General features: G+C 43.4%; 3 protein-coding genes across 11 annotated transcripts; 2 read left to right on the top strand and 1 right to left on the bottom strand.

Annotated features, from left to right (window-relative positions):
• Positions 1–68,335: 68,335 nt before the first annotated feature.
• On the top strand, positions 68,336–323,260 carry FMNL2 (formin like 2). Of its 9 annotated transcripts, none has more exons than XM_077320026.1 (28): positions 68,336–69,000; positions 214,772–214,855; positions 240,828–240,908; positions 245,015–245,091; positions 246,677–246,760; positions 249,452–249,604; positions 267,108–267,216; positions 268,729–268,805; positions 269,225–269,318; positions 277,277–277,351; positions 282,975–283,085; positions 285,197–285,346; positions 287,548–287,649; positions 289,949–290,264; positions 290,873–291,073; positions 295,910–295,930; positions 300,155–300,279; positions 300,465–300,664; positions 302,208–302,442; positions 303,246–303,314; positions 303,473–303,553; positions 305,978–306,107; positions 307,810–307,973; positions 309,747–309,848; positions 311,767–311,865; positions 312,364–312,487; positions 315,646–315,692; positions 321,011–323,260. In XM_077320026.1, exons 1-28 carry the CDS (start codon positions 68,884–68,886, stop codon positions 321,047–321,049), a joined length of 3,267 nt encoding a protein of 1,088 aa, XP_077176141.1. In that variant the 5' UTR covers positions 68,336–68,883; the 3' UTR covers positions 321,050–323,260. The 9 variants fall into 9 exon arrangements, with proteins under 9 accessions (XP_077176141.1, XP_077176137.1, XP_077176138.1 ...); XM_077320022.1 differs by lacking the exon at positions 315,646–315,692 and adding an exon at positions 314,081–314,203; XM_077320023.1 differs by lacking the exon at positions 315,646–315,692 and adding an exon at positions 314,081–314,209.
• A 7,627-nt stretch (positions 323,261–330,887) lies between these two features.
• Positions 330,888–362,517, bottom strand: PRPF40A (pre-mRNA processing factor 40A). Its single transcript, XM_077320018.1, has 26 exons — positions 361,777–362,517; positions 359,185–359,322; positions 355,999–356,079; positions 352,242–352,272; positions 351,448–351,470; positions 347,896–347,973; positions 347,700–347,810; positions 345,781–345,901; positions 345,127–345,151; positions 343,854–344,150; positions 342,895–343,003; positions 342,255–342,319; positions 341,850–342,014; positions 341,092–341,200; positions 340,275–340,425; positions 339,303–339,436; positions 338,345–338,459; positions 338,112–338,203; positions 337,693–337,809; positions 336,664–336,801; positions 336,236–336,331; positions 334,699–334,785; positions 334,512–334,608; positions 334,363–334,424; positions 334,042–334,170; positions 330,888–332,383 (listed from the first exon to the last, which is right to left on the bottom strand). Exons 1-26 carry the CDS (start codon positions 362,206–362,208, stop codon positions 332,291–332,293), a joined length of 3,096 nt encoding a protein of 1,031 aa, XP_077176133.1. The 5' UTR covers positions 362,209–362,517; the 3' UTR covers positions 330,888–332,290.
• A 126-nt stretch (positions 362,518–362,643) lies between these two features.
• On the top strand, positions 362,644–369,829 carry ARL6IP6 (ARF like GTPase 6 interacting protein 6). The gene is made up of 4 exons (XM_077320019.1): positions 362,644–363,124; positions 364,448–364,501; positions 365,358–365,490; positions 367,724–369,829. Exons 1-4 carry the CDS (start codon positions 362,797–362,799, stop codon positions 367,815–367,817), a joined length of 609 nt encoding a protein of 202 aa, XP_077176134.1. The 5' UTR covers positions 362,644–362,796; the 3' UTR covers positions 367,818–369,829.
• Positions 369,830–431,643: the final 61,814 nt, after the last annotated feature.

The raw sequence follows: 431,643 nt of genomic DNA, 5'->3' as shown, positions 1-431,643 counted from the left end.
ACGAAGATGATCTGGGGCCAAGGGACCAAACCCTATGAAGATAGGTTGAGGGACTTGGGAATGTTCAGCCTGGAGAAAAGGAGGTTGAGAGGGGACATGATAGCCCTCTTTAAGTATTTGAAAGTTTGTCACTTGGAGGAGGGCAGGATGCTGTTTCCGTTGGCTGCAGAGGAGAGGACATGTAGTAATGGGTTTAAACTACAAGTACAATGATATAGGCTAGATATCAGGAAAAAAAAATTAATAGTTAAGAGTAGTTCAGCAGTGGAATAGGCTGCCTAAGGAGGTGGTGAGCTCCCCCTCACTGGCAGTCTTCAAGCAAAGGTTGGATACACACTTTTCTTGGATGCTTTAGGAAGCTTTCGGCTGATCCTGCATTGAGCAGGTGGTTGGACTAGATGGCCTGTATGGCCCCTTCCAACTCTATGGTTCTATGATTCTACTGCCTTTTCCTCTTCCCCCCATTATGACTGAGCAACCATTATGATTGAGCAACCAAAATCAGCTCAGGGTCCCCAGCCCCAAACAGATAAAACTGTCCTCTAACAGAGCCATGGTTTTTTGGCCTTGGACTTGGCCTGGTGGAATGTCCTGCCTGAGGAGATCACGACCTTAAACAGTTCCAAATGGCCTGCAAAACTTAACTGTTCTGCCAGGACTATCATTGAGGCCAGGCCAAATAGAAACATCAAGATACTGTCCTCCCTGCTTGAGTATGTGTGCACGAGCATAAAATCCCTCCAATCTCTAACCAGCCTCAGAAAAGTACAAATTATTTTCAGGTGGACATGGGCTTATTGTTTTTAATGGGTTTTGATTTGTATGTTGTAAAAGTCAGTTGTTATCCCGCTGAGCCCCCCAGGGAAGGGAGGGATAGAAATAAAATATTAAATGATGATGATGCTTCAAATCATGGTGGAAGACCATGGTCTGCAACCTATGAAGCAATAATCCCAACATTGTCCCTGTATGTTTTAGTATCCATGTAAGCTTCAACAGGCTCACAAAATCCGTGATTAATTTTGTCTGGTTCATGGTTCATGAACTGAATTACATTGCTAGTCAACTTTCAATTGGTTCATAGTGGTTTGTGAATGGATATATTACTTGACAAACTGTCTCCACTCAATCAAAATATTTACCAAACTTCTACAGAGCCAAAATGGGAGGAGGAGGGGAAGCAACCAAGAAGACATTCAGATTCACACTCACTTCTGAGATTAGACAAATAGTTGTGTATGTATGACCTTATACTGAAAGAGCTAATAAGTGAAAATTCTTATTCCTCTCCAAATAAGTTTAATGTGCTGAATATAGGGGCTGAGCTGTTAATACATCTATCACCAGATCACTATCTAAAGAAGATAAATCTCCCTAATACAATGGGGATGACAGCCTCTCATCTGGCACCCCCTCATAGCAAAGGAATTCCTCTTGAGGGTGAGGAGCCAGGCATGCAACTTCAAAAAGACTTCTTGCTGAAGTTCATAGGTGATCACTGCCTATCAACAGACAAAACAGTAACAGCTAAATTTCAAAACTTTAATTATATTTCTAACAAGCTTGACACACTTGACAATGCATTCAGTGCTTTTAATGAGAAGCTGTGCAATCTTTCACAGGCTCCAAATATCTCTATGAAGCCCCCAGACCTCCAATTTAAACTTTAAAAAGCTTGCATCCTCAATTATCTTCCCAGGGGAAAGCAATAGAACAGGGAAGGAGGCGGCACCACATTCTGCCGCCAAACAAATCAAATTGTATCGTTTAAATTAAGGTTGCTGGGCATATATAAGAGACATCCTTTACTTTCTGAGCCAACTTTTACACTCAGAAAAACACTCATCGACCTCATAAAAACCAAGAGCCTCTCTAATAACGTCTGTGGAGCAAGAATACCTTTAACCTTTAGGCTGCTCAACAATTCCTCTGATGTTCCTAAAAATGCAGAGATTCCTCTCCTCTTTCAAAATTTCTCACTGTAGAGTTTTCACAGATGAGATGGTCCACTCACTTCTTCCAAAGAGCAAACCCTCTGACCTTGAGCCAGCAGTTTCTGCAAGTGCAAATAACAGAGCACTACTAGCTCAAACACTTCCCTGCAACTTAAACCTTTTAAGAGAGACTATTTCTGGTGAGCAAGTGACCATCACCTCCACTTTGCACAATTTAAAAAATTCTTTACAGAATCATTACTCCACTGCTGTATTCCCAGTGAGACAGACAACCAAGAGCAGTCCAAGGCTCCAAGCCTTATACAACACCCAAACCAATGCCAACCCAGCAGGGGGAAATAGCCCAGTTCTGCTCTGTGACTCCACTAAGAGAAACTCCAAACAAGGCTTCAATTCCAACTCTTATAAGCACTGAAAAAGCATCCCCAAGAGCAAGTACATTATTCAGTGGTACATCTCTTATTATAAAGACCTTTGGGTCAAGTTATCCTGATGAATCCATGACTCCTGCAGAAGAGTTAAGTCACTCTAATCCTTTTTACAATAAGGAGGTTGAGGATGTAATTCTCCACCCTACTATATCATCAGATCTTGAGGCACCCATCCTATCTGGATTACAAAAGACGTCACTAGAATTTCTACATCCATCTAACCTTTCTCAACTTTTTTACGATTGAGAAACCCCTGAAACATTCTTCAGGCTTTGAGAAGCCCCGGAAGTGGCATGATCATGCCGAAGATGGTTGGGAAGCATAGCTGAGTACATGCCCACCTGGGGCCCCTCCCCTTCCCTCTCCCTCCAGGCCCATCACTGGCCATTTGGGGAGGGGGGGCAGGTCAACATGACCATATATGGTAGAATCACCCAATAAATGTTTAACAATTTTTAAAAATATATAAGAATTATTAACTCCCACACATTTAGGAGACCCTTCCAGGGCCATCAAGAAACCCCAGGGTTTCACGAAACCCTAGATGAGAAAGCCTGGCCTAGCACTACTCTATATAGTCTTCCCATGAAGGACTTTCTACACGATATGACTGCAGTTGTTCTGGGTTCCACACCAAGGGAGGAAAATCTTATAAGCCACTCAGCTAGACAGTTGTAACTACAGAGTAACCCCCAGATCCTCACTCACGGAACCAAAAAGGGCAACCACATGTACAGGGCATGTAAAATTAATTGTACGTGCCAATGAGTGTGACAAGTTTTCCAGTGTCTTTTTGTTGTTTTCTTAAATGTAAACAATGTAAGCAAAGTACATGCTATACCATCTTTAGTATTATCCCACTACTACTAATTTCTACATAAAATCTTTGAATTTGTTTGAACATAACAGTTAACAACACTTGGCTACCTTCGGCATGTAGTGACTTTTTAATGCTTGGCTAGAGGGTTGTTTGTTTGTTTGTTTTGGATGGCTTGTTTTTATTGCTCTAGCCTGTTTTTAACAGCTTGTTTCTAATGGTTGGTTCTTAATTGGTCATAGTTATATAGTGTTGTTTTAGTTGTAAGTGACCTCAAGTACACCTTTGATTCAATATTTCATGTCAAGGACTTGGATTTACCAAAACGTTCATCCAATGGAAAGGATTTCCATTAGCGAAGTGCCGATTTCCCACCTTCCTCTCCCATTGCAGCGTGGTGTGGTGGTTAACAGAGACAGACTCTAATCTGGAGAACCAGGTTTGATTCCACATGAAACCTGCTGGGTGATGGTGAGCCAGTCACAAGTTTTTCTCAGAACTCCCTCAGCCCCACCCACCAAAAAGGTGACAGTTGTGGGGAGAGGAAGGTGATTGTAAGCCAGATTGAGACTCCTTATGGTAGAAGAAGAAGAATTGGTTCTTATATGCCGCTTTTCAGTCACCTTCCCTTCCTCTCCCCTGTGAGGTGGGTGAGGCTGAGAGAGCCCTGATATTACTGCTTGGTTGGAACAGCTGTATCAGTGCTGTGGGGAGCCCAAGGTCACCCAGCTGGCTGCATGTGGGGGAGTGCAGAATCAAACCTGGCTAGCTGCCAGATTAGAAGTCCGCACTCCTAACCACTACACCAAACTGGTAGAGAAAACGGGCATAAAAATCAACTCTTCTACTAAAACAGCCCCTGAAATGTTACTGCTGGGGGACACTCTGGAACACCATGTGGAAGCGGAGTCGATCAAAGATGGGGGAGGAGGGGCAGAATATCAAAATGTCCTCCCATCATTCCATCTGAGAAAAGCCTCCATTGTCTCCAAGACCATTTTGACTATATTAAAGCATAAAATTAAAAAGAAGGCACTTAAAATATTTACTAAATATAAGTCAAAACAAATGTGGTAAATCAAATCATGCTCTACTCAGCATACTGGGAAAAGTTCCAATTGAATTTTCCCCCCAGAAAACCGCATCACTGGGAATGGGCCAATTGTCTCTCTCTCATACAAAGCAGGTTTGAATGGATTAGTCAGGCTGTGAGAACAAAGTCTGAGTCCACCTTTAAGACCAACGAAGTTTTATTCAAGTTAGATGTTTTTGTGTGCGAACATGCTCCTTCAGATATAATGAAACAAAATTTCTGCAACTATACATAAACAAGATGTTTATTTTAAAGGCATCTTATTAAGCCGAGCATCTGCCTGAAATATGGCAAGTTTCTATTAGTTATACATAACCTCACTCCCTAACATCTTGTGGTTGGCTTCGCCTCCTGCAGCAACCATTTTGTGGTTATATCCACCAACCTGTATCAGAATTGCAAGGGTCTTCAAGAATATTTCGGACCCCTGATATATTCAGTGATGGTTTGGAGTTAGGCACTGAGTGCCCCAGCCAGTATCCTGCTACTCTAATCCTGATTTTGTTTTTCAGATAAGCTTTTACTCTTCTATTTGCACAGTTTCTCTCAGAAATATGTAGTCAGTGGCAACTTGGCAGGGCTTCCAGAGGCTACCAATCGCTAGGGGGAGGTATAAAGGTAAAGGTGAAGGTATCCCCTGTGCAAGCACCGGGTCATGTCTGACCCTTGGGGTGACGCCCTCTAGCGTTTTCATGGCAGACTCAATACGGGGTGGTTTGCCAGTGCCTTCCCCAGTCATTACCGTTTACCCCCCAGCAATCTGGGTACTCATTTTACCGACCTCAGAAGGATGGAAGGCTGAGTCAACCTTGAGCTGGCTGCTGGGATCGAACTCCCAGCCTCATGGGTAGAGCTTCAGATAACGTCTGCTGCCTTACCACTCTGTGCCACAAGAGGCTCTTATAGGGGGAGGTATAGAAGTCACATAATAAATAAAAAATAAAAATTGAGTGTCCTGCATGCATGGTCCTTTTCCTACAATAACTATGTAGGTCTTAAACATGCCACTGGACTCAAAATTTGTTCAGTATTATTATACTGAACTAATATATTGTATTGAACAGATATATAGTATTATATCTCATGGCCCTTTCTTACATGCCAAAGGCAATGCTAATCACCACTTGAGGGCCAGAAAGGAATTTTCCTCCAGGGCAGATTGGCCAGGGATCCTGGAGGTTTTTTGCCTACCTCTGGAAATAGAGCAAGGGGTGGGGGGGGTCACTGGGGGAGAGGAAGAGGTTCTTGTCAATATCCTGCATTGTGCAGGGGTTAGAATAGATGACCCTTGAGGTCCCTCCCAGCTCTGTTTTCTGTGTTTCTATTATTAGTATGCCAGTTATCTATAGCCCACAACCATGCAAACCGTATAGAATTTATAAACCATGCTTATTAAACAAAGCACAGATATCTGTAATAGACTAGAAATGAGCAGATTAGTTATGTCAATCTCTTTCATGATTATTTAGTTCAGTTTCTAATTGTACAGGGATGCTGCTGTACATACTGGCTAAATAAATGCTCGTCTTGTGGCAGTGTGTATAATTGTTTCCCCCTACCTGTTTAGGAACAAGCTATCAATCTAGCGCCCTAAAGTGCCAGAGTATTTTTATTTCTCTCCTTTAGGTTAGCAAGAACCTATAGGTGGCGCTATTGTGCTGTCATTCAGGTATGTTACCTTGCCTCAGCATCAATCAGAATTAATGCTGGTGTTTAAGATCTCTTTAATACTAGCTTGGTGTAAACTGTAGCATATTTTAAATATTCCTTTAATGTAATTGTATATATACCACACTCAGTTAAAAAATTAACTCAGAGGTTTATTCCGATGCTCAAATGTACAAAGTAGTATACTGTTCATTATGAAATCAGCTTTAGAAGAAGAAGAAGAGTTGGTTCTTATATGCCGCTTTTCCCTACCCGAAGGAGGCTCAAAGCAGCTTACAGTCGCCTTCGCATTCCTCCCCTCACAACAGACACCCTGTGAGGTGGGTGAGGCTGAGAGAGCCCTGATATCACTGCCCGGTCAGAACAGTTTTATCAGTGCCGTGGCGAGCCCAAGGTTACCCAGCTGGCTGCATGTGGGGGAGCGCAGAATCGAACCTGGCTTGCCAGATTAGAAGTCCGCACTCCTAACCACTACACCAAACTGGCTCTCTTTAGTTGATTTGGGGAATACAGGATGGCTCTGTTAGCCTGTTGTCACTTGACTGCAATGGCTTTCAAGTGGAGTATCTCTGTGTAGGATTTCAGTGTAGAAGATGCAAAGAGGACAGTGTAAAAACTTTCTCTAAAAGGATGCAGCAGCAAAAGAAAGAGACATCAGAAGAAATGAAGGTAATAGCCAACCAACAACAAGCCCCAAGAAAAGCACAGATAACTGCCATCCTAGAATACCCAAGGAAACAAAAATGGCTTTGCCCAACACTGAGAAGACATCACATTCAGTGTTGTGTGGCAGGCCATTTCATGAGCAGGGACCCCCAACAGAAAAGGCCTGTGTCCTTAGTGGTTACTCATCAGCTTGCACCTAGCAGGTGGTCCTAGTTTCAGATTGTTTGTGGTTTAAAGGCAGGTACTTTGAACTGAATTCAGGAGTGAACCGACAGCCATTCTTTAAGCACTGGCGGTTTTACCACCTGTCACCAGCTAGGCTGCTATACTGAATGAAAAGAAGCTTCTGGGCTGTCTTCAAAGGCAGGTCTGCAAAGGTACACTGCAGTAATCTACCCTTGTAACCAGCACATGGAGGGAGGGAACGGGGAACAGTAAACAGCTGGATAAGACCCATCTTCCCGTAAGTAACTTATAGCCAGAGATGCCAGCTGAGGGAGAAGAGAGTATGGCTTACAGCAGTGGCTCTGTGAGAGCCAGAACCCAAATCAGCTCAGGACAACCTTGTAATTTATCACCTGCTTCAAGAGTGTATGCAAATCTGTTGAATTGTATTGATGTCATTCTGTGATCTTTGTTTTGTAAGCTGCATTGAATCCCTAGAGTGGGAGAAAAGCAGGAGAGAACAATTTAAGAACTGTTGCCGGATTATGTGGGTTTTAAAATTGTTTTTATTTTTTACATTTTCTCTGTTTTGCCTAGTTTGCATCAGATTTTGTTTGCAATAAATACAGGTGGGATCAAACAAACAAATAAAAAAAAACCCTAGATTGTAAATCCAATAATTAGGGATGGGCATATACCACATTTTTGCAGTTCAGTTTGGTTTGTGATTGATAGTAGTGAGCAGAGAGCAGGGGATGACATGTCTCAGACAGCTGATCAGTAGAAAGCAGGGTTTAAATACCTGCTATCTGCTCTTTACAAACTGCCATGAACTGCCAACAAATTTATGAAAGTTTTTGGCAGCTCTTCAGTTCATGAGCATTGCTTCACAAACCACCCAAAATTTGTGATGTACTTTAGTTTGTGAGCCAATTTGTGTCCGTTCTTTTTAAGAATCCATCAGTATGTCACAATATTTCAGAAAAACAAACAAACCAAAAATGCTGGATGTAAGGTTGCCAGCTTCCAGATGGGGCCTGGGGATTTTCTACTATTACAACTATTCTCCAGTTGACAGAGAGCAGTTCCTCTGGAGAAAATGGCAGGGTGGAGGGTGGAGTGAGTGGCATTGCACCATGTTGAAGTCCTCCCAAAACCCCACCCTCCCCGGGCTCCACTCCCAAGATCCCCAGGTATGTCCTCATCCATAGGTGACAATCGTAGCTGAAAGTAGCTATTTCTTATGCAACATTTATATCCCACCTTTGATGCCCTTACAAGTGCCACTAAAGCAGCTAACACATTTACACATAGAAAAACTGCATTTTAGACCACTAAAACCATCCAAACAACAACAAATAAAACAAAACATTGGGCAGGAAAGAAGGATCACTGAGGGAATGAATGCCAAACAAAACAAGAAGTCTTCACTCACTGGTGGAAGGGAGCAACAAAAGTGGACAGATGACCCTCCATGGGGAGAGAGCTCTAGAGATATGGGGCCATGACTGAGAAGGCCCTCTCCTGGGTTGCCATTCACTTAATCCCAGAAGGCTGGTTACCTTAAAGTAGGTTGGTGCACCTGGTGGAATCAGTCAGCTCAGCCTTGAGACACCTTCATTATTTTTTAGTCCAACTTGTTAAATATAGTCACTTAAAGCACTACAAAGCTCCTTGTGTTGGAGGAGGGAGTTAGTTGGAACAGCATGTCAAGATGCCACCCAACATGTCCAGGTATCTAGTGGTTTACCCGCTTTGTTTCTCTGTAAGAGGCTGTTCCACCCATGGAAGAGTTCTTGCATCAGAGAAAGATTCCTTGTGATAAGGAAATCTGCTACCAAAATTGAGTAGAGTAGGTGAATGCATCCTGTTATCTCCAAATCAATGTATGGGTCCATATCCCTGACAAAATGGTGTCACCCCTTCCCTTTTGCTCAAGGAGCAAAATAAGTGAACCTTTCTTTTTGCAGTCCAAAAGAAAGACACAACTGTTAATCTATACCCATTAAATTGCCTGAGCTCATATGATACTGTTATCTTGCCAAAGTGAAGCAGATATCAGCTGGTAACCTGCACTCGGGCGATAAGAGCAGGATATAAGTGTAGTTAATAAGCAACTCATAAACTAACAGATCAGCAGGAAGCTGTACAACAGTTACCAGCCATTCATTCAGTGTGATCCTAGGCACGCTTACTCAGAAATCCATTCCCACCAAAACTCAATGGGACAGGCCCAAGACTGGAGCTTTGAAGTGACAATTAAGGGTTAATAATCTTTGTAGAGCAAAGGCTATGAGGTAAGGTTAATTTGCCCCAGCAAGTTGTTTTTTAAATAGTGAGATTAAGTAATTAAAGTGATTTTTCTAAGGAGCTTTTTAAAATATCCAGGTGAATACATTCAGACTGTGCTAACTCAAAACATTCAAACAGACTGGATTTGGAGTGATCCCCCCCCCATGCACTCTTCCTGAACACTGCCAAGTTTTCCTTTGCAGTCATTATTTTCTGTCTTTCAAAGGAACTACTGAGCTATGTTTAGATCATAGAGAAAACAGGAATTTGGTATAGCCAAACTTAAGCAAGGCTTTTTGCGACCCTAAGAAAAGTAAGATCAGAGCTGCAAGTGAAGGGATGTCTCAGGGCCATTCCGGACGAGGATCTATGTTGCAAATTGGTTGCGGAACGAAAAAACGCCATTTTAAATAGTGGAATTCATCGTTATGCATACCTGGCTTTGTAGTGGAATCCAGTTGCGTTTCTATCATTTCCCACAGGTTTCCGGTCTCGGCAAAAATCGCTAGCCAGGAAGCGATATTGCCGAGCTTTGTCCCGCCCCTGGCCATCAATCAAACGAGCAGCCAATGGACAGCCGTTATCATGCTCCCGAAAAGCCCCGTTCCCTTTAAAGCAGGTTTAAAAAAAAAAACACGTTGCAACGAATCTGCGTTGATTCGTTGCAACGGAGAGACCAATCTAGCTAGCAGGTGGTGTTTGAGCTGCCGTTTGATCATTGCCACGCTCCCCCCGAGTGAAAAAAAAATACCCCCCCCCCGCACGGGCGCGATTTTCGGCCGAAAATAAACCAGCAAACGGGGCTGTGTGGTGCTTGGTGACTTAAAACAGCTCTGGGGAGGGACTGCAGCTGGGGAAGCCTCGCTGGGTAAACGAAGGCTCACCGGTGCGTTGATCTCCGCTCGCTCCGAGAAAAAAAAATGGCGATCACTTCGTCAGAAGATCAGAGGAGAGAGCCAGGGCGAGGCACTTTGCAGAAACCGCAACAATGGTAACGCACAGAACTTTCCCGCTGGTGTTGCAGATTGGTTGCAAGACTGTAGCGCTTTCCGGAGGGTGAATCCACTTTTTGGGATTTCCCTGAAAGTGCTACAATGAAGCGCTTTTTGCGGATCGGTTTCAGGAGTGTAGCAGATTGTCAACAACGTTGTGCATAACTACAAATTAGTAGCGATTTCAATTTGCCACACTCCTGCTACAAAGAATCAGTGTGGAACGGCCCTCAGATTTCTCAAGAGGGCTACAGTATACAACCTGATATTTACCCTATCTATATTGCTCTGCAGTGCTGTGCGACTTCATAAAGTGTTATACAGTGTCACCTGTATGCCTCATCCCAGCCCAGGTTGCTTGTTTGATGCACAAGGTGGATCACATTCCTCTCTGCTCAAGTCAGATTTCAGTTGGAGGGATTTTACACGTACTTTGCTTAGAATTTGTTTGGAGAATTGAATAATACTGCCATGTTTTTGCACTGTTTTGGGGTTTATTGTACAACTTTTTATGTCCCTGTATGGGATTACATGTTATGGCTGAAGCTCACTTACTTTGGACACATAATGCGATCAAACTCACTAGAAAAATCATTAATGCTTGGCATGGTCAGCGGCAAAAGGAAACGTGGTCGCCAAAGGATCCGCTGACTCGACACAATCAAAGCCGATACAGGGATGACTATGAACCAACTAAAAGAAGCAGTCAGAGACAGGGGCGCATGGCAAAGACTTTTCTATAGAATCGCTGAGGGTCGGACACGACTGAACCGATAACATCATCATCATGGGATTTTATTGGGGTTTTTGTAACCTGCCACGAGCTGCTCTTGCGAGTGGCGGGAAATAAATGTTAATAAACAACAACAATAATTTGTGTTCAGATTACTAGAGTACCTGACAGAACATCTACTCCCATATTGGTTTTCCTACTCTTTGAGTTCTGCCAACCAAACATACTCAGGATAACCTCTCAGGTGAGATGAGCATGAAGGGCGGTATGCAAATTGATTGGATGGATGGATGGATGGATGGATGGATGGATGGATGAATGATAATGAATGAACGATCCAGAAGCAGGACCTTTTGGGTGGTTGTGTTTATGGCTTGGATCCCCCATACAATTTCTATGGACAGAAGGGATTTTTGTCCCTTCTCCTTCAGCTCCAGATACTCCCTGAAATGAAGGGGCCATGGTTGATGGCTGTTCAAGTCTTCTGTGTGGCTTAACCTGTGGATAAACAGAGAGCCTGAGAAGGATCCTTCTTGTAAAAAACAGAAGAAAGCTGACAGAGCTGTCAAAGTTGGTCAGGGCCTGCAAAACGGCGCTCTTCCAACTTGAGACCATGTCTGTCTGGAAGTTATCCGTGCCTCCCGCTTTCCCCTTGGCTCCCCCCTATTTTAGACCATCCCCAGTCCAGTTAGTCCTGCAGAGGGTATTTAAGAGTAGGGGGAGGGGGACTGGTTTTAATGTATTATTATTACTGTAAACTGCCCTGAGCCTGCTTATGGGGAGAAGTGGTATAAAAATCAAATAAATAAAGTTTTCCTCCTCCTATATGCTAAAAACTTGGTGGGGGCAACTAAGTTTATCATCCCTGGAGCATAAAGGGGTGGCACAGAGAAGTATAAGAGTACCTGGGCATATCTCCCCCCTTGGCAACCGCTCTGAGGGGCAGTGTTGTGTGTCTAGACATCTCCTCAGAGCAAGTTGTTACAGATTTAAATGGATGTATACAGAATAACTCTGATTAAGATTGCACTGGCACAGTTGGTCTGAGCTAACACACTTCTTTAATCACGCCAAGGAACTGTATGTTCTTCAGGGAAATATTCGTGATGACCTCTTTATTAACTCCCAAAGTGATGCGGATACCTCCTTTATACTATCAAAAAGACCAGACAGCACTTTTATTATTTATATTGTATTAGGCCCTGATAAATAATTTAGACCACATTATGTTAGGTCAGTACCTCATGTGACATATCTGGGGTGATGACCCCATAATAGGTTATCAAAGGAATTCACTTCTCTCTGCATAGTGTCATATCTCAGATGACGAGCACCTTGGGGCATGGGCTTGCGTGTTTTGTAGAGACATGCACACTGGTGCCACTGAATAAATAACCAACCAGACTCCGGTTTAAATTAGTTCTAAGTCTTCAACAATTATTTGATATGAATTCGTTTGCTATTTGCATACTTTTTGTTCGAGTCATAGTGGGTTCTCATTCTCATAGGCATATGAAGCGACTAATCCATATGTGATTCTTATTGTGAAAGCAAAAATGCATAGGATTCTGAGCCATGAGGAATATTTACCCTATAAATGAGGGATTCCCAACCAGAGGTCCGGGAATCCCAGGGGGTCCACATGAGTCCCGGGGGGGGGGGTCCGTAGCTTTCCCCTTCCTGCCTTAATGGGCGCAGCCATAAGCTAGGGAACCAGCTGCTTCCATGGGACCCTCTCCTGAGTGTCTCTTGGGGTTTCTGTGCCTGGAAGGGGGCAGAAACTGCATGCCTACTCCCACCTAAAACACCGCCTTTCTCTCTCTCCCCCCCCCCCCCCCGAGTCCTCCTCAAGGCAGCCTCACAATGCAGGTGGCGATATCACTTCTGGTGACATGTAACTTATGGGTTGTGGCAGGGAGGCATGGCCAGCAGACATCCCTTCCAGAGCTCCTCAAAGCCTGAAAAATTATTTCAGGGGTTCTGCCGCAGTCAAAAGGTTGCAATAAATAAAAGCAACTGAAGCCTCTGAGGGTTTATTAATTTGTCTTGGGAATACATATTTCACTGTTTTTACAACCCAGTTAAAACTGCATGCTTATATTTTAGCTAATTTAGTTTCACTCATGTTTAAGAGGGCAGGTAACGTTGTTTCGAAACGGGCTTGTACATCTCCATCCTTTCCATTGGTTCTTTTATTTTCTACTTCTTCTCCTTATGGTTAGCAACCTCTGGGATTCACGTTGACATATTACCTGGCTAACTGTTTCGTTGTTTTTTACTATCAATTTTTTTCTCTCGTACCAGAGATTCAAACTGGTTTATAATTTTAGGTTTAATTTCAGCTTGAAGAGCAAACTGTGGTTCGCAGTAATGGTGATTATGCTGTTTCAGATGTCACAAGGAAGGGATGGCACCAAAGTTCACACCTCTTCCTAGGATCAGAATATGTAAATAGAAAGTAATGTAAAATCAGAGTCCAGTAGCACCTTTAAGACTAACAAAGATTTATTTAAGGCATGAGCTTTCAAGTGCAAGCACTCTTCCTCAGACTATGACAGTGGGAATATAATGATGGTCCGTTCATAGTCTGAGGAAGAGTGCTTGCACTCAGAAGCTCATGCCTTAAAGGTGCTACTGGACTCTGATTTTTTTGTGCTACTTCAGACCAACACAACTACCCATTTGAATAAGGTGACCAGATTATCTGACTTTTGGAGGGACATCTGGGGGCACCTGGCAAATTGTACTTATGTTGAAATTAAAAAATATATACTACAATACTATTTTTGCATTCTATGCATTCTATGAAACATTTTGTTGCTCCATATAGACCAAATTTTTAATCAAGAACCCTCCTGGTCAATGGTGTCCCGCTTTACCAATGTTAAAATCTGGTCACCTTACATTTGAATTGTATCATTATAAAAGTAATGTGAAGTGCTTCCCCTCATTCTGGACTTATTTGGTTCTAGACTCTTTGCACTGAGAGCAGGACTAGAAAAAATGTCCAATCCTTCTAATAAAGGAAGAAGAGTTGGTTTCTATACCCTGCTTTTCACTACCCCAAAGAATCTCAAAGTGGCTTACGATCCCCTTCCCTTTCCTCTCCCCACAACAGAAGCCCTGTGAGGTAGGTGGGGCTGAGAGAGCTCTGACAGGACTGTTCTGTGATAACAGCTGTCAGAACTGTGACTAGAAGCTTAGGACCACACTATTCATTATGGCAGCCATGGTTTTGACTTATGGCCTCCAAGGCCATTTTACAGAAGAATTCAACAATTAAAAAAAAATGCCATGAGGGCCTGATCCTGATTGGGCCCACAACATAGGAGCTCAGGTGATCTTCTGTCTCCCCTGTGTATTTTTTGAAGTACCAAAACATTTGTTTCGGGACTTGACAAGGTTAAGGGAGAAACAACAGAAGAGCTGGTGTTTTATATCCTGCTTTTTACTTCCCAAAGGAATCTCAAAGCTGCTTACAATCTCCTATCCTTCCTCTCCCCACCACAGACACCCTGTGCGGTAGGAGCGGCTGAGAGAGCTTTGAGAGAACTTCTCTGAGAACAGTTCTCACAGGAGTGTGACTAGCCCAAGGTCACCCAGCTGGCTGCACGTGAAGGAGTGGGGAAAACAATACTCTCTTGTTTTCAGTCCAACATCGTATGAAGTTTTACTTGGTAGCACTTCCGCCTACCAGTGATGTCAGTGGGGATTTAATTCCAATAGCACGTTTAGTCACCCCTCAACTATTGTAAGAGTCTTTGCCACCATAGGTAAAAAAAGGTAAAGGTATCCCCTGTGCAAGCACCGAGTCATGTCTGACCCTTGGGGTGACGCCCTCTAGCGTTTTCATGGCAGACTCAATACGGGGTGGTTTGCCAGTGCCTTCCCCAGTCATTACCATTTACCCCCCAGCAAGCTGGGTACTCATTTTACCGACCTCGGAAGGATGGAAGGCTGAGTCAACCTTGAGCCGGCTGCTGGGATTGAACTCCCAGCCTCATGGGCAAAGCTTTCAGACGGCTGCCTTACCACTCTGCGCCACAAGAGGCTCTTTGCCACCATGAGTTCCCCTAACTTAAAAAAAATCCCGAAACAGCTCCAAAGAAGCTCAGTTTTAATCTGAGAAATGGCTATGGTGGAGAAGCCACATCATGCTTTCTCTTCCAGAGGTTTGTCATGGTCATCTCATGCACTCTAGCTGACTTTCTCCCAGCCTTTATTCCTGCAAACACGAAGGAGAAGCACAGTGAGTAGAAAAGGGCACAAACTTGCTCAAGAACTAAAGTTGGTTGCAAATCTTGGCCCGTTTGTGATTTGTGAAGGAAAGACTGGCACGGATATCCCACTAACTTTCATGCTGTTTGTGGTGGTCTGTGGCAGTTTGGCGTTCCTGACTGTCTACGCTCAATAAAACTGTTTACAAAACTTCAAAGTAACAGGAGGTGGGCTTCACCAGCCTTGAAACACCAAGAGGAGCCCTCTAAAGCTTAACAGGCACTGCTGCCAGTAAAAGAGTTCCCATCCTGCTCTATGGGACCAGAATGTTATTGATCAGATCAGCTTTCCAGCCTTTCCTCTGTTGGATGTAGACAGTTCATTTACTTAGAGCTATATTTGTTGCCCTCCCTGTCTCCTGAGTCTCAGGGTGGGCTCCATCACAATAACCCGACGTCTAAGATAAAATACAGATAAAATATAAAGTTATTAAAATAAATAACGTTTAAATATAAAAATCACTTCCCTAGCTCTCCTGCTGCTGGAGAAGGAGAAGAGAGGAGGTGGTAGGTTCATACTAGCCCCAGTTGGTATATTACTAGGGGCTTTGACAGGAAGAACAGCATACTTCAGATGTTGTTTTAGGCCTCAACTGGAGGCCTGGTGGAACAGCTTTGTTTTACAAGCCCTGCAGAATTGTTCAAGGTCCCACAGGGCACTGATCTCATTTGGAAGAATGTTCCACCTGGCCTTGGTTGAGGCCAATCTGATCTTCTTGGTGCTGGGGATCTTGAGCAAGTTTTGCTCATTAGAGCGTATAACTCTTTGGGAGGCATGCTGGGAAGAGGCGGTCCCACAGGTATGATGGTCCCAGACCACTTAGGACTTTAAAGGTCATGACTGAAACCTTGAATCTGATTCTGTTTCTAATCTGGAGCCAGTGCAGCTGGGAGAGCACAGGTCTTAAGTGTGCCCTCCACTGAGTCCCTATAAGGACTTGTGCAGCCACATGTTGGACCAGCTGGTCTTTCTGAAGCAACTGAGAGGGTAGCCCTGCATAGAGTGAGTTCCAATGATCTAGTCTGGAGGTGACCATTGTGTGGATCACAGTGTCAATAGAGAGGGCACTAATTTGTTAAAAGCAGAGCACATTCTTTAGTTATTCTTGATTGTGATCACCTCTCCCCCAGTGGGGTTTGAGTGTTAGGTAGACTCAGGGCTCTGAGCCACCATGTCTCTCTGCTCACCCCTAGCAGTGTGGCTTAGCTGCTGGGTGTCATAGCTGAGTGAGGAGCCACATTTTATACCCTCTTGGTTGTGAACTTCTCTCCCCCTGCTGCGATTTGATTGTGAGGTGGACTCAGGGCTCTGAGCCACCCTGTCTATGTAGAGTGAAACTATCGTTTGTCAGGAAACTTGATGCGATATTGCTTTTTAAAGTTCCTTACTTTTCTGTGCATTGTATCTGCCCATTTAGGCCACATTTCAAGGATCTGATTCAGTGGTCTCTAGTACATAAATGTGTCCCAAAATAGTGTTTAAGGTGCCACATGTCTCTGGTTTGCATGCCAGGACAGCATTTCTATTACAGTATTTTATTTGTTGTATTTCCTCCCCCCCAATCCTACTTTGTCTCCGTAAATGGTCTCCAGATGGCTTACATTCAATCCAATAAAACTATAAGAAACCTCACACAATCAATTCCATGGGAGGAAAACCATGAAACAATGAAAGAAATCTCATCAGGGCCAACAACCATAATTAAAGGCCCATTAAAAGTCCTGGCCAATGGTGCCTCTTCTTGAACACCTGAAAAGACTACACACTTCCCATGTCCACCACTAACCTGTTCCACAAAGTAGAATAACAGGAAAGGTGTGGGCCCTTTGGTGGAAGGCTAAGGAATAGTTGAAAGTGATGGGATGGTGAGAAGGCCTATGGAGTGTGACCAGCACATGAAATAATAATATTGTCCTTGGGGCTCTACATTGCACACTGTTCTGAGAATACGAGTCACTACTTTAGAATAGGGTGACTATGTTATAGACACCTTCTCTGGCATTCAACCAAACACAATAAGGATAGGCCCAAACCTCTTACTGAGCATGTAAGGACTTGGAGGAGCCAGCAAGCAGTTCATTACAGCATTAGGTCATGAGGTTTTCCTTCTGTGTGAATATGATATCATAGTCTTCTCCTGCTGAAGGGCCATGAGGAAGCCAACGTTTAACTGGAAATCCTGATTAGAGCCATGCCTTCCCATGAACTATGCGTGGCAGAATTAAATGTCACATTTTCTCTGCAATAGCTTAGCGATATGTGGAATACAGTGTGTGTGTGTGTGTGTGTGTGTGGGAGGGAAGTTAAGAGGTTCAAAAATGAATCATGACCTCTAGCCACACATGCATACTTCTGAGAAATGGGGCCAAACAGACAGCAGTCGAAAACTAACGGAAGTCATGGCTGTCATTTCTGAAGTCCAGACAAGCTCTGCTGGGATCAGGACCAAAAAGCTTCATGCTGACGGTTTGGATAGTGCTGCGTTTAATTCCTAAGCTAAGACTGCTGATGCTGGTAGCTGCACAGGATAATATATATCAGAGTCAGGTCTTTGGAAGGATCTCTTTGACATTTAGTGCCTAGCCTTCTTAGCCATTGTTGTTTGTAACAGCCTTTCAGTAATGACAGATGGATGTAGTCCTTGATTTTTGCTATTCTTCTGAAAGACCCAGGTCCTGCATATCTGAGGGACTATAGAGCCAGCCTGGTGTAGAGGTTAAGAGTGGCGGCTTCTAATCTGGCGGGCTGGGGTTGATTCCCCGCTCCTCCCCCACATGCAAACAGCTGGGTGACCTTGGGTTTGCCATAGCACGAATAAAGCTGTTCTGACCGAGCGGTGATATCAGGGCTCTCTCAGCCTCACCCACCTCACAGGGTGTCTGTTGTGGGGAGAGGAAAGGGAAGGAGTATGTAAACTGCCTTGAGACTCCTTGTAGAAGAAAGCAGCATATAAAAAACCTCCTCCTCCTCCTCCTTCATCTCTCATTAAGTTCCACATGTGCCAGTCTTTTGGTAATTCCCTGGCTCCAAAGAGATCCATCTGGCTTTGACCAGCCTGGGAGCATGAGATTAGGGCCCTGACAGAGCTATCACAGTTACGCAGGACCTGTAAGATGGAACTCTTCCACCAGGTCTATGGCTGAGGCCAGGACAGCTTAACATCACATGGGCCCCTCCGCCTCTCCTCTCTAGGTCCCCGGCCCTTTCATGGCTGGGCATATGTTCCTGGCCAATAGTCAGGTTATAGGCTAGATGGAAGAACTGTTGGGCTGGGAGCTTTAATAGTTGGATCTTTTAAAGGGTGATCTATGAATCTAATCTGTTCCACTTAATATGTCTGGTAAGGTCTTGGAGGAGGAGTGTGTCTCATGGCTTAAGTGCCACTCAGCACTTAACCCCCATTCAGGGTAGCTTATCTGTCTAGTGGCCAACCAATTGCCTTCCATACCCCACCCCTGACCACCCCCTCCTCCTTCCCTCTGAGGCTTGTAGGCTGCAAATCCCTGCCGCATGAGAGCTGCCACTGCCGGTGAGTTCCCTAACAGCTGCCTGCAGCCATTCTAGGTCCTGGGGGAGGGGGAGGCTGTCTGCAGAGTTCTTCCCCTCCACCCCCCTAATCTAGCACCTGTTGTATTCCTGAATGCAATGGGCTTGGCCCCTAGTAATAATTATAAAGACATAAAATTTTCTCTGTGTTAGACACAGGGACAAACTAGATGTGCAGGCCGTCAAAGCGTTGAGTCAAAGTTTCCTGGACCCGACTATCTTTCCCCATAGCCTCCCAGCAGAGTATGGTTGTTAAAAAAATAAAGGGAAAGTCCACTTGGGCTTGGAATTCCAGCAGAAGGGGAGAAAGGGCTCCTCCCCCTCCCCCCGCTATTTCCCCACATCAAAGTGGCATTGGGGGAAGTTATTTCCCTGTTTATGCTCCTCCATGTGCACAGGGCACTCCATGTGGAACAATAAAAATATGTAAATAACTCTTCCCTAATGCCATTTTGGCACGGGAAAAAAGTTGGAAGGAGAAGGCAGGAGTTCTTCCTCCACCCATGGTGCCACTTCAAGCCCAAACAGGTTTGCCTTTATTTTTAACAGCTATTTCTCACAGCTATCCTGAGGCTGAGCGAAGACAGTGTTGGGTCCAGGCAACCCAGACCCAACTCTTAGGGCCATTTCGCACGGCTTCAAAGTAGCAGAATGGTTGCTATTTGGAAACGCTACTAATTTGCCATAACCCACGACGTCGTAGACAATCTGCAACAATCCTGAAACCAATCAGCAAAAAGCGCTTCGTTGTGGCGCTTTCAGGGGAATCCAGAAAAGTGGATTCACCCTCCGGATAGCGATACACTCCTGCAACCAATCTGCAACAGTAGCGCTAAAGACCTGTGCGTTACCATTGTTGCTGGTTCTTCAAAGTCCCTCCCCCTGGCTCTCTCCTCCAAACTTCCGGCGAAGCGATCGCCATTTTTTTTTCTCCGAGCGAGCGAGGATAAACGCACCGGCGAGCCTCTTTCTGTTTAGAGGCTTCCCTGGCTTCAGTCCTTCACCTTTAGTCACTAAGCACAAACAACTGAAAAGCCCGTTTGCTGAAATAAAGTCCCTTTATTTTTTACAAATAAATTCAGCCGAAAATCGTGCCCGTGAGAGGGGGGGGGATTTTTTTTTTTATCACTCGAGGCAGCGTGCAAATGATCATACAATCAAACGACAGCTCACATTAGGCAGCTGGATGGGTCTCTCCGTAGCAACGAATCTACCTAGATTCATTGCTATGGGTCGTTTTTTTTTTTTTAAAAACCTTTCTTAAAGGGAAAGGGGCTGTTTGGGAGCATGCTAACGGCTGCCCATTGGCTGCTTGATGGCCAGGGGCGGGACGAGCTTGGCAATAGCGCTTCCTTTCTAGCGATTTCTGCCGAGACCGGAAGCCTGTGGGAAACGCTAAAAAACGCAACTGATTCCACTACAAAGGCAGGTATGCATAACGACGAATTCCACTATTTTAAATGGCGATTTTTCATTCCGCAAACAATTTGCAACAAAGATCCCTGTGCGAAAAGGCCCTTAGAAAACCAGCATGTCTAGTTTGGCTTAGAGCAGGCTTTCTCAATTTGTTTACTGTTGAGAACCCGCTGAAATACTCTTAAGGCTTTGAGAAGGCTCAGAAAGGGCACAATCATGCAGAATATGGTGAGAAGCATAAGTGTGCACACCCACCCAGGGCCTCTCCCTTCCCACCCCCTCCAGGCCCATCACTGGTCCTTTGGGGAGTTGACATGACAGAATATGCTCATATCACCTGGTAAATGTTTAACAAATTTAAAATATACATACAAAATTAATTAACTCCCACCCATTTAGGAAACCCTTCCAGGGCTAGCAAGAAAGCTCAGGGTTTCAAGAAACCCTGGTTGAGAAAGCCTGAGAGTCCAGGCAGCCATGCTGATTTAAATAAAAAAAACATTTATTATTTCTTTAAGGCTAGCGAAAATACACAGAACAGCATGCAAACTTGCAGTCCAACACGAACATTTCATCAGGCTGGATGTAAAAAGGGGATTTTTTTTGAGGGGTGGGGGGATTTTTCAAGACCATCTTGTCCTGTTGTTTGGATCCTGTGTAGAATTTTCTGCAAGGTTGAATGGGTGAAGTAGGGATGCCAGTCATTAGGCAGAACTTGGGGATCCCCAGGAATTATAGTTCTTCTCCAGGTGACAGAGACCAGTTTCCCTGGGGGGAAATGGCTGCTTTGGAGGGTGAACTCCATAGCAGTATATTCCATGGGCTTTCCTCTCCACCCCAAATCCCACCCACTCTCAGCTCCCCAAAGTCTCAAGGCATTTCCTAACCCTAGGAAGAGGCCATATTGGCCTTTAAAAGCTGTCAGGGTCCTAGGACTCAGTCGATGATGATGATGATGATGAAATTTCTTACCCGCCTCCCCCCAAAGGCAGGGGCGTAAGGGGCCAGAGGCAAAGTCAAAGCATGCCCTGGCTATATTTTCCAACGGAGAAAGCTAAATCTAGGGAATGGGCAACTAGACACTAGGTCAGCTCTGAGAGAAGCCCAGCTGTCAAGTGCTGAGACCAGATCTTATAATGCCTGATGCTGGAAATTGCAACTTAGAGGGTGCTAGATTGTTCCACAGACTGTTTTTATACTGTAGGTGGCACAAGATGTAAGGTTCAGGAGCCTGGATGGGGGAAGGGTCTGCTTCAGGTCTCATTTGGGTACCTTGCACAAGCATCTTAACCCTCATAGAAGAGCATAATGTACCCTTCCCTTTGCTTTACTCCACATGGTGCAGAATGTGGCTTCTCAAGTCTTTTCAGCCCTCACACGAGCCTGGTGGAACGAGCTATGAGCAGATATCCAGGCCCCATCAGAACTATCAAAGACCTGAAGGGCTTGTAAGATGGCACTCTTCCTACAGCGCTGCTCTTCCAGCAAGTCTTCAGGACAGGTGGGTGTCTTGTTCTGGGGTTTTACATAATAGGTCTGGGTCCCCGCCTGACTGATACCAGGTTGCTCATTCTCCAGGACATCAGACCGCACCTGATCCTTGACAGCTGGTTCTCCCGGTGTCTCCAGGAGATCACCTGCCTTTGGCGCATCCCCTGGCACTAGAGCTGAGGATGTGGGCATGACACCACATTGAAACGGGCCTCCATCCCCCCCTCTCCTCTTCCCCACTACGGGAAATGAGAACTGGGATCAATACAATCTTACCTCATTAATGAACTGTTGGAGCTCTTATTCCAACCATGCACTAACGACCTACCAGTCTGGTACTTCATTCAAAATTATGTTTTATGATTTTAGCTTTGTATATGTTTTTTTATGTTAACCAACCCAAGCCTGTTTACAGGAAGGGGTTGTCTAGAAAAAAAAATCATGCCCAGACAAATCTTGCCTTAGCCATTAACTCATTGTAGAATCTACTATGAACTACAAATATCTGATAGGTTATAGGGCGTGTCATGTCATAGGTTAGCCAGATGTCCTGTTTTGTCAGGAGACCTCCCATCAGAAACTGTTGTTGCCTACCACTTCTCTGAACTGGGAGAATTTTTTTTTACTTCTGGAGAAAGCCCAGAAGTGACATCAACAATGCTGTCGGAATTTCTCTATGGCAAAACCATAGAGGTTCTGGTGACTTGTAGAGCCCTGCAATATCATTTCCATCCCCCCCCCACCAACACCAGAAGTGATGTCATAGTGCAAGCAACAAAATAAAGAGAAAGGCAACCCCTCAAAGCAGTCTTCAGAAAAGTGCATCAGCCCAAAAAAAGGGGTGGGTGGGATGACTCACTACAAATGAAATCTATACAAAGAATCTATTTTGAAAAACATATACATTTACACAGAAAAACATATACAATTGTATTGAAGAAATGCATATACTAGAAACAGGAAAATCCAATGGCTTCTCTTGTGCAAACATGGGTGCAAAAATGGAACAAGAAGAACTAACATCCTCATACAGTCAGCCACAAGTTTCTACCTTGCCTATATGAGAGAAACTGGTATCTTCAGCTCATCATTTGATTGGTGGCTTCATACAAGAAAGAAGCACGCTTCATAACTGAAGGAAAGCATAGCATTTATTTATCTGCAGACAATCATTCAAAACAGCCTGTTACCAGCCGTCATATATAGGCATGTTACCAGCCTATATATGTGTGCTATTCATATATATTATTTATTTTTTTATTCATAGCTGACTATATAATGATGATGCTCTTCTTGTTGCACAACTTACTCATTTATTTAGTATGGTTTTTATTTATATACCACCACTCATGGCAATTGCCGTCCCATGGCGGTTTACAATATAAAACAATTTGCTTCAGAATAACCCCTGGATTTTCCTCTTCCTAATATATACATTTCTTCTAAGTAATTGCCCATATTTTTCTGTGTAACTTTAGGCATTTCTCAAGCTAGATTTTAAAATATATTTTGCATTGGGAGCGGGTAGTTTCCTCCCATTTGCACTGCTGTATTTCTTCTCACAGATGGTGCATGCAATGCCAGCACACCCTGTGTCACAACCCCCTCCCCCCCCAGCTTTCATAAATTACCAGGCATGGCCTAGCAACCTCAGTCCTAGTAGGGATGCCAGCCTCCAGATGGGACTTGGAAACCCCCCTGAATCACAGCTCGTCTCTAGACTTCACAGATCAGTTTCCCTGGAGAAAACGAAAGCTTTGAAGCATGGACTCTTTGGCTTTGCACCACCTGGAGGTTCCTGTCCTCCCCAAGCTCCATCCCCAAATGGAGTTTTCCAATCTGGATCTGGCAAACATATCCACCCTGATTTCCCACCAGTGGCCGGGTGTGCGTCTGTGTGTGTGTGTGCTTGGCAGCTCTAAGTCCTGTACAAGCCTTCAAGAGTGATTTGTGCGGTGTCAGCAATTATATTTGTAGCTTTATTGCCATCATAGATTTTCCTGGTCAATGATTTTTTAACTTAGAAAGCCAGTTGCTTAGGTTTGCCAACTGTGTATTGGGAAATACCTGGAGATTTTAGGGCACAGCCTGGTGAGAGAGAGGAGAGATATAAATTAGGAATCATTCCATAGGGGTTTTTCAAACTGCCTTTGTACTTGGTTGCTAATTTTTTTCCTGTCATTTCAGACAGACCGATTTTAGTGACCACCTGCTAGGAGATTTGACTTGCATGTTCAAAGAAATTCAATTGCATCGGGTTAGCAAAATGGCTTTCCTCTGATTTTCGCCATTCCCTCATGCTTCTGAATTACCACGGTGTGCTGTGTAAAATGTCCTGCAATGCTTTTTTCCTGCCCCTTTTCACTGTGTGATCTTTCTCAGAGGTTTTTTTTTAAAAATACATTCTATGTTGTGCTCTATAGTGCAATAATGCTATAGCACTGTAGTGATTAATAATGCTATAGTGCTCAACATAGAATATTTAAAAAACTCTGAGGAAGATTGCACAGCAAAAAAGGGGATGTTTGGGTATTGGGGGAAAGTAGCTCTGATTGAAGTGGCCATATAATTTCAGAAGCAATTCATTTGTAGAAGCAAATTTGCTGTGTAAAAGTCATGTCCCTGTACCACTTTACTTGAAACAAATAATCTCTAGTTTAGAAAGACAATATGAAAATCCACCTTACAAAGCATTTCCTCCAGGGAACTGATTTCTGTTATCTGGAGATGAGCTCTAATCTCAAGGTCCCATCAGGAGTTTGTCAGCCTTATTTGTCTGTTACTAGAAATGGTTGTCACTGAACAAGTTTCCTCTCATGATGACAAAGATAAATTTGAGAACCTGCAGGTAGTTTTCCATTAAAGGTTAAGACCTCAAAGAAGGCTGCAATTTAGTGTTCACTGACTGATTTCCATATTCTTGCCAGTCTTCTCTGGATTGAACATATTTATGAACACTCCAAAGTCAAAAGAAGGGTTTTTTCCTACCCCTCTTACTTGAGTCCCTTTCTGAGATTCCATAGATTTCACTTGTGGTTTCCTGTAGATAAATCACATACTCTCCCACTGGGTTGTTACTAGTTTGCTATTTCCTATAACTGTCTTCCTCATTTATAAATGCATCACACACAATAATATCACATCTGCTGTAAGTCCTCCCCCATCACGTCATACCCCTACAAAATTCTAAATTGTGCAATCAGGTCAAAACAGCCATCCCCCAAATATTTTAGCCAATATTAAGTGAACTGACTATGAAAAGATGTTTCTCCCATTTGCTGTTTATTTCAGTACTGGGATTTTTACTGAAGATACTATATCATAGTAAAACAATCGTCACACGTGTCTTGAGTATTGTAGAGACTTCACTTTTGTTTTTTTGTTTTTTTCTGAAGCCAGCAATTTAACACAAGCAAGCACTTGCCTGCTTTGAGCTTCAGACACTGGTCAAAAAATAGATGGGGAAAGGTACTCACTGCTTAGTATAAACAATTGCCATATGGTGGAGCATATCTGTTGGTCATTTATCACACGAAACTGTAAAATCTCCAAAACGAGGTAGGGTAAGGGAAGCCTTTATGAATGGCTGCACCACATTGTTTCATATTCCATACATGCTGTGTTGTATGGTGCCATAAAGATCCATGTAAGCATTTCTATCTAGACCCTATTAGAATGGCGGAGTAATCTGTGTGTGTATGAGAGAGAGAGAGAGAGAGAGAGAGAGAGAAAGAGAGAGAGAGTTCCTTTTCCATTAGCTGTCCTAATTATCCTGGGGACTCTGTTCTACTTTTCCTGCATGAATCAGTGAGGCTGATCCCTTGCCTTGGAGTCACATCTCTGCAGTGCCAAAAGCAGCCCTTTGCACACACTGTCAGCAGCCCACATGAAAGGAGCTTAACTTTGATCCAGTTTTTGGTATTATGAATTCTGGCGCAGTTCCATGAAGAAAGAGACAGAGAGGGAAAGAGAGAGAGAGAGAGCGCTACAGACAAGGAAGAGACATGCTTTAATTCTTCATGAAGTTTCTCAAACTTCAAAATATAAAATAAGGGTGGGGGAAGGGCAAATGATTGTAAAATATTTATTTGCGAGTGCACCATCTTTCATCCAAAGACACCAGACAATAAAGCAGTCTGCTGAACAGGGCAAATTGCCTACAACACCTGCAGTTTTGCAGTTTTGTTAAGAGCATTCTTAATAGTTAGTTACCTTGGTGGCAGGGCAGGTCTGAATTAGGTAAAAAGGTAGCTCTTCTTTAGCTGATGGCTTGAAAAAAAATCCATCGAGTTTCCAAAGTACACTGAATGCATCTTCCTGTTTGGAAGACGCAGCCTAAACCAAACATAGACCTTAACTGGAGAAATAACCACAGTAGCCACAGAGAACCAATACTGTGTACTGGTTAAAGCAGTATTCCTCAACATGGTGCCAAAGGTTGCTGGGATTTCCCATCACGTGGTTTCCTAGTGCCCAAATTCCTTCTTCCTCCAAAGCCATTCTTTCACCTCAGTGAAATAGGAGGTGCTTCAGAATTAGGACTGACATTTTTGGGTTGGTAAATACCTGAAGACTTCGGGGGTGTTGCCAAGAGTGGGCAGGATTTGTGGTGGGAAGGAAATTCAGTAAAGTATAATGTCATGGAATCCACCATACAAAGCAGCCATTATCTCCAGGAGAATTGATCTCTTTAGTCTGAAGATGAGCTATAATTCCAATGGATCTCCAGGTCCCATCTATATAGGGTTACCAACTCCAGGTTGGGAAATTTGAAGGTTGACCATGGTGAGGGCAGGATTTCAGAAGGAGCATGACCTGTGTGGCACATAATGCCATATGGTCCACCCTCTAAAGCAGCCATTTTTCTCCAGAGGAACGGATGTCTGCAGTGTAGAGATCAGTTGTAATTCCAGGAACTCTTCAGGCCTTTCCTAGAGGTCGACAATCCAAGTTTGGTGCCACCCAGTAAACTGCAGTTTATTGGATCATCTACACAGATATCACAACTAACTTGAGTTTGATCAATCAAACCATAACTTTGGTGCATGAATGCAACCCACTCTTAGCTAACTTTCCTCACACAAATTGCTGTGAAATTCATGGAGTAACCCTCGGCCTGTCGTTCTTTTTTAACCTAACCTAATTTATAGTACTAACAGAAGAGAGGAGAACCTGCCCTGAGCTCCTTGGAAGGAGGCTGAAATAAAAAACTAATAGATGTATTTAGATATGCACTCCCCCCCCCCTGCAGTGGGGACCCATAACTTCCTTCTCCCCTCCTCCATTTTATTCTTACAACTGTTCTGTGAGGCGGATTAGGCTGAGAGAACGTGATTGGACTAAGGTCACCCATTGAGTTTTTAGGGCAGAGTAGAGATTTTAATTAGGGCTCCTGCATCATAATCTGGCACTCTAACCACTGGCTAGATAGATGATAACCTGTAGATTTCCCAAATGTATGTGTTTTCATTAACTTTTTATTTTTATTTATTTTTAATTATGTTCCATTTCCCCCTTGTCTGGGAAAGAGAGAAAGAACTTTGGTACTCACAGACAGTAATTTACACCTTGCTCATCCTATGCTCTTTAAATGTGCCTTTGGTCTGTTTCTTTGTTATGGAGCTGCTGAAGGAAAGGGTGGTAATGTAATTAATTATACTGCATTATCTCGCTAAGGAAGGGCTCGACAGCAAATGATATTAAAATGCTATTTTTTTTTCTTTCTCAGTAATAATAAAGGTGCACTGAATCTGAAGAGAAAAGATGCTTTCCATGAAGACAATAATGTTTGTAAGGGACAACTGCTAGTTTCAAGTAAACCTTGAACTTTCTGAGAGGTAAACTAGATGCAACGGCAGCCACAAAGCCAACCCCTGGCCACTGAAAACATTTTAGAAGAGAATTTAGATATTTTTAAATTGCCATAAAGTCCTTAACCTAATTGGGCCTGAAGCACGGTGGCAACAGGGGATGTTATTTGAAAGCCAGCTTGGTGTTGAGAGCTACCGTGGTTAAGACTTCTGGCCTCTAATCTGGAGAATCGGGTTTGATTCCCCACTTCTCTACATGCAGCCGGCTGGGTGACCTTGGACTGGTCATGGTTCCTCTTAGAGCTCTCTGTGCCCCCCACCTAACCTCACAGGTTGTCTGTTGTGGAGAGAGAAGCGGTAGGTGATTGTAAACCGCTTTGAGACTCCTATGTTTACAAAAAAACTCATCTTCTCTCCCTGCCGCCATAGCTTTTAAAGTGCCAAAACAACCATTGTGCTAGATTCTGCAGTTTTTGAGACAAAGCTCATACCTTGAACATCATCTTTATTTCCAAGGGTCTAATGGACTTGAATCTACCTTTTCTGTTGTAGACCAACATGACTCTCCTCTAAAACAGCCTTGGGTGCTTTAAACAATGCGGGGGAGAGAAATAAGAATTCCTGTTGCCTCTACACCATGGGCCCAGTCAGGATCAGGCCCTTGTCGCAATTTTTAAATGGCTAAATTCTTCTCTAAAATATCATCAGTGACCATGGGTTGCCATTGTTGCTGCTGTTCCATCTAGTTGGGTCCTGGCTTGTTCTGGACAATAGTCTCTTACCATAACTTCCCTCATATGGCTGAATTTGGATGTTGTGACACAGTTTACTAATTTAACAGAATTAGCTTTTGCTTTGCATTTCCACTGTTATGATGGTAGTTCATTAGTCTGAAGAGTGCTTGCACTCGAAAGCTCATGCCTTGAATAAAGCTTTGTTGGGCTTCAAGGTGCTGTTGGACACTGATTTCCTTACAGGGTTCTTGTGAATAGGGATTAAGGACATCATGTATGTTGTCCAGAGCTGTTAGGAAGAAGAGTGGGATAAAACTGAGATAGGAACAGCTTTATTTTGCCTTCCTGCTGCAGCCTTTAACACACACAGTCCTTTTACAGAAATCTGGAAGGAAGTTCTGCATAAAGAAGCCCTTTTCTGTGCAGACTGCCCTTTCAGGTCCAACATCTATTGCTTCTATATTAGAACAAGACTGCACTGTATCAAGTTGAGAAGCAATTCAATGTGATAAGTAGCATGATAATTACAGTTTCTTTGTATTTTCTTATGTTACCATCCCCAAACCAATCAGTTGTTTTTGTTAATGGTTAGTTTTTTTTTTAAGGAAATCAGATTTAAAAAAAAATTGTGTGACTGTTAAAATTTAATTTAGTTTATTTATTTATGTAACATTTTATCCATGAAAAGGACTCAAGTAGCTTACAAGCATTCCTAATAAACTACAGTAAATCAAGCAAAATGCAAGCAAAACAATGTGCGGAAATACCCTAAAAGTTTTATTATGAAGAAAAACAATGTTCTGTAGAAAAGAGAGAGAGAGAGAGAGAGAGAGAGAGAGAGAGAGAGGAAACTTGTCTGCTTGTCCAATTGTTGAGTCTGCAGTCATTCTGTTCATTCTGGAGGCATGCAGGGAGGAAGAATGACCAAAGGAGCAGAAAGTCTCCAAAAGATATAGTGACCATGTGTCACGAAAACAGCGAGACGGTCTGGACTTTTCGCCAATAGTCCCGCATCCCGGACCATTGGCGGAATGTCCCACGGCATCCGCCGTCACCGCCCCCACACTCGGGAGGCTATGGTGAGCCAGGGAGGGGGGCACTACATACCTAAAGAAACCCCCTGATTTGCCTCCCCATTCCAAAATGTAAATAAAGAAGAAGCAATGTGCGAACTTGTGTATACATCACAACTTTTGAACAAACACAAGTGGATATTTCAAGAGATCATAAAAGTATCCACGTATAGCTAGGGGTTGTCTTTAGGTGTGACTTAGGGTAGAAGGAGAAAGTAGCCTTGGAGAAGAAGGCAGCAGCAGAAGGGTTATGGTCGCAGCAGATGTAATGGGAAGAATAAAAAGAAGCAAAGAAGGTAGGGGAAGAAGCAAAAAGGCAGTGGAAACATATTTGTTATTATCATGATTATTTAAAACATTTATTAGCTACCTTTGTCCCTTGAACAATTCAAGGCCACTTACAATACAAATAAAACAATTATTAGAAATACAACAAAACAATATCAATAAAGCAACCACTATAAATAACATATAATAAAAATGTATAAAAGATCACAATTTAAAACTCTAATTAGGACCATCAATTTAAATTTTAAAACCCCCAACATAAAACTGTCTTCCTGAAAAGGTTTTTCCCTCACTGTGGGGCTCCTACTGAAAAGGCCTTCTCTCATATGCCCACCAAACGAGCCTCTTGATTGGTGGGACAGTCCAGAGGGCCTCTCCCTGCAATCTTAATCCCTGGCCAGAAATGTAAGGGAGACAATGGTCTGTCAGATGCTCTGGTCCCAAGCCATGTATGGCTTTAAATGACAAGACCAACACCTTGAACTGGGCTTAGGAGTTAATCAGTAGACAATGTAAGCTTTCAACATTAATTGAAGAGCAGGAAACTTCTAGATATCCATTTCTCATGCATGGACTCTGCCCCAGCTGTGTACCTCCTCCCTCCAAGGGTCAGTGGATTCTTTACATGAAAATAGCCTACTGGGCTACTGATAGACCATGATTAAGCCAAGGTGAGCCCTAGGGGTAATGCCAGTATTGTATAACAGAAAGGCTAGCTGGTTCAGAAACATTTTAGGGCATTTCCCAGTCTACACACACTTCCTATCAGTTTCCAACTGTAGTAAATGAGGTCATCTATGATGCCTGGATCCAGAACTGGAAGAGAAAACAGAGTTGCATTTTCCTGTAACTGTTGTTCATCAACATCTTCTGGGCAGACACACACTGGAACTATGTTCCAGAAGCCAGCTGTGGACATTATGTTTCCACTTTAAAGGTCCAAAATGGGAGCAGTCATTTTAAAAAAAATGTCTGCACCATATTTTCAAAACCAAAAAATGTAAACTGAATTGACGCAACCAATTCTGTGGAAGAAAAAAAAAATTAACACTCACAGTTAGGTTTGAACCCATAACCTTCCGATCTTCAGGCTAATGTCTTATCAATTAAGTTATATACTAGGTTGAAGTCCAAGGCAATAAGCATGTAAAGGTTTTCCTGATCTTTTAAAAGAAAACAGGAACCCAGCTGTACTGAGGCAGCAATGCTTCGCCAGAATTGTTCCCTTAATTTAAAAAAAGACACCGACAAAATGGGAGGGGAAGGGGGGGGGAGGGCAAACAGCAGCCCTTGGGAGCATTTCTCAGCACACACACTGTGATGCACATGTCAGGAGAAAGAAGGTGGGAACAGCTGGAAGAAATTGGGGATCCACAAGAAAGGCTTGTCTATAGTTCTGACACTAATCTCAACCCCAATTCTTGCTAGATTTAAGCAGGGTTTATTTAAAAAATGAAGAAGAGCTGGTCCTTACATGCCACTTTTCTCTACCAGAAGGAGGCTCAAAACTGCTTACAATCGCCTTCCCTTTCCTCTCCCCACAACAGACACCCTGTGAAGTAGGTGAGGTTGAGAGAGGCCTGACATTACTGCTCGGTCAGAACAGTTTTATCAGGGCTGTGACAAGTGCAATGTCACCCAGCTAGCTGCATGTGGAGGAGTGGGGAATCAAACCTGGCTCACAAAATTAGAAGTTGGCGCTCCTAACCACTACACCAGGCTGACTTAATGCTTAAGTACTGGAACTTAGACAAGATGAAGGAGGGGGGAAACTTCTACTAAGATGGTTACCTGGAAGTGAAAGCAGCTTTAGGAATCTCTCTTTACAATTTTAAAAGACATCCCCTGCCTGAAGTTGACCAATGAGTAGAGACTGCGGCACAATATTGGTGGTAGAGACATGGCCTCCCAGAGGTGGGGGGGGGGAAGGGGGGAATCCAATAGAATAATTCTGCTTGTGAATTTCCTTTGTCTTGGGAACCAAGAAAGGGGGAAATCGAGGAAACAGGACTTTTACAAAACCATGACACACAGCAAACTGAAAATGAACTGAGTCCTGAAGGGAGCTAAATCTATGCAAAAGGAAAACGAAAGCACAATGCACTTGCAAAGTGAAAGTGAGCTGACGTACACCATACAGGAATGCATGGTAAAAGTGAAGGAAAACACCAGTGCATAAAAGGCCCCTATTTGACTGAGTGTTTTAAGTACGTTTTTGACAGATCAGGCAAGTTGCAACATTAAGGGCTTCTCCCATGCAAAGAAGGCAGACTTCATTTTTGTCACTGTACACCATATTTGACCTACATTTGAAACAGTTTTTGAAAGTATCTTGGATGATACAGAGAGGGACCACAAGCACAATGATGAGTAAAACACAGCACTGTCGATTATTTATTCTCCTCAAAAATAAATTTCAAGTCTGAATGGCCATTCCTTGAGAAGGATAAGACATTAAGAAGAAGAGTTGGTTCTTATATGCTGCTTTTCTCTACTCGAAGGAGGCTCAAAGTGGCTTACAGTCGCCTTCCCTTTCCTCTCCCCACAACAGACACCCTGTGGGGTGGGTGAGGCTGAGAGAGCCCTGATATTACTGCTCCGTCAGAACAGCTTTACTAGTGCCCTGGTGAGCCCAAGGTCACCCAGCTGGCTGCATGTGGGGGAGTGCAGAATTGAACCTGGCTTGCCAGATTAGACGTCCGCACTCCTAACCACTACACCAAACTGGCTCTCTTACACCAAGCTGGCTCTCTAACATGTACCAAATGGTGAATACCAATGGAGTGTTACTAGAAGCATCATGCCCTCGGGGCAGCAAAAAAGGAACTGAGGGAAGAGGGGTGATCTGTCATCAGAGCATGCATATGCACTGACACCATAAAGCTCCATTTTGGAGCTTTAAGCTAGACACAGAATGCCCATGACTGTCCTACACAGATACAATCCCAATATGGGGTTGCACAAGAAGATGGAAGATGAACCTGCTCCTTCTTGTTTACAACTGCCACTGATGGGGCTATTAAAGAAGGGCAAGAAGCAACTGATTGAAAACCCCTTCCCATGACACATTTTTATTAAACTCTTGTCTTCTGACATATGTGAGTCATTCGGGAGTCAATAATCTCTACTGCTCTGTGTATGGAAAGTGCACTTCTCACGGGCTCGTCTCCATTGTTGTGGCTGCTTCTGATCCCTGAATGGATAAATCCTGGAGTTATGAGACCCACGTGGAGGAACAGCTACATGGGTCAGAGCGGGGCCAGACTGAAGAGGGACAAGGGGAGAGGGCAATTTCATGTCTTGGTTCCCTCTTATCCTAGCCCACTGACCCTCCCAGCTGTTCTTATTGCCTGCATAGTGTCTCCAAGAGTGATCTTTCTGGGGATCTGCCAGGATAGAGGGGAACATGGGGAAACTCTGCACGCCTTCTACATGCAGATGGTAGGCTACTGCCCAACATTTGGCAGAAAAGAGAGATGAAATATACATCTGGGAGTCTTTCAGCATATGTGTCAACAGTTCCCCCTGAAATCAAAGGGACTTGCAAAGGATTAATTTGGGCTTTCCTTATTTATTTAGGGATCTTCACCTTCCTTTTGTGTTGAAAGCTAACAGACATAGTAAAACCTGCTTCTGGAACACCAGGGAATTCTTTGATGTTCCTGGAGTTGCAATAGCATTTTTGCTTCATAATCATAATTTACACCCCCCCCCCAAGAATATCTGTTCTACATTTTATGTGGGGTGTAACCAAAGCAGAGCTAGAAATAAAAGCAGAAAATGACTGTTGGCTTAATTATATACTTACATGAGTATCATTTTTGCATCCCTTCTAATTATGTAAATGTATTCTCAAAACACTTTTGTATAATATAATGGCATCATTAATTACAAAATTAATTAGCTATGTGATAACACAGCATGCGTGACAAATTTAGCTCCCCGCACTTAAGACTATTTGGTCTCCTTGTCATTTCTGTAGGTTTTCTTCTGGTTTTAATATTTTTATTTCTGTTTGTTGATTTCTCCAAACACTACTCCTGTTTTTGTATGACTGTGTTCCATTATAATGATTCTCCCTCCCCTAATAAGGCCTATTTGTGTTATATACATTCAATTCAGTTGTAGTCACCATTTTAACTACAACTTACTTCCCCCCCCCCTCAAAGTTTGTATTTGTTGATGGTAGTGGAAGTGCTGTTAAGTTACAGCACCCTGTAGGGTTTTCAAGTCAAGAGACATTCAGAAGTGGTTTGCAATTGCTTGCCTTCATGTCACAACCTCGATATTCATTGGTAGCCTCCCTTCCAAATTCTGACTCCAGCTAACCCAGCTTGGTTTCCAAGATATGACGAGATCAGGTTATCCTGGTCATCCATCTCAGGGCAAGTGTTTTCTGTAGCCCCCTAGATATGTGGGGAGAGGTGAAGTCGGCATGAGAGTGATGCTTGACCCCTCTCCAGAACAATTATCAGCTCACGCAGAAGAGGAAATGTCTGTCTGTAAAATACCTGCCCTGGGCTTTTCATTCAGGACATTTTACCACCCATAGGGGGGAATGCGTGCTGTACATGTTCCTCCCAATGAACACAGTTGCCATTTGGTCTGAAAAGGCAGCAGACACACTCTCTGCTTCAGGGCCAGGGGACTAGTGTTCTGGTTTGTGTGTACTGAGGCTGAAAATACATGGCTTGCCTCTTTTCAGACAAAATGGCAATTGGGCATATTGGGAGGATTACACGTGGTGTGTGTTCCCAAGGCACCTGGTGTCTGAGGCCTTGATACAAAGGAGCATAATGACCAAGCTGCCAACTCTGGATTGGGAAAACCCTGGAGAATATGGGGGTGGAGCTGGGAGTGGCGGGAGGGACCTCAGTGTGGTACAATGCTATCCTTCACCCTCCCAAGTAGCCAAAGCAGTTCCGGGGGAACTGATCTCTTACTCCTGGAGATGATCCAGGGGATCTGCAGGTCCTACCTGGGGACTGGCATCCCTACAGCTGCCCTGATCAGGGACTCTGCTTTCTGAACGTTTCTGATAATGGGGATGGCGTCTGTGCATTTTGCCTGTATGTTGGCACTGTGCTTACAAGCCTGCACTTGCATGACTGTAGGAGGTTGGGGCCTGTTCTCCCTCTCTGCGCATTGAGTGAATGCAGGATGGGGTCATGTGTGGAGGATTGTGTGTTATTTATAAGGAGTTATATTTATTTATAGACCTATGTATTTATAGGCTGGGTTTTAGCTGTGGCGCAGAAATGGTGTCATCTGCATTCCTTTTAGACAGAAACAGGCCTATCCTATAAAGCGAATCCTGCTGCGGTCAAGCCAAGGGCAATTTTTGCTTATAATGTTTGGAAGTCTCACTGAAATCAATGAGACTTCCTCCTGAGTGCCAATTCCTGGAGCAAGATAGATGTTGTTTTCATTCTTCCTGTCCCCTCCTCTTTTGTTCTTCTTCATGCGAAACAGGGAAGGATGGTGGAGACAGAGCTGAGCTGAGAGGGAGACTGTGTGAAAAAAAATCCTTTAAAAGCAGGAGCAGAGCAATAATTTTTATTAGAACATCCCTATGGCACATTTAAAGTTGCTGAGTCTAACGTTTAATAGCTTGGGTGGTGGGGTGGGGTGGGGTGTTTGAAGGGCTGCCTCCTACCATGCTGTCCTGTTCACAAGATGAGATACGCTTCCCAAGCCATGTTCTCCATGACCCCATCTAGAGAGTAGAAGTGGTCAGCAATTTGAGGAAGGTGAGACTTCATTTTGGAATGCCCTCTCTCTTAAGGGTTGTCTGGCAGGAAGCTATTTTAGTTACTTCCTTTACATTCTACTTTTCTCCCCAGCAGGGATCCAAAGTGACATATATCATTCTCCCCGACTTTAATTTATCGTCACAACACAGGTAGTCTGTGAATGTGTGGGCAACCCAATATTTCTATTAGCAAGGTAAGGAATTTGAACCTGGGTATTCCAGATCCCAGTCTGGCATTCTAACTACTAGCTGTTCTTTTTAATCCATACTTTTAACAAAGAGTTTCCATCATTTTTTAGCTACTTCTGTCCCGAGGATACATTTATGAATATCCTTTTCAGAGTGCTAATCTAGGCTGGATACTTCAACTAGTTTCTTCTGTTTTTATGCATCCAGCTTGTTTGTATGGCTTGATTGAACATTGATGAGTTTTAGGTTCAAATTCAAATTCAAATTTTAGGTTATTGTTTGTATAACTTCATTGCATTGTTTGTACTTGAGTTGACTCAGGTTTGTACTTGAGTTACCTCAGAGTTGCATCTGGAGAGGCAGAACATGAATGTCCTAAATAAATCAATCAGTTATAGCTGAACTATGTATGCCATGTTGTTTAAAGCTAATAACAACTCAAGGGTGTGGGGTGCGTATACGTGCTTTGGATTATAGCCTGAAGTATTTTTAACTCTCCTTCACTTGGGAAAAGCTTAAGATAAGCATATAGTAATCCTCATAGGCCAAGTCTGCATTACAAAGGTCTCATGAAAGGCTGTCCTCCAGTAATAGGTGTGGAGATCTCTTGGAATTACAACTGAGTTCCAGACAACAAGGATCACTACCTATGGAGAAAATGGCTGCAAAGGCCCTTCCCTTCCTTAAACCCCAACACACCAATACCTGACCCCCAAATTTCCAAGAATTTCCCAACTTGGAACTGGAAACCCTCTCCAGTGGTAGCTTTGTGAGCAAAAGTTCCCAGGTTCAAAGGGCTGCCACCTCTGGATTGATTTGAAGGTGGAGACTGGGAAGAGTGAGGTATAAATGTCTTAGATCCCACCTTCTAACACAGCCATTTTCTTCAGGGGAACTGATCTCTGTTGTTTGGAGATCAGTCATAAATCTGGGAGCTCTCCAGGCCCTATCTGAGGTTAGAAAGATGCATAAGTGTGTGTGCGTGTGTTTATAATAATTGTGTTTTTTCTCTGAGGTAATCTAGGCTGGATACTTCAACTAGATTCTCTCTTCCCTGATGAAGGTTTTTTTTTTTTTGCTGCTTTCATTGCTGACACCTTTGTGAACGTTTCTCAATAAATCTCACTTTCAAAGTTTACCAGTGTACAGCTGTGTTCTCTTAAGTCAGTTACTTCTCTCTTTCCCGCCATTATTTGGCTGAATGTGCAAAATTATGTATGTTTGATGCCTGGGGAGATACTTAATTCATTTCTTCACAGGGTGTACATTCCACTGGTATGTCTCGCTAGAAGATGAAATATTATTAAGGGCTGGATGGATCATAGAATAATAAAGTTGGAAGGGACCTCATTGGTCATCTAGTCCAACCCCCTGCACTATGCAGGACACTCACAACCCTGTCGCTCATCCACTGTAACCTGCCACCCCCTTAAGCCTTCACAGAATCAGGATATAGGAATGCCAGTCCCCAAGTGGGACCTGAAGATCCCCTGGAATTATTAGCTCACCTCCAGGTGACTGAGATCAGTTCCCCTTGAGAAAATGGCTGCTTTGGAGGGTGGACTTTATAGCATTATACTCCACTGACGTCTCCCCACACCCAAAATCTTGCCCGCTTCTGGCTCCACCCCTAAATTCTCAGGTATTTCCCAACCCAGTGCAGGCAATCCTATCATGGTGCAGTGGTTAAGAGTGGCAGTTTGTATTCTGGAGAGCCAGGTTTGATTCCCCACTTCTCCACATGCAGCCATCTGGGGACCCTGACCTAGTCTCAATCCTGTTAGAATTGTTCTTGCAGAGCAATACTGTCAGAGCTCCCTCAGTTGCACCTACCTTGTTGTGGGGAGAGGAAGGAAAGGCGATTGTAAGCCACTTTGAGACTCCTTCTGGTAGTGAAAGCTGAATATACAAAACAAATCTTCTAGCTGGATGAGTGACAGTGCTTAAAGATGACATTGACCGTTTCCACACTGGGAACTTTGTTGCCCAGCTCCCAAGCGGGAGTACAAATCTGGGGTGGACGAGATGCACTGGGCCAAATCCTACTGCGTGTAGGAGCTGGAAGAGGCAGGGCAACCTGCACTAACTTCAGCCTGCAACCCAGTGCAAAGCCTCCAGTGCGGAAATGGTCATTGTGTAAGAAGCCTGAATGTTCACAAAATTGAACTTCCTGAGAATCCGAGCTAAGGATAGTGGATTATGCCTCCACTTCTGTGGAGCCTTTATTTGGCTATGGCACATGGTATGTAATTTAGGGCTGTGTAGTTTAAATGCAAGTGTTGCTTTGTTTAAAAGGCTTATCAACTTAGTAATTGCTGACAGTTGCAAAGGTCCCTCATTTGGATGATAAGCAAAATTATATACACACAAAATGGCAGGGAAAGCGCTTGTTGTGACCATCTTTTAAAAGTACTTTTCAATACATCCTGTGATTATGGTCATTAAATTCACACAAAGCCACAAAACCTTCAACAAAGAATGGCTCTTTGCACCCAGTTATCACTTCCAAAAGGCAAACAAACACAGCCAGAGATTAAAGACAATTTTTTGAGCCCTTCCAAAGGAGGAACTTTGCAGATGGCTACTGGAATAAAGAGCAATTGAGAGCCAGCGTGGTGTTAGTGGTTAAGAACAGTGAACTCTAATCTGGAGAACTGGGTTTGATTCCTCACTCGTACACATACAGCCACCCGGGTGACCTTGGCCCAGTCATGGTTCTCTTAGGGCTGTTCTTGCATAGCAGTTATGTTGGAGCTCCCTCAGTCCCAGTCCTCACAGGATGCCTGTTGCAGTGGGAAGAAGGGAAAGGTGTTTGTTAGCCATTTTGGGACTCCTTCAGGTAGTGAAAAGCAGGGCATAAAAAACCAGCTCTTCCTCTGATTCAGTTCACCTTGTGTAAACAAGGCAGAGGGGGTACTAAAAAGCGTCACCATTTGACCAGTAATGAATTAGTAGGCTTTTGAAGATAGAACAGTGGAGGTTTGGAGTTCGTTTAGTTTCATATTTCGCATGTTATAAACAGTCACACAACAAGAAACTATTTATGCTTTTCAGTCACTATCAGTACTGGTACTGGAGTACACTGGTACTCCAATAACCACGGAAACAGTTGTCAAAGACTGAGGAGACAATCCAGGGAATTCTCCTGCTTTAAAACTGCTGTGTGGGGGGAGGCAATCCTGCCTCTCCTCGTGCTGCTTTTGAAGAGCCCAGATGCTCTTGAAAAATGGCACAGGAGGGAGACACAAGCCCATCCTCCCCTTGTTGTGGTCCTCAGCAGGATTGAGATCCCCACAGTTTTGTAAAAGCAGGATAATTCCTGAGGTAAAATGGCAGCACTGTCCTGGGTTTGACTCTGGGTTGCTGTATCAGCTAGTTGTACTTTGGGTTGCTAGGCATATATGGAGCCACTTTCATGAGATTTTCCAGCTAAATAGCAGTGAAAATCCTAAACAGAGTTACTCGATTGTCTTCAAGAAACAGGATGTGTTCCTTAAATCTTACTGACAAACTGCTTGTAAGCTGATAGGCCCTTACATAACATAATACTATCACTGAAGTTAAATGTGTCTTGGGTAGCTTTTGAAGACTATGAAAATTAAGGCAACAGAATGAAGAAAAGAAAAGAAGATGAGGTCTTTTCCTACAGAGCTGTCTCTCTCGGCTAAAACATACTGTGTTGCCCTGTTTCTACTGCAGTTGTGAGTTCCTGCCTTGTGCAGGGGGTTGGACTAGGTGACCCTGGAGGTCCCTTTGAATCCTATGATTCTATGATTCTAAGCCAACTTTGTTCTCCAAGCAACACTGGAACTGGGCATTGATCCACACAATGCCAACTTATCTCACCACTGGCCAGCTGAACGTAAGGTACTATTACATACAATAAAAGGTAAAGGTAAAAGTATCCCCTGTGCAAGCACCGGGTCATGTCTGACCCTTGGGGTGACGCCCTCCAGCGTTTTCTTGGCAGACTCAATATGGGGTGGTTTGCCAGTGCCTTCCCCAGTCATTACCGTTTACCCCCCAGCAAGCAAGCTGGGTACTCATTTTACCGACCTTGGAAGGATGGAAGGCTGAGTCAACCTTGAGCCAACTGCTGGGATTGAACTCCCAGCCTCATGGGCAGAGTTTTCAGACTGCATGTCTGCTGCCTTACCACTCTGCGCTCCAAGAGGCTCTATTACATACAATACAATACATCAATTAAATAAATATCAAATATAGTACATAAATTACAAGAGTACCATAAATCTCACAGTATTTGGTTGATTTTCATCAAATTGACAAAGTCATTTACTTGCAGAATAATCCTCAGTTTTAATATGATCTACACAGGTTACAAAGACGTTTTTCTTGCATAAAAGACAGCGACATTAAAAAAAAAAACTTCAAGCTAAAGAGTTTCTTTAAAAAAAAAAAAAGCTATGTTGTCCCTTTTATTATGAATTTTTATTTGAAAAAGGCCACCTCAAACCCCACACGAATTTCAGAGCTAGGCATTGGATAGATTGAAGAGAATTTCAACCACAATAAAGCTACCTTCCATAGCTTAGTTTATGGGGGAATTAATTCTGTTTTGTTATAAGAAAGATTTCTAGTGGTTCAGCCTGCACACCAGAGTATTGCAGAGACACACAAGCCATTCTATGCCTAATGAAGTGTTTCTTTCCCCCGCCCCAGTTGGATTGCACCATTCATGCCGCTAGAAAACAATGGGTTGTATTTTCCGTGTTCAATTTAGTAATTCGCTTGGCATTGAGTCTGAGGTCATCCATCCAATCACACACGGCAGCGTCTCAGTTTGAGCCAGCAAGGAGAAACAAACAAAGACGAGCTGAGTCGACAAGAACGGGACAGCGGCACTCGGGTGGAAATTAAGTACCCTGTTAAACAACTTTTCGATAACGCTGCCACAGTCTGTGGTGTGGCATTATTTAAAATATGTGATTTATATCTTGCTTCCTTGCCCGGCTGATGATCATACTCAATGCTGTTTTCCTGTCAATAATTACTGGCTTGGCTTGGCTTTGGAGCTAAATGATACGAGAGGTGAAGCTGGCAGTCGGACATCGGCCCACCAGCACACTGAAGCATTTCTTTCCAAAGACCAGTCACATGTTGCATTCTTCTGTGTCCTGTATAAGGCTCAGATTGTGACAGGCTTAGGCCATTTCAGTCCCACTATGCTGTACACAAGCCACCAGCCATAAACAGAGGTCCCCACGCACAGTGAGCTCAATAGAACTGTTGGTCTGCTTGGAATTGTTAAATTTGGGGTGCTGTCCATCACCTGCCAGTAAACAATATATTGCTGATACGGTGAGTCAAAAACCCTGAAAAGTCTGTCTTGTCTTCCAGAAATCACACTGTTTTTTCCTACCTGTTTGAAGGAAACCTCTGACACTTAAAACAGAGACTTCTGCCTCAGAACTGGAGAAAAAAAGTTACGTATTTGTTTCAGTCCTGCTGGGGAAAGATTTGCACTTCTGTCTGCGTCCCATAATTTGCCCATGGTTTCTCCTGAAATGCCATACCCCCCCCCCAAGGAATTAGTACACCTGTGGCTGCTGTGTGACTTGTAGGGAGCTACATGTGCCGAATTAGTGTGAGACAGAAATGAATCATTGATAGCAGGTGTAATGGAACTTAGTTGGTCATAGGTAGGGTTGCCAACTGGGCAGGATAAGTCCTTTTAAGTGTAGGCTTAAGGCAGTAGAAGCTTTTCATGGCATGGAGATTAAAAACATCATCTGGTTAATAATAGCTGGGTTTTTATACCCCACTTTTCACTACCCAAAGGACTCCCAAAGTGGCTTACAATCCCATTCCCTTCCTCTCCTCATAACAGGGCACCCTACGAGGTAGGTAAGGCTGAGAGAGCTCTGAGAGAACCGTGATTATCCCAAGGTCATCCAGCTGACAGCATGTGAAGGAGTAGGGAATCAAACCCAGTTTTCCAGATTACATTACTTAATAATGACACCAATCTGACTTTCCAGTAAGCTTATGTTAAATGTACAGGCCTGCTGCAAACTCTAATCATGAATATGATTACAAGAGAATAAATTATATTTATACCACCTCCAACACACAGCAGTAAAATGCTTAGCTGTCCTGTATCATAGTCAGAATATATGACAGCATGTTGTGGGTTGGTCGTCTATGTATATGTTTTGTGGTGGTTGATTATAAAACTTATAATGTGATTTTAAATTGATATGCACTTTGTTGGTCCTTATAAGTGTATAAAGGTAGAAATCAAATTTTGTAAATTAACAAATATATCTAATTTTGATCATGACCCAACATACTGCTCATCAAATTCACAGATAAAGCAAATGGGTGTGTGTGTGCGTGGTGGGGGACAGGCTGGAGGGAATCAAGAAAGCAAGAAAAAAGAGTAAAGTAGGAAATACGACAGAAAGTGGCAGATGAGACAGGTAGGTGAGATGGAGGGAGGGGCCCAGGGAAAGTAGAGAAAGTTTGGAGGTTGTGAAGAGTAAGAAAGAAGGTGAAAGAGAGAGAGGCTGGGGAGTTCAGCTGGGGGACTGAGGTTCCCTCTGCAAATCCTCATAGGTCCATTGTTTGTCATTATATCAAGTTCTGAAGCAAGTCACAGAGAGTAGATTTTAGAAAATCCAATGGGACCAAGGGCAGTCAGGGGAGATTTTTTTATAAGTATGGGGGAAGCCTAAGGATTGCAGAAAAATATGAAACATATATATATATATATTAAAAATACATAGGAGGTAAGAAAAATCCAAACATCCATAGAAACCATGTATGTTTCTTTAAGAAAGGTGGGCCACTAAGATCTAGTTGCAGCCATATGAGGGTTATTAGGCAACCCACAACCAACACTGGTCAAGATTCCAGGCCTTTATTAGAGTAAGGGGAGCAGGGACAGAGGGAGAGACAAACAAATATTTTCCTGTGACAATTAATAATAATGATACCCCACAGTTTCAAGAACAGAAACAACAGCCTTACACACACCCCTTTAGGTAGACTACACTGAGGTGTGTCTTTTCTGATTGGCTGCAGGGAGTGCTCTTTTGATCCCTCCCAAAGAAGCATCTCTTTTTAGTTGCCTGGGAATACATAAGAAACCCCTCAAAGACTGATGAAGAAGGCAATGTAAAGCCTGAATCCAAACCGGGGGGACGGAAATTTATGTGATGTATTCCTGTAATCCTGAAGAATTCCAGAAACCCATGAAGTCATTCTAGAAACCATGAAACCACCATTTTTTCAGGTTGATTTTAGGTATGGGAATTTCCACGTGCACACCCCTAGCAGGCATACGTAGAGCAGGGCATTGTAATGCATATTCTGTTATAAACTAGACTCAGATCAGCACCCTTCCATGCAAGCTTGCTGGTTACCTCAGGCCACTCACACACTTTCTGCCTAACTTCCCTCACAAGGCTGTAGTTTTGAGGATAAAATGGAACAAGTAGAGAAGACTGAGCTAGCTTCTAAAAGGCAGCAAACGTTTTGTAAAGCAAGTCTGTGTTTGCCCTCAGAACTGAGGTCTGGCATATGATGGATTCGTGGCATTCTGAGACTTGAGTCTTCCACAACATTCAAGGCTCATTTTTAAATAGTTTGAATGTCTGTCGAAGTGGAATAAGACTACAGAAGAGACCTGCAGTCTCCATAATATTTTGTAAAGGAATGCAATTAATGTGAGTGTCAACATTTGTGTGTTCTGTAGCCTATTGTTGGACTATACAAAAGAATTCCTTTTAAAATACCTTGGTTATATCAGCATTACAACACATCAGATTCCTGCTAAAAATCATCTTTCATTGGCTTTGTTTCAAAGAGTGCAATCCAGTAAGGACTTTTCTCTCTCTGCTAAACCTTATAAAATCGTGAGTGATTTGAAAGAGGTCTTAAGTCTCATCTGCATGAGCTCAGGGCAGAAGCAATTGTAAATCATATTTGATATTTATTCGTCTGGCCTTGTCTTAAAAGTTTAAATGTGGGGGGAAGAATTTTACAAATTCTTTTGGGAATTTTATTTGAGTTCCCTGATATGCAGAACTTGTTTCAAAACAGGCTTCAACAAAAGGGTCCAACCCAGAGAAATCAACTGCAGTGCTAGAACGTCGGCCCTAAAAGATATCAAGTAATAAGAAGAGAATGCTGTGCTTCATGTGTGGAGTGTTTCTGAACCATTGAAACAAGAGTTTATCTTCAAACCTCTGTGATTAATAGAACAATTCTTCAAGGTCAGGTGACTGAAGGTGGGGCCAATGACGATGGGGCCCACATGGAGCATTGACTCGCCAATCCAAATATTTTATTTTATCTACTTTGTAGCATGGTAACTTCTATTCAAAGAGTGGGAGTTTTATTTAATAATATAAAACCTCTCAATAAGAAACAAAACTCTATTAAAAAGGCTTCTGTAGTTAGGGAAATTCCTAGAGTTTTGGGGAGGTGCCTGAGGAGGGCCAATGAAGATTCAATGCCATAGAACAGTGGTACCTAACCTGCAGTCCGCGGCCCGGTGCCAGGCCGCGAAGGCCAGGGTGCCGAGCCGCAGTTCCCTCTCCCCGCCCCCCCGCAGTAAAAAACTTCCCGGGTCGCAAGCTTGTGGCCCGAGAAGCTTCTTACTGTGGGAGGGGGGGGGAGAGGGAATCAGGGCCGCGCTGCGCATCGCGATATCGTGCTGCGCGATTTCACGCATGTGCGATTTCGGCCGTGCAATGCACATGTGCGGGCATGGCCGCGCATGCGTGCTGCGCGGGCGTGGCCATCGTCTGCCGGTCCCCAGCCAAAAAAAGGTTGGGGACCACTGCCATAGAGTTCATCTGAAGTGTTACTGATCTCTCTAGCCTGGAAATAAGAACATAAGAGAAGCCATGCTATATCACGTTAATGGCCCTTCCAATCAAGCACTCTGAATCACACAATGGCCAAAAATCAGGTGTCACGAGGAGGTCTACCAGCAAGGCCACGAGAATTCGAGGCTCCACCTTGTGGATGATAACACTATGCATTTCTCCAAGATTTCAATATTTGCTCTGATCAGTTTTTCACACCCAAATTCTTCCCTCACTTATCATGATGAAATGATCCTTCTTTGACTGTGAATACGACTTCTGAGGGCTTATGAAGAAACGATGACGTGAACAGGGGCATTTTTAATAGCTTCATATTCAGCTCACTGAAGGTGTATAACATCAGAATTGAGAGAATATACTTCTCTATCCTATATTGGGGAGTAACAAATGATAAGTGAATTCACACAGTGGCAGGGCCCCCTGAATGACTCAGACTCCACTTGGATCTAATAGCACCAAAATCAGTTGAGAATAAAATAATTAATTTGCTGCTAAGGTCAATATCCCCAGTTTATGAGTATTTTCTTTTTATCTTATTTCATTTTCTCCACTTCTTTTTAAAATAAATCTGCAAGCTTTTGGTTCATTTTTGGAATGTCACTTGTTTTGGAAGGTTGGCAGACCAACAACCTCTGATTTCTCCAGTAAGAGAGCTTTTGGAAATTGATGGATTGTGGGCTGCAGAGAGCAGAGGATTGATGGTGTATGGGTGATTTATGATGCTGCAGAGATAAGCTTCCAAACTGTGTCTAATTATATTGCTGCTTTTAAGACATATCAGTCATAAGCAGTTTATTAATTGGACATAGGAGGGCCCCAGTTTAGAGGTAGGAAGGAGGCATCTGAAGCAGATGACCTGCAGTCTTATGTCTTGGATGATTTTGCCTTATTAAACATATTGTAGATTACTTAGCATATTGTAGTTCACTTTCTCAGTGGCTTTAAAATTGGGAGCCCTTCCTTTTCCTTTTTATGTTCAGTGAGTGTGTTTTTCTGTTCTGCCTTAAGCAATCGAGGCTTTGGCTTTCATGTGGGGTAGCCTGGTAGATTTTACAGATGCCTTATCTGGGAGATATAAACTTTGGATATTATCTACCAGAGGGTTGTTTTTAATAACTGTCTTCATATAAAAATTACAAGAAGATCCTCATTCCTGGTTTAATCTCTTTTCTACTTGGAGGACAGGAGCCACAGAAGAAGCAGCAATTTGGAAAATGAGAACACAGCTGCTGGGAAAGCTTCTTTTACTTATCTTTTTTGAGTCTTTTTAAAACATTTTGGTTAAAGCATAATAGATTAATATAGTATTTTAAGAGCCAACAGATTAACTATATGTGTTTGTGCGTTTTAATTTTTAATAATACTATAAAATTCATCTTCCTTTTTTCAGCATTTTAATTTCAGCATTTAATTTGTCTCCTTATTGTCTCTTTATTTTCCCTTCTCCCTCCTTTGCCAGCCCCCTTCCCAATTCCCCTTTCCTCCATTAATTCCCTTCCCCTTTCTTCCTTATTAAATTTAAATTCAATAGAAGATATAAAATATTTTGCTTGTGATAGAATTATGAAATACTGGTTAGGAGATAAAGTATATTTTTCATTTACAACTTTCCATATTTTTACTTAAAATACATACTATATAAGACTATACCAACAATCTCAGATATGCAGATGATACCACTCTAATAGCAGAAAGCAAAGAGGAACTAAAGAGTCTCTTGATGCGGGTGAAGGAGGAGAGTGCAAAAGTTGGCTTGAAACTCAACATAAAGAAAACTAAGATCATGGCATCCGGCCCTCTCAATTCCTGGCAAATAGATGGGGAAGAAATAGAGGTAGTGACAGATTTTATTTTCCTGGGCTCCAAGATCACTGCAGATGGGGACTGCAGCAAAGAAATTAAAAGATGCTTGCTCCTGGGGAGGAAAACTATGGCAAATCTAGACAGCATCCTAAAAAGCAGATACATCACCTTGCCAACAAAAGTGCGTCTAGTTAAGGCTATGGTCTTCCCAGTTGCAATGGATGGCTGTGAAACTTGGACCATAAGGAAGGCCGAGCATCAAAGAATTGAGGCTTTTGAAGTCTGGTGCTGGAGAAGACTCTTGTGAGTCCCTTGGACTGCAAGGCGAACAAACCGGTCAGTCCTAGAGGAAATCAGCCTGGACTGCTCTTTAGAAGACCAGATCCTAAAGATGAAACTCAAATACTTTGGTTGCCTCATGAGAAGGAAGGACTCCTTGGAGAAGAGCCTAATGCCGGGAGCGATGGAGGGCAAAAGAAGAAGGGGATGACAGAGAATGAGGTGGCTGGATGGAGTCACTGAAGCAGTTGATGCAAGCTTAAATGGACTCCGGGGAATGGTAGAGGGCAGGAAGACCTGGAGGATCATTGTCCATGGGGTCGCGATGGGTCGGACATGTCTTTATAACTAACAACAAATATAAGATGAAAAACGTTATGATTGAATTTTAATAAGACTTAAAGATAGCATCTTATAATAAATGTCTTTATACAGCTTTTGCTGTATTAATATCTGGCTAATATCTGGGCGGGCAAAGCGCCTTCCGATTGGCCCCTCAACAAGACAGACATCAGTTTTAGCCAATTGGGTGAGGGCACAATCTAGGCCCTCACCAGCACAGGCCAGAAAGGCTTCTAGGCCCTCACCAGGACAGGCCAGAAAGCCACAGGGAAGTGGCAGGACACTGTGAATAAAGACAGAGGCCTTCCCCTCGTGCCTAGAAGCACACGGGGGGGGGGGTGGCTTTCAAAGCCCGTTCTTATGAACGGTATAAATTGAAAGATTATAAATTTAAATGTGGTATAAAACCCTATATATGGAAAATTTGTACAGTAATTTTAAGAATAAATGGGCAAAAGGAATAATGTCAACTGGAACAAGACAAAAGAAAGGAAAGTAATAATAATTTTAAAAAAGGACAAGCTAATTTTTACCTGAAGAATTGCAAGAAGAGAACTGTCATAGAGGAACTGGGGGGAAAAAACCTTCAAGCAATATAAAACAAAGGGCATTCCCGCACATTGGTAAAAATGGCGTAATGCCTGTGGAATGGCAAAGTGCAACATTATATCGCACACCCCTGGCCCATTGGATATAATGGAGGGATGGGGGTACCCTCTTCAGGAGCCCCTAGACGTGGACCCCATGGACCGATCAGGGAAGAGTCTCCTGGAGCTAACCTGAAATTTTGGGGGCTGTACCTCAAACCCCCACACCCTAAGGCCCCAGGAAAGGTGGAAATGCCGACATTCCCATTATAGTTTATGGCACCATTGACTTCCATGGGTGCCAAAGCTAAAGCAGCTGAACCCTTCAATAAGTGAGTAAATTAATATCATTCCTGATTTTTTGGGGGGGAGGGAGAAAACTTTCGAGAGGCGCACTTTGTGGGATGATTCTTTTATTTCTGGCATAGCCTACATGCACGTCCATCTATTCATTGCTCCAGGAAGTGCGCCATTTTAAAAAAAGTAATTGTTGTCCCCAGGAACAAGGGAGAGGGAGTCGGGAGTGACAGCAGGATGCTGCAGACAATTTTAGGGTATGTGAGCCTCCATACTTTTCTTCTGTCTGTTGCCTGCTGGTTACTCTCCGGTCGCTGGTGCTTTTTAGGTTGGTGAATTCACTTTTGGGGATTCCCAGAAAAGCACTTTAAAATGGAGGATATAGCGAGCAGTCAGCAGGCCAGACACTGGATGTGGGCAACGTCACGTGAAGGGGCCAGAATATTCAGATTGCATTTGACTGGCATGACGCTAAATTTAAAAGGTGCCAAAATCCCTAAAGTCTGAGCACCCAGGAGAAGAAACAGTTTCTTCTCTCTGCAGTTCAGCTGTTTGTTGGCTGTGCGGAGGTAGTTCAAACTGTCCATCCCCCCACAACCCAACAAACAGCTGATCTGCGGAGATAAGTCTGTTTACTCATAATGGACAGCCCTTATGAGCTGACAGTTTGTACTAATGGGATGAAAAAGGCCAGAATACTTCAGCCAGTTTTTTATACCCAGTTTAAAACATGTGTCAAGATGGAATCTTTTGCTGTCACTCTAGCAAATGCCATTCTGAAGGGGACTTGGTAAAGAGGGTTCCTGCACCTTCCCTTGACATTCCACGGCTGACTTAAAAGCCAAATTATCTGTCAGTGACAGGGTGGGACAAGTTAGGTTTATTAATCTCAGTAGAGAAACCATGTTATTTAGGCAGTGAGGAAACAGAATTTTATTTTCTGAGAGAAAATCTGCCTAGGAGGGAGGAAAGTGGATGGGGCCATCATAAGCACATTTATCTAACAGGCAATGAAAAGATTTTGCTATAACAGCTTTGTTTTTTAAGAAAATGTTATAAAAATGTAGAAATCCCAGAAATGCCGGAAGATTTCCCTTTCATTTTCATCTAGAGGCTTTCGCCTTTGCCGTATCTCATGTAAATTGGATTCCAGCTACATCAATTTGGTATCCTGGAATGTGATACTGGGAACTCCCAGCTGCATTTTTCTTTCTTAACAGGGATGCCAAAAAGATAAAACTTCTGCAGAACTTTTAGAATTGATTCATGAGGTGCTTCCTGGAGGAGACCATGACCATTTCCGCACAGAGGTGTAAAACATGCACAACCTCCTGCTTGCAAATGCAAAATAGTAAACCGCGCATTTGCACGCTTCCTGATGGGAGACCCCTCCCACGTTATCCTGCTATCTTTTTGTGGCTATTTGCCTCCCGACGAGGTGGCAGAGAAGCAGGAAGCATGGATTATCCAAAGTCCCCCCCCCCCGTTCCTCGGGTTGTCAATCAACACAAGCCACCAATCCCTTCACAGTGGTGGTTCTGGGGACTCAAACCTCTGTGTGTCTCCCTGAATCCCAAAATTTATTTATTAAAAAAAAAAACACTTCATCACAGCTTCCAAGGGTCTGAACAATCCGTCCATTGTACTCACGAAAGTGACATTTTGATCTGTGTAATTTGGGAGAATGGTCTTGGAATAGCTGTTAAAATGTGTTGCTGCCGGTGATGGTAGATCCAGCTCCAGCGTCCACTTCCATTTCACACGTCTGACCATTTAACTTAGAGGTTCCCCATGTGGGTGGAAGGATCCAAGGGGTGGTAAGGAATTTTGGAGCAATAGAGGGGCAGCAGTCTAAATCTTCCCACTGTGGCTGCATTTTCCTAGCAAGAGATGTTCCAAGGTGGCTTACATTGCCTCCTTCTGGTTAGTGGTGACCCTGGATTTCCTTGGTGGTCGCCCATTCCAGTGCTGATCAGAACCTGCTTAGCTTCCTGAAGAAAACAACAGTTTCAGAAGGGGGATTGGATGGGATCATATTCCTGCTGAGCGCCTTCCTCTCCTCAGACTCTGTCCTTCCCAGGCTCCACCCCAGTTCTTCAGGAAGGTCTTAACCCCGTGTTTTCACCTCTTCCCCAAAAATCTCTGTCTTTGGAAGGCTGGAAATGTCTTCTGTTTGCTCCTGGCCTTGGAATTTTCCATTGTTTGCTTCTCTCTCTTTCTTTCCCCTTCTGTCTTTCTCCCCAATGAAGGCCCAAAGTGGCTTTTAAAAATGACTTTTACAAATAACTTATATATATTTTCCAGACTAAAATACGCCTGCTATACAACACCCAAAAAGGCAATACAATGTGTTTTGAACTTGCAGTGGACCTAACACCAGGAAAGAGGTGTGTGTTGGTGTGTGTGTGTGTGTGTGAGGGGGGCACTAGGGATTTGACCTGAGAAACAAGGAGGTAGTAGCACAACAAAGTTTGGGGACTGCTGATTTAACTCCCCAGAGGCAATCATTTCGAGGAATTGCCTCATGACAGAAATAATTTGATGAATGGAATACAATGTTTGTCCTTACTCAGGGAAACCCTTAAAATTCTGGGCATTTTGAAGCTGGGTATGTTTTCCCCGTTCTTTTTGTTTCCTGGGATTAGCAAAACTATGAACAACAGCTTATTTCTACAGTTTCCTGGGTGTTTTAGTAGCAAGGGGATCCCACCCTCATTGTCACGTTTTGTATGGTGGAGCAAACAACGAACTGTTCTGTCTGGCCAAAGGTCTCTTTATTAACAATAACTGTAAGGCAGGTAAGTTGGTTGCTGGAATAAGGAACAACAGTACATAATTTATGCTTTTCCAGAGCTTTGGAGAAAATGGCTGCTTTGGAAGGCGGACTGTATGGCATAACATCCAACTAAATTCCTTTCCCCAAACCCTGCTTGCTTTAGGCTCCACCACCAAAGTCTCCAGGTATTTTCCAAGCTGGAGGTGGCACCCCTAGAAATATCAGAGCTGGTTTGGGAAACCCTAATATCTAGTTTGGGTTTTGATCTATTCCTAGAAGTAAACTTTGGACTTGTTTTTCTTACAGTGTATTATATGGTGATAAACACCATTTATGATAATGAAGGAATTTTTGAAAGCAGTTTATAAAAGAGCAAAGGAGGCTCTTTTTAAAATTAAAACCCTCACCAGGCATCTACAGTCCCTTGGACATGCTTTCTCAGGACTTGGGAGCAAAGGAGAATGTGCTTGCCCTCATATGATAGGCCCTTCCATGAAAGAGCCAAATGTTCAAATAGGACACATGAACATGCAAGCTAGTGCACATCAGCCCATATTTTACTGATTTCTTAGATGAAACAGAAGAATTAACAGTATGGTCTATGTGCTTTGGAATGCATGCCCTACTTAATTGTTACACCCTAGCATCAGTTTATCAACAGAGATAGGTAGGTATGGAGGGGATGCTGGGATGTGTAAAGAAATCAAGTATTCTCTTGTACCTGTTCCCTATTATGTGCTGGGAATCTGTATTCACCAATCTGACTAAGAAATAAATGGTGCAATAAGGCAAGATACTTTGTGTGTTGTTGGTGACATAACTAGTATTATATATGGGCTCCCAGAAAGTCCTTTTAATGGGAGTTGTTCCCAAGCTTTTTTGGGCTGCCATCCCCTTGGATCCCAAGCCACATCCCTAGTGTGCCCCCCTCCCCCAAACACATACAAACAAACACCTCTTTCCTAGGGCCTTTTCGCACAGGGATCTTTGTTGCAAATTGTTTGCGGAATGAAAAATCGCCATTTAAAATAGTGGAATTCGTCGTTATGCATACCTGCCTTTGTAGTGGAATCAGTTGCGTTTTTTAGCGTTTCCCACAGGCTTCCGGTCTCGGCAGAAATCGCTAGAAAGGAAGCGCTATTGCCAAGCTCGTCCCGCCCCTGGCCGTCAAGCAGCCAATGGGCAGCCGTTAGCATGCTCCCAAACAGCCCCTTTCCCTTTAAGAAAGGTTTAAAAAAAAAAAAAAACGACCCATAGCAATGAATCTAGGTAGATTCGTTGCTACGGAGAGACCCATCCAGCTGCCTAATGTGAGCTGTCGTTTGATTGTATGATCATTTGCACGCTGCCTCGAGTGATAAAAAAAAAATCCCCCCCCCCCTCTCACGGGCACGATTTTCGGCTGAATTTATTTGTAAAAAATAAAGGGACTTTATTTCAGCAAACGGGCTTTTCAGTTGTTTGTGCTTAGTGACTAAAGGTGAAGGACTGAAGCCAGGGAAGCCTCTAAACAGAAAGAGGCTCGCCGGTGCGTTTATCCCCGCTCGCTCGGAGAAAAAAAAATGGCGATCGCTTCGCCGGAAGTTTGGAGGAGAGAGCCAGGGGGAGGGACTTTGAAGAACCAGCAACAATGGTAACGCACAGATCTTTAGCGCTACTGTTGCAGATTGGTTGCAGGAGTGTATCGCTATCCGGAGGGTGAATCCACTTTTCTGGATTCCCCTGAAAGCGCCACAACGAAGCGCTTTTTGCTGATTGGTTTCAGGATTGTTGCAGATTGTCTACGACGTCGTGGGTTATGTCAAATTAGTAGCGTTTCCAAATAGCAACCATTCTGCTACTTTGAAGCCGTGCGAAATGGCCCCTAGTGTTAGGTCTACTGCATATTCAAAACACACTATATTGCCTACACTTCTTTTTTGGTTGTTGAGCAGTGGCCGTATTTTAGTCTGGTGGGAAAAGTCATTTATAAAAGCTACTTAGGGTTCTCTTTGGGTAGAAAGACAGATGGAGAGAGAGAGAAGCAAGCAGTAGAGAACCCCACGGTCAGGAGCAAGCAGGATGAGGTTTTCCAGGCTCCCAAGGATGGAGACTTTTGATGAAGGGTTGCCAACCATGGGTTAAGAAATTCCTGGAGATCTGGGGTGAAACATGGGAAGGATAGAGTCTGAGTAGGGGATGAGCTCAGCAGGAATATTATCCCATCCAACCCATCTTCTGAAGTTGCTATTTTCTTCAGAAAGCTAAGCAGGGTTGGCCCTGGTCAGCACTGGGATGGGAGACCACCAAGGAAATCCAGAATCACTACTACCCAGAGGCAGGTAATGGCAAGCTACCTTGGAACATCTCTTGCTAGGAAAATGCAGCCACTGCAGAAGGAGTCAGACTGCTGCCCCTCCTCACTGCCCCCCTACTGCCCCAACATTCCTGACCACCAACCCCCCGGGCCCAGGATCCATCACTCCTGGGAGGTGTACCACCCACTTTTAGAACCCCTAGATTAGATGCTACATCCCCCTACTTCTAAGGGAGAAGTCTTGCTCCAATGGAACAGCTTATTCAATCAGAGATCTCAGAAGGGGTTGGTAGGATCCAACCTCATGCACACAAAAAGATAAACATACTAAATTTCTGCCTGTAAAACTTGTACGGTGGGCCATACCATAATCCAAAAGAACACCCGTGTTTCTTCTCAGAAGCTAAGCTTCAGCAACATGGCTCCCCCATCTTTGGTTCAGCAGGCACTCAACCACTGGTATAGTACACAGGTAGTGACTGCATTCATTAAAGGATTGGCTGACTCTTGAACACGTGTGGTGTCTGCCCCAGTAGGAAAAAATATAATTGAACCTCTGAAGCAAGTGGTTTTCAACCATCTGGGAGGGTTCTCTCTCTCTCTCTCTCTCTCTCTCTCTCTCTCTCTCTCCCAAGGTTTGCCAAAATGGCATTGGAAGGAGCCAAATAGAACACATGGGCTTTTGTCAGAAATAGGATTTGTTCCATGAAATGGGGTACAGAATGTGTGCGTTTTGTAGTCTATTTCCCTAGTGAGATGACACTTGTATAGACAGGAGCTGCAGTGAAAAAGGGAATTGAGACAGGATTAAAGAAACCAGCATTACACAAAAGAAGAACTGCAGCTAAAGTCTTAAGGCCTCCTCTTTAATAAATGTGTAGCTGGGGCTCTCAAGAAACCGCTCTCTGCACCGTCAGGAGGAAGAAGACGAGAGAGACCATGATAAAAGACAATTTTCTCTTTCATATTCCAAGAAAAAGGGAGGAAAACAAGCCACCCTTCCTCCAAGCTGCCTGCTCTTCTCCCTGCTGTGTTTTAACAGATGGAATCAGCAGGGAGCAGAGCAGAGGGCTTAGTAATAACACCAGAGCAGTGTGGTCTATATCCCTTGGCTAAAACTACCTCCACAGTCCTGAAGCTGCAACATTCAAGCGGATGCTGGAAGCTTTGAAACTGATCCACACAGATGCAAAGTAAACTGGGAACAAATCTCAAGCGGGACAGCAATGATCTCTGGATGACTTACCACTTGGTCTAAAAAAAATCCCCAGTTCTATAAACAATTGCTTGATAGAATCACAGTGGACAAGCTAGTTAGAGAGCTCTCTTGAGTCTGAATGGAGTTGCAGTTCAGTAGACATATACTGGCACAAATGCAGTAATGCTGGCTTGAAAATTAAAGCGTAGAGATACTTGTGCTGTGGGTCACCATCTCTTTTGCCTCTGCTATTGCTGCTACACTCTGATGTTTCATGCCTTTGCTTAGAAACAAATACTCAGGGAAAGTGATGCCTTTTCTCCTGAACCAAGAAATATGAGATCACTTGGGGATACTGTCAGGCAGTGGCTTAAATAGTATCCCAATTGTCAGATGTATTTTGTGGAATAATAAAACTATCCAAGGCAATATTCACCCAGCAATGTCAAATAACTGCTGTGCTGAACTAAGCCAGCACATGACTCTCCCTGCCCTAATCCACATGGGATAGTCACAGTACGCAAGTGTCCACCCTGTTCCTTCTGTCTCCATTTTTTTTACTGTAGATAAAATGTTATGTGCCTACATGCTTCTTTCACTGTTGCCCGTTAGAAGAAGAAGAGCTGGATTTTTATACCCTGTTGTTTACTACCCAAAGCAGTTTACAAAAACCTTTTCCCTTCCTCTCCCCACAACAGACAACCTATGAGGGATGTAGGCCTGAGAGAGCTCTGAGAGAACTGGGGATGTCTCAATAAAAAGCAATGTGCATCTATGATTAGATGCATAGGCGTTTCAACAGTGAAGTATTGAATTAAAAAAAATAGCGGGCATTGCGGGCCCTTTATAACATTGAGAAAGGGGATTGGCTGCCTGGGTTGATTGATAGACGGAAGAGAGTCATGGGTAAAGCATGATGGTCTCTTCCGTCATTTCTAGCAGACTGTGAAGTGTAAGGAGCACAAAAAGGCAGCAGACGGAAGCAAGACAGCAAGAAGGTGAGGAATGCCTGGAGGCACGATAATATTTAGCACTATTCCATTATGCCTGCATAATGCTATTTTTTTCGATGTGCGGAAGCTGACATTATACACATAAGGCATTATTGATGTGAAACATCTACTGGCGGGGTCCCTCAAACGGAAGCAGTAGACGGACGTGACGTTCGTCATCCCATCCCCAGGACTGCACCAGTGGATGGGCAGTGACACCAGAGCACTGAGGCATGCTCAATGGTCTGGCATCACTGTTGCCAGTCTTCTGAGGAGGCTGAAAGCAGCCGTGGGAGACTGGCGGGGCAACACAGCAATGAGCAGCACTGCTCGTTGCTGGGTTGGCTCTGCCCCGCTGTGCTTCCAAAACCGCGCTCGTGCTCCAGAGAGTTGGCGCAGCCACAGAAGGCTGACGGGGGCTGGGCCAGCCCAGCAACGAGCAGCGCTGCTTGTAGCTGGGCTGGTCCCACCCCTGCTATGCTTCCAAAGCTGCGCCCACCCTCCGGAGACAGGGAGGGGGAGGGGGAGGGAACAAAGATTCTTGCTCCTTATGTAGATGTTTCACATAAGGAGCAAGAATCTTTGTCAGTAGATTTTTTATTACTATAAATGTGTCTAATTCTCTATGTAGTGACATTCAAACTAGGGAGTAATTCACATTTCAGTCTATGGATTTACATGTTGTTTCATGCTAAACTAGCTCAGAATCCTTAGGATTTGGTTTAGATAGTAGAACTGGGTTATTGGCTATAATCCTACTGGAAATTTAGCAGCAACTCTGTTGATGTAGTAATTTACTGCACATACTCTTGCTGTAAATGAAATCAGGGTTAAAGCCTGTTAGGTAATTCCTAATTCAAAAAGGAAGTTGCATAACATGGAGCTCAGTGTACAAAGGCGCTGGCTTAGGTGGTTCTTTTGTTGTCTGCTTGTCAGTGCCGAAGCCCATATCACACCACCTCAGACTGAATCAGCTGTTGCACAACAAGCATGTGTGCTCAGGCAAGGAAAGTGATGCTACCGACTACACAGCAAAAGTGCTCAGCTAATAGGCGCAGAATAAAAGCTTTCTATTTATCTGCTCGTTTATGTTTTGAGCCTGCTTCTTCATCAAAATCGTCTTATCAAATGCTTTGTGTTTTCATAGCAGTTCAATGAATATCATCAATACATAAGGAGCAGGGCTGAAAGGAAAGAGGCACACATCTTAATATATTCTTTACGTTTCCAGTTTTGATTTCATAATTGAATTTTTCAAGGGACACTTAAAAACCCCTAAATCAGGATGTAACTATTTGCCACACTGAAAACTTTATATCTTGTTTTCTTTCTAAATACAGCAAAATGTTCTAAGTATTTAGATTAGAAAAATCAGATTTTTGCAAGCCAATGTCAGGGGAATACAAGGTAGTATTGAAGGCAATTTAAATACAGTTAGAATTCCTTAACATTAGAGACAATTGGGTTTGATATTTTGAAACACTGCAGATTAACTCCCAAACTGATCAAGCAACTAGCAGTTTATTTCATATCAGATTTGGAGGGATAGCATGAAATGGTTTTCCTCATCCAGTAAATAAGATTATGATTGATCGAAATCAAGGGTTGACATTAAGAGTCTCTTGGATGCCGATTTTTTCCCCTAATCAGATGTGCTTACAAGATTGCTTCCTCTATTGGGAAATGTTTCTCTACTAATTTCTTCTACTGTATCAAAGTCAATGGTGACAAATACCAGCCAAATGTATAAGGAAATATAAACCTTACTAGGAAAAAAGCCCACTGTATAAAAAATACGATGGGCGCTAGCAGGTGGGGGCAGAGCGAGGGACAGGCGAGGACAGCATGAGCGAAGGAAGCGTACCTGAAAGAGGAGGCATTTTCGAGGGCGGGCAGCGGCGCGGTGTCCTTGTCTCGGCGGCGGCCCGGGAAAGGAGTGGAGAAGGGAGGGCGTGGCTTCGTGCGGCGGCTCCCTGGCGGCCTGGTGCTGTGCGCGGCGGCGGCTCCTCGGCGGGTTCTTGGCCATTTTTGAGTTCGAGCGGGCCAGTGCGGGGCTCCCTTGCCGGCGGCCTGACGCTTCGCGCCTCCCGATGCGTCAGGCTGCTGGCAAGGGAGCAACCGCAAGCCACGCCTTGGTGGCGGTGGGCCAATCGGAGGGCCCCCTCTGATTGTCAGTCCGGAGGTGGGGCCAATTGGCACCCTTCCTCATCCCGGACACAGCCCGCCCTAACTCCTCCCACCCAGCCCTTACGGCATTATTTAGTCCGCGGTGCCCGTGGCGCCACGGGCGATGTTAAGATAATCAAGGCAGGATGCTTGTACATAATACATGTACTTTTATTATTAAATTAGCCACCTAAACTCAGTATGCGGTTAACTCTGTACAACTAAGAATGCATCACAGTGTACAATAGAGTAACAATAGAGTAACAAATGTTCTATTTGTTAAAACATCCAACAAAGAACGTATCTGACATTTCCTGAATCTCTGCTGTCATTACGGACTTCCGTGTCATTCCCAGCACTGTTCTTAGGGGTCTTTTGAGCCCTGTGGGTAGTATTTGGGGAATCAGAGCTGACGCATGGATTTGGCACCTTCTACAGTTTTTTTCATGCTTTAGGTGGCCTGTGGCTTTCCCTCCCTCCTACCATGTGATCTGGGCATATGCAGAACTGGCAGGCAAGAAACCAATGCTAGCTGGGCAGCATGAAGCTGGTAGTTACCTGCTTTTCCTCCCACCCTCGGTTGGGGGAGGGGCAGTGTGCATGGGGGAGGGTTCATTGGGTCACATCAGGAGGGGAGAAGGGGTTTGTTGGCCTATTTTCAAATAAGTTCAAGCTGTAAAACTTGCTTCTTCTTGTGACTATGCTAACTGAAGCAAATTTGCTCAAAATTTGCCAGTCAGTGTTTACTTCCTTCCTGTTTAATCCTACTCTTTGGTTGTTTTTGAAGTTACAACAGTAGGTAACCCTAGAATAAGGTGACCAGATTGTCCCACTTTTGGAGGGACATCTGGGGTTACTTGGCAAATTGTATATATATATATATATTACAATACTATTTTTGCGTTCTATGAAAATTTTTGTTGCTCCATATCAACCAAATTTTTAATCAAGAATCCCCCCGGTCAATGGTGTCCCGCTTTACCAATGTTAAAATCTGGTCACCTTACCTAGAATGATGCTGAATCGTAAATATCCCATGGCTGTAAAATGTACTTTCCACCGCAGAGACTCTCTTTCCTCTGTTACAAGTGTAACCCAGGTGTTGGAAATAAGGGCAAGTTCAAGGCTTTGTGCCTTCTTTCTGAAAACTCCCCTCTCGCTCACACACCTTGGCTTTAGCAAAGTAACTTTTTAATACAACAGGGGAAATACAATTCTGCACACAGGGGATAGTGCTCCCCACCCCCAGACTCCTCTCCCTTCCCAAACCAAAGGTCCTGTAGTCAGAGTCTGAGAAGTGCTGTTTTGGGTGAAGCCGGTTGGGTCGCAGCCCCTCCGAAGCAGGCCTCCAGGGGGGGGGGGGAGTTTTTTTCTTACCAGAAAAGAAGAAATCAGCTCCAGCTCCAATGCAAATGGTCTGGGGGCTACCCTCCTTCAGAAGAAGTGATTTTCACAAAGGGCGGACCTGCACCAGACAAACTTCTTCAGCCAAGGCCTTTTCAGCAATCCAGCCCTTGGAGACACAAATGACCAGGCCTCAGGCTTCACTGTACCCATTTTCTCTTTCTCCCAGTTCTCCACACACTCCTCCTCATATGCAAATTGGTTTCATTTCTCCACCCAACAGCATATATCCCCAAAGCTCTACATAAGAAACAAGGTAATAGGATTTCTGTAAGGCAGTGTGTGAATTTTTTATTGAAGACTTTGATGAAATGCTTATGGTCCAAAAAATACACGAGGAAATATGTATTAATATAAAGGGGTGAAATGTTAAATGTAGGAATTTTGATAATTTGTGGAATCCCATTTCTGATGTACCAAAACTTTCCCTTGTGTTTATATTAAGTGGAAATGTTATAAAATGCTTTATGGTTGGTAACTTTCCCTTTGTAGACGGAACAGATTTTGTACAACGGGCCAGGACAGATGTTGGCAATGATAAAAATGTTTTCAAAGATAACGAGAAAGTTTAACATTGGAATAGATTGGATGATACTTTGGGGTTGATTGCTTCAAACTTTTTCATTGGTCTGTTTTCTATTAGGTTAACTATGTAGGCCTTAATCCAGTTTTCATAGTCATCTATTGTACTTGGATCTTCAGGATATTGCTGTCACGTGGGCCAGTTCCCAACCAGTGATATCTTACTCCATAGCTCGCTTCAATAAAATTAGACAACACTTTTGGAAAACGTTCATGGTTCAATTGGTCTGAGATCAACTTCTGCCTTCTTCTTCATGGTTTCTCTCAGAACATGAAGGTACTTGTCGGCTGCTCCTACATCAAGTTTCACTCATGCTGGGGTCTGTTTTATCAACCCAGGTGGTAGATGGTATGCCAAGCCAAATAAACTGAAAGGTAAAAAAAAAAGAGGGGTGAAGCAAGAGAGATGAAAAACCTGCAGACTTGTAATGGCTGAAGCAGGATACCAGCCAAGCTTGATTAATTTATAAATACAGTAATTTTATTTCATGTAAAGTAAAAGTGTACAGAACTACACTCACTCAAGTACTGGAGTAGCGATTAGAGCAGGGGTAGTCAAACTGCGGCCCTCCAGATGTCCGTGGACTACAATTCCCAGGAGCCCCTGCCAGCGAATGCTGGCAGGGGCTCCTGGGAATTGTAGTCCACGGACATCTGGAGGGCCGCAGTTTGACTACCCCTGGATTAGAGGAACACTTCCAGACACTTGACCTTAGAATCTCATCACTTTTTACCACCATCCCCTTTCCCCTCAAAAATGAATACATCCCTTTTGGTGAAGGCTGTTAAATCACCACAAGTAACCACAACTTGTCCTTCGTAAAGAGTTGTCCTTCATTACTGAACTTTTACTACGGCCTCCAGAGAGGATGCTGTCATTTACCAAAAACTGCAAATCTTTTCAGTGCTTATGTTACTCTGGATGTTGTTAAAAAGAGCAGGCCCATATTTAAAACTTTAAAAATACCATATTGCCATGTTCAGGTTCCAGTGTGTATCATGTAGAAAGCGGCACCAGACAACCCTGGGTGAAAAAAATTAGAGGCTTTGGCAGCCTCCCTTCTCTTAAGGCTAAAAACAATAAAATCATAGCAGTTCAGGTTTGGCAAAAAATGTGGCAAGTTTATGTCTCATCATGCATCTCCGACAGTACCCCTAATTGACCTATTAAAAAGGGAGAAGCCTGAAATCTGTTTTATGCTTTTGGCAATGTCAAACAGCCTCACAAGAGATCCTATCAATTCTGTCCACCAAAGGAGTCTGAAAGGGAGCTGATGTTATTCTGTAAACAAAAATGTATCACTTGGGACTTAAAAAACTATATCATAGGAAAAATATGCATTTCCTGGTGGAGAATGGGGGTGTCCTGGACTCCCAGTACTTTATCTCTTGTCTAATATCCTTTAGGTTTCTATGTTGACTGCCACTGGTAGCAAACTGGAAGACTGAAGGATGCAGCACTGGTACCTAAGAAGAACTATGCTGGATCAGACCTATGGCCCTGACCCATTGGATGCCCATAGAACAGGTAAATTCCACTAGAATACTGTTTCTTTCCCTGCTGGACATCTGCAGGACCATCTTTCCAGTGGAGAGGTGTATGATGAAAGACTTGCTTTCACCTATTGGAGGTATAACAATGCATAGCAACAACCATTGAAAGAGAATTTCCAGATGTATAACTGTCTTTCGACAGGGGTGTGGCACTCATGATCACATAGCAAACCTGGTAATAGCAGAAGAATGTCTGCATCTGCTTTATTGACTGCAAGAAAGCTTTTGATTATGTGGATCACAACAAATTGTGGGAAGCCCTGCAAAATTTGGGGGTGCCAGTGCTTTTGATCAAACTGATGCAGTCACTCTATGCAAACCAAGAAGCCATTGTACGTACACCATTTGGTGACATGAACTGGTTGCTGAGATCATTATGAGAGAGATTGAACTCAAAGAATCAAACAATGAAATTAAGACTGGAGGAAGGAATATAAATAACCTTTGGGGATTCCTTTCCATTCTGACAGTCCTTCTGATCCCCAGAAAGAGTGTTCATGGGGTTGCAATATCAAATACGGGATTCTTGCAGCTGGAGAATCTTCTATGTACAAAACAACATGATGCATTTATGCCACCTATTAATTTTCTCCCTATGCAGTGTCATAAAAACAATATACAATATAAAAATTGATAAAAGTTAGCATGCACGGACTAGGGATTCCAGTCCCCAGGTGATACCAGGGGATACCCCGGTTTTACACCTCATCTCCAGGTAAGAGTAATCAGTTCCCATGGAGAAAATGGCTGCTTTGGAGGGTGGACTCCATAGCATTATGCTCCACTGGGGTCTCCCCCTGCCCATAATCCCACCCACTCCTGCCTCCACTCTCAAAGTCTCCAGGTTTTGGCCAAACTCAGAACTGGCAACCCTAATGAAGACTCCTTAGGCTGGAGGAAGGCATAAAACTGCTCAGAGGAGGAGTAGACTGGTGCTACTGGTTGGTGCTAATATACTTGGAGAGAATAAGCAAGTGAAGCTTTTTTGCCTGTTTGAGTGGGTGAATGTAAGCTCAGCTCTGGAACGTCCATTCAGAACTGTAGCCCAGACCTCATGTCTGCTGTACAAGCAGAAGACTGGATTATATGAAACCAAAAGCAGCCAGGAAAGGCACCATAGACAGTTCCGACAAGCAAACTCTCCGTGACATACGCGTCATTTAATGAGTGGGGATATGAGATACATGCTGCAATCTTGTGTAGCATTACTCAAGAGAGTTGTGATTTGTTGTTTTAATGCATGTTTACACCGGCTTCTCACATTCCTACCTCTATCAAGATTAGTTATAACTGGATGAGATAACTAACAACATTTCTCTTTCTTAGACAATAAAACATGTTGGATTGTTTTTTTTTACATGGTTGTCTTGATGTGCGTAGTTGGAGGCCCCTTTCCAAGGTGATGTGTTTAGCTCCTTCACCTTGCAGGCTCCTCAAATTATTAATCAGAACTAAGTTCAAACGTATCATTTAACCAGTGCAAAGAAATAAATTGATATAAGAATATGATCACTCTTAGATCTTTTATGCACTGGAGGTTTCATGCCAGGCTGCAGGCTGGAGTTTTAGTCGTGGCAGGTTGACCCACCTCTTCCTGCACCCACAGGGGGGAGCATTTGGCCTGGTGCACCTCATCCGCCCCCGATTTGTGCTCCTGCATGGGAGATGGGGCAGTGAAATTCTCAGTGCATAAACGGTCTTACAGACGCCTGGCCCAAAGCACTAACAAGAATAAAGCATTGTATTGTGTGACTCATAGCACCGCTGAGTGTTCTTGTGCTGGTTGCCAGGAAAATATGGGCTCTACTTAGTCAATCAGAGAGCTACTGTTTAATGCTGTTTAATTGCATATGTGTAATTGTATTCATAATGTTACCACCACTAATGTCTGTTCCAAAGAAGTAATCAGTCAAATGGTTTCAGTATGCAATGGAAAGAGCGAGATACTGGTTCCATTACCAGTATGCAATGGAAAGAGCGAGATAGATATTATCCAGAATTATATTTGGATTCAAGCTTAATAGTAAATGAGTTGTACAACCTCATCTGGAAAGCCCAGATACTAATATTCTCTTACTAAGAATCAAAGGCCAGTCCTCTTTCATCTATACACATCTGATTTAGAGGCAGGAAGATGGACAACTGAAGAGCCAGCAGGTTAGGTTCCTTAGAGGCCCCAAGTTTCTTGTAAAACCAAAAAGGGAACAGAAAGCCAACCTGGACAAAGTCAGGAACTCAGAAGCTGAGCTGCAAAACAACGTTAAGATAATATTTAGAAATTATTACAAATATTTATTAAAGTGTACCAATAATATATTACAAAACAAAGTAAAAACAATACAAAGTAAAAACTGCACATGAAGAACAGACCAAACACGTTTTGACTCACAGGGGTCTTCCTCAGATTGAAAAAATTCAGATTGAAAAATGAATGACAATATTTAATATGTGCAAACTTTCTGGCCTGGTTATTTGTCCTGTTGTCTAGTTGCACAACCTTAATAGCAAAGCTTGTGCAACCTCATGTGTAGAGCCGAGATACTAATATTCTCTTACTAAGAATATTACTTTCTGGCCTGGTTATTTGTCCTGTTGTCTAGTTAGAGCTCAAAGAGAGGGGAGAATAAGAATTGTTAAAGGTAAAGGTAAAGGTATCCCCTGTGCAAGCACTGAGTCATGTCTGACCCTTGGGGTGACGCTCTCTAGCGTTTTCATGGCAGACTCAATACGGGGTGGTTTGCCAGTGCCTTCCCCAGTCATGACCGTTTACCCCCCAGCAAGCTGGGTACTCATTTTACCGACCTCGGAAGGATGGAAGGCTGAGTCAACCTTGAGCCGGCTGCTGGGATTGAACTCCCAGCCTCATGGGCAAAGCTATCAGGCGGCTGCCTTACCACTCTGCGCCACAAGAGGCTCTTAAGAATTGTTGGCAGAGTTTAAATATGCAAAGGGTTAAGCATAGGCTGTTTAAAGACTGTATAGCTTTATTGAGAATTGAAACAACTTTGTAAAGAGAGAAAGTCCTAGCAGTCTGATTAGTTGTTCTTCATCTGAAGGCAAAACAGGAGGAAGTGTGCTCAAAGGAGCAGGATGTCTCTAGTTGAGCCAATCAGGAGACAGAAGGATATTATTTGGAAACTAGGGGCTCAAGAATACAACTGGCACTATATTGGGGAGGTGGGGTGGATGAACTCTGCGTAAGGCCTCTCCCTCTCCCCAGGACTTGGAAAGACTGCAGGTTGGAGGCCCCGGGCAGGGAACTCACTGACAGGGGCAGCTCTCATGCGGTAGGGATCAGCAGCCTCCGAGCCTCAGAGGGAACTGGAAGGAGGATGGGGTGGTCAGGGGTGAGGGATGGAAGGCGATTGGTTAGCTGCTGGACACACAGGTAAGCCAGTCGGAGGAGGCACTCAGGGGCGGGACAGCCGCCCTGAGTGGCTGTTAAGCGCTGAGTGGCACTTAAGCCATGAGACCAGCTCCTTATCCAAGACCTTACCAGAAATATTAAGGGCCATTACGCACAACGGGCAATGTTGCTAAATCTGAGCGCTATTGAAAAGCGCTACAATCAAAAGTGGCAGGTCTCAGTAATGCACACAGCTGTTTCTATCGAAAAAAAAGCTCTCCCACTAGCGCTATTCTCGTAACGCACAAGTTTCTGGGTCTCGCTGAAATCGCAACAAAGGAGGCGATATTTTTCACGTTTCCTCCCGCCCCTGGTCGTCAATCAAACAGAATAGCCAATTAACTGTTGTGTTCATGCTTCCCTTTAAAAACTATTTTTTTTAAACCTGAAAACACCAGTAGCAACGCATATTCGTTCATTCGATGTATGAAAAAGACCTTTTTTGCTGGCGTGGGAGCTGGCGCTTAATTGTTTACACGCTCTTAAATTTTAAAAAAATCCCCTCCCCCCGGTGCCATTTCTGGCCGAAATTACGGGCAGTATCGAATGGAGGGGGGGGGAGCTGTATTGTGCTTGGAAAACTTACAAACAATTACTTGTGGAGGGATTTCAGCCAAAGAAGCATCCTTTATTCGTTGCTTTTGCCAGTTATAGGGGGGGGGGAATGGTGATCGCGATGCCGGAAGCTTGGGTGCGAGAGCTTAGGGAGGGACATGCTTGCTACCGCTATACTGAGAACGCATATGTCTTTTTCGGATGTGTTGCAGGTTGTTCTCAAGAGTCTAGTGGTTTTTTTTAGGGGGAATCCATGATTCCCCAAAAAGCACTACAACTAAACGATTTTTGCAGGAGTGTTGCAGGAGTGTTGCAGATTGTGTACGACGTTGCGAATAACGAAAAATAAATAGCGTTACACAATGGTAACACTTCAGCAACATTAATGCTTTGCAGAATGGCCCTAAGTGGAACAGATACCAGGAAGATCCTAGTTTAAATCTGCTAACTACACATCTCCTTAGAAGCCCCCGAAGAATTTTCAATTTATATGCTGCAGAATCATGCACACTATAGATTTTGCATTTTTCAGGAAGCATAACTTAGTGGAAATGTAACTGACAGGATGTTTTCCAGTCAGCAGAGATACACACACATCTTATCACTGAAAAGGATTGTGTTAATAAGCCAGTATTTTCCAGCTTAATGGGATGGCTGGAATCTGAATATATACAATACAAGCACAACGACACCTGTTTGCAGAAGGGCAATCGTTTTGCTGCCACACACTAGCGTGGAGACAGACAGTGTTGCAGTCTGGTGAGCAAATGTCATACTTGCCAGCCACATGATGTCATAATAGTCTATAAATGGGCTCTTGTACTATTTTTTACCCTTGGAGAATGGCTGAATTTTGCTTCCAATCACCTGAAAATCAATATTACCAAGTATCATTAAGAAAATCAAGTAAAGGTATAATGTGCCCTCAAGTTGGAACCGACTCATGGTGAATCCATTAAGTTCTATCTCATGAGGTTTTCAAGGGAAGAGAGGAAAATACCTAATTACCCATTGCCTTCCTTTACATATCTGCCTCTGCCTTCTTTGGTAGTCTTCCAACCCAGCACTGACCCTGTATAGCTTCTGAGCTGTGATGATATCAGACTAGTCTGAATGATTAGGACAGCTATGGCCAAAAGGCCAGAAATAAGTTAAATATTTTGGGAGCCTTGTAGTATTCCTTCCTCCGTATCCTGCTATTCCATGATGGAGTTATTGTGAACATATCTTATATTGCGATTTTAGAACACACAATCCTTATCCATTGTTCTCCCCTTATATATTTGTGATACAGCCCTGGGGGTGGAGACAGCCTGGCTGCTTGAATTGGAATAGGGCCAATCAGGGTGCAGTCAGCTTTGCTGATTGGCCCTCCCCTCTCCACCTCCCATCCTCCCTCTTTGCCCCCTGCGAGGCGGCAAGAGCGTTTGCCGTGGCCCAGGGAGCCTGCCATGGGGAGGGTGGGGAGTGGCGGGGAGCCTCCCTTCCCTGGGCTGCGACAAGTGCTCTCACCGTGGTCAGAGCGCTTCCCATGGCCAGGGGAGCCTCCTGGGGGGGGGAGCCTGCCGTGGGAGGGGGGAGGGGAGAGCCTCCCTTCCCTGGGCCGCAGCAAGCGCTCTCACCTCACAGCAAGTGCTGTCGTCCCGCGGAGGCCTGGGGAGGGCCCTGCAAAGTCCATTCTTATGAACGGGCTTTGAAGCTAGTAAAAACATAAAACGATTAGATTCAGGGATACTTGGCAGATTCAGGGATACCCAGCACATACCTTGAAAAATGATGTAAAAGATTTGTACAGGCTTCAAGGAGCCTGTAATGGGTCAGGATTTCCTGCCAAGCACATGTCTCTTGTAAGGTGTTACCTGAACTACTCTGAGTAGTTTACACTGGAGCGGTGGGTATTTAACACTAACTAGCAGAAAAGCCCATTGTATACAACGGACGCTAAGCCACCCCTGGACAGCTATCCAAGGCCTGGAGAGGCCTCGGTGGGCCTTTTTGAGGCAGGAGGGAGAGCACTAGGGGGCAGCCCAGTTCTCCTCCCACCACCCCAGCAGCTCTACCAAGGCCTGTGAAGACCGTGGCTGGAGCTGCTTGGGGCTGCAGGAGCACTGGCAGGGGCTCCCTCCCCCTGGCACGGCCCCCCGCTTCCCTCACCTGCCCACAGTCCCAGGCCCTCCGCCCTCCCTCCCAATTCCTGTTTACCCAGGTGAAACTTCTTCCAAATGAAAGAAGTTGGAGGGGGATGTGACCAGGGGTGGGACTTCCTTCCTGATTGGCCATTTGTTGGACAGACGGCCGATCAGGAATGGGGCAGCTGGGACATCCAACCTGATCGTTGGTTAGGTGGGGAGTCCCAGCTCCTCCCAGCATTCCTTACAGGCTTTATTAATAGTTATAGATAAGTGTGTGCTGAGTCTCCACCCTCCGCATCCCTCACCCAGTATGTGCCCCTTCAGAAAATATTTCTGGAAGACGGAGACTGTAAAACTGAGAGAACACAGAAATGCTTCTCACAGACCATTTCCTCACGAGGAATTTGCCCCCGCCCAGGTTCTTATTGTTTGCGGGTTTTAATGCTGCTTCCTCATAATGTCAGCAACAAGCCATAGCTCTCCAGTCGTTGGTGCAAGTTTTCGTCCTCTTTGCGGATGAGGGAAGGCGGTAGAATCCGCTTCCCCTTCTTGTTGCGGCACACAATGAGGTGCAAATAGGGACAAGCCTGTCTGAAAGAAGAAACTTGTGACAGTCTCTCTGGTGTTTTGACCGCCCTTGCACCCACCCTCCCCTCTCCATTTGTAGATCACTAAATAGTTTTTTTTAAAGTGCGGTCTGCATTGCTATGGGACCACAGTCCAGTGCCTCAGTGGAAATAAAATGTACTGTCGTGTTCTCCTCAGTGTGCACAGTAATATTGGGAGCGGGAAGCAGCCCTATCTAAAACACATTCATGGTTTTGTTTTCTGGTGGTAGGGGAAAGAGGAGGGCCTGTGCCCCTATTAGCATGGTGTCTGTGTTCTGTATTTTTAATCTTCATTGTGAGCACACAAACATCGGACTGTTGCCAGCCTATCAGCAACCTACCCGAACATAAATCGAGTCCATTATACAAAGAATCCCCCCCCCAAATCTTGAAAAAACGTTTTACTGTTGTGGCGTGATCCCATAGGAACGCAGAAGTGTATTTACAAAAAATTAATTTTGGGACTCAGAGGGGGGGGGGGGTGGAAGGAAGCTTGAATCCCTCAAACCACCATTGTTAGGGGATTGGTAGCTAGGGTTGATTGACAACCTGAGAAGCGGGGGTAGGGGGACCTGTGGGTTGTCCATGCTTCTGTCTTCTCTGCTGCCTCGTCAGGAAGGGAAAAGCTGCAATGAGACCGTGGGATAATGTGGGAAGGGTCTCCCATCAGGAAGTGGCCAAACGCGCAGTTTACAATTGCGCATTTGCAAACAGGAGGAGGCACGCATTGTTCACCTCCATGTGGAAATGGTCAGACACACACAAATGACTTCTGAATCATTCTGAAATTGTGTGAGCTCTAAACCGCAATTTAAAAGACTTTGGGGCAAGACATGCTGCAAGACCTTTGGGTGGCAAAGGGCACATGTGCGCATTTCGCTAGGAAGTGAGCTGTTGAGTCCCTTGTTCACTGCATGTGACTCAAACACACGCCCACCCCAGCCCGACATCGTAATCCAGGAGTTTCCAAGTAAAAAAAAAAGAAATCCTTTATTTTCTCAACGTGTATTGCTTCATTAGTGCGTGAGGTCAACGGGGAGGGACTACGATTCCCAGCTTTCCCTGGGCTCGGGGGCGGGGAGCGGCTCCGTAGGAGGTGGCTGCGGAAAGGGGGCTTTGTGCTGTGGTGCGCATTTGTCTGGCTGGCTGGTTTCGCGGCGGCTTCGGCGGCTGCTGATCTGCGGGTTCGCGCGCCGTGGCAAGGAAGCCAGCGCTCTTTGCCTCCCGAGGCGACTGCGGCGGACGGCTCATCCCGCATCATGCTTCTCCCCGTCGGGACCGCGCGGGGTGGAAACTATGCAACATGCGGCGGCATCTAAGCGCCCGCGTCTCCCGCAAGCCAGCCCGATTGTGCTGGGGAGGAGGAGGAGGAGGAAGGAAAGCATGAAGGTGGAAGGCGATCATTTCCACGGCCAGTGCTAGAGGGAGACATAGATCGGTGCATCCCCCGTGGCTCCGGTTTTCAGTTTCCGAGCTGGTGGTGGAGAGCGAGAGCAGCACGCCGGGGGGCGGCCGAGGGAAGGAATAACGGAGCGAGCGACCCTCGCGGAGTGCGGCGCGCTTCGGAGCCAACGGCGGGCGGGCGGGCGAGCGAGCGAGCAAGAGCGAGGGGCTGGTGGACGGCTCTCGCCCGCCCCCCTTCCCTGAGGAAGGGCCACCGCCATGGGCAATGCGGGCAGCATGGACGCTCAGCAGACGGACTTCAGGGCGCACAACATGCCGCTCAAGCTGCCGATGCCCGAGCCGGGCGAGCTGGAGGAGAGGTTCGCCGTCGTCTTGGTGAGTGGCTGGCGAGCGCCCTGCCTTCTCCCCCCATCGCGCCCGAGCGCGCCTCAGGCAGCCCCCGCGGAGGCCGACGGAGAAGGGGGAGGGCAGCTCCCTCAGCCCGGCCTGGAAACGGGACCCCGCGGGGGAGACAATGAAGCGCCGAGATTTCCCGAGCGCGGCGCTCGGAGTTGGGCGAAGGCAGCGCAACTGCCTGTGGAGCAGCTGATCCATTGTTTGAAGGGAAGGGGGCAACTGGCCGGGCCGCTCGTGCGCCCAGGGAGACGGGGGCTCGCGCTGCTTCGGGGAGAGTGCATGGGGGCTGCTGCCGCCCACCCTACCCTACCCTACCCTACCCTACCCTACCCCGAAGGGAGAAGGCAAAGGCGCCGGATTCCCCGCGCGCCGGCCCAAGGCGAAAGAGGGCGGCTGCTTGGCGCAGGGCGGGCGGCTGAGGCGCGCCGGTTGAAGTTCTCGCCCGTGCAGGCGGCCATTCGGTGCCCACTGACCTCTCCTGAGGAGAGAGCCGCATCGCTTCCAGTTGGAGGGGGAGGACGAGAAAAGGAAGTCGGAGGGGCTGGAAAGCGAAATCACAGACACCCGACCCATATTACAGCCCCCGGGGGTGGGGTGGGGTGGGGTGTTGAAATGCATACAGGGGGCTTGCTTGGAAAACCTCCACGTTTTCTTCTTGTGTGTGTATGGGGGGGGCGTGTTGCGAGGATGGCTTAAGTGTGCAGATTTTCATTCTTTTTTAAAAGTTGGCTTCGTAGACTGGAGGCGTTTCAAGGGTTGGCCCTTTCTTGTCTTTGTTTTTTTTTTTTTAGAGTAATTCAATAAAAACCTGCCTCGCGGCAGCTGTGTCCACAGTTTTCACAGCAATCTGCGAAGCTGAGTTTCCTCGCGGTGAAGAGGGCGTGGTTACTCCCCTTTTGCCTCATCGAGGCTTTGGGACTTTAACTCTGCTTGGGCCTGATGCAGACTCTGAAAGTCAGGGAGTTCTCTCCTCAGTCGGTTGAATTAGAAGCCTCTTAACAGATGGTGCAGATTAGATCCCTGGAGTTCAACTATTTGACACATCTCCCCCCCTCCCCCCCAAGACATACTTGGTCCTAAACTGTCCGTGATGCTGTGACTTTACTTTTGGCTGCTATTGTTCACTCGTTGTGTTTGAGTCCAGTGGCACCTTTAAGGCCAGCAAAGTTTTATTCAAGGTGTAAGCATTTGTGTGCATGCACACTTAGACGCCACCCTGAGCTGACTTGCTGGGAGGGCAGCATAGAAATCTAATTAATAAATAAACACTGAAATGGGAATTTACCAGTCGGCACATATAGGCAGAAGGTGAGCAGTAAATTAGTTCTCAACATAATGATGTTTAACATATTCAAGGAGGATACAGGAACTGCATGCTTATAAGGCTGTAATTTGTTTGGCTTCAACTCTGGGGGAAACCAAACAGATTATAATCTTATAAATTTAGTTTGTTAGTCCGGTGTCATCTTTGAATTTGTTAAACATCTTTATTATGCTGTGTATTAATTTATTGCTTACCCTCTGCTTACACCCCCTGCTTCATTGTGTTTGAGGAAGTCTACATGCACACAAAACCTTACACCTTGGTTGGTTTTAAAGGTGCCATTGGACTCAAACTTTGTTCTGATGCTTCAGCCTAACAGGGCTACCCACCTGAACTTGTGTTTGTATGTGCGTATGAGTGTAACTCGCTATGTTCTATAGAATACCTACCTATGCAGATTTCTAGTAGATCTGTGTGGATTTAACTTTTTGGTGTGCCAAATGGCAGGTACCGAGGATACCCATGAAAAGTTGGGGCCATGTATACAAAGCACAAACGTTCTATGAGCTGTTATTGTAAGGAGCAGGTGATTTATTCTATGCTTGGTGCACAGGTAGCTTTGCAGTCCTCAGGAGAATTGGGTTAAATTGGTTTAGAAGGACGCCTATTTTTGAAATCAAAACAAAAGTGCTGTGTGAGCTGCTTTTCAGAGACTTCATTGCTATCAGCAGCACCTCAGTAGTTCTGGTTTCTCTGTATTTAGTGTAGTGTGTTACGGGAAACAGCTTTTGCAGAAATGGCGGTCTTTCTAACATGCATTTAGAAGCAAGTCTTTGAAAGGAACACACAGGAGCCAGTTTCCTCTTTGCACGCATACCATTTCTTAATTTTACAAATGGCATCCTGTCAGAAAGGTAATTCTTTTCAAGGGAAAGCTATGGTGAGGTCACTTGTTTAATGTCCTATGCTTGACCTGCTTGAAGAATAACTTTCTGTTTCCTTTGTAAATAGTTTTTTCTCCAAAATATCTAGCAGCTCCTATTTCAGAGATATGTCTTTGTTTACAACCCAGTGCTTAGATGGGTCTGCTTACTTCCCCCCCCCCCCCCAGTATGGCTAAAGCATTTGTGAAGAGAAGAGGGTACTCCTAAAGTCTTACACTGGGAGGGGAGGTTCCCCTGTGGACAAGAGTACAGGTGTAGACTTTCCATCCTTTTCGTCATTTCTGATATTTATTTCTTAGATTTTTATACCGCCCTCCCATATGGCTCAGGGCAGTTTACATATAACGTTGTGGGGTCTTACATGGAACAACCAAAACATATAACAGTCAGAAATAACATCAGCAATAATCCAACAGTGACTTAAATTAACATAATAGCAATGATTTTGATCAACAATAATAACAGGAACGACAATTTAGTTAAACCCCCAGAGAGGTCAGACTGAAGGAGGTGTGTTTATATCTCATGAGAGCAGTGTATCGTCTAAGAAGTTGGGTGCCATTTGCGGTTTGTAGATTATATAAATGCACTACTTGGAAGTACTACATGGATGGAATTCTTGATGGGTGGACATGGGAGCAACCATGGTAGGTGTCAGCAGTAAGCCGGTCTGGATACATATAAAGGTAAAGGTAAAGGTATCCCCTGTGCAAGCACCGGGTGATGTCTGACCCTTGGGGTGACGCCCTCCAGCGCTTTCTTGGCAGACTCAATACGGGGTGGTTTGCCAGTGCCTTCCCCAGTCATTACCGTTTACCCCCCAGCAAGCTGGGTACTCATTTACCAACCTCGGAAGGATGGAAGGCTGAGTCAACCTTGAGACAGCTGCTGGGATCAAACTCCCAGCCTCATGGGCAGAGCTTCAGATAGCATGTCGCTGCCTTACCACTCTGCGCCACAAGAGGCTCATCTGGATACATATAAAGAGGGCCTAACCTGAATCTGCCCATTTAAGATTAAATTTTCTTGATGCTCATGGAAGTTTGTAGGCAGCTCAGTCAGCGTATGAGAATAGATTCCAAGTGATAGAATCCTTGGAAGCATTTACAGACTCTGAGAGATGGTTGCCTGGATTCCTGGCAATATGCTTATGCACAATAGCATTTAGGGTCTACAGGAGAGAGGAAACTCCCCTGTGAGCACTCCCTGCTGCAGCATCCAAGTAAGCCTGAAATGAAGTGCTCCATGGGAAAAAAAAAAACCCAGATCCATCTCATTTCAGGGCTAGACTCTGGAGGTGCCTAGTCTTAATTCTAAATAGATTCACTGTGGGATGTTACAGAGGCTGAACCCACATCTCTATCAGTGTTAGGCCCTGCCTTATCACTACTTCATGTATGCAGTTCTTAGACTTCTGAGTAAGAGACTGAAGTGAGCTAGAAGTAGTGAAACTAAAAAGGGGCAGGGGAAAATGTCCAAATATATATAGTGATGATGATGATGATGAAGTGATATAAAACCCCTGTGTTCTGTGTCCATATATTATGCATTTACAATTCAATGTTTGATGCTTTGCTTATTGCATTACTTCCCTGGTGCATGTGACTGTTGGAGGCTCATAGGTGCCTTTTTGAACCATATTTGAACATACCTTTCTCAGACAGCTTTCAAGGATAATAGAGCTGGAGACTCAACGCAGATGTTAATTTAATGAAAGCAAAGAAATTAAGAGCTAAACTAGAATTGCAATGCATTCGAGGTGAAGGTAGCTATTTCTAAAGGGAGTTTATTACTAGAGATTAGAATTCTAGGTTGTGTGAACAGCAATAGATTAAGCTACTTAACTTCTGAAGTACTTCCTTTCCACCTTTCTCTGAATATATACTTAAGCTTAAACATGCATGAATATAGGAGATGATTCACTGCATTAAGTTGTAGCACATCCATTAATTATGACATTATGTAAAGTACAATGTCAGTACAGTAGTTCAATAATAGAACTGTCTTCTATCTGTAATGTCTTGGTGGGTGGCTGTTTTGTTAATTTTTAAATTAATGTTGATTGCCCTGGTCACTTTATCATATGAATAAGTTTGTTAGTAGAAGAGCTTGCACTGGTACACCAATCCTAAACAGAGTGACACCTTTATAAGAACATTGACCTCAGTGGATTTAGATTATTTTTCAGGATTAAAGTGCAGATTTAATGATAATTGGTCTAGGGATGCACCTGTGACCAAGCTTAATGCTTCATTTGCCCAGCACAATCTTTTCCCCTCAACTCCCCATCGCTTACCCTAACTATTCACCAAGCCTCTTGATATTTATTCTTGTCCAGGATCAGAATGGTAATGCTGTGGAATCTACATACATGACTGTCCACAATAGGAATTTCTTTGTGTGCAAAAATCCAATAGCGTCGCTTTGAATAAATGGGAAGGTTATTAAGTGGGAGGGATTTCTCTGTGGGTCTCTAAAACAGGTTGCTATCTCAGGCCATAATAGAATAACTTAATTAAATGCAGTACCTGGCAACAGATAGGAAAATTGTGGTGGGGGGGGGGGTTGCAAAGCAATTTGTAGTGCTACATCAATTCTTGTAAAAACCTGGAAGTGACATAAGGTAGGCCTAGGAATCCCTCGTAAAGTTTTGGGTTTTTATAGTAAGTGTACATATGATGCTGCAGTTTCATTTTTTTCTCACCCATTATTGCTCAGAGCATTGGCAGGTAACAGTGGGGTTAGTAGCCCCATTCACAGTATTAAGTCTGAGCACATTCATTGTAATTTCATTTAAAATCCTTACTCAGTACAGTGCTTGAATAATGGAATCATCTTTCCAGCCTCTCATTTCCCAGTATAGTGTGTGGTTGTGCATACTGTGTGTTAAGAATAGAGGTCTATTGGCAAGTTTGGTAGGCTTTCCTTTGGCTTTCGTACGATTAAACTGAAGACTTGTTAGTTTACTTGTTAGTTTACGGGGTAGTCAACCTGTGGTCCTCCAGATGTGCTGGCAGGGGCTCATGGGAATTGTAGTCCATGGACATCTGGAGGACCACAGGTTGACTATCCCTGGTTTACGCCCCTTTGGTTAAAGTGTATATATTTTTTACTAAACTTGTTGGGTTGGACTTGATCTGTGTCTGAATCACCGAATCTTTCCCATAGAACTCTTTCAAAATGTAACGTTTTTTACATTATTTTAGACAATTTACCCTTGTTTGTTACCCCTGTTTTAGACTACATTTGGTAACCATGAAACTATCCACTTGTTTCTATCTTCCAGACATTTGGAGCGGCAAAGTTCTAGTCTAAAATGGGAGATGAGGATATTGTTACTCTAACCTGACCATTTCTCTTTCAACAACATTTTATTTACAGTCTTTTCGACCAGTACAGTAAATGCTAGGATATCAAAACAAGTAAAATGTTGATCAGAAACACAAGATAAAATGTTAAGAATCATAAAATCATAATTTAAACAATGATCACTGTAAAGTTATAAAAATATGACTATTATAACTTTTCTATTTGTACTTGAAAGCAAACTTATTCTCTTCCAAGGTGGTTTTTATATCTTTTCTTGTTAATAATGACTTATTAGTGCCTCTTTCTAACAATGTAAATTGTTGAAGAAGGCTGAAAGTAGCAACAACATGATCCAGCTTCCTTTTTTTGCTATAGAATTTCTAAGCAGCAACTGGAGGCCGTCTAACTACTTGAGAATATTTGCTGTGATGAAGTGGAGATAGCCGTGAAAGTGCAGTCCTATGCATTTACCCGGTTCTGAACACACTGAAACCAAAGGGTTTAGACTAGAGTAACTCACCATAGGATTGCAGTTAGAGTTTTTAAGGAAAAAAATCAGTGAAATTTTGGCATACAGTTGCATTACTTTTAAAATGTCATATTCAAACATTTCTATTTGTGTTCAACCTTGTGTTTGCTGCAGTCCTAGGAACACTTTCCCACTTGATTAATTAAAATTGGACTTAATTCTGTGTAGACTTGTGTAGGATTGTTCCCACTTGCACCAGTTTTGCCATGAGTATATCTGTGGGCATGATTATTTTTTTTCTTTAGCCCTGTAACTTATTTCTGATGAGCAATAGGGTTGTGAGTGTCCTGCATAGTGCAGGGGGTTGCACTAGATGACCCATGAGGTGCCTTCCAACTCTATGATTCTATGATTCTATGACTGTGCAGAGTCTGTTTTGTTACCACTGGGAATGCTAAACATTTGGGATTAGAGCATTGACATGGCCTGTCTCGCATGCATGAGTCCCTAGAATTTTTAAATTGAGAAATGAATAATAAAGACATATACCCATGGAAGGTGTGAGAAAACCATCTTCTTTTTGTAGAGGAAGCCTTAGTTACATGCGTCTCATTGAAATCAGTTTGGTTTACAAAGAGGTGGGCTTGAGCTGGTCAGCAGTGCCAGTGACGGCCATTGGCTCATTTCTGCTAACAATGAGACTAAACTTACTTTACTGGTGCAGGTTTAATTTCTCCCTCCCCTTGTTATATCTGTTTAGCCCTGCCTTCCTCAGAAGGCATTCAGGGCACCATTCTCTCCCCTATTTTGTTCTCACAACAATCCTGTGAGGAAAATTTGGCCGAGAGGAAGAGACTAGAGGCGAGGGTCATGCAGTGAATTTTCAGGGCAGAATAGAAATTTTGAACATGGATCTAAACTACGTAGAACAGTGGTCCCCAACCTTTTTATCACCGGGGACCGGTCAATGCTGGAAAATATTACTGAGGCCCGGAGGGGGGGGGGAATGTAGTCTTTTGCCAAGGGAAGTTTCCACCGCCACCTGAGCCCCTGCTCCACTTGCTTTCCTGCCGGCGCCCCTGACTTCCCGCCGCCCGCTGGGGGGCGGTACCAGCAGCAGCTGCGCAGTGCCACGCCAAGGGGGGACTCCAACCATGGTGGCTGCTGGAGAGCATCAAAGGTGAACCAGCTGCAGAGTGGCAGGGCAGCCCCGAAGGCAGCAGCTGGGGAGGAGGACGAGGAGGAGCCGCGGCCCGGCACCAACTGATCCACGGACCGGTGCTGGTCCCTGGACCGGGGGTTGGGGACCACTGACGTAGAACAGAGTTAATGGGATCAAAATTGGTGAGACTGTGAGCTTGACTGATTTAATTGAAACAGATATTGCTGAAGGCTGCCTTTGGTCTTTAAGTTACCATACATATTAAATATATGAGTAGTGACTGGCTTGAGGAAAACCAGTATATACACAAGAAGAGCATGAGAAATGCTCTGCTATCCACACTTATGCCAGACTTGATTCCCCAATCCTTCACTTGCAGCCAGTTGGGTGGCCTTGGGCTAGTCACAGTCCTGTTACAAGTGTTCTCACAGATCAGTTCCGTCAGAGCTCTTCCAGCCCCACTTCTCTCACAGAGTGTCTGTTGAGACTCCTTCAGGTCGTGAAAAGCAGGGTGTAAAACCCAACTCTTCTTCATTGACCAATCAGGCCTAGTCAGATGCTAGGATAAACTTTGAATTATAACGGTGACATTGATCAAGCCCTGGATAACTATGCCATCAGAACACAGACAGTCTGTAGTGACCTTGGGCCAATTACGGTCTCTCAGCATCTTGCAAGATGCCTGTTGCGGGGAGGGGGATTTGAGAGTTGAGATTCCTTTTCTATGTATATGATTCTTAAAATCCACACTATACTGAGACATATATTATTGACTGTTTTTCTCCACCTCCACTTCCTATTTATATTTAAAAACAAAGAGTTGAGAAATAGTGGTATCTCAAGCAACTCCCATTTTCCCTGGGTTATGACCAAAAATGTTTGAATGGAGACTATAAAGGCTGAACCAGTGATTCCAGCAGGGTGGTCTGTTTTCTAAATAGTACGTTCATGTTTACAGAGGACGCATGGTCAAGAGGAGGGGGCTGCGACACAGTCTGCAGACGGGTCTGACATCTGATGAGCTGTTGCTGACATAATCTAATCATTTGTTCACATGTTTGTAGTGATTCTAACACGAAACATCCTTATTCTTAAAATGGACTATTGCATCATTCAAATAAATGTGCAAAGAGAACAATACATCTTTTGAAAAAAAAGGAAATAGAACATAATGATGTCTGGTATTCATTAAAAAAAACTGCATATGCTCACAGTATGCGTGGATACACAGTATGTATGGATACTTATTTAGGATTTGTTCTTGAGAATAGTAAGTTGCACACAGATGTGCTACCTGAATGTTTCATTCCATGCAAAATGTGTTTCATTACAGTAACTATATCTTTTTAATTCAGTGGATGCTGCATGTTACCTCACAGGTTACTTTTCATATATGACTTAGGATTTGTGGGATTCAGTAGGAACCCTGTGGGCTAGGCACCCTTTGCTATACCCAGCACAACCAGGGCTGCTGTTTGGAAGTGGGATGTACATTCACCTAGTGCAGGGGTAGTCAAACTGCGGCCCTCCAGATGTCCATGGACTACAATTCCCATGAGCCCCTGCCAGCATTCGCTGGCAGGGGCTCCTGGGAATTGTAGTCCATGGACATCTGGAGGGCCACAGTTTGACTACCCCTGACCTAGTGTATAGAAGCCATGGATTGAAAATCTTCCCTAGACTCCACGACACCGCATATTGTGTTGCTTCAGGGTCAGCTGAGGGACTCCATCTGTCTGAGCAGCGTTTTGTAGAGAGAAACTATTAGGCTGCCCTTGTATTCATCCAGACTGCTTCCCTCCCAGCAAGAGCTGGAGGGGTGGTGTAATAGATAGTGATCAACTGGTCACCTCCAAGCAGACAAAGTTCTCTGGAAGAATATTTCAGCCTTCCGATGACTGCTGCAGTGACTCATCAGGTTATTTGCATTTTGGTCTAGCATCTCTAAGACCATTGGTGATCTGAGGGACCATTTAACTCTCTAAACTGATTGGTGATCCCTGGTCCGTGTGAGGTAAGCCTGGCCAGAGGCTCGGCCAGAGCCTTTTTGGTCCTAGCCCCTACCTGGTGGAATGAGCTCCCAGAAGAGCTGAGAGCCCTGGTGGAACTACCACAGTTTTATAGGGCTTGCAAGACCAAGCTCTTCTGCCAGGAGTTTGGTTGAGGTCAGAGCATAGAAGATCTATCTGGTACTTCCTCCAAATCTCTAAACATCTAATCAGTTAAACATTTTAACATCCATCTTGTGGCATGGAATCAGGTTAGTCTGGTTGAGCTGTATGAGGTTGCCAGTGTGTGTGTTTTATTCCTAATTACTGCGTTTTATTGTGATCATAAGGAAGGCCGAGCGTCAAAGAATTGAGGCTTTTGAACTCTGGTGCTGGAGAAGACTTGCAAGTCCCTTGGACTGTAAGGCGAACAAACCGGTCAGTCCTAGAGGAGATCAGCCCTGACTGCTCCTTAGAAGGCCAGATCCTGAAGAAGAAACTTAAATACTTTGGCCACCTCATGAGAAGGAAGGACTCCCTGGAGAAGAGCCTCATGCTGGGAGCGATCGAGGGCAAAAGAAGAAGAGGACGACAGAGAATTAGGTGGCTGGATGGAGTAACTGAAGCAGTCGGTGCGAGCTTAAATGGACTCCAGGGAATGGTAGAGGACAGGAAGGCCTGGAGGATCATTGTCCATGGGGTCATGATAGGTCGGACATGACTTCGCACCTAACAACATTGTGGTTTTATACTCTGTTTAAACCGCTGTGAGCAGGCTATCCCGAGAGCGGCGGTTAACAAGTCCAATAATAAATAAAATAAAATCAATCTATTGAGCAGACTTAGTCTTGTCTCAGGCATCTCCAGTTTCTTTTTTTCTTGCCCTCTGCCAGTGGCATGATTGGGGATTCCCATGGAGTAATAAATGTAGATGTCAGGTAAATATTGTGACGAGAGACCTTCTGAAAACCTGACTTGTGTCTTCACATTGTACAGGTTTGATGTTGCTGTCACTCAGCTCCCAGCGTGTTAGCAACAGAACCCTACTCCCTAATATCTCCTAGGAAAATGTTCCACTGTATAAAATTACATGGTGATGCCTTGCTTCTGAGCATACTTGCTTAGGATACTGTTTAACCTCTCATGTCGTTCATCTACCCTTGTAAATTATGCTTTAATGAATTTACCTTGTAAACTTTTTGTTTTCTCTTATTGAAAGTATCAAAAGAACCAATTTGCAAATAAGGTAGGCTTGTGGGTGTGACACACAATTTTGGCAGCGTATTTCCATATCACACTCTTGATTTAATTTATTGCTGCTTTACTGATGAAAGTATGGACCTAATCTGTCAAGTTGCACGTGTCACTTGTTCTTGCTTCATTCAGCTCTGACTAGCCTGGAAGAAAGCAGTCGGCTTGTTTCTTAAAAGACCGATGAAAAAAATTATTGCATTGTGCCTGCTTTAGCAAGGATGAATCCATACATTGCAAATCATTCCTCTTGGAAATACATATTTTTGACAGAACTATAGAAGAAAAAAAAAAAAAAAGAGCCTCTTGTGGCGCAGAGTGGTAAGGCAGCTGCCTGAAAGCTTTGCTCATGAGGTTGGGAGTTCGATCCCAGCAGCCGGCTCAAGGTTGACTCAGCCTTCCATCCTTCCGAGGTCGGTAAAATGAGGACCCAGCTTGCTGGGGGGTAAACCGTAATGACTGGGGAAGGCACTGGCAAACCACCCCGTATTGAGTCTGCCATGAAAACGCTAGAGGGCGTCACCCCAAGGGTCAGACATGACTCGGTGCTTGCACAGGGGATACCTTTACCTTTACCTTATAGAAGAAAAAAACACAAGCTTGGTGAGAAATTGTTTCATTTCAACAACGCATCCTATGTTAACCTCCGAGGGCCTAAACCAAGGGTAGTCAAACTGCGGCCCTCCAGATGTCCATGGACTACAATTCCCGTGAGCCCGTGCCAGCGAACACTGGGAGGGGCTCATGGGAATTGTAGTCCATGAACATCTGGAGGACCACAGGTTGACTAACCCCTGCTTTAAAGCATTCTTCAGCCTTCCAGATGGCTGCGTGATCAAAATGGCTGCTTGCTCAGAGCCCAGGTAAGAGAGATGTTGGCTATGATGAATTCAGTGCAAAATAGAACTTCTTGACTCCCTTGACTTATCACCTCAGTTTGTCCACCTACACTGACCAGGTCTGGCTGGTTCAAATAACTGTTTCTTGGCAACCTGCAGTACTCTCCTTCCTGAAAGTTTGTCTAGCATTCCAAACCTCTATTCACCTTCTTGTGGAAAGGAGGAAAGTTTGCCTCTATAATTGTATCTAGCCAGAGCTGTTAGCATTTGAATATAAGTGAGCCATTGGTCCAATCCCCCCCCTCCCAGTCTCAGCCCAAAGGGGAAAAAACAGTTTAAATGTAAATCTATAAGACCAAAAGGCATTTCTTGACATGGGGTATGAATATACCCCTGAATACAATGTGTGGATTTTTTTTTTACAGTTTTGGTTGAGGGTTTTTTAAACTACTTGTATACTTTAAAGACGTTATGAAGGCCTGAATTAGAAGAAGAAGAGGAAAGAGGAAGAAGGAAGAAGAGGAGTTGGTTCTTATATGCCGCTTTTCTCTACCCAAAGGAAGCTCAAAGTGGCTTACAGTTGCCTTCCGTTTCCTCTCCCCTGTGAGGTGGGTGAGGCTGAGAGAGCCCAGATATCACTGCTTGGTCAGAACAGTTTTATCAGTGCCGTGGCAAGCCCAAGGTCACCCAACTGGCTGCATGCAGGGGAGTGCAGAATCGAACCCAGCATGCCGGATTAGAAGCCCGCACTCCCAACCACTACATCAAACTGGCTCACCAAACTGAGTTTGTTCTTCCCGTAATAGCAAAGTGCAGAAACTCTGATACATACAAGGTTGAGGGGAGGAGGGAAGTAACAAGGTATTTAATCTACACAAATAGAGATTCACATTTCAACTGTAGTTAATATTTAAGACAGCCGGCATCGTTTTACTCTATGAAGGGCATAACGTTATTTGAGAAACCATGGAGTGATTTTACAAGTTTAAAAAAGAAAGAAAAAGAAAAGAGAGAGAGAGAGAAAGGATTTGGCTACAGTTTTGGGCACTAATTAGTTCCCTGTGTTCAGTTTTGTGTTACAAAGTTTTACAATACAGTGGAGTTGTGAACAGAACCAGCAAAACTTCATAAGGTCATTTGCTCTTGTACTACTCCTTGCCCTCCCCCTCTCTTTTTTTGCCTGTCCCATTTTGCTTTCTTTAGGAGCTGTTTAAACCAATCAGATTGGACGGGTTCAGGAGCTGACTTTTCCAGGTGGGACAGTGGAAGGTGTGTGATAGGATATCCAGTATGCTTCTTTATTTTTGTGAACAGCAGCTGCAAGAGGCTTCTGTTGTGTTCTGCAGGAAAAGTGGGAGTTTAATCACCCCCCCCCCATGTTCCCAGTGACCACCTAGATATGGTATTTGTTCTGCATCTCAGCATGTGCCTGCATGAACCCCCTGGAGAACCCTGGCAGGGTCAGCCGTGCAATTTTTTTTATAGTGTCTCCATCCTTTTTACTTATCTCTCATGTGACTATGGAACTGACTGACTCCATACATGGTCCTTTCCCATACCATTAAAGCATTATAAGCAAGCATTTAAATTTTACTGTGTGGACAGACCGATTGAAAATGAAAAAGCTGATGTCATTAAACATGGAAGAGTTTGGCTGGACCAAATGAAAGAGTGATGTTAAATGTACAGAAGAAAAATCTATGACATAAGTTATTATGAACAGATATACCCCATACAGGATCATACTGTAGAGGTGGAGCAAAACTGCAGAAGTACTTGGCTGAAGCGTTGACTCTGCTGTGGGCACTGTCATGCTCTCCTCCCCCCTCCCCGGGCTGTTGGCTACCCTGACCTGTATAGCATAAGCAAGCCCAAACCTGTCAGATCTTGGAAGCTAAGCAGGGCCAATCCTGTCTAGTATTTGGGTGGGAGACCAAGGATTTGGATGGAGTCCCTCCGAGGAACCCTAGAGATAATGACGCAGAGGCAGGCAATGGCAGACAACCTCTGAATGTCTGTTGCCTGGCTGCTAGACGATCCTCAGATCTCCTGGCTCTACTACACAGGTCATATGATAACAAAGTAAATAAATACCGTGTGTAGACCTTACCCTACTCTTCAGGTACATTAATTGGTAGTCTGATTGATACATGTGAATTACACCGAAAACTCCGAAATTCTTATTGCATATATGTTGAATATTTAGTTGCTTAAAAAAATAAATTTCTTGTGTCTGTTGTACAAAAGCTAATAAAGGCTGATGGTGACTCACAACATGTATTTTTATTTAAAATATATATCTGAGTCCTGCTTTCCAATTAGGCATCATTATAGCAGTTTACAGTGCTTTTTAAAAATCTAGCACTAAAAACCAACCCAGTAATTCTAATTAACACTAAATTAAATATCTAAAGTGCAGATTAGAATTCTGGTAAGGAAAAGAGAAGAATCCATTCAGACAGGATATTTTTTTCTTAAAAAGTCATGTTTTCTCTAGGAGAGGAGCAGTGAAAGGGATATGTGGACTTTTCCCTGTTCAAGCATTCCCTAATTGTGGTGCTGCTACCAAAGAGGCCATATTATTATTATTATCATCATCATCATCATCATCATCATCATTACCACTACTACTACTACTACTACTACTACTACTACATTTATATACCGCCTTCCTCGAAGGCTCAGGGTGGTTTACATCAAACAGAGATAACTGTACAAATAACTCAGTATACACTAACATAATAATAACTACTACATTATGAACAATAGAACATTGGGAGAACAATAACTCAATGCTTACAGATGGCCCAGTGGATTGGGTGAGCCTGCAATGCTGGTTGGAGGAGGGAGGCTGAAGGGGGCCGATTGGAAGCGGTGGTACTGGTTGACCATAATCATATGCCTGGTGGAGGAGCTTCCTTTTGCAGGCCCTGTGGAATTGTTTGAGCTCCATCAGGGCCCCGCTCCTCTGGGAGCTCGTTCCACCAGGTGGGGGCCAGAATGGAGAAAGCTCTGGCCCTGGTTGAGGTCAAGCAGGCTTCCTTGGGTCCAGGGATCACCAGGAGGTTGGAGCTGGTGGAGCATAAGGCTCTTTGAGGGGTGTAGGCAGAGAGGAGATCCCTTAGGTACACTGGGCCCAGACCGCGTATGGCCTTAAAGGTGATGGCCAAAATCTTAAACCTGATCCGGAATTATGTGACCCACTCTATTGAAAATGGTAAAGGAGCACAGAGAAGGGCCCCATATTTAACAGGAGATGTGTGTGCAGATGTAGTTTTTAAGATAACTCAATGTTAAGCTATTTTGGGCTTTGAAAGGGATGCTAAAAACTTTTGTTTCTAATTTACAAAAGTAGTCCATCTCTGCCAAGGCTGGCTACAAAATAACAGCATTATCTTGTCAGAACAGACTAGAATATCATGTGTTTCTTCTCCAAACATATTTGACAGCAAAGAGCACTCAGAGAAGAAATATCTGAAAAGAATGAAATTACCTGAATATGCAATGTATAAAAACAAAATGAAAGATACGCCAAGACACTGGCTGCGATCAGACAAACTCAGTGATAATCATGGCATGGGTTGGAACATGGAGCAGTTTGATATAAGAGTTGGCACGTTTTATCATTACTGTGTCAGATCTTCATCTTTTAAAATTAAGATTAAAAAGAGCCATGGGGCTGTAGAGGGATAATTTATGGGGGAATTGACTCTTTCCTTGGTATTGTTTTCCCGTCTAACAATGCTATACCAAGAATCGTTTCTGGCAATAAGCCCCATTGAGTAATCTTCAGTAGGATTCTGAGTAGTCCTTTTGGGGATTCCACTGTAAATCCTTCCCTCTGTGCAGCTACTGCGAGAAAATAAAATAGATGGATATGTAGTTCCCGAGGTTCCCCTGTTTAACATTTTAGTGTTTGACTGGAATTTTAGCAGATGTGTCAAGGAAGGGGGAAAGAGTTGGGAGAAAACCTGTGGTTGATTCTACCTGATATATAGGTGGGAGGGAAGCAATGTGGCCTGCAGAGTAATCGGCGTTTGCAAGAATTAAATGTGCAAATGTTATCCTCATCCTCACTGTTGCAATACTGGTCATTAGACCTTAGAATGCAACACAAACATTACAGCTGAAAAGAATGTTCAGTTCTTTTAAATAAAGCGGTCCCTTTCTGTGGGCACTCTTTGATGTCTCATATGTTTGGAGAAGACATGCATGATATTCTAGTCTGCTGTGACAGATTAGTCCTATCGATCTTGGTAAACTGCTTTTGTAAATTGGTTTTACTTTAACAAGTCAGAATACAAACCATTATCTGTGTAAATAAGAGTAAGAAAGCCACACACATTGTCTTAGAGGGCCGGATCCTGCAAATAATTTCTGTGGACGGAAGGATTTCCATCCACAGAACACAAGTTTCTTGCTACCTCTTGTTGTTGTCAGCCATTCAGTCGTATCCTGTGGCACACTTGTTACCATGACCCTGATCCTGCACTGCCTCCCTCAGCCGTGCAACGTTGTGGTCAGTGTCTATCCTGATCGCGTCCAACTGCGTCTTTGTTGGCATGGTTTCCTTTTTCCACTGACCAATCTTAGCAAAATCACTTTCTCCATTGACTTGGATCGCATGATATGGCCAAAGTAAGTGAGCCGGAGTTGTGTGATTTTCCCTACCAATGATGTATCAGACTTTATGCTCTGTAGTATTTCCTTGTTTGTGACTTGTGCTATCCATAGAACTCACAGAAGCCTTCCCCAATACCAGAGTTCAAAGGAATCAATTTTCTCTTGTCCAGTTTCTTCATTATCCAACTTTCACAGCTATAAGTGGCAAGTGGAAATATGATAGATCCAACTAATCTACACTTGGTAGTCAGGCTTATTTCCTTGCTTTTACATGTTTGGTTCAAGCTCATTGTTGCTGAGCGACCCAGAGCAATTTGATGTTTTATTTCCATGATGCAGTCACCAGTCACATCGATTTGTGATCCAAGAAAATTCAAGAATTCTGAACATAAGCAGGTTGCCTTTGAGTAGCAACCCTGGATTTCCTTGGTGATCTCCAACCCAGCTGCTAACCAGGGCTAATCTTGCATAGATTTCAAGAGCCAATGAAATCGGGCTAGGCTAGGCATATGTGCACAAAAATATAAGTTGCTAAAAAATATATGTGTTGAAGTGAGAGTAAAACCATTACCCTTTCCCTCCAAACTGGTGGGAAAAACAAAATCCCAAGGCTATAACTCAATTTTTATTTATGACTTTAACAGTGCCATCCTAAGCACAGTAAGCTCATTGAATGTAATGAGTTTAGAAAGGGTATAACTTTGATTTGGACTGCATTGCTGGTCTTTGAAGGCGATCAAAGAGGAACATACCAGATTTCATTCAATCATGTGTTCTGCAAGACTTCAGGGCAGGGGTGAAGGGAAAGAGTTTGTCAGTTTTGGGTCACAGAAGCAGTTAGAGGTAACGATACAGCTGTAGCATTGACAGGTAGAGATCAGCACTCCAGCAATTTCTTGGAGGAATTTTTGTACCTGCTGGGCATAATCCCCCCCCTTTACTCTCCATATATATTTTGATAACTGGAGCAAGTCAAGTTTGAATATTGGAGGAGCTAATCAAGTTTGAGTATTTTTTTAACTCTGTGCTAATTACAACAACTTTGACAAAGGAATTTCTTCGTGGTTGATGGCTTTACGGTATGCATACACCACTAAAATGGTAAAAAGAGTTTATTCATTTAAAAGAATCTTAGTATTACTTAAGATCTGAATGGTTCAGCGGATAAATTTTTTGAACGTGTTTATAAAATTCTCCTCATTGAAATTCATTGCTCCTCCCTATGTGATCTAAATGCAGAAAGAGTTGAACATAGAAAACACTGTGATGCTGCAGAGGCTGATTAGATCATGGAAACTCATTGGATGATTACCTCGATTTCAGTAAAGCTTTTGACAAGGTTCAAAAACCAAAAGGGGAAAAAAAACTGGAACTGGAACCATAAGACCACCATATTTGAAAAACATTGGCGTGACCAGTGGATGTTGTCCCCCTGATGCCTGGCTGGCAGTCAGGCCGTTGTGTGGGGGAGGGTTGAATTTGTACCACCATGTATTATATTGTTGTATATTGTTTCAATAAAGGTAAAGGTAAAGGTATCCCCTGTGCAAGCACCGAGTCATGTCTGACCCTTGGGGTGACGCCCTCTAGCGTTTTCATGGCAGACTCAATACGGGGTGGTTTGCCAGTGCCTTCCCCAGTCATTACCGTTTACCCCCCAGCAAGCTGGGTACTCATTTTACTGACCTCGGAAGGATGGAAGGCTGAGTCAACCTTGAGCAGGCTGCTGGGATTGAACTCCCAGCCTCATGGGCAAAGCTTTCAGACGGCTGCCTTACCACTCTGCGCCACAAGAGGCTCACGGCCACTGCTGAACTATTCTGACACTGCAAAAATGTTTCCTGATATCTAGCCGATTTTGTTCTCCACATAGTTTAAAGCCATTACTGCGGGTCCTATCATCTGCTCTTACAGGAACCTTTCCCTGCCCTCCTCTAAGTGACAACCTTCCGAATACTTAAACATAGTACTCATGTCCCCTCTCAACCGCCTCTTCTCCAAACTGAACATTCCCAAGTCCCCCAGCTTTTCCTAACAGAGCTTGGTCCCGAGACCCAGATCATTCTATATACAGAAAGGTCTCAGTGAAGAGCAAGAGTAAGGTAAAGAAAAAAAATAAGGTGTGTGTTTGCCTTTTATTCAGAGCAGTTTTCCCAGGGTGTGATAGAAGTCATTTCACAAACTGCTGTTATAATCATGTAAAACTAATCATAGAGAAGAATGTTTCATGAGTTGGAAGAGACACATACAAAATAGGGGTTTTTTGGGGGGGGGGGGATAGTCATGTTGGTCTGCAGTAGAACTGTTTAGATTTGAGTCCAGGAGCACCTTAAGAGACCAACATGATTTTCAGAGTATATAAGTTTTCATGAGTCAAAGTTCCATTCGTTAGCCATGAATAGGAATGAAGATTTGAGTCTTTTTATCCCTGTCAGAAGGTGGGAGGGTTGTTGTAAAGAATGCTTGTAAAGGATGCAAAGGTACAATGCATGTTGTTATCAGCTTGATTAGAGTGGAGAGGAAATGCTCGAGGCACAAAATTAACATCAGTAGTGAGATAAGAAATCCTATGTCCCTATTCAGCTCTGTGAAGTCCATTGTTTGGTACTGACTCACCATGTGTAATCCGCCTTGAATACGCCACCTACTTTAGAAAAGCTTTTTCTATTCACTCTTGGTACAAATAATCCCAGGAGTTGTCTTCCACTTTTTGAAAGTACACTTCCATGCTATACAAGATCAGCAAGTTCTCTGAAATCTTGAAAGCTTTTTTGTATGCGGGGTTTATACCCCACATAGAGTGGTCCAACTGAAAGCGTACACATATAAACTCTCCAAGGAACTGGAACCACTGTTTGCTTAATCCACCACAAAAATCATGAATCCTCCATGGATCCACCAGTATAAATTATTTATTTATAAATAAATAAATTATTTATTTATTTTATTATTATTTATTTATACTTCTATTTATTAACTGCCACGTGATCTTGGCTGGCTTGTGGTGACTTACAATATAAAATTCATAAAACACATAAAAACAACAGCATAATCAACCATCATTATCAGTGTTGGTGGAAAAACCCATTCTCCCTCTGAGGGCTTGAGGACATCTTCTGGCTGATTTCTACCATGCGACCAGGGAGGCAGGACTTATTCAAATTCTTCTTCTTCCTGTTTGAGTCCAGTGGGTATCACACAAGCTCAGTTCGTTTCCTATCTTGCACGGGGAGACAGCTAGTCAGGCAGTGGGCAGCCTATTTCTAATCTATATTTCTAGTCTAAATCTTACTTTATTTCTATTCTACTTGTATCTAAATTCTAAATTTCCTGGCTGAATGCTATTTCCGGTGATTCAAGGCAGCAGAAGGAGATTGGGGAGAGGCAAGCTTGTAAAGGCACACTCTCTGAGAAACAAAGGACCACATGGCCAGTTTTAAGCCTCTAGGGGCTTAGGTGGTAGAGCGGCATGCAGAGAGGAGGAGGCTCAGGAGACGTTCTCCTCTTAGAGATGGAAATGGAGGCTCTGATTATTGAGGGAGAAGTAGCGAAGTTGGTGGATACGTCCTCTTGTACCATCCTTTCCCCAACCAACAAAGAGGCTTCCGAAATGGCGACAAAGAGATGGACACGAGAAAGATTGGCCAGGGAAGCCTCTAAAAAGCGTGCCAAAAAAGATGCCGGCCATTTTGGATCCGGTGGAGCCATTGAGCAGCAAAACACCCTCTGATGACATTCCTTGGGAGGAGGAAGAAACAGCGTTTCTGGGCAAAAAGAACTGGCTCCTTGTTATAGAAAATAATAAAAATGGTCAGAGCAGAATTAAGAGGAAAAGCACTCATAGACCCCATGAGGATCAGGAATTTTTATCTGATGAAGAAATTGTGGAGGAAATGGAACTACCAGAACAAAATAAAAGGCTTTTCAGCCCAGATGGCTACCAATACTTATTGGGGAGATGTATGGCAGCACTAGATATTAAGCAGTCTGCAGTGGAAGAGGAGGTGAGTCCCAAATTAAAGTAAAAAGTTACTGAGGCTAATGCAGAATTTTTCCCTCCAAAAGATCAATTCCTAGAGTTTGTTTCCTTTACCTCAACCTTTTTAGAGATTATAGAGAGTGGAATGGGTAAAACCAATGGTAGATAGACCATTCCCCCAGTCTGCAAAGAAATGGTATGCTATGCCTAAATATGCAGAAGTATTTCAAATGCCAGTTATTGATGCACCCATTATTGCATTATAAACACAATGTGTTATTATCAGATAAAGGTAAGAAAAGCAGTGTATAAGGAAGATCTTTGAAGCAGGGGCAATGGCAAGAAAAGCAGCGTCTATTAGATCTATTGTGGCAAGAGCTTTCATACTATGAATGCGCAAGGTGTCCCAGTTAATTCCTGAAGACAGGAGACTTTCAGAAGGTGTTCAAAGAGTTCTGAAAGTGGTGTAATTCTTAGCTGATGTATCTCTAGACACTTCTATATTTACAGCTAGAGCCAAGGCAATGAGTTCTGCAGCAAGATGGACGCTTTGGCTGGGAGCATGGCAAGGAGATCTAGAAACCAAATAGATTGTGACCGTGCACCCATTTTATGGTGACAAGTTGTATGGGGAAAGGGCATTCAGGAGGTCAGATAGGGGGTCTCAACTGGGTTCATCCACTTTTAGAACTCAGAACACTCTTCATAGGTTTCGCTAGGAAGGCAAAAGGCTTTATTGGCAGCAGAACCAACAGTCCTTTCAAGGAGGTTACAATAACAAGAAGCACAATTATAGCTTCAGTAAAGGAGACAAGCAGGATAATAGACAACAGAAGCAGCCAAAGCAATAACTGCATGGCAGCACTGGTGGGAGGCAGGTTAACTGTGTTCAAAGATCAGTGGGTAGGAGCAGAGGTGGCTTTGACGCAGTTCCCACAGTGATTGCAGCAGAAGCATGTCCTAATGCGAAAAGACAGTATGGCGGTGAAGGCCTACATAAGCAATCATGGGGGGGGGGGTCGAGTTCAGCAAACCTGCACAAAGAGGCCTGGAGAGTATTGAGATCACCCCCAAATTCCTGGCTGCAGGCACAGCCGTAAGCTGTACCCCATCCAGGCAGGGGAGGTGCGCTTCCTGGTCCTGCCCCTTTAGCCCTTTTCTTCCCTCTATTCAAGTGATTCATCCGCCTCCATCCACTCTCCTCCAAATCTCAAATCTGCTCCTAGGGACCTATCTGTTCCTTGCACTTCAGTCCCATTTAGAGATCTGACCTTCCACAAAGACAAACTTATATCCCATAGTGCTGAGATTTAAGCATGTTGACTGACAGCTGAGAGACCCAGGTTTAAAAGCCTTGCCCTGCTATGATGTTGTTGGGTGACTTTGGGCCAGGCACTCTCTCAGCCCATTGTACTCTGCATAGTTGTTAAGGGAGAAAAAATACAGATGGAGAGAACCCTATTTGCAAATTTGGGGAGTAAAGTAAGATACAGATGCCTAGAAAACAGAAATGGTGCAACAAATCTCATTAAGTCTTTAAAGTTGCTCATATATTATCTTTGTCATCAACTGCTCCCCTGCTCTTGCATGCCCCCCACAAAACAAAACACTCAGCATGTTCTATCACCCCAACAGCTCTGTTTATTCTCTTTTCCCCACAACTTTCTATCTGCAGATCCCCACCACCACTACCCCCATTACAAATAACGGCTTTCTCCCTCCCTCCTCCCAAAGGGCCGCTTCTCCAGCATCCCAGCAAAGAAAGAGTGATAGAGGCAGGAAGTAGAGAAAAAAAGAAGGTGGTGGTGACAAAGATGAAGGAGGTGACTTCTGCTTCTGAAGCAGGGTGGGGAGGGCCCCGCATGCTTGTGCACTGATGGGGAAGTGGCAGCACCCCCACCGGACAGGAGGAGGAGAGAGAGTAGTGGTTGCACATGCACAGCCTGGCCTGACAGAGAGAGGGGGGGGGAGGCTTCCAGTCAGTGGACCTGATGGAAGTATTTTCACTGCTATTGCCTCTGATGCCACCACCCTCCTCTTCTTCATTTGTGGACCTGCTAGCAGGCATGGATGGCCTGGTTATGGCCCCTGAATGTATCATAGGCACGTAATCTGTGAGCGATTTGGAAGTAATCTCTGTCGCTTGATACAGTTTTGTGCGTTCGTATGTGTGGAATGTGTTTCAAGATACACAGCGCAGAAGTTGGCAGGGAATGGAGGTATTAACTGAGGGGTTCCTTTTGTTTTATTTCTGGCTCTTCAATGACTAGTTGAAGGATCTCTTTCTTTCTGTCTTCTCTTTCCTTACAATGGTGCTTTGGTTTTTCCAATGTTTATTTTTTTCAATTTCTCGTTTGATTTTTATGCACTTTTTCCATAGTCTAGGTGTTGCCATACAAATAAGAAATATCAAGAATGAATTTATACGACTGTGCCATCAGTGAGAGGCCAGTGTGAAGGCCGATTGCCTCTTGAGGCCTGGAGAGGGAGAGGATATCTTTATTCTCACCTTGGAGAAACTGACTGTTTCCATGGCGCTCAGCGCGGGGCAGCAATGGCTCTTGACTGGCAGCATTCCACCTCACTTGGAATGGGAAATGTTTCTGTGGGGGACGTGAAGGTAAATAGCGTGAAGGTGACAGGGCATTTCCCCAGGAGGTTCAGGAGGAGTTGGAGGAAAACAGATGCCGGATGAAATTGCCTGATGATGTTGAAGCTAAAATGGCACCTAGGGCTGCATATCAGTATGAACTCACAAGGGAAGCAAGAGGCTCTGATGGTGGCTTGTGGAAGAGCTGTAGCTAGAAGGCAAGGCAATATGCCTGTGAGCCAGAGGACTGACTTAAGAACGTTGAGAAAAATCCAGGAGAAAATTGCTCCATGTGGTTTGAAATTTGTTCTGGTTATTTCATGTTACATTGACCTGGAGTCACTTGGGTTGTATCGGAAAGTACTAGGGTGAGGTTCTTATAGAACAACGTATATTTTTTGCTTTTCCTTTGTAAGTAACAATTAATCATTGAAGCTTAGTGCAACACAGTGGTTCCCAAAACTTTTGGGGCTGCTGTCCCCTTGGCTCCCAGGACACATGCCTAGTGCTCCCCCCTTATGAACACATACCTCCTGGTGTTAGGTCTACTGCAAATTCAGCAGTGACCATATTTTAGTCTGGAAAAAAGTATATAAGTCCTTTGTAAAAGTCATTTTGGGTCCTTATTGGGGAGAAAGACAGATGGGGGAAGAAAGCGAAAGAAGCGAAATTGCATGGCCAAGAGCAAGCAGGAGAAGGCTCTTCCAGCCTTCCAAAAATGGAGACTTTTGGGGATGGGTTGCCAGCCCTGTGTTACATTCCTGGAGATCTGGAGTGGAGCTTGGGAAGGACAGAGCCTGGTGATGGGAAGAAGTTCAGTAAGAATATGATCCCACCCAGCCCATCTTCTAAAGCTGTCGTTTTCTTCAGAAGCTAAGCAGAGTTGGTCCTGGTCAGCACTGGGATGGGAGACCACTAAAGAAATCCAGGGTTGCTGTTACCCAGAGGTAGGCAATGGCAAGCCACCTTGGGACGTCCCTCATTAGGAACATGCATCCACAGCAGGAAGAGTCAGACTGCTGCCCTACTGCTGTCCCAAAATTCCCTTCCCCCCCCGATCCTCCACCTCCCCCCCCCCAGGAAGTGCATAACGCCCACTTTGGGAACCCCTAGTCTAACAGAAAACTGGGAGGTATTTTTTTTTAAAGACCTTCTAAAAAAATTGTGGAGGTTGAATGATAGGGTGCTGAACCATGGATGATTTTGGGAATGGGTGTAGCTCTTCTTTTCGTTTGTTTTTGGCACTGAAAAGATCAGAATTCCACAATGAGAAAAGGTGAATTCTGCCCTGTCTCAGCTGATTCTTCTTATTAATAGCTAATAATTGTTTGTTTGGCTTTAGTTTAGTTTTGTGGGATTTTAAAAAATTGGCTGAATGATATTTATTGCTTTTCTTGATAATGCTGTTCTCTAGTTTTTGTTGGTTGGTGTTTTTTAAAATGAAGTTAAATAATTTAATATATAATTTTGTTGTCTTTCTTGGATGTTTTTTTTTTTAGTGGCCAGAAAATGGGGTGAAAGAAAAAAACATAAATTACATTTCTTCTATTTTACATCTGCTTTTGCCAGGAATGAATGTTGAAGTGTGAGGGGCTTTGCTGATCTGGAACCCCAGCCACTGTTTGGTTTGGGAGGAGCTCCTTTGGCTTCTGAACTTCCACCAAATGTTGCCCACAACCTTTCACGCATATAGTCACACTCATAAAGGCTTGAAACTTGGCATGGTTCAGAATTGGCTCACTGTTTATATACTTTCTCAACAAGCTCTTTGAAAAAGTCCCATCTGTTTTCTGAAAGTTCTCTCCTTGCATTTGCACTATTGGTGGACTTCGTAGTTTGTTTTTTCTTTGTAGTTTGTTTTTTATCTGCCCTGTACCTGCCTCATAGCCCCATCCTGATAATCTAACCACTGTTCTTTGTCCTGAAAAGAACATGCAGTTGTGAACAAGAGAGACAAATTTGAATGCAGGATATCAAACACTCATTTTTCTGAACAGTGTTGAGAGAATTGATAGCTCCAAAAAGAAGATATTTGCCAAACAAAAGGCTGCTTGGTCACTGATACAGTCACATAATTAACAGCCGTTACCAAGAGTTTCATTTAGTCTGTGTTGGCTAATAGTCTGCACATATACCTCCCAAGCAACAAGTGTGTAGTTTTGAGCCTGGAGGATGCTCACTACACATGTTCAGAATCTTGTGTAACATTATGAGTTAAAAAATTCCTGGAGGAAATGGTGCTCAGGTTGAAATAAAAGTGAGCATTGCAGTCGGTATGAATTAAGACCAGATAATTACGAATAATTTCAACAGCACTACTTGGAGCTAGTTGGTTTGGTCCAGTGGTAATTTCTGCTGACAGGAGGAATTTCTATTAATGGAACAGGACTTCTTTGGTTTTCCTTTCCTGCTGAGTCCTGAAAGAAGACCCCCAGGAACAGCCTGAAGGAGGAGGTCTGCAGCAAGAAGGGGGGAATTAGGCAAAAAGTCACCTGCCTTCCATTACAGAACTTTGCCACTAATCCAGCTGTTCTCTCCTCCCCCATCTTTTAAAAGTGAAAGCTGCTTTTATTGTGCCCTTTTCTAGGAAATCCCAAAAGAGGCACATCTTTGCTTAAGGGCTTTTTCATAGCTTCCCCTAACACAGCTACTTCCCCTGTAACTGGTTTAAAGCTGTGTGGCTAAACCAGATGGAAGGGAAGGTATCTCCAGTAAAATAAAGCAATTATCGCAAGGTTTTTTTTTCACAACATTGTATAAGTTGATTAAGGTTGTTCTCTGGATATAATGAGGGGTGGGGATAGCAGGGATCAGTGTGGCGACTGGCAAACTACATTTGTGGCTTGCAGGGACTTCTTGTGGTTAATCAGTCATATAAAAACATCCTAGTTTATTAATGTGCATTTTTAAATGCAAATTTCTCATGGTGATCATTCATGTTTCCTGTCTGCACAATTCATGATAGCTGCATTAGTCAACAGCTTGGGTGTGTTACTTGCGTAGGATCCAGAAGAAGTCATGTTCAGGCCAGAATCTGGGTGGGCCTTGTCAGTTCTTGAGCATGGACTCCTGCCATAAACAAATAGTGAATTAATTTTTCTTTTAAAAAAGAGAATATGTGCAGGATTTCACATTTGGCAGTTCAGAGACTGACCATGTATTTCTGCTGCTGGAAAAGGTAAATTTAAACAAGGGAGCCATAACTTGGATCTCCTGTGCATTAAGGCTGCACCCAGATTTCAAGGTTTTGTCACTGCCTGTCTTGGTGAACTTGTGTGCCAGATGGTACGTCACGGATTTTTACATGATAAGAGAAAAAATGTTGGTCTCTGCAGGTGAACAATATCACAGCTAATTATCCTGTAAACTCTTCTGCTGTAGAGTAGAATGACCATCCAAAAATGATAACATGGGGAAGATAATAAGAATACACACATCTAGTTATAATAAATGGTAATAAAGAAGACTGTGATGCCTAACACCACCAAGGAGTAAACATCACCACACAGGATGACACCCAGAGATTGTTCCAGGGTGGTGGTGACTGCTCCCCAATGGAGGAAGTGATGGGAGAGACAAATGCCACACACTGGGATAGTGGTAAGTGTGGTCAGGCTTGGGGTGGGGCAAGTTAGCATGAAGCTTGTCACCAACAAATGAGGAAGGGGTAAGAATCTGTTATAAGGTAGAGCTGGGAAGGGCTCATGAGGAGAACGTGTGGTTCAGGAGAGGAACCCAAGGCAGGGCAGTAGAAACTAAAAGGGAAGGAGTCAGAAAATGGTAAAGCAGGGGCTGGATGTCCCCATTAGGGTGAGCCCTTGAGGAAGTTGTCACCAGTCATGGGTTAGAGGTCTCTTGTCCATCATCCCCAGGCCTGAAGAGTGAAAGTAGAAGACTCTTAGGGGAGTGGCTCAGAACAGGACAAGGCTATTATTGTTGTTGTTGTTGTTGTTGTTGTTGTTATTATTATATTGGATTTGTTGCCCGCCACTTTCAGCAAGATGGGCCGTGACGGGTTACAAACAGTACCCATACATCAAATCCCAATTATAGGACCAGAGTGGTATCTAGTGGGCAGCAGCAGATTTGAGATACGGTATGTGGGATAATAGAGCCTCTTGTGGTGCAGAGTGGGAAGGAAGCAGACATACGGTCTGAAAGCTCTGCCCATGAGGCTGGGAGTTCAATTCCAGTAGTCGGCTCGAGGTCAACTCAGCCTTCCATCCTTCTGAGGTCGGTAAAATGAGTACCCAGCTTGCTGGGGGGTAAATGGTAATGACTGGGGAAGGCACTGGCAAACCACCCCGTATTGAGTCTGCCATGAAAACGCTAGAGGGCATCACCCCAAGGGTCAGACATGACCCGGTGCTTGCACAGGGGATCCCTTTACATTATGTGGGATAATTATGTGGGATAATGTATGTCTCTATCAAAAATACATTATGTGGGATAATGTATGTCTCTATCAAAAAGTTACTGTTGACAGAGTTAAATATGTGAGAGAGCAGAGCACTGAGAATAAAAGAATAGAATAGTTTTATAATGAAGAGAAACAACTTTGTATGGTGAGAGGGTCCTAACTACCTGTTGTTTCACATTCATTCAGTCAGTTCGTTCTGGAGGCAATCTCAAAGGAGCAGGAAATCTCCAAATCAGGACATATGAGGAGACAGGTTGAAAAATATCAGGAAATTCTGAATGTAACTATGCTAAATACACCTCTCTTTCGATGCTCCCTCCATAGGATATTCTTCATGTGTTTTTGAATTGCACACACTACAGATCTTGCATATTCCATTAGTTACTACTGCTGTTCTCTCGGTTGAGGTAAAGGAATAACCTTGGTAGGCTTCCTCAATATCTTTTGCTGTTCTGGGTGGGTCTAATTTTCCCAGAGCTGCTTCAAAAATAGGAAGTCCTTGAATTGTTAAAATGTTGTTTGAAAGGTGTTAAAAAGAAAACTCAGCAACTGAAAGTAGTGTGCATTTTGGAAAGGTTCAAGAGTTGTTCATTATTGCGAAATGTTCCCCAGGATGCTCTGTTTTCAATCAGTCCTTGCCTGCCTTGCTATCTGTGGTGTGGGTGGAGGCTTAGAGTGAAGGTTGATGTGTCTCTGGAGTTTTTTGTTTGGAGGATTTGATGGGTTGGGCACACTCGTTGTTCAGTGGTGTAGAAAGGAGATGAAAAATTAAGGATTAAGGTCTTCCTTTGGAGGCAGCATGCTGATTGAGTCCTTGAACGTGAGGGTGTTTATTCTACTAACCAGCGTAGCTTGGCTCAGTTCCCTTGACCTTGTTGGGTTTTCTGATATCACTTTCCTATCATTTGCCATTTCCCTTTAGAATCCAAACAGGCAGTGCGATTCTAAACTCAGTTAAACTTTTCCTAAGTGCATTGAAGTCAGTGAGTTTAGAAGGTTGAAACTTTCTTTAGGATTGTACTGAGAGTTGGTCTCCCCTATCGTTTTGTTTTTGTGACCTCCCTGGTACTGGATATTTTGTGTAGCAAGGTATTTTTCCTTGTTCTTACATCTGAAAGTGATTGATGATTTTATTTTATCTTTCCCCTGACTCTTAGGTTGATTTCCTGACAAATGGCATATAGGGTGTATGCTAATCTAACTTTGGAGAAACTAGTGTATATTGAGATTTGTTCCAGATGTCTTTCTAGCACTCAAGTGTAGGTAGGCTGGTAATCATAGCTTAAGACATTTCGCCCCCACTGATATACCAGGCCCATGTCAAGCTCTCAGTAAGATAACTTTCTCCCCTTAAAACAGGGGTAGTCAAACTGCGGCCCTCCTGATGCCCAGAGACTACAATCCCCATGAGCCCCTGCCAGCAAATGCTGGCAGGGGCTCATGGGAATTGTAGTCCATGTGCATCTGGAGGGCCGCAGTTTGACTACCCCTGGCTTAAAATAATCAGGTGGTGTTTTCCACTGATGCACTCCAGGTTGATTCTGCAGTGTGTGCAGACATTCTCTTTGTTGTAAATGTAGATGCCATATTTTTGTAAGTATATTTTTGTAAGTATACGCTGAACTTAAGTTTTTGTAAATATGCTCTGCATTTAAGAATGGCTTATGGTTATCCTTGCAGGTCTTCATGCATATACTGTCCATCTATCCTGATCGGTGTTATCTACTCTGACTGATGTATTGGATCTTTAGGATCGCAGTTATAAATCAGAGCTCATTCTGGCAACTGAATAGTCCTGGTGTGTTAATGAAGAAGAAGAGTTGGTTTTTATAACCGTTTTTTACTACCCAAAGGACTCTCAAAGCGGCTTACAACCACCTTCCCTTCCTCTCTGTGTGAACAGCTCTACCAGGATTGTGACTAGTCCAAGGTCACCCAGCGGGCTGTATGTGGAGGAGTGGGGAATCAAACCGAGCTCGACAGATTAGAGGCCACTGCTCTTAAACATCATGCCAAGCTGGCTCTTGATATAGGTTTTCTGTGATTAATGATATCAGAGAGCTCTGGATCTCTTTCAATGGGGGGAAAAATGACTTTGATTTGAGTTAGAAATGGCAGCTTATTTATTTTTAAGCTTTGTTTCACGCTCTGTGGATGGTGAGAAAACCTCTTTTTAACTTGTGAATTTTTGAGCTGCTGTGATAAAGTGACTTGTTGGCTTTATTTGAACATTCCAGAAGATAAAAACCTCATGCAGCCTAATACATTTGGGGTAAAAAAAAAAATTGTCTATTCAGCATTATCGATCTGATAAAAATATTTTAATTTCATTAAGACGTTTGAAAGGAATGGCCGTGAGTTTGGTATCCTGTTGTTTTTTTAATGAATTGAAACTAGTTTTACAGTTCATATGAAAAACTGTTACTTCATACCAAAGTGTAATTGTGTCACTTTGATTTGACCTTTCATTTGCAGTTAATTCATATTATATACCCAACAACCACGTGTGTGATTAAAATTCCATCAATTTGTAAGCTGATCTTTGGTGACCCCCTTAAGGCTGTGCACAAGGGGTTTTTTTGGGGGGGGGGCAGAGTGTTAACCCCTCCGAAAGATTAAATAAAAGAAATACAAAAGCTACTAGCCGAATCATTGAAAACCTATTAACAATGGTATGAGATAGAAAAATAATAGAAAGAGTGTTTGAAAATCTAAGTCAGAAAGATTTAATTAAGTAGTGTCACAAAGGTTCTGGAATGAATTGTAATCTCCCCCCCCCTTTTAAAAATCCTTTACAAATGTATTGTAATCTCCTCACTTTAAAAGTCCTATGCACAGGGCTGGTGACCCCATAGGTTTACAAGACAAGAAATAGACAGGTGGTTTGCCATTTCTGCCTCTACATAGTGACCTTGGATCTCCTTAGTAACTAGTCCTGACCCTGCTTCACGTTGACCGTTTACACACTGGAGGTTTCATGCTGGGCTGCTGGCTGGAGTTTTAGTCATGGCAGGTTGCTCCACCTCTTCCTGCACCCACACGGGGGAGCATTTGGCCCGGTGCGCCTCATCCGCCCCCCATTTTTGCTCCTGCACGGGAGCTGGGGCAGTGAAGTTCCCAGCACGTAAACGGTTTTAGAGAGCTGTCAAGATCAGACAAACCAAGTCACGGCCCCAGCAATTGACAGAACTAGTAAAATCTGAAATGTTAAAGATTACATAGTTTAGGCTGTATATACTGTCATGTCCCAAGTCTTTTGGTTTTCTAATGGGAAATGTCTGCTTCCATTAAAAGCCTCCTGAATCAGTCAACTAATTTACTTCTCTATGACCTAATTTGAAAGACTGCACTTTATAGGGTTGAATTTAGGATTGACCATTTGCCCTGTCCGAAAAGATTTGGTCAGTTTGTAGTAGAACAACATGATCCTTTGGTTCTTTAACAGGTTTGATAGGAATGCTAATGATAAAGGCAAAGTTTTTAAACTGTCATTGTGAAGAATGAAATACTTTTAAAACGATTTGTTAAGAAATGACTTGGGGGAGGGGGGAAAGCTGTCTTGAATAGCACTGTTGATTTCAAGCAATGTATAATTATATTTGATCTACCAGATGACTAATGCATCAACCCAGGTTGCATTTCACAAAAAAGTATTCAAATTCTTAGGCCGTCGAATGCCTAATATGGTTTCCTGTGATATTACAGCAGCTAAGCCAGCAGGAGTCAGAAAGGCATTTTAAACTGGGGGCCCAGATCCGACATGGCTTCACTGTGGATCAGCTGTATTTCAGGCCTAGTTAAAAGGAACTCAAAGCTGCTTTTGTCATCTCCTTTCTGCACAGTGCTTGTGTTTCACTTTGTAAATAAATAAATAAACCTGCATTTATTGATTTCCTTTCTCATGTGGGCATTTGGATTTAATGGTTTACATAGCATCAACATAACTCTCCTCATTATCATTCTTAAGACTGTTGTTACAATTCAGCATAGAATTGAGCTGAAAGTGGATGTGAGAAATGCCTATTTTTGTTAATGAATCAACCTAAGTGTGTTGTCCTACAGATTCTTTTTTTTTGTGTGTGTATTAAACTGTCAAAAATGGAGATTTGCATGTGCAGACTTCTCCAGTACTGCAACCAGGTATTTACACAGATGCTTTCTTAATAGGTCAAGGGGAAAATAGTGGGACTGGCACAGTGGAGACGTTACAAAGAAGTGACAAGGGAGCCAGCAGGAGTAGTGGGGAAGACGTTAATTGTGGTTGAGTGATGCTAGGGGAGATTATACTAGTGCTACAGAAATATGTTGGTCACTTGAACTACTGCTTTATGGTTCATTCTGTCTTTCATCCTTATGACAGGTACGAAAGAGCTAAAATATCTCTGCTCTCATGCTAATAATCCCCCGCCCCCATCCCCAACTAGTTCCTCTTAAGCTTTTTTGCTTGGTTGGATGGAGGGAATTTTTGCTCATTGTAAGACCACAAGGCAGTTTGATGAGCCTTAAAGAATATCACTTGTCTTATTTCTGTTTCATTCCTGGCTTTGCATCATCTAGCACAGGGGTAGTCAAACTGCGGCCCTCCAGATGTCCATGAACTACAATTCCCAGGAGCCCCCTGCCAGCGAATGCCAGCTCCTGGGAATTGTAGTTCATGGACATCTGGAGGGCCGCAGTTTGACTACCCCTGATCTAGCAAACAACTGCCAATTTAGCATCTTCCTGTATCCTTCTGAACACCTTTGCTTTATCGGTTTCCCCACAGGTTGAAGTATGACTGGAGTATGGCTGATGTAAGGTTAACCACCCTGGCCATACAGTCAGCCATCATTTAACCGTACAGTGGCCACAATTTAGCCACACCCCAACAGTTCTGTAGCTTCACGCTCTAGACTCACTTTAATTGCACATTGGCCACACTAGGGTTGTTTCACGTTGTGTATTCTGTCATTTCTCAAGTTGCATGTGAAAACACAGGTCAGTCTTCAATGTAGAGTTGCCTGGTGCCCTGGTGGAGAATGGAGGATGACTTACTAGCCGTGGGGGAGACCTAGTCCGGTGTCTCAGCGATGTCACCCCAAAACTACAGTGTCTATGATGTGATGATGTCATCAGTGCATTCCGGAAGTGGTGTTGCTGTGATGTCAGTAATATTACAGAAATGCCAAACTGGGCCCTCCCCATTGCCAGCAAGTCCTTGCACCAACCAGCTCATTGGCCTTGGGGGAGGCAGAGCCTGAGGGTGGGGATCCTTCACCCTTGGTGGGGTCTTGGGGGCCCTACTTTAGTCACATCTCTTGAACAACTCAGAAAGTGTCTTATTTCCCACAGAATCCATCATAAGCTTCTTCTACGGGAGTAGAAGAATGATGTATCCAAGCTGTGTTCTTTCTAAAAATCCTCTGCTTTAGGAGGAAATGGCCTAACCCACTCATCAGGAAGTTGTTACGAAAGAGCAGACCCTTGATACTGATTATGCTGAAGACATTTAGAAGTTTTTGTTTTTTAGCCCTCCCTCTTGCCCGTTGATTACAGGATTTTTTTTTCTTGAGGAGTTTTCTAAAATGTGCTGAATGAAGAGCAACATTGAATTGCACAACGTGCTTCATGGCTATTAAGGAACAATAACCTAAGATGAACTGCTCTCTGTTGTGGCCTTTTTGCAGGAGGAAGGACTTAGTTGGACACCATTCATACCCGCCTTTACAGAGGGACTCAGTTTGAAACTCGAGTTAAACGTAGCATAATGTAAAGAGGCACAGGCTTGCTTCACAGATGTTTAAGTTGAATTGTGCTGCTTGTCTTTATTTCTCAGCTGGGGTTAAGCCCCGAACTGTGCAAAATGAAAATGGCCTTTTTATTGCCTTGGAGGCTACATTGTTGGGCTAATGCCATGGATGCTTGGTGATGAATGCTGGAGCCTCAAACAGCTGCCTTTGGAGCGTGCTGGGATTGTGATCCAATATGCTGCTTACCAGCCCACTAGGACAGGGTGGCTGATACTCTGATCCAGTCTTAGCTTGCTAAACATTTTTTTTTATGGGAACATTATTACATTAAGTATAATTTTTTTGGTCCCAGTGTCTACCAGAGCTATGATAAGCAAACAAAAATAATGAGTTTTCCTGCATTTCCAGCAAAACAACAGCTCTTGTTCCTGTTCTTCAGACTATTTGAATCCAAAACAAAGCCTTGAGATTTAAACACAACTCTCCCCTAAACATCCTTGCCTGTGTTAGTAGGCAAGGTTGGAGCATCTAGAACGGTAATGCCATTCTCCATCGTGCAGGCCACAGCTGTCTAGAGGGAAATTTTTCACTGACTTGAATGGAATCTAGATTTCAGTTATGCAAGAATGTGAGTTTGGCTGGAATCCTAGAATGTCATCCTGTGGCAATGAGTATGCTTCTCAGTTCATGTTGAAACTTACTTTGTAGTGTTGGAGTGACACCAATTAACATGTCTCTTTCCTCAAGGCCATAAGTTTGGGTGGTGTGTCCAAGAACACAGGTTTGGGTGGAATCCTAGAATGTCATCCTGTGGCAATGAGTATACCTCTCAGTTCACATTGAAATTTACTTTGTAGTGTTGGAGTGACAGCAATTAATATGTCCCCTTCCCCAAGCTTCTGCTGGGTGGTGGCATTTTTGCAGCTCATGGAGACTTCTGCTATGGAACTTGGTTCTTTGGTCAGAACAAGGATATATGGGATTGTGGAAGTCTCCACCATTAGTTAAATGGGAAGTATTTGGATGGCAAATATAATAACTCTACATGGATTGAATTGTTTTATAGTGAACTTCCACAGGATATCTGCAGATAATAGCTACTTTGTCTGTTCAGAGCAATTAGGCATGTCTGCTCATTCTTCCCTCCCCTCTTTGATGTGGCCTTGAAGCCTTTGACACCTGTAGTCCAATATAACGAGCATAATTAAAGTAATCAGCTTCAGAGCTACGGGTAAAAGTTTTTGCTTTATGCTGATAAGAACTTGCTGATATTCACTAGTCACATGCACTTATACCTGAACATAACTATGTACTCAATCAAAATTTGCAGAAAAAGTGTATTACAAAAATGTGTACTGTTGTCCTGTGGACAAAGTGAAATATTTGGTGTATGTGCCTTCCCCAAAGCATATAATTCAAATAGAATAAAGTTGATCCAGAGCTTTGGGATGGGCTGCCATCTGTATGCTGATGACACTCAGCTATTTCTATTAATGAGTGACTGTCCATTGACATCCCAGATAATCTGGTCAGGCATATGGAGGCCATGAAGACCTGGCTCAAACGGAATCAGCTGAAGTTGAATCCAACCAAGATGGGGATCTGAGTCGGCATGCAAAGACAAGTGATGCAGTGCCCAATAGTTTACAGGATGCAGTTAGCACCAGTGCCTTCCATCAAGAGTTTGGTCATTATTTTGGATCCCTCCTTATCAATGGAGGCCCAAATCATGAAGACAGCCCGCCTGGCATTTTTACATCTGTATCCAGTGAGGTAGCTTGCACTTTATCTCGCAGAGCCAGATCTAGCCAGAATGAGCCATGTAACGATCACCTCTAGACTAGACTTCTGCAACTCACTGTTCACAGGGCTGCCCATGAGTCTGTTTCAGAAACCCCAGCTGGTTCAAAGTGCAGAAGCCCGAATCCTGACCAGGACTCAGTGGAGGGCACATATAATACCAATGTTTTCTCAGCTCCATTGGCTCCAGATTGGAGTCTGAATCAGATGTTGCTTTTAACCGGTTTAGGACCGGTGTACATATGGGGCTGTCTTTTCCCTTATATTCCCCCAAGAGACAGTTTCCATTTATGGAAAGCAGCTCCACTCACAATGCATAAAATTCAAGATATTTTTTAAACATAAGTCAACTTTCTAAGTTGATGGATATTCTGGCTGCATTGATATTAACAGTAAAAGATGCCTAGAGTTGGATTTTCAAGGTGAAAGTCTTGGAGTTGTTCTGCATTTAACCTCTAGAGATGCTAGGATAATGTACATTTAATAATTAATTTCCACTGATTTATGTTCATGGGCCCATCAGTAAATAAGATGTGTCATGAACACTTTAAAAAATTGTTGCAATATGTTCTCAGTGTGAATTCAGCAGTAAGCTTCTCAGGGAAAAGATATGGTCAAATGGAATGTATCTTTTTTTGTTGCCAAGTGCAGATGTAGCAATTTAGCATGGGCCAGTATTGGGTAAATGTCGTTAAGATTAAGGCCATGATGATAAAGCATCATTAATGCAACAATAGCAGTGGGTGGTGATAAAATACAACAGAAGGAAAAGTTATTATTGTGACTAACATTCAGTGCTTAATCAGTACTAATGTATTTAATGTGACGATCAAATTAAGCTGCTGAGTTGAGCTAATGGGCATAAGTATGACAAAATGTCCCCCCCCAAAAAAAATCATTTGCTTTGTCCTTAATATTATGTGTTCAGTATTCTCATGAAGGTATTAAACCAATTTATTATCCCATTAGTAACAGTATTCAGTTTTACTCTGCTGCTGAAGTCCAGAATGAAAATATATTTATTGTTGCCACCTCCAGGTGTGGCCTGGAAATCTCCAGGAATTACAACTAATTTCCAGACTATGGAGCTCAGTTATGCCAAGGAAAATGTCTGCTGTGGATCGTAGAGTCTATGGCATTATACCCCCATTGTTGTCCTTCTCCCAAAATGCAAACCCTTCCAGATTCTACCTCCAGATTACCAGGAATTTCCCAATCTAGGGTTGATGACCCTACCTATTAGCATTGTCAGATCCAGGATACCATCCTGGCTGAAAGTTTACGTATCATTGGTAAGTCCAAAAAAAAAAAAAAACGATTGTGAAGAAAATGATGTTCCTGCCCATTGAGTAGTGACTTCCAAACTTTGTGCCAGGACACATGAAGATAGAACTGTTTTGAAAATAAATTAGTTGAACACTTGAACTCTTCTGTGAGTCCAAAGTACTTCTCCACCAAGGAGGCTGCTTGCTGTGTCAATATTCATTGTTCTGGCCTAGTCCGTCCAATCAGCCTCAGTAGAGGTTGATCATTCTGATATATTAAGAGGGACTGAACCATTTATTCAATTATTTACTTACTTCATTTATATCCCACCTTTTCCCCAGTGGGGACCCAAGGTGGACGTACATAGTTCTTTTCTCCTCCCTTTCCTCACAACACTGTTTATTTGTTACTGGAACCCTAAGAAGGGCAGAGCAGCATCAACACATTCTGTGTCCAGGTGGGTGGTGGCTTCCATTCACTCCTGCTACAGGGCAGCTGGAGAGTCAGGTGAGAGTGCAATCCATCAATGAGTTCTAGTCATCTTGTGAGGGAAATTGTGCTCAATGTGGCAAAAACATATCACAACAGGGGGGATGGGAATGGTGGCCTAGGATCACTGTGGTGGCAGTCCATAAACACCTAATTTCTTTAAATGAAAAAAAGTCTTCCGGGCCCGATTAATTGCATGCAAGGGTACTAAAAGAACTTGCAGGTGTAATCTCTGAACCTCTGTCGATTATTCTTGATACTTCTTCAAGAACAGGTGAGGTGCCAGGTGATTGGAGGTGGGTCAATGTTGTCTGCATCTTCAAGGAAGGGAAAAAGGAGGATCCAGGTAATTACCGACCCGTCAGCTTGACATCTGTAGCAGGAACATTTTGGAACAAATCATCAGACAGTCGGTCACTGAGCAGCTGGAACAGAGCTGTGATTTCTAAGACTCAGCACGGGTTTCGCAAGAACAAGTCATGTCAGACCAACCATCTCTTTTTTTGAGAAAACGACTACCTTGCTGGATGACGGGAATACAGTGGAGATAGTTTATCTGGATTTCAATAAAGCTTTTGAATACTTGGTATAGAGAGATTTTGGTAGGTAGCCATGTTGGTCGGAAGCAGCAAAAGAAAGTTTGAATCTAGTGGTACCTTTAAGACCAACAAAGTTTTATTCAAAGTATAAGCTTTCATGTGCATGCACACTCCATCAGATACAAAGATCCTGTACAGAAAGTAATGGTGCGCATTCCTCTATGTACTGAGAGTAAGGATATACGTTCCTCTTTGTCTTTTGAACTTCTGAAGGCAGCTGTCAGGCTTTTGGTGGGGACAGGTCACTGGTCTAGGTATTTCTCATCTTTTGTTCCTTGGCATGGTTTAAATGAGATGCCAGTTCTGTGTTCAGTAGCAAGAACAAAGGGAATTGTGTTTGCAAAACTCATTCGTGCAGAATCTCATATCTGCACTGGGTTGCCAGCTCTGTACGCACAGCATTAGCATGCCAGTAAAGAATCCACCATGGGCATTAGTTGGCTAGTGTGATCATCCCACCCATGCAGATAAGGTTAGACATAATGCTGGTTGCATGGCTCTCTGCAAGTAATGTTTTAAAATAGGCTGTTTGCGCCCTGTCTAAATCAGACCTCTGTCCCACTGAGATTGGATGCAGTGTTGTATTTCCTCAGATCTCCTATACCTTTTATTATGGGAAGAGTTTCCAAATGTAGGATTTCTATCTATTGGGTATCTTAAGAGTAGTCTTATACAGGCCAAACCTGTATATGAAAATTGCCCTTTGGTTTTGCTTTGGATGCATGTGTTTTGAGGAAGGTTTTGTGTGCCCTCTTGGCATTGCTGATCAGATGGTTTTCTCATTAGCTGTAGCCCTTCCTAAAACAGAAAAGACTAGGTTGCCATATTTGTTTGGACTTCTAGAGGTCAAGTGTGGGTTGTAGTCACACATAATTTAAGTTTGAAAGCAGATCATAATAAAGGTTTCTAGACAAACTCAGTAAACAAGTCCTTTGGGCGAAGAATTTTTTAAAAAGAAAGAAAGACACACTTGACAGCTAGTTAACAAACAGCCATTGAAGAATATGACCTTTTCTCAGTCCTCAACCGAATGACTCTTGGCCAGCCATGTCCTTTTCCCTCAAAGGCCAGGCTTTCTCCTCTTTTTAAAGTCTCTCTTACTTTCCCATCCTTCATTTAAGATTTAAGTACTTTGAAAAGTATTTCTAGTGAGCTCCCCCCTCAGTATGCTTATATATATTATTAGAAACTAAGCAATCAGATATATAGAAATGATAACTGAAATGTTATGCTAGGAATTATTGTCATGCACGAATGCTGACTTACATGCTTTCATTTTGCTCAGGGATGGCAGAAGCCCTCCTGTGGCAAAAGGAACTTTTCACCACTGGGACTGATTCTTCCTTAGATTGAGACTGGAGGAAGGATTCTTTATGGAGCACAGCTGGAGAATGAGAGTTACATATTTGAAACCAATTATTGGTAGTCTTGAGGATAGTGGTTCATGCAGGCCTCAGAACAATGAAGCAGGATGTTGTCCATAACAGTTTGTCTTCATAAACTCTCATACCTGTAAGCCCAACATCTTTCCCATTTTTGCATGGCTGCAGTCAGTTATAAGGAGTGGTTTCTGCTAGCATAAGATTAGCAGTCCTGTATCAGACCAATAACCTACCTAGCCCAGCATCCTTTTTCACAGAGAGGTCAATGAGATGCCCACAGAAAGTCTACAAGCATGGCCTGGAGAACAATGTCTCTTCTTGCTTCTTGCTTTGGCTTACAGCCTCTGAACATGGTAGTTTCATTTAGTTGTTATGGCTGAAAGTCATTGATGGACCTATTCTCTAAGAATTGATTTCATCCCCTTTAAAGCCATCATCATTTTTTGCGATAATGAATTCTGCAAGTGAATTCTTCTTTGAACAAAGAAGTGCATGTTGCCCATCCTGAATCTACTGTGTCTCAATGCTCACGAGTTCTAGCAGTATGTGAAAATATTCTCTCTTTACTTTTTTCTACCCCATGCATAATCTGTTGTAAACTTTTACCACCTCGTTCCAAGGTTGTATTTTCTTCAACCTAAATCCCCCCACCCCATTCTTTAGGCTTACCTTGTTGGGTAGGCATTCCAACCTTTGATTGCACCTTTTCCAGTGCTATGATATCCTTTTGAGATACAGCAGCCAGAACTGTGTGAAGTTCTCTAAATGTGGCCTCTCTGTAGGTCTGTGCAAGGGCATTACAATATTGGCCATTTTATTTTCAGTATCTTTCCTAAAAGGGAATGTACCTTTTAAGTTGCCTCAGCAAAGGTTTGTGGAGCTAGTTGGTCATGAACTTTTAAAGGTGTTTGCACCTTGATCAGAATGGTCCTGTCTAGCAGCGGCACACTAGCTGTGGTCTAGCAGTAAATTGCATTATTGATGTCTGGAAATATTGACGGTGTGAATTGCCTGGATTACATGGTTAGTTCCCATAGCAGAGCTGCAGATGGTGGCAAAGGAAGTAACTACTCAATCAAGGCTGCCCTCGCAGCTGGAGCTTCCCTGTGTCACTGATGTGAAGAAGGTAGCTTTCAACAGCATTTGGTTGCTGGTATCATATGAACTGGGCCTCTTTTATTTTCCTGCCTGTTACAGCAGGTTTCAGTTGGGCTTGGGGAATCCCATCTCCGCATTAGATAGAATTGTATCAAAACTAAGCCACTGAAACACAAGTGTGAGTGATGCAAGTCTAGTATGAATGACCTGTCTGTCCCAGTGGTTTGGTAGTATACTTGGGGGGGGGGGCGGGCAGTTTATTTCCACCCCCACTTCCCACTTCTCCAGCTTCTAGATGTGATATAATTTAAGCACCAATGATCTACCTTATGTTATGACATTGTTCATTTACGCCTGGTTTGCATCTATGTATCATTTAGCTTTCTGTCACAGTGACAAAACACAGTGCTTTGTTTTATGTGTGGTTATTTTGTGAAACCAGGAATCAACTAACAGGCGATATCCTGTTTTTCTTAGACAAATGATTGTGTCATCACCTTCACAGTGGCTAGGGATGGTAGTGTCAGGGAATAAGCCAAGGTTAAACCAGGAGGTCTGTGTTCACACTTCACATGAAACCATATACAACAAACAAACTTTAAAGCGTGGCTTTAGATCTGGTTTGAAATATTCATAGTTTTGTGTGGTGTCTGAACTTGTTTCAAAAAGGGAATGATTGTCATCACAACTTTGGAGTACTGTGTTCAGTTTTGGGCACCACAGTTGAAGAGAGATGTAGACAAACCGGAGCATGTCCAGAGGAGGGCAACAAAGATGGTGATGTGTTTGGAGACCAAGAATGGCAGGGCATATGAGGAAAGGTTGGGGGAGATTGGTCTGTTTAGCATGGAGAGAACTGAGAAGGGATCTGATAATCATCTTCAAGTATTTAAAAGGCTGCCATATAGAGGATGGAGCAGAGTTGTTCTCTCTTGCCCCAGAGGGACGGACCAGAACCAGTGGGATGAAGTTAATCTAAAGGAACTTCCGTTTAAACATCTGGAATGAAAGGACGAGACTTACCGCGGCCGCCTTTTGACGCTGCGGCGGCGCGAGGAAGCGGCGGCCTCCTGCTGGCGGGCTTCGGGGCCCTGGTCACGTGGAGAGGCCGGGCGTAGGCTATTTAAGGCCGAAGCCGAAGCGTCCCGGCCTCTCCGCGTCGCAGCATTCAGACAGCAACCCTCCCTCCCGCCCTGTGTTATGATTAATTGTATGTAAAAGTTGTTATATTCTTGTCGCAGCTGCGGTATCCGACCAGTAGGGAACCTGTTGGTAGGGGGTCCCGTCTGCGCACGGGACTCCCAGCAAAAGGGGGTCTCCTTACAGAGACCGGCCACTCAGAGGGCGCCGCCTACCCGGCTGGGAGGTTAGGAGCCTGTGGCCAGGCAGCTGGGGAGGCCAATGGAGGCGGACGCCCTTTGGTCTCCTAAAGGTTGCTTCTCAGGGGGAATACCTTGTGACGTAGCGTGACCCGCCCTCCCGGCTGGGAGTGAGGCGGGGACCCCGAGCGTCACAAGGAATATGTGATCTGAACAGCCGGACGGCTGGATGGTATTCAGGTTTCCCTTCCTGGTCGTGTGGGGCCAACCCTCCGTTGAGGGGAGGTAGCAATAAAGGCTGCGGCCATTTTAATGCCAGCAGGAGTAGCGTCTTCCTTATTAGTCGCCGCCTGATAGTCAATAATTTCTTGACAGTTAGAGCAGTTTCTCAGGTGGTGGGTTCTCAATCTTTGGGAATTTTTAAACAGAGGCTGGATAGCTATCTGACAGAGAGGCTGATTCTGTGAAGGTTCAAGGGGTGGCAGGTGACAGTGGATGAGCAATTGGGATGTGAGTGTCCTGCATAGTGCTAGGGGTTGGACTAGATGACCCAGGAGGTCGCTTCCAACTCTTATTCTATGTTCCTGTGAGTCTAAATCCAGCTCATGGGAAGCTATTACAGATTCAACGTTGCGCAATCTGCCCACAGCAGTTTTGGCCCCAATAAGTTTCTGTTTATATCATGTTCTTTGTTTAGTAAGACTACCTGTCCAATGCACATCACCTTTATAACCTCCACTGTGGACTAATAAAATAACAAAATAATAAAAGATTTTTTTCCATTCTACTTTGCCCCTTGCTTTAATAGTATATACAATTGATGTACCCTATGGAACACTCCCCTTACCCTTCTAATTGTTTAATTTAAATGAGACTGTGATCCCATAAAGTTACATTTAAAAAGCTATCCAGTTTATAGCTTTGGAAAGTAATAAGTAGGGGATTAAAGACTTCGTTCTGAATTGTCTAACATCCCAAGCAATTTGTCAGCTGTGCTTTTCGGATTAAGAAGATTTTGAACTGCCGTTTAAAGATAAGGAAATGTTGCTACTCGTGATAACACTTTTTGTTTCCTAAGGACATAAGAATGGTTTCCCCTATGCAGCTGTGTAAAATTCATTAAGTGCACATCTAGGTATTCAAGTCAGGCATTCAAAGAAACAAAAGATTTTCTTCTCGTGTGCAGAATGTTATGTATGTCGATGTTCACTTTTCATAGCTCCAAGGTAGAATTTCTCTACGTTCACTTCTGATCTGTGAGCTTGCTCCTCCTTTGTTTTCAAGTTTAAATTCTTGTGCTCTTTAGTAGAAAAGAAAGGGGGGAGAATCCCCATGTAGAAACACTGGAAATGGCCAGTTCATGTTTGCAGTTGGCATCTTCTTTCAGATACAGCATGGCTACATGTTCACACTGGGTTGCCATGGAGTTCTGTCATGAGTTGGCAGAAATTGAAGAAGTGAATCAACCAGTGCTGGGGAGAGGAAGGGAGACATCTTGATAGAATTCTGCCAAGAGCTACACAGAGGAGAGGTCTGTGATATATATCTCAATTTAAATGTAAATATACACATGGCTGCAGTCCTAAAACCAGTTCTTGCACAGCCATTAAAAAAACAGGAAGGTAGGAAGGAGAGAAGGAAAGAGTGACAAAAAAAAAGTAGCAGTGGAGCGACTCTGGAATAAATGGATTCTGGATGGCAGGCGTGTTTGCAGTTCTCTAGTGAATTGTTTCATTGCTAAATGCAAATTTCCTCTCTTCAGAATTGAAAGCTGCAAATTTTCCAAGGCAATGCCTTTCCCAGTTACCTTGATATATTAAATATCAACAGGATGGACTTATAAGTCAAAAACCAACAGCAAACCCTCTCCCTCAACAGCAAACCAGATCTTCAAAGTTCATTAAAGTAAACCTGCGAGGTAATTTGAATAGTAATGTAGGCTGAACAGTGTCTGGTGAAGGTCTGTGAGTTTAATGGAAATAGAATGTATATGGCAGTGGTCCCTAACCCCTGGTCTGTGGATCAGTCGGTACCGGGCCGCGGCTCCTCCTCATCCTCCTCCCTAGCTGCTGCCTCAGAGGCTGCCCTGGCATTCTGCCGCCGACTCACCTTTGGTGCTCTCCAGTGGCTGCCATGGCTGGGGCTCCCCCTTGGAGTGGCACTGCGCAGCTGCTGCTGACAGCGCCCCCCAGCGGGAGCGGGAAGTCAGTGGCACCGGCGGGAAAGCAACTGGAGCAGGGGCTCAGGTGGTGGCGAAGTCCCTCGGCAAAAGACTACCCCCCGCCCCGGGTAGACAAATAATCTTCTTCTTCGATTCATGATAGAATCCCTTGCCACAATACGCACTGGACAGATGGTATGAAAGTTTAGATAGCAAGTTCCTTTAAATAACTGTCTTTAAGATAACTTGTTAAAAGACAAATCTTTTCTTAATACCTACTCTGCCTGGAGAGAGGAGAAGAACATGTTGTTTTCACAAAATCTAAATCCAGTAACTATGTGGATCTCGGTGTAGTACACAATTTATGTTCATAGCATGCACACTAAGAGGCAGATTGTGACTGGCTGTTTGGGTTTCCCAGGCTTATTGGTCTGATAGTTTTAGTCCCTGATGTTTCGCCAGTAACTGCCCAGCATCTTCAGAGTTAGGACATCTTGCCATGTTGTACCTCTGAAGCATTGGGGACTAAAAATACCAGACCACAGCCAGACAGCCCGGAAAACCCATAGCAGCCAGTTGATTCCGGCTGTGAAAGCCTTCGACAGATGGATTGTAACATCTCCCCTCCCTCCTGACAACAGCCAACATAAAAAAAAAATCATTGGCTTTTTGGGAGCTTTTTTTCTGTCAGCCCTCAGATTTCAGGCAGGTGGCAATCCTATTGATTCAGAAGGCTTCCTAGGGATACCTGGCACCGGTCTATGCCTTGGCAGAGGAGTCTAGGAAAAAACGGGCTTTGGCCTCTCGCCTGACACAATTGATTCTTAATCACTTGATCAAAAAACAAGAGGCAAGATTTGCAGTGACAGTCGCAGGCTACTACAAACAAAGCAAATGAGAAATACTGAAAGCCTTTCTTTCCTTGAGACAACTCCCCCCCCCCTTCTTTCTCACTCACACACACACACACACAAAATTTCAATGATCAAAGAGGAAGAGAACACTGGTGTATTGTTACTTCCTGTAGGGCAACACAGGGGCTGTTTTTTTGTGGCTCATCTGTGTTTTAAAGAAAGGGCTATCATGGAAGAGAAGATTCTGACCTCCACTTGTCACACCTTTGGCTGCCTTCTTTTTGTGAATAAAGTTGTTGTTGTTGTTCATGTCTTTATTTAGGGACAGCCTGTTCGACATTGGCCTGTAGTGGTAATCTGGCAGAGGAGGTAGAAGTGCCTCCTCCCCCACTAAACCTGCTGTCATATAACTAACTACCAGCTAGACCAGGGGTAGTCAAACTGCGGCCCTCCAGATGTCCATGGACTACAATTCCCATGAGCTCCTGTGAGCGTTCGCTGGCAGGGGCTCCTGGGAATTGCAGTCCATGGACATCTGGAGGGCCGCAGTTTGACTACCCCTGAGCTAGACCTTTTACTGATTTGAATGGGAAAGGAACCACATATGGAAAAAATAGTCATAAACCCAGATTATATAAACTCCCACTGATAGCCCAAGGGAGTGGGGGGCGGGGAGAGTATGGAGAGCCATTAAAAAGAATGCAGTGATTTTCAGGCCTAGACACCAACTGTGTCTGAAGAGAAAGAAAACTGCTTGCTTTTTTGTATGCATATGTTTTCTTATGGTTGGTTGACTCTGCGTGGTTAGAAAAAGGGGCTTTGGCAATTAGGATTTCTGAGTGTAGGAACAATGAGACTTTCAGGAATGGTTTTGCAAAGAGTTACAATGTGTGTGTGTGTTTGGGGGGGGGGAGGCTGTGCTGAAAAGCTGTGTTGCCAGAGTGGAGTTCTGTGTATGGAATTTGAATCCCAGTCAACAGAGTGGTCCCCTGTGGTGCAGGACTCTGTACAGATGTTTGTTTATTTAAACACACCCTGCCTTTCCCTCATGGCTCAAGGGGGCTTATCATCAAACAACAATAACACCCCAAATTTCGCTCCAACCTTATACGGTCTAATAAAATTATAAAGTAAAGTTATCATACCTTCTATTAAAAACTTTGGTGAATAAAACATCTTAAAAGGTTCTGAGTATGGCTCGTTTCTCTCTTTTCCCTCCTCTCCTCTAAGATCTGCCTATTTCTGTTACAGTTGTCTCTGAATGCTCTGCTTTATGTGCCCCCACCAGGATCTGAGGCAAGCAAGGAAAGGTGCTTCTTAGTTGTGGCGTTAAAACTATGGACACGCCCCCTCCCTCAACCCCAGAGATTTGTTGGTCCCTTCTATCATTGTCTTCTGCCAGTAGGTAAATTTGACTGGGATTTTGAGTGGCATTCCCTCACTGATTCTCACTGACCTTTCCTCCTGGATTGGGTTTGTGTGTTTTTATGTTTTGTTTTTATATATTGACACGTGTTTTTAAATCTTGTTTTAATGGCTTGCTGTCTTAGGTACCCTTAGTTGGGTGAGAAAGCAGCTTAAAATGTTTTAAATACCTTGGTATGGAGAGGAGCAGGAAGGCTAAAGTGCGTCAGAATATGAAACATTATGCAATACAACAAAACCTGTTCATTTTCAAAGTCTCTCTCCAAGCCTTGCATTCGTACTGTGAGATTGCAGGAATAGAAGCTGGAATTCTACAGCGTTTACTGCACTGAATACTTGTGTGTAAGGCGATTTTAAAATCTGTGCCTATTACAACATTGTTTAATGCATACTTTGGAGAAAGTCTGGCTCCTACAGGACACTCGCTGGACGCTAGAAGTGCTCATCTGGACCAGGGCCTGCTTTAGAAACATAAGAGGCCTCAAATAATTTTATCTGGCCTTCTTGTCCATAGAATCGATTATGGTCCTTAGTGTCCTAAATAGTAAACATTTTATATCATTGTATGTAAAGGAGCCAACTGTATATTTAATATTTCTTTTCCTGTATTTTATGTATGCTGTTTTATTTATGCCTGACTGTCTGGTCAGTGGAGGCATTAGTGTGAATGTACACTTGGATTTTAATGAAGCTATATTATAAGCTTTGGGTTTTAAATTTTAATAAATATTAATATTCAGTTTTATATTCTACCCTACAGAGGCTTGAGCATGTTTTCCTTATTTTGACCCTTTTTTGTGGGAGGGGGTTCAATATGTAATACAACAAAACCTGTCCAAACTTTGCATTCTTATCGTGAGATTGCAGGAAAAGAACCTGAAATGCTACAGAGTTTACTGCATTGAATACTTGTTTGTAACGTGATTTAAAAATCTGTACCAATTACAACATTGTTGCAATCTAAGCAGCCTAGAACATTTTGCAGACATTTTGCAGACATTTCTATTTTTTAAAACTTTTTTGTTAATACTCAGAAAAGGCTTGCTGTAGGGATGGTTTATCTGACAGTGTAGTTCAATCCTCCATAGTCATAACTCTTCTGGCATAGCCACATGTGGGATTAACAATGAAGGATCCTCGCATTGATGAATATCAACTTCACTAATTACCTTCAGGATTTCCCCCTCTACAAAAGGGTCCAGTCTTGTTATCATGATGAATCCACAGCAACGACAGAGGGATATCTCCATCATTTCATGTTGAGTTTGAGCTGATGACACCATAATGTTCGTGATATCTCCAAATGGCAGAAATAAAAGCAGAGCCAAATTCACAATGCCGTGATGGCGCCAATTAAAGAAAAATATCAACTGTGGCAAGCTGTTCAGAGGTTGATAACTGGAAGGGTGCTTTCCAAAATATTCCAAAACACATGTCCTCCTGAGAAGATGGTGAAATAGTAGCACAAAGAACAAAGATCCTTCATGCCGTATGGAAATTGAGCTTTCATTCTGCAGAAAAAAACACAGCCCACCAGCTCCTAGGCAGAAGAAGAAGAAGAAGAAGAGTTGGTTCTTATATGTCGCTTTTCTCTACCCGAAGGAGTCTCAGAGGGGCTTACAATCGCCTTCCCATTCCTCTCCCCACAACAGACACCCTGTGGGGTGGGTGAGGCTGAGAGAGCCCTGATATCACTGCTCAGTCAGAACAGCTTTATCAGTGCTGTGGCAAGCCCAAGGTCACCCAGCTGGTTGCATGTGGGGGAGCGCAGAATCGAACTCGGCATACCAGATTAGAAGTCCGCACTCCTAACCACTACACCAAACTGGCTCTGGAAGAAAGAATGGACCCTCCAAAAAGGAAGAATGGGAGGACAGTAGATGAAGGGCAGTGCTGCCTAGAACATCTGTTATAATTGCATGTTGAAATGATGATAATTGTGTACTACTTGAACCCCTCCTGTTGTGTGCATGTAGATGTAGGCATCTGAATTCGTCCATGTTTGCATATTTTCTTTGTTGGGCCGATGTGCATTCTCTATTGTGTTCACAAACAGGCAACATCTTATGGTTGTGTGATGTTATCATGGTTTCTGTTGCTACTGGATTCAGTATGGTTAGAAGGAAAATTCAATTTGGGGGGGGGGGTTGTTGACATTTTATACCTAAAGAAGATAGTGCTATGTGACGGGAAGGGCTTTAGTCCAAAGAGGCAGGAATGATGAGAAAAATGCGAAAGTACATGAGCTTTAAAGAACACACCGTTTCAAAATGTGCCTTCAGGGTTCTGTGTGGCTTGCCAGTGAAGTTTAAAGAAAACGATTCCCTGCAATAATATAGAAAATACCAACATTTCTTCTCAGACAACAAGTCAGTCTGTTTTTTTTTTAAATTATTATTATCATACTCTTCTTCCAGGATGCTTGGGGCAGCAGTATCATGGCCATCTCTGTCTTCATCATGCTCCTAAATAACATAATTGTTATTTATTCTGTAACCCGGCACAAGCCAGCATGTCGAGAGTGGTGGGAAACAAATGTAATAAACAAAAAAACAAACAAGCAAATATGAAGCCAAGGGCACCTTTGACTTTCTGACATCCGAGCAGGTGAGCTGCTCAGGAAATCCATTTAACAAACAAGCAACATTCCCTCCTTTAGTTCATCATCAATCTTCTGTGCAGCCCTGCATGAGGAGTGCACGTGAGCAGGCCTGCCATTGGAGTGTTTTTTATAGCTAAATGTCTCTAGGGGGCGCTGCATGCTAGAGCCAAGGTCTTTGTTCCTGCCCAGGGACCACGTGTTCCTACATCCCCATCCTTGGTTCCTCTTTTGCCGCCGAAGGAGTAGGGTGTTATTGTGAATCTTGTGTCTTGGGGAAATCTTCTGTTCAAATTTGATCAATTTATGACTCAGAAAGCACCCTTTAAGAAATGTACCTGTTATGGGGCAAAAAAGAGCCAAACGGATGAACATGAGCTGTCCCTATCCTGTTTGGATGAGGAGCATAGTGTCCCCAGGATCTGCTAATGCTTCACCCCTAAAGCTAGACGGGATAGAGTATCTAAGTTGAAGGCAGCATTGTGGGAGAAAGCCCTAAACATTTCAGAACCTTGCTCTACGATGGCTGTGAAAAGATTATCCATTGGCGCTTCTTTGAGTCAATGTGCTCAGTTCTGCCTCCTGCTTCCGTGTCCCAGCAAATCCAGTCAGGTTCATAGTCCTCTCTGACCCCAAAAGGCTAAAAGTAAGTAGAAATGCAAATCTGCATCCCAGCTTTGGTTTCTGATCTGCACTCCAAAACTGACTCTGCACTCCAAAACTGACCCTGAAGCTCTATGCGGCCTACCCTTGTCCTTGATCCGGAAACTTCAGCTAGGGTCCTCACTAACACACCTTGGAGGGCCCATATCCAGCCTGTGCTGAGGCAGCTGCACTGGTTGCCAGTTGCTGCCTGGATCCGGTTCAAGGTTTTGGTTTTAACCTTTAAGACTTCATGAGGTACTGCTTGTTGCCCTATGCCCTTTGCAATGCCTTATGCTCTGCAGGTGAGAATTTATTGGTCGCTCCTGGCCCTAAGGAAGTGCATCTAGCCTCAACCAGGGCCTTTTCGGTCCTGGCCCCTACCTGATGGAATGAGCTCCCAGGTGAGCTGCGGGATTTATCAGCTTTACACAGGGCCTGTAAAACGGAGCTCTTCCACCAGGCATTTGGTTGAGGCTGGGGTCAGCGAATGAGAGCCATCATCCCCCCCCTTTGGGACTAGTAGGTTACATCTCCTCTCCATTCTTCCCTGCTGCTCTGATAGACATCTGTAGGGCCACAGTTTGACTACCCCTGTCCTAGAGCTTCTTCCTGATGACAAGCAGCTTCTTGCTAAAGTTAATACAGGTTGAAGCCATCAAACTTTCAAAACAGTAGATCAGTGCCAGACAGCATTCTGCAGATTCTGCACTTCATGCCATGGCGAATTCCATTGTCCTCAGATGTCATGCCTGGTTGAAGTCAACAGCTTTGCTTGCAGAGACCTAGTATGAAACAGAAGACGTATCTTTTGAAGGCTGTATGATGTGCTCTGTCAAGATGGAAGAGACACTCTCCAATCAAGAGAAATAAGAAAATTGTTGGGAGTATCTCAAACGGGCCCATCTCAGTACAAGCACTGGTCATTTGTCCATCAGACCTAACATCCTTACCAGATGTTTCAGGGTCCCAGTATCTTATGTCTAATCCCTTTACTCCCAAAGCAGGGTTATCCTAGATGTAAGGTTTTTAGCTGTCCTAGATCAATGCATCAGCCATGTCTTTAAAGAGAGGCAGCTTCTTCTCAGAAGTCTGCTTTCTGATGAGGGGGTAAGTTTGGGGATAGGATCAGCCCAGTTCTCTGCTGTTTGGGAGAGCATCACTTTGGATTAGTGGGTTTTATCAGCAGGTTAGAGTTTAAATTGATTCCTCCATGTTCATCCCAGTGGGAAATCTCTGACCAAGCATCCCCTGTTTCAGGCATTGAGTGCACAAATCAATAAGGGTGCCATTGAGGAAGTGTTGAAGAGGCCAAGCATCAAAAGAGTTTTCCCCTCAGGATGTTCCTGATTGATAAAAAGGATGGGAGAGTTAGACCCATTTTGGATATCAGAAATCTGAATGTTTTTCTACGTGTTCCCAAATTTTGTATGGTTTCTATTCGCTCAATTTTGCAACTATAAAAGTATTAACTGTTGGTTTATTGTCATTGATCTGCGCCCTCTTCCTCCTTCCTCCTCTAGATGATATAGGGGCTTTTGTTAGAGCTGGGGTGAGTTTGCCACCATGTCTTAAGGGTTTTATATATGTAATCTGATTTTATGTCTGTTTTAAGGAGATTTTATAAGGACTTTTATTTAGATGACTGTGACCCGCTGCGAGCCTTTGGGGAGAGTGGTGGGCAATAAAGGTGGAAGGGATTTCCTTCCCTAGAGCATGACTTCCATAGAATATACCAAAGGCAAGAACTGGCTGTTGGACATGCATGTTTACTTGGAAGTAAGTCATGTTAAATTTGATGGAACTTGCTCCCAAGTAATGGTGCAAAGGATTGCAACTATATGACACCACTGTAGTTCTGACAAGGTATCTGTAAGAAAACCACAGCTTTTATTTGCCATTTTACATTGGAATAGAAGACTTTAATTTTGTCCCTCCATGAAATTTGGAACAGCTATGGATTTTGGTATATCTTAGTGGGCAACAGGACAGCTTTCATGGACAATGTAGAAGAAATTGTGTCTTCTTGTTTACTTGCTGAAGGTTTCTTGTTCTGTTCAAGCCATCCTGTAGTATAGACATAAGACATTTGTGCTTTTAGAATGTGGACCTAGAACTCAGGTTTCTTGAGCAATTCTCTCTTGTCCCCCCCCCCACACACACACACCAGGTGTGTAAAGTTGCCACCACAGTGACCAGAAGGGTGGTGCTAGTGGTTAGGTGGTGGAACAGGCCACTGAATAGAACTGAACAAATGCCTCTTCCATAATTATTTCAGTACTAATTTATATTCAAGTGAAAAGTCCAGCTGTTGTTACTTTATACAGGGTTTTGCACCTGCAAATAAATAAGTAGCCCTTTTACCTTTTGAAGGACCTTTGATACTTGTCATTAAGGGGTATTTGATGAGTAATACAGAAAAGTAAAAGTAAAATATTATGCCTTTAGCTTTAAAAGTCATTTTAGTCCCCACCCTCGCTGCCTTGCAATTAAGGGCAGCTTTATTTTGCTGAGTTGTCTGTTATGCCTAGGCAACTGTCCCAGATTTGTCTATAAATCTTCATGTATTTTTGCATGATATATGATGCCCCCAGGATAGAACAGCTCAACCACTGTCTTTTAATTTTTTTTACTCCTCCTTTCTAGTTTCAAGGCATAAGCTGTTGCTGCAGACATACATTGTCAGATGTGCAAAGTTAACTTTTACTTATGGAAGCATCAAATGCTGGTGTGGTACAGTCGTAGTAAAGTAGTGCTACAGTAGTAGAGCGGGATTGGATGTTGGTGAACTTGTTGGCCATTAAATTAACTGGGTCGTTGCAAACAGTTTACTGTCCTCTTGGAGGAGAGGGGACTGCACCTGTTGGAGGGGAACATTTTGCAGCACTTGGAAAATGAGAGAATGTTCTTCTTGAGTAAGAGGTACTTCGGGAGGCATGTCCCCTTTGTGCTGTGTAGGTCAGAACTGGCACCTTGAATTGGATTGGAAACACACCAAGAAAAAAGGCAATCGGTCCAGGGCCAATGTAATATGCCTAACTGTTCTGTACTAGCTGGAATTTCTAGATTATCTTCAAGGGCACTACCACTTCAGCTACATTTTATGGGGCCAGTGAGGCTAAAAAAAGTGTATTGTGAGATCCTGCTTGCCCAGCAGGGATGCAATGGATAGTGCCCTCCTAACTACTCCAGACATCTATTTGTTCAACAGTAACCCAAGGACCAGGAACACATTCAAGTTGCAAGAGGTGGCCTTTAATCTGGAGAACCAGGTTTGATTCCCCAATCTTCTACATGTAGCCAGCTGGGTGACCTTGGGCTAGTCACAGTTTTAGGAGAGCTCTTCCAACTTGAGCTTTATTGTATCTGCCTGATATTGATATGTGGGCTGTCATGTTAGAGCACTGCATTCATGTGTAGACATGATCCCTATGATCTGATTTTAAAACTTGCATACTTTGAGCCTCCCGCATCAGCTTCTCTGTACAGAAGCCATATGCCAAGATAAAGCCCGTAAAGTAGGTATAGCTTTGGCAGCACTACTTGGGCACCGTCTGGGTATTAAAAGAACTTATGGATGGGTCATACTATCTTATTCCTCCATTGCATGCATCCTCTGCCAAGCTGGATGCTGTGTAAACCATACCCCAGTTCACAAAACAGTATTTCACAATGCTTTCTTCTGTCCTTTGTGTTCCTAGAAGTTCACTGAGTCTGTAGTGAGAGAATGAACAGCAGTTCCCAAAAACCAACAGAAAACGAGTCTCGGTTATTTTGATCGATGGTGAATGATAACATCTTGGACTGGAAGTGCTGGCAAACGTCGTCGCACGATAGACTTCCTTAAATTCACATCTGGTGTACATTCGTCATTTGTTGTGCTTCCTTCTAAAAATACGGCTTGAGAGTGTGTCCTATTAATTTTTCCCTCCTCTCTTTCTCTTAATTTTTTTTTTTTTTTTTGCTAAGTAGCTGTGCAAAGATAGCAGGTGGCCGTAGCTAGATCGGCTTTCCCTATTTTAGGAGTATTTTCCGCCTGTCAGTGCTGTAGTTTGTAAACGTGGGAGGAAGATGCCATCAAGTATCCAGTTGCTCCCTTCTGTGGTGCGCAATGGAGAGGTGAATTAATATGAACCTCATAAGTTGTCATAGCCACCCAAAGAGAGAAGACAAAGAAGCAACCTTCCACCCCCAATAAAAATGCTGTCTGCACCGTGAAACAACTGGGAGCTGGATAGTACTTCAGCTTTGTATGTATGTGGCTCATGCAAGGTGATATTTGTTCCTGGAGTTATTGAGGAATGAGGCATGAAGGACTGGATGCAGACAGCCAGAGACCAGCCTCAGGGGCTTGGCATCAATTTCTAGGAATTATTTTAAAGAAACCATTGTTTGCACGATTGGTGGTCTCCCATTCCTTTAAAGCCTTCTCCCCATCTCCAGCAGTTATAAAAACACAAATCTTAAAGGAATTCATGCTTGCCATTTAGGGACTGTTCATCTCTTATGCGGCAGTCATCATAAGGATCCGTTTTAGGGAGATTTGTTCATGCATCCCAAATGGCTCTTTTTTTTAAAGAAACTGCAGGCATTCTGCCTTCCCAAGATTGCTGCTGGCTTTGAGAAATGTTTGAAAGCAATTAAGGGTGCATTTTTGGATTAGGGGGTACATGGGTAAAAATATCGGTACAAATGTTTTACATGTATAAATAGAGTCTTTTTTTGGTTGGCCTTCTGATCCATGCAGAAGCGCTAAGGCAACATGTTGAAGCTAATAATTCTGTGCAAGGGGAGGCTAGCAGTGCAGTCCTAAATGCAGTTATGCTACAAGTCCATAGAGGTCATTGGGCTTAGAAGAGTAAAACTCTGGTTTTGAGTATGCTGTAAACAGATATCGCAACAAGGATGAAAGGATGCCTGAAGAAGGACTCTCCAGGTACGCCAGATCCTATCCCGCGATGCTTAAATATATTAGCCTTTTAAAATGCACCAAAAAGGAGCAAATCAGTACACTACTCTAGGCTCCTTGTAGGAAGAAGAGGACTTTTTGTTTGTACCCTGCTTTTTACTACCCAGTGGAGTCTCAAAGCAGCTTACAATCTCCTTCCTGCCTAAGATGGTTTTGATGCTGCACTGTGCTCTGATGTTCAGGCTGTGTTGAGTCTGAAGTTACTGAGAAAGAGATGGGTAGCAGTACTCTCAAGAGTCAAGTTAAAAGGAACATCCTGGCTGCCTGCAGCATGAGAAACGCAACATGCACGAGGCAGTGGCAGATGCATAGACGAGGATGCATTAAAAAGAGCTGACAGGAAATATCTTTATTTTACAAGAATAGCCAGCTGTAAGAACGTTGTAGAAAACAGTTTTTAAAAAAAACCCTTTGAGTCTTGCTTTTAGAATCTGGTTCTTATGTGTTTACCATGCAGAATTGGTAACTTGCTTCAATATTTAGAGCAGTCTTACCCTGCAGAAGTGTAGGGCCTTGAGTCAGAAAGCCCTTTTCTGGTTCTGTTGCATTGTTTCTTTGATTGGGGTGGGATCATGGTTTTAAAGCAGGGGTAGTCACTGCGGGGGAATGGTAGAGGACAGGAAGGCCTGGAGGATCATTGTCCATGGGGTCGCGATGGGTCGGACACGACTTCGCACATAACAACAACAAAGTCACTGCGGCCCTTCAGATGTCCATGAACTACAATTCCCATGAGCATTTGCTGGCAGGGGCTCATGGGAATTGTAGTCCATGGACATCTGGAGGGCCGCAGTTTGACTACCCCTGTTTTAGAGTTTGAGAAACTCAAAATAGAGGTAGAAACAGAAAGAAGACATGGCTTGAACTGTTTCACTATTGCCGTTTATACGAAAGCTGCCCATTCCCAGGCATGCCTATTATTTTCCAGGCTGGTTGGGGTTTGTGATAGAGGATTCCTTTTATAATGAAATGAATAGAAATATTTGATGAGGATGCGTTCCTTACAGCCTTCCCTCCCTCCATGAGTAACAAATCAAGATTAATTTTGCTCATGATTAAATTTGTATTTAAAGCGGCCTTGGTAGAGTTAGAGAATTTTTACTTCTTCCTGAATTCTGGTATCAGCAGCTTTTGCATGAAGTCGTGACGAGGCCCTTTGTGAAGTTCTAACATGCAGTAAGTTGGCCTGTTTAATGCGTATGGGCTGTGATGCCCAGTGAGTGCAGTGCAGAAATGAGTTTAGCACAAAGTTGCCACGTTCTGTCTGCTGCATTATGATGCAGTTGACACAAATCAATGTAATTATCTATAATTTATATGATTTATTCTGAATTATATATCAGTTGGCTCTCCTTTTTAATTTTCGGGAGCGATGCCATCATGTATTACTTGATTTGGTTGAGCTAGTTTCTGGCACTCTACTGCTTGACTCAGAAGTAGAGTTTAGCAAAGTCAAGGTCCTGGACTGGGGTGTTGTATTAAACTGGTGGACAAGATTTTTCTCATCCTCACTATCACTTGCATGGTAACCTCTGCTGCTGAGGAGACCCTGATGGCTTGAGGGCTGCTTCTCTGTACCTCCTCCTCCTGTTGTCATGGTTTTGTAGGGGTTTTGGGGTTCTTTGACCACACTGTGTCTGTTTCCCCTCCCCTGGTCTGCTTTCACCAGGGTCCATATATGGGCTCTGTTCAGGAACAAATAGATGGGGATGTCTACTTAGAGTAGGAAGAGAAATACGGAGAATTGCCTGGGGGCATCACTATTGTAGTTATAATAAGAGATGTCTTTGTGTTCCTTCTAAAAAAAGTTTTTTTGCATTATTAGTTATATATTCTGAAATATGTATGTTGCTATTCCAGAATGAGAGAACTGTTCATTGAACTGGCCCCGGCCTGGTGGGATGAGTTCCCAGAAGATCTGAGGGCCCTTTTGGAGCTAAATTGGTTTTGGAGCTCTTCTGCCAGGCCTTTGGTTGAGGCCAGGTGGATTATGGAGATCTGCCCTTCCTTCAGCATTTCCAGGATGTCTACTTGGATGACTTTTATGGCCATCATATTAGTCCACCCCACTATTATACAACTGGGAGGGGGGGGAGAGTGTGAGGGAGGGTTTAGTGTGGGAGGGGCAGGGATTTGTAGGGTTTTTATAAATGTTTTATCTGTTGTTAGCTGCCGTGAGCCGGCAGGCCAGGAGCAGTCGCCTATGTATTTGATAAATAAATTAATGTTTCATTAGACAACATATTGACTAATGCTGTGTTGTTCTAAGTTAGTGCCACACAAAACTAATCTGGTTCCCAGACTATTTATATTTCTGCAGCAAGAATACTTGCCTCTAAGAGAACTGTGATTACCCCAAGGTCACCCAGCTGGCTACATGTGGAGGATGGGAGAATCAAACTCAGTTCTCCAGGGTAGAGGCTGCCGCTCTTAACCACTATACCATGCTGGCTTTACTAACAATGCTTCTTTTAAAACTATTGTTTTTTTTCCCAGTTGAATAAAAGCTTTTTGCCTCGAACCCTGAGTAGTACATATAATTGCTATACAAAATGGTTAATTACAGCCGTGTTAACAATGTATCCATTTATGGGGGAAAGGAGGGGGAGAAAAATCCTTCTCAGAACTCCGCAATAAAAATGGAAGTCTGTTCTCACATCCTTCATTGATTAAAATTCTATGCGCTAAGGAAAACTAGAATGTTAAGCATATGGCCTTGTCTTCCAAATAAGTTTGCACAATTCCTGCTGAATTCTCTGGGAGTTCAGTGCAAGTATTCAGTGCAGAATTTGGCACTTGTTGTGGAAAATATTTCCGTAATAAAGCCTTGAATGAGATCTTTAGTTTTAGACTCTCCCGCAGCACCAGAAAGAGAGAGAGAGAGAGAGAGAGAGAGAGAGAGAGAGAGAGAGAGAGAGAGAGAGAGAGAGAACCAAAGCCCCAATAAGTCTAGGTAAACCCATTGCAGCGGTCACCATATGTTTCCAATCAATATTTCTTGGCTGCCTCCAGGAATTAACCAGTCTGATTTCACTTGCTGGTGTGGCAGCCTGATGTGAGCAGCATTAAACTAGACCAAATTGCTCACTAAGGCTTAAAGAGCTGTTTGTGTATTGCTGTTGCTCTCTGGTGAAGAAAGGGGGATTTTCTTGACCTTCCTAGAAGGTTGACATACATTCTTAGTAGCATTCTCTAATGCATTTTACTATGTTTTAAGGAATGGGGCCGCTGTGACGGCTACTGTAAGGTTCTTTTTCATCTGCATGATTGAATTTAGGTCGAAATGCTCAGGCCGTATGGTGTTTGTGCAGTCTCTTTCTTGACCCATGCTTTAATGTGAGTTCAGCTGGGGTTCAGGGCAGGAGATGGAGGCCAAGGAGAGAGAGAGTTTGGCTGTTAAGTGTTTAGCCAGAAGCTACATCTGCAAGAATAAGGAACGCAACCTGTTAAATGCAGTGGCTAACTTGAGACCTGGTGCAGAATAGAATTGCTGCAGAATAGTCTTCGAGTGGTGGAATGGGTGGACATTTCGCCTCCCATTTATTATTTATGTAGGGATATATTGATAAATCTCATTCCCTTCCCTTGTATCAGCATTTTGCTACTTCATTATTTAAGACTATTGTGATGCACTGGGGTAAAAACACCTGGCAGGGGTTCATGGGAATTGTAGTCCATGGACATCTGGAATGCCACAGTTCGGCCACCCCTGAGTTAGAGTGTCAGACTAGGACATGGGAGACCCAGGTTTGAATCTTCACTGAGCCACAGAAGGTGGCTGGGTGAGCTTGGATTGGTAATTCTCTCACATCCCAACCTGCCTCCTGGGTTGCTGTGGGGATAAATCAGAAGGAAGGAAGAATGATGCTTTGGGTCTAAATTGGGGAGAAAAGCAGCAAATAAAATAATTAGTGAATGAATAAATAAATCCTCTCTCCCACCTTCCCAGTGGCTCAAAGCTAAATCGGGTCCCCATGCAGTTACTCTTTGTATTTAAAATTTGCTTAGAATATCCAGCCAAAGACCTCTCCTGTCTCTTCTAGTTAGAAGGTGCTCATATCGAAATTGCCGTCAGGAAAAAAAAACTTTCTGCTTTACAAGGGAAATACAAACACACCTATGGTTACCATATGCCCCAGTTCTAGTTGTGCTGATGAAATATCCATAGCAGCAAACTCACTTTCTATTATTATGCTTTCATGGGAACATCTGGATGAATACCCTAAATCACGGGTAGTCAAACTGCGGCCCTCCAGATGTCCGTGGACTACAATTCCCATGAATGTAGTCCACGGACATCTGGAGGACCACAGGTTGACTACCCCTGCCCTAAATGATCAGACAATACCAGATGAATAGCTTTGAAAGCTGCTTGTCATATAGAGGAGCAGAGAATTGCCATGCTGGTGGTAGGGAGCCCAGAGTGCTCTGTAGGATACCATGCAACAGCCACAAAGCAATGAGCATTTTTAAAAACAGACCTAGCCTTTTCAGCTGTTTTCCCCTCTTCAGCAACCAGCTGAACTCACCAGCTGAGCAATCAAGATGAAATATGACGCGAGACAGATTCATCATGGGCACATTTTATATATTAGTGCGTTTTGTGTCGACAGTGTTTCAACTTTAAAATAAAACTACATTTTATGTCAGCGAAAACATTTTCCACATTTACCAGTGAGTAACTACTTGCTCCTGATGCAGATGATAGCAAAAAAAAGAGAACTGTATCATAATTGTGGTAGTAGGGATAGCTGGTGCTATCAGGACCAAGAAGAAGAGGAGGTGTTGGTTTTTATACCTCACTTTTTACTGCCTGAAGGAGCCTCAAAGCAGCTTAAAATCCCTTCCTCTCCCCATAATGGGAGGTACCCTTGTGACGTAGGTGAGGCTGAAAGAGCTCTGACAGGACTGCTAGGTCAGAATAGCTCTGTCAGTGCTGTGATAAGCCCAAGCTGGCTGCGTGTGGAGGATCAGGGAATCAAACCCGGCATACCATATTAGAATCCGGTGCTCTTAACCACTACATCAGTGGTCCTCAACCTTGTGGTACTGGCCCCAATTGGGGTTGCCTGGCCCCTTTTGTGGGGTCGCCAGGTTGGTGGCCACGGTGGCGATAGTGGCAGGCGGCCGGTGGCGGCAGAGCCATGGCACAGGCCGCCTCCATGCCGCTGCCCCTGCCGCCCACCCGCTGCCACCGCCGCTGCCGCCATTGGTGTTGCAGGGTTACGGCAGTTGAGAACTGCTGCACTACACCAAACTGTCTCTCTGAGATGAATGAGGATGTTTATTTAGGTCACAGTGATGCACCAGATAAAGTAATAGTTGTACGCGAGCAAAATCGTGTTTCATATTGTTTTATTCTCTTGTTTTATTGCATTAGTTTTATTGCATTAGAATATTGGCCCCAGGAACCAATATTCGGGGAGCTCAGTGGCCTGTATCGGTATAGGGGAACTGGCAGAAACTCTTGTCTCCTGCTAAGAATAGTTTTGTGCTCTTAAGTTTTTGAAACAATGTGGTTGAATGCAGGCCATATTTTCATGAGAGTGTTGAGCTGTCCAACCATGAGTGTAGCTTGAAAAAGCTCAGCACTAGTCGTGCATGGGAAGATCACTAAACTGTCTCTAAATATCCTCATTAAGTACTTGATTGCTTTATTTTTCTGCATGTGTTTTCTCAGTTGCTCCACGACTGAGTTATTGTTTGTCGGGTCTGTTGGTGGAACGGGCTCGTTTGCAGTTCATTGAGTCACAAGTTAGCCCCTTAGTTGGTACATTGCTCCTAGTCCCCGTTAATGGAAGATATGGTCATACTGCATGCCTGACTTAATTTGTCATTAAGATAGTGGGGGAGGGCTGACTCTGGCTCAGGAGGGTTAATCCTGGTTTAAACGAATTTGATTAGCGTTTGTATGCGTGCAGAATGCCTCTGGCGAATGTAACAGGCAAGATGCTCACCTCTGCTTAAAAGACTGAAGAATTTCATGGGCAGGACAAGATACGGGTGGTTTTGAAAGCCACGGGGGGCACTTCTTGGGTTTTGCGAACGTAAACATTCAGTGCAATCCTATTCAAAATTATTCCAGTCCTAGCTCATTTATTTCAGTAGGTTAAGCTGCTGGCATAATTCTGCATAGGATTATAAAATTAGGGAGACACTCATACATCCTTGATTAGTCACGGGCAGACTCTTGGTCCGTTTAAAACAATAGACGTTTGATTATGTTGGAAAGAAAGAAGGGCTGGCCCTCTTCCTCGCTTGCTTACATCTGTGGAAATCAGCAGGAGTATCTCGGAAAGGAGGAAAGTTCATAATGGTGTGTGATTGCTGTGTAAAGATCCTGAGCAGCAGAGAAGGCCAGTGGAGGAACTGACAGGACTATATCTAATGCAAGGTTGACTGTGTCCTCAAAAAGCTTAAAAAGGGGGCAGGAATAGATTTGGGAGGACTGCACAAGCAACTTGAAAAAACAAAGAGTCTCAGGGGTTTAGATAACTTAGAATAGTCTTTAGAATAGTGGAGCAGATGGTGGTAAATGAACTTGCAGAATAGGTTCAGGCAGAAACTCTCCCCCCAACCCCAAGATGTAAAGCAGTTATAGATGTTACCTGTAGACTTCATTCCTGTTACGAGTTGCTTTGTTTTTTTGCTTTGCACATTGGTGGCATTTATGGACAGCGAATGTAAGGTTGCAGAGCGGCAAGATAAGGAGGATGAGAGACAGATCGCCAGAGTGATTGTGGTAACTGCAGCATAGATATATTGCCAGTCACTTAACATTTTTCATGCGTTATGAGAAGATGATTTTTCCACCTTTTACCTAGACTCTAAGAATTGTCTGATAGTTCCTACCTCAGACGTTCAAAGACCATTTTCTCTTGTGCTCAGTGATACTGACTTCTTCTTATCCAGAAGCAGTCTGTTGTCCCAGTTTGTCCCAATGACTACCAGTTTCTAGCTGCTACCTGACAACAGAATGGAAAGATGTTCCCCTTTGGGGTTTACGTAACCCTCTGTCACATAGCACTGTATTTCAGTGCAGTCCGAAACAGAGTTATACCTTTCTGAGCCCATTGATTACAGTTGGTGTAAGAAGGGTGTGACTCTGTTTAGGATTGCCAACAGGCCTGAAGAAAAGGGCCTTGTGTTTTTCTGAGTCTTAATGTGTATAAGTGGGCAGCTGAAGCTTGACATGGCATGGAAGTAAATAACCTCACTAACATGACCATTAACTCTCTGTTAAGGGGGCAGGGCATTTTTTTTCTCCAAGCAGCTGGCAACCCTTATGACACTGTTACTCCTTCTTTAATGGTATGGTGTGTTGTGCATGCAAAGATCCAAAGCAGTTTGTGCTGGTACAGTAACAACTTGTTCTTGCATATGATTTTTTTTTCTCCTGTTACCTTCCCACACCTATGTTCACATGCCAGTTATAGAACTCAGCTAGAACATTTCCCCTCTGATATCTGTTTATGTAGGGAATTATTTCAATGGAAGAGCATCAAATGATTTGAGCCCTCTTTGGGAGTCTGAAGTGGTCCAGATTGTAGATTTGTTGCTTGTAAGCACTGGCCGACCTCAGGCAACTCCTGGCACATGTGCCCACAGCAGACTACCAGCCCACATCTCTGCCCAACATCACTGGGGCCAGTGATACAGGCAGAGGCAGTAGACATGCTACAGAGGCATCAGGCCTCTCTCCTGTCCATCATTGTCCCTCAGACCTGCACAGCCACCAGAGTCCAAGGCAAATAAATCTCTGTGATGCTTGTGATGCCCCCTGGGCTTGACTTGCTCCTAGTGTGTGTTGCCGAGCAGAACCATCACCCTTGCGTTTTTGTTTGCTGGCACATGAGTATCTTTACAAGAGTACCTTGGGCCACAGCAGGTTTCTTGCTCCTGCACCAGGCCAAGTTCTGCTGGAGTAGAATAATCCTGTGCGGAGGAATTAAAAAGATAACACCTAACAAACCAGCCTTTCTGGCTGCAGTACAGACTGAAGTGAAAAACATTATTTAAATAATCTCTCTCTGTATTTCAACTATGCCATTATTCTCAGGATTAAACAAGTGTGTCTGTTTGGATACAGGGGAGTGGCTCACATGCTGCGACAGAGTTGGGCACCTGCTGTGAGCTCTGTATTCTGCAGTTGCTTCTTGCCCACAGGTTCTCTCTCTTTCTCCCTTCAGTTTTATAATCTGCTTCAAGATGAGGACTCCTCCCTGTGTTTTCCCATCCGGGTTCCCACCAGATCAGCACCCACTTAGTTTTAGCAACTCTGCGGCATTAGGTGTTTCCAGATCATGATTTCTTTTTTTTTTTTTTTATCCCACTAGATCATGTCTGGCAGTGATGTGCCCTTCTCTTAGGCTGGAAAACCTGTCAATAGTATTTGTACTAACACTAGATTTTGTATCGGTCTTTTTATTATCGCAAAAAAATCCTACTTTGTATCATTGCAAAAATTCTGCTTTGCGAAGTGTAGGGTTCAATTAATGCATTCTCTGGCAGGGGCTCATGGGAATTGTAGTCCATGGACATCTGGAGGGCCGCAGTTTGACTACCCCTGAATTAATGCATATTTTATGGCCTAATCCCTTTAGTGTAGAGAGCTTTTTTTGCCTGATTTGGCTCAAGAGAATGACAGATAAAGGCTACAGTTGGTTCACAGTTGCCTATACTTACTGAAATGCGTCATTTTGCACTGTACATGAACTGTGTTCTGGAGTGTATATGAAGTAGAGCAAGTGATACTTTCTGTTGGGATGACAGTCATTTGTGAAAGGCTTTGCAGAACTGTTCTGGGCTGTTCATCAGGCACAAAATTCTGAATTGTTTCATCAAAAGCATTTATCTAAAAGGATCCCCAAGCAGATTGAGTCAGGGCAGATTGCCTTCCATGGGATCTGGTACACAGAATTCTAATGTGAATCTTTGTCAGCGGTATCCTGAACTATACATAGAGAAGAGATGAAACCCCTGAGGTTGACTGAATGTTTAGCAATTTCATTAATCACAAAACAGTTGTGTAAAGAGAGTGACTGAAATAGCCCTCTTTGCTCTATTTTTTCTTCTTTGCAGAAATAATTCAACCAACTGTACGCGGCCCAATCACCATCTTGTTAAATGTTCATTGAGTCTCTAAGCATTTGGGGTTTTTGGTGAATTGTTTCTACACTTGTGATCTGCGAAACCACCCTTTTGAATTAGCTTTCTGTTGCCTGGCTTACTGGAGTGTTGGGTTTGAAATGATCTGTTATCAGTATATGACGTGCAGTGGAGATAATCAACTTGCCTAATAGAGAGGGAACGATCATAAGTATGTATGCATTACTAGTTTCTATTTTTGTGACTAGAAAAGAGCGACCTTGAGAAACCTATGCTGAAACCATGCTGAGATCATCCCTCCCCAAACTGGCTGACAATTATTAGTCTGCTGCTTCCCTGAACCTATAATTATGTAGTTAGCTGTAATAATCAAAATGCATTCCCATGGTTTTTGCATTTAAGTTGTATAAAGGTATTTCAGTCAGGGACACTGGAATAAATCTCCCAAACTACTATTCATTCTTGCCTTTGAAATTGTTTTCACGATTCAGGGAGAGTCAGCGTTGTGTATCGTTTAGCATGTTGGACTAAGATCTAGGAGACCCCACTCTGCCACGGAGGCTTGTTGTGTGCCTTTGGACCAGTCACAAACTCTGAGGGCATTTCCATACCCGTTAAATCTAGTGAAATGCTTACCTTACGTAGTCATTATATTCCAGGCCTTCAGTATTGACGTCGCCAGCATCCAGTGTCCGGGCAGTAACCGGCTCACTACATCCTCTATTTTAAAGCACTTGTTGGGGAATCGCATAAAGTGGATTCACCAACCTATTTAGCGCTAGTTAATGCAAAGCAACCAGCAGAGGGAAGTATGCATTAAATAAAAATTAGCGGACACCTTTAAAATATGAAGAAAGGGGATTGGTTGCCTGCATTGATTGACAGGCAGAAGCGCAACGTATATAAGGCATGTTGCTCTCTTCCGCCATTTCCAGCAGCAGCTGTGGAGGGTGAGATGCATGAAAAGGCGCAGACAAGGTGAGGAGGGGCTCAGAAGTGCGAAAAAAATTAGTGTCTTGCCATTCAGCTGGCATAACACTTTTTAAACTGATGTGCATAAATACCCAGAGCCTAAGTTACTTCTCATAGTTGTTCAAAGGATATTATGGAGAAGAGGAGAATTATGTAAATCTCTTTGAGTTCCTATTAGGGAAGAAGTCAGCGTATAAATGAAATAAATAAACTATGTGCGGAGAGGAGGTAGCAATACTGAAAATATACACAACATAGTTTTATTTTGCATTCTTAGAGCCAGGTCAAATTCTTTCCCAAGCAAATAGATTTGCTTATAAGTGGCATGACAGTGAGAACATAGAGCTAAATACATTTCAGTCACTTGTTTCATCCCCTTCCCTTGAAATTAAAGATTCACAAACTAGATCACAAAAGGTCCTTTGCTGCAAATCTGAAGTTCCTGGCTCACATGTGATGCTGCTAAGGGGTGCGGATTAATTTCACAAGTCAAGAAAGCAGCACAAAGTGGCAAGATGTAAAGGCTGGGAAATAGGCTGTCGATTTGTGATCATCTTGGGGCCAATTCACACCACCCAACTGTTGCATTGACTTGGACTGCATGCAGAATTGGGAACAAGCCATAGTAGAATTACTAATCCATGGTGCTAATAGAACTACTCAATAAGCCTTAATTTATAGGGCATCTTCACACAGAAGCTTTGAACCGAACGCTGACTTCACTCTTTTGGTTTTGGTCTGATGTCGCAGTCTAAGTATCACACCTCTGTTCTACACACCACACTGCCCAATTGTTTGTGCTCAGGAAGCATGTTAAATCTTGACATTACAAGTCAGTCGCTTTCTGATTTCGCAGTAACTCAAGCTAAAGTTTATGCATCAGGAATACAAGCTTCTGATTTTAATAAGCACTGAAGAGTGTCCACAGCCAAGCTAACTGTATTGTTCTTGGGGTCGTACAAAGAATCAAACAAAAAAAAATTATGCGTAATATTTTGAAGAACTTGGTGGACTCTGGCTTTTCCTGCCGCCTCTTTTGTTTCCCAAATGCATCAGCAGATGGTCATGGAAAGCCAAAATCTACCTTGAATGACCCTTGCCCTTGAGGAAGGGCAAAGGTCAGGAAGCCTCCTGAAATATCTCTAAGGAACCTATTGGATGGTATGTACTTGGTGTAAACAAATCTAATTAAAGAAAATTCTCCAATGTTTTAATTAGCAGCCTGCATCGCTGTGGTGCAAGGTGTTCAAACTGTTGTCTTGTCTCAGGAGGTGGAAAATTTGCAAGTGGTTACAGAGACAGCTTTTTATTTTTACAGGAAATTAATTAGAGAGTGAGCTGCTGAATGCAAGTAGTTTGGAGATGTCTTTCAAGTAATAATGGAACCTTTTGGAAGTGCTGGAACTTTTTATTCAACACCCCGCCCCCTATGTTGCTTCCTGATCTTGTCCCCTTCTGCCCAGCTACAGGACCTCTGTCTTGGAGGGGCTTTCAGAGGACTCTCCCTGAGCCATTCAGACACTGCCTCCAAACATCTGACAAATGTTTCCTTGGGGAAGTCTGTCTGTCTGTCTGTCCATCAGGAGATAGAAAGGAAATACTCATCCTTCTTAGGTCCCTGTGTATTTTACACTCTGTTGGGCCAAAAAAAAAAATTGATCTGACATTTTTTCTGACTTGATCCATGAAACTGGTACTCCCAGCTGACTGTCGCCTTTAAGGTCTTAAGGTTTTTTAAAGTAGAGCTTATATTCTGCTTTTTAGTTAAGCTGTGAACAAAATAATGACATTTCCTCTCCCCCCACCGCCATGCAAATCAGTATTTTTTGCAGCAAAACTTGTCTATATTATTTCATGGAAGCATGGCACTGCACAATTGGAAGCATGACGCTGCGCATTGCACAAAGGGCCTTGGAGAAACCTTTTTTGCTTCTCTTATTTTACCACATATGTTGTGAATTCTTAGCCTGAGATTATGAGATAATTAGGGTCAAACTACACACGCACATTATGTAGCATATTCACTATCCTCTCCTCTCCCTCTCTTTGCAAAGTTTCTCCACTGGGTTCTTTCTATGGAGCAAAATCTCTCTTTTTTTTGTCCTCACCTAGGTGGACATTCTTTTTTTGCATATCAGAAGACCAGTGACATCAGCACTAGTGGCCCTAACCCAGAAGGACACGGATCTTCCATGTTTTAAAGAACTTATTTTGATATTTATGCCTTTTCCTACCAACGGGGATCCAAAACAGCTTGCAACCGCCCTGAGCCATATGGAAGGGCGGTATAGAAACAAACAAACAAACAAACAAACAAACAAAATAGTTTTCCCATTCTCCATTTATCCTAACAACAACTATTCTGTGAAGTTAGTGAGAGGGAGAGGGAGAGGGAGGTTAGAGACTGGCTTAGCATCACCTAGTAAGCTTCCATTGCAGTCTAGAGGTTTAAACATGGGCCTTCCAGGTGCTAGTCTGACATAATAACCATTATTCCGTGTTTGGCATAAATCCTAGGGGGACAGGAGGATGTTATTTGTGCCTTGAAGCAGACATTCTCTACCTTTTTGTTGGCTCATGGCCCTTTTAAGTGCTCTTCTCAGATTCCAGGGCCCTCTGTCAAACAAGGATGCAGCACAACACGAACAGAGAGCCAGAAAATCATTTATTATTGAATACCAAGAAAACTCGCACATTCTGACATACTGGAAAAAAAACTTTAACATATGAAATAAATGTTTGAAATAAATGTTTAAACATCTACCAGGCCTGATGTGATCCTTGAGGATGGTGCTTTTCTGCAAGTTTCATGATATTGGGCTCCAAATTAGGCAATGACAGTTGGAGGTCACCACCTGTCGTGATATCATTTCTGTTACTGGATTTTGTCGGGGAAACTATCGTGTTTTCTTTTTCTTTCCCTTGACAAAAATCAAACTTTCTAACAATTAATAACATCATATAGGGCAAAAAGAGTATTTCATCTGTTCAATTACCAGTATCCCCTAGTGGCCCCCTTCAAAGGTGCTGCCAGGGAACCCCAGAGGGCTATATGCCCCCACCCCATTGAGAATGGCTTGCTTCACAGCATGTTCCCCTTATTGGGTGCCTCTTTGATGGAGATATACTGTGAAACTGTGGGAAGTCAAAGCATAAAAGAAGTATAATATAAACCGAGATGAAAATGAAAACATTTTTTTCAGTTTTGCCTGTATTCCTGGTCAGTAAAATGTTGATACTGTTCACCTGTGAAATGCATGGTCAAGGGCATTTGTTCGATGGTGTCTGTAGAATGGGGAAGTAATACCTGGGATCCTTTCACAGAGCCCATATCCTGAAGTTACCTTTGAGACAGTCCTTGCTGATTAGCTGCCATATTGTATCCTGACGTACCAGATGATTGAAACATGTCAGTACTCAGATGTGGATGGGGGAAGCTAGTGCCCACACAACCCTGGTGCTTCCTGTTTCAGAACTTCATTAAATATGGTGTGGGATCTTGTCTTTCATATGTTAGCTAGTCTCTGTAGAGACATTCAGTGTCCACACACAACGTTAGCATTAATATTCCATTAATTCCACTAAGCATAGAATGAATCTAGTACACAAGTAACAAAAATTGTACCTAGGCAACAAGCAGAGTTTATGAACATGTCTGGCGAGAAATGTCCTGTCCAAGGCTTAATATGTGAAAATGAACAGCGGGCACTTTTTGTGGTGTGTAGGGAAATAATAATTGTTACCCGCCCTTCTTCTTCAGACTCATCACCCGCTAAATAATGTGCCATTAAGCCTCCATTTAAAGAGCAGGGCATTTTGTCTCCAGGTGGTCAGCCACCCTAACCTCAAGAAACTTTAATGGCTGAGTTGTGTGTTGCTATTTTGTCTGGCTGAAGTTGGGGCATTCCATCAGGGCAAGGGATATTCCAGGGACACAAGAGGCTCAGTGGACTGACAATGCACACCGAGCGGAATGGCAGAACACAACCTAGCGTTTTAGTACTTAAAACAAAGCACCAGAATGAACCAAGCAGTTTGCGAAATGCAGACTTGAAATGATAGACTAGGGTATGGGAGGTCCAGCTTTATATTTTCCCCTCATTCTTTTGGGCAATTGGCTGTGTTTTAGAAGCAGGCTAGACCTGTAACAATGCCTTGACATAGTTTTTAAAAAGTGAAGAGCATCCTCAACAGCTTGCAGTTCTGAATGGCAGGGCAGGCGGGCACCAAGTTGTTTCTCTCCCGTGGAGTTTCAGAGTTCCTACTGCTTGTCTACTCAACATTTGAAGTTCCTAAGCCTTAATCTCCTTTTGAAAAAATGAATTGGTTGGTTACGTCCTGCTTACTCCTTAGCTTAATCTCTTTCGCTGGATTTGTGTAGGGGTAAATGAGCCGTATCCTGTACTCTGGGCTGTGAAAACGCCAAGGAACTATGCTCTCTGAAGCCCCAAGGTTATGTGTACAGTCTTCTTATTGGTTTTCCTTAGCTGGATGCTGGAATTCATAAGATAACAGCACAGCTGTAATTGGAAAATTGTGGTTTATTCAAGTATCCTTTTGCTTGTTACATTGTTTTGAAAAGAAAGTTCTGTTGTTAGGGTTGTACAGGAGCGGCAAGCATAATCTAATAAATGTGCCAAGGTCTGTTAATATTTAGCTACACCCAGATTTCACTTCTTTATGGGTGTAACTTTTTTCCCCCTGCTATGAATGTTCCTTGGTTTATTGAGTTGGTCACGTAAACTCTCTCTGTAGCCACCAGCCTATGTGGAAGTGATGAGTCTAGAATTCTCTAAGAACTAGACCTGCGCTCAACTTATTCCCATGTAAGGCAATTTGATATCATGATTTCCATGATGAACTTCACATGTGCCTCTGAAAGAACTTTTCACACTTTCTTTCACTGTTGCATGTGTAAATAAACAAGTCAGAACGTTTTAACTTTGCTTTTGTCAGGTTTTGAGTTGATTAATGGCCATGCAAATACATTTTGGTCTTCTTAGAGGGCGGCCTTTAAGCACTGCAAGGTGCACATGAGAAAAGGCAAGGCTGGTTGATGTCAAGGCTCATTGTATGCTGCCAGAACTTGTCCTCTTTGTGACATGGACACGGAAACCGCCAGTTTTACCATTAGGAAATGTAGGTGGCCACATAGGCACATTATGGGGAACATGTGGGTTGTGTTTTTATTTTTGTGGCAGCAGCAGGAGGTGGAAGACAGACTTTTCCCATGTCACGATACCATTTGTGTCCTTTGTGACTTTGTGTCCATTTCAAGGGGGGGGGTTAATGTTTTTTTTTTTAACTGGACACCTGTAACCCGCCACAAGCCTGCTATAAATATAATATAACCTTTGGAAAGATGGCAAGAAAGAAAGCCTAGAGGACTTTGTGTAAGGAAAGTCAGTCCCTGGAGCAGGTCAGTGAAATGACCTGGGCAAGGCAGGAACTCACTGAGAAGTTTGGAGGGAGAGTGGTGACCAGCTGAAAGGAAACCACTAAATAGCTGCTTGATTATCATCAGTGGAAATATGAAAGTGAAAGATGATCCTGTTGAGGTCCAGCAAATGGAGGTAAAGGACAGGCTGAGTCAGGCTTTCTGGGTCCAGAAACTCCAGAATATAAGAGAGCACAGCTGGGATTTTTTTTATACCCTGTTTTTCACTACTCAAAGAAGTCCCAAAGAGACTTACAAACACCTTTCCCTTCCTCTCCCCGCAGCAGATGCTGTGAGTAGCCCATGGTCACCCAACAGGCCTCATGTGGAAGAGGAGTAGGGAATCAAACCTGGCTCTCCAGATTAGATTCCGCTGCTCTTAACCACTATACCAGGGGTAGTCAAACTGCGGCCCTCCAGATGTCCATGGACTACAATTCCCATGAGCCCCTGCCAGCTGGACTGGAGTTCATGGGAATTATAGTCTGTGGACATCTGGAGGGCTGGAGTTTGACTACCCCTGCACTATACCGTGCTTGTGACAGCCTGGGAGAACATTTTAATAGAAATAATGCAACACAGTGTGACCGACTGCTTTTTTTTTTTTTTTTTACCATGCCGATACAATTAGGCCTTTCTCTGTGATTATGAATCAGCTGATTTCCTCCGCCTCCTTTCCATTCCCCCCCACCAGTGTCTTTAAAGAAGTGCTGAACCTGGCTATGAAAAGTGGACCGTCGGATGGCATAGTGGCAGACAGATCATAGTCGATTACTAAAGGCCTGCCAAGTTGCACTTGACAGTCTTTTGAGTTGTAGCTTTCCTCATGTTAGTCAATTCGAGGCCTCAGCCCTTGCCAAAGAAGCTGTCAGCTTCCTCAGTGGAGCAGACACACACAAATGACTGACTAGCTAAGTGCATTTTATGTCTTCCTGTGTGCGAAGGGCAGAGTCTTCCAGCTCCTCGCATCTCCGTTATGGTCTCTCTGCCAACTCTAACCCCGCTTCCAAGACTGCATGACAACAGACATCTGCCTTAGTCTGACAAGAGGATCCAAAAATATTGTTACATCTTACATAATTAATAAACCTCCCACTTATGGGTGGATAATGAATTTTTGCTGACAGTGATTGTCAACACAGAGTCTTATTGTCTGATGCTGTAAAAAACACCATTTTATTGTTGGACAGTATAACATTGGTGAGGCGTGTGCTTTATGGTCACTCATTCCTCCCTTCCCCAGCTGTTCTCCTTGTGCCCCTTGTTCAGGTCTATGAAGCAGTAAAAACTACTTATATCTACTTATAACTTTTTGTCCCAAATGGGACGCAAAGTGGCTTACAACACAATTATCCTCTCCTCCATTTTATAACAACCACCCAGTGAGGTAACTTAGTCTGAGCATGTTCCTGTTCTAAGGCCATCCAGCAAACTTCCGTGGCAGAGGATTTGAACCAGAACCTCCCAAATCCCAGGCCCAGAAACCATCCCTACTTGCTAGGGATATAAGTGCAGCAATATTTGAAGCCTGTCTGTCTTGCCTTAGCTCTGGTCAGGTAAGGAACTCACATATGGATCACTGTGATGCCTGCCACTTCAGGCCACTCTGTGTCACTGTGTGACCAAGGTGTGCCTGAGTTTCTGCAGATCTTGGAGGATTTATTGCAGCCTTTCTTAACTTAAAAAAAATTCAGCATTGAGGAACTCCTATAACATCAAGAAACCCCAGAATAGGTGTAATTGTGCAGAATATGGTTGGGAAGCATAGCAGCGTGTACACACCCACCTGGAATTCCTCCCCTTTCTCCCCTTCCTACCCTTTTCAGGCCCATCATTGGCCATTTTGAGGGGGGACGACGACACATCAACATGACAATATATGGCCTTATCACCCAATAAATATTTAACAATTTAAAAACAATGTTAAGAATTAACTCCCACCCATTCGGGAAACCCAGGCCCTGCAAGAAACCCCAGGGTTTCACAAAACCCTGATGTAGTCTAAGGATCTCATTACAGCCTCTCCTGCAGCAGTCCAGATTCTGTTCTCCTGCAGTCTCGGAGGACATGTACACGTGATCTTTCATGCCAGGTCTTCCTGCCGCCGCCTGCTGTACCACTTTGTCAATATGGAGTCATGCTTTATTGGAATATAGGCCTAAGAATACTTGACCAGGACTCTTGTGTTTAACTACATATAAGGTAGATATGTTGAAGAGGGGCCCAACTTGTTTACTACAGCTTTAGAGACCTGGACCGGGAGCAGTGCATTCAAATTACGGGAAAGGAGGTTCCACTGAAATATTACAGAACATTTTCTGATGGTTAGGACTGTTCCTAGATGTGATATTGTGCCTCAGATGGTGGTGGAGTCTTCATTGGAAGTTTTTAGGAGAAGACTGGATAAGCACCTGTCAGGAACGTGTGAATTTTAAGTCCCTGAGAAGGTGGGGGCTAGACATGATGGTCTCTTTCAGCTCTGTGTGATTCTGATTCCTTTCCCACCAAGTCCATTTTCTTCAGCACATGGAAATAATGCCTGACTCTGCATATACAAGAAGAAATTCATAGAATCGCGGAGTTAGAAAGGATCTCCAGGGTCATCTAATCCAATGCCCTGCACAATACAGGAAACTCACAACTGTCTGCCCACCCACAGTGACCCCAATTTCATGCCGTGATGATGACCCCCTCCAAGAAAACCAGAATCCCGGGCCACTCTGGGCTGGAAGAAATTTGCCTCCCGGCCCCAAGATGCATTTGGCATTTCCACGGGCATGGAAGAAAAGCCACAAGAACCGAGAACTGACACAACACTTCCTTCCCACCCACTCAGACTTATTTTTGATTTGTTTCTAACTCGGAGTCTGAGGCCGCTGGTTTTGTACAGTAGGAGGCAAGTACAAGATTTCCAGGGTGGGAGCGCAACGGTTTCGTTCCTAAGCATTCTTTCCTCTCGTGATAGCTTGTGGAAAAGGGGAAGTGAGATTTCCACCAGTTTCCCCTCTCACAGCTTCTCTCACTTCTATGATAATTGGAGGGGGGAGTCCCCGGGAAGCACAATTTCAGGGGGAACAAAAGACTGCAGTGGGATAGGGAAGGAGGAAAAGTCGCCATTTATACAGAGCAGCTTTGATTGCACTGCATAGGATCCAAGCCTCTTCTTTCCCTGCAGTTAACTAATACCTTTGGGTGTGCTTTTTAATCGTCCTATTCTTGAGTTTTGTAGCAACTATTTCCTTCTTGGTGACCTTACTTTCGTTTTAATATATGTGTGTTGCCTTACATCTAACCAGCATGGCCTTGTAGATGCCTGTCATACATGAGACAAAAATTGTTCATTATGCACCTCGCCTGTTTTGATTATGTGAGGACTCCATGATACATGGCACACTGTGGGCAACCCACTGATGCCCCCAAGGGTATTAAGCATTACTTCTAGCCATTTTTCATCCATTAGGCATACCGTAATCTGACACTGACAGCCCATGTTTTCTTGGGAAAGATAAAGGGTGATTTATTGAAGGCTTATTCCACTGCATTAACCCATCTCTCTACAGCAGCTGAGTTTTTGTTATTTTTCTGCAGGATTAAGAAGTCTGTCCTTCAAGATATGTAACACAGACACTTGCTTTGTGGCATGGTTGAAGTTTCAGGTGTTGACTTTCAGTACAATCCTAAACAGAGTTACACTGACTGAGTTCAGTGAACTTAGAAGGATGTCATTTAGCGATGGATTGCAGTATTTCTCCTGTCCATTTGCGGCCACTAAGAGGCAAAGTTGAGCAGGGGGGGCGTTAGATTAGCTCAAGGTTCTGTGTGCAGCAGCATTTATACATTCCACAGTTGCTGAGTGTGCTTCTGCCCCATTATTCTGTAATCACTATGCAATTCTAAATGACATGACACATCCGCCGGTGGATTTTATATTCTTCTGTTTGTTTGGTAATGAATTATGTGCTTTGGACTTCCCTCAAAGCACGAAATAATGAAGCCTCCCAGAAGACATGTCCGTGTTGAAAGAACAGAACCTGGAAATCCAGTTCTCAAGATTTCTATTCTGGCCAATTTATCTTCTTCTGATGTAATAAGTTAATTATTGTGGTCGCTAACAGACTGAGCTAACATTAAGAAGAGAACACCACAGTTTTGATCCTTCAGCTAATATTGCAAGAACTCCGTCCTCAAAGAGTTAAGAAGGTGTGAGAACATCAGTTCACACATGCATACATGTCAGTCAGTCAGCACCTTTAATGGCTTGTAATAGATGATAAAATGAAAGCAATGTTGGGTCCAAACAAAATAGCTCCATGAGTTAATTGATAAAACCACTACATGTGCATACATGCGTTAGTTGATCTGAGAGGCATTTATTGAGTTTATTCTGGCATTTCAACAAAATAAAATTACTTCCAAACCAGCTTACAGCAAATAACAATGGAAATAAATAGCACTTACAATACAAGACTAGTGACATCTCAGTCCAGGCGTAATGGGAGGATGCTTAGCTTCTGTTTTCTCTCCTAGCCTTAATGATTGAAATTGGTAGTTTTGGGCAAGAGAACCATCTTCTGGGCATGTAATAGGGGACCTGGTTGTTTCCTGCCCTCCCTTAGGTGACCGTATGGCTGGCAAGTGAATGTTATGGTGGATCCAAACCTTGCTCCTAGCCCGGATCTGAAGAATATTCCATTTCAGATTTTCTGCAGGATTAGAGACAGGGTATTCTTACACTACACAAATACTAGGGGCCAAGCCCATTGCCTTCAAGAATACAACATGTGCTAGATTGTGTGTCTGTGTGTGAAAGAACTCTGCAGATGGCCTCTCCTTCGAGGACCTGGAAAGTCTGCAGGCTGGAGGCCTGGGCTGGGAACTCACCAGCAGGGTCAGCTCTCACATGGCAGGGAGCTGCAGCTTCCGAGACTCAGAGGGAAGTGGAAGGAGTAGGGGGTGGTTGGGGGTGGTGGATGGAAGGTGATTGGCTGGCCGCTGGACAGACCGGAAAGCCGGTTGGAGGAGGAGGCACTCAGGGGTGGGACAGCTGCCATGAATGGGTGGCACTTAAGCCATGAGACCAGGTCCTCCTCCAGGCCCTTACCAGAAATATATTATGTGGAACAGATTTGAAAAGGCTTGATTGGTTCCATTGCCAGGAAATGTGAATTGATGACATTTTCTACCTGTGATCCAGGTTCCTGCTTCCTTTCACATGTTTTCCATGGCCTTTGGATTCTCTCTGTGCTTTGGTCAGTATGTTTTTTCTACAGGCTTTGTTGCAAATCTTCTATATCTGGACAGTACTATTCAGATGATAATAGTCTCTTACTGCACAGATTTGTGCCATTGTCTGGAAAGAATCCATTCAACTTTCAGGATTTGCCAGAAGTGTCCATAGAGGAAGTTGTTAGTGATCATGTATATTGCAGATCCCCAGTGTTCCGCTTTCTAAAACTGTAGTGTGAAGTAGGAATAAAATCAGCTTATCTGAGAGTTTCTCAAAGAAGATGTCAGTCCACCGCCATCTTCAGTGTGAAGTAAACATGCATACATTTGCGTACACTTCATTGACAACACCACAGGGAATGAAGAACACAGCAACCCTTAAAAAATGACTTATTTTATTGGTTATGAATCCAGCTGTGAGCCTTCCTTCATCTTGGGCAACTCTTCCATTGAAGTTAGTGGAAGACTTAAGCAGCTCTTCCACTTAAATTAGTGGAATACGGCCTAAGTTAGAGGAAGACTTCAGACTTTGCACAGTGGAGTGGAAGATAGGTGTAAGAGCCACCCTATTTCCACCTCTTGGTTCAGACTTAAAATGGAGCTGTGTATGCTTATGCTTGGAAGTTGGTCACCTTCATGTCAATACACAATTCAGTAGAGTAAAAGACAAGGGAAAGAACCGCCCCATTTATATAATTTGGTTCAGACTTAAAAAACAGAACCTTATCCTCATATGGAACTTGTGCACCATGTCAAAGAATGATTTGTTCAAACCAGCAAATGATGGTTGGTACTTGCTGTGATTTGTTCTCAGTAGCTATCCAGGGCCTAGTCTGCATACAATAGATAATGCACTTTCAATGTGCTTTCGCGGCTGGATTTTCCTGTGCAGAACAGGAAAATCTACTTCTAAAGTGCATTGAAAGTGCATTATCTCATGTGTGCAGACTAGGCCCTGGTTTCCAGGGCAATTACAGATTACAGTTTGGACAGTAATGGCAAACTAATTTGCTGCAAATCAAGAAGTAAGTTGTGGTGTGTGAGTGGAGAAGAAATTGGGGGGTTGCTTGGGTAATCTCTGTCCTCATCATTGCAAAGCATGGTTTTGTAGGCAGGTGTCAAGAAATGTGTGATGCATTTGGAGATGGGGTGGGTGGGTGAATAGTTATGAGAGTGTGGGTTATCAAGTTAAGCGGGTTAATATTTGGGAAAGAGAAACTTTAGAGATACAGGAAAATAATGGTAGTGTTGGCATGTCTAGTACAGTTTGGCATTAGTCTGAAAGGCTTACCAAAAACAAATCTCAGGATATATTCAATTCTGTGCTTTGGGAGAGAAAACTGACCATTAAAAAAAAACAAAAAAACTTTAGTTGGCAGAAATACTGAGTTCTTTTATTCACTCACTCATTCATTCATTACCGATCATAAGAACAGACCCAGCGAGCTTCTACATTTGACTCCTGCAGAGTGAAATTAGCAAAGCCGTGGTCCGTCTGAGGGTTTCCCACTGGTACTATAATATTCTCTTTCTGCTTCATTTTAAAACAGGCAGCCCATAATTTTCACTGATATTAATTGAGGAACTAGGCAGTAAAATGACCCATTTTTGTAGTCAGTGCTGAAAGCTAATGAGGGACTGCGGGTGAAGAATAACAAAGAGTGGCTCTCAAAAGCTTTAACTTTCGTTCCCCTCCTCCTTCTCGGAGGCCATATCCGTCATGTGGTCCAGCAGAGCTCACATCCCTAGTTTCTGTGTACAAGGTCAGATGCGTTGTGAGATGCGGAACTACTAGGGAGCATACTGAACCACAGCAGTGGGAGTTTAGTCTAGCAGATAATAGACATAGCTGCTTGTTTTCAAAGGATTAGCTCTTATTTCTTTGACTGGAATCCCTGGTAGTACTGATTAGCAATGCTGTTGCTTGCAGACATCCTGGAAAAATGTTGTCTCCTAATCACACTAGTGTTGCTTCTGTCGGAATAAAGTATGACACGATCGTGAGACTGTAGTGTGTCGGCAAATTTTCGGAACTGCACACTTCCATTTTCTGCTTGCTTATCTGATCCAGTTTTCCTCATTCTTCGCATGATTCTTCTCTTGTAAATGAGGTTGTAGGCTAATCTTTTGGATCTTTCTTACCCTTGAGAAACCCCTGACACATTTTTCAGGCTTCGAGAAACCCCAGAAGTGGTGCAATCGTGCAGAATATGGTTGAGAAGCATAGCTGAGTACATGTCCATCAGGGGCCCCTCCCCTTCCCATCCCTTCCAGGCCCATCACTGGCCATTTGGGGGGGGTCGGGGGTTCAACATGAGCATGTATGGTCATATCACCCAATATATGTTTAATAGATTTTAAAAATATATTAAAAAAAACAATTCTGTCCACTCAGGAAACCCTTCCAGGGCCGTCAAGTGTTAGCACTTGACCCTGTGTCTTCCACAGTACACACTTGCTGGAGTTGGTGATTGCCATGGCTGTGATCTTAAGAATACTTTTAAATATGTCCCAAGTGGTTTGGATCCAGGCAGATTGTTGCCAGTCTAGGAACTACGTGCATAGAATGCATTGTTGGGACAAATGTTTTAAAATGTTTTTTTTTTTTGTATGCAGCCCATTGTTTTCAACACCTTGTAGGAAGCACTGAAAGTGATAAATAATATATTGGTTTGTTGGCTGAGGGATACTGTTAATTTCCAAAGCTGTATACATGTGCTGGCTGTTTTTTATTGAGATCTACTCTAACTTCCTATACTTGCATTTTAAAATTAGTGTTTTCTTAGACATCTATTCTAGATTATTTGTATTGATCAGGAAGAATAGAGGAAACATCCACTATTTTATATAACCTTGGATCTAGTCAACTGGCTTAGTTTGCAAGTCTAGGTTAGTTGCGGTCTCCCTTCCAAGTACTAGCCAGAGGTGACTCTGCTTGGATCCCAAGTTTTGGTGACAGCTGGCTAGCCTGGGATGCTTTGCTCTATCTGTGCTTCTGGGGTACGATGAAGTCAGGAAACTCTTATAGAATTTAGTTTTGATTAGTGAGGCATTGTGTTGACTCTTGACATAGGAGCCTATTGGCAATGACTGTGAGAGTGAATGAAACCTTGCGCTCTGTTTGGAATGTCATTTGATCTAGGGGTACATAAGTTATGGAATCCTTGTTTGTTGTCCTAATTTATGCATCCCTAAATGAAATGCAATTCTCATTGGAGTATTAGTTTCATTTTAGTGAGGTCATTTATACAATTAATGTAGTGTATGGAGTTGTACTAGCTAAGGATGGGTACAAACTGGAAAATTCCAGTTTGATCTGGGGTTCAGGGTGGTACCAAATTGAACACAACCAAAAATCCCTGAACCGGCCCATTCAGACATCTTTTCTCCCAGCCGTGGCTTGGGAGAAGGTAGGGGGATCACCTGGGAAGACTTAAATGACCGGCAGCCATTTAAGCTTTCCATTTCACCTCCCCTTCTTGGGGGAGGGCACACAAAATGAACATATTAAATGGCTGTTAGCCATTTAAACCATCAATTTCATTATCCTCCCTTTCCAAGCAGGGGAGCGAAACAAATGGCTAGCAGTCATTGAAACTTAATAGCTTGGTGGATCTTCTCATCAGCTGTTAGGTTTAAATATCTGGCAGCCATTTAAACCATTGATTTCACTCCCCCTGCTTGAAGTGAGGAGAAGTGAAACCAGCTGCTGAAATTATTTGTAGCCTTTTCAGGTTAACAATAGGGCAGGTATGCCCATTTGCTGTTAGGCTATAATGTATATGTTCCATTTAACCCCTACATTTCCCTTCCTCCTAACAGCACCCTCTCTGCTGTTAAGTTGCAATAGCAACGAGCCATTTAACTCCTCCATTTGCCTCCCTTCAAAGAGGGAAGGAAACAGAGGAGTTAAGTCAGGCTTTCTCAACCAAAGTTTCATGAAACCCTGGGGTTTCTTGATGGCCTTGGAAGGGTTTCCCAAATGGATGAGAGCTAATTAATTTTTAATATATATTTTAAATTTTTAAACATTTATCAGGTGATAAAATCATATATGGTCATGTCAGGCCGCCCACCCACAAACTAGCCAATGATGGGTCAGGAGGGGATGGGAAGGGGAGAGGCCCCAGGTCAGCATGTACACAGCTATGCTTCCCAACCATATTCTGCCCGGTCACACCACTTCTGGGGATACTTAAAGCCTGAAGAACATTTCAAGGATTTCTCGATGGTAAAAAAGTTGAGAAAGGCTGAGTTAAATGGATCACAAATATTACAGCCTACTGGTGGCTGGGCGTGCCTGCCTTGCTGTTACGTTGTCATAGCACGAGCCCCCCTTCCAAGTGAGGAGAAGCAAACTTAACAGCTGACAGGCAGGCTTTCCTGCTCAGGTTTTAGTTTTAAAAGGGCCCAAACTCCCAGATCGAACTGCAAAAAAAGTCCAGGGAATGTTCGAACTAGCCAAATTCATGACGAATTTTGATGTGAAGTGGTTCATGGCCATCCCTAGTGCTAGCTCCTGTACACTGAATTACCTTTTCTGTAGAACTTGAGAATTCTTACTAGTAATACAGACAGTGGCTTGAGTCAAGTTTATTTATACAGTCCCAGGCCAGAAAGCAGCTAAAACTTTAGAACTTTTAGACAATATGAATAGTGACTCTAGAACAAAGAGCAGTTTAGTGTTGGAGGACACTCCATTGTACCTTGGGGTATTTATAGAGCTGGGGGGAGGAACAACCCAAGCAGGTCCCAGAAAAGAAAGGGAAAGAATGAATACAAATAGGCAGGTTTCACAACTCCCCTCCCCCCTTCTTAAATGAGCCATTTTATGAATTGGCTGGGTAGCTGCTATTTCATGTCTCTCATACATTTTGGTGACCCTTATGGATGAAATGTGTTCTGAACTGTGTACTGTGATTGATGGCGTTTTCACCATTTTATGCACTTGGCGAGCTTCCCTTTGTACTTCTTTCCTCCCTGCTTTTACCATTAATGGAGTGCTAACAATCTGGGATCCCCAACCAATCTTTTAAAATGATTTTTTTTTTTAGCTTTATAGTTCACTTTCCATAATCAAAGGCATAATGATAAGTGTTAAGTCCCCATTTATCAGGGTTACTTTATTCTATACCGTTGCTGCTTTGTCGATTTCCAAAAGTCACTGAAGCAGTAGTAACATTAATCATACTGGAAGAGCCGATGATGCGAGCATGCCTTCTTGCCTTTTACCGACCAGCAAGGCATTGTGCCCTGGGATGCTTCTCCAGGGCTTCAGGGAGCCCTACTTCCTGTGTCTACTTAAAGATTGCAGTCTTGAAACTGACCAAAGCAAACTTACAATTCATTTGTTTTACAGTTGTTACTATTAGGATGCCCCCTGCTCTCTCCCTAGGCTGAAGGCTCTTCTTGCACTGAGCTTGTCTTTAGAATTCAGCCTAAGTGTAGACTAGCCTTTTCAAACCTTTTGACCATAGAGATATCCCTGAAATATTTTTTCAGGCTTTGAGGAACCAGGAAGTGACATCAGCTGGCCATGACTCCCTGCCACACTCCCTGGAAGTGAGAGGAGCCTCAGGTGGCAAAGATTTAAAGGGCTGAGACCTCCTCCCCTTCCCCCTCCGTCCAGGCCCATCATTGGCCATTTTGGGAGAGTGCAGGTCAACCTGGCCAAATAAGAGTAGATAAAAATAAAATAAAAGCTTTCTCTTTCACAGGGTGGGAGTGCTCTCCCCAGTTGCCATTTTGAAAACTCCCACATTGTGAGCCCATCGAGGGGTCCTCACAGGATCGTAAGGTACTTCGGTACCATGATTTGGAAATCCTGATGTAAATGGTGCTAGAATCAGAATGATCTTAATATAATATAATAGTTTATAAAAGAATACAGGTACTGTTTGAGGATCTGATTGAGCCACTCCATCTGGCTGTTGCTCTCAGAATGATAAAGGTAAAGGTATCCGCTGTGCAAGCACCGAGTCAAGTCTTACTCTTGGGGTGACGCTCTCTAGCGTTTTCTAGGCAGACTCAGTACAGGGTGGTTTGCCATTCCCTTCCCCAGTCATTACCGTTTTACCCCCCAGCAAGCTGGGTACTTATTTTACTGACCTCGGAAGGATGGAAGGCTGAGTCAACCTTGAGCTGGCTGCTGGGATCAAACTCCCAGCCTCATGGGCAGAGCTTCAGACAGCATGTCAGCTGCCTTACCACCCTGGAGCACAAGAGGCTCAGAATGTTATCCAGAGCTTAATCCCTGTGTCACCCGCAGGATCCCTAAAACCCCCAGAATTTAGCTACGAAATGGAAGGCTCCATTACTGATGACCAGGTATGGAAAACAGTGGGGGCAGAATTCATGTTCCACCAGCTTTTGAGACCAAGACATGATCCAGAAGCTAGAAAAATGCAACGTCTTTCAGTTCATGGTATATCCAGAATTGAACTTCGTTAGTCTTGGAAACACAACTGAACTCAAATTTAGGTCTCACATCTGTTTGGTAACTCGTGCATTTGTTTGCTAATTTCCTGCCATTCACAGGTTTTAACAACTGCTTTAAGTCAATTTCAGCTATACTGATCACCCAGTAATGTATGTATCTTGCCTAAATAGCCCTTCCTGACAACTAGCCCCCCTCTACTTATATGTAAGGCTTGAGGAAAACTGTTTCAATGTATTGGATGAAGTCTCTCAAGGCCATATAATGGCAAATGCCATTTTGGGCTGTATCAACAGGGGCATCACATCAAAATCACAAGATGTCATAGTCCCATTGTATACGGCACTGGTCAGACCACACCTGGAGTACTGTGTGCAGTTCTGGAGGCCTCACTTCAAGAAGGATGTAGATCAAATTGAAAGGGTACAGAGGAGAGTGACAAAGATGATCTGGGGCCAAGGGACCAAGCCCTATGAAGATAGGTTGAGGGACGTGGGACATTTTCTCCGCCTGGAGAAAATGAGGTTGAGAGGGGACATGATAGCCCTCTTTAAGTATTTGAAAGGGTGTCACTTGGAGGAGGGCAGGATGCTGTTTCCGTTGGCTGCAGAGGAGAGGACACGCAGTAATGGGTTTAAACTTCAAGTACAATGATATAGGCTAGATATCAGGAAAAATTTTTTCACAGTCAGTGTAGTTCAGCAGTGGAATAGGCTGCCTAAGGAGGTGGTGAGCTCCCCCTCACTGGCAGTCTTCAAGCAAAGGATGGATACACACTTTTCTTGGATGCTTTAGGATGCTTAGGGCTGATCCTGCGTAGAGCAGGGGGTTGGACTAGATGGCCTGTATGGCCCCTTCCAACTCTATGATTCTATGATTCTAACTTCAGGGATAAACAGAGAACAAAGATATCTTCTAAGTGTCATGAAGCAATACATCTGCTCCCTTAATTGTGCAGTTGTCGACCCGTCATTGCAAACTGTTATTTTATTTGCACAAATGTAGGACATCCTCCTTAATGTACCTTTGATGATCTACTTTATGATAACTCCCGCCCCCATAAACAGAAAATTGTAATGTTTACTTGTCATATTATCACCAGCATCAACCACCGCCATCAAATATTTTAATGGCTTGTTTTTAATAGTTTGGCTTTTGTTTTTATACTGTGGTGATTTGAATTGTACGCCACCTCTGCTGCAATGAGGTGGTATAAAAATGCCCCATCCTATCCTGATCCCAAATAAATTAATAAAACATTATCTTCTTGTAAGCCCAAAGCCCTTCCTGTAAGGTTAATATCCCCATCTTGCATTAAAGGTAAAGGTAAAGGTATCCCCTGTGCAAGCACCGAGTCATGTCTGACCCTTGGGGTGACGCCCTCCAGCGTTTTCATGGCAGACTCAATACGGGGTGGTTTGCCAGTGCCTTCCCCAGTCATTACCATTTTACCCCCCAGCAGCAAGCTGGGTACTCATTTTACCGACCTCGGAAGGATGGAAGGCTGAGTCAACCTTGAGCCGGCTGCTGGGATCGAACTCCCAGCCTTATGGGCAAAGCTTTCAGACGGCTGCCTTACCACTCTGCGCCACAAGAGGCTCATCATCTTGCATTAGGAGAGTTCAAACAGGCATACTGAAGGGTCTCCTGAAGCGAGATAAAAACAAATGATTCATAGCTCAGTTTCTTGGCCATTATACTACATCAGCTTTCAATCCCAAAGGTAACAAATGTGCAGTCAGACATTATCTAATCAAATGTAAATCCAAATCCAACCAGACACCATTCTTAATCACCAATTCAAAATTTAAACTGTATGGCAGGCAGCAGAATTTGGAAACTGTTGTTTCTGGAGCCATTAAGGTTAGAGGGTGTAATTATAGTGCATCTCAGCAAATATACTCTGCTCAGGTCAGCAAATACGCTTTGTAGAGCTTTACGCTCTGCGGGGGCTAACCTATTGGTTGTTCCCGGCCCCAAGGAAGCCCACCTGGCCTCGACTAGGGCCAGGGCCTTCTCGGTCCTGGCCCCAACCTGGTGGAATGAGCTCCCGGAAGAGCTGAGGGCCCTGCGGGAATTACCAGCATTCTGCAGGGCCTGTAAGACGGAGCTCTTCTGCCAGGCTTATAACTGAGGCCGGGCGGTAAGAAGATCAGCCCCCCCCTTCACAAACTGGCGGTAGAGAATGTCAACCGCCCTCCCAAAGTTGAGGATGCGGAGACTAAATGAGTTAGATTAAGCCATCATTGTTGCCACTGTGACCAATTGGTCACCAACTATTGTAAATTTATCGGAACTTATTGTTATCTTATGGTTTTTAGGGGATGGGGTTATGTAAGCAGCCTCGAGCCTTCGGGGGGAGGCGGGATATAAATACAACAACAACAACAACAACAACAACAACAATAATAATAATATGTCCATGATAAGGACAATTATATCAGCAGTTACCCACAGACCTTGCCATCTAAGAGGATTGTGCTGATCGTTACAGATTCACTGGCCTAGGGAAGGCTTTAATTCTATGTAAGTACAATGGTTTCTGTTTGCTTCCTGTTTTGTTCTGTCATGGGCTGAGCCCACTCAGCACAGGAGCAAACTGAACACAGTACTCTAGTGAGGTCTAACCATAGCAGAATAAAGTGGCACCAACTTGCATGATCTGGACACTATGCTGCTTTTGATATAGCCCCAAATCCCATTTGCCTCTTTAACCGCCACATCACGTTACTGACTTAAGTTCAGCATATGGTCTTCTAAGACCCCTAGATCCTTTCTGCACGTACTACTGCCAAGATAAGTCTCTCCCCTCCTACAGCGATGCATTTGATTTCTTTCTACCTAAATACAGAACCTTACATTTATCACAATTGAAATTCATTTTATTCATATTAGCCCAGCATTCCAGCCTGTCGAGACCATCCCAAATCCTGATTCTGTCTTCTGCTGTGTTTGCTGCCCCTCCTAGTGCAGTATCATCTGCAACTTTAATAAGCACCCCCTCAGTTCCTTCATCCATACTGAAACGTAATATGCAAGTTCTGTGATTACAGTTTGATCTGTGATGGTGCATTCACACAGGCCAGCTGCTATTTCATCCTGTAGAACGGAGGTCATCAACCCCCGGTCTGCAGCCCGCTATCGGGCCGCGAAGGCCTCGGTGATGGGCCACCACGCCTGCCTCTCCTCCCCCCCCCCCCTGCAGAGAGAAGCTTACCAGGCCGCAAGAGAAGCGGCCACCAAAGCGGCTGCTTCACTTGCGACCCGGCTAGTTTTCTGCTGTGAGAGGGAGGGGGGAAGAGGCAGGTGCGGCTGCCGGCACGCTGGTGGGCACAAATGTGCATGCGCGTTAGCGCCCTCTGGTGGTGAAAACGTGCATGCGCAGCAGCTCCACACATGCGTATTTCACCACCAGGGGGCCCTAATACGCATGCACGCGCCCGTGCTTCTGGCTCTTCACCACCCCTGGAGGCGGTCCTCAAAAAGGTTGGGGACCGCTACTGTAGAACATAAATTTGTGAATGACAAATGAGAGAAAAAATGGGTCCTGGAAAACAGATTGACAAGACATGATATAATACATGTAGAACACCTTGAAAGCCCATTGTTATCTGTGTGAAAGATGTTCTACCTCCTAGCGTTTAATGGTCAGTGTTTTTGTGCTTCCACTCATACTGCAGATGCATTTTGAAGAAGAGTGCTTGCTACATTGTTTATATTGGCTTGTAAATGTTGTTGACTTTCTTTTACTGTTTTAATTTAAGAGGTGGTGTTCCTGACACATACACAAACACACACACAAACATCTTTGTTTGGGGTACAAATATGCCCTTAGCATTACTTGTTTTATGGAGCAGAAAGTCCTTCAGTCATGTGAGAAAGTGGGATGAAATAGATATTGTAATCTTTTGATCTATAAACTAAAGGTGTAATCCTACACATACTTACCTGGGAGGAAAAAAAAAACATTGAACATAATGGGCCTTTCTTCCAAGCAGACCCATATAAAATCGCGTTGTAACTTTTATAAGTGAGTGGAATGACAACATTGCAATGGGTATATTACGCAATAGAACAAACTAGATTAATGTTAACTTCCAGTGGATTGCATTTATAAGGCAAGAAATGTAGCATTTCATATATGGAAGGGAACAGCACTGCTGCATTTGGAACTGGACAAACCACAGCTGGAATACTGCATCATATGCCATGGAGATACCTTCTCGGGAACTTTGAAGAATACCCCTTGAAGTCAGAAAAGCTTTTGGCAGGTACAGTAGGCACAGGAAATCTCATTTCACTGTAGTGGGCTGAACTAGATTATCTTTATAAGGACCTGTCTAATTCTGTGGTCAGAATAACTATTTCTGGACTTAAATAACTGCAGTCTGGATATAGGCCAGTGGTTGAGCATCTGATTAGTAAGCAGGTCTCAGGTTCAGTCCCCCATATCTCCAGTTTAAAAAACTGCCAGTAGGGAATGTGAAAGGCCTCTGCCTGTGACCCTGAAGAGATGCTGACAGCCTGAGTAGACAGTACTGACTTTGATGGACCAAGAGTCTGACAACATATAAGGCAGCTTTGTGCGTTCATGTGAAGGGTTGAAACACAATGCTCACTGGATGGTCTTGGGCAAGTTTCTCAAAAGGTGGTAGGAATTTTTGTTTAAAACTTCTGTACTACCATTTGAACTGGAAGGGTGTTACACCATTCCCTTCAATTGTCTGTTCCAAAATGAACACCTTACAGGGAACTCATTCGCTTTGCAAATGTGCAGCATCAGCTGCCTAGGGATAAAAAGTGTGTCACTATAATGGTTGTTATCAACCCATGACCACATTAAGTTACTTCTTATCATCATACCATTGGTCTAATAAGGCCACGACTGTCTCCTTCAGCCTTTCTCAACTCTTTTACCCTTGAGAAACCCCTGAAAAAGTCTTCAGGCAAAATCGTGGCAAAATTGTGCAGAATATGGTTGGAAAGCACAGCCATGTACGCACCCAACCACGACCCCTCTCTTTCCCACCCCCCTCTAGGCCTCTCATTGGCCATTTTGGAAGGGGGTAGGTGGGTCGATATGGCCACACATGGTCATATCACCCGATAAATGTTTAACAAATTTATAAAAATACATTAAAAATGAATTAACTCCCACCCATTTGGGAAACCCTTCCAGGGATATCAAGAAACCCCGGGGTTTCATGAAGCCTTAGTTGAGAAAGCTTGATCTATTTTAATTGGCAGTAGCTCTCCAGGGCCTCAGTAGTACATTGGATGCTCTGAGATTTATTTCTTTAATAAACACAGTGCCTTGAGGTTTAAATCTATACATTCTAATACTTCAAGGACAACTTTCCATCTGGAGCAGAGGAGAGGCCATTAAGTTTGCTTCAAATTGTATGCAGAGTGCACATCCACATCACTGCCTGCCAGCCAAACCTCAGTCATGAGAAGCAAAATGGCAGCTGCGGGGGAGGAAACCTGGCTGGGATATATGAGAAAGGGAATCCCACAAACTTTATTTTACTTTATTTATTTATTTCTTGGATTTTTAGGCCATCCCTCTCCAGAAAGGTCTTGGGGTGGTTTACAACAAGAATTTATTGCATCCAATAAGACGTTTAAAACTTAAATGTAGACTAACAAATTACTATTTCAGTCGCTTGCTTGCTAGATGAGTACACCTTCACTCTCAACCCAAGGGACCGCTCACTGGCTCCTGCAATTAGAGATTCATGAGAAGAGTCCAGTTGTTGTTAATGTCACCCGTAGTCTCCCTTTCTCTTTGAGATTCAAGGCAGATTACAAAATATGGAAAACGATCCAGTCAAACAGCAAGGGCCTCCAGCAAACAATGTAGTAGAACTAGGATTATAGACATTGTAAACAATCCAAGCAAAAAACTGTCTGCAACAATGAAAACTGTGTAAGTAAGGCATGGTATACCACAGTGAAGAAAAGGGGTTGCTAAGGTACAGTAAGAAAAGGAAGGTGATGTATATATACAATGAACACTGCAAGAAACTACAATCCTGTCCCTTGGACAAGCGACCTCTAGTGATGTTTCATAGAAGCTCTAAAATAAATAAATGAATAGATAGGTAAATAAATAAGCTCTTTGTAAAATGTCCCCATTCACATTTCCGTTCTTCACAAAGTACAGGTGCCTTCCGACTTCCCCAGGCAGCCCATTCCACTAAGTGGGAGCTGCTACAGAGAATTCGTGTGAATAAGAAGCTGCTGATTTTACCTGGTCGCAGAGTGAAACCTCCTTTCTCTCCAAAGCAGCATTGAGTTTAATGAGTCAGTCAAGTTTGCTTGGGTGACATCAGCATTTCCCATATTAAATGCTTACAAGTGTGCAAAAAAGTTACGGGCTCACCATCGGAGCATTAGAAAGCTGCGTGTTGGGGGGTCTGCTGCACATGCGCTTGGTTTATCTGAAGACATTTATCTGCCCCACTGTCCGAGTTTGTGTGCTGCAGGAAACTGTTGGTGTAACACACTGGTGTACTTGAGCCAAAAGAAAAATGCTGTGTGAAGGACAGAGCCAGTTATAATTAATTAGTTTTGTTTCCCTTTCCATAGACGTTTTGCTATGAAGTGGTGAGACAGTTTAGAAAAGGAAGTGGCCGTGTGGGGAAGGGCTCCCAGCAGCTGGGCCAAAAGGTGGCTGCCTTTTTGAGCATGCATGCTTTTATTTCCCTGTTTTGGTGCAACAAAAGATTGTCTGTGTTTGCTTCATGCTGAAAGCCGCTCATGAAGCGGGTGATGTTGGCTGGGTGAGCCCATGAGTGGCGGGAGGAACGTGTAGGAAGCTTGTATACTACGAAAGAGATGTGGGAAGGAAGAATCTGGGAGAAAAAGAATGAGGTCTGACAAACAAGGGCTTCTGTCATGGCTAAGAAAACCGGGCTGCTTTTGCTATCTGCCCATGAGGTGTTTTCTTTTATTGCCGTTTTCTGTCTTCTCACTAGATGATCGTACGGAAAAGCTTGCATTTGGGGTGCAAAAGTGGAAGACCAGCTCCTTTTGTACTGTTGCAACATTCTGATGATATAAATACACTGTTATCGGCTTAGTTAAAAGTTGGTCCTGGCCACAGAAAAAGAGAGAAAGAAAGAAACCCCCATAGCTTATTCTTCTGTAACCAGAAGGGAAGATCTCTCTCTGAAACATAACACATGGTTGACCTTTGTGCTTAGATTTACAACAATCCTCGTAGTCGGGGACATGCTATTTCACTATCAGTAGGAGAGCTATAAACAATGCAGAGTATAACTTCAAAGAGGGGCATGGCATAATGCATAGCTGTGTGGAAAGCCGGAGCTGCTGTCCACACCGTAAATTATCTAACTTTGCTTCCAAACATTGAGTTTTATGAAAGAATTTGGATGAAAATAAATGTTCTTGGCTTCTTTCATGATCTTTCCTTTGTTGGAGCCACACATCTCTCTCTCTCTCTCTCTCTCTCTCTCTCTCTCTCTCTCTCTCTCTCTCATACTTTAAAGACGCAGGAGTTCAAAAATATTACACTTCATGGCTGAAAGAGACCTTTGTTAATAATCACCAGACGTAGCTCTAATATTGGCACGGATTATAAAGTCAATCTGTTTCACATCGGTTCAACCTGAGAGGGTGGGAAGGCTGTCAAAGACTAAACATTGAGTGTTACTTGGTAGGGCAGGTAAAAATAGACTTGAACATATGCCAGTATTCCTTTAATAAAGGGGACCTACTATAAATACATTTTAGCTTATAGCTTGTGTGCCTCCTCTAAGTGTTTTTTACCTATCTAGATTTGGGGGGGGGATGGGGGGGAAATCCCTTTATTTTAACATTTTTCTGTACTTTTTCTATACATTTTTCTATACAAAGTATACTTATTTCAGTCACAGTAGAGGATGTTATAATATGGTAAGAAACCAAGTCAATCGCATATAGCAAGAACCATCTAACATGGATTGTATTATTTGTATCATAAAGTATTGTTATGACCAAAAAGACACCCTGTGTGTGTATGTGTATAATAATATATCTTAAGTATTGTCAAGTCATTTCACAACTGATAATGATCCTATGAATTAATAACCTCCAAATTATCCTTATCATTAACTGCCTTGTTCAGAAACTGAGGGCCATGACTTCCTCTGTAGAGCCAATCAGTTTCATGTTCGGTCTTCCTATTCTACTGCTGTCTCCAAATCTAGTGCAGTGGTTCTCAACCTTCCTAATGCTGTGACCCTTTAATATAGTTCCTCATGTTGTGGTGACCCCCAATCATAACATTATGCAAGTGTTATTTCACATAAATTAAACAAACTGACCAATGGTGTGAAGATTCATTGTTCATGATTGTATATAAATTGGTTATGAATTGTATATATAAATTGTATATAAATTAGCGGGTGCCTTCAGGAGGAGGGGCAACAGTGGTGGCCCCTTCCCCCGGCCAAGCTGCTCGCCCTGCCACGTTCCCTGTGAAAGAGTCACTTGTCCCCCAAAGGTGTCCCGGCCCCCAGGTTGAGAACCACTGTACTAGTATTATTAGCTTTTCCAGTGATTTATGTCTTTTCATAATGCGACTAAAATATAATCACTTTAGTCATTTTAACTTCTAGAGTGAGTTCAGGATTCATTTGGTCTAGAACCCACTAATTTGTCTTTTTGGCAGTCCATGGTATCTTTAAAACTCTCCTCCAACGCCATGTTTCAGCTGAATCAACTGTCTTCTTTCTTCATTGTCCATAGAAGTTCTAAACATATGTACCATCGATCTTTCAACAAGATTTGGCAACATGAGGTCATCATGGAGTTTCCTCAGACCATGATGTCCCTTGTTGCCACAGCATGGCAGTGTACTTGCAGACTACTTTGGAGATGAAGCAGAGGTGGGCAGCTGTTTTAATGCTTAAATTCAAATGGGCAGCCGTGTTGGTCTGAAGTAGCACAATAAAATGTCCAGTAGGACCTTAAGATCAACAGAGATTTATTCAGGGCGTGAGCTTTCGAGTGCAAGCACTCTTCCTTAGACTATGATCTCCTTGTATGACAGGGAATATATAGCAAAAATCAATTATGTTACATCAGTAGACTGTGTCACAACCTACAGTACTACTATTTTGCTTAGCACTGTGGACAGTTCTCTGCCCAGGAGACCAAAGTGAGTCCCTGAGGTGCTGGCTTTACTAGCTTGTAGCATGTCTGCCCCTTAGATATTTCACCCCACCTCCATTGGGTTTGCCAGTGCACTAATATCTTCACAGGCGAACATTATGGGTTTTTAAGTTCTTTCCTATTCTAGACTGCCTGAATCAGTCTGTGAGGCATGCATCTCATAAACCATCCAAGAAAACTCGGGGATGGTCAGTCTTTTGTAACATACTTTATAGTGTCATACTTTAGTGTCATACTTTATAGAGCCTCTTGTGATGCAGAGTGGTAAGGCAGCAGACATGCAGCCTGAAAGCTCTGCCCATGAGGCCAATCCCAGCAGCCGGCTCAATCCTTCCGAGATCGGTAAAATGAGTACCCAGCTTGCTGGGGGGTAAACGGTAATGACTGGGGAAGGCACTGGCAAACCACCCCGTATTGAGTCTGCCATGAAAACGCTAGAGGGTGTCACCTCAAGGGTCAGACATGACCCGGTGCTTGCACAGGGGATACCTTTACCTTTACCTTATAGTGTCATGTCTATGGAGATCCACAGTGTGTGTAACTTTCAGTTTTAAAAAACTTTATTTACTGGAATTGTCACAAGAAAGGTTTCTTTTTTTCCTTCTGGTTTACAAATAACATTCATTTAAATTTTTTTGCTAATCTACCTGCACTTCACAAAGTTCAACATAAAGTTTTCTAAAGAAAAGGTGAACCACAGTGGAGACACTCAAACATCCATAAAGTTTAGATGGATGGCTTGGAACCACCCTGTCATATTGTGAAATCGAATTACAGCTTGGTTCACTTGCTTGATATATTACTTAGTAGAGCCAAATGTGATTCTAAGTGTGTTTTATGTGAAATTTTTGACCAATTTTCTGCTGTTTGATCTTCCTTAGGGACATTTTCCCCCTCCATCTTTAAGCCTGGTTCATTTGAAACATCAATCTTAACAGATTAAGGCATTTTCTTTGGCATGTTGGAGAAAATCAGCTGCAGAAATTCTGCATTTCTGTTCACACCCGAAATAGAACCCTGGAAATATTCACTGACATCTGATCAGTAAGATCATGTCGCCTTTACTCAGACAGAAAAATGCTGGCTTTACAATTTTAAGGGGAAGTTTGCAAATAGCTCAAGAGAGTTAAAATTAAATTCCCCCCGTTTCTCTCTTCATTTCTTTCTTGAAGAGCACTTCCAGATGCTCCTGATTTTGCAGTGCCCATTTGTCCAGAGTTTATAGAACACATGATAATGTTGAAACTATCAAGATTGTTCTGGATTCTGTTTACCCTCCAGAACCTTTCCCACACAACAAGATGCTTAAAGGTAAAGGTATCCCCTGTGCAAGCACCAGGTCATGTCTGACCCTTGGGGTGACGCCCTCTAGCGTTTTCATGGCAGACTCATTACGGGGTGGTTTGCCAGTGCCTTCCCCAGTCATTACCGTTTACCCCCCAGCAAGCTGGGTACTCATTTTACCGACCTCGGAAGAATGGAAGTCTGAGTCAACCTTGAGCCGGCTGCTTGGATTGAACTCCCAGCCTCATGGACAGAGCTTCAGACTGCATGTCTGCTGCCTTACCACTCTGCGCCACAAGAGGCTCAAAACAAGATCCTTAACTCTCCCAAATTAGGCTAAAAGAAATAGCAGCTGTCCCCTGTTTTAGTAGCAGAAATAGTATCTCCCCTCTGTGAAAAGAAACAAAAATAATATTGATTTAAATACACTAACTTAAGATATCAACTGTCATAACACAGAGAAATACTAGAAGCACAGAGATAACACAGAATTCAGTGGCTTTGTAGGATTAAGACACCTGTCTCTTGCCTTGAAAACGCCGTGATATAAGCCCTCTGTGACTTGATGGCAAAAATAAACAATCTTGAAAAGGGCTGCTTTCCCCAATTAAAAAAAAAGAAGGCTTGCCTACCTGATCAGTTTGCTTTACTGAATCATCTTTTGTGTGGATGGATGCAGTGTGTGACAGTCCTGCCCGCTGAAATTCTAAGCACCGTAATCCGACAGCTATTGTAGTTAAATTGTTTTTACTCCTTTTTCTAATCCTAAATTCCTGGGACAGTCCCATCCGCTACAATCAAGTAAAGTGATGGCCAGCAGAGTGTATTAAATGGAGTTGAATTTAGTAGACCCAGGTTCAGATCTCCACTCTGCTCATTGGATGATCTTGGGCCAATCACATGTTCTCCTTCCTTGCATGATTGTTGTGAGGATAGGATGGGGGAAGATAGAATCCTGTATGCCGCTCCAGAGGAGATTGTAAAAGAAATAAGAAAGAACAAATCAGTTGCGGTAAAAACAAATAAATCTTGATGATCACTTTTTTTAAAAAAAGGTGGCTGGGGCGCATGAAATATACAAAGTATATTCCTCAAGGATTTTCACCTTATTTTTATGCCTATTGTGGAATGTCTCATGCTACGTGGTGGGGTAATAACATGGTACTTGATATATTAGCAGTTTATTTCTAATCTAATGTTACTATAAATCAGGGGTGGCCAATCTGGCTCTCCAGATATCCATGGACTGCAGTTACCATGAGCCCTTGCCAGCAGTTTGCTATAAATGATTGTGTGAAAAAGACATAATTGCAGGGGAGTCCATGGTTATTGGGAGAGCTGCAGTTTGACCCCCCTCTGCTGCTTTTTTGTTCTCATGGTTTTAAAAAGTCAACAACGATATTAAACTACTGCATAAGTGGGGGAAATCAATTGCTCGCAAGTTGCTTCACCATTTCAAAGGAACAATGAGTTAATGAATGTGCCCAGTACCTAGAATATGCTCAGAGAAGACTTGCATTAAAAAATGGAGAGTTAGCTGGGCAGGCAGTGTGAGGTGGTGGAAAGCACCATGGAGTAGCAGCTGATTTACGGCAGCCTTGTAGAGTGTTCAAGGCAAGAGTCACACAGCCGTGGTTTCCCATTGCATGTCTCTGTGAAGCAACCCTGGTCTTCCTACGTAGCTTCCGATCCAGGTGCTAGCCAGAGCTGACCCTCCTTGATCTGATGAGATCAGGCTAGCCTGGGTGTGTGACTCACCCAGGTAGTATGAATAGTAGGTCAAATAGCTTGCTTTCTTCTGTTACCAGAGAATGTCCCACCTTTTACCTTTTGCCTCAGTGAAGACCTACAAGACTCCTGCTGCAATCCTACGTTATTGACTAAAGTAGGTTTGGACAGGACTCATGGTCTAAAACCACCAATTTAGTTTTCTGGGAAAGTCCGTTGGTATTTAAATGGACACAAAGGACACCTGTGAATTTATAGTGCTGGTTTTTGGAGCTCTGGTGTGAGAGAATAAGAACTATTCTTATTGGTTTGTACAAAAGGTTTCTTGGCTGATTTTACTAACAGAGGATACACTTATTTAATCTCAGCATTCCCTCACACTCCTGTTTTTAAAGGAGAGGTGGAGTTCTGGAGCATCAATTACGTTATTAGCTGTTTACCTTGATTGGTTAGGTGAAAAGGGTGTCACATGCTATACTTGAGTTCCACCGTGTCAGATTGGAGGAGTAATTTGTTTTAATTAGATTACAGCTCTCTTCATTTCTTGCTGTGTAACAGAAGCGTTGTTTTTACGTTGGAAGAGACAGGCCTAATTGTTTTTCAGTGCATGTCATTTTGAGAAAATGGAAAGTGAAAGATCAGAAGAGTTGCCCTGCTTATTCAGTGTAGACTACTGAGGACCTTGGATGTATGTGGGTCAAGAGACTGATCTCAGGCCTATTCAGGGAACGGGTGAACGTTGGCTGTTCCCATGTGCTTCCCTAAGTTGAATTCATGCTTGTTTATCCTCTTCTGAGCTTGAATCCTAGAAACTAAAACATATTGATTTTGCTTTCTTTTAACGTTATGGACGTATTTAAACAGGGGTAGTCAAACAGCGGCCCCCCCAGATGTCCATGGACTACAATTCCCATGAGCTCCTGTGAGTGTTCGCTGGCAGGGGGTCATGGGAATTGTAGTCCATGGACATCTGGAGGGCTGCAGTTTGACTACCCCTGTATTTAAAGAATAAAATAAGCCACACAATTTTTCTCACATAATATAATTTAATATTATAGGAGAAGCCGTTATGAATTGACTTCCTGCCTCCAGACAACAGATCTCCTCCCCCCTCTCCACAAAGACATATAAAGACAAGATTCAAATCCTTATATGTCTTTGTGGAGAGGGGGGAGGAGAATAGAAGTAGGAAATTATTCTTTACAAGCGGGGACCCACAAGGAACTTGTGGACAGGGGGCATCCCATTCTGCCCTTCCTTTGCTTCTTCCCCTCTCTCCCACGTTTTCTCTGTTGCCTCATATTTACTGAGCAGCTCCCATGGCAACTAAGACTTCTGCTCCTCCTTCTCTTCCGCCTCCTCCTCCTCCTCCCCCTGTCCACCTTCAGCACTGCAACCTGAGGGGACAGTGATGACTCCCATGCCCCCTGCTTCCTCAGTGGGATCCAGGCAGAGGAGCATCACTGCCTCAGCAGCAAAGAGGGCTGGTGGGTCTTGTACAATCCCTCCACCCTTCTTGCCATTTCAGGGGCTATGTGCAACTGAGGCCCCCTTTTCCCAATACCTCTTCTTTCTTTTGTGCCCCTGCTTAAGCACACAGCAGTTTCCTTTTTGTCTGTGTCTTTTTGTCCCTGATCCATAGGTTTAAATACCTGCAGGTGGGCCATCTTGACTGTTAGAGATATTGATTATGGAAGAAGAAGAAGAAGAAGAAGAGTTGGTTTTTATATGCTGCTTTTCTCTACTCCAAGGAATCTCAAAGCGGCTTACATTTGCCTCCCCTTTCCTCTCCCCACAACAGACATCCTGTGAGGTGGGTGAGGCTGAGAGAGCCCTGATATCACTGCCCGGTCAGAACAGTTTTATCAGTGCCGTGGCAAGCCCAAGGTCACCCAGCTGGTTGCAGGTGGGGGAGCGCAGAATCGAACCCGGCATGCCAGATTAGAAGTCCACACTCCTAACGACTACACCAAACTGGCTTCAAACTGAAGATTGCCAGACTGTGTTGCAGATTACACTTGTCTGTATTTCTATCCATCTATTTTAATTTTACATTGTATGTCTTCCAAGGACCTCAGGGCAGCATTTATGGTTCTCCCTTACTCCATTTTATCCGCAAAACAGCCCTGTGAATTATGTCTGAGAGAAAAGTCCCAAAATCACCGCACTGTGAGGATCTCCATCTGGGTCTCTCAGAAAGCTTATATTCCCAGTTTGGTAGCTGTTGTACTTGTTGTAGTAGGTTGTCAACTTTGGGTACTATTGTTCTGTTCTGGTTTGCTGGCCTGGGGGGGGGGCACTGTCTGGTTCTCCTGCCAGAGCTGTTCTCACAGAGCAGTGTTTTAACCATGCCATCGCCTTGGCTGTCCTGAAGATTAAAGTTTGACATTTCTGTCCATACATGATAATGCTTGACTGTCAGGTGAGCCACTAAAAGGACATGTCAGCCATTAAAAAAATAGAACGTCTTTGTTTTTTTAAGATTCAGTAGGCAGAGAAAGAGGGACAACTGCCTTTGTTTTAAAAACTCCTTAACTGTGTGCCAGACAATCCCACACATCTTATTTTAATTTAGTATTGTATGTAGGTCAGAATAAACATTTGGAATGTCTGATTTTGAATGGCTAGTTTTGTACATATAGAAATGTTTCTGTTCTGGTTTCTCTGTTGACAGAATGGGATATTCCTTATCTTGTACAAATGCTTTGGGAAAGGAAATGTCTCAAAAGTGAGGCGTTGGATCTGTGAGCAGTTAGATGTAGGCATTCCATCCTAGTACATGCTTTTCATGCTATAACAGAAGGTGGCATAAAGCTGTAGCTTTGCAGGGTTTTAGATTGCTTAATAAGGACACTGACACATAACTTGGCATTAAATTTTGGCCACAGCCTTTATTCACAATGTGAGCATGGCAAGCATGGAAAAGGTCTATTCCTCTTGTGGTCAGCTGACCACAAGGCAGCCCGATGCAGCCTGCCCCTCCATAGGACACCTTGGCCCTGCAAGCCACATGGCCCGGACACGATGGCAGGCTGAGAATGGGAGGAGGCAAAATGGACTAACCCTACTGGGCGTCCGCCTCTGTTGGGTTATCCTGCCTCCCGGAAATGCTATCCTTCAATCAGGCTTTAGCATCCACGCAGTTCCTTAAGGGAACCCCCAAACCTAGGGGAGGCCAGCACGCAAGCTTGGCCATCCCATCCTTGACCATTTTCCATGCCCCAATTCCGCCGGCTGTGACAATAAATTGCAACACAACAATAATATAACATATCCACTCTTCCCCTCCTCTCCCTTTCCTTTTCTTTTTGCGTTCTCCGGGGCCGAAGGAGCGGGAAGAGGCCGAAACACATCAGGCCGCTCCTTTTTAGCCCGCTCGTTCGGCCCCACCTCCTTCTGCGTCACGCAATGCGTGCCTCGCAAGGGATGCTGGGACTGGGAGTTCTTTCCCCCAGCCGCTCTCTCACCTGCGGCAGCAACGACCCCTTCGGTGAGTCTTCGGGGCTTCTTGTAGGACTTAGGTTATCTGGTTACAATCAGGCAGCCCTGTATCCATATACCTTAGTCTGCCACTCAGGGTTGTTGTGAGGATACAATAGGACGATCTTGTTGGAGAAAGGGCTTTGTTCTCCTAACTCTCCTCTAAAAGCACAGGCTTGTCTCTGTGTATACAGATAAGACTGCGCTAAACCACTTCTTAAGTTAACATTTCTCTGAACTTCTACAAACCTATCTTGGTGTTCCTTAAAAACTTTTTGAATAGCAGCTTGCTGTGCAAATCTGTAAAATCTGTATAAAGGAGTAAGGGGTAGTGGGGAGGAGTTAGGGCGGGACCGGTCCGGGATAAAAACTCGGGGGGGGGCCAATCAGGAGCCGCGAAGCGGCTCCTGATTGGCCCCTCCGAGTGTCAATCCCGCCCCTGCTTCACTCGCTCGGAAAATGGCGGCCCGCCTGGTGAGAGCCTCGGCTGGGGGGTGGGCCGGGAAGCCTTCTCTCGGCCGGCGGAGCGGCCTCGCAGCGTTGTGGACGCTGCGAGCCCGCTCCGCCGGCCGAGAGAAGGCTCCAGAGAGCCTCGGGGGGTGGATGGGGGGGGGAAGGGAAGCCTTCTGCCGCCGGCCGCAGCGGGCTCACAGCGTCGTAGACAGAAAAAAAAACCCTGTAGGAGCCTTTCGCAGATCCAAGCAGCAGAAAACAAAACCCTGAAGGAGCCTTTCCCAGCTCCAAGCAGCAGAAAAAAAACCCCTGTAGGAGCTCCAAGCCCACGAGAGCTAGCAGAAAAAAAAAACCCTGTAGGAGCCTTTCACAGCTCCAAGCAGCAGAAAAAAAAACCCTGTAGGAGCCTTTCCCAGCTCCAAGCAGCAGAAAACAAAACCCCGAAGGAGCCTTTCCCAGCTCCAAGCAGCAGAAAACAAAACCCTGAAGGAGCCTTTCCCAGCTCCAAGCAGCAGAAAAAAAAAAACCCTGTAGGAGCTCCAAGCCCACGAGAGGCAGCAGAAAAAAAAACCCTGTAGGAGCCTTTCCCAGCTCCAGGCAGCAGGAAAAAAAAACCCTGAAGGAGCCTTTCCCAGCTCCAAGCAGCAGAAAAAAAAAAACCCTGTAGGAGCTCCAAGCCCACGAGAGGCAGCAGAAAACAAAACCCTGTAGGAGCCTTTCCCAGCTCCAGGCAGCAGAAAAAAAAACCCTGAAGGAGCTCCAAGCCGGCACGCCCACGAGAGGCAGCAGAAAAAAAAAACCCTGTAGGAGCCTTTCACAGCTCCAAGCAGCAGAAAACAAAACCCTGAAGGAGCCTTTCCCAGCTCCAAGCAGCAGAAAAAAAAACCCAGTAGGAGCCTTTCCCAGCTCCAAGCAGCAGAAAACAAAACCCTGAAGGAGCCTTTCCCAGCTCCAAGCAGCAGAAAAAAAAAACCCTGTAGGAGCTCCAAGCCAGCACGCCCACAAGAGGCAGCAGAAAAAAAAAACCCTGTAGGAGCCTTTCACAGCTCCAAGCAGCAGAAAACAAAACCCTGAAGGAGCCTTTCCCAGCTCCAAGCAGCAGAAAAAAAACCCAGTAGGAGCCTTTCCCAGCTCCAAGCAGCAGAAAACAAAACCCTGAAGGAGCCTTTCCCAGCTCCAAGCAGCAGAAAAAAAAAACCCTGTAGGAGCTCCAAGCCAGCACGCCCACGAGAGGCAGCAGAAAAAAAAAACCCTGTAGGAGCCTTTCACAGCTCCAAGCAGCAGAAAAAAAAACCCCTGTAGGAGCCTTTCCCAGCTCCAAGCAGCAGAAAAAAAAACCCTGTAGGAGCCTTTCCCAGCTCCAAGCAGCAGAAAAAAAAACCCTGTAGGAGCCTTTCGCAGATCCAAGCAGCAGAAAACAAAACCCTGTAGGAGCCTTTCCCAGCTCCAAGCAGCAGAAAAAAAAAACCCTGTAGGAGCCTTTCGCAGATCCAAGCAGCAGAAAACAAAACCCAGAAGGAGCCTTTCCCAGCTCCAAGCAGCAGAAAAAAAAACCCTGTAGGAGCCTTTCGCAGATCCAAGCAGCAGAAAACAAAACCCTGAAGGAGCCTTTCCCAGCTCCAAGCAGCAGAAAAAAAAACCCTGTAGGAGCCTTTCGCAGATCCAAGCAGCAGAAAACAAAACCCTGTAGGAGCCTTTCCCAGCTCCAAGCAGCAGAAAAAAAAACCCTGTAGGAGCCTTTCGCAGATCCAAGCAGCAGAAAACAAAACCCAGAAGGAGCCTTTCCCAGCTCCAAGCAGCAGAAAAAAAAACCCTGTAGGAGCCTTTCGCAGATCCAAGCAGCAGAAAACAAAACCCTGAAGGAGCCTTTCCCAGCTCCAAGCAGCAGAAAAAAAAACCCTGTAGGAGCCTTTCGCAGATCCAAGCAGCAGAAAACAAAACCCTGAAGGAGCCTTTCCCAGCTCCAAGCAGCAGAAAAAAAAAACCCTGTAGGAGCTCCAAGCCAGCACGCCCACGAGAGGCAGCAGAAAAAAATTAACCCTGTAGGAGCCTTTCGCAGCTCCAAGCAGCAGGAAAAAAAACCCTGTAGGAGCCTTTCGCAGCTCCCAGCAGAAAAAAAAAAAAAAACCCTGTAGGAGCTCCAAGCCCACGAGAGCTCCAAGCTCCAAGCCCACGAGAGCTAGCAGAAAAAAATTAACCCTGTAGGAGCCTTTCGCAGCTCCAAGCAGAAGAAAAAAATTAACCCTGTAGGAGCCTTTCGCAGCTCCAAGCAGCAGGGGAAAAAAACCCTGTAGGAGCCATTCGCAGCTCCAAGCCGGCACGCCCACGAGAGCTAGCAGAAAAAAAAACAAACCCTGTAGGAGCCTTTCACAGCTCCAAGCAGCAGAAAAAAAAAAACCTTTAGGAGCCTTTCCCAGTTCCAAGCAGCAGAAAAAAATTAACCCTGTAGGAGCCTTTCGCAGCTCCAAGCCAGCGCTCCCACGAGAGCTAGCAGAAAAAAAAAAAACCCTGTAGGAGCCTTTCGCAACTCCAAGCAGCAGAAAAAAATTAACCCTGTAGGAGCCTTTCGCAGCTCCAAGCCGGCGCGCCCACGAGAGGCAGCAGAAAAAAAAAAACCCTGGAGGAGCCTGTCGCCGCTTCAAGCCGGCGCCCTGGGAGCCCCGGCAGCCGCCCACAGCGCTGCTGCTGGCGGCTCCCTGCCCTCATGGCCCCAGAACACAATGGAGCCGCCGGGAAAGCCGCAGAAGAACAAAAAAATGCAGAGGAGCCGCCGCAGCCCAGCGCACCACACCTGGTGCTCCTCGGCAAAAACTACGAGACGCCGAGGAGCCGCCGCCCGCCTCCTCTTTCAGGTAGCCTGTCCCTCGCTCTGTCCCTCGCCTGCCGCTCGCTCTGGTCCCCACCTGCTAGCGCCCATTGTCTTCTTCATACAATGGGCTTTTTTACTAGTAGAGGAATATTTGGGGGGGAAATCCACTTCTATTAAATATGTTAATATTTAAATGTTTTGATGCCAGGGATTTTATATGCCTGATCTACCAATTTCTCTTGATTGTACCAGGCAATCGTGACTGTCGTTTTCTGGAATATGGATGTTTTAATGCCATGTACAAAACCTTTTATTAATAACAACAGCAGCTATAATAGTCATCTTTATTCTTGTATGTTGCCCTTCCCTATTTTGCTCAGGATGGCTCACAACAATCTATACAGATAATTATTTAAAACAATTTTTAAACCGCCTCTTCTGTTTCCATGTGTACCCTTTCAGAGGAGGACAACCTGACGCTGGGCGTTTAGTGGGTTGGATAGGGTGGAAGGATTCTCAAGTAGGGAGGCCAGCATCCTTAACATCCATTGCGCGTTGGTGTGGGTGTGAGCCCCACCCAGGTGATGCTGATACTTAATATACCGGCACTCAGTAGGGACCTTCTGGGGAAGCAATTTTGCAATGCCGTGGGAACAACCCTATTTCTTTGCCTTGGATTGGCTTTCCTCAATGCTTCTAGTACCCGCCTGTATCCAATTGTGAATAAATTTGTAAGGGAATATGCAAGACATTCATTATGCCTTGAAAATGACAGGACAGTTTAAGCCCCCCCCCTCCCCTTTCTGCTGCATAGCATCTAGAAAGGCATAAAGGACACGTGTGCATCCATTTTTTTTTAAAGGAGCGAAACAGAGCTTCTTGCGGCTTACTTCAAATTTAACTCTGCTTAGTTTTGCAAGGTAGTAGTTGGACAGTTTTTGCTCTGAAACCTCCGCAAGAGCAAAAAAGTGTATTTGTGGTTTGGCAGCAAGGATTTTGAATGGTATCTGCCATCCCGAAAGCTCTCTCTCCTCTCACTTTTCACCTTTGCTGTGGGACCAACCCTCATGCCTACAGTTTTATTATTTTGAGAAAACACGATTATTTTCCATGGTTGGTGGACCCGGCTGCTGATGAAATTCACTCGCGAAGGGATTTACATGCTGTAATGACTCCCCTTTCATTAGCAGCAACTGGACTACTTTGTGTCCGGAACTGCTAATCACCCTCAGTATGACTGGCTTTAGAACTTGCCGAAAAGGAGGCGAGTGCCTTTGCCAGCAGTGCTATCTGGGCGCCTCGGCTGGATTTAAGTTTTACTGCAAAGGGTTGCTGTGAGATCCAGGAATGTGTGAGAGAGAGAGCCTCTGTGAGGAAGCCAAGAAGGAGGCTCAAGTCTGGCAAACTGAAACAGCCTCTCTGGAATCAGTTCTGGCCATGGGCTCTCAGGAGTACTTGTTAGTATACAGTAGCACTGACTGAGTGCTTATTTCCTTTCCAGATGCCCCCTGCTTTGCTAAACTTGATCTGGGAAACAATTGCCCAGTTAGAGCAGATGTTGCAAGTGAGATAGATAAACAGTCACCCAGATAATGGCCAATAGAATAAATAGGCCAAGGGAGAGAGGGGGAGAGAAATCTTACCTGGAATAAGGTTATGAGCTAAACCAGTGCTTTGCTGGTGTGGTAGGGATATAAGTGACGTGGTTAGTGCCCTAGGCTATCTTAAACTGAATAGAAGGCTGTTCCTTAGGAGGAAGTTGCATCTTTACTTGGTACAGATATGGACAGAATCATAGAGTTGGAAGGGACCACCTGGGTCATCTAGTCCAACCCCCTGCACTATGCAGGACACTCACATCCCAATCACTCATCCACTGTAATCTCCGTCAGATGGCTATCCAGCCTCTGTTTAAAGATTTCCAAAGATGGAGAACCCACCACCTCCTGAGGAAGCCTGTTCCACTGAGAAACCGCTCTGTCAGGAAGTTCTTCCTGATGTTTGGACAGAATTTCTTTTGAATTTCATTCCATTGGTTCTGGTCCGTCCCTCTGGGGCAAGAGAGAACAATTCTGCTCCATGCTCCATATAGTAGCCTTTTAAATGGTTATCAGATCCCCTCTAAGTCGTCTCCTCTCCAGGCAAAACCGACCAAGCTCCCCCAACCTTTCTTCATACGTGTTGGTCTCCAAACCCCTCACCATCTTTGTTGTCCTCCTCTGGACATTCACAGTGCAATCCTGAACATGCACATGTACCTTTCTTAGACTGAACCAGACCATCCAGATCAGCACTGTCTTACACAGACTGGCACTGGCTCTCCAGAGTCTCGGGTGGAGGTCTTTCACATAATCTGCAGCCTGGTCCCTTTTAACTGGAGATGCTGCGGACTGAACTGGGGACCTTCTTCATGAAGAGCAGAGCTGCTGGGTCACAGCCTCCTCTCTCTCAAGTTACACCTTCTAAATCCATAGAGGTCACTGATCTTATAAAGGTGTAACTTTGCTTAGGGGTATGCTGTCAGTGGACCTTGGGAGTGAGAGTTGGTTGTTGGTAGTTGGTAGCTAGTGATATATATTACCCTTGCAAAATTCCCACTCAAATTCTCAGATAGTTTAAGACAACTAATCTTAAAAGTGTTATCTTAAAGGAAAATAGTAAGGTCTTCAACAACTTAAGGCTTAAAGGAAAGCCTTGAAAGAAAATACTGAATGCTATTTATTTTTCTAAAATGTTCAATTGTTGTGGTAGGCTCGAGTCACTGCAGGAACGCCACCATGTTGCTTTATTCCCCGTGATTGGCCTGCTATTGTCACTCCTTCAAATATACTCCTTCACATCCCAGTTATGCAAGCTGGCTGGGAGAAAGGTGGGCTTGCAAATGTTTTAAACAGTGCACAAAGAAACACCATACTGCTGCGAGAGAAAAAGGGACACTGTGCACATCCTCCACCTTTTTGTTGACATGTCAGCATTACATATATCATATACTATTAAACATTTATTTTAAGGTTAAAGAAATACTAGTGAGGGGAAGGCTTTTATTGTCCTTAAAAGAATTTGATTAGCTTTAGGATTTTTTTCTCCCCTGACATCTTTCTGACATTCTGGTCAGTATCCTAGACATTTCCTTCCCCCTCCCATCAGTTCTATCAATCTCGTTCCAGTGTAAATGCTTTCTGACAAGGCCACCTCTCAGGAGCATCCAATACCTGCCTCTTCTCATTGCCCTTTATAGTCTCATTGATGTCACAAAAACCCTTGCCAGCTATTTCGTTGGTGAGGATAACAGGAAGTGATCAGGAGGCACGGCCTGTGGTAACTCGGTAACTGGTCAGCCAAAGTCCTCAATAAAGCTGTGTGAGGGAGGAGAGGTGTTTCTGGCGTTTTGCTGTTCTTTTACATCTAAGGCCCCTTCTTGATTTCCTGTGAAAGCCATGGCGTCTGGAATTATTCTGCAAGATGGTAATTGGCCTATTACCATATCTTGGCTGGTGCCATTGAGGCTGCTGTCCAGTGTGAAGAGCCTTACAGCGCAGACTTCAGGTCCCTGTAGGTTGCAGCATGAATAGTTATTTATTCTTATTTTACCTCTGCAAGATTAACAGAACAGTGCTTAGTTCATTGGAAGGTAGGCAGGAGCCTAGTAAATCTGATAGTTTAGTAAACAAAGGACTGCTCACTTGTAGTAAGGGAAGAATGTTCTGTTGTCTAGAAGGGCTCTCTCAGCTGCTGACAGTTGCGCTTCTTCTTCTTCTTCTTCTTCTTCTTCTTCCTTCTTTCTTCTTCTTCGCCATCCTCCTGGGACTCAAGGCGTATTACGTAAAAACCCCAGTTCCATTAAACCCAAAAATCTCAAGATGGCTAAAAAGACCCTCCTACCTCCCCACCGTCATCAACAAGGGTTCGTCTGATAGTACAGCGTAGCCTGAGGGGGACCAATTGGTCTTAAGAAAATCTGGCCTCAACCAAAGACCTGGCGGGAGAACTCCGTTTTACAGGCCCTGCGTAACTTTATAATAAAAATGTTACAATCTTAAGTGAAAATCTAGTTATTTATTTACTTTGTTTATTCCCTCCCTTTCTCTGCGGTGAGGACCCAAAACATCTTACCTTGTTATCCACTCCTCTATACACACTCCTGTAACAGTGCATTACCCTACTGTAGTTATGCAGTAGGGTAATGCATTGTTATAGGAGTGTGTGGACCTGTTGTAGGAAGAATTCGGCAGGATCTAGGTCCAGGGCCTCCTCTTTCATATATATTTAATAACTATTGTATGCCAGTAATTTGGCTTTATTACTTGGTCCAGATGCTTATGAGCCAAAATGCATTTGTTCTTATTTACTGTGCCTTTTTTTTTTTTGTGGACTATCCACTTTGAGATACTCATTGAGTCAGGTTTACTGTGGTCATGTTTATATATCATTTACTCATTTGTACTATGTATTGTGCATTGAGGACTACTCAGTCTGGTGGTTTTCAGTTTACAGGGTAAATTCAAGGCCCATGGTTTAAAATTTGTATTTTAAGTGTACTCTCTAGTAAATTGATTTATTTTGTTGAATTCATTTTTATATTATTTTTGCTTAACTTCCGTGGCCCCTACTATATATACTCGCATATAAGCTGACCTGCATATAAGCCGAGGGTGACTTTTTCAGATTTAAAAAAGGTGTGAAAAACTCAGCTTATATGTGAGTATATATGATAATTCCATTTTTTGGTTGGGATCCCTCCCACCTTCATAGTATGTTCCAGTTGCTGGTGATCCACTGCTTTTGACCTGGGGTTTAAATTTGTTTTTTTTACAAAACTTATATTCTGCCTCTCTGCCTTCATAAGGGCCAGCAAGGTGGCTAACATTAATACATATATATATGATATAAACCACATTTTAAAACCTTTAAAACAGTGGTTCTCAACCTTTCTAATGCTGCGTCCCCTTAATGCAGTTCCTCATGTTGTGGTAACCCCCAACCATAAAATGATGCAAGTGTTCTTTCACAGAAATTAAACCCAAACTGACCAATGGTGTGAAGATCCATGGTTCATGATTGTATTATTTTTTCCCCCAGGGTTTCTTAGTTCAGCTCTGTCTCTTGTCCCACCATGCCGATCTCGCTCTTTTCCGCTGCTCCAGACAGACGAATGCTCTATCGTGATCTGCCCCGCAAGGCCGTGAGCCGCTTTGAGTCTCCTTAGGGTAGAGAAAAGCAGCATATAAGACCCAACTCTTCTTCTTCAACTGTATTAAAGGGTTGCAGCATTAGGAAGGTTGAGAACCACTGCCCAGCACCAAAATTTGGCTAGCCACCTCAAAGGGCAGATGGGCTGTTCATGCTGTATCTGATGAAGACCTTAGGCTCTCAAAAGCTTATACCCAAAAAAATCTTGTTGGTCTTTAAGTCTAGCTGTTCATGCTGTCTCGCTTCTCTCCTGTTCCTGACCCCACACTACCCTATGCACATGGAAATGGATATCCGCTCTGAACAGGATTACTCTGCTGCCCGCGTGCAGTATATTATGTGGATTTCCTCATGCAGAAGTCAGAGCAGTAGAGCTGTCCTGGTCTTCTTAATATAGCACAGGGGATTTCCATAGGAATAGAATAACTGAGTGAGGAAACATGGTTGTGTGGTTAAATATGAAAAAAGAAATGTTCCTACCCCAGTTAATGAGTAAGCTTTTTGGAGATGCAGAAACCAAAACTATTTTTACAAAGAAGATGGGAACTTTGTTGGAGTTCCCCCAACTGTGCTTTTATGATCATTTGTGGCTTCAGTGAGCAACAAGCTAAAGAGATAAAATGCAGCATGGACATGCGTGTAGTGACTGGCCATACATTGGCTGCACGTATCTTAAGACTCTTGTTAATTCTTATTTTGTTGTGGTCAGGTTTAGCAGCTCTGCAAATGGGATTCTTTTGTTAATGAGGTTTAATCAAAAGGGTATTATTAGATATTATGGGCCTTTAAAAATCTTCAGCACAAGCATGTCATGTGTTTTTGTTATTGCTGTCAAGTAGCTTTTGACTTCTCCTTCCTCACCTGTTTCTGACTGGAGCCCCTGAGCACCAATTGATATTATTCTCCTTTAATAGTGTGTTCAGACTTATTTTGTAACACTTTAATCACCATAGGCCAATAAATCATTTGTTTCACTTAAGCTGTTGTGTTTCTGTTTTCCTTATTTGGTTTTTCATTGTGCTGCTGAAACATATGGGCTTAATGGCTTGCAGCTCAAAGTCATTGTGAAGGTAGAAATAAATGGATCACAGCCATTTAAACCTAACACTTGATAGGCTAGGTTTAAATGGCTGCACACCATTAAACCCATTAGGGAAGCAAAATGAATGGGTTAAATGAATTGCAGCCAATTTAGCCTAATAGTGGCACAAGTGTGGCCATCAGCTGTTAGGTTTAAATGGCTAAAAGCCATTAAACACATCAGCTTCGCACCCCCTGCTGTGATGTAGGGGGGAAGCAAAACAGGCAAGTTAGATCACTCACAGCCATTTCAGCCTAACAGCAGGGTGGGTGCGCCCATCAGCTGTTAGGCCAAAAATGGCTCACCCAAGCTTTTGTTGCTGTGTCAACATCCTGTGGTTTTTTTGTCCTCTGGACTGTTTATATTAGCATTATCTGTTTAGTACATTTTATTGGCTTGGGTGAGCCATGTACTTGTTCTTGTAACAGTCACTTTGTGACATTAATTATAATTCTTGTTTACAAATACATTATCTATCTAAATTAGTTAGGTGGCCGAGTTTATATAGACTTTTGATATTTGTTTGGTAAGTGCATAGTCTGTGTTCCCTTTGTAGTTTGTTTGGTAGGCCAAATCACAGCAGTTTAAATCTAACAGGTCAACTGCAGTCCCAGGCTGCTCTTTGGGTTTAAATGGCCCGAACAACCAAATCAAACTGGACAAAAGTCCTGTAAATGTTTGGGGCAGGTGGCTTTCCTGTTCAGGGGCTCTGAACTGGGCCAAATTTGTTCCATCCTTACTACTCACAGTACTGATTGGTGATTAGAAACTACCCATACAAAATGCTGCATGGTGCCTTACAGTGAAGCAGACTAACTACTTACTAACCTGAAAACTAACCAGAAGAAAACCTGAAATAACTAAGCAAAGAGCTTTCACGCCCCCCCCCCCCCCCCGGACTACTGTGCTCTGATCTGGTGACTTTCAGGGCAGTCCCAAGTACACCCTTCTAACTCCATTGACACCATTGGGCTTTGGAAGGGCGTAACTCCTCTTAAGATTGCTTGGCTAGTCTTGCTGTGACTGCCTCCTCAACAGAAGGCCAGACTATTAAGTCTGTTGGTTTTAATTGCCTTTTGTCAGAATGCAGGTTGTAGATTCGGCTCTGTGTCAGATTCAAAGTGTTTAATTAATTAAAAAGCAAAAAGGGTTTCTCCCGGTCAAGCGGTGCTTAACCACTTGTCCACCTCAGCCCTGCCTTCGTTTAACTAGAATGTGTACATTACCATATTGTTCGTTCATTATGGACATATATGCTCAATAATGTTCACATGTCCAAGTAGGAGTCTAATCAGAGAGAGACCAACTTTGCTTCTTATTGCTAGTAATATTGCCTTGTGTGCAATATCTCTTGCCCCGTATGCAATTCTCTTGCACAATTCTGTTGGGCTGTGTTATGGCAATGAAAAAAAGCTTTCAGAGGGTATACGTCGCTAAACAGTTTTCTTGTGTATTGTATGTGGAAATGTCTTTATGGGAACCTTACAGGGTTGGTCCGGGTGGGTGGGTCCATTTGTTGTAAGAAGTATAACCTTGATTGAAACCTGGTTTGTACCACAGAGGTTGATGCTGGCTGGGTACATTACCCTATGCAATAAACCTGTCCACGTTATGTAAGGAAAAGGATAGGAACAAATGGTAAAAAATGTACAACAGACAGAGCATTCTGTACGAGCATAGGATAGTGTGGTTAGGAGTGTGGTGAGACACCTACAAGGTGCCATATTAGATTAAGCACTTTAGATAATTACTTTTTGTGAACTAGCACATGCCAGAGTTCATTAATGAAAGCCAGGAAGAAATAGTACTCCAATGAAAAAGAAAATAGGATCTCACTGTTTAGAGATAATATAATAAGCAGTTATTAATAATGTTGAGCACTTGCTACGAGGCGATTTTTTAAAAATTAAGGTGTTTTTGACATTGGCTCGTATCCCGTGTACCATGAATGGCAAGAGGCTTGAAAGAGGAGACTTTCCCGTCTCCCCTCTCCTGTAGGGGAGCTCCCTGCTCCCAGTTTCCTGCTTTGGGGTGTGCATGTGTGTCAGGATCTTTACGAACAGTATGGAGGACAAAAATGGAAAAGAAGAGTAGATGAAAATGTCCTCCTCAGTTCCGTCAGCAGAACATGAATTCCATTGCCAGACAATATGATTAGGGTGCAAACCATTCTTCAGCTGCAAGCTATTTTAAAGCATGCTTTAAAAAAAGCTTTTTGTCCACCTGTTAGCATATCAAGAACAATGGTGAGATTCAGGCAGGATGCCTGAAAATGAATTACATTCACAGGAATTCTATCCAAAATGGATCTGTGCAAAATGATGCACAAATGGTAACTTTTAAAAGCCATAATTCTTTGGGCAAAAATAAGCTTTCTAGGTCTTCTTGGCCTCAGAGTACATACTTACAAAATTTGTGTTAAATAGGTTATTTATTTTTTTTAACCTGCTTTGGAGTGATATGGTATATTTAGATGCACAGAAGCCCCCAAAACATCCTGGGGAATTATTCTTCATGCTTTTGAGATATCAGCAGTAAAAGTGGGTCAGAGAAGATTTATATGTGCTTATTAGGTTCACATTTCTCTCTCTCTCTCTCTCTCTCTCTCTCTCTCTCTCTCTGCCTAAAGACCCTGAAAAATGAATGCTGTGTTTTATTTCTAAAACAGAGCAGAACTTTGAACTGTTCACTGCATTATGAATGGCACCTGTAGGGCACTGTTATAAATATCTTTAATTTTGTAAACTAGGGAGAAAGAGAAAAGCTGGTAATCATAGTTTGATATAAATCTGTGCTTCTGCTCTAATAAACATGGAAGACATTGTAACATTTAAATGCCACCATTGGGCTTTATTAGTAAGAGGAATTAGCAATTCTTCCAGTGAGTAGTCCACACATACCAGCTATGAATTTCTTCCCTTTGAACAAGAAGCGGGAGCATTCTAGTTCAACAAGCCAATGCTTGCTTGTTCCAAGTAATCTTCTGTTAGTCATTTTTACCATGCGGAAAGGAGCAATGGAAAAGCGTATCATGCATCTGTTAAATTGCATGTCCTGTACTGACTTAACAAATAGCAATTTGTATTATGGCTGTATGGCGCCACAGAGACAGTTTTCTGAAGTATGCCTGGAAGTATATTCCTTTTGCAGAGTGAGTGTATGCCTGGGTGCTCTAAATTTCATCGAAGGCAGCAGTCATTTGTGAGCAGTCATCAAAAGGAAGTGGGTGTAAGAGGTCAGCATTTTAGTAAGCCTGTTAAGTACTCTTGAGCCCACATACAGGCTTGAAATAGATCTTTATTTATTTTTAATGCCAGTTCTCTGGAATTATTTTGGGGTGGGGCAAAAGGCAGTGAAATATTCAACAATAGCTGTAGAGTTGAAAAATCTTATGTTCTGATAGTGGAAAATTATGATGCGGAATAGGAGATTTAAAAGAACTTTTCCAGAAAAGGCCGGGTTGCCCATAACCCAAAGAATGTATTGCATAACAACTTCGACTGTCGTAACCTGTATGGTGCTATCAGGCAAAGCAACTCCAGTCTCTCCTCTCTTGGATTTATTCGTGTTATGTCACGCGAGTTCTATCTTGCAGGTGTTCTTAGTTGGGTCTAGCTATCCATGGGCTGACGCATGGAATGGGATAATTGGCTTCATGTGAGAACCAGAGTGGGAGGGGGAGAATTAAAGTGATGAAGCAATTTTCCAGTGGGTCCTAGCAGTAGCATATTCTGATTGGTCCATAGGCATATATCCACACATACACACACACACACACAAGAGTTTTTTCCACTTGCTGTGGGAACCCATGAGATTCAGAAAAGAACTCCTCAACAGATTCACATACAATAATGTTATAGAATTCAAAACTCATAAGTGAGCTGAGCTCAGTAATACAAGATTTGTTTGACTTGCAAAAGATCCCAAGTCCAGTTTCTAACATTTCCATTTAAATTACCTCAGGAAGTAGATCAAGAATACCTGTAGAATTGACAGCCCTGTGCCAGCAAACGCAAGAAGACTTGGGAGCTAGTACCAGAGGATGGTATAGTTTCAGAAGGTGTAATATTAAATCCTCCATGGTGCTCTAGTAAAAATCATAGAGAATGTAAAAATTCCTTGAGTGTGGTGGAAGATGTGATGTCATTTCCATCACAAAGATTGATGAAATCCTTAGAGCATCATCATCAACACTATCTCCATTTTCTCATTTAAATTATCAAGGGCAGAGGATTAAGGCCAGAAGATTGGCCACTGTTAGCAGGCAAATGGCAAGACTGGACATCTGGAACCTTGGAGAGACACTGCTACTCTCCAAGTAGAGAATCCTGTGGTAGTTGGACAGATGGTATGAAGGTAGCTTCATATGTAAGCCACAATTAGGATTTTCAAGTAAAGATGAAAAATAATGAAAAAATACAATGCATAAAGAACAATCATGGAAATCAAATCACAGGGGTTTGCATCTTATTTGATAAGGGCAGTCTTAGATATAAATGCACTGAAGTTGGTGGTGGAATTTGTCATTCTTTATTGTCTGAAGTTCCAGCATTTTTTGAAATATTTATTCTTCCCCTAACTAGAGGATTTGATGTGCTTTTAATCTAGAGTCCTTAATTTTACTGCTTTAGTTTATAATGGCTATCTTTAAATTAGCTGTTATTGTAATGGTTTGGAGTTCCTTTTTAATTTTTAAAATGTTGCTGTTTTATTGTGTTTGCTTTTATTGTTCCAGCATCAGCTCCGTTTTGTCAGTTGATGATGCATGCCTCCTTGAGTAGTGTTTATAATGGAGGAAAGTAAATAAAAACAGTAATCTTAAAATTATTTAAATAAATAAATGCAGAAGGATTTATTTGACTTTATAGCAGTTTGAAACCTCCAGGGCTTGGCTCCCAGAAAGAATTATCTCTGTGGAGGACATCTTGGTGGGTATTTTCCACCCCTCTTGGAAAGAAGCAGGATGTACTTTGAACTTCCTATCACCTGTGGTGGGAGGCACCCTCCTTCAGTCTTCTGCCTTGAGAGTGAGAGTAAATTGGCAAGGTTATCTCCTCTGTTCTTTTCTCACACTCAATCCCTAATCTTTGTTACTTCTGAATTTCTCTTATTCCCGTCTTGCCCTCTGTCTTCTGTCTTCCTCCCTTTCTTCTTGCCTTCTAATCTTGGATTGAGAAGGGGAAGAAACTGTTGACTGGCTGGTCAGTGACAGAGCGGGAGAGTGGCAGCCATTTCAATTTGTTTAAAATTATGAGGCTGGGGTCTGCGAGGTAGAGCGTGGCCCCCCTTGGGGGGGATCTGAAGTATACATCATCTCCCCCATTCTCTATCGCGTTGGCAGGTGGGAGTAGATTGTGATTGGCTGCCACCATGTTATGAATTTTAATGTCTTTTAATGGGGTTTTAATTGATATTTTTAAGACAACTGTTACCCGCCACGAGCCTACCCAGGGAGAGGCGGAAAATAAATCTAATAATAATAATAATAATAATAATAATAATAATAATAATAATAATAATAATAATAATAATAATAATAGATGCAAGGGGAATTTTTCCTCAATCTCTTTTGTCCCACATAGAATTCTCATGGGCCAAGAAAAGAGGGGAAATGTTTGACAATCTCTCCCTCACCTGGACCTCCTTTTTCCACCCAGATATATTTCAGTGGATCTACTTACCTTCAGGAGCAGCATTTTTTTTAGGGACATTTGGGGTGTAGTAGAGGGGGAGAAACAGAAAAATTTCCCCATCTACTTATGCCTACGACAGTTCTAGGTGGGACCCAAGCAATTCCTAAGCAGATTTATACCCTTTTAACTCTACTGAAACCAGTGACTTTATAAGGTTGGAATTCTCCTTAGAATGCCAGAATTTTTCTCTTACTGGTCATCTAACTTTTCAGCTTTCTGTAGAAGAAGAAGAAGAAGAAGAGTTGGTTCTTATATGCCGCTTTTCCCTACCCGAAGGAGGCCCTTTGGGGTGGGTGAGGCTGAGAGAGCCCTGATATCACTGCCCTGTCAGAACAATTTTATCAGTGCTATGGCGAGCCCAAGGTCACCCAGCTGGTTGCATGTGGGGGAGCGCAGAATCGAACCCGGCATGCCAGATTATAAGTCCGCACTCCTAACCACTACACCAAACTGGCTCTCTCTGTGTGTTTATTGACGCTTGAACATGCTTTTATGTTCATGTACTACTGTACAATCCTAAGCAGGTCTACTTAGAACCATACACTATTCTAGTCAGTGGGATTTGTTCCCAAGAAAGTGTTCTTATGTTTCCACTGTAAGAAACTGGCTCTTTGAAATATTTTCTTTGAATCATTCAGTTTGACACCTTTATCTGAAGTTTGACATCTTTATCTGAAAATGCATGTGCAGATCATCTTACAAAACCCAAGATGGGTTCTGGTCCATGTTTAGAGGTTTTGGTTATCACCTTTAAGGCTATATGCAGTCTGGGCCCAACATACCTGAGGGATCACCTCTCTGCCTACACCCCTCAAAGAGCCTTATGCTCTACCACCTCCAACTTCCTGGTGGTCCCTGTCCTCAAGGAAGCCTACTGAACTTCAACCAGGGCCAGAGTTTTCTCAGTCCTGCCCCCCACCTGGTAGAATGAGCTCCCAGAGAAGATCAGGGCCCTGATGGAACTTGAACAGCTCCGCAGGGCCTGCAAAAGGTAGCTCCTCCTCATTTAGTTGAGGTCAACCTAAACTACCCCTTCCCATTGGCTCCCAAGCCTCCCTGCTATGACGACCACTAGAAATTCACCCAACCCACTGGGCCTTAGTATGAGTTGAACTGATGCTCTTTGCAGTTTTACCCGTTCTTTAATGTTATTGTTATTATGTTAATGTTATTGTTGTTATCACCTCGTTATTACTACAGATAGAGTTACCTATATCATTTCTTGTTTCATGTAAACCACCCTGAGCATTCGGGGAGGGCAGTATTTAAATATAAATAAATACATGCTTGCTATTTTGCTGGGAACTGTCATGAAAGGCAAGCTGTAGAGTTATGTGAGGCTGATGTTCAGAAGAAATCTGGGAAGACTACTGGGTTGGTGATATCCTGGCACTGTTTAAGTTTCATGCACCATTCATGAGAATTCATAACACATTCGCACAGCAAATGCCTCCTGGCTGCTGCAATTTAAAGCTGGATCTACCAGAGCAATCCTCAACTTCTAATCTTATGAAATCAGCAGAATGGTGACATTGAAAGATGGAACCATGTAGACCAGGGGTAGTCAAACTGCGGCCCTCCAGATGTCCATGGACTACAATTCCCATGAGCCCCTGCCAGCGAATGCTAGCAGGGGCTCATGGGAATTGCAGTCCATGGACATCTGGAGGGCCGCAGTTTGACTACCCCTGATGTAGACACTTTTTGATTTTCTGGGGGAGGGGCTTTAAGATTGGCTTGGGGCATAAAGCGAATCAGAGCTATACGACTGAAGCAAAAAAAAAAAAATCACAGCACAGTAGGCATTTCTGTGTTCATTCCCTCCACAAAAACCAGATGTGTGCTGTTAAAACTTATTGCCTGGCTAGCACACACTGCTCATTTTTTAGGAAGACCACCATAGTGACTGTGAATAGGGGTTTCTGTGTTGTGATCGTAGCCCTTGTTCCCAATGACTCATTCCACAGCTTTGCCGGCAGAAGTGGAAAGGAAATCTAGAGAACTATTGGAAAATGTTAGAGCTGCGATGCATATTTGTCTGATTCTGTTTTCATGTTGAAAGCTGCCCTTTTGAAGATAGAACTTTTCATCAAAGAATTGGACAATCTGTGTCGTCGCCCCCCCCCCCCCCAGTGCTGTTATGGAGGATATTTTGATACCAGTCCTGGAGCTGTGATATTTCTTGACAAGAACCTCTGAGGAATTCTTGTCTTGTGGGAGAGGTAATAAAAATACAGACTTTCATCATTTGTTTCATGGTGTTTGGAGAATGTGTATGGCACTGAGCTGTGGAGCAGATGAAAGCATTTCATTTGGTCGTTTATACATTTATACGTTGCTTCTCCATTTTACCTCCACCACAACCACCCTGTGAGGGTGGTTAGAGAACGTGGCTTATGATCACCCAGTCAGGTTCTGTGAGAAAGATTCTTGTTCGACATTCAAATTGCTGCACTACCCTCACTAACTAGCTAACCCTGGCAGATTGTTAATACAGGTAGCATTATGAGTGTCAAGCATACTGGCTTGCTTCCTAGTTGTGAGGGCAAGAAAGCTTTCACCTCTTATCCCAGAGCGTGGCAGTGCTGTACTAAAGACAATTAGTCGTTCCATCACTAATCAATAGACCAAAACCCGCATAGATCAGAGCCCTAGTGGAGCTTAAACAATTATGCAGGGCCTGCAAAAGGGAGCTGTTCTGCCAGGCATTTGGTTGAGGTCGACCTGAATTCAGACCCCTTCCATTGGCCCCTGAGCCTCCCTTCCATGGAAACCACCACCAATGTGTCCAACCCACGGGGCCATCCGTATGTTACAGTTAAGTGGATGTTCTCACCATGTTTTGTTCCATTATTATATTGTTCTACTGTTATGACTATATTGCCACTGTTCAATTTACCGTGTTATTTGTACTTTTCCCCCTTCTGTTCCACGTAAACCGCCCTGAGCCTCAGGGGAGGGCTGATTATACATATATATAATAAATAATTTGTTTATTTATTGGACGTTGAATGTTTAACATGATCATTGCTATGCAGTACAGTGAGAGATCAAAGAGTGCTGCAGTGAGACAGTCCTTCCTTGGTTTATGTGGTACACAGCAGGGGCTCAGAAGCTGTTTTCTAATATGTAGGGGGAAAGACTATTTCAGCTCTTACTAAGAGAAACTTCAGGGACCCTTTGCTCATCTCTTGGCAGGGGGAGATGGAAAAAAATTGCATTTGAGCCTTCCAGAGAAACAGAGCTCAGAAAGCTTTTCTCTCTTGAGTTTTCTGTCCCTTTCTCCCTCAGGTTCGCATACGTATGAAGCTGCAGCAACCTAAAAAAAGGCTGATGACAGCACTCAACATGCAGGTTCTGAGGAATGACATGCTCATTCTGAGGGAAACAACCTTTTCTTTATTTCTCCCTCTGGGAATGGTACCTATCCTAGACTCGATATACACCAGCTACACTTAGGAGAGGCACCTACCCACCTTGCCTATCCCCAGAAAATATTTGTGACTTTTTACGGCATGTCTGCAAGGCAGCTTTGTGCACACTCTTGATTTAGTAGTAGAATGTTAAACTGGAAGTACAAGAAAAAGGTAGCAAAAGAGGTGTGAAGTCGCAGAACAGGCTATAGCACTTTATATTTCCCACTGGGATTTAAGGAGATGGATCCTGCAGAGTAGGTGCTAGTATTTGGCTGCTCCCAGTTATCTGATAGATCTTTCCAAAGGATGATAACTGAGGAACAGAAGGTCGTCCCATTAAGCAGTTTTGTCCCCCAGAAGGGTGGAACATGTATAAAAGAATGCATGTAAAAATCTCCAGGTGGGTGCGTCCTTATGGAGGCCCAGCAGAATGTTATATTCAGTGGATTTACATAAAAGAGAGTGTTTGACACGAAAGCTCAGAGAAAAGGACTGGTGCAGGGCAAGAGTCTTTTACCAGATCCATGGTTACAACATAGTGGTAAAGACTTCAAAAACATAGAATGTGGTGGTTTGCGTGCTATTAAAAATTGGGAATGTACGGTAAAATAGCAATCCCCAACCTGTGGGCAGCGGACCACATGTGGTCCTTCGACTAATTGGAGGTGGGCCCTGAAGGACGCCTTCTCTCCCCCCCCCCCGGCCCTTTACTTCATCCTCCCCGGCCCTTTACAACACACTTCAGGTGTCATTGTCTCCCATCACTCCCAGATGGGACTATCTTGTTGCAGAGAAACAAGCTCAGGGTTCCCATTGATTTGTCATTGTCATGAGTTAAAATTTACATGAAGATAAAATGTTCCTTATGTTCATTGTTGTGGCGTGTCTGTATCTTATTTTGAAGGGATGTTTAAACATTACCATAGTGATCAGAGAGCTCTAGGGCAGTGGTTGAGAGTAGAGGAGTAAACTACCCCCCCCTCACCGGGCCTCAGTAAAAGGCGTTGAGTGGTCCCCGGTGTTGAGTGGTCCCCGGTGTTGAGTGGTCCATTGCGGTAAAACATTCTCAGAGGTGTTGGATATTACTAATATGTGTTTTATGAATGAAGGCTCTTTTTATATAAATATTCATCACATTAAATTCCTTTTGTCCAAATTTGTTGCTATCTCTTTAGACGGCTTAGATCCGTTGGTTATAAGGAAATTGCTCTCTTAAAAACGTGTCCATTTAAAAGGGCTCCTTATGATTAAACATGATTTTGCCACCCTATTCTATAAGGACATCATCAGGCTCAAGTTCCCTATTCGTATTCTTAGTGCCCTTACCAGTGTCCCCCCCCCCTTTCAAAAGATGATGACTGTGTCAGCTTGGCCAGTCACCAAACCCCTCAGAGAGAGCAGGGGCAGCAACGACCAAAATATTGACTGTTCGTCCCAGTTAGTTCTGACAAACCCAATTTTAGAAATAAGCTTTGCATGCATGTGTTTCAAGTTTGGTTTGTTAAGAAGTAACATCTGCAAGGAAGCAACCTGGTCAACAGAGGACATATTTGTGAAACTTTATGCTTTAGATCTTTCTAAAGATCTTTAGATCTTCAGGCGAGGAAAGAGGCAGATGTGGGCAAGGCTATTCTACAATTTATGTTCCAGTATGAGACTCACTCCAGTCCCTCTGATGAGTAGTTTTCTTGCTAAGGTACCAGTATGGGGCTACACTGAAGATGGATAATAAAAACAAGGTTGCACTTACCTGTTATTGTTGTTCATTGACATCTTCTATGCAGACATATGTTTCCTTTCCTCTGCCTTGCTGTGAGGCTTTCACATAATTTTGTTCTGTCATGTGGGGGAATTGTAATAGCATTGCAGGGATGGAAGGAGGTGCCTGCCTACCCTGTGTGATAGGCCTCAAGTGTTTCATCTCTGCAACATTCCTGTGTGGGCAGCCTCAACTGTTTCTTCTGTGTGGGCAGCCTCAACTGACTACTCTCCAAGGCAGCCATTTTCACCTGAATTGATGAGCTGTTATTCTGGGAGATCTCCAGGTTCCACCTGGTGGTTGGCTACCCAGGGTTGGAAATATTCCTTGGGGTTTTGAAGTTGGGCCTCCAAATAGTACAGTGCCATAGAGTCCTCTGGAGCAGCAATTGTGGGAGTCCTTTAAGCCTGAAAATTTATTTCAGGGGCTTCTCCATGGTCAAAAGGTTGGAAAGGCTGGCCAGGAGGGAATGCATTCCTCTAGCTTACTTATACTTGAAAAAACTTGTTTATTTTCGGGCCGTGGGATGGCACGTGGGGGGGTCATTGTTGAGGTCAAAGAATTGTATAGTTTTAATAACTCTGTGTATATCTTTATGAATCTCTTCCAGGTTGAAGTAATCTAGTTTCATTGAACACCTCCTTTCCTGTTCTCGTACCGTTTGGCAAAGTTATCTAGGTTTCTTTCTTGGGTGTAAGCCTCATTGTTGGGGTTGAGTAGAATTTGGATTAGACCTGCTTAAGATGTCTCTAGGCTTCCTTTGTGTCCAAAAGCTTCCCTGTTTCCTTTTACATACTGCATTTTGACATTAAAGGAAGGCATACTTACACCCCTTTCCCTGTGAAATACAGTTGATACGGACTTAAGTTAATGTCTTATTTCTGATCATTTGACTTTTGACACAGAACTTATATGGAACGTTTCCATGTAAAAGTTCACAAGCTTTCTTAATGGTATGAGGAGCAATGCAAATACCCGCCAGCTTGTAACGTTTTGTTCTGTTTGATCATGCTATTAAAGTTTCAGCAGTTTCACATCACAAAGGGCTGCGTGTTTGGAACTGTTGGGAGGGACCATCAGTACTCCATGGTCCTGAACTGTTTTGTATTTCATCTTCTGGATTGTAATTCAAGATGTTTCTCTTCAAGAGCTTTAGACAAATATTCTGGCCTCTCCCTGGGCAGTACTTTGACAACAGCATCACACAGAGAAATCTCTCTCTTCTTTATGGCTCTATTCTTTTTTTAAAAAATGTAAACAGCTAGTAGAGGTGGGAATAGGAGTGGACTGATGCCTGAATAGTTAGCAAGTCGCAGCAGTTTTTGCATAGTATTTGCTGTCATGAAGGGTTGAGTTGAATATAAAGCTATTTCCTATCTATCTTGGCAACATGTATTCATCCCCCCCAATATATTTGTTTTTCTCTTCTGGATAAAGTTTACAAAGTTCTGTGGAGCTGCAATTTTACTAGAATGTGAAACTGTGACTGAATGTGTCAAATTTAGATTGAGGGGAACCTTAATTAACACTGGGTTGGATTCTTTTCCTCTGGTGGAAGGCTATTCCACCAGCGGAAAAAAAGAGGTTTTTGTTGATTTCCCTTTCCACTGAAGATTCCACTGTCCTATATGCATTTTTTTTTTTGGGGGGGGGCAGGATTACTAGCTCCCAGAGACATGATTTTAGAAGGAGAGCACCGGGGGGGGGGGGATATATGTATTAACCCAAAACAGGAAGGGCTTGTTTTTTAAAACTACTGATGACATGGTGTCATTATGACAAATAACGTTGGTTTTGAAATGATTTTTGAATTACACATAAATTGCTGACATTGAATCAAATTCTTCCCAGGTGATTTCTGGGCTGGTTATTGGATGAGCTTGTTCTTTAGGTAGCCTGGAGGTACACCCTGGTGGAAGACCTTGACCTCTGAACAGCATGTTCTCAATTTGGAAGCCAATCCTTAAACATTCCTTTAGTGCGCCAATGGTTTTCAGAAGCTACTACTATACTTAATATATTTTGTTTTTGAAAGTGACGTTGAAAAACTGGGGAGGCTGGAGAATTCCAGCATAATTTACAGGTGGGTTTCAGTTGGCTGTTGTATTTATCAAGGTCAGTAATAAATGTCAGTGTGTGTGTGTGCGCGTGTGCGGAATTTGGAGAAACATCTGATCTTTTTGTTACAGTAATATGTTTATTCCAATTAGCACCTGAATATGGTTAACAAAACAGCAAGAACAATTGTAGACCATTGGCATCAGTGGTCTGGCGTCCACTTGGTACCACTGCGTGTCAGCTGCAGCGCTGTGAGGAAAGATTTGCAAATGCCTGAATTGGACAGGCAAGCCGTATAGTCAACAGTCTGTCAGACAATGCAGAATTGTGTCAGGCATGGAGTGAAAAGTCCTCTCCAATGCAGCACTATGGCCATTCCAACACCCCCCCCCCTTCCCTACAATGTTTACAGAACAATGCTGTCTTCTTCTCAGGCTACCCACCACTTGCATTCTGGAACATTTTCACATGGTGGCTTTTTCCCTCTCATTGTGATATTTATCTATTAACCCCCTGCCCCTCTATAAAACAGATCTTCCTTTTTTCCTTGGATCCTGGAAATGGAAGTGGGAGTTGTGCCTGCAAAAAATGTGACTGGAGGAAATGCAAACAGTGGCACTTCAGATTATTGTTTTTTCCCAGATACAGGGAATAATCTGTATTTCAGGACAGCATGCCTAAAAAACAACATCAACAATTATGCGGTAGAACGAGTGAGTTTTTGCTCATGTATATAGTTCTTGCCCTGAAGTGTAAGGCTACCTGGCTGTCCTCAGCTAATTAGATGGGAGACCACCAAGGACGTCCAGGGTTGCTGTGCAGAAGATTACAGTGGCAAACTATCTCTGTTAGTCTCTTGCCTTGAAAACCCTAAAGGGTTGCCCCAAATCGGCTGCAACGCTTCACGTATGGACTTGTGATTCTCAGAGACCTATTATGCACGGCGGCAGCCGTGATGGGCTGCTGCCGTTCCGTTGCGGCAGGGATTTTTGCCCCGCTGTTCCCCACGCATGCACGGGGGAGAGGCATGCTGGTGCCCCGACACTACGGACCGGTGCACACAACGCGGGGCTGGAAGCGCTCCCTGGCAGCAGCGGGGGGATCGGGTACATGGGATCCCCACTGCACGATGGTGGGGAGCAGCATACTGCTCTCCCACCATGTTGGGGGTGGGGGGATGTCTCTGTCAGTTCCACAAAGCTGAAGAGCTGGCAGGGGTGAGAGGCGTCCGTGCAGAGATGCCGTAGGTCGGGGGAGGAGCTGGCCCCGAAAACCCAGCTCCTCCGATTATGTACAAGGCTAGCCTGACTTAGCCCTTGCCTGCTCCTGCAAGGGATCCAGACCCGCGGAAGAATCCACATTTCCTTAACACGGGTCTTCCAAGGGCCTGGGTCGGGCCCAGGCTCAGATGGCGGCGACGTTGTGCACAATAGGGGATTTTCCCCGATGCCCTGTCACCGCCATCACGGGCCTTCCAGCCCGTGCATAATCAGAGAGAGCTTGCATTGGTTTACAAGTCTGGAGATTAAATAATTTTGGAAAAGTAATTTGTGAGACTTCAGTTAATCGTAACCTCTCTGTATATATTATTTAATTTGTTTATTTCTGTTTCCTGTAAATTCTGAAAATGCATGAACATGAACAATTGTGTTGTTCTTCCCCGCAGGCAAAATTTGTACTGGCCCTTCTCTTGTAGTTATAGCGTTCTCTTCCTTGCTGTTATTTGCCCCCCCCCCCTCCTGCATGGGAGAGTACCACAGAAAAGTGGCTTCCATTGAGTGTGTGAACTGGACCTTTATGACAGACCAGCTTTCTTTCAGGAAGTTTTTCTACGGTCACCACTTTTGTTCTTGTGAAATGTCTGTTATGTTTCTGGGAATCAGCCACATTTCTTAGAAAAATAGTTTAGCAAATATCTGTGTGAAGATCACAATTCAGTATCATGTCTTCTGAATAAAAACCACACCCAGCTGTGCATCATAAAAGAAAGGGAGTAGCTGTTGTCATTTTTATGAATGGAACATGGGTATGCACCCTTTTTAAAAAGTAGTTCTGAGATCAGAACTATGAATGAAAGATTCCTAGTGGCAATCAACCAATAATTTTGAACAGGTTTGATGTATTTGTTTCCCTTTGTTTGATTTTGCCCTAAATTACTGTAATTTTTTTAGATTTTGTGGCATTTCCTTCTCATGATTAAGGTATATCGGTTTGGTATTGCCTTTTAGCATGAGTGATTCACCACCCAACCAAAAATGGCAATCCCTTCACCTATTTTAACTTTACAGCTTTTAGAAGATGAAGCATTTTTACAAGCAGTGAATTAATGAAATTTCAGCATTTCCAAAATCTGGAACTTTGAATGTTGAATATTAACTTTCAGATGTGTATGGGACAAGAATAGCTGGCATGTCTGCCATTAAAACTGTTCAAGGCTAGTAATGGGCATGAAACACAAAAATGCGGTCCAGTTTGTAGTTCATGGCTCAAGGGCAAACTGAACTACGAACCCCATGAACTCAGTCAGCTTGCCTGGGAACTGTACAGCCCCAGGGACTGGTTGCCCAAGAAAGCCCTTTTAAAAAGCTGAACTGCATGGGGCAAACTCCTCTTGCGGTGCAGATCAAAAACAGCTGAGCTGAGGGGGCAGCTTGTTCTTGACTGCTGCGCGATTTTGGTGGCTTTTGCCACCATGAACTCACTAATCTCCATACTTTTAAGGTAGATTTGTGGCCACTCTGTGGTTCATAACAATGGACTGGCCAGAATTCATCACGAACAAAAGTTTGTGCCCATCCCAATTCAAGACATTTTAATGCATGAACTTCTGGTGAAAAAACTTGTGGAAAGGGAAGAGAAAATCAATATTTTATTGCATTTAGATTACTAAAGATGACTGGACCTCTGTGCCTGCATCATTATAACAAAGGAGGAAATGCTTAAAATGGAGTCATATGGGGTTGATTTTGGGGTTGACTTTGCTGGCTTTGTATAGTGCATGTGGATTCTGCAGCACTGGTGCACATCAGACACACATTAAAACCAGGCACATAAAAGTAGAGGCGTATAGCCATCAGGTGACACAATTTAGACATCATTAAAAGTTGGAAGATTGCCAGTAATTAATAGGGCAACTTAGAAACTTGGAAAGTCTCCTCCATCAAGGGGAGATGAATCATATGTACATGAAAGGTTTGTAGTAGGTAATCTTGAGGAAAGGCAAGTTTGAGCATCTCTGCTACTAACATTATCCCTCCCAGTTTGCTTCACCGCATTTGCCAGTTCCTCTTTGTGCAATACCATTACCATCTCCTTTGCCTGCTCTTCCATCCAGGAGTCCTTGGAGATTAATGGATGCTGAACTTCTTTCCTATTTTTAATTCCTCATTCCTGTGCTTGGGCAGCCCCAGTGCATCCCAGAAAGTAAAGTAAATCAAGCAATTTTGAATCATCTGTAAAGTTTTTTCTGACTTTGACCCTAACTGATACAAAGGGCGACTCAACTCATCCCTCCCTTTAAATAGATGAGGCCTTAAATGCTGATCTAGAGCACTTATTAGAGTATGAAATGCATGCCTATATTAGCATTGGTTGTTGTAAAGAACATGGTGATGTAATAATCCCTCTGTTAATGGGCGGGGTGGGTGGGTGAGGGAAACATGCCCAGAAACTGAAACAAAGAAATGATATTAAATGAAAATGTAATTTGTTTCTAGATTATGTAGCTTCAGGGGCAGGTTGGAGGAAGGCTATTTGAGGTCCTGCCCCCTCCTTTGGTTCTGTGTCAGCTTTGCTTATTTCCATGTCCATCTGCAAATATCATGGTGCAGCAACTGAGTTTCAGGGCTGAGCTTGGGAATCTTATTTCTCTTAGTTAAGTAAGAAAACATCACAGAATCCATTGTCCAGCTGTAATTTCTCAGTTTACTTCTGATTAGTCTTTGGATGGGAATCAAATAACAAAGGAATAAGGAAGTTGGTTTATTTATCTTCAGGTGAGCACCGCCCCCCTCCCCCTCACATTAGTCTTGAGTTATATACAGTGTGGTAATATTCCTATCAGATGGCCCTAACTTCTTTCTTCCATTGCTTTGACCCCTTCTGTTGAAAGCAGAAGGCAAAACACTTTTTGCCCCCACTGAAATTATACTCTTTGCTAACATAAGATTAGATATAAAAACAACAACAAAAATTAATGACAAACATGCATGAAGTTTTTTGGCGGTTTTCTCAAGAGGGATGTTAATGTTACTTATGAGAAAGTAAACAACAAAAAAATGTGCGCACACCCCTTGAAACACTGACCTGAGCTGACTTTTGGGTCTCTTATAGGGAGAAGCATTCTCTCAGTTGTTGTGAGAATTCAGACCATGGAAAAAGAAAGCTTTCATTTCCTCCTCCTGATCCACTCAAAATCTGTTGTTGAGCAGCTTAATTTATCTTTACTTGCCTAATTGTGATCCTTTCTTATTCAGGAACCATTGCCTGCTGTCTCCGGTTGCATTTTTGCTTTTGTCAAAATTTCTATGCCTTGAAACAGCAAGATATGGGTGGAAATGTTTGCGGTGGACTGTTACATAAGACCATGGGGTTGTGCTAGAAACAGTATAATGGACATTTATTAGGATGCTCTTTAACTATCCTTGGAGTCTTACTGATAGGATTAGCTTTATACGAATGTTAGATTGGACCAGCTGTCATATCACAGTTTATATATTTTTAGAATCATAGAACTTGAAGGGGCTATACAGGGGCCATCCAACCCCTGCTCAATGCTGGATCAGCCTGAAGCATCCATGATAAGTATCTGTCTAGCTGCTGCTTGAAGACTGCCAGTGAAGGGAAACTCACCACCTTCTTAGGCAGCTGATTCCACTTCTGGACTACTCTGACTGAAAAATTGTTGTCTAGCTGATACCGTTCTACACATAGTTCAAAGCTATTAGTGTGGTTCCTATCCTCTGCTGCCAACAGGAACCTTTCTCTGCCCTCCTCTAAGTTACAGGCTTCCAAATACTTAAAGAGAGCAAACTTTTCCCCTCTCAAACTCCTCTTCTCCTGGCTGAACATTCCCATGTTTCTCAGCCTTTCCTCATAGGGCTTGGCTCCAGATCATCCTCGTTAGCTCTCCTCTGAAACTTCTCAGTTTTTCCATGTCCTTTCTGAAGTGAGACCTCCAGAACTGCACACAGTACTCCAAATGGGGTCTGACCAGTGTGGTATACAGCAGAAGTATGACTTGTGATTTTGATGTGATTCCTCTATTGATACAGCTGAAAACTGCATTCGCTTTCTTTATTGTTACATCACACTATCTGCTCATATTTAACTTGCAGTCCACATGTAACCGAAGAGCTTGTTAACATACACACCTACATAGAAGGGTATCTCCCATCCAGTATGCATGCTTCTCATCTTTGTGACCCAGATGTAGAACTCTGCACATCTCCTTATTGAATTACATCTTGTTCTTATTTTCCCACTTTTTCAGCATGTTCAGATCTTGCTGAACTCTACCTCTATCTTCTGGGATGTTTGCTGCTCCACCCAATTTGGTGTCATCTGTAGATTTGATGAGTAGTCCCTCCACTCCCTCATCCAAATAACTGATAAAAATGTTGAGCCCTATGCAGCCCCATTGCTCACCTCCCATCAATCCGAGGAAGTACCATTGACAAACAATTACTCTTTGAGTGTAGTGTTCTAACCCGTTCTCTGAGCACCTAACCACCTGAAAATCCAGTCTGCAGTCCTCCAGTTTACCCATCAGAACATCGTGGAGAATCTTGTCAAAAGCCTTACTGAAGTCCAGGTAAATAACACCAACTGAGTTTCCATGATCGAGTAAGCCCATCCTTTGCTCAAAGAAGGAAACCACGTCGGTCTGGCAAGAACTGCTGGAGACAAATCTGTGCTGACTTCCCTGGATCAACAAATTGCCCTTCAGATGTTTGCAGATCATTCCCTTTAAAATCTGCTCCATTGCCTAGCAGGAGGGCAGCTAAATAGCCTGCAGGAAGAAAGACACCACACCAATATTTTTGGAAAATAAAGATCACAGCTTTTATTCACTCCTAGCAAGGAGAGTTGGTGTGGCATGAGGAAGAATCCTACAAAGAACCGGTAAGCAGACCGGGGATAATCAAGATCTCAGATGGCGCCCTGGAGAACCAGCCTAGGCGTAAGCCTATAGCATGGAAAGCTCCTTGCCATCCAAAACCCACATCCCAGGGAGGTGGCTTGACAGGGATCCATCGGGCGTAAGCCTCTGTCTGTCTCCCTAAACCACCTGGCAATGTGAGCCTGCCTACCCAGCCGGGTTGACATTTCGCTCGCATTTCGATCTCTTAAAGAGACCCCCAATGACGGAGGAGAAACAGATATGCAAACCTGTTCCCTCCAAAAAAGGATTCTCCCCATGCCAACCCGCCGCTGTGACAAAACATTATAAACCCTAACAAATACCTCTAAATACATTCGTTCGCCAACAAACCCGAGAAAAAAAGGGGGGGAGGGTGGGAAGCTTCTTGCAGCCGCGCAAGGGAGGAAAGAGGCTGAGCACGCTTGCCCGGCCCCTTAAATAGGCGTCGGCGACGCCCTCTCCTCCCCCTCCCAAGAGGCGCGACGCGGCTCTACAGCCTCGTCCCGAGGCACTTGCTAAAAGGCGCGTCAGCACAGCCGCGCCTTTTCTTCGCTGCCGGCTCGCACCTCCGCGGCAGCAATGGAAGAGCCTCGGTAAGTCTCGGCTCTCATTATCTTCCCTGCAACTGAGGTCAGATGCAGTGGCCTGTAGTTTCCCAGGTCATCTCTCCAGTCCTCCAAGAGATCCTGAAGATGATGGACAAATCTTCTGCAAGCTCTCCAGAAGCATTCCCAGATGCACACCCTCTGACCCAGGGTATTTGAACTCATTCAGTGCAGCCAGATGTCTCTCAACAACCTCTCTGTCCATGTCAACCCTCCACCCAGACACTATACCTTAGATCAGGGGTAGTCAAACCGCGGCCCTCCAGATGTCCATGGACTACAATTCCCATGAGCACCTACCAGTGTTTGCTGGCAGAGGCTCATGGGAATTGTAGTCCATGGACATCTGGAGGGCCGCAGTTTGACTACCCCTGCCTTTGATGTTCCTATATTTTCCTGTGGAAAAACAGGTACAATAGATACTGAGTCTTTCTGCTTTCTGTCTGTCCTCTCTCAGAGTCACTTCATCTTCACCCAACAGCAGGCCAATTGCCTCATTTTCCTTACATTTGCTTCTAACAAATTTGGAGAAGCTTTTCTTGCTATAGTGGGCTTCCTTGGCCAGTCTCAGATTATTCCCAGGTTTGGTCTCTCTGATGGCTGACCTACAGTACTTCGTAATCTGCAGATCCGCTTCTTGAAGGGCCTGTCCTTCCCACCATTTCTTGAACATTTCCTTTTTCTTCCTTAGCGTCTCCTGAAGTTTATTGTTCAGTGAATTAGACTTCTCAGATCCCCTAGCATGTGTCTGCCTTGCTGGAAAAGTCATGGCTTAAGCATGCAATAGCTCTTCTTTAAGGAGAGCCCACCCTTCACTTGCTCCTTCTCTTCTAGCATTCGTGTCCATGGGATGCCTCTCGTCGTTTCTCTGAGTTTATTTAAGTCCCCCTTACGAAATTCTAACATACACATCTGACTTCAAACTTCCCTTGCCTTCCATCTCAAAAGAAATACCCCCCCCCCCCGGGTCCCCACCTCCTTCACCAGCTCTTGCTTGTTGGTCAGCATTAAGTCGAGTATGGCCGAGCCTCTCATAGGCTGATAAATGAAATTATCAGCTAGGTAGGTCAGAAAATTGCAGGACTCTGGCTGCTTTTGTTTGCCATCACATGTCGCCTGTATATTCTATCAAGCTGCTTAAGGAAGGCAGCACCCATGTCCTTAACCTGGTCAGGCTGTCTGTAGCAGATACCAACCACTATAATCTTTGTTTTTCCATGCTCTCCTCTAGTATTTCTTGACAGACAAGCCCTCTTCTCACATATTGGTTTTTGTGGGTACCATGTTTTTATTGTTTCTATTGTACTGATTTTAGGGGATCGTTTTTTATGTGATCTGCCTCCGGGGGTGAGTCGGGATATAAATAAAATGATGATGATGATGATGATGATACAGTGCCACTCCACCTCCTCTTAAATTTTTTTCTGTGTTTTTTGGATAACTCATATCCATCTACTACTAGATTCCAGAAGATGGTCTATATTTTGCTTTCATTTCTAGATCTCTTAATCCTGAGAAGCTAAGGATGTATGTACGACATTTCAATTAGAAAGGTCCCAGCACAACTGAGTATATATGAGCATATTAGATCTTCCCTTAAAATCAGCAACTGTGTTCAGCCTATGTAGCAGATTAAACAAGTTCTAGATGTCTAACATTTTTGAAGATGATTTCAGGAAAAATAAAGTTGAACATGAATTTGTTATTGGGTTGAGTGAAAGGCAGTATAAAAGGCAGTGGATGATTTTCCATTAGTAAAAAAATTTATTCCCTTATCACCAGTTGGCACAGCACAGGTACCCAAAGGAAAAGGAGTGCTATCTTATAACAGGAATAGTTCCTTCTTAAGGAACATTGACTAAGACTGGGAGAGGCATATGTCATGGTTGCAGATAAAGAAAACGTTTAATACAGGATTGACCTGCTCAAGGAACAGGTAATGGGATATCTAAGTCTTTCATTATTAGGTCACTAGTCTAAGTGCTGAGCAGATCATGGGTGGTTTAAAGCAGTTTCCAGCAAATGGAAGTAAGATACTTTTCTTTTTCAGAAATGTTAGTTCTTTTTCTATGCTATGGGGTGGGAAAACAGCTCACTAGAAACAGTCATGTAAGATCATTACCTGTTCTAATATCCATCTATACTGGCTGAACATTTCAGGCCCATGTTCATTTCTGCTACAGGTGTTAAAGGTACAAACTGAGACCAGTGAAAAATTAAGTATGTGATTATACCATCTTAAACCAAGAGGAAAGGAGGTGTTTAAATATATTCATAGGCAGGCACATTGATTACTTCGCAGGAAGGCAGATGAGGTCCATGCGTGTCTCAGCAGGCAACGTTTATCTACATCGGAGAAAAGGGGATATGACTTTATAAGATGGCCCCCTAATTTATTAGTACTGTTCTGTCACTTTATCTGTCAGGAACACCTTTTAACCTGTTACAGAGTTTCCAATTGATAAACCATTCAATTGTCTAACTGCAGTCCTGTGCAGGGTTACTTTAATCTAAACTCATTGAAATCAGTTTGGTCAGACTGAAGCAACCGGAGAAAAGTTTTTTATTCAAGGTTATAATCTTTAGCGTGCATGCACACTTCTTCAGGTATAGTTAGTAACCCTGTAAGTGGTGTCCTGTTAACATCACTTCCTCACATTTGGAAATACAATTGGGATGTATCATGTAAATTATGTCCAGTACCCCTGAAATTTATGCTGTAAAATGCTAATATGCTTACCCGATGGATAATTGTGAATTTAATTTCTCAGTTGAGATCTGACAGCCATTAAGGTGCTTTTGGCTAACCACGCTTTGAAATGATGATGGGTGGCAGTCAAGTGATGCCATAATTGTCCATACAGTCTGCCATTTTTACCTTGGCTCTGTTCAGCCCAAGTTTGCAGATATTATAGGCTTTATGCCTCCAATATCCAAAAGGTTTTTAGCCTACTGAGCTGCTTAGATTCCATGCAGCCCAGTGACAGTGATTAAAAATATAGTCTAGATCAGTGGTCCCCAACTCCTGGTTCGGAGACCGGTACCGGTCTGTGGATCAGTTGGTACCGAGCCGCGGCTCCTCCTCCCTGGCTGTTGCCTCGGGGGCTCCCCCGCCATTCTGCTGCCGGCTCACCTTTGCTGCTCTCCAGAAGCTGCCATGGCTGGGGCTCCCCCTTGGCGTGGCACTGCACAGCTGCTGTTGGCAGCGCCCCCCAGCGGGCGGTGGGAAGTTAGGGGCACCGGTGGGAAAGCAAGTGGAGCAGGGGCTCAGGTGGCGATGTCCCTCGGCAAAAGACTACCCCCCCCCCGAGCCTCAGTAAAATTGTCAAGCGTTAACTGGTCCCTGAGCCTCTTGTGGCGCAGAGTGGTAAGGCAGCCGCCTGAAAGCTTTGCCCATGAGGTTGGGAGTTCAATCCCAGCAGCCGGCTCAAGGTTGACTCAGCCTTCCATCCTTCCGAGGTCGGTAAAATGAGTACCCAGCTTGCTGGGGGGTAAACGGTCATGACTGGGGAAGGCACTGGCAAACCACCCCGTATTGAGTCTGCCATGAAAACGCTAGAGGGCGTCACCCCAAGGGTCAGACATGACTCGGTGCTTGCACAGGGGATACCTTTACCTTTACCTTTAACTGGTCCCTGGTGATAAAAAGGTTGGGGACTACTGGTCTAGATCATAACAATCCTTGCTGCTTGCAGACAGGACATTCAGCCACATTGGGATGAATCTGTTTAAAATATAGAAGTGATTCATCTTCTCCAATCCAGATCCAGTCCAGATAATGAACTCCCAGAGGAGATCAGGGCCCTGATGGAGCTAGCACAGTTCTGCAGGGCCTGCAAAATGGAGCTTTTCTGCCAAGCATTTGTTTGAGACCAGTGAAACTGACATCATCTACTGGGCCCCCAAGAACCCCTCTCCTGATCTGACCAATCAGCAGGGTTATGGTTGAAATGTTAATAGTTATACAGTGGAAAATTAAGTAGTCAGTGTCCAGTGCTACTGATGTTCATTGATACAGTTACTGAATTCACATTGTATATGTCTTATTGGTGTTCATGTTCCCTGTGAACTGCCCTGAACCGCAAGGGAGGGGGGCACAAAAACGTAATAAGTAAGTAAGTAAGTAAATCTGTCTGCGAATTTCTTTATCCTGAAAAAGCGGCGGAGTGACGTTTCAGGCATGATAGCTTGCAGACCCACAACTATACCAATTTATCTCAAAAGGAAGTGAGAATCAGCAAATTACTCTTTTTACACCTTTGCTCTGTATAATACCCAGCTGGAATTCAGAAAAGTTTCTGATATCATGTGCATTCAGCTGACCTGCTTCATAAGGATGTGGCTTTAGATTTCACAGAGATAAAAGAAGGAATGTTCCCCAGAACAAAGAGGAAGATTACCAGGCCACACTGAGAAGCAGAATATATGACTTCCTAATTTTTCAACAGCCTCAGTAAACCATTACCTTTGTCTTTTCTGTCAGGTTTACAGTTAACTCTTGAGTGCTACCAGATGGCTCCATCTGTTTATTTATTGAGAATATTTCTATGCTGCTTCTTCAGAGTTCTGATTGAGATGGTTTATAGTTGCAAACCAAGGTATAAAAACATGGAAAAAACAACAAGCCATTAGTAAAGGCTTTCTCAGCCAGTGTTTCATGACACCCTGGGGTTTCTTGATGACCCTTTAAGGTTTTCCTGAATGGGTGGAAGTTTATTAATTTTTTGTATATTTAAAAAATGTGTTAAACATTTATTGGGTGATATGACCATATGACCTCTTGTGGCGCAGAGTGGTAAGGCAGCTGTCTGAAAGCTTTGCCCATAAGGTTGGGAGTTCAATCCCAGCAGCCGGCTCAAGGTTGACTCAGCCTTCCATCCTTCCGAGGTCGGTAAAATGAGTACCCAGCTTGCTGGGGGGTAAATGGTAATGACTGGGGAAGGCACTGGCAAACCACCCCGTATTGAGTCTGCCATGAAAACGCTGGAGGGCGTCACCCCAAGGGTCAGACATGACTCGGTGCTTGCACAGGGGATACCTTTACCTTTACCTTTATGACCATATATGATCACGTCAACCTTCCCCTTCTTGCCAAATGGCCAATGATGAGCCTGGAGGGGGTGGGAAGGTGAGGGGCCACGGGTGGGTGTGTACACAGCTATGCTTGCCAACCATGTTCTGTATGATTGCGCCACTTCTGGGGTTTCTTGAAGCCTGAAGAATGTTTCAGGGGTTTCTCAAAGGTAGAAAAGTTGAGAAAGACTGCATTAGCCGCATAAATACTATCCATAAAACATCGGACTGACACGATAAAACCTGTTATTAAAAGCCTGAGTAAAAAGATGTGTTAAAAGAAAGTAAAGTAAGTGCCAGGTGAGCCCTGGGGCGAATGGTGTTCCAAAGGTTAAGTGCCACCAACAGAAAATGCCCTGTCTTTGGTCATCGCTTATCTTGCCTGTGAAGGTAGTACAGAAAGAAGAGCTTGCGTGGCAGATCTTAACTAGTCAACTAGGAAGTACGGGTGAAGATGATTCTAAAAATATGACTGTGTTATGAACTGCATGGAGTATACCATCATATGCAATGAGCATTTCTGACAACTAGTGTAAGAAGCATTGGAGATTCACAGCGTGGTGTAGGACCTACATGGATCTTCCGTCTGGATACAGCTTCTATTCATAGAGTTTGGTTCATGTGAATGGAAACTATACCTATATGTAAAATCCACATGTTGCCCAGGTAACATAAGAAGAGCCCTGTGGATCGGACCAGCGTTCCATCTAGTCTGGCAGTCTCACACAGTGAACAACCAGTTCATCTGGGAGGCCAAAAACAAGGCAGAGAGTCTTCGTGGAGGAGGATTCCCTCAGCCACTGTGACTAGTAGCCATTGATATACTTATCCTCCATGAATCCGATTCCCTTCTAAAGCTATTCCTGTGGTTATCAAGTAATCCTTGGGCAGTTAATTTCTTATTTTAATCACACTCTATGTAAAGTAGTATTTCCTTTTGTCCTTCCTGAACCTAGGGCCACCTAGGGCCCATCAGTTTAATTGAATGCCCTTGGGCTCTGGTATTTTGGGAGATGGAGAAAAAGTTATTTTTGTCAACTCTCTCCACTCTATGCATTATTTTATAAACCTCTAACATGGCCCCCTTGGTTTGTCTGTTTTCTAAACTAAAAAGTCTCTGACTCTTCAGCCTTTCCCCATAGGGAAAGTACTCTGACCCCCGAATCACCTTGGTTGCTCTCCTCTGTACTTTTTCCAGCTTTGCAATGTCCTTTTGGAGATGCGGTGACCAGAAGTGTACACAGTATTCCAAATGAGGCTGCCCCTTAATCATCTTGGAATCTTCCCTGCTCCTGTAGTTTCCCCTCCAGGATTAGTTTAAAAGCTCCTCTGACACCTTTGTGATACGAGTCGCCAGCAGCCTGGTGAAGCCCATCTCTTTTGTACAAGTTCAGCTTGTTCCAGAAAATTCCCCATTGCCCAACAAATCTAAACCCTCCCTCCCAGCACTACTTTCTGATCCACACATCAAGACCCCTGATCAGCGCCTTTCTAGCTGGCGCTGAGGAGCTGGCAGCACTTCTGATCATGTTACCTTTGAGGAGTTTTAACTTTCTGCTTAGTAACCTAATTTTTTTCCTCCCAGATCACACAGCTACCTTTCCCAATATATTGGTGCCAACATGCACCATGACTGCTGACTCCTCTCCAGCACCATCTATCAACCTACCTAGATATGACACGGTATCCACAATTTCACACCATCATGAGGTCAAAATACCTGTCACAGATGCTGCTCTCTGGTCTTCTAATAACTTATAACTAATAACCTAATAACCTAAATCATCTGCTATGAGAAGCCCACCTCTTCCCAACTCCCAAGAGGCATCCTTGTTATGACAGGATATCAGTCTGTTGCCAAAGGAAGGGGTCCATTCTAAGAGATCGAATTCTTCCTCTTCAGACTGATGCCCTCCATCCTCAAGATCTCTCAGCAGAAGAGCTGTCATCACAGAAGTAAAGGCTGATATGATAAATCCCTAAGGGTCTCTTCCCAAAGCTCTCCTTGCCTTAGCTTCTCTAGGTCAGCAACCGTAGCCTCAAGAGAATAAATCTGCTCCCAGAGAAGCATGAGATCTATGCCGTGAGTGATCACCCATGATTGAATAGATAATTGTACATGTGGCACTCTCTGTAAAGCACTGCTAGTCCCTGCTCCCCTGCTAGTTTTCATAAAAGGCTAGTGGTTTAAAGGTATCCTAAGTGATGCAGGGTACTCAGGCTTATTCCTCAGGCTAAGAGCCACAGGAGAGGATGGGGTCTTCAGTGAGCCTTGCTCAGTGAGCAATAGACCAGACAAAGAACCAAGAGTCCAAGACAAAAACACTACTCTCTAGCAGGCTACAAGCAGTACTCTCAAACTCTGTCCTCTAACAAAGCAACCTCAGTTAATACTCCCCAGTAACTTAACAATTTAGGAAGGGCCAAAAAACTCCTCATCTTCATAACAGCTCTCCTCTGGGTTCTTGCTCCCAGCTGGCTCAGGTCATACCAGGCAGTAACAATTCTGATCATGCTTCTTGTGTACATGGTTGGCTAGCTCTCGGTTTGTGTGAACTGGATTGAATTGTTTCAGAGAGACAAGTTCTCCCTACATTTTATACTTGTGGTGAGGACCACTGAAAAGGAAAGGCCATTTTTAGTATTTCATATCTGGCTTATGTCATGTATGCCGCATCTCTTAGAGATGACAGTTTTGCAACATTACATTTGGAAAACTTAAACATAAAGTAGGTAAATCAGCTTTGCCAAACCTCTCCTAATCTTTCTATTTTTAAAGAGAGAGAGAGAGAGCACGTGTGAGAGAAAGGAACAACTGTGGAGGTGAATGAATATTCATTTTGTCACCTCATATTAAACAGGAATTTAGCATAGCATTTAGCAATAAGCTCTGCTTTGGGCCAGCTTTTGTCTGTTTTAGGGGGGTGGATTTTAAAATGCTGAGGTTGGAGGCATATGCTAACATTTTTGGCCTGCATCCAGGTTTTTGTAGCCTTCCTGGCTAAAAGGCTTTATAGCAGATCTTTGTTGGAAGCAGAAAGTGTTTACATTCACAAAATTTTGAGTGGTTGTATGAGTTCAGCCAACATGGGTCATGTCCCTCCGGCCTAGGTCTTTTACTCTAATGGAAGAGAGCGAGGTCTGCATGGGAGAAGAAAGCAAAGGAAAGTGTAATGTAGCATGATATGGACTGCCCCAGGAATATGGCTTTAAAAAAAAAAATCCTGAAATGCAGCTGTTTCCTGTTGCTGCTTAGCAGCTAATGCTATGCTAATAGTAAACTTAATAGTTTTGCTTTCAGGAGAGTCAAAAGGCTGTTCCTGTTGTGGGGAATCCATCTTGCAGGTCATGAAAGGAACAAGATTCTTCCTGAATGTATCCTGTTTTCCTGGGTATTGGGCTTATCTGTTACCTGTGTTTTTTGGTCAGTAATCCTTATGAATTAGTTTAACATCTGATTGAGTGAGCTCACCCTTCACTTCACGGATTTGTGGTACAAGTGACTATCAGTTGTACAAGAGACAAAAGACAAGCACTACAGAGGAAATGAACAGGTATATGCCCAAATTCACTGAGCTAATTTGAGGGAACTGGTCCTTTCTTCTGACTTGGGGGGTACAAAGTGTTATGAAGGTATTTATTTACTAGCCTGAAAGCCCATTGCGTTAGCAGTGGGCCCCCTGACAGTGTTGCTGCTGCCCTACCTGGTTGTCCCGCTGACAGCTGGGCTGATGGCTGCGCAGCCAGCCGTCCTGCTGGGGGTTGGGCCAGGGTGCCGCGGGAGTGGCCTCCTTGGCAGGCAGGCAGGGTCTGGCCGCAAAGCTGTGCGAGCACCTCGCAGCCAGCTTCTGGGGGCGGCCCAATCCGTGTTGACTCGTGGATTGGCCTGTGGAGCTGGAAATGGAGTCCGGACGTGCCCTGGACACCACTCCTCCTATTGGGGCTCTTCACATATATAAGAGCAACTATTTGGTACAGATGTCCTCCCCACCACCACAACCATACTTGACCCTCCTCCAGGCACAGAAAGCTACGACCCATTTCAACTTTTTATATATGGGAAATTGCAATATGAGGAGAAGGTGGTGAAGGTGGGGATAAATAGGGAGGAACATGTGTTTGTTCCTGGTGCATGTACTCTGGTTTAATTCCAGTTGTGAAGATATGTGTTAGGCACATATCCTAAAGGTTTGTGGGTTTGGAGGAAGGAACTGAATCGAAAAAAGCGAAAGAATTCTCCTTTGTAGCTGTGTTCATGAACGTATAATTTTTATCAATGTGGAAAAATTTGGGGTGCAACTCTTTGGGACTTCATAGTCAACTATGAATATGAGGTCCTGTTTCACTGTTGTTATTTTTCATAGTCCCTGGTTACTTAAATTTCAGTTCATTTTCTGCTATTTCCTTCACATTTTACATTTTCTTCCCATAATGTAACTAAATCTGCCTTTCATCAAATCTGTGTTAAGAAGTGGAATGAATATATGTATTGTTTGGTGGTTAGCCTGAGAACCTGTGTAATTTGGGAATGTGGAGGAGGAGGGCAGAAAGGCTGTGTATCACTGAGATGGCATATGATTGACAAGCAGTAAACCATAATATGCATTATGAGATCAATTGAGCTGTTTCTAAAGCTTCATGCTAACAAAGAAGAGCTACAACACTGGAGAGATATGAGAAATTTGTTGTGCTATGCGAGAGGATGATTTCCTGCCCTTCCAATTATTCCATGGTCTACCATTTCAGAACATCAGGAGATTTAAGGTGGATCAGATGTAAAAGAGAAAAATAACCCAATATCACCTTCTTAGAAAGGGTATGCCCAATTAGCAATCTTTATATATTAACCGTAATATATATCTGAGGAAAAAAGGGTTAAATTCTGTTACTTCCAGTTGTCTATTTGCATCATTTTTTGGCTGTCCTGAGTTTGGGGGTAGATAACGGATAGAGGACCTGATTTTCTTCCTTGGATGGAGAAATAATTTTTCTACCTTGTATATCTGATTCATCTTGGTCATTCTGTTAGCAATTTGGACCAAATTGCTGGAAGTTAAAACTGACTGGAATTGGTTACTACAGATCCAACAATTTATACATTTGTTAGCCAGTTTTTGAAAACTGGTCATCTCGGTCACCTGGAATATAAAGGGAATGGATATTATGTGACAAATTATTGGCTGCTAGCTCTTCTCAAGCCATTGAATTTCTGGTGGACATTGGCACTGTTCACATAACAGAAAAACATAACTGAAACTAATATTTCTATAAGGACACAGGAGCAGACAATTGCCTTCCTTGCAAGTAGCGCCTTCCTTTGAAATATTCTCTGTATTTCAGCCTAATAAATTCTCAGTGGGAAGATTGTTCAGGGTATTCTGTGTGAACTAGTGGTTAAAATTCTCAGTAACTGGGCAATGTTATGTGACTTATATAATATTTAGGTTTGTTCTCAGTAACAGAATCAAGGCCAGAGTTAAATTTTGTCGGGGGGGGGCTCCCATTAAATTTTGTTGGGGGGGCCTGTGTCAACTGTTGGCAACCCAGGGATTGTGATGGAATTAGAACCTACATTAATATGTGGTGGGTATGTGCCAATTATCGTTTTTGGACAAATGTATTTATATATAGATATTGAAATTAAGCATGGGGGACCTTGGCAGACACCCAGTCTCCAAAGCACTGTTCATGTCTCCCAAAGTAAACAGCATTTTATGCTCTCCCAGGTTGTGTCTGGCTAACAGTTGAGACCCTTTTGCCAACTTAGCTAGATTCCTGCCCACATTGGAGTGTTTACAGCACATGGTAGACACCAGCCATCAATACTTGTTTCTATAGGCATTTCCTAGCCCTCAGTGGCTGTTAAAGAAGTATTGTTGGCCATTAACTAAACCAAAGCCACAAGAGTCTTCCATCACAAGAGCTGTATGAATATTAAACGGAGATATCTTATGAGAAGATTATTTTTTCAAGCTTCTGACTGCTGACTAAGTCAAAACACTTATGCCTTGGAAAGGTCGAAGCCAGCCTGTATAAATCTGGTTGAAGAGGATATAGGACTATCTTACTAAAGACAAACTGTCGCAACAAATAGGAACTGAATTAAACTAGAAGCCATTCCCGCCATCTGTTGTCCATTGTACACAGATTGATCATGTCCAAAAACTGTTCCACCTGATAAATATCAAAATAATTCTAACATACCTATAGTGAAAGTAGACAAAATCTGTAATAATAATTCCTGATGTCTTTAATTTCAGTTAAAGACAGCTGACAGGCAATTTAAATCAGCATTTCTCAAGCTGTTTTATATGGCACCCCTTCCCCCCAGCTGCTATTAGCTTTGGGAAGGGGAGAAAAGACAGTAGACTTATCATTTTTCACTACTGGGTATTATAGCATCTGGGTAGTGGGGATGTCCCACTAACCATGTCGACGGAGACAGATAATTCCTCTGATCCAATCCTTTCTTCTTCTTAGCTGCTTTTTGATAAGTTTAAATATCTGGGCATAGCCCTCTTACCTTGTCTAGGTTTTTTTTCTGAGTCATTATAATTTGTTTTCCACTGTGTTGTAACTGGTGAACACAACTACTCAATGTAGTCCATTCTCCTCATTATTTCCTGTTCCAACTGTGTTAAAGTTTGTAGCTGTTTATATCCAATGGAATCAATGAAATTGTTCTAGCATTATAAGCTTGTGATGTTTCGCTGGCCATGTAAGATACGCTCATATAAGAACCAACTCTTCTTCTTCTTCTTTTTCTCATGTGGTTGGCTGAAAATTCTTATGTAGGAAAGGACTGGAATCTGTTTGGCGTCTTTGAACCAAGCATAGAAATACAACACAGGTCATGAATAACTTTGAGAATAACTTTTACCTTCACAAATAACTGACAGTAAGTGACATTTTGTTGGAATCTGGAGAGGAGTTCCTATTGTGAAATGAGATTTCAGAAGGGTTTACGAGAAGGTGTAACTAGACTTCTAGAAATTTGATCAGGTCTGCTCCAGTTCCAGTTTAAGCAACCAAGTAGCCTTTGGTCTACCTTTTTGTGTGGTGAAATCAAGTGCAAGGTAGTGTGATCAGATACAATCTGGTAACCTATTCATCTGATTACTATATTTTAAAATCAGATCAAACGTTTTGATTGTACTCCAGAACCACAGTGCAGGTGGTAAGCTTTTTATTGTTCCAGGGTGTCAATGCAACATAGTACCTTGAGTGGTATCAAGGGGGAAGTAAAAAGCTGTGCTTGTCACCTAGGTCAGTTATGCACAAGACTCACGGTCTGTTGCTTTTTGCCATGGTGGGAGGCTCCGTGCTCATCAAGCACCTAGCAGGAAGTGGGTTAATGGTTCAGCTGATTCGCAGACTGAACTGCTTCATGCTGGTTCATGAGCCATTTAAGCCCCAAATTTCTGCTCTCCAAGAAAATGGGTGAGGGACAGAAATCAGGGGGTTAAATGGCTTGGAGCCATTTCACCCCATTTTCTGTTCACTGCAGTTTTTGGTGGTAAGCAGAAAATGGGCTGAAATGGCTCTGAGCAGTTTAATTAAATTTTTGCTTTCTGTTCTCTGCCACGGGGGAACAGAAAGCAGGGGTTTAAACTTTAAGTGCCTCATGAACTGATGTGAACTAGTTCAGTTTGTGAACTCATCTACCAGTTTGTGGTTCAGCTATGAACCATAATCCAAACCAAACCGCAAAATGCAATTTATGAGGATAGGAGGGAGAGAGAGACCACATACTGCATTGGATGCTCCTTGAAGGAAAGAGTGGAGGGAGGGATAATAATTTTCATGAGAAGAAAGGTTCCTGTTTACCTTTTCCAAATGTTAAAGGATAATTCAAAGTGAGCAAGAGAGAGAGAGAGAGAGAGAGAGAGAGAGAGAGAGAGAGAGAGATTGGACAGTGGCTTCCCTATTAAGCTTCTTACTTAATCCTATCCCCAAACAGTTTTCTAGAGCCACTGGATTTTTTCACACACTGGACATTATTGCTGGTAACTACATAATAGGCTACTATCTGAATGAAGTCTGAATGGGAATTCCTCCTTACAAATAAAAATATACCTATTTCATCTTTAGTCAGTCAGCTCTTCCCCCAGGTGGCATGGGTGGGAAATTTTGTTCTCCCATCCACATCTTGTCCCAACCCTAAAGTAATTTAGGCTGAGTGGTTATCTTAATATCGCTCCCAAGGCAATTCTAAGAACCCTTTCCTGGGAGTGAATCCCACTGAGCTGCAGACCCTGGAGATAGGATACTGCCTAGGATTGCGGTCTTGGCAGTTCAAGGTCTCCTGGTTCCAAGCCCAACCCTTTGAATATTCCACCCTCATGAAAAACAAGAATAACTGAGATGCATTTTACATGCTTTTTGGATTCCACTGTGGAGCGGGGACCAGAAGTATAAACAGCTTAGATAACAGGGTTGGATTTTCTAAATAAAATACAACTGCTAATGATACAACAATAACAAAATATAGCCCGATGTCTTTGCAGTGGTCAGAGAAAGAGAAGCTGTTTCCCATATTACCGAGTCTCCAGACAATAATTAAGTTCCTATTGTCAACAGAAAGTGATATATGCAGTCTACGGAGCATCTCTGAAATGCCCTCAAGCTCAAAGCACCTCCTAAAACCTTGCATTGCGTAGGTCTGTTGTTTCAGTGAGTTCTGACTCGGGAGAAACTTTCTCACTATCCTTGTGCTGTTCCGAGATCACAGTTCAAGGTGATTTAGCGGTTCGGTTGCCAATAGCAATGCTTGACATAGCCTCGGTGCTTTGTGTAGTCCTGGAATGCAATTTAGAGCCTCGTCTGCTAGGAAGGATTAAAAGAAGGCATCTCCTCACCACCAACAAAAATATGCAGTAAAGAACTCTGGGCTTAAAAGAAATTACCAAGTGTAGCAGAAGGAGTTGGAAAGACTAAGGGGGAAAAACCCCTGACACATGAAAGGAGGCTTGCTTTTGCTTGCTATTGTTGTAGCCTTCTGTCTCCCCCTGCGCGTTATCAGTCGGAGCGGAGAATGAGAAATATTTTGCAATTTAAAAACAAGGTGGAACAAGAATTGTGGCCTGAAGGGAAAAACTTTTGCGGCGGCGGCAGGAGTGGGGGGGGGGGGGAAGCAAAGGAACATGCTCCCATAGGAAAGAGAAAAACAACAACACATTTATTCTCTCAGTCACTTGCTGGGGCAATCTAATGACCAGTTCTTGGGGTGGGGGGGGGGGGAAGAAATGCAATCATTTCCTGCCTTTTTATCTGTGGCTCTATCTGGGTCAAAGGTCAATGTAGGTAGCAGAAAGGTGTGAAAAAAGCAGGCTGACTTAAATGGTGCTGAACTTCTAATCACATTTTAGAAGTGTGAGAATCGAGGAGGGGAGGGGGAAGCCAGGAAATTTATTCCTGTGTGAATTTTCACGAGTGGCAGAAATCCTACTTTCAGACTCTCTAGCGGGGTTTCTCTCATTACGCTCACACTGACACACATTCTGAAAAGAAGACATGCAAGATACATAGACGGGTTCTGAACATGTGCCACCAGAATCCAATTTCCCTGAGGTTAGTGAGGTTCTTTTCCTCTGGTAGTTTTCCCGGGACTGCCACTGTAGATTTATTTTTGCGTACCACGCATAGGCAAACCTTCACCTACTGTGCACAGGTTTGCAGCTGAGTCTTTGCTAATCACGGCTCCTTGACAAGGTGCACAATGAAGGTGTTGTTGGCAAGTACATCTAATATGATACACATGATTTCGAATGTCTGCTCGTTGCAGACACACTTTGCATTTGTCGTTTCATCTTTAAAATGTCTCAGGTGTCTGCCTAAAATTGTGAGGAGCAGTAGTCCTTTGACCTAGTACTTTTGATCACTCTGCCTCAGGGCTCTAGACGGGGGGGGGGGGGGACACAGAGAAAATAAAACAGCAGTACCACTCAAAGTGGAAGCTGTCACGTCCGTTCTTTCCAACGGGGCTCGGGCAGGCTGAGCTTGCTGTACATTTTCAGATGACTGCTCTATAAGTCTGACTTACTAATGGTGCACAGTTCTAGTGCACTTCACCGGAAAGTGTAATTCCAGGAAGAAACAACAGTCACACCATAGATGCCTTCCAGAATGAATAGGAATAATTATGATGCACAATTAAAACATAAGGCTTTCCTGGTGGGGTTAAAGGGCAAATGGGAGAAGAAATGGTGGGGTAGTTAGGAAGACTGAACAACTGTGTTATGAACATGTTGGGGGCGTGCAGGGACTTTCAGGAGGGATCACGTTTCCCTCCCTAGTCTCCTATCTACATTATTTCCTCTTTTTTCCTTCTTGTGGTTGCCTAGCACTCCTGAAATGGCCACTGAAATCTCGCAATCTATTCTTGCAAGATATTTATAAATATTTATTTTGTAAAGCTACAGATATATCTTCTGTTGTTTCGATGTTTTGTTTAACCGCGAGGATTTAAAAAAATGAAAAACTGTGTCTGTCATTAGCCCCATTGTGTGGATTTTTTTTGATTTTATTTATTTATTTATTTATTTATTTATATTTCTCTACCGCCTATTTCTTTGCAGCTCTGGGCAGTTTACATTGAACATTATATAACTTACATGGAACGATATATAGACTGTAACATCAACAACTTTCAAATGAGGCATCAAAAGATTACAAAACCACATTTTTAAAAATTTATTTAGATTTATATACCGCCCTCCCCGAAGACTTTGTATGTTATTTATAACATACAAATAACAATTAACAGTAACACTGGGAGGTTGATTCTTTCAGTCATGGAGGGTGCGTCTGGGGGCTCAACAGGTGTTCTAAGTCGGTCGGCCTCAAGCGAATGCCTGGTGGAAGAGCTCCCTCTTGCAGGCCCTGCGGAACTGTGGAAGTTCGGGCAGGGCTCTGATCTCCTCATGAGCTCGTTCCACCAGGTGGGGGCCAGGACCGAGAAGGCCCTGGCCCTTGTTGAGGACCGACGTGCTTCTCTATACTCTTAAGTTAAGGTTCAACATTAGATATAAGTGCATTTTAACTGCATTTAATATTGTTTTTCTTACTAACTGAGTACCTCATTCAGGACAACCAAGTATACAAATTACTCTAAGGAAAAACATTGGCTTTTGGGAGACTAGATGAGTGGCTGACCACCACACCCCCAAAGCTTTGGAACGTCAACACTGTTGTCATTCCAGTAATGCAGCTAATTTTGCACTTCCTGTTCAATATTCATATTTTCATGTAAGTAAACGTAAACTATTGCTAAATCTCCCGTGCATTTTCCTTTTCTAACATGTATGGGCAATGAAAAGGCAGGGTGTGCTTTTTTTTAATGAAATAGTAATTGTAATATAATTACACTGTTGTGAATAGCAGCTTGAAAGCCTGAAGAAGAAGAAGTGATCAGGTGGTTTCTTTGCATCAAGAATTTGGAAACTGGGATCTTCTGACAAATAATTGAACTTGCACTCAAAGTCTTTGATGGCAAGTGCACAAAAATATCCCACTCGTAAAGTTGATGAGCTAGCATACCCATGAAAAGCATGTGCGATGAGTTACAGAAAACTGTATAGCGCTGAACAGGAAAATTCTGTGTTTTGTTTGGTATTGTATTGTAATAGATAGCTGAGAAAATGTCAGAGCTGGCTTCCCGTTGCATTAGTAAGCTTCATACTAATTTTTCAGTGGACTATTACCATTCCAATGTATCCATGATGAGTTTACTATCACTGGCGCTCACTTGTCCTGATTGTATAGTTACACTAGTGAAAATAGACGGGTATATGATAATGCAGTGGTCCCCAACCTGCGGGCCGCGGCCCGGCGCCGGGCCGCAAAGGCCATGGCGCCAGGCCGCGGCTCCCTCTCCCCGCCCCCCCCCCGCAGTAAAAAACTTCCCAGGCCGCAAGCTTGCGGCCCGGGAAGCTTCTTACTGCGGGGAGGGCGGGGAGAGGGAATCAGGGCCGGGCCGCGCCCCGATCCACGGGTGCGGCCCGCGGGCGCGGCCGGGCGCGGCTCGTGGGCGTGGCCCGCGCGGTCCCTGTGGGCGCGGCCCAATGCCCTGCCGGTCCCCAGCCTAATAAAGGTTGGGGACCACTGTGATAATGAACCTGAGGGGAAATTGATGGAAGTTGGTGCAGCCTTATATATGAGCACTGGCACTTATGCAACCCCTTCTTGTAATATCACAGGGAGACCAAATCCAAGGGATGCAGACAACATACAGTCCAGTGGCCATAAACAAACTGCCAAGGATGCTTATGATCTGTCACAGCAGTATTGAGGGCTTGTGTGGGCCATTTGTTATTCAAGTCCCAACAGTCCCTGACTATGATAAAAACTAGGACAGTAGGATTTTGAAGGAAAAATCAGCACAGAGATTTGTAGATTGCACCTTTGGAATGGCAGCATATGAAGCTATCCTAAAGGCCTTTACTGCACTGGATGACTTGTGATATTTAGACATACCTGTTCCTATCTGTCCAAACAATCTATTGGTGATGACAATTGACTGTCGTTTCCAGTTTAGACTCTTTATAGGTTGCATCACGATTGGCACAGATTTGAGCCCAAGTATGTAAATTATCTCCTTCAGTTTGCTTTCAGTGACATTTTAAAATCAGAATGTTGCCCTGCTGTTACATTAAAATAGTACTTCATTAGCATTTTAATGACATTTCAAGATCTCTTTTTTAAAAAGTCAAAGCTTTTAAATATAGACATTTGGGAGGTGGGAAAGAAGGGGAATCACGATACATAGTACACTAAAATATATTCCTTTTCCTTTTATCCAGTAGAATCTCTAGGATACATTAATCTTGAGCAGTGGATAGTTAATCACTTAACACTGAGTAGACAAAAGCAGGGGAAATGAAACGGACCCTTGAAATGGCTACCAGCCATTTAAACCCACCAGCTGATGGGGGGGGGGGGAGCCACCAAGCTGTTAGGCTAAAATGGCTCTGAGCCATTTGAGTTATCATTTCTCTCCCTTCTGCTGTCAAGTTGGTGGACTGACCGTTTGATTTTATGACTTTTTACATGATTATGGAAGGATTCTATAGGAAGATGTTATCAATGGTGGTGCTGAAGTGAACATTTAAGATGTGAATTAATTGTGAGTTGATTGGGGTGGGATTTCACACCTTATAAAACCTCATGTATTGTATTTGAGAGCACATACCAGTTTGGGAAACACCCTGGTGTAAATTGACAAAATGAAGCTGCAGCTTTAATAAATTTCTGTAAGCGATCCTCTGCCTTTCTATGGGAATTCCTGTCCCTTCCGCAGCGTGGAATAGAACAAAACCAGCCCATTGGGACATGGGCAACAATGAAATAAAATGGGAGGGAGCGAAATCAAACCATCCCAGGAATGGCCAGGATGGTGGGAGCTGCCAGCTGAGTGCTGCTTGAGCTGTGGCTGGCTCCCATTACAGCTTGGCTCAAACCAAACTATAAGGGGAGCCGGCCCAGGATCAGCTGGGCCTGCAGAAGCTGCTGGCTCCCTGCTGCCTCAGCTCAGTTGGGGCTGGCTCCTTCTACTACTTGTACTGAACTGCAAGAAACAGGAAGAGCCAGCCCAGGACTGAATCCCCTGCAGTTAAAGGGAACAGTCTCTTCAACTGCCTTGGAGTCAGTTCACTCAAAATTGCACAACATCCTGGTTTAGAGTGAACTCTGACACAGAGGCAGTTAAAGAGATCTCCGTTCCTTTAAATGCCTCAGAATTGTGAAGCCAAAAGAACTGGACATTCCGGATTATTTGTGATTCCCAGTATCATAATGACATGCGCCTAACTCTCCCGATCAATTAACCCCCCAGTCTCTCTGTGCCTATATGTAATGACTGAGGAAATTTTGTTTCATTATATCTGAAGAAGTGTGCACGCACACCAAAGCTTATATCTCGGATAAAACTTTGTTGGTCTTAAAGGTGCCCCTGGACTCAAGCTTTGTTCTGCTTCTAGCCCTCTGTGTGTATAGAATCACTGCTGCCGTTTATTACCCCCCACTCCCCCATATTTTAACTACACAGTCTCGGTTCTCATCTCATTCTAGCCCAGGATGCTTGCACTTTTGGAGCATTTAAATATTCCAGAAGTAACAGTCTCAAGATTGTTCGTAATAATAGCTGCTGCTTTGCCAAAGATAATAATAGTTGAGAGTTTGTTATTGCAAAAAAACTATAGTTTAGTGGTAGGACATATATTTTACATTCAGAAGGTCCCAGGTTCAGTCCCTGGCTTAGTTTCTGGCTTCTGTAGTTAAGAAGGATCTCAGGAAGCAAAGCCGAGGAAAGACCTCTCCTCTGCTTGAGACACAGGGTTGCTTCCACCAATCAGAGTAGACATTCCCTGGCAAGATGGACCAACAGTGCGATTAAGAGTTAAGGTGGGCTCATACACTCAAAGAAAGTTTTAAAATTTTGCTGTCAATCTACATCACCTCCTTGCCTCTCTCCTTTTCTATTTTTGTTGTATTTCTGCTGTCAGCCTTAGACTGTAACCTTGTGCAGGGATGTTGATATCTTTGCTCCTGTTATTCTATAAACTGCTATGTACAGTGATGGGGCTGTTTTAGTCTTTTTAAGTAAAGGGGAACTGCCAAACAATGTCCTAACCAATCACTACACAACCCCTCTGGCTTCTGTTTCTTCCCCTTCACTCCGGAGAAGAAATAGAGGGAAATCTATGGGGTGACTATGGGGGACCATCCATTTGGACAACCCCTCAGAGGCATCTGGGCTTTCAGAATTGCAGAGGTGAGCTCCTTGTTCCACCTCCCACCCTGCCAACTTGTTAAAATTTCCTCCGGATAGATAGATAAAGTGTTTTTTAAAGGTTATGAGGTGGAAGGTCTGTGTCAAGGGGGAATGAAGGCGCAGGGATGATGGCAGAGCAAGTGGCACAGGAACAGGACTGTGCGGAAGCGGTTTCTGCTCCACTTTCAGCCGCTGCCATGGGAACAACGCAGCTTCACCCTCCTGTCTTGGAAGCAGCCTTGAATGTTTTAACCAAGAGTCCTGTGTTCCTATCCGCTTTGCTTCAGTTCTTTGCCGTTGCACAGTAGTAAGTGGAGGAAGAGGGGAGGAATCCCCATAAGCAACCCACGATTTCTCTGTCCTGTAAACCTTGATAATGCCTGAAATTAATTCCATGTCCTCCATCTTCTTTTCCCTGGCAGTTCTCATTTCAACAACCTTTTTTTTTTTTAATGGAATGCTTTGTTAACCAAGAATTTAGAGGAAAGCAGCTAATGTTAATTACAACCATGTTGAAGGCATTAATCAGTTGCCTTGAAAACTACGGGAGTTGCTGTTAAGTCGGCTGCGACTTGACAGCACTTGACACACAACCATGTTGTAACAGTGGGTTAAGGTCACCCCTCTCTCAGCCTGAAGCCTGCTGTGGTCACCCATATTTGCTTTCTCTTTTTCTGCAGAATGCAATGAACTTGCCTCCTGACAAAGCAAGGCTACTCCGGCAGTATGATAACGAGAAGAAATGGGAGCTGATCTGTGATCAGGTAAGAGGGTCCGTTCCCCCCACTTCAAGGAACCTATTTCACTTAAAGTCGGATTTTGCTGTCCTCTTCCCAAGGTCTTGCAAATCTAGTTGTCCTTCAGGGTGAACTAACTAGAGATTGCTATAAACTGAGGCATCAAAAATGGGTTTGTTTTGGTCCTCTGCCTCTTTAATCTTTTTAAAACTGACCTTGGGCCAGCCCTAGGGGCAGTTGAAGGACACTTTCGCAAACTTGGCTCTCATCTCATTTCTTTACTACTCTATGCTGATGAGGCTGATATTATCAGCAGCACAACTGGGCTGAAGATGTCTCCTGTCTCCACTTGTGACTTACTGCGATTTTAATCCTTGGCTCCAAATGTCTGTAAATTTTGAAAAATCTAAGATCTTGGTCTTCTCTAAGGCCCAGAAGCATTTTTGCTGGAGAGTTAGAGGAACTGACATTGAACAGGTAAAACAATCTAGCTACTTGTGACTGAATTTCCAATACAACAACTGGTTATCCTGCAGAAATGATACTCTAGCCAAAGTAATGCAGCCAGTGTGGCCAATTTCTTATTTGTACATGATGGTCGGTATGTCGTGCAATCAAGGCCAAATCTATATCGAATCTTTAAATTGGCGCATTCAACCAGGCGATTGAGAGGGCTCAGTCTACTTTCTTGTACCATATTCTGTGTCTTCCTAACTGTGTTGGATACACAGCCATGTGCCTTATTACTGGATAAGGGCTTGTGGAAACCAGAGTGTGGATTCAGACCATAAAGTTCAGGTTGCATCTCATTTCTTAACTTATCCAAGCTACATATCTGCTATGTTTGAGGATTCACATGCACGCAAGTAGTCAAAGTTAATTCATAGAAAAATTAGCTCTATTGGTATTTCCCTTGACTCTTTTCTGATGTTGGAGTGGAAGCAAGTTTTTAGCCTGTTGCATCAGTGCCTGTTAGACATGGAAAGACAAATCTTGTGTCCTCTAGCAAGCAGATTTTGCTCTCCTGTGTCCCGTGGTGTTACAGCAGATTATGGTACCGCAGCTGTTTATCTGTCCAATCTAGAATCATCTCAGATCACAGAGCCTTTATGCTTGCTCAGTTTAATATCCTTCTCTTAGCTATTTTATTATAGGTATTCTGAATGGTATTGCCCTTGTAGGGCTGGGGTTCCCAAACAATTAGCTCATTTATTAGTTCAATGTAATCTTTATTTGGAGCCAAGGAATGTAATGATTAGGCCTCACTTGCATAATGTTCAGTGTCTTCCAGAAGACCAGCCATTAATGTACCTTTTGTTGGATAAAAATCCCTATATCACCTTGCAGATGGCTAAGTAGCTGCAATAAAGACCCATAAACAGAATGCATGCTTCTGGATAATTTTAATTATATCTCAGTTATCTTTTGGATAATTTGATCTTATTTTTTTATGCTACTCTGTTTTTACTTTAATTTACCTTGTTTACCTCTGAAACTCTCTTTTAAAATGTCTTTTGTAGAGGTGAGACAAATGCCTAATTAATGTGATTAATGAATAATGAAAGGTGATAACAGTTTGTTTATGCTCAACAGAAGCCTTCTAAGGAAGGGCTAGTTAGTGCAAACTACAACATCTGATATCAGGTACCCCCTGAATCTGACAATTTGTCATTGTGCCAATGCACTATGTCTCTTCTGATGTGAAACTGGAAGTGATGTCATTGCATCAGGGCAATGCCCTGGGATAACTAAAACTCTGTGGTTAAGAAGAAGAAGAAGAGTTGGTTCTTATATGCCACTTTTCCCTACCTGAAGGAGGCTCAAAGCGGCTTACAGTCGCCTTCCCATAGTGTTTTGGGTGAATCCTAGAGCATTGCAGCTACACTATTAGTTCACTAGTTTTGAACTGGTAGTGACTTCATGCATTGGTGCATGGCTAAATATCCAGTCTCCCCATCCCCCCCCCCATTGAACGTTGGCTGAGAATAGAGGTCCAGGGAATTCCCTAATATGATAACTAAGAAGAAACTCTGTGTTTGCTGACTCCTAGTTGTGTGCGCCTGCAACCATGTGCAAGACTCGGGCCCTGCCAAACTACTGCAAATATCACTTTTTGAGCATGTGCATGCTTTCTCTGGAATTACCGTACGCCTGATTTATGAGGCTCAACCCTGAGAAAGAATAAACAGCAATCTCAACTGGAGGAGGAAATGGACACTTCATGGTGACCAGTGCCGTAACGTGGAATTTGCCATCTGCCGTGATGGACAGAAAAGGCATGTTTTGCCTGTGACTGGGGGATATGTCAACAAAGGGCATGACTTTTGGCTGTAAATGCACATGAACGGCAGTGACTCATACCACAGGGCAAGTCAAATGTTGAAAAAACATCCTACTCTTAATTTAGAACACATTTTGGGCTTTCCCCCCTCTTTTTTGTAGTATTTATCTTTGTGTTGAGTAGTAAGGGATAAGGATGACATTCCTGTCTGGACACAAGCCCAAATGGAAATGGATTAATTTAAGCAAAGTCTCTTGGCCTTTACTGAATTCTGGTTGGACTCCATCCAGTTCCTGGTCACTGGAAGTCCAGGTCACAATATGCCTATCTCAGCTGGCACCCTTGCAAGAGTCTTGACTGAATGCCGTTATTTATGACCTTATTTCTAGAAGCTAGACCACCAGCCTAGTTCTTTATCATTTGCGTGGTCTGGTTCTGCAGCATATAAAAGGAAATGCTGGCTTTTGCTTGTCTAAAAATTGAAGACATTTCTCTTGGATGATTACTTCCAACTTGAGATATCTGGAAATATGAAATATAATCTTTGAGGGTTTTATCATTTTTAATAACGCACTGTACTTGCATCAATTCTTGTTCAAAGAGTGGGGGAAAACATGGGGGAAAATAGTTTAGATATAGCCAGTTTTTTAAAACAGTTTTGTTCAATTGCTCTCCTTTTTACAGCCCCCCCATCCCACATGTGTTTTATCCATGCAGTTCCATGATCCCCAGCACAGACTTCTTTGGTGGTCTAAATGGGACCTGTTCTTCTCTTTTTCACCAGTGGACAAATTGATTGGGTCCAACTCATCATTTGGTTACTTCCATTTGCAGTGATCACATGTTCTTGGACTCAAGGTTTAACGCATTGGGTTAACATAAAATCACACAAACACAGAGGACTCGTGGCAATCCTAGCTGGGCTGTTTTAGAGTTTTTAAAAATCTGCTGTCAGACTAGGTGTATTATGCATGGTAAGAAAGCTTGCAAAAAGTCTGCCCAAAAAGAGTTTTAAAAAAAATTATGCATGTGGAGCTGGTTTTGCAACAGAAAAGCTACTGTAGTATATTTTTGATTACGCATGGTGTCCCCCCCCCACTGCGTCTTTTCAGTACAGATTTTAAAACTAGTTTTAAAACAACTTTTCTTTTACAGTGGTCGTGAAAACGCTTGTTTTTGCATACATAAGCGCTGGTGTGTTTTTGATCACCAGATTTGTGCCACCATACACCAATGGAGGAACCAGACACCCCTAGTCCCTCGTCCACCAATGGGAGCTTGAGGCATCCCTTGCTTGGCACAGACCCTCCCACCTCTGCTATGACAACATTACGCCAGCAGAAATTAATTTATCCGTTTCCTCAGAGGCATTTGCAAGCATTTCAATGCACTCTCTGTGAGGAACAATATACCTCTGAGGGGTAGAGGTTGTAGTGTTTTCAAAAGTCTGTGTGTTCCCACAGAAATTTCTTGTTGAGGTCTCCGTGCCTATGAACTACAATTCCCATAAAGCCCTGCCAGTAGCATGTACCAGAGTGGCAGTCATGTGATATTGCAACTAACCATGGTCTGCCAGTGAGCATCTAGCACAATGGAGGAGTTGCCCCCCGTCATAAGTCCATCTTTCAAATGTATAAACCTTGCAGAAAAAAACAACTTAAAAACAGACGATTTAAAAGGGTCAGCGTGCTGACTTTGATGAAAACCTTTACATGCATAATAGCCCCTAGACTGAGCCAGTTTGCTTGTGTTTGGCCTATCTAGAACTTTGCCACTGGCGCACTCCAGACCTTACACTGAGGTGTACCCCAGACCTTACAAATTGAGCATAGCATTGGAGGATTTGCCTCTGTTATTTCCCAGAGTAGTTGAGAGATCATCTTGGAGAAACACTGTAAGTTCCGAACCAATAGCTCCTGTTCTTGAGTCTTCTATGCAGAACATTTAGAACAGGGGTAGTCAACCTGTGGTCCTCCAGATGTTCATGGACTACAAGTCCCATGAGCCCCTGCCAGCAAATGCTGGCAGGGCCTCCTGGGAATTGGTCCATAAATATCTGGAGGACCACAGGTTGACTACCCCTGATTTAGAGCATTGTACTACTTACAATTCCAGTTTATGGAGAGACTGTGGCAAATTGCTTAATCTGCTGTAAGTAACTCATTTCCTTGGGGTTGTTTGATTACAGTCAGGAGAAATGCTTCTGTGAATTGCGAGCTTTGTCTTTGGTTTGTATACATGCTGTTAAAACAGCAGGATTTTGGAAGAGTGCAGTCACTTATAGGACCGGGGCCCAGGTGCTGTTATTCACACCTCTGAGTCGTTGGACTCCTTTACAGCACAGGCAGCCCTGCCAGATAAAGATCAGTCGTCTGTAAGTCTGCAGATGCGGAGATAACAGGTCTGGGGAGACAGGTGAGAATTTAAATCTGGAGAAAATGACAGAGACATCCGAGTAATGCCTGCACATTTTCATACTGGTGTTGGGAACACCTTTGTCTCTGCTTTCTTTTTTTCCCCCTATTAGAAAGAAACTAGTATATGGTCATAGCTGTGAGTTCCTTAAAGTGAGGAGAGAGCTGCAGAGCAGGACCAAAGTCCTCTTAGCTTCCTCTTTGCCACTTCCCCACATCTGTGAAGCCTGTAGGTAACAGGGCACTTCCATGAACCAGCAGCCCCTCTATGGCTGACCTCTTGACTCTCGGAGAGTTGTTAGCAGTGGGCGTGAATTAGAGTAGCCACCATGCAGGCGCCTCATGAAGAAATTCTGATGAAGCATATGGCACATGAAATATTTATATCTCCAGCCATGCAATTATAGCCAGGCAATTTAACCGTCGTTAAAGCCATTTTCCCAAGGAGAGATTCTGTGCATTGCATTCAGCGCAGAACAAAATTCAGACAGACTCATTTTATTTAGCTTTGACCAATTTTCCTTTCATTATGCTGGATCTGAACTGGGGTTAGGGTGGACAAGACAGAAGACAAGAAAGGGATGGGAAAACCCTTAACTGGATGTCACTGAGTAGCCAAAGGAATTTATGATCCCCGAGATTGTCTTTTGCCATTCTATAATGTGAGTGAGAAAAGAAGAGCTGTTTTTTGTACGCTACTTTTTACTACCTGAAGGAGACTCAAAGCGGCTTACAACAGACACCTTATGAGGTAGGCAGGCTGAGAGAGCTCTGAGAGCACTTTGACTGGCTCAAGGCCACCTGGCTGGCTGCATGTGGAGGAGTGGGGGATCAAGCCCAGATTTCCAGATTAGAGGCCACCACTTTTAACCACTACAAGAAACTGGCACCAAGAACAAGTGAGTTTACTTTGTTAATATTGCAGGAAAATTATTATCTGAACCTAGGTAAAATATGCATACCACTATAGCCTCCTTTTCTATCAAGAAGGGGATAAATTACAGTGTCTGTGTTCAAGATTGGGAGACTTGGTGATTAATCAAGTCTTGGTTGCAATAGGGGATGAAGACCTCTGAGGGTTTTTTAATGTTGCTTCAACAGAGTAAGTCTGATTTGTTTTGGAGATGTATAATTCTGTTTGTCTAGAGAGATAGTTCAGAAATCTGTGCAAAGAAGGGTGAAATCTGGTATGTGAGTCAGAGTACCCTAAGTGTTCTGGGTGGGCCAATGGTTAGGTAGATTGGTGAACATCAGCATACCAAAAGGAACAAACATCTGTTATTGATTATAAATTATAATCTGAACGTAGGTGAACCGTGTGTATTAGGCAAGACAGCCACATGATCCAGGAAGGCGATGAGCCATGACCATTGCATCACTGTAGGACTTGACAGCCAGTTAATAGATAATTGGGTTTGATTCCCCACTCCTCTACATGGGGCAAGCTGAGTGGCCATGGGCTAGTCACAGTTCTCTTAGGACTGTTCTCACAGAGCAGTTCTGTTAGAACTCTCTGAGCCCACCTACCTCACAGAGTGTCTGTTGCAGGAAAAGGAAGGGAAAGGTGTTTGTAAGCTGCTCTGGACTCCTTTGGGTAGTGAAAAGTGGGGTTTTCTTCTTCAGTGTTTTATTCTGCATGGATGGGATGGGGCAAAAATATTAGGGTGACTTTACATTGGGGGTTGGGAATATTTTCCAAAGCTCTTTTTTGCCCCCTAATGGCTGGTCGGGACATAGCAGTTCAATTTTAGAAGGGGGAATTTCTCATCCAGGGGCAGTTGAAGATTTCCACTGTGTCACATTCAGGGCAAAGCCTACTGTTACTCAACCTGGGATTTCCAGGATATACAAATACAATGACAGTCAACAAGGCAACAGATAAGAATAAAGTCTACAAACTTGTTCAATCCAGGGATCAGAGAAAAAGAGGTTCCAGTGTGGGCAAATACAAGTAAAGGTTAACACGGACAGACTACATGGTCTGCAAGGCGCTGTGAATTGCTCAGTGTGTTCCTTTTATCTGCCTCATTAGATGACTCATCCCCGAAGCCCAGGTGCTGCTTCTTAGTGCTGAGTTCAGGTGCAAGTCCTTTGCTTCCCTGTCAGCTTTTTATTCCTGTTCCTGCAATGATTCTGCTCCAGGAATTAATACTAATCTCTGCTGAGCAATCAGGTGGGCACTCCTTCAGCTCTCTAAGAGCTGTTAAACTTTCTCTTCTCTTTCAGTCCTTTGCTGGTTTAGGAGAAACCAGTGGCAACTGATACTCTGACCCCTGTGTCAATTCTTCTTTCCCCCTGCCCGGCTGCAGCTGGAAAGCATTCTCATTTCCTGCTGCTTCTCTTGTTGAGTCTGCTTCTTGATCCAGCAGCTCAGGCAGGTATTCCACTGGTGAAGGGCCCAACTCTTTCGTTTTCTCCTCCTTATAGGAGAAGGCAGCTGGCTGGCCCATGACAGGCTATTGGTGATTCAAGTGACGATTTTATTAAATGTTGCTTTGGGAGCATCTGCTACTAAAGAATAATTGTATTACTGAAGTTAAATTGTAGAAATAATTTTGTGGTTAGCTCTGTCTCCTGTGGCAGCCATTTTGTTGCTGAGCCCACCATGCTGTGTCAGAATTCCAAATGTCTCCACAGGCTCGAAAAACAAACAAAACTCCTGGAGGAGACAGTACTGACTTTGGTAGACCAGTGGCATGCTGCATCAGCTCATTGACTGGAAGTGGCTCTCCAGAGTCCTTCATATTGTTGTCCATATCATGCTTTTGACTGTAGATGCCAAGGATTGAACCCAGGACTTTCTGTATACAAAGCTGATGTTCCTCCAGTGACCTATAACTTCATGTATCTTAAAACTGGGCTGTTAACCCATCTGCTGTAGGATATTCTGAAATCGGCTGTATCCCAGTTTTTATTTCCTGTGGATGCTGTTTTTAGACTGCAAGACTTGGTTTATGAGAGGTTTCTCCACTTACATTATAAACACATTTTGTTGGGGACAAGGGGACTCTAAAGAACATTAAATAGCTCTCTTGTTATTACAAAGTGGACTAATTTTAGAATCTTAACGAGTTAATGCAAAAGTGTTCTATTTTTAACATGAGTAATATGAATATATATATATATATATGCTTGCTTTATTGAGAATTGTAATTTAAAAATACAAGAGAGTTTTCAGAAAGAAGTTGGGCAGCATACCATTTCTCCTCATGGCTCCTAATGAGGTGAGCCGATTTCTAATCTGGCGGGCTGGGTTGATTCCGTGCTCTCTCACTTGCAACCAGCTGGGTGACCTTGGGCTCACCAGGCACTGATAAAGCTGTTCTGACCAAGCAGTAATATCAGGGTCTCTCAGCCCACCTCACAGGGTGTCTGTTGTGGGGAGAGGAAAGGGAAGGCGAATGTAAGCCGCTCTGAGACTCCTTCTGGTAGAGAAAAGTGGCATATAAGAACCAGCTCTTCTTTTTCTTCTTAGAGTTTTGAGGAACTGCATGATAGTAGGGAGGAATTTATACATACACCTGCTTTGTTGTGAAATGAGCTTTTGTAAAAATGTGTGCTTTCTTCATAAAGATGCAGTTTATTTTGCTTCTGAAGAAGTATGTAACCCGTGTCTGTTTTATTTCTCTTTCTGTATCAGATTTACATTTAACTCTGAGGTAGGGCTTCTCAGTCCCTCCTGTCAAACAGTGGGGAATGGGAGGGACTTACCAGGAGGGAGGTAACATTGCTGGCAACATGTCCACATCAATCCCAGCATGCTCCGGAAGTGACGTCATCACAATATGATGTTGGGTTGAGGCTTTGGTATTTGGTGGGGGGGGGAACACTGGTAAAAATGGCTTCTACCAGTGAGCTCTTGCCCAAATACCAGAGAGTTGCTGTGACGTTGCCACCATGCATGCACCGGACGTGATATTTCGTCGTCACTCTCTCCCTCTTCTGGTAAATCCCTCGACTGGCCAGTTGATCAGCAGCGGGAGGCAGGCGATCCTACCCCTAAGCCTGGTTTATGCATGTACAAGAATTAGGTGGTAGAATCACGAGGCTGTGGAATTTCAGACTGCAGGTGGCTCTTGCTGTTTCTGGATGCCGTTCCTTTAAAAATTTCATTCAGATCGAAAATGAGTACAGCAGAGAGAACAGTTCCAATCCAGACCAGTTTCTGCTGTGCTGTTTAGAAGCCCATTTAGGAATGGGCCATCTCATTCTGCTGCCTGCATAGGTCAGGAGTTGTCTTCTCATGCAAGTGGAAGAATCATAGCGATGGAAGGGACTTCCAGGGTCATCTAGTCCAGGAGGTAGTCAACCTGTGGTCCTCCAGATGTCCATGGACTACAATTCACATGAGCCCCTGGCAGCGTTTGCTGGCAGGGGCTCATGGGAATTGTAGTCCATGGACATCTGGAGGACCACAGGTTGACTACCCCTCTAGTCCAACCTCCCAATTCTGAGGTGGCAGGTTGCCCCAGTTTGAGCTGGAGGATCGGAATATTTTGGAATGCCGATGTACCAAACCCCTGCAAACAAAAAACAAACAAGCAAAAAGGGACAGTAGATAGGGGAAAAAAAATCTCATTTGTTCCCTGTGGTGCTAGTTTTCTGTCTGCAGGAAGGTTTGTTACATACGGGAGCATACCAGACTGGCTGGTCCTGGACTCATGAGCTGGCTTAAGCTAAAAACACAGACTGCGAGCCATGAGCTAAAAGACCAGCCAAAGGGCTTTGGCACATGCCTCTGGCAGTATCTACCCTTTATAAAATGCCTGGATCGGGAAGGGAAAAACCAATCCTTAGCAAAGATGTTAAATTACCAACAGTTACCAACAGTGTGTGTCTCTCTTTCCTGGAGCTAGCACAATTGCTTCTGCATGACTCGCTGTCTGGATAGGCAGAACCTGCTCAATTTGGGCCCATTTTAACCAGACCAATAAAATCCCTCATTGAAGACTGTTGTGTTCACTGGTATTATTACAAGCATTTGAATCACTCTGGGCGCCGCTTCATACAAAGAGCTTTCAACTCAGCAGCTTGCAATCCTGCTTTGGGTTTACATCAGCTGACTCTTAACGTTGTCTTTGTTGTATCTGCCTTGCAGTTGTGGCCCCCTCCGATATTTTCTGCCCCCCTCCAATATTTTCTTTTTAAAAATCAAAAGTATTTTGGGATTGAAAAACCAAACAAAACCCTGTACTGTCCCTGTGTGCACGCTCTCTCTCTCCCTCTCCCTCACTTAATTTGTACATTGCCCCTCACTGTGACATGTCGAGGCAATAAAATCAGAGTCTAGTAGCACCTTTGAGACCAACAAAGATTTATTCAGGGCGTGAGCTTTCGAGTGCAAGCACTCTTCCTCAGACTATGATCTCCTTACATGTCAGGGAATATATAGCAAAAATCAACATCAGTGGACTGTGTCACAACCAAATACAGCCAATGATAATCCTTTGTCAAAACAGCCAATCAGTCCCCTAGAATTCAGTGTACTTTACAAAGAGAAACCAAAATGCTGTTACCCAAGATCAAAGACTATCACCTCCACATATGTTGCTTGCTCCATACAACTGTGAGACATTCCTCCCAGGGATGCTGGTCACTTCCCAAGGACAGGGAGTCAAACACAAAATTCCATTACAATGCCATATCTTATATATCGAGGCAATGTACTTGGACACCAATAAAACAGGACATACATAAAACTATTTTAACAGTAAGAAACAGATTGTAACATTTATAACACTCAACTTCAGCATAATTTGGAAGCATTGAAACATTGATCATTGAGAAGTCCATGAGCTTGGGGACATGGAGGTGGTATGATTTCCTATAGAATCATAGAGTTGGAAGGGACCATACAGGCCATCTAGTCCAACCCCCTGCTCATTGCAGGATCAGCCCTAAGCATGCTAAAGCATCCAAGAAAAGTGTGTATCCAGCCTTTGCTTGAAGACTGCCAGTGAGGGGGAGTTCACCACCTCCTTAGGTAGCCTATTCCACTGCTGAACTACTCTGACTGTGGATTTTTTTCGTGATATCTAGCCTATATCATTGTACTTGTAGTTTAAACCCATTACTGCGTGTCCTCTCCTCTGCAGCCAACGGAAACAGCATCCTGCCCTCCTGACAGGGGCAAGTCCAGGTTGCACTAGGGCCTTCAGCCAAAAGCGTGGCAAAAGAGCTCCGTTTAATTTGCCTTAGATGTGCTATATTTCACCCAATTTATTGATTTCTAAATAGATTTTGGGGCCTGCAGAGGGCAACAGTCTTTTGAATAAATAAATAAAATGACATGGAACTATTATCAAGAACGTTTTGGGGAGTGATTTTACAACACACTATTTATGTACTCAGATTATTTTTTTTAAACTACACTCAGAGTGCATGGCTGGTTCTGCTTCAAGAACCTCTCAAGCTCTGGTCATTGCTGAATGGCACATGGATGTTTGGCTCAGCTACCATGCTGATGTGCTACAGCAGAACTGAGCACCAAGTGAAACACTGCCAGAAGAACTGTAGCCTGTGCCATAATGGTAATTACTTCAGCAACTAAGTTGGTCCTCTGCTTCATTTGAGTAGAGTATTTTTTTTCTACATCCAGAAGAAACTTTTAACTCCCAGCTAGCATTATCCAGCTGTTCTTTGTCAAGAGTGAATGCTTTAATTGAGCACTACAAAAAATAGTTTCATTATTCTCCTGGTTTTTTTCCCCGTCTGTGTATTTTTGTCTATGTGTGTGTTCATTTCTATCGATAAATATCGTTAGCTATGATCTTTGCTTAGTTCGTACTATTTCCTGGCATGGTCCTGCCACCTTTTCTTCCTGCCCACTGTTGCATCTTATACCAAAGATGAAAATGTGTAGATAATAAAGCTTTATATCAAACCAGAGTGCTTTGAAAGAATACCATGTAAACAATAGAAGAGGAAGTCACTAGAGTGAATTTCAATCTGTAAAACAATAGTTCAAGAATGCATTTTTATAAAGGCTGCAGGATACTGTGGTAGTCCAGGTTTTTATAAAAGGAACAGCACTGTAGACTATAGGAATGGGCATGAACCAGCCCACAAGGCAAAATTTGGACTGAACTTGGGCCATGTCAGAAATCAGGGACAGATGTTCAGGGAAGGTGTCTTCCTAGAACATTTACTGAACTTTGGGCTAGTTTGGGTGCTTGGGACCAGCCATTTAAACTTTAGTTTTTGCTCTTCTGCTTTGAAAGGGGGGAGGGGGACGTTGAACAGTGCAGAACCAAAGTTTATTTTTAAAATTTAATTAATCTTTATTTGAAATCTCACAAACAAGACATATCCAAGATCAGACTTCCAAACAAACTTTTCACCAAAGTATACCCAACACCAATATATCCTTGCTGATAAAGCTCTTTTCTAATTACTGTGAAGTTTTATAGCTCTGGAAAATCATCCCACTTGAGGTCCTGACATTGAGTTTTCATATGAGTCCATAATGGTTTCCAAGTCTTTACATGTCTGTCGATATTTTCACCTCTAATAATTTCAGAAAGTTCCAATATTTATGAATGCCAATCATCTTTTAGGGGGTATCTCAGAATTTCTCCAGTATATATATACACACACATATATAAATATATATGAAAGAGCTTTTTCATTTCATTATAAATTATATCCCAATATTCTTGAGCTTTTCTGCACTGCCTCTCCATATGGAAAAAAGGTCCTTTCACCTATTAACAACCTCCAACTTCCAACATTTATTAGGGTTTTTATTAGAAATTTTTGCTAGCTTCATCGTTATATACCATCTGTATATCATTTTATAGTGGTTTTCTTTCAGGGAGGTACAGTGTAATTTAAGTATTTCTTCCATAATTTTTCCCAGTTATCTAAGTTAATTGTATGACCAATGTCTCTAGCCCATTTAATCATTACGCCTTCACTATTTCATCTTCAGGATACCAATTTAAAAATAACTTGTACATTTTAGAAAGTAACCCTCTTTCCTCCTCTTTTATAATAATCCAATATTCAGATTTAGTTTTAGAAAACCCTGTTTTCAAATCCACAAAACCAAAGTTGAAATGAACCCTTTCCGGGGTAATTCCAGCCCTCTTTTTTTCCTGACTGCTGTGAAAGGGGTAACGGAGCCCTTTTCTTGGTGATCACCCTCTTTTCTCCTGGTCCGGGTGAGCCATGTTTGGGAGAAAGGTGGAAGGGAAATTTGTCCTAGTGCGGGAACTGAACTTGCTGAACTGGTTCAGTTCTGGTGTGGCCAGTTTGGGTTGTTTCAGTTCAGGGTTTGGTTTGTGGACCTCCCTGAACCAAACCACCAATTTTACCTCCTTGTGGCCAGGGTTCTTGAACAAGTTTTGAACACTTGACCTCAACACTTCTTGGGGGGCATAGCAGAAGAGGCAGTCTGATAGACACAAGGGTCCCAGTCCATTTAGGGATTTGAAAGTAACAATCAGAATCTTGAACCTGATTTGGTCCCCAGACTAGTTCCAGTGCAGCCAGGAGAACACAGGTGTAATATGTGCTCTCTAGTGGATCACGGTATGGACTTGGACCAGTTGGAATTTCTGGAGCAGGCAGCCCTGCATAGAGCAAGTTACAGTATTCTAGCTTGGAGGTGACTGTTCCATGCATCACCATGATTAGCTCAGGTGCTGACAGGGACGGTGCAAGTTGTGACTGTCGGAGATGGTCAAATGCCTGGTGGGCAACATTTGTGACCTGGGCCTCCATAAATAAGGACGCATCCAGAATCATATCCAGGCTCTTGACTGGTTGAAAGTAAGTGGCACCACATCAAGATAACCTCCACCTTAGCTAGGTTTATCTTCATCTGACTCCGCTTGATCCAGTCCTACTCGGCTTCCGTATGTTTGACCATCTGGGGGTATGGCTGGCTGGTTGTCCCATCACCAGAAATAGCTGGGTTCCATCCGTGTACTGTTGCAACCCAGCCTGAAACTCTGGGCTTGCTCGGCAAGAGGTCATATGCAGATGTTAAATAACTTTGGGGAGAGAATAGCTCTCTGCGGAACCCCACATACCAGGGCCTGTTACTGGGATGTTCTGTCCCATTGCGCCAGCCTCTTTCCCTGACCTTGGAAAAAAGACAGCGGTTTTAAGGCTGTGCCTTGAATCCCCATGTTGGCTAGGCCAGTGGTCCCCAACCTTTATTAGGCTGGGGACCGGCAGGGCATTGGGTCGCACCCGCAGGGACCCATGCTTTGGGCCGCGCCCGCGGATCGGGCCGCGCCCACGAGCCGTGCCCGGCCGCGCCCGAGGGCCGCACCCGCGAGCCGCGCCCGGCCGCGCCCGAGGGCCGCACCCGCGAGCCGCACCCGACCGCGCCCGCGGGCCGCACCCACGGATCAGGCCGCACCCGCAGGCCGCGCCCACGGATCGGGCCGAGCGGGCGCGGCCTGCACGGGCGCGGCCCGGCCCTGATTCCCTCCCCGCCCTCCCGCAGTAAGTACCTTCCCGGGCCGCAAGCTTGCGGCCTGGGAAGTTTTTTACTGCGGGGGGGGCGGGGAGAGGAAGCCGCGGCCCGGCGCCATGGCCTTTGCGGCCCGGCGCCGGGCCGCGGCCCGCAGGTTGGGGACCACTGGGCTAGGCAATAGGCATGGTCGACAGGGACAAATGCTGTTGAGTCCATCAAGAACAGCAGCAGCAGTATTCTGCATCTCACCCCATTTGAATCTTTTATGAATCTCTTATTTACAGGAACACAGTTGCAGATATATGGCAAATGGAAATTCAACTCAGTGTCTTAGATGCATTCAGAATTCAATTACAAACAATGCAGTGTGATTTAACCATTCTTTGTGAATACACAAGGCGCAAAAGGTTAATTGTATGACTGGGGTGATGTTTTGGTTCTTACATTTAAAGCCATCCGCAGCCAGGGCCCCACGTGTCTGAGGGACTGCTTGCCTCATGATGCCCCTCACGGGGCTCTTCCTTCTGTGGGTAGGAATCTGCTGGCTGTCCCCGGCCTCCCTAACCTGGTGGAATGAGCTCCCGGAACAGCTAAGGGCCCTAACAGAGCTGTCAACATCCTGCAGGGCCTGTAAGACAGAGCTCTTCCGTCAGGCTTTTGGTTCAGGTCAGGCCAGGAAGATCGGCTCCCTCCTTGTACAGGCCTACTTAAGCCTGCTGGCCAGACATTGCCTGAAGTTGCTCTCCCCTGGGGAGATGACAGCTGTTGTGAATAGGAGATGGGGGTGAAGCAAGAGAGAGGAAGGATGTTTCGCAGATTGAGATTTTGCCTCCATCTTGGGTAGTCTTCAACTTGTATAGTTTTATATGGCGTTTCTCCCTTGATATTCAGGAGGACGCCTCAGTGGGTGTTTCCCGCCACTTTAAAGTTAAAGTGGCAGGAAACACCCACCGAGGCGTCCTCCTGACTTCAAGGAGAAGGACCATTCATGGTAAGTGATTCAATGGTCCTTTTATGTAAACCACCACGAGTTGGCTGAGTCCGGGAGTGCCGGTTAAGAAATATGAAAATGAATGAATGTTGCAAAAACTGGTATAATTTGGTTTTTTTAGAGCGAGAGTTTTAAGCTGGAAATCTCCAACTATGGCTAACTTTGGTTGCAGTGCCTTTTCTTAGTGTCAGCTCCTCTTCCACCATGTGTTAATCAGATGGGTTTTGAATAAACATCGCATTAATCGGTTTCAGCATTTTCCTGTAATGTTCAAAATGGAAATTTGCATTTTCCCCTTGGGCAGATTTGCAAGCTGTTCCTGAACTGGGAGTTTGTATATTTCTCTGAAGGGACAGTGCAAAATTCGACTTAGGACATTTCAAAACGGCATGAAGACAGTAAGGCCATTCCTCCCCTTTTCTTCCATCAGCAGACACCACAGAGATTTGAAGAAGTGTTCTTACTTGTGTTAATGTTTCTCAAAGGATATGATGGGGGTGGGGGCAGGGTTTGATCTGAAATTAAATGTACTCTTAGATTTTCAAAGAAAAACACTTTTAGATGAAAACCGGGTTAACCTCATACCATGTCAGTTTATAATGTTTCCTGATCATTACAAGTGTTCAGTGCTGCCCAAAGAACTCCCAGCTTCTTGACAATTAGACTAAACACAGTAACGTTGTGTATTCATTGAGGAACTCCCAAGAAGAAAAAAACATTAAACTGCTCTGAATAACAAGGAAGAAATGTTTTACTGATGGCTGGTTTTTGAATATTCCATTTTTCTGTATGTGTGAGAAAAACATCAGTTTTATTGCTGACATTACTTTAAAGGTGGCTTATAAAGTGCTTTATAACAGGACTTTATCCCTCCAATCCTGAAAGCACACACCTCTTTACTTCCATAATTAACACTGCAGTCTGAAGCACAGTCTAAATCCATTAAGGTCAATAGGCTTAGAAGGATGTAACTATGGTTAGGATGACACTGCTAGTCTCTTGGCATTGAACTGGTCTGTTCATCTAGCTCAGCCTTTTTCAACCTTTTGACCATGGAGTTACCGCTAAAATATTCTTCAGGTTTTTAGGTACCAGGAAGTGATATCAGCTGGCCACACCTCCGTATCTCACCCCCTGAAAGTGAGAAGAGCCTCTGATGGCAAAGGTTTAAATGGCTGCCCCCCACTTTCCACTCCCTCCAGGCCCATCAGTGGCCACTTTGGAAGCGGGGAGGTCAGCCTGCCTAAATAAGGATAGAACTAAAAAAATAAAATAAAAAAAACCCTTTTCTTTCCTTTTCTCACTGAGCAGGAAACTGCAGGCCCAGGATGGGAGATTTCTCCCTAGCCACCATTTTGAAAAACCCCATGCTGTGGTACCTTTGGGGGACCTTGGAAAACTCTGAACTACGTGATAGTGCACTGTTCAGATAATCGATTCAGGTGGGTAGCCATGCTGGCCTGAACCAACTGAATAAAGATGGAGTCCAATGGCATCTTTAAGACAAACAGAGTTATCTGGAAAAGTATGCATGCACACGAAAGCTCATATCTTGAATAGAACTTGGCTGGTCTTAAAGCTATCACTGAATGCAAAATTTGTTTAGATCATCATCATCTTTATGATGGATCCCACTGCTATAAAAGACTGCTGTCTAAGTCTCACCCATTGATTCGAAGGAACATAGAAATAAGACAACAGATTTTAATGGTAAACTACTTTGGGAGCCAGCCTAGCTGAAAAGTGGGAAATGAGTAAATCAAATAAATAGTTAAAAACAGCAAAAGGTAGAAAATAGGAATGGGGAAGGCAAACGCCTTTTGTTATTATGTATGTACTAGCTTCAAAGCCCGTTCCTAAAAATGGGCCTTGAAAGGCCCCCCTTCGCTGGCCCCTGGCCAGGCAGCATAAGGTGGCTTTGGGCTGGATCTCTCAGCCAGATCAAGTAAAGCAGGCAGGGGCTGGCCAGCTCATTAGCAGGCCCGGGACAGAGCTCCTAAGCAGGCAGTCAGCAGGCCGGGAGGCGCTCATTAGTAGGCCCAGCCTAGCAGGCCCTTTCCCCTTACCTGCTGCTGGCTCCAGGCACTTAGGCGTGTCTGAGAGGAAGAGGCTAGAGTCCAGGGACGGAGGGTGGGAGCTGCATTGCTGGCTGCACCCTGATTGGCCCTATTCCAACTTGGACAGCTGGACACGTCCCACCCCCAGGCGGGAACCATGGATGAATAAGGATTTATGATTTTGACTTATATCCCGCCACACTCCGTGGCCTTGTGGCGGATTATAGGAAAACAGATTAATACCCCAGTAAAATCTATCATAAATCACCCAATACCATAAAAACGCGTAAAACAGTAGCATAATCCCCAGTCCTCCCCAATCTACACTCAGCTATCACAGGTATAGGATCTCAGAGTGATATAGTGTTGGCCAGAGGAGGGGCCTGAGTTGTCTCTGAAACCTGGCCTCAACTAAAGACCTGGCAGAAGAGCTCTGATTTGCAGGCCCTACGGAACTGAGACAGCTCCATCAGAGCCCTCAACTCTTCTGGGAGCTTATTCCACCAGGTCAGGGCCACTGATGGCCCCAGGCCAAGACCCGTGGGAGCCCCAAATGGCAGTGTAGGATGCATTAATCTACCTTGACTGCTCTGCCTTCCTCTGACAAGGAGTAGGACCAGCTGTGAGCTCTCTGGCTGAGGGCTGCCCTAAGCAGCTTGGCTGTATTTCAGGTGGGCTTTGAGGCAAGGTCCTTTATGGGTGCAAGGCATGCATTTTCCTGCCCGTGCCTCCAGACGACTCCTTGCTCCAGCTCGCCACAGCAAAGCTCTGTCTGACTGATTCCAAGTTTCCTGACCTCGGCCTGATTTTTGATGACACTCCCAGCTGCAGATCCTTGGCTTCAGCTTCTGACTATGTCCCCATCTTTTGACCATGGTTTGGATTTGACTGTTTCTCTGGTTCTCGACCCCAGCTCGGCTTGATTCTGCTCCCCGCCCCGCTTACAGTGTGAACTGTCTCCCTGTCCCCAAACCTCCTGGATTGGACTCTGGTTTGTGTACTCCTGTCTCGGCACCTCGACCTGGTCAAGTAGGTGTGGCCTGGCAGGGCAGCACAGCTGATCAGGTCAATTTAGAAGTATGACCCCCAAAAGGGTTCTCCAGAATGCTAAGAATGCTATTTTTAAAATACCTACAGTGGTGGTCAGGTCTCTAGGTTGGTGACTGGGTGTTGCTAACTTGTTCTGCTTTCCTCTGTTATTTGAAGTTGTTTCCCCAATGCCACCAGTTCAGTAAAATATAACAAAACAGTGGCACAATATCCTGCCCTGCTCTAATGCTACAGAAATTCGACTACCCAAAATATAACTAGGTAACATACAGAAGTCATGGATGGGCAAAATATTCTCCCTGTCTAGCGGTACAGTATAGGAAATAATAGGTGACAGCAGAGACTTCTTGGAAATAAAATGGTTGGAGAATTTGCTTTCATGGCTTCCTGCAATAGGCTTGAATTTCTAACAAATAAATGGCTGAATTGTATAGGCATTTTGCTTTGATAGTAGAAGTGGAGGAATCTCTGTGTCCCAAAAGATATATGACTGCCTCGTCATCACCTTTTATTTGAAAGCTGAGAACAAGGTATTTAACGCCTACCGAAAGTCATAATGTACATTTGTTGTATTGACGCTGAGCTGAGCAATCCATTCTAGAAATACAAATAGAAATGCAGCTGATGTTTTTTTTTTAAACGAACCTGTTGTCATTCCAATCAGCTAGCTCTAGCTTCAATTTCCCCTCCAATTTCCCAAGCGATGTGGCCTTTGTTAGTTTTTCAGCTACTAGTTAAAACATTTCCAAATTGGTTGAGGCTTAGCTCAGACAGGGCAGTTTAAGCTTGTCTGTGTGAGAATTGTGTGTTTGGATGTTTTAGTAGCCTGTATTCAATTCTTATCCCAGAAGTGCATTTAGCTGCAATTGGAAGCTTCTCGCAAGACCTGGGACTTCCAGAATGCTTCATTTGCAAGCATAACGGGAACAATAGAAACTGGAGACATGCCAGAAATAGGAAGGAAGACTGGAGGGAAGGGATTGGGGACAGTTGTAAAAAAGTTTGAGCAAACAATATCCCCAGCAGGCTAATGTGCTTTCTGCAGCCATGAGTTTTTAAATAGATCTGTCTGCTCAAGAGATGGCGCGGGGTGGAGAGGAACGATGATTTTGCTATATGAGTTTCAATCAGACGATTGCACTTTATGGATTATACATGCCAGGTTTATGATTCAGTGAACAGTTTTGCACATGACTAAGTAAAAAAACAACCAAATGAAAAGCACTCTGGTGCATCAGGGAATCTATATATTTTGCAAGTGCAGGGAGATCTGCAGACATCTAAATCTGCTAATTGAACCCACAATGGGCGAAAGGAAATTTTTATCCAAACTTGTGGGGTTTCCCAAGTCCAAAAAGGGCCAGTTTGGTTGCCCCAGAGGCAGCATCTAGGCATCCACTTTGCCTTCTCCACGACCTTAGACTAAAGTTTGATTGCATTCAGAACTTTCTGCAAAGAAGCATCAAAACACAAGAAGTATGAATCCACGTTGAAGTCAAGTCTTCTAAGGATCTGGACCACAACCATGACATCATCCTACTCCCTCTGCATATCCCATCCCCTCACCAACCTCCTTTGCTAGCTCTTTTTTGGATGCAGATAATGATCACCCTAGCATCCCTGTGGGACAGTTTGTACCATTTGAACCAGGACCTCCTTTAACTTGGCAATCTGTAGGCCCTCAGCATTCTTACTTTATGTCACCAGCCTACTTAAATATATGGGTTGGACATCACACTCAAATGGCCCAAAGACAAGGGGCTCCACATGGATTCCATTTCATTCCCCATACTATGAGCCTGAAGAATACCTCATTATAGGGAGTGCCTCAGACCCGTGTGATAATGTGGACAATTTGGCATGTCTCATCTTGAACCCTCTCAGTGAATGCAACTTATTCACACCTTCCTCAGTCCTACCAAAGGAATGGCTTTTTTTCCCTACGGACAAAACATTACGGAAATAGTGACTATGCATAAGGAGTTTGTTGGCCACTCCCATAGGGAGGCGCTTTGGAGGCGAGGGATCTCCTGGAGGTGCTGACAGGCCTGGCTTTGGAGGATCCAAAGAGAACTCACAGCCTGGTATGAGCCAGGGTAAGACCCAGCCCTAATATGTAAAGTCCTGGGACAAAACTCCCACCAGCCCTGAGGATGTCCTGGAAGAGCAGCACCGATGACCCCAGGCCAAGACCCCTGTGAGCCCCCAATGGCAGGGTTGGAAGTGCTGATCTACCTTGACAGCTGTCAGAAGTTCGGCATGCCTGTCAGCTTGCAGTCAAGGTAGATGGGGCCTAGCTGCATTGCCTTCCTCAACAAGGACTAGGACCAGCTGTGAGCCCTCTGGCTGAGGGATGCCCCAACCAGCTCAGCTGTATTTCAGGAGGGCCTTGAAGTAAGGTCGTTTGTGGGTGCAAAGCATGCATTTATCTCCCCGTCTCTCCAGACGACTCCTTGCTCCGGTTCACTGCAGCAAAGCTCTGTCTGACTGACTCTGAGTTTCCTGACCTCGGCCTGATTTTTGATGACACTTTTGGCACCACACCCTTGGCTTCAGCTTCTGACTACGTCCTCATCTTCTGACCATGGTTTGGCTTTGACTGTTTCTCTGGTTCTTGACCTCAGCTCATCTTGACTCTGCTCCCCACACCGCTTACTGTGTGAACTGGCTCCCAACCTCCTAGACTGGACTCTTGCTTGTGTACCCATCTCGGCACGTCAACCTGGCCAAGTAGATATGGCCCAGCAGGGCAGCACAGTTAATCAGGTTAACTAAGAAGTATGACCCCAAAAAGAATTCCCCTGGATGCTATTTTTTTAAATACCTATGGTGGCGGTCAGGTCTCTAGATTGGTGGCTGGGTATCACTAACTTGTTGTAAGGGATCCAATTTGGTTTTTTGGTTCCTCAGATTAGTGTGACGATGGATTCTTCCCTGTCTGGTTGGAGTGATCATTGCAAGGATTTTTTGGTAGGGGCCTTTGAGGCAAAGTATTAATGTCCTGAAGCTTTGTGCTGCAAGACATGCCCTTACCTCCTTTTCAGATATTCTTAAAGACAAAAGATGGACAATATTGCAACAGTGTACTATTTCAACAAACAAGGAGGCACAGGTTCCTGGAAGCTTTGTTTGGAAGCAATAGCAGTGTATTGGGGCACTTTCCAGGGCCATCCATATGGAAATATAGACACAGATAACTTGTGTAGGGTCTATCAGATCACCTGCACATGCTCTGAGACAAATACATCAGGATGATTTTTGACACCTGGGTGCATCCTTCGGTTGACCTGTTTACCAAGTCGAGTTCAGGAAAGCACCAGAATTCTGCTCCCTGGCTGGCAGCGATCCCCTGATCAGGCATACTCTTCTATCCATTCCATCTCCTAAACAAAGCTATAGGAAAGATGTAAGCTGATAGGACGGATTGTATCCTAGTAGCTGCATTCTGGCTTTGCCAGATCAGGTTCTCGGAGCTGCTAAGCCTCTAGTGGTCATGGGCTACATCTCCTCCTCCCTCCTGGAGCTGCTGATGCAAAGCCCATTATTGCACCACAATGTAGTCCATTGTAGTTCTATTGATAGATTAGATTTATAGCCTGCCACTCCCAAAGCGGCTCATAAGAGGTTACAACTATTCATTAAAATCCCCAGTAAAACCCCACATAAAATCCAGCATACAATACAAACAACTGGCCGCCAATGTTAACCCTCCCCCCCCCCAGTCCACCAGACAGCATCCATCGTGGGAGGTAGGAGTTTGCCCGATGGACTGCTGTAGCCTGAGGAGAGGACTCTGATCTTGCTGCCCTAGTTTCAACCAAAGACCATTGGTGAGTTCCTTCTCTGGGTATCTGCAAGGCGGCAACCTGGTCAACAGAGGACATTTGTAAAGTATTGTGTTTTAGATCTTCAGGTGAAGAGAAGGGCAGGTGTGGGCAAGGCTATTCTACAGCCTCTACAGGTGAGTCTCCATTGAGAGGCTCACCTCACCTGCTCTGTTGAATAGCTCATTAATGGTCCCAGTGTGGATCTGCACAAGAAGATGGAAGATGAAAACAAATTGCACTTACCTGTAACTATTGGTCATTGACGTCTTCTGTTTGGACACACATTCCCTTCTTCATGCCCTACTATAAGCTGTTACAAGGCTTGTTGTGCCATAAAAGGGGGCTCGTAGTGTCTTATAGGGAATTGAGGGAAGGGAGTACCCTGGAGAATGTTGATGTGCTTGTTAGGAATCCTGCACATACACTGTCTCCTACAGGGTCAGAGTGTTCCCTCTTTTTAAGCTAGAATGAAAATGTTTTCATTCTAGTTTTTAAGCTAGAATGAAAATGTCTGCAGTCAGGCTGCAAAGGCACAGTCCCAATACTGTCTGCACAGAAGATGTCAATGAACACCAGTTACAGGTAAGTGCAACTCCGGTTTTCTGTTGACTATTTCCATCTGACTGCCCATTTTTCTAATTTATTGGGGGAGATCAGGATTATTTGAGTGGACATAAAATATATTATCTTAATTGCCCCAAATAAAGGTAAAGGTATTCACTGTGCAAGCACCAGGTCATGTCTGACCAGGTCCTGTCTGACCCAGGTCATGTCTGATGCCCTTTAGCGTTTTCATGGCAGACTCAATATAGGGTGGCTTTGCCAGTGCCTTCCCCAGTCATTACTGTCCCCCCCCCCCCCAGCAAGCTGGGTACTCACCAACCTCGGAAGGATGGAAGGCTGAGTCAACCTTGAGCCAGCTGCTGGGATCAAACTCCCAGCCTCATGGACAGAGCTTCAGACAGCATGTAATCTGCCGTAACACTCTGCACCACAAGAGGCTCTATACCTCAAATATGAGAACTTTATTAGACCATGACAGCATATGGGATATTGACCATCAAGCGACCAATTTATTCATTTGAGATGAATACCCTTTTCGATATGGCCATAACATTATGACTGTGGACAACATAGTGCTTCCCCCCACCAGCCTGAACCATAGTTAAAAGGTAAACAACGCTCTACATTTCAGTTTAAATCTTTTGATTTTTCAAAAATAAGGGAGCCCTGCACATGATCTTTGCCAGTGCTTCTTTCTAGCAAAGTTCTAGGAGGCACTAGTGGAAAAGGCTAAAAAGGATGCGTAGACACATTAACCTAAGGATACATATGGCATGATGTACCAGTGAAGAGGACATGTGGTCTGTAGCATACAACAAGATGTGGAGGAATAAGTGGATATTTTAAAAATTGTGTAATGTGTGAATTGCTGTTTCAAGAAAACAGTAGAGTCTTCTATTTCCTCCTTCAGGTAGAACTTGGTTATCAGTATTTATCAATCAAGAGTGCCGGTGCTTTGGGTAATCAAAAGCCCATTATCAGGCATGATAAGCATATTAATGTGCATGAGATTTTCTTCTTGTTGACATAAAACCTAGATGTGGCATTATGAGTCAGTATTGTGGACTTAATGTGTGTTTACAGAAGATAAGCAAACAGTTAAAATATTGTACAGTAGCATTGTATATTGTTCAAGACACTGCCACACTGTAATTTTGAAATCAGGATGTAAACAAAAAGGAAACCTTTAAATATCATTACCCAGATTGTAGGGGGTGAGAAAGTAAATCTTACTCAGGAAATAGCTCATGTTTATTGTATTTCTGAAACTTCAAGATCTGCATTCACACACACACACCATTTTATTTGTAGCTGGACCTTGAGAACAGTGTTTTGTGGATTTAGAAATAATGGTTTAACCCGACAAGCTTCACTGTTCGGATGGGTCAGTGTTGTTGTACTTGTGGTGTCATGCTGACATTGGCATGTATCCAACCAACCATTCACAGAAAGCATAATACAAAGTCTCTCCATTCTGCAGTACCTTTCAACCCCCATACCATTTCTGGGATGGTAGGACTCTTGTGGAGGAACACTTGGCATGGGAGGATGAAATCAGTCTCTTTCAGTAGTGGAACTGCACTTGCAGCAAAGAAAAGTGATGCAGTTTCAGGAGAGAACATGTATGGTGTAGTGGTTAAGAGTCAGTGTAGCATCTGGGGTACCTGGGTTCAAATACACACCCATGCTGTGGAAGCTCCCTCGATGACCTTGGGCCAGTCACACTTTCTCAGCTTAACCTACCTTCAAAGTTAAAATGGAAGACAAGGAAACCTATCCCCAGAGGACGTAGCCACAGTGATCCATGCAACAGGGTTGACTTTTGTAACTTGCTTTACACAGGCCTTCCCTTAACCTTGACGCAGAAATTGCATCTGGTCCAGAATGCAGCTGCTAGGGTTCTCACAGGGACATCTTAGAGGGCTTACATCTAGCCTGTGCTGAGGCAGCTGATTGTCAGTTGAGTCCCAGATCAGTGGTCCCTGGCCCAAGGGAGGTGTGTCTGGCCTCGACCATGGACAGGGCCTTCTCGCTCTTGGACCCAAGCTGGTGGAATGAGCTCCTGGAACAGCTGAGGGTTCTGCAGCAGCTTTCTCAGTTCCATAGGACCTGCAAGATAGAGCTCTTCCATCAGGTATTTGGTTGAGGCCTGAGCAATTAAAATCTTTGGACCCTCCTCGCCATAGCTGTAATCTCCTTGCTTATCCTCCCAAGGTACAGGATATGGTGGGGGTTCTGTTGAGTTGGGTGGGGGCTTGGGGATTGGATTGCTTCCACTGTTCTTAATTTTCAGGGTTGGGGTTTTTATGTTTTATTGTGAGGATTTTTATTGTAACCTGCCACTGATAAATCAATAAACATTGTAAGCTGTTCTTGGTCACCATTGAGTAAAAAGATGGGGTACAAGTGAAATACATAATAAAAAGAATCTTGTCTCTTAACAGTTTTAAACGTGTTTGGGAGGGTAAATTGTATTTGAGGAGAACTGTTTACTCCTGACTTCCACCATCTTGAAGTAGCTTCTTGAGGGGAAAAGGGGCTACGATGCATTTCTGTGTAATTGTTGCAGATCTGATGTGATTCAGGCAGGTACGCTTATGATGTGATTGTGGCTATTATTTGTTTGACACTTCCAGTAGTTTTATTCTTTTTTATGAGCAGGATCATAAATTTAAAAAAAAACACTTAGATTTACATTTGTAAATAATTTCCACTTTTCCTGTTCTATAGCTGGCTTTCTTTGTGTTCTCTTAGTTTCATTTTTAGTGCACCTCCCTGCTCCAAAGGAGTTATTTAGTAGTAAAGTATAATGAGATGTTGAATCAAAGAAGAAGAAAAAAATAAGAGGAATAAATTCAAAATAAGGATGTGGCTTCCATATTTACGGCTGTGCTTTTGATTGTTCTGTAGCTGGTTGCCTGATCTCATGAAGCCTTATAAAAGTCATAATGTGCATAATTAATACATTCTTCCACCTGGAAGAAGGTGAAGAACAAAGCAGTTAAGTTGTTTGTGCAAAAGGGTTAAGGTTTTTTTTTTCTTTTTTACTGCTTTTGGCGAGTTATAAAGAAGGTGGAAAAATGTAGAGCAATAAGTTAAAGTTTTGTATTGAAATTGATAAGCAGCATATTTAACACCTAAAGGAAGTGCATCTTCCCATGGTGCGTAATTATTCTACAGAATTAATTAACACAGGAGGTGGTAGTGTTGTGAACCTGCACAACTGTTTTGCTTTTAATTACAGGATGCTTAATTCTTCCAGAGTATTTGTCCTCCTAGGCCATAGTTCTAGAATATAATGCAATGTGGCATGTTTATTAATGACATTTAGCTGTACTACAGGTGTATTAACTGCTGGGTGGCTAATGGTTGCTTATCTTTCCTACAGGAAAGATTTCAGGTGAAGAATCCTCCACACACTTATATCCAGAAATTAAAAGGCTATCTTGACCCAGCAGTAACTCGGAAGGTAAGAGATTTGTTTTCTTTAAACAACAGGAGCCAGCAAAGTAAAGTAGTTATGCTCCCCATTTCTGTATCCCTAAAAATGATTCCTTGTACATAAGCAAAGCTAGGAAGAAAACTAAGTTTTTCTCTGATGTATTAGTTTTCTATATACAAGTACATCACTCTTCTCCTCCTTACCCCCTTCAAGACATATAGCCTGAAGTTATGTAGACCACCTCAAACTCAGTTCTGCTGATGACACAAACTGACCGACCCTTTCAGGGCACAGAAATGATTTCTATATTTAAAATAAAGTGCAAACATGCTTCCATTTATTGTAACAAGGCTGGTTGAGCATTGAGAGATGCCTTCACAGGTCAGTGGACACATATTTCAATAAGTATTGCGGACCCAGTAGACTTCTGGCATGATGAAGTTTTTAGTGCCGTGCCTTGAGTGCCGTGATGCACCACAGTGCTTATAGCTACAGAATATAGCACTTGCAGGCCCCAAGTTCAAATCCACTCCAGACTATAAATGCCTAAGAGAATTTATGCTCACCTGGCCAGTTCTCCATTTCTGCACTGAAGGTGATGAGCCTTCCAGTTCCAAAATTTACCCCTGTGATCATGATGTTAGCCTTTCAATCATGTCCAACTCTTGACAATCCTATGATCTTGCACTGCTTCTTTGAGTTGAGTAATGCTCTGGCCAGTGTCCATTCTGATCGTGTCTAGCCATTGTGTTCCTACTCGGCCTGGTTTCCTGTTACCATTGACCAATCCTAGCATAACTGAGTCGGATTGCATGATGTAGCTGAAGTAAGCGAGCCGCAGTTTCAGGATTTTGCCTTCCAGCAATATATCAGGCTCTACTATTTCTTTGATTGTGACTTTTGCTGTCCATGGAATCTGCAGGAGCCCTCTCCAGCACCAGAGTTCAAATGAATCAATCAGTGTGAATTGATATGAATGTGCAATCAGTTCCTCAATTGCCTCTCTTAGAAATGATATCTTAGGTGGGTTGACATGTTAATTTGTAGAAGTAAAATAAAACAAGGTGGCATTTAAAGACTGACTACTGGTGGAATAAATTTTGTTAGTCTTTCAGGTGCCGGTAAACTCCTGTTTTCTTTCATGAAGTCCTGTGCTAGTAAAATTTGTAGTGTCAGATGCTTCTCATTCAGTCTGAACCCAACACTGAGGAACCCATTTTTAGGATGTTGCCAAACTTGCCTTGATGGATAGGGGCCATGGTTTAGTTGCTTTGCATACAGAAGGTTCCAGGTTCAATCCCCAACATCTCCAGTTGAAAGGATCAGGTAGTAAGTGAGATGAAAGACCTCCATCTGAGACTCTGGATCTCCACTGCCAGTCAGAATACAAATACTGATTTTGATAGACAAGTAATCTGACTAGTAAAGGCTTCTTTTTGTGTTGTGCTGCAGTGGTGGAAAAAGCAAACTGTTACGTTAGGGATTATTAGGAAAGGACTGGAGAATTAAATGGCAAATATTGTACTACTCCTATATAGATTTATGGGGTGGCCTCATGTGGAATACAGTGTATGGCTCTGGGCACTGTACCTCCAAAAGGACATTGCAGAGCTGAAAAAAGTACAGAGGAAGGCAATGAAGATGATTAGGGGTTGGAGCACCTTCCCTATGAGGAAATGGTGTAGAGCCTGGGACTTTTCAGCCTAGAAAAAGACAGCTGAGGTTTATGCCTAGGGTGGAGAGAGTTGACAAAGAAAACTTTTTCACCCTCTCCCAAAATAGGAGAGCTCAAGGGCATCCAGTGAAACTGTTGGGCCGTAGTTTCAGGACAATCAAAAGGAAATGCTACTTTACACAGAGAGTACTTAAAATGTGGAATTTGCTGCCAGGGGATGTTGTACTGGCCACTGGAATAAACAGCTTTAGAAGAGGATTAGATAGATCCATGAAGGATAAGGCTATTTTTGGTACTAGCTGTGGTGACTGAGGGGAATCTCCATATTCAGAGTCACTAAACCTCTGAATCCCAGAGCCAAAAGGCAGCACCAGGGGAAGGCTTCGGCCTTTATGCCTTGTTGTTGGCCAGCCAGAGGAACTGACGAGACAAGATGCTGAAATACTGGTCTGATCAAGCAGGGCTTTTCTTATGTTCTTATGTTGTTTTCACTGGCAAAGGCTGACTCAGAAATAAGACTGACCATTGGAAGGGGGGCACAAGGATTCTGACTGATGGCAGAAATCCACTTTGAGTAAAAGGAAGGAGGGCTAGGATGTCCTCACAAGTCGATCAAAGGCTCCTCACACACATACATACTGACACCCTAAACACTTGGTTTCTCAGAGCCTGAAAGCCAGGGAGAGGGAGGAAGAATTAGGACCCAGTGCTTGCCTAGTTTGTTCAGTAGCAATTGTAGGTCTTGTAGGCCCCTATCAGCCATCTATTGTGGCTGTCAAGGCATGTCGTTTATTCTTCCCTAGCATGGTAGCCTTAAAAATGACCTCAGTATGTGTGTGAGAGAAAGCGAGGGAAAGAGCCTCTTGTGGCGCAGAGTGGTAAGGCAGCCGTCTGAAAGTTCTGCCCATGAGGCCGGGGGTTCGATCCCAGCAGCTGGCTCAAGGTTGAATCACCCTTCCATCCTTCCGAGGTCGGTAAAATGAGTACCCAGCTTGCTGGGGGGTAAACGGTAATGACTGGGGAAGGCACTGGCAAACCACCCCGTATTGAGTCTGCCATGAAAACGCTAGAGGGCGTCACCCCAAGGGTCAGACATGACTCGGTACTTGCACAGGGGATACCTTTACCTTTACCTTTAAGGACATGAAAATGGCCATGATAAGGACATGTGTACAAATGAAAGACTTCACTGGGATGCAGCATTAAGCTAAAGACTCATCCACACTGTGGAGATATAGATGACCAGTAAGTCATTCACTTGGGACTGCTTGCCCTTCTGTCTTTGTATCTCCATACATAGGAGCAGTTTAGCAAGCTGTATTTAAGGCGAGTTACTTCACGCCTGTTTGAGGTAAAGATGAGAGCAAAGATTTTACATATGGGGGGCGGAGTTATAATCTGGTATAAACAAATCTGGTATAAAAATTGTATCACAAATTGTGTATTCATTTGATTGAACAATTTGAGATAAATTTCCTGCTCTGAGAGCAATTTAATCTATATAGATGAACAAACTAGGTTGAGCTTGCTCTCTTTCTTCCCAGGACAACCTGGGTCACTCTAGCAATCAGGAAGAAAATCTTCTATCATCTATTTTATGTAGATCATTTAATCAAATTCAGCTAACTGTTACCTGTCTCAACAATCCTCAGGATCAAAAACCAGATTGTGGGTTAGATCCAGTCAGCTTTTTTGATTAAGTCTTCAGAACTCTCAACAACATCAACACATTTATTTGTGGTTTTTCAGACCCAGCTGCAAAGACACACCCATTCAAAACTCTCCTTATTACAGCTCCTATCCCACATAACTTTTGTCCATGCAGGTCACATGATCCTCAATATAATTTTTTGGAATGGTCAAAGGAATTTTCTCTATGTATTTTCATTAGTTGAAAAGTTGGTTAGCTTCAGCTTCTTGTCTAGCCAAAAACAAGGTCCTGAAAGAGATGGGTTTAAACTACAAGTACAATGATATAGGCTAGATATCAGGAAAAAGTTTTTCACAGTCAGAGTAGTTCAGCAGTGGAATAGGCTGCCTAAGGAGGTAGTGAGGCTCCCCGTCACTGGGGGTCTTCAAGCAAAGGTTGGATACACACTTTTCTTGGATGCTTTAGGATGTTTTGGGCTAATCCTGCGTTGAGCAGGGGGTTGGACTAGATGGCCTGTGTGGCCCCTTCCAACTCTATGATTCTATGATTCTATTCTATGATTTCAAATTCTAAATTTATTCTCTAGTATATTATTAACCATATATTTAAAAGTGATTGGAAAATAGTTAGGATATATTGATTTTTTTAAAAAACTGATTCCTCTTGCTTATTAATGCCTGAGATCTTTAGGAGATGGGAATGTACTGTACATCTTAAAATTTTATGTATTATCACTACTTTCTTTGTTTTATTTTATATATAATTCATCTAAATATAACTCTCGTTATTCCCTTTTGTTACATGTAGAAATTTAGGAGGAGAGTTCAAGAGTCTACACAAGTACTACGAGAGCTAGAAATTTCTTTAAGAACCAATCACATTGGGTAAGAATTTTTTACTATTGGTTTTCTAGCGAACTGAATGAATAACATGGGGCACAATCTAGCCAAGGGAATTCCTTCTACAACTATTACCCCTGTCTCTCCTTTGAAATTCGCACTGAAAAATAAATATTGCACAAATATGATTTTCAAACTTTCCATTTTCAGAATAATAAATGATCTGTATTTGGTGGCGATTAATAAGGTTTTAAACAAAGTGGTAGTGGGGATTGCATCCTTTGCTTCATGATATTTTTCAATTCTGTTCTCCCCCACCCCTGCTCTTGTATGCTCATAAACATACAATTGCCCTTGTTTGTTCGTTTCCTCTCTCTGGCAAATAACATCATCAGTAGGCAAACGAGAGAGTGCCCCACAATCCTGATCTGAGTTGCAGCATTCTGTTTCCCCCCCCACCCCCCATTTAAAGCAGGAGATAGAGTGTGGGTTGTCTGCTGCCTTATTACATTTATTTTTAAGCTACTAATACCTTGAATACCTGCCTAGTACTCCAAAGGAGTCTGCCTTTTATAGGCTAAACTCTCAGTTAACATAAGTTCATAAGCCTCGTTGTCATGCCACATCGACCACAGAGGGCCCAGCTGTCCTCTGTTGGACAAGCAGTTGTTCAGGTTAGCTTGGCTCCATTGAGGAGCCCCTAATAGGTTTCCACAAATCTTCATGGCTCCCTGGATACCATTTTCAAACCACTGCTAGAGAATGTGATACTGTGTCTGTGTGATGGGGCCTTGTTTTATACAGTCGTTAATGTTGCTCCAGCAAAGATAAAATTTGGAACAGATAGTTCAACAACTGCACATTTGTTTGAAAGAAGAGCTACATTTCAAAGTATCTCTGTATGCTTGTGGGTCCCCTACATTTTCCAGAAAGCTTTTACGTGAAGGGTCTGGGAGTTCCTTTTGCATTGTCTTTTTCACCTTTTGCAAAGCACATTGAAGTGAAATTGACCATGAAATACCAAAGCTGGGCCAACATTTCTAATAAATAGCTGGCACTGAAACAAGTGTTTAGGCGGTACCTTTGAGTCTGCTTGCCAGCAAGTCTGCGAGCCATTTTAGCCGTTTGTCATCAGCGAAACTCCAAACTTTGGAAATATTTCTCAGTCTAAATACTCAGTAGAAGTTGTCAGCATGTCATCCTGTTCTTTCAGTTTTTGGGAAACGTACACACTGGTTCATTTTTTTAAATAGTCTGAACAAAATTTATGGCTTACCTTGTGCAACTCCAGATGTTAAATATGGTTGAAACTGGAAAGTGTTTCTGCTACGTTTGTTGGGATTTTGAAGTCATATAAATATGCTGCAATACATTTTGTTCATCACTATAACTGATAGTTTAATCAGATTGCTTATACACAGCTTTCTTTTCCTGAGAGCGCAAATAAAGAACATCCTTCTATCAGTGATAAAGTGTTTGCCGTAAACTTGCTTTTTTTTGCTTAGCATAAGGGGTTGTCTTTGAGCAATTCTCACAGAATAATCTACATATATACTTCAGAACAGTTCAGTTTCAGTGTAATTCTGCGAACACAAATATGCTAATCTCTGGTGTTTCCCACCCTCAACAGTTGGGTCAGGGAGTTTTTAAATGAAGAGAACAAAGGCCTGGATGTCTTGGTGGAGTATTTGTCATTTGCACAGTATGCAGTCACGTAAGTAAGACATGGGCTTCCATTCATTCATGAACCCCCACCCCCACCCCCAAAAAAAAAGTTAAAATGTGCACTGATTTCTAGTCGTCTGAAACTCAGGTCCTCCAGGACGAAGGTAGGAAGAAGAGAGCAGGACCAGGAAGCGCAGCTCCCATGCCTGGACGGTGTGCAATTAACACCTGCACTAGCTGCCAGGAAATTGGCAGTGACCTTTGACACCTCCCTTTCTATGGAGTCACAAAAGTAGCCTGACTGGTGTTTTTTTCCATCTTCGCCAAGCACAACTACTAGCACCCTACCTGTTCTCTGATCACTTGACCACAGTGATCCATGCAACTGTCACTTCCAGGTTAGACTTCTGTAACTCACTCTACGCAGGCCTGCCCTTGGCTCTGATCTGGAAACTTCAGCTGGTACAAAATGCGGCTGCTAGAGTACTCACTAAAACATCGTGGAGGGCCCATATTCAGTTGGCGCTTTGTTATCTGCACTGGTTGCTAGTCTGCTTCTGGGTCAAGTTCAAGTTACTGGTATTGACCTTTGGCTATACACAGCCTAGGTCCCACTTACCTGCAAGACCGCTTGGTTGCTTATGCTCTTCGCTCTGTGGGTATGAATTTACTGGTTGTCCTGGGCCCCCGGGATGTCCTCCTGGCCTTGACACGGGCCAGGGCCTTCTCAGTCTTGGCCCCAACTTGTTGGAACGAGCTCCCAGAAGAGCTGAGGGCCCTGCTGGAGTTGTCAACTTTTTGCAGGGCCTGCAAGACGGAGCTCTTCCGCCAGGCATATGGTTAAGGCCAGGATGGAGTCCCGGTGTTTCCATCAAAGAATCCCCCCTCGATGGCTTTTTGATCTGGCCCCTCCCTCCCCGTGGAAGAAGGCTTGGCCCTCCGGCGGAATGGGGGGAAGGGGATGGGTACTAGTAAGGATGAGTATAGGTCGCCATCTACCTATTATTGTTGTAAGGGCTTTTGTATGGGTTTTATTGTATTTTTACTGTTTTATCTTGTGTCAACCACTATGAGACCACTGGAAGAGCAGCGGTATATAAAAAAAACAACAACTAAATATTAGCATCCTCAGTACATCACAGGGTATTTACAGGATGCCAAACTCTGGTGCAATAATCTAACTGTTCTAAGAATTATACGCCCCTGTTTCAAAAGTTTCATGGTAGAAACCTTTTCATAAGTTGGTTTGCTTCTGCGAGTATGTTGTGGAACTGCAAATGCACCAGCCATGTAATACATTTGAAAAATACAGGGGTAGTCAAACTGCGGCCCTCCAGATGTCCATGGACCACAATTCCCAGGAGCCCCTGCCAGCATAAGTAAGTCCACTTATCTAACGAATCAGCAAGAATCAGTGCATGCGTTTTGTAGAAGCAGGAAAAGGCTAAACCACAAGGGAAGCTGATCTAACATCCACACTGAGATCAGTGGTGGGTGGTAATCTGTAAGGCCCATGAGTTCCTCTTTGCCTGTTATAGCAGAAGTGGGGGCAGCCGATGCTCTCCACAGTCAAACGTTTCTGCTTTCCTCTGTTTGTCAGTGAAATTTGAATTAGCTCTGAAAGTTGCTGGAGGAAGACCAGAGTCACATGTTACGGCACTAGTGCAGTTGCTACCAACAGTACTTCTGCAGGTGAGGGGGGAAGGCATGCAGATCTCATATGCAACTGACTTCTCTCACAAAATCCACTTGTGATACACTTCTGCTACAGTGGCCTATGCAAGTTGTGGCTCAGTGAGCAAAAGGCCTCTATCAGCCATCTATTGTGGCTGTCAAGGCATGTCGTTTATTCTTCCCTAGCATGGTAGCCTTAAAAATGACCTCAGTATGTGTGTGAGAGAAAGCGAGGGAAAGAGCCTCTTGTGGCGCAGAGTGGTAAGGCAGCCATCTGAAAGTTCTGCCCATGAGGCTGGGAGTTCGATCCCAGCAGCCGGCTCAAGGTCGACTCAGCCTTCCATCCTTCCGAGGTCGGTAAAATGAGTACCCAGCTAGCTGGGGGGTAAACGGTCATGACTGGGGAAGGCACTGGCAAACCACCCCGTATTGAGTCTGCCATGAAAACGCTGGAGGGCGTCACCCCAAGGGTCAGACATGACCCGGTGCTTGCACAGGGGATACCTTTACCTTTACCTTATGTGTGTGAGAGAAAGCGAGGGAACAAGAACGAGAACAGTACTGACCAGAATTCCACCCTTGGTATCAATTGGTTTGGATGGGTTTTACTCTACTTCAGATGACACTGAGAGAGGCCTACATCCATTTAAACACCAATACTTTGATCAAGGATTTATAAGACCAAGGAAGACCTGTAATGATTACAGTAGTATATGACATATGTTTGGAATTGCTCACTGCAAATACCAGTATGCCATTACTGAAATTAAGCAAGTGCTTCTTCACTTCTGTCCCTGTGATGGCCTCCCCCCCCCCCCCCGCCCGCTTTTCTCAGGATCCAAATTTACAGTGAAGGGTACATGAAACTAGCACTGTGTTCCAGCTCAAGGGGAAATGTGTTAACAGTGCATTCTGTCACTCTATCCTTGATTGTAATCTGTTGGGACATAGTAAATCTGTAGATGTTCAACAGCAGGAAGGAAAAGGCCATCTACAGCTCTCCTCTCCCTCCTCCATCTTCTCTTTATTTGCAAACCTGCATTGAAATTTCCATTCCCTTTTTTAGATTTGACTTTGAATGCTTGGAAAACAATATGGAAAATTCAGTGGACAAATCTAAGCCTTGGAGTAGATCCATTGAAGACCTCCATCGAGGAAGTAATTTGCCCTCTCCAGTTGGCAATAGTATTTCCCGCTCGGGCAGACATTCTACTCTACGGTAAGGGAAATAAAGATGCCTTGATGAAGGGGAAAGGATTCTTTTCTTTTTAACTTGCCTGATGAGTGTCATGTTCCTTATACTATTTACCTTTATTTTGACAACCACCTTGCCAAGTCTCAGAAATCATTTCCAATGTTAACTTGAAAATGCTCTGAGGAGGCCAATATATATTTAAAGTTGTAATGAGTTGAGTTTAGGTTTGTCTTATGGTATTTTCTTGGGTAGCTGACTCCTTGGCTGACAATTATGCTCCCCCCAAGAGCGCCCCTCTCTTTGTTTATATCATGAAACTGCAGAGCAGTTAAGTTCTGGCATATTCGCGAAAAGTCTTTCATTACATTTCTAAATAGTCAGCACTTTGGAGAGCTCTTGTTAGGTCGTAGTGTGAATATAGAATTAACATAGAAATCATTCTGCTATGACATGTGGAGCCCTTGTGGTATTTACTATGTGTGTGTGTGTGTGTTTGTGTGTGTTTACGCAGATAGAGAGCATGCCCATATGTGATTACGCAAACACAGTTCTTACATGGAACTTCCAGTGGTCTTCCACTCAGATGACTGGCCCAAGTCCATACCTGCATAGTTTCCATAATGGTACAGCTTCTGGGTTCTCAAATCATCCCTTTAGGTGACACAGTTTTGTCATGAAACGAAACACCAATTTTTAAGCAATCAGTGCTTTTGTTAATATTTAAGGTTTGGTCTCTGAAACTGCCTCCTAGCTTCACAGTATCTCTGCATACCTGCATGCGAAGCTATTTAATATTTCTTCCAAGTAACGCCTGAAAGCTGTAAAAACCAGCATTTGTTTATGAGGAATGTTAAAGTAGGAATAATGTAGTATAGCTCATTGGGCATGGACTGAAACATCTCTACATCACAGACACTGTTAATGGTTCAGTAATAATCATGTAGTGCAGCCTTTTTCAACTGTTTTGCCATTGAGAAACCCCTGAAACATTCTTCAGGCTTCAAGAAACTCCAGAAGTGGCACAATTGTGCAGAATATGGTTGGGGAGCAGAGCTGTGTACACACCCACACAGGGCCCCTCCCCTCTCCACCCCTTTCAGGCCCATCATTGGCCATTTTGGGAGGAGTAGGTGAGTTGACATGATCATATATGGTCGTATCACCTGATAAATCTTTAACAAATTAAAAAAAATAATTAACTCCCACCCATTCAAGAATCCCTTCCAGGGCCATCAAGAAACCCCAGAGTTTCATGAAATCCTGTTTCAGAAAGCCTGATGTAGTAGTTCATCTTCTATCTTCTTGTGCAACCCCACTCTAGGCTTATGCAGGCGAGCCACTGCCATTTTCTTTTTTGTTTAAAAATTGCAAAGAGGGCTTGCAGAACTGGCACATACACAAGATTCCCTCCCAGTATATCACATGCTCTGTCAGTGGGTACTCCCTTCCCTCCATTCCGTTTTTGCTGTCAAAATCTTTCTAGTGCAGTCTGTTGATATCCATGGTAGCGGTAAACAAAATATACTTCTTTTTCTCCTTTGAGGAATTGTTGTTCGCACCTTCAGGAGTCCTGTGAGTTTCTGTCCATGCACCCACTTCTGTCCTCTTTAGTCATGGAAGACCTTGCAGGCATGACCCAGCCAGCATTCATCTCCAGTGGTCAGAGACCGCTGCTGTCTTTGGGAAGGAAGTTTTATGCTACATCCACTTGCAATTTCAGAGTCTCAAATTATCAAGTAATTATGGGAGGCTACCAACTTTTCCTCTGGGAGAATCTTTTCAAGTACTTAGACAAGTTACCTGACAAATCCAAGTCCTTAGCTCAACTTATTCAGTCTGAGGGAATTAAGTTCTCGAATAGGAGATTAATACGAGCAGGCTCGGCGTGGATATATCAGCCAGGTTCATAGTTTCTGCCATAGTTCTCCTAAGATGCTCATGGCCACACAACATGGCTCTCCCTCAAGAGACTTGTCATAAGGTTGAGGATCTCCCCTTTGAGGGATCAACTCTTTTTTCACAATCTATTGACGAGTTCCTCTGTGTTATGGAAACTGAAAGACAGATCATTGAGCATGTTCTCCTCAGCGCCAACCAAAGACAGTGTTTCAACCAGAGACAGTGCTTCTCCCTTCTACATGGGCCAGAGTCCTCAGTCCCTGCTCCAGTCACCCTCCCCTTTTCAGAAAGAAAGGGCAGCCTGTGGTCGAGGCTTTCTCAACAGAACCCTCAGCCAGTTCAAGGCCAGTATCTAGCAAAGTTCTCTCTAGCCTCCCCTATAGTTGCCAGTATTTCTTGTTTCAAGAATAAACTGGCACAATTTGCAGAGACTTGGTGGCCGGATTAGTTCAGATAGTTGGGTTTTATCTCTATATCGGGAAGGTTAAGGGTTAGAATTTTTATCCCAAGCCTTTTGCTACCTGGCTTTGACTGCATGGATAACTCCTAAACAGAACTTAGAATTCAGCTAGGGGGGAACGTTCTTCTCAGGAAGGGCGTAATGGAACAGTTCGCAGAAGGGCTTTACTTTCAGGGTTTCCATTCAAGTTTTTTGCTAGTTGATAAAAAGTATGTGGCCATTTTGGACCTCAGAATTAAATTCTTAAATATAACAAAGTTCATAATGGTCTTGCTTTCTTCTTTGATTGAATTCCTTACCCTGTGTGTGTGTGGTACTCAGTTCTTGGTTAAAGGATGCCTACGTTCATATTTCAGTTCACATCTCACAGGAAATTTTTATGGTTCAGCTAGAGTTCTGAGGTATTCCAGCACACTTCCCTCCTATTTGCTCTGGCTATGGCTCTGAGAGTTTTCACTGTGCATCGCTGTGGTGGTCAGTTATCACACACACAGGGTTGCAGTCTGTTCCCATACGACTGGCTTACTGTGGCCCCCAGTTGCAACCTACTGAACAACCATGTTCACCTCATCATTTCCACCTATAGCGGGTTAGGCCTAATGGTGAATTGGGCAAAGTCACCCCTTGAACTCTCTCAGCAAGTGCAATCCCTTGATGCCACCATAGGGATGCCTGTTTGTCTCCAGTCAGAGCCAAAAGAATTAAGGCAATGGTGTTAAGGTGCATTAGAAAAGTTGGCAGCGAGTGAAGGTAATTCAGAGGTTATTAGGACTTATGACGTTGACCACTGCAGTCATTCCATTAGCAAGAGTGCAGATGCAAAGCTTGTGAATCTGGTTTGTTAAGAAGTGTGACTCTAACGAACATCCCCCCCAAATGTTGTTTTTCAATACTTAGGGTGGTGGTCAGGCTTCTGTATTGGTGGCTGGATAATGCTGACTTGTTCTCAGGGATCCAATTTGGTTCTGGGTTACACAGGTCACTCCGACCATGGATATCACCTTATTGAGTTGAAGTGCCCATTATGAGGGTTTTTGTTTGTTTATTTGATTTTTAGCCTACCATTCTCTAAAGATTCGTGGCGGGTTACAATATAAAATCCCCATAAAACATATAAAACCCCATCTAGTCCCATAACTATGCTGACAGGACATTAAAAAGCAACCTGAACCAAGATCGACAGTGTGACCTGCCCCTATTTCCCACAGCCATCCATCCCCGGTACGGTAGATATCACCACGTAGCCTGAGGAGGGGCCTCATTGTCTGCCACCTTCCATCAACGAGTTCCCCTTCTGGACATCTTCATGGCAGCAACCTGGTCTTCCAAAGAGACATTTGTGAAACATTATGCTTTAGATGGTCAGGCCAGGGAAAGAGGTAGATGTAGTCAAGGCTATTCTGTAAGCGTTGTTCCACAGAAAGACTCACCCTGTCTCCTCTGATGAGTACCTCAATGGTCTTGACTGCAAGAGAAAATGGATGATGAAAACAGAGTTACACTTGTTCATCGATATCTTCTGTGCAGAGACACATTCCCTCTCTCCTGCCCAGCCATGAACTCTTACAGGGCCTATTGTGCCATAAGGGGGGGGGGGGTCTTGCAATGGCTTAGCAGGAACTGAGGGAAGGAGGTGCCTGCCATCCAAGCATGTGACACACTGGGTGGGTATCCCGCAGATGCGTCGGCTCCAAAAGGTGTGGGACACTCATCCTCTCTTTGGAGATTTTAAGCTATCCAGAAAAAGTTCCCAGCCAGACTGCACAGTCCCAGTGTTTGTCTGCACAGAAGATGTCAATGAGCAAAATTTACAGGTAAGTTCAGCTCTGTCTTCTTGTTTAGTGTCTGCCTACTGTTGTTTTTCAGTATTCCCCTAATATCATACAGAAGTACTTACACAAAATTACAAATATAGTACTATTACATAACAGGCATTCCAATAACAATTCTGTTGGGTTGTTGTTTTTCTCTCAGATTTCTCTCTCTCTCTCTCTCTCTCTCTCTCTCTCTCTCTCTCTCTCTCTCTCACTCACTCACTCACTCACTCACTCACTCACTCACTCACTCTCACATTCATACTCACACTCTCTCACCCCCTTCCCCCTCTCAACCATCCATCCATGTATGCTGACCCTATCGGCATAGCCGTTAAAACAATTAATTAGACTCACCTGTTAGTTTACCAGATGCTTGTTGATCCCCAAGGAGCTCTTCTGATTGAGCTATTGAGTTCCAGAGGGGAAGGCCCATATTGTTCGTATTCGTTGGAGCTGGCCACAACCATAGGCCTGGCGGAAGAGCTCCATCTTGCAGGCCCTGTGGAACTGCATTAGTTCCGTTAGGGTCCTGATGTCTTTGGAGATCTCATTCCACCAGGCCGGGGCATCTATCATTTTGCTTTTTGATTGTCTGAAAATATTCTCACGGTTCTTTTATCACCAGATAAAATAAACTGGTGATATCAGCAGATTAAATTAAATAATAAAGAATAAAAAAACTCATCAATTCAAGCTGTACCTGCCTAGAGTATCTTGGAAATTTGATACTGAGGTTGATTTAGGAGGTTGGTGTGGACAACTGTGAGCTGGTGCAGATAAGTAGTAATAGTAGAAGAGTTGGTTCTTATATGCCGCTCTTTCTCTACCAGAAGGAGTTTGAAAGCAGCTTACAGTCGCCTTCCCTTTCCTCTCCCCACAACAGACGACAATGTAGGTGGGGCTGAGAGAGCCCTGATATTACTGCTCGGTCAGAACAGCTCTTAACAGGACTGGGACGGGTCCAAGGTCACCCAGATGGCTGTATGTGGAGGATGAGCAGGGAATCAAACCCGGCTCGCCAGATTAGAAGCCCGCGCTCCTAACCACTACATCAAGCTGGCTCATGTAGGATCATGTTGAAGTTCTCTCATGAGAATATTGAACAGATGCTGATCAAATGACCAGGACGGGCTCGACTCCTTTGTGTGAAGCCATCTCACATCACAAATCAAAGTGCAAACCCCCTGATTAACCATGGTGGTCGTAGCATTTCTTTAGCTCTTCCATGCTGCAAATTAGGGCACATGCTTCTAGACAAATCATGCCAAGGATCTGGCCCACACAAATACTTGTCATATGTACTCAGCACAGCTGTGGGTGGAGTAAGTGTCTTGCAGGCTCCTCAGCTGCTCACTTCAGAGCTGCACGTGTCCAAACAGATTCTTATATTTTGTTTGGTGAAAGTACCAGTCTTAACAAATATATTGATATTTAATACCACGTTGCTTTAAGTTTCCCTGCCCCTTTTGGGGGATTTTGCTGGCAAGGTTAAAAGTAAAGAAACTTTTGCAGCTTTTGCAATTGGGGATTTAGCATTTTATGCTACACCTTTCACCAACTTTCTTGGAAGTTCAGTATCAACCAGTCAAGTAGTGTTAGCAGACTTAAAATAGGCTTAGTGGATGATGCTGATTCAGACTTCAGAAGCTTGGAGGGAATTAAGAGACTGATAGATTTGCAAAAGAGATTCACACAAGTGGGATGAAGGGCAGCCAGGATTTGGAAGCTGAGGAGAAAGATCAAACTGTTAAGCTTAAGTTTGATCTGAAAACCTGGAAGAGACGGCATTTATAGTGCTGAAAGGGTTGCATGAAATCTCTGATGGGATAACTAATGTGAACCAGAGATAAGATTTCTGCTATGGGGCATTTACTAATCCGTAGGAATACAAGCATAATAGTACCTTTTGCGTTGCTTGCAGATTGTACATTCATTTAAAAAAAACTGTTTTAAATGTGATAAACCAATAGCGCTACATTCAGGGTTGAATGCCTGTACTGTACACATTCCAGATTTGTTCGTTTTTTTTTTCCTTTGGGAGACGTCTCTTAGTAAAAATGCAGAATTCATTATGCATGACACATTGCTTACATTTTTTTTCTCTCTTCCTTTCTCCTTTCCTCCCCTCTCCTCTCTGATCTTCCTCGTTGCTTTGATCCTTCTCCCCTCCCCTCATTACCAATTCCTTCTCCTATGCCTTTCTTCTGAGTGTTTCTGCTTTTCTCCTTCTTTCCTCCTCCATGTGCATCCTTCTCTCAAAATGCCACCAGAATGGTTTGTCTGCCTGAACCACTTCCGTTCAAACGCCGCCCCCAGAGCTGCTTTTCATTCAACTCCCTCTGGAGCGGCTTCCGTGTGCGCTCTGCTGGCGAGGCTTCGAGCGGGACAATCTCGTAAGTCACGGGTGTCAAGCTACACCCAGGGAAGTTGCACTGTACATGGCAGCAGGTTCTTGCACACTGCTGCCCATGTATTATAATGATGGTGACCACATGCCATATGTGAAAGGCTCCTGATAACAGGCACCTTCTGTGTATGTGATGGGGGTTCTCTCATTATATTTCATATACTTACACTTACTTGTGTGTATATCTATTTTTTTAATTAGGTACATTTTAAAATTACTAATTATGGGAACTGCAAGGAATTCCCCAGATTTCCCCCTCCAAGATTCTCTAAGCTCTCCCAGGGGGCTTAGGCAGCCTTTCTTCTTTCTTCTTTCCCTTTCTTTAACTGCTTCTCAGGTACTGTCTGTAGTTTTCCTCTTCTGAAACTTGTCTGGTTGATTTTGGATGGTTCTTTCTTTTTTTTAAGTCTGATGTCTCTGCATAAATGGGAAGCCCCCCTGGTGTGCAGAAGGGAGGGGGGTGGCCCTCTCTTGTTGGGTAGTTTTCATCACCTCTGGGTGTCCCTCTCCTGTGGGAGTCAAGTGGGTAGCCGTGTTGGCCTGAAGTAGCAATACAACGTTTAGGTCCAAAGGCATCTTTAAGACCATCGAAAGATTTATTCTGGGCTTGAACTTTTTTGTGAAGGCACAGTTCCTCAAACAATGGAACAGGGATGTACAGATATAAAGAGAAAATAAATTAGTAGCAAATTAGTAAACAACATCATGATATCCAAAATACGCAGCATGATAATTCCTTGCTGGAAAAGCAAATCGGTCCTTTGGGTTCACTTGTCGTTCACAAAAACGTTGGGGGAACTAGCAGTTGGGTAGTTTTCATCCCAGAGACAGGGGCCAGCCAGTTTACCCAGTCTAGTGAATTCTGCCGTCTTTTGTTGTCTGTGAATGCAAATAAATGTGAATAAGCCACAAACAGTACTGTTATTTTTCTATTCAATATTCTGTTGTTTAGTATTGTTATTTTAGTGTTTTACTGCAGAATTATTTTTCATATTGTGGCATCCTAGAACTGTGCTTTGGTTTGGTTTTGTTGTAGATCTTTATCATCAAGAAGGTATTTTGATTTTATATTTAAATAGAAATTCCAGTCAGTATTCAATTCCATCTGCAGTGCCCTGAGCTGACTAAATTCTGAAAGGGAACTGCAAATTCTAGCTCCCCAGGCATTCCCTCCTTGGTTACAAATCTTTATTATTGTTATTGCTATTGCTATTGTTATTGTTATTTCTTACCCTCCACTCTTGCCAAAGCCAGCTCATGGTGGCTTACAAGATAAAATAAGTTAAATACAAATCCCCTAAAAAACCCCACTAAAACACAACAATTAACACAATAAAAAATCAGCAAGATTTTTTGGAGCCTATCTACCTGATCATTATGGGTCTATATTTTTGCAATCGTTATTAAAATTAATGGAGACACTCCTTGGGAGCGGCAAAACTGGGAAGCCTTCAGAGTTCCAAAACATTTTATGGCTTGCTTATCATTACAGGGAATATTTCCTTATTCTTTGCTTTTCGTGTACAATTCAGATGAACCTCCTTTTCTCAAGTCCCATTATTTGCCCATAAGGAGCAAAATAGAATTCATGCTGGAGGGGGGAGGGGTGGCATTTCACTGACTTTTAAAAAATCCTTTCATTCAAAGATTTATTCCTCAGCCTTCTATTAAAGCTCAGAGTAGCTTCCAGCAAAAGCACCGCCACACTCTGTTTGCGCAACAAGCCACCAGCCATAAAACATCCTCAAATAAAGCATATTAACCTGTAATGAAGAGCCCAGAATACCTAAGCAGGGTCACGATCCCCTAAAGACATTGACTTTCATGTACTCGGAAAGGTATAACTCTGTTTAGGATGGCACTGTAAACAAGATCATTTTGAGCCAGTTCATCTGCATTGTCCTGAGTTGACGAAAATTAATTAAAAATTTTTAAAAGCCCTTTCCTTGAAAGCCTTCTAAAAATCTGAAGGGGATGGGACCCTCCAAACAGATTCTGGAAGCCCATATGAAACATTAGAAGCAACAGAGAAAGAAGGTCTTCAGCGAGCAGCAGGAGTCCAGTCCACCTGCTATGAGGGCACTACAAGAAGTAATTGCTGGAGTGAACGGAGTTGGCACAGGAAAATGTGGTCTTTTCCCTGGTTTGCCCTTCGTGCTGTTGCTCCTCCTGCCTACCAGTTACTACAAGGTTCCTGGAGGTCTCCCAACCTTCAAGAACAGCTTTATGGACCTGATTAGCAAGAAAGAAGATGCAGAAACTTGCTTTTCTGCAAGCAGGACTCCGTGGTAGTTAGGATCCAAGCCAGTGCTTCATTCAGATATGGCAGAGGTCTCCAATTAAAGCTTCTGCAGAAAGTGAAGTCTTTGTAACCCTGTTGAGTATGTAATGATCTCCAGAAACCCATTATGGTTGCCATTGTGCATTGTCCCCAATGCCTTAATGAAACGTTTCTCATTAGCGAAAAAGCAGGCATTTTTAATTACACGGCAGTGGGAGGGAATAGGCAGAGGCAACATATTGCCAGGGTTGTGTTACTTAAGCCAAACAAGGTTCTGTAATGTGTTGACACCAAACTATATAAATATGTATACCATATGAAAATCCTTTGTGGGCGGTGATGTCAGTGTGTTTCTTCTGCTTCATTTGTTTTCCATTTGTGTGGGACTAGTACTTTAAAAAAAAAACATTAAGGAAAATGTGTACCTCCATTCTGTATTTCATTTATATTCTCTTGACTAAATTTTAAAAACATTGCTTATTTTGTTCAATGAAACAACCTATCTTTGACAGATCACTTGAGCTGATTTGCCAGCACAGCAGTTCATACACCTGGGTTTTAATATTCTAGTCCAGGGGTAGTCAAACCGGCCCTCCAGATGTCCATGGACCACAATTCCCAGAAGCCCCTGCGCTGGCAGGGGCTTCTGGGAATTGTGGTCCATGGACATCTGGAGGGTCGCAGTTTGACTACCCCTGTTCTAGTCTGTTCACTCCCAACATGACATAGGATTGTCATCTATCACTGACAGGGCAGTTAGGACCAGCACAGCAAATGCCGGCCTGAGAGAGGTGGTCATCACCGCAGCTTTGAAGCAGGCAGTGGTGCATCCACTCCAAAAGGAATCTATGACGGATTCGGGAAGTTTGAGGGGGTATCATCCAGTCTCCAATGTGCAATTCTTGAACAAGGTAATTGAACAAATGGTGACTGGACAATTTCAAGGATCCCTGGATTAAGTTGATTGTTTGGATCCTTTCCAAATAATCGTCTCCAGTTATGGGACTGAAACAGCTGAGGGCACTTTGGTGGATGACCTGCTCTAGGAGATGGAAATGTGGCCTGGTTGGTTCTCTTAGATCTCTTAGCAGTGTTTGGTGGCCTCAGCCATTCATGGTAGCTCAACAGAGGAGACAGCAAGAAAGGTTGCATCTACACTTGTTCCTTTTAATTTGTTCTTTTTGCTGACTCATCCCCAAAGCCGAGCTGTTGCTTCTTCCCAATGGATTTCTCATTCTCCAGGTGTAGGTTCTTGCTGCTTTCTATCAGCCTGTCAGTCCTGATCTTATAAACATTTTTGCTTCAGGAACCAACATTGATTGTTGCTGTGCAATTAAGCAAACACTCCATCTTCTCTCTAAAGCTAATTAAGCAAACACTCCATCTTGCTCTCCTTCCTTCTTGTACACTCCATGGGTTCAAGAGACTTTGGTGGGGACTGTGGCTCTGACCTCTGTGTCCTTTCTTTCAACTCCTACTAGAATGAGCAGCCTGTCCATGGCTAAGAAGCATTCTCATTTCCCAGTGTTTCCCCCAATTAAGTCTGTTTCATGGTCTAGCTCCTCAGTGAGTATTCCACCAGTGCAGGGCCTGACTCTTCCAATTCCTCTGAGGAAGAGGAGGTACTGCTAGCTGACTGGCCCATGATACTTGGGAGGAAATTCCATAATTTTGGTGGGAAGGCTTTCTTGTATTGATACCCATCTAGCTTCAGATGGTGAGGGCACCTGAAGGTTTTCCTGGGTAAAAATATCTTGCCATGGTGGTTTTTACTTAGGTACCATCTAGATTCGATTACTGTTATGTGATCGATAAAATTTGAGTCCAGTCTCATCTTTAACTCCAACAAGGAATTTTTCATAGCATGAGCTTTCGTATGTAGGGCTGCCCCTGAAGAATGTGCATTTGGATAATTTTACCAGAGTTTACCAGATACATTTGGATCATTTTACCAGAGTTGTCTGATCTAAACTAGCTTTTGGGACAAATTCATAGTGTTGATACTGACCTTTAAAGACCCATACAGCCTGGGAACAGCATTCCTAAAATTTACTTCTTTGATGCAATCACTTCAGGAGAAGGACATACAATGGGGCCAGTGGCAACTCACCTCAACCAGAATATATATTTTCTTCCCTGTTAATGTTTATAAAGTAAGCCCTGTTTTAGTGTTTCATCCATAATGACAAGAGCAGGAGTTCCTGGTTTAAAACGCCCCTTGTTGACACTTCCTTGCAGTGTGGCATCATGGAAGCGCATGCACAAATATTCTCTAAGTGATGATGATGATGACAGTTATAATGCTGGAAAGATTTAGGTTCATACCAACTTGTGCGTTGCAAATATGTAGCCAGAAATTACAGAAGTGTCTCTGTCTTAGATGTCACCATATTTATAACTAGGCATGTGTTTTGGACTTAACCTTATATACACTTTATTGCTCTTTCTTGAAGCATCAGTGCTTAATGATATAAGGATCAACTTGTCTTAAGTACAGAGCGGTTCCTTTGGAGGGTAAACAGTCCTTGTTGCCAAAGTGATCAGAAAGGTTAAGGAAAGAATGGTCTTAGAGATTAAGTTGTTCTCTGAAGCTTCAGAATCACGGGAAAACTGAGGATTAATGTACTACCTGTTGTTTAAAAAGTCTTTGAGTAGCTTCCCAGTCTCCCAAAGCCCCGGGTTAACATTTTTCGATGAAACTTGAACTGACCTAAAGAAGTTTTTAGAACAGATCACCAAAAAAACATTCTATTAGAACATCAAAATGGATGATAATAAGTTATACAGTTGAGGACTGAGAGAAATCCTGAGTTTGAGGTACAACAACAACCTGGGAGTATCATCTTATTCTTTTGCCCAGAAGGCTGTGGAGAAATAAATTTTAGGCTATCAAGGTACTCCTCTTCACCATTCATATGAGAAGGTTTCATGTTTCTGTGCATTGAGGGTTTTTTGTTTCCTGAATAGGTGCACATCTGTTACTTGTTTGTGGCAAAACTTTAAAAGAGGTTGAACTACATGATGGCTATAGTTCCGAAGCAAAGATTTCTTCTTTCCACCAAGACTTTTTTCGCCCTTCCTCATAACCATTTTATGTCCATATGGGAGGGATGGGATACGGGATACAGATACCCCTTGCTTGGACTCTGAGTGGTCACTTGCAGGATGGATCAAATGCTTGTGTGTGACAGTTCCATTGGTATGAATGAGGGGTCGGGGGGGGGGGAGAGAGAAGAATCATGTCCTCTGAAGTTATCCTCCAACTGACTTGTCAAGGTTCATATAGAGCCTTCACATGCTGAAATGTATGCTCATAGGATCCATGACTACATGAATAAAGACCATGTGCATGCAATTAGCATGTGCAAAGGTTGCATTCACAGCTTTGTATGAGAGGGAAGTCAGTGATGGGGCTGGCAGGTACAAGCCACGTGTTCATGCCTAAGGAAATGTCAATTTTGCACAGTTGAGCATTGGAATTCATCACTGTGTGATGACAGCCTGTTGTAAACTGGGATGTAGCATCTCAACATGCTTAAAAATGTGCTGCTGTGGTACCATTTATATAGTGCTTTTTCGATTCTCAGCGCTACATTTCCCATGCATTGTATCAGTAATATTTCCAATGAACCTGTATGATTGGTATTATAAGTGGGTGCCTGGGGCTGAATATCACTGCCTTGCCTAAGACCACTTGGGTATTCCTGGCTATGATGAGGTTTCAGGTAAGGGCTTCCCAGCTTACACTATAAAACTAAAAAATAAAAATCTGGTAAAAACATCATATTCCCCCCAAAACAAACAAACAAACAAACAAACAAACAAACAAACAAACAACAACTTTTTATAGTGATGGAAAGAAGAAGGAAATGGAAGGGGGAGGAGTACAAGGAAACATACAATATTAATTATTAATAGAGATAAAACGAAAACCAGCATATTGGACTGTTTTTTGTTTGCCCTAGCATTTGGCAGGAATAAATGGAAAGAAAGCAACCGAAGATCAGGGCATAACTTCGCCCACCCAAATTTGATTAGGAATCATCTTAAGAGAACTTTTTGTATTGTTATTTTCTGATTTAAAATTTTTCTGTATTCATGAGAGAACTCTCTCATTGATGTCTCTCATATAGTTTTTAAGGCCTTCATAATTCATATAATTTATTTTTATATTATATAATAATTTATAATATAATTTAAAAACGTATTTATCTGTTCTTGTATTTCTTCATCCACGTAAACAATCTCGTCACTTTTTTTTTCCTTTCCTTTTCTTAAACAATATGCTAAATATCTACCAAGTTTATTTGCATTTTTGGATCTAGTTGACTTCTTAATTTTCTCACCTCCTTCCATTTCTTTTAGGTCTTGTTATTTTATGTTCTTATATTCTACTCTCTTCAGCTGGTCAGTCAGAGACTTTACTAGTTCCTTTTATTCTTGGTTCTTTTAAGCTGCAATTCCTATCAATGTTCCTCAAATAGACTTTAGGTGTTTCCCAAACAGTCTATTGAGTTGTGATCTGTTGTGTTCTTGTTAAAATTTCTGTCTTAATTCTTGAAATAAGAAGTTTTGAGACCCAACACACATCAAGAACTGAACTGTCTGAACAAAAGCATAGACCCTTTCTTTTGAATGGCACAGTCTTCAAGCATCTTCTAGATTTAATACCTTCATATATTTAAAAACATTTTTTGGCAGTTTTCCACTTGTATTTTTAGACCTGTCTTATTTTATATCTAATATACACCACTTATTATGTCTCCCAATATTAACATTTCACCTCATAAAAATCTATAGCATCTTAGAAACACTTTTCATAAAATGTATTCTGGCCATTCTTTGGAGTGCAAATTGTTGCTAATATTGGCCTTCCCGTAATTTAATTTTCAAAAATTAAGACCCTTTGGGTCTTTGAATTGTTCTATTACTTCCACATTTTAACCTATATGGCCACTCCTTTCTTCTTGTTGTTGGCAGATGCCAAAAAAAACCCCTGTACCCACATTTTTTTTAATGTTCCATGTTTCATCTAAATCAGTCTTTAATAGAATAGCGTGGTTATTTGATAGAATATTAAATAATTGTGGCAGTGCTATACTCAGTAGTTTCCACATGCAGCAATATAAAGTTGCTCTAATGGTTAACATTCAGAACTGAACTGGTTTATTTCCTTTTGTTCTATGATGAATTGTGTATGAATAATAAAGAAAATACCTCTGCGAAGTTTATTGCACAGCATGATACAGTATTTTAGGTTTCAATGTATCTGCATTAAATATATATTGTCAGGATTGTCTGGGTATCTTTCACTTGGTAATTTATGTTCAATCAGGGTTTCTGAAAAGAATTTGGCCGCATTGGATTTATTTTCTGTCAAAGGGGGATATCAGTTGCTTGCAATTTCAATTTGGCACAGAATTAAGTCATGGCTAGCATATAATACCCTGATTTATTGGCCAGTTTGGAGGCATAGTTTTGTGTTTGGCAATAATAGTGAATCTCTTGCTGTGACAGTGCAGGGAAATACATACAGATGTGACCATATCAGCTGCAGTCTACAAATATTGCAGGTGTGCCCCAAAATAAATTTTTGACATTCGGATTCAGTCCTAAGCAATGGGTATAGAACATCAATTTCTCCCAGGAATACAAAGGCATGTATAAGTATCTGTTTTTGATCAACTTAAAAAAAAAACCTTCCCTTCTTCCAAGGAGGTTATTGTGGCTTATACAGTTCTGTTTCACAATTTTCCCCCTTGTGACATTGTGAGGTAGATTAGGGTGAAAAAAAGAGAAATTGGCCCAATGTAATGAAGTGAGCTTCATAGGAGAGTGTGCATTTGAACTACAATTCCCATGAGCCAGTACCAGCACATATTGGCAAGGGCTGATGGGAATTGTAGTCCATGGATATCTGGAGAGCCATAATCTGGCTACGCCTGCACTACAGCCAAGGTTGCCAACTTCCAGGTTGTGGTTGGAAATCTCCCACTATTGCAGCTGATCTCTAGGTGATGTATAGCAGCTCACCTGGAGTAAATGGTAGCTTTGGAAAGTGGACTCCATGGACTCCATCAAAGTCCCTCCCCAAACCCCACCCAGTCATTCTCAACCCGGACCTGGCAACCCTAATGATGACACAGTGTCTGTTCTTAAAATGCTTACCTATGAGTATCAAGTAGGACAAAATACCATGACTTCAACATGATTATGTCAAGGAGAATGGATGATATTGCTGTTAGAGAACAAATAGAAATATTTTCTGTATTATGGAATGTAATAACATCAGACTGATATTTTGTCTATACTGCAGAGTAATGCTTTCAGTTTGAATTTATATGCATCTTTAATTCTTTCCGCCAGTACATTTTGGCTCAATGCAATCCAGAATGGGCTATGCTTCCTATTTAGGATTATAACATTAGTTCAGATGAAGATCATGTGTTTGGATGGAAGTGTTTAAACTCCTTCACCCTTCAAAAAATCCTCACGTCATGTAGTAAAGGAGAAAAGCAGGCAGAGAACAGAGCTCAAACAGAGAACAGAACTCAAACAGAGCACTACTGCAATCTCTCCTACCAAAAATATGTATCTTTTGTACATTTCTATATATTCAGAGTAGATACAATATAGCTATGCCTGGTGAATGTGTGTGTGGTCGGGAGTATGATCCAGGATTCCCAAGTTCGTCATAAGAACATAGAGAAGCCATGTTGTATCAGGCCAATGGCCCATCCATTCCATCAGTCTGCGACACATAGACCGTTTACGCACTGAGAACTTCAGTGTCCCAGCTCTTGTGCAGGAGCACAAATCAGCGGTGGATGAAGCACACTGGGCCAAATGTTCCCCCATGTGGGTGCAAGAAGAGGTGGGGAAACCTGCCATGACTAAAACTCCAGCATGCAGCCCAGCATGAAACCTCCAGTGCATAAACGGTCATGGTGGCCAAAACTCAGGTGCCATTAGAAGGTCCACCAGCAGGCTGAGTGGTGGGGGTGGAAAAAAATGAAGGTTCAAGCAACATCACTTCCACCATGCACAAGAAGCAACATCAGCACTCGGTGCAGTTGCGGCAACTCTATGGTATAAAAGACTTCTACCATAGAGTTTTTGCTCAACTGGTAGAGCATCGTCTGGACATCACTGGTATGATAACGTCACTTCATGCCGGAAGTCGCTATGTTGCTGGCAACGTTGCCTTGGTCTTCCACTTTCTCTTGGTAACCTCCCACTGGCCAGCTGATTGGGGGCAGGGGGCAGAATCTGGCTGTGCTGGACTCCCCTGGAGAGACTGACAATCCTAGCATGGTTCCACCCCTGCAGTCTTAAATAATCCAATTATATGATTTTAGAAAATTTGGGACTGCTCTGTATGTATAGATTTGGTCTCTGTACATTTGGAGCTGGGATGTTAATCCTTAAATAGATTTTGTGGCCATTGTTGTTTTAGTGGTTGACTATACCAGTGGTCCCCAACCACCGGGCTGCGGCTCCCTCTCCCCGTCCCCCCCCTGCAGTGAGAAACTTCCCAGGCCGCAAGCAAATTGGCCGCCAAAGCAGTCAATTAGTTTGCGGCCTGGCAAGCTTCTTTTTGCGGGGGGGGGGAGAGGGAAGCACGGCTGCAGGCGCAAACGTGATGTGCGGCAGGTCCGCGCATGCACGTTTGCGCCCGCACATGGAGCAAATGCGCATGCATGGACCTGCTGTGCATGCATGTTTGTGGCCGTGCATGGAGTAAACGTGCATCGCCCTCCCCCCCACCGATCCATAGCCTTAAAAAGGTTGCGGACCACTGGACTATAGAATAGTTTGTATGGGGTAACTAAATTAGAAATATTTTGCATTGCCTAACAGCATACGCCTACATTTCTAGCTTCATATATCTTGCTGTGTATATATACAGCAAAGACACAGTCTTTGCAGTGATAGTATGGAGACATAATGCTGAAGGAATGTGTGTTTCTTTCCTTAGGGCCTAAGTAGCACAGAAGTCATTAACAGGTCAATCCAGACACTAGGCACCGTTGAAATGTCGAGCCCAAATAGGTGTAAGATGTAAGCAACAGTTAAGCCACGATCTGCACTTATTGTTGCAGAGGTGTCTGTTTTCTTAGTAATGCAGGTATTAACTTCAAAAGTCATAATAGGATAGCTTTGTATACAACAGAGAAACGTTGGTTCTAAGGATTAGTATTTAGATGTTTAAACTCACAAGTTTTCATTTTCTGCCTCATGGAATTTCAGATATGTAAGGGTCTTTGGAATTTCAACTATATAAGGGTTGGATCCTGTGGTGGATTTCTGGGAAAAGAAAGAATGTGCATGTTTCTTTTAGCCGATTCTCTCCACCTGCTCTTAAATTAGGAATTGCTGAACAATTCAGCAATTCCTAGTATAATAAAACTGTAGCCAAACCTAATAGGCATTCAACTGAAGTGTATTGATAAAATAAATTTACTTTCATATTATTAGTGAATACAAGTGATCATATTTCAGTAATATGACCAATTATATAAGATTCTTAACAGCTGCTTGTACTGTATTTATATAGTAAGTCTACATGTATAGATCCATGGGTGGCTGAGTGGGAAGAAATTCCAGTCTCTGTTCATTTTGTTAATAGTCACTAGTTGATGGGATTACTTTTTTATCTGCAGGTATAACACCTTACCAAGCAGAAGAACACTTAAAAATTCACGACTAGTGAGTAAAAAGGATGATGTCCATGTCTGCATAATGTGTTTGCGGGCCATAATGAACTATCAGGTATTTCAACTGTTTGATTAAATAAATTTGGGGGGGGGGATTCTCAAACATTGTTGAATGGGTCTCCCCTGTGTCAAGAATATGTTCAAGTATTCTACAGACAGAGAGTGAAATGCACAAAAAGCTAATATGGGTTTTAGGGACCTGCTTGGACAAAAAATAATGTAGAGTGCCCAGACTACACTGATAAGGTTTCAGTAAAATGGTTAGTGCTTTAAACCAATCTGAGACCCTTGAGTGACAGGGGATTCAAATGGAATTCTACAGTTGGGAGTGTCAGTTAAGAATGGCACTTAATAATGACAGTTGAGAATAGAGTGAGAACAGTGAGGGGGAATTAAGCAGGAGAGGATCAGTGAGGATCCTTAATTAGGAAAGTGGGACAGGTTGCCCTTCCCTAAAAGAAATAACTCTTAGTAAAATGGGTGATCCCTATCAAGTGGTTAATGAGAAAAAATTAAAACTGTGTGAATGTTTTTGCCTTTATAAATGTAAGTATTTTTAAGACAAAACAGCATCAGCCAAGAGATCTCCCTCCACAATTTTAAAGACTTGTATCTATAAACAAACATCTAGTTGATTGTGACAAACTACTTGGTTGTTGCAAACTATAGTTTATATTTATACAGAGTTACCTCATTCCTGTTGCCTGTTCCCATTCTAAATCCTAAACCTGACAGTTACCTGACCATTTCCCCTCAAAAGAGAAATAAAGCAGTTTGTCAGTTTTGGAATTACTATCAGCCATCTTGAGTGCCATTGTCAGACAAAGACAAAAGAGAAATTTTAGTTGTCCATTCAGTCCCTTAGGCTATGTCAGCATATCTCTGTATACATTTTAAAAACTGGATGGGATAGACAATGAAACAAAGAACAAGAAAAGGCCAGGAAAAAGATAAAAGGCACAGCCCAGGAAAAAGATAAAAGGAAACAGGAAATCAGCATAGAATCACTCAAAATTGCTCCTCCAGGCTCTTTTCCTAGAGGTACATCTGCTAGTGCAAGAAGCTCTGTTGGCATAAGGGCAAATGTGTAGCTTCCATGTTACTCAACTTTTTGTCTGAGTTCCCAGGCATCAGTATTTCATGGGTCAAAATGTGATGCTGGGGAAGGGAGAATGCTAGGAAGATCCACACACTTTGTAGCATCCACCCTGAATACTTCAGTGGGAATTATCAGTCTTATCCTCTGGGGCCACAAGATGTTTTTTAAATGACATTGGAGAGGACTGGGTCATATACATATAAACAATTATTTGAAAGACCAGGACATAAACCAGGGGGGGGGGAGGTTGAGAGAATTTATTACAGTATTAGTAGAAAAGGTTGGCTAAACTCCTCATTGCATAACACATGGATGTTGTTAAGTGTCTCTGTGGATCACCAAAAGCATTTTTTTTAGAATGAATAACAAATATTTTGAGTTAAGAACAATACATTTGTTTGCAAAACCGTGTTTGCTTTCATGTAATGTGTGTGAAGCCTAGAATTTGTCCATTTTTCTGGCTTTCAGTACGGATTCAATATGGTCATGTCCCACCCCCATGCTGTTAATGAAATTGCACTAAGCCTGAACAACAAGAACTCCAGGTAAGTTCCTCTTTGATTTTTAAGTTCCTGATGATTTTTCCGTGTTTCAAAGAACTCTGTAAGAAACGGCTGCATATCAGACCCTGATTAACGCCTTCGCAGCACTGGTTTCCTTTAATCTCAGACTCAGTGGTTGCTTTTCTAGAGTTAAGGTTTATGCATGATTTATACCAGATAAATTGCTAATGCATTAGTTGTTGGTTTTTAAATTAGAAATGTATAAAGGGATGGAGATTTCAGCCTCCTGACCCAAGGTGCTATTCAGCATTTGTAGCATCTTGGCTGAAGGTATTGGCAACCTCTTGAAGAAGCAGCTGAGCATGAAGAAATATTTTCAGATGTCATCACATCCATCTTGGAAAGAAAACTGAGTTGCCACAGTGTTCTAATCGACTGCTCTCTCCCTTTTCCTTGTACAGAACAAAGGCCCTGGTCTTAGAACTCTTAGCAGCTGTGTGTCTTGTAAGAGGAGGACACGAAATCATTTTGTCGGCATTTGATAATTTTAAAGAGGTAGGTTATTCTTTTTCATCCCAGAGCAGCATAGCTTGCACGTTTTTTGGGGATAATCTTTATTTCATGAGGCTGAGTATGAGTGTGTTTTAAATAATACAGAAATTCGGTACGTATTGGGTATACGTTCAAGCCCACATTGCATTCTACTTGCATTCCTAAGGGCAATGTAGATGCTGCATGAGGAAGGAGGCAGCAAGCAATAACAAATACCATAAACCAGGACTGGAAGAAAAACAGGCCCTAGCATTATCGATTCCAGCATTCAGAGCACTTTGGCACAGCATTGGACATGATCCAAGCTTTGGGCAACCTTACAGCCGGTTAATGAACCTCATCCAGGTCTGCATGCTTAGGATACAAGGAGTGACAAGAAGGTGGCCCTACAAGGGCACAAGGCACTGTGTGGTATCTTTGCCACCTGGGAGTGGAACTGGGCAGCCACCCCCAAGCTGGGCATGATGCTAAATGCCTCAACCCCCAAGATCCCATAAGGAGGCCCCCATCTGGGAAGTGGGCACACAGGTACAGCCTCTACACAAAATGTGGACTTTGCATTGGAGTTGATAGTGGTGCAACTGCTCTTCCCCCCGTTGCAATCCTTTGTCCCCGAACTTGGCGAAAGGAGACCAGCCACAGCAGAGCCAGCCATGTCGGCAAGGTGGTGAGTTAACAGCTCATGATCTACCAAGTCAAACACTGCCATAAGATCTAACAATATGAGCAGCACTGACCCGCCTAGGTCTAGCTGCCCCCAGAGATCGTCTGCTAGATTGTCTAAAATTGTTCCTGTTGTTTTAATTCAAACAGTTCTCACCACCCATAAAGCAACCACAGGATATACAGAAGGTTCTCAAGCATTTTCTGTTTGCTAAGGGCGATGGGAGATTATCTTTCATTATAAGTTATCAGATTTGCTTTTATCAGTAAGAGATGAACAAGCGGTAGGGGCCCCAAGAGGAACTGTGGGAGGAGAGAACAGTTCGGAAATCATAGCTCCTGAGAGTTTTCTTCCTCCCCAGAACTGAATAGACTTGCAGAAGCTTGTTCCGCGTTGATTTTCTTTAGCTCATAATCAGCTGCTTGTAATATCCACGCAGTGGTTTTTAGGGGGCAGTACAAATCCTTTTGGGGGGACAGGGTGGATTAATTTATGTATTTTTCTCCACACCAGGGGAGCCTACCAGATGAATAGAAACCTATTCACTCTCTCAGTCTGGGACAATTTTTCTGTTTTCATAGTTATAAAGTAAGGCACAACTATTAAAAGAAGGGATTTAGGTACCACTTGTCTCATTAGTAAGTTGTTATTGCTCTTTGTTGCTGTATCTCCATGGCAGAAATGTAGGTCTAAAAGAGAGAAAAGTTGTTCCAGATCATCTACATGCTAGAATTTTTGAAGTTTCTTAGATTTTGTTTATGAAATGATTGCTGGATCTTATCAGTTCTTCACATTTAAACATTTTCCGCTGTGTTACTTGGAAAGAATATCAAATCAGTCAAGAAAATGATTTGCTGGCCCCGATGAATAATTCTGTTGCGCATTTCTTCTAATTTCTAGCAGTCTCTCCTGTACCCCCTTTTTAAAGGAAATGAGTTCATGATAAAATTAATAGCTGTTCCCAGTGGATATTTTCCCCTTCAACTTCTGACAATTCCTGCAGAATTTTTCACAGTATACATTTTACACAGCTTCTCTTTCTTTTAAAGTAACATGCTTCTTTTCAGTAAGAACTAGTAATGTATCTGATTCAGAATGGAGGAGGACGTCCTTTTTGACCAACAAAAGCTCATACCAGAGAGCGTAAGACCTGAATGGACAAGAAAGCCTATTATAAGGAGGGGAATTGGAGGTGATGGAGTGGCAGGGCTTGTGGGATCCAACCCAGTTTTTTGTAGTGTGGCTGGAAAGATCTTCTTAAGACAGAACTGACCCCTGTTTCGTATGGGCAATTGGAAATCTTAGTCCCTATCTTGTATCTGTTCTGTTTTGAAACTGATGAGCTGCAGTATTATCAGGAACCAAAGATATTTTACCTACACAAGTAGGCGGAAAATGCCTACCGAAAGGCGTTTTAGAAAGAAGGCCGAAGCACTGCTAAGGGTACCCAGCCTGTGGTGGCCTTTGCTGATGTTTTATGTGAATGTGCCTCTGAATGGATGTATAGAAACAACAGCAGCCATGTGCAAATGTCATGCAAAATCAAGACCTGATTTAAAATAATGTGGTGAGCTTTAGTCAGTCATATTATCAGTGGGATTCCTGACAATAATTTATTTGAGGGGGAAAAATTAATAAATCAAATCTTTATTGCCTACTGCATCATATCCTATGCTGCCTTACGTATACCTTATGCATTAAGCTATGTAGGGGAGCTTCACTGTAAATATATAAATGAATTGAGGCCAGAATAGGGAAACCGCAAGGGCTTTACACACACTCACACCCCAAATGCACACATTGATAGGCATCAGAATTGGGGAGGTGTGATGGAAAGATTCGGTTGCATTTCTTAAAATGTGGGGATCTTGACAATCACATCTTTGGCTAATGAGCCCTTGCCCTTCATTATTCATTATTTCCTTTTCCTTCAGGGGAGTAAGAGTGCATTGTTTAGCCCCCGAATCTCTTGGAAAGATGGACTGAGATGCAGATTTATGTATCTTAATTAATAATCAGAACAAGAATTTATTGCAAACCAGAAGCCATGTATTTGTATTGGTCTCTACAGCTATTTTGTATTAAAAGCAACAGCAGAGTGTGTTGGAAAGCGTGAAGCAGTCCTTTTCCCTGGAGCAGTAATTTGTAGACTTTATATCTCTCTCGTTAAAGGGCAGAAAGTATTTTCAGCCTAGTAAACGCAAAACAACCATTTATTTAACCGGAAACTTGCAGGATAATGGGTCTTTCCCTCCCTTCAGCGATCATGTAATGCTGGTCTGCAAATACACACTGTAAAATAGAGCTATCCTGGAATGAAACTGGCTGATCACAGTAGGCCGTTGTAGTACAAGGAAAAAAGGAATCATTGTGGCTTCAGAGTAGAAGGGGCAAAGAAAGAAAGAACATGTTTAAGCTTCATTTCAGTGTTTTGATTTTAAACACGTAAACATATATGAAAGTAGGTCATATTTATGTCTGTTTGCTAGCTTCTGTCGGAAGCTGACTTTTCTGATAAATTCATTTTTTAAATATTATATCCACTGAATATTCTATAACTTTAAGGTTCAGCAAAATCCCAACACTGCAAGTAACAGTGGCCCTGTTGAAGCTCGTTTTTGAGCTTCCTCTCCTTGGACAATATACTGATTTTTTTGCCCCACAGGGTTTACGATTCCCAGTTTCACCTCACAACAGCCCTGTTAGGGAGCATGATGAACTCAGGGGCTCTGTTGGTGTGACTGAGGCGTGATGTGAACAGTAGACTCCTCAGTTTTTGTCTGATGCTTGAAGAACCACACCCTACGTAACACACACAGCATCTAACACATAGATTAAGGTGACCAGATTGTCCCACTTTTGGAGGGACATCTGGGGGCACCTGGCAAATTGTACTTATGTTGAAATTTAAAAATATATATTACAATACTATTTTTGCGTTCTATGTGTTCTATGAAATTTTTTGTTGCTCCATAGACCAAATTTTCAATCAAGACCCCCCCCTCAAGTCAGTGGTGTCCCGCTTTACCAATGTTATAATCTGGTCACTTTAACATAGATAGCATTGACCCTGTGGTCTGTGAAGTACTGCCGTGAAACCAGCGCTGTTGAAAAAGATGACCCACTTGGGAGACTCTTGAGTTAACCTCTTAATTTTATGATGAGACAGTTGCCCATCATTTTTTCTTTTTTTTCTGGGAGTAGAATCTTCCCAGCCAAGCTGCATGAGTGAAGGAGAATGACAAAATGGGATCGGGGATTTCACAGCATCTGTTAGCTAATATCTATATTTGGGACTAGTATCTGGGAGTTCCAGGCTGAAATCACTAGTCTGCTGTGGAGACTTGCTCGCAGCTTAATTCTGGCGAGAGCCAGCCGGTGTAGAGTTTAAGAGGGGTGGCTTCTAATCTGGCAAGCTGTGTTTTATTCCCCATTTCTCTACATGCAGCCAGCTGGGTGACCTTGAGCCAGTCACAACTCTCTCTGAGCTCTCTCAGTCCCACCCACCTCAATTAAAGGAAATTGTAAGTCGCTTCTTCTTCCTTCGGTAGGCTCCTTAGACCTCCAAAATGCTGATGCTGGAGGTCCTGGGAACTTAGTGGATCAAATCCCATACAGCGAGGAGTGTAACAGAATAAAAATTGCCCATCCCACCCTGACCATATGGGTCCCACTGCTTCCAGAATCAGCTTTTTTAGACATTTAAGGATTGCAGAAAGAGAGAGTACGTGGAGACAAGGATCTTCTCCTTAATAGAATGATCTCTAAGATGAGGTATTGTTTGTTCACTTCAGTATTTTCAGATACTCTTTTTACTAAACCCACATTCCTTCTCAGGATTTAACTAGATAGTAGGGTTGCCAAACTCTGGGTGAGGCCTGGATTTCTCCTAGAAATACAATATATTTCCAGGCTTCATAGATAAATTTACTTAGAGAAAATAGTAACTTTGGTGGATCAACTCTACAGCATCACATTCCTCCATCCTTAGAAGTTGTATTTCAACCCTACTTGATAGAGGTGTTTAAAAGTACAGCCCTGTGCAAGTACACAAAAAACATGTTAGTCAATTAACAAGTTTTAAAAAAAATATCCTGACTCCTGTGCTAGGGAAAACTGTGCTCCATTAACTGAATCAACTGAATTGTTTGATGCAGTGGTCCCCAACCTCCGGTCCAGGGACCGGTACCGGTCCATGGATCAGTTGGTACCGGGCCGTGGCTCCTCCTCGTCCTCCTCCCCGGCTGCTGCCTCAGGGGCTGCCTTGCCACTCTGCTGCCAGCTCACCTTTGGTGCTCTCCAGCGACCACCATGGCTAGGGCTCCCCCTTGGTGTGGCACTGCATAGCTGCTGCTGGCAGCGCCCCCGAGCGGGTGGTGGGAAGTCAGGGGCACTGGCGGGAAAGCAAGTGGAACAGGGGCTCAGGCAGCGGCGACATCCCTCGGTAAAAGACTCCCCCCCCCCGGGCTTCAGTAAAATTGTCAAGCATTGACTGGTCCCCGGTGATAAAAAGGTTGGGGACCACTGGTTTGATGTATGAATTTCTCTTGAAAATGTTTGTGACAAGTCTCTTAGATTACAGACTGCAAGACAATTTGCTTCCATTTTAGTCATCTCTTTTTGCTTATTTTCAGTGAAACCCAAATTTTTGCAAATTGGAACTTGTAATGCCCAACAACGCCTGGCTTGCAATAAATATACATTCATTTGAATTAATACTTTGCACAAGAACTTACTAGCTTTGCACAAGAACTTACTAGCTTGGACAAAGAACATTGGATCTTTGTAGGAAATCATCTATTTGCCTCAAAGTCACAATATCCATGATTAAGGACCTTAACAGTCAGTTCCCATATTACTTTATTTCACCGCATAATCTAAAGAGATTTCCTCTTAGCTATAAATTCTATTTGCATTGGAATTTACTGTTTTCATTCCATTGATGGGATTTATAACAAAATTAGTTGGGATCCAACTCATAGTCTTCTACATATATTTAGATATACCATAGCCTTTACATTAAAGGCCATCTGCAGCTTGGACCCTGCCTATTTGAGGGACCCTGCCTATTTGAGGGCCTCACCCACCTCACAGGGTGTCTGTTGTGGGGAGAGGAAAGGGAAGGTGACTGTAAGCCTCTTTGAGCCTCCTTCGGGTAGAGAAAAGCAGAACCAACTTCTTCTTCTTCTTCTTCTTCTTCTTCTTCTTCTTCTTCTTCTCCTCCTCCTCCTCCTCCTCCTCCTCCTCCTCCTCCTCCTCCTCCTCCTCCTCCTCCTCCTCCTCCTCCTCCTCCTCCTCCAGGGAGTCCTGGACCTCAGATTACAAGGGGTCCCTAAACTTGGTATAGTGGTCCCTGGTCCTAAAAAAGCATGCATGGCATCAACCTGGGCTGGGGCCTTTTTGGTCCTGGCCCCAACCTGGTGGAATGAGCTCCCGGGAGAGCTGAGGGCCCTGATAGAGCTATCAGTGTTCTGTAGGTCTTTGGTTGAGGTAAGGCCTAGGAACAATGAGGCCCTTCCTCAGGCTATGTGGTGACATCCACAGAATCCCGCCCATAGGTGGATGGTGGTGGGATTATGCTGCCAATCTTGGTTCAGGTTGCTTTTAATGTCCTGTCGGTATTGTTATGGGAATAGATGGGGTTTTATATTTTATGGGGATTTTATATTGTAACCCGCCACGAGTCTCTAGAGAATGGTGGGCTAAACATTAATAAATAATTAAATAAATGGTAAATTGACATGTTTGTAAGTCCATTTGGTAAAATACCGGGAGGGGGGGTGGGATGATATTTTTCAGTCGGAATGTTTAAAACCGTTGATCTGTTTAAATGTACCAGTTGGAAGCAGCAACACTTTGGAAACTATAAAGCATATGTCTGTTGATTAGAAGCCTTCACTCTTGGTAATGTTATTTCCTTGAAGCCACATTTGTCTTCTGTATTTTTTCCTACTTATGTTTTTAAATCTGCTCTGATTTTTTATATTACTCTTTTTCCTTCTTTTTTTTTGTTTCCAACACTGATTAATATTTTGGATTATAAAGATCAGTTGAGCAAGACAAAAAGGTGTTTTTTTATCATATGTCTAGCCTCTTACTTAGTTACAGTGGGAAGAAATTCTAGACAGGCCGCCTGTCATTTCAGCAGTTTGAGATGGCAGTTCCTCTAGTCACTTATTATAACATTCTCACAAGCTAGGAGTGCTGTATTTGTGCACGCTCACCCTGAAATACCATGTATTTCGTACTATCACTGACGGAAAATGGAAGATTTATACCCGTTACAGATATTCATGCCTGTTATGCTTGCTGACTGTTGTGACTGAAAATAAATTTCTGTACAGCTAGTCAGAGTATGATCTGTCTGCTATCAAGTTGCAGCCTGATGTTACACATTCAGTTATGTTTGATTCTGGCCTTTGTGATAAGTATCAATTTCTATGCCTTTCTATGAACCAGTCTGGGTTGTTTGTATTTAGACTGAAGATTGGGAAAGTTCTATCAAGCATCCATTGTTCCAGACATCCCAGATTCTCTTACTTTTGCCAGCCCATCCATCCATTTTGCCAGTCGATGCCTTTGCCAAGATTGTGTGCCAAGCCATGTTTCCTATGCAGTGCCATAAAATGTCTTAATTCAGAACTATAAGAAGCCAACTTGGTGTTGTGGTTAAGAGTGGTGGGGAAATTAATGAAGGTTCACGTTTGTTTCTGTGCCATAGAATGCACATACGTGGGTGAAACTGCTTAATGAAAAGGAACAGGTTTGTTAATATAACAGATGTTTCTAACATTCTTGCTTCTTGCACCTTTAAGAGCATCCTCTCACTCAGGAATTACGCTGGTGATCCTTTTCCTGGCAAAGATATAAACTTAACCTTAATTTTGTGCTGCTGTTATTTGCACTGGAACAAAAGGCCAGTAAAAACCCCCAAGGCTATAATACTGCAGTAGGATCTGCTGTTTTTCGTAACAGGATGCGAACGGAGAAGCAAACTGCTTGTGGTTTGCTTTCTAAATAGGATTTATTTTTCTCCTCAGGCCATCAATAAACAGTTATTATCTGCTGCGGTTATCATCTAATGACCATCTACTGTTAGTAAGCTGTTTCAAGAGTTATGCTAGCTCAGGGGTAGTCAAACTGCGGCCCTCCAGATATCCATAGACTACAATTCCCATGAGCCCCTGCCAGCGTTTGCTACCCCATCTAGCTGTTGTCGCCCTTCAACTATTGCCGTTCAAGAATGCAAAAGATTCGTATGGATTCACAGTAGACTTTCTGTGCTTTTCCTTCCCAGGTTTGTGGAGAAAAACAGCGGTTTGAGAAGCTAATGGAACATTTCCGAAATGAAGATAACAATATAGATTTCATGGTAGGCGTTATAAGTGTGGGGTTTGTTGCGCATTTCTGTACGTTTTCCTATATTAATTTGAAGAACTTGGATTATTTGAGGTATTCATTTCACTGATGAAGAAGAGTTTCAGGGTTTCTTGGAATGAGCCCACCTAAAGGCAAAAGTATTTAAAATTTCACAAAAAGGCAACAGCAGTCATCACAGGTAGTGCAGTCTGACATCTGAACAAGAGCAGGTTTGGTGCCAGTTCGGTGTAGTGGTTAGGAGTGCGGATTTCTAATCTGGCATGCCGGGTTCGATTCTGCGCTCCCCCACATGCAACCAGCTGGGTGACCTTGGGCTCGCCACGGCACCGATAAAACTGTTCTGACCGAGCAGGAATATCAGGGCTCTCTCAGCCTCACCCACCCCACAGGGTGTCTGTTGTGGGGAGAGGAATGGGACGGCGACTGTAAGCTGCTTTGAGCCTCCTTCGGGTAGGGAAAAGCGGCATATAAGAACCAACTCTTCTTCTTCTTCTAAAAGAGGGGGAAAAATTGGAAAGCACTAGAACGGAACCAGTGGTACATATGGACCTTTCCCCTCGTAGACCTGCATGAAATGGTCATCCACCACTTTAAATGGAGATGGAATAGCAAACAGTGATACTGGGAGTCAGAATATCTGCTCAGCAGTTCCAAACAAAGCCAAGACACTCATTCTAGGACATCTCTGTCTTCCTTCAATCATGCATATTTAAAATTGTTCATGATTACTGTAGAGCTTGTTGGAGTGAAATCAATGTTTTTCTGGCTCGCAATTTATACAGTGCTCATGAATAAACCAGTCATATGGAAAGGGGTAGGGGGAGCATCTAAGATGCCATTAATCCCTTAGTATAATTGACTGATCTTTCAGTCCAACAAAGGTTTTAGATTTGCATTGTTGCCTTTTAAATTTAGCATTAAGCCTGACATTGGATCCATATGAGAGGTATTTTTAGAATCCTGTTTCTACGTGTGATATCTACTCTCTCTGTCCACTGATTCTGGGCCACCTAGTATTATTCTAAAATGACACTGTCTTTATGTTGTGGTGGTATTTACTTCATGGGAAACCACCAATTTGCTGTAAGAAAGAGTCCAGTTGTTGCGATTTTCATAAATTCCAATTCTGGAATAGGAAATAAGGAATGCATATAATGCCTTCGGATTAAGCGTTACAAGGGATACAAACAATCTGGGGGAGATTTGCTTTAATGCTAGCTGAAGGAGAATTAAGTAAAATATGAACAATGTATGACTTGTGAATCGCAAAACAGATGAGGAAGTGGCATCCTTGCTGTTCTCCTTCTTGTTCTGTAGATAAATCTGACACTTCTAGTTCCATGAGTTCCTCAGCTGTCTTTTGCCAAATTATTTACTGATTCAACGACCCTTCTGAATGGCAAAATAGTAACAAAACAGATCGCTTCGGTTGCATGCTCCCTAGACCAAACTTGCTGATGTTATCAGTTTGCCATTTTTGATAGTGCTTTGGTATCACCACTGAACTGTCTGTGAAAGGGATTTCCAGAGGACTTCTTCGGGTCCTCCTCCAGATTTAAAGCTTAAGGAAGATACACCCCCACCCCCACCCCATTTCTAAGGTGATCCAAAAGGGAGTGAGTGGGTCCCTCACAGTCATTGCACCCTAGATCTTTCAGAAACTGCAGTCCTTTGAAATGGAAACAGAGTGTTAATACCAAGGATGGTAGCAGATTCATTCAGGTGATCTAAGGAGGCTGGCTCCAGCAAGTGCTCCTTAGTAGTTGAGTGAATTTTTAGACAGACAGGTTTGTTAACTTGGTGTCCCCAGCACTCCAATTAAAGAAAACACCAAGGGCAAGAAACTAAAAGATCTTTTTATTTGTTAGCTTCCTGCAGGAAAAGCAGTGATCCAAAAAGGCACAGAGTACGCAGGCTCTCTAAAACAAAGCATTTATACCTCTGATTACAGTCCGATCACATGGTCAGTTACATGGCAGCCTCCAGTTCAACCCTCAAAGTCTTCCCTCGCGATCCCCTGGTCATGTCATGCTCAGTTTTTGTGCTAGTGTGGGGGTGTACAGATGGTGCTGGAGGGTGTTGCTTTTATTTATGTAAATGATTAAAGTGCCTTCTGTTTGGTTACCTGTGGTCACTTAATTTGACATGAAACGCTACGTTAGAACTATGATTCTTTGACCTTTGGTGAGTTAGATACATTCAAATCTGTGTTAGTCACATAACTCGCTCTGAATACAATGGCCCTCTATAAGAATTGCAATTCAGAATGCATGAAGCAGATGGGAAAGTGTTCTTGTTCCAGGCTGTTCACAGCTGTACTGATAACCATTTCTTGAGTCTTAGCAGCAAATCAGACTGTGTCTCTCTCATGTGAATTTGCGTTCTGTTTAGAAAAGAGGTGAATTATAAAGCATATAAGTGAGGCTGTTTTGTAGATCCTTTTGTCACCCCAACAGAAGTGGTTGGTAGTATATGGAAATGGTCAGCCTTTTTGGAGTTCTAGTTGGATATGTTGTAGTAGTAACACCGTGGCATAGGCCATAGTGGCCTGTGTTGATATGCTAGGAATTCTAGTTGACCTGTGGTACTACTGTTAAGAAAAAATGCTAGAATGCCATCACAAGATAGTACATATGCACCTTTTGAAGGACATGGCCGATATCCATTCACGGTCATAAATGTGTTCAAAGTACCTGCTGCAGATTTCATGGTAGAATTATCTGATGGCCTGTCACAGACATACTGCTCTGGCCTAGTTGGGATGACGCTTCCGGCAACTTCTGCATCTGCTTATAAGGGGAAGTAAGAGATGAAGAACCCTGAGGGTATTTTTAACTTCTTTCAGAAGCTGTCTAGCATCGCATCTGGAATCAAGGGAGAGAAATGAGCAACATGTGGTCAGCTAACCAGACAGCTGTCCTTCTGTCAGGAGTAAAGCCTGCAAATTCAGATAGCATGCAGCAACATGAGTGTGAAAGAACTTTTACCATGGAAGGGGGAGGAGATGAAGGGGCGGATGTAGGTTGGAATTGGGTCCAGGAAGGCAAGTGGAAGTTCTGTCCCAGAGTAGTGGGTACACAGCAGCAGGTCCAAAAGCAGGAAAAAAGACACGGATAAAGGAAAGGACCCACAGCACAAATAGTGCAATTGGGGATTGGTGTCTTCCCCAAAGAGCAAGCTAATTGGTTCAGGGAAACAGATATTACTGTGAGTTCCAACTATTTGACCTTGGCAAAACCCTTTTGCCTTTCTCAGGAGTTGTTAGGAAACTGGGGACCAGTGGGATCTGAGCATCAAACATAGCCCTGCTGCATTTCATTCCAGGTGCTGCTGGGTGTGCGGAAAAATAAAGCCCGTCAGTCCTTAGGGCAAAGTCAAGTGCATGAACATCTGCAAACTCACAGACGCAATGTTTGCTAATATTCCTCTTTCAAGCCGCCAATGAGATGTGCCGCGCAACCCGCTAGGGAGTTAAGTCTCTAAAACTTGGGCACTTTTACAAATAAAATCGGCACCCTTGGTTTATCCCCTCCTCTTCAATGGTTAAAATACGATCATTGTGTAGAAGAAACTGTTGGGGATTAATGGCACATTGTTCCTCTGATCAGGTTCTTCTGTTGCCATCTGGTTCCAACTCAGTATGCATGTTGCTTGAAACAACATGCGGCAAATGCATTTCAGGAGGCTTGGGAAAGGAGGCAGGCTTTGCAGAGGGCCATTGCTTGGCTGTCAACCTCCAGTTAGAGCCTGAAGTTCTTCCACTTTTACAAGTGACCTCCAGATGATAGAGATCAGTTTCCCTGGAGGAAATGGCTTCTTTGAAGGATGAACTCTTTGGCATTATGCCATGCTGAGTTCCCTCCCCAAACCCCACTATTTCCAGATTCCACTCCCCCACACCTCCCAAAATCTCCAAGTATTTCTTAGCTCAGAGCTGGCAACCCGATTGTGGACCCATGGGCCATTTTCCAATACTGGTCATGTTTATCAGCATGATGGGGAAGAGATCAAACCAAGCTCTGTGATTCTTCCTGCAACATGACTAATGACACTGGAACATACATGCAGTGATAACTCTAGACCAGGGATAGTCAAACTGTGGCCCTCCAGATGTCCATGGACTACATTTCCCACGAGACCCTGCCAGCAAACGCAAATTCATGGGAATTTTAGTCCATGGACATCTGGAGGGCCGCAGTTTGACTACCCCTGCTCTAGACTGCTGACGTTAAACCTGGGGTACAGAATGTTTCCATCCAGCACTCCTGGAGTACGGAGGAAAAGAACATTTTAAAAGGAATTTTAGACATTCTTGCGACTGCCATTTTGAAATAATCCAGATATTTTAGTTTAAGGAAAACGGATTATTTTGCTTGAGTTCTGTTAAATGTGTCCACTGTTATTGTGGATGTGAGGATTAGTAACCATCATAACAACCATTTATTCAGTTCAGTCAGTATTTTTTCTTACTGCATTGCTGCGTTGGTTTGTATCAATCAGCGTTCTGACGTGTAGGAGTACAGCGGAGAGTTTGGCGAAGTAGCCACTTGACTGAAGGAAACTTGAAAGTCTTGTCAGAGCTGCATTTTATGCACCAGCTAAATTGTAGTCCTGGGCCTCAGATGACAAGAGGTCCCTAAACTTGGTGTAGTGGTTAAGAGCAGTGGCCTCTAATCTGGAGAACCGGGTTTCATTCCCCACACCTGCACATGCAGCCAGCTGGGTGAGCTTGAGCCATGCAGTTCTTTCTGAGTTCTCCCAACCTCACTTACTTCTCTTGGTGTCTGATGTGGGGAGAGAAAGGATAGAGGATTATAAACTGCTGTGAGAGTCCCTTGGGTAGTAAAAAGCAGGATACAAAATTACTAAGCTTTACTAAGTTACTGTGTTTAGTAAGGTTGTGGACATCTTAAACTTGACCTAGCTAGGGCCTAAGCATATCTAAATCCGAACTGGAGACTTTCTTCACAGTTTATTAAGAAAAGGAATGACAAAATTTGTGATGTAGGGTAAAGCCTTCCAGTCAATCTTGACTTTATTCCAAGAAATGGGGGGTGGGGGGGAGGCTGTGTGGGTAAATTCTTTCCAAAAGCCGTGTTTTTTTGCCCTGCATATTTCCACTGCCTTCCCCACCTCAGTTTTTTTGATAGATGAAATCTAGGGTAGCCAAGCTGTCCTATGCAACAGGTAGGAGGTTCATGGACAGGGACATGGAAGGGACGTATGTGTCCCCAGGTCACCTCTGATGGAAACCCTGAAGTGACATTGGATAGTTCTAGGAATGGCTTGAGATGGTATCATTTTGCCTTAGAGTTCTGGCAATTCCTAGAACCACTTGATATCGCTATGGCACTGCCGTTTTTTAAACATTATTTTTCAAAGAAAGCTGCTTTAAGTGGGCGGCTTGGCAGCCGTAGCCAGATGTTCTGAAAATTTCAGGCTCCGAAGATTCTGTGTCCAGCACCATGTTCTATACCTGCACAATATACAGAATTGTTGTTGTTTAATAAGGCAGACACCCTTGTGACAACTCATTTGTTCCTGCGCAAAAGACAGAAAATGCCTCTATTGCATGTATTATCAGTTTCCATTTTGTGACAAATGTTCCTTTGCAGGTGGCATGTATGCAGTTCATCAACATAGTGGTTCACTCAGTGGAAGACATGAATTTCAGAGTTCACCTCCAATACGAATTTACAAAACTGGGCCTGGATGAATATCTAGATGTGAGTATAACCAACTCATCTCCAACTCCTAAGCATAGTGTTTGAGTTTTGTGCTAGGACTTGATTCTGCAGGTAATTTATTTGCCCCGTGTTCCTTATTTAACAAGAACCGGCAGTGTGTGTGTGTGTGTTTATTGTATTTTTTAGCAATCGCATAACATTAGCCCTACTAAACAAAACCATATAAGGACCCCCCTCAAAAAATGACACAGTGGAATCATCACTGCAGTCATACCTAAAACCAATCTGGGATAAGTTTGAAGAATGAAGGTTTTTCTCTCTCTTCTTTTATAAAAAAGTGAGCCTTTCCATCATTTTAATCACAAGCCATTGCTCTGTTGCATGCCATGGACGACTACTCAGCTAGGCCTGTGGTCTGCATTGGTGGATTTTGGATGCGGCTGCAAGACAGTGCAGGTCTGCGGGGGGGGGGGGGGGGGAGAGGCAAAATCCCTTTTGCTTTGCATTTGGTAATCAATGACCACCCGCCTCTTGGTGCCAGGATAAGTGAATGGAACCAGATGCTACATAGGCTTCTGGTGCACTGACCTTTGCTCTTGCAAAATGCTTCTGCTAAGTGTACCTCCCTAACGCTACTCTGACCTCGCTGCAAAGGCAGCTGGATCTATTTCAGGCGTTTTGGCAGCCGATACTCAGCTCCCCCCCCCCCCTTCCTTGATCCTATTGAGTCAGTGTAGTGACGCATTGCTCAGACTACAGCTGTGCAGACTTGTGAGGGTTTTATTCATCCTGTGTCTCCGTCATTCAGTCACGGGAACCATCAGACACGATTGCCTTCTTGGCAGTGCAGATTTAACCGCAGCTGTGAAGAGGGAATGAACTAATGATTACATGGGTATAACTAAGAGAAAACTACAATTACAGGGGAGAAGAGGAAACCTCAAATTCTCACTGGAAGTCTTCCGTTTGTTTTGTAATGAGCATTTTACTCACTTTGGTTTCCTTGTTTCATGCCCGCATCTCTGTCTGTCTGTCTCTCTCTTCATGATGTGAATATTTAGAAATATAATTTACAAAGAGTTAAGGACTCACACCTGCAAATGTATTGGATTATATTATTTATTCAATTTTTAACTGCCCCTCTTTGCCTAGCCATCTTATGGTGGTTTACAACAATTAGGAGGCACAATGAGCATTAAAACAATAATAGAATTAACATTTAATAACCTTTAGAAAGCCTTTAAAAGATTCTTATTCACTGTAGTTGCCAGTCTTTGCCATTAGACTAGCCCTGTTCCCTTCTCCATTCCAGGAAGGGAATTCTGCGGAGAAGGGCCCTTTCGGGAGGAGATGTAAGCCTCTTTGAAAGCGATCCTGAGCCGGTCTGCTCAGAATCCTGCCCTTGCCTGTTCAGTGCAGCTTACTCACAGGAAAGCTTTCTTAGGATTGCACTGTTTGAGTCCCCATTGGGAAGAAAAAGCCCACTACGGATAGATAAATCAAATGTGAATTTTGAAAAGAAAAAAAAAGTTGTAGAAAACTTGCTGAGAACAAAAAGGGTTCAAATGTTCCAGGCCGAAGCACAGATTACTCTATTGCTGGATAAGGAAACTGATTACCCAGTCAGTTGTAAACTTATTGAATAGTGGCAGGGCAGGGTTTTTTAAAAACATTCAATTCCATGAAGTTCTTTAGCTTTTGGGGGGTGGGGTAAAGAGTTGGGAGACGACTTTAAAAACAAAGCTATTTTGCTGATAAGTCATAACCAATGATTTTTTTCTTCCTTCACACGCAGTTGGGATTGACTGGCAGTATGATCCTGTCCCTAGACCAGGTGGGGCAGGTGGTCTGTTGTGGGGAGAGGAAAGGTAGACTACTAGAAGCCCCTTTGAGACTCCTTTGGGAAGCAAAAATCAGGGTACAAAACCCCAGCTCTTCTTCTTATTTGGATTGTCTTTCAATATCTACTGGATGTGGAACATAGCTTAGAAAACCGTTTTAAAATATTCTTTGGGGCTGTAGGGGAGAACTTCTCAATTTAGAATGTTTCAGTAACAACGTATCATTAGTGTCACTCCTTGTTGAAGGTTCCTTTATTTGTGTCAGATTTATTTGGTGACTGCTGCCTTGTTTTGCTTTTCGACTTTCAGAAGCTGAAACACACAGAGAGTGATAAGCTGCAGGTGCAGATTCAGGCGTATTTGGACAATGTGTTTGATGTGGGAGCTTTGCTGGAAGACGCTGAGACGAAGAATGCTGCCTTGGAAAGAGTGGAGGAACTGGAAGAAAATATATCTCATGTTAGTATAAACACTGAGGTTTTTTTTTTTAAAGCAAGGTGTTTAGCCAAACAGGTGTGTTATCCTTGCAGATGGGTGAGCTGTACAAGGATAAGTGCATCAGGGCATATAACTATTAACCTCAAATATACTTCAGCTGGCCTATCTTTTGCTCATCCTTATTTATTGTTTTTGCTGTCTTGATGGGAAAAGCCAAAGATGTAGGGGGAAATGAATCTTAACTGAATCAAATCATGCCAGAGTATGATTTTAGTCCAGACTACAATGTGTGGCATGTTTCATCTTGATATTACAGAACACTTCACTAAATGACTGTAAAACATCATTTAATGGCCCTCCTTTTAGTAGGAACAAAATCTGGGTTTGTAATCTGGGCTTGTATCCAGAAAAGTTCCTGCAGAACATCAGTTCCTCCCCACTTTCATAATTTATTCTTGGGAAGGCTGTTCCTAGGGTCGCAGGGCTCATGTTAGGTTTGCCAGGTCCCTCCCCTTCCCACCCCCAGCTATGGGGGGGGGGGTAGGGTTGCCAGATTTGGGTTGGGAAACGTCTGGAGATTTGGAGGGGGAGCCTGGGGTGGACAGTATCCTCAGTGGGGTACAATGCCCTGGACTCCATTTTCCAAAGCATCCATTTTCTCTAGGGGAACTGATCTCTGCAGTCTGGAGATGAGCTGGAATTCCAGGGGATCCACCTGGAAGGTGGCATCCCTAACACACATAAACAAAGATTTTTGTGTGCCCAGGAACTGCACTGAGGAGGGAGAAAGGGGGGGGGGGAATTCTCATTCAGTAGTACGCCTTTCATTTTGATTGTTACAGGTGATGAATTTTGCTCTAGAAATTTGCTAGGAGTTAGCCTCTTTTAAAAAATAAAATAATAATACACTTTATATTACAGAATTGATGTTAAGCCACTGTTTTACAATACAGAAAGAGAAAAACACATCTTTTTCAACAACTTTCAAGAAGAAAGAAGGGGGGGGGAAGACTGATGTTAGGCGTTACCCTCTTGTTGCTCACTTATTTATGACATAGAATTAATTTTGAGCATTTCCATTTTGGCTCTGGAGCAATGTATGTCATACACAGTGCATCCATTCACGCATGTGGGTGGTCCTTCTTGCCTTCGATCATGGTCTTACTACGCGAGTGCCATAAGTGAACTTAAAATTGTTTTATGATTGTTGTTGAGCAACATATTTGTGGAGTATTTTATTTCAGTTGCGTTGCAGTTCCAGATGGGAGAATAGCTTCAGTATGGACTCTGCAATAAACTGGCAAAATTAATTTGTATATAAATTCCACATTCCATGGATGTATAGAATGCACAAATACAATCATGCCATAAAAGTACATGTAGAAATCTCCGTTGTTCCCTACAGTATGAAGTAGAGCAGGGGTGGCCAAACTGTGTCTCTCCAGATGCCCATGGGCTCATGGGAATCGTAGTCCATGGACATCTGGAGAGACACAGTTTGGCCACCCCTGATGTAGAGGGTAAAAACAGCGGCCTCCATCCTAGAGAATCCCCGCAACATCACTGGTCTTGGAGCAGCTGTCTAAAAATATGATTAATAAATAGAATAAGGAAATAACAAAAAGATCCTTCATATGCATGCATACCATATCACAGTGGCATGCAGCAGTGAGAGCGAAGGACAGTGCAGTCCCAAATATGGCTATACTCTGAAATCATTGGGCTTACAGGGGTTTAACTGCTTAGGATACCGCCGTTTGATTCCATGCCGAGCCAAATCCATTCATTATCGTAACAGTCAAGTTCAGTCAGCTGTACAGAAAGTGACACTGTCTCCCTTGAGAGTCCACACAGACCTGACCAGTCTTGGGCCATTCATTTAAACTCCATTGCCTTAGAGCAGAAATGCTGCTCTCCAAGGTCTTGTCATTAAGGAAGATCACTATCTCAAAACCGAGTTGCCTGGCAGGCATCCCGGGACTTTAATTGGGAGCCCTGCCATACAGGCGCTAAATTCTTATTACATCTGCAACTAGGACCACCCATTAAGCCGGTGCGCAGCTACTGATGCCTTCCTGTCAGTTTTTTTATACAGCAGAATTTCCAGAATGGTCTAGACAGTGGAATTTCTCATTCCTTTCATTCCCTGGGATTTCCTCCTTCTTCTTTTTTAAATGGATGAAATATCTCTTACCCATTAACCTTTTTTTTAAAATACACAGATATCAGAAAAACTTCAAGACACAGAAAATGAAGCTATGGCAAAGATTGTGGAACTGGAAAAACAGCTCATGCAGCGAAACAAAGAACTGGATGTCGTTCGAGTAAGTTTAGGCCTGCAGATTACAGTTCTCCATTGTTTGCTCACATGTAGCTCAGGGCTTGAAAAATGAAGTTCCCAAGACTCACTTTTTGTGCTCACAATTGATCACGGATGGGTTTACTTACTGCAAGAATAAGGTCACTATTATCAAAGGGTACCAGTTGGAAAGGTAATGTTCTGAAGCCCTTAGTTCCTTTCTGGAAAGAGCTGCAAAATCTGCCAGCATGTACAGAATGCTTCTGTGCCATTATAGCCTTTAATAGATTCATAGAATCATAGAGTTGGAAGGGGCCATACAGGCCACCTAGTCCAACCACCTGCTCTACGCAGGATAAGCCCTAATAATTTTATGCTGGGTGTCTGGAATCGAGTCAGCAAGCCCTGGACTCAACCCTTGTGTGATAAGGAGAGACCCCTGACCTGAGGTCCAGGTTGGTCAGGGACTGCTCACCAGAGTCCCATCCAGAGAAATGCCCTTGCTTCCCCTGAAGCAGGCACTGGTGGGCAGAAGCATCCAGGGCAGAGTGGTATCTTCAAAAACAAGGTCAGAACCAGGAGAAGTGGGTGGGGAGGAAAGCCCAGCATGGATATCAGAAGAGGCAGGGCCAGTAGGGAATGACAACCCAAAGAAGAGCTAGGCTAATGTCCTGAGCATGCCACTGGAAAGCCGCACCATTCTGGAGCCAGGAGGAGAGAACCGCCAGGCTCGGACAATGGCCTGGGCAGAAGTCTGGTTGAGGTAGGCTTAGCAATGGGGAACAGGGGGGTTGAGGGACAAGCCAGGGGCCAGTGGGACAGGTGGAGAGAGGTGGGTCTAGGAGGAAAACATAAGTATCAAAAGGGATTCTGATGACAGGTTGGTGGGGGGAGACAATCCGCAGGCTGCATTGAAGGCAGCAGTTTGCTGGCTGGGAAGTGGAGGAGAAGAGTGAGCTAATCCCCTCCTCTCCTTGTTCTGAGGCCTTTAAGGAAAGCCTCAAGGGAACTGAGGTGGCAGGAGCACCATGGACTCAGGTGGGCAGGGGAAATTTGACAGTGGGATTCAGAGGGTTATACACGGTGCTTCTGTTTGTATTCCTTCAGTTTTAGTGCACTGCTCTGTCCTTTATGTTGCTCAGGGAACAGGGGGAGGTGTACGTGTGTGTCCCTTGATGCAACTCACACCATGGACATTTGTGATCAGGAGTCTTTGTGTACACAGATAACTTACTTTCCAAGAAAAATAAAAAATACTTGTCTTAGGCAAGGATAACTATTATAAAAACAAAGGGAGCAGACTAGAAACTAAGGAAGGCAAGGCAAATACCATATGAGAAACATATGTGGGTAAATAAAGTTAGCAAACAATCCCTGAGAAATCAATTTCAAATCAAATGACTTTAGCATATTCAGCGGAGAATCAACCTAACTTCAGCAGAAACAAATAACATACTTTAGAAAATAAATATGGCAAGTCCCAATTAAACAATTCATAGAATCCTTAATAATTACGATGCCCAGTTATGTCTTGCTCACAGTGAGTGTATGCAAGGGAAAGAATTCTAGAAACCTAAAGCTGGAAGGGACTTCCAGGGTCATCTAGTCCAACCTCCTGCACAATGCAAGAACTCACAACTACCTGCCCACCCACAGTGACTCCAATTCTGTGCCTGAGAGAGCCCCCCTCCAAATATATCCAGAATCCAGCCCAGCCTGGAAGAAATTTACCTATGCATGGAAGGCCACATGAGACAAACACTGACACATCCCATTCTGCCCACCCACTCACAATTTGCCTTAGTTCTGTGTATGTCTGCCTCTGAAGGACGATCACAAGATGAGAGAGCAGAAGGGGAATGAAAGAGAGGCTGAATCTGAGTAGGAGAGTCCTGCAGAAGACCCTGGAAAAGGGGAAGGGCTGTTGGGAACCAAATCTGGGTTGGGAGTCAAAAGGAGGTTTTAGGGCAGGATTCAAGGCATGGGGGGGTCACTAGAGCAGCACGAAGGTCAACTGACCATCCTGTCATTCTGGGCATCATGATTTCAGAATCCAGGAAACTAGACTCCCGGTGGGACTGCATATTTCTTCATGGAACACCTCATTGTTGCATATTTTGGATGGCATTTTCTCTACCTTGAATTTCCTTGTCAGATGATGTCGGGGTTTGTGAAGGGTGTGTGCTCGTGTGGGTGCACACACACACATGCTGTTTTCCTCTGTAGCTTTTGCCATTGTACGACCATGGACCTCTGGCAGGGGTGGGGTTCTTATGCTAACTGTTCAAATGCAAACCAGTTCTTTCCTCTGGGTTCACTTTCAGGAAATTTACAAAGATGCGAATACACAGGTCCACACACTGAGGAAAATGGTCAAAGAAAAGGAGGAGGCCATTCAGCGGCAGTCGACACTGGAGAAAAAGATCCATGAACTGGAGAAGCAAGGATCCATTAAAATTCAGAAGAAAGGAGATGGTGATATCTCCATTCTTCCTGTCGGGGTGGCTTCAGGGACATCACCCTCAGGGTCCGAAGCTAATGCTGGCCCATGTATAGGGTCAGTTTCTGGCCACATGCCTTCACTTCCATTACCACCTGCGCCACCACCTTTACCACTGTCAACAGCGGAATCAGAAGCAGGTGGGACATGTTGGAGGATATTTGGAAGCGCTTTTGAAAGCTGTTCAACTTGTGCCAACCATTTGTGCCTTCCCGTGCAGAGTTACACCCTTATCAGTACATTATCATAGAGTTGGAAGGGGCCACACAGGTCATATAGCCCAACCCCCTGCTAAGTGCAGGATCAACCTAAAGCATCCAGGATAAATATCTGTCCAGTTGCGGCTTGAAGACTTCCAGTGAGGGGGAGCTCACCACCTCCTCAGGCAGCTGATTCCACTGCTGAACTAGTACTCTGACTGAAAAACCTTTTTCTCATATCTAGCCAGTACCATTCTTTAGGTCATTTAAGCCCATTACTGCATGTCCCATCCTCTGCTGCCAATGGGAGCCTTTCCCTGCCCTCCTCTGAGTGAGCACCTTTCAAATCATGTCCCCTCTGAGCCTCCTCTTCTCCGGGCTGGACATTCCCAAGTCCCCCAGCCTTTTCTCATAGGCCTTAGAAGGGCATACCTCTGCACAGGATTCCATGAATGATTAGGAAGCTGAGTTTGACATATTACGTGCTTCTGCATGTTCACCATCTTGAGAAATGCTTTCAAATAACATCTTGCCTTTTCACTCTGTAGTGCAAAACGGCCCTGTGACAGCACCTGTGCCTCCTCCACCACCACCACCACCTCCTCCGCCGCCTCCGCCTCCACCTCCTCTTCCTGGCCCCGCTGCAGAACCAGTGCCAGCTCCCCCGATGCCACCCCCACCCCCACCATCGGCACCTCCCCTTCCAGGAACAGCCTCCCCTACGGTAGTTTTCAACTCAGGATTAGCAGGTAAGAACCAGCAAATGTTACAGGGATGGCTTTTTTGGATGTCTGGTAATGGACATCACCAGTCTGGCATAGGCTTGGGTCTTCTGAGTTTTCAGTCAGGCACAGAATTTCTTTGGGATTGTCTAGAACAGGGGTAGTCAAACTGCGGCCCTCCAGATGTCCATGGACTACAATTCCCAGGAGCCCCTGCCAGCATTCGCTGGCAGGGGCTCCTGGGAATTGTAGTACATGGACATCTGGAGGGCCGCAGTTTGACTACCCCTGGTCTAGAAGCACGTTGTCATGACGGCCACCAGGTTTTGGACAGGTGATTGAGTTAGGAAACTCCTCCACTGCTTTGTTCAAGTGGAAGCAAAAATAATGAACTGGGAGGGGTGGGTCCCAGTGAAGAATCCACTATAGAGAAATATAGATGCACTGGGTAACCAATATGGCAATAAAATATCCAAAATGGACTTCTATAGAGTCTTCTATCTTCAGACGCGTCTGGAGCGCCACAAGCTACGTTTAGCTATTGCTAGTATGACCTTATATTCTGTCAAGAGATTCTTTTATCAAGTTGAAGTTGGTCCTAAAATATGAAAGCCATTGTCCCTTGAGAAAGCTATAAGGCGAAATGCGTCGGGACTTGTGTGAAATTATAAAGAATAAAGAATTACTGAAGATAGAAGTCTCTATATAAGTCTATTTTGGATATTTTATTGCCATATTGGTTCCCCGGTGCATCTATATTGTTCAAGTGGAGACACCAATGGAGGACGGGGAAGAGTTCCAAGGGGCTAAGAAGCTCTCCCAAATGGTGTGCTGGTCGTTCATTCCAACGTTCAATTGCTGGGGCTGCATTTTGCTAACCATAGAAAGAACAACCTGTACTTGACTGATTCTCACATCTGAGTCTGGGTGTCACATGTGGCCAAGTTGTCTTTGCCTGCCATGAAACAGGGAAGGCTTGTGTCACTGGGAACAGGTCTTTGCTTATCCAATTAAGTCTAGAGGAACCTAAACGGGTCTCCAGCTCTTTTATTGCCTGTAAAGTTTCAAAACTTCACGTAGAAATAACACAATGATGGTGAAAGGATTGATTTGCCAGCATTCCAGGCACGACTCCAAGTTTCATTTGCCTGAACATAATTGAAGTGTCGCTACCTTTTGGTTCTGAAATAATAGTTACAAGACAAAGAACTTCTGCTCGACCAGCAAATCCCATTGTACCACATCAACCGTCAATCCAAAATTAAGTCAAGTTTATTATGTGCTAGTAAGACCCTTGCTCTTTCTACTTCCTCTAGGGGGGAGGGATGCCTTATTTCTGTTTGTCTCATGGGAATTTAGTGGGGAGCAAGAAAGACTAAGAAGAGTAAAAGGAGAAAGGAAAAATAAAATAAAACTGGAAGGGGGAAGAGCAGAAAAGGTAAAAAGGGAAAGCTGTGATGGGAGGGAACAGCAAAAGGTACAGAGGATGTAGCAGAGGGTAGATGAGTATGTAGGAAGTTTGGGAAGAAGAAAAGGGGAGAGGCTGAAGAGAAAGCAAAAAGCAATGGGAAAAAGGGGGAATGAGATTTCCTCACCTGTGAGTTCCACAGGTTCTCCCCCACTTGTTCTCTCTAAATCTGCATAGGATTTTTCCCTTTCTGAGAGCATAGCTGTGATCAGCAGAGTCTATAATGGCGGGGGGATAGAATATTTTTCACTAGCTAGCCACCCAACCCTGTATTCTAATCCTTTAAAAACAAAATAAACTAGCATTTTGGTTTTCAAGGCTTTATGCATAGGCGGTGGATTTGCAGCCCATTCCAGCTGCAGACCACAGCTGTCTTAACCTGGAGTAGGCCCCATGGTATTTAGTTGGACTTCCTTCTGAGCAAAGCATGAAGTACTGGTTGAGCGTGCCGGACTCAACCCGGGTTTGATTTTCCACTCCTTCACATGCAGCCAGCTGGGTGTCCTTGGGCCAGTCACAGTTCTCCTAGAGTTGTTCTTGCAGGGCAGTTTGCTTAGAGCCCTCTGAACCCCACCTACCTCACAGGGAGAGGAGGGGAAAGGTGCTTATAAGCCGCTTTGGGACTCCTTCCCTTAGTGTGTATAGAAAAACAGCTCCTTGTCTTTTATTCAAACATGCATAGGGTTGTGCTGTCTGTCAGGTAAGAAAACTGCTTCATTTCACCTGCCTCTTCCTGAATGTCATCCGTGCTCTTTCGACCTTTGAAGGGACATGTGAATGCGGCAGAGATCAGGCTCCATGTCTGTGTGGCTTTGTTTGGCCTGTTTCCATTTTTCCAGTCCTTGGCTCGATGCTGTCATTATCCACATTCCTCCCTTAAAATCCGATATTCAGTCACTCTGCTAACCCTCTGTTTATTGTCTTGCCGCAATTCATACTGTTTCCCTTCGAGTCTTCTGTTCTTTGGAGGAATGTGAATCATGATCCATGCATTTAGGCCTTCTGTACAGAGCGCATTAATAAGAAAACGGGTCGACACTTTTTCCTAAGTGTTGCTGTCTAAATCTCAGACGTGGTTGGAAAATGTTCTTCACATATCTGGATTTAGGCCTGGGACTAAATGCCATTTCCATTTTCTTGTTGTGCATGTTGAGAATGATCTTGTTAGAAACTGAAAAGACTTTGTCTGAATCAAAGCAGCTGCATTCCACTGGGGGGGGGGGGCAAGGAAGTTAGATCAGAGGTCCACCAGTACGAGGTTTCCAGGGGTCCTTCTGGCAAGCAGGGCTTCCAGCAGTTTACAGATCCCCTACCCAGAGCTCCCATTTTCACAGTTCTTTGAAGACTGTCAGAAGCAACAGGGTCCTCTGAGGTGCGAAAGGGACTCTATCTCTCTTACCATGTCTATATTGTCGTGCAATTGAGAGTCTTCTGTCTCTCCATGTACCAGAGGACAGGCAAATGTGGGGTTGGTGGTAAGCTCAAATAATGCTAGCCAATAGATCCAGCCTACAGCAGCAAAAGCTTTTATCCTCTTCAAAGTTAAATAATACAGGGAATATCCCTATATCTAATTGTCAGGATCCAATTGGGGACTCATGGTCCCTACAGCAACCTCCCACAAAACTGTCCTGACAGGTAGAAGAGTCTTTTGGCAAGGAGATAAGGGAGGGATGGGATCAGTTGTATTGAATAAGAGGTCGCCATCTGTACTGTATTGTATTGTTAAGAGACTTTTATGGGGTTTTATGGGGGTTTATTGTTATTGTTTTAATCATTGTTGTGAGCCGCCCTGAGCTGACTTGTTGGGAGGGGCAGGATAGAAATCAAATAATAAATTAATAAAATAAATAAGTTCCAAAAGACACCGGTAGATGTCCTAGAAAGGGAAAATAATAGATCCTGTTTGGTCCTTGCTTCAGTGGAGCTGTTGAAGTCCAACTTAACCTTCAAGGTTATACGAAGTCTGGGACCTGTTTATCTAAGGGACCACCTGTCTGAATATGTCCCGCAGAGAATATTCCAGACCTTAGCCATGACCAACCAATTACTAGGCCCCAAGCCCAAAGAAGTGTGACTGGTCTTGTCCAGGGCCTTTTCGACCCTGGCCTCTGCCTGGTGGAACGAGCTCCTGGAGAATGAGAATATCACATGGGCTTCCCCTGCCAACTTTGGGTTCTTTCCCTCCTAGCTAAGGAGATGACTGATAATGTCTAAACTAACTTAAACAATTATCCTGCTGCTAGTGTTTATTGAGTTTTAATGTACTGTTAGTACGGGTTACTATATCCTGGCTGTAAGCCACCCTGAGATGACTGCTTCAATAGGGACGACCTATAATAAATGGAAATAAATAAGTAGAAGAAGGGCACATCCTTGATTCTATGTGTTGTTATAATAGCGAGAACCATACCGGCTGAGATACTGGGAGTGTACAAAAAAAAGAAGATATGCAGTGGTGAAAGCATGTCCAACAAGGAAAACCATGAAATGGCACAGATAAAGTCTGAATAAATAGTACCTCAATCTTGTGTTTAATTGAAATTTTTATCTTCTTACATGTTGCTACACGGTATATAGATTAAATTTCATAGCAAGGATAATAATCAAGTGGTAAAAAAACAACAGCCACTGTCCAGGTAAAGCAAAACAATCCAGGTAAGGGAAATTAATCCGAGTAAAGAAAAACAAGACAAACAGACCAGGGCATATCTCAATACAGAGCCTACTTGGTAGTCAGAAGATCTTGTCATTTGCAAAATGGAAGAAAGGCTCGTGAAGTCTGAAACATCACAGCCAGTCTGTTCATCTTGTTTAACGTATATACCTTGTGGCAACACATAAAAAGATAAAAATTTCAATCAAAATTTTCAGTTAAACTTTATTCAGACTTTTATTTGCGCCATTACATGATGTTCCTTGCCTGATGATTCATTGGGAGTGACATTATTGGAGCTCCATGCTTGTGTAGAAAAGCGCTTATGAGGTAGGTATCTAGGGAGCTAGTTCTGCAAGGGGTAGCTGGGTTAAGCCTCATCCCCATCCACTGCTGGGTTTTTGACCTAAAGAAAAAGTTGAGGACTCAAGCCACAGAACTCCCATCATCTCCTCTGGATTGGCCCTGAGATCAATCTGTGTAGGAAAGTAGATTGTCCACTTCATTCTGTTGAATACGCAGCAACTACAAACAAGCTGCTCGATCTCTGCTTAATATGGTTATTAATGAAAAATGGCAACATGTGAAGAGGCACCCCATTGCCCTTGTCTGTGCTTTTTCAGGAGTCAGTGGAAGAAGTCACGGCTTTTGTTGCTCTGTTAATAAATGACTCGGTGACCTGTGCTGTTGTAACTGTTCCTAACTCTCTTCTTCTTTATTCCCGCTGCTTCCTTGTAAGATGGGCCCATCAAGCTTTTCTGTAGGTTTTCTGCTAAGTATTCTGAGTGCTTTTCCCCCAGTGTCACCCGCCCTTCACCCCATCACTGTCTCCATTCGTGTGTCACCTTAACAGCCTGGCTTGCTGTGTTTTTGCATTCTCTGAAAGCATGAATGGCTTTTGGGTTTACGGAAAACACGGTCAGGGTGCGAAGCGTTCTCAGGCGTTTCTCCTCACTTCTGTGACTTTATAATGCATGCACATTAAATCTCATGCATAGTTTCTGTGAGACACCACAACTAACGCATCCCTATTCCATGTGCAATTCTCACTGTTTATTCATCAAGGCGTTGCCAAGTTTTAAAAGACAAAAATTGGTGCTGACAGCTCAGGTCTCAGTTTGCACACAAACTTGAATGTATGTCTAATATAACAATCCCTGCTCTTTATATCGTACATGAGTACTTAATGTTCTTCATATATATGATTGCAGTAAGTCTTACAGAAGCCCTGTCAGGGAACAACGACATCTTCATTTCCCCCACCCTATTTATAAATGGAAGCATGAACATGAGCAAGTGGCTCTTTGAAGGTCACTCCTCTAATTTACAGCTGAACAGAAAATTATTCTAGAGATTTCTATTTCACGTAAGGATGCCAGCCTCCAGAATTACAGCTCATATCCAGACCACAGAAATCAGTACTCCTGGAGAAAATGGAGGATAGACTCTATGGCAGGGTTAGTAAAACTGTGGCCCTCCAGATGCCCATGGACTACAATTCCCATGACTACAATTCTCACGGGAATTGTAGTCCATGGGCATCTGGAGGGCCGCAATTTGACTACCCCTGCTCTATGGTATTGTATACCACTGAGGTCCCTGTCCTCCCATGCTCCATCCCCAAATCTCCAGGAGTTTCCCAATCAGGATCTAGCAGCCCTACTTGCCCCACTCCCTGCCAGTGGCCGTGGGACCCGATGGCACTAACTTCATGTAATATGTGTTCAATCAGTATTGTGTATAAAGTTGTGTAAGGAGACAGGAGCCATGCATGGCAACGTTCTTGTTGACTTCCTGGGAAGAAAAATGCAAGGAAAAGAATGCTGTCTCTCTAATTTTTCTTTCCATAGGTAGATGGGGCACTTCCTTATTCTTTCAGCCAGGGAGATGTAGCATTTCCTTATTCTTTCAGCTTCGTATCATGAGACATAGTTGTAATATTCTGTGACTTGCAGGATGTTAAATCAGAGTTCAGCCCATAGAGCTTCCTGTCCTTACTCAACAGAATGAAGTTGGGACGGTTGCATGAAGAGCACAGAAAGTGACCCCTCCATACTTCAGTGAATGGTTTGGGGAACATATGCTATTTCCCATGAGATTGAGTTAACCGTAGTTCTGGAGGTGAAAAGGGGAGATTGGACAGGTTCTTGGGATGGATCCATCCCAGATCTTCACATGTGAGCAATGCAGCCATTTTGGAATGGAATTCTTGACTGCCCACCGTAAGGGGGCAGGTGATATCCCATGCTTCACACAATGACCCTCAACTCAGCCATACCAAATGCATTAGTACCTGATCCTACGCATGCCCCGTTTTCAATTTATTGACACCCAATATGCCTTTTTGCAGAACTGGAAGAATGAGAATTATGAGTTGTTTCTGTGACTGTGAAGCCTGCAAAAGACATTAAAGGTTTACTTGATAGTTTTGAGGAAATGCTAGCAAATAAATAAGGTTGCTTGCCCGTTTAAATGTATGCCCTTTCTGACAACAGGCATTTCCAGATCTAGTAGTGAGGATTAGAAATTAAGATTGTCTGTTATAATAGACATTGGACATTTAAATCTTTTTATCCGGTTTCAAATCAGAGAAAGGCTTTAAAACAACTCAGTGAAGGATGATTTGGTCTGGCTTGATTAATTAACCTAATTTTGCCTCTTATTGTTTTATGCCAATAAACGTTTATTATGTTAAAAGTAAAGGTATCCCCTGTGGAAGCACCGAGGCATGTCTGACCCTTGGGGTGATGCTCTCTAGCATTTTCTTGGCAGACTCAATACGGGGTGGTTTGCCAGTGCCTTCCCCAGTCATTATGTTTTATTATTATTAAAGGTTTATTATTATTATTAATCTAATTATTGAAACCAAGGATGATTTTTAAAAATATGTTTGCCTTCATTGACTTTTCAGGCTTTTAATCATTTAGTATATATCTTGTGGCGCAGAGTGGTAAGGCAGCAGAAATGTTGTCTGAAAGTTCTGCCCATGAGGTTGGGAGTTCAATCCCAGCAGCCGGCTCAAGGTTGACTCAGCCTTCCATCCTTCCGAGGTCGGTAAAATGAGTACCCAGCTTGCTGGGGGGTAAACGGTAATGACTGGGGAAGGCACTGGCAAACCACCCCATATTGAGTCTGCCATGAAAACGCTAGAGGGCGTCACCCCAAGGGTCAGACATGACTCGGTGCTTGCACAGGGGATACCTTTACCTTTACCTTTATATATCTTGTATTTTATGAAAATTAAGGCTTTTCATTTATGAATTCTTAATTACTTGGGTATTTTCAGTTATGGATGTTCTATCACTCCCTTGGCTGAATGGCTTTTGTGTTCAGATAGGTTTTTATTCTTAGTAATTAAACTGTGTCTTCTTCTTCTTCTTCTTCTTCTTCTTCTTCTTCTTCTTCTTCTTCTTCTTCTTCTTCTTCTTCTTCTTATTATTATTATTATTATTATTATTATTATTATTATTATTATTCCATTGGCTAATGAGCAAAGGAGCCATTCAGAACTACTTTAGAAGACTAAATAGACTAGAGGATGTCAATACAACCCATAAAAAACTAATAACCTGATTTTGCTGAAACTAGAAAACATTCCTTGTTAACATTGAAACATTCTCCTGTAGAGATCTCCCCAGCCATCTCTAATGATAGCTGGGTCTTCTTCTCAAAACATTTGTTAGTAGAAGACTTTCAGTACAATCCTAAGCAAACTGGTACCCTTCTAAGTCAGTTGAAATCAATGGTCTTTAAAAGGTATGATTCAATTTAGGATTGCCCTGTTAGTCTCAGAGATGCAGTTATAATAATTGAGTGGCACACAATGAAAATATGTCATATTTTTATGTCAGCAGTATATGAGTTGGATCTAAAGTCTGTCTTTTCTGCTTGCCCCAAACAGGGGCTATTTTTGTCAGTTCCGACCACCAGATACTTGGGGGGATCACAGTCAAAGTAGTTCAGCAGTGGAATAGACTACCTAAGGAGGTGGTGAGCTCCCCCTCACTGGCAGTCTTTAAGCAGTGGATGGACAGATATTTATCCTGGATGCTTAAGGCTGATCCTGCACTTAAGGCTGGATCTGTATGTCCCCTTCCAACTCTATGGTTCTATACCCCATGACAAAATGGAATTAATTCAGCAAGCAGAACTCTGGATCGAATCCTATGAAAATGACCCCATATTTGAAATTCAAATTCATGGCCCTCAAAATCTGGGAAGTGCCACATGTACAATTTGTCCCAGCATGTTACATAGGACCTCTGGGAATGGGGCAACTTTACATCTGTAGCTCCATAAATGTAGTTGACCCACTTGTAGTGTAATCCATTTACTTGAGTGGATTTGTAATTCTGTCAGGATTGCACTGGAAGTGTCCTGTCTTTTGCATGCTTTTTAACAACCCACCCATATATTTACATATCTCCATTTACCACTTTGATATGAGACATGATCTCAGTCATGATATCTGTGATATTCAGGTAAATGTATGGATGCTAATTTCTGTTAATTAATATCATTACTTAATTCATAGGCTGTTAATTTCAGTACAATTAGAAGACCATGACGGGAAATCGCTGCCTAAAATTAAAATTAATTAATTACAAATCCAGCTTCTAAGGCAAACGAGTCACAAATCATTTTATGGATTTCTGGCTAGATAAAAATGCTTGGTGGTTCTGGGCAAATCCGGGGGTAGGGAGGTGGAATAAGGATTTGTTTATCAGAAAAATACTTTTGTTTTGCCAAATCTTTATAAACTCTTTCCTTATAAGGCATAAACCTACTGAAATAAAGATAACTCTCTTTTTCCCCTCCCCCATTCCCCCATGCTGACATAGCTCAGACTTTTTAGGTGTTTTAAAGTGTTTAGCTTTTGCCAAACTGCCAGCATTGACGCACCGTGTCCTAAACCTGCTGTTTGGTCTGTAGACATTTATGAGCTGTTTCAGAGTTTGTAACGGCCCTTTCTGTTTCTTTAAAGCTGTGAAAATCAAGAAGCCAATTAAGACAAAATTCCGCATGCCGGTGTTTAACTGGGTGGCTCTAAAGCCCAATCAGATTAATGGAACCGTCTTCAATGAAATTGATGACGAAAGGATCTTAGAGGTATGAGCCAAATATACCATGCTTCCGTTTGTGGGTTCCTCTCTTATAATGAGAGCGTGTGAATGCTCATTGTCTAGCTGCTAGAGTTAAACAAGGCTTGTGGTGATTTCACATGGAATTTTAAGGAATAGTTTGATTCAGTGCAGAGAACTGGATTGTTCATGCTTACTTTTTCTTTTTTTAAGGATTTAAATGTGGATGAATTTGAAGAAATATTCAAGACAAAAGCCCAGGGCCCAGCCATTGATCTTTCTACAAGCAAGCAAATAACTCAAAAAGGATCGAACAAAGTCACGCTATTGGAAGCAAACAGGGCAAAAAATCTTGCCATCACCTTAAGAAAAGCTGGGAAGACTGCGGATGAAATTTGCAAAGCTATTCAAGCGTAAGTCAAAGGTTTCTTTAACGTGGTGCTTTCTTGGATTACTTGCCAGTAATATTTCTACAGCTAGAGGGGATATGGAACATTTCCTCCCACTTCTCACAGTCACCAGTGGTCACAGACACCAATGGATCATCAGCCTGTAATTGCTGTCCTTTGCTCATTTACCTGAGAATAAGCCCTGCTGGACACGGTGGTGTTGAGTTCTCCATCAGTATGCTTAAGGGTTGAGCCATATATCACTGTACTGTCCAGCCCAGTGGGTGGTTTTCTGAGGAATGTCATACGTATATTTCTGCAAAGATTCTTGTTATTTAATGCTTGCATTCCTAGCAGCCATCTAAATACCATCCTAAAATAAACATATCAGCTATTACTGGAGCAAGAGAGGGCTAGTTTCTTTTCCTTTAGGGTTTGAATTCAATCCAAGTGTTCTCAGTAAAATGTAGGTGGTATTGTGTGTGTGTGTGTGTGTGTGTGTGATTTACGTTTTAAAAGGAAAGGATAGGCAGCTACGCTGAACATTCAACCTAAAAAGTAACTAACAAGACGGTAAATCAGTTCTAATAAGCCTGGAAACTGTGACACTTAAAACAGTTCTGTAGAACAAACACGGAGAGGTTTTTTTTGTCTAGCTTGCAGAAGTCATCCTGAATAAATGGGCTTTGCATTTCTTTCAAGAGGAGGATCTTTGGTGGTAATTGTTTCATAGTCCTGGGACTATATCTTTCGGTGATTCCCCAACTGGGGCGGCTGTGGGCCTCATGGCACCTGCCTACAACCTTCATAGTGTTCATTGGCTTTTACAATAAAGCATCTGTCTCTGAGGCAAAGAGCCAGTCCTGATTTTTTTTCTTTGTTATTAAAGCAAGAAGGATTCGGGGGGGGGGGGGGGAGGCCGCCATGATCAATTTTTGTCTGTGTTGGGAAACTCATTCAGAAATACTGGCTAGGAGAGTGCGTGGCTTGCAGTATTTTCCAGTATCCTTTGATTGGCCTTGGCACTCCCTAGTAGCCGTATGTCAGCTACATGAAACACACAGCACAGCATCAGCAGGGAGTGTGATTAGGGCTGCCAACACCCAGGTGGGGCCTGGAGAACTGCCAGGATTATAATTGATCGCCACACTTGAGAGATTATTTCCCTGGAGAAAATGGCTACTTTGAAAGATGGAGTGTATAATATTCTACCCTGGGGAGGTGCCTCCTCTCCCTCACCCCACTTTCTCGGGACTCGTCCTCTAAATCACCAGGAATTTCTAAAACCTTAGAGGTGATTACTATCTAGGGCAGGGGTGGCCAAACTGTGGCTCTCCAGATGCCCATGGACTACACTTCCCATGAGCCCCTTCTGGCAGGGACAGAGTACATCTTTTGTGATTTGCAGTGATTTGGGAACCTCTGGCTGACCAGAGCATCATGTTTTCTAGCTAGGCCTGTTGAAACAAACTCTTGTGGTTAATGACTTCTGGCCACTCCCTTTTTGTAATTATCCATTTTAAATTGGTGGTTTTGTGTGCATGTGCGTGTTTTTTGTATTGGATAGATTCGATCTGAAGACCTTGCCAGTCGATTTTGTTGAGTGTCTGATGAGGTTCTTACCCACTGAAAATGAAGTGAAAATGCTGAGGCTCTACGAGCGGGAGAGAAAACCCCTTGAGAATCTGTCGGATGAAGACCGGTTCATGATGCAGTTCAGCAAGATTGAGAGGCTTTTGCAAAAGATGACCATTATGGCGTTCGTTGGCAACTTTGCAGAAAGCATCCAGATGCTGACTCCAGTGAGTGAGATGCGGAGCTTGGAACTTCCTCAACATGGAACTTGGGTTGGAATGCTAGGGATTGTGCTTCTGGGTGTGCTTCACCACATTTGGGGTTTCTCAAAATCTGAGGAATGTTCCGGGAGTTTCTCAGGGGTAAAGAAGTTGAGAAAGACTGTCCTAGGGGGTCCTTTCCCATATTTCATACACATTTCTCATTCATTGGTAGTTTGTAAGAAGGAGAAGGTCATGTAAAGAGAAGAACAGCAATGATGAATCATGAAGTTATATAGCAATTGTAATGAATGTAATTCCTGCATATAGGCACCTCAAATGATAGAAGAGGGAACCAATACTTCTGGGTAGTCTGCATAGACTCAGAAGTCACAAGCCCAAGAACAGAGGTGGCCAAACTTTTGTGGCTCTCCAGATGGCTATGGATTATAATTACCGTGAGCCCCCATGACAACGGTTTATGGTAATTTAGTCCATGGACATCTGGAGAGCCAGTTTGGCCACCTCTGTGCTAGAACCTTGAACATAATGGATCTTCCAGTTAGCCAGAGAAAATGCTTTATCTGAAATTCTGCCTATTAATCTCTCAACTGCACTGTTAAGCCACATGTGTCCTGCAACCCTAGTTTAAAAATCAGTCACAATCCAATCCAGGAGGTCAGTTGGGAAAATGGAAAGTGAGATAAATGTACTCCAGGCTGCACTGTTATATTCTTCCCTGAGATATGGCCTTCATGACAACAGCTCTCTTGCACTTCCAGTTTTAGGTTTTACCGATATTCACTTTACTTTGTTGTGTTTGTCTTTAGCAACTCCATGCAATAATTGCGGCATCTGTCTCGATAAAATCATCTCAGAAGCTCAAGAAAATATTAGAAGTAAGTATAATTTATCTTCTCTTTCTCTCTCTCTTTTAAAATATTGGTTAAAGTTGATGTTCGGTGGCTGCCCTTTCAGACAGACTAGCCTTTCCATTTCCATCACAATCCCGTGTACAATTTGCTCATGCTTATTGTGTTTCCTGTGATTTCTGCAGATAATCTTGGCTCTTGGTAACTATATGAACAGCAGTAAAAGAGGAGCAGTTTATGGGTTTAAACTACAGAGTTTAGATCTGGTAAGTAGGAAAACAAACCCTCTCCAAACTGATTCACCCGCACACAGTTTCATCTAAAGATTGCCCATAGTTGTTCATTCACACGCCTTCAGAAATTTGATTGATTGATTTTATTTCTTCTGTGCTTTTCAACCTAGGATGACTCCAAAAGTCGCTGAAATAAAACATATAGTTACAACGGGGGTCCTTTTGTTTGCTCAGGTATACTTCTGAGGTAGCATCCTAGTTGTTACAACAACAATTCTGTTTTTACACTTCCCTGGTCAGCTGCCTCCTCCTGAAAATTTGTATCTTATGGAGAGTTGTCCAGAGCCTGGAGGGATGTTTCATTGGCACGTGGGTTCTCAGGCAGAGAGGTTGGCATCTTGAAATTATTTCCTGGCCTGGCGGAAGAGCTCTCCAAAATTATTTAAGATCCTGGAGGGCCCTGCTCTTTACAGGTATAGCGTTCCAGCAGATTGGGGCCAAGGCTAAAAAAGCCCTGGGCATGGTCAAGGCCAGTTTTACCTCTTTGGAGCGGGGGCTCCTGAGCAGATTTTGGTTGCTCTTTCTTAATACTACTGGATTATAATGTTCTGTGTAAACCGCCCAGAGCTGCAAAGAAATGGGTGGTATAGAAATCTAAATAAATAAATAAAATAAATTATAGTATTTGTTACCAATTCTTAAATCCAAGCCACAGCTATTGACACCTAAATGGTCATTGCCAGACTGTCCCATCCTGTCCCCAGTACTGCCAGTCTGTCCTAAGGTAAAAGGGATGGAGTGGTTCTATCTAGGGTTGCCATCCCCTCCACTGGGGCAAGGGATCCCCCCCCCAAACTAATCAGTTGTCCGACAAGGGGACTTACCAGCAGCATGGGAGGCCTGGACCAGGATCTGGGTTTCATTGACAGCAGTGCAGCAACATAATTGATTCAGGGAAGCTCTGGTATGTGGGCAAAAACGCTATAGTAAAAATGGCTTCTACTGTAGAGGTTTTTTCCTGTGTTGTCAGTGACAATGCTGATACCCTGGTGTAGGCCTCTCCCACTGCTGGTAAAGCTCTCCCCACACCAGTTGCCATGGCTACCTAGTTCTAGCAGATGAGAGATGAACTGGTGAGGAAAGCCAACAAGCGTTTGAACTGGAGGGGAATTCCAGGCACTAAAACTTCATAATCTTCCCCTAGCTCATCTTCTCTTCCTTGCCATTTTGCCTGGCAGGCTGGAGTCTCAAGGAGAACAGTGTGAATTGCAGACTGGCTTAAGTTTCGAGAACATTTCTTGAGTATTCCTATATTTTTTGCCAGCTTTTTGTTATATCCATTTCTTGAAGACAAAAAATGTGGCAGTTCATATGCTTTAAAACAATAGGAGGGTGACATGCTGGGTGAAATAAGTGATGCATCCAGTGACTCGAATGAACAGTTATTGCCAAGGTATAATGAATACCTTTAAGAACAGTTGCTAGATTGTTTTTTTTAAAATCTCAATGGCCCTCATTAACTTTGAAAACCTTTTGGAAGATCAACTTAGAAAAGTGGTTCAGATTGTTCCCCTGTGAAGCACTGTCTTCTTTTTACAAAGCCCTTTATTTGTTTAAAAATATAGTCACAGGAAACCTCGGTGTTATACCAATATATGCAGTAATCTTAGGATTACTTAGTTGTCCTCTTTTCCCCCCATACCAACAAAATTTGCTTACATTTAATTTTCATCAGATCTCAGAAGCGAAGCAGAGCTGACTTGGAGGCAGCCAATGCCAGACCACCTCTAAATATCTCTTGCCTTGAAAACCCTTACAAGGGGCTCCATAAATCAGTTGTCACTTGATGGCAAAAAGGGGGGTGGTGTTAAAAAACTATCCACCCTGGGCACCAAGTATGCTAGGTACACTGGTACACTAGGAACTGGTTGTTCACCGGGATCCTGTAACTTTGGGAATTATCTATGCTTAGGGCAGTGGTTCTCAACCTGGGGGTCGGGACCCCTTTGGGGGTCAAACGACCCTTTCACAGGGGTCGCGGCAGGGCGAGCAGCTTGGCCGGGGGTGGGGGGCACCGCCACTCTTGCCGCTCCTCCTGCAGGCAGAAAAGAGCGAGATTGGCTTGGTGGGAGAAGAGGCAGAACTGAACTGAAAAACCCCAGAAAAAAAAATTGTATAAAATCATGAACAATGGATCTTCATGCCATTGCTCAGTTTCGGTTTAATTTCTGTGAAAGAACACTTGCATAATTTTATGGTTGGGGTTCACCACAGCACGAGGAACTGTATTAAAGGGTCGTGGCATTAGGAAGGTTGAGAACCACTGGTTTAGGGTGTGAGGTAGATGCTGAGAAACTCCATGTGCTTTCTGTTGACTGTTGATTCGATCCAGGACTTAACTCTCTGTTTGTTGATGCCGTCTAATCTCATACGTCTCTTTTGCCTCTTGGTTTTCAGCTATTAGACACAAAATCAACAGACAGGAAACAAACCCTTTTGCACTATATATCAAATGTTGTGAAGGAGAAGTACCAGCAAGTATCACTTTTTTACAACGAACTTCATTATGTGGAGAAAGCTGCTGCAGGTAACGAGTCCATAGTTCTCTTTCCATGCTTATCTTACTGCAACAATAAATGGACATGCCCAGTTAGTAGTTTTAAAAGGGGTATTTATTTATATAAGATCAGTCAAACCTGCCACAAGGGAGTCATCATTTTACATTGTTTCCCTATGATTTCCGGATAATCGTTCAGCTTTGGTTGCCTTCCTCCTGTCTAGTGACCACCCTGTTTCCTTAGACCCTACTTCATACCCATTTCTTTGACTCCCACCTCATCGTTAAACCGGCATGGTGGCATTACTGTTTTGTTGCTCATGGCTTTTTCTAGTTACATGTGAACTTTCCATAATATGAAGTTTCCATAATATATTATGGTATGCTTTTGTACACTGGAGATATACGTGGTTAGAAGTCCATTCCTGTAGCTGGACTAGCAAAACATTAGCCTGCCTCCTATTGTAATTTGATGTATCCCTTCTCCTAATTATCCATTCCAGTCACTTTTCTTTGCTCTCAGTCTTGCCTAAGGGCCTAATAACACTATATGTTTTTTTTGTGAGTCGGAGTGGAATTTCCTGGACCCAACTAACTTTCTCCACACAGCAGCTATGGGGCTTCGTTCTGACTTGAATGAGGCTCCTGTTGGCTTTTTAAACCAACAGGAGCCTCATTCAACTCAGAATGAAGCCCCCTCTCCCTCCACTGGCAGGAGTTTTCTGAATCACAATGGCCCCAGCAAGGAATTATTTCCATAACTTGGGAGCTGCACATAGAATCATAGAATCATAGAATCATAGAGTTGGAAGGGGCCACACAGGCCATCTAGTCCAACCCCCTGCTCAGTGCAGGATCAGCCCAAAGCATCCTAAAGCATCCAAGAAAAGTGTGCATCCAACCTTTGTTTGAAGATTGCCAGTGAATAGTCTTCATGCTTGGAATAGTCCAGGCCTAGGGTATCTCAGCTCAGTAAAATGGCACAGGGGGAGACAAAAGTCCTTCCCATCCCCCATTCCGTACTGCCAAGCAGAAACTGTCTCCTGATGATTTTTAAAATACTGTTCCCTATAGAAGCTGTGCAGCTGCAGGGAAAGTTATTTAGTTTAGCTCTAAACCTTCTAGCCTGCTATTGCATAAATTTAGATGGCTTTTTAAAAATTATTTTTGTTACTATTGTTGGATTTATTGGCCACCACTTCCAGACAGGTTGGCTCATGGTGGGTTACATATAAAATGCTGAACAATAGTAAAATTACAGAAAAATACAAAAATCATATGGTGAAAATAATAACGCACTATCTTGACAGCCCCCACTAACAGCCAAGGTTTGACAACCAACCATGCCAATGGACCGGTGTGGAAGCCTATCTTCCAAGGGGGAACCCCATCTGATCTACTAGAAGTAGTACTGACCTCAACCATAGACCTGGCGGAAGAGCTCCGTTTTGCAGGCCCTGCGGAAAGCTGAGAGCTCTCGGCGGAAAGCTGAGAGCATGGCACCTAGGATGCTGGCACTTGAATGTTTTTACAGCAGCAGGGGAGGGCTCATTGAAGATAAGGTGGGATGAAGATATGAGGGAGACAGGATATCTGTCTCTCATTAAACTCTGGGCTACGTGGGACACGTTTCCCAGATTTGCTAGAGGAGATCCTTTACGCTGAAATGTAAGAATCCAATAGGGAAAGTTTGTGCTTAAGTGTATTTCTTTTTCTTTTTTTCTTTTTTTAGTATCCCTTGAAAATGTTCTGTTGGATGTCAAAGAACTCCAAAGAGGTCTGGATTTAACAAAACGCGAGTATACCATGCATGACCACAACACCATGCTAAAGGAATTCATTCAGAACAACGAAGGGAAACTTAAAAAGTTACAGGATGATGCAAAAATATCCCAGGTATTTCACATAGCTCAGCTCTTATTAAAGTTGTATGTATGTATGTATGTATGTATGTATGTATGTATGTATGTATGTATGTATGTATGTATGTAAAGTTTTTGGCCCTGGCTGCAGCCTGCTAGTACGTTCTTCCAAAGGAGATCAGAGCCCTGGGGGACCTTGAACAGTTAGGCAGGGCTTGTAAAACAGAGCTGTTCCACTAGCCTATGGTTGAGGCCTATCACATCACTGAGTTGAGCTGGCCTCCCTGTCAAAAGCCCCATTTGGGGCGGGTAAGACTCCTCTGCCCCTCACCTCCTTCGTTGCTGTTAAACTGTAGAACAGGCAATTTTGAATGGAACTGTTTTTAGATGTTTTAGATTTTTAATTATTTGCTGCATGCATTTATGTCTGTCATTATTCTGTATGTATGTGTTTTATTTTGATGTACCCCACTCTGAGCCCAATGAGAAAGAGTGGGTAACAAATAAAATCGATGATGATGATTGATGATGATGTTTGAAGCTTTCAGGATCTGGAAATGAAGGAATCTGTAGCCTTTTCAAGCTACAGTGATACCAAGAAACATGAGTTTGCTCTAAGCTGTTTTCATGTTTGCTGTACTAATTTGCATTCCTGTAGCTTCCACGGTCATCCCCTGCCACTAAAAGCACAATACTCAGCAGGTCTACTCAGAATCCCACTCAGGTCCTTCCAGCAAGGCTTATTCCCAGGAAAGTGTTCTTAGGATAGCACTGTTGGAATGGCTTCACTTTTAACATGACAACCAGGTTTCCTTCACAGGCAACAGCGTACAGCTGGCCAGCAGGTGCATCTAAATATTTTTGTGTATTTGTCAGGTCCAGTGACGTTCCCCAGCCACACATTCACAGGCAGTTAATTCTGACAATGATAAATATGTGGCCTTATTAAGGCCTGATCTCATTAACTTTCACAGACTTCACACCATGATTTCAGAGAAACTGCATAGCTGACCTCAATGGAAACCAGGTCTGGATGTGAGATATTTAGATACAGTAAAGAAGAAGAGCTGGTTTTTTATACCCCACTTTTCACTACCTGAAGGAGTCCCAGAACGGATTACAAACACCTTTCCCGTCCTTTCTCCACAACAGCTTCCTTGTGAGGTAGGTGGGACTGAGAGAGTGCTAAGAGAACTGTTGTGTGAGAACAGCTCTAAGGGTACTATGACTAGCTCAAGGTCATACAGCTGGCGGCATGTTGAGGAGGAGCACGGAATCTAACCTCGTTCTCTGGATTCAAGATGAGTTTGGAGCCAGGAAACATCCAGCAGATGCCTGTGTTTGATCCAGTTTAAGGTAGCCTCTACACTTCCTGTCCTGGCCACACCAGTCTACACTTCCCACGCACTCCATGAATGCTAGAGAAAGCCAAGCAGCTGTGATACATTCTATAGAGACAGCCCAATATAAATCCTTAACATACTATTGCATATCATATAATGTACAAACGATTTATACATCCCGTTGCTTTTCCTAGCCATGTCCCAAACTCTGCTCTGAACCACACGCTCCCTCTAAACCAGCAAACGCTGGTAGGGGCTCATGGGAATTGTAGTTCATGAACATCTGGAGGACCACAGGTTGACTGCCCCTGCTCTAAACCTAACCACTCCCCTGAAAGATGCTATCAGGATGTGTCATCTCTGTTCTTGTTCTTTTGTTTTGCATACGTTAAGTAGTATTTGAGCTCTGCCTGTAGCGTTAGACTCTGTTTTCATACCAAATGAAAAAGGTCTCCCTTTTGCAGGATGCCTTTGATGATGCTGTGAAGTACTTTGGAGAAAACCCCAAGACGACACCCCCGTCGGTCTTCTTCCCTGTCTTTGTACGATTTGTGAAGGCTTACAAAGTAAACATACGTTTTAATCTGCTTTTTGTATTATTCTTATGAATGTGGTTCAGCCTTTCTAACCAAATCTGCATTTAAAAAATACGTGATTTATATTTACTTCATTCATACCGCACTGTTGTTCCCACTGGAGATGCAAAGTGGCTTCCAGCGTTCTCCCCTTCTCTGTGTTATCCTCACAATAACCCCGTGAGACATGTTGGGCTGGCGGTGTGTCACTAGGCCAAGCTGCCCTGGCACAGTGAGGATTTGAACTTGGGTCTGACTCTCCATACGAGCTCTTATTTTGTGGTCAAGCAGTCTCCGCCCGTCAAGTATGCAAAAAAGAAGTAGACTCCTTGCCGCTCGTTTGGTGACAGAAGAAGAAGAACCTATCCCGGGCTATATTCAACAATTTAACAATAAATACAAATAAACGTTTCTTATCTCTTCTTATATTTTTTCTTATATTTTTATGTGTATAAGCACAACCAGAACGGCCTCTAGATTACACCGTTTTCAATTTTGTTTTCCTCAGTGGTTGTCCTTCTTTAAATTATATTATATATATGTGGCCTTTGGCTCTCTGGTTTGGGGAGGTCTGTTCAAAAGATGAGTCTTTTGAACAGACCTCCCCAAACCAGAGAGCCAAAGGCCACATATATATAATATAATTTAAAGAAGGACAACCACTGAGGAAAACAAAATTGAAAACGGTGTAATCTAGAGGCCGTTCTGGTTGTGCTTATACACATAAAAATATAAGAAAAAATATAAGAAGAGATAAGAAACGTTTATTTGTATTTATTGTTAAATTGTTGAATATAGCCCGGGATAGGTTCTTCTTCTTCTGTTACAATAATTCTGAACCGTCCCTTTCTTTTCGTGGTGTGCTCGTTTGGTGATGCAGGAGGAGCAGTAAGATTTATATTGGGATCGTCAAAATGAGGATTAATGGATTCCTCAGTCAGGAGCTGCACTTTGACCACAATTAAGCATCAGGTTCCTCAGAGGCATTTTGTTGACGGAGATCCCACTGCTTGTTCTGAAGGACATTGAAAGCAACATTAGAAAATCCTTTCTCAACTTTATTAACACTGAGAAACCCCTGAAACATTTTCCAGGCTTTGAGAAACCCCAGAGGTTGGGCAGTCATGCAGAATATGGCTGGGAAGTATAGCTGTGGACACGCCCACCTGGGGCCCCTCCCCTTCCCCATCCGCTTCAGAAAACCCTGGTTGAGACAGCCTGTGTTTGACTGTTTTCTGTCCATTTGTAGAAGAGTGGCTGGTCTGCTTACCTAACTGTGGCCTTCCCTAAGCACCTTAAGAGTGGTATACATAGCTTCTCCCTCCCTGGTTTTCCTCCTGTGAGGCAGAGAGTAAGTGGCACAAGGGCACTTGCTGGTCTTCATTGCTGGAACATTGTTTTTCTACAGACCTGAGGGAAACGCCAGTTTTTTTTTTTTTAATGGAGGCAGGAATTTAAAATCACTCTCCCCCCCCCCTCCGTAAAAAGAACAGCATTACTTGTGCTTGCAGAAGCACTGTAAAAGAAATGAGACCTCACACCAAAACACCACAAGATCTTGGCCACCATTTTTAGGAACAGTGGCCACTGAGGGCTGTAGATCAGGGCTGGTCAGGGAGGGGGAGGAGGAGGAGGAGGAACTGGGCGACAGCCCGAAAGGGCTGGTGAGCCATTCTGGTTTTGGGATAGAATGGATTAGGGTACATCAACCCTGTGAGGTAGGCTGTGGCTAAGAGCTCTGAGAGAACTGGCACAAGGTCGCCCAGCTGGCTGCATGTGGAGGATCGGGGAGCCGAACTCGGTTCTCCAGATTAGAGGCTGCCGCTCTTATCCACGACGCTCTTATCCACGACTCTCCTGTTGATCCTAGCTGTAACGGGGGTGTTTCTTTCTTCAACCCCATCAACAGCAAGCAGAAGAGGAGAACGAGCTGAGAAAAAAGCAAGAACAGGCACTGATGGAAAAGCTGCTGGAGCAGGAAGCGCTGCTAGAGCAGCAAGACCAAAAGGTAGGCGGCTTTTCCTGGGATAAATGAACGGGTGGCATTGGTATGATGGACTGGGTTGGCGCTGGCCAGTTGACCCAGGCTGTGGAGGGAGGCCGTAGCAGCAACGCACCTGGTGAATTGCTTCCAAGTTGTTTCCTCTCAAAGACAGTTGTTGGAAGTTCTATTTCCCTGTGGAAGACTCTGTGCAGGACTACAGAAATATCCCTTAGGGGGTGATGAATGGTCTGGACCCCCAAATGCCATCAAAGCATGCATCTCAAAAGCCAGAGCCATTCTTCACCTTTTACTTCTTAAAAGTTTCATCTGTGCCATTGATTTTCACGCAGGACCCATGCTTTTCTAAGCGATCCTTATTCACAGGCCATGTTCCATGTTAAAAATGACTTTAAAGGTAGACTAGTAGCCTTTTTTGTCCAGTCCCTGTGATCTCCATTGGCCTCTGCCGCGCAGAGAGGCTCTCTTTGCCGACCTTTGTGACCCTGTTCTCTTCCCTTCCAGTCTCCTTCTCATAAAACAAAGCGGCAGCAGCAAGAGCTGATTGCGGAGCTAAGACGGCGCCAAGTCAAGGACAACAGACATGTGTACGAGGGGAAAGACGGAGCCATTGAAGATATCATTACAGGTAAAAAGAGAGGCTGGTCGAGAGGTCTCTTTCGATAGCGTTTGCCGCCCAACCGTTCTGCCCAAGCTCCACAACCCTTTATGAACCGGGATAATCAGGTGCCCCCGTCATTTGACAAACCCAGCCCAGTATCTCACCTGCTTGTCCATCCAGGCCTTTTCAGTAGCAGAGACCTCGGTGAAATGTGGTTGGTGTTATTCTGCATCCTGGCATGCTGGCATGACTAAAGCCACTGACAACGGAGAGCTATCTGCGCTAAGGACGCATGCGTTACCTGTAGAATATGATTGAGCCACGTGGGAAATCACTAGCGCTTAACCTTCTCTTCCCAAGCTCGTGTTTTCCGCAAAATGCTACTAACTGTAATTCGTTGTGACACCGAAGCCGTAACAAAGGACAACATCATTCTGTTCAGACGTCTTAATGATTCAGGACTTCCGAGCTGGCAGCTCGTTCTCCTGCAGATGAATGGCTCGTCCCTTTCTGCAGTCCACGGTTGAAACCCAGTCGGGGAACAGTGGCTGGGCCTGATGCTTAGCACAGGGGTAGTCAACCTGTGGTCCTCCAGATGTCCATGGACTACAATTCCCATGAGCCCCTGCCAGAAAATGCTGGCAGGGGCTCATGGGAATTGTAGTCCATGGACATCTGGAGGACTACTGGTTGACTAACCCTGGTTTAGCAGATGTGTCATGGGCAGGTTGTTATGACCTGAAGCCTGATTTCAGCCTGTGGCTCTAATACAGAGCACACCGGGGACCATCAGCAGCCATGATTGCGTTTCCCCATCTATTTCGTATGCAGGAGCTAATTTCCGAATACGTAAACTAATATAAGAGTACCAAAGACAAGGATTTTTAAAAATTTATTTCAAAGCCATCCTTGCATACCATAACTAAAGCCTTGTTCATCTAGGATAGGGTTTCATGAAACCCTGGGGTTTCTTGACAGCCCTTGAAGGGTTTCCCGAATGGGTGGGAGAATTAATATAGGTGATATGACTACATATGGTCATGCTGAGCCCCCCCCCCCATGGCCAATGATGGGCCTGGAAGGGAAGGGTAGGGGAGGAGGAGCCCCAGGTGGGCATGGACACAGCTGTGCTTCCCAACCATCTTCAGCACCATTGTGTTCCTGGGGTTTCTTGAAGCCTGAAGAATATTTCAGGGGTTTCTCAATGCTAAAAAAGTTGAGAAAGGCTGATCTAGGGTGACAGAGCTCTCTGGATGTGCCCTCTGTGAGTTTCTCCCAATGCAGTATTCCCAAGGGCCCTTTGTAGTTGTGTAGCTTCTTTTTCCTAGAGTCTTGGAAGACTCAGTCAAAAGAGTGACTAAACTCCCTACCTGAAAGAAACCTGTGATTTAGATAAAACCATGCAAATCTGTGCCTTTGTTTAAAATACAACCCCCCCCCCCCCGTTACTTTCTTCCAGACCTAGTTCTGACAGTTGCCCAGTTGACCAAATCCCATTGTGGTTAAATGACCGGCCGGCCATTCTAGGTGTCTTTCACAAAGCACTAACCATGTACTAATGGCATTAGATCTCTGCTTCTTATCATGTTCTGTCTTGTTTGGCTGTTATTTTCCATGCAGTGCTGAAGACTGTGCCCTTTACCGCTCGAACGGCCAAGCGTGGCTCTCGGTTTTTCTGCGAACCTGTCCTCACAGAGGAATTCCATTACTAAACTATTCCTCTTTCACTCCTAAAACAAAAAGGTTGCTGTAGGTTTTTGACTTTTCTCCGTTTGCTATGGATCTTGTGTAAGGCTCTGTGGCTGTGGAATGGATCTGTGATGTCTGCCCTGTCCTTGGAGTTGTGTGTTCCATTGCGTCACCTCATTGCACGCCCTCATCTGCCAGTAACCTTTTGCTTCCCTCTGTAAGCATGTGACACTTCACAACAACTTGTGTGTTTCCGAGGCACCACTGGTCTATGGGCTACGCGCCGCAGAACAACAAGTGTGGAAAGTCACAGAAACGCCTCTTAGGCCAGTGGCCATTGTGCAGCCCACATAATTTGCAAAACATTTCCCCCCCCCCTCCTGGGTTGTAATGATAAAATGTTACAGATGGTTCACTCGTTCATTTCTGTATCCCCTCCTCTTTTTGTGAATTGGTCTGTCCTGCACGAATCCTGTTCATCTCTGGAAGGGGGACTAGCGTGCATGCGTGGGGCTGAACCGTGGTGGGCTTTCCTTTGTGGCATGCGAGAAAGGCGCCATCTTCTTTTCTGTGATCTGCCAGTGCATTTCCACATCAGCCATTCTAACTGTTCCTTGCATGTTCATGATTGCATGTCAGACCAGGCATAAAGCAAGTCACCCCTAAGTGCTCTCGTGTCCACATTCACGGTAGGTTCAGTTCCATGCTAACTTAATGGGAAATCTTCTTAGAGCCACATAGGAACAACTCGTTGGGATGACTCTAGGCCTCTCAGCAGTCCGGTCTTCCTTAATTATGGGGAAGCAATTGGGCACAAAGAGAAGCCACAGCACACCTTGGCTTCTGGACTGAGGTCTGAGGAAACCTGCATGGATATTAGGTGGTGACATGCGATGGGAAGACTCAAGACGAGCGGCTCAGAGGATAGCAAGCGCTCACATTGGCCTCACCATTGCAGACATTCTGAGCTATTGCTATGGAACTGGATCTATCGATATCTTGCGGCGTGACCTGTAAAAAGGGGCGTGTGTTTAACACTGCATGTGCCCTTGATTTGATTCGGGACTCTTAAAGGAAACCATGTTTCATTTCCTATCTGTGCAGTATATTTTAGTGGGGACCATTTCTTTTTCTTTCTTTTCTTTATTTTTGTTTGATTTAAACTTTGAATGCTGACTGCGACTCGCTCGACTTCCGTCTGCTCTTTCAAGTTAATTGCTGTCCAGTCCTCTTGGAGCCAATATTCAAAGCAGCTTGGAGTTTCCTGACTAAGTGCCTGGGGGGGGGGGGGGCTCTCCTCTGTCCCTCTCCTTCCTCTTTTTAACCCCTTCTTGCAGCCTGGGCCTCCTTTAACTCCTGCTCTTGTTTTACTTGCTGTGTATTTTTTTTTTAATTATTATTTTGCTTTTGGGGCACTGAATTGATTTGCTCTTCACGTCCCATCCCATTTTTTAAAAACTTAACCAACATTCTGTGTTTGTTTGTTTTCTGTTTAGCCCTAAAGAAGAATAATATCACTAAATTTCCAAATGTTCACTCGAGGGTAAGGATTGCTTCTAACACACCGGTGGTGGAGGAGACACAAAGCTGGCAAGCATCACTTTTTACTTAGCTTCCTCCTCTCTCTGTGCACCACATAAGCTGCTACACAACACAGCCCTTTCGCAGACATAGGAACGTGCTAGAAGGGAGTTGGTCTTCCGGTCTTCAGTGTGTCCTTTTCACATGGAGGATATGGGTTAGCTTCATTGTCGGTTCTTGAGTGTGCAAAGTGACCACAATGCCAAGCCACAAACTTCCTGGCTGCCCATTTCCAGTAAATATTTCATTAATGTGCTGTTTATGTTTATTCTTATGTCCCAATATTAAAACACAGATAAAGCGTCACATAAAATTAAACATTTAGGTTTTTTTTTAATTGAATTTAGAAATTAAATCCATGTAAAAGCCACCTTTTCTTTCCAAAGATTATCAGTCAAGGGGGTGGGGGGGTAGGGGATACATTTTTACAGGGTTTAGTTCATTTGGTGGATTTTAGGCAGGGAGGCCAGCATTTCTAGATGTTATTTCTGGCCTCAACTGTAGGCCTGATGGAAGAGCTCTGTCTTGCTGGCTCTGCAGGACTGTTTTCAGGTTTCACGGGGCCCTGATCTCACGCTTTCTCTGGACTGCAAGCCACAGCCAGGCTTAAATACCTGCACCAGGAAGGGAACCAGAAGCTCAGCCCAGTCCTTTTTGCTCCTGACACAAATGTTCCTGAGATTCCCCTGCCTGTCAGAAGAGCCTCTGACCAGGCCCAGGATTTTAATACACGTCACAGGAATGGTAGAGAATCTCAGCTCAGATCTTATTCACCTGGCAGACACAGTAAACCTCCCCTGTGCTTTAGGTCCCTGCGGTACTGAAAGGAGAGAGAAGCACCCAAAGTTAGTGTCACAATCAATCAATCAATCAATCAAACTTTATTACAGTCGTTCAGACCAAGTTCTATGAAGTCAATACATAAAAGACCAAAATAATATGGTAATTTAAGATAATACAATTTAAAACAGATCATAAAATAGAACTTAAAATTATGCTACTTTAGAGCATCGGATTTTTATGGCAGCGGCACAAAACTTAGCCAGCTGAGTTGTCACCTGGGGGAACTGATCACTTAGCAACCTCTTTGCTCAATCTACATCTAGTGTCCATCTCTTATTTTTTGTTTTTATTTATTACATTTTTATACCGCCCCCCCCCCTGCAGCTCTTAATGGGTTACAGTTCCATTACAACACAAGATACAGTACTCCCAGGAACTGAACTTAGCAACTCGCATCAACAACATTAAACCTTTAAACCAGGGGTAGTCAAACTGCGGCCCTCCAGATGTCCATGGACTACAAGTCCCATGAGCCCCTGCCAGCGCTGTAGTCCATGGACATCTGGAGGGCCACAGTTTGACTACCCCTGGTTTAAACTGTTAACCATGAACTGTTAGCTATATGATCATAACCATTTTAACATTAACTCCTGCTTAACCGATTGACTGAACTGGAGATTGCCTTGCAACGTATCTGGTGGGGGGTTCTGGGGACCCTATTGCTGCTGCTCTTTGGGGTGGATCCGGCCATCTGTCAACAGAAGGCCATGATCCTTGTGTCAGGAGCAAAAGGGGCAACACCAGGCAGAGAGTGAGTCACGGAGACATGGCAGATGGATTCCCTCTCCCTCTGGATGGGAATTTCTGGATCACGTCTGGGAATCAACTTTCTTGGGGTTGAAAGGAACTGGTGAGGGAGGGAGCACAAGAAATATCTGTGCCAATGGATGGAAGGAATCAAGCCTCTGATCACCTTCTTTTAGGGGCAGTCATTCCCAGTACGATCAAGTGACAACAAGCAAAGAAAATTCATCCATATAAAAAGATAGCTAATGAATTATTCCCATTATGACAAGCGGTCTGCACACGTGTGGGAGAGGAGAGGGTATGTGCAGTAGAGAGCATGGTTGGGCTAGGTTTTGTCACCACACTCCACAGTGCTTGATTTTTTCCATGAGAGGGAACATCAACAATTCACTTACATGGGAGAATTCACATTGCAATTCATGGAGGACTGCCTATTCCACTAACACGGTCTAGGATGAAGGCCTCTTTTCTGTTATGCCTTATACTGTATAGACTAGACTTTTTTGCATAGAACTCAATGGAAAAGACTGAAGAATGAGCAAGTTCTTGTCTGCCTGTCCTCACTCTCACTCTGGGTCCTAGAAAGACCCTAGAATGTGATGAGTTTCTGATATGTCTGTTGGCTAAAGGCCAAAGTTTGTGGCAGCACTGGGAGCACTGTTTCCAGCTCTTCACTTTTCCCTTGGCTTGGTCCTCTCCTTATCTCCATTCTTACTGGGATACAAGATAAATCTTGTAAATGGCTCCCCAAAAAGATCAAGTTGATGTGCGTTCCCCTCCCTGTTACACTCAAAGCCCAGACAGGAAATAGCCTGGGAGAGAGGGGAGCATGAAATGAGGTTCCACCACAGTTCTCCACCCCAGATCTAGCTTTGTGGTGGGGGGAGAAGACAGCACTGGTATGTTCTTTGGTTGCTTACAGGTGGGAGAAGTTAGTGCACTGTTAGGTATTGCTGTGTTGGGCCTAGGTACTGTCGGGCTCCGAGAGCCTGGGACAGGGGACAAGGTATTTTTCTCAGGCTCCGGTGGATGGTAGTTGCTGTTTCCCACCCCACATCCTCACAGTTCTGGGGGGTGAATCACCTCTGCGCATAGACCTGTGCATAGAGAGGGGGAAGGAGTGGTTTGGGCAATGGATCCATGACCACATACCGTCCTAATTCTGGGGGGTTTGCCTCTGTTATGGCTCCTGCTGCCTCATGCCAGTTCACTCTCCAAGCTCGGATATTGTTGAGCCAGGGGCCTCCGGTACACAAGTCTGAGGTCACGCTGAGTGCGGTGGGCCTTCGTCTCCCTCACTTCTCCGATTCTCAATCTTGGCCGGCTTCAAAACCCACCTGGATAAGAGGGAGATATTATTGCTTGTCTATCTTAGCAGCCCTTACGGAATTTGGGTGAGATCCCCAGTGGAACTGGGGCCAGACAACAAAATGGGTGTTCACAACACCCCTAATAAACAGAAGCAGCGCAGAGCCCTAAGCTCCATCATCGCCGCCATCATACCTAGGGTTACTAAAATGTTGTTGGGCTTCCTTTCCCTCCATTGTCCCTAGTTCGTTCTTCCATTTTCCTCTCACCTGTTTTTCCAAGTAACCCAGGGTGGCCTATTCTTTAGTATTTCATTTTATCCTCAGAAAATCCCCCTGAGATAGGTTAGGTTGAAAGGGCGTGACCTGCCCAAGGCAACACAGTGACCTTCAGGGCAGAATGAGTCCTTGAACCCAAGCCTCCCCATTTCTAGTCCACCATTTTAATCCCTACAGAACTGGAGGTTTGAACACACAAAGCACTGACAGGGAAGGAACATAGACAGACAGGAACAGGCTAGGCTTTGCTTATTCATACCTATTAAACCAGGAATTAGCATTGTTGATCCCCAGGGCAGGGTAGTCATGCTGTGGGAGCCAACCTCAAAGAGCATCTCCCCAATCAGTTTATAGTGTTATTGTAGTCATTTACCCAGTGTTTTTTTCATACGTTTGGCTGTTCTGCTATTAAGATGACGTGAGTTACTTACAACTGTGGGTGGATGGGCAGGTTGATGCTGTCTGGACATCTTAGTGTCACGAAAGTACTAAGTTTGGTGAAGTGGTTAGGAGGGCGGACTTCTAATCTGGCGTGCTGGGTTCAGTTCTGCACTCCCCCACTTGCAGCCAGCTGGGTGGCCTTGGGCTTGCCACAGCACTGAGAAAGCTGTTCTGACCAGGCGGTAATATCAGGGCTTTCTCAACCTCACCCACCTCACAGGGAGCTTGTGGGGAGAGGAAAGGGAAGGTGAATGTGAGCCGCTTTGAGACTCTTTCGGGTAGAGAAAAGCAGCATATAAGAACCAACTCTTCTAATGGTTTAGAATGGGGGGGGGGGCTGTGTCTCTTCAGATGTCCATGGACTACAATTCCCATGAGCCCTGTGACCACACTTGCTGCCAGGGGGTAATGGTAATTGTATTCCATGGACATCTGTAGAGCCAATTTGGTCAGCCCTGGTTTAGAGTGATCCAGTGTAGGAAATTCATGGAAACTCATGGAAATTGTAGGCCATGGATATCTGGAAAGCCATAATTCGGCCCCCCCCTGCTTTGCAGTGTAGTGTCTGTGGGCATCGTAGTGCTTTCTAGTGCTTACTTCCTCCTCCTTCAACGCAAAGAGGCAATCCTGCATTTCATCTACTTAACTGGGGCAGGAGGTGTTTCTGAAGAGCCTGAGAGATGTCATCTTTGTGTCTTCAGGGAACACCTGTTTAGAAACAGCTGCCTCCTTCAAAGGAAGATGTTTGGTTTGAACCACTAGGTATTTTGACTTATTTCAGCCCCTATGGCCGCCATTTTATGATGGTTACCATTTGCCTGCGAGAGCCATTTTATGTTCTCAAAATTCTCAAAAGTGAAGTCTCTCAAGGTTAGGGGGCTTGGAATGGGAGAAATTAAGGTTAGGAGGAGTACTTCCTGTTTGCTGTAATGACTTCTCTAAACACTTGAGCCAGCTGTTGGGCTGCCTTCTACAAAACCTTAGCCTGGCTTGCATCCCATGCTAAACAGTAAACTCTTGTCGCCTTGGATGCAAGAAAGACACTTAAAGGAGGTGGGTGGGGACCTTGAGTGAATCCCAACCTTCAAGGGGACATGGCTTAGCATAGCTGACCATGCTAGTGCCTGATCTTGCTGTGCCCCCACATTAAAAACCATCCATGCGTTCCTTTTAATTCTCATTTAGGATAAACAAGAAATAGAAACTGAATTGTGGTGACACAATGTACAGTCCTTGATGGGAGAAGCTTCATGTGAGATGACTGACACCCCCCACCCCCCCTTCTTTATATGGGAAGTGGCTTCATGCCAGGGAGGAACTTACTATAGCTTTATGCCATGCAGGAACAATTTGAGATGGGGGACTTGTAGGCAAGCCATCATCCACCACATTGATGCTTTATTGTACCTGCTGCCGCAGTGCTGCCCGCTGTCCCTGAAGGATAATGTAGCCGTCCTTGTAGAAATTACACACAAGGACCTTTATTGTTAGCATTTAGTGAATGCCAAGTCAGTGCCAGGAGCGTCGCTCTCCCCAAAACATCTCTTTTCCTTCTTTTGCTACAAGCTGCTTTGATTGGCTACCAGCGGGATTCTTCTTCTTGTCTAGCTCCAGGTCCCGAGATCAACGTGCTTCTGATCTTGCCATGTTTTGAACTCCACAGATCTTAGAAACCAGCCCTACAGACGAGCCGATGCGGTGAGGAGAAGCGTGAGGCGCCGTTTCGATGACCAGAACTTGCGTAATCTCAACGGTGCCGAAATAGCCATGTGAACTGAACGGGGGAGGCCCGCACGTGTAAAGTAGAAAGTGGGGGAAGACTGATACTTTTGCCATGGGAACTATTATGCACACTACCATTTTAATTACGGCCTTGACCACAGTACATTAACTTTCCTTCTGAAGGGCTCACTAACGCCAGAAAATGCATAGGAAAATGCAGAGGGGGTGGGGTGGGGTGGGGTGGGAAAGATAGATGAGCTCTCTACTCAACTGTAGCTACCAAGTGCCTAAATTTTGAAGTACCTGTTCAAATTAATCAAAGCAATAGGACATTGTTGGATTGGGTTTCTTTTTACACCAATACATTTGTTCAGTATTCTTAACCAAAATGTAAAATACATGTTGTATTTTTGTTGTTGTTGTTGCATACAATTTAAATGCAAGGTCTCCAAGAGGCCTCCTTAACTTTCGTGACCAGTTGTATATAGATAATACTACTGTGGACTTTTTACATGGTTTTTAGTACATTCCTGGACGGCCTAAAGGCGTTATTTTCCTCTTCAGCGGCACATTAGCTTTATATATGCATACCTAGATATATGCATACGTAAGGGCTTGTTGTATGTATAGGGGGGAACCCAATAAAATAAATAGTATCCTTTCAACCTTTCACTTGTCTTAAGGCTGTGGGAAGTGTTCATAAAACAGAATCTTGGACGCACCTGCAGCTTCCAAAGGGTTACGCTTAATTGGGATAACCAAGTCTTTGTCTTCTGCTGTAAATAGGTAATATGAGGTTCATATCAAATGCATACTGCCTGGGGTCAGACTGTGCCCATTATACATAGAAGGGTAAAGAAACAAGCCAGGTGCATCACTCAAAATTCCTAACAGTGCAGACAGCAACCGAAAGGGCGATCTATGGAACTGTATTATGACGTTCTTCAAGTAGAGGCAGTTTTGGGGTAACTCTTATTTATTAATTAGCACTAAGATATTAACGCCTCAATAATCAGTATTAGAATTCCCGAGGACCACAACTGTCAATTTTTCACTTGCTGGAGCAGTGGAAATCCAGTGCCCTGTTAAGCCAATTAGGACACACTTTCCCCAAATCATAGTTTTACTGTCTGCATTCTCTCACTTTAACGTGGCTGACAGGAACAGAGCGCATAAACTGCATGCGCAGAAATGTGCAATTCAGTATCATTTGTCATCAGTTTTTTTTTCTCAAGAGGTCTGCACATTCCCCTCCGGTCCTGGTTGCACACCATTTACATGTACACATTTCCTTCTGGGCTTCTATCTGAAATGTTAAAAGTCATCAGAACACTTAAAATCCTTTTAGCTACTAATCGTAGCCGCTACAGATTAGTATGTTGCTACAACTGCAGGGCACTTGATTTATTCTGAAGTCAAAACCTGGACTCACGACATCTTGCTTGCAGCTTACTTTCCCTGGTAGCACTGCATCACTATGTTAATTGTAAAAAAATATTGTATAGTATTTAACCACTGAGTTTTTCCTTTTTACGTCGTGCTTATGTGAACCACTGGTAAACGTTCCATATTCCTTTGATAATGTGTAGTTATATGATAATCTGTTTTTAAATGTACAGATATTTTGCTACAGAATTGGTGCTTTTTTATGGTTTTTACACTTCTCTTTAATTCCCACTGTAGCCCCTGGGTAATATTGTAAATATTGTTTAAAAATACATCAGCCTGTGCTATACAATCTGAATGTTATTTTAACTTATAGTTTTGTTTTGTTTTTTATATTTAACTAAATGGACAGTTTGGGGCTCAAAAGTTACTATGTTGCTTACCTATGTACAGAAAATTTATTTTAAACAACTGCCAACTGCTCTCTTGATTTACAGAAATGTACACTCGACATACTAAGGAGAACATGCCAAGATGGTGGCACCTTTTTCTTCTGCCGGAAGATGATTGAGATAGAATCGGGGGCCATATAATTTAATGAGAGACAACTGCACAAACATTAAACCTGTACTGAAAAGGATTTAAATATGAACCAATGGGCTGTGATTTTGGCATGTTCTCTAAAATATTTTATCTAGTAATAGACCTGCTTCTTAGCAATATTATAGGCGTTTTATAAAAGCGGTTCATGTTACTTTTCTGATCTGTTCATGACATATGATTGAATAAACTATTTACAATACTACTCACTGAGCCAGGCCCGACTCGTTTGTTCAGGCGGTGGGATTCTGTGTCTGCATGAGAGCAAGGCCACCGGCTCACATTTGACTATTGCAGATCTGAGTATTTGTCCAGCACTCGCCATTGTGCTGAGCCACAAAATAGTGCCAAAATCCATTTTTCCACTGCCCCTTTAAAGCAGTGCTTACAGTTGGAAGGGGCCAGATAGGCCATCTAGTCCACCCCCTGCTCAACAAAGGATCAGCCTAAAACATCCCTGATATCTGTCCAGGCACTGCTTGAAGTCTTCCATTGAGGGGAGCTCCCCACCTCCTTAGGCAGCTGATTCCACTGCTGAAATACTGTGAAATATTTTTCCTGATGATATACACATAGTTTAAACCCATTACTGTGGGTCCTATCCTCTGCTGCCAACAGGAACCTTTCCCTGACCTCCTGTAAGGGACCACCTTTCAGATACTTAAAGACAGCAATCATGTCCCTTCTCAACCTCCTCCAGGCTGAACATTCCCAAGTCCTTCAGCTTTTCCTCATAATGCTTGGGCCCCGGATCATCCTTGTCACTCTCCACTGTATCCTCTCAATTTTGTCCACTTTGTTTTTGAAGTGAGGCCTCCAGAACTGCACACAGCACTCCAGGTGGGGTCTGACCAATGCGGTATCCAGTGGGACTATGACATCTTGTGATTCTGATGTGATGACTCTTGTTTTTTTATAGTTCTGTATCTCAAAGAGAAAAGAGGATGGTACCTAAAGGAAGTAACCACTAGCACCATTATTATCAGGATGTATCAACTATGTACGTCAATTGTAGGCAGGTGTGAAGACTTAGAAATAGTTTTAAAGCATGTTTGTAAATCAATTGTTGTTGTTATGTGCGAAGTCGTGTCCGACCCATCGCGACCCCATGGACAATGATCCTCCAGGCCTTCCTGTCCTCTACCATTCCCCGGAGTCCATTTAAGTTTTCACCTACTGCTTCAGTGACTCCATCCAGCCACCTCATTCTCTGTCGTCCCCTTCTTCTTTTGCCCTCGATCGCTCCCAGCATTAGGCTCTTCTCCAGGGAGTCCTTCCTTCTCATGAGGTGGCCAAAGTATTTGAGTTTCATCTTCAGGATCTGGCCTTCTAAAGAGCAGTCAGGGTTGATCTCCTCTAGGACTGACCGGTTTGTTCGCCTTGCAGTCCAAGGGACTCGCAAGAGTCTTCTCCAGCACCAGAGTTCAAAAGCCTCAATTCTTTGACGCTCGGCCTTCCTTATGGTCCAACTTTCGCAGCCATACATTGCAACTGGGAATACCATAGCCTTGACTAAACGCACTTTTGTTGGCAGGGTGATGTCTCTGCTTTTTAGGATGCTGTCTAGATTTGCCATAGCTTTCCTCCCCAGGAGCAAGCGTCTTTTAATTTCTTTGCTGCAGTCCCCATCTGCAGTGATCTTGGAGCCCAGGAAAATAAAATCTGTCACTATCTCCATTTCTTCCCCATCTATTTGCCATGAATTGAGAGGGCCGGATGCCATAATCTTCGTTTTCTTGATGTTGAGTTTCAAGCCAACTTTTGCACTCTCCTCCTTCACCCGCATCAACAGGCTCTTTAGTTCCTCTTCACTTTCTGCCATTAGAGTGGTATCATCTGCATATCTGAGGTTGTTGATATTTCTCCCTGCAATCTTGATCCCAATTTGTGACTCCTCTAATCCCGCATTTCTCATGATGTGCTCTGCATACAAGTTAAATAGGCAAGGCGACAGTATACAGCCTTGCCGAACTCCTTTCTCAATTTTGAACCAGTTAGTGATTCCATGTTCAGTTCTCACTGTTGCTTCTTGACCTGCATATAAATTTCTCAAGAGACAAATAAGATGCTCTGGTATTCCCATCTCTTTAAGAACTTGCCACAATTTGTTGTGCTCCACACAATCAAAGGCTTTAGCATAGTCAATGAAGCAGAAGTAGACATTCTTCTGGTACTCCCTCGCTTTCTCCATGATCCAGCGTATGTTGGCAATTTGATCTCTAGTTCCTCTGCCTCTTTGAAATCCTGCCTGTACTTCTGGAAGTTCTCGGTCCACATATTGCTGGAGCCTAGCTTGTAGGATTTTGAGCATAACTTTGCTAGCATGAGAAATTAGTGCAATGGTGCGGTAGTTTGAACATTCTTTGGCATTGCCCTTCTTTGGGATTGGAATGTAAACTGACCTTTTCCAATCCTGTGGCCATTGTTGAGTTTTCCAAATTTGCTGGCATATTGAGTGTAGCACTTTTACCGCATCGTGCTTTAAGATTTTGAATAGTTCAACTGGAATGCTGTCACCACCACTAGCTTTATTGTTGCTCAGACTTCCTAAGGCCCATTTGACTTCACATTCCAGGATGTCTGGCTCCAGGTCAGTAACTACCCCATTGTGGTCATCAGGGATGTTAAGCTCACTCTTGTATAGTTCTTCTGTATAATTTTGCCACCTTTGTTTAATCTCTTCTGCTTCTGTGAGGTCCCTACCATTTTGGTCCCTTATTATACCCATCTTTGCATGAAACGTTCTCTTCATATCTCCAATTTTCTTGAAAAGATCTCTGGTCCTCCCCATTCTATTGTTTTCTTCTATTTGTTTGCACTGTTCATTTAAGAAGGCATTCTTATCTCTTCTAGCTTTTCTCTGGAATTTTGCATTCAATTGGGTGTATCTTTCTCTTTCTCCCTTGCCTTTCACTTCCCTTCTCTCCTTAGCTATTTGTAAAGCTTCCTCAGACAGCCATTTTGATTTCTTGCATTTCTTTTTCTTTGGGATGGTTTTAGTTGCTACCTCTTGTACAATGTTGCGAACCTCCATCCATAGTTCTTCAGGCACTCTGTCTATCAGATCTAATTCCTTAAATCTATTTGTCACCTCTACTGTGTATTCGTTGGGGATATGATTTAGTTCATACCTGAGTGGCCTAGTGCTTTTCCCTACTTTCTTCAATTTAAGCCTAAATTTTGCAACAAGAAGCTCATGATCTGAACCACAATCAGCTCCTGGTCTTGTTTTTATTGACTGGATAGAACTTTTCCATCTTTGGCTGCAGAGCACATAGTCAATCTGATTTCTGTGTTGACCGTCTGGTGATGTCCATGTGTAGAGTCGTCTCTTGGGTTGTTGGAAAAGAGTGTTTGCTATGACCATTGTATTCTCTTGACAAAATTCTACCAGCCTGTGCCCTGCTTCATTTTGTACTCCAAGGCCAAACTTGCCTGTTATCCCGGTTATCTTTTGGCTTCCTACTTTAGCATTCCAATCCCCCATGATGATAAGTACATCATTTTTTGGCGTTGCTTCTAGAAGGTGTTGTAGGGCTTCATAGAACTGATCAACTTCATCCTCTTCAGCAGCAGTGGTTGGGGCATAGACCTGGATCACTGTGATGTTGAATGGTTTGCCTTGGATTCGAACTGAGATCATTCTGTCATTTTGGGGATTGTATCCCAAGACTGCTTTTCCTACTCTCTTATTGATTATGAAGGCTACTCCATTTCTTCTGCGAGATTCTTGTCCACAGTAGTATACCTGATGGTCATCTGAATTAAATTCACCCATTCCTGTCCATTTTAGTTCACTGATTCCTAAAATGTCGATGTTCAGTCTTCTCATTTCTTGTTTGACCACGTCCAGCTTACCTTGATTCATGGATCTGACGTTCCAGGTTCCTATGGAATAAAAATCTTTACAGCATCGGACTGTCTTTTCGCCACCAGTTACTTCCACAACTGAGCGTCCTTTCGGCTTTGGCCCAGTCGCTTCATTCATTCTGGCGCTACTCGTACTAGCCGTCTGCTCATCCCCAGTAGCATATTGGACACCTTCCGACCTGAGGGGCTCATCTTCCGGCGTCATATCGTTATGCCTATTGGAACTGTCCATAGAGTTTTCATGGCAAAGATACTGGAGTGGTTTGCCATTTCCTTCTCCAGTGGATCACCTTTTGTCAGAGCTCTCAGCTATGACCTGTCCGTCTTGGGTGGCCCTGCACGGTATAGCTCATAGCTTCACTGAACTACGCAAGCCCCCTTGCCACAACAAGGCAGCGATCCTTGAAGGGGGTATAAATCAATGGAAAGTGGCAAAGCAATACATAAAATACTTGTTACAATCAAATCACTCTCCCCAATTTCCCCCCACAAACCGATTGGCTTTAAATAACTTCTAGATAATCCTTTAAGCCCCTGACCCCCTTTCCCAGATTTGTATAAGAGATTTGTCTGCAGTTTCAGACAATAGAGATTGGATTTTACAACATCTTGAGTGGAAATAACTCCCAAATGCTAGCCTGTTTCTGTGACCCTCTCTTAAAACAATGCTATTTTATGAATAGGTGAGGAAATGTCAGCTTAAGATAGTCTAAGGCAGGGGTAGTCAACCTGTGGTCCTCCAGATGTTCATGGACTACAATTCCCATGAACCCTTGCTAGCGTTTGTTGGCAGGGGCTCATGGGAATTGTAGTCCATGAACATCTGGAGGACCACATGTTGACTACCCCTGGTCTAAGTGACTATAGCAAAGTATAACTTTTAAAATAACTATAAAGGACAGTTCAAGTGATGGGAAGTAACTTAAAGTAATTTAAATGTGATTGGTCCTCACGCCCCCCCCATTTCTGTACAATCGGTACTCCCCCCCCCCCGCAGCTGACATTGCCCAGTGATACGAGCGGTTCACTCCTGAGAACAGAAGTGTTCAGGTGTTTCAGGATTTTATTAACAATAGGAACTATTGCCATTGTCTGTGACGTTTTGGGATTTAGTGCTGGCATGATGGAAACTGTGCCGGTGGTATGGGGTTATGTAATTTTGTATTTTAATGACTATTGTATTTACTATTATGTTTTATTGTGAACCATTCTGAGTCGGCTAGTTGGGGAGGGGCAGTATATAAGGCTTAATTAATAAAAAATAATAAATAAAAGGGTATACACTGCTAAATAAAATACACTTCTAAAGAAATACGAAGGATATATACACAAGACAAAGACAAAACTTGAAGAAGGAATTCTCAGCAATATGTTTCTTCACATAAATTATGCAAGGCATTAAAGTATATTATAAATATTCTTGCACTGCAGAAATACGTAGCTATAGCTTCAAAACTCCCAGCTGTTTTTGCTCTGGCATTTTCCCACCTATTTCAAGAGAGAGCTCACTGTGCTTACAATGTATTATCAGTCTGGGCACTGCAACTAGAATTTGCTTTTCCTCTTGTATTTTATCTAGTCTACTGAATGGTATTGACACATTCTGGTATCAAAAAGCTAAAGAAAGTGAATTTATTTTAAATTTACTGAAGGTCTATATCTTTGCCCCTCCCCCTTGCATCTGTAACATCCTGGGCACCTTTAATGGCATAAAACCTGACCATGTAAAAAATTGACTCTATCATTTAACATGTAAGATACAGCTAGATAAAAGCCACGAAAGAATTCTTCATTAAAAAGCAATTGTCCTGTAGAAGAGGGACTCTGCTTTCTGGCTGGCAGGGAGCCTTGGGCTGGGCTGTCAACAATATGCAGATGACACCCAGCTTTATCACCTGATGGATGCCCCCCCCCCCCCGAAACATTCAACCTTGTTTGGAAGCAGTGTCTGGATGGCTCAAGCACAGTCACATGAAACTCAACCCCTCCAAAAGAGAAGTCCTGGGGCTGGGTAGGAGAATGCTAGATGAGGAAGTGCATTTCCCCTGCCTGGACGGGGTGCAGCTTTCAGGCTGTGCCCACAGCCAGGAACCTGAGGGTGATCTTTGACACCTTCTTATCAATGGAAGCACAGGTCACTAGAATAGCCCAAGTGGCCTTCTTCCACCTGCACAAAGCCAGGCTAGGAGCGACCTATCTGACCCCAGAACATCTATCCAATCATCATGTGACGGTCACTTCCATAACTCACCCTACATGGACTTTCCCTTTACCCTTTAGATTATTGTTCTTGTATTTGTTTATGTTATATATTAATTTGTTCCATGTATCCCCCCATGTATCCGCCCTGAGCCATATGGAAGGGTGGTATAGAAATCAAATAAATACCCAAAAAAGTTACAGCTGATGCAAAATGCAGCTGCTAGGGTCCTCACAAGCAGGGGTCATCAACCCCTGGTCTGCGGCCCCCTGCAGTGAGAAGCTCGCCAGGCTGCAAGCAAAGCGGTTCACTTGCGATCCGGCCAGCTTCTTGCTGTGAGGGGGAGGGAAGAGGCAGGTGCGGCCTCCGGCACGCCAGTGGATGCAAACACGCATGCATGGAGCTGCCGTGCATGCGTGTTAGTAGCCCCTGCTAGTGAAATGCGCATGCGCTACTCTACAAGTGTGCGTTAGCGCCTGCTGGTGAAAACACGCATATGCGGTGCCCGGGCCGCCAGCTCTCCCCCCACCCCCGGAGGCGGTCCTAAACCGGAAAAAGGTTGGGGACCGCTGCTCACAAGGTCTTCTTGGAGTACCCATCTCAAGCCAGTGCTGAGGTAGCTATACTGGTTGCTGATAACACAGGGGTGTAACGCAGGGGTCGTCAACCTGTGGTCCTCCAGAGGTCTATGGACTACAATTCCCATGAGCCCCTGCCAGCATTTGCTGGCAGGGGCCCATGGGAATTGTAGTCCATAGACTTCTGGAGGACCACAGGTTGACTACCCCTGGTGTAATGGATCGAGTTCAAAGCTTTGATGTTGACCAGTCTGGGCTCCACATATCTTGAGGGACTGTCGGTTTCCTTATGCCCTCCCACAGTGCTTTTTTGTCCCCCATAGGGTCCCACAACCCAGGCCACGGCCTTTCCAGTCCTGGCCCCAACCTGGTAGAATGAGATCCCAGGAGTGCTGTGGGCCCTGTTGGAGCTATCAAAGTTATTTATTTATTTATTTATTTATATTTATATTTTTATACCGCCCTTCCCTACGGCTCTGGGCGGTTTACATAAAACATTTTTCAACATTCACATAGTTCTGTGGGGCCTGCAAGATGGAGCTCGTACAGCAGGCATTTGGTTGATTCCCTTCTCAGAATGCCCGGGAACACAGAAGGCTGGAGGTGTGAGCCCTTCCTGAAGCACTGCACAGCGGGCGGTGGGAAGTCAGGAGCACTGGCGAGAAATCAAGCGGAGCTGGGGCTCAGGCGGTGGCGACATCCCTTGGCAAAAGACTACCCCCCCCCCCTGGCCTCAGTAAAATTATCAAGCGTTGACTGGTCCCTGGTGATAAAAAAGGTTGGGGACCACTGCTCTAATGCACATTGCATGTCGTATCAGTGCAGAAAGCTGCACACATAAACCCCACTGAACCCAGTGTGGCCCTCAGACAACTCAACTACTGGAACCTTCATTTGCACCAACACACTTAACATCTCCTAATTGAAAAAACAATGATATCCAAAATAAGTCTCTGGACATCATCATCCACATATTACTCTACTAGGGGTTGGGGGAGAGAAGTATTTTATATTGCTCCCATTACTGATTTTCAACATGACCCTCGTCCAAGTAAAGCTAGATTGGCAAGAAGCACTGCACAAGAGAACCTGGCCTTAATGTGCAGTCTCCAAAGGAATTAGTGAGAAGGGTGTGAAATCGGGATGTAGCTGCATAGTTAAAAAACGGGAAAAAAGTACTAGTGCACGCTAGAAGACAAGGTTTAATAAGTGATAAAAATGTACAAAAATATTCAAATCAGAAAGGTTTTAGAATCTGTACCACAGTAGTCAATACTCCTCATTGTATAGGGCAGATAGAACTTGAAACCAGGCTATTTATAGTACAAACGAAAAAGAACAGACAGAAAGAGACCAAGTTTTTAACATCAGGTCAACATTTCTCTCCAAAGAAAAGTATTACGTCAACATTGATTTTCTAGACAAGAGTATTGCAACTGCTTCTCAAAATTTGGTGGTACATTCTGAGGAAAGTCCTTAAGGCAACATATATTGCAATAAATTTACAGTCTGATTTTGTAATTGTCTGTTTATCATCAGATTAATGCTGAAATAATGCCCTCTACCAATTTTTTTTTACATCTGTTTTACTTAAAAACCAGGGGTAGACAAACTGCGGCCCTCCAGATGTCCATGGATTACAATTCCCATGAGCCCCCTGCCAGCGAACGCTGACAGGAGCTCATGGGAACTGTAGTCCATGGACATCTGGAGGGCCGCAGTTTGACTACCCCTGTTAAAAACAGTAGCTATATTATTACACCAGCGCATTTGAATGCCTTTTATAAGCAAAGGCCTTTCAGGATTTCCATCAATCATCTTATCGTTCACAGTTTTAAAACCTGACACTAAAAATTTCGTTTCAGGATGAAATTCCGTTTTATTTCAACCTAAAAAAATGCAATACAAATCACCAGAAACATCCGTTCAGCCAGCAAAGGAGGGAGGGGTGTTGTACAAAACCTCAGCATAGGGTTATGGACCACTGTAAATCAAGAAAAATATTCCGCTGACTCCCGTCTTTCCTTCCATTTGCAAAGAAAGAGAAAGAAACCTAGATAAAAACCCCAATGAAAATTGAACCCTAAGAAAACGAGACCCTCATTCCAAAGAGAATGACTTGAGCACCTCCTTCCATCAGCCCTTTCCTGACCTACTTGGCAAGGAAAATAAGTCTGGGCCTTTCCAGCAAGGGTTCCAAACTTGAGAGGCCTGAAAAAAACTCTGGGGCTTTTTCAAGCCACTACGAGAAAAGAGCTCGAAAAACAAAATGATCTTCCACTTGTCCTATTCTGCGCGTCTTCATGTGCTCTGTGAAGAATGTCAAGGTGCGTGGGGTATATTATATACAGGCTGCCTAGCTTTATCAGAAATAGAGCTCGGCTCGGAATTCTTAACGGTCGTTGCTTTTTGCCAGTTTGCTGCCAGGCACACAACAATAGTATTTGAAGATATTTAGTTACGCAGCAGAGCTTAAAAGCCACTGTTATATCAATGGAACTCAGAACAATGGAACCCATTTCCTGAAATTAGTCATCTATATTTTTTTATTAAATCACATTGTAAACATATTTGGTATAAATATATCTTATTGGTCTTCATCCAGTTGCTCCAAGAGGGTCCTCCTCTGTTTCTCTAGTTCACCTTCACTTAATTCACTACCAGAGGTATCCCAATTACCCTGCAAAAGGACAATGAAAACAGACAGATTTATTTACCCAATGTCGCATTCAGCATTTTCTACTATTTAGTAAGAACTGCTAGCAATTCCATACTAGTGGTCTGAAGCCTGAGGAATGTCAAGCTCGACGCAACACAAACTTTTGCAAAACTGAACTTGCCGTTCAAGTGTTGGCAGCTTTATAACACTGTCAACGGCACTCCAAATACTTGCTTTTAAGTGCCCCACTGGGCTTTCTCATTTCTTTGCTTTAAACAATAGAAACATCACCTTTTCAATTGTTTTTAGCATCTGTACCATCATTCCGATCCTGATCTGCATAACAGCACTGAAACATCTTTTTAAGGTTTCTGCAGGTTTGCTATGCAACACAAGGGGGCCTTCTGTTTGAGAAAGCCCCCTAGGAATATGGAGCTTGCTACAAAATTCTTCGTGAGGCCACTGACAACATTAAAAATACATCTAAATGGCTTCAAGCTGATTGAGTCAATAACCTGGGTTGTCTTCAAGGCCTGGCCTGACTAGGATGGCATAATCTTTTCTCTGCTGCCACCAGCTCTAAATGTAGGAAGCCGGCTGTTTAGAAAAATATTCCGTGGTAGTGAAATCTGCCCCTCACCTTCCTGAAACCCCAAGGAGAAGGGGAATTATCCCTGCTGTGGGCTGGATTAAAGAGGCTGGATTAAACACACTAGCATTTTAAAAATACAGGTGTTTTTACTTCATATACACCTCTTGGGGGTCTAAAGTGGCTTATACTCTCCTCCTCCTCCTTCATTTTATTCTCATAGCAGCCTTATGTGGTAACTGAGGCCGAGGAAAAAGACTGGCCCAAAGTCACCCAGTAAGCTTCTAGGGCAGAGTGAGGATTCGGACCTGGGTTCCAGATCCAAATGTGGCATTAACCACTACCACTGGCTGGGGGATCGCTATGTCAGCACAGGGTCCAAATGCTGCCCCCGCCCTCCATCAACTGGCACTCAAGGTACACTGCCCCTGCACGTGACACTTGTTTGGGGAGGAGGACCTAACTCACACTGCCAACCTTACTGCCTCTATTCCGAACCAGCTTTGCATGTGAACAGCAGGAGAGCACCGTGACTACCCTGGTGCTGACTTTTAGAAACATCGTATATAACTACAAGAGCCTCTTGTGGCGCAGGGTGGTAAGGCAGCCGGCATGCTGTCTGAAACTCTGCCCATGAGGCTGGGGGTTCGATCCCAGCAGCCGGCTCAAGGTTGAGTCAGCCTTCCATCCTTCCGAGGTCGGTAAATGAGTTCCCAGCTTGCTGGGGGGTAAACGGTAATGACTGGGGAAGGCACTGGCAAACCACCCCGTATTGAGTCTTCCAAGAAAACGCTAGAGGATGTCACTCCAAGGGTCAGACATAACCCGGTGCTTGCACAGGGGATACCTTTACATTTATATAACCTACACCTTGTGTAAAACATACTGAAAACAGTGGAGATGGAGGCTTCATGGCAATGCTGTCTCTTTAACACTAAAAGATTATTCAGTAGGCCCAAAAAGTCAGAGGTAATAAGAGACACATATATCACATCTGCACAATCCACCTATGGGACTTGCACAGCTGAAAGCACAAAGGGACAGTGCCCCCCCCCCCAAGTAAAATAGAAATAAAAGCAAGCAAACTTACAGAATCTTTACCAGGACGCTTTTTGGGAGGTGATTTATGCTTAGATTCAGATCTTTGCCTACTTCTTTCCTTTTCATTCTCTCGCTCTTTTTTGTCTTTTTCTCGATCAACATCTGATTCCGGGGAATCCTGTATAAGGTAGGACACAGGGATCAAGCAAGGCTGAAAAGATGGTAGAGCGAGGATTCCAGAAGTGAACAGTCAGTTTTCAGTGGGCCATCTAGAACTTGACACAGCTGTCAGGATCCTGGATGTAGCTGAGCCGTAAACAAGGACATGACCCAACTTATACCAAAAATCACCAAACCAAAGGAGACTTACTGATTTATGCCTCCTTTTTTTGCTCTTCTTTTTGTGTTTCTTGGACTTCTTGTAGCTTCTTTCTATTAATGCATTAAAAATTAAATACAGATTAAGACTCAGAAAAACCATCCCTGTTCATCTTCTTGTGGTGGGATTTCAAGACTTACCGGATTCAGCACTGGAAGAGTGTTCGGAAACTGACCGTGACTCTGAGCGTTGCCTCTTCTTCTTCGAGTGGCTGTCGTCATCCTCAGATTCTGAACCCTTTAATCAGAGTGTTTCATGTTTAATGCCACATTTGAGCCAACCCCGGTAACCAATTGCTTTGATAGGGTGCTTTGGTAAGGGCCCTACCGAACGAGAGCGAGACCTCTTTCTGTGATGCTTCTTAGATTTTTTAGAATGCTTCTTGTTCTTTGAATGATGATGCTGGCATTCATGCTGCAGAAATAAGAAAGAGAAACATTCATTATGCCTTTAGTGCGTCCTGGTACAGAACAAGACATCTCTGCTACCTTCATTTATAATCCACTTCTAAGGCTGTGAGACATATTTTTCATATCTGTAAATCGCATTGCATGCCTGTGGTCCCTGCAAGGTCCCATTTGTTAATATTTCTCCACTGCTCGACACTTAAAAAGCAAGTGGAACTACAAATACCCAATACCCTCACATGAGGAAAGACATTGGAGAGAGTGACTTCCAGTACTTTCAACTATGTGTTAGCTGAAATCTTCCCAGCATACCCTTCTGACTAAAGCAAATACTCTGTGATTAGGGAATTAAATAAAAATATGCTCTACTCAAATATGTGGAGTCATCCATTAAAAATTAATCCCAGTCCAGGGAGTTCCAGAGGGGGTCCAAGGCCTTTTCTGGCTTTATGGGCAACTGATTCCATTGCTCCCCCCTCTTGACTGTGAGCCAGCTTGGTGTGGTGGTTAGGAGTGCGGACTTCTAATCTGGTGAGCCAGGTTTGATTCCGCGCTCCCCCACATGCAGCCAGCTGGGTGACTTTGGGCTTGCCACAGCACTGATAAGTAATCTCAGGGCTCCCTCAGCCTCACCAACCTCACAGGGTGTCTGTTGTGGGGAGAGGAAAGGGAAGGTGATTGTAAGCCGCTTTGAGACTTCTTCGGGTAGAGAAAAGCGGCATATAAGAACCAACTCTTCTTCTCGTGATTTCTGCAACTGGGAAAAGGTGGAGCCTGCATGCCTACTTCCTCCTTAAACTGCCTCCTGTCCTGGTGGTGATGCAGGTGGTGATGCCATAGCCGTGTGACATGTCCCAGGGGGCATGGCAAGGAGGTGCGATCAGCTGACATCACTTCTGGGGCTCTCAAAACCTGACACATTATTTCAAGGGGCTCCTCCATGGTCTAACGGTTGAAAAAGGCTAGTCCACATTCTCAGCTAAACTAATATTTTAATGGTCATCCCACTTAAATGGGCCCACATGGATAGAATTTATAGCCAATGTTTCAGGAAGAAAATTACTTGCTTTCATCCCAATTCTCCAATTTTTGACAACTTTTGCCTTGCACCTGTGTGAACAAATTTGCAGGATGAGGACAGCATACAATCCTAGCACTACTTCTGTCTAAATGGGGTGTGGGGTGGAAGTGAGGAGGGCATTTGCAAATGAGTCTCTTCTGCAGTGTTCCTACATATGCCAGTATCCCCAGGGTGCAGGACTTTAGCTCCAGCAATCCTGGGGGTTGAATCTCTGCACCCTAGTGTTTCTGCATAGTGAATTCCCATTCTGTTACTGAGGGGAGGAATTCTGGACAACTTAAGGCATAACCATAATCTCCTTCCAAGTGATCAGATCAACATTTGCCTTTTAGAAAACCAGCAGATGTCCTCTTGCAATAAGACTTAGAACAGTTACCTCTAGTAAATAAATGAAATCTTTAAATATTCTTTTTCTTTCTGATTCTAGAGTGATGTCTTCAAATGCTGATTCTTTCACAAATCTTTCTCGAATCTATATATAAAAAGAGAACTGGTTATTGATTTCTAAAGGACAAAATATTTTTACATTAAAATTTATTTTAGTTTTTAAAACCCACATTTTATGTATTATGTAAACAGAGGACAAGAATTTTCATTTCATAAGCTATTATCACAACACACCAAATAAGTCTTTTTTTACAGCACTAAGTGTTAAGTCAGATTTTCATCTATAGTAAAATCGCCAGAAAAATCTGATCTATGTATGCAGGCCCTGATAGAGTATCTGATAGCATAATATAAACCTGAACAGAGTTTGCTGAACAAAAGAAGGCTTTCGTAGAAATTGCTCCATAATGCACTTACATCTTCCCACACCGCATCCATTTCTATGGGGGGAGTGGCTTGTTTTAGCATGCTCTTAAAAGCAGACTCTTTCCGTTTCATTTTGCGAGCTTCTTCTTTCTCTCTCTCACGCTCACGGGCTTCTGCCTTTTCCAACAGCTACATTTACAGAAATCCAAGAGACCAGTCATGACCATTCAATGAAAGACGTAATGGAAAAACAAGTAAACAAAATAACATACGCCAAAATTCATTTTGCAAAACAAGCCACCATTCTGATAATCACATGCTTTGTGTTTATCACTTGGTGAGTACTCTTTTCTTCCATTAATCTAATGCTTAGAGAATCCTAAAGGTCACACACAGCATAATAACCAGATCTCTTGTTCCTTAAATTCCATGTCAGGAAAAATACTCAGTAGTTTTTTTCTTTTTTTTGATCATGTAACCAGAAGAGTTCTGAGGAATCTGAAAACTTGCTAACCATAAGGCCCAAATGTTACACCATAGGATCATTTCTGGATCTTCCTAACAGATCCAAAATATTTTCCATTATCGATTTCTACTCGAGTCTACAATGTTGAAAGGAAGGTTGCAGCATGCTTATTCTAATAAAGGGTGGACACTTTGTGAATTTGCTTCATACTAACATAGAATCATAGAATCATAGAGTTGGAAGGGGCCATACAGGCCATCTAGTCCAACCCCCAGGGGGGGGGGTTAGTATGTTAGTATGAATGATGCAAATTCGCAAAGTGTCCGCCCTTTGTTAGAATAAGCATACTGCAACCTTCCTTTCAACAGGTCAGTTTTTAAGGCAGCCTTCCTCCTGTGGAACCTTAAGAACTGACCCATGAGGAAAACTGTCATTGAACTCAAATCTTTGGCTTGAATAACCCCTTGTACAACTATGAGATCTGCTATCCCACTGCCTGACCTTTTGTCGGTGTGTTATCAGAACTCATACTACCATTCACTTGGTATCTCAACAAGGCTTTTAAGATCCAACCCAGTGACCTTAATGTTTCCTGAAGAAAATTTTACACTTACACTATTGAAAGCCAGTTTAATATTTCCAGCATCTAATGTGGTAGCTCTTTTAGTTGAACTGATAACGGTGACAAAGTCTTCAAAGGTGGTATTCACTTCAACGACAAATCCTTTATCCTGCAAAAGAAGCAATGTTCATGAAACCAAGAGACACGGGAATCTCACGGTAGTGCTAATCCAGTTCTTGAACATTATAACATGATGTCCCAGTTGTTGGCCCACAATGCATGTGCAGTTAGATATGTTTAGAATATATCTGAAAGATTTTTTAATATTGCTTTTGCAGCTCAACTTTGGGGTTCCTGACTTCTGTTCAGATGGGGCTTCGGTTCCCTTTTTTGGTTTTGCATCCCACAATGCATTTAATCATGGTCATTAAAACACTTCCTCCTTCAGTTAAATACCAACTTTTTCCTCACCTTTAAGATGTCTTTAATTATCTTCTTCTCATCATGGTAGCGTGCTTTCAAATCTTCAACATAAAACTTGAAGAGGTCAAGTGCTGTTGAGCCTAATGAAAACAATGGCCGATGAGTCTAACCAAAGAAAAGCCCCTAAATCTACACTAACAGACCCCAACCACTGTTTACGGGAAAACATATATCCAACTGTGTGTTATTTTCAAGAGGTTAGAAGCCAAAAATATATTTACCAGGCTGACCAAGCATGTTCGTAAACCTGATATCGGAACTTATAGTGGGATACAACTCCATCCATGAGGACATTGAATGCAGCTGGCCATGTTCATGTAGCTCATCCAGAAATATCTTGGGGGAGGGGGGGGAAGAGAAGAGTGAAAAATGGGCAATTTAATGATCCTGTATTCGACGAACTGCAACTGAAAGATATTCGATCTACCCATTCTACAGCCTCACAGTAGCAAGAGGGCATGCCCCACCTCAAAAGGAGAAGCAGCTACTACTCTGATTGCTAACCCGCTATAGCATCTATTTTCACAAGACCAAACAGAGCGCAACTGCAAAAACATATAAGCAGGCATTCTGGATAGACTAAGAACCTTGAATCTAGACTGGTAAAGTGCTCAGCTGCTATTGTTTTGGGAAACCAACTGTTAGTTCGCAAGCAGGCCACAACGTTTGTCACAGAACAGGCTTCTTAGGCACGGTTTATAACTAAACAGTTACAAAAACGTGATCCTTCTGTCCTTGCCTGGTGAATATGTTTCAGAAGAGGAAAAGAAACCACATCTAAGTAAACATAGCTATGTTCTGCACAAGTATAGAAATACTTCTAAAGTGGTTTCATGGAATCTTTTACTACTGAAATTACTATTTGCACACTGAAGGATACCAATATGTTTTTACAGCATGGTGTAGTAGTCAGACACAGCAGGTTTGATTCCCTGCTTCTCCACCACATGCAGCCAGCTGGGTGGCCTTGTGCTCACCACTGAACTGGTAAAACTGTCCTGACCGAACAGTAATATCAGGGCTCTCTCAGCCTCACCCACCTCACAGGATGTTTGAGACTCCTTAAGGTAGAGAAAAGTTGGTATAAAAACCAACTCTTATTCTTCTTCATAACCTAGCCCATTCCTTATATAGCTGAAAGCTTTAATTGCTGTTGAAATTAACATTTTCCTCACAAACCTGGAAAGATTCTCTGTTTTTACGTTGTCGCCGCCTTTCCCTGAGTAAGCCCTTTTGTTTTTCTTCCTCTTCCTCTTTTTCCAAAGCTCTTATGTGCTCTTCAAAGCAAATCAATGCATCTTCTTTATCCATATCTAGAAAAGGCAGAATTTTTTTAAAAAGTCTAATAAAAAGCTAGTTGAATTACTGTTCTATTAGGGTTTTTAAATCTTTGGGAAAACCTTTGCTTCACGACTCATGGAAGTCCAGTTCGCTTTAAAGAAAACTAGTGCTTTAAAAGAGAAAAAGAGGAAAACCCATCATATGGACACCAGTATTCAGAGGGAAAACCTGAAGAAAAACTTCAAGAGAAACATTCAGGAGACCATATGTATTTCAAATTATCATGAGGAAAAAAATAGACCTTGCTAAATATATTAAGGAACCAGCTGACATTAATGGGATAATACAGCAAATATCCTTTTTGGTTCTATAGGAGTGTGTTTCACGTATTTCAATTCTTCCCAACATTTAGGTGGGTTCCCCCAAGCCGCTGAATAATTTTTGAGTACTTTTTATAAACAAAACAGAAGAAATCAGTATGGACACAAAGATCTTTGGATTACGAACAATCATCATATATCTCTCTTTACAAATCTAAAGTAAGAGAGCTCTAAAATAGTGTGTGAGCCACTGTAGCATCTTCCTAGCTGTCCTTGATCTATAGATTATTTCCCTGCTTACTTTGTTAAGACGGTACTCTTGGCCACTCTTAGAAATTGCAATGACAGAACACAGGAATTTCCCCAGGTCACAACACAGTTTGAGCAAGCAGTAGTTTCATGATTAAAACATAATGCCTGTGGTTAAGACAGCTGTAGTAACAGGCTACAAAGTTAGCTTCAGGATTTTAGTTGCTGCTGTCCCCCAATCAGCAATAAGCCTCAATTTCCAAAAACTGACAGGAATTTATCTTGGATATTTTATCCTTACTCTGGAGTTCTTCATCCTCTGCAAACGTAGGATTGTCCATTAGGTACTGCTGGGCCTCTGACCATGTGGTACAATAAGTAACGTTAGCCATGTTGTCCAGGATGTTTTTTAATGCTTCCCAGTTCCTCTTCCTTAACTGCTTGGCTTGCTCCTAAAAATTTAAGTCAGATAACAGTTTAATGGTCCTAATTACTCTGAAATGTTATCTTACCATTAAGAGCTTGAAACAAGTCCCAACAATCCAGCAAGTTTTCAGACTAGGTGAAATTCACCATATGGCAATGCTTCTTTCAGGAGGAAGGTATACACAAAAAATGTTATATTGCCCGAGTGCTGGCAGAATTCAGTCTGTACTCAAAGACTTCCCCAGGAAGGTTTAACTTTCACATCACCACGTCAAGGATTTTTTGTTCGTTCTAGGTCTATGCTAACTATTTTACAATGCTGCATGCATCAAGCCATAATTGGTCAAATTCTCCCATCCAAGGAGATGTAGTAATACATAAGCAAAGATTCATGCTAAATTTAGCTAGTTAATTTAAAGCAGCTGGTGAAACTTGCCTGAAATAAGCAAAGCATATATATATTTAAATCATCTTGTATTAAAGGTGAAACATTCTTACTTGTCAAGAATTAGCAATGAGATTTCACAGCCAAATCTAGGTTGCAGATAGGCTGTATTCACAATTAAAAAAAATTAGGCAGTTTTTTTACAGCTACCATGGGGAAACAGATTCTAAAATGATACAGTTTAAACCTCTCTAGAAAGAATAAAAGCAGACAGAAGAAATTCAGCATTTTTAGGAAGCAGAATTACTTTTTCTTTTTTTGACAGAAAAAACAGGACATCTTCATAGATTTCAAGACGATCACGGTCAGATATTGCGTTCCAGACCTCCATCTCTCCAAACATTTGTTCAGCTTTTCTATAAAAACGATGATAAAGAAAAAAACTGTAGGCAATATAGTCAACTTGATTAATCTTCCCCATTAGTCTCCCCATCTCTTGGGAAAATATGTGAAACAAGCTGATCAGATCTGATCATGCAATGGTACCTGATCTGTGTTTCATTATTACAAAATTAATATCTCTTGGCAAAATCAAAGAGGATGCATATGCTGCCATGGCAATTTAAAAAACAAAAACAAAAAAACCCCAGAATACTTTTAGAATTCCAGGTCCTAATACGCCTACATTCACACAAGGCCCAAGTTGGCAGTCAAAAACATTCAAATCAGCTTTAAAACATGTAACAGTCAAGATAGCAATCTCAGGTTGTCACCTGTCTTGCCTTAGATGATGGGGCCCCTGAAGCTGACTGTAGCAGTCAGGTAAAGTCCATATAGGGAAACAAAGAGAATGATTCCTCGTGCTGTTTCTATGTATTATTGCATCAGATGAGTATGAATATGTTTCCAATAGGGGGATAAACTCAATACATGTTAAAAACAAGATTTGTGATATTTCACTCCCTACCCTATAGTGCAAATCCCCTTCAAATGGAAAACAGAATTAGAAGTTCATATTTGATTTTAAATCCACTCAACAAGTATTGAATATCAGGTCCACCTTACTTGTATCTGGTTGTAGAAGTCATCTTTTCATGATTTTCAAGGAAACGTTGGAAAGATTCTTTTGCTTCTTTGTATTTTAATCTTGCTTCCTCTTTCTCTTCTTTCTCTGTCTGGACTTTGTAAGCATTATATGCTTGTTTTTTCTCACTTAGCTTTGCCAAAGCACTGCAAATTAAGGGGGGGAAATTATATGTACACAACAGTCATTACAATTAGCCATTTTCCAAAGAATAATATTAATCCACTATACAGGAACAGAGTTTCTAGAAGTGTTTCAAGTGGCTGCTTTTCTACAGGATGAAAATTACCGTTAAAGATAAGCCAACTTGATGAGTTAAAAAAGGAACAGAACATTAGTTTATATAAACTCCCACTGCGTTAACAAGAATTCAGAATAGATTATACCTGTATCTTGGATCATTTATGATCATTTTCATAGCTTGTTCCCAAGAGGCATTGGATGGCACACGCTGTGAAAATATTAAGTAAATAATGTAACTTCTGCAGTTGCTATTTTTGCATATGTGTCAGTACCCTTAGTAGATATATCTAACTAATATGCAGGAGACCACTGCCAATTTGACTGTTATCTAAAGACTATTTACCTAAAGAACTGTCACACTCATTTCCTATTGCTCAGTATAAAGACCACAATTTCCATAAAACTAGCAAACATAATATACAGGACACTTTCTACTTTCATGAGACCACTTCTAGCAAAGGAGTCTTTGTTGGTCTTAAGGTGCTACTGGACTGATTTTATCAGAAAACAGAAACACAGTACCCTTTCAATCCTACAATATTCCTGCAAAGCATAAGTCTGCTTATTAAAGAAGTGTCACAAAGAATCTTTTTTAAGCAAATCTAGACTTCGGCATGACACCATATACCAAACACAGTTGGCCTAGCATATTCTTTTCCCATGAGTCTTTCACTGTGAATGTTGTTCTTTAGCCTTTCTTACAAAAGTCAGCCATTTCTCCCATAGGGGATATTAAATGTGTAACTCGACATCTTAAAGAGTAGTGGATGGAATTTTAAAAACCTTTTCTTTCAACAGTTCTTTAAATGCTTGCTTAGCCTCTTCCTTTGTATTCCATGTATAGGTTTTTTTAACTGGCTGGGCTTCCTCCTCATCTTTTTTTGGGACAATACTGTAGATAGAAAAATAAAATATTTGTTAGTTACCTAAGCAAATACTGAAAGGTCTGCCCCAATTCCCCCCCCCCCCCCCTTAAATGGTAACACAGGCAGAAAACACTTGAGGTATACTTCGGTTCAAGGATAATCGGGATGGACAGCTTGTTTCTTACAAATACAACTGCATCTCTTAAAACCATGATTTTAAATCTGGTTCTTTAACATCCTAAATGTAGAAGGCATCTTATGTCGATAAACCAAAATCAAATAAAGTCACTTATGGTTCCAACAAAGCACCTTTGAAGAAACCAAGAGGTAACATCCTGGAATCAAGAGAAGAACATTTGCACAAACAGAATGGTCTGTTACAGGAAACTCTTTTAAAAGGAAGACTAATTAAATTAGGTTAAGGGTTTTACCCTTTAGCTGCAAGATGAGCTCTTGGGAATGCAGATCTACTACATGGAACATTATGAAGAATTAAAGTTTCTGAACACTTATGGAGGCTCTTTTTGGAGATGTATCCTTGCTACAGCAAAAAAAAAACCCCTTCCAATTTCCCTCCTCTTTTTTTTGTATTTCTTCTTTCTGTACTTCCCTGTAATAAAGGTGGCTTTATTATATTACTGTTTTCCCCACTAACCCCCAGGGTTCTTTTATGAAATTCCAGAGAATCTATCTATAAAATGTACATAAAGTTAAAGTAACTTACTTCAAAATTTTGTTTCTGTTTGAGATATTATTAAAATGTGGAATTTCAAAAGGCTCCCCCATGCATATTTTAAATGTGACACGTTCACGTGCTCTCTTTTTTAAAAAAGCAAAATGGGTCCCCTTATACAAAAATACCAAGGCACCACTTACTCTGTGGACTCTTGTTTGGGGATCTCTTCTACGGAGTTAGTGACAACTTCCGCAGTCTGTTCCTGCACCACAGGTGCAGCGGGTGGCGCCTGCTCATCAGCTCCAGCACTGCCTGCATTTTCATTTTCGACAGCAGGAGCAACAGCTGAGGGTTCCGATTCCGGGGCTGCCACGGCAGGCGCTGCTGGGGCTGCTGGGGCGGCCACAGGGCTTTCTGAAACAGCAGGAGCAGCTATTGGAACCCCCGCTGGAACGACAGCTGCGGACGATGCTGAAACCGTTTCTTCTGACGGACCACTAAATAAAGAAAGGCAAATGTAACTCGGAGGATCGACAGAAGGTTTCTCACACCATACACATTTGCTTTGTTAGCATATATCACTGGGGGGGATCATCATTCATTCACCAGACCTGGGGGGATCTTCAGGCATCTGGGCTTCCTTTTCCCCAAGGTTCTTCATCAGTTAATTAGAGATTTCAACTCCTGCAGCTAACGTCCAGTAAGTGGCTTACTATCGTCAGGACAGAGTCAGATTTTGGGTAGGGGAAACGTACACTGTTGTTCAGACACCATAGCAAATTAGGATTCACCATGGAAGTATCTAATCAGTGGATCATGTAACCCTAATCACACAAAGGACGCACATGAGCACAAACAATCTCTCCGCTACACACGGATTGTTCACACAGCAAGCCATGGGTAGTACCATGCCTAAAAGTGCTTGTTTCTATGAAGGGAGGGGGGCTGGAAGTGAGGAAGAAGTTTTCTGGTGCCTTTCCTAAAACTAACCCCCAAGTTTCAAAAAGTTTGGACCAGGGGGTCCCATTATTTCCCTGGGAACTGGGAGACCCAACTTGGAATCCATGTCCCACCATGGAAGCTTGATGGATGAATTTTTACCAGTCATGCATATTCAACCCGGCCTACCTCTCGGGTTTGTTGTGATAAAGAGGAAAGTAAAAGTAACGCATGGCTTTTTGGGTTCCCACTGGAAAGAAAGGTGGGGCATAAATGAAGTAAATAAATAAAGGACATTCAAGGGAAACAGTACCTACCTGCCTTTGGTGTTCTAATTATATATTACAAAATTACCTGAGAAGCCACCAGGCTGTGTATGTAAGCATGCTTGCATGCACATACACTCAAAAATTCTTCAGATCAAGAGGAAAATGAGACACTTAAAATGATTGACATAAAATTATTAACAATAATTTTTTTAAAGTTGATTATAAATCATGCCATTTTTCTCATGTCAAATATTTTAAAACATACCTGTTTTCTTCTGCTTTAATCATTGCTGTAGAAAAAAAATAAAGCTTATCAAATTCAATTTGAATAAAACTCCTAAAATGCTCTGGATACAGTATCAATAGCACTGGCAGATTAATATAACTATTGTAAAAGATAAAACAGTTTTCTACTGTCATTCATCGCCTATGCCCCTGGTCCCTACTTTCAAACCACATCAGTACTAGTTTGTACAATCAACAATGGGATTTTTAATTTTATTTTATGGGACTATCTGCCTACCTACGTACCAAATTTATGTGCTGCCCTTCCCTGCCCTCACAACATCTGGTGCCATGCCAGCATGTGGTCCAAGTCTGACCCAAAACAACTCATTAAAAATGTAATTACTAACAAGAGACTGAAAATCACATTTTGCCTTCTAAACACAAGCTTCAGGTCATAAGAATCCTGTGGAAGCCTGGGGGAGGGGGGGGACCCAGAAATATCCATAGATGCTACACCCGGACGAGAATTCTCAAATCCCCCCCCCCCCGGTAGCCCAGTGAGAGTTTCAATTTTGTTTGGCCCCAATACGGATTTCACTGACATGAGGAAAGACTGCTATTTGTGGACTACTGCACTGTCACCATGTGGCAACTCTAAATCAAGACAGAAAAAGAATTACACGGAAGTTACCTTCAAGATCTTCGAGTTCTTTGGGTTTTGCCCAGCGTGACTCTTTTGTTTGGGAATTGTAATAGTATGGCTTTCCAGAATCAGATTTATATTCCTTCCATGGACATTTCGATAACATTTGCTGAGGAAGAAATAAAGTTATCACCATACTATTTTGAGAATGCTGGTGATCAATACTACAAGCATTTGACAAACAGAGGTTAATGTCATTAGAAACATGGTCAGGATCCAAGGGGTGTACATGGGAGTTCTTTATAGGGATGGGCAACTGGATACATCCATTCTGCTATTTACTTGAAAACTACCTAGCTGGTATTCTAAGGGTACATCTGGGTATCCAGATTATATTTGGGATTCTCAGCAGTACTGGTATCTTGGTCCCAAATATTTTTGGAAATATTCAGGAATATCCAAGCCTGGCATTTTGAGGATTATGTTCCTCCCCCCATCTTCCTTTTAACAGGTCTTGTGGGCAACAAGAATAAGGGGTAGAAGAAAGCATCTCTTCCATACACATGGCACCACATCTAAGGGAGCCCAATCACAATTCTCTCACAGCTTTCTGACCATGGGCAAAGAGAGGATACATTCCTATCCTTAGTATACTATTCCTGTTCATACCATGCTGAGCAGAACCATAGTTCCCTCCTGGTATAAGGCTAACTAGGAAGATATGAAAACACAACTGTCCCATGCTTGTAAGAAATCGGTGCACTTCGTATCTGGACATGTCCTCAGTCACAGGACATATACCTCTCTCTCACTGTCCCCTCATGGCAAACTAAGGATGTTATGGATGGGAGTGGAGTAACCGGCGCTAGAGAGAGAGGCCATACAATGGTGCCGGAAAAGAAATACATGGCAGCCAACATCTCTACTGCCGTTGAGCAGCAGTCAATGGCATGAGACACAGGGATGGCTACACGGTGATTGATGTAGGCAATGGGAATGGCACCAATGGGAATGGCACATGGCTCAAGTACTTCACTTGATGGCGAAGGGTGCCTTTGGTATGGGCTCTGCAAGGAATCCCAAATAGGATGCTACAACTTTTGATTTCCACTACCTGCTCCGGAACTGCTAGAATCTCATGAGTCACTTTTTGCACAGTGTGAAAGCTCCCCATCCACTGCACCAGCAACAGGTAATGGAGGGCATGCCAGAGCCATGACAACTCAGCATTTGCTGGAATTCCACCTACATCAGGCTTGAGGGTCTGGTGGTGAAGAAGAATGTCCTAGCCAAGCTGATCTTGGACACAAGACACTGTACACAGGGGGTTGGAGAGCATTCAGCAACAAAGAATGGCTCACTTTGTCCAGACAGTGGGGGTCCCTCAGCCCTTTAAGGAATCCAAAGCTCTCTCATCTGACATGCAGAGTGAGACTGCTACCCATTACTCTCAGCCTATATTGACTCCTGGATGGTTGAGCACCTTCAAATGTTGGTGACTGGCTGAAAAGCAATCAGCCAAGCTTCCTCCCTGAATAATTCTGGAAAGCCCTCCAAAAAAACACTAGGCCTGAATTCCAAAACTGCACCTGGGAGCCCAAATACTGGTATTTATGCCCTATGTAAAATCCAAAAACTACTTTTTTTCCAGCTAGCGCCTACCTTTTTTCCTAGTCCTGTATATCCCTATCAAATTTTTCCAGGCTGTCCTTGTCACTCTAACGGGATCCATCTTTACCTCCCCTCCCAGCGAGTCTTAAAGGTTGGTGGACCCACAATTCAATGCAGCACCCAGAACTGTAGTTAGAATTAATTACCCATACATTTCCCCCGTACGTTAAACTGCCTTCTGCTTGCAGATATTCTTTGGATCACACCCAAACATCATGGCATTGTGTCTATACTACTCAACCCTAATTTAAAAAAAAACAACCACCAGATAGTTATATGTTTTTTAGCTTGTTTACCTCAGCAGGCGTTTTAAGATCATCTGGCTTTTCCCACGTAGACTGTTTCGTCTCATTATTATAGTAGTATGTTCGTCCATCTGGTGATTTATGTTCTGACCATACAGATTTCTAGAAAAAGCAGGCAGCATATGAAGAAATGTTGGAATGCATCCAATACAAAGCGCTAAAAAATGTTAAGGAAAGAATACGATACCTGCTTGGAAGATTCTTCATTAGCAGAATTGTTAGTTGTTGTAGGTTGTGGAAGAGAACACACTACTGGGGGTGTGGGCTACATAGAGAGAAAAGTACATTTATAAAGGAAGGATACCAGGATGCTGTTCTTAAAAGCAAAAAGGTATGAATTCAAACAGAATACTTTATTGCTGGGCCTGACCATTACGTGCTTGTTCAGCATCACATCTAAAGATGGCCCCATAGCCATAAGGAGCTGGTTTCGGCAAACTCTCTTCATCAGTAAATGTTTTAAGGTGCTTGGAAAGCTTTCCTGCCAATCTCATTCTTTAAAAATTCTATGTATTTTGAATGTGAATCTTCATTCTCTGTAAACATCTAACTCCGAGTGTGGAATTTAATTTAAAAAAAAAACTGACACATTACAAGGACTACTCAACAATCAAGTGGTAGCGAATTTAAAGTCAGTGGGTATTTTTTTTTTATGTTAACAGTATTTTCCAGTAAGCAACAATACTTGGCTCCTTTTTAACACCTTCTTCCCACATTGCCAGGCTTAAATTAAACCGGCTTTGCTTATAGCTATTTAAAGAATGTGATTGCATAAATGTTCTTGGCATATTTTAAAGAAGTAAACTCCTTCAATTTTGAGGTGCAATATGACATAAAGCCACTGTGCTCATCTGGGAGCCAACATTGTATTTTATTCTGATATACTTATTTAACTATATACAATTCAATATATGTGGTCTGGGCTCAGTGTACCTGAGAAACCGTCTCTCTGCTTACACCTCCAAAAGAGCACTATACTCTAGCACCACCAACTGGCTGGTGATCCCTGGCCCCAAAGAGTCACATCAGTCCCCAACAAGGGCTTTTTCTGTCCTGCCCCCACCTGGTGGAACAAGCTCCCTGATGAGATCAGGGCCCTGCCTGAACTTCCACAACTCCGCAGGATCTGCAAAAGAGAGCTCCTCTACCAGGCATTTGCTTGAATCCGACCAACCCAACAACACCCACTGGTCCCCCCACAGACACCCCCCTCCATGAGATGAAGCAGCCTGACCTCCCTGGGGGTTTTGTCTAAGTTGTCATTCTATTTGAAGCCGCTCTTGGATTATTGTTATGTTATTATGACTGTTCTATGTTTAGACTGTTCTATGTATTACCCCTGCAATATTTTATGTGAACCACCCTGAGCCGTATGGAAGGGCAGTAATAAATAAATAAATAAATAAATAGTCCAAGATGTGAACAATGTTATGTTTGCCTCATAATTCCACGTGAGGAAACTGTGTCCTCTTTTAACTGCAGACCACAACTTCATTCTACTCCTGTTAAAGTCACAACAGGCAGCAACTGTAGGGGAGAGGTTAGAAAGTTTGCTTCCTTGAACACCACTTGGACTAAATAGGATCCAAGGAACGGTCCAAAAATAGCAATATTAATTTTTTTTCACTTTTTACGATACTCCACTATGTAACAGAGAGGGGAAAATATCTATATATCATGCAACAAATCATGTACTTCTGATTCTTAACCAATATGCGTATTTCATAATGACATATGGTCCCCCACTGTGCATATCTAAATCCACAGACTGGGGCCACACTGAAAGTAAACAGGTTTGCAGAAAAATCTAAATGCTTAAAAAAATAAATGGGGGGGGGGTATTGCCCTCTAAATACCAAACCACAATCTAGCCAAAATTAAGCTCTCATGGATTAGAGAGGATACCATTTAAATAGTTATTTTTTTCCAAGACCAATGGAATTCTGTGTGGCTTAATTCTTGCTAAGCATGACCAAAAGGTTTAGAGCTGCCATTGATGACATACAAAGTAGACAGACATATAGCTCTCAATTAGTAAGATCAAGATGAACAATATTCCAATTTTATTTTTAAAGCTATATCTGGAATTCAAACCTAAAAATTACTGCAGAGTGCCACCTGTATTAGTTTTCCAGTGCTTGCACTGGATGTGGAAACACAATGAGATGTAAACTTGACCTGACAAGGAAAACATAATATAACAACCAAGCTTGCAAATATAATAAGCTTGCAGACTGGGCCTATGCCAGGGGATTTATGGGTAGAGCTTCTATTAAGAACCAGTGCCCACATACAAATACCCAGGAGTATGGGCGGGAATGGAAGTGATGACAGTCACTTCCAGTGATGTGCAAATTAAAAAGGAGGGGAAGAACCAGAAAAATTCAGTAATAGTGCCCCCTGGACATTTTCAATTTTTTTAATGGGAAAAGTTGGAAGATATGGAGCATAAGGAAAAAAATCTACTGAAACATTTCTTTTTGAATGAGTAAAATACTTCTGGTAACAACCTTTTACTTACTGTGAATGTACAGTATGAAGACATTTCTTTAAAATAATCAATACTATTTCAATAACAATGATTTTTATATTAAGTCCAATGGCACCTTTAAAACCAACCAAGTTTTATTCAAGGCATTTGTTGGTCTTAAAGGTGTCACTGTGCTCAGGCTTCGTTCTGTTGCTTCAGACCAACACACCTACCCCACTTTAATAGGACTGTAAGTATATACAACATATTCTAAATGGTAAACTTATGGAAGTGTGAATAATTCTATTAACAAATAGTACCCTATATTGTGTTTAATTAGTTTTTTCAGAGTTTCCAATATGCTGGTGTTATTTGGCAGCTTCTTTCAAACATCTTTTTTGTTTACTATAGAAATGTTTTCTCATTTCAGCTTTTATTTTTTCCCAGACTTCAGGTGGCAATTATTACAATTGTGATCAAGTAACTTAGGATGCAACAGTTCACAGCCTTCACTTTAGGTGTCTTTGCAATTTTAGGGATAGAAACAAATGCACTTAAAATTCTGTAAATATGTACACACTGATGTTATTCAATTAATGAATTTTGTTAATGCACTATCATTTTGCTTTAAGAAAGTATTGCATTTATTATAATTCCCACTGAATTTCAATCCCCCCCCGGGGGTGGGGATGGGATAATGCCAATTCTTTTCCATGGCAATACAGGGATAGAAGGACGGGACCCAATGAAAAAACAGAATAGCCAAAATAGGGGACACTGGGATGCCCATATGGAAGCATAAACTAGTTGAATCCAGCATAGTAAGTGAACACACAAGGAGTCTTCAACCTTCAATACGATATCTGTTTAATAGTTTCCAACATTTGTTTCACAGTACTTTGTCAAGGGTTCTACAAACCAATATGTACTAGTTTGATATGTATTTTGCCTACAAGCTTTGAATAGCTGTTTGTGAAACTGTTCTCTTAAGCCACTATACTGGCAGTGAAAAATTTAGACTCTAGACAGATACATACCAACTTACTATGCTGGATTCAGCTAGTTTATGCTTCCATGCAGGCATCCCAGTCTCCCCCTATTTTGGATATTGTTATTTTTCCATGACTTCAAAAGATAGAAAATCTCTAAGCATTCCCGGTAAGTGAAGTGTGAGAAACATACTGTCCACCTCATTATACATAAAGAAGAAAGTGACCCAAATTTCAGAAACAAAAGGAAACTACCAAAAAAAAAAAGCTACTTGCTTACCTGGGTTCCAGGGGGTGCTAAACCTACAAAATACGAAAAACCAAATTTTAGAACACATATTTAAAGAGATCCAGCTGTACCTCCTCTAATGTAGCTCAAATGGCTTTTAGTCCTTGAGAATCTCACATTTTAAAACATCTTGTGAATTAGCTTTTCTTCTGCAACAATTTTTAGTTTCTTTCTTATGTAGGTTCTTGTAGTCACAGTGCATACTCTCTAGCTAACAGTTTTCGGTTTGTCCATATCCAAGCCACCACCACTCTTAATCCTCAGGTGACAGAATGGTACTTGCTGAGATGCAGGTCATGTGACATCACAGGCCTAAAGGTTATTCCAGAAAGCACAGAAAGTTCTTCCAGAAAGCACTAAAAGAAGCAGGTAGGGTTCCCTTTCTGAGGATCGTGAAAGATGGGCTTAAGAATTCTATCCTGGCACAACCATATATATTTTTTTCCTCCACAGACTTTAATTCAGTTTACTGACCCTTGCATGAAAAGCCAAAGATTCCTTACAATGTCAAAGTTGCTGAATTTTTAAAGAAAACTGTCTAGATTATTTTTTAGTTCAGGATCTGAGTAGCTGTTTTGGAGAAGTTATTCATTGGGATGTGGACTTGAGTAGCTAGAAAACCTCTAAAGCCTGAAATATTCACTGCTCTGGCAAAATAATATATTCTTTTCTGCTGAAGGAATAATTTCACATTCCTATAAGACATTCAAATCAACAAATTAACAATCTTAGTCATGCACCTTTTCTGACTACAGCTACGCAAAAAAGGAATTGTTTATACATACCAACTTGAGAATCCATGCTGTTCACACCTGGCTGTGGAAAAGAAAAAAAGATATTTAAAATTTGTGGTGCCTACTACAGGTTAAGTGATAAAAATTTTGAGCAGCAAAGCCGCTACAATTTCAGTGTATGTTCTCTTACCCTACACATAATATATTTAAAATCACAATTGTGTCACACCATTAAAGCAACCGTGCTAGGCAGTCAAATGAAACGTGTTGTGTCAGCTTTCTAAAACAACTTGCAAACTCCTAACCGAAAGAGTGAACAAAATCCTGTAAGAGTATCCTCCCTCCTCATTTCCATTGACTTAAATATTCCCAGCATCTCTTAGAGGTGGCAATGCTCCATGCTCACCATACTAAAATGGCAAGGCTTTATTTCCAAACAAACTTTCATGCCCTGTCTTTCTCAACGTCAAAAGGGGCCTGATGGGACAATGGCACTAGCACTAACCCTAGTTAAGGGCTCCAATTTGAAACTGACTTTGCAGAGTTATACAGTATTGGTCTGCTAGAAAAACAATTTAGCTTAGCTATGCTAAACAAATGAACCTTGAAAGCTAAGTCCTATGTACTATTTACTGTTCAAATAAATTATTCTATTTATTTTCCAACTTATATGCCAGCCTTCCCTGAAGGCTCAGAGTTACTTACAACATATTAGTGAAAGGAGTTAAAACATTTTAAACATTAAAAACAACTTTATATTTAGAAATCATAGGAGCTCCCTGTTTCCACTCTAGTGGGGGGGGGAATAAAGTGTTGCACTGTTGTTGATTAGGCGGTGCACAAATGGTTGTCTTTTTGTATGCATATATGCCCTTTTTACAATAATATTCAACTGAAACTGATTGTTCCTGTGCTTAAGAGGTTGCCTGGGCATTCAAATCCAGGTAAAAATGCTATTGAATGATGAGAATCCTTGGTTGTCTGCTTCTACCGCAAAGTTGTGAGCTGCTGCATATAAACTTCATCACCTTATGATATGGTGATTCATTTGTAAAATTTGTAGTTTCCATATTGGGATTTGTCCTATTTTATTCTGTTCCAAAAGGATTGTTTTGTCTTCCATTTTATCACTATTTTATCTGTTCCTATGCTCTGTGTTTTACCATCGTTCTGGTCTATGACCATTTCAATAAAGAATTGGACAGCATGTATGTAGGGAGGCCAGCTGTTGATGGTATTCTGCAGACCTCAACCACAGACTTAGTGAACGGTTCTTTCTCGCAGGCCCTGCAGAACTGTTTTTGGTCCTACAGGGCCCTGATCTTGCTTGGGGAAGTGTTCCAACAGACTGGCTCCACGGCTGAAAAAGTCCTGGCTCTGGTTGAGGCCGGTTTGACTTCTCTGGGGCCAGGGATCTTGAGCAGCTTTTGTGCATCTGATCGCATGTTTCTCTGAAGACCATGATCCAAGAACACAATATTTACAGTACAGGCCATTTTGTGATACAGAGCACCTCCTATTTTACAGTATCACAAGCTACAGGGATGGGCACATGCCAGCTCATAAGCTCCAATTTGGCACAAACTGGTTTGGAGCCCAAAGTGCTGCCCTGAACATTTACCAGTTTAGCTGTTCAGTCCATTTAACCCATCCGTTTTGCTCCCCTCCCTTCGCTTTCAGGCGGGGGGGGGGGGGCAGGGGGGGAAGAGAAGCAAAGTGGATAGAAGAAGAAGAGTTGGTTCTTATATGCCACTTTTCTCTACCCGAAGGAGGTTCAAAGCGGCTTACAGTCGCCTTCCCTTTCCTCTCTCCACAACAGACACCCTGTGAGGTGGGTGAGGATGAGAGAGCCCTGATATCACTGCCCGGTCAGAACAGTTGTATCAGTGCTGTGGCGAGCCCAAGGTCACCCAGCTGGTTGCATGTGGGGGAGCGCAGAATTGAACCCAGCATGCCAGATTACAAGTCCGCACTCCTAACCACTACACCAAACTGGCTCTAGGTGAAATGGCTTGCAGCAGACATACATATCTGCCCTGCTGTTAGGCTGAAATGGCTTTGGGAAATTTCCAGCTTGGTTCAGGAAATTTTTAGGTTTGTGCCCATCAAGGGAAGGCAGGGGAGAAAAGAACACCTTTTGAAAATTTGCCCTTTAAGTATTCGATACAACTATTAGGCTTTTGCTATTATGTCAGCAGAACTTTCACATTTTCCCCATTATAAAAAAGTGCACTTCTTCCATGGGTTTTTTCTATCATCTAATCTAAAACTATTAGATTTTTTAAACATTTGCAATTGAGGTAACAACCACTTAATCCAAACCACTTCACTTTTGGGGTCCACTGATAACTGTAAGCATTATAAATTGAAGGCAGCGGGATCAGGGTACAGCATCTTCTTTGTATGCGGGAGATCCAAGGTTCAACCTTTATTTCCAGTTAAACTGAATGAGAAGAGAGTGATGGGGGAAAGCATCTACCTGAGATTCTACAGAACTCCTGCAAACAGACAATGCTAATGGGCAAATCAACAATCAAATGAATAGGATAATATTTTTGACAGCAGATTTTGGCAGGAGACTTTAGACAGAGAGAACAAGATGGGAAGGAGGAAAACAAGAGTGAAGGTTGCAGCAGTGAACATGGCAGATAGCCATTTTAGTTGAGGGGATGGAAAGGAATGGCCAGATTTTTGTAACACTGTAGAGAATGGACCACAACCTTACAGAACTTGTGAGCACTTCTGAAAGATGTATGTGATGGCCCGGGAGTGGGGAGGGTGACCGAAATGGCTACTATGAAGACTAGGGCTAATTACAAAACATTGGCACTTCCAAGCCAAGCTTCCTCCAATGATGGAGGCAGATGTTTCCAAAGTGTTTAATTTGGGAACTTCCCCTAGGCCTTTTTTCAAGATACATCCAGCTCAAGTGAGGTGCATTGCTATAGAGAAATGCTAATTGAGAAGCAAACAGCAGGAAACACAATGGCAAACAAGGAGACACCTATGGGGTCTCTGATGTACAGCAAAGTGACATCACTTTAAAAAACTGAATGTGGAGAGTGAAGAATGAGAAACACTAAACAGAGTCAAGAATGCAGTCATATCAATGTGAAAAAAACAGGAATAGTATAGTTTTTCGGATGAAATTTTATATCTAAGAGAATGTTAGAAATACAAAGAAGCAGAATGGAGTGATTTCTGCAGAAAAAATTGGCAACATTGTATTAGCATAAAACCACGATGTCTACAGTGAGGATAGTAGAGCATCAACAACTGAATTCCTGGGACCACAACAGAGAGAGGAAAGGTGAAGGGGCTTCCCTAATGGAAAAAACTGAAAGATTTTCAAAAGATGTCAGTTAGAAACACATGTCTACATTTGAAATATTTATATTGCTTTGCTAACAGAAAACGCGGCTATTAACCGGGAAGCATAAGTTTAACTGAATTCTGCCCCTTAATTTTATAGGCAATGCTGACAGTTCAGCATCAAACAGTTTGCTTAAACACATATATATGAGGGGCGAGGAGGAGACAATACATGAGAAATTTATTGGTCATTTCTCCTTAAGCTCTTCCTGCTAATTTGTATTCAAACTACATAAAAGTATAAACATTCAAATCTCTGTATCTGGTATTAAGAAATGTGCAGAATCAATTTCTTTTCCTTCATTAACTTTCACTAAGTTTAAGTGCTAAAAACAGAAAGAGGACCCTGCTGCTGTGCACTTGATAAATACTAATGCTCAAAGTTAGTACCTGTCTGGTGTAAAAACTTAAAAATCACAAGCGTTTCAATGCTTACCGGTCCCGTAGGCTGCATGGGAGCGTGAGACATATGGGGTGCCATCATCCCAGGCATCACTGATTGCATCATTCCAGGCATCTATAAATAAATTATGATTATAGTATGTGTTTACGACTTCAATATGTTGCTGCATATATAGATTTCTTTATGTTGACAGAAGGATAGTATTTAACCTTGCTGAGACAGGATTTTAGGGGCATTAACAAAGGAATATAGAAAAATGAGTTTAAAAAATCTGTATAAATCTTATGGAGGCAGGTAGTAGCTCAATTTGATTTTTCAGTTATAAAGAACTAAGGCTTTATGTGACCAGAAGAACCGCTGTAGATAGTATGACCTGAGCTACAGGGCCAACAAAGAATGATATGGTTTTCCAGTTCCTAGTGGCGACTGGTCAAATGGGAACCCAAGGCAAAAGTGAAGAACTGGAGAATCAGGGAGGAATGGATAGGAGGAAAGTGGCCTCAAGAAAACAGGGGGGCCCCAGTGTTTTACTACTAAAAGTACCCAAAACATTAAACCTATTCAGAAGGTGCTGCAGGAATGGGGCCCAAGTTAATTAAACTCTTCTAAAGCAAGTTCCCAAACCAAAATCCCTCTGTGACCTATATAAACTCCTGAGGGCTCATTTACCTCATCTATGAACAGAGAATAATACCTGAAGAACTTGTCTCACAGTGCTGGAGTAAGAGTTATGCTTGCAAAGATGTTCCAAGATGAAGAGTACTATAAAGTTTAAGAATTATGACTGCAGGGTTCAAAAACATGAACTGTTAAAAAAAGCTGAGAAAAGCATGCAACAGGGATGCAAACTAACTTAGCCACTTAAAACCACAACACTGCCCTTATAAATAAGGTGAGTGGGGGAAATCCTTCACTTCAGTGATACTGCAAGACAATAATTACACGTGGGTCTAACACTGGCCATCCAAGACAGAGACCCAAGACAGTTACTATGAAGAACTAATTGGGCTTGTATGTGCATGCTACCTTAACTGGAAATGTATTTCGGAAGGAAAGCTAGAATGCAAAGGGGGTTATTTCAGGTATTTTCATTATTAGGGCCAAGGAGGATAGGAGCAAGAGGACAGACTATACAGATACTAGTAATGCATCCAATTGGCCATAATGAGCCAATTAATTTGACTGGCGAGCCCCACAATTGAATCTTGGGAAATAACCCTCCCGCTATACGGTGACAATCCCTGCTGGGTTGGCCATGACCCCATTCCCATATATCTTCAGGGAGCATCAGGTTACTGCTCCCTCTTACCTTCCATCTTGTGTGGAGGGAGAGGTATTTGGTAGGGCTACTGCTCCACCCTCAATCCACAAGGTTTTCTTGGAAGCGTGAGGAAGAGAAGAAAGAATGGGAGTGGCCCTCCCATTCCCCACCATCCTGTAGAAGCAGGAGAAGAAAGTAGTCTTGCCCCACTGCTGCTTCCATATAATTGTATTCCACGAATAAGATGCTCCCTAAAACCTCTATCTAGGTACTTTCAGAAACATCAAGGATTTTTTTTTAAATAGAGGGCTGTCAAACTCATAGCCCCTAGAACACATGCACCATGCTTGTTTCAAAATGCTACACAGGTGGCACTTGATAAATCCAGTTTGTGCCATCACAAGGCAAGCCACAAAATCAAGGGATTTATCAATTAGTTGGTGGGCCAAAATAAAGGTCTATATTCCCCTTGAGCACATGTTTAGCAGGGCCATACTAAAAACTTCAAAGTATCTTTCAACTTCTGGGCTATGTACACAATTCTCAGGATAGCAATGATTCAAAGGTGAGAGAATGGGACTTCCAGTAACAATAGGAGTAATTAATATTTAAATATAAGGGTGACTTTCCTGTGTTGTATAGCAGAACCCAATGGGTAAATCTTCAGAGGAACACAGTAGCTATTTGCACTCAAAAGGAGTAAGAAGGGAAGTAAGACAAACATTCACTAATGATTCCATTAACAATATTAATTGTTAGGCTAACAGACCAATATCCCCAGCATGACCAAAAGCCCTATTACTCTGTTTACCAAAAACTACATCAGCCACATCTATTAAAAAAAAAAAAACACTTTCCTTATTTAAGCCTCTCAACCTTTACCTCCACAAAATCCATTAGAATATATTAAAATTATCTATTTTTTCATATAATATATATATATATGTCTGTATGTGTGTGCGCATGAATATATACATACACACACACAAACGTACACACACATATGTTTCCATAACATGTGAAAATAGGTAAGATGCAGGGTGACAAGGACACAAATGACAGAAATATGAGTGAACCCTAATAGGCAGCACAAGGGAAGTATACAAAGAATGTATTAACAACCGTTACCTCTAAAAATTGGTCATTATAGGTGGACTTATTGTGTAACTACTTTACTATCCTTGCTTATGCTGCACTATACTAACATCATGGCCTCTCATACTATTTGCCACCTTGAAGGATGCCAGACATCTATCAGACCTGCTAACTAAATACTAGGACACAGAGATGTTCAACCCTCAAGTAGGGCTTCAGAAAAGAGATGAAGGTACTGGCATGATGAACCAAGACTGGCAATAGCAGCCAGACATGTCAGCATTCTTGAAACCAAGTTGGCAAAGTCCCTTCAGCAGCAGGCTATTGCAGGTGCTTTCCAGGACTGCTGGAATAACTGATACCAAACAAAGCAGAGGATTTCATTTTGATTCCTCCAAATAACCACAGAAAACGCAAACAAAGGACACAGTCACTAGAAGGGAAAGGGAAAGAAACAAAAGCACAGGCCTTGACCATACCTTTCAGGATTATTGGGCCACAACAGGGATAAGTTATTTAAGTAAGATCATAACCAAATTCCAGAAAACATTGGGTTAAAATTCCTTTTCCATTCACAGGCTGTTCTGTCTAACTACCAATATACAGGAACACATGCAAAAGGCATACTTCCTGATTTCTACACACAAAAATCTGTCTGTTGGCAAGAAAGCTTCTGTTTGAATGAAGTAAAAAAAAAAAAGTCTGTTCACAAAAAAACGCCCCAACAAGGAGGTTAAAAAATGTGTAGCAGTGTGGAGCTCTTAATGAATTACAGAACGGACTAAAATAAATTTAAATTACTGTCTCAAGAAAAACTTGTTTAAAAATGTTATTTGTAACCGAAATCTCAGAAGCTAACTTACCTGTCCCATTTGTGGTCCTCCCATGGGAGGCATCATTTGAGGCATCATTTGATGTGATACTGGAGGCATGTTTGGCGGTCTCTGGCCCATAGGATGCATCCCCATGGGGGGATAGTGAGGCATACCTGGATGTCCCATCTGAAAAACAAAACGTTAATGACAGTTCAAATCTCCAAGGTCTCAGAAACATACAGATTTAGTGGCACCATAAATTTTCTGGTTGACCTCTCTGCTTTTATTAGGCCCTGCACATTGTAGGTATAAAAAATGACAAAACCAAACAAATTTATTTAAGTTCACAGTATTTCTCAAGCCAAATTTAGAAGGACTGGTTTTCAGTATCTGGAAAAGCTAGCCCCCACAAATTAAAAAAATAAGTTTCAAATCTCCGCATTAATATTCAAGGTAACTACACGTATGTACTTGGAAAAATCAACAGTATTATATGAATTTATTTATTTATTATATTTATATACTGCCATCCTCGAAGGCTCAGCATATATATCTGCATACCCTTTTGCATGTGTATCATTAGATTATCACTAGTAATAATTCCCCCCCCCCCATTTTCTATATACTGGTATGTTTCCTCTAACACTACATTACATCATTATATTGTGTCTTGAAAACTAGCATTCAGCCTTAACAAAAACATCAATTTGCTTGCTGTGTGAGAAATGAAGTGATAATAATTTCAGGGCACAACATGCAATTACCACTTTGAGGTGCAATCCTCTCTGCCCATGCAGTCAAAGGTAATGTTATAAGGACATAAGGAATCAATATGCTGAATAAAGCTTCCATTTTTTGTATTCCATATGGCCCAAAGTCTGCTGATCTGAAATGGAGCTTCCAAAGTTCTAAGCAAATTTGGTCACTAGTATTTTAAAAGGGCAGTGTTACTAAAGACCGAAAAACAAGACTACGCATACATGAAGTTTTGAAAATTTATATATATTTATTAAAACATAAAACATGATACAGGGTATTATATAAACACATGCAGGTGCTCTTACCATACAGTTAGGATTGGTGTGCTACATGTACACTTTCAGGCACATTAGGGTTTTGCTACAGCACATGAAATAACAATTCTGATGCCAAGCTCCAAACTAATCAGCTAAGCAGGCAAATGTGGCTTGTTTTGTACCATGGCCCCCATGGCCCTCTGGCCCAGAATCTATGAATATCAGACTTGTCTCAAGATATGGCTAGGGACAGTGTCTCTTATAAAGCTCAGTATGCATTTCTCACATTGTGCAATGTGTGAACATACTAAGAAGCATGGCTTCCTGCTTGTAACAAGCAGCAAAAGAAACCGTGTCAATAAAAATAAAGTGTGACTATTTGCTATGCAAGCTGTCATTTAAAAAATCTGTCATGAAATCACCATAGAGGAAATTCACAATTTTGTTTACAGTGATCATTAAGCACAACAGAGTACAACATATACTGTATATTAACAACCACAATGCTTTTGTGAAAAGCTACTGTGTAATTGCTTTCTGTCACCAAACACAGGTGCTACTTTGGCTTGGCTTCCTGGTGCAAAGTTAACATTCTGACAGTCGGGGCGGAGTGAGAAATTTTCTTACTCAAAGGGATTTGTACATTACTTTTTATAGAAATCTTAATTTTACAATAGCAGACCTTTTCATTCCCTATTTTCTCTTATTATTATTCATCATTTAATTTATAGACCACCCTCTCCAGTCAGGCTCAGGGCAGTGTATAACTGAACTACAAGCTTCAAATAAAAATAAAAACCATAAAGGATACAACAATATCCTACTGCTTTCTCTGTTTTCCATTTCATGGTCTTGACCTATCTTTTTCCTTATTTACTTGTCCCTGGTCTGAACCATATGCCTGGTGGAATAATGTTTGTATAAACTGGTGCTAAAGACTTGCCACTTCTCAGGGAGAAAAGAGATACAACTTACATGGATTATTTTCATAAATCTTCAAGGCACAAGGACAAATGTATATAACACTGTACCAAAGCAGAGCCTTTTCTCTCTAATTTTCTATGCCTACCAATTGATAAACAAAAGCACTTAATGACTCTTAGCGCCAGAGTTAATGTCCAATGGCTTCAGACCATAATATAGGCAAGAAAAAATCCCAGGGAGGGATTTTCTACCTAAATCAGGTATTACAGAAATATAACGGACATTAATGCCATCTTGAATGACTTAGTTTGACCTTCTCCCCCCCAAAAAACCTTGATGGACATCAGGCCACTAAGATATTCATTATGTCTTCTATTTACACTTCTGGGCCAGTGGTACAGTTCTCACCAAGCGGACTTCAACTCCTGTTAGCTATACAAGATGCAAACCATAGTCCTTCGCTAACAACTCTTCTTCTATAATGTTGAAGATCACACTAAAAATGTCTGGAAAATGAATGCATATCCTAGCTTATCCCGCACATGTCGGGTAACGCACTCTAAATGCGCATTTGCAGCTGGGATTTCCTGTGTGAAACTTGAACACAACAACAAAAAAACCCACTGCTTTTAAAGTGCATTGTCCGAAGTGTGCGAAATAACCTTCCCCAGGATCGCGAGAGGAAGCTGTCTAAACTCACCATCAGGGACTCCCGGCCCATTCCGCCGCCGCCGCCTCCTCCGGCGCCCCCACCTCCTCCTCCGCCGCCTCCCCCGGGCCGCATGGCAGGGTTGAGGAGACTGCCCCCTCCGCCGCCGCCCCCTCCTCCTCCGCCGCATCTGCCCAGCAGCCTCCCCCGGAGCGGCTGGCGGGAGGCGGGCCCGAAGGGCAGGAGCGGCTCGGGCTCCCCCCTGGGCGGGAGCAGAGGCGCCAGGAGGCTGACGGGCTTCCCGGCCGGCCAGTCGGGGCGTCCACCCAGGCGACCGCTCTTGGGCGACTGCTCGGCGCCGGGGGCCCCCACGGGCCGCACGCCTTCCGCGGGGTTGAGCTGCATGAGGGGCGGGGGCTTGGGCAGGGAGAAAGGCAGCGGCTGAGGGGAGGCCGCGGCGGCCCCCGAGTCCCCCCCGGACATCGCCGCCGCCCCTCCCGCGAGGCCGGGGGGGGGGAAGGGGCGCGACGCGGGACCGTTAGGCCGAAGGCGCGCGGGGCTGCGAGGGGCGGGCGGGCTCCGCGGAGGGGAGGCGGAATGGAAAGTACGGACGGAACGGCACAGGGGGGGGGGGGGAGGAGAAGGGAAGCGCGCGCAAAGGACGCTGGGAAAAGCGTGCCCACGAGCGGGGCGGTGGGAGCGAGGCTACGGAGGCCGCAGGAGCCCCGCGGCGCCTGCAGCGGACGCCGAGACCCGCCCCTTCCGAAGCGCCTGGGGGAGCCTGGGGGCGGGGGAGGGGCTGCGAGGGAAGGAGAGCGCCTCACATCCTCGGCCGCGTCTCTCCAGGGGACAGTCGCATGGGAGGAAGGGGAAGGAGCCGACGGGCGACGTCAAGGAGGAAGAGGCGGGGCCTCCGGCGCTCGCGTCGGTCCGCTCGGCCTTTCTCTTTCCGGTTCGCGCCTTTTGTTCCGCCTTCCTGCTCTTTCCTTTCCGGTTGAAGGGCGCTTTAGGACGGAGGTCAGCGGCGCCGTTGTGCGCGCCGCGCGTGCGCATTGTCTCCACTCGGTTGTCATGGCGGCGTCTCCCGCGGGGGAAGCCTGGCCGGACCGCCGCAGGGGGAGCGCCCGTGCGGAGGCTGCCCGCAGCCCTTGGCCGCTGGACCACGCGGCGGTGGCGCGGAGCCTCCAGGCAGAGCTGGAGGAGGGCGGCGGGGGCCTGCTGGGTGCCGCCGGGGGGCTGTGCGGCGCCTCCACGGCCCGGGCTGGCCTCGCTCGGGCGCACCACGAACGAGACGGGTCGGCGCGCCGTTGGCCCAGCCAGGCCTGCTCCGTGTTGTGCTGCCTCCTGGCCGTGTGTTTGCTCGCCTTCGTCCTGGCTATTGCTTGCCTGGTGCTGAAAGGTGAGTGCGGGAGGGTGGAACCCCAGTCCGCACACATGAGCAGGGGTAGTCAACCCGTGGTCCTCCAGATGTTTGCTGGCAGGGGCTCATGGGAATTGTAGTCCATGAACATCTGGAGGACCACAGGTTGGCTACCCTGGGCTAAAGCACTCTCAGGGTGTTTTTGCAGCAGGGGGTCTTCCAGAAGAAGAGTTGGTTCTTATAGGCTACTTTTCCCTACCCGAAGGAGGCTCAAAGAGGCCTACAGTCGCCTTCCCGTTCCTCTCCCCACAACAGACACCCTGTGGGGTGGGTGAGGCTGAGAGAGCCCTGATATCACTGCTCGGTCAGAACAGTTTTATCAGTGCCATGGCGAGCCCAAGGTCACCCGGCTGGTTGTATGTGCGGGAGAAGCACGAAATCAAACCCGGCTCGCCAGATGATAAGTTAGCACTCCTAACCACTACGTCTATAGTGCATTATCCAACCTGTGCAGAATGAGAGGCTGGATCTACCTAAGAGGAGTTTTATGCCACCACTGTAATACAAGGGTGCTGGCAGTGGATCATGCAGACGTGTTTTTCACAATAGCCAACAAGTTGTGCTGACGTTTCCCTGGTGTTTCATCTTAATGCTGTCTATACTTGTTCCTCCTTAGCTGTGTGTTTTTCTATACAGGAACATCCCAGATTTCTTTAGCCTTTGGTAAAAGAAAAGCAACAGTGAGATAACTCCTTAATTTAACTGCTCTGTTTTGCATAGTTCTATTGCATTTTCTGACCATAAAATTATACAACTAAAATGCAGTGCAACTTTGAAAGACGTGGAAACAGCTGAGCCATAGGATCACTAAGACTGGGACGTGACTCAGTGGTTAACATCATAATCATCATCTGTTGCCTGTATGTGTCTTCCCCTTCTACTGCAATCACCCGTGTAAGCTTATCAGTATGAGGTAAAGGAATGAAGATAATTTCAACAGCCAGAGAGGTTTAGTGGCCAGGGTGTTGGACAAGATCTGGGAGATTCTGCTCCGAATCCCCATTCTGCAATGGAAGCTTGTAAGATGACTCTGGGCTAGTCATACACTTTCAGCCTCACAGGGTTTGTGGGGATAAAATGGAGGAGGGAAGAACATTACAAACCATTTTGGTCCCCATTAGCTGCACAAAGTAATACAAGACTGAAGCTTAGTAGGTTTAATTAAGCATAGTTAAAGTATTGTAGCAAGTCACGCAACAAAGTTGGTAAATTTCCTGTGGAAAAAAACTACTGTAGGGCAACTATGTTTTCTTTAAATGTTTCAAATTATAAAAATTCATTGTTGGCTATTTTAATCTGCAGACTTGCAATTTGAGAAAGGGAAGACTGATGACAGTTTAGAAACGAATATTTTAGGTAAGACCATTCTGGTGGTTTCATTTGGGAATTGATTGTTTAGGATTTTATCCATTCATGTTTTGACTCATTGGCCTTACATTAGTATATGCTGTGTGATAAAAGAGTAGTATTTCAAAGGAACTATTTTGTTTAGTGGTATCTTTATGTCCTTCAGCCTTCTGTTGTTGTCTTCCACTAGCAGGCAAAGACTTTTGCTTGCCTCACATCTCGTAACGGCTTACTGAGCCTTTTTGCTAGTTGTATGCGTTTGCTGTTTGTATCTCTACTGCATTATTAAATATTCATATTCTAATACTTAAATATAAATATTTATACATAAATTTTAAATACTGTTCCAATATTTTAAACATTTTAATGGCTGATGCTTGCTGCCTTAAAGACCCTATCAGGGTTGACAAGCTGCTTATAAATGCTTTCCATAAATACATTTGGGACTTAGTAATATTTCATAGTAACTAACATAGATTGTATCCTGAAGTAGTTGCAAACTAACAAAACTTAGTTGCAAATATGAAATTATAGAAATGCAATGTCACAGTAGTATTGTAGTGGTGTTTCAGACTACATTAGTGTTTTATCTCAGCTGCCTGACCTATCATTACGTCATTAACCAACTTTTTCTGTTTAAAATTAATGAGTACCTTTCAAAGATGTAATGGGGGAAAATGCTGGTATAGTACTTAACTGCAAAGGCTCCAGTCCTATGATCTGTTGCCTAAGAATACATCTCAATGGGGTTTCTCAGTTTTGTGCTTGTTTATTCAGGCGGACTTTCCAGAAGTGCTGTTGAGGCATTTTGCCTGAAGTTGTGTTTTGAGCTTTTATTTACAATACTATTTTTTTCTTCTTTAAGGATTTTGGAGTCTCCTTATTCTTGCTTTAGTGTCGGGTCTGTCATGTTGCAGTTTTTCTTGGACAGTGACCTATTTTGACTCCTTTGAACCAGGAATGTTCCCTCCAACTCCACTATCACCTGCACGGTTCAAGTAAGTACTGTTTGAGTGAAACTGAAATGTAGTTGGTCCTAGCAAGCTACCCACCAAAACTAATGGAGGTGTGCATGCTTATGTTCAGTGAAAAGAATGAAATGCATAAACATGCTTAGGACTAGATTGGAAGCATCATGCAGTCTAGCTAAAGTATGCTTAAGTATCTGTTAATTAGCTACAGTATTCATTGGCATAACCTTGTATTTTGACTATATTGTGTCCATTGACTCTGCCCTAGCTGAATCCAAAGAGGCTATTTTATGCTTCCATCCACTGTTATTTATTATACTTCCATAAATGGCTATTTATTAATCATATTTTGAATCCTGTGTGTTTCCTATTAATCAAATTATGCCGTCACACATTCATGTAGCATAATGACAAACACTATTTGTCTAAAGAACAATTAATTAAAATATTGTAAAATTGGCCAGCTGAGTGCATGTGAGCTTTCATATATTACTATTATTCTAAATAAAGCGACTATTCCTACTACTACTCTGTTTATGAATTGTCCCTTTCAAAAGAATTAAAATCCATTTACAATTGACACATTGCAGCATAGTAGACTAAAAATGTGAAATAGCTGGACTATAAAAAAAGTTATCAAACATTAATGACGCAAAAGGTATGCAGTCTCCGTAGACCTCATTTATTTATTTCAATAAGCCCCTGACTAAGGGCCAATGGCTTGTACCTGTGTCCCTGCGCAGGTTAACGGCCTGCAGGAAGAAGAGGGGGAAAGCCAACCTAGATGGACAAGGATTGCAACTGAAAATGAAAATACCCATCCCCTCAAAAACACACAACCACTATGTCTGCTTATAATATGAACAGATCTTGTTTAATATATATCAAATCCCTTATTACATGCCTTAGGATAAAGGATACACATGCTCCAAAACGTATGCAGATGATGCAGTCATTCTATCCCAAACCAGAATAGACTTAAAACCTGCACTAGGTGTGTTCGTTCAGCATTGCCAAGCAGATCAATTAAGAATCAACTGCACAAAAACTAAGATAATGCAATTTAACTCTAGGTTTAAAAAATGTGCCTGAATTGACATCAAATTGAACAAGTTAAATCCTTTAGCTATCTGGGAGTTATGTTCCAGTATAATGGGAAACAAGCCACTCATATTCATTGTATAGTTCATTCAGTGAAAAGGAGCTCCAACATCGTTCTCGGTTTTTTTCAGGCCAAGAGGAGGTGGCTGTATTCTAGCTGGCATTGTTTATGGTTAAATCCTCATCCCAACTTTTATATTGAGCTCAATTGGGACTGTATAACAACTTCATCATGCTAGGGAGAGTGCAGTAATCTTTCCTCAGGGTCTTATTTAATGTCCCTAAATGTATATCAAATGCTGTTCTCAAACATGAGGCAGGTCTTTCTGCGGTAGAAACTCCGGTTTGGCTAAAGTTCATATAAAGTTGTCTGGACTCTGAACTGCAGTTTCTTTCTACGATGTCATACCTACCATGGTTCTCCAGGATAATTAAAAAATTGTCCTCAGTAGGTTTAGATCCAGTTCAGCTGTTGGAAAAGGGTAGGGGTTGGGCTAGATCCATAGTCCAACAACACTTTTTTGCTACTGAAATGCAATCTGAGTTGGCGCTACTACCCAAGCTGTATAAAGTTATCTCCGTGGACTAATGGAGTGTTGGCTTCTTAACTGTTTATTGTTATCTAAATTTAGATGGGCCTTCTAGAGTGTGATTTGGTGCCCTATCACCTGCCATTCTTTTTTGGTAGATTTCAATATCAACCAAAACAGTTGTGCAAATGTCTGTGCTCTGACAATGTGGTAGAAACGCTCTCACATACTCTTACCGTGTGAACTTGCTGTTTAGAATAGGAATTGTATATTTGGTCCCTTGTCACATCACTTTAGACATTTAAAGCACTCAGCCACCTATGAGAGCCTTCTGATTAAATTTCTCCTGGAAGTCAAAAAGCCAGCCATCTCACGGCTGTACCAAATTCTGCTTTATAGTCTGTGAGAAACTTAATGATCTGTCAAAAAGGGGATTGAATTAATTGGGGTATCTATTTTATTGTCTGCTTTTTAAAAAAGGTAACTATGTAGGAAGTCTGTAAATATTATGAGTAAACTTGTTTTTATTGCATTTCCAATCAACTAGACGGTTCATTTTAGAAATTAGATATTGCTTTACTCTCCTTGTTCTTCTCACTTCCTAATTAACTCTCTGCTTTTCTCTCCAGGCGCATGACTGGGCACTCCTTTCATGTGGGCTATAGTATGGCCATTCTGAATGGCGTAGTGGCAGCTCTCACAGTGGTATGGTGTCTCCTTTAGACTGCATGGATTGTGGTTTTCTCAATATATGACGAAATGAAGACCACGTATGCATCAATGTACAGGTCACATTCTTCAGAATTAGTTTTGCTGCACAATTGCTAAAACTTTGAAAAAGCAGCTGGCAATGGCATGGAAACAAACCACATGGTTAGAGACGAACTGGCAGACAGCCGTAACAGACAAAATGTCTCCGTGCACGAAGCAGTTGCCACAGTGACACAGTTTCCGTTTGTGTAGTGACCATATTATGAGAACATGCTTTGGTTAGCACTGTTAGAATGCTGAAGATGTGCACTGGGTTAATACTTAGGAACTTCCCTGCCATGTCAGATGAAATTTCAAATACTAATTCATCCTGTTCCATTTGCTGTTAAATTCTTAGAATTATACTTTCCCCATGTGGCAAAAACCTGAAAATGGAGGCATATGCTTTCTAAAATCAGATTGAGTTAGGGCTTATATTTCTGGAGTGATACCATTTGTTAACTGTTACCGTTTCAGTTCTGTAGGGGGATTAAAGCTCATGCATCTACTCTCCATGTCACATGCTGTTAAATGATTTGTATTTTATAATGGCCTGACATGGTTCCTGTGTAGGTTGGCAAATACAAGAAACAAGTGCTATCTCTTACTAGACTAACATTTCTGTGGAAATTGCTGACTTGCTTTTGATTTTCACCATTTATGCAGAACAAGAAGGCTGGAAGTCCAGGTGGTTGGTGATAACCAGAATAACAACTGTCTTCCTGTAGGGTAAATTGAATTGATTGAATCCAAGTGTTAGTACAAACAAAAACTTAAGTCTAAAAACTGAGTCTAAAAAACTGGCTTCAAGCTTTAGTTTATAGTCTTGGTTGGCACCAACTAACAAACCCCAGTTTTTTAAAGACAGACACCATAAATCAGAATGTGAATTTGAAGAAACAAATTCCCATGTCTGAATGCAGCCAAAGTGTTTTCACCCAAAGGTGCGTCCAATAGTAAGCTCACTTGTGATGAATTAACTTCATGATTTTTATTGCTCAGGTTTTAGGATATAATCCAGCAGAAGCTGAGCTCTTATAAACCACATTTATTTCAAGTGAAGGACTTGAGAATGTGTTAAAACCTTTCCACTTGAAATCAAAGGACTTGTTACTAAAACCTGCTCATATTTAACTTGATTGACTGGCAGAAACATAGCATAACTTTTTATGATTACTGGCTCCTAATCTTTTGATTTCCAGGAACAAACGTATTCCATCATGAATGCCAAAGGATTTGGGGTTTTTAATGCAGCTTTTTAATAGGAATACAAAAAAATATTTCCGTTCAGGATCAGGATATATAAAACTAAGAAAACCCATTAATTTCTGCCCAAAAGTTCATGGATCATTGATGCCAAGTGTATTTGGTTTCATTCATGTTTTCAGTGTAATCGGATTTCTTAATTGTCCCAATGATACTTTGCTTATTTGCTTGAACGTTCAGGGCTATTCCTTACCAGCACAACTATAACATATCTACAGTATTAAAAAACACTACTGTAAATTGTTAGGACACGGGAAGTTATAAAGTATACTGATCTGAATTGAACCAGGAGTTCGTAATTAAGTGGTTGTTTTTTGAAGACTCATCATGGCTTAGCTCCAAAGAAATGAGCATAATCACTGGGATATTTGTATCCCCAGTTTCTACTGCAGCTTCCCCCACCTTAACTGCTTCTAAGGGTCAGACAACCTTTCAGAATACTGTACTGTGCTACTCAGCGTCCATAGCTGGGACCAAGATTGGTACCTCCTCCCATCTGACTGTGGAGCAAACAAAAGTGCCTTCTCACACACAGATTTTGTGTGCGTATGAAGCTTCTGGGTATTGAAAAAAACCTTGCACACTTTTAATAAAGTGTATAATTTGTTCAGGTATAAATAAGCGCATTTTGACTTGAATTCATTTTGTCATATTTTTCTGTAAATATTTTTATGTATGAGAATTTTTTCTGCAAATAAATTGCCTTTGTTTATAATTGAGCGATACTCGTTTGTGTGTGTGTTAGTAAATCTCTCCATGCATAACCGCAGGGTTACAGCGGTCTATAGCTTTTCTGTTAGCCTCTTTATATGAGGGTTGCGGCTTAACTTTTGCTGCTTTTAGGAGACCATGTCTGAGGGGGATAGACAGATGTCCATGGAGAGGGAGTTCCATAATTTCAGTGCCAGAACTGAGAAGGTCCTTTCTGTGGCTGCTGCCCATCTATCCTCAGATGGTCATTGTCCCCAAAGAAGAGCCTCTGAAGATTGACTACATTGGTTGGATAGGTTCATATTGGAGTAGGCAGTGCTTAAGGTTTGTTTGTTTCAACCTGTATAGTGTTGTAAAAAATGGATTTTGGGCTGGGTGCGTGATTTAAACTAATGCCCTTGTTTGAATATGAGATCACATCTGTGTGAGAACCTTTAGACTTAGCAGAATCCCAAGCAAAGTAAGTGAGGAAGTTTTATTTTGAGACAATATGGCTTGTGTAGTTTTTTCGCTTGGGCAGTTACTCTTTTTCTTGAAATAATCATGCAGTTTTCTTGTTAAGACGTTTACTTATATTTACACTTAACAACCATGAAGTACATTTCTTGTATAGCCAACGGGCTTTTCTCAATTGGTGGATTGTAATTACAAGCCTAGGTTCAATTTCACACATTCTTTGATCATAACACACTTCTTTTTGTTACAGTAACTTACTGAGACAAGGGCTGGTTCTGCACGTACTTTGTTTTTTCAATTGTAGATCCTGCTGAATTCAGATTGATTTGAACCTGGGTCTTCCTCCTTGCTTTCCCCCAAATTGAAACAGAAAGTGTTCCGCACTTGATTGGGGAGGCTCAGAGTGGGGAGGGCAGAGTGGGAGGGGGGTGAAGTCCAGCCAGCATTAAAGGAGTGTGCTTTATTCTCTTGACTGCTGAGCGGGGTGGGGGGCTGGGGGGCCAAACCAGCAGCAGCCTCACAGAACGAGACAAGTCTCTGCTGAGAAAACTGGAATTCTGGAACGCAGTCACTTTAAAACGGATTCCAAAAGGAGGGCAAAAATCTTGGGAGGAAAGTCTTGCAACCGGAATCCAGGAAGTCTTTGAACTGATGTCCAGCCAATCAGGGACGGACTGCTTCTCTATGTCAGCGGGGAGGATGTTAATCTGGCAAAATGTGGATCTACACTTTAACACTGGGAGACCTCAAAGCGGCTTGATCAGTTATAGCGAGTTATATCCGCTCCTCGATATAATGGGGGAAAGGTAGGGTCACTGCTGATCAATCATGCATGTTGCAGAGGGAAAATTTAAAGCACCCAAAATCAAGATAGAAATTAGGTACAGTGCAGGTAGGAGGGATTTATTTGATCTGGGAGAGGATAAAAAGCCCCATGCAGACTCAACTACAGGCTCTGTCACAAACACACAAGTACTTAGAAGAAGCAGAGGTATTCACAGCCTGCCTGATGCAGAGATGTTCTGGTAACAGACACTAACTGGCAAAACACAGCAATTCTCCCAGTATGCACCACTTCTCCAATATGCAGTGCCTGTATACAAAGATTCACCACACACACACAAATAGGTCTATACCAGCACCTTGAATTGGGTCTGTAAACAAATTGTGAGCCATTGAGGAGAAAAGCAGGGAACAAAGACATATATCAACAAAGCCTCTGACCAGAATGCTGTTGGAAGATGCAAGATCTATAGTGTACATGATTTGAAAGGATGCAAAAGATATCCGACAGGGCATTATAGTGGATGTGTATTTAGCGTAGTTAAATTAAGAATTCCCTAATGTGTTTTCAGAGCCTCTTGTGGCGCAGAGTGGTAAGGCAGCAGACATGCAGTCTGAAAGCAATGCTGGATCAGGATCCGGGAAATGTAGGCACAGATCCACCACTTGCCATGGCTGCAAGCTGGGGGATCTCGGCCTGGCCAGCAGCATCACTTACCTTACCCAGGGTTGTTGTGAGGGTAAACGAGAGGAGAGGAGAATGAGGTAAGCCATTTGCGGTACCCCATTGGGGAGAAAGGCAGGGTCTAAATAAATCTAAATAAATAAATAAATCTTGTGCTCAGAATTATTTTTTCATAATTATACAGAATCTTATTACTATGATGTGGAATTTATTTTCTGTCAGGCTGAACGTAAACATCCCGAAAGGCACAAATCAACATAATTGCAATTGAAATCATTGTTGTACTTCAACTGGCTCAACAAGGACTTCTTTCTATGCTGCACATTGTTTGCAGAGTTCAAAGGGCCTTCAGGATCGCCAGCGTTACACGGTTTGTCGCGGGGAAGTGTCAGGAACGCCTGCTATTTGAGCCAAGAATTTTCAGGAGTTAGTTAGCATTTCTTTTGAAGGAATGCTAGCATGGTGAGCTGCTGCCACCTAGTGGTAATGTGATACAAAGCACCAAGAAAACAGATCTCGTAGCCCCTTTCACTTGCATTATTGTTATTGTTATTGTTATGTGCGAAGTCGTGTCCGACCCATCGCGACCCCATGGACAATGATCCTCCAGGCCTTCCTGTCCTCTACCATTCCCTGGAGTCCATTTAAGTTTGCACCGACTGCTTCAGTGACTCCATCCAGCCACCTCATTCTCTGTCGTCCCCTTCTTCTTTTGCCCTCGATCGCTCCCAGCATTAGGCTCTTCTCCAGGGAGTCCTTCCTTCTCATGAGGTGGCCAAAGTATTTGAGTTTCATCTTCAGGATCTGGCCTTCTAAAGAGCAGTCAGGGCTGATCTCCTCTAGGACTGACCGGTTTGTTCGCCTTGCAGTCCAAGGGACTCGCAAGAGTCTTCTCCAGCACCAGAGTTCAAAAGCCTCAATTCTTTGACGCTCGGCCTTCCTTATGGTCCAACTTTCGCAGCCATACATTGCAATTGGGAAGACCATAGCCTTGACTAAACGCACTTTTGTTGGCAGGGTGATGTCTCTGCTTTTTAGGATGCTGTCTAGATTTGCCATAGCTTTCCTCCCCAGGAGCAAGCGTCTTTTAATTTCTTTGCTGCAGTCCCCATCTGCAGTGATCTTGGAGCCCAGGAAAATAAAATCTGTCACTATCTCCATTTCTTCCCCTTCTATTTGCCAGGAATTGAGAGGGCCGGATGCCATGATCTTTGTTTTCTTGATGTTGAGTTTCAAGCCAACTTTTGCACTCTCCTCCTTCACCCGCATCAACAGGCTCTTTAGTTCCTCTTCACTTTCTGCCATTAGAGTGGTATCATCTGCATATCTGAGGTTGTTGATATTTCTCCCTGCAATCTTGATCCCAATTTGTGACTCCTCTAATCCGGCATTTCTCATGATGTGCTCTGCATACAAGTTAAATAGGCAAGGCGACAGTATACAGCCTTGCCGAACTCCTTTCTCAATTTTGAACCAGTCAGTGATTCCATGTTCAGTTCTCACTGTTGCTTCTTGACCTGCATATAAATTTCTCAAGAGACAAATAAGATGCTCTGGTATTCCCATCTCTTTAAGAACTTGCCACAATTTGTTGTGTTCCACACAATCAAAGGCTTTAGCATAGTCAATGAAGCAGAAGTAGACGTTCTTCTGGTACTCCCTAGCTTTCTCCATGATCCAGCGTATGTTGGCAATTTGATCTCTAGTTCCTCTGCCTCTTCGAAATCCTGCCTGTACTTCTGGAAGTTCTCGGTCCACATATTGCTGGAGCCTAGCTTGTAGGATTTTGAGCATAACTTTGCTAGCATGAGAAATTAGTGCAATGGTGCGGTAGTTTGAACATTCTTTGGCATTGCCCTTCTTTGGGATTGGAATGTAAACTGACCTTTTCCAATCCTGTGGCCATTGTTGAGTTTTCCAAATTTGCTGGCATATTGAGTGTAGCACTTTTACTGCATCGTCCTTTAAGATTTTGAATAGTTCAACTGGAATGCTGTCACCACCACTAGCTTTATTGTTGCTCAGACTTCCTAAGGCCCATTTGATTTCACATTCCAGGATGTCTGGCTCCAGGACAGTAACTACCCCATTGTGGTCATCAGGGATGTTAAGCTCGCTCTTGTATAGTTCTTCTGTATAATTTTGCCACCTTTGTTTAATCTCTTCTGCTTCTGTGAGGTCCCTACCATTTTGGTCCCTTATCATACCCATCTTTGCATGAAACGTTCTCTTCATATCTCCAATTTTCTTGAAAAGATCTCTGGTCCTCCCGATTCTATTGTTTTCTTCTATTTGTTTGCACTGTTCATTTAAGAAGGCATTCTTATCTCTTCTAGCTTTTCTCTGGAATTCTGCATTCAGTTGGGTGTATCTTTCTCTTTCTCCCTTGCCTTTCACTTCCCTTCTCTCCTTAGCTATTTGTAAAGCTTCCTCAGACAGCCATTTTGATTTCTTGCATTTCTTTTTCTTTGGGATGGTTTTAGTTGCTACCTCTTGTACAATGTTGCGAACCTCCGTCCATAGTTCTTCAGGCACTCTGTCTATCAGATCTAATTCCTTAAATCTATTTGTCACCTCCACTGTGTATTCGTCGGGAATATGATTTAGTTCATACCTGAGTGGCCTAGTGCTTTTCCCTACTTTCTTCAATTTAAGCCTAAATTTTGCAACAAGAAGCTCATGATCTGAACCACAATCAGCTCCTGGTCTTGTTTTTATTGACTGGATAGAACTTTTCCATCTTTGGCTGCAGAGCACATAGTCAATCTGATTTCTGTGTTGACCGTCTGGTGATGTCCATGTGTAGAGTCGTCTCTTGGGTTGCTGGAAAAGAGTGTTTGCTATGACCATTGTATTCTCTTGACAAAATTCTACCAGCCTGTGCCCTGCTTCATTTTGTACTCCAAGACCAAACTTGCCTGTTATCCCGGTTATCTTTTGGCTTCCTACTTTAGCATTCCAATCCCCCATGATGATAAGCACATCATTTTTGGGCGTTGCTTCTAGAAGGTGTTGTAGGGCTTCATAGAACTGATCAACTTCATCCTCTTCAGCAGCGTAGACCTGGATCACTGTGATGTTGAATGGTTTGCCTTGGATTCGAACTGAGATCATTCTGTCATTTTGGGGATTGTATCCCAAGACTGCTTTTCCTACTCTCTTATTGATTATGAAGGCTACTCCATTTCTTCTGCGAGATTCTTGTCCACAGTAGTATACCTGATGGTCATCTGAATTAAATTCACCCATTCCTGTCCATTTTAGTTCACTGATTCCTAAAATGTCGATGTTCAGTCTTGTCATTTCTTGTTTAACCACGTCCAGCTTGCCTTGATTCATGGATCTGACGTTCCAGGTTCCTATGGAATAAAAATCTTTACAGCATCGGACTGTCTTTTCGCCACCAGTTACTTCCACAACTGAGCGTCCTTTCGGCTTTGGCCCAGCCGCTTCATTCATTCTGGCGCTACTCGTACTAGCCGTCTGCTCATCCCCAGTAGCATATTGGACACCTTCCGACCTGAGGGGCTCATCTTCCAGCGTCATATCGTTATGCCTATTGGAACTGTCCATAGAGTTTTCATGGCAAAGATACTGGAGTGGTTTGCCATTTCCTTCTCCAGTGGATCACCTTTTGTCAGAGCTCTCAGCTATGACCTGTCCGTCTTGGGTGGCCCTGCACGGTATAGCTCATAGCTTCACTGAACTACGCAAGCCCCCTTGCCACAACAAGGCAGCGATCCTTGAAGGGGGTTGCATAGGATATTACTTGCATAGGATATTAGAAATAAAACAGCGCTGCTAGGTGCGGCTACTTGTAACTGGGGCTGGAACCAGGTATATCCTAATTCTTAGAAGAAAAAGCAGAAGCATAGCACAGAGAATGGGCTGTCATATATTCAAGGCTCATCCCTATCTCGAATATTGGTTTTATGACAGTTTCGCTTTAATTGGCCTCTATCAAGGATCTTGGGAATTAGTTTGTTTTATTTAGAAGAGCCTAATGCTGGGAGAGATTGAGGGCAAAAGAAGAAGGGGACGACAGAGAATGAGGTGGCTGGATGGACTCACTGAAGCAATAGGTGCAAACTTAAATGGACTCCGGGGAATGGTAGAGGACAGGAAGGCCTGGAGGATCATTGTCCATGGGGTCACGATGGGTCGGACACGACTTCGCACCTAACAACAACAATTTAGAAAATGTACGTCCCCAGAGACCTGCTCAAGGCAGCTCCCCAAACAAGGAAATAAAAGCAGAACCTAACCGATTCTGACCATTTTTCGGGGCCTTTCTTCAAAACCTGTTTTTTGGAGACAGTGATATTATCTGCATTCATCAGTGCCCTCATTTCCTTTCTGCTCATTGATCAGAGTACCGCAACCCAGTCAAAAACCAGCCCACGTGTGCCTGCGGGTGGGATGTAGCTTTTCCTAGAAGCCAGGCAGGTGCTCTTTTCCCAACTTCCTTATAAGTTGCTTGTCGAATGAATAAATAGTTACAAACAATTCCTTACTCACCCAGGAAAGCAACGCCACCAAACACTGATGAATAATCAAACCTCACCCAACTCATTGCATTTAAACACATTACTTCTCATCCTTACTTCCCTCAAAATATCCTGGAATATGCTGCTCCTTTTCTTCATGTATATAGTCCCAAATTGTGGTCAAAGGAGAATCTTGCACATCACCAGTCTGGGAAAAAATGTATTTGAGAGAACAATTTTTTTTTTTAATGTAACCGTTTAGACTGCAGGTGGAGGACTTGCATAGCTGACTGCTTCTCCATCAGGAAGAAATCCCTTTACGTACAAGACTACTGTACAAGGACGAAGGCTATACAAGGAACCCACCTGAACACACAGGAAGCTGCCTTCTGTTGAATGAGACCCCTGGGCCAGCGAGGTTAGTCTCTTGACTGACAGGGGCTCTCCAGAGTTTCAGGCAGAGGCATTGCACATCTCATAACACCTGATTTGTTTAACTGGACAGGTGGGGAATTGAGCCTGGGGCTTTCTGTATTCTACCACTGAGTATTCTGTATTCTACCCTTTCCCTCGCCAACCTGGAATCTTGTTTTGGATACAGCTGTGAAATGCAGGCTGCTGATATACAATATGGTCCCATGGGCACCGCTGGGACTATACATTTCAAGGAAAGAAGCAAAGCATGATCAGGTCAGTGCAATCAAGAAGGCATGCTTTAATGTCCGTGGCTTCTGTGATCCCACGGGTGAGTAATTAGGGTTGCCCATCTGGGGTTGGGAAATACCTGGAGATTTTTGGGGGTGGAGCCTGAGGAAGCAGAGTTTGGGAAGGGGACTTCAGTGGAGCATAAATGCCATGATGATGATGTCAGCCATTCAGTCATGTCCAACTCTTGGCGATCCTGTGTTCCTTGAAATGATTACTGAGCATCAATGGGGTAGAGCTTCTCCTTATTCTTCTACTCCTATGCGTAACAGCCTTCCATTTAATACTCTCCTGTGTTCAGTGCTCCTTTGTATAATATGGGTTATATATCTATTAAATGTACGGGTTAAAAAACAGGGCAATAAAAGCATAGCCTTTTATTGGACTTGATGACTCAGTAAATGGGACACTGCAACTGGGCAGGCAGCAAATACTGATATTATTTGTGGTCTTGGGATGACATCATCTTTTAATGACTTTACTGCCTTGGACAGAAAGGATCTCATCATTTCAAATACGGAAATGCAGCCTGTTTTGTTAGCAGAGATGCGACCCATTCCATTTGAAAGCCCTCCAGCAATGATCAGTGTTTACTATAAAAGATAGTATTGGCTACAAATAGGGATGCCAACTTTGGGTTGAGAAATTCCCGAGGATTTGGGGGAGGATCCTGTGGATTGTCAGGGTTTGGGGAAAGGAGAGACTTCGACCGATGCCTTGGCAGACCCCTCCAAAGCAGCCGTTGTCTTCAGGGGAACTGATCTCTGCCGTCTGTCCCTTTAGTCCAATTCCCAGAAATCTCCAGGGCCTACCTGGAGGTTGGCAGCCCTACATCTTCTCTTCTCTCTACCTCTTGCTAATGTCTGTTGGCACACCGCTTTGCTGCAATAAGGAATGACGTACAGGCCTGGGATGGGAAAAACTGATCTTAAGGCACTAAAGGAGATGGTACAAAGTTCACAGTGGCACTAGACCAGGGGTAGTCAAACTGCGGCCCTCCAGATGTCCATGGACTACAATTCCCAGGAGCCCTTGCCAGCATTCGCTGGCGAATGCTGGCAAGGGCTCCTGGGAATTGTAGTCCATGGACATCTGGAGAGCCGCAGTTTGACTACCCCTACACTAGACCATAACGACCGGGCTATGGGATGGATCTGAAAAAAACCTTGGGGCTTAGTTTATTTCTTCACCTTTGGAATTATATGGAAGGAGGAAACAAGAAAAGAAACAAAGCATAAGAATATGATAGTTAACAGCCGGGTCCGTGTCTGCCAGACAGCAGAAATGGCAAATATTTCCAACTAAAGAAGAATTGGTGTATAAAACTGGCGGAGGCAAGAAAAGACGATAAAGCTAACTGCACGCAAGTCTTCTTTGAAAGGAAGTGTATTCCACCCATAGTTATAAAATGCATGGGCATCAGTATTAAATTATATATCACGGCAAAACCTGAGCCAACATGATCTGTTGTTCCTGGTTTCAGTTCAAAGGCAGACTGCAGATGTGGCTTCTGTATTGGGGATTGTAGCCATTACATCGTTTGTCTGTTGTTCCCCCTTTTTATTCGGTCTGTTGTGAATTCACTGTACAAGTGAATTTCATCTCCAAAAAGCAACAGCTTGACGGGTGCATGTCATTAACTCAAATGGAAGTGGTGAATTCTCTCTACCAGTATGCCAGATCCTGCTTGAATCCACTGGAGTTTTCCTGTGGGGTCAAGGATTTCAACTTGCCGACTACATCTTCTCCCCCCCACACACACACACAGCATCTCCATTCTGTTGTTGGGGGTTTCCCCGGTCCCCAGAAACAGCATTTCAGGGAGTGTTTTTAGGTCTTTACAGTGGAGCCGGGAAGAGAGGAAACTGCGGTCCGAGGGAAGCAATCCTTGTGTCTGCATGAAAATGTTGATGCAGCCAAACCATTTTTCTCCAGGACGAGTTGCAAGATATGTTTTTTAAAAACCCAGAAATCCATATAAATATATGTCATGCTGTGCCCAAAGACACCCAGTATATGTCATGACCAGGGAGTTGCCCTTGGGTCTGACATCTAAAAACCAAGAGAATGGCATGAACCGGGGGTCACTTTCCAGCCTCAGCCACAAGGGAACTATTATACCAGGGGTAGTCAAACTGCGGCCCTCCAGATGTCCATGGACTACAATTCCCAGAAGCCCCTGCCAGCATTCGCTGGCAGGGGCTTCTGGGAATTGTGGTCCATGGACATCTGGAGGGCCTCAGTTTGACTACCCCCGTGTTACACTGTTGTCCACGCTAAAGGCCACTGTTCATTATGGTGTTATCAAAAGCCGTCACGTTGAAAGTCTGTGAATCCTTAAATAAACATGAATCATTAATTGAATGCAAATTTTTCCTGCCTCAAGGAAAATAATCTTATTTATTTATTTTTTGCCATTTTCTGCACAAATATTGTGTGACCCTAAGTAGGGAAAGCACAGACTACTATAACTCAACAGGACAGATTCGGACCGTTGCTTCCCGTAGCTGTAATCTCCCCAGAAAATCTGCTGGATACCTAAAATTGGCATAACAATCTATCTAAACTGTTCCAACAGTGAACGTAATTATGCGCTGTTGACAAAGAAAATCAACTTACATGTAAACATTTATTTGATTTTTGGGAAGAGACATGTCAGCAGAGACTTAAAATATTAAAAAACAGCACAAGGGGTTGTATAGTGCTCTGATAAAATATTAAAACAACTGACTAACCTATGGCAGTATATTTTTTTGTTGTTGATAAGAGTATAACAACGTAACTAGAAAATCTTTTTGTTTCAAACAAAAGTCCCTTGCTTTGATTTGCTTTCTAATAACGGCACAAATGCAAACAAAAGCTAATTGTCTTGAAAGGCTGAGGGTAAATCAAACGATACTGTTCCGATCGAATGGCTTTCTTGGCTTAGCTCTCCTTATAAGTTAAATGAGAATAAATATTTTTGGACAAAAGAAAGACCCATTTAAAGCATTTATCTTTGTTAATGCAAAGCATCTGTCTAAAATACACACATAGGGACATTCTCTAGTTAAGAAGATAAAAGGTAAAGGTAAAGGTATCCCCTGTGCAAGCACCGAGTCATGTCTGACCCTTGGGGTGACGCCCTCTAGTGTTTTCATGGCAGACTCAATACGGGGTGGTTTGCCAGTAAAACCCTCCAAATTCGGTGAATTCAGTGAGAAAGTGTAACTCAGGCATAGGATTGCACCAGCACACATGTTGTTATCACAACATCAGTCCCAGGGATGCTACACCAAGGCCGGAAGCAGTAGCACAGGAAGCACGTCTGAGAGACTCTGGTGCATATTGGCTGACCAGAAATGTCACTGGGACACTCAAGAACACTAGATGTCTACTGGTATAGAGATAGTTATCTGACCAAAGTCCCCTTATGCAAGACCTTGATCTCAGTGAGAGCCAGCTTGGTGTCGTGGTTAAGAGTGGCAGCCTCTAATCTGGAGAACTGGGTTTGAGTTCCCACTCCTCCTCCACATGCAGCCAGCTGGGTGACCACGAGACAGTCCTAGTTCTCTCAGAACTTTCTCAGCCCCGCCTACTTCACAGAGACTCTGTCTGAGTTGTAAGAGAGGCAACGGCAAGCCGCTTTGAGATTCCTACCATCGGCAGGAGGAAAGCGTATCTTTGTGACTTTTCTTTTCACTTTGAACTGCTGGGACTTACAGTTGCAAGACTCACATGAATCTAATAACTATATAGAGGGGGTGTGGGTGGGTGTGTAGATACAATGGGGGAGGAGACAAAATTGCTTTTCCTATCTCTTCCCTGAATGTGAAATGCAACAAAGATCTGCGCCTTCCATTGGCAGATGGTAGAAGCTCTGGAGGAATCCACCCTGGTTGGGAATCCCTGATGTAGAAACCCTCCTCTCTACCATTCATTGTCAGAATGTTCCTGGTGCTCTTCTTCCTTGAGGCCCTGCCCCTTGGCGTTTACAACACTGTAGGAGTTCTCAGTTTGATAAAGGGACTATTATACATTATTTCAGAAGGCCTCCTCTAGGAGTATCTCTGTTTTCCTCTGCTTTCAGATTAGTCTGCCTGGCCTCAAGGAGTTTACAAGCTCCTTGACAGCTGGAAGTGTTTGCACAAGATCCCCACATGCACAGCTGCTGTTGAGCAAGCGGAGAGTTGCACGCGTGTCATAAAACCAAATGGTTCCCACTGTGAGAATTACACCTGCATATCACTCACTGATTGATTTGATTGGCTTTCCCCAGGTACTGCTACAACGGGCATTGTATCTATCGATCATGTTGGTTGTGGAAGGTCCTATTTCAAAACAACACAAGTTTGTTTGTTTTTATCTCTGAGCTTTGGAAAGAGGGGGAGGGTGACATTAGTAACTTGCTCATCTTCCTTCAAATGTCAATTGATCTAGCCAGGAAACAAAGGAGTTCTCCCAGACTCTTCTTGTTCCTTGAGGCTGGTCTTTTGGAAGTGGGTGGGGTGGGGTGGGGTGGGGTGGGGGAGTTTTTTCTTCCCAGATTGGGTGGGACACAGAAAGTGATTTTAAGTTCCTGGAACCAGGGGGAGGTTTCTTTCGCCCACTGACCATCAAAGTCAAGAGGTTGCTCTGATTTGAGAAGAGGTGAGCAGCCATCTTGGACCATGTGGCTGCCCGGTGAGGAATATGCTATAGAATAATGCTATAGAAACTTCAGAGGTTACAACCTCTTAAGAGAGGTGCCTACTTTATATTTGTTAAAACATATCCTATATCAGGGGTAGTCAACCTGTGGTCCTCCAGATGTTCATGGATTACAATTCCCATGAGCCCCTGCCAGCAAATGCTGGCAGGGGCTCATGGGAATCATAGTCCATGAATATCTGGAGGACCACAGGTTGACTATCCCTGTTCTATATGACGTTAAATATAAAGTAGGCACCTTTATTAAGAGGCTACAAGTTTCTATAGCATATTCCTCAGCTCACCTGGCAGCCACACGGAGAGACCGAAGAATTTCATTTCACCTTTTGGACTCTTGTTTAAATCTGTGCTGTGATAAAAGCATGCTTTTAAACCTTGTTCCTTTAATAACACTTTTATAAATTTGAAGCTGGCAGTGGTTCTCTGATCCAAATAGAGCTCTCCAATCTTGGAAATGCTAATCTAGAGCAAGGGGAAAACCCAGGGTCAGGGAAGGGAGATTGGCAAACAGCTACTCCTCCAGAGGTGTGGCTTGTAGTAAATTGCCCCCATGGTGTTAACATGCTGGGCTGTGGGATTCACAGAGGCAAGGTCTCAGAATTGGAAGGGGCAGCTGGGAGTTCTGATCATCACCGCAGGCAGCCCTGTACAATAATCAGGTGGCAGGAGTTACCCAGAGGGGTAGTCAAGGGGTATCACAGGGGTATCACAGGGGGTATCACAGCGTTTGCTGGCAGGGGCTCATGGGAATTGTAGTCCATGGACATCTGGAGGACCACAGGTTGACTACCCCTGCTCTATCAGACCAGAGTTGGTCACCAGCCAAAGAAGGGAGCTTGCAAAGTAAAGGTAGGCCTGTTCCATCACAGCTGACATCAAATCACAGCTGACATGGTAACCCTGTAGGTGTCTCTAGGAAAGAGAAAAACAGGCTTCTGGAAAGCAACCCTGGACCTCTTCGATGGTCTCCCATCTAAGTACTGACCAGGTTGATCTCTACTTTGCATCTGAGATCTGACAAGATGAGGCTAGCCTGAGCCATCTAGGCCAGGACACCATTTGGGTTAAACACGTGTTATATAGTAAGTACCAAAAATATTGTGCCTGAAAAATCAAAATGTCCCTTTCACTTTTAATAGTTGATTCACTCCAAACAAAATTTACAAATGTTAGGGGAAATATTTACCTTCTATTTTTGTTCAGGTTTATATCGGCGGGTCTTTCTGTCTAAAATGGCCTTTTCAAGTTTCAAGAGCCGGCATAGGGGGAAAAAAACAGCTCTTCTCTCTCTTCACTTTCATTTTAATCTGCTGTTACGTTGGCCATTGAATCCTTCAGGTAGATCAAAAGAAATGGAACCAGGCAGCCCACACCTGCTTGGTGGAATCCATTACAATGATTCCCCTTTTACTGCTCAACAGGGTCCATGTCATAAATAAAGCAAGGCTGCAATAGATGCTCAGCACTGGAATTGTGCTCTGCAGACAGGAAGACCACTGCCCTGAGCATCCACATGCATGGATATAGGCATGATTTATCACATTTACATTTCTATCTGAGAGTGGAAGAATTGGAGAAATTGGGTGAATCGTATGTGCAGCTGTGTCCTCACTCCAGCTAATGGCCCACTGGCAGTAGGGCACACGATTTCCACGATTACTTCGGGAAGGTTTGCCCTCAAGAAATGGCCCTCATTTTATAAGCTCATTCTGCTGTGGCTGAGTTCGGTGGTTAAAAATTGCATGGATTTGAATATCCGGTTTCCTGCTCGTGTCTAATGACTCTGTTTTGCAAGTCTGGGGATGAATGGCAATATTATTACATTTTGTTCTAGCAGCATCTTTGCCCTTACCTGTGAAAAAGTCATAAGAATACAAAGGGAGTATAAGAAGTCACCGGCAAACAAGAACATTTTTGTTTTTTGGATTGAGGAGACATTGTAGGAAAACTTCAGATTTTGCTTCTCCCTGTAAGAGAAAACAACAAATATTTTAATTAGTTGAAGTTTATGACTGTAATGGAAAACAGCTGGAGGAAGCTGTTCCTGAACAAGTAAGAACTTTAAAAATTACTGTCTTATTATGGGTATCTGTCAACAGGCTGTTAGATGAATCTGGAGACTAGATTTCAGTCTCCTCTGTATAGTTTTGTGCCAAGCCACAGAGGATGTCTAGCCAAGATACTGAAGGGGGGGGGGGGAGAAAAACATCTTCAAAACAGCAGCACTTTTTCAATTTCTACTTGTGAGCCATAATACTGCACGAAGAAAAATGCTCCATGGCTATAAGAAGTTTTCAAAAAAAAACCCAGCTTGCAAAATATTCATTTTTCCCCATCTAGTATGTAAATTTCCATTGTAATTTTTGCGTGTCTTATTCTGAATGATGTGAATTATATATCCACCCTGACTGGACAGAATGACTATAATAATTCTCCTTGCTTCCCTTCTTCTTTTTATTAGCTGGGCAGTCCCTTTTTTTCTTTGTTTTGCTGTCTGGTCCACCCAGTTATTTAAATGTATTTAGATATAGTCTGTCCTGGCCTAGGATTGACTGAGGGATTGACTAAAATCCTTCTTTTGTCTTTGTTTGATAATGACACATGAGAGGATCATAGCAGTTCAAAACTAACAAACTGCTTTATTTAGTTTTTGAGGGGAAATGGACAGGTAGATATCAGGTTTAGGAGTTAGAAGGTGAACAGGCAAAAGGAAGGAAGGAACTTTGTATAAATATAAACAATAGTTTGCAACAACCAAGTAGCTCTTTGAATACACAGACATTGTGGAGAGAGAGATCTTGGCAGATGTTGTTCACTGCCCCAAGACAGCAATTGCTGAGAGGGGCAGTATAACATCAAATAACTAAGCAAACACAAGGTTTCTTTTTTTTTGGCTTATTTACAGCTGATGTGGGAGCTTCTTTACACTGCAGAGCCTTACCACCTGCCCTATAGTTCTTATCTTCTGGCCTGAGATGGGGCCTACCTGCTCCAGAGGACTGAGTTGTAGCACGTTTCCAGCTTCCTTGGTGGTCAGTGCATCTTCTTCTCCATGGATGCAGTGAGTCTGCCCTGGGACCTCCTTCCTTCCTCCTCTGTCAGCCTACCTGGCCAGATCCTGTCTGAGGATTGTCTTGGTCTCTTGATTGAGGGCAGTGTTGGCCAAGCTGGTGGGGCTCTGGGGTCCTTCCCTGTTCCTGGCCTGATCTCCTTGAGGAAGGATCAAGTTCGGACCTGATAGCTCAGCATCCAGACAGTTTGATCTGCAGTAAACTTGATAAACTCTTTTCTATTTAATCTTAGAAAGTGTGAACATGTTTAGCCTATATATTCGCAGCTGCTCTGGCTCCTACATTGCTTCTCAGCCCAATTAAAGATGCTAGTTTTGACTAATATAGCTCCGGGACCCATCTACTTTGGAGTCTTTTGGCCACAGATGTTAACTATTTTTTGTTTCTTTGTTCGTAAGAGTGGTTTAATCTGGTATCGATTCATGAGCTTGGAATGCCAAGTTGTGTTAGTAGTTGGTAATTGTCTTTCTGATGACTTTCTGCATGCTCAATTCTTTAACCGTATTATGCACGTGCTTAGGTGGCTTAGGATTTTTACCCCCGAATAGAGAGCAGCATGTCCCTGCATTTTGTGAGAGCTTTCATGCAATATTATGGTCCGCCTGAGCACTGCCTGGAGGCCTCCAAGAGTCAATAGGATAATTTGATCCAGTATAAAACGAAAAGGGATGTTGGTGACTGTGGCAGCTAATATGAGGAGAGGTGGAGTTTGGCTCCATATTTCCTTAGCCATCAAAATAATGCTGCTTGGCCTCACCGCCTCCTCCCTCTCACATTGCAGGTCTTTTTAGTTCAATTCTGGAATTTGTGTCATGGCTCATTCATCTGGTAAACATGGGAGGTTGACTGGAGGGAGGGACCTGCAGTTTCCACTGTGTTGGTGCTTCAGCAATAGGCCAAAAAGTGGGGCAACACTACAAGCAAGTGGCTGAAGAAATGGAGTGTGTGGAGGCACCCCCTGTTCCTATTCCACTTGCTGCTGCTTCTGTGGTGCTTGCGTGTCTGTGTGTGCTTGTGAGGGGGTGCCCAATAATACTCTCGTTAGGAGCAGCTCATGTTTGATTTCTTGTGGCCAGCTTATAGGCAACATCCTGCTTTTTTGATTTTTGACACAGATATAGCTTGTATCCTGTTGTATTCTATGCAGGTCCAAAATAATGTTTCAATATAAGCTGTTACTATCACCGACGAGTAAGAACATCCAATGGGTAAACTGCTGTCACACTGGGGTTGGTGTCAGAACCTGCCTATAGGCCCAGCAGGCTCTGGTGGGTACCAGAGGTGTTAATTTCAAGAGACATATGAGAGAGGTTCTTATTTTAAAGCAGATGTTGTGGTATCTCTCATAGAGTCAAATGGGTAGCCGTGTTGGTCTGAAGTAGCACAATAAAATCAGAGTCCAGTAGCACCTTTAAGACCAACAAAGATTTATTCAAGGCGTGAGCTTTCGAGTGCAAGCACTCGAAAGTTCACGCCTTGAATAAATCTTTGTTGGTCTTAAAGGTGCTACTGGACTCTGATTTTATTGTGGCATCTGCCATGTTAGGGGGCAAGATTAGCCACTGTTCCTCCCCACTATTGCTGCCAACACATTGGGTAAAATCCCAGCCTTCTAGCTTCTCATGTGAATTGCTTGAAGCTAACCTCATGGGGGGTATCACTCAATAGGGCACTAAGCAACAAAGTGGGTGGGTAAGGACTCCTGCAGACTCTCTCAGGTTAAACAATCGTTATTCTTACAAGGCACAAACTCAGGGAATTGCAAGGGAAAGAATCTAGTTACCCTAATAAAATAAAACAAAAAGACAGTTGCTAACTGAATAATCAGAATCCATATTACATCTCGTCTTTGGCAGTAGCAAGTAGGGATGGGCATGAACCAGGAAAATGTGGTACAATATGTGGTATATGGTGACCACTGTTCGTCCACCATGAACTTTTCGGTACTAGACGAACTGGTTCGGTTTGTGAAATTTATGACATGGCATTCTATACATGCCTGACATGGTAGACTATCCCCCCCCAGTGCTAGAGATACCAAACTCACAGGGGATCTCTGGTTGACTCTCCTCTACCTGCCCATTAAGTTTGGTTAGAATTGGATTTACAGAATCCAAGTTATGGCCCCGCAAAGAAGGTGCCTTAGGAAAGTGCTTTCTGGGGAAATGAAATGCAGGTTTAGTAGATTCTGAAGTGAATCAGAAGGGAATGCTGCCCCCACATGCTAGAGACATCCAACTCATAGAGGATCTCCAGATGACTCTATCTGCCCTCCAAGTTCGGTGAGCACTGAATTTATGGAATCCGAGTTACAGCTCCCCAAAGAAGGTGCCCCATCCTCTAGTGATAGAAATCTGAGACATACAGAGAGAAAACATAAAACAGTCCAAGGTTGGAGAATTCTGCCTGCCCTGTTGCTTAGAAATTCCTCCCCCTTGTAGCCTTAAACTAGCTTGGTGCCAGCTGGGTGATCTTGGGCTCGCCACAGCACTTATAATGCTGTTCTGACTGAGCAATCTTATCAGGACTCTCTCAGCCTCACCCACCTCATAGGGTATCTGTTGTGGGGGGAGGAAAGGGAAAGTGATTGTAAGCTGCTTTGAGACTCCTTCCGGTAGAGAAAAGTGGCATATAAGAATTTCTTCTTCGTCTTCTTCTTTTTCGTCTCCTTCTTCTCCTTCTCTTTCTTCTTCATTGAGAGGCAACAGTCTGTCTGGAAATGTATTCGTTCGCGAACCACCATGAACAGCATCAAAGTTTATGGAATGTTCGTGCCTGGCACCCTTCCAGACATATTGCTTCACAAACCATGAACCAGCCAAAATTTGTGATGAACTTTAGTTTGTAAGCCAGTCCATGCCCATGCCTAGTTGCTAAATGCTCTTGTCTCTTGTACAGAGGCAACTTTCTTTTGCACCATTCTCCTCTGTCATGCTTCATGGTAAAACACCTGCTCCAAAGAGTTCCCAAACAATGAACTCACACCCGAAGGAATAACTCCCCTTTTCAGACCCTATCCCACATGTGCTCTGCGGATCTCGGCCAGTCCGGGTGCTAAGCGTTGGGGCTCCTCCAATCAAGAGATCTTAACACACAAAAAAGAATGTCATCCCTCCCTGTTGCGAAAGGTGCTCTGTATGCTGCAAAGAGCCCCTTCTCCCCTTCTGCCTTGCCACAGAGACACTTGGATGGCTTTCTATCACCCTAACCGTCAATGAGGCTCTTGCTCCCTTGCCCCTCAGCTCATCTCAGTAGAGGTTAGAGTCTTCATATGTCAAAATGCTTTCTACCCTTGGCCCTCACGCCTGGTATTTGTAGACCATAAATTTCATATCCCCGCTCAGTGAATGCAGTTGGAAACCATTATATTATCACAACAGCAACATCATTAGAGGGATGTTTTGGACATTTCATCTTAAAGTATCTGGAAGATGGAGCATGTGGCTCTTCCAAGCTGCCACAGTCTTTTCCACAAGAATTAAAATGGAAAAGTTTCCTTTTTGCTGTGCATCAGCCCCAAGTTTTCAACACATTTTTTTCCAGATCTCCTGTCTTTCCTCTGTATTCCCCTGCCCACATCAGTATTGCTCAAAGCTTCTGTTGTAGCTCACCCCCTTGCAGGAGGACAGAGGAATTTGAAAAACTGTGTTTTTTCCCCTCACTCTTCTCTCCGGCTTCTTTCTTGTCTTACGCAGCTTTGATCCCTCTCTTCTCTCCCTCCGAGCGTGCATCTCAAATTTTCTTTTTGCCCGGCCTTTTGCGGCCACACTCTTTCTTCTGTTCTTCACAATGTCTTTATCCGCCTTCCTCTCCTGCTTTGCATTTCTTTCTCTGCCAACCTCTCCTTTTCTTTGTGATGGCTGCCTGACTCTGTGCATGGCTAGCCAGAATGCGCTCTCACAAGCAAGTGGGATTCTCTGTTACGCGCCTTGTATGAGCAAAATTTGGATGCTGGAGGCTTCTCCGGACACAATGCATGATGATTTCTGAACATGGCTGGGCTGATGGAAGAAAGCGCTCTCTGGAGAAAGGTGTATCAGGTTGTGTTTTTGTTAACTGGTCCCAGCACTTCAGCCACCATGCACCTTCCACATCCTCTCTTGCAGAGTCTTCTTGTGGGAGGGATTGTGGCCAACGTGGTGCAGCAGACTTAGTGCAGTCTGTGTGTGTTTATCAGTAGCATATTTAGACCAGCTGCTTCACATAGACAGGGCTTGCTAGTGATATGAGGAAAGGCCCCGAGGGGCATAGCCAGATGGCTCTGATTTACTTGCAATATTTTTAGCACTTCTGATTTTTGTTAGACATGTGCAAGAAAAACAATCAGGTTTTTTTTTTGTTCAGGTATATTGAACTCCCCCCAAAATATATTGGCATTTGCCAATATTCTCAGGACCAGGATAGGTATTTGTATCCAGCAATATTCAGGGATACTGAATGCTTTGGGCCCCATTATACCCTATTGGGGCTATTAAAATCAATGGCAAATCTAGCCTGAATCTATTCAGAGGTTTTTTTTTGGGGGGGGGAGGGGGAGGTTGAGATAGAGGCACCAAATTTGTAGCATAGCTACTGCAGTCACACCTCAAAAAAATCTTCACGTTTCAAAAAGATTGGACCAGGGAGTCCAATTCCATGGGCACTCAAAGAAGGTGCCCTCCTCCTCTGTTTTTTCCAATGGGGGAAAACAGATAAGCAGCCGTACAAGCCCAGCAGAATGTCCCAGAGAATCTCTGCAGAAAAAGTGTGTGTGTGTGCCCAGCAGCAGAACCAGAACAATGAGCCCCGCTGAACCAGGGCCACTGTGACAGTGTCAAAACCCAACAGGACTAAGTTCAAATCTGAGAATCTCTGAAGTAGAAACTGAGGGGGAGGGGGCATTTCTGCAGGGGCAGCAGAACCAGCACAATGAACTAGTGCCCAGCAGCCAAACCCATTGCCATTGTGGCAGAGGCCAGCCCAACAGAACAGATTTCAAACACAGAATCACAGTCCCAGCCGGGAAGGGCAGGAGGGGCATTGCAAGGTCAGCAGGACCAGTGCAATAATGGCCAGCTGCACAACCCCAGTGCCAATGTGGCAGCGGTGCAGTGCAAGCCCAGTGGACCAAAGCAGTGTCACACCTGAAAATCCCAAAAGCAGGGTTTTTTTTAAGCAGCTAGGGGAGTGGAAGCCCCATAGAGCAGGGGTAGAGTCAACCTATGGTCCCTCCAGCATTTTCTGGCAGGGGCTCATGGGAATTGTAGTCCATGAACATCTGGAGGACCACAGGTTGACTACCCCTGCCATAGAGCAATCAAAAGTGCAGGGTGGGTGGGAACTTTTGCTAGCTCACCTGAATCAAGGCCAGCCCACTACACAGAAACCAAGTCATGTTTTGCTCTCTGCCCATATTGCTGGTCCTTCTGCTGGGCTGGCCTTCCTGCCCTCCTGCCCTTTCCCTGCAGAGATTCTCTGGGACATTCTGCTGGGCTTGTACTGCTGCCTAGACAGCCCACCCCCATTGTAAATTGTCTCTATTAGGAGCTGAATACAGAATAGAGAAGCTGTATTCATCATGGAAGATACCCCAAAATACACGTAAGGCATTTTCCCCAGTATATATATTTTTACAGTTCAGGTGAACCCAATGCACATGCCTAATTCTTGCTGTCCTTCGCCCTAGGCCACTGAGTCAATTCTAGCCCATCATGGATTCATGGGGCTGAAGAGGACTGACATACAAGCAAAACAGCTATTTATTTACTTACTTGATTCCTAGCCCCATCTGCCTTGCAGAGACTCAGTGTAGATTATGTTATGCTGTCTGTGGCTAGATTCTTGCATGCTGTGTGTCTTGGCTGAAGGAAGATTCCTACCTTGCACTGACTTGTGTCCTTTGTTCCTTGCATTTATGACACGACCCTGAAAACATAATGAACAGCCCTTTTGGAATGCTGGCATCAGGTGATACTGGTGTGCCCAGTTGGAGTTGATACCTCTCAGTTTTTTCAGTCTGTAGCTATAGACAGGATTCTTGGGACTCTGAGATCTATCACCCGCTTTCAGGACTCCTAGTGACTTAAACTTGCCAGGAAAAACCCTAGACGTGATGACGACTGCAATAAAATGTTAGCTTTCTAATTGCCAGAGGGTATGTGGGCATGGTTACAGACATATGCATATCATACGCTTAAGAGAAAATGTTGTGCCAGCTATGTTACAATGGTATCCGTCAATATAGATTGTCTTGTAAGTACCCTGGGTAGCAGACTTGTTCTGGAGGAGCCCCTTGAGGCAGGCAAATTTATTACATGTTATTTGGGGCTTTTCTAAAATAGAATCTCTTTGCCACCAGATATTTTTGCATATTTTGGAATCAACAGTTCCCATGATCTAGCATTTGATCCTGTGCTTTAACCATGCCGTTTTGGGCATATACTGGAGCACCACACATCATGCACCAAAGATCCTGCCTCCTTATTTTTCTCCCACTGAGCTGAGATGGGAAAGGCAAATGGTAGCCCTGGATTTCTGTATTATTATTATTATTTATTTGATTTATATCCTGCCCCTCATTCAGCACCTTGGGGTGGCTAACAAAATACAGGATAACATAGATTAAGAAAATTGTAAAAACATAGATTCATATAGAACATAAACAGTCCATAAAACTAGGATTACTAACCTCCAATTACTGAATGGTTGCGATTGTAATTGGCCCTGTACTTCTTGGAGTGATTCCCGGTTTAATAGTGTAAGGTAAGAAAATATGTGTAGGGGGAGGCCCATGATTGCCTGATAGTGTCTGTGCTGGCCTCAACCAAAGACTTGGTGGAACAGTTTTGTTGTACAGGCCCTGTGGAACTCCTGGAGCTCGAATGGGGCCCTGACCTCAGTTGGGAGATTTCATTGGGCTAGTCAAGGCCAGATTCACTTCTTTGGGGCCAGAGATCACCAGCCTGTTGGCATTGGCTGAGCACAATGCCCTTTGGGTGACGTATTGAGCTAGGCAGTCCCTAAGATATGATGGATGTGGACTGTGTATAGCCTTAAAGGTTAATAAAAAAGGTAAAGGGTATCCCCTGTGCAAGCACCGAGTCATGTCTGACCCTTGGGGTGACGCCCTCTAGCATTTTCTTGGCAAACTCAATACAGGGTGGTTTGCCAGTGCCTTCCCCAGTCATTACCGTTTACCCCCCAGCAAGCTGGGTACTCATTTTACCGACCTCAGAAGGATGGAAGGCTGAGTCAACCTTGAGCTGGCTGCTGGGACTGAACTTCCAGCCTCATGGGCAGAGCTTTTGGACTGCATTTCTGCTGCCTTACCACTCTGCGCCACAAGAGGCTCTTAAAGGTTAATACCAACACCTTAAACTTGATCCGGAATTCAACTGGGAGCCAGTGCAGCTGCTGAAGATCCAGTGTTATATGGCTCCTTTATGCTGTTTGAGCGAGGACCAGTTGCAATTTCCAGAGCAAGGATAAGGGAAGGTCTTCCACAGCCATACATAGCATTAGAAAAGATCCATTGTCTTTTGCAGTCACAACGTGGGGTGTTCAAACTGAAGTTGCTGCTGTTGATTCTTCAATCGGGCAATTGTGCCAGACAGCTGGGTCATGACAGGGCTTCTTCAGGAAAGCAAGGCACATTAAAATTTAAAATGACACTTATTTTTAATACCATGAATAATGACATTGTTCTGGTTGCTGGGATCAAATCTCGCATTCAGGTTTTAGAAGATTGCTTGGAAGCTTGAAACTGAACCTGATGCAGATTTTGATGTGGATATGGGCCAGGCAGTTGAAAAGGGAGTTGGGGTATAGCTCTGCTGTTGTCCCCCCCTCCCCCCAACTTCATAGGAGGCCTCAGTTTAAACACCAGGTACCATCAAGGGACACAAAAAACGCAACCTGAGAAAAAGGCAAGAACCAAAAAGGCTAGGGATGAATAAACTTATTTGACCAGGTATAGCTACTTCCAGTCCTGCAAGGCGCTGTTATTTAGCAGAATCCTCAACCAGCTTATATTTTATACCACCCCTGGATATTCGACTGCTTGCCGATTGGATGAAAGTTCCAAAAGGAGAGGTCTACTGGTCCCTAAGGTACTGCAGGACTCTCATCTAGCTGCACTATTGCAGGCCAACACAGCAACCCTTCAGAATGATCATCAAAAGAAAGGGGCAGCGACTGGTGTCTTTGATCTGAGGAAGTGTTTGTAGGCTCCATCCTACCTATTGTAATGCACAAGACCAGGATTATTCCCCTTAGCCTTTTAAACTAGCTATACTTGATTAAATGAGATTTATCACAGCCCTGTAATATTGTACAAAATATATATTCACGTGTGAGCATCTGTCAATTTATCTCTGATGAAGATCTTTTAGACCGAAATGCATTAGGTACTGGTCCTAACAACTTGGCAATACTGGTGTACTCACCCAGATATTTCATGTGTGCTAACAGATATTTTAAACGGGTTTAAATATACGAGCTCCAATAAAATGTTTCTATTTTTATCATTGTTTTCATCCCTAACCCCTTTGGTTCTCTCCTCAATTTAAACATTCCCGACATGATTGGAATCAGTAAAGGATTAACTAGTTGCTTACAAAAGAGAAAGAGAGAACTCCCTTGAAACCAGCAAACTGTGACTTTGATTCAGCCCTAAATGCCACCAGAATGAAGAAAACAAACATTTCTCAATACTGTAATACCCTGAAGAGAAATTTCAAAGAGAACATGCTGATGTGCAGCTGGATTGGATTCTGAAGACAATGAAGCATCAGGAAACTGCCTCTAGTCCTTTTAAGTGAGATACAGGTAAATGCATTTTCCTGCAGCTTCAGTGCTGCTCCCATGTGGGGACTGGCTGTAGTTCAAATAGTAGCTGAAAAGAGAGCCAGGTCAGGCTTTGGGGGATCTAGTTAGGATTATCAAGGGTAAGGAATAAAAATATAGATTCAGGAGAATAAATGCTTCAGAAATTGGAAGAAGAAGAGAAGCTGTTTATTTATATGCTGCTTTTTACTACCAGAAAAAGTCCCAAAGCGCCTTACCAAACACCTTTCCCTACAACAGACACCCTGTGAGACAGGTGGGGCTGAAAGAGCTCTAACATAACTGCTCTGCAAGAACAGCCCTCAGAGAATGATGACTAGCCCAAGGTCACCCAGTAGGCTGCATGGGGAGGAGCGGGGAATCAAACCCAGTTCTCCAGATTAGAGTCTGCCACTCTGAACCACTACACCATCCTGGAGTGGCAGAGCAGTATGGGGAAGGAATCACACAATATTTGTAGTTAAAAGGGCTTTGTGAATAATCCTGGTCTTGTGCATAACAATAGGCGGGATGGAGCCTACAAACACTTCCTCAGATCAGAGACATCAGTAACTTTCTCTTTCTTTTGATGATCACTCTGAAGGGTAGCTATGTTGGCCTGCAATAGTGCCGCTAGATGAGAGTCCTTAGGGGCCTGCAGGATTTTCAGGGTATGATCCTTTGAGAGTTAAAGTTCTTTTTATCAGGGAGTTCTGACTAAGGGGGCTCTGAGTCTCAGAAGCTCCTACTCCCCAAATCTTGTGTGACTGGACTCAAATCTAGCGGCTCTCTTATTTGACATGCAAACAAAAGAAGAGAGCCTTATTCTTCGCTTCTTCCCGCGAGCAACTGCTTTGATATCTGTGCAGCAGTAAAAGCTCTTTTCAGTGGTTAATTATTTTGGCACTCCTGGTTTGCATCCTATCTGGGATAATGTGCTACACTCAAGCCTCTTTTCTTGTCCTCATGTGGAAAAGGGGATGCACGTATTTTTCCAGCTTCGTTACTCTCAAAACTGAGTTTCCAATTGTACTGAAGCTGGTTAAAAAGGAATGCTCCAGATGAGGCATTCAGCTTGGTTAAATGAATAGTTAAGGGAAGTGTAACTCTCAGGAGTTGGCCCAATAGAAGTAGCTTGGCAATGATTAACTTCAAAAATGGGAATACCAAAGGGAGAAAAATGTTTGGCTGTCTGTTCTTACAGATAAAATTTGAGTCCAAAGGCATCTTTTTATTCAAGGTGTGAGCTTTTGTGGACAGGCACACTTCCTCAGACAAAATGGAAAAAGAGTCATAAGAATAGAGATATAAGGAAAAAGTATATTAGTAGCAAATTAGTAAACTGTGTCATAGCATTTGCAAAAACATTGGAGAAATAAAAATGTCAAGGTTAGTAATTAATAGAAGAAAGGAAATATCAGTCTGTACCTGTGGAAGTTTCTTTGTAAGACTGATGGAGTTCCATTCCAAGTGGCCTTCCATAAAGATAGTTTCAATTGGTTGACCGTGTTGGTCTGAAGTAAGATGGTGCCTTAGTACCCAGATATATTTAATATGGTTCAGTTAGAGCATGGGATCAACTTCCTGGAATCTGTTTCCGTGCGAGAACTGATCCCCATGAACATACTGAATATAGAGAGTCACCACTCAGTTTGAAGTTTAAATTAGGGATGGGCATAAGGAGGAAAATTCCTGTTTCCATACCAAACCCCTAAACTCAATTGAATCAGTCAGATTTGGGCTGGTCAGTTTCAGAAGCAGAGGGAAGCAAAACAGAGTGCCAAAATAGCTGGCAGCCATTTTGGCCTCATAGCAGACAGTCATATGTGCACTGCTGTAAATATTTTGCTCCCTCCTTCATGGATCCCAATGTGCACACATCTGTCTGCTGTGAAGCTAAAACTTGGAACTGGGAGTGAGTGAAATTGATCTCACAGCTGAGCCAAAATACCTGGCAGCCATTTAAAATCTCCATTTTGTTTCCCTCTGTTTGGAAGCAGAAGGGAAGCAAAATGGAGGTTTTAAACAGCTGGTAGCCATTTAAACCTCACAGCTGACTGGTTGACCAAACTTCTACTTCACTTATCTCCATTTGGAAAGGCTGGGGAATGAAACAGAGGATTTTAATGGACCAACCCCTGAACCTAACAGGACTAAAGGTTTAGGAAATGTTTTGGGGAGGTACCTCTTCTGAACTTGAGTTTTGGGGGAAAAAACTGATCAAATTCATGGTGGATTCAAGGTTGTGAATCAGTTTGTGCCCATCCCTGTTTCAAATACATGTGATCTGCCTCTAATCTGGAGAACCAGGTTTGATTCCTCAGCCCTCCACATGCAACCAGCTGGGTGACCTTGGACCAGTTACAGTTCCTTCTGAGCTTTCTCAGTCCCACCTACTCACAGGTAGTGGGGAGAGGAAGGGTAGGTGATTGTAAGCCACTTTGAGAATCCTTTAGATCAGTGATCCCCAACCCCCGGTCTGCAGCTCTGTCTAAGAAGTTAGGCGCTTCAGCCCACCATGCTGACCCAACTTTGCAGAAGTCCAGGTCAAAAAACTCCCCTTCTCCATTCCTGCTCTGACTAGGACTCCCTCATCTCATGTCCAGGAGTGCCTTATTCCCAGGGCAGCCCACACAACTCCGTGGCAACGAGGTTCCTGCCCGCTGCCGTCAGCGACCACGGCAAAAAGAAACAGAGGCCAGCTTGCTCCCCCATCCTTCTTGTCTGTTTGCCCAATCAGAGGAGCCATAGCTGCCGCCAGCTAAGCCCGCCCCTCCAGCACCATCCAATGATGGGTTTTCTAGACTAACCCCCCCCCCCCTGGGCCTCAGTAAAATTGTCAAGCGTTGACCGGTCCCCAGTGATAAAAAGGTTGGGGACCACTGCTTTAGATAGTAAAACGAGGGTACAAAACCCTGAGCTTTTCTGCTTCTTCATTAGTGATTAGAGTCTCCAGTGTATGTATTTTACAGATTAACAGTTCCATGGATCTGATTTAAAAATTCAGGGACTAATATAGGAGGGCAAGGCATTTAACTCTTTCTTCTGGCATCGTTTATCTGGTGCAAGTTGTCTCGCCTCCGAGCTGTAATTACATCTTGGTGGGTTGGGCTGAGGTGAGACAGCATATCCCTCTCCGCTCCTCCTCCCCCTGCAATGTGCAGCTACTTTCAGTTGGGGGCAAAGTTGGATTGTATAAGAGCCTAGAGAAGAAATGGTCAGATGCTTTCCCCGCTCAGCACCCTTTTGAGGATTGTCCACAGCAGCAGTGTGGGCTTGCTCACTAATTAACACCCTTGCAGGAGATAATCCCATCCGAAGGAGTTACTACTGGCTTCCCGCTTAATCAGTGCAAACCACCAAGTTGTAGAGAATGATTTACCAGCGAATTTCAGCCCCTGACAGCCTGCATTTCCAAAACAAAAGAGATTTCCCCCTCCGAAGCTTCCCTTGTCTGTGTTGTCACAGCTGGAAGTAAAATGCCATCACACCTATTTAATACCATTAGTGCCATCCATGGGCATGGTGCGTCTGGAGCAATTTTCTGGGTCTGAGATTCAGCACATCCTTTTCCATATTGCCGGCTGTCTTCTAGCCATTAATTCGATCTTGCTCCCTAGGGTGGTGTTTGCCAGATGATAGTCTTTTTGCTGCTCCATTAAGTCACTTTTGATGTCCTCTGTCCTTCCTTTTATCTGTGACGTGCTCATATTATATTTATCATCTCCCCTCCCCCACCCATCCCTTGTGCTTGGTGCATTGAGTGCCCTGAGATGGCATAATAAATTATTTTCGAACTGGAGCCACTTCCAGTGATTGGGGGATTCGCATTGCTCAGATTAAAACTGAAGCACTCACCAGATGCTGATGCCATAGCATGTTTACTGAGCAACTGATTTTCAATGAGACTTGAAATCAAATGCCATGAACGATGGGAATGTGTAAAAGGGGAGATTGGGGATAACTATTCTCAAATAAAGACAAAGAGACTGTAATGTCTTTGCCAACATTCTCTCTTCCTCTGAATTGCTGTTGATGAATTGCTATTGAAATATATTAATGCCTGAAGTGTATTCTGGAGCGCTTGAATTTGTTATAGTAGCAAGGAGATTTAAGCACTAGGTGAGTCTTTCTTTCTTTCTTTCTTTCTTTCTTTCTTTCTTTCTTTCTTTCTTTCTTTCTTTCTTTCTTTCTTTCTTTCTTCCTTCCTTCCTTCCTTCCTTCCTTCCTTCCTTCCTTCCTCACCCCCCCAGGATTAATAATACCAACATAGTATCTGTTGTACAATGGTCATTTTCAAATGTCTACTTGGTCGATAGGTGATATAGCCCACTTGGTTAATGTACGGGATCATTTTTGCAGTGTAAGAGATACAATCTCCATATCTTCAGGCACTGTAGGTCCAAACTAGACATCACACAGTTCTGCTTTACTTCCGTTGTGTTTCCATTTTCTACCTTAAATATCTATGGGCAGATGATACAATGCTACTTAACCCTTTTCCCTCTGTTCACTTTGCAGCTCCAAATTGCTCTCCTCAAACTATTTTTCTCCATACAGGAGGGAAAAAAATAGGGCATCCTCCAGGGCTGGGAAAGCTGCTTCAGGGACTGTTATATGAGAAACAGAAGGTAGGGGGCAAATTTAGCAGTCCTTCCGCTCTTGGGTTCAGACTCAAAGGCTTGTCTCTAGTTTGGTTTCTAGTAAGAGAAAGAGCCTTTTATCTTGATGCCAGGCTTAGCACATGGCGGGCCAGCTTGCAACATGGGGCTACAAATAGCACAAGTAACTGGTAAGACTGAGGAACATGGATGCCTGTGCTGTGCACCTAAGCTTGCACACTGGCTCATATTGCACTGTGCTGCATCCCGTATTCAGTGACCTAGGCCAGGGGTAGTCAACCTGTGGTCCTCCAGATGGTCATGGACTACAATTCCCATGAGCCCCTGCCAGCAAATGCTGGCAGGGTCTCATGGGAATTGTAGTCCATGACCATCTGGAGGACCACAGGTTGACTACCCCTGGCCTAGGCTGTTCCCTCAGTTGAGAAAAATGCCGTTCTAATCTTCCTGAAGTCCCGCAGAATAACAAACCTTTTGCACACAAATCCAAGCAGATGCCAAGGAGATGATCCATCATTGAACCACCAGTGAGCCCTTAAACCTCCCTCTCAGGTTAGAGGTCAAGACATCACAAGCTTCCTTCCTTGTCTCTTAAAATATAGAGAGAGCCATGACCATTTCAGCCCCTCCTCAGGCCTTCACTCTCAAAGACATCCACAGTATGAGGTTCACTACAACACCAAGTCCCCTAAGTATTGTCTGTTGGGGTTGGGGCTCAAACTGAGTCCTTATCACTCACTGCCACCATTCATATCCTAGAAAACATGTTTCTAGAATGAGATATTAATGTTTGTATGTTTCTTTCCCTTAGTCATGCAGCCCACAGGATTAATTTGAACAAGAAAAACTGTTATTTATCATATATGAGCAAAACACTGAGGGCCTTTTTGCACGGGGATCTTTGTTGCAAATTGTTTGCGGAATGAAAAATCGCCATTTAAAATAGTGGAATTCGTCGTTATGCATACCTGCCTTTGTAGTGGAATCAGTTGCGTTTTTTAGCGTTTCCCACAGGCTTCCGGTCTCGGCAGAAATCGCTAGAAAGGAAGCGCTATTGCCAAGCTCGTCCCGCCCCTGGCCGTCAAGCAGCCAATGGGCAGCCGTTAGCATGCTCCCAAACAGCCCCTTTCCCTTTAAGAAAGGTTTAAAAAAAAAAAAAAACAGACCCATAGCAACGAATCTAGGTAGATTCGTTGCAACGGAGAGACCCATCCAGCTGCCTAATGTGAGCTGTCGTTTGATTGTATGATCGTTGGCACGCTGCCTCGAGTGATAAAAAAAAAATCCCCCCCCCCCTCTCACGGGCCCGATTTTCGGCTGAATTAATGTGTAAAAAATAAAGGGACTTTATTTCAGCAAACGGGCTTTTATGTGGTTTGTGCTTAGTGACTAAAGGTGAAGGACTGAAGCCAGGGAAGCCTCTAAACAGAAAGAGGCTCGCTGGTGCGTTTATCCCCGCTCGCTCGGAGAAAAAAAAATGGCGATCGCTTCGCCGGAAGTTTGGAGGACAGGCTCAGGAGGAGGGACTTTGAAGAACCCGCAACAATGGTAATGCACAGGTCTTTAGCGCTAGTGTTGCAGATTGGTTGCAGGAGTGTATCGCTATCCGGAGGGTGAATCCACTTTTCTGGATTCCCCTAAAAGCGCTACAACGAAGCGCTTTTTGCTGATTGGTTTCAGGAGTGTTGCAGATTGTCTGCGACGTCGTGCGTTAAGGCAAATTAGTAGCGTTTTCAATTAGCAACCATTGTGCTATTTTGAAGCCATGCGAAATGGCCCTGAAGAAATGAAGGTATAAGTGATCATGTTTTACTTCCATTTCATTTGTGATGTCCTTTTACTACAACCGGGGTCCTTTAGTTACAGAGTTTCACTCTGTTAGACCTCCTCCTTCGCTCCACCAGCTCCTAAGCTGCCAACTTCTGTGCTGCTTTTCTGTACGGTTGTTTTTCCACCACTCCCTCCCAACATTCTGTCCACACTCATTAGCCACTCTTAGGGAGAGGCGGAACCTACCCTGTCCATCACTGCATGGGTAGGAAAAAAATGGATAGTCAGTAAAGTTGAGCAGTAGATTCAGGCCAGACAAAAGGAAATCTCGTTCGTTGGTTCGTGTTGGTTCTTTCTTTCTTTCTTTCTTTCTTTCTTTCTTTCTTTCTTTCTTTCTTTCTTTCTTTCTTTCTTTCTTTCTTTCTTTCTTTCTTTCTTTCTTTCTTTCTTTCTTTCTTTCTTTCTTTCTGTCCATCCGTCCGTCCGTCCGTCCGTCCAAATTCTCCAAGGACTCATAGCTGATTTCAAGATAAAACCTGTAAAACCCCATTAAATCCCCATAACAATAACCTCAAGGTGACAGCAAGGCTGGTGGCAAAGAAAACCTACCTAACTCACAGCTGCCATCCTAGGGGTGGGGTGCACAGATATTAATGAAGGACTTGATTCTGCGGTGGGGCCCAGTTGATCTTAACCCTGGTCGCAACCAAAGACTTGTCAGAAGAGCTTCGTCTTACAGGCCCTGTGGAACTGTGATAGCACTGTCAGGGCCCTCAGCTCATTCCACCAGGTTGTGGCCAGGTCCAAAAAGGCCCTGGCCAGGATTGAGGTCAGGCATACTTCTTTAGGTCCAGGGACCTCCAACAGATCACCACCCACAGAGCGAAGGGCCATACAGGGGGAATAAGGAGATAAGTGATCCCTCAGACAGGTAGGGCCCAAGCTGTGGCCTTAAAGGTTAGCACCAAAACCTTGAACCTGATCTGGGCCAGAACTGGTAACCAATGCAACTTTACTTAATAAGTAATTAAATTGTTGGCTTCACTGCCAGTGGACATAGTGATAAAATACATAGTGATGAAATACTGGGTCCTAAGCAACTGCAACTGTTCTCAATAAGTAATTAAATACAACAGTTCTCAAAAAGTAATTAAATTATGTGTTTCACTGTCAGTGGAAATAGTGCTTAGATAGATTTGAGAAGGAATTAGACAGATTCACAGAGGATAGGTCCATCCCCCCAACAGTTATAAGCTTGAAGTTTCTTAGCCATTTTTTTGTAGCTCAATTCCCTCTTTACTAGGCTTAGGTAACCTTGTGGGTTGTACTGCTGTGCATTCAAATGTGGCTGTTATTACTCTGGACTGTAAAAAAATATCTGTAAGAAAAGGAATCTTAGAACGGGGAAATTAAAAACTGACTCTGTGAGAACTTCTTGAACATAATTTACATTTCATCAAGTTTTTATGTTTAATGTATGTATGTATGTATGTATGTATGTATGTATGTGTGTGTGTGTGTGTGTGTGTGTGTGTGTGTGTGTGTGTGTGTGTGTGTGTGTCTGTCTGTCTGTCTGTCTGTCTGTCTGTCTGTCTGTCTGTCTGTCTGTCTGTCTATCACTTGCCGCTCTCAGCAAGCTGGCCCATGGTGAGTTACAATGATCAAATCCCACAATAGGATAATAAAACAATACCCCTTAAAATCATGCCCTCCTAGGCGATATCCACCCTCCTCAACAGCTCCCCACTAGTGCCTGAGTTCATAATCCATCACTGGGGATAAATTTTGAGACTAATATATTGCAATATCATTGTTAACAGCATCTTTCACTTCTTGTTTTCTAGAAATCAGAAGGTTTATCGATGATTCACTTATCTACAGATCATTGAGAATACTATCATGGTACTTAATGACTTGTCTCTCAATATGCTAATTGCCTACCTGAAACATAATGTGTTTTAATCAATGTCATGTGTTTGAGTAGAGGCCATGGCTTAATGGTAGGCTATCTGCTTGGCATACTGACGGTTCTAGGTTCTGTCCCAAACATAACCAGTGGAAAGGATCTGATGAAGTGGCCCTGGAGACCCACTGCTCGTCACAATGAACAACACTGCCCTTGATACACCAGTGATCTGACTCTGTACAAAGCAGCTTCATGTGTTATGAAATGCTATCTACGGTGTCTGATTTGAGATATCTTTTCTAAAATTTGCTTAATACTGAAATTGCTGATTGATAAACATGGAAGCAAGAGTTCGTCCACAGGTTTTGAGTAAAAGTGGGGGCAGGCAGCTAGACGCCTATAAACCCCACTTTGTTTGATTCTAAATCTAATCAAATCTACACATTAACATTCATGGAGCTCTCATGGAGACTGGCTTACTATGGTGATGCCTCTCCATGGAGATTCCAGGGGTCCTATCACATGGCTGCTGAACAGAACGCTGAGCCGCTATTGTGCTTCACAGAATCGCATTCCTTACAGTAAGCCTCACTAATGTTACAATGATTAGAGAAAAACAGAAGCTATAAAGTGCCTAAAACCCCCTGAGGATTTCCCTCCTGGTTTATTTACATGGCAAAATCACTAAGCCTGAAACCACCGGCCACTTGGTTATCTGCTGCCAAATGCATTGAGAAGTACTTTCACATATTTTAAAACCGTGAGACAAGCCTCCTCAGGGGAGGTACAGAATGCAGCCAATGGGAGGCGTGAGTGCTTTGATCTTCCCCACTGTCTGGTCTGGTTGGTAACCTGAAAGCTGTTTGCATCGATTGCCAGCCCTGTAGGAAAGTCTGGCAAAGTTCCACTTCGTGCATCTGTCTTCCCTTGCCTTGCCAGTGCTTAGAAGTTTATTGCAGAGTGCCGTAAGATTGGAGCCGACAGAATCGGCTTTGTAACACCCATGCAAATAATGCCTAGAACATATTTTGTTTCTGGTAACAGACACCAGCGTTCCATAGTTTTGAAAAAGTGAATCGATGTTCATCTTCAAATTTAAAGTATAAAAATATGTGGACGCTGAGGTTGCAAAGTGGTGACTGAATGTGTAGTTCCCATTTTGGCTTCCCCCTCCAATGTTTGTTGTCTGCCTGGGCTTAACATTATAAGCAGTGTTATTTTATACTGGATATTTGAAGGACTTTGTTCTTTAAGCAGCTGCTGGACAGCTAATCCTGGATGCTTTAGGCTGGTCCTGCTTTGAGCAGGGGGTTGGACTGTATGGCCCCTTCCAACTCTATGATTCTATGGCTGTCTTTCATTATCTTTGTGGATTTTTTTTCGAAGCTGGGGGACAGTCATTGGCATCTGCTGGGTGGTCACAGGGTGAGTCTCTTTTGAAAGGAGTTTTGAAAATAGTCACAAAACACAAATGACATGCAGGAGAACACTGAATGGGAATCTGCTTCAATATACTTTCTACTTTCCTGATCCATCCATCTTGATATACTTGATCACAAACCAGCAGCTAGTAAAAGGACTATTGCTATGATGTTTTCAGAGGATGTCCATGTTGAAAAAACGTGAGAGTTGAAGTAGGCTTGATTAGGCATCTACTGCTCTTTCCCCAAGCAGGATTTACTGCACCATAAGTATCCTTTTCAGGTGCCTATCCTTTCTTTATAGATGAATCTGAAAAACAGCCTTATATATCCTTGAGACAGCTCTTAAAAGATATTTGAACTCAAATATACCAGTGTGCTGCATAGGTTCCATGAAGAAATCATGTCCTCTTTCTCTAAATTACGAGCTAGTAGCATTGGAATTGAGTCTAGTAGCATTGGAATTGAGTCTAGTAGCATTGGAATTGCAGTCAACAAGGAGTGTGATGAAGTCAACTCTGAAAGGTTGTTGTAACATTGTTAGGCTGGTAAACTGTACCTATGTGCTTACTAGTTGACACCAGATGATCACAGCTAGGATTGCCTTGGAAGAATCCTGAGCACATGGCCTGAGAGATCTCTTAGTTTAATTTGAGTCACCACCCTCTTTCATCTTTTTCAAGAGGAGAAACTCTCCTGCTTGCAAGGAGCAAGTGTCCTCCATTAGGCTCTCAGCTCTCTCCATCTGCAGATGTGTGGACATGTAGTCCTGCTTGCAAAGCCGGCCATAGGGGCTTGCAATGTGTTTTCTTTGTAACTATCTTTTAAGGTTTTTTGCACTACTTCAGTTAGCAGATGAATATGATATATATTCTCTAGAATCTTTCTAGTAGAGATTATTACTTTTAAACCTCAAAGTGCTGTGAGTTTGAATCTGTGCCTCATCAACAAAGGTAACCAATAATTGCAAATGCTCTGTTACCCCACAGGTCTATTTTTCTGGAGGGACCTAGGGCCAAGCATAGTCCAGAAGTCCCAGCAAGTAGCACCTTAGACACCAACAGGATTTTCAGGGTATAAGCTTTGGGGAATTAAAGCTGCCTGACTTCTATACTGTGTTTGTTGCAGCAGTCTGCTGAAGCTATCTTAATTTATTTTGGGCTAGCGTTATATGGAGTCCTGATATGCTTTGAAAATAACAAGTCATCTGGTGTATGGTGCACAACATGGCCACAAAGAATTCAGTTCCTGTTCTCAATCCTATTGATGAAATGGTACCTGCAGAGCACATTGGTAAATAGTATTAAAGCAGAGATGAGATTACAGCTGCAGTCAGGTTGAGGAATGTACTAGTTGATGAATTTTTACACACAGGAACAATTCATTATGAATTATAATGGTTGGGAAAACCCCCCACACACCAACCCTGCAAAGCTAATTTTCCCCTATTGGTAGCTTTGCCTATGGCTATTGTTCATTTAAGAACATGTTTTTGCTGTGGGTGGTTATCTTAAACATTTAGGATTATTGCTGTGAATTCAACTAATGATTGTCACCTGCAGATTAGCAATATATTTTCCAGTCTTTGTAAGCAAAGATTATCTAGAAGGTTGTATGCACTCCTGACAGCCATGTGGTAAATATATTGGTCTGTAACCTGCCTTGATCTTCTTGGAAGAAAGCATAGAGATATGATTCACAGATGCATTGAAGATGTATACTTGTTACTCCAGTCATGGAGACCATACCACTTGCCATGGACAGTCAATTCTTTTGGAGTCTTCCAAGGAAAGAGGCTGAACTCTGTCTTAACAAAATTAATACACTACTTAGAGAAATGTTCCACTCTTGGCACCTAAGACTTCTGGGGACCAGCTCTTTTAAATAGAGAGTGGACAGTGGGTCTGGTCACTTTATTCCAATATGGAAGTTGCCCGTAAAAGTAGTCACACATTCAAGTAAACCTTGTTACCTTTTCAACAGGGGTCATGTTTCAATGGCTCCATATGATGACCCTATCCACATTCCTCCCTCAGAGGCAGATTACCCCCTCCATTGTCTTCCTTCACTGACTGTGCCATCCAAATAATATGGCTTATTTACTGAGATTAATAAATTGTCTCTGAAAAATAATTTGGCTTTTAACTCAGCCCTGGAGCATCAGGGGAAGGTACAGGAATCCTCTTTACCAAAGCTCCTTCAGAATGGCTCTTGAGACATCACAAAAGTCAAACAGAATCAAAAATGTTATTCAACACACAGGGAAAGGTCAGGTGGATGAGGATGTGAAAACTTCAAGGTAAAACCAGTACTTGTACAGTCTTTAGTTCTTAAATCCAGGCTATTGAGTGTTATTGAAGCTTATTTCCTTTGTTTTGAAGTTCTTAATAGTGAGAGGCCTTCGTAGCTGTGTCTTCCCAAACACTACAGTATTCCTTGGGGTTCCTTAAACTCCTCAGGTTTTCTGAAGGTTTGTATTATCTATCAGTACTCACACTCCCCTTCTCTGAAACAGCAGTTTCCCTCTAACTCCTGAGCTATCTAAAGCAGTATTCTTTCACACCAGACCACTGAATTCCTCAGAGCTCATTTATCTGTTTAACAGAGCAGGGATTCTTCTTCTCTCCCTAAGAGATACCTTCCCTTTCCTTTGGCATGACTGGGAGTCTCAGTTCACTATCCAAATCACCCTACCAAATATCACTCAGTTCTCCTGTCTGTGCTTGCAGGTTATGCTGAACCTAGACTCTTTAGTCTTCTGACTAAAATCTCTTCAGAGATGATATTCAACATCTAAGGTACAGAATGGTTTTCTCTAATGCCAGGTCTCTTTAAGAATCAAAGTTCCTTCAGCACACACGTAGGGTTGTGCACAGCATCATCCGAAGCGGCCGCTCCAGCGTACCGCAGCCAGCATCTCACATACCCCCCAGAGCGAGGCGCTGGCTGCGGTAGGCCCGAGCAGCCGCATTGGATGATGCCGTGCACAACCCTAGCACACAGCTCTCATAGGATTTTTCTTTTCCTTCTGCTAACCAGTCAGAGTCCTTGGAACAGTCTGTCATTAAGCTGTGTGAAGCTTTAACTCTTCACCGTCGATCCCACCCCATGATAATGTCGCCAAATGAAGCAAGCAGCGCAAATGTATGAAAGTGAATAAACAATGTGATTGGGATACTCCTGGGCTGAGAAGGATATCTGGCCATTTCCCCTGCTCACTTCCATTTAGGAATCATAGTCAACCCCTAATGATTCCAAATGTATAGGTAGTTTCTCGTTGCACAGTCACACCTAAGATCCCTAGACATTCTGCAGTGTGGTTCATTCCCAGAATCATAAAGAATTGTTTTTTGGGGGAACTTCTCCTTCCATAAGTGCATCACTATACTGTAGACAAAAGGACAAGTTGTGTTTTTTACTTTTGAGAAGTCAAACTTTCCATTTGCTGGTGACCAATAACCGTGGATTTGCTGTATGAAGAATGGACAGAATCTCTAGGGAATGTGGCTTGAAAAGTACCTCATTGCCTGCGGTTGGGCGTCCTTTAAATAAATCCAATGGCCAATAACTTTCACCGGAAGTAAATAATTAAAGGATTATAATTGTTTGAGATATCCATTAAAGAGGGTAATACGGATATGTTTCCCTCACTTCTTGCTTGCTTTGCAAATGGCACTGTAATTGTATTTTCCAATTATATCGTGAAAACTCTTCATAGCCTACAGACAGTTGGCTGGAAAAGATTGTGTTGAGGGGTGGAAGTGGAGGAGGGGCGGCCAATGGAAACGGAGCAACAGCAAGGCCTGTGGTACAGGCAGGGAGGGGGATTTGCCCACTCTCAAAACAGGTCTTGCAGATCTCCCTTTTTGCAGCAGTCCCAGCAGGCTCTGTTCTCTACCCCAAAGCCCTTTTCAGCCACCCTTGGAGGCTACAGAGTGGCAGCTGCTGTGGCTGTTCCTGCAGATGCTCATTCACTCCTCTGAACGGCCACGAGGGGGAAATAGCTCTCTTGGGGCAAGTGGAAAGTGATTGACCACACGCAGCTGGGTTGTGTAGTGCTTTACATCAAACGGTTTGCGTTCTAATCATACACTGGAAAGCTTTTCACTAAGCCCAAACAGAAAATATTTCAAAGGAGGGTTCCCACCCCAAGTGCTCTGCAAAATGACCAGTGTCGTAAAGTGAATAAAGCTAATAAAGAAGGGAATCATAGACCATTTATGCACTGGGAACTTCACTGCCCTAGGTCCCATGCAGGAGCACAAATCAGGGGTGGATGAGGTGCACCGGGCCAAATGCTCCCCCATGTGGGGCAACCTGCCATGACTAGAACTCCAGCCTGCAGCCCGGCATTGAAACCTCCAGTGCGTAAACGGTCATGAGCAGTATGAAAGGAAGAATTGTTTCTTGCCACACTTTTCCTGTACACTTAGCGAGCAGCCACAATCCATGAATGGCAGGGCACATGGAACAATTGTGGACACAGCAGTCTCCCTACCTTCTCATCCAAGGGTGGTCAAACTGCGGTTCTCCAGTTATCCATGGACTACAATTCCCACGAGCCCTTGCCAACATGATGCTGGCAGGGGCTCATGAGAATTGTAGTCCGTGGACACCTGGCGAGCCACAGTTTGGCCACCTATACCATCATATTGTTCAATTTAAAAAATCCGGGGAGGAAGATGGCGAAAATGGAAGCAAAAGGTTTTCTTGTTTTTTTTTCTTCAAGGTCTTCACATCTCTAGCTACAAAACAGGACTCTCAAATCCAGCTTGGGAAATTCCTGGAAATTTTGTGGCAGTGGTGGACAGGGTGGTGTGGGGAGAGGGAGTGGAGCTCAGGCCTTGCTACCCTGGAGTCCACCCTCTGAACTGCCATTTCCTCCAGGTGAATTGGATCTGTGCAGCCTAGACCTATAATTCTGGGAAAAGTCCAGGCCCCATCTTTAAGTTGGCTACCTTCAAACAGTTTCAGTAAATAGGCAGGTACCCAACAGTGGAAGAAGTGGAGGGAGCAGGCGACAAAGATATTCCTAGCCTGCAGTGTGAATCAGATGCCTTCTCCAGATCCTAATCACATCCAGGTCCTAATGGGGCCAACATTACTATTGAATGTACCTTCCTACCATATCTGGAGACCAAATAAATGAGTTGGCTTTTTCATAGAGGGCACTAACATGGCTACTAGGCTTTTCACAGCTATATGTCAAGTATCTAGCATGTAATCTTTCCCCTGGCTGAAGCAAAAGGATTTATCTATACAATTTCTGATCTTGCCGTCTGTCTTTTTATATGCTTAAAGCTAGCATCATGTAAGTATGTTTTCAATCTTATCTTCAGCAAGGCACATAGTTTTTTAAAAGCCTACTAGTAATCTGTTTGAAAGCTTATTCTTCATGGGAGCGCATTCATTCTAATTTTAACTGGCTGTATTCAGTGATTCATTTTGGCTGTTGGAAAGCTGGATCCAATTTTCTGGAAGCTGAAGCAGCATACTAATGAAATTGGGGTCACTGTGGGGGGGGGGCAGGTAGTTGTCAGTTCCTGCATTGTGCAGGGGGTTGGATTAGATGACCATGGAGATCCCTTCCAATTCTATGACTCTATAATACATAGTTGGGTGGTACTCTGTGTTCTCATCTCTTATAGGTAAAATATTAATAAAAAGTCATTGCAGAAGGAGTTTGATCTATAATTTGTGGGTTTAAACAACAGTCTTTAAGCAACAATCAAGTAGATTTATCCAATTAGTGTTATTTATTTTTATTTATATTTTAATATAATTTATTTTAATTTAATATAATTTACATTTTAATTTAACTTCCAGAGAATCAGCACAAATCTGCTATCTCTGATTTGAAATCATAAAAGGCAATGACCTTAGCTAAAAATGCTAAAAACCAAAATGCTAAACCGGATCAGTTTCAAAGTTTTGGTATTAATCTTCAAGGCCATGTGTGGTCTAGGCCCAATGTATATGAGGGACCATTTGACTCCTTAGGCTCCCTGCAGAGCACAAATTGGTTGGAGATTCCTGGGCCTCATGAGGTTTACCTGGCCTTGACCATGGCCAGGGCCTTTTAGGCACTGCCCCCTGCCTGGTGGAATGAACTCTCAGAAGAGATCAGAGCCCTGATGGAGCTTCTTCAATTCTGCAGGGCCTGCAAGGTGGAGCTCTTCTGCCAGGAGTTTGGTTGAGGCTGAGATTGGGGAAGATCTGGCCCTCCTCCAGTGCCTTCAGGCGCCCTACATGCATGACATATCTCCCAGGCATTTTCCAGCTGATAGCATTTTCCAGCTTGATAAGGGGGGGCGGAATTAATGGTTATGTTTGTTTGTATATTGTTAATTCTTGTTGTAAGCCATTACGGGCCAGATTATTCTCTCCCTGATTGGCCATCCCCAGGGGGGAATGCAACCAATAGAGAGGGAGGACTCTCCCAATGAAGGCCAGTCAGGTCAAATTGCAATCTGTTAACAAAGGCCAATCAGTTCCGATTGTGTGCAGACAACTCGCTCCTAACCTGATTCCCCCCCTGGAAATATTCCCTCAATAGGAGATGGCCCTCAATCAGGAACGGACTGCTCTGGTAGTTTAGCCCCAATCACGAGGGAGCCCTCGGCCAGGAAGGGCTAAGAAGGAGTCAGGTCTTTGCCTCTGAGTTCCTGCCAGTTTCAGAAGTTTGCTGGGTAGATTAGGAGGCAGCTTCAGAGTGTGCCTCACTGCCAGTTAGTTCTCCTGGCCTCTTTCAACTCATGGTGGGGGAGCAATCTGCCTCCTGGGGTAACCTTGGTGTGCCTTCTTGAGGGGGGGAGTTGCGGGACGGCTAGAAATGGCCCCATACCAGCCCTCTGGGATTCAGGGCAGCCAGGAAAAGCCTATACCCTTGGGCTGCGGGAGGCCCAGCTGCCAGTAAGTTGTCCTGATCTCTTGGCCTCTTTCAAATCAGAGGACATAGAGGGGGGGAGGAAGCCATTCCTGCACTGCCTCTATTCCCCTTTGGGAGGGGGAGGTTATGGGAGGCCCAGAAAAACCCAGAAAAAGTCTCTGCCCTGGGAATGTTTACTTATGAGTAAGTCATGTGAGCTTTGCAGTCTGCAATCTGAGAAGGGAGGAATGCTTTGAGGATAACCATCACAGGCAATTGCAGCAGTGAAATTAATGCTGATGTGGGTGGGACTGGGAAGATATAGACTTTCTATATGGATATCGCCTTGATATTGCTGCAGTCTTTCCAAGACCATCACAACAAAGCAAATTTGAGACCTACTATAAATGGGGCAAAGAAATGCCATGAGGCCGTGGGGACATGTGGAGGGGGGGAGACACTCTTTCCCAGTAGCACTTTCCCCTCCAATTCCAGGAGAGTTCCAGACTGCACCTGGAAGTTGGTGACCCGTGGGTCATATATATTCCTTGTGGTTTGGAGGCGGGGCTCCAAGAGTCCAGGGGTGGGCAGGAGCTTTTGCCATGTAGCCAGCCCCCAGGAAGGCCACAGTGCAGGTGTGCATCCTAGTTTCCCTGAGTGCAATGGTCTTTGCTTCTAGTAAATATATAAAACACACACCCCACTCGTAAATTATTATTATTATTATTATTATTATTATTATTATTATTATTATTATTATTATTAGATTTATTTCCCGCCTCTCCCGATAGGCTCGAGGCGGGTCACAACAACTAATCCCATTAAAATTCCCATTAAAACATCAATCTACTAACATGACGGCTAAAAATCCCATCCCTCCCCCAATTATCAAAGAGGTGAAGAGGAAAGGATAGGGGAGTAGCGTACACTCCAACTCCTAGGGGGGGAGCGATGTCCCTGATTCGCTGAGCCCAGCCTCAACCATAGACCTGGTGGAAGAGCTCCATTTTACAGGCCCTGCGGAAAGCTGACAAATCCCGCAGGGCCTGCAGATCACCCGGGAGCTCATTCCACCAGGTAGGGGCCAGGACTGAAAAAGCCCTGGCCCTGGTTGAGGCTAGATGCACTTCCTTCGGGCCAGGGACGACCAACAGGTTCTCACCCGCAGAGCGTAAGGCCCTGCGGGGGGCATAGAGTGGTAGGCGGTCCCTCAGGTATGTGGGTCCCAACCTGCGTATGGCCTTGAAATTCTGATTTTTAGCATCTGAATATTTTCACCACTGCTTCTTCTGCTTAACCCCTTGGCCCAAAACCTTAGTCTTTGGCATCACAATGTCACCAGTAGTTTGTTTCAGTAGTTGGTGACAGGATTTGTGGTAAAATCAGTGGTAGTCAAACTGCGACCCTCCAGATGTCCATGGACTACAATTCCCATGAGCCCCTGCCAGTGCTGGCAGGAGCTCATGGGAACTGTAGTCCACGGACATCTGGAGGGCCGCAGTTTGACTACCCCTGCACGCTGGCAGGGGCTCATGGGAATTGTAGTCCATGGACATCTGGAGGGCCGATTTCATGGATGTCTGTTCTACACTAAAGAGCAAGTACTGTGAAATTACACAACAACATTATTTTCTGTTTCCTTTTACTGCTCATTTTATCACTGTATCGTAAACACCACCCTCAAGAGCTCTTGAGTAACAAAGAGGAGTCGGGAAGGTTTGTTTCTGTCTGTGGTTCTCAGCCTCCATAATAAATAAAACTACCCCCAGCTGCCAAGAGTTATCAAGTAAACAGGGTATAGCAGACGTTTGATAGAATAAAAGATTGCTCTTAAAACATCAGGGAAAGTTTGGGAGGGACGAGACAGTTTAATCACAGGCTTCCTCTGAAGTCGACGTGTCTGGATCTCCTTGAAAGCGAAGAATTGATTGTTCTGCGGTGCAGCCCTCTTATTGACTGGCAGCCTGTCTCTTTTCAGAGGCAGAGCTGGCATTTAACTTTTGTGCCGCTCTGGAGACCTGAAACGGGTCCTGCTTAAGGCAGACAAAGCAGCCGTCTCCCTTGCCAATGTTATTAGTACAATGACTTTGTGTGCAGTAGCTTTCATTATCGAGAACCCAAGGTCTACGGTAAATGAGGCTGAAGTTAATGGAAAATGTCTTGTGACGAAAGAAGGGAGCGTTGGATAAAAGTCTTATGTGCCAGCTAGTTAGGCAGGGAGGCGTGTTTAGGGTTATTTTTACTCTTTCAAATGTGTAGGGCTGCAGAAATGGATTTTGTGGTAAATCTGAATTGCTTGCAGCTGAGTGGTACGGAGGGCAGGTGGATACAAACTCCTATCCTATAAATGCGCCTTTCATTGTTTTCTTCTGGAGGCACTGGGGTTGTTTAGCTAGGTTGAAATCGTCAGCTGGAGGGGGGGTGGGTAGCAAGCCAGTGGTTTACAGGTCAGTGAGTACATGCTTTGCACATGGTGGGATTCAGGTTTGGTGTCTGATTTCATCTGTTAAAAAGGATTTGGGGAAGGGGCTTCTTTCTTAAAGTTTGGGGAGGCATTGCTGATCAGCTAATACGCCGCTTGGTGGACTGATTGTCTGCATGAGGGCAGAAACTCTGCAATGAGATTTTATTCTGCAATGCCCTACATTTGGAAGTTGCTTTTAGCCTTTAATCCTAGGTTTGGTGTGAAGTGTATTTTAATGTCAAGATAGTAATATTTTTTGATCCGTCCAGGGATCGAAGATGAAAACACTTGATTTATTTCACAAAACACAGGATTTTACACCTCTTGCTGAGGCTGTTTTATATACAGTTACTAGTACTATGGTAATCTGCATTTTTTGACTGCACTCTGGACTAATCACATGTAGGGTTACCAGCGTAGGGTTGGGAAATCCCTGGAGATTTTAGGGGGGGAGCCTGAGGAGGGAGGGGGGAGGGACTTCAATGGGGGTAGAGTTCATCTTTTCAAATGGCCATTTTCTCCAGGGGTCTGATCTTTGTTTTCTGGAGATGAGCTGTAATAGTGGGAGATCTCCTGTGTCCACCTGGAGATTACAACAAACAAAAACTGAGGTACATAGTAAATGGAAAATGCCGGCAAAAAAGAGGAGGCTGGGTAATGAAGCTATAGTAAATAATGCTTTCAAAAGTGCAGAATAGGCATTGATAAAGTATCATCAAGACAATCCTAAGTAATGACCAAACAATCCTGTAAATTTGTGTACAATAATACAATGATACAACAAGTGTAATACAAAAAAATATCATTCAGGTGATGGTTTAAAAGGTTAGTTCCAACTAAAGTCCAAACAAAGATCCGCTAGTCCCCTATTTCACAGGCTGGCTTCTACAGTGGACCCAACAGAAGTAATAATATTATCACATTCCTCAAGGGAACAAATAACAATTTGAGTTAGAAGAACTCTCCAAAAAGTGAACTAATTTGTGACATCAGTGGTAACTTTTCAAGATGCACATAGCCTGTTCAATGATCTAGGGAAAGAAGAAATTACAGTCCCATGTTACAATATTATTACTTCTGTTGGGTCCTCTGTAGAAACCCCCCTGTGAAACGGGGCACTACTGGACTCTCGTTTGGACTTCAGTTGGAACTAACCTGTTGAACTGTTGCCTGGACTATTTTTTTTTTCTTTTTGCATTACGCTTGTATCATTGCATTATTATACACGAATTTACAGTAGTGTTGGATTATTACTTAGGATTGTCTTGATGATACTTTATAAATGACTATTTTGCACTTTTGGAAGCATTATTTACTGTAGTTCCACCTGGAGATTGGCAACTCTAAATACTTGGTGGTGGAGGAGAACAAAGGAGTGATCTGAGCACTGCTGGACTGCAGGAAAACGTTTTTCGATTTATTGGCCTGTGCTGTAGGTAAACGAGATGATGTATTTGCCTACCAAATAACATCTACAATTGCTTGCAGTAAAAAGGTGGAAGGGAAGTAAAGTGAATTTACTGATCTATATAGGAAATTAAATTTGTCGGATGGAACCATTAACGGGACACTCTTATACTCTCTCGGTACGGATTTCTGGATTATGAGTGTTTTAACCACAGCAGCATCGCTGATGCATTACCGCACTCTACCCCAAGATATTTCCCACGAGATAACCTTCGTACATTATCCAAAGATACTTGCATTGCTCTGGCAGGCAGAGGCCCTTTTGTATAATTGTATGAAATAGTAAAAGATTTTCTCATACCTCAGGGCCAGAGTTATTCAAAATACTAGAGTGAGTGAGATTCAGAAAACTTGAACTTTATTCACACTTTTGATATTAGTCTACTAGGAAAGCTTGTAGAAGCCAGACCATTGTGGGTGTGTGGGTGTGTCTCAGTTTTTATAATGTGAAACTGAGGAAAAATAATTTTTCTTCAAAAGCTTTTCTAATACAGAGGTTCTCTTCTGTAGCCAAGAGTGACTTGCCAATCGATCAGGATCCCTTTAATATCTTTATTATATTCTTATCTCTTTTCCCCAAATAAAAACAGTTAATTAAAAAATATTGCAGTGTTCAACAGGTAGCTATGGGTGAGTAACACAAACATTTTCTCTTCCTTTCCTCTGGTTTGTAGGAAAAAAGGAGGAAGAATACCAGATGGAGAAGTCAGAGAAGTGAAGCCACTGTTTCATAGCTTGAAAAGACAATGGTTGGGATCTCACTATCAGTCTCTATAGATGGAAGGGATTTCTGCCTCCTGCTGGGATTTCCTGCTACCATTGCCAGGTGTGTTCATGACACTACTGGGAGGCTATTTTGGGGAGGGGGTGGAATAGGGGTTCGCATTGCCACCACCTTGGGCCACAACTTGGAAATGATGTTGACACTCTAGGATTCCATCAACCTCTATAGTACAAACAATTTATTTTTTGCTGTCAAGTTGGTGACCCTGTAAGGTTTTCAAGTTAAGAGATATATTAGAGTTGGTTTGCCATTGCCTGCTTTTGTGTAGAGACCCTTTGGTGGTCTCTCATCCAAATACTAACTGGGGCTGACCTTATTTAGCTTCCGAGATCTGAAGAGATCGGGCTAGTTTGGGGCTATTCAGCTCATGGCAGTTTAAACCAGGGGTAGTCAACCTGTGGTCCTCCAGATGTCCATGGACTACAATTCGCATGAGCCCCTGCCAGCAAACGCTGGCAGGGGCTCATGGGAATTGTGGTCCATGGACATCTGGAGGACCACAGGTTGACTACCCCTGGTTTAAACCATATAGATCAGGGCAATCATAGAGCATCACCTCTAGACTTTAGTTGGAAGTGTCATGGAGAATGTCCTCCCTTTCCCCCTTGCTGCTCCTTTTCCCACTGCTTGTCTGGCCACTGGTGGGGAATGGCGATGTCTGTGGGCAAACGGCACCTGTACTTTCCATTGAAGTCCCAAATGAACTAATGCTCCTGCGGGGCACCATCAGAGGGGGAGGGGAGTCTGCAATAATCTCTCAGGGAGCCAGCATGGTGTAGTGTTAAGAGTGGTGGCTCCTAATCTGAGGAACTGGGCTTGATTCCCTGTTCCTCCCCCACATGTAGCCACCTGGGTGACCTTGGGCTCCCCACAGCACTGATAAAGCTGTTCTGACTGAGCAGTGATATCAGGGCTGTCTCAGCCTCACCCACCTCACAGGGTGTCTGTTGTGGGAGAGGAAAGGGAAGGTGATTGTAAGCCGGTGATTTGAGACTCCTTCGGGTAGAGAAAAGCAGCATATAAGAACCAATTCTTCTTCTGTGTGTGGAAATATTTCTTAGGATCAAAATCACAGGCTAGGAGGTCTTCACATATTTATAGAGGTAATTCAGGACTTTCCTGATGTGTGAAAAAATGAGTTGGTACAGTGATGAAAGCATGTTTATAGTCAAGCAGTGAGTAAGTGATATCAGCATGTTTATAATCCCTGTATAATTGTTCATTTCTGTGCTACCTTCTCCAGAATCATGCTACTTACATGGGTAGGAGAGATATGGTCAGCAAACTGAGGAGAATAGAAAGTAAAGGTCAGATTTCGGCCCCTGTTATGTAGCCCACCACACCAGAGAAACTGCTTCAAGTGGATGTTGGGGAGGGATTTCACAGTGAGGGAGTGGGGTCAAGGGCAGAGAGGGCACCTGCATATGAGCAAATCTTACAGACTTGCAGTGTCACTTTGAAAATACTTGTGTCAGGTGCTTGTTTCTAAGCTGGCAAGCTTCCTGTGCACAATAACAGTATGCCACCGAGGCACGCAGACTTTTGAGGCACGCTGTTATTCCACACAGGGAGAATACCCACCTGGTTGGAAGTCAAGCATGGAAGCTCACTATGCTTTGCATGTAGCATTACTGCTCTCCAAGGGAAGTAGTTTTGGAAGAAGTGCTGCCCAGGCCTCAATCAGCATATGAAATACTGTCACGCTGTTTCCATCAGACAACATGACAGCCTAGAAGTCTCTGTGATGGCACGCTTTACAGCAGTGATCCCGCTGAGGTGCTCCTTGTCACTTTTTCCTAGTGCTCACTTGCTTCTTTCACAGAACAAAGAGCCCACCTTGGCCCTACTACACTTCTTTAGAACAGAGTACTATTTGTTTGAATTGTATTTGTTGTTAATGAGGGAGGGAGCAGGGTCTTCACAATTGTCTTGACAAATTGCGGTTTGGCGTCCTTTGGGTATCCAAGAATTCCTGAGAGAGGCAGTTTCTTGCGTTGATGTGTTGACTACATTTGACCCATCCCCTGCCTGAAGAGGCAGTTTTGGAGCTGTGGATGACACTAAAGCAGAGTCAATTCTACTAAGACATGGGATCGAGTTTTGGGCTTTGTTTTGATGGTTTCAGCTAGAATTGAGCCCAGGAGCACCGTAGAGGTCAACAAGGTTTTTAGGGAAAGAGCTTTCGAAAGCCGAAGCTTCTCCTCCCTGATGAAGGGAACTTTGACTCTTGAAAATGTATACCTTCAAATTCTTGGTGCCTAAGGTGTTACTATCAGTTTGGTGTAGTGCTTAGGAGTGCAGACTTCTAATCTGGCATGCCAGGTTCGATTCTGCACTCCCCCACATTCAGCCAGCTGGGAGACCTTGGGCTCACCATAGCACTGATAAAGCTGTTCTGACCCAGCAGTGATATCAGGGCTCTCTCAGCATAAAAGCGGCATATAAGAACCAACTCTTCTTCTTCTATCACCTTCTAATGTCTGTTCCATCTTCAGTATTTCAACATATTTTCTTAACTGTACATCTCACTTTAGCTTTCACCATGTGAAATCATAGCAGGTTAATCACAAAAGCAGTGTTGCTGCACAACTTTTACAATTCTGATCCAGCAGTTTTAGAAGTCCCACCACAAAATCTGTTTCTACACATTGGAATCCTGTGGCACCTTAAAAGCTTGACACACATTCCTGCAAAAGATTTAATTGTCAGTCAGTCAGTAACCTTTTATTGGCATAAAATATCTATAAGACATATAAAAATAGGGTTTAAAATTTCAACAAAATAATAAAATAGGCCATGGGGTTACATAACCAAACAGATCTTAAAATGATTAAATAAACTATAAAAGATAAAATACAAGGTAGGCAGCATATTATAAAAGCTAAGAGTTAAAACTCTGGCAACTAAAATGGTTACCTCTGGGTCTTTGTCAGAGAGCAGAAATTGCAAGGTCATAGATTTACTTACAGAAGGCTTGTTTCCCAGCAAAGCAACAAAGCTGTCATCCCGACACTGCTCATATAAGGGGCAATCTAACAAAATGTGTGAGACAGAGTCAGGGCAGCCAGAACCACATGGACAGAGTCTCGCATGGTATGGGATATGGTGGAATATTCCCTCTAAGACCTTTGAGGGGAAAGCATTCATTCGTGCCAGGAGAAAAGCTCTTCTCAGGGGTGGGACATCAAGAAGATGCAAATATGTAGGCATAATATTTCTCTGCATAGTGATGCCAAAGAATGCTGGTGAGCAGACTCGAGGCTGGGTAGATATGAGTTCCTGCTGCTCATGGTCTAATATTCTGTGTTTAATAATCCGGAAGATACATTTTTCTTCCACAGGTAGTAGGGAGTTCAGATCGATGCCAATAGAGACTAATTTTTGTTCAATAGCCTGGAACCATCGAAATTTAAGAGGGTCACTTTTCAGACAAGTTAAAATAGTAAAGCAATAGTAAGGTAGTAGTAAAGTAGTTGTGAAGTAGTTGTGAAGTGGTGGTAATTGTAGTGAAGTAGTAGTGGTAATAGTAGTCATCGTATTTCTGTTTCACTTAGCATTAGTATATTGTTGACATAGTGTTCTGTTGTACTTATTTGGATGCTGTTGAGTTTAATGTGTATTTATTTTATCGGCTAGGCATCCCTCCTTAATATCACCTTTTTCTCTAACTAGGATGAGATGTTTTGTCTGTATTCCAAAACTCCTTGTTAGAAGAAGTAGTTATTTATATATCATGTTTTTCACTATCTGAAGTAGTAATAGTAAAGTATTAGTAAAGTAGTAGTGAAATAATAGTAAAGTAGTAAAGTAGTGGTAAAGTTTTAATGTAGTAGTGCTAGTAGTAGTATAATGAAGTAGTAAAATGAAGCTGTGTGGCTTTAACAGGAAAGTGGCATCTGCTCACCTCTTTCAATTTTGCACTAATAGAGCAAGCTGTATGAATGAAGCTAAAGCTTGCATAGGGCAGGCAGTAGGGGATTGATTTGGAACAATATCAACTTTTTGTAGCAGCCCACTTGTACTACATGTTGAGAGGTTCCCCTAATCTTAAGTAGTAACTTTTCCATTGGATGCATGATTTGCTGTTGAAACAGGTTGCCACGATCTTGTTCCATTCGCAACCCACTGAAAATAAATGTCAAAATGAATTATTGTAGGTCACTTAAAGTTACCATTAATACCTTTCCTGTTCAGACAATTCAACATATTTTCTTAATTGTACATCTCATTTTAGTTTTCTAACAATTACACCATGTGAAATCATATCAGGTTAATCACAAAGGCAGTGTTGCTGCACAACTTTTACAGTTGTATTAGTATTAGTAAAGTAGTAGTAAAGCATGGATTTATGACATTCTGGTTTCATGGAAGTTAACACTATTTGAAGTAGTAATGCAATTATAAAGTATTAGTAAAGTAGTAGTGAAATAATAGCAAAGTAATAATAAAATAGTAAAGTAGTGGTAAAGGTGTAGTGAAGTAGTAGTGCTAGTAGTAGTAGTAGAATGAAGTAGTAGTGCTAGTAGTAGTAGTAGCATGAAGTAGTAAAATGAAGCTGTGTGGCTTTAACAGGAAAGTGGCATCTGCCCACCTCTTTCAATTTTGCACTAATAGAGCAAGCTGTATGAATGAAGCTAAAGCTTGCACAGGGCAGGCAGTAGGGGATAGGTTTGGAAGAATATCAGCTTTTTGTAGCAGCCCACTTGTACTACATGTTGGGGGGTCCCCCTAATCTTAAGCAGTAACTTTTCCATTGGGTGCCTGATTTGCTGTTGAAACTGGTTGCCACGATCTTGTTCCATTCAAAACCTGCTGAAAATAAATTTCAAAACTAATTATTGTAGGTCACTTAAAAGTCACCATTAGTACCTTTTCTGTTCAGACAATTCAGAATCTACAAGTTATTTGTATTCATTACAGGCATACATTTATGTCTAGTTGTAATGCTTATCTTTGATTTAGAAGACGAGAAGAAGAGTTGGTTCTTATATGCCACTTTTCCCTACCCGAAGGAGGCTCAAAGTGGCTTACAGTCACCTTCCCATTTAGTGCTAGACTTTTAGCATTTGGTTTCAAAAGGCAAAGATCTCTTGCCAAGTCTATTGCCTTAGTAACCAATATCATACACTGGGTGTGCTTACTACAGTAGCTATTTATTTGTATATCTAAAAATGCAGAGCTGCCTTTCCTAATTCCCTTGTGCTACTTCCTGAGCTGCCTGTAGCTTTTGGACTTCTTATACCAAGCTGTCTAGAACCATGCTTTCCATTGCTGCCTCAGGTCATTGTGATTCAGGTCATTGTGATGCTGGGAATATTTATCTATTTATACTGTGTAATTTACATGGTGATAGTTTACTTCTTGACAGGTATTATATACAGGACTACAGATTAGTAGTTTTTATATATCCTACTTTTCATTATCGGAAGTAGTAAAGCAATAGCAAAGTAGTAGTAAAGTGATAGTAAAGCAGTAGTAATGCATCAGTGAAGCAATAGCGCAGTGTTAGCGAAGTAATAGTGGAGCAACGGCAAAGTATTAGTAAAGCAGTAGTAAAGCAGTAAAGTGATAGCGAAGTAATAGTAAAATAATAGTAAAGCAGTAGTAACATGATAGTTAAACAGTGGTAAAGTAATAGTGAAGTAGTGGTAAAGTAATCATGAAGTAATGGTAAAGCAGTAGTAAAGTGGTAGTAAGCAGCAGTGAAGCAGTAGTGAAGCAGTAATAGTATAGCAATACTAAACGTAGTAAAGTACTAGTAAAGCAGTAGTGAAATAATAGTAAAGTGTTAGTAAAGTAGTAGTGAATTAATAGTAAAGTGATAGTAGTAAGGTAAAGTAAAGGTAAACCTAAATGTATCCCTGTGCAACCACTGGGTCATGTCTGACCCTTGGAGTGATGCCCTCTAGCGTTTTCATAGCAGACTCAATACGGGGTGGTTTGCCAGTGCCTTCCCCAGTCCTTATCGTTTACCCCCCAGCAGCAATCTGGGTACTCATTTTATCGACCTCGGAAGGATGGAAGGCTGAGTCAACTTTGAGCCGGCTGCTGGGATTGAACTCCCAACCTCTTGGGCAGAGCTTTCAGACTGCATGTCTGCTGCCTTACCACTCTGCGCCACAAGAGGCTCTGGTAAAGTAGTAGTGAAGTAGTAGTCGTAGTCATAAAATGAAGCTGTGTGGCTTTAACAGGAAAGTGGCATCTGCCCACCTCTTTCAATTTTGCACTAATGGAGCAACCTGTATGAATGAAACTAAAGCTTGCATAGGGCAGGCATTAGGGTAGCAATCCCCAACCTGTGGGCTGCGGACCACATGTGGTCCTTCGACTAATTGGAGGTGGGCCCTGAAGGACGCCTTCCCCCCCCTGGCCCTTTACTTCATCCCCCCCCCCCAGCCCTTTACAACACACTTCATTGTTGTAGCGTGTCTGTATCTTATTTTGAAGGGATGTTTAAACATTACCATAGCGATCAGAGAGCGCTAGGGCAGTGGTTGAGAGTAGAGGAGTAAACTACCCCCTCCACCGGGCCTCAGTAAAAGGCGCTGAGTGGTCCCCGGTGATAAAAAGGTTGGGGACCACTGCAGTAGGGGATAGATTTGGAACAATATCAGCTTTTTGTAGCAGCCAACTTGTACTACATGTTGGGGATCACTGATCTAAGGGATTTGACAGATTTTTTCCTATTAGAGTGATCTCTCGCTCTTGAGATTGCTGTTTGGGATTTGTAGATAGGTGGGGTAAGGTGTTGTCTTGAAATTCCTTATCAACAGACACTCGTGTTTCCCTAAGGGTCACTATGTTAACCTGTCTTTAGTAGGATTTGGTGGGAGGTTCCTTCTGTGCATCCAAATTTGTGTCTGTAAATGCTCGGTGTGTGTAAATATTGGAGGCTAAAAAGTGACTTTTGGCCTGCAGGATGTCTGGGATTTCTGGTTTATAGAAGGTGAGCAACACAACCATCTTAGAGAACGCTACACATATCCTCTCATGTAGGCGAGCAAGGTACACGGTCCCTCGACAGTAGTGCACTCTCTTTTACCGGATCACAGTCCTCAAGTAACCGAAGGCATTGCAAAATTCCTCCACAGGATTTTCTGCAAGTGATCTGGGATTTGAATTGCTTTGTCTTTTATATACATGTTTTGCTATTATGCCAATAAAGGTATTTGACTTGACTTGACTTGAGAATAGAGTATTTCATCAGAAGAGCCAGGGTCGTCACCTTTGTGTGCTACATGGAACACCATCAACCATTTGAGGAGAATGTTTGACTACAACATTCCTAGAACTTTCTGGAGCCTTCTAATATTGTGTAATCAGACCAAGACACCAAGCTGGAATATTTATAATTGTTCCTGCCCACGACTCCTGTTGTTTGCTGGTACCCACTTCTTAACTGCCCTCTAGTTGAAGAGGAATGTAGACCCTGCCCTACAGGCATCTGTGGTGAATTCTCACTGTATGTGGGGAGAGCACCAAATGGGGAATGAAAATCAAGACGCTGGTTGAAAATAAGTTGGGAGGGAGGGAAGGAAAACCGTTGCTGATAACAAATCCATTTAACTTTTGATGTTTATTGTAAAAGACACAATCTGACATTTAAAAGTTACGGCAAGCAATCTATTAAGCCCACCCTGCCCCCTAGTTGAAAGAACATCTTGGTCAATCTGATCCAAATGTCCTCAGAAAGATGCAGACTCTGATAGTTTAGAAAGGAAGGATAAAAGATTAATGCATTGGCAGTGCATGGAATTGTTTTCTTAGACGTGTGTAACAATTGGGTTGACAGCTTTGTGACTGGGATGGTCAGGTACACAAAGAGAAGCAAAGCCTCTTTACAGCTAGCAATTGTTAACAATTAAGAGTCCTTTTATGTATTGTTAGTAGCGCTATCACATGCTGATGGAGGAGGAGATCACATATATAAAAATCAGAGGAGCCTCAAAGTGGCTTACAGTTTCCTCTCCCCCCAACAGACCCCCTGTTGAAGAAGAAGAAGAAGAGTTGGTTCTTATATGCCGCTTTTCTCTACCCGAAGGAGGCTCAAAGCGGCTTACAGTCGCCCTCCCTTCCCTCTCCCCACAACAGACACCCTGTGAGGTGGGTGAGGCTCAGAGAGCCCTGATATCACTGCTCGGTCAGAACAGCTTTATCAGTGCTGTGGCGAGCCCAAGGTCACCCAGCTGGCTGCACATGGGGGAGCGTGGAATCGAACCCAGCTCCCGAGATTAGAAACCTGCACTCCTAACTACCCCAGTGTGGGAACAAGCATGTCCCTCTTTCTGTCCCAGTGTCGCCCTGCCCAAGCAATGGCAGAGGCTGCTCTTCTTATTTTGTCTTCCTCCATTCTTCACAGGCACCTGCAAAGGGTGCCCCCCACTTTGTTGCCACCGGAGGAAGGAGTGGTGGGCAGTGGGAAGGAGGAAGAGGACCAGTCCCTCTTAGCAGGGGCAAGAGAAGGGGGAGAAGTAGGCTCCTCCAAGGAAGGTTCCTTGCACTCAGGGTGCTGTGGTTGGGACTCTATGGCAGGCCACCCTTGAAAAGGTCACGCCCCCAGTGATCCAGACTGTGCCACCCAAAATGCTAGCCCAGGGGTAGTCAAACTGCGGCCCTCCAGATGTCCATGGACATCTGGTGAGCCACAGTTTGACTACCTCTGTGCTAGCCTCATTGGTGAGATAATTGCTGTGGATGCCGAACCTCTGACTTCCTGGTGCTCCATCATCTTATGGAGGATAAAGAGCTGGAAAGTCTTGCTTGCCACACACCACTCTGCAGTGGTGATGGTCAAGGCTGAACTCTCCAGAGTTTAAGGCTGAGCCGTCCACTGCAGGCCTCTGGAGCAGCTGGCAACACAGCTACCTCTCCCTCACCTCAAACTGGTGTCAACAGCAGGACCTCAGGACTTGAACTGTTCAGCCCAGGGTCCAGGAGGGGACAGTCCTGCCACTCATCTACAAAGTGGTTCTGCCCTGTGTGCAGCAGATGGACGGACTGCAAGCTGAGGGGGGATTGTTTGCCTTGCTTCCAGTGTCTGATGGGGGGTGGGTGGTCTGTCCATATGAAGTTTTGCTGTGAGTTTGGGGTCACTGGCTGTTCCATAGACTTCTGTAACTGCAGTGGTCTTTTCCAGAGAAAGCCCTGGGGAGAACTTTTTTTGGGGGGGTCTGTAACTGGCACCCCAGAAATGTAATCTGCTCACAATTTGGAAATATTGTAGAGGAGCTTACAAGGGGGGGGGGCATTCTATGTACACTTTTGTGTCTATACGTGACATTCCTAAAAAAAACCCTTTTCCTAAGGAGCATCTTTTAGAAAGAAGCATAACTTGGAACCCTAAAGTCCAATCTGCACATAACTTGAAGGGCTTATAGAAGAGCATCAGTGGGAGGTCCCCTACAAGGCTGATCTTACTAGCTTGCAAACGGTATTGCTCGCTCCTGAACCTGCCTGCATCTGTCATTTCCCAGAAAGCACTTTCCTGAGGTCCCCTTCTTTGTACGGTCATAACTTGGACCGCCTACATCCAATCCTCACCAAACCTGGAGGGTAGACAAGCAGAGGAGAGTCAGATAGAGAACTACTGTGAGTTTGGTGTCTCTAGCATGCCGTCAAGGACTTCTACTGCATCATGAATTTCAAGGGACGAAGCCCTATGAAGATAGGTTGAGGGACTTGGGAATATTCAGCCTGGAGAAAAGGAGGTTGAGAGGGGACATGATAGCCCTCTTTAAGTATTTGAAAGGTTGTCACTTGGAGGAGGGCAGGATGCTGTTTCTGTTGGCTGCAGAGGAGAGGACACGCAGTAATGGGTTTAAACTTCAAGTACAACGATGTAGGCTAGATATCAGGAAAAAAAAATTTCACAGTCAGAGTAGTTCAGCAGTCGAATAGGCTGCCTAAGGAGGTGGTGTGCTCCCCCTCACTGGCAGTCTTCAAGCAAAGGTTGGATGCACACTTTTCTTGGATGCTTTAGGATGCTTAGGGCTAATCCTGCGTTGAGCAGGGGGTTGGACTAAATGGCCTGTATGGCCCCTTCCAACTCTATGATTCTATGATTCTATGATTCTATGAATTTCACAAACTGCTTCAGTTTGTTGGTTTGTAAGTCTTCCATGAACCACAAACCATCACAGACTGCATTTCCCCAGTTCATGCCCATCCCTACATGGGACTCCGTGGTTGTTCAACTGATCCAGTGTGGCAGCTCTTAATGCACCTTCTCAGCAGAGGAAGCAGCTACTCACTGCTTGTCAGTTGCCTCCTGAATCCTTTCAATGCTGACTTATGCAATGTGTCATGTTTGATAGATATTGAAGTCAGCAAGAAACTTATCAGAGTTAGGCTAAAGTTCAAATGAAGTAGCATGTCTATACTTTACTGCCTTTCAGTAGATGATCAATGGACAGTTCTAGGCATTCATTAGGGATGCCAACTCCCTGTTGAGAAATTCCTGGTCGAGGAGCCTAGGACTGGCCATGTTTAAAGACCTCAGCAGGATATGATACCAGAAACGTCTCTCCAAAGCAGCCATGTTCTCAAGAGGATCTGATTTCTGTAGTCTGGAGACCCGTTGTAATCCCTTTCTTCTCCCTGCAACAGGTACTCTGTGAGGTGGGTGAGGCTGAGAGAGCCCTGATATTACTGCTCGGTCAGAACAGCTTTATCAGTGCTGTGGGGAGCCCAGTGTCACCCAGCTGGCTGCATGTGGGGAAGTGAGGAATCAAACCTGGCTCACTAGTCTGTGCTCCTAAGCACTACACCAAGCTGACCACGGTTTGGCCACCCTGCCCTACAGCATGAGGCCTGGCAAGCCTAGCATGTTCTCACTTTGTTGTGGCTCAAAGAGGGGCTGTGGCTCAGAGGTAAAGCATTTGTTTGGAGTGAAAAGGTCCCAGGTTCAATCTCTACTACTACTACTACTACTACTACTACTACTACTACTACTACTACTACTACTACTACTACTACTATTATATTTAGATTTAGATTTATTTCCCACCACTCCCTAAACGGCTCATGGCGGGTCACAATGTCTAAGAAAACCCCCATTAAAACACCCGTTAAAACTTTAAAATACTCCCAATATGGTGGAAAAACCCCATTCCTAATCCCAACAATGAGACCAACACCATCTCAACCCCGTGGCCAGGACGGAAACCAGACTAGTATGGATCGAGGGCTGAAGTATCTTCCAGGAATGCTAGGAGCTGGTCCGCCGCAGCCCTTTCCACCACCTTTCCCAGGAATGCTGTGCGCTACTGGGCGGTAGCTTGCAGGGTCATGCGGGTCCAGAGATGGTTTCTTGAGGAGAGGGCATACCACCACTTCCCTCAGTGCCTCAGGGAACTCCCCCAGTTGGAGAGAGCAGTTGACAATATCCCCAAGCTGATCACCTATCCGTCCATCACTCCCCTTAAGAAGCCAAGACGGACAGGGATCGAGGGGGCAAGTGGTCGCCCTCATCCTCCCTAGCAACCCGCCCACATCGGATAAAGAGAGCTGCCTGAAATATACAGAAATATCCCAAAAGATCTGGCAGTAGGTGACGTGAGAGACTTCTGCCTGATAAGACCATGGGGAGCTGCTGCTAGTCTGAGTAGGCAATGCTGACTTTGATGGACCAAGGGCCTGATTTACTATAAGGGCAGTTTCATGTGTTCATGTGTGACCTTGGCCCAGAATCTTTCCTCACATTACCTTACCTCTCAGGGCCATTGTGAAAATAATGTAGGGAAGGCAGAAGTATGTATGCTCGCCCGAGAGCCTTTGAGGAAGGGCAAGATGAAAACGAAGTAAATAGATATTTCGGTAGCTTTTGACAGTGCTGATGATGACATACTACTTCGACACTATGAGCAGGTGTTAGTAGCAGAAGGCTCTACGCTTGAGTTGCAGCACTTTCCCCCCAAAGGAACAGCCTCAGGGGGATTGTTACTATTATTGATAATACCTCTTCTGCCCTGTAGGATCTGCTGGTCTATGTTCCACGTGAACTGATTCTGCAGACAACCTATATATATTATCATGACACGACAAAAGCGATTTCTTGGGAGCATCTCTGCCAGCTATGAAGATCTGGGCTGGACTTCTGTTTCCCTTCTTATTTTATGGTATTAAAACTAGGGTGGGAGCCGTGTGGCAAGATCCAAAGGGGTCTTGGCTTGTAGCCCATGTTTTTCAGCTCACGATCCTGTGAAAACAGGTCCTATGAATCTGGGATCAGGCCAGGCTATAGTCAACTGGAAATTATTGCAGTTTTTCATTACTGTTATTGTGTTTGTAATGTATTGTATATGTTTTTTAAATAGTAATTTTTAAAATTAAAAAAATAGTAATTAAGTAGTGATTTCTTTATAAATCGCCTTGGGGAGAATAGTAGGATAAAATGGCAAAATAAATAATTATCCATTACTGTTTAATGCCTGTTTAAAGGTACTAGAGGAGGTCACATATAGCTTTGAAGTGGGGCATCTCCACTTTGCTGAAGACAATCAGCTGTACATTTTCTTGGAAGTGAAGGCTTTGAAATGACAGGCTTGAAGATAAAGAGCCATGGATGACAGGCTTCCTTCCTCCTGGGGTTTTCTAGCTTGCAACTGTTTGGTTGCCTGTATGAGCTAAAATGTGATGTATTTCCCCGTTTGCTATGATTTTAAAGCATGGGGATGGCTGGAGTCATCGCCAAGTTGTAAGATCTCTCTGTAATTCCGGTATAGTTGGATGTTGAATGGGGAAGTCATGTCACTGAAAGCTGTAAAGGTTCAAGGTACCAGTTGTTTATGTATTTCGAAAGATTTAAGCTACGGCCTTCATTCTTTTTTATTGTCAGCTATATGGGTTTTTGATTTTTGCCCCCTGTACTGGGAAAGAATTTCCCTTGGCACCTCTTCAGTGGCTAATGTTGAATTACACACTACCTTACATTCCTGCCTCCCCCCCCAAAAAAAACTACCCCCAAGCCCCCCTGAAGACAGAAGGGGGATTTTTGCCAATTTTTTCACAGTCTCCAAATCTTCCTGCATGATATTCCCAAACATCCCACATTTCGCAGGGGAATTTTGGGCTGCAGTGGCTGGCAGCCAGGGAAGTAGCATTTCATGGGCAGAGGTCCTTCCATCTGTGGAATCTGAGGTTAAAAATAAAGCCCTGTCTGCAGCCTGACCTACCTCATAGGGCTATCGTAAGAATAAAATGGGAAAGCCATTATATATGCTGCTTGAACTCTCTGGAGGAAGGGCAGCATGGTGGATATAAAGAGAACAGGTTAACATTTGCATTGACACTGCATTATTAATTTTTCTTGCGTATTTTAAATTTATGACAGATCTGAATAGTTAACTGTTACTATTGTGTTTAATATTAGAGTGCGCGTCTGATCTTGTTTCAGGTTTGCTTACACTTTCTCTTCAGAAGAAGAGCTTCTTTTTGTACTTTGCTTTTTACTACCTGAAAGAATCTCATAGATGTGTTATGCATGGGCCAGAATACCCGCGCTGGCGGCGGCAGGGCATCGGGGAAAATCCCTGATTATGCATGCCCCCGCTGCCACCGTGGGCATGGCCCGGTCCAGGGCCACGGAAGGCCTGCGTTAGGAGAACATAGGAACTTCGGGATACCGTGGACTCCAGCAGGGGATGGGGCAGGCCGGCGCTGTGCATAATTGAAAGCGCTAGGCCTTTCGGCCCGGCCTGCCCCGACCCATGCTGTCCCTGTAGGGACACCGCATGCCCTTGCGAGCTCCGCAGAGCTGCGGAGCTGGCAGGGACACCTCCCTGTGCCCACTGTAGTGTGCAGTGGGGGCCTGGCCCCTCCCCACTCACCCATGGCCACTGCTATGGCCGGGCAGCATCCCGGGCTTCCCAGCCCTGATGTGCAGCACGTGTGTGCGCGCTATGCCAGGGCATCGATGAACATTGGGGAGCCCCATCCCCGAGCATACACGGGGAATGGCATGGCATCGTGCCCCACCACAATGGCGCAGTGGCCGAATGGTGTAGCAGCCGCCGTGCATAATAGGTCATAGTGGCTTACAATTGCTTACCCTTCCTCTCCCCACAACAGACACCTTGTGAGGTAGGTGGGATTGAGAGAGTTCTGAGGGAACTGTGACACAGACACAGCTCCAACAACCAACAACTTTACTGGATCCAGAAATACTGAACAACAATCGGAACTGTGGAATTTATATACACTTTTGAGACTCCTCCAAGACACGTGATTGGCCCTTAATGGAGGCCTGTTATTGGTCCATGAATCTGTTCTGTGACTGGCTAAGAGTCCATGTCTGGCAAATCCTGAGCGAAGGCTCAGGATCTCAGCCTTTGGTCCAAGCTCAAGGTTTCTTAAAAGGTCCCTTGAAATCCCCATACATAGCAGGTCCCCCAGCTGGCTGCATGTGGAGGAGGAACAGGGAAAAACCCGGTTCTTCAGACTAGAGGCTGCTTCTTTTAACCACTACCCCAAGCTGGCACTTTAATATTTTAATGTTCATTTTTTAATATTTTCATAGAGCCCCTGCAGTTTATTAGTTTTCCTAACTGGAAGAATTCAAGCTGCCTTCGGAACAGCACTGAAGAATCGTAGAGTATAAAATAGCCCCCACAAACCTTTGTCTCATTTTCATAAAGGGCGGGGGGGGGGAGGAAAGAAAGCCTTGCTTCTGTATAATAGCTTTTCTGTATTTGCCTACAGCTAAGGAGTATCCCAAGGAAAAGAAAATCATTATTTAAATGTTATCTTTTCATACTCCCGGTTCCCTAGCTGAGCTCCCAGTGTGGTGTCGGCTCCATTAAGCTACTTGGTACAGGAGCCAGCTGTGATTTCAAAGAACTGTGACTTGGAATGGGAACAAACAGTTCAAGTAGATAAACTTTTAGGACAGGAATCAAAGTTGTATGCAAATATAAGAAGAAATAAGGAACAGTAAGGGTGAGGAAACCATTGTGGTTTTGCCTGGGATGGGCTGTGGAGGAGATCTTTTCTCACACAAATGTTGCCCGAATAGTTATACAGCTACTGGGGTATATAATTGGGTCCTCCTCTGCCCTTGTGGCATCTAGATCCCCATGGGACCATCCATCGCCCCAGTTTACATCTGTTGACACTGCGGGGATAGGTGAATGAGGACGGGTCTATTAGGAACTGTCCTGCCTGCCATCTTTGTCTTTTTAAAGGGTGTTATTTTATTGTACTTTATTGTTATATCGGCAAGGTGGTAATCTTACTGTCTTATGTTTTTATGCTTTTATGGTTGTGAACCACCACGAGCCAGCTGGTCTGGGAGTTCGTGGTATAAACATTAAATAAATAAATAAATTGTAACATAAGCATTTGCTCTCTAAAATTGTGCATCCATTTAATCATGCATTTTTCACTTGCCCTTCTGTTTCAGATTTGAGAAGTAACATATATTCATCATAGTAACTGATCATTTTGCTTTGTGCTCCTCTGGTAGACTCTTTTTCTTTTAAGGCTTTGCCTTCCATGTTCATTGTTTCCTTCAATCTTGAAATTGATTGATAATATATTAGCCATTGAACATGAAATCTTTCATCTTTGCCAAAACTTGGATTTCCCTTGAGCCTATAGCATATTTCATAGGTTAGAAAGTCATTTCAGTTTCTTGTGTTTGCCTCATAATAGGCTTCAATTGGAGACATCAGCAGGGAATTTGGAGAGCTCAATAAGTTCCATTGTGAAAACCAAACTCTCAAGAGTCCATGTCTGATTACATGACTATTTTCTAGTGCTGTAGCTGTTTTGATTGATTTTTTTACCTATAAATAGTAATAAGACTTCTACTGATTCCAATTTTACTGTACTTTGTTTAGGGTCTTTGATGCAATCTGTAATCCAGTCCTGCCAATCCTCCTCGCTTTTTCTTGCCTTGGAGGTTTCTGAAACTTATCCTTGGTTTCTTGCCATTCCAGATAAATGTGTTCATCTGTCTTTGCCACTTTGAACCTGATTTGGAACACCACCAGTAGCCAATGCAGCTGCTGGAGGCCTGCTTGAGTATGCGTCCTCTGGGAAGATGTCTGAGTCAGGGCCAATGGTAGCCCAACATAGTTACAGCAAATGACCCTGGAGGTGACCATTGTATGGATCCCTGTGGCTCTGTCTCTCAGGGACAGATAGGGTGCTAGTAGCTTTGCCTGGCAAAGATGGTAATACACCTGGTGCACTTCTGACCTGCGCCTCCATCCATAAGGAGGTGTCAAAGGTCTTGATGGTGCATTAAACTGTTAATTGTACTCCATCAAGGCAGGGTAGATGCGCTTCTTCTGCTGACCCTTTCTTCCCCAGCCACAGGACTATCAAGGGGGTGAACTTCAGGTGGCTTTGTCAGTTGTAAAGCATTTCGTTGAATGATGAAAAGTGCAGCCATGCAAAGAAAATTGGGCTTTAATCAATTCAAATGGTTTGATTAAGGCTGCCATCTCCAGGCTGGGAAATTCCTGGAGATTGAGAGGTGGAGCCTAGAAAGGATGATGTCTGAGGAAGGGAAAAACCTCAGTAGGGTATAATGTCACAGAATCCGCCCTCCAAAGCAGCCATTTTCCCCCTAGGGGAACTGATCTTTCTTGTTTAGACAGCAGCTGAAATTCTAAGAGCTCTCCAGGCCCTACCTGGAGGTTGACAACCTTAGATTTCATGAGGCGAATAAGAAGCTTACTTTAGAGGGGAGTAGGGAGAAGAGCCTCTTGTGGCGCAGAGTGGTAAGGCAGCAATATGCTGTTTGAAGCTCTGACCATGAGGCTGGGGGTTCGATCCCAGCAGTCGGCTCAAGGTTGACTCAGCCTTCCATCCTTCCGAGGTCGGTAAAATGAGTACCCA

Source organism: Paroedura picta, chromosome 2 (assembly GCF_049243985.1).
Source record: "Paroedura picta isolate Pp20150507F chromosome 2, Ppicta_v3.0, whole genome shotgun sequence".
NCBI lineage: Eukaryota > Metazoa > Chordata > Lepidosauria > Squamata > Gekkonidae > Paroedura > Paroedura picta.
The sequence above is the reverse complement of the archived record's forward strand: the minus strand, read 5'-3'. Positions and strand labels throughout refer to the sequence as shown.

What these genes read in the sequence shown, in the direction of transcription:
- PRPF40A (XM_077320018.1), bottom strand. Translation starts at nt 362,208, where the DNA reads ATGTCCGGGGGGGACTCGGGGGCCGCCGCGGCCTCCCCTCAGCCGCTG. An exon ending in ATTAAAGCAGAAGAAAACAG is followed by an intron (nt 344,151 to 345,126) that starts GTATGTTTTAAA and finishes TTCTTTATTTAG; the next exon opens with TGGTCCGTCAGAAGAAACGG. An exon ending in ATTTCATTTATTTACTAGAG is followed by an intron (nt 334,786 to 336,235) that starts GTAACTGTTCTA and finishes TTATTTCTGCAG; the next exon opens with CATGAATGCCAGCATCATCA.
- FMNL2 (XM_077320020.1), top strand. Translation starts at nt 68,884, where the DNA reads ATGGGCAATGCGGGCAGCATGGACGCTCAGCAGACGGACTTCAGGGCG. An exon ending in ATGACGAAAGGATCTTAGAG is followed by an intron (nt 300,280 to 300,464) that starts GTATGAGCCAAA and finishes TCTTTTTTTAAG; the next exon opens with GATTTAAATGTGGATGAATT. An exon ending in ATTTGCAAAGCTATTCAAGC is followed by an intron (nt 300,665 to 302,207) that starts GTAAGTCAAAGG and finishes TGTATTGGATAG; the next exon opens with ATTCGATCTGAAGACCTTGC.
- ARL6IP6 (XM_077320019.1), top strand. Translation starts at nt 362,797, where the DNA reads ATGGCGGCGTCTCCCGCGGGGGAAGCCTGGCCGGACCGCCGCAGGGGG. An exon ending in TGCTTGCCTGGTGCTGAAAG is followed by an intron (nt 363,125 to 364,447) that starts GTGAGTGCGGGA and finishes TTTAATCTGCAG; the next exon opens with ACTTGCAATTTGAGAAAGGG. An exon ending in CTATCACCTGCACGGTTCAA is followed by an intron (nt 365,491 to 367,723) that starts GTAAGTACTGTT and finishes TTTTCTCTCCAG; the next exon opens with GCGCATGACTGGGCACTCCT.